Here is a 526,773-nt window from a genome sequence, read left to right on the forward strand (position 1 = left end):
TTGAGCATCGCAAGTTAATTGTCCTCTATGTTCTTATTATGATTATTATATTACTATTTAGCCACTAAATTTGTTCTTTATGTACTTCGGTGGGGTTCCAACTGGCTGCCTGCTCAAAGACCCAGCATCGAGTACAGCATGGGAATGGTATGGTTTCAGCTTGTCATGGTGCACCACTTTTACTTTAGCCCTCGGACCCTTCTGAATCCGGTAAATCAGGTCATCCTATTTGCTTAACACAAAGTACGGTCCCTCATTCGATGGTAGGAATTTCCTTACTTTGTTCCGGACACTGTGTGTTATGTGTGGTGCGACAGATGTTCTTGTCATAATACCTCTTGGCCCTCTCAGTCGATTGTTTGAGAACATCTCTTGCCATCTGATGGACCAAGTCCAGACGCTGCCGGAGGTCCTTTACATACTGTGGTGGACGTTTTGCGAAATGAATATCCTACGTTACTTTTGGATAATTTGCAGTTAGATTAGCGCTGGAAAAAAATGTAAATGTTCACATTAGATTTCTAGTCTGACACAATCAAATAACTATCAAATAACTTTTCTCATGTTAACAGCAATCCACTTAGGCGTGCCACAAGTGCATTGTTTGCCCAATTGCATGTGTAATCAACAATTAAAAGCCAATTCTTGCTTAACAGGAATGCTTTTTATTGAGCAAATACTAAACAAACTAATTCCATCATGAAAACATTTCCAGCTCCGACATGGCTTAAAATCATTTCGACACAACGTGTAATCTACTCAATAAATAGGCTCCCTTTGAAAGTTTCAGACTAAAACATTGTTCTTGTGCCTGCACAAACAAATCAACCCTCTTATTGTTAGGGGTTCAGCTCGGATATAAAACGCAAAACCAGCAAATTTCTGAACCGACAGGCTTCGACAAAAGTACTGTTCCAGATTTATTTATCCATATCTGACCTGTACTTGCAAATCAAATCAACATCATAACAACCATGTCCAATATGTGTAGAGCTTTTAATCACCGCGTACATTCTTTCAATTCAAAGCAACCCATATATTTGCACGCTCTCTTCAGGGAGTGGCTTCCATTGTGGTACTAAATGTACTTTTACATTACTAAGCCTAAGTGAGGCAAAAAACTATTCAGTTTCAACCCAAACAAATCAAAAAGGTGAAGATCATCTAGATCCTTCCCTTCTTCGCCTCTGTGTGTTTATGATTCATCATTATGTAATATTCAGAAAATAGTCTTAGTCTTTTATACTTAAAGACAGGGACTTACGAAACATACCATTTTTAAATTGTCTTGCTTTAAAAAAAATATTTAGCAAAGTAGAGGACGGCATTTTACCATAATAAAAATCACGTTGATATGTGGTCTAAACATAGACGTCATTTCAACGTCTACGAATAGGCGTTGAAAAAACTTTTCCCTTTTAAACCATTTCAAACCACGTCTTTTCAACGTCGGGCATAGTCTATTCAACGTCTTTTCAACCAAAAAATGCTCACTGGGTTGAGTTGAGCAAAGAGGATGATTAAACGATTTACACTCACCGGCCACTTTATTAGGTACCCCATGCTAGTAACGGGTTGGACCCCCTTTTGCCTTCAGAACTGCCTCAATTCTTCGTGGCATAGATTCAACAAGGTGCTGGAAGCATTCCTCAGGGAGTTTGGTCCATATTGACATGATGGCATCACACAGTTGCCGCAGATTTGTCGGCTGCACATCCATGATGCGAATCTCCCGTTCCACCACATCCCAAAGATGCTCTATTGGATTGAGATCTGGTGATTGTGGAGGCCATTTGAGTACAGCGAACTCATTGTCATGTTCAAGAACCCAGTCTGAGATGATTCCAGCTTTATGACATGGCGCATTATCCTGCTGAAAGTAGCCATCAGAAGTTGGGTACATTGTGGTCATAAAGGGATGGACATGGTCAGCAACAATACTCAGGTAGGCTGTGGCGTTGCAACGATGCTCAATTGGTACCAAGGGGCCCAAAGAGTGCCAAGAAAATATTCCCCACACCATGACACCACCACCACCAGCCTGAACCGTTGATACAAGGCAGGATGGATCCATGCTTTCATGTTGTAGACGCCAAATTCTGACCCTACCATCCGAATGTCGCAGCAGAAATCGAGACTCATCAGACCAGGCAACGTTTTTCCAATCTTCTATTGTCCAATTTCGATGAGCTTGTGCAAATTGTAGCCTCAGTTTCCTGTTTTTAGCTGATAGGAGTGGCACCCGGTGTGGTCTTCTGCTGCTGTAGCCCATCTGCCTCAAAGTTCGACGTACTGTGCGTTCAGAGATGCTCTTATGCCCACCTTGGTTGTAACGGGTGGTTATTTGAGTCACTGTTGCCCTTCTATCAGCTCGTCAGTCTGGCCATTCTCCTCTGACCTCTGGCATCAACAAGGCATTTCCGCCCACAGAACTGCCGCTCACTGGATGTTTTTTCTTTTTCGGACCATTCTCTGTAAACCCGAGAGATGGTTGTGCGTGAAAATCCCAGTAGATTAGCAGTTTCTGAAATACTCAGACCAGCCCTTCTGGCACCAACAATCATGCCACGTTCAAAGTCACTCAAACACCTTTCTTCCCCATACTGATGCTCGGTTTGAACTGCAGGAGATTGTCTTGACAATGTCTACATGCCTAAATGCACTGAGTTGCCGCCATGTGATTGGCTGCTTAGAAATTAAGTGTTAACGAGCAGTTGGACAGGTGTACCTAATAAAGTGGCCGGTGAGTGTATATTCCCCTTACATCACAATAAGCTGTCCACAATTTACTATACTTGTTTTTCCAAGAACCGTCAGGAAGTGACTGATAAGCTGATTTCTCCCTGATCCTTTTGAAGACTTATGTTTGTGATTGCGGAACCCACAGCCTTCGTGGCTTTCTGGGTCTGCTGTGTTGAAGGACTGAAGAAGGTTTATGCTCTTATACAGTAGTATATATTCAATTATTCTTAGCTCAGCTGAGTACCCAAAGAACATCTAGTGCGGTTCTAACAGTGAAGGCTGTTCTAGAATAGTCTCGTTTAGTCCGTCTTTTTCTTCACAGTAGCCAGGTGGGAGTGTGTGTGTGTGTGCGTGTGTGTGTGTGAGGGGGGGGGGGATGGTGGAAGCTGCTCACCGATCTCCAATTGCTAATCCATCCCGGTAGAGAAGGACGCCGTAGTAAAATATAAATACCTGCAGTGTGGATTTGTACTGCTGCTTGTATTATGGTCCCCGTGCAGAAGTGACGTGTCCCTGTGGGGAAAGTGAGGCCGCAAGCCTTCTAACGCCCTCCCCCGCTGGCTGCTCTGGTCGGCTCCGGCCTGAATCGTTGCCAGTGTTGCAGCCTTGGCGGGGAGACATTTCTCTGAACAACTGAAGGGGGGGTGGGGGGGGGGTGTATGTCATTAACGGATGATAGCAGACGATCTGAGATTCACTGTGTGGTGCGGCTGCTGAGCGAACGTTTCACTGAGCATTACTTTCAACCTTATTATCAGGATCAAGTTGCTCTGGTTCATGTTCACATAACTCAGCGGGGGGGGGGGCGAATAAAACTTAAAACTAGTTATTTTCCGATTCATTTGGTCTCATTTTGGTTTCAGGGCTGAAGGTTATAATTGTTCAAAGTTTTGTTGTGCCATAATTGAACCTTTTCATTTGACTTTTTTTTCCTCTCATACAAACTATTTAGGTTAGATAAAGTGGTGTTCTGCATGCACTTACTAAAATAAGCAAGATACTGCCACAAATACACCAGTAAATAAGCTGGGGAGGATGTATTAAACATATGCTTGTGAAAATGTGCGGTTTAATAAAGTAGTTCCACTATTAAAGCACTTCGAAGGACATTTGAGTCGCAATGCGCTGCAATCGGGGAACACCTACAACTCCTAAGACAACATCATTCTGACAAAGCGGATATATGTCAAATGTGATAAGAAATCCAACCTTAATATTAAGTTGCATTGTTACACAATGGTAGTACTTGCGAGAATACCTCAATTTATACTGTGCAAAACACAATGTAGTACACTTAGGTAAACACATCTTTAACAAATATGTAGCACAGTGCAGCATGGCGTGAGCATCAAACTTCCATAAATTAATTTACATTATTTCCTACTTTGATGGACACACCAGACCATAACGCAATACAAATTCATTCATGATCTTTTTTATATTTATTGACACGTTGCAACAGATGCCACCTAGTTTCCACACACTGAAGGGTGATTTTCTTCTAAGGGATTCAATGGAAACGTTTTTGCCCTTAAGGCTCTTTACTTTAAATGAAATATTTGGGAATTATTATGGAAGCTGATTGGAATAAAAAATGTCCCTAGTGAGGAGATAAAGTTAAACCCTCTTTGTCCCTCTCTTTCCTTTTAACACACACACACACACACACACACACTCAAAATGGCAAACATCCAGGTGGCACATTGTCACAGCGTGAGGTTTCGGGGTGCTAAAGGCATTGCAGCATAGCAGACTGTAAACCGTCATTTGGCAGGAGAGATGACAGGAGAGGATCAAAACAGGAGGATCTTTCACTGACTCAAACACACACACACACATACGCACACAGGTGTCCCAACACAGTCTCACACCGAGGCGTCAATGACACGCAGCTTGGGCATTGCTCCTAAGATTCAAATTATGATGCTCAACGTACCCCTCCAGCTCCAACGACAGCGTGTCAATATACCAGTGTCTAATTTAAAAATACATTTCCATCTGTGAATCAGTTTAGCCCAGAAAGAGTATTTCCCATTAGTGTGTGTGTGCGCGTGTGTGTGTGAATGCATTTACTGTCTACGACTGAATTAGTTAAGCTGAAGACAAGGAGTGACAGTAGCACAGTCACACACACACACACACACACACAGCAGTTAATTACATATCCTTGTGTGTCGTTGCTAACCACTCTCTCTTTATCGCTACAGAGTCACTTAGGCTTAGGCCAGTGGGGTCGGCTGCTATTTTCGCTAGCACAGCAGCTCGGTGGTCTGTGATAGAGTGTGTGCACACATTCACACAGACATGTGTGAATGTGTGCACTTTATATACACACACACACACACACACACAGTGAGAGGGAGAGAAACCACAGTGCGTGAGGGTTAAAACATTCGTATGGCAGTTTTTAAATTGATCTGGGCCTCAAGTTTGAGGTATTCCTGCTCGGAGCCACTCTACCCAATCACCTCCCCAAACCCGCCACGGCAGCATTTCAGGGATGAGAGCTCCTTCTACTGTAAGTGCTGTACATCTAGGTAGCTATTCTGGTGGAAAGCCTCCATTGCAAAAAAAAAAAAAAAAAAAAAAAGCTACATCCATTTTTGGATTGCAAAGATTCTGTGTTCATTCCTTAGCCAAAAAAAAAGGTAACTTTTCTGCGTTCTTACCCCCTCACCCTCCGGCCCAGGCTCAACCCTCGTTAATTAACCTTTCATTGACCCCTCCGGTGCCAAATGTGGTCAAGAATCTTCAACTGGCTTTTGAAATGTAACTTGAAGCTCAACCATTTATCCACCGGGCTGTATATCCATTACTTTTAGTTTAATTTGAACGGTGGTGTGGCCACATTCTGAGACAAACTAGTACAACATTAATTTCTGAGAAAACAAATGGGATATTCTACAAAATGAAATTGTCCAATTGACATGAAAAATAAAAACGGTGGTTACCGTATGGCACAAAATGAGCGGCTGTGTGGAAGATGTGTTACAATGCGGCGTACTCCATGCATCCATCCTCATTATTTCATCGGGGGGCGGGTCGCAGCCAGGAGCAGCAGGCTAAGCAGCTCGTTACAGACACCAAACTAACAGAAGATAATTCACCATCATCTGTGGTTCATCGCGAGCAGGTACGTCAGGGGGGCCTTCTCTCTGTTGTTTCCTGGCACCGAGAGCTGGGCCCCGGCCCTTTAACCGCCGCGCTGTGTCACTATGGAAACGCAGTGCGTTCGGAGTGACTTCCTCTCCCGGGTGGTCTTTGTTACCAAGAAATGCCCTCACACCTTCACGTAGTCAACGATAGGAGCTGTTTCTACAATATAGGTGTGCATTTCTGTATGTTGATGAAATAACACAGAACATAAACAACATGCGTATATGAATCTTTCATAACCTTTGCTTCCCCCATAATTCATCCGTATCATAATAGCGCTGCTGGAGCCAGTGAGGACATTCAGGTGGCTGCCGTTCCAACGATTTTGCAATCCCATATATGTTACTTTAATCTCAGAGAATATAGAGATATGTGTTTTGCACCCATTTTTCTTGATTTAGTACCCTATTCTCCTGGCTCCTTCTGCTGGCTTCCATTTATGAAGGGGAAAGGTGATGCGGTTTATCCGTATTCAACGAATTAGGCCGACATTACTGTTGGTGTGAAACACCTCTCCGGCTCCTTTGCCCGTCAGTCTTCTCCGTGAAACGCATTTGCAGCCTGAACGAGGCCCATTAGACGGACACAGTTTGCGAGGCATGACACGGCGCACGTCAGCATGTTGTAGTGTGGGTTACACCTTTTTCTCTTTAGCTTCCAGAAGACCCATCGTGTGTCAGTTTACTGCTTTCTGAATTCTTTTTTTTTTAGGAGGAAAAACAAAACAAAAACTACACGCACGCATACATCACAGACAGTACATCAAATCCCCTGAGAATGCAGCCCAGGCCATGACATCAAAAGAGGCAGACAAAGAATCCAGAGGATGAAATTATTCATTGAGACCGAAAAGAGGCGTCGGTGTTGATGTGAAAAGACAGAAGCTCATCTCTGGGACGGCAGGGGGAAACTTGAGGAGTGGATTGTGGAGCAATGCAACTGGAAATGCAACAATTCCTGTGATTCACTCGCCGCGCGGACCATCAAATGACTGTCAATCGAAGCACGCTCACTTTACTCCCTATCCTGAGCATTCCTATTGTTGGTGGCTGTAGGAGCTAACGGTGCTAACAGCGAGAGGGAAACAGAGATCTAACAGTGTTAACTTGACGGGGGGGGGGGGGGTTCGGCATCGGTTCGCCACTGCGCCGCGCTCACTGGGACTCACACGCACCCCACTCGGAGCAGCTCCTTTAGGACTTTCCTCCACCCCATCATCGGATGGCTAATCATCGCTCGCTTCTATGTCAACGCAAAGAAAACAACCCCCTTTTTGTGGGGTTTTCCACGTGGTCACAGCAACAATCACCTCATCCTCTTGGGAGACGAAGAGCATATTTGACCTTGTTCACATTAGAAGGTCTAAGGCACCAGGGGATGCGCGCACCCTTTGTATCGGGCGGAGGGCGGACGGGGAGCGACACGTGCATCGCGACTTGTCAACCTCGGTCACCTCGACGCTGTCGGTGATGACGAGGAGAGGCTCAGTGGATGTGACGGGCGCTCGGTTCCCAGGAAGTTTGCGGCGATGTGACGGGTAAAAAGTCATAGTTAATTTGGGACGTTCGGCCTCCTCGTGTGGTAAATATATTCCTCACAGGTCTCTTGAGCCTCTAGTCATGCTCTAATTGTGTGAAGTGAAGTATAAATATTCACTTCCTGTGTGAATGCTACTTACTGCCAGTGAACGGCTCTCAGGCACTTAAGGTGGCCGAAAGTTCCCAGCTGCTCGGCTCCATAATTATCTGCACGTAGTTCTTGATTCGAGTCGCTCAGGTTTGAACAAAACGTGAAGGAGGAAATTAGAGGACAGATCAGTTCTTTGTTACAGGAGTTCAGATAGAGAGCATTCTTTAAATATCCCTCCAATTTGATCTCTACGAAACATACTGCTCCACATCTCCACAGGAGCGGGGCACCTTTCCAGTGGCTCAGTGTCAGTGCCCCACTATTACTGAGCTACTTTTACAACAGGACCAAGTGACTCAAATAAAACACGTCTCCTAAAGTATCGTGAATCCAGTTATTATTTCCACCACATGGTGACATCATTGTGTAGTCGAGCAGCAGCCAAGAGACTCATCAACAGGGTTTTCTTTTTCCAGCTCCAGTGAGAATTATTTTTTCTCTCCAAATGGCTGGTTCCTGCCATGAATTCCACACGAGTATAAACCAAAAAACCAGCACGGTGACCATGGTAATCTCTCTGCTGAAATCCGCTGCGCCTGCTGCCTTTCTTAGCCGGCGGATTATCAGGGTCCGTGTGAAGGAGTGTGGATTCATCCTCTCAGCTGGAGGAGATCGTGGAACGATTAAAACGGAAAACACATCTCTGCTGTCAGAACCGTCCCGGCCACCAATATAAAAAAAAATATGACACCCAGAGAGAAAGTAATACCTCAATATCACACAACGCCATCAGCCATAAACCCATTTGCCCTCATACAGTACAAGCACACAGCCGCACTTTGAAACTTTCCTATATTCTCGTAGAGAGGAATCCTCTCAATTAAGATCGAGCCTTTGACCTTTAACCCCGAGGACTCCTCCGGGCAAAGCAGTCAGACACTGTCGTCTCCTACCAAGGTGCTTCCCGTGGATGTACCTGACACGGAGGAGAAGAGGTGCAGGATGACTGGAGGGGAAGGAGGTGTTAGGAGGACAGCGTTACAGCATATGTGCACATCGTTTGTTGCAACTTGAAATCGTTAAACAAGCAGCAAGCAGTACTTTTCCATTCAGCGTCTCCCGCCGTTGCCTCGGCACAAACTTGAAATTGAAACCGATTTACATCACAGTCGCCGGTGCCTCCGCAGTGCATCAGAAAAATCCTCTCCAGAGGCAGCCTCAATCTGCGTGTTATCCTTCATTGTGACAAAAACGCCGTCGCCGTGCAGCTCCTCTCTTCAGAAATTGAATCATGAAATTGAATTTGGGCGCAGGGCTTAAACATCCACCAATGTGCACGGAAGTCTGCCTCAACATTTGAGCCTTAGTGATTCCATGAATGATGGAACATTTGCCAGAGTGAGCCCTTGATGGTGGTTTACAGGCCTGTACTTTGTGGGAGCGGGGGGGGGGGGGGCATTGGGAGGTAAGCAGCAGATGATGCTATAACAGTGACGTTCTGTACAAAAAACTTAAAGGTTTTTACTAATATTTGCACTATATATTATTCATTTTGCTTCATAGCGTGTTCCAGCTGGTCCTTTGCTGGCACCTCTTTCATCTTTTTTTTGTGAGGGTGTGTGTGTGTGTGTGTGTATTTGTGCGAGCGGGCCCCTTCCTGCGACCATTGTTGGTTTTAATGTATTTTTAATTTCCCACAAAGTGACTGGAGTCCTCAGTGACCGGCACCTCATAATTGGCTGCCTGTGTAAACATCAGTCAGCCTAACGAGAGTGCTGGAGCTTCTACCGTGGGCTGCTCCACGTGAAAACACACACACACACACAGGTATGTACCCTCATTTGCAAGTGAATGCAGCCTTGCTGTGGTTTTTGTCTTTTGAAAAACACACCTGCACATGGAGACAGAGAGAGAGAGAGAGAGAGAGAGAGAGAGAGAGAGAGAGAGAGAGAGAGAGAGAGAGAGAGAGAGGGAAATAGATATCTCATTAACCGACGCAAGTTCCTCCTGTGGGAACAGGCATGAAGTGTTTACCTGTTACAGTGTGTGTATGGGAATGGAGCGTGAATACAACCGATATAATTAGCTACATGTGGCACATTAGCGATCTTTTAGCCGCGGCCGGGCTAATGTATACACGCAGACACGCACCTGCATTGTTTTTGCATCATTTGGGAAGCATTGAAATATGTCACAACTTGGGTTTGACTGCAAAACCACACACACACATACTCTTAGAAAATATGTAGACACAGCAAGACGCCTTATTCAAAGCAATTTTGTCATATATAGGATTTATTTACATATTCTATTTACAGATTTTTATTTCAAAATCTTCTCTGTACAAATTTTTAAATTCAAGAACCACAACTCCGGTCGCCCACACGCTCTAGTATTATTAGATTTGTTTTCTGAGAACTCACGAGGCAAAAGCACATGGAGGGAGGATCATTTTCATCTCAGTTTGGTTTTCATAAACATATTTTCCATGTCTGGAAAAGTAGAGCGACAAAAAAAATATATATATGGAGAAGTGAAAGCAGCTGAAAATGTTTCTTGAGGATACACTCCTGAAGACGCTCCAAAGAGTGTTTGAAGCTTCTGCACACGTGTGTGTGTGTGTGCGTATGTGTGTGTGTGTGTGTGTGTGTGTGTGGGCTAATGGAAAAACGGGCTCCAGCCAGCCTGGCCTTCATCGCCATGGAGACGTGTGTATGTGTGTGTGTGTGAGGAGACTAGCTAATTTGAGCCTGATAGCATGGTGTGAATGTGGGTTTGCTTCATGAACCAACTCTCTACCACAAAGTAGGCAGCTGCGTCTTGTTAGGTGGGAATTACTGCAATGTGACTTCACAGCAAAAATAGAGAAGCTCTGCTAATGATTCAAAGGCGAGCGGGTGGTGTAGAGGGGGCGGTGTCAATCCGACCCTGTTTACCTGCGACTCGCACACAGGCGTACCCCTTTCTTTCTTTATATAACCTGTAAGCGCACAGACTAATGTAGTGAGCTGATGTTGTGTCAGGAACTGTAAATGATGTCTGTAGGCAGTGTGCTTCAGCTCTTGTTTATGATGAAGGGAAAATTTAAAAAAGCTCCTCGGTTTTGGAGAAATCCTACGTGTTCAGGGAAGGTGGGCCTTTAAGTTCGAGCTATTGAAATTCCCAGAGAATGATTAAACCCCCCCATACCAGAAAAAAAAAGAAAATACAATAGAAATCTATCTTTTCACAGCAAATGCTAAATGTCAAACTATTGCTTCCAATGAAAAAATGAAAATCAATTCAAGTTCATTTGAGATCGAGAAAGAAACTAAGACGTTCGCTCACGTTCCCGGAGTCAGGCACAACTTAATAGGCTTGTCATGTAAACGGCATAACAAAGTAAAAAACAAAAAAGACAAATCTTTTAAAATGCTGATTTAAAGAATAAATCCCATTCAGAGGGAGAGAGAGAGAGAGAGAGAGAGAGATGAGGGGCTGGTGAAACTGGTGCAGGTTGGCTGGAGGGTAAATGTCACCCCGAGTGTGATCAAAGACTGACAGCTCTCATGGAGAAAAGCGACTTGAACCTCGAACTGATGCACGCCCCCCCCCACACACACACACACCTGCACACACCGCCTCGGCGTGCTGCCGTGACGATAATGGGTCCTAGTGAAGACGCGTCAGGAGACGTTAACTCGGCGTCATCAATGTCCGATCCCTCCGCCCCCCCCCCATACCCCTACCCACATTACACCAATATGGTGCTACTGACTTTGGGGGGGGTGGGGGTCATTGACTGTGTGGTTCAACGCACCTGCTGCTTTTGTTCATCTATTTGCAGCTCGCTATATGCAAAGGTATTTTAACATCACAAAGGGTGAGTGTAATAGCAGTTATCGGTTGAGCCATGGACATTTAAAAGCTGTGATTTAGCTCGACTCCATCAGCTCTATTAACAGATAGCAGCCGTCACTTGTGAGACTAAGGGCTCCCAGATCACTTGTTGGGGGCTATCGCAGCCCGAGCGATTAAGACTTTTGTAATTTTATTTTGATTAAATGGCTTTTGGAGGGTGTGCCGTCAAAAGTGTTTTATATGGACCCATTCTGGAAATGATGCACAACCAGCTCTCGCATTTCGTCTGGGCTTGTTGCTGGAATCTAACCCCCAAAAACCCCTCAGATGAAATGGAGCCTCGGCGAAAATAAGACTTGTGCCTACACCGAAAAGCTGACAGACAGTCGGAAGGTTGCGTTTTGCTTCTGCACCCATGAAGATGAGGCCCCGAAAGACAGATGGTGAGAAAGGGATAGTAAACAAAGGCATGTTTCTTAATTAAGGCAAAATTGTTCATTCAGAACAACCCAGTGAAGAAGTACGCCTTTTCTCCTGTGAATCCGAACTTTAGCCTTCCGCAATGTGTGTGGGATTTTTGATCTGAACTTCAAAAAGTTGAAATTTCCCCCCCTTACTGGGGTGTGTGCATGTTTCTCAATGTGGCGACAAGTGGGTTTAGAGGTAGTCCTGGGTTCCGGGAGGAAGAGTATGGTATAAGACGTCTCACCACAGGCCGTCTGTCGCTGTGACACCACGGGACGGATTCAACTTGGTGTTTGTAGAAGGGCGGGAGTCCCGTGGCCCCTCAAACACTGACAACCTCTCCCTCTCTCTCTCTCTCTCTCTCTCTCCCTGTGTAAAGTCCTAATGTCTCTCCTGTCACGCAGCCGGAGGAGATAAAAGAAGAAGCAGAAAACAGGAGAGGTCATGTTCCTCCTGGTGGTGTAGGGACCAGGAGCCCGGGCTCTCATATGTAAACCATACAGTGCGCTGCCCTTTGGCCAAAGAAGGTCACACTTTGGCCTCGGGAAACAAGACAAAAAGGTAACGCCAGGATATTGGATTTCTGGCAGTGTTGAGCTCCCGGCCTCGTACTCGCTGAGGAGTCAGCTTGAGCAGAAAAAACCCGCACCCGCCCCCCCCCCCCAAAAAAGATTATTTGGTGGTTGTCAAGGATGAAGAAAAAAATCATTTAAAAAAAAAAAAGGCTGCACTGCACATCGTCACGTTAAAATGCTACGCCGCACGTCCTCTTGGCCATTGCTTGATTCAAATCTCTTAGTAGCTGAATGGGAGGGAAAAAGGGGGAGGTCCTTCCCTGTAGGAACAGAGGTCACGTAGTTCAGTAGACTGCTGGGGAGGAACAAGAGGAGGGGGAGGAGGAGGAGGGGCTCCACGGAGCCACGCTCATCATCTCTTGTAGTGGTTGGGCGCGTCGGCAAAGGCGAACTTCAACCTGTAGGCTTCGGCCAGCAGGACGCTCACTTCCTCGTTGCCCCAGTGCATCGTGGGTAGGTTCTGCAGGAGGATCATCAGACCCTGTTGGAGGGAGAGGGGGGAGGGAAACAAATGAAAACAATTATAGCTAAATCAACTATTTAGATAATGGATTCATTGTGTGAGGGAAACATTTGATGATTGTGGCTTTTCTAAAGTGAGCATTTCCTTGGGTTTGATCTCAATGTTTATTCAACATCATCAGGCTTTGGATTGTTGGGCAGCCAAAACGACACAGTTCAAGAAGCCCCTTTGAGGCCTGCTGAAGTGCAATGCCCATTTCTCCACTATTTTCTCATTTCTGATGGTCAAACGACCAAAACAGAGAGAGAAAATAATTGAGTTGGGTTCAAACCGCAGTGCGCCGACACACAGCTTCCCCCACAGGACCCCGTAACACCCAGATACAGATCACACGCTCACACCCGCCATGAATGGGGAGCAAAAGGGCATATTTCTGGAAAACGACAGGGCCCAAAAACTACGCTCGACGCCCTAAACGCCTCGACAGCATCATTACGGCAGCATTTGACTGGGCTCATGCTAGTGCTGCACACTTGCCTTCTGCCTCTTCCTGGGTGACACAGATGTTATTAACTCAGTCAAAATGGTTCAATAACATTTGTGAGAGAAAGGGATAGAAGATAAAAGAGGAGGGGGGAGAGGGGGGGGGGGGTAATCAAGGTCAAGTGCAATTCAGGGAGGCTTAAGCCTTTCTCCAGCTTCTTGATTTGTTACTATTTTAGTAAGAGCTCTCCCTCTCCCTCTCTAGTTTGATCTCGCCATCTAATGCCTCTCTCTCTCAAAGGGGAATGAGACTGGTTACCCAGGAGACAGACTGATTTGGTGTCCGCACGCTACGGACCACCGTACCCGGGCGCTTCCATCATCATGGCTGAAATCATTGCCGTGACAACGGGGTTTACAACCAATCGGCGTGTTGATAATCACACCGAGAGGACAGGCCGCGCCGGGTCCGGTGGTGTCGACACTCATCTGCCTCCCGAGCCCGAGAGGACCCTTTTCCCCGGAGGAAAGAATCCTCCTACCTGTGTGTTAAAGTCAAGCTACACAAAATACACACTATATACACTGTGGCAAGGCCCTTTTTTGTATTTTTTATTTGGCTCCGATAAGGACTCTTTTTGCCTTCCTCGCATGTTTTTAATGAGCCGATGAGCCGACCCCCGTGACTTCTCAATGCAAAGTGGAAAAGTACAGGTTTTGTACTAATTAAGCTCAAATCTGCCGTCCTGGCCAGATTTCACTGAGTTTCCTCTCCGCACGCTGAACAGCTCAGTTTCGACACATACTAAATATTGACGTTTTGACCCTTTGTCCAGAGTTGTTGGTGTTTAAAGTCACAGGCTGTGATTGAGCACCGCTTAAACCGATGTGGTCAAACTTAAAAAAAGCAGGATCGGCCTCAATCAATACCATCAAAATCCAGCTGCTTGTTAACTCTGCCCTTAAAAAGGGGGCATCTGTTACATATGGCTTTTCCCAGACGGAGACCTGGACCATGGCCTTTAGAGGCTGGACTTTCAGGTTCAGAGAGAAGCACTTCTCTGAAAGATTTCTATATTTTCTTGTCCGCGGTGCGAGGGAACAGCAGCGTAGGAAAGAGAGGAGGCGGCGGACTGATTGGGATTCAGCTCGCCTGTCTCTCATCTGTATTCAATAGAGTATCACTTTCAGCCCCCCCCCCCCCCCCCCCCTTTTCATCACTCACCCTCTTTCACATTTACACACACACTTTCACCCCATGAAAAAAATGCACCAATGTCGCTGAAGGACTGCGCGTCAGCACGGGGGGGGGGGGGGGTCCGTTCTCATGATCATGTTACGTCTGCTCACGTGGCCACAATCAGATGCTCAAGAAACAGAACATCTGTCGGGCACATTGAGCCCAACGCAAACAACAAGAATTTCATTTAGTACAACAAAGAGGGAGCAGGTTCAAGAGCAGATGAGAAAAACAGCCATCAGAGTGTTTTGTACTATAAATTTAACTGGTGCATCGGTCGGATGAGACGAGTATGACTTGTGTTTTAGCGGGCTGTGTTAATGAGTGAGTATGTTACGGTTCCTGGGGGGGGGGGGGGGGGCCCTGGAAGACCCGGGGAGAGACACTGTGTACCTCCCATACTGTACCGCACTGTCGCAGGCTCTTCAGGGTGAAATGATAATAACAAACAGAATAACAGCAATGTATGCTGGGTAAACATGACTCGTGGGGAACATAATATATGTGGAGGAGCATTTCTGTGCAGAAAAAGAGCTCTCCTTGGTTTTTAAATAAGTAATGTCACTTTTCACTCGCTGAAATAAAAATGAAATACCTCTACAATGAATATAAAGCAACGTGTCTTCTAATTGTACATTGCTTTGTCTCAGGACAGGAATTTATTATGGGCAAGAACTTTCCCACTAAATTCACTTAGCGCTTTGTGCGTGAAGAACGATGTCCTGTATAAACATGAACAGTGATGACAGCACATAAAAGTCACCCGGACCCGTCTCATCAAGACACTGCCTAGAGACAGCCAGCGCCAGCTAGCCCCTTGTCTGATAGAAAATAAGTAAAAAAATCATCCTGAGAAATTCAAATCCACTTGAGGCTCGATCACGCAATACTTTGATAAACTGAAGACTCTCTCATTGAACCCATATTGTTGATGTATGATCCATTAGTGGTTTCTGGTTGTCTGTGCTAACCTCCTCCACCATATTTAATACTTTGTGTATACTTGAGCTACTCATACTGTAATGCGCTTTTTGGCAATCGAGGCAGTGCCATTTGTTCTGTGTGTGGGAGGGAAGGGGGGAGAAAATGTAAAATGCCATGTGCAATATATAACTACACTCTGCTTTTGATAATACACATCATTTACAAAAAATAACAATCATCCTTTTCTGCTGATTCATATAAAGAAGAAGGAGGAACAACCACCGTGGGTGTCTCATCCACAGCCGCGGTGCAAGCCCACGGCAACAAACGTGCACACGTCAGGTACCACGGCCCATAATCCCACCCGTACGTGACTGAGGAGCTTCATTAGAAGTGTATTTCTGCCTGGCAGCCATCTGCTGGCTATCGCGTCGGCTGGGCTAATGACTTTAATACGGTTTAATTGCATACATCTCGCTGTCAGATGTGTGCGTGGGGGGGTGGTTGGTCGGGTGGGACGCTGCACTCGCTCCACTCCACACAGGTGGCAACACTGCACGCTGAGAGGCCTTGAGTGTTTGCGAGTGTGGGTGCATCTGTGCCGGAGAGGGATCTGCAATAAGGCCAACGTATGCTGCACCCGTGATGGTGGGTCGCAAAGGTTTGAGAGTGGGTCTGTTTGTTAGGGTGTGTGTGTGTGTGTGTGTCTCTGGGTGTAAGTCGTTTACGTAGGTAGCCTTATTTGTGTGTGTGTGTGTGTGTGTGTGTAGGGGGGAGGTTATGGTTATCCGGCCATGAATATCCGTTTATCCCACAATACCAACAAACACATTGATCCACCATTACCGCGTACAGTAGGCTACAAAGGGAAGGCAATTAGCTCTGCCGCCTAAGCCTGCCAAGGCTTAAAGTGGTTAATGGCTATTGATAGTGAGGGGAGGGCAGATTGTCGATAGACTTGGTGCTGAGACTCTCTCTTCATAAAAGGGATTGGGATCACGTAATGAACACTCGGCCAGTGCGTACGGTTAACCGGCATCCGAGCTGCGTTAATGCGCTCCCTCCTCACCCCCCCGTGCGCTCAGTGGCGGATCCTCCCACCTCAGTTAATGAGGGTGGACTGGCGGATCGCTCTCTACGGGGAACCCCCCTCGGGGGAGCGGAAGAAGAAAGGACACATGCAGCAAGCCAAAGGTGAAGCCGAGCCGACACGTGCGCGGCGCGTTATAGTTAAAGGAGCCCGAGCCTCAAATGGAGTCGGAAAAATAGGAAAATATTACCCCGAGGACCATTAACGCAATGACCGAGGCCACACAGAAGCGCTAAAAGACAGCGACCACTCCACGTGTTATTCCGCCTCCTTCAACCGTCGCACCTTCATGGGCGCGCGCATCGGAGATGTGGCAGCTCGCACGCGCTCTGTGCATCAGCGCGGCTGCCTGATGGCGGTAATGGTGTTTCGAGGCATCCTGATGTGTAATGGGCCCAGGCGCGACTCAGTCAGGGCCATTAGCTCGCCGTAGTTCGTATAATTACACAAAATGGGCAGCCTGGCAAGCGGTGGGTGCTAATGCGGGAGCAGGAGCCGACGCAGGATGGCAGTGCCAAGTTGTCTTAGAAAAACAAAACAAAAAAGGCCCGGCGGATTAATGCCTGCGTCACACAGTGTGACCGGTATGTCTTCATTGGAAAATGTCCACTGTCTCCCCAGGTTAGGAGGAAGTTGTGTGCTTTCATTAACACAGCGTCATGTCTCTGCGGTCAGATAACAGAATCTGTATTAAATAGTGATTTATTCACCCGCAGCACTGTGCGTTTACTACCAATTGTTTCAAATGTCTGCAGTTTGACGAAACACTCACTCCATCACATCGCTTAATGTTCCTTTTGTGTGGCTTTACCACGGTTTAATCAGCAGTCCCTAAGGATTGCAGCAGTATCTGTGCCATGTTAGGCGTGTTATTTTGGAGTTTGGAGCCGATGGAGAAACAGAGGCACACGTTCACACCCAAGGGTCAATTTGAGCCATTTAAAAGAACACCAAGAGGAGCCCTTTTCCACAGCACTGAGCCACTCCTTGATGTGTACAGTATGATTTTGTAAATACGCGTTAAGGGATTTGGATCATCAATCTCACCTAGGTCTTTTGGCACACGAGCGTTATGTAAAGCCATGGCGTTCCCACTTCAACAGAACGCACTATTAGTAACACACTTTCATGCACATTTCATGCCGTGAGGAGCTGCCTGTAATACAATGAACAACCTTCAGCTGGACGTATTTGACGTGCAGCGGCTCAACACAAGTTCATGTGCGTGTGAAAAAAAGTCATTTGTTAAGATGTGCACTGCTTCTTTGTAAAAGGGAAAAGCTAAGGGGACACGTGGGCGTGGGTGCAACCTTCGGCCCAGTAAATACTGCCGGAGTGTGAATGGGAGCGGATAACGGATCGGTTTGAAAGCTCGCAGTACGCGTGGCGCCCACGGTGTGGGCGTTAGAGTTGAGCTTATCGTTTAGATAATCCAACTCCTACGGACACCTCGCAGCACACTGTATTTCAAATGGCCCTAATTGAAAGTGAAAAAAAAAAAAAAACACACAAGTAAATAGATGTTCTTTTGTGTGGAAAAATATCTCATATCAGCAGGCATTTTCTCTTTGCCTGCACCCATTCTGTACCAATGCCGCCTCATGTTCAGAACCTTAAGAGGGGAATGCGGCCCGGAATGATGCGAGTGCTTAAACAGCCGTCTGTCCTGTTCCTCGTATGTGCGTATCGAAGCAATCTGCGGTGAGATTTCACTCAGCTGCAGTGGTTTTCCTTTTGGGAGCGGTTGAGATTTAACCTTTCTGGCCTCTGTGCACTGTTACCACCAACATTCTGGTACCTCTCACCCTTCACAACAGCCGCAGCAGAGTGTATCTACGCTGAAGGCGCCTCCGCCGGAACGGGAATGGCCACTTGACCACGAAAAAAGCCCCAGGCTGAACTTTAACATGCCGGATCGGACAAAGAGAAAAGTAGTTGATTAACATATTACCCGAGCCGCCAGCCGCTGAACTACAGAAAGTTGAATGCCACCCTAATAAACAGTTCACGATCCCTGAGAGAAAACAACAACAACAACAACAACCAGGAGCAGAAGCGCCTCAGTCCTCGCTCTGACAGCACATAAGAGCATTTAAATCTAAAATTCTATCTTTATGTCTCAGTTCATGACCCAGCCCATTCCTCAGATCTCCTTCCCCCCCCTTATTTTTCTTCAAAATCTATTCCTCCCTCCTCATGCTGTTTCAGTCCGTTTATTCCTCACAAGCGGGTCGATAATGCTGTTTACTTGGCATTTTTGTGTCTTAACGGAGCTGAGCAGGGGAGCGTGCAGTCGGCTTACGGGCTGACGGAACATCTTCGCTTATTTCGTTATCTCAGGGGCCAAGAAAAAAAAAAAAAAGCCCCATAAAGTGTAGACTGCCTATCTCTCTTTTGTGGAGAAACCTCAGCCAACGATGATGCCGGTGATGAGAAAACTTGAAAGCTAATCATCCTGCACACTATTTGTCCCCGGGCCTGATGAATATTCCCGAGAGACTCACGGCGACGGCGAACCCGCGCTGCAATCACGCTTGTTCGGCCAACAAACCGCTGCGCTTGTGCACACAGTGTGGCTGCAAACACACACCCCCAACACACACACACACACACACTTTTGCTCACTGTCAGTGGCTCGGCGTGACAGATCACTACCGACTTTGCAGGCCGCGCTGGTCATCAAGAGCGTACGGAGCGATGAGTCGGCGTGCGTGTCCGCGCGGGTTAGCGTCACGGTGAGCCTCGGTCGGAAGGAGCGCAAACCAAAGAATGGAAAGGCGGGGGGGGGGGGCGTGTTCTCACCTTCCAACAGATTAAAGTCGGGTTTTTTTTCCCCCCCTCTCCCTTTTCATTGTTTTGGGACAAATAGATCCCCATGGCACCTCGGCGCGGGACTCAATCCGCGGGGTGATTATTATACTTTTTTTTTTTTACCGGGGGGGCGGGAGCGGCTGGTCTCGATCTACACGCCGCTGACTCTGGCGCTATCCATCAGAGACGCTGCGAAACCCCTGATTTGGGCTCCGTGCCAGCCAAGTTCGGGTGAGAAAGTTATGGGGGAGAAAATGAGGCGGTCTTGTCATGATAAATGGGAGGAGGTGGAATTAATCAGAGGAGGGATCAAGCTGCAACGTGTGTCCATGATGATCTACACCAACTATTACTACCATTACCTGAACGATGAATATAATCCTCCTTCCAAGCCTCATCAGTAAGTAATTAGTAAGTGACTTGTGACTTACACACATGGATGATGCAGGTACTGACTGAGGCATTGATTTCATTTGATCATATCGCGTCATAAAACAACAGAAATACAAGAAAACAAGATCGTTTGAAACTCACTGCAGCATTTGGGTTGGTAAGCTCAAGTAGAGCGACCAGACGTCACGATTAAACCAAGCAGAGTTCCAGTTCTCAAGCATTTGTCCTGGCGTCATGACAGCGACGCACTTTGTTCTGATAATTAGACCGAGTGAGTTTAGTTTGTCCCTAAAAATACATAAAACTAAAAGATCTTTGTAAAATGTGTTGCCAAGCACAGCAATAGTTTGAGCGCATGGTTTTCATGTTGAAAACAAGTTAATTACATACCACGTCTCCTCAAAATAAAAAAACAGGGCTGAAGACAGCAACCCAATTAACTGATTTGGGTTTCTCTGCATGAATGTATTGGAAGTTTTATTTCACTCTCTAATAAGGCTTTCAGTTTTAAAAACCTGTCATCTGGGCTCTAGTAAATTGTATTTGCAGATGCTGCAGTGACTAAATGAGGCTTCAAATGAAACACATCACTACAGACAAAAAAGTACTGTAGTCAACTAACTAGCAAACAATCATTTCCCAAGTTGAGTTCCAGAGTTAATTAGTAGTTTTACATCTTTTGTAGAATATAAGAATCCATCTCAAAATGTTCCCGCTGAAATAGTGCTGACATTTCCAGAACACTCCAGTTCCTCTGGAGTGCCCTCCTTTCCTCTATCGCCGAGGCAGCCTAACCCGGGGCGTTCTCCACACGTAGCTGATCTGAGGACAGACGCTGACATTTACAAAAGGTCCACAGTCTTTCACACACCATTAATTAAAGGGAAAACAAATCTTGGCATCCCTCCTTCACTCCTCCACCCGCCGCCTTCTTTCCTCACTTTGCCTCCTTCGGCACGTCGGCGGGAAAACTTTTAGGACAGTCGGGTTGCGAGCGCGGCCGACTAATGGGTTTGCTGTCACACAACCGCTTGGCCTCACATTAACGATCGCGACGAGGGAGAGGGAGGGGGGGGGGGGGGGGGGGGGGTAGGCTGGACCTCACGACGGGGACCGCACAGCGACGCTTACTAATGAAGTCTCAGGGAAACTGCAGGATGGCCCAAGATCAAGAAGTTCCTGCTGAAGGCCTTGAAATTGACGCCGACAAATGCAAATGTTGGTTGGGTTTGATGTCGACGCCACACGCTCGCCCGAAAAACACGAAACACAGACCTTTTATTATGTGCAAGGACTATAATATGCTCGCTGCACGCATCCTATTTATTGTTATAATGATAATTATTATTATTATTATAACAGAGCAAGAGTAGGCGGGCTGTATGCCTCAAGAAAATGTCTGTTGAACGACTGATATGTTTTCCTGCAGGTCTACATTGCTTCGTGCAGAAGGGGCCTTGTGGTGCACGTAAAGGTGCACTGATGCATAAAAAAACATGTCGATAGGAGTTGTGCATGTCAATAAGCCCTAGAGATGGAGACAGGGAGCATATGGAGAACCTAGCGTGCGTGCATGCAGGTATTTGCCTCTCTAGGAAACGCAGCTCTTCTGAGGCTCATCAATGCCAACTCCAATGACCTGAATCTTACGTGGGTACGCCGAACTCTTTGAGGGAAAAAAAAAAATGAAGAGGCATGAGTTGACGAGATATAAATATATACAAGCAAATAAGAGGTTGTACAGGCAGTTAAATATTCCTGCTTAAAAGCCAGGAAATATTGCAAATGTGAGGTTGGTAAATTGAACGACTCTCACAGGCAGTCACGTTGGGAAATATATTGCAAAACGGCTAAATGGCAAACAGAGAAATGATTCCCTTCATTCTGGCATGCATAACAAGTTGACATTTGCGCTAAAGCCTGACAAGTCAGAATTTTGGGCTGTCGGGTTGTGTCTTATTACTCCATTTCAAAATGCCGCTGAAAAACAAGGTTATTCGATGCATCCGAGCCTCGAGGCGTTTTCCGAATGCAGACGGCCGTGTCGTCTCATCCGCGCGCTCCAGGCTCACGGAGGCTTCTTCGCAATCGCGGCTTTGCAGCGGCCCCTGTTGGCGTCTGCGGGCGGCACCGACCGATGGTGAACTAAGCCCCCCCCCCCCCGGCCCGGCTAACCGCAAAGAAAAACGCGCAACGTCTCGGTGCACTCTGCGTCCAAACGTGAACATGAGAGTAGAAACGTACGGCGTGAGAGAGAAGCGCGTAGGAGCAGGTGTAGGTAGCCGTGTCACCGAGGGTCTGTGGGAGAAAATGCATTTATAAAAATGTGTGCGCGTGTTGGTGGATGCCAAAAGTCATCCGAGCAGTCCGGGGCCTGCCGTTTGCAGGCGTGTGCCAGCTGAGGTGGACCGCTGGAAGGCAGATTGCTCGGGGAGGGCCAAACTCCTCCTGCTTTTCATTTAGCAGCTTAACCAATCCAATCCCACGACCAGGAGTGCAGACTCACGCTTACTCTCCTGACTACGTTGGATAACAATGCATGTATCTTCGCTTTTGAAATTGCTTTCCGCAATGGGGTTTTAAATTAAAAGTATAAGTGAATTCATTATCGGTGTCCCCCCCCCAGGACCCCGGAGCCAGTTAACTCACCAGCGGTTTGTCGTACATTGCCGCTCCCCGAGTCCTATGTCTTACATCAGGGGTAATTAGCTCGCACTTGTGCACAGTGAGTAACTACACTGCAATAGTTTGAGACTTTTAAACCTGCAACTTTTCAATCTAGTATGCCTGCATCTTTGTCGTTGATGCATTTCAGGGGGACGAGCACAGGTTCCCAACCCATCAACGCGCAAATCAATCAGAACCGTCCTTTCCAGCTATTGCACAAAACAACGAGTTAATAATGTTGCACTGTGCTAACAAGCTGCTGCACATTTATGTGGCCTCTAGAGGAGGGAGATTAAAAAAATACAGATTGATGACGACAGGTTGAAAAGATTCATTAGTTTTGCTTGAAGGGCACGCTGTTTCTGTGAGTGTGTGTTGTGAAAAATGTTACAACTTGTTGAGACCTTTCACTAAAAACACTCATGTAACCCCCTGATGGTGCTTCAGAACAGTCAAGGGATGACCCAGGTCTGTTATTCTCAGAACTATGACAATTTGTTCAACTGTTGTCATTTTTCTTTTACGGCAGTGATTTTAGACATCTTCAAGGTAGCATTTTAGGGATCTTTCAGTATGATTTATCATCTGGGGATCATGGATACCTGAACAAAATGTTGCGGCCAACCATCTATTACATAGGAGATATTTCACAAAATAAGTGGAAACTTGGACTGGCTGATCCAGATAGAAGAAAACTCATCATTCCCTGGTTTTTATAAAATGTAAAGTGTGTCGTAATTGCAGAGTTTTTTTGTTAAAGAAAAAAATAAAAACAGGATTTGCCAACGATGGTATGATTGCTTTTGTTTTTTATGTTTGAAATGATAACATGGTAAGACGGAACAGAATCGGCGGCCCGGCTGACTGACACACATCGCCATCCCTAAAAACCTTCTAATCATGATGTCAATGATATGTGTGGGAGAAAAAGGAATACAGAGCGGAAGGCAAGAGACGAAGGCAAACAGGAAGACTAAGCAAAAAGATGAAACTGAGTAGGAAACCTAGAGAGAGGGGCAAAAACGGAGCCACAACCGAGATACTGAGTGACAGAGATGCTGAGAGAGACAGGAAGGGAAAGGATGGTAAACACGAGAGGGAAGGGACGCCGTGAGGCTTCTTGGATGAAGCGTGTTCAGATAAGAGCTGTTCAACGGGCCCTTAACAACCTGCCACGCCCACGTTTCTACTCTGAGGCTCAGCGGATCCCAGGCAGGAAGCTCTTGAAGTTAAACTACTAAAGCTGTCGAGAGGAGGAATATTTACATTTTTTTTTTTTTAAAAGCAATATAGTTGGAATAATTGATCTCTCCCACACACACACACACACACACACACACACACACACACACACACACACACACACACACACACACACACTCTTTTTGAACCTCACTGCTTAGCGCGCAGCGGTCTGAGCTACTTCTCTTACGTGTCTATAACATATTACAACAATTAATAACTCACAACCAACGTTCTTTAACCGGGTAAAACATCCAGGCACAACAGTTTGTGACACATACACATGTGTATTTGTACAACAGCCCCATATATTTGTGAGGCAATTCACAAAAAGCAAGGATTGGAATCAACACCCTCCATGGCAATCATAGCAGCAGTTGTTTGGTTTCTCTGGTCAGCTGTGATTGACTCCCTTATTTCCATTTTTACTCCTCCTACCATTTTCTCGAAGAACGGACATACTCTGACAACTCAAAGGTTAGCGAGCCTACTTTGTGTGCATTGCTGCAAAAAACTCCACAGAAATCCTGTTAAAGAAAAACCCATAATCATCTTAACTTACATCTGAAATTGGATCCAACAAAAAGCAGCGATGGTATTTGAACTCGGCTAAGAGAGGAAGGGTGAGAGAGGAGGTGCAACGAGCATGAAAGTAAGAACAGAAGAGTCAGAATGCCTGCAGCGTCTCACTCACTGGCTGAATCGCCTTTAATCAACTGGCCTCCATCAAAAAAACACAAGTTCTTCACAGCTGTTACCATCTGACTGCTGCAGTCTTTGAAGACGTCCACTGATGTATCGCACGGTGGGAGTGACCTCAAAGACAGATTGATGCCTTTTGATTTGTTAAGCTATTTGTACAGGCTCTAATTGTAATGGTTTTATCCCTCATTCCTCAAACGCAGGACCTCGGTAGTACCAAGAGCCAAAGCACTGAATAATGTCACTACACTGGGATTCTAGTAGCTAAAAACCAGCATGAAGGCAGTTGTGACCAAGAATGATCCAAGGTTTTTTTTCATAGAAATCTTCTCCCACTGTGGGGGAAACTGTTACTTGTTAAGAAAGAAAAAGGCTTTGCTAACAAGCGTGCAGGTTAAAACTTTACCCGAAAACGTTGTTACTCAGCCTTTCCTTTGTAAAATATTTACTTCACCCAATGTTCTTTTGAATCTATTTGAAGAAAAAAAAAATCCTTACAGAGTTCACTCATCTAATATTACCTGGACAAAGACCGGGTCTGTGTGGAGGCCATGTTAGCTTTGACACATTGATCAAACAGACTCGCCTGACTGCGATCATTCGGTAGTTTGCACTCATAAAAGATTTCTGGTATTTCTTGGGACTTTTTCTGAGACCGGTACGGACGAGACAACTAGGATCAGCTGAGGAAGTTGGAGGTGCCCCACAAACTGAAGCGTAGCAATGATATGCAACAAGAACAGGAAGAAAAGAGGAGAGAGCAGCGAGAGAGCAGAGCTGAGGTTTTCGGTGTGACACCATCAGGCCGTGTTGTTACTGTTAAGAGGCCAGGTCCCCGTCCACCCCCTCCCCCGGCGAGCTGGCAACCCAAAGTCACCTTCTGGCAGCTGTCGACTGTCATCTACTAATGCACTCAGGACGACTTTTGAACCTCCCACTTAATGACCAAGGAGCTAATGGGGAGGGACGCAGGGCTGGATCTCGCCGCCTGCAGCCGAGACAACCCGGGAAAGCGCCTGCATCGATACACGCCGCGCTCGCCGGGTACAGAGCCACATATGGATTGTTATACGCAGCGTTTTTTGCGTGCCTACCTGGAAATCTCCCTCCTCCAGAATCTCCTTCCTCCACCTCACCAGGAAGGCGGCGCACACGTAGAGGTGGAAATGGGAGAAGCCCTCTGGTTCAGCCTGGGGGGGGGGGGGGGGGGGTGGAGGGGAGAAGAGAGATTACAATGTTGATTTATAACAAGTTTAACATTGCACCCGCAGCGGGCTCGGGTTGCCTCAAAACAGCTTTCAGCGCATTTCATTTGGAGATTAGGAAGCATCGCTACATGATGTATCCGGTCCGCCCGCTGCACCTTTTCTCTTTGAAGGATATAAAACATTTTCTGTCACAATCCTGAAAGTCACATTCGCAGGGCGACGGAGACAAAGAACGACACAAATCCCTTCTCTGCACATCTTTTCACTTCAGCCCCCTCGTTATGTTTGGCGGATTTTTGAAAAAAACAAAAATAATGTATGCCTGTGCAATAAGCTGGGGAATTAAAGAGCGAGAGAGACAAAAGATTCGATGTTCCTTGTTCTATTCATTTTTTTTTTTCTATTCGTTTTTCTTTTCTCACTCTGGAGCTCTATCAGAGGGAGGATAATTATGAGAGCCTTTGAATGTAAGTGAATAGGGAATATATGCCCTCTTAAAAGGTGGAATTGAATACCAAGGAGCATTTTAAATATGTGAGCTTTTCTCAATGCATTCTGGCACGCACATCTGAGGGTTTAGTCAGCTACATGCTGGGCGTTATTTGAGCTTAAAAAACTCATGGCATTAAAATATGGGATTGCACTCATGAATCAGTGTGTCAGAGTGTGTGTTTCCCAACTCACAGAAGTACTTGAGTGGAAGGTACACACCAATCACAATCCCACTCTTAGTAGATAACATTAAAATGTGAATTTATTCACGCACGCTCCCTGATGAGTCTCCTTCGATTTGCATTTGGTGGTGAAGGAGCGTTAATATGCGCCCACTTTTCACAGCTTTAGGACACTGACCCTTTGACGTAGGACACTGAAGCTCTGCGGACTCTTTGGCCCATGTGAGCCTACAGCAGAGCCTGAGGCTGCACACATGTTCGAATAACCCAGCCATGTTCATCACATTTCGCATCTAATTTACAGGATCGCAATTAGATGGCACCAACTCGTTTCCACTTTTCCCTGAGTAACCGACCGCTGCTGTTTAACCACCGTGCTCGTTTGCGTATAACAGCCGGCCATAACTCTGCAGGAATTAACAGGAAGTGCCTTTCTGCTGTGATAATGGAATTTCCCTCCAGGAATGAGGAAAGTAAATAATGGAGGATAGAGACGTGGAGCAGGAACACTCGGGGAAATATAAACTTATGAAATTATAGCAGCTGTGTATCAGCTCCCTTTCTACACTGCAGTGTTTCGATCTCTGAAGACACAGACATATTTTATCCTCCTGTTGTTTGGGTTTCCTCTTTCTTTACCCATTTAGTTAAACCAAATTGATGAGTTTACCAACCAAGAGTATTTGTCTTTGCTTCTGGGGGTTTGAGAAAGTGAGAAATAGAAATCCGACAGTGTGGTGAGAGAATAAGTAGGTGTGTTTGTGAACAGCGAAGCGTGATGTGCGTTGTAAACTGACGGGTGATTGGCTTGTTGGTCTAACCTCACATCTACATTCCAAACAACAGAAGCAAACAAACACACGAGTTGGTATACGACAGCACAATGTTCTTCTCACTTCTTATTTCCTTTCCTCTATGCTTGTGGGAGTTTGTGGTCGAGGGCCTCGATGACCTCTCTGGGAGTGTGAAAATCTCTCTCTCCCCCCTATATTTAAAGGGTTTACACAACTTTGGTGTGCATCTGAAATAGGGTTGGCACTTTTTTGAAGGCGGTTCACAAAAATTATGCCTACAAAAAAAAGGAGTTTTATGTTTGATGAGTTTCACTATCACAAACCGGGTTTGGATCACGAGTCACCGTTCAGATCATTTTTCAGATCAGTAAAAAACATGTAGGAGTCAAATATAACTTTGCTTTCCATTTATTAAGTAGTTACTTCTCAACGAGTTTTTACATAAAAACAAAAATATTGAAGGGATCCGATATAAAATGAAGTTAAAACACAACATAAATGGCGTTAAAGAGCTGCATTGATGCTGTAGTAGCTTCAGACCCTTTCATAGATGCTGCAGGGATACCTTGTCGCTTATAGACCAGGATGACGGCGCTTCACATGTGTGGCCATGCTTGATACCGCCCTTGTTTTGTCTACCAGCCTTACTCCGTCATTAGAATTGACAGAGAAGCCAAAATACTCCCCAAACACGCTGGTGGCCTCTGAAAGATGACCTTCACCGTTAAATAGTGCTACCGTTTTAAATCTGTTTACTGATACTTTAAATTGATATCCAGGGGCTTGTTAATACAAAAGGAACATCGTCAGTAAAACTTCATTGAACACTATGATGATTAGACTATGAAAATACTTGTTGATCTGCGTACCAAACTAACTTAAAAATTAAAATAAAATGCACAGCTTGAATCCGTCTCCCTCTCTCTCTCTCCCTCCCTCCCTCTTTGTGACACTCCCTCCTGCCCTATCCATGCTCAGCTGAAGGCTTTCGCATCATTACGATCCATCAAAATAAAGTTTGTCACGAGAGTCAAGGTATCTCTGTCAAACTTGCCTATGCCTCTTCTCCCCCCCCCATTGTTATGCCTGGTCCCGCCCCTCCCCATGTGTCACGGCAGCCATCCTGGCTGAGGCAGGGTGGGACTCTGACTGACAAGTGGTGCCGATCAAAGGAGGGAGATGGGTGAGGGCCGACAGGGAGAGAGGTAAGAGGGAGTGCATGAGAGTACGGAGAGGATGAAGGGGCTAAAGGTGCACGGGAGAGCGCTGCAATGTCACGCTGCTTTCAGACTGCTGCGCTGGCGTTCTGACGTTCTGTCATCGCTCTGAAACAAAGCGGCCCGACGTGGGAATAACTCGATACCCTGACGGGCCGACTACAGACAGGGTGAAAAGGTGCCGTTGCTGGGAGGGTGATGCAAGATGAGAAAAGAGCAGATTGGAACTGAAGCTAGAACTCCGTCGGCTGGGCCCTCAGGGCTGAGATAGGGTGTGTGTGACTACAGCGTACATTTAAAGCACCAATTGAAGGCAAAGAAGGGGCTTAGCGAAATGTAAATTACAGTGAGAGATCTCGGAGCAAATGAATACGGGGAAGACAGGCCTCTGGTGGAATCTATTTAAAATGCAAGAAAATAGGGGGAGCGAATGCCACAGGAATGGCTGTTGCTAATGTTATATTCAAAATGAACCTAAGCATAGTTTCTATATGGGTGCTTCTCTCTCCTAGCTTAAGGCTACATTTTAAATTGCCATGGACTAAGGTTAATCAAAGGGGAGGAAAAAAAACGCACCGTGAAATAATATCAGAATTCCCATCGAGTTGCTCCATTTCAGATCGCAGAATCGAACAATAAAAGACAACGAGGGATAATTATTGATGCTTAGGTCAGCAGCAGTGCAACAGGGGGTACAGAGAGAGGAGAAAGTTAAGTGTGGGCGTGTGTGTGTGTGTGTGTGTGTGTGTGTGTGAGAGAGATCAAGGTCCACTCTGCAGAGGCTTGCCTGATTGTTGGACGTAACTGCGAGGCGGACCCTCACTACAGACAGGAGACACAGAGGTGCTAAAGGTGAGGCGGGCCACTTCCCTCTGGGGTGCTCACACACTCTCCCTCCCATTTCGTTTGCAGGCAGGTGGTTTATTCTTAAGAGTGCATGCAAACCTGGTGTGGTCAGATAAAGATATTAAGATCTGAAGCGCGGCATTTACAAAGCTTATATTTCTTGGCTTGAAAATAGTATTCTTTGATTAAAGAATGCTATGAAAGAAATGCTCTGATGGGAGCATTTGTTTTACTGAAAAATAAGCTCTTTCGTTCCCATCATTCATCTCCACGGCAGTCCGACTGAATGAATCTTTGTGGAGAATACTCCCTGCCATACAACAATTTAATTTGGGTTTTGTAAAGCTGTTTTTAGGAATAGTGAGAAGGGAAAAGGCACACGAGGAAACATGTACACTTCAGGTTATACGAGTAGATCTCAGGCATGTGAAACCTGGTATGGTGGATAGAAATATGTAAACTCAAATAGATAGCTTGATAGGGATCAATAATCAATATCCTGCAGAGAAATCTTTGAGACCAATTCAGTTTCTTTCATCCCTTTCGATTTTAGAAAATGGAGCCTTCAAAATATGATTAAACAAAAGAAAATCGACCTTAACAATATAAGAACTGAATACATTTGACTAAGGCTGAAGGAGAACACATATTGAGGTCAGATGTAGAAATAATTATAGCCTTTACTTAAGTAAAACTATGCATTTACTTTGAATACCACTAGGGGAAGTGCTCACTCTGCAGGTAATGGCCCATGTGAATATTGATCACCTAATTCATTACTAGATTGTTAACAGTGATTGATTTATGTGTGAACAGTCTTTTGGTGGTCATTTGGAACGAGTAGTTTAATCTTTTTTCAAATAATTACATGATATGCTGATTAATTAATTTCAATTAATCAGATATCTCAATATGTGCATGAAAAAAAGGGACCTAAAGGGACAATATTTCAACCTTTTTCATTGTTTTGTTTTTTTATTCAGCACAAAACCACAGAAACTGGAGCTTCTTTTGTCAATCGTCATTCATTTGGTCCTTTGAAATATTGGCATACGTTGAAATGAGATGCAGTAGAGTTTAAAGTAACCTGAAGTGGAATCAAAACAGCACCCAGGGACCGCTGTGTGTGTTATTCACTTGGTTCATGCTGTTTAACCTCACTCGGAGCTAATCTTCTGACTCTTGTTGCAGTAAATGGCTACGTCTTCTTTTTGCGCCACAAATCAACACATTTAATCACATCTTGCCCAATGGTTTCAAACGTGGCCACTTACAACACCGAGCAGCTCCCTGCCCGGTAACGACAAGCGTCCATATGGAAAAGGACCATATTTCACAACCCCCGAAAAGTGTCACGGTCTCCCTTTAACAGCCATGCTAATGCTGCCACACTGAGCTACTTGCTAATTTCATGCTCCACGCCACAGGGATAATTTGGTCCCTGTCTGTCTCTCCGTCTGTGTGTGTGTGTGTGTGTGTGTGTGTGTGTGTGTGTGTGTGTGTGAGGGGGAGAAAAGGTGTGTGTCTTTCCATGTGTGAGCGTGTTTCTCTCCACATCACTCATGTTTTCTCCCTCTCCTCTCCGTCATGAGATCAACAGTGACAAATGGAGAAAAAGTGAGTTTGGCGGGGTGGGGGGTTGAAGTGATTTGGGCTGAGGGCAGAATTGACAAAAAGAAAAGGAAAAAACAAAGGACCAAAATGGATATGGGAGAGCAGACAGAAGAGGCTGGATGCGGATACTGAACAGATGGCCGCGCCGCAGAGGGAGGACTTTACAACGTTCAGGTTAAAATCTCTCCTGGAAAACACACAAACGCACACACAAGGGTTCAGTGGCAAAGGGCAATGTCTCTCGGCCTATTATCTATTTGTGAATCATGTTTTTCGTCCCCGGCGAGGCCGAAATTTTCGGTGTTTCACTGACAAAAAAAAGAAGAAAAAAAAAAGAACAGCGGCATTATTCTGGTAAAAAGAAAAATCCAGGTTGTTCCGACGTTGATGAATAATGCATCCAAAGGTTTTAATGGTTTCAAGAGCAGCAGAGGTCTGCGGAAGAAGCAACTTTGTGCAACAACAGGATGAAAACACGCACCGGGAGCTCTTTTTGCGGCGCGTGTCCAATTAGTCGAGCGCTCCGAATCTCGACTCGGCTGGCGCACCGTTTGGATCGACTGGCGCTCAGGAGCAGCACTCGTGGGCGATTATGACGACGAGGGCCATGCGTGACGAGGAAAGATACAGTTGTGGTCGATCCAGACGGCATTGTAAAAAAAGAATAAATATTCAGAGCATGGGATAAAAGTACAACGTGTACTTGGGCTGCAGTCAAGTCACAACAAACAAACCCAACGCTTTTTGAATCATTCATACCAGACTTTTCTATTTTTTGAGACGGTCACATGGGTGCAGTCCACCCACCCCCCTCCCCATCTAAACGCGTACCCCTCACCACCACTAGGCCATCCAGACTTTCCAGCAGAATACTCCGGCCAGCCCAGTGCATGCTGGGACGGGTCACCGTCTAACGCGGGCGAGCAGGACCTCGTCATCCACAAAGCGCCGCGTGTCCCCCGGTTCCCCAGGCGCCGTCCAATCACAACATTCTGTGTAAATCACCTGCGTGGATCGAGCCGCTCGAGTCTTGATAAATAGAACTTGAAACTGAACCACTGAAAAGTGGCTTTAATTCATCCATAAGTGTTCTGACAACACGATGTAAATCACATTCCAAAAATGACGCCGGAGTTGCAATTAAATGTCTGGTCAAGCTTTTATGTGTGTTACGACGTAAATCTGACTAGATTATTTCTCATTAGGCTTTCTTTCAATCTTTTTTCATTCCATCTTCCAGCAGGACGGCAATTTGATTTGTCTCTGCGCTGTCACCCACTGCCGTATGAACAATGACGGCTTGTGCGAGTGATGGAGACGGCAGAGGTGAACTTTCCAGCTTTACTTGATCAGAATAATCGAGAGGGCTGGGAAGGTCACGCGCTCCTGCTCTGTTCTCCCGATGCATGTACGGAGACAATCTCATCATGTGTTCACCTCTCTCCTTCTGTCTATCAATGAAGCAAAAGCAGCTGGCTTCGGTTCAGTCCAAAATGCCCCAGAAAGAAACACTTGAATGGGAGATGTAATCATTTTGTGCCAGTTCTCCACTGGAGTAATTCACAACGACAATATGTATATATTGGAGGATGGAAAGTGGGTCCATAAAAATATACGGCAGCCGGTGTTCTCTCCTCGGCTTCCTAATGACGACGTGCACAGAACTGGGGGACTAATCGATTATAATTGATCATAAAACAAAAAAAAGAAAGTTGCCCAAATCTCAACTGACGACTACTGGGATCCACACGGAGCCACACAGGCCGGAGAGAAGACATTAAAGTCTGTCACGGTCGGCTTTAAATGCACTTGTAATCGTCATCAAAGCGAACACAAACTCCCAGTCGTGTTATTAATTATCAAAAAGGCAGGGTTATGTTAACATAAATATTTGGAGGCGATGGTAAAGCGGAAAATTCCTGGATTCAAGATTTAAGGTTTAAGTGCTCATATGGCAGTGCTCTAAATTTTAATAATGCAAACTTTCAAGACGTTTCCTGAGATGATTAAAACATTTTCCTTTTGCTCCACCATGAGCTCGCGGTAACGTAAAACGTTTAACACAATTAGTAAAGAATGTTTCCTTACAAGCCAGCAGTGGAGTTCTATCAGCATCCGAAGGTGCTAACACTAACTACATCTGACACAGAAAAGGCCGCGAGATTCTTAACGCGGGTAAAGCACGAAAAGTTACGTGGCTTTCTCCCGTCAGCTGCAATCTATTTCACTCCGCCCCGAAAGTTCAGTCACTTAAAGTTCAGAAAGATTTAGACCAGATCTATTTGGTGTTTATTCATCCGAGGTACGATTTTTCAAAGATTGGACTAAGCACTAAAACCAAGTCTTTCTACTTTCCACCTTGAAGTTTCCTATTTGTTTCTCTCGTTTGCTTCACACCGTCAAACCTTTTGCCTTCTCTTCCCCTTTCATCCTCAATTTACCGCTTTTTACTCCAGCTCCACCAATCACATTGTGAGTAGCTGACAATCTTCTACACTCAGAATCTCTACAACAGGGTACGACCAAACCGATGGCAAATTCAAATACTTTTCACAATAAAAGCTTGAAACATGCAAGCATCTGCAAATCCTTTCCTAACTTTAATTTGAAAAAGTACAGAAGTCACAGATTTACAAGTACTCTGCATTTTCTCGCTATTCATCCATCTCGCCCTGAGGTGTGTGAAAGCCTTTATGGTGGAAAATGTCAGCTTTTTGAGCCCCACGCAAATGTTTCTGGGTGAATGTGAAAAGAACATGTGCATTTCATACTTCGCCATCTAAACAAGGAATGACAACATGCGGTTCAGGAACTGCAGCCTGGGCTCTGAATTGGTCTTCGGGCCGCTTCTCTCCACCCTGCCCGTCTCATCAAACACACATCTCCTACACTCGACCTCTGCATCAAATGGAAAATCCATCAAATGTACTCAGGAGTCCTGGACTACACCCACACAGGTTCCAGGCCTGTGCACGCACCCCGCCGAATGGAAAGCAGACATTGGGTGTTATTGACACGTGTAAATGGAAAAGGCCAATGGAAAAAGCAGGTTCAAGTGTGTTATGGGATTAAGATCCCGCTCGCTCTCTCTCACACACGCACGCACACATTTACACATCTAGGTCAACACAGTAATGGGCTTTACTTTGACACGTTGCACAAAAGAACAGAGTAGCCATAAAATTAAAGCACACTTTAGATTTGTTTCATGCACGAAAAGGCCCTTTTGTTTCATTACTGAATTAACTAATCCTTTGCAATCCCTTAGTAGCAAGGGTCTTATATTGCTTTTTGCTTTTTTTAAACCTCTCTGAACAAATCAACTGCTCCTCAAACTAACAAGTAAAGTGTGCATTTGTCAGAAGCATGGATCATTTTGGTAGGAGTAACAAAAGCATTGCTCCAGAGGAAATCACTGATGTCATTATCAGATGGTTCGCTTGAGTCTGAGATCATAGGCAAAGCCAGAGAGACGGACGTGGACGGGTAACAAAAGCTCAACTGGAGTAGCTCTTCCTGTGTGTGTGTGTGTGTGTGTGTGTGTGTGTCCGCATTACCTGGTAGGTGTCCCACAGTCTGATGGTGCAGCGCAGTGGCAGCTCCCTCATCAGGAGGTTGTTCATCCAGCGGAAGGCAAACTGCAGGTACTCCACCTCGTACTGCTGCATGTGGCGGTGCACGGACTCTGTCGAAAAATAGAGAAAAAATCATTCTGATTACAAAAAAAAAAGTTGATCGGCCATAGATTGAGGTTTCAATGCTCCGCGTAAAGATCAATGAAAAGAAAACGTGCCACCTAAACAGAGTGCACCTACAGTTAGTTCAAAGCACCCGGAGGGGAGGACAGACGACATCTTTATATCACAGCCTTATCAAAAGCCTTTACTTTCAATACAAGCCAATTAAAACTTTATTTTGTCTATCTTTGTCATGCAAGGTCATTCCGTGCATAAACCTGTTCGAACCCCTGCAGCGTTTTAATAAAATCTTCTTTTTTTCTGACAGGGGAAAGTAGAGGGATTTTAATATTGCACAAGCTCAGCACTGACTTTAACCCAATTAAAAACAAATACTCGCTGGACCCTCAGATGTTTCAAACTGACTTTCTTGTTTAGCCTCATTCCCTCGGTTTTACAGTGTTTACATGACATTTCAGCAAGAATTAGAAAACAACAACATTTAAACAGTGATATGGTAAAAATGCGTCAAGTTACTAAGGAGAATGGCAGATATTTGACTATCCAACGTTTTAATATTAATCATGTAAGAATGTGCCTTCACTGTCGCTATTGATTTCATGCAGAAGGGCATAAAAAACAACTCACAAGAGAAGCTGGTTAATTGGACAAAGAATTATTTTTTAATATGTACATTTATATATCTATACAGTGAAAAAACAGAACCAAAAACGGTCTATCATCCAATATGATAAGATGTATATTGTAGGCCCGTGGCTCATAGTCTTAGACATAAAATATCACACAATGTGAAGGTTCTGTGCACATAACTGCAATCTAACTTCCCTCTCGCTACCATTAATAGCCCGTTTACAAATCATCAGTCAAGGTTGAAGTACAGAGACACCGAGAGAGAGAGAGCTGCGTTAAATCTGCCGATCTCAACATAAATTGAAGACCCCGGCGGGCTTTTGAGACGCGGACATGCCGGCTGGAGAGCCGCCGAGTGTGAGGACGTGAGAAGGGACGCCATTGTTCCTCTTCTCTGCTCTTGATGAATGTTTGTTTTATGCTTCTTTACATGACAAAAAGATAAGAAAAAGCGCTCAGCATTCATCGACCTCTTCCATTGTCAACGCGACAGTGAAACTCTCTCTCCCTCACAAACACACACAGGCACACAAACACACACATACACACGCTCACTTCACAAAAGAGCTGTAATTAAAGAGCTGTCAGATAATCTATGAGAAAAAGAGAGTTGGGTCGGGAGTGTGGGGGGCTATAGCATCCTCTTCCCTCACAGTGTTAATCAGGGCTGACTGACACACACCCACAAATATATACAGCTTTAATAAAGCTTTAGTGGGTGAAACCATGTGCAGGGTATTTTTGACCGATAACATATACATTAGTGCTTGTTTTCAAGCGCACACACAAATGGCACCTGTCACCGAAATGCATGTCCCACGTGCATTTTTGACAATCCCGCACACACTCCACCACATGAGCGGTGCGCGAAGTAAACACAAAGCGATTATTTCACGCTCGTCTCTGCAGTTTAATTATCACGCGCTGCTGTAAAAGCATAAACAAGGCCAGCTCATTAACAGCTAATGCATCATGGTGACAGATCTGCGCTAGCTGCCAAACAGAGAGGGAGAGAGTGGAACAACTTTAGACAATGCTAAATTACTCTAATGAACTCGCTCTGCCTAATATTAGCGACTCCACCAAACACAGGGAGGGAGAGGAGCGCGGCGGGGGGAGCGTGGGAGGAAGGGTCGTTTGTCACGAGGAGTTATCACAGTGGGAAAGGACGGGAGACCGAAGGGCAGGGTAAAGTGGAGGAAAGCAAAGGGGAGGAGAGAGGAGAGGAGAAACGGGAGGGCAGGAGAGTAGAGAGGGGAGGAAAGCAAATGGACAGAGGGCAGAGGAGGAGAGGAGGCGAGGAGGTGAGGAAAGCAGGGGAGGAAGAGAAAGATGAGGCGGACAGAAGTGAATAATCATAAAACAAAACAGATCAAAAAGAAAATAAAAGCATGAAGGACATACGAATGAAATGAACCAAGGCGTTAAACTTGTGCCTTTTAAACTCTTTGGCTGCAGCCCAGCTGGCCCCTGACTCGGCATGCTGGGTAGCCTTGTTGTGGGGGGGCTTAGAGCGGTTAAGCCATGATGGCGGCTCGACCCCGCGGCCGGGGGGAGCGCGGGTGGACAGCACGGGGTCAGAGGTCGTGCAGTGACAAGTGAGCGCCGCACAGGATTCTGCTGATGGGGCCAAATCAGCAGATTCCTTCCCTTCTCGATACCAAACATACTTCTGACTGTGATTGTTACTTTTTCTTTCACCATTTCACTCGGTCTGTTCAAACAAATTCCCATCCCTTCCTGTCCCTGTAAATATATAAAAGAGAACATTCTCGTTCACATTCACCTTTCTCCACCCCTCTCTCCCTCCCCAAGCTTGCCAGCTTTAGCATCAATTCAAACAAATCCAACGGACTCAAACCAGGCAGCGAGGTCCTGTTGGGGAGGTGACTGCATCCTTCATCAGCTTCACTCCACAATACCAGTCTTGTTTATTTACATTGGTTTGATTTGTTTCCAGCGAGAGGTTTGTAGAGTCTCTTTGGCGGTCGTAAACATTTCGAGTTGCTGCTGTAGAAAACAACATTTGGTCTAAAAACAGGAAGATCTAATCCAGCTCAGTATTTAAAGACAACCAGGCTGTCATGGGATGTGCTTATCTAACATGCACGCTTCATACATAGACCTATATCTACGTGTCCGCGGTATGAATATCTTCTTTTCTCTGGTCCGTCACACGGGACGCAGATATGACAGGTAAACATCTTTAATAACCAAGTCAAGTACGGGAGATGGAGCTCACTGTCGTGATACATGCTTACTTATTCCTCTCACACAATAAACAAGCAGAAGGTCACACATCTGTCACTGATTGCCCAAGGGACCCTTCAGCAATCGTGGATCAGACGTGTTGTCATGGTGTCGCTCTGCATACGCTACACGTGTGTGCAATGTCAAACATCAACGGTGCTTCGCTCCGCCCTGTATCCGTGCCGGATGAAAATAATAATAATAATAATAATAATGATGTGAAACCAGCTGGATGAAAACACCAGGAGCAGTAGGCCTTTTGTACTTATATCTGGGGATGCAAACTCTGTCAAGTTCAGAAAAGTGCAAATGGCATGAGGGTAATAAGTGTTCGTTAGAATGCTCAAGTAGCATTCAATAAATTAGTGGCCAAGATCAAAAACACAACTGGAATCAAATTCAGGTTTGATGCAACATATTTGAGAGACAGGTGTGGATTTATTGAACAAAACAATTGAAATTATTTTAAGAATGTCAAGGAATGTTCATCTGCTGCGAGGCGGAGTGCACCCAGGTTGTAGCGGTTTGAGGGAGATGGGGAAAGATCCCGATTGTGAAGAACCCCGAGCAGCTTTAAAGAGCGGAAACACACAAATCCCCACGTCTTCTGTCACACACGGCTCCGAATTCATACACAAATCACCCCCCCCCCCTCATTTGTTAATATACAAGGCCTGTCACACATATTAAATAGCCACTTCAAAAGGCAACTGCTGCTAGAAAAGGGCAAAAGATCTGTTTTCTTTTCAAACCCATAGAAACACTGCAGCCCGTTTCTGCCTTCCATTATGCAATACGGTCTCACCATCCGCCTGCCAGCCTTTTTACACAACTCGGGCCGCAAGCGACTCCCCTCATTTGCAGGGAATACATTCACCTTTGGGCAATTTGCATGTTGATGATCTAGTTCTAATGCACTCGCCTGCAGCCGAATTCACGGAGAAAGACGAGGGAGAGAAGAAGAGATCAGAGCGAGAGACGTAACAGGCGCGGCGACAAAGTGGCTTGTCTGACGAAGGGGTGCACGTGCTAACGCAAGGCCATGCTAATGGGAGTTAGCGTTACTTATTACAAGTGGGATGATTACACGGAGAGGGAGTCTGATTGGTGGGGGGGGGGGGGGCAAGCTGTATGAGACAAGTAAAAGCCCTCCAAACGAGTCATCCACTGACTTCAGCTAAATTAATTCAACACTTTTTTTTAAATGATTTGCTTCCTTACTTTGACATCAAACAGAGCTCACACTACAGCACTAGATTCACAGAAGAAAGAACAATAGCATGAATATTCAGAGAACACTGGCAACAACACTACCTCAAAAGTATCTTTTAGCTGTGCCATAAGCTAGAGACGGGCGCCTTCGTCAATGCCTCCACAGCCAGAACACTTTTTCATTTAGCTATTACAGGACTACTATTATTATTGTTATTCCCGTTATGCCGGAAACTTTATCATCTATTGGTGACTCATGAAATCATGGCGTTGTGAAGCCATTACTAGCTTAGCTGACTGACGATTACAATATTTTTCTCCTGGGTACATCATTTTCTCTACTTCCATCAAATGTGCCCTTTAAAGGGGGAAGAGTTAAAAAAAAAAAAAAGTTAGGTTACGAGAACTAAAGAAAAAGGGGGAGGCGAAGGGGGAAGATAATTTATTTGAAAACACGGCTGTGACCCCACGGCACAAATCCAGAGTAGTTTTTGTTCTCCCTCAGTGTGCTAAAAGATTTACCAGGTGACGGAGAGCGGCGATATGGGCATAAAGCAATATCTCTGTGAATGTACAGTGTGTGAGTGTTTTCCTTCCAGCTGACCAGGAGGAGGTAGGTGCAGTGCTTTAAAGAAGCAGTAGGGATCAGCTATGTCCCATCCCTACTGACCCCGTACTGCAAACAATCCTTTTAAGGATTGTTTCTATTTCAAATACTGGGCCAAATTACCGCGTCAACTGCTCGAGCTGGATCAGATTCGTTATCAAGAAGTATGGAAACTCCTGTCAAACGGTACCTAAGAGCCTTCCCTATTGCGCCCAGATGTAAAAAACAATATTAACTTGGAGGCTCACTATTATTTAAACAGGCAAATTATCATTTAAAAAAAATCCTCTCATGTAGTCAACAAACAGGTAGCCAATGGAACACAAACAAAGCTCACATTCAGGTCCTTTTTATTGTTTCGCTGTTGGTCTCAGTGTCCCTTTGAGATGCAGCGATACTGACATCGGATATCTGTTCGACGCTGACAAATAGCTGGGTCAGTTATCTGTGAGGTACCTGCTGATCTGGTCCCACAGCAGCAGCTCAGGCGTTTCCCTTTGGCCTTTTTGGGAAGGTAGCTGCAATTGTTCATTTGGCGAGACATTTGGTGCCACAATTAAGTACTAAGTATTAAGCACAATGAGTGCTGGTAATGCAATGAATGTTCTCAAAAGAAACATACAAAACGCATAGACAAAACAATAGACAGTACAAATGATGAGGAAATACGATTCTCCTACATCTGATAAGCGCTGATAGGTAATTTTGGAAGAGATGAGAGGCCATTGTTCCCGAAACAGATGCTGTGTCGACAGCGGGGCGAAAAACAATCCCGTAACACAAGATAAAAGCTATCTGTGATCTCATTAGAGGTGTAATGTCAAGCTGGCGAGGTAGAAAAGGGCTTGGCCCAGCTATGATGACAGGGCACTTATGGAATAAGATAAAAATGTCAAGTCACTTTCTTCTTTGCGGGGGTGTGGCCCGGTAAGAGGGGGGGGGGGGGGGGGGCCTCTTCATTTTGTCAATTTATCTTTTCTAAACAGAGACAAAACGCACACTGCTGTGCACAAACTTACATTATATCAGTTTCTTTTTCACAGGCAGAAAACAAAAAAAGTGCACTCGCACAACGTGGCCTCTCTATCGGCACGTTGACTCTGTGCCCATCACACCGACAGGCCAGCATAGGCGCGCTAACTTACGCTGACACACACACACGGCTCCCACACACAACCCTACCATCCACTTGGCTCACATTCTTTCCCCCCCCCCGACGGAGCGGCTGACAGAATGGTCGCGCTGCACCAAGAAGAAGGACCTCGTTTTGCACCCCGCACTAGCCGCCCGCTACGTATGGCACACCAGCGGCAGAGGTAAGTCCACACGGAAAGTCAAACGCTGTTAACACATTTGTTGTTTTGATAACGTGAGGAGGGGGGAGGGGGCGCAGTGTTAATTAGCAGAGCTGCTTTTAGCTCTAAGTTGGAGCACGCTCAGTGTGCATATATTAACATATAGCCCTCAGCAGGCTATTATTTGTGTGCTAATAATCACCAACACGCTCACATTTCCCCTGACAGCCGAGCGGAATGACAAACCGTAATCGCAGTGTCACGTAATTATTAATTGCAGAAGAATCAAGGCGTGAAAGCAAACATTACTTCCTACTCACGCATTCAGTTCTAACACATGAATTTGTTTGTGTTAAAAAAATAAAAAAACAAGGAAAAAGGAAAAAAGAAGAAAACTGAGTGGAATAAAATACTTTGTACATTTTCATCCAGCTCTGCGTCATTGCAGTACTCTTCCACCCACACCTATCCCCCCCTTCACCCGGGGGCCGGAAGCACCCTGAGCTCCCTAGTCCCATCCGTTCGAAAATATCCGCCTGGTGACGCAAACTGCACGACCTCTGCAGGGAAAGAGGCAGGGAATTCTGGGAGCTGACAGCGCTGGTTCATCTGCTCTCAGAGCGATGACAAGGCGCTGGTTAAAAGTCAGCGGCGTCTCTTTAACGAGAGTCTCTGAAGTGATCTGACTTCTCTCTTCCTGTTGCCTAGCTGAGGAAACGTAACTTAAAAAAAAAAAAATCATCCTCTGTGTGTATGTGTGTGTGCACGCTTTAGCACGGGCTTCTGTGTCCAGATTAATCACAGATTAAAGTGAGACGTTATTACACGTTTGGGGTCACGTTTACGGCATGAAAACGACTGAAAGGGAAAGGGTGGATGGACTGACTGGCTGGCTGGCTGGCTAATGAGAGTGTGGGTGTATGAATGGTTGTATGATAATATAGATGGATGGGTGTGTGTGTAGGGTCGGATGGACGGACAGAGAGCCGATCACTCACCATCTATCCTGCTGACGAGCTCCTCCAGTGCCTGGACTTTCTTCTGGATGCCCGGCTGGGCAAACGTGTAGTTGTCCTGAAGAGAAGGAGAACCAGACAGGGTCACTATGGACAGCGGTTCCATTTACAGGGGGAAACGGAGGCTCTCAATCTCTTATACTTCATGCTTTTAGCTGAAATACTGCAGACAAACTACCCGCTAACCTGTGAAACTGAAAGGAACAGTTGAATAATTATATTCTGTTTGGCAACATTGGGACTCTGGGCCTGTTTTTGTCAGACAAAGAGAATAAATATTGCTTGGATTTTGGAGCTTTCGCACCACGTGAAGCTGTGTTTGTTCAAAATGTGCAAGATAAGGGATCAGGAACCACTTTTACAACTTTGACCTCTTCTGACGGATCCACTTATTTCTTCACATTTTTCTTTTACGAGACATTGTATAGAATAAAATAAACAAGAGCACTTCAATTATTTATGTATTTTATATTTTTAAGGCTGTCACACAATAGAGCAATGTCCTTTACTGAAGGTCACTTTTCCAGTGTGGCATTGTAGATGTTAAAGGCCTAATTGCCGTGTTAAAACTACATTCAGGTTGACAAAAACCCTGAATAAGCGGTTGAAGATGAGTTGAAAAAAACACAAATCCACAAACTCACACGTACATTACAGCTTAACTCCAAATGCAACAAAAGGGGACTGAGTGGTGCTGTTGTGAACGTCCCTTTTGACAAATAGCAAACAGGATGACTCAATAAAAGTATAATCGCAATATATTGGGTGACAATAACTGAACCGGACTATTAACCCCCCCCCCTCAGACTACTCTTCCCACACATGGATTACGTTTCCTTGAGAGGTCATTTCAGTGTGGCTGGAGAACAGCTGATGTGGCAAGCTATCCAACAGATGGAGAGAGAAAATGAGAAGGGGAGAAAGACGTGCGTACACACACACACACACACACACACACACGCAAAGACAGAGAGAGAAGTCATTTAGCAAATAACAGCTCCAGGTGTCCTTCAGGCTCAGCAGAACCAAGACCTGTGTGTCCTCCTCAGTCCCTCAGTGGCCAGAAGGGCAGCAACCACATTCTCTCCTCCTTTTCCTCATTCCTATTATCACTCCTTTCTGTCATTCCTATTATCACTCCTTTTCGTCGTTCCTATTATCCCTCCTTTCTTTCATTCCTATTATCCCTCCTTTTCGTCGTTCCTATTATCACTCCTTTTTGTTGTTTCTATTATCACTCCTTTTCGTCGTTCCTATTATCCCTCCTTTCTTTCATTCCTATTATCCCTCCTTTTCGTCGTTCCTATTATCACTCCTTTTTGTTGTTCCTATGATCACTCCTTTTCGTCGTTCCTATGATCACTCCTTTTTGTCGTTCCTATGATCACTCCTTTTTGTTGTTCCTATGATCACTCCTTTTCGTCGTTCCTATGATCACTCCTTTTTGTCGTTCCTATGATCACTCCTTTTCGTCGTTCCTATGATCACTCCTTTTCGTCGTTCCTATGATCACTCCTTTTCGTCGTTCCTATGATCACTCCTTTTTGTCGTTCCTATGATCACTCCTTTTCGTCGTTCCTATGATCACTCCTTTTCGTCGTTCCTATGATCACTCCTTTTTGTCGTTCCTATGATCACTCCAGCAAGAGAATTCCTTAATCCACCCTCCCTCGCTTCGACGTGGGCCATTTCACAGTCATCTCGCCATTATGGGCTTCAGGTTTCAACAACTAGGGTTAGATTGAGAAATGAGCTACATCGATAAGTGATAAATCAACTTATTGGAGATGTTTTTGTAATGTCGAGGCAGAAAACGGAGAAAACAACAGCAGAGCTCAATGTAGAGATTGGTCACAGTGACACAAAAGGAAAAAAAAAAATCATCTTTTATTATTAAATATAGATTTCAATATTGGTCTCAAAAAATTCTTAAGGCGATAATTGCCAAGCCCCACTTCTACGCCAAAGCCCATCAGCCTTCCTGGTCCCCCTTTCTTGTTGTTTTCAATTCTATATTCATACATTGTCGCCCTCTCTAGCTCCTTCCTTCCACCAGCCCGTGGTAATGTGGCGAGGTGCTACGCCAGTGTGAGGCCCAGTAGTAGTAATTACATTTGCATCATCGAAGCTTCTGGCAACCATTCTCTCTCACTTTTTCTCCGCCCCCCCCTCCTCTCTTCGTCTTTTTCTTCCCCTCAGCGTCTTTATTGCTTTTGAATCAGTCTCATTCTCTCATGTTTTCTCCTTTATTTTTTCTTTCATTATTATAAACTGCTGCCTCACATTTTCTTTCAGTTTGGCTTTCTCCACAACATTGTTTGTCATCCTCCAGCCTTGAGCGACTTTAGTGTCCATCAAAATCTCTCCCCTCCACTTGAAAAGCTATTGCAAGTTTGGCGCACAAACTGCGCTGTTTTAAAGGAGTCTTCTTTGAGCTTATATAGGATCATCTTTCCAGTGGAATAATTCTGTAGGGAGTGTTTGAACTGATCTCATCTTTCGGTAAAATTCAACGTCACGTTTGGATCGAGAGGAATGAGTCAGGTGATAGAAATGAGAATCCAGAGGCACCGAAGCTGGCAGTCATCCATCCATCCACCTTTACACACATCTTTCCATCCATCCATGTATCTAGCTATACATCCATCTATTCAGCCATCCATCCATTTATATGTATACTATCCATCAATCCATCCCTCTATCTTGATTTTTCAACTCATAAGGGATACTTATTTATTGCACTTTTGTATTGTTAGGAAAGCATAAATGTTTACAGCATAATCACAGAAGAAAAACAAACAGGTAATGCATTGGATAGTTATTCAAGACTTGTGTTTGTAGGTGCTTACTTAAATTTCTCATCTCACTCTTCTTCCATCCACTACCACCCCCTCTCTCTATTACTGATTTCCTTTCCCCTCCTATTCCTTTGAATTAGCATATTTACCCATATATCTCCCTCTCCATTTATTTGTCTTTTCCAACACTTTGGAGGTGCTAATGAGACTAGACTTGACTTTGTGTTTTGAACATGCTATTATGTGTCCTCGGCTTTGTTTTGTTCCCTGGTGTTTCATTTTGTTCCATGCTGCACTGCATGTTATGTTTGTGACTGATTGTTCTTTAGTTAGATCTCTTTTTTACCTTTCTTTTTACCATGGGATACATTTGTGACAAGGATAGGAATTGTGGCTTTATTTTCCTTTTTCCTTCCCTTCTTCTGCGTTCACATTTATTCCTTTTCTTTCATCTTTTTCCATCTTAAATGACTTTCCTCACCTCCTCTCCTCCCTGTGCCTTGCACGATCTCACCTCCTTTATTGCTTTGTCCCATTTTCTATTTTCTCCTTTCTTATGCCCGTTCTCGCTCACTTCCTCTCAAATCCAATATGTAGGATCTTTGATCAGCTGAGGCAACAGGAGGAAATCAACCCGCACTCCTTCATTATTGATACGTGCTCCTTTTCTCCTGCCATCTGTCTGGCCACTACATCTGACCCGTGGGGGGGAGGGGGTTTCGGGCGGCCTCGTTTCACGTAAATTCACCGTCTCTCTCGGCCAGGTGTCAACAGCCTCTCGTTCTCTCCTTCATTGTCCACTCGCTCTGTCTCTCTGCCTCTCTTCTCTCTCTCTCTCAGTCAGCTGAATCAATAGCGCTTCACCTCTCAGTCCATTCTATTAGAGACGACAATGGCTCCATGCCAGACTAAGATTGCCTCCTATTGTGGCGCAGGATGTCTATCAGCACGTTGGACAGAACCAACACGACGACGCAGTGAGGGGACGAGAGAGGGAAGAGACGTAAGGACAGAGAGGGAGAGAGAGAGATGACAGGTCAAGATAAAGAGCGGACAATAAACTGAAGGACATGGCAATGATCTGTCACCCTTGTACGTATGCGTGTGTGCGTGAGAGAAAGAGAAGATGAAAGTGATTGTGTGAGGCAGATGACAGGTTGTGATAAGGTGTAGACAAAGGTGTGTACAATTACAGTTGTTCAGAGCTCGAGGCGAATCAGACTGATTTCCTTCTGTTGCTTTAGTGTGCGTCTGTGTGTAGTTTGAGGGCGGTCAAGTTGGATGTGTGTTGGCAGCATGAGGGGGTGGTTGGTCCATATGATAACATTGCAGGCACGTGCTTAATGTAACTTATCAGAGAGGGTTTGGGAATCGTTTTTCCAGATACTTCCTCAGGAAACCAAAGTCCAAAAAAAAAAAAAGTAGTTTAGGATAGGAGCCTAACAGACATCCACTTTACTGAGTTCCATGGCTATCTACCTGTTGGATGAAACAACATCCTTAAAATAGTCCACGTCACGACGCCACGCCGTATCATTAGATCCTTTGCCTGTATCAAGTGTCTTGGAAATCTATTTCCAAAGTGGTGCAGCAGCTAATAATGGCAGCACGGCTAAGAGCTTGCGTTCCCAAAGTTGGCCCGGATTTCTAGAAAATATAAAGTAAACGAAAAAACTTGAATAGTCCAACGTGAAAGTTTGAAGAAATTCCTCGCAGGCGTCCACCAGAATGAGGCGGACCACAGGCGGAGATGGAGAAAATACATTTTAAAAAGTAGAACTGAGGGAACGAATGTAAAAAGGTTTCTCCAATTCCCTACCCCAATTACAGAAACCATGTATTAAAACAGATGTGACATATAGGAAATTAGGTCACTGCCGAAGGCAGAGCTTAACCTGGCTAATGTGAATATTAGGCCGACCGCCTAAGACCGTGCCTCTTGGACCATTAAACCTGAGAACGCTTTGCCAGACGTAGCCTTCTTCATAGCATTCACTTTGTGACGGGGCCCGTTTACCCGCGAGCGAGCCAACGACGATTCCTTAGAAGTGCAAATGTAAAAGCTTTCTTTCGTTACAAGAAAGTACAGGGAAGTAACCGCAGCGGAGAGATTAACCTGCACTTTAAGAACGCCTTGCCGGAAGAATTGTGGAATGGAAGCAAAGCTGCCTTGCCCTACATGACCCTTAATGTGATCAGCACCACTTGTCCCTCCGCTAACAATGTTCTTCATCCAGCAGGAGGGCGCACACTCTTTCCTTTGTGCCTTTCCTAATGCATAGACGTCCCCCTCAAGCCTCAGCCTATATTCTCTGGAATAAAGGGAGGGGGCAAGAGGGGTTCAAGGTGAGCTGAAATGAAAAATGTGAAACCTTTCAGATCAAATCCCCAGTCAATTTGTGCACTTATTAAACCATAATTTAAAAAAAAAAAAAACTTGATATATTCTTATATAAAATTCAAGGTATCGTTTCGTCCCAAAAAAACAAAACATTAAGTCTGCTCATGCGAGCTAGTAGCGACCAATGAATCCATCCATCAATGGGCAGCTTTCAGCGATTAGGTCTGTGCGGAGCCCCGCCCCTTCTTAGCTTTCACTGGGGAACGAGCGGGGAGGCTACAGACGCTCTGACTTCTGCTTCACCGGGACTCAGAGGCCAACGCGAGGTGTCATGGAGCAGTACATGCACTCCAATACGACCTGGTAAACAGACTATACAAACACATGCACACATGTGCAAACAAGCTGTCGAGCGGCTCGCACGCACACACCAGCTGGAAGATCACTTCTTGTCTGTGTGTGTGTGTGTGTGAGTTTTGGATTGAATGACAGCCCACTGTGACAGTAGGCCCCCCTTGAGGAAACGACAACAGAGGACACAGAGTCTGGTTTGGTCTGACTACCGTCTGCTACACGTCAATCCTTGGACCCCTGTTCCCATTCGAGGGAGACTCCATCTATAGCTGGCACCGCAGAAACAGATGGTTACCTTGACAATGAGCAGGCAGAGACCAGGGGAGGGGCTGCAGGCAGCGGAGAGGGCGCTGTAAACCGTTGAGTCCTTAATTGAATGTTGATTTTTTTTATCTGGCTTACTTTGATGGAGACGGGTCTGCCTGATTCGAGGTTGTGAAGCGGCTTTGTCCAAATGGAAGATCTTTTCGACCTCGGGGGCATTTCGGCCTCAGTGAGTATCCCAAAGTGCAGCGTCGGATTCAATGCAGGAAACAGAATTGAAAACCCGCCAAAAATCATTTATCTCTGAAGCTTCTCGGTGAAGTGAAGAAAAACAAGATGTGAATATAGACGTCCTTCATGTTCTCCGCTCCGTGGTGGCTATAAATAAAAATGACTGAAGTTAATTTTAAGGCTACAGCTGTGTGTCTGATGAATAATATCAACATCTCCACAGTGTTCAGATCCCGAGGTGAAATTACATTCCTCAAAGTTTGGCCCTGGACAGAAAAAAATACATGCTGTAAAAGGCATATCTGCAGAATTAACATAAAAGGCAGGTTTTCATCGGCCCGGGTTTAAAAAAACAGAGAGCCTTTGGGGGTGTTTTGTAGGAATAATGGACTTGTTTTTCTTTTTGACTTCATTTGCCTCTCTTGGCGTGGCAGGTTAGACACTGGCTGCCTCACGGCTCATACCGGAAAACTGCTACGTACTGAGAGTGACAGTCACGAGCACTCAGATACCTTCACCACCTACACAGGACTAATTAGCAGCGTTATTAAACCTTCTGTTTATCCTGACGAGTTTACTGATATAGAATAAGGTTTAGGCTCAACAGGGCATGTTTAAAACACAACATTGGGCAGAGGTCCCGGTTCTTTAAAATTCATAAAAAAGGCAGATGCAAAAACGTTTCAACATGTTTTGGCCTTCTCAGCCGGCGACAATGTTCAATTAAGCGCAAGTAGCCGATACTAATTGGCTGCTGGAGATGCCGAGGTAACGTCGAGGTCAACTCAACAGAAGTGCGTCCCAAATTGGCATAAGTGCTGATTCATAGGACTTCCATGTACTTTTTGGTCTGTTTTATTCAAGTTTTATTCTTTACCTTTAGTGGTCGAGTTGTGAACAGGCCAACGCGTGCAGCCTGTTTCATGTGTGAAATGACTGCGGGGGTCGCGTGCCATTCTCCTGTAGTTGAGGCTTGTCCATTTAGCAGTGCCTTAAAGGTCACTGCCAGGAAAGAAGAATGGCTGTCTTCACTCATGTAGCCCTGCAACTGTCAGTCACTGTCTGCTAACGCAATGTGGGTGAAGTGTGCGATGCGTTGTTCATTGGCCTGGGGGTGTGTAGTCCTGGATGTCAGCCTGACAACACAGCTAATTTCATCAAAAGCACACATAGACATTCTCACACACACACACAGAGAGAAATGTGGCTCTTCAGTCTGTCCCCAGCCGTTAAAAGGGTCATCCAAAGATGTAGCAATTCTCTACATTTTAATGCTTTTTGAAGTGTGAAGATTAACACAAAATGAAACGTCCCCCTCAACAACTCGTTTGTACAGCTGGGACACCTACGTACCTCATAACCGGGCCCGCTCCGGAAGGGGGCGGGAGCTGCAGTGTTGCCAATTAAAGCGGCGGCTCATTAGAGAAGCCGCTTAAGCGAATTGACAGCCAGAATAGCCTGTTGGCTTTTTTCTTCTTAGGTGGCAGTGAGACACTAAAACCAGAGCTAATGGCCAATTTACTGCATTGAAAAATGAGGAAAACTTTCAGAAGTACTTCCACTGTACACTAGGTACTATAATCATAAAAAATTGCAGCGAAACTACAGCAGCAGTTTCATGGAGGAATGGAAGATTCTTTTTCTTTTTTTTAGCTTCCAAATTTATCCTCAAATTTCCCCAACCCTGTTTCACGGTGCATTGTGACACATTTAAAAACCCATTCAATAATTTATACAAAGTGGTCGGAAAACAAGCGCCCACCAGCGTGGCGCTGAGCGGATTGTAACCTGCATAGGCAGTCTCTCCCTAACCCCCTGGCCCCCCACCTTCAGGGCGCCTTGGTTAAGTGTGTAGTGGATGTGAGAGGGCTGGAGACGAGGTCAGGACAGGGATCACCAACTCATCACGGAGCGTAGGCACCCGCCTTCGTCAGATTGTTTACAAGGCATTGGAAAGGGGGGGGGGGGGCTTCCCTGGTGCATTGCATGTAATTAGTTTGGAGCCAAGGTCACAAACAAACACGGCCGCGGGGGGACTGAAAACATCGGCACGCGCGCACAAAGAAGCACACTCCATTTTTCTCTCTTACTTCCTCCCTCTCTCTCTCTGTCGGCCTTTCTCCCCCCCTCCCACCCCCGTCTTGATCTCTCAGGGGCAACAAGGCACAGCCTCTATTAATTTCCTAAATGAATAGCCAACCAATTGATGGTTATTTATGGATGACCACGCTTCATGCACACCACATGCTCCTCACTATTAATTAACTTTAGCGTCGGGCCTGGCAATATGTTGACTTTGACGACACCGGGTCTGTTTTTAATGCACAAGTGTATTGACCAACATAAACTATTAGAAATGATCCATTAGAACCCTCTTCCATCCCCGAGACGTCGCCACAGTTTTTTATTTCACCCCGATAACACTTATTTCCATACAACAATAAGGGCATTGCCTGATCAATACACTTAAACACTAACTTCTGCGGATATCCTCCTAAATGTTACTTTAGATTAGGGTCATTGACCCGGCCGGGGGGCCTGCTGCTCTGCTTTAATCCAGGGCTGGCGTGTTTAGAGTTGAAAGATGGCTCAACTATGGCCACAGTGTGTGATTCGGAGAGCTGGGTGGGGGGAAAAGTTTTGGGAGAGAGATGATGAAACAAGAAGCCTTGGTGCAACTAGCTGGCCTCCAGGAAAATATGCAAGACAATCCCATTTACCAAAAACCTACAAGGCTTTGTGCACAATGCTCACAGTGTGCGTCACTACGATCTGCACTGCCATGCACATTTAAACTCTTCACTCTTCTCAGTGATGTTACGCACTTGCCAAGGATTACTTTGTCATGAGCGCAACGTTTCCTTAGTGAAGAACACCGGGTGCCAGATCCAAACAAAAATGATGACTGGTGTGTTTACTGCATGTCGAATTAAATCAGAGAACAACTGGCCAAATAGCCTCCTAAGTTACCATACGAGCGTGACCAGTTGTCAGCTGTGTGCCGCTGCAGAATTAATGGGTCTCCTCAACCCATATGTTGCTGTTGTAATAAATAAAGACTGCGTAGGAAAGCTGCATGAACAGCAGTGATCTGATTATAGTTTTTTTATGAAGTTTGACGAGGAGATCTTTCTTTTAAATACCTTTTTACCCCTTCTTTGCACATTTAGTGTGGCTTTATGGAGTGATGCATACCCCGCTACACTGTCCCTGAGGAGTGCGTTAAAGCCTTCCAGTCACAAAGAACTTATCGATTAAGCAAAACCAGGGAAGCATCTGATTTGTGAAGCAATTGCAGAAGTCTCAGCGCGTCAACATCTCAGGGCTTAAATCGCAACACGTAGTCCAGCTGCCCACGGGCCGCCTCTTTGGATCGTCGCTACGTGGGGCCGGAAGATCTCACCTCTGGGGTTCGTCCTCAGAGCCACCTCGTATTAAACTGTCGATGCCGCACTGGCTGCGGTGCAAGCCGATTGGACGGCTGCGGACGAGCGTAAACAGACCAGAGACCAGAGAATACGTATAGTATATAAAACCAGACGTGGCCATTGGGAGGCGGTTCTGAGGCAGCCGGCATCTTCTCGGCGTTCGCTCACCTGGATGCCGTCCAACAGTTTGCTCATGCACCAGAAGCTGTCGGCCTCGATGTTCCTCAGGGCCTCTTCCTCCAGACTGGACACGTCGAAGTTCTCCACCTCCTCCTCTGAAGAAGACAAAAGGGGGGGCAGAGAGAGAGAGAGAGAGAGGGTGATAATGAAGCAGTGCAGGGGAAAGAGATGGGGGAACTAAAAATCTGAGGAAGGTGGAAGAGGTGAAGGGAATCTGAGCGGGGGCCTCGAAACTAACGAAGCTCAAAGCTCAGCACTCGCAGCAAGGACATGAGGTCAGGAGGCCGAGTAAGGGTTGCCGCGGCTAAGACGGGGACGCGTGGAAAGGAACGATGACACTGACATTAGAGATTATATATCTAATAATTGGAATCTTTCAACCTTTTTCCCGCATCTAGGTTGAATATTCTGAAAATTGCACACGTTCTCACACAGAGTAATATGTACATTTCAAATGAGTGTGGTTAACTTCATTTATATCATGTTTGCTTCGGCTTTGAACTCGCTTCGAAGTAAAAGGACCGCTGCAAATGACGTCACTAAAGTAAAAAAAGAACAGTATTTTTATTTAATGATAATGATGATGATACGCATACCAGAATCGACTCGGTTACTAAGCGGCTCTGAAAAAAAAGGTTACGGCAGCATTCGTGAGGTGTGAGGTGGAGAAGGGAGCACGTCGTGGGAGGCTGGGAATGAACACTGCAGAAAGACAAAAAGGCACTGCCACACAGAGGAGACCGCACGGAGGAGACGGCCGGCGAGCAGCGAGCGCCCCGAGCTCCACTGCCATAACCGGCGGGTGACTTCAGCGACGGGTGTCATCAGATGTCATTAACGGCAGCAGTGTGTGACGGAGCGCGGGGGGGGCCTTTGACGGGCTTCTGACAAGCCCCCGACAGCCAGTGGAGAAGAGACTGATTAACAATGATCCACTGAGAGACGGTGAGGGGGGGGGGGGGGGGGGCGCGGCGACACACATTTGCGAGCGTGCAAATGCGTGTATGTGCGGTCACATACCAAAAAGGAAATTCACGCACACACCCGCCGGCGCTGCTCGGTATCCTTGGCAACCCCAGCGGAGTGTCGCCAAGGTTGTAATGAGCATGCCCACTCTGACGGACAGACGGACAGGGAGCTGGCGGCGGGCCAGGACTATGGAGCCAGTCACGAGGAGGTGGCGAGACGGCTGCATTTTAAGGGAGACCTTCTTGTCTCATCAGACCTGGATGGTTCAAGCTGGTCCAGGAGCAACCCCCTAACCCCCCCCCAACCCCGGCAACCAGGTCTTTGGGTGGACGGCTGGCGGTCAGACGTCAGCACGGCTCATTCTGACCACAGCCGCAGGCCACAACGCTACCGACATGATTGGTGCACCGAGATGCCATATTCATGAAATCCAATTTAATGAAATGAGAAGAAAAAAAAATGTGATGAAAGCAATATTTCTGCCCCGCTTCAATTGGGGCCACAGCGCGTGAAGTCTACAACGATCAGCTAAAAGAGAAACGCGGCGTCGAGGCGCAGAGACGCCGTCGGTCAGTATTTAGTTTGATGGCTCCTCCACAGCAACACATGAATGGAGTCGGCCCCCCCTCCCCTCTCACTCTCACTCCCGCTCACTCTCTCTCTCTCTGGGACGCCATTGGATTTGTAGTTTGAATACACTTATTGTAAACCAGTTACAACTGGCAATCCGCGCCGGTTAACAAGGCGCCGCTGCTCCGGTGTTCTGGGGGACCAAGTGGCGCCCCAAAGGCCTCAAACCAGTCGCTGTCACGCTCGCTGGACACTGATAAATGTTCACAAAAAACGCCAGCGCCAGGGTCATTAGTCACCTTCACGGACAGGGAGTCCCGACAGCTCATTCTGTTCGCCGGACCAAGCGCTCCGATGTGGGCGCCGAGTGCCGCGGCTTCATTCTCATGGACCGCGGCGTCCTGCAGACTACCAGCATTCTGGTGACACAACGCAACAAAACATCTACACGGGGGCCCGCCTTGAACGCCGCCACGGGCCCTTTGGGTCAGTCGAACTTCCTTCCAAAGGAGAGGCCACTGATTGGTCTCATCGGCTCCGAGCCCGCCGTCTGTGCACCAACTGGGATGCGCAGGCCTCTGAAGCCAAAAGCGCACAAACACAAACGCACGCACGAGAAGCAGCAGCACGCGCGTGCAGAAACTCACACCTTTGAAGTCTCTTTTTTACAAAAACGGGACCGTTTCATTTATGATTCCAAACTTTCTCCGACAACCCGCATTTAAGGTGAACTATTTTTCTCTTCTTGACACAGTCTCACTTTGCATCTCCCCTCCCACGATCTGCCGCTCGTGCCTCTTCTCATACCTTCCTCTGATAGTCTCTTGATCTCTCATTCGGTATGTCAACACTTTCCCTCCCTCCCTTGTTTCCTCCACTTCTCCAACACACTCGTTTGACATGCCTTCTATTGCTATTACCCCTGCCTCTCCAAGCTGTTCCCCTCTCCCTCCTTCCCCTCCTCTCATTGGCTGCAGAGGGTTTCCTGCCAGGCTCCGGGGCTTATTTCCTGTTTGTCCTGCTGCGGGAGGGGGGGCAACCTGTCTAGGGAGACCTGGCAGCACTGGCAGCTGTGAGCACTTGGCACAGCTTGGCATGCAGAGCCGGGGTTACACCTCCAGAGACCGAATGGCGAGCGCCCACGCCCCCACTCAGACACACACACACATAAACACACATGTTTGTGAGTGTACACAACGCGCGCCATCTGCCCTCTACAAATATGGGCCACAAGGTAATGTGATGTAAGATGATAAACGAGCTAGTTTAGCTTGATGCAATCATAAAGTATGTGTATCCCAAGTGTGTGTGTGTGTGTGTGTGTGTGTGCGCGCGCCTTGCACTGCAATAAGAAACGGTCCCGTTTGACAGCCTTCTGTTAGCTGTTGATTAATCACAAGCAAACCTTGTAGGCAGAGAGAGTTTTTACAAAGTCTTCCCAATCCAAAACTCACAAGATCACACGCAGTCAATACTTATAATTTACAGCGCCGGTTCGGGGTAAAATCAAAAGAAGCTAACGACCTAAAACCGGGTTGCCAAAATACACTGCCAGCCCTCAGATTGACACCCAGGTGACAGAGCAGGAAATGCTGGCGCAATATTTGCACCTTGCTGCATCGTCTCCCCCCCCGCCCCCTTCCTCACCTTCCTCTCACTATGGATTCTGTAACAACATAACACGTGTGATCTCTCCACTGTTGCACAATTAGCACAATAACACAGCTGGTAATGAGAGCTGAACATTTGTGTTGTTGGACTGTTTTGTTTTTTCCAAAGAGAGGTGGCAGTGGATAATTAAGAAGAGTCAACCTGGAAAGCCTGGTGTCACTAACACATTAGCAGCAAGCGCACACACACACGCGCACACACACACACGCACACACACACACACACACAGGAAGAAAAGTAAGAATGAATGAGAGAGAGAATACAGAGGGTAGAAGGGATGTATAGATTATTATAATTATTTTTTGGGGTTCACAAAACTAAGAAACTTATCTTGAATCCCCCTTCTAATTTCCAAAAAATCAGATGAATAGGATGATATCCAGTGTCTTGGCCTCATAGTTCTTGAAAGTCCCAAGCTTTTTTCTTCCTCATTGAAAGCCCTGAACCAGCGATAAGCAACATTGTGGGCCTGCCGAAATCTACAGGATCACTGCAGCAATGTTCTCATCTCCCGCTATCTGCACCATGAGCCATGTGTCCATACATCAAACAGCGGGCCCCACAGCTGCTGGCAAGATAATGTCCTTGACATCAAATGGAACAAGCTATTAATGCCATATCTGCCTATCTGCAGACACGTAATGATCCACTTGGCCCCGGGGGTGAGATGGCGCCTTGTGTGCAAACGCCGAGCGCGGCTAATGTATCTCTCCCCCCTCCCCCCTCCCACATTGGCTTGTGGGATGTTAGTACGGCACATGTATGGGTGCGCGCGCGGGGGGCGGAGTGGAGTGGTGTGAGCATTGCTGAATGATCAGAAGCACTGCAGGCGGGCCGGCGAGCAAACAACACTTCCTGCTACGAGGCGCCGGGGTTGATTTGCCGAAACATCACGGCACAAGATGGGGGAAAGTGGGGAGGGAAAAAAAGGAGACACACCGAGAGGCATTTTTAACCAAACGGATGTGGGTGGTTGTATGTCACTCAGTCGATCGCATTAGGTCATTGAGCGGGCAGAGGCGAATCAGGGTCGCTGGATCTAGGGTTTTAGGGGCATGGCGGGCGTCGGATCCTTTTTGGTTTCCCACAGTTTGACGCGAGGAAGAAACACCGGGACGGTTCCAGGAAAGTTATCATGGACATTTAAAAAAAATGGATTCATTTGAAAAAGAATTATTCGTTCAACAGACAAGTGACGAATCGGTCCATTAAGTCCTAAGTGTGTGTGTGTGTGTGTGTGTGTGTGTGTGTGTGTGTGTGTGTGTCTACAGGCTTCTGGCCGAACAGTGATGGGGGGGCCGTTATTATTACATTACATATCATTACTTGTTACTATAGCCGATTTACAACTTGCTATAGATTAGAGCCATTATAGTTATGAACGACAGCTGCCACAATGAAACGGCGGAGTGACGCCTGAAGCAGTCGCAGGCGGATATTAGCGAGAGCGGATCCGTCCGTGTGCACGGCGCCGTTGTCGTTGTTTCAGACGCGCGTACGAGACGTTTTGCGCGAGAGCGGGATGACGCAACCCTGAACACCACACGCCGCCGTAAGACAACTGTCTGAATTGCATCCAATTGCATCAGGTCAAGCAAATTGCGTCTCACTGGTGACAGAATGAAAAAATAGAATTTTTTTTACCGCTTCCCCCCCCCCCCCCCCCAATAAAAGTGCTGACAGGGAAAACGAGATATAAGGACTCTATGAGGAGGGCTTCAATTTATGGCTTTTTATAGTCACATAATTAACTTAATCTAAAAATATTCAATAACCCTTGTGATTATTCACAGAAGATAAATCATTTCTTGACAGAACTATTTCTCCGGATCATTTGGGCGCTCTATTGCTTTTTATCAGGAGGCATGAGGAAAATCTCCGGTTCGACGGGGAAATAAGATCAGGCCGGATGCAGTCGAAGCTATTGGCTGCTATTGGCTTCAAGCTTCATATTATGTAATGATCAACCACGGACGACGGTCTAAGTGGTTACAGCGGTTGTTTCCCACAAGTCGAAGGTTCCCGACACATCCAAACGCAAGTGGCCTTGACATGGCTCCAGCAGATTTCCCATGTCTGTCATCATGTTCACGCTCTTCTAATTAGCATATCCGTGTCCTGTTCTCTGACAAAATACAGAATTGATTTGCTCTAGCTGGCTGGAACGCTTCCTTCCTCCACCTCACCAAACCGTCACACTTATCACAATACGTAATGAAATGAAACCGGCCTGAGATAGAATACAGCTTATTTCCCTTCTTACGTTACAGAATTTATCGTCAGGCTCTGCTTCAAATCTGTAACGATCCGGTGAATCTGGACAGCGTTCCTAAACACTGAATGGATTTTTGAGTACATTACCACGGTGGATCTTATGTACACTCAAACAAGCTGGAAAAAATAGAAACGATTTAGACTTGTGATTGGGTCCTCAAGTGCCTTTCCACCTATTTGTTTACATCATGACACATTTTAAACTGGTGTAAAGTCGCAAACTATAATGAAATTAATACGTGTTGCTGTTTTATCAAATTGGTAACACTATAACTATTTTATTAAGAATGGAATTTGTTGTGGTGTCTTGTTACCTTGCGGATCTACACTCACCGGCCACTTTATTAGGTACCCCATGCTAGTAACGGGTTGGACCCCCTTTTGCCTTCAGAACTGCCTCAATTCTTCGTGGCATAGATTCAACAAGGTGCTGGAAGCATTCCTCAGGGAGTTTGGTCCATATTGACATGATGGCATCACACAGTTGCCGCAGATTTGTCGGCTGCACATCCATGATGCGAATCTCCCGTTCCACCACATCCCAAAGATGCTCTATTGGATTGAGATCTGGTGATTGTGGAGGCCATTTGAGTACAGCGAACTCATTGTCATGTTCAAGAAACCAGTCTGAGATGATTCCAGCTTTATGACATGGCGCTTTATCCTGCTGAAAGTAGCCATCAGAAGTTGGGTACATTGTGGTCATAAAGGGATGGACATGGTCAGCAACAATACTCAGGTAGGCTGTGGCGTTGCAACGATGCTCAATTGGTACCAAGGGGCCCAAAGAGTGCCAAGAAAATATTCCCCACACCATGACATCACCACCACCAGCCTGAACCGTTGATACAAGGCAGGATGGATCCATGCTTTGATGTTGTAGACGCCAAATTCTGACCCTACCATCCGAATGTCGCAGCAGAAATCGAGACTCATCAGACCAGGCAACGTTTTTCCAATCTTCTATTGTCCAATTTCGATGAGCTTGTGCAAATTGTAGCCTCAGTTTCCTGTTCTTAGCTGAAAGGAGTGGCACCCGGTGTGGTCTTCTGCTGCTGTAGCCCATCTGCCTCAAAGTTCGACGTACTGTGCGTTCAGAGATGCTCTTATGCCCACCTTGGTTGTAACGGGTGGTTATTTGAGTCACTGTTGCCCTTCTATCAGCTCGAACCAGTCTGGCCATTCTCCTCTGACCTCTGGCATCAACAAGGCATTTCCGCCCACAGAACTGCCGCTCACTGGATGTTTTTTCTTTTTCGGACCATTCTCTGTAAACCCTAGAGATGGTTGTGCGTGAAAATCCCAGTAGATTAGCAGTTTCTGAAATACTCAGACCAGCCCTTCTGGCACCAACAATCATGCGACGTTCAAAGTCACTCAAATCACCTTTCTTCCCCATACTGATGCTCGGTTTGAACTGCAGGAGATTGTCTTGACAATGTCTACATGCCTAAATGCACTGAGTTGCGCCATGTGATTGGCTGCTTAGAAATTAAGTGTTAACGAGCAGTTGGACTGGTGTACCTAATAAAGTGGCCGGTGAGTGTATACTTCTTATCTATACTATAAATCTATTGCTCAGTAACAAAACAAGCTGAAAAACCATAAATCAGGGTTATGATAGCATCATGGATGGTGATCCTGATTTTTTTGCCGTAGTGCCCACCTCCGTATAAGACTCCTAAATGCAGCCTCCTCAGGAGAAAGAAGTAGACCGAATACAAAGTGTCAACCATCAACTGTGTGAGAGAAAATAACCTATTTCAGGGAAGCGAAAGAGAGACATTTATGGAGAGAGAGAGGTGCAGACAGAGGGTCAGAAACACACATCTGATTCAATTTCTGCCCGTCCAAATGCTATTACTTAACCCCCAGAAACATGGTGATTGCGCTCTAAACCGAATAGATGAGCGGAGCCTACGACAAAGCTCCAGCGGGGGGGGAGAGATAGAGAGACAGAGCGAGGGAGACAGAGGCGGCATCAAAGAAAATTGAAGAACAAATCTCAAACAAACTGCATGGGGAGGGAGGCGGGGGGAGGCAGCGGGGGCAGACTAATGCCGACGATGAGTCAACGGTAATCTCATCTGATGATTAAAGCCGGAGAAATTAAGACAAGGCGAAAGCTGACGAGGAATAAAGTTGAAGAGACAGTTTCCCCAGACAGCGTCGACCGCTAAGCAGCTCGTTAGAGCTGATCTCAGCCGGCAATCAGAGCGAGGTTTAGGACGGAGGGCGCCGCCGGCATGTCGGACTACGCCGGCGATAGTTAACCATCTACCGGCCGAGATCAGAGAGACCCACAGGGGGTCGGGAGGCAAAAGGTGGATGCAGTGCTTTTCAGATTTACTATAATTTAGTATCTTGTGGATGAAGGCATGCGCCTGAATGATGGGGCAGCCTTGCAGTGATCAGCATTATCAAATGCACTTCTAGAATCAATACAACAAAACACTTTAGGATGACATCATGAAATGTGACAAAACACAACAAAAAAAGTGCACTAGAAGCATTAAAAAGCAATAAAAAAAGGACACAGTTGATCAACTGCATCAACAGAGCATCAACAAGGCTCCATCTATTAGGTGACGTTAGAAACAGTAACACCAGAGGGACTGAAAACACCAAATGGCAGCGGCCCGCATCCTAACGACACCGGAGCGTACCGAGTCCTCAAAGGTCGCCACTTCCTCTCCACGACCACGCACGCTGAGCCGATCATCTAGCGGCGCTCCAGCGCGGTGATCCCGCTGGTGAGGAGGGCTCGGATTGAAAATACAAACAAGCGCGTGGCACAGAGCGGCGGGGCTTACTTCGCCTCTACCGGAGCCGCAAGACAGACACATAGATCACAGAGCAGATCACAGAGCAGATCACAGAGCAGATATGAGCGGTAATGCAGAGAGCTGAAGGGGAGATGCAAGCACCAGACAACACGACGCCGGAAGGGCCAAAAGTCAACGCCCGAAGCGAAGCCGACTGCTGGGTCACGCACGAGGCGTCATAACGTCTGATGAGACTCTTCTGTCTCAGCCCTGTCTGTGTGTGTGTGTGTGTGTGTGTGTGTGTTGTCACGCTCCTGTAGGCATTTCATCACAGCTGACTACTGATTACGTTTCCATTTTCCAAGCTTTTTTCCCCCGGATGCCCGACCAAACCAGTGTGTCTGCAATGTCACGCAAACTGCGACTGTTGTGTGTGTGCAGGTGCGTGCACGTGCAGATGCGTGCGCCTGTATAAGATGTACCTGTCACACCTTGACCCGTGTGAGCTCAATGCGTGGTGATGGAGGTGCAAACACGCGTCGGCAAAAAGAACAACAGCATGAGCAGTTTGAGCCGTGCTACAGTGCACGAGTGTTCACGAGCACAGATGACCTACGACCCATCTCGAAAAAACATCCCATCAGAGTATTACCATGGAGCATTACAGAGTCGCAAACTGATCTGCTGGGGACATTTTGAGTCGTACATTAAAGACATTTGTGTTAAGGTGAATTCTTTATTTCTTCCCAATAGGCCACTTGCTTAACTGTTAAAGTAATAGTCATACTGGTTCTGATTTTCAAAATAAACGGCTTTCTTTCAGTGAGTAACTGGAATTTGTATTGTGCCCAAGCTGCAGTCATTAACAGCTTTCACATTTCTAGCTGTGATGCATCAGTCTGTGGGCCTTTCAGAGCTAAATGGAGGAGGCTGGATCTACGAAGGGCCGGTGTGCTCGTGTACCCGATTTAGCAGTTGTACATTTAGTCCAGTCCAATACCAAACTGAGGGTTGAGGTAGTATTTCATGTAAATTTGTACTTCTACTCCACGCAGAGCTGACACGGACCGAGCCGCAGGCCCCCTTCACCCCCGGGACCTCTCCAAAAACGTACATGAGGCAGTCCATGTCCTGCTGCCAGGGTCAGCCAGCTTCACCCGCAATAAAGTGTAAAAAAAACATTCTGGGGTTCAATGTGGACCTGTGGTGGGACAAAATAAGACTATGGCGAGCTGCCAGTTTAGGTAATTAATGAGAAACGCTGAGTGACCTCAAGCTCTTACTTACTAAAAGCTGCATGTATAATTTACAAATGTGCCCTAAGGAGGCAGAAGTTGCCTCGCATAAGCAAGTCATGGAGAGCATAAAAGGAACTAGACTTTTGGCTGGAAAGAGTAGCCTGTGGAGTAAAAAGGGCATGTGTCCAGGGCCAAGCCTCTATGTTATAAACACACACTCACACAGCCCAATCACAACCTACATCACAGACCCATTGCTCTGCTTGCTCCCTCTATCTTCCCTAATAACACCGAGGACAGATTCCCAAATCCTTTCTGATGTACTCAGGACTCTGGTTGGTTGGTCACACACTGTGTGTTGTGTAAATGATTCAGACTTCCCTTCTAAAAAGGAAAACGTCTTCAGTTCTTCCCATTGGGAGATGAGCCTCTCCCTCTGTTGCAATAAAACGCATTTACAATTTCAAACATATTTGACCAAGAATATTTTATGTTTGTCCTCGAGCTTTACTCCTCAAGAGTTCCTGCTTCCTAAGCAGATCATCCCACTTCTACAGGGACGACAACACATGTCGACAAAACGGCAGAAGGATTTCTCTAGGAAACTGCAGGTACGAAGCAACATCAAAAACCTCCCGAAGCATTTCCGGACAAATATTCAATGAGATATTACATAAAAACACAGCAGTTCTGTCAATATTGGACCTTTTTGTTAAATTCAGAGCTTTCACATCTATTTTTTTCCATTCTGAAATAAATTCTTCAAAACTGTGAGATGCCTGCAGCAGAGAGAACCCAAACGGACCCACAGTAAATATGTAAAAGGCCTTTGGTCGGTCATTCAAGAGACAACTCCGCTGCGGAGGCCAACACTGTCCGAGTTAAGTGCTGAATTCTTCCATGAATCCATGTGGCGGAGAAGAGGCCGCTGCCCGCCACTTTCTTCCCGCTACAACTTGTCGTCTCCTGGTTGATGGGCGGGAGGGCGCTTTCTTAGTCGGTCGTTTCTCCCGCCTCCTTTTTGGAACGTCGTCTTTTTCTATGCAGTTGTAGTCCTCCGTACAGTCGCCCCTCCTTTCTCTTCAGCAACAACGTCTCCCTGCGTGCCTGTGTGCATATGTGTGTGGATGGGGGGGGGGGGGGGCAGGGGCTGCCGTTCTACCACTTTGTCTTCAGTCTAGCAGCCATCTCCGCCGTGCCTTCGCCGCTCTGAATTCATTTAGAAAAAAAAGCCACTACCTCATCTCTTCCCCCTGTCTTTTTAACCTGCCGCCTGCCCTGCCCCCCCCCCCCCCCCCCCTCCTCATCTTTCTCTCCCGGAGCGGATCCATACTTAGACACTGGCATGCAGATTGCTTTATGGATCCGCTGGCCGATCAATGGCCGCTCCACATTTAGAGAGGGCCGGCCCTGCTCCTTGGCCCGTCACGGCCCATCCCGGCCTTAATTAGATGACTTTTATTGTCGGCTAATGGGGGAGGCGCTGCTCTGTGGGAGACCGGGGAGGGTGTGGGGAGGGGAGAGACAAAAGCAAAGCGACGCGTCACAGGCGGAGAGCGAGAACGATAGACTCTCCAAAATCAATTTCTCCTTCTGCACAAAAGGAGGCCCGCTAGATTGCTTAACAGTCCTGGTAGATACACAACAACTTTAGTGCTATTTTTTCCTTCCTTGGCATCGGGAGAGTTCATCAATAATCTACCAATTGGAACTTTTCAATGTGGATTAACAGTCAGGTGTTAATGAAAGTTGTTGACGGGGTGTGTGTGTGTGGGGGGGGTCAGAGTAGTTGGGCAAACACTCCACTTTGCATCATCAAAAGGTAAATGGAGTGTAAGGCTGAACAAGGAGCGCACTGCCAGACCAGGGCTGTTTCCTGATTCTGTAATCCAGATATGAAAAGTGGAACAAAAAGATACAGAAGATTGAGCAAATGGGAATAAATCAATAAAGCCTTAATCAGGCTCCCTAATAACAAACTCTCTTCCGCCGGCTGTCGGCTGTCACACTACACAGCGTTGCACGGTTCAGACACTTGCTATAGCTCATCATCCTGTGCGAGTCTTATATGGCTACTTGCTGATCGGAGCCCCGCTCTCAGCGACTGCGCTCCTCGTTTAGCTTTACAGCTTTAATGGGTACTGATCGGGTCACTGTACCATAATATAAACTATCAGGGCCCTCACTTCTCACAACAGCCCATGCTGAGTCCATTAACCAGGCTCCTGCAGAGTAGACTTTGTGCAGGACATTAAAGCAGATGCCCTTGCAGACCCGAATACACGCAGGATAATGTTGTTACTGTGGCGTCTACCGGTCTCATCAGCGTTCTTCTCAGATGCAGCAGGCAGTGAAGTAAGCTTTCAAAAAAAAAAAAAAAAAGCAGCTGAAGCTAACTGCTTAGGAACCAGCAGCTGGCAGACTGAGTGAGCAGCATCGTGCACCATTTAGCTGCTGAAGAGGCATCAAGAGTTGGCCAAGACCACAACGGAGCTAAACTGTCAGAGTTGGCGTGGGATTTGCCAGGTGGACAGAAAATAAGACTAAAAAGGAGTGCTGATGTTGCTTCCTGTCCGTGAGGCCGCAGGAAGCTCACAAGCTCACGTCTCAGCGCGGGGAACTTGTTGGTGTTGTTGTTGTTGTTTAATCAACTGCAATTTTTGGCATTAGGGTAAAATTGAGTATTCTTCTTTACAAATATGAATCATTTGAAAAATTATATAAAAATAAATTAATATATAACTAATAATATAATATTATTCCAATATTATTATTATTATTATTGCGATTCTCTATGTCTAAGGCCTGTGGCGATGTGCAGTAAGAAAAGTAATGGACAGTTCTGGCGGTTCGCTTATGAACCGCTTATGAATGCTTGTATTTGCGTACTTGTTTGTGGGAGAGGTGTTCAGGGGGCGGCATCAGCCGCGGGGTGTGGGATAACGTAATAGTACATATTCGTAATCATTCTTAGAGGTGTAGAGGACGCAAAATGAAGAGATGGCAGCAGCAGAGCCAGAGAGCAAGCGACCACAACAACACCGGAAAAGTGAGTCTCTCACCTCTTCCTCCGCCAACACATGCACACAGGAGAAGAATAAGTCCTACGTCACGAGAGAGACAAAGCTCTCTATGCGTCAGAATTAAAAAACACAACAACCACGCACCAACCCGGCATGTGAGATGCCAGCCAGCCACGTTTGAAGGTTGGCTGGCTGTGCACGTTATCCGCAGCTCATCAGCGCGTGGAGATGCAGGGGAACAAAGAGCCGCAGTGATCGCCTTGAAGATCAGACAAGAGAGCCACACCCCCCCCCCCCCCCCCCCCCCCCACCGAGAAAGGCACAGAGAGTGCAGGCATAAAGCATGTGGAAAAATGACGCCGATAGAAAAGACAAGGGAAGCCGACACAGGAGAGCCGAGCGCCATGACGAAAAGGAAAGAAGGGGAGGAAAAGGTAAAGTTGAGGCCGAGAGGAGCGGAACAAAAAGAGGCGCCGTTTGTTGGGTTCGCAGCTCGGTTAGAAGTGCTCCCCCGAAACGGGTTTGCTCGTGCTGCAGTTTGTGGTATTGCTGCATTGGATTGAAGTAGAGAAAACCCTTGAGTAGGGGCACTCAAAGCAGAGCGCCGGGTGCGTGCTTGTCACCACTTAACTTGTGGATCCTAATTGTCTCTCGGTGACCACGGGCGGAGTGGGCGAGGCGGTCCCAGGAGCGCTCCGCGGAGTGCTCAACGGGCCAAATCACGGCAGCGAGGGGACGCGGCGTATACGTGCAGCGCATTGAAGAGCTCGCAGCACAAGGGGAAGCACACAGAAACGCATGGAGCCACTTAAAAACTTTTAGAAACCCGTGGGGGGGGGGGGGGGGGGCTAACCGCTCAGACACTTTTGCTTCTTAAAAAATAACGCTACGTGCTGGAAAAACAACCCCCGGAATGTGATTGAGATGGCTAATAGGACCGTATTCAAAAACAAAATCTGCAATGGCAAATAACCTCGAAAATGAGTGGGGTTCAACCTGAAAATAGCCCATTAGATGATTAGCTGACTCAAAAGCAAAAAAACATTAACTTGATAAGACGTGCGATGCTTCTTACAAGAATTATTGCTTCAAAGAGTTAAATTCACAGAGCACAGGTTTAAAATCCAGGGCCTTTCGCTACGTCTGATATGTCTCGTCTCTGCTGTCTTTTTAATAAAGACTACTAATTATGAAAAGATAATTAAGATCACTGGCGGTGCTCTTTCAGCTGCTCATACTACTAATACCAGTTGTATTCAAGTAAACAGCAAAATACAGACTTTCCGCGGCTGTGTGTTTTGTTTCAGACACAGTACACTTATGGTGGGAAAGAGATTAAGAGTGGGATCAGAATCAATGCGGCAAACATGAATGCGCAGAGCGGGAGGGCGACCGGCCCACCTGCGCCCACAGCTCGTGCTCGGGGGGAACGCAGCTCGCGTGTGCACACTGGGACACAGACTGAGGCTCAAAGTGTCACAAAGAACAAAAGGAGATCAGGGAGACGACATCAGTAGCATATTGCACAAAAGGGAGGTTTCGAGAGGGAGCCACTTACCGATGTACTCAAAGACGTAGACGACGAAGAAGGGCGTGACCAGGTCGTTGATGCCCTGCACGTAGCCGCTGGCCGGGTGGCGGATGGCCCAGATGAAAAGGATCCGCTCAAAGATCTTTACACACACAAAAGACAAAGAGTCAGAGGGCCGGCTCGGAGACACGTCTCCACGTCGCCACTACAGACACTCATGCACAAAGGGAGTTCATTAGTGTAGGCTTGTGTTCAAACACAATAGCGGCGGAGAAGTCAGGAAATGTTTGGCACAGACCCACGTGCGTGGATTAACGAACGCATGAACCTCGAAACCTGTTCGGTGGCGCCACCGAACAGGTTTCAATGGGTATTCTCTGACGGACAGACACTCGGCCGTTTGACTGACAGGTTCCAATCAGAGAAGAGGACACACTGCAGGGAGTGAGTGAGGTGCGTTTAAAGGCAGCAGTGGCAAGCTGGTGAGGAGGAAAGTCTGACGGAACACTGCAGATGTGGATATTGATTTTAGAGCAGATATTGAGGTGGTTTGAACTGGAGAGCAATCGCCTCTTAGTAGCAGACCGCAGAATTCAAATGGCTGACTTATAATCACCCTTCTGGGTTGGAAAAAACACACCTCAGAGGGAACATGGATTAAAAGGTTTGGGATTTAAATAGCTGCTTTACAAATGTAAATAATTGATCCTGGTCCAAACCTTTGTTTTGTTCCACCTCTACACTCTCTGCCACCTGGACCTCCTCTGGAACTATCCTCTTCTTTATTGTCTTCATGTCGGTCGTCAAAAGAGACAATCGGAATGCTGGCCTTTTTTCGGTTTGTGTCCACATATAAACCTTGCTTTGAAATATATATATTTCTTCATTACGTGTTTGCTGTTAAACGCCGTCGCACCTGAATTTGAATTCGACAAGCCTTGATGTTGTGCTTGTTTTCTCTCAAATGGATTACACCACCCCCCCACCCATCAAGCACTTTCTTATGTTCCTGTCACTTTCCAAATAGCCTCATAGCTCATTGTTAAAAAAAAAAATAACATGGCAATGTGTTGGTGGGGGGGAACTTATCATATTCTATTTGAAGTAATTCAGTAATTCAATCAATGTCAAGATGGCCGCAGAGATCGGTGAGACGCAAGTCTCTCCACCCCCCCCCCGCACTTTTCTCCTCGGATCCCCGAGGCAGCCTCCACACCTCCCCCCTCCCGCCGTAAAGCTCCATCCATCAAACGCAAAGAGGTGCGGCTGCTTTCAGGGCCAACGGGTAATGGGATCCTCTCCTTCGTCGAGTCGGCACACGCACACAGAAACACCGCACCGGGAGTTCGGTACCGGGCAGAGAGTGTTTGGAATGTGGAAGGAGCGAAGCGCTTCAAACACCGGCAGCCGCGCTGCTCCTTCCTCGGGTTTATGTGGAGTTCACAAAGTCCTCGGCGGGGGGGGGGGGGGGGGGACGAGCCGCGCCTTTACGGAAATGATGTGAATCGCAGATGATTTTTTTTAAATAAATGTCCCTGCTGACGCGACGTCTCCTGCTCCGTCCAATTGGTTCCGGACACTCGAGGACCCCGGGTGAGGGTATTCTCGATAATGGGAGGTTAAAAAATCAAAACGGGTGGGAATAATTCTTCACTGACTATAATAGAACAAGGAAGGGCAAGAGTTTTCTTAAATATTGAACGTGTTCCCTGAAAAAAAGCATCAGGGATCAATCAAGCTCCCTCCGAGGACATAATATGTTCTTTTCATTTTGAGAATTTATAATTGCAGATCATCAACTTGTTGTGAAGGTTGCATTGTTCTCTAGAACGAGAGAAAATCAAACCCTTAGAGAGCACTGAAGAAATCAACGCAGAACTGCTTCAATATCTCTTCCCCCCCAAAATGGAAAACACGCTTATCTGACTTCCATCTGCACTAAATCTCTCCAGTCCCCACAAACAAGTGAATAAAATGAAGCAGGGGTGATTTTCGGGTGGCGCAGCAGCAAGTATTATCTTTTTTTTCTTCTTTTTTTTTTTTAAAGGTCTCTTTGGGGTCTGCTGCAAACCGAACTAAATGAGGTGCACACGGTGCTTGAATATAATGGCGGCCTTTCTCTTTGCCTTGGAAGAGGGGAGAGTTGGTGCGAGGTGACAGAGAGGCAGAAAGAGCTCTGAGGGAGGGGAAGAGGACATGCACAGTAGTAATACATACTCGACATCCCACTTGTCTCATCTTGTTTCCCTCCTTAAATCCCTGCTACAGCCCCCAGTGGTCTCCTGTAGGAGGCGGGCCTGCGTGGGACTGTTTGTGATTGTGTGCACTGGTGAATGCTTGCGTGTCTCCTCGTTGTCCCTGTTTCTTCTGTCTACCTGTGTGCACATGCATGCGTGACCTTTGTGTGTGCTTGTGTGTTTTTCGTCCACACAGAGCCAGGCCAGAGCTCTGTCCACATCGATAGGCGGCGCCTCATCGTGGGATTTTTCTATCTAGCTTCTGAGCTCTCTGCTTCTCGAGCAATAACGAGGTAAACCTGACCTTGAATAACTGACGGGAATCGAGTTAATTTACGCATCAACTTGCACCGGGGCAGCTGCTTGGTTAGTCCCCCTCGGCCGGCCCCCGGTTTACAGTTGAAGTATTTAAGTAAATTATGTCCAAAGCAGCTTACAGCAATGTAGTGACTCCAGCAATGTATGCATCGCTGTAAGTTTCCCTAATGTGCGCTAAGTACCCGCGATTGCTATTGTTTTATCAAACATGCTGCTTAACAGGGTCTTATGATAATGAGTTCTCGTACCCCCTAAAACGCCCCGGATGCTTTAGGAAATGCTTTGTTCAGCAGCACTAAGGGAGCGGAGCGAAGAACGCTGACTGTGCAGGCCGAGAGTTTGTGCAGATCTGATCTCATGCGTGATTGAAGGCAGTTTGTAATTCCATTTCTGTGCGTGTGTGCGTGTGTGTGTGAGGCCGTACCGGACCATGCAGTGTGCCATAGCGAGGGTTTACCCATTTCGAATCATTTGTCATTGTGATTGCACAAACAACAGTTTGATGATGTCACCACCCGTATCTAGCTCAAACCAGGGGAAACCCCGCTAGGTGAAGTGGTGTGTGGTGCAGCCGGTCTCACCTCTTGGACAGAAGCTTGTTGAAAGAGAGGAATAAGAGGATTAGTTCTCGGTATGTCAATGTGAATCTGCAGAGAGAGGAAGAGAGAGAAAAAAAAAAAACATTGAAGCAACGGGCAGGTTAGCATAGATCTGGGCATCACAGACAGTGACGGGGGAGAGAGAGAGCGAGCATCAATTAGTGGATTGGTGTCCTTGATTGAATGCAGAAGGGCGGTTCCTGTGATCTGAAATGGATAGCAGTAGTGGTCTGAGATGCCTCTATAATACTCTGTGCATCAGAGTACATTGTGTGTGTGCTGCACCACGTTCACACCATTTCAGAGCCCCACAGGTGGACGATGCGACAGGCGGACAGAATCATCAGAAGGGGACCAGGCGGATGCACGATAAAAAGGCCCGGGTCGGAGCGGCAGGGGCAGGGGTGGGGGAGGGCGGGAGGACCACCTGACAACCTTACCTCAGTCACCTTTGGCTGCAGCACCAAAGAATCAGGACTCATTCTGGGAATATCTATGTGGATCTGACAGCAACATTAGAGAGAAGGGTGTCAGAGAGAGAAACACACACACACACACACACACACACACACACAGGTGGGACGGTAGCCGAATGAGCACATGGGTAACTGTACTGACTTCTCCATGCTCATTGGAAAGGGGGCGAGGGTGGTGCATGGAGTGGCGTGGTGCGCTGCGAGCCGCAAGCCCATGTGTCGTGTCCCTGAGCAAGACACCTTACCCCTAATTGCCCCCCAGTCAAAAATGTAATGCATGGGTTATAATGCAATGTAAGTTGCTTTGGATAAAAGCGTCAGCTAAATGACATGTAATGTAATGCCTGTGCCGCTCAGCCTACAGCCCGTCATGCTTCCAGCTGTCATGGCTGCAGGAAAAATCCACACGCAAGTACAAAGTATGCGTGTAGCCACCCGAGCTACGTGCTCTCCTACGGTGTGTTTAAGGGTCATTTCTGAAGACTTTTTACCCTTTAGTGGGAACAAAAAGTTAGTTTGTTGCAATGTTAGCGGCTCGCTCAGTTGTTTCAAAACTCCCGCATACATACACAACTTTTAAACACTTTCTCCTCGGATGGAACTGAACCGCAGCGGTACTTCAGAAGAATCAAGCTGGGACTTCTTCAATAGCTCCATCCATATGCAAAATGACTTATACACACACACAAGCTGTTACCAACAACATAAACAGATATATAAAAGAGGCAGATGGAAAGAAACAAGAAGAGATACTAACTATGGGGACAGATGGGGAGGTTTGCACCAGCTGACAGACGGTCTAATATGAGCACAGACAAACATAAGACATAAAAGGTGCAACGTGTGCAAATACGTCCACAGCCACTTAGACATGTCTACATGACACAAAACACATACAAACACACCGCTAGGTGCCATTCAAGTGGCAGACCGACATATGTGCAAACAAGCGTAAACACACATACAGGAAAAAATAAAAACACTTAAAATCACTGCTCGGTCCGTGAACACAAACAGTGTTTCAACAGGCAGAATTTGGCAGAAAAAGAATCCAAACAGGCATCAAAACAGAGGAGGTCGGGTTCCTGGCGCGGGGCAGAGCAGATCAATGGGGAATTGGATGCAACACGAGAAATGTGTGGCTTTTTTGCGCTACCGACAGACCACTTTGGTGTTTGTTATGGGCCTGAAGTGAACGGGAAGTAGTCAAGTGCTAAAATGAGGCAGTGTGAGGAGTAGTGTGTGTGTGTGTGTGTGTGTGTGTGAGAAGGAGAGAGGGGGACGGACAGACGGACAGATGGAGAGAGAGTATGTGGAGATATTGATTTCAGAGCCAGAGAAAAGTGTCTCTTTGGTGTTCGAGACGGCCCGCCTGGCGCTCTGTGGACACGCACACTCCCGCTGTGTCAACACACACACACACACACACACACACACACACACACACACGCACACGCACACGCACGCACGCACACACACACACACACACACACACACACACAACAACAGCAGAGAGAACCGGGACCGGTTCCAGTAATCCTGTCTGCAGGGCCGAATCCTGTCACACACACACGGACACACACACACGAGCGGCTACGGGGTCCCGTCCGTCCGTGCTGAGGGAATACATTAGTAAAGAGAAGCTGTTCACGTAATTGGAAAATGGAATTTCCTTTCGGCTCCCGGGTATGAACGTAAAAATAATTGATTAAGCGCACAGTGAGTCATCATTTACACATCTACATATCTGCACACCTGTCTGTACGTGTCCTGATGGTTCTCGTCGTTGCGGGAGTCGTAGTACTGCTGGATGAAGCCAAAGTACTCCTGCCTCTTCCTCTGCAGGACGCTCTCTCTCCTCTCGGCGTTGGCTGGCAAGTAACCCTGGAGGAGGGAGGGACAGGGAAGGAGCCAAGGAGTGAATGGAGTGAACAAAAAAAAAAGGGACTCTGGTGGCTCAACTAGAACCACCACACAGGACCTTGGATGTGTCCTTACACTTTAGAAAGGATTGAAGGAAAAAGGAGATGAGATGTTGATGAGTGAGCCCTGGAGGTGGCATTGTGTCTCCTTGTGTCCTTCACTGGTGTTAGTGTCTCTCTGTGTTCTTGTGTAACTCGCAGTATCAAAGTAAGTAATCAAAGAAAGCATATTTCTCAAAATAGCTATGTTCTTTTTGTCAAATGTCTGATTCATATGGCACTGCGGGAAAGAAAGAAAAAACATCACTCAAGAGTGAATTTAATTAAATTGTCTACAAGAAACTGATTTTAGCCTTTATTGCTTTTTCGTTGAATTGATTGTTTTTAATCTCGTTCACTGCTCCATCCATGTTTAGATTTCAAATTTAGTTTTACTATCTGCTCTTATACTACCTCGCATCTGCTTTGTAAACTTTTGTTTTTTTGTAAATTGTTATGTTTCTTAAAAGCCTCATCATTCACCTGGTTCTCTGACAGTCACTGAAGTCACCGTCTGAGATTTGCAATCAGCACTTCGCAATCCTCAAAATGTAGCACAAGTCCAGCCCCTGATAAACTGATGCACCTGTCTGTCTGAGGGCCGTTCCACATGGGACTCGTTAACGCAGCACCGCGGACTTTCAGATAAACAGTCTAAATCTGAATGTTCATTTTGCATCTCAGCCACTAAAAACGATTTAATGAGCTACTCGGTTGCGGTTCACAATCACACCAAACTCCCCTGAATGAAATACTTCACTCTGCAAAAGAAACACTGTTGCTTGACCAAAGGCCTAAGGGACTTCCATGTGTGTGTGTGTGTGTGTGTGTGTGTGTGTGTGTGTGTGTTCAGGGAATGTGTTTGTCAGACAGTGGATTTTGCAATGTGTGCTTCCTTCTCTTGCAGTCAGGCTTATGCAACGAGGAGAAAGTCAACTCAAAACTGAGCAACAAATATACCGTCTATTTTAGGCGAGAGATGGGACCGGGGACGGGTTTGGGATGGTAGCTCTAAAATATTCACACGGTTCGAGTCTTCAAAACAGAACTCAAACATGACGGGTGGCTCTGAAAACTTGTCCCAAGGACAAGGAGCTGTATTGTGTAGCTGTTAGCCTAACAAAAGGCCCTTTTTCTCTACATGTTTGTTGTGCACCAAGTTCTCAAGACACAAGGAAACAGGTTTCAACTACTAAAAAGGTGGGGGTTTATTTTTACATTATTCACAGTTATAGGGCCCGTATGAAAGCAGTAAACAGAACATAACCATTACAGAATAAGGATAACAAAGAAAGACATTCATTTCATTAATCACACATACCATCAGAGGGAAACCTATATAGTGGCTGCCTAAACCTGCACATTGTGCCCACCACATTGTTCAATATTTAAAATATATACAAATGGTTATATGCAATGTTAAAAACCTGCAGCTCAAACTTTTGCACAACACTTGGTGTGTAACAACGTAAAACTGTTTCACCACGTCTTGTGGCTCTTTTCTATTCAGTCTGCATCATACAAAGTTTGTCTACATCAGCTGCATAAGACTTGAGGCCCCTCAAACGAAGAAGACCCCAAAGCTCTGAATCTCACATTGTAGGCCTCGAGGTGGACGGACAGTAGAGGACCGCAGCTCTCAGGCTTTTCCCTCACCTGTTTCGTCGTGACTTTCTATTTTAAATAAAAGAAACTTTGGCTGCGGTTCAGTCACAACCGAGAGCAACTCGCCATCAAAACTGGACTCCTCGCTAGCACCATCAAAAGGCCGCCTGCACACGTCTGCCGTGTGTGTGAGCTTCTTGTTGATGTGCATCTTCCTCTGCTGTTTTTTAGTTTTTGGAAGGCGACCTTCACTTTTTTGTACCACACACATGAAAGATGAAGAAAAGAAAAAACTTTGGGTATCAATTTCGGGAAACTGTTTAGAGGAAAAACAGCTTTCTTTTTTTTTTTAAGGAAGGAGGACACAAGCTGTGTCGCACACTACCGCTTTGATTTTAGCTTTTGTGTTGCTGACGTTTATCGTTAAAGACTGGGTATCGGTGCGCTGGCTTATTTCAATGTGCTAACGCGTCGCCGCCGGCCCGTGTATCCCGCCTCTAAACTGTGCGAGGTGATTGCAATTCTTCTGAACATAATTGTATGTGTTGAATGAATAACTGGTTGGAGGGAGAGGGATGGAGTCAGAGCGGGCAACGAGACGCTCTTTAAGGACACCGAGGACGAGTGTGTCTCACAGCAAAGTGCGTTAAGTGCTGAAGCTCCGAGTGTAATTACGGTTGAACCAGAGTGACTCAAATCCATTTCATTTGTGGTCCACCGGTTAAAAGAGGCGAGCGGAGAGATGGAAGGCAGAGAGTGAAGCATAAATGCGAGACGTCTTCGCATGACCTGCCAGTGGTATAAAATGTGGCTGCACAAGTACTCGTGCCTCTGTTAATCAGTCTACAAAAACTTCATCTCTTTATTCTTCCTTGCTTCAATCTACCTACATCTTTCCATCCTGGCATCCCTTTAATTGGATCTTCCACAGTAAGCTCCCTGTGAAAACACATCCATGGGCAATCCATTTGGGAAAATTTGCTCAATATAAAGAGATTTCTACTTAGCGGGTGCACATCATTCAGGACGCAGACCCGGAACAAACTATCCCACTAAGTTGGACAGATAAAACTGTCTTTCTAAAATGCTCTTATCGCTTGCGCCACAGAAGCGTTTGGTTCTATTAGAAAATTCAGCCGAAACGAGGGCTCAATTTGTAGATTTGCGCATCTCCAAGCCCCTTGACATACACAAACAAAAAGGTATTCAAACACAAACTCAATATACTGTATATCCCGGGAACCTTTTCACAAAAGGTGCTTTGCTCAGGTATGAGTTGTGGATTTTGAGAGTTGAAGTTGTGATGAAATACGGTAGAAGTGTACGGAAGCAGAAAGGAACAAAATGTTCTACCCAAGGGCCGACGTGCATCACTGTGCATACGTTCTAGTGGAGTGAGCCTCTCCTGACAGCTAAATAAATGAAAGAAGGGATTCTCTCAGCCGATGTAGTCATAAGTGATGCTGTGAGGTTACACTTAAGCAAAAACCATCTAAATCTGCTGGCGCTGCTGCCCGATGGATCTTAAATAAGCCTTTAGCTTTGTCAATAATTCCACAGCCAGTTGGTTTTCTCCCCTCGCCCACTTCACATTTAACAGCCACACTCCATTAACAAATGTACATATTGCCACGGGCTGACATTCTTTCACAAAGCAGACAAAAAAAAAAAAAAAAAAGTCATTTCGTTTCTTCATTCTCCTCCGGGCTCGGACACAAAAGGCTCTTCAAAAATAAGGAAATCAACGGCGTCACTTCTGAAATAATAGCAAGTTCAACCGCGTGTTTCTAAGGCTGGGGGCGACCTGTGGAGCCTCTTGATAATGGTGGATGGATCGTCGCTCCAGTTGTAGGAGGTTTTTTTTTTTTTCCTCACAAGCCAATAACAGTTTACGGCGGTCATGTTTTCTGTGATGCGGCGGGGCGGGGGGGGCATCGACGAGCTCTCACAGAGAAGCGGGGGAAACCTGTTCTGTCGTCTATCGGGGAAAAAGAAGAATGCGGCAGATCTGGCACGCACGCCAGAGGAGAGAGGGGAAAAGAGAAAAAGTTGGTGCACGCCGGTGAGCAGCAGAAGGGCGCAAGGGACACCACCGGAGTGAAGTATTATTAGGTGCCTCCGCTAAATTTATGGAAGACAAGCGTGGGCTGAGAGTCTGTGTGTGTGTGTGTGTGTGTGTGTGTGTGTGTGTGTGTGTGTGTGTGTGTGTGTGTGTGCGTGCGCGTGCGTGCGGGTGGAGAATATATTCTTTGAGCCTGATCCCTCCTATCTATTTCTCCACTGGATCCGGCCGCAGACAGGACAGAGAAGCCAGTCGAGTGTTATGACACTTCAGAAGATATGATTGCTTTTGACACCGTGCCCACTTTTCGCTTTAATCCAAACCTGGGATTCAATGAGGGGGACAATCCTCGCCCCTGGACGCACTAGAAATGTATCGAAGGGCTTGCAAGCACGAGAGAACCGAAGACACTTTCTCCTCGAGCTTTCCTTCAAATATCGCCTGGCTGTGACCTCTCTCCTCTCCTGTCCTCTCCTGTCCATAGCTTACACTGAAATGAAGTGATTGAAAACCTGCACGCTGTAAGGTCTGCAGATGATAAGGTAACAGTGAGCCGGCTGAGGGAGGAGGAAACGTCCCGTGCTCTTGTCACAGATTACGTTTAATTGGATGTGACAGAGACCAGCGCTATGCGCATTGATTTGAGGCGACGTCACGCCGACCCCGTCAACACTACCATTAATGGTCAGGATGGAGAAATCGTTGAGATATGCTTGGGGTGTGTAACCAATAATGAGCAGAGCTTTGATCGCAACACCAACACGTAGGACGCCTTATTTGTCTCAGGAAGCGCGCTCAGCTCATGGTTAATGGGTCATCTTTGTTTTATGGATCTCTTTTAAGTCAACGTTTTTGCTATTTTCTTCATCTGTTTGCTTCTCTCAATCTAAAGCAGGAGAATGAACAACAAAGGGATTCTAGACTGCACTTCAGATATACATAGAGGCTGTATCAAATTGTACTCTGAATTAGTGTTTACCCACTTTACTGCTTAACTCCAATAGAAAGTTTAATATCAGTTTAATCACCAACCAACATTTGGTAAATATTGCTTTTAATTTTGTATTTATACATTGTGTATTATGTTATGCTGCCTTGTGTGTTTTTGATATTGCCTTGTTGCGGTTTGCACTGCTGCACAAGCAGCTGCCGCTCCGTGAAAGGATGGCGTTCTAGTTGATTTGACTTGAATATTTAATACACATCATAAATGTTTTACGACTAAAGATTTGCGTTGAAATATGACTCTATGAATCTACAAAGATCCCCGACCCAAATTATCCTTGCCGACATCTGAGTAGCCAACATGTACTTTGTTACATTCCAAAACTGCTGGAACTAAAGATTGTTTCCTAAAGATCCACCCTGTGATTTAACAACTAAAGTACATCAGACAGCTGTATCTAACTTTAGAAAAGATGAGGGTCCGACTTCCATCAGCCAGCCTCCCAAAACCCCAAGGGAAGCACTGGACACACACACGCACACACACACACACACAGGGTTGTGCATGTGTTAACCACCCAGAGACAAACGCATACACAGATAGTGATCTGAAGTGCCGAGGTGCCCCGCCCCTCCCTGGATGCCAACACTGCGCCTGATGCTTTGCGTCTCCACACGAGCCCTCACTTCAGTAGAGTCTCAAAACAAAGCAGTCGTTAATGGCTGAACCCTCCCACCGCCACACAAACGCAAACAGGCGTGCACGCGCACAAACACACCCCTATAATGACATCTTTTCTGCGGCACATTAGCAATTGTGCAGTAATTAATGGGAGCGCTTCTCTCTGCAGACTAGGAGCTGTACACCACAACAATGCCTTGATGAGTAAACACGCCACGTGCCTCATGAATAAACTATCTGTGCCTCGCAATTAATTTTCCCTATTGAAGTTTGAAAAAAAAAAAAAAAGCGGGCTGTTACCAGTCCTCATCAATCCCAAAATAGAAAGGCTGGAGTCAGGAGACACAACACGACGGCCACTGTGTGTGTGCGTCTACATTTGATGAATATGGGTATTTACTAGCAGGTTTATGATTTTGTAAAAGTGAATGTTTGTTTGCAAGGGTTTTGAATGTTTTACACAAAGCGGTGCGCATGGCATACTCACTGAAAGCAGCTTCCACGTTATCGGGCGGACCTGCCGTGGGATTCCCGACCAGCTGAGTTTCCGTAGCTCCTCTGTGGAAGAAAAACAGAAACAGCAGAGGGATTATTATCAGTTCAGATTCACCGCTGAAGCTTTGCATGCAAAGACGTTCCTTCCCCTCTGCAGCTCGACCGATAATATACAGCCGAAATGAAGTTATCAGAAATTATCCATCAATATTAGATCATCAGAGATGTGTCCATGTGGGAAGATTGTGGTGCTTGAGTTAATGAAGTTAATGAAGTCTTTTTGAAAAATCAATCTTTTTAAGTTAATCTTAGAACGCAATATTGATCTTGAAGGGGGATTGTTGCAAACAAATGTATCTTTGAGCTGACTGACGCTAACGAATGATTTCCCTTGGATCAACTACTTGTTTTCTTTGTAGATTTTCGATTTCTTTCTCCCCGACCTGGTTCTGACCCGCACCGGACTGAATCATGTATCCGTTTAGAGAATCTCAAATATTAATCCCAAATATTGATATGGGTGTCAGCCTCGAAGATCCACCATCAGTCGAGCTCTTGACCCCTCCCTTGTTTTATTTATTCTAAGCGCAGATAGACAGAGTGACGCAATGAACATCAAAAGAAAGATTGAGATGGAAAATTGAAAAAAAACATAGTTTAACTACATCGAATGCTACACACTGAATAATTGCATTTGTTTTGATTATTTCATTGCGTATCTATGCAAGTGTTTGTTTCACCACACTAAGCTGCCTCATTACACGTGAATGCTGCATTACATTGATGAAAGGAATCTGTTTACCATGACAGTGAAACAGACCCTGCAAATTCTAACCATTATTGGTAATACCTTTGATATCATTCAATAAAATCAACCAACAAACAAGCAAACTCCCAACGACCTCACAGTGAAGCAGTCTGATGCTGGAACAGATCCAGCAAGCTTTAACGTGAAAGACACCTGGGGACGGGCAAAATTCAACTTTTAAATTTGCAAAAGATTATTCGCCTTTTGGTCCACGAAGCCCCCAGAAAAAATGCCTTAATGTCAGGCGCTACACAGACATCCAACCCGTATGCGTCCCTCCGTAACACACACACACACACACACACACACACACACACACACACACACACACACACACACACACACACACACACACACACACACACACACACACACACACACACACACACACACACACACACACACACACACACACGGATGGATGGATGGATGGATGGATGGGTTGAGTGTGGGCATTAACAATGATCAGACAGCAGAGGAAGCTTTGTCTCGTGGCATTTAATAACCTGTGTCTCCAGTGAATCAAACACATGAACTAGACTAGAATAAAAAGCGTTGGGATTTCACAAGCAGGTCAGAAGCTTCAGTGACTCGGGGCTCAACCGAAGTCGCTCTCCCATCCGTCATATTCCAATCACACGGATGTTTTCCAACCCGGCGCTGGCTTCTTTCGAGGGCCCGCCCCCGTGACACATCTTCTTCACGCCAGGCGTTGTTCAGCCATAATAACTGTTCCTGGAGGGAAGTGAAATTATAGAGCGACCTTGTCCGCCAGGGACCAACGAGCCGCTTTGTTTTGATTATTTAGCCGCTTGCGATACTCTAGATGGCCAGTATACGTTTGCGGTTCATCGGCTGTATTTCTTAGGAACAAGGAGTTTCTTGGATGAGAACATGACTCATCCATTATTCACACATAAGTCTCCCTATTCCTTGGCCCTGCAGGTCTACCCACCCCCCCCATTAGCATTCAACAGGACAAGTTGCCGCGGCAAACATAAAAAACACAACAGAAATCTCTTCACTTGTAATTGCGCTGCAACTGAATGGGGGCGAATTGATTTCCGTGCAAATGAAATGCCGCTGCCTTAATATACTTTTCTGAGAAGAAAAAAAAAGAAAAAAAAATTAATCAACTGTAGCCCACGAAAAAGCCAAATTCTTCCTCGACTCGTATTCAAGCCACAGGCTGGAAATTGATAAGCCCCTCGTACGGAGTGAACGGTATTGATTAGTGCTGCCAAATGACTCCGCCGCGCCGGTTCTTCAAGGCAAATGCAATGGAGAGGAAGCAGCAGATAGCGGAATCGGAAATAACAATCAGCCGAACAGCAATGGGCTAAGTCCATTGGCTAAATTGAGTGAAATGCATTAGAGCTTGTTGGGCTGATGGGAGAACCTATTTATTCACTATAGTTCCTGTGCATCTTCCACTTAAGATTTCTCCCTTACCTTGTCCCCAGTGACTTTAATTATATAGAAATCCAATACGCTGATGTAGTGCAAAGCACTGCTTTGTTGGTTAAGAGGCAGTTGGGGGACCCCATAGTATGGAGAGCGTTTTGAATCCACCAAGGTTACCAGTGGAAGTCACGTTTAAAAGCACGGATGAACAAAAAATTTCAAAAAATTCCGATAAGCCACGAACATAAAAGTTGCACAAGCCGCAGAGGGTTTTTCTCCAGATCATCAATGTGTCTCCTTCCCTTCCCTCAGGATGAGAGGAGGGGGCAACGTGTGTGTGTGTGTGTGTGTGTTGCTCGCAGGCTATGGTGATTGCAAACATTATTTTGTTCCCAGACATGGTCCAGACACAAGAGAAGCCGTCGCCTATTAAAAGCTTTGCCTCTCCCGGAGTCTGTAGCTTTCAGGCACAGATAGGATCGCGCCTGTAAATTCAATTTGCCCGTTTCCGGAGATTGACGCCACGAGACCCTTAGACGGGGGAAGTCCATCAATTCTACACATCAAAGTATGCTTACAGGCCCGGGGGAGTATCGCTGCATATGCGAAAAGGGTTGTATAAAGCCTTTGTGGCTCCAGAGGGAGTGGTGCGAAAGCTAATAAACTGCCTCAAATGATGTCACTTAAGTGGAGAAGGGATCTTTCAAAGAATCAACGGGGACTTAATTCAGTCGAGGACCGAGTCCTCCTTTCAGGGAATGTGTCAAAGACGCTTGTGGGTTGCCTCATCACTCCTTATTAAGATGCATTGTTGGTATTGTAGGCAACCACTTGTGACAAAAGAGCCACGCTTGAGATTAACAAATCAATTTCCAGTACGACGCAACATTGCCGTGCGCTTGGGCGGCGTGAGACGCCACAGGGCGCCCCTCGCGCTGATCTCTTCTGCCAGTACGCGCTGCTGTGTGCAGACATTCCAGTGCTTTGCTGTGACTCGAGCCTTGTGGAGCCGCAGAGTGCAAGGCTTACAGGGTGAAGCCGCTCCCCGCTGTGCAGCGCTATATTCATTACTTTCCTCTCGCCTTGAACCGCTTGGACCTTCATTTGCCCTGTCGGACAAAGAAATTAGTCCATGAATCTTGTGGGCTGGGGCTTAATTAAACTATATTATATTTCCCCCACACAAGTCATCAATCTCCCCATCGGACGGAAAGGGGGGGGGGGGGTTATGGAAAGTAGGGGTTAGTTGGCTAATAGTCTTTACATCGTGATGATGCAGGGATCCCCTCCGAAAGGCCCGTCCCCTTTGGGCAAACGCTTTGTATTGCAGGAAAAGGTGTTTATGTGTGTGTGAGAAAGGACAGGGGGCAAATATTTGCAGAAGAAGACAATGTGTTCCGTACATCATACACAGGAAAGTGCAAACACGGCTGCCGGCTCCTGAAAAATCGTTGTCTTCCAATCGCTCTCCGGCAGAGACAGAGCGCAGCAGAATCCCAACCAGCCCCGTGCCGGATGCACCAGTGCAGAACTCCTGCACTGTGCTGCTAGAACAAAAAAAAGCTCCATTCTAACAGCACAGGACGTCTTCCGCGTGCCTCCGCTTTCACACATTTTAATCCGTGGCGATGCGTCATTCCAATGCAAATACCGCCTCGCAGGAGACACGAGACAATGTGCCAAATAATCTCCATTACGCAAAGTGGGCGGGGCTAAATGAAGTGTCGTCGGTGCGCGTAGAGCATCCCCCGACCCTCTCGCAAAACGCATTTTGTGACCTTTTCAAAATGAATCTGTTGTTTTTGGGTTCGGCAGGCACTTGTTACGATGTGGATATAAAAAGTAAAGGTTCTGACAACTGTCCCGCGGGCGCCGAGGGACTAGCTGTCCCCGTCAGTGTCCACTGAGCCAAGTTAATAATGCAAACAAGCCGTTTGTAGCTGACGAGTCTGTCACACAATCTGCGCAGCCTTAAAATGAAATACTAATGGAAGCTATAGAGACATTTCTGTGTCGGTCTCTACAGGTACGAGGCAGAGGCAACTCATTAAAGCAATCTACCGATTCACCCCCGCAGGCTGTCATTTCAAGGTGTACGCATGAAAGTGCGAGTGGGGGCAGGCGAAAGCAGAACCCCCCTCACGGGACCAATAACATCTCACATTATTACATATTTTGGAATTAGCGCCATCAGCGTGGTGGGTGTTTATCACGCCGGTGGGCACAAACCTTGGGGGACGGGAGGAGGGGTGGGGGGGACCTGGCTCCCCCCGACTGGAGCAAGCCATGCCGCACACAGGCACAATAAACACCTGTAACGTCGGCAGCGTGCGACTCAAGGGTGACCGCCGCCGCTCCTCTGCACGATGTCGGCTGGGTTCCATTATGCATGAACTTACAGGGGCCGCACTTTGTCTTGGCTGGAGTTAAGCTGGGGGCCGCGGGGGGGTGATTAGGACACGGCGTACCTTCTGTCCGACAGCCCACAACAGCTGCTCCGGTGCGGTACCCTCTGAGGTAATGCACGCTCAATGACTCCAGAAACATGCAGAGGGCGACGTATACCTGCACGCCGTGCTTGCTGTTTTATTTAGGCTCACTTAGTCGAGCCGAGATAACCACAAGTATTCTGAAACAGCAGCTTGGCGAGGGAAGGTCACGGCAGCTCGGGCTACAGCCCGTGGGGTTGGGGAGGAAGGGAGGGGGGTTCGCTAAAGGACAACTCAACGAGGAGGTTTGAACCACTTACATGTGGGCCACAGGGCCTTTTTTTATTACTTTTTACCATTTGGGCTTGCTGAGAAATATTCACAGACACTCTGTTCCAGAAGTAAAATAACTTTGATCAGAATCACATGCGTATTTGATACAATCGGTCAACGCCGCCGGGTCAGAAACGACCTCAACGACGAGGGGACAGAAAGGAGGGAGAGACATGCGGTTCAGGACGGCAGGGACAGCAGCCGAAGCGCATTATAAAAAGCAGCGCTGCTTCGTGATTTAACGCATCACGGAGCTCGCGCTTTTGAAAGCTGATCTCATCAGCGAAAAGACAAAAAAAACCATTAACTCTCCACAAGCTTCGCGCCTGATGCTGATCGACGATGAGCCATCGGCCCACGCGTTTTTTTGTTGACCCAAAATAAATCAGCCATCCGGAAAGCGATGTCATCCACGGACATGATTAATAGTATCGTTTTAATTTGTTATTTTCGGTTTATTTGCATAAACACACAAGGATCAAATAAACTGGAACTACGAAGATGGCTCTTACTTTGAGCAACATGGAGGTGGTTCCTTCGGTTGTTCAAACCGAGTAAGTGTGTGTGTGTGTGTGTGTGTGTGTGTTGCCTCCGTTTCTGTCCGTCTCCTTGCCTGCCAGTCAGTCCACCTGCCAGCCTGCACGGGCCGTGTACGGCGGCCGGATGAGAGGAACAGAAGGCAGCGTGAGGCGCTGTCACTCAGTGCTGGCTGAGTAGCGGGCTGATGGGAGCAGGAGGGAAGACGGCTGGCGGGCCGGAGCCATGCACTATGCAGGCGCCGATCAGACGGAGCGCGACCACTCGGGCAAAACGCTGTCTTGTGAATGGCAGCGTGCGCACGCACGCAGACACACACACACACACCTGCCAAAACTGTGGAGCTTGTACTCCAATACAAATCAGGGCGGACGCCTTCATTGGGTAGTTTATTAAAAAGTTAAGCGCTCCTATGACGCTGGAATGCTGCATGAGAGAGAGAGTCCTGAGCGCTCACCCGGACTCTTGTAAAAAGATACTCCCCTCTGGATTGTACCTGCTCAGAAGCCCTGATGGACGGCCCAGATGGCCGAGAGAGGACGCGGAGCGGTGTGTTCCTAGTCAATTTTCTGAGGCACGCCACGTTGTTGACTGATGACGCAGGTTAAAAAAAAACTCCCGACATGGACACATGTGTTTATTATACAAAGGGCTATTGTGGAGACATTTTGCATTTCAATTTTTATATTGTTATATTTAATCAGCTATTTAAAAGAAAAAGGCTATTTCAACTCTCCGATCTAACGCTTGGTAGAGCACATTTTAAGTCACTAATTCTCATTGAACAGACGATTGACCCTAACTTAACCCGATGGAGCCATCTCTCCTACTTGGTTGAGCTGGGTTATTGGGTTTTGGATTGTTTTTATTGCTGCATGACTACGGCGCCGAACTTCGCCACACTGCTGGCTGTGGACACGGTATCACCTCTCCTGCACATCAAGCGCCACTCTCCACGGGCCCTGCGGGGAACAGGTGTGGTCCGCAAGGACTGACGTGTGTTCAGTCAAGCTGCTCTTGTGAAGAAAAGGGATGAAAAATTCCAGCGTGGAAGACCAGCGTGGAAGACCAGCGTGTAACATCGGCATAGAACTCAGCCAGACAAGCTGCGAGGCCGCTGACACGGGAGACAGCTGGAGGTCGGACCAACCTCATCAAGTCAGGTGTTTTCCCCAGAGACATGCGAGGAAAAGGCGCCCACAGGCCCGGATGCATGCGCGCTCAGTGTGGCACACATTTTAAAGCCGTGAGGAAAGGGGGGGGCGATAACGGGAACACGATGACATCCGGCGCTCTCACTCACGAATCCACTTTGAGGGGGAGGACCTTTACTCAGAAAACACCCCGCAGTGCGTTACCCTTCATCTCGGCAGCGTTTGTCAAATCGGCGCTGTTGATGTCTCCGATGAAAAAAATTCTGAGAATTTTCAAGGAAACCTTTTCTCTGTAAAGTGGCCGCTTTTCCCAGAGAGATTTACCAGACGGATGCGGTCCAGCGCTTTGTTATCTCTACTTCTCCACGCCTGTGATAGGGAGAGGGGGGGAGAGAGAGAGAGAGAGACACACGCACGCACACACACACACACCTGAAATGCTCACGCAAGGGGCATAATTTCAAATGAGGCCTTAGCACCGAGTTAAATTGAATTACATCACCACTTCTCACTTTGATGGCGGCTTTTAACTCGGCGAGAGCGGGGCCAATAGTAAGCCAGTCACGCGCAGGCTCCTGTGTAACAGGATTGCACGGCTGTGGGGCAACAGAGTGTGGCTCGAGCCAACGGTGGCAAAGAGAAGCAGGCCTCAGCGGCATGGCACCCCCACATCAGAGGGCGTAGCCTCAACGACACACAGCGAGGCGTTGGGAGGAAGTGTGTGTGTGTGTTGTGTTTGGAAGTTCTTTTGCTATGTTTTCCCGGGTTCTTGGTGGTCGGCAAGATCTTAGTGTTTGTGTCATTAATGGTGTCAATTTTTGGAGTTTAATGGTGTGGTGTGGGAGTACATTTGTGGGTGGGTGAATTTGACTTGTATGAAGACCCCACAGAGGGCAAAAGAAACAGAAAGACAACTTTGTTTTTTCAGAGAGAATCAGACGAAGAATGAGAGACAAACGAGGAAAGCGACTAGTGAAAAAGGGTAGTAAAAGATTGAGTATGGATAAACAGCCAGGATGCAGAAGAAGGGGAGCCAAACATTGCCATAGCAACAGCAGTATTTATGTCATCTGACAATATCTGCTTGCTGTCACATGACAGCTCTTGGTCATATAATCAATTAAAAGAAAAGATGTGCAGGTCTGTAGAAGCTGGCTTTGTGACGTACAGCCCGTCACAGAGCAAGTAGCTTACAGGGAGTACACAACATTAGTCACTATTTCTGGATAACTAAGCATCACTTTGGATAACTCTCTGAATATAACAAGGCGGTGGCCAGTCTAACCGGTGAAGATGCGTATTTTCAACCCACTTTTTCCCCACAGCTCGCCGGCTAAAATAAGTCCCTACTCACATAGTGTTGGCCGGGTACTGTGATCAGGTTCCCTCAACAGACAGGCTCGCCTCGGGGCATCAGGAATAATTAGCCAAAATCAACCTGACATCAATCACCCTGCTCACACGCACACACGCAGGTCGTCACCTTCTGCGTGACCTTACATGCTAAACAGACCGCTATCACAACCTGTCGCAAGGCTCGGTGGAGAGGGAGAGAGGAACTGACAGGGATGTTAAAGACGCGAGTACAAAGGAGGATCATGGAGGCGACTTAGGCGGATTAGAAAAAAAATTCCCACCATCTATCCCCCTAAATTAAATCCACTTTACTTCTGACAAACAGTTCTGCAGGGGAAAAGTTTCATATGTGCAAGTAGCGTAAGACTCACTTGGTGCAGCATGCAGCACTTTGGATAAGTAAAACATGGCTCAGGCCTCGAAAACATCTGGAGGTAGATGTAATTCAAAAGTCATCCCGGCTGACCGCGTCAACTGGTACTAGTGGGGATTTTAATGTTCATCCGTCATCTTCCTCTTCCATAAAAACTGCAAAAAAGTGTTTATGTGCATGGTGAAATGTGGAGGCAGCTTTATCAGTATTACTAATCACAACCAACAACAAACCAACGTTCTAAACCAAGGGCTAGCAATGACTCATAAATATGTAGTGAAATTTGTTTGTGTCCCAGAAGGATTTTATGGTTGAGTACTTCCTTCAGATGATCTCTTTTTTTTAAATTATTATTCACATCCATATCCCATTCTTTGCTACTGCAATGACCCAATTTCCCCACGGGGATCATTAAAGTTTCATCTAATCTTATCGTATCTTCCCCTAACCCCCTCTACTCATCCCCCAAACCCCAATACTTCACTTAATTATGTCCCATGAATGAAGTTCATCTTTCATGCTGCCAGCAGCATGGCTCACCCGTTCTGGGCTATCTAATCATAGCGCAGAGTCCAAACTAAATTTAGACAGCCGGCTCGTGATGCCTGGCAGGGCCTAATGGGGGCTGACACCTGGAGGCGCTCTGCCGATGTACAGGGTACACTGTACCAATGGTGACTAACGCTGATGCCTTGTGAACCCGGGTTGTTTGTGGAAAACTTTCAAGGGGATCGCATGTAGAGGTGAAGCACTGTGCTGACTAAGGCCATTTCAACTTAACCAAATCCAGCATTTACATTTTAGGATCTTAGCCAACGCTCCTTGCGCTCTGTGTGTGTGTGTGTGTGTGTGTGTGTGTGTGTGTGTGTGTGTGTGTGTGTGTAGCTCAAAGTAATCTGCATGTGACAGCTAAAGCAGAGGCACCTCGTGCTACAAACTGGTTCACTTTTATTCAAAAGGTAAACCGAATCAGCCACGTTTGTGACACAATATCATCTGTGGATCCAAGTTGACATACACGTATATTTGATCTAGCGATAGAGATGCAAATATGATTATCATTAATATTACAATCAACAACATCTCATCATTTGAGGGAATTCTGCAAATAAACAATGAACTCGTCCTGCTACAATCAGGGCCAAAATAAAATCAGACCCAAGACGACATGAAATAGAATAGCCTAAAAGAGAACAGTAGAAAATTAGATCGACCAGCTAACAATAACATCGGGGGACGAGCGACAGAGAGAGACACACAGAGAGAGACGCAGAGAGACAGAGAGAGACTTGAGTACTCCGAAACAAACACAGCGTGGCTTTGGATGTGAGACGGATGAGGAGCAGAAATGGATCCTAACTCAAAAATGCTATAGTTATAGAAACAAGATGTGAACAAAAGGCTGGTTTCTCTGCAGCCATGATTTGAGAACAGAGTTTACGGTATTTAAACTGTTATTTCTGCACTGAAATATCTCTGACACGCTCTATTTAGCATATTTCGGGTATTTAGACAGGCACATAACCCATTCACTTGCTGAGCATTGCGCTTTTTCAATTCTCTCGCCTGGTCTCAGTTTGCACGCTCCCCTTCTGTCAGACACACTCAACACAACACATACACAATGCTGCGTAAACACAACGACACCCATCCTTTACACCCTCCTTCTTCACAGTATTTTAATGAGGCCTTTTGTGTGCTTCTACCATAATGGTTGGAGGTCATCGGATCCGGCTTCTAACTCTCAAACGTAATAGGGTTAGACCAAAGTGATTCATAGTCACTATGGATGTTCTGTTGGAAGTAACACTCCTGAGCACCTGAGCTCGGAAACCTGCAGTCTCTTTCTTTTACATTATTTTACACACATATTATCCCAGAATGAATTATGAATTGAACCCTGAATGGTCCTTCACGTTCAGAACGAACCCCCCAACAAACTCTCATGTGGTGGATCTGCTCGAATGGCGAGAATGACGCAACAGGCCGGTGCGTCGCGGTTTCACGGGACAGGAAGTCCACCGCAGAAAGAGAGACATGTGAGGGTTTCATGGCCAGACAAATTGTCCGGGGATGGATAAACAATAAAGGGTTGTCGTTTGCTCGGAACAAAGGCCTGTCATTTGCCTTTGTTGCTGCTGCTATTTATTTATTTATTTATTTTCCCCTTGTAATCTGAACGTCCAGATGGTGGATGACACCACCATCCCCCCCCCCACCCCCACCCCCACGCCCACCCTTCACAGCATTGTTAAAAGTGCTACACAGCTGGCAGACTGAGAGCGAGCGAGAGAAGAGTGAAGAGCACGAGGGTGCAAGGAAAAGAGCGAAGGAAACAAAAAGACAGCAAGGCGACAACTTCACAAGAGCAACACTTGGGACGTGAAGTGAAGTCACACACATACACACACACACACACAGACAAGAGGAGTGCGGATGGCTCTTACCCAGCTCTGTGTTGGGGCCGGCCAACAGCTGTTTGAACTTATCCAGACGGGACGCTTCCCTCTCGGTCATGGCCGGGGTGCCGGACGTGTTCTGGTCGGCCATGCGAGCCACGAGCGGGATGATGGGCGGCCGGTGGGGCAGGGACCGCTGCCTGTGGAGGCCGGCATGCTCTCCCTCTGCTTCTGGTGGGAGGAGGGAGGGTGGAGACGGGTTACACAGGCAGGCACTTGACAAGTTGATAACTTTTTGACAGTATACTAACCCTTCCACACAATATAACTAGTGTGAAAGGGGTTTTTTTACACAGTTTTAAACCATTCACTGAGCCTTTCCCTTAAGCTTTTTAGAGCCGCACTGGGGAGGCCAGCCTTGCGCTTTGGAAACCATTGCGCTAGATGAAATGTTAAGGGGTCATCAAAAGTTATTAAATTGCATTTTAAAGAGGAGATGAATGTGTGTGTAAACATTTCGTAGCATCATTGAGATATTCCCGCCTGAGTAAACAGACCCCTGCAGCTTGCACAGCTAGACATTTGAATATAGTTAGAATTTTTAAAAAAGAATCACTCCGATGAATTGACACGGAAGGCCTGACATTATTGAGCGTGCCCACTTCTGAAAGCAGCTTTCCCTCGATTCTATTTGGAGGTCAGTTTTTGTATTGTGGTGCAAAACTCTGATTAGCCTCTACGTGTCGAGGGAGAAATGCTCACAGCTGACATCAGGCTTCCATTTCAGCAGCAATGATTAGAAGCTGCGATGTAACAGCTGAGAGCGGTAACTTTCAGCCTCCGTATGCTTGCAGCCTCCAGGACGGCAGCGTTACAAGTTACAGCGAAAAGCTTCATATTCGAGAGTGAGTGCTTTATAACGGGTACATAATAAGATTAATTCAGTCTGCTGAGTGCCACATGTTCCCCCAGATGTGCTAAACCAAGACAGAACGACACAGTTGGTACCGCGTGTGCGAGTTACAAACGAGCTGTCAAGGTCGGCACTTCATTGTTGAGAGGGGACGCTCCTGGCGCTACACTGTGCATGAAGCAAAAGGTTCATAAAGATCCCCGTGAACATCCCTGCCAACATCCTTCAGCGCTCTAGCAGACAGCGACGCACACTGATTGAGTCTCACTGACGCTCAACAGCAAACTGGAGCGCCGACGGTTTCATTGTCCTTTTCAGTTTTTACAGGAACAAATAAAAAGCTACAAATCTGTTTTGTTTGCACTTACAGAAATTAAGAAAGAGTATCAAAGCCTGTGGAAGGCTTGTTTGTGGTGGAAACCTTTTGTGAGGTTTTAACAATAATCCCTTTTAATAGAGCATTTTAATACATTTGTACTTTTAAGAGGGCCGTAAAAGACAAAGCCAAGATGGAGGAAGTTAGTAATGTGCACTTATCAGTCACAGTTTACTGCATTGTAGGGAAGAAAGGGCATAACGTTTCTGTGTGTGTGTGGCTCACTCTCTGCTTTGACAGGCTACTGGGACATTCAGTGCGTCGGTAATGTTGGAGTATATGGAGGGAGTCCGGGCCTCAGTAATGAAAGCTATGCTGCGTGCCACTATCTAATTAGAAGGGAGCAAGTGTGTTCACTCGATTCCTTGCTGTCATCTGTCTCACGCACACACGGACACACACAGACAGACCCAACGAGAGAAAAGGGAAGAAAAAAAAAAACTCAGAAATAGAGCAAAATCCAATCTACAAAAGAAGCGTGAGGCGGCGAACCAGCAGTCGGCCTCACTGGCACTGCGCATATCAAGTTGTTTACCCACCTGCCAAGTACGTCGAGTGTGTGCGTGCAGACGTTTTTATGTAAGCTGCGGTGTTTTTCGCTACGTGCTCGGAGAGCCGCGAGGGGCGCCGTCTTGTGCACCCTTGTATCCACGTGTAGGCGTGGAGTGAATGTGAGCCCGCGTGTAGTCTTCTCTGAGGAGATAAGAGGAATTGCCTGAAGGCAGGGGGCGGCTTCTGTTATCCGCGCCGCTACGCGATGGCAGACGGGCAAACAAGCAGCCAGACGTGCACCGCGTGCAGCGCCTGCCGCCTGTGCCGCCGGCGTTGTGACCTGGGAAGCCACAGTGGAGTCGTTTCTCATTTCCCTTTGCCATTGCAAGGAAGAGGAACAAACGGTTTCACACCACGGTGTGCCGTTGCGATGAAGTGCCGCTGCGCCTCTGCTTTGGGTTAAAATAAATCTTGAACTCTGACATTTCTGACATGACATTTCCCCTCATTTCTCTGCTGTTTGGCTTGCTGAAGGGTTCTGTTGACCATCAGTACTATTAGTACAGTTGTGGATCCTTATTAAATGTTATATGGCATAAAAAGTTTGATATAATGGTATTTCCCCCAAGTCTGCCCTTGTTTACATTGGACACATTGGTCAAACGACTACTAAAATGACTAAACTTACACTAACATGAAGCAATGTTAGAGCTGTATAACCAAACAGGAAATGCAGACCGAGGTTATGGACAAGTACGGGTCAGTTGTGAAGAACTGTCTTCCACTTATAGAGCGGTTTTATGTGCACTAAAAGTAAAAGCAGTCAGCTGTTATCATGCAGGCAGCATATGCCAGAAAACCTTTTGGGACACTGAGCAATGGCGCTCACTAACCTTTAGGTGACCCAATTGGAGCTTCACTTTTGGACTTCACGAGGCGGCCATCAGCATAAGGGCTGCTCAGGGAGGCGAACGAGACCTCTGGGCTGGTCACGTCTCCTTCCGCCACCCTGACCTGCTCGTCGTCTTCGTCCTCCTCCTCATCCTCGTCCTCTGCCACCTCCTCCTGTGTGTCCTCTTCGGTCTGTTCCAACTCTGTCGCGTCATCCTGCCTCTGTCTCTCCTGCTGCTTGCTGTGATTCTCGATGACCTGTTCAGTTGACCGAAAGACAAAGTGTGGCACTGGTGAAGTTCAGGTTATGATGATGATAAGGGGGACAACTCCATGAACATAACATCTACCAAAAGTGTTTATTGATATGTAATTAGTAAATAAATAGCAGTTTTAGATAACGGGTATACTATTAATTATAGGAGGGCTGCAGGATGCATTCCTATAACTGAAGGGAAATTAGTTTGCACTTCAGCATTGTCAGCAATGGTGCTGGATCTATAGAGTCTGCCCTCACTACCTTGTGTGTACGTGTGAGTGTATTCATATTTGCTCATAGAAAATAATGTCTACAATAATCCAAAATAAACATCCAAGTGGCTTTTTGTCGACAGATGGCCGACAAGATTTCATCCCTGGAGCACTTGAACACAAACTTTGTTGACAAAGTGCAATACCCCATGCAATTGAACAATTATGCGGAAAGCGGGTTTGGGACAATTTATTTTTCTATGCACCCATCAAAGCACAGTTAACGTATTCACAAACGTGGCATTTGAATGCTTCAAACATAAAAATTTAATTTTCATAACAACAATTATTTTAGCTAATTTGTTGGCTAAAGTTCAAGATATGCAGTCTTATAATTGAAAGCATTTTTCTTTTCAGGGAAAATCTGTAAAATAGTTTATGAAAAATTGGGAGTAGTCTATCAAGTGGTTCAACAATCATCTGTCCAATGGGAACTGTCTAATGCACTGCCAAAAAGATGAACTTTGTTACTATAGTGGGTGGGTAATCCATCCTTAGAACAAGGCTTTGTGCAAAAAACTAAAATGTGTTTTGTTAAAAACACACTTCACCTTATTGGCTGTCTCCATGACAACCTCAATGTTGAGGTTCTTTGCAGCCATGGCCAGCAACTCGTCATCATCGTCCCCAACGTCCCAGGCATCACTTGTGATGCTCTCGAACTCCTGGAAGGTGGTGGCCTTCTTGGGCTTCCCTGGTGTGGCTGGAGGAAGCCTGTTGCCCGCTTTGATCAGGCTGGAGGAAAGAAAAAAGAGGGGAGAAGTGATGAAAGACCTTAAAAAAAAGAGCCGCTCAATGATCAATTAATTGATCTGTCCGAAAGTCTACAAAATATCAACATTTTACACACTGACGTTACCCTATAAAGGAATTCCCACCAACAACACAGAACACGCAGGATGGAGTGAGACACACGTTTACACAAATACCATACATTGTAAGCACTACAGTGTAATCAGGTCTATAGACCTAAAGGGGCTGAATCTTGGCAATGTTCAAAAGACCAAGAGTCGCTGTCTTTATGCTGCAAGGGCAACATTTCATTCAGCCGGAACAAGGGGTGGAACAGAAAAAGAGGATTCAATTAAGCTCAACCTTTCCTTGTCCTGTTCCTTCCTGGAAAAAGGAAGGTGGGAAGAGGGTAGGTGCTCTTATATCTAACAAAGATAAGAATTACCATACGAAAAGGGAGATACTTAGTTTACTTTCATCACAACGTATGCACAGATTAAAAAAAAGAATATTGAAATCACACCTTTGTGGAAAAGTGTATTATTAAATAGGAAATAAAGGGATTTTTATTAAATAGTGTTTTTCTCTCGTTGTGTGTGTCTTATGTCATTTCAGATACAAATCAAAAAGTCAAAAATATTTCCTATACAGAACTAAATAATGGTCAAATATCAAAAAGGTTTTGGACACACTTTCATGATTTTACAGTTTTTACTTTTGAAAAGTTCAAAAAAACTGACTGAAAGCATTTTATTTTGTCCAAACTGACTGTCAAGTCGGTGGACTTTCTTGGACACTGCAGAACATTACAAGCCATACAGTACAAACAGAAGTTTTTGGATTTGGGATTTCTAGATTCCTACAAGATGCAAGGTATGTAGTTTCAAACATTTAAGCGTGTCGTAATCCTAGCCACGTCCTGGAAGCATGACACAATTACAGCATCAATAGACCATGTATACGTTTTCTGTTTCCTCTTAGTGAATCGGTAGCTACCCTTCAAGATGTCTCTCCTGTTTTCAGTCTCTTGCCAAATACTAGGTAGGATGAAATTAAATTTTAAATACTCAAACAAAAAGATTTAGTCACAGCTAATCCAGATGATAACAGACAAACGGTTCAATAAAGATGTTGTGTAATCTTCAATAAAATAGCTGCTGCTGAACATGCAGGACGTCATTCTCTTAAGTGAAGATAAACAACAACCTTCTGATAATGATCAGCAGCGTTTTGTTTTGTTTCGTTTAGTGAAAACCGGTCTTTCATGATATTCCTTCCCTGTTTCATGCAGAACAATGACACAAATTTAACTTTTGGATGCTATTGTTGCTCAAACGCATGCAAACTTCAGCTGAGGTATCATGTAGTTTAGCAACTTAAGAAAGCGCGGAGCATCAGCGAAGGAAACTTAAATACCGGCCGAAAGTAAAAGTCCACGGACACCAAACAATTTAAATAACATCATAGTGCTTAGAACTTACTTAGCATGGAGGAGCGGGTCGAATGGTGGGTGTTGTGCGCCGTACACATGCTGAATGCTGAGGAAGTGAAGAAGAGAGAATGTAAATGAATGAGCTAATCCATAACCTGTCAAGCTAGCCACGTTAGCTATTTCCCCAAACAGTACCAGTTAAGGTTACAATTCCGGGCTTAGTGGGACGAAAACAACGACTTGCTGTAAAACCATGGCTTCTTTCGTATTATGAAATGCCATTATATACCAAGTTAAAACTCTGTGAAAGCAGTGGGGGGTAAATTGGTTAACAGTTAGCCGCTGTTAGCAACGTAGCTCTAAGTCAGCTAACTAAAAGCAGAGAGGCGTAACCCGTGAATGAGATACTAATTTACCACGAACCATAGCACTTTACAGGAGATCGAAAACGTTGTGCAATATCAGAGGACCTTTGGTGAATATTCAAGTTCCGTTTGAAGCTTAACAGTGCAGCGTCAGTTCAGTAAGGCTAGCTACGCTAAGCTAGCCAACAAGAGGGAACACGTCACTCACCTGCCAGGAACCTTCGCTGCGTTTCTTTTCCAGAACTGTTTCTTATTTCCTTCATTCGACATTTTCCCTATGTGGTCCCACCAGTCCTACACACAAACAGGCAAACGCTGTCGTTAGCTGTAAAACGTGAAATTTGTGTTTATTTACACCATGTACCCTCCTCCAAAACTCAGAGAGCTGCCATGTTGATACTTCCTAATCGCCAAGCAAAAGCTCCTGTGATTGGCTGGACGAACACTTCCTTGATGTGAGCCAATCACAAGTGAGATCTGCTCTTAGGTGGCATGGCAAACTGCAACGTCACACTCAGTCTTTGCTTTGTTGAAGGAAACAACAAGCAATGTGTCAATTTAAAGAGGGACCATCAGCATTAGGACCATAAGCAGGGAGAAAAAATACTCAACATTTAAAATGGGTATTTCTTTATCAGTTCCTTATGTAAGGCATATATATATTTGTACTTCAGTGAGCTTGTGTATTATGCACCAGACTAAATATCTCTAAAGTGTATCGAGTCATTTCACCTCATGCACTGTTCAAAGAGCAGGCCTCTCTTTGTCGGGAAGGGTTGTTACAAGGTCACATTTATTAGGTTAAAACGAGCCTTATGATTTAGGACAGTTTATGTTAATGTTTACACACACTATGATTCATCCAAAACATGAAAATCCACAGTAAAATAGGCATCTAGACCGCACCTCTTTGTATTCCCTTTTTATGTGTCCTTACTCTTAACATATTGTGGTAATCATACCCACATGAACACCGTTAAGTCATCATTTTGGTAAATGCTGGTGTTTACCTAAACACTGTCTGGAGGTTGCAGGAGTTTACGGTAGTCATTAGATTCTCTGTCCATGACGGGTGGAGGTTCCTCTCTGCTCTGAGTCATGAACCACAGGGCTCATGTATTCAGGCACCTCACTGATGGAGTGTTCGGTCCAACGTGTTGAGGAAGACAGGATGAAAGGCGAGTGCTCTCCCTCCTTTATTATTTTGCAGTACTGCAAGGCAAGTTAATCTGCGAAGCATATTTCAACAACAAAGTAATTCAACTGCTTCACATAAAACCATTTAAACCATTAAAACTAGTTGGATAATTAAAAAAAAATAAGAACATTCAATGATACATAAACAAGCTTAAAACAGAATATGCAATGCAATTTTTTTAAATAAACAGTAAAAAGCATCTACTTCATCCTTGAATCTGGTTAAATTAAAAGGCAGCAGCGAACGAAAAGTCTTCAGTCTCATTTGAGCTGCTGAGAGTCTCAGCAGTCCTGCAGCTTACTGGGAGTTTGTTTGAGATATTTGGAGCAGAAAAACTGAACACTACTTCTCCATGTTTGGCATGACTATGTATTCATGCTCGGTGTTAGGGTGTTGGTGTTAATGTAAACGTTATCAAAGTTGGCATAAGATGTATTGATTGTTTGGGATTTTATTTAGTAAAATTGTGTAATATGGTTATGACAGGGCCATCAGGGGCCCCAGTTACACTACAAAGCAAACAAACACACAAAACACACACACACACACACACACACAACCATTAGCCATCTATATAATATACCAACAATGAGCTGGAAAGTGAAATAGGCTATTGAATTGATCGTTGCTGAAGTCCTGAATCAACTCTTAAACAACTGCGTTGTGTTTTATGTTTTTTTAGGTTCAAGTTCGAGTTTATATATATATATATATATATATATATATATATATATATATATATATATATATATATATATATATATATATATGTATATATGCCTCGGGTGACATTCTAATTACCTGAGGCAGGTTATGTAATTTATTCCTGAGGTATTATTGATGCAATACAGCAACGTGGCATCATGTGGGGGGAAAAGGACAGTTTCCTTCTCACGCAAGAGTGACTCATCCTTCTTCCACACGATCTTTGTTATAAGTCCCCTTTCTTCCTGGCAGCCGCGCGAGACCAACGCCGCCGGCTCAACGCACTCCAGACGCCGCGCGCGGGGTCGCATGTGGGCCGTGACACAGTATGGATGACGATTAACCGACCGCAGCGCAACTAACGGCAAGCCCGAGCGACATTATGGATCAACAACACCGAGTAATGTCTTCGCAGCTTGTTCATAAGCACAGACAGGTGGAAGTTGCTCCAACAGGCGGTGTCTTCGCGTGGAAGGAAATTAATTAAAGAGCTCTGGATTCCTCAACAACAGCCATAAAACAGGTAAGTCCAACACGAATAATTGAATGACTTTGCCTTTTGGTTCAGATAAAAAAAAAGAAGGTGCCAAACAGCAAAACTGTTGAAAATGTTGAGTAATAAGTATTTAAACAAAATATGGAAATGACAAACACAAAAGGTCATAAACATCCAAGGAAATTACCAATGTTTTTTAGTTTTCATATAAGCCTTTATTTTCCTACAAGAAATGATTTGACTGCCATGTCAGCCATGCAAAAAAGGTCACTGAGCTCCTCATCAGCATCACGCACATGTTGAGGGGGCAACTGTCGGGTCATGTTTTGACTGTAGATGGGGTCCGTAGCCCTACAAGAGCAGGTCACACACATGGGTTTTCAGATGGAGATAATTGGGGGGGGGGTCTTGTTTATTTCAAGCAAACACTAGAAGCATGGTTATTAACATGTCCTGTTTTGCCTGCTCTTTCATTCAGGAAAGGACCTTTCTGCATCGGCTCGCTTTGGGAAAAGCATCAAAATGTTTTTCAAGCCCATGCCCAAATATTTTGTTTTCAGCTCGGCCACCCACCTTTTTGTGGGAAATGAAAAAGCCAAATAATAACAGTTTCTTCTCTACGTAAGATATTTTTCAAAGTCAAACGCTTTGTCCAGTGAGGGGGCTTTAGTCATTTAGGCCTTCCTCTGAAGCCACTCCCCCAAAACATGTTATTACCTATGATGTAAACAATGAACATGGCCTTTGTTCACAGCTGTGAAGCACTAGGTAGAGGACATTTTGTCCAGACATTTGAGTCATTCATAGCTGTCGAGATAAAAAAAATAATTAACAAATAGAACACAAATGTTTGTAACTAAAACTAAATAAATACATATCAGTTAATGTGAACAACTCTCTGTCAAAAGAACCAGATCACTCAAACTCTATTTTGTGAGCGTAAAGTCTGGTGCTGCTCCACGGACAGCAAATTGAATTTGTAGATGACTTTCTATCTTTTGCATCAGACAACTTTCACTTAATCCTGACGTCCTCATAACCTCCTGAGGCTAATGTTTGTTCATCTAGATGAGTTCCCCTGGTCTGCAATTACTGTTCCACATCGAGTGGAGTTATTACAGCTGGCACTGCGCACTCCAGTGTAAACCTGGTCATTGACCTTCCTCAAAGTGGTATCAAGCGCCCTATAATAACCTGCCATAAAGACTTCCATTTATTGAGTCAATGTTCAACACAACTTCGCCAAAATCTCCCCTAGCGATCACTGTGACAACAGCTTGTTCTGGAGTATGCTGGAATGTTTGTTTTAAAGAATGCAGCCCTTCATCAACGGCCGCGACAGCCAAAATAACTCTAATGAATGTGTTACTGAGGAGAAGGTTAGATCATCTTTGTCACATACACTATACATTTCCAATATAGGTTATTTAAAATAGGAAAAATAAATGCGGAAAAGAACAGACAAAAAGCAACTATATTCGGTAAAAGATTAGTTGGTACAGATTTAACATTTTCTGTCAAATAACATTTAAAAGTCAAGATAAAACTGGGAATCAACCGCAGCACTGAAGAAGACAGAACAAGTTAATCCCATTTGATGGCAGAAATTCTTGCAGCGTGACTCAAATTTGACAGGTTTTCTTCGGCTCATATTTTTTCTTCCCGAAAATGTCAATTTCCCACCAAACATCAAACTGACACACAAGTGCCGTGAATGCCAAGAGAGGCCGATACCAGTGGTAAACACCACTCTGGTCCTAATGCTTTGGTTTAGACAACATTAGCGGATATTACCTCTTAACACTTCAGTGGATTTGGTCGAATCATGAGCGTCCGTCAGTCTGATGTGCTGAGTAGAGCTCCACACGAACAGAATCCGTTCACAGAGATGGCCACCGAACTTGGAGTAAATCCTACGTACACATAATTCCAGAGTCACTATTATTATAAAATGCATGCTCCTCCATTTTGGAGGAAAATCTCCTCCAAATGATGGCAAATGCTGGGGAGAGCATCTCACCTTTGCAACAAATCACTGTGCGAGTAATACTTCCTCAGGCCCTCTAAGCCTGGATATCGCTCATGGCCAGGGGGGGTAGATATTTGCTTTCCAAACTGCAGAGCTGGATACTGAGCCAAGGTGTCAGGGATTCACTTATAGCAATACAGGAAGTTTGGAAATCAGGGCTTAATATGGTATCACCATCACAGAATTCATAACAAATCCTAAATATGTAACCCTATTCCACATAAGTAAAGAAGCAAAACAAAGCGTTCATTTATTTTTTACAGTACCAAAAACAAAGAACAATAAAACTTCCACCTCGCTCTGGCACTGCAGGTGAAGTCATCAGGCTTCATCCTTTAAAGAACACAACTCTCTGTAGTACATTGTATGGCCATCTCTGGAATATTTGCTGATAAATCAAAGTGGTGGACAAAAGGACCAACCCAATGCCATCCCAATGTTGTGGCTAAAGATCTAAACCAAGCAAATTAAAATACATTTTGTCATGTATTGGATATATTGACCTCCCTTTGGCTCATGCAGCGATCTGGCAGCCCCGCTGCGTCCCCATTGACAGTTCTCCTGTTCTATCTTCCACCTTCGCTGGGCTTCCTTCTCCATCTGTTTGCCTAAGCCTTGACTCGACAAACCCATTGTGCCTGGGAGAAATCCACATGTCTTGTCTGACAGCTCACTGCCATGTGTACCCAGGCAGATCTGTGCTTTGTAATCTAAAGCGGGCGCCCAATGCACAGACCTGTCTGTATGCCGGGAGACGGCAGCAGAGGGGGGGGGGGGGGGGGGGGGGGGTGGGCGAGATACTGAGAAATAAACAGAGCCAGAGAACAACAGCTGGAGGTTGGGTAAACTGTATTAAGGTGTGTACTGCGTTACTGGCCCGCCATACAGGCCCCTTCATTACATCGATTTGTGTTTATTTACCTGCTGCTTGCGTCGGTGGGAGCAAACAGGAGGACCTCAAAAGCTAATTACACAAGAGTGAATGACCTGGAAAAGGACGCGAGGGTGTGATTCAGTGACAAAGTGCCCTTGTCTCCCTGGTAGGACATCCAACTTGTTTGATATAAGCTCACCTTCTTCTGTATATATTGCAGTGCACCTGCAGCTAATATCTAGCATGGGGCCAAAATAAAGCTAAAATATCAGGTTTTATCCCCCGACAAAATAAACCTCATCACTAGCCCCCTCCGATAAATCTTCCATCACTTGGAAAAGCAATATGTACAAGCAAAGCAGGAATGGTAGAGAAGCTTCATGAATAGTCTGGGGATACCTGCAAACCCATCCATTTCCTTAAGCTTACACTCGCACATTATCAGTGCCAAAACCTCAGTAACAATAAAGGGATTACATACTGATCCACTGTGTAAAGGGAGGGGTGCAGAGAACAACAGGAGAATATGAATATGATGACAGCTTGTTGTTGTCTGAGGACAAAGAAAAGGTGACGACAGGCTCTGGGCTGTCACAAATATCATATACACAACATCTCTTGTTGCATGTGATGTATCGTGTTGAGAGATCGTGTCTCCTGTAATGGCATCGTCAAATACAGTACTTCCTCATTTTTGGCCAATTGGAGAATGTCTGGAGCCTTTTCAACCCACCTGCAGGGAGCAGACGTTATGTTAATGTCAGGCACTGTGTGCAAACGTTTTCAGTGAGATGCTACGTGGTCTTCGGATTGCAAGATGAACGGGATCATTGTCCTCTAAAGAACCACAGTGGGCACAGGTACTTGATCCACCATAAAAGTACATAGCAGTCTCTGAAATTTGTACCAATTTAATTTAAACTTCAACTGCTGCTAAAGTCAGTTAAGGTCCCTCTTCAGTCGTCACAGGGGGAAAATACCAACCCGCCTGAGGAGTGCTGCTTCTTGCTTGAAACCCATCAAAGGCCCGGTCTCACCGGCGTCCTGAAGGGCAAAATGTATTTCAATGGAATCAAAGAGCTGCATTAAACACCCAAAGCACCATTACCTTAACTTTGAGAGATTCTTTATCCTGTATCTTTACAATATAATTGTTCCCAAGGCCAGATTTTTAGCCGTCCAGGTAGTTTAAGGGCCACTTCCCCCGATTTTCATCCCATCGCCTTCTCTTATGTCCTTTTTTTAAATCGTTATATGTTTACAATTTACCAAGGTTGTCCGTGCTCTCTTATCCAATGAAAGGAAACTATAGGTTGCTTGCTTCGTCAAAAACCTTACTCAAGATAATAAATGGAGAGCAATCAATTTTCTGGTAATTCACTGTAACTTTACTGAAAAAGTGTATATCGAGTAATGAATGCCTGCTTAATCTGATCAAATAAATTCCACCTGTTATGAGCGTCATTTGAAAAAACCAAGTCGAAAGGTTTTGGCGCCACTGCAAACTGGTCCTCGCACTTTAACATACAGTATTACATCAGTGCAGATGTTAATCCATCTCATGTGGTTAGAGTGGAAACCAGTAGCACCCCATGAGATTTAGATTTAACAGTGCAGGAGTTGGGGATTACATTCACGCTCTTGGCAAAGCAACACACGGCCATTACCAGAATTTGGAGTCTATTTCCTGTCTTGCACATCGGTAGGTGCACACGCCAGAGGTCATTCTCTGTGCTGCTCCTGGTTCGCAGTGGATCCCATGTGACTACCTCATGTGGGGAACCTGAAGCCTGAGCTGAAACTTCACAAGGTGCAGTCGTTATTAGGCCTAAACAGTAAGTACTTTGTTTTGCCCATGCTTCATTTAAATATCATAATAGTCAAAATCATAGCCATGAATCTGCACCCTATTTTTACAAAATACTTTTTGCAAGTCAAAAAGATTAAGAAGTTATTCTTTTCAAGACCGACTTAGCTAAAACTCTACAACTTTAAAAACATTGGATATCAATATTGTGTGACAGCCTCAAGTGTTTACTGTGATCTCTGAGTGGGAATTGTAAGGAACACAAAGCGTCGCACTCCAGGCCACATTCATTTAATGACTTCTTCTCTGAATATTGTACAAATTACATGAATAATCTATTTTAATTTTAAGCGAAATATAGTTGCGTAGAGCTGCTTGTGACATGATTTTCTTAAAGTTTGTTTTTCTTCGAGATGTTAGGCCTCGTCCTCTCGCATCCAGGGATCTCATTTGAAATAACTGCTAGCAGTAGGATCGAAGCAGCGGCTTGGCTGCCACCACCTTTTTTTTTTCAGAAGTATCATCTTAGCTTTGCAGCAACAAAACACACATTGGAAAGCTTTCTTCCAAGCACAGAGCACAAGTTCCACGCGTTCGAAAATAAACTCTTAGTCCCTGAAAAGCAGACTTTTTCTTTTTTCTTCTTCTTTTTTTATTTGCAGGAGGCCAAGCCCTTCAGCTGCATTAACACAGTGAGCCCTGTGGTATGAATAGGCAGCACATACCGCCTGACTGCCTGTGCAAAGAATCTTTACAAGAAAAGTGTGTCAAAGCGAAGAGGCTGTTCCTCGTATGGACGAGGGCTTAGCATGTAGCTTAGGGACCACACCGAGCTAGAGAAGTAGGGAATATGTGTGTGGGTGGGTGTGCGTGTGGCTATGTCTTTTGTGTGTGGTGATGGCATTATCGTGTGCGTTTATGTGTCTGTGTGTGTGTGTGTGTGTGTGTGTGTGCGCGGCAGTGCTATTGGAGCAGTGATGGAATGTCATGAGTTGGCTTCCAGTTCCTTCCCTAACATGGTTTTTGGCTTCATGCTCGTTTATTGGTTTAATTTGACTGGTTTCAAAAGACTGGCCTGACGAGAGAGGGAGAGAAATGTCGCCTGCACTGACTCAGTGGTTAATGTCGGCTTTTTGTCTTTGACCGAAGATGATTTGCCCACTAGGCTAACACAGAAAGGATTTCATACATTTTTCATCTTTCGGATTTCACCGTAAGCCAAGGAGCGTATCATAACAAACATGTAAATGTGTAAAACTGGAGATAAGATATTTGCATGTTTTTCAATGAATGTTTTGGCACAAATCGGGTGCTAGGGTGGTCTAAGAATATGAAAAAAACGCAAGATTTTGTGTTCATCCTCTCATCTATGTCTAATACAGTTGTGTTATCTTGGGTTCCTTCCCACCCTGCGTGCAACATATTATTAAAGATTTTGCTTATCTGCGTGTGTTTGCATCATTCCCAAGACACCTGTGTGATTAATCAGTCTAACAAGTTGCTCGACAGAAGTAGCGAAAATAGAACTTTTTTTTAACTTTCTCATGCACATATTCAGATGGGTGGTTTAGATCAGCTGATCAAAAAAAGATCTTCCTTAATGATCTGTGTGTATAAGATACTCCTTAAAGTGTGTGACACTGACCTGAATGCAAAGACTTTATGCTAATTTGCATTGTCAATAACAAGCTTTTTTTTACAGATGTCATGTTAGAGAAAGCACGATTATAAATAATTAAACTCATATGGTTGCTTTCCAGTTAGACTTTAGCTTCAGGGTTCTCCCATATGCTGACTCACTATTACACTCTTATCAGAATCAGAATCCGGTCCTATTTCACAACTTTGCTATTGTGAGATAGAAAGTTCGCTACGCATGCGCGGACGCTTCTGCTAAAATCGATTCACTTTGCACATCACGGTATATGAAAACACAGAAAAATAGCGATACAGGAGGAACAACGAGAGACCACAGATGCACCAACACAACTTGTGCCCAAGAGAGGAGCTGTGTCTGTCCAGGGTTTATATGGTTTTGGAAAATCTGACGGAACACTAGCAGCCACAACAAGCTATCTCGCCGGCCAGTTCCGAGCAAGTTGGCCAGCGGCAATCAGCTCTTCGGGTAGCCGGCCCTTTTCAGTGTTCAGGGGGGGAGTAAAAAGGGTTTGCAGTTGATAATGAAAGATTCCAGATCAGGGGAACAGTGCTGTAGGATCACTGTTACGTCGTCACACCAGCTGCTGTTGGAGTAGAAGCAGAGTCCTCCACCTTTCGCCTTGCTGTGAGCAGCTGGAAGGCCACCAGCTGAAGCTCACAGCCCGGCATCGACCCTCACAGCAGAGTCTCGTCAAGCACAAAGCGAAGGTCAATGAAAAGTCTCCGTCTCTCCCCTCCAGCAGCTGCAGTTTGTTCAGTTTGTTAGACAGTGATCTCACATTGGCACTTAAGATGCCTGGCAGCCGTGTGCGGGTGTTCCCCTCCGGGTTTTCACTGCGTGAGTAAAAGTGAGCGCACCTTCAAGATGTCCAGTAATTCCACTGAAGTCAGAAAAGTGGGAAATAACTCTGCTGAAGTTGTTACACGGCTGTTCTTTAGTTCGTCTCTGGTTAAAGAACTTCAGGAATCCCAGCAGAAAACAGAATTAACAACAAAAACAACAAAAGAGCACCAACACCCCGAAGCAGCCATCCATGGCGCCATCTTGGATAGTCTCGGCTCCACTTATCCTCAGTGGGGGACTTCAATACAACAGCTGCAGTTAATGATTTTTATTGACTTTTCTAAATATGAAAAACCTAGCTTCTTTGCTGATAAAAAAAAACTTTAAGGCATGATTATAAATCTTTTTCCCGACCTACAGCCCCTGCCTTGTTCACAGGTGTGAATAAATGCTACATGCTTAAACATGTTTGAATGTGTAAGCCAGTAACTTTCTGTATTCGATTAAATATGTCAACACCCAACAATGTTATTGGCAAAACATTTTAGGGGCCATATTTCAAATAACTGGAATGAAACTCCTTGTTCTTTTAAAAAAATGTTTTTTTACCAAAATAAAGTTATTATAAACATGGCCATAACTCTTTCTGTCAAAGTGTGAACATCGATTGCTATAAATTTATTCATGCCTGCATGGCGCATCATCTTTATTTGAGAAAGAAATGAAATCCCATTTCCTCAGAGTCCTGGGAGAGAAATAATATGTTGTGCCTCCCTCCGATCCATTTCACCATATCGGCTGAATACATTTGTAGGAGAGACTGCAATGCCTGTATGTGATGCAGTTGAAGAGGTCAGTTAAACTCATTGCAAGTAATAATGCCCTTTCTGAGCACAAAAGTGCATTTCTGAAGTTGTTCCGTTAGTAAGGCAGCAATCTCTTGTACTTGAACGCTCTCAATTTCAAAAAATGAAATCTTAAAATATAGAAATGGTTCACAAGGAAAGTCTAACATATAATTCTTTATATAATATTATTCCTCCTCTGTTATCCAATCAGTTTCATACTCAGACCAGTATGGTACCAGTAACTCCCTTTGTTTTCCTAATCTCTGCCTTTTTTAATACCCCTTAAATCATTTGATGAGCACTTTTGAGGCAACTGAAACCATTCCATCTCTTCACTGCCAAGGCTGTACCAGATCACGCCATACTCCACTAATTATGTAAACCATTCAAACACTGCCAAAGTCTTTCATCCCAGATCCTTTTAAACTAGCAGACTGAATCCAGCTCCCTGTGGGGGAGAAAATGGAACAAGAAGATGCAGTTCTTTCCCAAACACACACCAGCTCTCTTGGGATATGGCTGTTACTCCTTTTGTGAAAATTAAAGCTAAGTCATTCTAAGGTCATAAGTTGCAGATGAAGCTGTCTTTATTTTAAATGGAAAAAACTAAACTTAATTCAACCTAATTTCCTTCCTTCCTTGTTTGTTGGCAAACATTTGCACATTCACACATCCACCAGATATGCAGCAGTATTTGCATTAGTTTGATGAATGTTAGTCAAACAGTTGTCTACTTCTAGCTGTGTTTTGGCCACCAAATCCAGAGGGAAATACACAGCTCTTAAGCTTCTAAATGTTCCTCAAGCAGTCGCTAACTTTGTCTGTACGCCACTTAGTGCCCGCCAGGAAGCATTCAGCATGCTTGTATGTGAGCCTTTTCACTTAAACAGCTGCCTGGTACATCTGGCAAAAAAACTAATCAGTTCAAGAGACAATGAAAAGTTGTGGGCCGTAAAAACAATGATCTGGAATCAATGAGGGGATCGACAGAGTAAGGGGGTACTTCTTTGTGGTGTTGTTTCTATAAGTAACCCATGGCAATGTGATCCATTGCTATGAAAAATGGATTATTGCAGCTTTTATGATCCCCACAAAACGTATGAATGATGTTTGGCAATACGTCTAATAGTCACTTCCGTGATTGCTTTGGTTTGTCAAAATGTGTATAAAAACAGTGCTGGTTATTGTTGTGCAATGCAGTTGAGTAAAATATACATGTACACATGTATCTCCAGCACACTGCCACGCTGTTCAGATGGGACTGTCCTAAAGACCAAAGGCAAAAACGAAGACTACGTTGAGACCGCCGGGAGGAGTCCGAAAAAGGCAAAGCAGCACCCCCCCCCCCCCCCCCCCTGTATCCCCGTGCTTTCACAGGTATAAATATAATATACCGCTGCTGGAAGAAATAGTGTCTTCTTTGTTCTGTCCAGTTTCTTGATCCCTGTCACTTTCATTCTACAATGATAGCTCAATGCCACATCACGGTTACATTTTGAGTAAGTGTGACAGAAGCCTGAGTTCAGCTCCACCAATCACTAGTGATCTGACACTGGAAATAAGCCTGTAGACAGCTGCACAGTCAGAACGTAATGCATTAACAAGAGAGTCCCTCACAGCTCAGCTGACTGGGTCGAAGAGTGCAGCATGCCAGTGACTTATGGGCTGATGCTTGATTTAGAGTCATTCGATTAAATCCAAACAAGATCGGATTTACATTATTCATCACCGCCAAATGTTAAAAATTACCTCGCTAATGTGAGCTTTTACTGGCATTAGAGTGCGTTGAGCGTGACACAACTGCATTCCCACGACCTTTGGAAGCTTGGCTTCAAAGACGCATCCCGTCAGTTTTAACCTGATTATGTAACCTATTAGAGGAGGATCTTTTACACACACTCCTAAACGTCTCGGTGCTTATACTACCACAAGCAAAAGGTACCTGAAGCAATTTGGTCTGAAGAACTTGCCTGAAAAGTTAACTTTCCTATCTGATGAAAAGAACGCTTAGTGTGATCATTTCACTGTGCAGTGCTTAGTGAGTGAATTCTGCTGTCAAAGTGCTTACTGAGGGATTTTTTTTTTCTTCTTTTTCCCTGTAATGTAAATATTTCAGGAATGTTCAGAGTAGGATAATTTGACTCTTGAGTTTTACGTAACTCTCATATGTATTTATTTGTTCCTCAAACACAGGTCCTGTCTGCAACACGAGGGTGTTTGTGAGGTGTGAAGACCTTATTTAGCACAGATTCAATAGATTTAATGATTTCTTCTGCAGCTGTTGGTTTATTAAGGGTTGGATTCCTGTAAAATCCTGTGTGACCTGACCTAAAATGTTGACCATTACTACTAAAATAGCTTTGCTAAATATGCTCAATCATAGTACAGCGAGCACTCTGTTCCTTCTGTTTTGTTCCTCTACAGTTTAGAAGAACGAGTGGGGGTGCAGTGATGTCACATTCCACTCTGCTAACGAGGCACTGTGCGACCAGTGGATCCAAGTTATCAATGAGCAGCTATCATTACTCAGTACGTACTATTTAATGATGTTCCCTAACCCATGTGGTGATGTACTTTGAACTTACTCAGAGGTTCCCCACATTATCAGAATTAGTTTAATGACGGTGTGGCATACACATTTCACACATTAGGAATCTGGCTTGGAGGGGAGGATAAATACAGAGTGGAGATCTGAAATCATTGAGTCGCTCCACACAGAGCTGAAGGGTGAATGTGGCAGCAGCACACTACTTTATGTGAAAGTAGCAGTTTTTGGACATTTAGATTCAATAGATTTTAAGGAAAAGTATGAAGAATTTAAAGGGATTCTTTAGCAGAATAATATTCATAATTTCTTCATTAAAATAGTCACCTAAAACTAAGAAATGTTGTTTCTGTAAGCTTCAAATAAACACTTTATATCACAAAGGGGTTGGGTCATTGCATATACAGTATATTATAGTTATATAGTTTTCATGTCCACTTAACAAAACCTAACCAGACAGTGAATGTCTGTTTTGCTACGTACAGGATACATTAACTCTTCGGACCCCAAATGTAATTTTACTGCCAGCTGTAATTGATAGGACGTTACACTAGTTTGGCAGCTTGGAGCTGGAGATGTGACATAACTTGGAAAATATATTTATAGCTATTTCCACCCCCCATACACAGATGACCCGAAAGGACACGCAAACATTTAAAAGACTCAATGAATTCAGTTTTTACAAATTTCTGTGCATGTTTATGAAAATCTGTCCTTTGTCTGAAACAACATTAAGATTGGACCATAAGACGAAATGCATTACAGTTTATTCTGCAGGGTGGGAGCGAGTGTTCCGTGAAGATCAGGCTTTTTATCTCTCAAGCAATTTCAATAGCTGTCAGCAACGGGCACAAGGGGATATCCAATTCAGTCTTTTTTTCTGAGTGTTTTATGGACTACTTCATTGGGACACCACTTTACAGTATGTATGATAAGTCACTGTAACGCCTGAGGAAAAGCACCGAGATGCTTCAAAGGATGCTTTTATTGCGAGGAATATTTATAGTGTTTGAGGCAAACCAAAGGGAAGGAACAATGCCTTTACAGATTAATATCAAAGGCCCAGAAACTCTTACAATAAATATTAGGTTATCATTCCACAGTGCATGTTCAGTTCATATTTCTATTTAGGAGGAAGCAGTAGATCATTAAAGCCAGACATTTTTCCAAATGAGCTTTTGAGACTGTAAGTAAAGTGTGCATTATTGTCTAAAAAAACCCTTCTCTTATAGATAGTGCCTCACAGGTACAGACTTAACGGATGGAGCCAGCCATGACCAACACTTTGATGAAACATACAAATGTTTTGACAAACATTAAGGAGCATACTAAAAATGTTTTTAGGGTGGCTTGCACAAGGCGCACAGTGTGTGTCTGTATTGTTGTTTGCATTCATCCATGGAATCTGCATTTCTGTCTCCTTCATGTTAACAGGCTTTTTATTTATTTAAATAGGAAACTCATGACGGAAAATGTACATAACGGCGCATCATCCATCGAAATCTTGACATCATAGGGAATAGGTTTTCCAATGATGAATTAACACATTACATGACCGTATAAAGGTTATTATTCCACCATCAGTCACTACACACTGAGCTTTATTACTTGTTTGACCTAGTTAAGCGCTTTACACTCATAATGTGATCGCAAAGTAATTCCACGTTTGAGATCTACCGGATTTAGTGTGTAACTAGCATGTGAAAATCAAAGTGTAAGATGGGTTTAGCACATTTGAAATGGCCTACTAGGCTCCACTTGGCAGGATGAATCAATTCTAGAAGATTAACTACATTCATTGTGAAGATGGAGCTCTTGTGTGTTCAAGAGGGTTAGTCTCCTCCACAGTACACCTTTATATTCCCCATTGGCAATTCATTTATGTGATCTAATGGAACCTTTGTCTTATTGCCAAACAAATATTCCCTCCTATTTTTCTTTGGGATCGGGAGTTAAATGAGCACAATCCACTCATTTCCAACTGGAGCAGCTGCTGTATCTCGGTTTGTTGTCCTAAACGCAGACTTACACAACAACCATGAACAAGCCATTTAGTATTCTCCACCGCAGCACTCTGTGGGTTCATCACCGAATGATGCAGCACCTTTGAATTGCTTCACACTCCTCCCATAGTCAGTAGAAACACCATTTATTTCTTCAGAGGCGCGTTTTGGCAAACAGTCACTTTGACTGAGCGTTTTGAGAAAAGTCTCTGGTTAATGAAAACGTCATCAGGCTGCTTGTCAGCGACACGGTTGTAGACAAAAACAAAAAAAAGCTATATCCTGAACCTTTTAAATGACTATCTAACACTTCTCCCTCGCTTTGCAGCCGACCGACCGAAGAGCCTTCTGGTGCACATCAACCCCTTCGCGTGAAGGCAGCGCGGGAGGCGCATTTACGAGCAGAAGGTGGCTCCACTGTTTGGCCGCGCCTGCGTCTCAGCTGACGTGATCGGTGTATTCCCTGTCAGTGACTTTCCTCAACATTTAAATAAAAAATGAGTCTCGGTGGCCGCCGTATAGATCTCCACTGCCAATGTGGCCTCTCCAAGGGGCCGAAGAGCCTTGCAACGATATGATTTGGCCCGATGGCACCATTAATCTCGGCCACTACCTTAATGGAAGCTGTTATAGTTGATAAGCTTGGGTATCCAAAACACATATATTATTCAATAAGTGTTTGCAACCGCTACACACAGCCTGCGGTATTGATGGTCCATCTGTGTGAATGCTATTCACTCTGGGCATCCTCCAGCTTTAGTCAATGGCAGGATTCTTGTGATGCTAGTGGCTTTTGCTTATTATGCAGACCAATATACAATAGCTGAATTAGTTGTCCTTGTCTTTTTCTTCAAATCGCTAATCAGCCCACAAAGAGTCAATTGTTTAACTGACGTTGCACCAGCACTTGCCGTTTGATTGGTTCCTATAGTTACAGAGCGGGTCAATCATGCCCAGGACCACTTGAACACGGAGGCCAATCTTGATGAATATGACGGGTGAGTGCTCAAGCCAGGTAGCTGAAGCTCTCAGGCGTTTTAAACGCTTCCTCTTCACTATGACACGGGTTTATTCTGTTGACATTGTAGCATGGACTTTGAGAGACTCCCCCAAAAGCTGTGTATCAATAATTGCACATTAGGAGTTGGTTATGAGGCCACATCGTGCCATGAATCTGTGTTACGTCGAATTGTATTTACGGGCGAGGCGAAGGCTCGGGTGTTTCTCTCACTTTCACTTCTCACATGCACTAATACACACACGCACAAATGAAGAGTGACTTCATTATCTGCTTTTGTAACCATTGCTCCAGTGTATTTTCACATAGCAAATAGCTGTTTGATGCAATAGAAATGCTCTGAGCAAACAGTGTCTTTCTGATGATCTCAAATGGCATTTTCTTGAGTTGGATATCTGTAACATGGCCTGACTTTTGACCAGTTCTATATCCTTTAGATACAGATTAACTTGATGAATTTCAGATGAACAGAATGCTGGTAATTTAAAAAAAAGACACTGTGTTCATCCTTCCAGTCATGACTTCATCCTTCAACCTCGAAGCGTGTGATACGTAAACATTCTCACTTGATAAGGGTGTTAAAGAAAAAGCTAATGGATCCCCAAAATTCACGGTATTCCGTTAGATAATTGCAATACTACAAATGTTAACCCAATTCAAGGACTAGAGAAAGATCAATTTAAAATGTAGCGGGTTTATGGGACAGATTATAAATGTAAATGAGAGTCATTTGCATTAAAGTGTATTAAACGTGTATTAAACATTTTGGAAATGCGGCCAATTATGTAGTCCAAAACCACTTCCAATAACTAATACAATCAATGTACGAATCAGTCAGATAACGCTCATAAGTTTGTTTTAAACATTTGTACATAATGCAACTCGCTACCGGACAATGGCTTATTGTAAATACAGTTTAAAACTCAACATACAGGTTATGGTTCTCCAGCTTCTATTCATCAGATATTTCATCCAGAAAATCATGGTTGTAGTCCAGAATGCTTTTTCCCTGCAGTTTATATAATTCGTAAGTCCATTTCTGCAATTTTTTTTGAATGGGCTTTACAAAAGTGTCATCCTGGGAAATTAATATTGTTACAGATACAGCAGGTAAAATAAGTATTGAACATCCCTGTGTCATTTCACATTATTACACATGATAATGAATAAAGTTTCTTTACATGTATGTATTATTTGGGTTGGTACCAACATCTGGTGAAAATTTCATAACAACAGCTCTTTTGGAAATATTTTTACTGAGAAAAATGGTGACGTGTTCAATACTCATTTCACCTCACTTGCTGCCACTGCTGTTATCGTCAAGGTCTTGTGGCTAATAGTTTTCATAAATCTGCACATGTAACGGAACTCCTTCACATCCGCCAAAGCCGCTTGTTATTTTTTTGAACAACCTGAGGTTCAACAGATGTCATGTGAAACTTGTGTACTGTACATTATTTATATTCCTTGTCCAGGGTCGTGTGTGTGGGGGGAGATGGGATGTTCAGTGAGGTCCTGCACGGCTTGGTCACAAGGATCCAAACAGACTACGGCAGAACCAACCCGATGCCAACTGCTGCCGTGTTCTCTACGCATTGGGGTCATCCCTGCTGCTGAGCTGTGGACTTTATATCCCATGAGAACATATCCAGGGTTTGCAAACAACCGCATGTACTGAAACATTTTGGTGATACTAATCTCCGAATGTCGTACGAAAGAAATTTTACTTTGGTGTATATATAGTTAATAACATAACATATTTCTGGGGCAAGGAGATTGAAATCACACCATGGTTTACAACTAAACCAAGACTCAAAACTAGAAGAAGAGGCGTATTCTGAGCGTCTGTACGCTCTCGTTTTACTTCCGCTTAGTTCATGTCCGATACAGTCTGTTAATCTACAAATGTCAGCTGTCTATTACGGAATCTTACAGACACAAACCACACTGATGGCATGAAGAAGAGTTAAAGCCCCGTTATTATTGGACATGGCTACAATCCGAAGCCCAAGTTGTATTGGGTGCTCGCTTCATTTTCTTTGTCAAACTTCATGACCAAGCTGCTAGTGTAAGAAAACGGTTTCAATGGACCCCTGTATAAAAATATCACTAAACAAAACGGTTTTTGATTTCAATATTAAAGAGCTTCAGCCTTGCTGATTCAGGGTTGTTGAGTATCTATAGCAACAGGGCAGGGGTGTCCCAGCTGGGGCCTTTGGAGGGCCAATCATTCCAAGTGCCATGAATAAAAACGTGCTGAGAGACATTTTGAGACCACTGTAATTTTCATGAGGAAATAAATACAGTGAATGGAGACCATTTGGATGTGTTCTTTTACCTATTCACAATTACAGATGAAAGAAAATATTAGGTGAGTAACGTCTAATATTTTCAAAATGCTAGATTCTTCTTTTGACTACACTACAGCTCAATAACGTGAAGCTGTTAGTAAAAACGAAGGGCTTCATGGACCAAAGCTCTTCAGTAGATGTACTGTAGTGGTTCAGAAGCGGTTTTGAAATCGGTTTGCTATGCAAGGATAGCAGGACTTTAGTGGCTAATTGCGATCTGGTTTGCTTTTACATCAAGAGTTGAACAAAGGCAATTCCCTCAATTTCTTAATTAAAAGCAGTTTTTTTCCCAAAGTATTGGTTAAAGCAAGGGCAAGCTGATGAGCTCTACAGCTTGAATGAAAAGAAAAAACCCTGTGTCTGCCCTACTCGGTCACTGACATAAATGACTGCGGACAATTAGTCTGGAAAAGTCCGATTTTTTAAAGAAAAGCAGTAGCAGAAACATCGACTTGCTCAGATTCTGGGTAAAATGTGTGCTATGATAACTATGTAGACAACATGCAAAGCTACATAACTATATAGTTTGGGAACTATAATACCATTCACTGGTTGGGAAAATGCACTAAACATATAAACAACTGGATGTGGTAGAACTTTCTTTAATTAAGCAAAGATACAACTGAATCGTTTTTGGGGCCAAGAACAAACAATTGAAAGTCAGCGATTGTAAAGGACATCTGATAGGGTGGAGTATTATAATATATTGTTACTGTTTATAATGTATTTTATTTTAGGCATTTTGTTATGGCCATCTGGTCATTTCCGGCTGTGATTTTATTTTGAAGGTAGGAAAACCGGAAGTGCACAGTAAATTGGGAGTAAATATTTAAAGATGTCGAAAGACGTTAGAAGACGTTTAAAGGACAGAAAAACTATATTAAAACACGGAAAAGGGTACGGTTTTATTTGTTTAGCACCCGGTTGACATGGGCACAAAATATCTGTTCAAGTTTGTAAAATATTGTTTTAGGTTATTACGTTTTTTCTGTTCTGTATAAGATGCTAATCAGTGTTCATATTTATTTTTCCTCTTAGTTCTTACGATGTGTTCAATAAAAAACCTATGGACCATCAGTTTAAAACTCCAGACCGTAATTAAGCCAGGGATGCTACAGCAATCAGTTTCAATCGTTGAAACCACAAACCAAGAAAACCAAGAAATCTAGGTTTAACTATAAATTCAGACCTCAAACTGAACAGCCATATCGAGGCAATTACAAAATCAGCCTATTATCATCTGGAGAATATATCAAGGATTAGAGGATTTATGTCAGGATTTGGAAAAGCTTGTGCATGCGTTCATTTTCATTTGACCGGACTACTGTGTGTGCACAGGTCTCTGTAAAAAGGCATCGGAATGCGAGTCTGAATGAGTCTGGACGTTATAAAAAGTCTCTGTAGATCGGAGAGTGTAGTGTTGTACAGGCACCGTACAAACTCAGAAGAAAGTGCGATTTCATCAAATAAGCAAATTTCAGCTTGCTATAGATAAGAGCCATTCTAAGTACTATTTAAGTGCTACAATTTGTTAGTGTCAGGTATAGTCTGAAGAGGTGTGTCGGCCGGGCCCTTCCTATAGACCAGGGATTCTTAACCTTTTTGACCTCTGGGCCCAACTTTTGAAGCACAAAGTGGCCTGGGGGCAGTTCAAATAATAACACTGCCTTGGATTAACTAATTGATATCATTCTAGGTTGTATTTATATTCAATGACTAAATAGAATTATAAAATAAAGGTTTAACAAGCAAAAATCTGATCAGTGATCATCACAAAGACATGTATTTATTATCTGTATTTTAAACCTGCACAAACAACACTACCTAACAATTCATGAAAGTTAATATAATAATAGTTTGAAAGGCCTGAGCCAGGCGTAACAAAACATTTTAATTGTTAATTAATTATCCTATGAAACCAGAAAAGACTCTGGAAAGGGTGTCGTTAGCACAGAAAACGCAGAAGCATAAACTAGACTTCAAACGTTTATTTTCAGAGAAACGAAAGGACACGCAGGCGCAAGAGCCCCTTGAGCATTTCCGGTTTCATAGCATAATTCCCCCATTATTAAAAAAACGTTTTTTTACGAGAGAATGAATCAGTTTGAAGAGTTTTTGTTGGAAGAAATCCGTAAATATGACGACTGACAATCCGTCATTGGCAGACTATAAGGACGGCGTCCAAATAAGTCTGCGAAACAAAGACGATGAAAAGCAGCTGTGGCGATGCACGGGACAAAATAGTCTCTAATAAATAAATAAACAAACCAACGACTTCCACACACAAAGACGTCACTCTCTAGGTTGTCTTCAACAAAGAAACGTTTTTCCACCTCATCTTCGTTGTCAAAGGGAAAGAGCAGCCTTGGTGCCTAAATGAATTAAAATGATTAAGCTGTACCCAGACTTTTGTTCATAGACAACGTTAACGTCACTTGTCCAAATGACAAGTGCCTCAAATCGTCAATGTCGAGCCATTTTCATCAGATTAGCTTTTCACACATCATTTTAAATTTTTCACCCGATAGTAACTGGTTTTATTGTTTTTAATTGCATTTATTATGCCTGGTTTATTTGTTGGTTTTATTCCTTATCTGTTTGTGCTATATCTGGGCAAAAAAATTCGAGAGCGCCAATCAGGTTCATGCGGGCGCGTAAATCAAACATCCACGAGCAAAAATCTCTCGCACAACCATACATTATCGCTAAATAATGCACCCCCCCCGTGACTCGCTCTCAACCAATCAGAACGTTGGATTTCATCTACCCGGGTAATAATATGACTCACAAGACCACTGATAAATCTCAACATATGAACAAGAGAAAAAAAAACAATTGGCAAACTCATTGTGTTGCCTATTGTATTAATAGATATATATCACGACAAGTTCTGATATCGGATTCATCCTGCTGACTGGCCAACCCTATCTGACATAGTGGGAACTGAATTAGTCAGTAGAGGACCATATCATACCAATCCAGATTTCACCTTTCCCAAACGACAGCATAGACAAAGTTGCCATCACAACTATTTTTACATATTTTAACTATTTATTTTTAGTTTGATAGCTAATTCACTTGTTGTTGGAGTTCCAAAGTTACTAAAAATTAAAAAGTTCTGAGACCATTATATTGCTTGTAGTACATTTATCAAATATACATGTACAGTACAATATATACAAAATAGTGGACTTATAGTGTAATATCAGAATGATAACATGGAATGGATGTGGTTCAAAGTGGCTGAAGGTGGGGGAGGGCGCAAATCTTAGTATCGCCTAGGGCAGCCAAAGGGCTAGAGCCGCCCCTGAGCCTTTACATCTTCCGTCGCAGACTAAAGACTTTAGTTAGCCCCCTGGGCCAGGTACCCTGTTCTTTATCAATCTTTTTGAACCATTATTCGTCTGGCCCCTCGCCTGAGGTCACTTTGCCATGGGTAACACTAGCAGGAGCACCAGGCTCCAGGCAACACAGCCCTCAGGTTCATTGGGACACGCAAACCTCTCCACCCCGATAAGGTGATGGTCCCAGGAGAGGACATAAACACATATACACATTGTCACGTTCGCAGCTGAAGCAGGATGCAGGGAGGACTCAAGCGCAGAGTTTTTCCAGTCAAAGTGCTCTTTATTCTTTAAACAAACCAAAACGTGCTCCAACAACGAGGGACATTTAGACAATGACGCGACAGGGGACAACAGGCACACAGGGCTTAAATACACAAGGGAGGTGCAGGTGATTGGACACAGGTGGAGACAATCACGCAATCACAAGACAAGGCAGGAAGTGAAGTTAACCCAGGACCACAAGAGACATGAAACTTCAAACTAAAACAGGAAGCGAAGCCAAACCGTGACAGAACCCCCCCCTTAAGGACCGGATTCCAGACGGTCCTAAAGGAGGGTGGAACCTAGAAAAACAGACAAGGGAGGGAGGGCGGGGAACCCAACAACCCCCGGCCGCCCAGGGGACCCCAAGGGTCGGCGGCACGGGGTCGGGTCCCTCCGGCCGGGATGCCACGGCGCCCAGACTTCAGGGTCTCGGGGGGCCGGCCGCTACGGCGACCGGGCTTCAGGGTCTCGGGGGGCCGGCCGCTACGGCGACCGGGCTTCAGGGTCTCGGGGGGCCGGCCGCTACGGCGACCGGGCTTCAGGGTCTCGGGGGGCGCCGGGCGGTGCGGCTCCGGCGTCGTCGTGGCGGGGGGCGCCGGGCGGTGCGGCTCCGGCGTCGTCGTGGCGTGGGGCGCCGAGCTGTGCGGCTCCGGCGTCGTCGTGGCGGGGGGCGCCGAGCTGTGCGGCTCCGGCGTCGTCGTGGCGCGGGGCGCCGAGCTGTGCGCCGTCGTCGTGGCGAGGATCACCGGGCTGAGCCCTGACCCCAATCCCCCTCCAAGGACCGGATTCCAGACGGTCCCCAGAGGGTGGGAAGGGGGGGTCATGGTCAGGCGCCGCGGGGCCGGGACCGGGGGCGTGGTTCTCGGGGCAGGAACGGGCGCTGACGGGGTTCTCGGGGCAGGAACGGGCGCTGACGGGGTTCTCGGGGCAGGAACGGGCGCTGACGGGGTTCTCGGGGCAGGAACGGGCGCTGACGGGCGTCTCGGCGCAGGAACGGGCGCTGACGGGCGTCTCGGCGCAGGAACGGGCGCTGACGGGCGTCTCGGCGCAGGAACGGGCGCTGACGGGCGTCTCGGCGCAGGAACGGGCGCTGACGGGCGTCTCGGCGCAGGAACGGGCGCTGACTGGCGTCTCGGGGCCGGCACGGGCGCTGACGGGCGTCTCGGGGCCGGGACGGGCGGAGACGAGACTCTGGGGGCCGGGACAGGCGGAGGCGAGGCTCTGGGTTCCGGAACGGGTGGAGGCGAGACTCTGGGGGCCGGGACAGGAGCCGGGACTGGGGGGTTCGAGGTCTCCTCCCCCCCCGGGCTCCCTTTCCTCGGGTTGAGGAGGTCTCGAATCTCGAGGCACATCTCTCGGTAGCCTCTGGGCCCGAGAGTCATGGTCAGGCGCCGCGGGGCCGGGACCGGGGGCGTGGTTCTCGGGGCAGGAACGGGCGCTGACGGGGTTCTCGGGGCAGGAACGGGCGCTGACGGGGTTCTCGGGGCAGGAACGGGCGCTGACGGGGTTCTCGGGGCAGGAACGGGCGCTGACGGGGTTCTCGGGGCAGGAACGGGCGCTGACGGGCGTCTCGGCGCAGGAACGGGCGCTGACGGGCGTCTCGGCGCAGGAACGGGCGCTGACGGGCGTCTCGGCGCAGGAACGGGCGCTGACGGGCGTCTCGGGGCCGGCACGGGCGCTGACGGGCGTCTCGGGGCCGGCACGGGCGCTGACGGGCGTCTGGGGGCCGGGACGGGCGGAGACGAGACTCTGGGGGCCGGGACAGGCGGAGGCGAGGCTCTGGGTTCCGGAACGGGTGGAGGCGAGACTCTGGGGGCCGGGACAGGAGCCGGGACTGGGGCGTTCGAGGTCTCCTCCCCCCCCGGGCTCCCTTTCCTCGGGTTGAGGAGGTCTCGAATCTCGAGGCACATCTCTCGGTAGCCTCTGGGCCCGAGAACGAGGTCCGTCTCGCGCTGCCAAAAAGGACTTCCCACCTCCAGATAGTCGGGGGCCCGAACACTCCAAAACTCCGCTGAGTCCTCCTGGGGTCGCGTCATTCTGTCACGTTCGCAGCTGAAGCAGGATGCAGGGAGGACTCAAGCGCAGAGTTTTTCCAGTCAAAGTGCTCTTTATTCTTTAAACAAACCAAAACGTGCTCCAACAACGAGGGACATTTAGACAATGACGCGACAGGGGACAACAGGCACACAGGGCTTAAATACACAAGGGAGGTGCAGGTGATTGGACACAGGTGGAGACAATCACGCAATCACAAGACAAGGCAGGAAGTGAAGTTAACCCAGGACCACAAGAGACATGAAACTTCAAACTAAAACAGGAAGCGAAGCCAAACCGTGACACACATATGTATGTGTATATGTGTTTATATATGTGTTTGTATTTTTGTGTGTGTTTATGTATTGTGTTCCTTCTTTACAATGAGCAGTATAGTCTTTGAACTCATTCCTTCTATACACTGTTCTGTTGAAATAAGTTCTAAACCACCAATGTGTGTTATCTGCAGCAGAAAGTAGGTGTTGATGCTCATTGAGAGGCAGCCACATTTGTTATTTAAAATTGCTGTTAAATTGATGTAAGGAGTAAGATATTAAAACCCTCAATGCCAGTTCAAACTAAGAGTTGGGATCTCATTCATGGCCTTGTCATCGTGCTGTCATATCCATAAATTGTTCGTTTTGTTGGAAGTTTTCTCAAATACTGGCGCACCGCTGGCACTGCTTGTAACATTGCAAGTGACTTTTTTTATTACAGAAATAGACCTTATGTTATTCATAGGTCCTCTTGACTGGTTCGAAAGGGTTTACTCTTGTCGTTAAGAGACACAGCCGCACATGCAGCTATAAACACATGAGCGTAGCAGGGATGGGAACAGTAAACATATACTTTGTGGGGTAGCACTAACAACCATGACTCCAATGTTGTTGCTGAGATGAAGGGGATTTCACTGCCACGATGATGTTACATGGCAAGACAATTTTGAGAGAAATACAGATAAAAGGTGGAACTTCTCCACCTAGGGTAGGCTTTGTGTGTTTATGATCTCACTTCTGCATTTGCCAACAGGCTCAGGTTGATTGACTGGGCGATAAAACATTGTGCAACTTAGGGCTAAACAAGTCAAGTAGCCTATGTCACCAATGTTTTTGCGCTGTTGGGATGTAATCATCGGGAGGGAGGGCTGGAGATTCAAAAGCCAGATAAGTGATATTCACAGATCGCGCAGGTGAAAGGCAGAGGGAACTCATCTGTGTTTCCACCACTGAATGACGGAGCTCTCTGTCATGTTTCCTTGAGCCAGCTCAAAACGCCACTAGATCAGCCGTAAGATTTTGCTCGCTACTCTCCTCTCTGCCTTCCTCCCAAGCTGTCTCTGCGTATTTTATCAGTGGCGGTAGGTCCATTTCAAGTTGGGCAGATACGTCTGAAGTTACGCCATGTGGCACAGGCAAAAGAGATGGAGCCTTATTACCTCTCAAGTTGAAAGATTTAATATTGAGCTCAACATTTTTCTCCAGCAGGGGATGCATGTTATCCGTCATTTGTTGGCTGAAGAGCGTTGGTGATTGCCCATGGCCTGCAGCTTTCCCATTAGTTCACTTGACTGAGACGTCTCCTTACTTCCGCTTAATAGAATCTTCCCACTGGCTTCTTCGTACTAGGTTGCAGCTTTGAAAGACAGTCGCTCTACCACAGAACCATCGGATTTAGACCTGTACAGATGTGAAATGAATTAGTTCCAGGTTTACCAACCGGTAGTTTCCCAACATTACCGTAGATTATATAGACCCTGCAGAGTCCATTAATAAAAAAGTACCTTTCCAAAAAGAAAATCGTATTAGTATCAATTTGATATTGGGATAGGTCTGCACAAACTGCATTGGTCGATCTAACCAAACTACACACTGATGAAATTAGTAATTTCTCAAACACTATAGATTAATTTAAGAGTCTGATCTGTTTTAGCAACTAATGACCAAATATTTATTGCCAGGCTAATGACTTTTTAACTTTGTATTTAGTTCTTCTAGCAAATGTCAGCCTCCTAACAGGCAAAACTTGGTGGTGGATGGTAGACTCGGTAAACACTTTACCTGCTGAGCATCAGCTGAAGTGTTGTTATTGGTTGATACAGAAGGTCGATGGTGATGGTGTGTCTCTTATCCAACAGGCTCCACTGATTACATCTGCTTTGCCCCAGTGGGAACCAATGATCCAGTTACTTCTGCTTTACACATCATAGTGGGCGAGTAAAATTATGAATAGACTCGCAGCACCTAACATGGCAGGTTGGCATAACGTTTAAATGTCATGCTATCAATGATGTGTTTGTTAAGACAACCTTTGAGTCTTTTAGTACAGCAGCTGGTTGTAGTTTCCTGTTCATGTGCATGTTGGGAGAGTCGGCTTTCTATCCCTTGGTGCATCTTAACAGGAGATTCCCAACCGATGGACGTGTGTTCAGTTCATCACGAAGACATCTTCCTTAGATACTCTGTCTCGTTGCTTAGCTACAGTTTCAGCCAGAAAAAGTGATGGCTGGGACCTGCGAGATATGACCTGTCAGGTATGAGGGCCATTATTTTCTAAACTTGCGTGACTCTTCAGGCTAAGCCTACCCACACATGTTAACCTTTTTCCCAAAACTCTTAGCTCACTGACCTCGTAGCTCACTGACCTTACACAGGGTATTTTTAATGTGAGGTAACCTTGAGCTTACCCCCGAGCTGTCTGGTCCTGCTCCGGGTCCAGACTTTGGAGGATTAAGATATAAATCTAACACACAGCCGAAAGCTTGTGGGTTTCGGTACAAGCATTTGTGTGGCTCAGTAGTAGGACTCGACAACACAGAAAAGCTCGCCAAGATGTTTCTTGCCAGTGAAGCTAAACGCTCGCACAGTGTAAGGAGCCTTCAATAAACGCGTAAACCTTAAAATCGGAGTTATACAACTGAGCTAAATTACTGATGCCAACTGCACTGATAACTATTAACCAAAAAAACCCTGAAAAGTACAGGATAATATGTGAATGAAAATGTCCCCAGTGTGACATATGTAAGACTTTTCCATTGTGAAGTCATAATATACTAGACTACTAGCTAGCTGTATGTATGAAGCTGTATGTAGGCACAGCAGTGGTCTGCTCACATCACAAGGACAGGGCTAAAAACCTAATGTTAAGTAGTTAGCATTTATTTCATTTTTTATTAATCAGGCCCCTGGGCTAACCAACACAAAAAATATTTTAAGTAAAATTGTTTGTTATTTTTACTACAGCTTATTTCTGAATGTATTGTTTTTTTATTTTTTTAAACATCCTTGAGAAAATAGAGAAATTAGCAGAGAAAGATAATGCGGATATGTCACTTTAAGAACTATAATTAGGTGTAAATTAAACACAACAAATAATAATAAATATTGACATGCATTTTGTGGCCCGCAATCTGTTTGTGTTCAAGGCGTAAAAACCTTTCTGAGTCACAACTACTATGAAGGCACAATCTCTTTCCTCCCTGCTGAGAACAACATCGGGGACCCCAGGGACAAGCTTCAGTGTGGATCCGGGTAAATAAAGCATCGCAGGTATCCATTTCTGCAGCTTTTCAGCACTGGTTTAATGTGCAAACTTATCTGATGCATTTCAATGGCTGCATTGCACCCGCCAGAGCTTAAATGGGATAGTTTATGTTGTCAGGAAGCCAATCTGATTTATTGTAGACTGAGCTCAGACGGAGTCCATTCAAAAAGCGCTTAAGTAGGAGAAGTGCTTTGTTTGTGTTTTTAGATGCTTTGTGCCGCCATTGTTTGCATTTGTAATGAGAATCGAAAGGAGCTTAAAATGTAAAATGCCATGTTTTCTGAAAACTTATTTTATCATAAAAAAAGATATGACTGTGCGTCATAAGGCCTCTGTGGTTGTATACTACTCAGCGAAATGGAAGTTGTTTTAAAGTGGACTGAATTTACTAATGAGTCATCTAAGCTGGTTAAGACCTTGAATGTCACTGCAGCCCTGTTGGCTTCATGAATGTAAAACAAGGTTACTCTGATATTTTTCAGGTGCCACGTTTGTCAGCACAAGCCCTCGTCAAAAGACGTGCAGAGGGAGATGTCACAGGAGAAGGAAAAGTCTGACAAAGGTACGACTGTGGGGTTATTACTCGAAATGTGTCAAATTAATCTGCCCGGGAAACCCATTTCTCATTGCGTTGCCTCGGTGTCTGCTTGTTTGTCTTTTTTTTTTTTTGAAGCCCTTTCTAGACTGCTGAGATGTGGTGAAATAAGTGCATCTCAAGGGTGCTGTGTGAGAGGAAAGACAAAAAAAATAGATGAGACCATCTCACGCTGTCGTTCTTTTCCCTTGAAGTCACTTGCTCACAAATCAGGGGGAGATTTACATTCTGCGGTACCTGAGCTGGACTGAATGTAAAAAAACACAATCATCTCCTCATTTTTAACTATGTCTATTTTCAGTTGCATCTTTTTTTCTCGAGCGGCACGGCAAAATGAGATTCTTGATGAGTTATCGACGAGAAAATATAAACTGATTTTAGCGCCCCTCCAGTGCCTTTTTTACTTTTACATTTTTTTTTGCCTATTAATTTCCAAATCTCCACCCCACCCGCATCGTCTTGATGACATTGAAAGTGAGGGGCTTTGCCCCACTGGGGCCGGCGTGTCTGCGCAGGATTTCTTTTGGGGAGCCTGTTTTGAGAATATCCATTGTTTCAGACATCCTGAAATATTCTAGTTTAGGCTACGCCTTGTGGTAGCCTAAGCCTAACAACAAATGCCTTTTCTATAACATGTTTTGAAACTGCTTATTTGATGAAGATGGTACTTTCTTGTTACTTGTTCTTCTGAGTTTGTATCTCTATGTGGAAATGCACTTATTGTAAGTCGCTTTGGATAAAAGCGTCAGCTTAATGACATGTAATGTAATGTAATATTTCCTTCCAGACTTGTAGACCACTGACCTCCATCACACCGGCTGCTCCAGCCCTGTCAGTCAAATATAGGCTGAGTAGCGGCTGACGAGATCTCTTATTGTTTTGAAAAAAAATAGAGACATATCTGTGCAAAGAATGGAGAGATGTCAAAGGTTATTTCTTGCATTTCAAACAAACTTGCTTACTGGACTTAAAATAGCTAACGTTAGCTAGCTAGCTACACGTAGCCCACTACAATATTCCCTTTTATTTGCCTCAAGTAAACCTAAATGTAAGCAGGTAAAAACAGATGCTGTAACTACCTGCACTTCAAATTTGACTCCGTGCATCATTTACTTTGAGGTAAATTCCTTGTTTGCTAACGTTTCACGAATCATTATTATTATTATTTACAATTCTCTCAACCCTCCGACAGCAGCAGCTCAAGCTTGTGGGGGCCGACCCAATACTGACTCCTGGGCCCCTGTGTGTGAAATCAGAGCAGCGCAGAAGCTGTGTCTGTGGGTTTATTTTATTTATTTCCCCACACTAATTAGTGTCATGATGTGGAATTCAACATTTTTCTCTCCTGGCCTGGCTGTCTTGGATTTCTTATGGTGTGTGCCTGGGTTTCCTTTGTAAATATGGATATGTCACGTGTGATGTGTGACAGAATCCACAGTAATCACAGTGTGTTTGGCTTCCCCCGCTGTGACAGGTGGTTTGTCTCACGCTAGTCCCGCCGGTTGTTTTGCGATTTTCTGTTTTTCGTTTTTCTGTCGTTTTTCTCCTTTTCCTGGTGAGGGAAATCTCGCCAAGACAACTGCTAAATCAATGGGGCAGGACACCCTCCCTTCTCCCGCTTTGTGCAAATGAGCCAGCGTATCCCCCGAAAGCAAACACTCATTTGGAAACAAGTAATGCGGAGCCTACAGTCCACGGTTGGATTTGTTGTTGTTGTTTGTTGTTTTTTATTCTATTGAGCTTTAGTCACTGCTTTCCAAGTAGGATATTGTTGTTTTGTGTACATGCACGCATTTTTGTGAGCACTGGCAGCCCTGCTGGGCTGACACGGTGTCTTTTGACACGGCACCGACGCCGCTAATCTCAGAGGAGCAGAGTGCGAGCGTTGCGTCTGTCCGTTGCGTCTGTTATCTGGTATTCAGAGGCCACCTTTAATATTTTAATCATAACAAGCAAACTTGAGGTTAATACCATCTGTCTTCTAGGTATATGAACTTCTCTTTAGAAGCTGTTGACCCCTTTCATGGCCAAACTTGATTGCATTTTAGTACTATACGACGCTCAGCTGTACATTCCAGAAACCCTTACTTAGGGACTCGTAAAAAAAAAGAAAACTGTTGGAAAACAGTGTAATTTCAAAATCAGCACCTCTGAAAAAATGGAAAATACCCAACTGGATGGACGTTCACCACTCGGCACACCAAGGCAAGAGACTAAAATATATAAACAGGGAAAACAAATGAGTTAGGATTATTTCTTTGTATTTTATATTTTTGACAGTTTTTGATCTGAAACAACTGTCTATATGAGTGCAACCCCACGACTGCACTCATATTTGTGAATAAATGCTTTGGCATTTGAATAATCAAAGTGAGCTTTAGTGACAATAAGAAGTGACAAACTATTTTATCTCCATTTTGGCTCTTTTTATTTTAAAGTTTTCACTGCACCCCAAAGGTTCGAATGGCTTTTCTGTTTTCTCAGACTCCATCCATATTTTGTACACATCCGACGTGTTCAAGTAAGTTTATAGCTGAGCAGAATATGCCAAACTAAATCATATGTGGCAGGTTTGCTGCAGCACTGCTTTGCATTGTAAATTGATTACATAACAGTATTCACTGCAGCTCAAAGTCTGTTCAACGGGATTTGACACTGCAGTGAAAAGAAAAAAGTGAAGTAAATCAGAAACAGCAACAACTGAACATTTCTTATATGAATCACAGACGATTGCGTGCTAGGGGTTGTCATTCTGCAGCACTTATATGAGCAGCCAATTATATGAGCAGAATTAACAAGTTAATTAAATGGGCTGCATAAATTCCTTTTTAGTAGACTGAAAAGTGTGTTGAGTGGCCAGTTACGAATGTCTCATTGACATCTTCAGGTGCATCACTTATGGTCAGCATTTTAGACATTCGGACACCTGGTAAGACACACAGACAAAGAAGACCAGGTAGGAAGTGAAGACGTTGAATGATTTATCGACGGAGGACTTCTTAAGGTATTCCCCACTAAAGTAACAGTGTATGAGTCAAGCATTAGATAATATTTCCAAATGACTTGATCTGTATTCTGCCCAGATAACAAAAACAAAAACAGAGAGGGAGGGAATCCCCCCAAAAAAGCAAAAACCATTTAATAAAATATCATCCTTCACTTTGCTGCAGAATCCGGTTCTCATTATCAGGAGTTGCTCGAATGTGTGCAAAGATGAATTGAGTGCTTTAAGACTGTAAACGAGCGGGGAGAAGGCAGGCGTTTGCCCACTTGCTGTGCTAGCACCTCCATTTGCTGACTCCGCTCAATTTCCAAACTCTGGTTCACTTAAGTTTAAATGTCTTAGCCCTCGTGCCTTCCCACGTATCTTAAATAACTTCCACCCTGGTCCTGAGATGCACCGGTTATCGCTGCATCAGGGATGTGCTGTAGGGGAGACCAGACTAATGCTTTCAGGATAGCACAAGTAGAGTCAGGGGAGGCCTGGTGATTAGTACTTATTACCTCAACAAGGACCTCACGAAGTTTATCCCATCTACAAGGAACCTGCATGTAATTTCATCACCTTGGTAAATTGTGCTTTGAGCTAAGACTGACATCATCAGGTCAAAATTTTGCCTTCCCTTTTTTTATTATTACAAGCACATCAATGAGATATGATTATATATTTATTCACATCTTTAAGATGTACAAAATACCGCAGTAGAAAGCAGTTAGACCAACTAAATGGTACACACAAAACTGCTGCTTTTACAGTGAAAATATAGTCAATTAAAGAAATGACTACATTGAAGTGTGTCCTTGGAATACCACGGTTGCAATGAAAAGGTCATTACATCGAGACGACTGAAGGAAATAACCAATGTTCAGGTAAAATCAAAAAGAGGAAGTCATTAAATATTTCCATACAGCACTTTTCAGAAATATGAGTCACAAAGCGCTTTACAAGGACCCAAAAAGAAACAAAACGATGTAAAAGATGAAATGAGCACAACAGCCACATAATAACTAGAAAGAAAAAACGTAATGATGTTAATGAAGAGAATGACTCCAACACTCACTAAGAATAAGCACTACTACAGTAACAGTATCCATCAACTATAAGACGCAATTTGCATTTTACGGATGACAATGTTGTAAAAAAAACTGCTGATGTAATTAAAAAATGTACTTTTCAGCCAGCAGCATTATCAGGTCAAATGGGCCCAAAAAATACTTTTACTCCAAAGACACGATAAGAAAGAGGCACCTGTTAGAGTTAACTCAGCAGACTTTTAGGTAAGTCACCTTCTTAATACAACTGCTTGAACAGCCTTATTTATCTCATAATGTTAGAAAGTAGTAAAATGCTCAAATAGAAAAATCCAAATCCAGTCATATTCCTTATGTAAGCCCAAGACCGGGAGGGTTAGAAGATCTGTTTGTGTGCCTCCTCTCAGTTCTCATGGATGTGGGAGATTGCAGGACCACACTGAAAATGAATGCCTAATGCATCACCAAACCTTTATAGAAATGATAAACCTGGACTTTCTCCAAAATATGTACGGGATTTTTTTCCAACAAATCACTGTGTAGTTCCCGGAGAAACTTTGTTCTCAATTCCAATAAAGAAGATATATTTAACTCTATGCAGCATACTGTATGTTGTATGTGCCCCTTGTTGGTCTGGTCCCACTTCACACAACGCCTTCCCAAAAGATTGGCTTAGTTCCCGTGCAAAATGAATTAAGATGAACTTGCGTGCCTTTCATCATGGAGATATCTGATCACTGTAATTGAGAAAACCAAATGATATTATCATTAACCGCCTAATGAGATCACAGGGTGTTATTTAAAAGACACGATGCGTCTGTAGCTCAAGGCTGCCTTTGCTGCTTCACTTGTAACACAGAAAGAGACAAGTAGTCATATAAGTACGGTGAGTGGGACTGTGCATCAGAGTTCACTTAATATCAGCATCACTGTCCAGCCAAGCGGGGAGATACAAGGAGTGAGAAGCCACTAAGCGTATTCATGGCCTTGTCAGAAAGGCTTTCAGGCAGACAGTCCAGCATGAATGCAAAGCGGCTCCAGTCATAAAGTGGGTCTGATGTGAAGTAAATGGCTGTCACTCCGCTTTTGGGGATGAGAGAAGGCGAGAAAAGGGGGAGGGAGGGAGGAAGAAGAGATGAAGAAGAGGGTCGGCAATAGAGAGAAAGTGGCGCCCCGTGAAGTAGAAGAAACTGCGCTGGACAGAGCTGAATCTTTCTACGACACTGAGTGAGATGAAAGGGGACAAAATTACTTCTTATACACCTCCATTTTATCTGACTTCTTCTTTCCCTCCCTCCTTTTTCATTTTAACGCCTGTTGAGGTTTTGTTTTATTGTTAATGGGGAGCATAGATAGTACGTGTAGTTCTTTTCCTTATAAAATCTGCCACAAAAGAAAATTGTTACCCCAACAACTGGGAGCCTGTAAACTAAAGAAGAAGACTTTTTCAACTGATCTACATATGTCCCCCAAAAAGCTGTAAATAGCACTAATAAATGGGCCAATGCATCTCTTCCCATTTTCAGTTGTGTTGCTTGATTACAATTAGAATAGTTTATGGTCAATGTGATGAATTTAAATATCTAAATTAAACAAAAGATGAGTCTGAGTTTTGAATGAGCCCCAGTCAATTTATCTTGCAGACAAATCATTTTTTATCATAGATTTGCTTTTTTAGATTGATCTTAATTCATTAAATTGTAGCTCAGGCACTAAAATAATCTTTTCTTAAAAGGCTTCCATCTTCACCATCACTTGAATGCAATTGTGTTCAGCGTGGTTTTTCTTTATTTCCCTTTGATTGAAGCACCCTAAAGGAAACAACAGCAATGGAGTAATCATGAAAAAAAAATACTCAGATTCAAAATGCATTTGAGTCAAAGCTTAAAAAACAAAGACGTGTACCGTCTAAGCCTCCAGAAGTTTGACATAAAACTCTTCCAAGTTCTTCTGGAGAGTGGCGTTCTTAACCTTTCCACCAGCTGTGGACACATCTGTTCCTTCGTCCATCCATCGAGTCAACTCTCCTCCTCTCTTTCATCTATTTCGTATTCCCCAGTTTGACCACTCAAGGTCCACCGGGTGAGGACGTTTTTTTTCCCGCCGCGGCACAATGACGTGGTTTCAATAGAGGACCCGATGGAGAGTCCGAAGAAAGACGATGAGATCCTGCCTGACGCTGCCATCCAAGTCAGGTATTCACACAATCACCTTTTGAACGCACAATAGTCGTCATTTAAAGCACCCTCTTTTTCCACTTTGTTTTTATCTAGCTAAAAACTAAAGGAAAGTAAAGCTGAGGAGCAAGCAAACAATCGTTTCCACTCAGCACCGGGAGAAACGATGCCGTAAAAAGTCATCCACCAGTCAGTCGTGACTGCTGAAGACGGCCATGGTTCAATCACTTTTTCACTGTGCCAGCTTATTTTGCCTTTCATGAAGCCTGTGACCAAGAAATTAACTTTCTGAGGCTATAAAGACAGGCACGGTCTCTCTCTCGGCAGAAATGACGACCGTCAAATTTTGAATCGGTTTACATAATATTGTAGAAGAGGTATAATGAAAAAAAGCAATGAAATACTTGCCGGGCTCATGCCAGTAGCATCAGACAAAGACTCTTCTTTTTCTCAGTATTTCCGATGTAATCTCCGGTTTAAATTTGTATCTAAGTATCATGACTTAAAGCCTGAGTAGAAATAGTCGGTGTTCTCTATGCTTGAAAGCAACCTAATTCACATTGTGCTGGCATAGCACCATTTGGAAGTATATATATATATATGTCATTGATTACTCTGTTTCTTTAATCATCCGCAGCAGCCTGACCAGGCAACTAGTACAGAACCAGGCACATTTTTATTTTTTTACCTTCACGTTGGGATCAAAGGAACAAAACGTTGATTAGTTAGCGTTAAAAGGTTCTACTTTTCCAGACAGTCCAACAGTCTGTGGTAGAGAGACTCCATCATTGTTCCATGCGGGCCCATCTTGGCACCCTGGCGGAATAATCCCCCCTTATTATTCTGGTCCTGTCAACACTCCAGCTTCTTCCCATATCAGATCTCTATAGCGCCAGTGTGGCGCTCCTGGACGCATCATTTATTTCATGCTCCATTGTACTTTGCCAATGATGCATGGAGCTGTAATGTTGCTAATTTAACGGCCCTGCCCGTGTTAAAAGGCTACTCCCCTTTAATTAAAGTAGAAGTCGGTCCTTTTACTGCCTCTTCCGCCGCGCTAATCGCTCTTGGAGTGAGCCAGCCAGAGTGCAGCTCGGATAATTAATGGTAATATCCCAGGCGAAACGGAGAAAAAGGAAGAATTTTACATTGGAAGAGAGAAATACTTCTTTGGAAAAGGGACACAACCTGCCGTAGTGATTGATCCCAACAAACAACAAATACAGGGTTTTCTATTTAACTTTTGGTACTTTTATCAATTTTGTGAATGGCATTCCGGAGACAAATCCTTCACATTGAACATTGGTGCAACATGCTACAAGTTCTACTGCCATTGAAGAAGCCCGCAAGTAAACAACAGGTGTTGCTGTAGAAATGCAGGCGTCATTTAGCAGGGACGAGCAGTAATTGGGACAACACTGTATCATAATAGCCACCTATTCTGTTCACAGCTCATTTCAAGCTTGTACGCTTTTACTTGTATTGTAAATTACGATGTGCCATAATGCGTCCGGCCAATCTGTACTCTAACATCTGTTAAGTATTCTCTCTTTACAGATCTTCATACTTAACACACCACAAAGATTGTGTGCAGATTTTGACAAGTTTCCTCGTCAAGTTCCATTGCTTTTACATCTGCCACATTGACAGTAAAGCTTCATTGAAATGTGCACAGTCATTAAGTTGATGGTTTGTTATTCAGGCTAATTGAGGCCTTGTGTGCTTCTCTTTTATGTCTATGTGTCTGTGTGTACTCTCTGCCCCCCCCTACAGTGTCCAGTGCCAGTTGATCAGGCTGTTTGCCCAGTAGCAGCAGCAGCAGCAGCAGCAAAAGAGAGAGCGATTTGCTCTTGGAACGACTTTCCTGGAAATCACATCACTGGAAATCCCAAACGCCGAGGTCACATCCCTCCTCATTGTGTTCTGGTCAAACAAAACTTACTGGATGTCCTCTCAGTGCAGAGTAAGGGGTGTTAGAACAAGCTGGGAGGGCTCCCATCAGCAGCCATAAGGAAGCAAAAAGGCCAAGGAGAAGATAGAGCTATATTGCATGGTTTATTGTTAGTGAAGAGATAGTTATCTCTCTCGGTGCAACATTGCCTGATGCAGCTTTTACAAATCCATAACATCATATGCCAATGCTGCCGTGTAGAAACCTCAGTTTTAAGGATGAAAGATTTTGAAGCCCAAAGGATCTCAAGCCGCCAGATGAAACGAATGAACCGGACTGAGCCGGACTTAGCCGAAACAATCGGTACTGCCATGAATGAGAACACAAATAGGATTTCTCCCTGTGTAGACAGCTGAGGAGATACTGCTGGGTGAGAGGGACCAAGAAGAAAGGCCTCTGAAGCACACCTATGAACTGACAAAATGCCAAAAGAAGAAAAGGAAAAGAGAATCATGAAAACAGATCTTCCCTCTCTTTGGGTAACGGCCCCCACACCCGTTTCATCGTTGACCCAGGTAGAAGAAGATATGTGCCAGGAGCACTAATGCAACCAGCGGAATACCCTGCTAATACACTAACAGGACCCCGGTGGATTCTGGGTAATAAGACAAAGTGGTTGCTAAGTGATTTGGTGCGTCTCCGCGCTGCTGTGGTGCACCTGTGGCTCTGAGCTCTGCTCCTCCCTGGCCACTACGTCAGGTGACTCATCACTTGGGATTAACCAGATCTACACACAGTTAACTGTATTAAAGACAATCTATTGTGGGGCTCCTGAATTAGACCCATTAGACCCATTAGACCCATTTGTTTGTAAAGTCAGACCATCGGGGGATGCTCCCACTGCATTAATGGAAAAAAAGGGTTTTAACACAGTAACAATACGTCAGGGTGTGTGTGTGTGTGTGTGTGTGAGATAAAGTGTGTTATCCACAATCTTGTCACATGCGTGTGTAATCTTTGGAGTGTGTGCGCGTTGATGTGGTCGTGAAGGTGCCAGCGTGATGAGCAATCAACCTCATGATAGCCGATTCGCAGATGCATTCTCTGCAAAGACACACACTCCTTAACTTTTACCAGCATAAAGCCTGTTCCTCTCTATAAATCCTTTCCAACTAAGTTAATTCTGACTCTGGATTTTTATTATGTTTCACCGCCAGTGTCCATTTTTGTTGGTTTAATGTTATTTCTGTAAGTCGGATGCTTTTATATTCTCGACAAACACAGACACACACTGAGTAACTATGAAAGCTTTTAGGTCTGACCGCAAGAATTTAGCAATCCATGACAATGCAAACAAAAATCAAACTGAAAGCTCCCACTGACACACACACACCGGTGTGCATAAACAAACTAGAATGATGCTGCAGTTGTTGGAAGCCAGCCGGCTGTGAAAAGCTTTCACCCACAGCTTCCAGTTGTAAAGCTCATGCTAGTTAGTGGGAGAAACAAAAAGGGTTTTTGTTTGTTATTTCAGTAGATGCAGGATGCCTATAGACGTACAGATTTGTTTGGAAACTATTTTTAATTTCCTTTTACTTTGAGTTGCTTATGCAGTCTTATGTGCAATTTGGCTCCTCTCCATTATTAATATAAACAAGCCGTCATATTACTTTTATGAAATGTGCTCTAGTTTAGTGCTGTGTGCTCGACGCATGTGATGTTTGCCCTCTCTCACACACACACTTGCCTGCATGCACACACAGGTCAGCGCTCTTTTGCTCTGGCTTTCTCAATCTCGCTCTTTCGGTCTCCCCCTATGTGCGGCATGAGATGTTTCATTAAAGAACATCACACATCAAAGGGTCTCTTTTGAGATGGAGTGGTATTCCATGCTGTGCTCCTTCTGCACACAGTATGATTCTCGTCTTTTTCATTAAGGCAAGGCGCTTTCAAAAGTACTCGTAAGCAATCTTTATTCTGAAGCTGTAATCACATATTCTAACCTCTAATAATCCCACAGATCACAGAGTTACAACCAAAAAGCTGTGTACATTTCGTGTCCTTTGCCGAGTGATAATAACCACCTACGTGAGAACATTCTTTCTAAAACAAGTTTCGAAAATATCTTTCCTTTAATTTAGTATATTTCTCAAGCTAAAATGTTAACATTAGATAAGTGTTGCACAAATTAAGAGTCATGAGCTCAGGCTCTATGATGTATGAACAAAACCCTCAGGAGAACCGTTCAGTATAAAAGTAGGAATGAAACTGGAATGTTTGGTTACGTTAGTAAAGTGATCTCTGGCTCGGTGTAATGTTCCACATTTTAAAGACACTGCAAGCAGATATCACCATGATCTTAATCTCCAGATTATTACTTGTTAATGCAAATCATTCTCTGATGCAAATGTATTATTTTTTTGTGTTGTGCAATAAATACCTACTTGTGTATTTTGGATGTTCCACTAGTCAAGAAGACAGACTAAATTCTCTAAATAGACCAGTGTATGGAAAAGTCATTTTTGCCCAAGGTTAGAAGTCTATCATCTGACCCCGAACTCACCATATGCTGATGTTAACAATAATTAGTAGTGATCAAGACATAGAAACCGTAATTCTAAATTATGATCAACATTACACAAATGGACTGCTCCGAACATCTAGAACCCAGCTGTGGAGTGACCGTGCATTACCCTGCGATGGCGCATGATACTGCAAAAACCAGAAGCAATGCAGTGTCTCTCTTGTCCACAGTGGCAACCAAATTGTCCTGTTTTGCTACTTCCCTATTGATTGATTTTTCGCCATCTGCCGCTCTGCAGCGCCCCTGAGAGCCGCAATCTCATTCCCACGTCCCACCTGAGATGCAAGGTGAGACAAAGCAGGTGTAAACAGCCTCCACTGCGCACACCGCTGTCCCCAATACTGATCTCTTTACTCAAATAAAGAGGAGACGAGTGCGCCGTTGTGTCCCCACGACGCTCTCATTGACTCTCTGTCCGTCTCCCACCACTCACACACAGACACACACACATCCACAGACAAACACACTTTCATGAAGATACAGCAGCATTTGCTCCACCGTATCAAGAATGAAATATACATTGTCATCCTTTTTTATTTTTCTTCCTTATAAAGCACAAATATGCACATTATCATTGGCCTTTTCAACCACTTTCCCCAATCATTTGTTGAATATGAAAAATTTACCGTGTTTTCGTTCCTTACCTGCTTTGTTATGTAACATAAAGAAAATAACTAGTGGTCTTTAGTCAGGTAAAGTTGCTGCGGAGGTGAGTGGTGGTAACATCGGGTAGCGTAATGGAACGGACAATTACAGCCGCCCAATGTGGAAAATAACTGTTATCCCGCAGCAGGCCAGCTAATAGAAGCCAGAAATATCTGCTTGTTTTTAGAGACTAAGGGGAACTGAGTGGGCGGTGTGAACACAGTGAGAGACAGAGAGAGCATTGCATGGGCGGTGGTCCAAAGAGCAGCAGTGCTGTTGCCTACTTCTCCCTGCATCGATCGGAATGGGCTCCCTGCGAGAGATTCAGATCAATGAGGCCATAACAGTCCATCTTCTTAGTAAGGAGTCACTGCCGGCCTCTTATCGCTCACTCTCCGTCTCTCGCTGATGCACACCTTCACTCACACATTTCAACTTACTAATGCACTCACACACGCTGGAGGTCAGACCACAAAGTAGGAACCACGCAACCATGGTTTTTTTTTATCTCCACTTCCACTGAACTATTGGGGTCATTGGGTCATATGTGTTGCTTTTACAATCTCACGCAAAGAGGGCCTGCAATCGAGGTATCTTAATTCACGATGCCTTTAGGTACCATTTTCTCACAAACTCACAAAAGGAAAAAGAGCTAATTGATTAGTTAACTAATCAAATAATAATTACACAAGCAATTAATAATAATTTAACAAGCAATGGGCCAGTTTCACAAATGTGAGAAAATGGATATATGATAGAAAACAATCTCTTTTTTCAGCTGTCTGAAGTAAACATGAATAAGTTTGAATATATATAAACATGTAATAAACATTTACAAATAGTCTACAGGTTATAAACAGAAAAATATAATACCTATAATAACTATTCCTCTGCTGTTTGGCGTTATACTCATATTTCCTACTTTAGGGAAATTATATATTGAAGCAGGTTTTGAAAAAGGCTGATTATTTTAAAAGGCGTCTCTCAAGAAAATAACTAAAACTTAATGCTAATTCAACAGTTCTGATCCCAATCTCACTGCGTTCAGGCTGACTTTAGAAATGGGTTAATCACTACATCATGAATACTATACTCTTAGCAGTTTCAGCACGAGACCATTTGTCCTCAATGTGGTAATTCTGCAAAAGGAGAGGCTCTTGAAACAGCATTAATACAGCAATTAGCAAAGCTATAAACTCAGCTTCTTCTTAATCTTGCAACTCGTAGAAATGGTCTAGAAGCGTTGCTGGGATTTTGTGATCCACCGCAGTCTTCTCAGGGGAAGCTTATTCCAATGTGCACTCGGATAGAAATGTCCTTCTGAATGAGTTGGACTTTTACGCTGCCATTCTGTTATTTATGTATATTGTAAGATACATGTTGGCACAATGTATTTTGCGATACTATGCTTTGAAATAGATTATTGTCCCCCTGACATCTTGGCACGACGTCTTCCCAGTCACTGAAGGTCTGTCAGGTTCTTGATCTTGAGGGAGGACAAGTGACGACATGATTACACACCAGTGTTTTTCTCTCCTGTTTTTTGACTGAAAGACTGTGGGAGGATTCTGTTTAAAACTATAAAGTTCTAAGCATGGATGCTTGTTGCCATGTACAACCAATGATGACATACTGTATGTTATGTTGGACTGAAAGTAACTCCATTTGACACAAATTGTAAAAATGTTGGTTCATAATGATTAGCGTTAAAGTGATTCATCAAAACACAATGAAAACCAAGCAATTACAAATTATGACTAATGGCTTTTGCAATCATTAGGAGACTCCCGACTCTGGCAATTCATTATTTATGTATGGTGTTACAGCGCTTCATTGGAATCACATGCACATGATAAAGCGTGTCCATACTCCAAAAAGATGTCAAAATAAAGCCAAGCTACAAGCGAGTAGTAGGGGCTCTAATAACATAATCAATATACATAGTAGAACATGTCAATTGCAAAGAGGGTTGGTCCCTGTAGCAGATGAATAGTCAATAAGGAAGTCCTTCAAATCTGATGAGACGGGAATATTCAAATATGTCTCCAGGAGATACACCTTCATCAATACTGGAGTACATACATACAGGCTTCCAATTTGTGCTTTTGTCCCAAACTGCAATTACTTGAGTTTTCTGTCAGGCATTTTCTGTATTGTTATTTCTTTTTAGTTATAGTTTGTTTTTTTCCATTTTTGAAGGTAGGTACCTTTCTAGACATATACATTTCTTTATTGTCTTTGTCTTCTACGCGCAAATTAAATAAAATGCACGAGGGAAATCTGAGTGTTGAAACATCCATCTAAATGTTATCCTTAGCTGCTTGTTCAAAGTCCGGAGTCGATCCCAGGTGTCGTTAAAAGAAGGTAGCGTACGGCATTCAGACTATCGCATGGCTGACCCAGAGACAGACAACCGTTCATGCTCCCATTCTCACCTACAGGCAAATTTGGAGAATTCAATTAACCTAAGCCGCATGTGTTTGAACTGCGGCAGGAAACCAGAGAACCTGGAGTGAATCCCCAGTGTTTAAACCACTTCAAAAAAATGTAATGAAGTATCTTATCTCAAAGAAACATTAACTTTATTCTGATGAAATGGTACGTTGATGTAGACACTAACAATGGCAAATAAAACTAAAAGTATCTTAATACCGCAATAAAAAGGAAAACATGTTTTTTGTTTTTATTAATGGATAACTTGAACTTTAAAACACCAAAAGGAGCATATGTGCCAACAATATCTTACGACTGGAATGCCCGAAAAATGGAACTTATCCCTTTAAGTAAAGAAAGAACTTGGAGTTGGATTAGGGACCAAAGTTGCTAAGTCACATCAGCACCTTGGTCTCTGCTTGCAGAGTATTTTGTATCGTGACAAGTCATTACCTCAGCTGGCACTTTTCTAGCAAACAGGTCCTCCTATTCAAGTGATTAACAAGTAATGAGTAGATTGCTTCAGGAACAGAGTCCCCGTTTGTGCTTGTGCGCCTCGTTTTATGCGTGTCTGCACAAACACATTCAGCGAGCATGCTGGACTTCGTTTTGTGCTAAGCACAGATGTTATTGTGTTCCTAATGGTGCTTGAAGTAATTACACCCTGTAATGTTACTCGCCGTCTAGTCCTCTCCGGCAAGCCTCAGCATGGTGGCTCTGAAGTACCATCCACAAACTCCATTCTCCCCTAAATGACTCCATTAGCAAGAATGCATCCGCAGTCGCTTTGTCTTGCGCGAGAATATGAGGCATGCTCCAGCGACAGCCTAACTGACTGCACCCGAGTTGGTCAGTGGGAGCAAACACACAGACAATTTATTAGCAATACGCGTTGTTGGATGCCGATGTGTGTGAGAGAGAGACTTCGACAAAAGCTTTACTGAACCAAGATGTGCACCCAGAACAAAGCGTTGTTGTTGTGAGCATGTTGGGGCCGACTCGGGCATCCACATGCACCACCTCACAGGGACCCTAGCCTCGCTCTCTACCCTCCTCACATGATAAAGTCTGAAGTTATAAACATACCTGTCAGGGTCGGTGCTGGAGCAGGCGGAAGCAGGACTCAAAAGCAGAGGTTCTCGATCAAAAAGAGTGCTCTTTATTCCAGACAAAACTGATAACGTGCTCCAACAGCGTGGGACATATAGACAATGACGCGACAGGGGACAACAGGCACACAGGGCTTAAATACACAAGGGAGGTGCAGGTGATTGGACACAGGTGGAGACAATCACGCAATCACAAGACAAGGCAGGAAGTGAAGTTAACCCAGGACCACAAGAGACATGAAACTTCAAACTAAAACAGGAAGCGAAGCCAAACCGTGACAATACCTCGGTATTGTGTATGTGCCTGAATAATCCCCAATGAAAAATACAATTTAAACTTTGTCTGGCAGTCCTTTGGGCAGCAAGGAAAAGCAAATCGTCAAAATAGTGGGGTGAAGAAGAGCAGCTAAAAAGAAAGAGAAACGTCAGGACGATTTCAGAGAAGCATTTGTTGTAAAATAAGCTGAGTAGTTAACAAAAAGAGCACCATGGACAAAAGGTTTCAGTTTTTCTACACTCATAAAAGTGTACTGATGATAATGTGTGTAAGGTGTCTTATATCAGCTTCTCGTTAAAAATGAACAGGGTCTTTGTCAAAGATATTTAGTTTCTAAACATGAGATGTAGTCTTTTTTTATTTTATACTTATTTCACTTCATTTGCTCTTCTCACTACATTTGAAGCAAGTGAGGCTCAAAAAGGTAATGTTAACTGTGCCAACAGAGTCAAACTAATCCAATCAAACTATGCCGAAGCAGATTGGCTGTTAAACTCTAAAAAGTCGCCACTGACTTCCAACAGAAAGCTAAATCAACCCCAGTATCTTCTTTTCATTCACTTCCGTTTGACCTTCAACCTTGCCTTTAAGGTATAACAAGTCCCATATTGCCTTCTTGCAGCACTGGATAGAAATGCTCCTTTTCCTCTGTGTCTTGGGCTCTGTCAAGGCAAGGTGCAGCACAATCCAATATTAATGCACCTCAGCCAGTGTGACTGAAATGACAGATACAGATACCTCCTCACTCCAGTCTCCAATCACCCGCACGACCCAAGTCTCCAAACCCCCTGAGGGGTATTTTGTTTAAGTCATTTTCCCCTGCGTCGATGCCTCCCCTCCCTCCTCCCCGCCTCTCCCCCTTCCATTTGATGTCACAGACTGTTCTTTTCTTTTATGACTGCGGAAGATTGAGGCACGTTGCTCCAGTGTCAGTCCGGCTCCAGGGGCGAACGCAGCGGGACACGGACAAACAAAAACTGTCTCCTCTCTCTCTCTCTCTCTAAGAGGGGGTTCGACTGACATTTGAAGCTGGAGGCGGTGGAGGGGGGGGGGATGAGTGTCTGCGTGTGTGTGTGGGCAGCCGTCTCCCCGGGGGTAAACATATCTCAGAGGCGTCAGGAGGAAAACAGGCCAATATGTCGGTGCAGAGATGCGCCGTGGGTGAGAACGGATACGAGACCTTCTGATCTACCCACAGCGACAGGACCATAGGGCGTCCCCACTTTAATGTGCAACCAGCCGACGCTGTCCAACTCCGAGAGACGTGGAGAAAGAGCCAAAAGGGAGGGATGGATGGAGGAAGGAGAGACGAGCGCGACGTGTTTATCCGAGGCAGTGTGTGAAACTTTGCTCTCATGGTTGGAAAAAAAAAAAAAAGTGCTTTCATGCCTTTCCAAAAGATGTGGGCAAGTCGCGTCTGCCACGCATCCGCTAAAAGTTGCATGTATGTAGTCAGCCAGTCAGAGTGGGAATCGCCTCTATAAGACTACAGTTTTACAGCTTTAACGGTTTGCCATTTCATTTATTTAAAGGGACGCAAGTAGATCACTTCTCAAGGCAGTGCGGAATGTGGGGTTTTCCTGTGAATATGGAAGGGTCAAAGGTGAAAAGAGCCAAACCCGATTTTTAATGAGAGAAATTTTGGCTTAAAATTTTATGCAGTGGCAGGATCATTTTTTTATATCTTTTTTGAAAGATGACAGCGTGGCACAGAGTTGCATACATTTCTCAAAAATGAACTGGGGAAAATCCATAAATATATTTCACAAAGACAGAGTGGTCTGATTTCACAGTTCAGAGGCGCGCTAAACAAGCAACAACTAGTATGTTTGTCTCCGAATAATACCTTCCATCAGAATCAAAACCTGCCAATTGATGTTAAAATGGCCATGAGTTCAGTTATGTGTACAATTGACCAAGTTGACGATGGTTTTTGAATTTTGATCGGTAGTTGGATGTTGTCATCCAAGTTGTCTGAAACACAGCATGACTTGTCAAAGCAGAGACAAATTGTTTGTAGTTGGTCAGAATGGCTACCTTCAAAGACGAGGGGAAAACTCTCCCAAAGCTGTCAAAGAAAGGTGCAATGAGGATAATGGGCCACGCTTTCAGACAGTTGCTTCTTCAAATTGTACACACAAAAAGTGCTGTGTGAAGAAGGAACAAAGAGAGCTCGAGAGGAAGAGACGTTCAAATCCTGCTTTCTTTTGACGGTTCGACGAGCGCTTTGTTTGAGGCGCACTGACAACTTAAGTCCTCGGTCCCACGGGAGGAGTGACAGGGTGATGTGTTCCACGTCTCCAGCTGTGTACCAAGAACTCCGCTTGCAATTTTGCAGAGGCTTCATCCCCCAACGGCAGGATATTGGTTTAGAGGGTGACCTGCCAAAACAACGTCACTCCATCCATCCATCCATCCATCAATCCATCCATCAATCCGACCAAGTCTAGCCATAGCCAGGAAATGAACAGGGCATAACCCAAGGCCCCTTTTTTTTTTTTTTTTTACAAACTCCGTCTGGAGTTTTATTATCTTGTTTTGTCCACGACCAAACTCGCCAGCTTTTGAAATCACTTCTAATCAAAGATACAGACATGAAAGAACGAATGCCGATCAACATATATACAAATTTACAGTTCTAGTTAGGCTTTCTAAAGTCGTACCGTGAAACTCTGTTTTGCAGTGCTTGTGTACGTACATGTCGAGTGTCTATAACCCACAAACTGGTATAATGAGACAGCAAAGTCCGGTTTTTGCGGGCAGCTCGGATCAGACAACGTGCAATTCAACAGGAAATTCCCGTGTCACGTTGTCGTGTGGCTCATCAGAACCACCTTGGCAAAGGTGCACGCCATTTTCTCCCGAAAAATGAGAGCAGATTGGATGTTATTTTGGTGAAAGGCATTCTTAAAGAGACGAATGCTAAAACAGATTACTTCAGACAGAGGAAGAATAAAGGTTTATTCAGGCAGCGTGTGAAAAATTAAGCGTTTTTTGAACGTGAAAGTAAACATGTCCTAGTCGGATCCCAAAATACAGGCGACCACATAAAAATAAGCACGATTTGTCCCCTTTAAGATAACACAAGAGGTCTGAGATAGGACAGAGCCATAAATTGAGGAACAACTTCTGTAAGAGGAAGATAAAACTATCATCCTCTTCCAGAAGCAATTCATGAAACTTAAGTTAAAATGGGACAAGCAGTCAGGATATTTAGCCTCAAAAAAGCCTCGAAAGATGATAATTCTGTACAGAACCTCTGCTTCTACTCAAGAAAAAAAAAGCAAATCCTGTTTGTGCAATGACTTACCCATTTGTCCCTCTGCACTGCCTGTATGTATCGGCCTACATACACACAGTTTGGTTGGTAAACATATCTTTTGCTCATCATGTTAAGTAGCGTACTGAATTGTGAATGAAAGATCATAGAACAGATCCCACTTGAGGATTCAGCCTCTGATCTGCTTAGCTGCTTCAGAGGTTTACTCCATCCGTTTCACACAAGTGGTCATTGCTTCTGACAGCAAAATTGTGCATCTCAGGGGGGCAATCAACAACGAGCATCCCTCGAGTATCGCTGAGCTGGATGCGAGCCTCGCGTTCTCCCCAATAGGTGTTTATGAGGCCGACGCCATCGAGCTGCCGCCACGCCGGATGTGAGGGGACTAGTTGCAGACTTAATTTGTGGTTTGCGTGAACTCCGTCAAAAAGGTCCTTACAGATGGATATTCTTCAGCATGTGTGATGGTGCAATGTCCCAGAGCCCTGTGCTTGCGATAGCTGAGCTCTAGCAAAATATAGCAGGTCCTACAGTGCCCCCATCAGGATCTTGCCTGTACCTCCAGGCCCCCCCCCCCCCCCCCGTTAAGGAACAGCAAACAGTCGTACCGGGTTTGCAAACACTGGTGTGCGTACAGGTGCGGCAGAGCTAACAGACAGGAATCATTACATTGTCCCACTCAGAACGCTGCTGTTCCACCGGGACCGAGTCTCCGCACACACACACACACACACACACTCACGGACGGAGGTGCAATCACACATGGTGCATGAGAGGGACATAAACATGTCAGTGCATGCATACAGGTACAGGCAGGAAGTGATTGAGTGTCACAGAGGATTATCACAACTTTTTCTCGGCTGCAGAGGAGAGGGAGAGGACAAGCCGCAAGGCATATAAAGCAAAGACCGGTCAGCTGAGAGAAAGGCAGGACAAACCGAAATCTCAACTTGTTATTGCACCTGAGGCCAGAGAGTCGGCTCGCTCCGCAGCCTGGCTAATGGCGCGACATTCACCAGCATATTTCACTAGGCACATTTACATTTGCAGCCACTGCGACCTAGTCATAGCACATCTCTCCCTCATTTGTCCCCTACGTCTGTGCGTGTGTGTGTGTGTGTGTGTGTGTGTGTGAGAGCATGTCTGCAGCAAGGATAATGACTGCATTGATCAGAGACGTCCCCAAAGGGTGGTCTTGTTCCGTCAAGGCTGAGAGAAAACGAGAGAGAGAGAGAAAGAGAGCAGGGCCAGAACGGGGTGCCCTCTGTTGCTACCCGCCTCGTCGCATTAGCCAATCAAATATCCATCTTTGGCTGTCGCCTTCCTGCACCATGCAGACCATCAAAATCTAATCTGCTGCCCCGTTTTTATCACCTGTCATGTCTGTTCCTCCCTTCCTTCATCATCCCTCGCTCGGGCCCAAGAGTGCATCGTCTTTGGCTCACCGGCTGATTTACAAACGTTGGGTGGGGGGGAAATGCTGCATCCACCTTGTTGGTTATTGGAGTGAATTGAGCGGGAAATTAAGATCCTGCAGCTCCTGTTTCCATACTGATTTGAACTTGAATTAAAGAGTGGAGGAATAACAAATGCATGCGTGTCCACAGAGGGCATGAGAGCGCATGGTTCCCTGAAACTGATCTTCATTTTGGAAAAAATAAGTCAGTTATGGTCACAAAGACCATTTCAAATTGTTTTAATTTAGAGTAAAGAGTAAAGTTTTAGATTTCTTGGTTCTCAATAAGGGCTCATTCCTATATGTGCTGTGTTTGATGTGAACCTCCTCACATGCTTGGTTTTATTTTTTTACTAGTTTCTAAAGACTCTGTAGTTTGTTTGATATTGAACGCAACATGAGGCACGTCGAGGAAATACTTGACATCCTAATTGCAAACATTCTGTCACAATTGTCACTTTCTATCAAAGCAAATAAACAATGAGAAAGCTATGAAAAGCTAAACAGATGAAATATTACAGAGAAAAGTCTACTGCAGAGAAGCATTTTACTTCCGGAAACTTACAATGGCACTTTGGTATAGCTAGAATACGATTGGCCAGGTTTAGGTAAGAGAAATACTAAAGTAAAATGTCATGGTTTGTGTTTAAAATTAAACACAAGCTAATTTCTAATAAAAAAAAATTTAAATACCCAACTGCCTGGTAGAAGGTTGTTTGGTCGTTGTAGGACAGAAGAACAGGGAAAGAAGACAATGGACGGCAATGGACATGTGTGCTGCAGTTAACAGAATAGAGCAAGAGACACAGTATACACTGCTCTAAGGGTGTGGTGTGAAAAAGATCACATAGTACCTAGTGTTTTATTGATTCGGTCATAATGCTGTCATCATGGTGAAGTTATTGCTTCTTTACGAGACATTTATTGGTAGAGGGCATTGGTATGTCATGTAACACACGTGCCATCCTTCTCATAAGGCAGAGAATTAAGTTGTATGTGGCGGATTTAGGCATCTCTCTTATCATTTGGAAGAAAAAATAATAAACTAAAAGCCTAACGCGTCTGGGGTCTGACAGCTCTGGAGTTCCATTAAGAATTCCTCTAAATTTACAGAGAGAGCAAACCTCCACAGCTTAACGCCCACAGAAACAAGGCAATCACTCACCTCGGCCCCTCGCAGCCAGACAGCATTTACACTCTCACACACACTGAGATTCTAAGACAAATGTTCGCACACACATGCAGGCCAATTCAGAAGTACAAACACACACACACACACACAAAGCCATGGGAGAGTGCAGATAATGGTACTGATGATTTCTTGTTGCCGAGAGTTTGCTTCTATAAGTCTCGTGTGTGTGTGTGTGTGTGTGTGTGTGTGTGTGTGTGTGTGTGTGTGTGTGTGTGTGCATATGCGTGGGTGGATAAGGATCCGTCATGGAAAAGGTTGCCTGATGCCAGTGCAAACAAGAGGCGCGGGATCCGGCCACAAACCACCAGCCAATCTAGAAAACTTCTCACCCTGGAGAATTACACACATTAAGGAAAAATACACACATACGGCCTTGCCGCACGCACACACAATGGGCCAACTGATGAATCCAAACGCAGAGGTAGAGAAGCACACACAAACGGAGGGATGGAATATCTCCCGCCTTTAGCACGGCACCCACGTTCAGCCCCATCATGCATGCCCGGGGCGGCAGCAGGAGCTCGGGTTGACACACATTCCTTTTGGGACGCTCAAAGGACTTTGCTAGTTAGTGCTGATGACATTCAGAAATATTGGATGTTCTTGGGTTTTCCAATCTCTTCCTCCGAACTCCCCCAAAGGAGCGAGGCGGGTCATTAAAATGTCAGGGCTTGTGTGCGCAACGCTTGCAGGAGACGCGCGAGGACCAAGTCTCGGGCATCAGCGGTGCATTTCTGTATTTGCGGCTCAGAAATGGAATTGTAATTGTAAACCGGCAGTGCCGTGTGGTGCTGTATTAAAATCCCCAAAGATGAGTGCAAACAGAGAGAGCCAATGAGAAAGTGGGGTACTTAAGACGTGGAAGACAGACCCAGATAGACACAAACCAGAGATTCACCCACAGCCAAGAGATCTCCGGATGTCTCCGGAGAGTTTGGCTAATGTCTCCCTGGCACGCATGACTATAAAACGGCCTATTGTGACTCAAATAGTGGTGTGTTAGTCGGTAGGGAACAGAATTAGATGGGTCTGGGAAGATTATAAATTGACTCTATTTTCACAGTCGGTATGCCAAAAAGCTTCCACCAATGTGAAAAGATAGGGGGAGAGTACTTCATGGGAAAAGTGTTGGAGAGACCTAATGGCTTCGATTTTGCTCTTTTCTCTCTCCCTTCCGCCCACCCCACTCCCCACTCTTTCCAACACAACACACACGCAAATACACACTTCCAATAAAGGGGCATTAACGATAATAAAGAGGGTTTTAGTGTTGGTTGGATCTCATTTACTTATTCTTCTGTCCAAGTGGGGGGCGACACCTCTGGCTGCAAAAGAAGTCCAATTGTATAGAAGGCTATGAGAAAATGACTAATTCCTATTTCATGTATTACGTCAGTAAACATTGTAAAAGTATTGTCTTAATTGCTGGCTTCAATAGTTCAATACAGCATGATCTAATTTTATAAATGATGGTCCGAATAGCATATGAATAGACATTTAAGGCTTTAGTGTTATTACTTTGTGATTGTAAGGTCGCTGCCACAACGTTTTAGCGGCGTCTTTGAACTTGTGTCCGGTTAATAAAATAGTTCTTGGAACATTTTCGTTGCCTTAAAATTACGTTTTTGATGCTCGAACCCTCTTGCTGGTTGCAAAAAAACAAGATGGCGACGACCAAAAAAACAATAGACCACTGGCTGACATGGTGGTCACAAGACCATACCTGCCACAGTCTATAGTGGCTACACGCTGGCAAGGGTGCCCTGGACATTGAGTGCACATGAATATCCATGTGTCTGTGTTTGTGTGTCAATGCTTTAACATTCAGTGCAGAGAGGCAGCAAAGGTACAGACAGGAGAGGAAAAGATGGACATATGGCGTTTGTGTGATTTGCTATGATTGTGTGTGCTTCACTTTTCTTCCCTCAGACGGCGTCTTGTGTTTGTAATGCAACTCGAGAGACAGAGGAGAGAGCAACAGACACGAGGGGAGGGCGAGAGAGAGGTGATGCAGGTGAGAGAGAAAATCAACCACCTCTCACAGAGAGACAATCAATAAGCTCTCTTCTGAGTCTATTTCCTATGGGCTGGCCTGGATAATAGCATTGTGCCAAAGCTGCCAGTGTGTAGCCTGGGAATAGGCTCGGGGTGACGGGATAGCAAAGTATGAAGCCAGCGCTGCTGTGGAGCTCACACTAATTGTTACTTTTTGTCATAAAGAGGGCAGAGGTATCACTGGGGGGGGGGGGGGGGGGGGGGGTAACACTGAGAGGTGTTGTGGATTCACAGGTACAATGTCAAGGGAGTTTGGGCACAGGCAGATGAGGAAAAAAAGGTGCTATTATTCACATAGTTATTTTTCCGTTCAAAAACCCCAGTAAACCAAACTGCTCCCAAGCATCCTTTTCCAATGAAAGGGCTCTGATGTCAGCAAGCCAAGTTAGCAGCTAACCGGTGGAACAGCTAGCAGCTAATGAGGAAGATAACAAACATGGAGCCGAAAAACAGAGTGAACATTTCACTTTTTTCGTCAGAAGGACAGGCACATGACTCCAAACAAGTAATAAAAGTAATATAGGTAAAAGGTAATATTGTGCGTCGCGACTCGCACTATGAAACAATAGGAACATTTTTAAACTTCCAATTCCGTTGTCTCAAAATCAAAGGATATTTGAAAGGGTTTCAAAGGGTTGCTGTGACAGCACCCATCTTCTAACTTATGCCAAATGCATTTAGCCTACACTTTAAAAATCAAAAATGTAGTTTTCACAGATTCAGCAACCAAAAATCCAAATGGCCCATTGGCTTTCTGGAATCAGGAAACGTTTATTGCCATAAATATGTTGGACATACATGGAAATTGTCTTGGCGGTTGGTGCATGACAGAATACAGTACAATAATGACGACATAGTGCAGCAATAAGATAAAAATAAAATAAAAGTATAATAAAATATATGCTATGGGTTAGTAGGGAATGCTAACTTTCTGGGTTGTTAATCCGATTGTGCCCAATGTGTAAATATGTGAACGATTGGGTTGACCCCCCCCCCCCCCCAAGAGCGACAGAAGATAAATGTCACTAGTTTTACAGTCTGAAGCCAGTCGTTGGGTGTGTGGGGTGGATAATATAACGGAACAGATGTTTTCATGACGTACAAGAGCATTCTGCCCCACAAAAAGTTGCATTGGAGCCGTAAATGCTAAACAATAAACAATATAACTGCTTCTTATGGATGATAAACTAAAGGAACATGTTTTTTTCCAGAAAGATTAACAAATTAATCCTCATTAAATTGAATGAGCTAATGTAGCATTAGCTAGCAAGGTACGGGTGCTAGGACTCTATATGCAAACTCTTTCAGGATATTTGACGTTTTTCAAAAAAAAACTTTAAACTCTTCACCTACCCTCTTTATATTTGTTAATGCAACAACCCCTTTTCAGCAAGGGAATGATTCAAATCTCATCTCGTCTTATACTTTCCATGCATCATGCGCCTTCCTGTCCCTCCGAATCTCCACCAGGAGCTCAAAAATAAAACCCAGTGTGACACATGGGGGATGACGAAGGTGGAATTTCCACTTCGGTGCAGGTGAACCCAATGATTCATTAAAAAGAAGGTGCAAGTCAGCAGGAGTGCTGTGGCGAGGAGGGATACTTGGGTAGGTAGATGGAGGTAGTGGGGGAGGAAAGGAAGGGTGTGGGTGAGGGGGATGAGAGGGAGTGCAGAAACTGTAGTTCCCATCCATATGGTCAGGCAGTTGGTTGGCGGGCCAGGAGTCAGGTCTCAGTGATCATGAGCTTCACCACGCATGACTGCCAGATCATCACACACACACACACAGACACACACACTCTCTGAGAAGGGACATGCAAATGCTTTAGTGTGTGTATGAGTGTGTGCGGTGTTGGACAGGTGCACCAGATGTCCACTTTCCACTCCTGTGGTCATTGTTACTAACATACTCGGGATCAGGTGGCCAAATAGCAGAACCAGAAAACAGCCTCTGGGTCCAGCAGTGAATACAGAAAGGAGGCCGCCCGCATCTGCCTCGCGAGTGAACCGGTAAAGCCCATATATCAAGGCAAACTGGTGAAATATGTGAAAAAGCCAACCGGGAGTTCAACTCAATTGCTTGCTTAATGTCAAGGGCAATCGGTAGAGATGATCTGATAGCTGAAAGAATCACACTTATTGGATAATGCAGTGCCAGTACCAAAAGTATACACAGAACATCCACCCACTGCTGCTGGAACTGTCAAACCCCCGATTGTCCTGTGTGAGTTATCTACCCGTGTTGTTGTCGTTAACCACCATTGTCATTTAGTTGAGCTCAATATTTTGTTTTTTTGATTAGGTGTAGCGGCCTGTAAATGTGCAGATAGCCCTTTAGGTCATTTGTTGTTGTTTTTCTACATCTGATTAAACACATTTTTCGTTAAATTATTCCAATAATAGAATTAATGTGCAACTGTAGATCATTTCTAAGAATCACTTACTGTTCTCCCTTAGACCCATAAGAAAGTTATCACCTCCCACACAAGATAATGATAATAAAATAACATTGCCCTGTAACAAATACCACTCAATTAAAATGGCTTCTGGGTCATCTTGAATTCATAAAAATATCTTCTATAAAACTGGATGTCTAACAAAGGCCAAACAGAATAAGAGTAAAACAAAAGAGAAGAGTTCATAGTAAGCGTTATTCTCTGCTATGAAATGCACATGCTCTCGCTTCCTTGATTGTGACTTATGGTATTTTGACAGAGCACCCGGCTGGTGTTCAGGCAGTATGGGGTAGCACATCTGCTATGCCTCTCAACTTCAGCCTGACCTCTCTGAGGGAAGCTGACACCCAAACACACTCACACATACAAACACTCATGGCAGGAGGCCGGCGTCCCATGTGGGGCAGCTGAGTGAGCGAGCTAACCGCCTATGACCGCGCCGTAATTAGGAGCCGCTTCTTTCATTTTCAACCTCTTTGGTGGTTCTGCATCGACCCCGGGAACTTTTATTTTATTTTATCTGACTGCCCCCACGACGGGTGACGCAAACGAAGATGAAGGAGAGTGAACGAAGCACGTGTGTGTGTGAATGAAGTCAATGAAAAAAAGTTAAAGAAAAGAGAAAAGTGAAGACAGTGAGACAGAGAGAACAAGCCGTACCTCCGCTGCAGTCTTCTCAGCAGGGTTTTCCGTGGAGAAAAGTGCCAGCAGGCTGCCTGTAAAACAGAACCATTACACCGTTAACACCCAATCCATCTTCATTTGACCACGCCCTAATAAACTATATCAGTAAAGAAGCCATGGAGCTTCTCGAAGCTGACTGTGGAAATGGGGTGGAGCGAGGGCTAGGACCAGTAACCCCCCCGCACCCCCAAACCCACAAGCCAGAGCCTGGACGTGGCCCACCAGTGAAGGCTACCTCTCTCTTCTCCCCTCCTCTGTGGATCTGTGGTTGGACGCAGCAATGAGAGGTGACTTGTGGCCGATTGTGATTTATGTGGCGCCGGGTTCTGGTGTGCGGGATGTGGCCCGGTGGAGGGCAGAAGATGGATCCGAGGCGTGACCGAAGGAGACAATCTGATTATGGCCTTCTACCTCCTTTCATCTTCATCTTCAACACTTGCTGGTTGACTCGCTCCTTCACCCAGGTCATGTCGCTATGGTAACCTGAATGCTGGTGAGAAGCCGAGCCCCTGGAATGGCGACGGGATGGTCCAGGCAGAGATGGGTGTTGATGATGATGTATCTTTGTGGAGCCCTGACCACAGAAGGAAACCACCGTTTGGAGAGAGAGAGAGAGGGAGAGAGAGAGAGAAGACACATGGACAGAGAGAGAGGATATTCAGAAAGGAAAGTCGTCATTGGAGTTAGAATCAGCTCAATGAGACTTTGTATATCTGGTTTAAATTATAGCTAAATTAGTTAAATTGGGAGCATAGGTGCTTTGGAGATAAAAAAAACTAGCCTCCGTAGCTTGGTCCGAGGTTGGCTGTAATCTGCCAGGAAACACAGAAGAAGAAATAAAGAAGAAGAAGAAACATATGACCCAGAAACACAACGAGTCGCCTGAGCCGATCTTCTTGAGGTCATTTAAGAGGGGTCGTTTAGAGACACTGACATAGCATTGAGTGTGGAATAGCCCACTTACAGTGTGCAAACACACAGCTTTCACACAGAAGAGAATTGTTTGTGTCGTGTGTGAGACAGAAAACCATGTTTGGCATATTTTGGGTTGTCCGTCATGAGACCCGTTGGTCAATCATTAGTCTCGTGACCAATGTGACTCCCATGATTCATCAGTCAAGTTAATGTGAACCACGACCCTCTCCTAACCCTGATCATGAGTGATGTTCCTGCCTAAAGCCAAATTATTTTGAAGACTGAGGTTATTTTGGATGTTTCACATTGTCCAGAGACAAAGATGAGCATTCACACATTATGCTGCCACCTGAGAAGATGCCCACAGCAGAAACAGGCGATCAGTCATCAAGTTTAATGTTTGCTTTGTCAGAATTTGATGTCATTTCCACAATCAAATTAAAACATCAACGCTTTTTGACAAAGGCAAAAACTACTGATCTTGAGAGATTTCTGAAATGAGCTAACTGGGAGCTAATTGGGAGCTGCAGCATGCCCAAATATGCTTATTTGCTCGCTTCACAGTGCAAAATTGCATATTTATCCCATTTTTTTCAGATAATTATAGAATTCCACGAGCCCCTAGATCACTGTCAATTGTATGGAGTATGCACGCAAACATGAATCCATGCAGGTATACATGGAGGTCTTATACTCAACAAGCCATGCTGTGTTCTAAGACTGCCACCAAGAGGTGGTACGAGGTAATGCAAATCTTACTTTCCCCATTCCTGTGCTGATTTTTGAATTTCAGAAAGAGAATATTAAATAAAGATAATGAAAATTATACTGAAATTCAAATTATTGGCACATTTCACAGTCCTTCCTTAACTGCAGCTCCCTCATCATCTGAGGCTTTTGCGATAGGAACAGGAGGAGACGGGATGAAGATAAGATGGGGATGGATTTAGCTGGAGAAAGAAGCAAAAAGCAAAGCAGACGCTATACACTCTAAACTCAAACGCTAGCAGTGACTTCCTAATACACATATTTGCATTGGTGCAGCCAAATGCTGACTACTAAACACAACAATAATAATATTAAAGGTAAGCAGCTCTCTGCTCTCCACTAAGTCATGATACAGACATAAATGTGATGAGATGATTGTCGCATCTGCAGCCCGTGGGAGAGGTGAAATGTTAGTCTTCTCTGGATTAGATCATTCATCACCGTCATCAGTATAGCGCGTACTAAAGGGCTGCAGAGAGATGTAAAAAATAGCTGACCACAGTGTGCAATCTACCCCGATTAAGCCTTTGCAGGAGACACAAAAGATCAAAACCCCTGATTAAAAGGCGCAGAGTACAGGAGTTTTTATGTCAATAAATCATTATCACTGTTATTTCAGACATAACAGGCACTTTTGAAATGAAAGTTTCAAAAGTGCTTCACAATGAATGGTCAAACACTGTAGACACTGCCAAATTCGGAATTGAAACCGAAGAAATCAGACAGAATGAGCAATTCATTTTTCCTAGTGATGAAAAAAAGCACATTGCTTGCACAAGCGAGCACATCCAAATGACATGGCCTTGTGCCGCGTAATCCTGCGACTCAGATGAAGCATGGAAGCTCACCTGTCTTGGTCTACGTGTTGCATTTTGGCTTCAGAGCCAAACTGATGCAAACTTCCTGAGGCAGCTTGAAGAAAAAACATCATACAGTCTTTCTCCAGAGTAGGATGCTAAATACTGTATTTCTCTTTTGTTGAAAGGCCTGAACACAGGTGGTGTTGCAAAAAAGAAGAGTAAAGTTGGGGGATGTGAGCGGTATCAACTGCAGCAGATGAAAGTATGCTTCAGAAATTAGAGCAAAAAAAGTTGAAAGAGAATAATTCACATTTGACAGCAGAGACACTACAGGGAGCAAGATTCAAGTTGGTCAGTGGTTCTAAATGGTTATAGTTAATATATAACATTATCCAGGATTCGTTGGGCCAGTTGACAGGATTTCAGCATTGTTCCTTTCTGCAAACTACGGAGACGTTGAATGTGGACGTATTTGCACTTGATCACACAGTAACTGACGTATTGGAGCAGGTAGAGAACGTTACCTGGCATCAAAACCCATGTAACTGGTGACAGAGGGTCCACACTGGATCGGTGGGTGACAGTCCAGACCTTCATCCAGGAAACTGCTGCTTGTGTCCCCTGTGAAAGAAAAAAGTATGGCAAATTTTACTTTTTTATGTAAAGCTGCAAATCCTGTTGTCTGCAAAAGGCGGTTGTTGCTTATTTACTGTAGTTTTCTTGCCCTCGTTAATATTATTATGGTACTTTTATAATGTTAGCATATGGACACCATCCAGGATTGTCCAACTAGTCTCCAATAAGCAATTTACAAAATAAGTGCTTAGCAAAAACTGTAAGGCTTGTCTGGAGGAGAGTTAAAAAATAATTTAGACTTTATATTTCAGAACAAATTCATCTACTCCAAAACTGACAGCATTAATTTATCAAACTTGAGTTTCAGATTTAATAAATACCATACACCCTTTAGTCAGAATCTCTAAAGTTAGCAGCTCTGGTCGCTTTTTAGAAGTAAAGCGCTGCTAACAGTAGCTAGTGTGTATGGTCCAGTAAAGAATCCACACATAGAAGCAATAACATACATCTTTTGAGACTTATTGCAGATTGATCTGAAGGCCGAGGATCAGGACAGCCACCAGTGGACGGGGTTCTTATTCATGTTGAGGAATTATGAGTTAGGCCTGTTACTGATTCAATTAGCAAATTACATTAAAGACCAATTATGTCTTCTACAGCCCAGAACACGTTTTAAAACTACAGAACATGTTCTATAGAATCAGGTCTCATTCAAGCTATCAAAAAATGAATTTGACAAATATTTACAGAGCTTGAAAGACACACAAACACAGCGCAACACTGCTCATTACCCTCTAGCCTCGGCAAAGGAGCCACGGAGCCACGGATCGGCCACGGACTCAATTACTTCAACCGCCCTTCCCTTCCCTTTCAGATGTGACATGAATGAATAAGCACATTATGATTACCACCAGCTCCATGGTGCATCACAACCCTCCAACTCAAAAAGGACTCGGTGTAATTAAAACGGAGATAGCGAAAAAGCCTGGGAAATAACTTTTGAGTGTCAGGACGGAAGAGGCAAAATGAGAGAGAAGGGAGAGAATGGGAGGGGGGGGGGGCTGAGGACTGGGAGAGGAGAAAGACAAAACTCAGACAGACACGCAAAGATGGAGGCCAAAAAGATGCACTCTGTGCCAGATGAGAGCGGGAAGCAGGGACAACAGCTTTAATTTGTCTCTGGAACATCATGTTCATCATCTTCCATAAAGACTATTATTAACAAACCTCTATTGCCATCTCAGACCAGGAGGCTTGGTGAGAGCACTGCACGTTTCTGTTGAAGCTTGACACATTTGCATTGGGGAGCTCTGCTACGAATCCTACTTCTTCTTGGTTGTGAGCCACAACTCGGGCGGCTCCACTAACAGTTAGTTTGATGAATAAAAGTCTCCCTTTTCTCTCAAGTTTCAATTCAAAATATGAATGTATTCATTGACACTTGAGGTTGCCGTTTTGGTCATTATCGCCTGATTGAAAGAGAAATATTGCACGTCAAGATTTGAGTCATCTGCGGTAATTTGTTTTTCACTCTAAATCTGTTTCCTCACCTGCCGTGCACAGTAGTTTTCCTGCCTGTGGCCAAAACCAATATTTGAAGTGAATTAAAGCAAGCAGTCAAAGGACTCAATTAGTGAGAGTGAGATGTTCTTCTTTGTTGTGACTGTGTGATTTGGGTGTGCAAACTGACTGCAATTTAACAAAGAAATGTCTGATGTAATGTGAATGGGACACATACTTAATTGTCAATCATTGTTTAATGAGAGACCTAAAAAAACAACCATAAACATTACATTGTCTGGTGTTTTTTCATTTAAAAGGAAAGAGAAAAAGATTTAAATGCTAAACTTTATGAACCCAAAGGGCAGTTTCACAAAGATTAAACATAATAGCACAATTTCCCCGTGTTGTTTGGGAGCCAACAAAGGAACAGCTTCTCACACAGGTGTTATTTCATAACTATCATCTGGCTTTAGTCGGTCAAACTGGCCAATAGCAACAAAGATGCCGAATTAGCTTTTGAGAGGAAACAGGTGTTGCCGGCCCTGGAATAAGATTCACTGTGGTTTATTTTCCCTTAGAGATAAAGGTGGGATTGTCATGATGAAAAAAAGTTAATCCTACAGTTTAATTTGGGTAATAGATTGACTGATTAATCTGTAATTCTCAGTTCGGTCTGACCGACCTGTTAACTAACGAGCAATCCGCAACAAAACGGATTCACCTGTGAGAAACAATAACTCCATTATCTAAATGAAACATTGAATAATATGAAACCTAATACCAACAAATCGGCCACACGCATCGGTGTCTGACTTCTTTCTAAGAAAAAAGGAATACATGGCATGGCTAGGGGTGCCCAAAGCAATTCAAAAATTCATTTGAAAACCAAATCCTCTGCTGAAATCATGACCTAGTAAGTAGAGATTCTTTTTTTTTTTTTCTCATATTTTCTATGTTCATGTTCTACCAGACTACACGTACCGCCTCATCGCGCAGAGGAAAGTGTGCATCTCCACTCAGAACTGTCAGATCACCCGGCACCACTCGAACATTATCGACGTTACGGATTAGCAGCGGGTCACCATCAACGGTCACATCTCCTGCTATCACAAGCCTCGCGTCCAAGAGTAAATGAAAGCTTCCTTCTGCACGTTGATACTGTTGCCAGGATTAGTTTACGAAAGGCAGTAGTTCCTACATGAAGCTGGAAGCTCAGTGCCATTGTCCCGTTATATTGGAGAGAAGGCGATATCTCCAAAACCAGGCGACTAGATCGATGAGTAGCACTGCAGGTAAGAGGATATGTAGTTTTCATTTTGATAACACACCTGGACAAGATATTAACATGTCCAAGTTTATATTGGACTGGTCCTTGTACCCTCAGGTTTGTTTAAACCAGAATTCGAAATGAATGCTCTCGTCAGCTCCCCCCCCCCCCCCACCCATACAGGGGCACATTTTATTAGAAACGTCAGATATCCATGACCTTAGGACGCGATGAGCAGACAGATGCCGTTCTCTCCAAAGCTTGGGCCGTTCCTTCAGAGACTCGGAGCGAACACGTTGGACTGTGAAGTTATCCGATCATCAGGCGAAGGGGGTGTCGCCGAGGAGCGAGGGGTGGGCTCCTCATTAACCAGACGCCAGCCAATGTGGTGCTTAATGAAGCGCTTTGTCCCACTATCAATCAACGACACACGTCCACTGTTTATTGGCAAGTATCTGAGGTGCTTTTGACTCCTGCTGAAAAGCTTTTCTCCTCAAAGTGAACTGATGAGGCCTTTGCAAGGGACATTGAGCTTCTCCAAACGCCGGGGCGACCTCTTGCATTGACAACACAACGGCCTACAGATTCATTCACGTCTGAAATAATATTTGTACGTCTAATTATCTTCAAGTTAGTTGTTTCTTTCACGCCCTCAGCTCTCCAGAACATAAATGCCATTTGAAGCCCGCCCTTTGACGGCCTAACAGATCTGTCTATTCTAAAAGAGGCGAGACAAGACGACAACAATTAGAACATTCCATTTCAAGTCTCAAACAGCAGAGGCACAAGGCGCCGGTCGCGTTCCTTCATTCGTCGAACGTCGGGTCGCGACACCACTCCGTTATCTGCGGGAGGTTTCTTGATGCGTTCCCTCCCTCATCTTAAACATCTGCCACTCAGTCACACACACACACACACACACCCGTTAGCTCCTCAGACGTCTGCCAAATAAACATCATTAAAAGCAGGCGGCGGTTGCCCCCATGCGACACCCGCCATGCGTGTCGGGTAAACACCACAACAGCTCATTAGCATCAAAAGTCATCAAATCACAGTGGGCGGGTGGGTGTGTCGCGGATGTGTACATAAGGGAGTGCGTGATGATTTCTTTGTGTGTATCCTTGTATGGTGCAGTAGAAGGCATACATGTATACACGTGTGTGTGTGTGTGTGTGTGTGTACTCACCAGCCTCACATATGAGCGCCAGCATTTATGTGGCTTCCAGCAATGGGGAGAACAGTTCGTTGTGCAATGAGCGAACTCCTGCTAAAATATTCATGAGTGGCCTCCTCGGCGGGCGCAGCAGGGGGAGTCAGGTCGAGCTCGTTTAAACGGCCGAGCGAGCTAAAACGACAGTGGACGCTCCGGAGAGCGGCGGAGTGTCGAGGTCAGTGGTTTGAAGACCTCTGCAGCGGTGACGCAAACGTTGAAATGACACCTAAAAGGTTTGCAGCATGATTGAAAATGTTCCAAGAAGCTAAAATAAGGCGGGTGTTATGCACAAAACAATGTGTGAGGGCTTTGGATTCTCACCAACACAGACGTTACAAATTGTTTTCTCACATGTCAAACACTTGTCAAGCACATAGGTGGAAGTTTTGTCAGGCTTCAGTTGGTTTTTAGGGGAGAATATTGCCAGAATGACACTTTGTCTTTAAGCTCACATGAGATTCCCCATCAGATGTATGAAATTACTTGTTAGGTTATTTTTCTCAAAGTTATTTTAACCAACAATGTGGCTAAAGGCACAACTGCAGATTTAAAAAAAACTGTAAATATTTACACTGAGTGTCAGTAGACCGCAGCCTGATGAGACCAGATTCACCAGACAAAACAGAAAGAGCCTCATTAAAGCAAATTCATTTCTTTGTAAAAAATATGAGCTTGACTTATACGTGAAACATAAAAAATAAAATGCAGCATAAAAATGCACTAAGAACCAATCAGTATCCGTGGGGCTCCACCCTGCAGCACACAGTCTTTTCCTCCTCCACTTCCACCGTCTTCATTATACAGAAAACATCTGGAGGCCTCGGGGAAGGTTGTGAATGTTTATGCCCAAGAGTGTGTGTGTGTGTGTGTGTGTGTGTGTGTGTGTGTGTGTGTGTGTGCGTGTCTACGTGAGTCCTGAGGGAAGCTTTTGGACCTAATTGGCACCGGCGTGTCAAATGTTTCCGTGAACCAAGCTGGCACTCCTGTACGTCAAAACTTCCCCCTTCCCAACAATCGGCGCGGCGCATGAATGCGAATAAGTCAGACGACCTACGAGTGACTTTTAGCATCCCGGCGCTGCAGGCAGTGAGAACGGACAATGGTCGGCGGCAGGGATGTAAAATCTGTTTGTTAGTCTGGACATACACAAAAAAAATGGAATAAAATGAGGCCGGTGCATGACCTTAAATGACTGCTGGGAGGATGTGAAGATCTAAATACCGAGGGAGATGTTCATAGGCTGCCTTGTCACGATGTGCCTTTGTATTTGTACAGTACAAAATCTACCGGAACAATACCGTGAAGCATCAGCCCTTCATTACGCGCTCCACAGAGTCGATGATCTGATTACACTTTGAAACACCTCGCTGGATAAATTTAGATATTAATGAGGGGAAAAACGATTTTCTCAAAACTGCTATAACTCCTTAATGAGTTAAGATGCCAAGCTCCCATTAATACTGGCCATTATGTGGAGAAGAATATGCTGACATGGAATTATTTGCTAATGAATGCGAATTACCTTAATTAATGACCTCATTAGCATAACTACTTGTGTTCAATATATCACAGAGATATGGTTTATGGACATGAAGCAGCTCAAGTGGGTCTCATTTTTTATGGGCCCTCCTAAATTATGTTGCATATTTTAATATCGTATGTCCCACTGTCACATATAAGATATTTATTTCATATTCTTAGGATCTCTTATCACACATATTCTGCACTGGTTAATCTTCACAGACTAATGTTAGTGTTTCTATTATTAGCGACTGTATGGGATTTATTAGGGAGAGAGAAGGTCAGAAAAGGGGGAGGATCATGTATTTTCTTTTCTTTTCAGTGAAATCAGGGTTGTCTTACAGGGGGGGGAGCTCTATTAATTTTTTTCACAGCTTTATTTCAATTTTCCCCAGTAGATGAATTACTTCTTCATGCATAGCTTCTTTTAGTTAATAACGGTTAAATGAGTTTTACCACTTAGTTTTATATATTATGGTGAGGGTATTTGCAGTTTTTTTCCAAGTCAAGCGGAAAGTAGAAATAAGTATTACATTGAGGGTCAGTCTTTTTGTATCTTTTCCCAAATTACCTTCATTTCGTGGATTACTCTGCTTACGTATTTATCACTACACATTTTTTTACTTTTCAAATCTTTTTTCCATCAACAAGCATAATCAATACTTTCTCGTTTGGAGATATTCAACTTTTTTTCTTGTATGATGCCTTGAACTGGTGGAATAGGTAACCACACACACACACACACAAAAAGTAAAGACATATTGGCAATTCGACCGTTCATTCATTGAACGGGAGGCTTAGTAGCCTGTGGACGAACCGTACACAGCCACAACAACCTTGCACCTCCTCCTCGTGCTGGTCACACCCTGCTGTGGGATGGCAAAGCATTCATCCAGAGTGTGTTGGTGGTCACTCTGGCACAACCAAGGCCAATCAATTGTCTCCACTCCCAAATTCTGGAGGTAGTCTCTTAGGATGTCTTTCGGTCCCAGACTGTTGAGATATGAGATGGCCACTAGTTGAGAAGCTTATCTTGATATCTTTGCCTTATCATGGCAACTGCAAATTTAATTTATTGTTTATTGTTTTAATGCCAAAATAAATTTGCCTGATGTTTTAATGGTTTGAGTTCAAATTGCTTTGTTTTTAAAATGTGCTATACAAATAAATTGGCCTTTCCTTACCTATTGGACGCGCCCAATCCAGATCAGTCGCATGGCCTTCCCTGGAGCAGATCAGGCACCTGATTGTTGGCACTGAGGGGAACCACAAGCTCAAAACAAGAGTCAGCAAAATAAGCAGTTTGGCATTGGCGGAGGAGATATGGAAAATGTGTTATGGGTGTGACTCTACTCTAAAGTAGGAATTAAAAGTTTTGAATCCTCCAACTGTTGAATAGGCAGAAGAACTTCAATGGAGTTACTTTTCAAAACAAAAAACAGACAATGGAGTAGCAAAAGTGTAAAGAGTGGATTTACTTAGCTGGCCCTAAACTTTCCCATATGGACGCAAAAGCGGCAGAACTGAGTCAGCAGTACAGAAACCATTATTTAGGGTATATTTCATGAAAAAATACAAGAAGCAACAATCCATATGAAAATACTTCAAACACAACTTTATCTAATATTACTAAAAATAAATATACTACACAAATGAGTCAAGAAATTGTGCATATGCTGGTGTACAACTCGGTCAGTCTGTCAAAAACAAATGCTATCTTGGCAGAAAACACATCGAACAGCATCAGCAGATCGCCCTGGATCTCGTGATATACTGCAGGTTATATTTCTTCAGACAAAGCCTGTCGAAGTTATCGCAAAATACACACCAAGCCATCGCAGCGCGTCTCATCATCAACACAGCTATGCATGCTTCCCTTTGTTCAAATCATCAGAGTCCTGGCTACAAAGACACATAATCCACATAAAAAAACTAAAAAAAAAACTTTAGCTAGTGGGGTAAGAGTAAAAAAAATGATTCCATGCACATTTGTCCAGAACGTTTGGACTGGGTCGGACAAAAGTGTCAAATTTTTTCGATACTTCAAGCAAAGACCTTTCTGGGGCCTATTAAAATGTGTTCATGCTCTAAAGTAAGCAGGAAAGGCTAGCATACCGGGCTAACTAGCGTGCTAGCTACTGAGTGGAACGCATAAGCTATGTCATTAGCTTAGTCTTGTGGTTGGTAAAGGTATCTTGTCAACAAATTCGTAAAGTTAGTGCTTTAGCTCACGCAAGCCTGCGAGAGCTAAAAGTCCAGTTTTCTTTTCTTTTTTATTTACCTCTGAACAAAATAATTTGCTTTAAAGAATTTCACCTGCAGTAACTGAGAGGAAGATCGGTTAACCCGGGCCACTATACGTCATAAGCTCTGTATTTTTGTGAAGAAACGGCTGGCTAACTTCGAATCACATAAAGTTATGGGCACTACTTCCATCAACCATTATCACCAGCAGGAGGCTTTTATACTTTTACTATGGCTGGTGTGTATTTCTCTCCGGGAGCATCTAGACAGCTCGAAAATCCCCACTTGGCTGCAGTAAAGACAGTGAGCGGTGTGTTTTTGTGAATTAGCAGACAGACAGAAATAGCTGCTTCCTCTCCTTGTTGGCGAGCCTCTCAACGCAGCTTTGTAGACTTCACGGCGGAAAGGTTCACTGCGAGGGTAAAGCTGACACCGGATCTACATAAAAGACGCATCCTCCACGAAGGAGCTGCTACCGTTGCTCTTTGGAGCGGTTTTGTGAAAGTATCCATTTACAGGAGCGCCATTGAACTGCGTGCTCATGAAATGGTGATCTGTGTCCTGATCCAGATCAAATAGACTCGCTCATATGCATCATGAGAGAGGGAACGATGGAAAAAAAACAACTAAAAAAACAGACAAGGTCAAGCGTGTTGACCATAACAAATTATTATATAGTACACATCATTTTTATTACACATATGCACTGTATGACCGTGGTGCACATATCATAATAATTGTCGTTAACATCCGTGGTGAGTGCTTGGTTTGACAAGCGCATGCATCATGCGAAGAGAGACTGTGCTGGGGGCTGACAGCTGCTAGAGGGGCGAGCTGTAGCCACAATGAAGCCACTTTTCAACAATTGACTAATGACTGATGGCTGGGCGTCCCAGTGTCTGTCCTCTACACTCGAGCAGACGCACGCACACACACACACACGCAGAGGTCACCTCAAACCACCACAGCTCATAACAGGCACGATCACACATCTCAGCACCTGAATGTGTGAATCTCCTGCTTTGAAAATGTTTTTTATTCCAAATTCTTTGGAGGAAGTCCATTTTTACAACTTCACTATAACTCCATTCCCTCCCCATGTTTCAGACGCGTGCTTCTAACTCTAATCTCGCAGGTGAACGCTTTGGCTCAGGTTGGCACATACTCATATACAGGGTAATGATTCAGCAGAGTTGGGGCTTGAGCAATGATCTGGCTGGGGAGATAAATAAAATCCTGCGTCGATTATGCTACATGTGGCACCAACAAGGTGTAACAGTGTGTAACATTTAGGGGACACTACCAGCAGAAACTGTATATATTATAAAGCATTTCTTGCATGTAGAATTAACAGAAAATAATAATAGTTGCATTTTCTTTCCCTTAAAATGAGCCATTTTTGCTGCCTAAAGAAAGACAAAAAATGCACGGCCATGAAACACAATGCAGTGCATTGTGGGGGGAGGAACTTTTATTCATTTTACTTTGGCAACCAAGTCAGGTGGAGTTCAAGTTAAAGAAAAACGCTGCTTTACGCCACAATAAAAAAAAAAAGATCCAGGAACTTATTTCCCTCGGTTTAGATAATTGTGTGCACAGAATGTCACGGACCACGACATTGAGCTGCTCTGTCAAACCGTGCAGCCATTTAGTTGTGGTGGGAGAAAAGTTAAATGGTGCCACTGTTCTGCGCCTCCTTTGGGTTGACTAAAAATACACAGAATCCATCACGCCACGCAGTGAGTGACTGAGGTGTCACTTGCACAGCGCCGCTCTTCAAGCTCCCTATAACATGGTTCAAAGTTTGTCACACTGCTTCCCTCGCTCGGTCTCAAAATAGAGCGTTTATGAACAAAGAGAAGAGCTCTTGTGTGTTACAGCGGGAATACAAAGTCAACACAGATCAGTGACATGGTGTCAAAGAAAAAAAGAAAGTCTCAGGATCAGTATGCGTTTACGCTGTGACAGGTCGTAGGCAGGAAATCTGTTAAGGATGAAATGTTGCTTTTTTCTTTTTGAATTTATTTAATGTTTTTCATTTTTGCTGTTGATCTCCAAGTGAGTTCTCAGGTCTGAAAAGAAATCCTTCATAAAATAAATTATGAGAATGTAGCCTTTAGTATGCTCCATTTATACATGTTAGCCATTAGTATGTTCTATTTATATATTTTATCGGCTTTAATAAATATAAAATACTTGCAAATGGACAAAAAAGCTACATGCTCATGCAAGCGTAGTTGGAATAATTAAATCTCAATCAAAATGCTACTCTGAAGTAAACAGGTGAGTCATTTGTATGCAAATTGCCATGGAAAAAGCAATGCCAAAAATCACATTTTATTGTATGGTCCGGTCATTCTTTTTTGCACTAAAGAAATTTGGCCTAAGTGGCTTTTAAAATGGGCCTTAATATCTACTCCTAATTTAATCTATTTCAAAGTAATGCATTCGCAATCAGTACAAATGTACATTCTCACAGCTTGAAGCCACTTGGTCATCAGCATAAATGGAACCTGTCAGCAGTTGTAATTGCAACTGAAATTGTACCATTTGGGTGAAAGATTTCACTGAATGTAGAAGTTTAAAAAAAAATAATAATAATTAGATCTAATTCAAGACCTCAATTGCCTTTTTTCCATTTCAATATTTGAGAAACAAAATATTCCGTTGGTGACATGTATTTCCATATGCCATCATGGCCAAAACTTAAAAGAACAAAAAGTAGAACAAATTCTGCCTGAACACAAAACGGCAAAATAGAACATGTCTTCATCCACCTCCTTCTTTGGCCGTACTATCAGCATAGAAATTAATTTAGACAGATTAGATGCCAAACCGCCCACTTTCACTTCCTTCTCTGGGAACAAAGTACAGAAATAATCTCGAGCAATCCAGATCTGACCCGTCGGAGACTGAAAATGAAAAAATATTCTCCCAACAATCTAGAAAAAAAGGTCTCCTAGTGACCTCATGTGGCCGTCCAGACACACTGCAGCTCGGAGTCCACTGGAAACAAAAGACACACACGAGAAAAGATACCTTAAATTTGTTTACTTAAATTAAAAAAATGTACATCACATTATCCTTTTATGATAGACATGTCTTTGAAAAAAAAAAAGTGGTTTTTGTTTTCTTCACTGTACATTTCAATAATTCATATACAAATTCCTCTGACAAAATAGGAGAAAATAAATGAGAAAATAGATTGTCACAGATGACAAATTAATGAGTCGTTGGAATGACAGCAGTGTCCTCCCCCTCCCTGAAACACTTAAATAAGCAACTCAATGATTGTACCAAGTGTAACGACACTGACTCGGCCCATAAAACAGGACTGAATCCTTGAGATTCCTCACATTTATTTAGACAGCTCTACATAAATGTGACAGCTCACTCGTCTCAGGTACAGTGCTGTGCGCTTTTAGGAAACCCCTTTATTGACAGGAACAGTTAGAGGGAATACATATTTAATACAGCAGCAAACTCAAGAGGACAACACCACTGCTTTTGACAAGCGTTTGACACGGAAAGTGTGGCCCGTTGCAGCTCACCGCTCACAACGTTCATAAGACATTGTGAGAAATACTTTTGTTGGCTTCCTGTGTTAAGTTCACATAGACAGAATCTTCTAAGTTAACCGGTTATACTGAAGGGTACTTGGAACGGACTGAATCAGTGGCTTACTGCAGACTGAAAAAACTCAAAACAATCAGCATGTGAAAATGTGTGTGTACTTAACCGATTGAAACAGGTTGCTATAGTAACCAGACTGAACTGGAGACAATTTAAAACGGGGATGGCCGTAATAATGGCTGGAAAAATCTAGCTAAGGATGGTAACCAATAATCTAAAAATGTGTTTGTGCTGGTTTTTAATGGCTTTACACAAATAGACCACAGTATGTTAAACAATCTGTTGAAACGTGTTTCTTATGATTAAAAAACGAAAAGCTAGGAATAGTATAAAGATATTTAAAAATATTAGTTTCAATTTACAATCATAAGGGGTTTGAACGTCTCACAGCAAATGCTGTGGCAACACCATGTGATGTGTTACGGTATATTTAGAAGACGATGCAATCCCTTAATTTGAGTGGATTAAAAAAAAGTGTGCAATTAACCGATGGAGGGCACATTGATAACTTATTAAAACTGAACAGACTCCAAATCAGTGAATAACTCCAACTGTGGTAAATATCCAACGTTAGCTAAAGCCAGCAGCAAGAAAACTGGAAATGGCTAGTGTGAATAAGTCCAGAGGTTAAGCTAAGCTAACAGGCTGCTAGCATTCCATTCATCTGTAGCATACAGAAACGAGATTGGAATCAACCTTTTCATGTTTCGCCAAATGTCATGCTATTCTCTCAACACTCGCCACACGCTTTTCGCCAAAGTGCAAATTTTTTATTTTCATTAAAAAAAAAAAGAAGATCAAAACGGTCTTTTCCTGCCTCTCTCACACAATGGACAAACTACATGCCAAAAACACTGATGTTGCCATTTCAGTCCTGTGACTCTGCTCTTACACATTTTTATTTTATAGCCACTACACAACAGTGTAAATAAGCACTGCGATGTTGGATAGGAAAATCAACATGCGGTTCAAAATACTGCTTTTTGTTGCCATGATTTGATTTCCTATTGGTCAAAGGTGAGCAGAGAGTCTTTGGAGTGGTGCAGCGCCAATGAGAGCCGAGTCAACAACAACAGTCCAGTCTTCATAACTCCGGAGTGAAAGGGAATTCAAACTGGGTGAAGAGAGCGAAAAAACAAAAAACAAACAAAATGCATTTTTACAACCTTCTGTAAACATGAGCGTAGGCAGAATATGGCAGACAGAAGATGAAAGATTTGGCAAAAAAGAAAAAACATGTACATACATTTCAGACATTTAGAAGTGATACATTCTGTGCTCTGAGTGCAGCCTTTTTGGGGTCTCCAAGATCCCAGAGAACTGGTTTTCAGACTGAACAGACTACAAAAAGGCCTTAAGTAAAAGCTTTAAGGACGACAATGAGCCATCAAATCACACAGTGACACAGCGTTAATTACTTTACTGATTTCACCAGCTTCAATATCCCACAGGTGAGGCCCGTTCGCAGATTCAATTTATATTTCTAAACAAAAATAGAGAAATTCATGTCTGGGAAGGTAGCCCATTAATGAGATGCCCAAAATCAAGCTAAGAGTCTTTGAACTGGTCCGTTGCCTCTCTGACAACTTCATATCCAGCGCAGTTGATTCTTACGTTTAACAAGAGGACTCGTATAGACTTTAAAGGGAGACCTTGACATTTGAAGTGCAGATAAAAGAAAATATATATTTAAGTGTGAAAATGAACTGACTAAAAGGTCAAGGTCTCCCCTCTAACAGTGTTTTGTAAGATTTACACCTTGGAAACTAAAGCTTGCGCGGCTGGGCGTGAACAGAAGCTGGGAAGGAGGAGTAGCTACTGTCTCTCCTACTAGAACTCAGAAGAGAAATGACCCCCGGGTCACATATATCCGTCTACATTCCTAACCCAAAACACGCCGACGTGTCCGATGTAGTTTGGCATCATATTTCTAACACATCCAACCATTCGGCAAGAATAAAGACCGGCTTCAAACTCGTGAACGGCGTCTTTAAAATAAAGTGACGTTGAAATATTCTGTTTGATCTAGACTTGTACCCATATACATTTTATACTCTAATGTTTACAAACCCTTCCATAACAAGCATGTCAATCTCTACTCACTGTGGCTTTACAGACAAGTGAAAGAACTAGGAAAGAAAAAAAACTCAAGTAAGCAAGTATTGTCCTGGTCTTCCAGTTAGCCGAAGGAAAAAAAAAAGGGACTTAAACAAATACTTATGCGTATGTGACGTCAGCCTGAGCTGTGCATGTATAAGAATCAGAAAGAGGCATTTTTGACATCACTGGTTCAGATTTATGATTCCAAGACGGGAAGACGACGTAAGGAGGATGTGGGAGGGGGCCTCTGTGGTAAGTCACCCGCCCGCGTGAAGTCAAAGTACCTTCTTTTATAGTCAACTTGAATAAAGACATCGACCTGTAGTTAATACGAGGCGTCACATGAGTGGTAGCTTTTAGACCATTTGCCAACCCTGACTATGGATTCCTGCTAAAGTGGTGAATAGTTCTACTCACTGCTATTATTAAATGGTGGGAATTGCTCTTAACGTTACACTAAAGTGCAGGCAGAAATACCTTGATGGAGGAGTAAGAAGCAGATGCCTCTGTGTGTGTACAGATTGTGCCTTGGAAAGGAAGCGTGACCACGAGGAGTCGCAGCTCCAGGCGCCACTCAAGAGTTTGACGCGGCTAACTGTGGTTGTGCTCTCGTCAGCAGCTCGGGGACCACCAGTTACTCGTCCCGAAGGCTGTTTGTTAAAAAGAGAAGGGTTTTCTAACACCCCCAAAAATTAAAAAGGCATTTTTGAACAATATAAAAAAAAAAAAAATCACTTCCCGTTTCCTTTACGTACAATTACAAACAGTGAAGCGGATGCTGTATTTTTCTGTTGGGTCGACAAAGGGGACTAAACCAAACTGTTGTTGCTGAAAGGTGTCGAGCAAGAAGAAGGGAAAACAATCCCACAGCAGCAATGTAAACCAAGAAAGGCTTTGTGTCCGTCAAATGGAGATCTGACGTTTTCACAGCTAATACACAGGTATTTATAAAAAAACACACACAATGTTGTCGAGCTAAGCCGCCAGCTGTCAATTAACTAGTTGAATGTCTAAATGTTTTTGTTGATTTATATATTGAGAAATCACATTTGTTCCTAGAGATGTCTGGCAGTTAAAAGAACCTCTTGTTTATCTTCTACTTGATTTATAATATTGATTCACGGCCAAGTTGAGCACTGCTTGACCTCATCTTACCACAGTAGAAGCCCCTTCATCAACTAATCGACAGGAATAAACAGAGCCACTCGAAGCATCATTAAGACCACCCCCCCCCCCACACACACACACAAACACAGAAACAAGTGAGCTGGTCAGTTAGGTGGGAGAGGAGAACCTGCCCCCCTGCCCCCCCCCCCCGCCGCCGCCAGCCCTCTCCTCCTCGTGAACAGTTACCGGATTTCGGGAATAATCCAACACCCACAAAAAAAGTGTGTGATGTGACTAAATCCTACATGTAGCCAACACGCCAGGATGTCCCCTTGACGAGGGTTGGACCCCCCCCCCCTTGACGAAGTCGTTGCCCATCACAGGATGAGGCTCTCGCAGATCATAGGAGTGTGGTGGGTATCTTCCAGTTTTAAGAGGTTCTTTGCCCCACGGAAGGGATGTGGGAGAGGGCCGGGGGGGGGGGGGGGGGGGGGGTCTGTTGCCGGGATAAAGGCCGCCTAGAGCTCCGCGTTGGCTGGCGGTTTGGTGGTGGTCATGATCTTCATATACTGGGTGAAGATGGCCTCAAAAGCTTCATCTCTATGGATCATGGCACCAAACACCAGCGGCTGGAGGGACCAGAAATGCTCAGTAATTAATATCTGCAGCTTACATTTTGCAACAAAGTTCAATTACAAGGCAAAACGGCTTCAAAAGTGAAGAATACAGATGAAGCAGTTATGACAAAAAGGGAGTCCTACGGTTTACAACAGTTTTTGTTCAACCAGATACAAAAAGGAGGAAAAACAGATTTAAATAATATTATATGGACAAAGGATGGTAGTCCTGAAAAACAAATCAAGTGTTCTATTTGTTCCTGCTGATACGCAACATGAGCATGGCCAACTTGAGTTTACAGTACCTTCTGAGTGGATGGAGTAGCTATAGAGATGCCCATTCCACTTCCGGGTAGAACCGACAGCACCTTGTACTAGAGAGGGAAAGCAAAGATTTATTATAATTTTTAATAGCACCTGCCCATTTAGAGGAAAAACAATAAGTACAATTCCTACATCATGGATGATGGGGTTCCCTGTGCACTCTTTGCAGTGTTTACCTTTTGTATATCAGTGATGTCCACCAGCTTGATTACTTTATTCTTCTTTGAGGAGCTTGATCTGGAGCTGGAGCTCTCAAAGCACAAGTAACTGATGGAGAGAGAAAGCAACCGCTTAAAGAGGACAACAAAAACTGCACGAACTACAATTATTACCAGTAACAATTTTACATCAGTCAACTTTGCTTTACCAAATACAAAAGTTAAAATAGAAAAACAGGATATTAGTTAATCACAAAAGTCTACACCACTAAAAGGAAGTCAAATAATCAAAAGAAATACACAGAAATAAACAATAAAAGGCTAGTCTGTTTCATAAGGGTTGTGTAAAAATGTGGGATTTACTTAAAATCATTATTTTCAAACACTTATTTGATGTCATGATGATGTCACAGTCTTAACTGTGTAATATTGTAAGCTACATCACCACACACTAAGCCTCACATTTACTATTCAGAACTGGTTAGTCGGTGTCATTTTCTCTGCCTGATTTTGAACTAGCTGTGTCCCTCATGCACATTTGCAGTTAAGATAAGAGTTCTTGGGAGATTTGCACACTTACTTCTCTGTGACGTAGAGGACACCGTTCCTGATATAGTCTGTGGGCATCTTCCTGTCTCTGTTTATGAGGCAACACCTCCAGCCGTTCTCGCACACTGAAAACACACAGAGGGCAGAGAACCGTGAGAAAGCTGTTTGCAATCACCATCGTGCTGAGAACTAACCATGTGCCCAGCCTGGTTTTAAACCACTGTCAGAAAACACTCATTAAATTGCTATATATTGACAATGAGACTCAATCACGCAAAGTGCAGAATTGTGAATCTTTGCTACACAGGTGCATGATGGGTTTATTTTATGCTGCAGTAAATTCCCTCACCCGCCAGAGGGCGCTCTGACTCCAGCAGGTTGAAGATCTCATGAAAAGCGCCCTTCTTGGTACTGTGGGAGCGTCCCGTCTCCTCCTCCCTGCTCACCCCGCAGGGGATGGTGGCGAGGTTGCTCCTAGAAACCACCGGCTGAACCTGGAGAGAGGCGGAGGAAGAGGAGGAGCAAAAGGAAAAAATAAAAACAGACAGGATGGCAGGACAACAGAAGCAACAAGAGAAACAGCACGAAGGAGACAAAAAAAAGGGCAGGTGGGAGGAAGACGAATGGGAAGGGGGATAATGAGGGACAGGGATAAATATTTAAAATCGACTCTCTCCACACAACACATGTTCCAAGAGCTATGGGAGCTGCATTCACAGCTTAACTTTCAAAATAGCATTATGTGCTTCTATGCATGTGCACTTCTTTGCAGCAGGCTCAGGTGTGGCGTGCAAAGCAGAGAGTGAGGCCACCATTCACTCAGCGTACATAGAAACAGTTTATATGCCAAGAAATTGTTAGTTTGTGAAAATAAATGGGATTAGACTAAGTATGTAAATGTTTAGACCAGGGGGAGCATTTTAACCACTCAGTGCCCTCTCTGAGAGGGTTTCAGTTACAGTAAAAGTGTTCATCAACTGACCAAAACAAGAAAACAATGCATTTCAGGGTTTTCATCACCATGTGTAATGGAGAAAGGATTTACTGAGCTAATATGACATTACAGTGGTCAAGGGGCTACTCTATGTGCATTTGAACTACTCAGTGAACACACTGCTACTCTTCACAGAGCATCTATGTCAATGGATCAAAAATGTTAATTTGACATTATTGTTAGTTAATAACTTGATAATGGATAACATAATTCAATTTAATATTACATACTAGATGATTAAAAAAGAAAAAAACAGACTAAGTTATTGTGACTTTTTGATCCATTCCGTCCACAAACACTGTATGTGTCACACGTCGTGGCCACACACACACACACACACACACCACACACACACAAACAGACAGACACGCTTTTAGGTGAGCTTGCGTCACACCCGTGCGCAGCGAAGGAACCAAAAAGGGAGACACACCAGTATCCCTACCTTCTCAGTGCCAGACAGCTGAGAGAGAAACGACAGAGCACACCTGTGACTGATGCCACAGCAGAAGGCACCAACACACTCTCACACACTCAGTCCTACGTGTTAGAGAGACGCATACAGGGCCAGCGGCTGGGTGGAGACGTATTATTGACAGGACGGCGCGTTGACCACCACAGGGTCAAAGGTGGTGGTGGGCAGATTGACACTTCAGTATGTTGATTCTTGCTCTCGTGAAAATTAAAGCTTACCTACAGTTCAAGGACTCTAACCAATTTAGCTCATGTTTAGGCATGAAGTCATTGTAGAATTGACATGCTAATTGCAGAACACCCAAATTTGTGTTGACTCAGAATGGACTAATTCTTTGGCAACTTTAAAATGCAGCAATTAGATTCCTTGATACATTAGCTTGTTGGCTACTTACATAGCAATAAACACGGTTGTTACATTCTGATCGGATTTAGTCTTGAAACAGCATTCACACAGAGCTTAGTTGGATGGTCTGAATCTCAGAAACTAACTTTTGGAAACAAGAGCACTCCATAAAAGACCATAAAGGGAGAGGGGTGAGGGGGGGGGGGGGGGGGGGGTCACAGCGCTAATACAGATGTGGGTTTGCATTTACCCGCCGAGACACAGTGGCGTTGGTCCTCTCCTTGAGCTGAGGATCGGTAGGAAGGCTGTTCCACACGATGAAGGGTGTGTCGTACTTGTCCCGCAGCTTCGGACAGCTCTTGAACAGGAAATCTATGATGAAGAACTTGATGCCGGCATACAGGCCTGGAAAGAAGAGAGCACATTGAGGAAAAAGTGGTTGGGAAAACAAAAGAAACAAAGAAAACGTTGTGAGAAATGTTGACACCTTCCTGGTTCCCAAATAACCTTTTATAAAGCCTTTATATTAGCACTAGGAGGTACAGAGTTGAGAACTATTTGAGAAGATTTTATCCTCATCAGACATTTGATTAAATGTCAGTCTAACTAAATAGTTTGCAATTTATTTAGTTGCTGTGTTAATAAATGACTTGTCCGGCCATTGTTTTAACAATTATTTCTACTCTAAGCCTCTTCTAATGACATATGAGCCCAAAGAACTTCGGAAACACTTTGTTTACGGGAAATAACTAACTAATATCGTCAGACATAACGACAAATAGCCTGCAGCTGCTCCTCACAGCGAGAGCGGAAACTGTTACATAAGAGCTGCAATAATGCATTCGTTTCTGTGCACTCGATTGTACTCCAAGTATTTTTTATTGCTTCAAGAGTAGGTGCAGTAGGTGAGAGGGATTGAGAAGCTTTGTCGGTCTCTCACCCATCATGAAGCCCATTAGCTTGTATGGCAGGACGCAGGAGGTGATAAAAGCCATCCACAGGCAGATGTAAAGTTTCCGGGTGCTCTCCGGCTGCACCCACATGAACAAGCTGACAGGTAAATGGACACAAGGAGGTGGAGGCATCGAGAAAGGTTTTTAGTACAAGAATAACGCGCACTATCCAACTGCACCTGTGCGCTTAGGAAAATACACAATCTTTTCCAACTTACTTCTTTATCTTCTCCAAAACATCTGCCATTTTTCCAAAAAGGTTCTGTAAGGAGAGTTTCAGCACTGAATTAGCCGGACTGTTCACTGATGGTGTATGTTGATTTGAGAAGAGACAAGAGTTGTGTTGTACCTGTGCTTTCTGTGCAACGTCAAGTACAAGCTGGAACTTCTCAGATACAGTCAGGTCTTCCTTTGGGGGCTCCTGCATAGAACAAAGACAACATTTAGTATGATGTAACATTTATCTTCTCCCCCTGAGACAGAAAGCAGCTGAACAGGTGAGAAGTGGGTTTACCGTGGGTTCAGAGACCTCAGGCACAATGCTCCACTGGATCCTCCAACCTCTGCATGACAATGGAATAAGACGGGAATAATGGGAAACTCGCCATGACAGCAGTAACATAGTGAACATGTAGTAAAATACCGGCTGCTTCTCTAGCGTCTGCCTTTCCCGCTAGAGAGAAAATGGTTTTACCTGGCGATGAGGTAATTTAAGGACAAGCGCAGGATAGCCAGGAAGAGTAACATGGGAATGGCCCAGCCATGCCAAGCAGCATTCATGTAGATCTGCAGGAGAGAAGGTCAGAATATGACCTCCAACAATTATCGCTTGTGGCTTAATGCACAAGAGAAAGACAAATTGATGACAAGAAAAACAAAGACTCTCTTTACAGGTGATCTAAGTCACAGCCTTGGAGCATTTCTTTCGGGCATTATAATGCTGGAGGAAGCACTGTTAAAAGCCACCCGTCAACACTACAGCGGGATCACCTAGGTACCGAGATAGCCGCGGCACGGATTACATTACATGTCATTGGTCTTCATCACCGACTGTGGACACTACTGAAGATCTGATTAGACCTGGCCGTTCCTTGGCAGGACCACGATGGAGCAATTACTTAACCATTCATTTCAATTCACTATCACCCAAATGGGTTCAATTTATATATCTAAATCTTTTAGTGTTTTAAAGCTTGGAGCCCTCAACACAGTACATTAGTCCACATAGTAGAGTAAGGGGTCAGCAGTAATGAAAAGCAAAGGTGCACAGCACACTCACAATGAAGGCAATAGCTGAGGTGTAGACGGAGTGCCAATTGGATAAGGCGGAGAGGTTCCTTAAGAAGTTGGTGACAGGTCTGGCGCCTCGCTCTATAAAAAAATAAATGTTGGCAGTGTGACTCAGGACAAATACAACGCGCCTATTGATACTAATCGCAAGTAAAAAGCATGACAAATATATTCAGTAGCTTGAACTCAACAATTTAAAAGACTAACAACTGCTGCAAAAATAAAATGTTTTACAGACACAAATGTCATATTGTTACTGCGCTTCAATCCTAGTTTTGTATTTGATTGAGTGTTTCTTGAGTACTTACTGAGTCGCCTCATATTTTCTGTTAACCTGGAAAGAAAACAGAAACACTGGAGGTCAGAACACAGAAGCCCTGAACACATGCGTGCAGACGAAAGAAAAAGAAAAAAAAAAACTTTAATTTGCTTAAGGACACAAGAGAATGATGCTTTGGCCTTCATCGGGCTGGCATGACTCACTTGCCTTTTTCAAGGAGGAGAGGCAGAGAGTGGAGGAAAATCAATTTGAAAAGTGCTTCCATCTTGCTTCCTCCTCTAAAGCCTGATTTAAAAATATCTCATGTAGAAACCAACATACTGAAAGTGAACAGTTCAAAGAGCAGTGAGTCAGCTGCAGTGTATTCTTAGCAAATATAAAAAAGTACCAGTATGTCATTTTGATTATTATCTAAAGTGCATATCCGAGATTAAAAAAAACAAAACAGCAATACAAAATGCTGAAATGTGACGCAATGCAAGTCAACCACTGTTGGGCTGCACATATTCTCCCGAGCTGCCACGCCAACACGTGCAGAATAAATACCTGGGGACAGACTGCCTATATAAATATATAAAAGCAGCTGTTATCTACCTTTTAGCACTGAGTGGTTCCTCGGCCTCCACGGTGCTTTCCTCTGGCTGGAAGCGGAAGTCCTCGATGTAAACCCCAAAGCGCTCGTACACCCATTTCTGCAGGCGTGAGCTCCAGACCTCCTTCTGCTGTTTGTCTGCTGGAAAGGGCACAGCAAAGTTCACCAAATTGCAACAAAATCCTGGAACCTGTGTCGCAGCATCACGGGTACACATATCCCTTCTCTGGTGAGACTGTACAATAATTGACCACTGCTGTGATAAGCAGCTGCTGTAGGGGAGAATAAATTTGCACCTTTTGAAAAAGGATGGGAAAAGGAAACCTTTTTTCTCACACCTCACTAGTCTGCCCTAGATGAAGTGATCTACAATCATAACCCATTTTCCCAAATTAGCCACTCCTCCTCAGTTTCTGTTGCAGTGTCTTTGTTGCAGGGCGCGCACACACACATACACACACGCACGCACGCACGCACGCACGCACGCACATCCTGCATCGCCCACCTCCCCTGTACGCGGCTGCACAAGCAGTGCTCTGGATTTCCTCCTACGCGCATGAAAGACGTCAACATCTTCTTTCCCAAACATTTCCTGGTGTCTCCCCATCTCTATTTCTCCCTCTCCCCCTCCAGGAGCTTACCTGTCCCATTGTTTGACGGGGACTGCTGTTTCCGGGGAGGCAGAGGCGGAGAGTCCTCCAGCCTGGGTGGGGGGGATAGAGAGAGAACAGGAAATAGTTCATTCTTGGTCTTTTTTTCATAACTGCAGTCCCTCTGCAGGCCTGTTTCAGGTTGCTCATGGTTTAGCATGTGGCGTGTTGATGCATTTAACGAATCCGCCGTGGGAGGAGTTAGGGGGGTAGAGACTGAAGACGGCTTTATTCCTTTAAATTAATACAGTGTTGAATAGAAAACAAGGCAATTTTTTGTCCTTAGGAATTGGGACATCGAGAAATAATTAGTTATAGTTTCATAATAGATGTACTTTTTCATTTCTTAATCATTTTCTGACAAATGTCAGGGATATAACATTATCTTCACATAAAGTCTATACAAATAATGCTGGTCTTTAGACACAAATAAATATTTTGCGTGAACAGTTCACTTGCTTGCCTGATATCACAATCAATTTCAACTCACTGAACATGTCCTTCACGATGAACTATTTCTAGAATCTAACCCTTGGACCACAAAAACAGAGCACCTCCTTCACTCTGCTGTAAGAAACCGATAGAGGATCAACTGGGGAAAAACTTCCAAGTAATGCTGCATTGGTTTACCTCATTCTTTGCTGATAATCACAGAGAGCCGCAGTGGAATTTCCTATTGGCAGGCACAGAAGCATCATCAGATGCAACACTCGAGACACACACACCACCACCCCCCTTTGGGTGTGGGGTTTACTCATGTGCCAATAGGCGCTGGCGTTTCCCTGACACCACTTGGCGACGCAGAGAGGCGCGTGACGCCCGTCTGGTTCCGTCTCTCTCTCACACACACACACACACACACACACACACACACACACACACACACACACACACACACACACACACACACACACACACACACACACACACACACACACACACACACCTTATGGAATTCCCCACCTAAAGCTGCTGAGGCCTCTATTTATAATCAACGCCCTTGGGCTGCACTGGGACCGATATACACAGCTTACAACTTGACCTACGGAAAACTCTGCTGTGCGGTGTCACCATTTCCTGTCGTTCTCTCGTTCACACACCTCATCTCCTGACGACCTCGCCACGCACTGGACTTTTTCGGGCGTACCTGGTTTTGAGCACGTCGTTCATTTTCTGCTCCAAGTCCATCCTCTTGCTTCGCTCTCTGTCCAGCTCCTGCCGCAGAGAGTCCACATTGGTCTCTTCCCGCAGCTTCCTCAGCTCCTCCTCTAGAAAAACACAGCACAAAAGCACAGGAGATAAGTACAACCCATGTTTCAAAACATGTTTCATACAGAATTAATTCTACCTGAAGTCCCACGCGCATATTCAGCGTCACTACAAAAAGCCATGTGACAAGTATGAAAGTGGGTAATCATTCAAACATTATGTGAAACATGTCAGGGAGCATGTCAGACCCACTATCCACTGATAATCTAATCTATTAAAACAATAGAATACAACTACAAACTGGATAATAAATGGAGAGATATCCAAAATGCCTCCATCATCTCCTTCACCCCACTCTTCCTCCGTGTCTATCAGCTCCCAGCATTGAGTGGTTTCAGGTTTCAGGGCGTTCTGACCCTGCGGTGCAACATCAGCGGTGTTTCCTCTCAGTCTATTGTACCCGACTAAAGGGACACATGAATATTGGAGGAGAATGAAGCGGTATTTTTTATTTATTAAGTGTGCACATGCACAGGTAGAAATGAATGAATACTTGTGTGCATCCATGTAGCCAAAGTTAAATCCTTAACAAAACACACAAAATGAGAGGACACGTACAGTTTAATGAAAAACACAACCAATTTTAAGATTTCATTACAAACAGAACGTTTTGATTCAACAGAGCCGTCATTCTAACTCCTCAGGGCAGGTGTAAATAACAACAACAACAACTGTTGCTCCATACAGCCAGCTATATCAGAGTCCTAGAACTGGCTCAACAAATTGGAAAGAAGCCATCATTCATTATATTTTTTAAAGCCGGGCTCTTGAGTCTAATGGAAACACCATCATGGTCAGGATTTATAGGAAGTGACCCCAAGTGACATCATATGGCATTGCTTAAAAGAAGAATGCTGCAGAAGGCTTCGATCAATAGCTGAAACACAAGAAACCAGGTGAACCAGCAGTAGCTTCGTTCTTCGAGGGGATAGAAGCAGGGTTAAGTCCCTCTGCAAAGTGTTACTGCAGAGATCATTTCATCACACAGACGGTAGTGGGTTCATATTTCAAGAAGGCAACTTCACTTTCTCATCACCTGATGTTATAACTCACTCATCCTGTTATCACTGACGAAACTCCCATTGCCAGAACCTTCTGCAAGTAATGCGGGAGGTGGCATGGCAACACCATGTGCACTCACTAAGAAAGCTTACACTGGGCTTTCCGTACGTCTCGCTGTGTGGGACCATAAGAGTGTGTTTATGGTAGAGTATTTGTGAGTAAACAAGACACAGAGCTGGTGAGTAAGAGTACGCAGGAGGCCGGGCCAAAGGTTGCTAAGCAGCTTAGCCATAGCTATGTTGCCCCATGCCAGGTTCTTTCCGGTTGACCCTAAACCTCTTAGACAAATGACTCAGTCGCAGCGGTGCACCCTGGGTAATGTAGGCAGGACTATGTCAGTGGTCTGCAATGAACAAAAAGATTTTGGAAAAAAAAAAAGAAAAAAAAAACACATTTCCTCCTGTTTCGAAATATTTCGAATATTCGCAGAAATATTCTTGGAGATACAAATTATTGCAGCAGTATACACTGCAAAAATTACTTATCGCCTTACTAACTATTTGTAACCAACTGGCCTCTTAGACATCCGTCAGGCCAAGGGCAACATACATTTCTGGTCATCTGAGGTATGCATTTCACATCTTTTAGTTGTGTCACCCCCCGCCCCATGAGGGAACTCTTTAGCAGGTTAAACGTGCCACCATACTCAGCAGCTGGCTGCTTACTTTCTAAGTAGATTATGTGTAGAGTGGGTATAGGACAGCTGAAAAAAAACAAAAAAACAAGGCTGATGAAAGTGGCAAGGCCGAGCAGAAGCCGTGAAGAGTGGGCCATTAAACCCAAACAAAAGCCTTAAAGACGCAATAAATCTTGTGAGGCTGAAGCTAACTGCAGAGCCAGGGCGTAATTTCCTCAGGGTCCATCATTACAAGCAACATAGAAGGTCATCATTTCATCCATTGTTAACCAAACAAATATTGCTTGGTGGGTTCGGTTACTTCAGTCTCCGGTTGACAGACACACATATTGAAGCATCAGACTATTTTAATAATTGCTTGTTATTTAACAACAAAATGCAGTCAGTAAACCATTTCACAACCTAATGTATATGTGTAAATGTGGTTTCCACAGATATTTTTCAATTGCCGTACCATTCCGTGGTTTACAATGACTGCATTTTTACCTACAACATGGATACACAGTGCTGCTCCCCCAGCCCTTCACTCCTTCCATTCACCTTGTGCAATGTGTATGCATAGAAATAATAAATAACTACACAACTCCTTCATCCGCTCCCCACCCTTGATCCTCCATAGTTTCCTTCCCCCCCCCCAGAACTGACCAATTCCTTCCTAACACCTGACACACGCCTCATTCCAAGAGTCCATACAAGTGTTGGATGTGCGACTCCGTTCAGCGCGACACAATGCGCTTTTCGTGTCAGACACTGACAGTACAATTCTTTCCCTTTTGCAGTGTTTCTATAAGATGACATTAATAATACTGTCAACATGCCTGCTCTGCTTCTAAAATCAGATTTCCAACATCTATATATAAATATTCAGCTGGGGTTACCGTATCACAGGCCATTATGGTGGCTAGTAACTAGGCCATTTAGCAGCCGCACTGAATGCCCTGCCAGAAGATGACACCATTAACAATCTTCTCTCCCATGCAGGCTTTCCAGGAGACTGCAATATCAGATCTGAAAATGCCTCAAAGAAAAGCCTATAAAAGCCACACATTATCCAGTGATTGGAGTATGTATTCAAGGCAAAATAGCTGAGCTTTCAGTTGTAATAACATTGTAGTCAAGTTTGTCAAATCTAGACCTACTGGAATCACTTTACGTAGTCATCTTACTAAAAACGAGATTACACTGTGGATGGTTTTAGTGAGATGTTCGGGAAACATTTCGTGCAAAATGTATGACTCCTCGATTAGATTCTGTCCTTTAATGGAAGCAGAGGTTAAATGAAAGATTGCGGAAATGTGGTGGCGCCTTTGTGCACTGTCACGAGCGCGCAGCAACAAACACGGCCAGGTGTCATGACAGTCCCCACTTTAATGTGAAAGTTGTTGAGCATTACATGTTTACAACCATGTTCTATATCACTAAGTATTTAGTCACTCATTTTTCACTGGTAGGAGTTTCTTACCAAGTTTCTTGAGCAGAGTTGGACTTTGTTGGAAGTTGATCATATTTCCGTTGACAAATATTAATCTCGAAGGATAGAGGAGACGTAGCAAATTGAGACAAAGTACATTGTGAAGTTTACATTGACTCAAATATCCGCTCTTTCTGTGGGAAAGTCTCCCATACCACCTCTTTATACTCTAATATGCAGTACAGCATGGGTACCAAACAAGGCTGGCTAATGTACAGAGGTTTTTAAACATCCAAGTTTTCCAGTGCAATATAGTTGAAATCCCAGATTTGGAAGCTGACAGACTTACTGAGGTTGAGGTTACTTTTGTTGCGTTTCATCTTATCGACAGCTCCGCTGTAAAGGAGCTCAAAGCTGTCAAAGGTGAAGTCCTCCATCCTCAGTCTCTGCAGCCGGTCGGTCCCCGGTACGCTCGCGGAGGACCGCGACGGCAGAGTGGCCGCCTTGGCTACTTCTTGAAATCCAGCCATGGCAGAAAAGGGTCTCCTTGTTGTTAAGTAGAGTCTACCATTTGATGATCTCAAACCTCGTTAAGACCCACCAAACCAGACAACTTTGGGTGTATGCTCCATGTTCACACAGCAGAGGTCAAGGACACAGTCCTCATCGGTCAGCAGCCACACAGGAGACTATTCGGAGAGTGCTGGTCAGTGATCGGAGCTGGTCTGAGTGTATAAGGCAACAGGTAAAGGGAGAAGTGGGGCAGCTGAGGTGGAGAGAGGTGGGGCTTTGCTGGGTGGCCAGCAGACTAAGAGGGCCTGGAATCCGAGATTCCTGGACCCACCAGGGCTGCCTTACACACACACACACAAGAGATGGTCAAGTGTCCACCCAGATAGATGGGAGTGGTTGTGTACGTATGCACAAACGTGATGGTGGCATTTTGATTTGTTGGTGTTTATATTTGTCTGCAAGAGCGTTGGTGTGTGTGCGTGCGCACGAGTACTGTAAGTACGCAAGTGGAGCGAATCGCTTTATATCCAAGCAGGCAAAAGTTTTTAAGACCTCAAAAGGAAAAGTACTGTGTGAGTTGCTCAATCCAGGCCAGAGACAATGGCTCCTTTCATTAAAGCGAAGGTGGGGGCACGGGGCGAGTAGAAGGGGGGGGGGTTTAATGAAAGAATCAGCTGCATTGGCCTCTCATTGTTCCCATTCTCTACAGTGTGCCACAACATTAGTCGATTTGTGCAGAAAGGACGGTTCGGAGCCGTGAGCCAATCGGCAGATGTTAACACAATATTCAAATACACCAAGGGAGGAGAGATGAGTTAAAGGACACAGGCTAGTTCGGCCAACATATAATTGGCATATAATTGGCTACATGTAGGGTTGTCATTATACCAAAAAGTATGACTTTGATACAATATGTGCCATGAATATCCCAATTCCAGAATTTGATAAAATTCCCCAAATACTAGTGTATTTATCTATAATGGTAATAAATAAAACATCTCGATGGCTCCTTTTTTACCTGCCCGGCTTTTGAATACTTGAACAAATGGCATATTGGTATTAGCCTACAGCAAGACATTGATGTAAAGTAGCGTTGAGTATACATGGCTATGTGATGTAGCCAAAGTACTTCCATATTTCACTTCTGGCTTCATTATTAGCAAACAAGCAGAGGACGGTCAGAAAGAGCACCTGAGGCCATGGCCCAATACCCCCCCCTAAACCCTGTTTAGTTTGAGCGTGAGGGCTTTGAATGATGTAACTATGAATGGACAGCACAAACTTGAGGGTGTTTAATACTTCGCTCTTTTAGGCCCTTTCATGTAATGAGGTACTTTGAAATATTGTCTGATGGAATTTTTTTTTCCTCCTTCAACACACGTTTCTTTACCTCTTTTTAAGTCTCCATGCGTTCACTGGTTATTCCGTTTTTGATGCTCAGGGTAATTCCTGTGGGCTAATTTAGCATCTAAGGCAGATTCCTCGGTTGATAAAGGGCTCAAAATGTCTGAGAGCCACGGAGGGTTTGACAATGGGACAGAAATAAACCCTCAGAGTTAATGGGAGCGCGTAGGGTGCAGATGGGAATTGGGCGCATGTCTCCCATGCGATCACGCACTGGGCAGCCCCTCCTCCTTGCAGTCAATGCATGCAGGCACCATGACAAAGCGCAGAGCAGGGAGAGCGCTCTGATCGCACACTACTTTAAGGAAATATCTGTAGTAAAAATATACAATACGGTATCAATCTTAACAGGTATCGCAGTAACCTATTAGTATTGATACACCGTGGAACCCTAGATACATGATTTTACTGCATTGAGTTCTTTCTGTTTAGGGACCAAAAGTCGGGGTCATTTTTTATCTTTTTTTTACCTCTACAACAATTTGTCATCATAAGGGCTGTATCTAAAAGTTTATGATACAAAAATTAGTTTTTGTGACATACTGTCTTAACGGGAAACAGTTATCTGCGTGAAAAAAGTTTTTTAGCGCTTGCTCACATATTTACTAAATAATCCAGATAAACAATGTTGGGTAATCCAATGAGGAAGGATAGCATGTGCTTGTTTGGAGAACAGTAATGCGATAATGGATTATGTTACATCATAGATATCTGGTCAAGACTGCAGGCGCCTGGAAGCACTGGGAACAAAGTCCTTAAGGGAAACTGCAAGAAAACAAATGACTTTTTCTTAAAAAGATATTACATTAAATTCTTTAACTCAAGATACTGAGCATAAAATCTCTACACATGACCACCTGTTGTACAGACGCACCTAAGCGCATGAGGGTATGACTAAATTAAAATGCATCAACCAGGACACAGAGTACAGCGAGAAGAAGTGAGGAATCTGCGCAGATTCAAGTAGACACCGGGTTTACACAAATTACGAGCCCATTTAACGTCATGCCGTTTCCTCAGCTCGAACATCTCATTTACAGAAACCTCAGCTTTGGTGCCTCAAGAGGCTTCATTTCCGGTTGGACAGAGCTCCATATGAGGAAAAACTGCTTCCTTAGCAGGCACTGAGCAAGTTTTTCATTATCGTGCAGCATGTTGTGCAGCATGTTGTGCAGCATGTCGTGCAGCGGTCTCAGAAAGAGAATGAATCACCATCAGTGTACAAGCAATCAGTAACGAGGCCAGCAGAACACTAATCACTTGAAAAACCATCTCCAGGAATATAAAACCCAAGACCAATGACTTCAAATTTTGGTCGTATACTACCTGGTACTAAAGTCACAATGCTCCCATCAATTAAATTTCAGGAATGAACCTCAACATTACAGCGTGCGTTACTTTCCCCAGACGTCTCTCAAAGAACTACAGGGAAAAATGACATGCTACGAGTTTCTCTAGCCACTTTCCGTCACCCCAGTTCCTGGCCTTTGCAATGCATCATGGTTACGCCATGTGTCCGTGTCACCTTTATGTGGTGTCTTTGGGCCCAGGGAGAAGTAGGACAGCAGCTAGGGCACTGTATTGATCAGTTATTATAGTGCACACAGCATGGCCTATTCACCCGCAGTGACCTTCAAAATGCAACTTCAAACAGGGGACACACACACACACACGTCACACAGAGAGAGAGAGAGAAACCTCTAGCTCTCTCAAAGCAGTAGCATATCAAAAATGGCAAAAGGAATGAAGAGAAAAGTACCAAGAGGACAGAAGTAGCGATAAAAAGCTTACTGTCCATATAATTACACAGGGTGATTTCCTGTGGCACTGGCCTCTGCCATTTTATCACCGGGAGGAGGGTGGGCTCAGCTTTGTCTGCAGTTGATGCAACCCTCGGTTTTTATATCTATTACTATAATAAACATAGATCACAATGTGGTCATTCAAGGCAACAGTGTTCAGAGGACACAAAAATATGCACCTTGCTATATTCCCACATTGGTCATTTCAGACACACAGACACACTCACACCGAGTGCAGTTTTATGCTAAAACCGGAAGGAACATAAGCCGAAAACAGCGGAAGGCCATCATGACCTCTACAGCGTGCGTGCATGGGCTTGCAATCGGAAACATTGGTTACAAATTAACCAATTAAGTGTCCCAAGAATAGCACTGGTAAATCACAATAAATGGCAAGGGGAAAAGACACACACACACACACACACCTTCCCCATCTGGAACGGAAACAAAGGAGGAAAGGAGACAATATACTTAATCAGTGTGTTTGTTTTAGCAAACAGCGTGGGCCCCAGTTTTATTTTAAGCAGGAGGGAGGGAAACACGTCGGCGCAAGAGAGGGAGGGAATACGCCTTCGCTCAGTTCACTCTGACTATGAAAGAGATCCAAGAAGCCCAAATTATTTCTTGGTTTAAATGCTGACTGACCGTTGAAGAAAGAAAAGCAAACAAACACATACTTGAATGGAACGGAAACACATTTGTTTCCGTTTCGCATCACGCCATTATAATCCTCTTTCCCTTTTGCAAAATATGCTCCCCCTCCGACAATCAGACCACAATTTGATTTTATTGTTGCCAAGTTGTTGTCCTATAATCGGGAAGCTGCCAATTACATCCAAGACTGTTTGTGTGTGGCCGAAGGACGCATGTGAAATGCTGAGAGGGCGTTTTGATCACCAACGTATTCCTCGGTGATCACAAGGATCTGGACAGTATCTCTGACCAATTCCCCAGTTATATGAATTACTGTGTCCAGATTCCCTGTAAACAAATGCAAACTTTCCCTAATAAAAAACCTCAGGTGACAAAGGAGATTAATGAAGCAATTAAAAAAAAAAACTGCCTTTTTTAGTGGCAATAAAGATGGGATTAAAACAACCCAAAAAGGAATTGTGTGATAATCAAACAGGTAAGCGTACATGTAGGACAGGCTTGAAATTCAACCAACAGAATGAAATCTATTCCTGGTTATGGCTCCGGTAATTCCAACTTGTCTGGTGATGGGATCGATACAAATGAAGCAAATCAGTTCTTTGCCGTTTGACAATTGGATTTCTCTGCATCTCACGAGAGCATCTTCTCTCTTGCACTGAGTGGTCCTGAGGACTGTAGCCCAGCCATTCTAATAAATGTTGAGGAGATTCGACAGCAGTTAAAGAACCTTAAGGTTAACAAGGTTTAAGATTAGGATTAAGGGGCATGGATTCGTCAAACGACTGAAAAACACCTTTTTTAGCCTTGCCGGCGAGAGTGCCCTCCAATAATTAGTCAAAAAAGAAACTTAAATATCAAAATCCTTTCAATTTGTTAGCTAGTCTTTGGATAACATGTTACGTTTTCATATATCATGCCTCAGAAAAGCCATTACACAACACGTAAACCCGTATTGTTTTACTACAAGGAATCTTTTGTTTCACCCCCACTAATCTCTTTAGCTTCAGCGAACAACAAACTGTATACAAGCATGCACGTCCACAAGCATTGGATCACACCACTGAGAACATGACCAAAGTCTTTCTATAGCAGGCTATACTGTGCGGCAGGCCAATGGGGCATCACCCCATCTTTAAGGACATACAATTTAGCCACTACTTAAGCCTCCCCAAAAAGAAAAGCAATTAAATTAAAAGTTTTGAAATATGAAATGTAAGCAGCTCACACACGTGTGTAGACAGGACATGCCGGTCATAGTCAAACTCAAGGCTGCAGGCAGACTGCGGGTCCAAGAGCGCTTTAGCCCATTGCTGATTAAATTAGAAAAATGTGTGACATACAATTGAGCCGATCAGCGTCCTTAAATAGACTCAGCCTGGGGCCACATTATTTTTGTCCCACGTTTGCCGTTCTCTTGTCAGGGACTCTACAGATTTCAATTAGAAGGTCATTGAGAGGTTTGCCACTCGGGACAGAAAAGTAAGGGTGACAAATAAGATTGTTAAATCATTATTTACAACTACTTTATCTGTTGCATTAAATTGAATATTGAACTACGAGTTAGTATTGCCTTTGTGATACTTTTACGGTTTCGCATAAAATCATTCTGGAATGATTGCTGAAATTGATTGGATGGACCTACCATGAAAATTTTCCACCAGCCACCACGGCTGGGGGGGGGGCATTTTCAAATCACACACAGTCAACGTTACATTGATTAGCGACCTATGAATACACAAAGCAAGGGGAAGCAGAGTAGAGGGCAGAGGAAAATAGTAGAGATGGAATACACAATGATAGAGAGCGGAAGAGTCCAGTTTATGCTAATGTACCGTCCAGAAAGCAACAGGATAAGGCATAAGTAGCAGAATGCTACGGAGGCAAAAAAACACGACACCACCACAAGACTATGAAGAGGTCTCCACTTTGAATTCGCAGTGGCTGCCATCTTAGCTAGAGCTATGATTACAAGATCTGTGGTGAAACCTTTAAGCTTTTGACAGTGTAACAGTTGTTTTACCTGCTTGAATGTCTGTGTACAAGCTTGTGGGTTTGTCGGGGCCTGGAAGAATCTCATAACATCGGGCTGCTGTGTGTCTGACAGACACAAACGTGGGGAATGGCAAATCCAACGTGCCATAAAAGACCGGTAGGGAAATGGTAAGCAGAATCCGAAAGAGCAGCTCAGCGGGTTGGACGGAAGGCAAAAGAAGAGCTCTCTGGTTGCCTTTGCTTTTTTTTTCTTTTTTTTTTAAACTAATGCCGAGATGAAATAAAAGAGGAAAGGAAAAACAGCAAGGTGGAAAGGTCAGTGAAGAGTGAACGGATTTGGCTAGCATCCTGACTGTGTGACAATGAATCGAGCCCTTTTAGCTCAGGCATTATGACAGAGGACATAGCCCGAGGTATTCTCTTTCTCACACACTCTCACTCTCACTCTAATAGACACACATAGTCGAAAGGCAACAAGGGGGAGGGGGCTTCACAGTGCATTGCATACAACAGGACTTTCAACGTGCTGCGCGGTACAGGACAACCCGTACCTCTCATCGGATACCAAGTTTGACAAGCTTGTAAATGCGTGCGAGTTGAGTGGGTGGACTCAGCAGCGTCATACATTACTTTGGGCAGCCTCTTCCTCTTCCTGCCTGCAAACAACCCTTCCCCCTAGGGCCGTCTAACCTACACAACAGAAAACTGCGATGCATACAGAAAAGCATTACTATTTTGACCTCACCCCAAAACGGCCCAGGAACAGCAGGAGATCATTAGAGGTCAATCATTGTTTGACCTCAAATGAGGGATCCTGCATTGTGAAAGCAAAATCCGGTGCAACCATATTTACAACAAACCGTACAACAAGCAAAGCTGGGAACAGGTTAAAAGAAAATAATTAAGTACCTGGTAATGGGCACTTAATAAAGTTCAATCATCACTCTTCTCTCATCTATGTTTTGGTCTCCACCAAAGACTGTAAACAAGAAGTGGTCTCGGTAGCAGCACTATTAGGTTGTGGTTTTGAGACCTTGTGTTTAGAAGTCCACATCAAGATACACAAAAGGGCGGGGCTAAGGAAAAAAAAAATGTGAAAGGGAATATGAAAGGAATTGCGCTGTAAGATAGATATCAGGGCCAATGGTCAACAGGACAATGCTGTGGTACCAACTTGCCAATCCCAAGCCCTAAAGCATAACCTTCTTTATCAACCAACCATTCTTATCTAAATGGGACCATGATTTACAATATCAACATCATGCAGTGAGAGGCGATGCAGAGAGTGGTGCTGCAAATCGTAAAAAACAAAAACCGCAGGGAAACTGGAGAGCAGATCGTTTGTATTTTATCATGTGGCCTTCAACTTGATAACTACACTTCAATCCCTATGGACACTGTAGGTGTCATGGTTATGGCTGGTGTAAACAACAAATGGGTGAATAGAAGAATTCAAAGGCTAACAGAATACCCAGATCAGCCTCTCTGGTGCAGTATGATAAACATTAGCTCAGCAGCTGCTCCTATGACGATGCCAGTGGAATCGAATGGCTGTATAAAGACAGTTAAAAAACATGATGCAACTGTCCATTGTAAATACCAGATGAAATCATAACTATTTAACTATGTGAGTAGATATGTTTCCCACCATCAAGATGACCCATTAGATTAATTGCTTTTGTTAAACAACAGAAGTTTGCGGTTACAGCGAGCAGGCTGCTCAGCTCATTGAAATGTAGAATAACAAACATACTATGAAGCAGTGGAACAAAATTCTGCTGGGAACTATTACTTTAGCTTTCCCAATAGAGTAGATGAGTAGATTCATTCATGTTTTTTTTGTAACATATACAGCCAGTTAGGTCCAAATGGACTCAAAGCAGTCATCTTTAGTTCCGGATTGCAAACATTTTGGCTTCACGCCGAATGAGAGGTGTAGAGAAGAGCCCAAATAGAGAGATTTTTTTCAGATTCTAATGAAGAATACAACATTCTTTGTTCTTTCAAAGAGCCTACTTGCATTATTATGCAATTATATTGTCATAATGTAATCAGCGGCATGAAACGTTCCGATAATCTCGTTAATCGTAATTCATTTGGTGCAAAATATCGCTCAACAAAAAGTAGTTATTCTGACAGCCCTCCCTACGAGAGATGCATGCGAGCTTCGTAGGCACAAGAGAGCGTGTTCATTATCACAGTAGACTGATGAGACAGCAGTAATGGCCAACAGTGTTGAGGAGAGACCTTTACTACTGCTCAGCAAAAACCATAGCACCTCATCAAATGGAGGATGCTTCTTGCTAAAGTCCCCATTTGGTAAACAATCACAAACTATAGGGAAGGCAATATAGATAAGAGTATGTAAACAGAGGCAGTCCCTCAACGCAAAACCACTGCTGCAACATGGTGAGCTCACAGTTTCCTCAATCTGTTCCTCTGCATTTGATGCTGCAGACAAACCAACCGCCCACACATGCACTATAACTTTGAGCTGGACGCCACAAATACAGGACTTTTTTCTGGGAACTGACAGGAGGGATTCTGGGCAATGATATATAGGACCATATATTTAAGTACATATGCATCTTTTCCCCCATATACTTGTATAAATAGTCACGTCTTCTGAACGCCACAGATTTATTAGATCTTTTAAGTTGGTTAATATGGACCTCTGAACTGCATTTGTCTATATACACCATACAGAAGGCTAATTCCTATATTAGAATATTTTCTGCAAGTTAAAGTAAACCACTCTGTAAAAAATGCAAAATGTGTCTGAAACTGTAGTCTGTTTCAGGAGTTGCAATGTGTGTGTGTGTGTGTGTGTATACTCACGTAGGAAATGTTTCTCCAATAAGGCAATTTCCAGGTGACCTTTGACTTCATTGAGTCGGTCTGACTCTGACCTCTGGAAGTCCTGGATGGCCACTGCCATGGTGGGAGACCCTGAACCTGCCTGTACACATTGATGCATACAGCACAGTTAGATATGTGCATACAAAGGACCATGCACGCACACACACACGCAAACATTCCAACAATCCCATTCACAAACAAAAAGCAGACAGGAAGAATTTGGTTAGAATGACTAAACAAAATACATACAAACAGGGGCTTCCCACATGATCTTACACACATGCACAAAGACAAGCATGGCGTCATGACTCACGCTAAGGCTTCCTCTCCCGGTTAAAGTCCAGCTGGAGCAGTATAGGATGAGGAAGAATCCCCCTCTCCTGACTACGGCAACAAGGATGACTCACACACCCTCTTGACTAAGTGTTTCAACCTAAATGCACACACACAGCATATGTGTCTAGGCGGACCGAGCAACGACTGAGGAAGTGTGAGGAGAGGAGAGGGGGGGGCGGAAAGGAAGTGAGTGGTTGACAGAGGGAGAGGAAAGGAAAAAGCCAGAAGAGGAGAGAGATGGCGGAGCTTGCGCATGACGAGCACTGCAGGCGGCGAATCGGTGCACGACTACAGCAGGGATCCTTTAAAAGACTGCTGGCACGCACGCACACACACGCTTCAGCAACCCGACAGCAACCAGCATCGTTTGTGTGTGCCCGCCAGCCACACCGCAATGTCTTTAGCTGGTGTGCTCTCCGCAGTGACGGAGCGCGAGAGTAGGAGCGAGAGCCCGCGAGAGAACACAACTGACATTGACCTGAAAAAAAATGTGCTTTGGAAAAGAGCCAAAGCCTAACAAGATAAGCTGGCAGGGAGACATCGAGACAGAGAGTTTGTCCCGGAATAAAGAAGCACCTCAAAAGGAAACAAATTATGCTGTGCTGGAAGTGTGTCATGGAGAAGAAAAAGGCTGTTGACTGCGGGAGGGTGTGTGATTTGAAAAACGGAGACAGGAGGTTGGAGGAGAGGAAGCAGCTGAGAGGAGCAGGGAGACAAAAGAAGGGGGGGGGGGGGGTGTTGAGGGGAGACGCGGTGGAGATGAAAGGGAGCGGACGGGGAGGAGTGCGTTGCATGCGCTCAGCTGCATTGCTCCTTGGTTTGGGATTTTGAATGCGACTCGCTCGCGGTCTGGTCAGAGGACGGCGCACCGTCGTGTCCACAGTCACTCACAACCTCCCGGGTATCGGAAGTAGGTCGAGCTCTGACGTCACCCTGGACGATTATGGGCCAGTTCATTATTGTGTTCCCCATCTCTCTACCTCACATGTCTGTGGTTGGTGTGAGGTTAGGAATCTCACGGCGTGCCGCTGTAAAACTCTAAATGAGAGGGGTTTAATATATTACATTTCGATCATGTAGCAGTTAGTTGTGTTCAGGGTGGACATGAGCAGAGCTTGAATGTAATACTGCGTTGCTCAGTCTGCCTGTTGGTAAACAGACGTTTCACATTTTTAGCATTGTATAATGAATCTGAATTTAAACACATTGAAAATTCAAAAGGAATTTGTATAAAAACGTACTGAAATTAGAGTCGGACACGTTTCACCAATCATTTGCTTTTTTGCATCCGTCAACTCATTTAAAAAGTTTGAGCAAATCCCAACTAGCCTGGCATGGTAATCATGTCCAGACACTGATTGAAGATATAATATGACAAGATTATCGTCCAGCACAATATTGGTTGGACGGGATAATGGTGCTCGCATAGCCAAAATATTCTATAACAAGTCTGTTATGAATGATGCACAACAATTGGTTGCTCCTTTCCTTCTTCCTCAGTCAGTAGGGAAATTCAATTCAATATTAGTTATATCATACAGCTTTTATTGTCTTATTTCTGCCTTCTTGTGTGGGAGTTTCTGCCTCTCAGTCCATCAGCACCGGTTCCCTCCAAGGCTGCGTTCTTTCCCCTCTGCTCTTCTCCCTGTACACCAACAACTGCACCTCCAGTCGGCAGTCCGTCAAGCTCCTGAAGTTTGCGGATGACACCACCCTCAATGGACTGATTCTGGTGGGATGAGTCCGGCTACAGGTGGGAGTCGGACCACCTTGTGACGTGGTGCAGCCAGAACAACCTGGAGCTCCACGCCCTGAAGACAGTGGAGATGGTGGTGGACTTCAGGAAGTACGAAGCCCCACCTTACCCAATCACCCTGTGTGACTCCCCAGTCACCACTGTGGATTCCTTCCGTTTCCTGGGCTCCATCATCACCCAGGACCTCAAGTGGGAGCTGAACATCAGCTTCATCAACAAAAAGGCTCAGCAGAGGATGGTCTTCATGAGGCAGCTGAAGAAATTCAACATGCCAAAGACGATGATGGTGCACTTCAACACGACCATCATCGAGTCCATCCTCTGCTGCTCCATCACCGTGTGGTACGCTGCAGCCACAGCCAAGGGCAGGTTGCAGCGTGTCAACCCCTCTGCAGATTGTTGCCGACCCCTCTCAACCCGGACATAAACGGTTTGTGCCCCTACCATCCAGCAGGAGGCTGAGGTCCATCAGGACTAAGACCTTCCGCCACACTAAAAGTTTCTTCCCGTCGGCAGTCGGGCTCATCAATAGACTGACTCTTCACACGTAGGTACAATTTGTCACTTTCTGTTGGCTGGTGCACTTTATTTTTAATTTATATTTTTAACTTAACTAACTCATAGCTTTAGATTGCAATCCGAGCATTATATTCTATTATATTTTCTTATCTGTGCACTATGTTGTCCATTGTCGTACGGTCCGCTTTCATACACCAACCGCCAAGTCAAATTCCTTGTATGTCTGACATATTATGGCAATAATCATCATTTTAAATACCTAACTTTAGGATTTTACTTGCGCTTTCTAAAAGGATATCCGTTTAAGGTGATATCAACACTGTTGGCTATTTTTGAAATCAAAATGGTACCTAAAATTTCAGTTAAAAGCGACTTTTCACATTTTACAAAAAAAAAAAAAAATCTTTCCAAATCCATACCTTTACTTTAATTTAGCAGGACAGTGTATTGTCGATGTAATTCCTTAAAGGTGGAGAGTTTGGTACCCGATTATTCCTCCATCTTGTTTAAAAATGTACTTGATTTTATGAATAAGTTGACAAAATAAGAAAAAAAGTTGTACGTTTGTGGGTGACATTCTGTTGATTTAGTATGGACAACACAGACTAGTTTGTCACAAAGTCTCGCAGCATGCAGCCCAAGGGCACACTCTTTCTTACTATTAACTGATGATGTAACGAAGGGGAGCTTTTCAGGGCCGGTCATTGCGTGTGTCTCCTCCATGAGCTCCAACGTGCCAGCAGGGACCTACGCAGCTCAGCAGGGAAGGTGAGATTTCCACCAAGCTGCAGCAGCTTTTAGATACTGAATGCAACAGCATGCTTTTCTTGTTTCTGGAAGAGCGAGAGAGAGAGAAAGAGAGGGCGCGCAAGCCTTAGGTGTCTGTGCGTGCGTGGTGTGTCTCCCAGCAGGGAAGGGAGCTATTTTTGGGGCTACGGAGTGTGACTCATCAGTGCCATAATGTGGGCAATGCCGTCCCAGTGGGGCCGGTGCTCACGTAGGCAGGCACCGGTGCACATGCAGACATGCGAACCGCACCTTACAGACACATTCGCGCACATGTGCAAATATTAGAGCGTGTTGGCAGCAGAGTAGACCAAAAAGCCCATATGCAAATGACAAGGAAAGTCATAATCTATTGATGGATTCTGTCTAGAAGTATCATATGTAGGTAAGCGTTGTGCAGCTATCAGTAGGCTGCAGGAAAACCCTACAGAAATGGGATAAAGAATCCCATCTCACAATTTCACATCATATGTGAGGAGGAAAAAAAATCCATTCCCAAAGAGGTCATTTGGGAATGGATTTAACCAGTTGACTAATCCGGTGTTTTCAATCCATGGGGATAATGGCACCAAAACTGCCATTTCATTGACTAACGACAACAAAAGAGCAGCAGATTTCATGAAATATGAACGGTATCCGGAGTGGGAGGAATAAATATCTGAAAACATGGTTGGTTTTTTTATTTTCTTGTGTGTCGAGGCCAGCGAGAATGTCCTTTCTCACAGTTTTATCTTCATCGTGTCCGTCTCCTCCCCATTAGACATCCTGGAGTCCAATCTTATTTCCTTTAGCCTCCTTTATCACTGTCTCCGCTTTAATCTTGTATCTCCTTTCATTTTTCACTTCCTGTTCCTATCTGTTCAACATCTCCCTACTTCATTCTCACTGTACCTTCAGAGTGACCAAACTCGGCAATGCAAGTTCGGCCGAGCCAGTCAAGGCTAAATGTGTACAAGACAAAAGCAAGATAACCATTTACTCGGTATGACGAGGGCAGACACCAAGAGGTATAAAAAATAGTGAGGGAATTCAAGAGAAACAGAAAAAAAAGAGAAACAGAAATGATGTGAACTAAGCGAGAAGTAATCGAAAAGGGTTGACCAAGCAGAAGAAAGAAGAACTGAAAGTGCCCCCTTTCTGCTTCCCCTGTGATTATCTCCAAATGGGGCCACGGTGAGTCAAACGGGCAGCCTGAACACTCACAGGGTCTCGCGGGCTCTCCTCTGGGTCTCGCGGCGCTGCTCTGGGCTTCGGCTGCACGTCTTCGCTACATTCGTTGTCGGAGGCGGGCGGCGACTCGTTCAGGTCCGGGAAGTCGTCTCTCGTCCTCGGGCCTCGGAAGCGGATCTTGTCCAGTCGCTTGAGCATGGTCACCACCACGGACCTGGGCTTTACCTTAACATGGCGGACGGCAACCCTGTGGAGACACAAAGCACAGGGGCTGTTGCTAAATCTTTTTCTTCATCTTGACCATATTGAGACCGTTTTAGGCAACAATTTAAACAAAACAAATGGACTTTTAATGTGATTCCAGTAATCCTTTAAGTGAGGTTGGTGCCACCTGTTTTTTGGCATTAACTTTTGAATGCATTTAAAAAGCTTGCAATTTGGCTCCGGTAAAAATCAATTCACGCCTTTTCCCATGTTGCTGAACATCATTTTTACATCCTTTTTTTGCCTGCTGCAAACTCCCCAAGGTAACATATGAAGCAACAGGCCAACCCCCTATGCGATTATGCGCTAACCTTGTCCGTTTTTAATTCCTCTCCCCTCTGGCCCACACAGGAAAGTGGAGAAACGCTGTTGTTGAATCCCCATAATACGGAGGGGATACACGACCTCATTAGTGCTCATCAACAGTAGCTACGGATCTCCACAAATGTTGAAATGTGTGCCGTTCATTAAACTCTGACTGCACCCAAAATGTGGACTTCCAAAACTCATCAAGTCCTTCCTTTGAATAAAAACACTGAATAAATTAAACAGTCGAAAGTCCTACATACACTCAATCACTTTAAGGTCATTCATCCTCCTGGACTCAATGAACAAACTCGGTGGGCCAACAAACTGTCACGTCAATCTGTCATCCTTTTGCGAAGGCTGCACACAAAGCCACAGACTCCCAAGATGCAGCTGTTGATTTCTGACTGCTGGGATGTGTCGTCTGGGAATGGATCATGTGTGGCTCTTGATGTAATCCTTGGAGATTACTTAATCTGCCTGACTGGACGACTGCAGTGTAGCTGTCACACAACAAAAATGGTTATTTGACTGATCGGCTGTCGTGCTGAGTGATTTTTTGAGTCCAGATTGGCAACCTGATGCTGAATGGCTTGTTGTCAGATTTACCGCGTCGTCACAGTTTCTAAAACCTTGGCAGACCATTGAGTGCAAATCTAGACCAACTAGCAGGGGTTTATCAATTACTATGGTTTCTTTTTTTGGTTGTTTCTAAGTAAGAAAGCCATAACCCCAGGGCCGGGCACTGTGCTTCCTTGCGGTATGAATACTTCACACATTGTCATACCAGTGCCCTCGGAGTACTTCTTACGTGTGTTCAGATTAAGTCATGGTTAGAACAACAATTAATAACCCATAACGGCCCCTTAGGGTAAACCTCGACTCAGTTTGCAACCCATTTCTAACATTAATAATTGTGAATTAATAAAATGACGGCATTGAACTGCATGCTGGGTACAGCTCGCCAGCTATCACAACAAGAAGAAACGGTCGCTATATAAAAACATGGACAAGAGCGGTGCAAGAGGAACAACCAGAGACCAGCGATGCACCAACACAACTTGTGCCCAAGAGAGGAGCAGTGTGGTGGATTTTTTAGTTTAGAAAAATACTGATAAGTTCGATCAGAAAACAATTCACTGCAATGTTTGTCCTGCCACTGGTATTGCCTCTGGTTGCAACACTAGCAGCGAGTAGGCCAGGGAGCGGTGAAAAGTTGTTCAGGTGGTCCTTTTCGGTGACAATGAATGAATGGGTTTACTCAAAAAAACAAAAAAAATACCGTGATACGGCCAAAAAAACGTGATATGAATGTTTAGCCATTCCGCCCAGCACTACATACACTCAATCACTTTAATGTCATGTGAATAAGGTCAAAAGAGATTACATCCCAAATCCCTCATCAATCCTCTCACTGCAGCCCGACCTCGTTCTGGTTCTCTATTGTCAAAGACTCTTTGACGGTCGTAGCGCTACAGTTTCCAATGTTTCTGTGCCTGTAGGAACTGTTTGACTGCACACATTAGGAGGGGAAAGTCCTCAAAGCTCAGTACCGATCTCAGAAAGTAGCATCTCACTGATGACTGACAAGTAGAATTTTAACGAATGCCAACAAGAATAATGTTACAAGGACAGACTTATATTTTGCATTCATTTTGACAATTGTCTATCAATTGTCAAATAAATGACTACTTTTCTATAACTACTATTTGTTGTGCAATTATTGCACCAAAATTGATTGCGATAAATTATATTGTAATTTTCGGACCATTTTATGCCACTGATTACATGACAATATAAACACTTAATAATGTGCAATAATTCGCATTCCCTTCCCCTGTCTGTGTTTGGAGACGCTGCCGGAGTTGATGAGGCAGCGCAATAGACTAAAATGTTGCTGACATTTATTTATATGTAAAATAAATATAATATATTGCAGCAACAAAAATGATCTTTCACATTTTCATATATTGTGCGACATGTCATAATATTAGTTATCACACCAGGCCTATTTACATCATTATCTGTTCATGAGATATAAATGCAAATATATTATTTCCACATGTAGACAGCCCGCCCACATGGGCACATCCATTGGAAAATGCGGAGGAGATTAGTGGGTTGACCTTTCCTCCCCGAGGGGTGAGTGGAAACATGGTGAGCGGGGCCTTAAATAAACACTTCCATGCACTTGACACAATAAAATCTGTTCCCACAGTAGTCACCCGAAGCGGCCGGCTATGCGCTAAAGGCTCGGCGAGCCACGGGTCAGCTCTCACTAACAGATAGTTAGCAAACATACAATCAAGCCAGAGCAATAGCAACCAGTGAAACCAACAGATGCACATTTAGCGCACAAGAAATTCACTTTTTTTACCCATAGTTCAAAACATCTACAAATCACACTAAATTCAGTGTCTAAGCAAGTTGAACACAGCTATGACTAAACTAAGCTCTTATTCAACAGCACATTACTTGTTTCCACGACCGTAACACTTATCATTCTGTGTTCTTCGGGCTGCCTTTGTCTTCATTAGTTTCATTTCATAGTGATTTCTCTCTCTGATCTAGAGGCAGTTTAACTTCAGATATTAACACAAACACACATAAAAAAAAAAAAGATAAATTTAACAACACACACGCTGACGGGTGGTGTTTGTTTATTACTGCATACATAAAGGGGGAGAGGCTTGACATGCTCTGAGTGTTTGCTGTGCAAGCCTAAATACAGTTTGTCAGTGTGCATGTGTGTGTGAGAGAGTCTGTCTGAGTAATCTTCTCCTAATGACCCATAGTAGCTTGAGGTTACCCTTGGTCATTGCTGACAGTGATTACAATGGCCAATCACAGAGAGCTGTGGATATGACGCTGTAAGAGGCAGTGCATAGGAATACCCTTTGGTACTACATTTCTCAATTTTAGAGCAGGCAGGAATCTGATCAAGCAGAGTTCCATCAGCAACTTTTTTGAATGATTTTAAATGGATTGAGAACAATACTGAATGTAGGATCACAGAAGGGCTGCAAATGTTTTTGTTCAGTAATTAGTTGATCCTTTGGTCAAAATCAGCAAAGTATTGTATTTAGCAACCAACAGCATAAAACAAAGAAATTCAGTTTGCTATCATAAAAAAAGAGGTAAATCAAATTTTAAAAAGTTGTTGATTAACCAATTGTCATTGTAGCTGAACAGCCCTCATGCATTCACCATGCTACATTAACCACAACAAGATTGCAAGTGTAGCCTGCAGTGTGTTCAGATATAAATCAACAATAATGTACCTTTTAAGAGCGCCGTATTAAGAGTCTAGAGTTTCATCTGAGGATCAATTTGTTCGGCTCATAATGTACACTGAAAGGTAGGATATTAAACCTTCATGTGCTCAGCTGTGTCCTCATCTGACTTTAATATCTACCCAGGTGCAATGGCCTTACATCGCCCCTGGCTATCAGCATGGTATAGACACAGGAGACCAGAGTGGCACATTCTACAGGGGGGGGCGAGAGACACTCTAACCACACACCGCCAAGTAGGCAGTTGGGTTCTCTTTTTGAAAAACAACAGAAAGTTGGACAACAAATGCCTGTTAGCTGGAACTGCCACAATGTAGCGGCTGCAGTTTGGTGACTGACACAAACCTCATTACCTGCAAGAACTCTGATGCGCTGCAGGAAACCATCGAATGTCGTCCTGTTGATGAGTTTTTTTTTCTTTTTTTGTCGCGGTAGAAACAAGGCCCAGTATACCAAAGAGGCTCACCCGTAGAGCTAATGTCAACTTACACGAGTTTCATAAGACGCTGTGAGACAGACACTAAAATGCCTTTAGATATACTTTGAATTTGCAAGCACTAACCAGAATGTTCAACTTCCGTTTCGCTCGCTTTCCTACAGTTATAGAGAAGCAACAACCAAGCTGATTACTAACGATGGAATGAAACAAACTATCATGCCTGGAGCCAATCCTAAGAGAAAATATTAATATTAATTAATTAATATTTTCTCATCGCCTCACAGGCAACAAACTATTGCATCTCCAAGATAGCTCCAAGATTCTCTCCAGGTAAACTGTCTGATATAATAGTTTTTTAAAGTAACCCCAAGCTTCATTTGATTAGATGTCAAACGTGGGAGAGGAGAGTGCACATATGATTAACTCTAATCCGACCTTTTACACACCTTCTGCCCCGTTTGAGGTATGAGGTTAAAAAGGCTTCTTGTGCTCTCAAATTTGCAGATTGAAACGAAAGGAATGCAAAAGCTTTTATCTAGCCTGCTAAAGCAACCGTGTGGGCAACATGTAGTTGGCTGAAACAAAACAAGTCACTTATGACATGCATTGTTCAAGCCAAACGTCTTGTCCCAGCTTTGTATCTCATTGGATAATGTTTAATCTGTGTTGCTACCCAGGTCAGGAACATTATGAGCAGCTTTTTCAAGCACCCATCACCAAATACACGATTAGTGTTCAAGAGTCAGATAAGAAAATAAGGTACAATCTACAAAAGACAGCAGGCCAATACTTCGTAGTTTCCCTCCACCCTGCCCTTGAACTCATCGCCCTGAGAGCAGCATCCCTACAACTCAACGGTCATTATCATTTCCCAATACTGTTATATAAACAAGAATATAAATAAACACATCAATACTTCCTTAGCAACATGTCAATCTGACCCTTCTCTCAAATTAGTGGGAACAAAGTGTCACAGTATTTGAACCGTGTGTGAAGCCAACGAGGGCGGGATCCATTCTGCCAGGAATCGAACGCCCCCCCCCAGACTAACCACTGATACAAAACAGTCAAATAATTTGGGTTTTACAGCCACACTTGTGGAATTCATTTGTGTTCGACAGCACCTTTTCTTTTTAAATAATTTGGCTCCGACGGCCCTTTTATAACAGCACCCCCAAACAACAGGTCAGATGTCAGAAGCTTCTTCCTGTCAGTGAACACACCACAAATGAGCACTTCGAATAACTGTGCACCTTCAGTTGCATTACGTAACAGAATAAAGAAACGTGCTACAAAGAAACAACGTTACATATCTCTGACAGATACTCAAGTCGGTTCAATTAATTTAGAAGAAATACTTTTGTCAGTGATAGCGGCAGTGGACCTTGGACCTTGGTGTTGACAAACGTTAACGTGAGCTCTGCCAAAACGTGCTGTTGAATTCAAAGCCCTCCGCCACATTTTAATGATCGAGTCAGCGACGGAATTAGACTTCCAAGTTAGCTAACGTTAGGCCTCGGGTCAACTCTTTCAAATAAACCCTCGCCACGGTCGGACATTTTCCCATATGTGCAGAACATTCACAACACGGGAACCAAATAATCCGCATTTCGGGTGAACCCGAAGAAACCGCGAGACCTGATGCGTTATCCTGCTCATAACAGCCATTAGAATAACGCTATGAAGAGAGAGAGAGAGGGAAATCTTCCTACCCAGCACGTGAATCGTAGCAAAGTTTCATGAACACGGAGATAGCCGCTGGTCTGCTTTATCCTTCGGTACACCTGCTGCTCAGGACGACCAAATTAGCGCGAGCCTTTACGGCGAAATCCGCTCACTTGGTCCCTCCATCCCGACGGAGATCCGCTCCGTCCGCCGACTACACGACTCCCGCTGCGCGTCGAGCGAAAAAGAAAAAAGAAGAAATAGCAGATGTACTGTCTGCAGGGAGCTGCTCGGACCAGCACCGCGTTGGCCGGTCCCCGGGAGCTCGCGGATACTAGCTAGTCTTCGTCTCTTGTTGATTTCGGAGAAAACGGGCAGTGGAGCAGGGCCGAGGGAGTCGTGTCAGTGAGCGGCGCTGCTCTCTTAAAGGGGCCGCGAGGCGGCGGGAGACGCGCCGCCTCGCGGCCCGCGCCTCGCGCCCCGCGTCGCCCCAACCTCACGTAGCGATGTATTAAAAGACACGTGGTTAAACAATGGCCTCGTTGTGATGCCATTAGCCAGTGGTATAGAGAAACGCATAGGTTGTCTTGGGTTTTATCGGGTTGAAGAGTTGTAGGGTTTTACGTGGCCTGTTGAAATGCCCTTGGGAAAATCCCCCAATAGCGTCACTTCATATTAAAAAAAACAAGGCAACTAAATTATTAGGAATATTTATAGAAAAAGGTTTCAATTTCTGGATGGAGCACTGTAAAAACTATTTAAAAAACTTGATTCATTTAGTACATATTTCCAGGAAGTCTCCAGGGCAAAAGTACAGACCAGCAAAATCAAGCTAGAATTATTTTCACTGACAACTTTGTCTTTAAGTTCTTTCTGCACTCTTCCAAGAATCATATTTTAAAGTTTTTTCAATGGCATGATTTTGTTTTAAAAAAACACACACACACAACATATTAGACTGAGGGAATGGCTTCTTCGCTGATCATGAAGGTCGGGTTCAGCCATAGTTCTAACAGGCCTGCTTGAAGAGTCATTTTTCATGTGTGTACCGGATTATTTCTGTTGTATAAAGTAGGTATCATCAATCCTTATTTACTATCTTCTCCTGACCCATGACTTATCCCAAACCACAAATAACACAAGTATAACAAGTTTGAATGGAACTTTATCTGTGTTTGACTTTAAGGTCTCAATTAAGTTTAAGTAGGCTGAATAGAGGAGGGGACATTTGATCGTCAGCAACATTATTAATGAAAATATAGCATTTGACACATCCAAAGAATATAATTCTGAAACAAAACAACACAACTGCCTTTGAAACGCTAACCTTTGCATGTTTGTTTTATCTGTCTGTGAGCCGCTTCTTCGTCTTCTGCAGGTAAACGGCATCCAGGAGTTTTCACTGAAGTCCCAGTTATCCCTCTCAATCGGAAATTGTATTTCCAAGAGATGATGCGATCTTGGATTAACCTCTGACAATCCTGTGGTCATTGCACTTAATGAATTTGGATCAAATAGACAAAGAAAAACAAGCGTTTGAGTGCAGAATAGTGAAATGGGTAGAAAGAGAGAGAAGAAAGCGGAGACAACTGACTCCTAACCCCATAGATGAGACCATAGATTACCAGGAAGTAATCCCAAGTACTTTCTATGTCTGCAGTCAGACTACCAATGAGGCCAGTGAGGATCAGTGTTGTCTTGTCCCCACATGCTTTGGCCTGGTTTTTCTTCGGCTGCCGGGTTGCCGCCTCGTCCTTGTCGCAAGCGTACGGCCTGTGAGCAGTATAATCATTTAACAGGTGGGCTAAACAAGCACGTCCCAGTGTCGTCGTCGTGTTTTTTATCATTATGTTATGTTGCAGTCATTTAAATCTGTCATGAAACGTCAAAGCTTTTCTTACCGGCCCAGGCTTCTGTAGATGAGGCGTCCGTTGATGTGGCTTTAGCTGCAAGTGAAGACCAGATCCAGAGAGAGTGCACGTTTATCGTGCATTCACATTTGTTTAGCCAAATGAGGGACTGACAGAGGGGGAATTTTCTGCAGAAGGCCTTTAAAAAAAAGAGAGGTCACGTTTAAAGACCTTTAGAAAAAGTACAGGACTTTGTATTACTGACCAGCCAATATGAAAAGCAACAAGGAAACCATGAAGAATGTGACTCCAGCGCTAATGTAAACACTCTTTGGTTGCCATACATTACTTGCAAAATGCTATCCAAAGAAATGGGAAGCACCACAGGTAGAGCTTGATGTCTGACCTTTTTAAAGGGCCTTTCAACTTGGCATAGTAGGGAAAGCACAGCTTGCTGTTTCCGTTCACTCTCATCCACATGGTTTTCCACCCTAGGCTATCTGGCCAGCTCGAGACAAAATTAGCTTGTAGCTTCTGAACATGGCGAGGCACGGAGCACCCGAAGGGCCAGATATTTTTCTCAAGAGTTGGAGAACACCAAAACCAGGGCTAAAGGGATGTAAAATAAGTAAATAAGACACTTTTTGCGGACAGGTTTTGAATCAGCAGATGCTGTATCATTGGATCTGTAAATACTGCTTGGGTGGGATACTCCTCAGGGTTTGCGTAGTGATCAGAGATTATGCAGATAACCAGTGAATGAACGCTCATAGATGGGGTTTCTTGCATGCCTGGCAGGAAAACGTCAACACAAACACAAAAATACACACATGCACACGCACACACACACACAAAATACATTTGTTGTTCGTGATCCTCTTCAGATGTCTTCTAGCAAAACTACTGCTCCTCAGAATTTCCAACTCCGCCCTCTGCGATCAAAGAAAACCCTGTATTAAACCTCTTAATCCCAAACCAGTATTTTCTAGAGGGTTGCACAACCACGCGCGTCTTATGCAACTGAGAGCATCCAGAGTCAATTATAGAACAGTTGGGATCAAGGGGAGGCTGGATGATGAGGCTGCTGATGCAAAGCGCACATTGGATGAAATGGTTGATTATATTCAACATGTTCTTATTTTGCTGCTACCAGAACAGAAATATTCTTCCTTACATATTCTTTTTACAATTACCTATCGTATGCAATGCATTGCATGACTTTCTATTGAATATATTCTGTACTCTATTTGAAACATTTAGATTTTTACCTTTTACCTTTCACATTGTTAATGACGCAATTTTTGACGGATTTTTTGCATTTCTTTCTAAAGAACTTCCATTTTGACAGCAAAAACGACTCCTTACACAAATACCTGCTTGAAAATAACATTTAGAATTTTCCAACAAGCTTCTACATATGAGCCCTGCGTTTCCAACTTGTGCACAACTGTCAAAACCTTGATCCTTTACTGTGGGAGACTTCTGTCTGCTTTTTTGGAGAGAGGTGATGTCAGAAATTGCTGTGCAGTGTATCAAAATGTGCGCCAATCAATCTGATCAAACCATACCCTCACGCTCCTGATTAAACTGAAAGAGCCTCACCTTAAGAGATTCTGCTCATTCTCTAATCTTTTCCATAACTGTGCTCACACACATACCAGAATCCCCCCCTCCCCCTCCTGTGACATAGCCTTCTTCACCAGTAGATGGCACAACTGGATCAGTCATTCTCTTCCTGCCCACCTGTTGTTCAGCACAGGGGTTTTCTTTGGGACGTCAACTGCGGCTGTCATGAGTCTGAATTATTTAGTCTGGCTGGCTGTGATGGAGCAGAGATAAAGAGGAGGGCAGAGCGTCAGTCTGATAGACCCCAGAGACCATTTCCTTTCTGCCTCCTCAACTCCAAGCTGTTATTCCAAAATGAGAAACGACATCTGATGAAAAATGATATCTGTTTTGAAAGACTTATTACCGCAGGTTAATATCAAGTAATAGCAACAATACGGAAGGCAGAGTTACTACAAACCCTTTTAACCAACAGTCATATTTTGACATGTCACCGCTTTTTGGAAGACCTATTTCATATTTACCTCATGTCACCCGAGGAGAGGACTGGCTTGAGTTGCCGTGACAACTCGCAACCCAATAGGGTTGTGAAACCTGATCATCCCATCTAACCTTTCGCTACGCTGGCTCACAATTGTTTACTTGGCAATACCCACTGGCAGCAAGATGTACAGTATGTGTTCATGTTTTGTGTGATGGTCTTGTTACGGTCGTCCTTCCCAGGCCAAGCTGAAACCTCTACGTCAAGTACACATGAGTCTATCTCATCCATACTAAGACATGATGATAAGAGAATGGTTTTACGGCCTGTGTTGACATAATTCCCTTACATTTCTACGGTGGAAGGGGCATTCATGGTCCTGTTTGACCTCAGCAGCTCTCTACCTCTCCTCAGTTCTTTGATCAACGGATGCTAAGTGCATCTCCGCTAATGGGGTCCATGTGGCCCAAGAGAAATTCCTCCAGACATTAAAGTGAAGGGCTGCGCATGGGAGGCTTACCTTGGAATGCCAGAGCTAAGTGGCTGTTCTTAAAGTGGGTTGAGCTATCTTGAGTTGCAAGTTCATCAGAACATTAGGGCAAATCTATATTCCTCAAATGATACACTTTAAAATGTAATATTAAAGGGGTATTTCTGAAAATTCGAGCAAAGTGTTTATTTGCATTCTGGAGCCACAGAGCCGGCAGGTAGTCAGATATAGGAGGGACAGCTACGTTAGATCTGTCCAAATATAACATCTGCCTTCCTGAACCTCTACAGTTCACTAGCAAAACATTTCTCATTTTTTCACTTCATAACATAATTACAATGTCAAATAACTCATTAATTTATAAGGGGGTCGTCTAGTCTCCCCTAGTTGGAAGCAAATAAGCACACCTCTCAGAAAGGTTAGATACCTCTTGTGTCAAGAGGATGTGTGCGAACGTGTGTGCCCCACAAAGGTTGGCATCAAAGAGAGGTGATTGGTTAAGAACGGCTGCACCCTTTGTTCTGTGAGGATTAACACAGTCCCTCAGACTTCTAACGACTTTGAAACACACAGACACGCGCGCTTCTTATGTTGAATGTTAACCTTCACGGTAGAGCAGTCAGCCTTTAACCTTACTTCCTCCCGCACAGCGATCACTGAGAGTGGGCACAGGACAGATGGAGACAGTAAGACGGCTCTCCTCATACATTACCTTGTAAGGACAACATCTCCATAAAGCGTGCCCAGCACATCACGCTATACACCTCTGTTGGACATCGGCATAAAAAAGTGATATCGGCATGTAATGCCGATATCACTTTTTGTCGTCGTCCTCACTGTCGGAGATTTTACTTTTTCTGCCGCTGGCTGTTGTAGATGAATTCTCCTTATGTTCATATTGTTTAAACACAGAAAGACATTGTCCAATATCTTTATCTGGTTGGATCATATCAGGTCTTTGGCCAGTTGAGATCCAATGTCGTGAATTATTAATGAAGATATTTAGTACAAAGGCAGACGCCGTTACGATGTCCAGCATTCAAAAATATAAACAATACAAATATTGTGATACGACATTATTATAACATGTTGCCAGTTCCAGTAAGGACACAGGTCCCACGTGTGGTCACCTGGTCCGTAATAAAACTGTAAAAGTAAGTTCCAATCTCTAATACTCACCTCCTCTTGGCTCTGAAAGAGTTCATATCAGCTACTTTTCCTCTAGTAGTGTATGTGTGTTTCGACGAGCCAGCGTTTCTTCCGGGCCACGGACACGTAACAGGCTCCACATAAAAATTCATAATTTCTTTAATTTTACAGTCACATGTTTTCTTTCCAGTGTCTCCAAACCATAAAAAATAAATATACATTATGTTACAAAACATTTCCAGTGTCTTAAGTGAGTGTTAAACATTTTAAGTTAGCTGCAAAATGCATGGAGTTGGCTTCATTCCCACTTTTAAACTCAGATCCAGAAATTCAGTAACAAAGACAGACATTTATTAACCTAAAGCTTTGACTGTGCAGACATCAGTGGAAGATCTCAACCAAACTTCTAAACATGTGTCGTAATTTTAGGCCACTAAAAACAAAGGGTCGCTCTTTCAACCATTTTTGGAATAAAAGAGTTAATAGTGAAATGGATTCCAAGCCCATCTTACTGTAGATCATGACTTTGGTAACCAGGAGTGTCTTGTATTGGAAAATAAGGCGGGATGGACACTGGAAAAGAAGGCTTCAGGTTCATAGTGCTCAAACTGAAAAACAGGAGGGCGAAATCCCTCTCTATTCCACGTAATTAGTGTTCATTCATGCTCACGGCTCTGTGACATTCTAGGTCACTCTCACGCACAAATACAACAGTCTTGCAGCCATCATACATGTATGTGTGTGTCCGTCTGTATAGCAGAATATACTGTACATCTCTAAAGCCCACTACAGGCAAATACAGTACAGGGTTTGTTTGTGTAAGGCCTCAAATCAGGATTGTTCTCCTTCGAACAAACCAGCTTATCATGTGATTTTTACGATTGGAGAGCTCTCTCTTAACAAAGGCAGTTGATTTTTTCTTGCTTTAGAAACTTGTCCAAGCTACAGCTGAAATACAAAATAGTTCATTTCTTCCTCAAACAATATCTACATGTTAATTACACTTTAAATGCATTGCATTGAGAGGCAGGGAAAGCCTTTCTTTGAGTAAAAAAAGAAAAAAAGAAAGAAGAGCACTTGGTGTGTGATTGAGACGTCTAGTATTAGACTCTTATATGTCCAGTAGAAAATGTGTCATGAGTGACACTTAAAGGGATTTGGAGACCTTGAAATCCTTCTGCACTACAAACATACCAGACTGTCTTTGAGTCTGGGTTCATACACAGTGCTTGTTCATCCGACCTTTTCAAAATGTCCTAACTTTACCCATTGAGAGGGCGACTTCACCACACGGAGGAACACCATCTCAGGGCATCTTCATCTTCCGACTCAGTCCCTGTTTCCTACAGTGGTTTTGGCACACACGGCTCCATTGCGTCCTCCCTTGATACAGTCCCAAATTCCCTTTTTTGTTTCCCACATATTCTTATTATCTCTGCAGTCTGTGCAGTCTGCAATTAATACTGCTCTCCAGAAAGCAGGTCCATGAGCGGAGGGACGGAGGGACGGATGGACGGATGGACGGATGGACGGATCAGGCACGGAGAACACCGTATCCCTCCTTTCACCCAATCTGCAGCACTTTGTCTATCTGTTCTTTTGTTGCAGTCCTCTCTCAGCTCTCCTTTCCTCTTCTTCTCCCCCAGAAGGTTCATCGCCCCTCCTCTCACAAGGGCAGGCTGGTCTGAGTTTTCCTAACAGGTCAGATCGAAGTCTCGTTACTGCCACTGTCGACAGAGGGGACGGAGGGAGGGAAAGAAGAGGGGTGAGGGATGCAGGGAGGGGGGTGGTGCAAGGAGTAAGAAAGGAAGAACGTGCAATGTGCAACAAAAATGAATGCAGGAATGCGGGAGGTAGTCATGCAGCACAGCTGAAGGATATGCAGTTGTTGCCAAGAGTTCCATGAGAAGATCAATACGTCTGGGAGTGTTACCAATTTTCTCTTTCAACTCTCGGCAAGAAAAGTGTATTTCCCAAAAGTCTTACTATTCCAATTACTATTATGACGCATGCGTTAAGCCAACAGATATTGTTTAACTATTTGGATGTCATAACATAATGTTTTTTTTAATCTTGAATCCATTTGAAAGTGAGACAAGGACATGATTGAATTACAAAGCCTCCATTTTGAGGTAGCATTCATTCATTTGTTTTGTAGGAGCACAAAGAATTAATGCAACAAAATAAAAAGTCACATGCCAACACAGTGAGAAGTACTTACTCTGAGTCAGACCCGTTGCCTCCGTTAACCGTCCCTGACTTCAAGTGCAATGCCACTCCCCCGTTGGTCTCCTGGTAGGCCCCCGCGGGCGGGGCCCCCGAGGGAATCTGCGGCCGCGGGGCGACGGGGGGCTTGACGAGGGGCTTGACGAGGGAGCTGTTTTCGTGGTTGCCGGGGCGACCGCAGTCGTTGGAGGCCAGCGAGGGCGGCCGCGACGCGGGGCTCATGATGTTGACCGAGGAGAGAGGCGGGGCAGAGGTGTGGTTGTTGTTTGGGGGAGGGGAGGTGATGGTGGGGGTGGGGCTGTTGTAGTCGCTCAGCTTCTCCCTCAGGCGGTTCTTCATGTTCTTGTCAGTCAGCGGCGGCGGGTAGCTGATCTTGTTCTTTAAGATACCTGGGACGCACACACACAGATCATTCCAATGTAAATCCCATCCATCCATTTAAATCAGTTTCCTCCAGGAGAACTCTCTTCTCTCACCTCTCCTCTGCTCTGGTTGGTGGTTGCTGTTGCCGTGGGGCTGGCTAGCCGGCGCTGCGTCTCGAGCATTACCGGGCGCTTGTTGCTCCCTCTCTGGGAGAGTCTCCCTCTCTCTTTCGCCTATGTGGTTGAGCTTATTTTCCGGATGGAGCTCCACGTTCACCTTGGTCTCCACCCTCAGCCGCTCTGCCCCGCCGGGATCCTCGCTGTCACTGGCAGTGGTGGCCTCTGTTGGCCAGTAAGGCTTCACATGATTGGATACTGACTCCACTAGTTGAGGAAAAAGAGACATATTTGAATTGGAATTGGAACTGTCTTATATACTCTTTGGCAGTTTAAAGTTTGTTGCATATGTTTTATATACACATCATCTGAAAAGTTATGACAGATGTCAAATGTGGTGGCGTACAAATAACAGCACACTCCTGTGTGAAGCAGGAGGATGAAGGATGTCTGTGAGTAAATGTACCTTTAGGGGTGCTGTGAACGGGCTGCCTCTCGTTGTTCCACTTGGGCTTGACATCCATGTCGTCGTCCTCACTGTCGGAGGAGTGGGAGGAGGCGTAGGAGGAGCTGTGCTCGTCCACTGACAGCTCACTGTCCGAGTCCGAGTCTGCTTGGTTTAAGGAGGGAAGGAGGAAGGTAAAAAAAAAAGCACGAGGCATTAACTTTCCTACGCAGGCAAATGAATGAGACCCACCGTCTCCTTTGGTGCCGTTCCTGTGGAACAGAGGTCCATCCAGGTCTGTGTATCCTTTCGCTGTTCCCGAGGAGACACTGGGCTTCTGACCAGACTCCTCCCTACGTAAAAAAAAGTCAGATACAGAGGGAAGGGATGGGAGGAGTAGGAAGTATGAGAGGAAAAAAAGCGATGGAGGTAAAGAGGAGGGGGGGTTGAGTAGAGCGTCGCAGGATGTTAACTCAAGCCCAAACTTGCGGTTTGACACTAATGTTCAACAGCTGAAACCCCAGACATCTCTCATTACAAAGGGTTTACCTCTGTTGATGGCTAAAGACTAAAACAAATATTAAATTGTGGTTTAGGTGTGCAGTCCCGCTGGCGAGCACAGAAGATTAATTTACAGCTAACTCGTCGCTAGTCCTGCCATTATTTCTGCTGGTCTCCACAAGTAGCCGTCTATCCCAAGCTTGGGTCGAGATGTCGGCTGGAGACACTGACCTGTCTGATGGCTGATCACAGAGACAGCTGAAGACGTGCCAACAGCCGCAGGGAAGGAGCATGTGTCTGTATCACATTCCCATTCAAACAGGTACAGTCCCATCCCTCTTATATCCCAAGTTTATTTCCCCATGTTCTGTGTCCGTCCTCATACCCCCTCCCCTTCTTTTTCTCCCCGTATATCCCCCCCTCTCGTATGTGCCTCTCGCACAGGCGGCACGCCATCCCCCCTTCCGGCACATTTGCTCGTCGACCCCTATAGTGTCGGCTCGCGTTACCCATGTGACAGCTTTACGAGCCGAGGCGTACAGTCACACCTCACATTGATCCCGTTAAACTCTTTTACACCACGCGGTCTATGTAACACCTCTGCACTGCGATGAAACACGTCTGTGATACGTATAAACACACAGCGGTACAAGATTAGTCTGGGACAATATACCCGGGAAAAGCTACTTCTCAAAATGTCATTTTTCATAGAAAGGAATCAGGGATACACTGGTCAAAACTGCACAAACTCAAAACGAATTTCTTCAAAATGCAGAACTGAAATAGCAGAAAAGGTATTTTAAAAATATCCACTCAATAGATCATATTTCAATGAAAAGCCAATACAAATTGTGTTACCGTATATAAAATTGTTATAAAAAACTATATGAATTATAACAAGTTTCCTATGTAGCACTACTTGAACTACATAATGTGTACAAAGTGTACAAAGTACAAAACTGTTCATATTTATACCATGAAAGTAAGTGGCATTATTACTCAAAAATAATGCTAGTTGTGAAGAGCTAACACAGAGCAGTGAAAACAATGTACACACATACATTATTATGGTGCATGGCAAGGTCTTCTCCTTTTCGTGAACTAATAAGTAAAATAACAAATTTATTTAACGCTGCAAGACTAAATATGCTGAGTTGCAAGTTAATGCGGTTCTCGTTTTTATCTCATTACTCCCCATATGAAACTGATGTGTTTGTCCCACCTTTCTGCATATGTCAAAGCTAAAGGACCCGTCTTCTTGTGTATGTGTGTGTCCAGTTTCGCACCAGAGCCGTGCGCCATGCGCCATGCGCCATGCACTGGCGATCCTCAGCGTGATCTTTATGCAAGCACAGTTGTTGCACAATGCAGGTGCAATTCTGTGGCAGCATGCATGTGCGAAAGAAAGGAAAGCAATACTGTCAGAATGTAGAAAACTCATTCTCCAATAAGGGCAGGATGTGTGTGTGTGTACCTGCAAAGTGTCTACGTGAGTTTATAAATGAATCCATTCGGGGCTGGGGATTAGTTAGTACGTGTCAGCAGACATGCTGGGAGGCGAGCAAAAGAAAGACAACACAAAGAACGTAGACAAACAGCGTGCAACACACTCGCTCAGCAGTGTGTCAGAAGCAGCCGTGCAGTCAGTGAGCGTGTTGTACCTGAGTGTGTATGCCAGGAAGCTGCTGCGGCTCTTGGCTGACCTGAGCGTGCTGTCAAGGGAGACGGTGGACTCGCCGATGCCCGAGCGGTACAGCTGGCCGTCTTCCGTGTTCGTGTTGTTGCAGTTGAGAGAGCGCTGACGGATGGGCGGAGGGGAGGAAAGTGGGGACGGCCGGAATGAATCAGACTTTCATTTCGGTGGATAAATGAGGTAATAACAACCACATTTTCTAGTACATGTAACTCACTGTCAGCAACGAGGCCCTTGTGGTGCTGGATTCGTCTGGCACACTCTTCTTTCCTGTGAAGATGTTCTTGAGGTTTTTCCTCACCTCGTTGTTGAAGATCACATGGAAGAAGAAGATGAAGACTCCCTGTGAAGAAAAAAGCAAAAGAGACGAATTCAAAAGGGCGGAGAAAGAAAGTGTTGATGATGTTTGTGCAATAAGAGTCGATGGCCGTAGAGGTTCTACATAAACTGTGTCACCTGCAGACAGCTGAAGCCAGCAAACAGGTAGTGGAAGGTCATCACGTCGCTGTTGACCGCCAGTAGGCCAAGCATCCAGGTAGTGCTGATGAGTAGCAGCAGGAGGAAAGCCATCCGAAGTGCAGGACTGAGAAGGACAAAAGCAGATGGATCAGCTTCAAACAGGGCCAAAAAGCAATGCTACTTTTGAGCTTTTAATATATAGAATTATTAGTGGGACTTACATAGCTCCTGACTTCTCCATAGCCTTCTGCCTACGACCACAGGAAGCCTTCGCGGCCAGCATAAAGATTACTATGTTCACCTTTAAGGAGCAGGAGGTAAGGGAGAGGCTTTGTGAACAAAACAATGCATTTGCTTTCGTATAATTGGCATTTTTGAGGACTTTTTGAGGGATTGCATTTTGATATTATACATCATTGAGAGGATTTATAACAAAATGAAAGAACTTTCCAACGCTTTGGTTTAATCACATACCAGGACGACTACAAGGATGGGTCCTGCAAAGCTCCAGATGAGTGTGTCATGGACAGAGAGCCAGCAGAAATCTGGGTTCCCATAACCCTGCGGGTCAAGACCTACTGCCAAACCTGGCAACACACAAAACACCAGCGTTAGAACTGTTCCTTTGGAGGGCGTGCCCCAGTGCAAGCAGACACCCTTTTTGTGTTTCAGTTTCTCCTTCATTTTACTCACTCATTTTTATTCCTTATCTGTATGAGCGTTTATACGTCTTGTTTATACTTGTGTCTCAATCCAAATTCAAATCAAGTACGCTCTGCTAGCTTCCAATACTATCCAAACATGTCAGCACGTTGCCAAGCATTTGATATATTACTGTAATCCTATCAGACATCAAACGGTCGTGAAGTCAAATATGCAAAAGATTTCAGGGTGGAAAAAAAGGGAGAAAGCGGATGATGGAAATGTAATGTTACATTTATGTCAAGAGACAGTGAAAAGGGGCCATTAACACAAATACGTCAACAAATGTGTGTGTGTGTGTGTGTGTGAGTGTGTCTCACCAGTGATAATGGCTGGAATGCCCCAGCCCATGGCGTAGTAGAACCTCATGTGGCCATGGTTGATGTTGCGCAGCTCGGTCAGCATGCGGTAGATGTGCAGCCCCTCCACGAACATCCAGGCAAAGGTGCACATGTAGAAGTAGTGGAGGAGGATTGCTATCACCATACACACAAACTGGAAGGAGATGAAAGAGTATTTTAAGTATGAGTCTACATCTGAAGAGAATCCACACAACCAACAAAAAAAAGCTTTGATACTGCCGAAACGTTAGTGTGTCTGTCATCCCTGCTGTGCATTCTCTTTTCTATCAATAGATTAAAAATCAATTAGTCAATATTTGATTAATCACAAAATGATCCCTACCAAATGTTTTTGCCGTCTTTCTATGTTTTGAATCATTGTGAATAAAATAACATTGGATTTTGGTCCGTGAAAATGTCCCGTCCAACTCCCGGACAGTGTAATGACCAATTCTGTTACTTTTTAAAATTGTATTTATAGCCCTGAAGTTAGTATACCTCTAAAGTTGTCTTTTCCAATGCATGTAAGGCAGTAATGATTCAACCTATCCTCTTTTGTCTCCTTCTGCCCCCATTCCCATGTCTATTTCTGCATCAGAGGTATGCAGTGTGTCAGGGATTGTCCCAGCGGTTGAGATGCTTTATTTTAGTGAGAGATCACAGAGCCAGAGAGAGATACCACTTTGACGGGATGGTAAATCATCCCGCTGAGGGCCCCGGGCGCACACCGACAGCATTCCACAACGGAACACACACACACACACACCTAAAAACCATCTAAAGGACATGCATGCACAGAAGACTTGCAAATTTAGAGTGATGGGAAAAGGAAGGAACACATTCAACTTCTACTTTCCCTTTTTTTAATTGCTGTGTCTACTTTGCTTTACTTTACTTTGTTGTGTTATGAGTCAGATACAATTTCACTTGTCCCAGTCATAACAATATGATTCAGAACATCTGTACAATAAAAGAAATACCCCTACAATATATCTGGAACCTTTCCTCTTCCTTTTTAATCCTAGTTTATTGGACCCTTGCTTCCATTTTTCACATGATAAATTGAATATTTGGTTTAAATGGTCTAATCTTTTATTCTGCGTTTTTTTTTTCCCTTCGGCTTTTCTCGTGAAGATGTGTCACCTTTTCATAAAATATTGTGTAAGCTATGCATCCGGAATGGACTAGACTTTAACCTCTGATGTACATCTGGTTGATGGCATGTGGTTGGCGGTGACTGAAAGCCATGGTGATTTGGGACTGACAGCTTGGCCTGATGATCTTGTGACGTCTTTTGTAAGACTGTCGACATCTGGTTTGGGCAGATGAGTCAGAGATGGGGTTTCGATATTATGGGAAAATTCAAGGTTGGAAATTTTCCATGGGAAACCCCCCCCCCCCCCCCCCCCAAAAAAAAAGTCCACTTCTAAATGTAAATCAAACTAAGAATTAAGCTTCTCAAGCCTCTAGTTTTAGGTCAGGTTGAAAGAAAAGAAATCTGGTTTACAATAGCTAGCTACATCCTTTGGAAAGAAACACAACATGTGCTGCATTCCATACATCGTTAAAACAATATAATATATATTTTTTGAACAAAATTTGTATTGCTCTGTCTTTCATTTGCATTGATATCTTTTATCTATGATAAGTCGCCAAATGCTATTGAATGGTAATTCAATAATAAGGGGAAAGACTGGAGGTGAGGGTGTACTGTTGTGTGGACGTACACACATCGTATACAAATAAACTTCAAATGAAAATTAACATAGCTTCAGTTTAAGTAAGCAGACATGTTCCCTTTCATAAATAATATTACTAAGCTAGTTCACATGACTTTTCTAAAGTTTTCAATGTTTTTACACTATAAGCATACCTTATATGACACTGGTAGTTGCATAGTATTGCTTTAAACATGTTAGTTTAAAGCATCAAACTAAGTGCTTTAAAATAAGAAAATCTTGTAAATTAAACAATGTTCAATTAATATCAATTATTAATGGCATTTGTAACACTATTTGTATACTATTTAGACAGCTGCTTATATAACAATACGTTTGCTTATGTGTATTTAGTTGTGCAGTTTAGACCTAAAAAAGATGAAGAATTATGCAAAAATATCAACTTCATCTGTCTTTGTGTCTCCCTAAAGCCTTCCAAGTGTAAGCTCTCCAAACCTCAGGTCTTCTTTAAAAAACAAAACAGGATTAACCGCCAATTAACGTTTTCATGATGTTTTCAGTACCACAGACTCCGAGACATTTATCAAGTGAAACTAAGAAGTTGTTTTGGGATGCCTACCGCCCTGAGGCTGGCTTCTGGAGACAGGTACCAGTCACAGCATGTCTCCGCTCCTTGCGCATAGAGGCGTGTGTTTGTATGTTCGTGTGTGCGTGCGCGCGCGCGTGTGTGTGTGTGTCTGAATCTGAATGTCTGTGTCATCAGTCTTCAAAGAATTCCCACACCTTTTTAATCCCTTAAATAATGTTATGTTTGTGTGTGTAATGCATGGCCGTTACTGCTACCTTTAACATGATTAGCTGATTGGATTTCTGCCTACAGACTTTATAGTCACTCAGGATATATAAATTACACCTGTTTAAATAGAGAGCTTTACAATAACGAAGTGAAATCCAGCCGGGGCGGTCGGCCAGAGTTATATCTGCTCACGAGAGGCTATATTGGGAAAGGGCTTTGGAAACCAGCACATTCCTCACCATTGCGCTCCTTAGCCTAGCATCCAATCACATAATCTGCTGAATAGAGGCCATCTCAACTGGGCCTTGGCCCAGTAAGCCTGTTAAAGTCCCTATCAACGCCATGTTTACCCGCAGGCCAAACAAATATCGCCTGGCAGTTTTTAACACAATGAACGTGAGATGAGAGTAAGACGGCATTATCCCACGTCAAGTTGCACCATGCCACAGGCACAGGAAAAGGGGTAACTAGTGTGATCCTGTGTTGTCATAGTCATGTGTGTTGTTTGGATCCCAGATGCCCAGCTTGTTACCCGGTGATTCATGCATCTGAAGAACTACCTGCTGACTTCTAGTCCAAATGTAACAAGCAGAACAAGCTAAGACAAAGGCTGTTTGAGGTCACCAAACCACTCCTCTGGCAGTTATAGAATAACTTCAAGCAGCCATACTGAAGCAGGGGTACCCCAGGCTTCACTGCCATAGTTTCGCAAAGTAATAGATTAACAGTTGAATAGTTTTAGAAAAGGGATGGATAGACAGCTAAGATAATCTATAGGCCGTTGAAATAAAACAGCAATAGCTTTAAAAAAAATGCTAATGATGAAACGGCTAAAAGCAGTTAATAAACATTCTATGGTCATGCAGGAATAGATGAGGAATGAACACTCACAGGGTTGTCAGTCTGATTGATGCCGAGCAGGAAGACGAGCTCAGAGAAGAAGAGCGCCGCCACCAGGTTCCTGTGGATGGCGTGGAGGTTGGAGCGCAGCCGGCGCAAGAGGCACAACATGATGAAGGTGAGGAGAAGGAGGAAGAGGGACACCGACACCGTGGTGTAGGTGACGATCTTCAGTGGGAGAACGTCACCGTGCTGTGGGGAGCGGCCACAAGACAGTCAGTAACAGCTCAAAAGGCAGAAATGAGCAGCTTGGCCGTGTGGTTTGTATCTTTCTTTGGCCAATACCTCTCTCTTGGAGATGTCCATGAGCACGGCGAAGCTGGTCATGTGGTTGCACTGACAGCTGATGTGGCTGTTGTTCCTGTTGAGCACCTCACAGCCTTTTGCAGACCAGCCTCCTGTACCTCCGATCCTAAATCGCACAAAACAACACGTGTATCACGTTCAAAATTCTTCTAAATGCGGTTTAGTCTGAGAGATTGAATCTCCTCATTTCATCACCCTCGTGATGCAGGTGCAACTCACGCGAGGGTGTGGTTCCAGAAGACACACACGGGCTTGGTCCTCTCCTCTGTCTCCAGCATGGTGTACTCCAATGTGATGGGGGGTTCCAGGATGGGAGGAAGAGGCGGACCCTCACTGTGCACCGTGGCCGTCACTATGGCCGTGTTGATCACCGGGCGGTTTGGCAGCCTGGAAAGATACGGACAAAAGGAAACACATTCAAGTTTGACCTGAAGATATTCACTCAACGTTGCATGTGCTTTCTTAGGGTTTTATTACAGAGACGCTGACAGAAGTACACTAGTCGGTCACCATAAAAGTGAAAACTAACTTACATTTGGCCATAATTACTGTTATCCTTTTGTGAACTCCACTGTGTCATCTTCTCTATTCTCAGCATTGTTTTCTCTTCCCACACATACACACACACACACACACACACACACACACACACACACACACACACACGCTCGGAGAACCCATAACCCTCACAGACTCTGTGCTTAGTTTTTCTGAAGGACTAAACAGAGAGTTTTATAGACACTGATGAGGGGGATTCTTCAAACACACCTAGAGTAAAAATTATGGCATGTACTTTGATACTTATCCGATTTAAAATGATGTATACAGTATATACACTGTAAAGTACAGAAGAGAGTTTGAAGAGTTCTGATTATGTGAGGACGATTCGTTCAGGCCTTGTTCTAAACAATTTGACTGTATTTAAAGTTTATACTTTAATCCTAGCTGAGTGCTTGAGAAAGTTCGTCTGCACTGCCTTCTGCTCAGTGTCTGACAAAAACACACATAAGTTGTTCTTCTGAAGATAACAGCGATGAAGTCATCAGCAGGCCTAAACTTTATCAGTCAGCAGCTTACCTCAGACTCCTGCGGTCAGGGTCATATCTCTCCGGGAGGAGCTTCCCCAGCGATTTGTACACAATCACCACGGCAACCGGCAGAGGAGCAGCTGGCTCAAGATGGCGCCTTCTCCTTTCAGACACTGTGTGCTCCTCCTCCTGCGGGGGATCGGTCTGACTTGGAGGGCCTGGGGTGGGCTCTGCTGGGAGGGGGTAGCGAGAGATAAAAAGTCTACCACAGAAGTGTTGTGTTTGTGACCTATTCTGACGCATCAGAAGGTGTGATGCAGCAAGCGCTCCTAACCTCTGTTGCCCTGAGGGCGGGGGTTGAACTGGGGGAACTGGACGGACGACGCGAGCTCTTTGGAGTAGTCCTCCTGGATGTCCTGGAACCGAGGCAGAGTGGCCCTCTGCGGGTCCGACACGTCCAAGTAGTCCACGGTTAGAACTAGGTCAGTGGCAGGAAGGAGCAGAGACAAAGGCCAAGGGTGAGGTCCAGGTATCAGGTGTGTTCCTGTTCCACAACGTGTGATCACTGCTCCTCCACTTACTCATGTTGTCGGTGACGATGGTGAAGGGTTTCAGGTAGGTCTTCCTGACGTTCCGTGCCAGGGTGTTGGCGTAGTCCTCAAAGTTGCGCAGCAGATGGGCCGTGCCGCCTTCAGTCTTCTGGATCTGCTCCCAGTGCTCCTTGGTGTCGGGATCCAGGATGGCGCTCCCAGCTCGCACCAAGTTCTGGAACAATCCAAAATGAAGCAAATGGTATGAATGAAGCGTCGCATTGCAGAAAATTGCATATTATTGTGATGATTTAATTGTCTTAATTAAGCAATGGTGGAAGTATTAAATAACTAGTGAGGAATCAAGTTGCTCTCCCAGTGAGAATCAACCAGTGGAGGGCAGTGTGCCACCAGAGCTCCAAGGGCTACATACTGGGTTTCACTGAATAAAAGCATCCAGATATCTTTCTATATGTTATTGGAGTTGGAATCCATTCATTTTGCAGAAGCTGATCTGTGAATCCGGTAAGTTGTCTTGTCTACCTCGTTGAACTCGGCGTCCCTCATGGCGGTGAGGTCGAACCCCTCCTGCAGGCTCTCGTACTGCAGCACGTGATTCAGCAGCTGGGCGGCGGTCTTCACGTCGTTGCCGTAGTAACGCTGGTTGTTGTTGGTGGCGCTGTGGAGCAACCGCACGATGGTCTTGGAGTGCTCGCTGTTCATCCTGGAGCTGTTGCGACGCAGATCCTCGTTCTGGAAGAGAGGACGATCAAGGGATGGAGGGAGAACAAGCAGTTGAAAGCAAAGGGGAGCTGAGTGGGTGCGATGAAACAAATAATGGAAATCGGTCAATCCCAGGATTAGTGGCGCTTTGAGAGGTTCAGGTGGCAGGTTCCAGTTAGTTTTGGGTTCAAACACAATAGGTTTGATGCTTTAAACAGGAAGCACGAATAAAAAATAAATTTAAAAAAGTTATAAACAGGAAGGAAATAATAAAAATCCTTGTGGCTAAATCATTTAGTCTCCAATACCAACTGATAGAATTTTTGATAACTCGTCTGTAGTTGAGTACACAGAGTAAGTTATCTCTTTTTGAATCCCATTGACTAAAAAAAATGTTTTGCTTTATTCAGAGGACTTCAGTTACCTTGAAAACCATTCTTATTGCATAAAAGATTTTCAGTGTAAAGTGACAGCGTAAAGTTTTATTTAGTGAAGCCCTCACCAGTTTCTTCAGATGGGAGAAGCTGACAGTGGTGCAGTTGAAGAGCTCAGGCGACAACCAGCCCTTCTCATCGTTGCAGTGGCGAATAGCAGTGCCTTAAAAACAAAAAGTGACTTTAAAAATGTGCCTGGAAAATGTTTTGCAGACATACTCAAGGACAGCAAAATAAAACATCCAACAATATGTTCTCTCAACTGTATTAAGGAAAAATAACACCACACGTTAACTATATTGAACAGTTAAATGCATTACATTACATACTTGTAACTTGTAATACTTACAGAATTACATTGCATTATAACCCATGCATTACATTTTTGCCTGGGGAGCAATTAGGGGTTGGGTGTCTTGCTCAGGGACACTTCAACGTGGCACATGGGGCAGCCGGGATTTGAGCTGACAACCCTTGCGGTTCCCAGCGCAACCACGGTACTCCATGCGCCACCATCACCCCCAAAATTCTGAATGTCTCAGTGGTTTAAATAATCAACACTCGGTCCAGTTTGATTCAGAAAAGACTTCACCCAAATGCAAAGTCTGTTCTGATGCTATTGTTGCAAAGGGCGAGATGGCCTAAGGACTTGCCAGTGAGTAGTAACGACAAGCAGCTTTAGCATATAAATTCACCCAACGGGTCTCGGGAGAAGACAAAAGGGTTGCCGTGGTGACGGCAGTATCTAAGGGTGCAAGCAGGAAAGCGACGGGGCTTTGCTGAAGAATAGGTCAGTGAACACAAGTTTGGAGTTGACGGTCTTCCTTTCTGCCTCACACGACTCTACGGGTAGCAGGTGTTGTTCGAGGAGTCTCCACAGACAAACATGCACGTGATTGGCCGGTGAGAAAACTCCAGTGGTTTACTTTATGGTGTCTTTCCTCTTGTGTTGGTGGTACGGGCGAGAATAAAACTCTTGTTAGCCAGCTAAACGGAGCTAAAATTATTCCGTACGATTTTTGCAGAGAATAGATGATGAAACTTAATGTTGACGTCGACCTTCATACAAATGAGGAGCCTGAAACTCTGTATATGTCAATTTATTTCAAGCCTACTGCACACTATTTTGCATTCATCTAGTGCAAAATAATTACTTTTGTCCGCAGAGGCCTTAAAAAGCACTTACCGATGGATCCTTTGGGACAATTTATTGCGGCAGGGCGTCCAAATTTGGTCTTGGGCCACCAGATGCCTGCATCAAAAGCCTTGGGGCAGCCCTCATACACCACTGTGGAGGGAAGGGGCAAACAAACACACGTGGGTTATGATGGTTATATTGTGATTAGGGTTTGAGAAGGTACACAGACCTACGGCTTACGTCACACTGATGTATCAGGCAAATCAATCAGCATTACAAAGATTAAAGAAGAGCATCGGAGCTGGACTGAATGTGTACAACATAAATTACAGTTGTAAAGGTAAACAACTGCGTTAGTGCACAATGGCATTCCCAAATTAAGCCTGCTGAGCCCTTAAGCATGTGATACATCTCAACATATCTCCTTTAATTCATCTTGAAAACAAACCAAGCTGGGACCTGCGAGCTCGTTGGTTTATTTGTAGCTCCTCTCTTTGTAGCTGCACACAGCCTTTAATCCCTTTAGAAATACACCTTAAGTGCGACCATCGCATAACATCTTGAGTAAATCTTTTTGTCATTTAGACAAAATGACTGCTATCTGAATGGTTGAATTGGAACATGCTGGTCCTTTCTTTCAAGATCATTCTTCAATAACACAAGACATTGTGTCATTACTAAAGGCTGTGGTGACATTCGCCGCTGTGTTCGTGTTCAGAGCTGACAGATGGGTATGAGGCCTGCCATGGGTGGTCACATCTCAGTGAGCCGCAGGACATGACCAAAGCAACATCTCGCTTGTTTCACTCTGCCATCTCCACTCCCTCTATCACTCCCTCCGCGCCGGTCTTAAATCCGCTTGATCAAAAATGAACAAAGCCATGATTCTTGAGCAAAAGATTTACATTCATCTATAGTCCAGACACGTTGTGTGACCGGAGAGCTTTATATTGGGTCAAAGAGTCAACACATTGACATTCAGTTTCTCTTCATGGGACTCTGTGGTTTTGTCTTCCATTGATCTTTCTACTGTATTGTGTGTGGGGTCCCACTGCCAAGTCAGCTCTGTAGCCAGACTCGCCTCTTCTGCTTGATTGGGTAGCGACAAAGACGTGCAGTTAGCTCAACTGAGGCACCAGCAGACGTGAGCGACAAGATTTGTCTCCGTTTGACACTTCATCGGTTCATCCGGCCCCCATTTAAGGGAATAATAACCCCAATTTCTGAAGATGTTGGTTTAAATTGTTATTCTGTCCTTGTTAAGACCAGAACGAACCATTTTTTTGTTCAGACAAATTTGACGGACTTTCACTCTTTGTTAGTATTTTGTAATGGATTTGGACATCTTAAGATCAAAGATAAGTGAAAAGATCATATCTTTAATACACGTACCCTCGCATCCAGTGGGAGTGACCTCGGCGAAGGGGTTATCACAGCGGTTACACTGACGACCGATGACTCCTCCTTTACAGGGGCACTGGCCAGTGATGGCGTCGCATGCTCGAGACTCTGAGCCGATAGCGAAACACTCACAGGGGTAGCAAGTGTCCTCTCCTTCTGGGCGATAGTGGTTTTCCTGCAGAAAGGAAGAAGACGTGACATGACAATACTATATTTAAACGTTTCATTCAGAAGAGGACGATTGGGGTTTTTCTCCTTTGCAATGTTACATCTGCTGTCCGGAGCAACCTCTGCTTGTGAATCAGAAAAAAGAAAATTAACTGGTTAAATCCAGTAAAGGTGAAGTCATGTATGGTTTTACCTTGCAGCGACATTCTCCAGTGGTCTTGTTGCAGTCTTTATGGAATCCCCTGTTAATATCACAGTTACAGGGTCCGCACATGGGACTGCCCCACCAGCCTTGAGGACACGGCTTTTCAATTCTGTCATCAAAGACAATTTCAGATTATCAATTAGTGGCCTCGACAAATATATTTGATATAGCAATTTGACAAATTACACTGTGACTATGAGAAAGGAGATGAACATATCAATAATTTCAGGCTTCAACACAAAATATGAAATAAAATGTATTTTTCCAACGCACATATGGAAAACTATCTGATCTGCAGTTTTAAAATAAGGATCAAACCTCCGTACTGTTTTTTTCTAGCAGTACTGCGTTAACTTTCTTACGTCTGTTCCCTAATGAAACAACATTATGATTGATTATGATACGATTAACATTTCTACCATTGGATTGTGATGTGAGAGAATGGACAACACTGGACAAAAAAAAGATGAAGATGTCTTAACGCTCAGTAGGACTTGTCCACACTTTGTTGTTACAGTTCTTTTGGAATAAACAAAATGTGACCAAATGTGTCATACAAGGTGATGGTTGATGGGGTTTACCATTTACTGACAAGGTAGCTTGAGAAAAAAAGTCTGATAGCTGACTATCTGGTAAGTTTATCACCAACTCAATGCTCTAGAATAAACTTCCTTTGGCGCTTTCAAGTCGGTGATGCAGGTGTGACTCTTTCATAAGACACACACAAACTCTCCTTCTCTCTCTCAATGGGAGAGGGAGAGAGATGCGAACTCCGACCGAGCGATGTGATCTGATAGGGGACGAGCAGCAGTGTGAGGGCAGCGGGGACTGAACGCCTATGAAGGATCAGTCAGGCGTGAAAGGGGAACCCCACATCCTTCTTAAGACGGGACGCCATGCGTGTCATAAGGGTCAGGAGGAAACGAGTGCTTCTCAGTGATGGCTGGCTAATTCACACGCCCTCGGAGGCAGTGCTGACAGTGCAGAACCGACTCGCCACTTTCTGCACTTGTAAACAAATGTCACCTAATAGTTTGATTCTTTCTTTGTGATGTCTGATCTCTGCTCTCTTTCTCCCTCACACATGCAGGCACGCATACACTATCAAGCTCAGATTACTGACTCATTAAGCTGCTCTGAAAGACTCAGGACATTACAAAAAGAGCAAGAGTCTGGCATAAATAAAAGGGATTACTGTGCTTTGTCCCACTGGGAGGCAAAGTCCATATTTTTGGCCTATTTGATTTTATAACAAACAAATTATGACTTCCCGCATCCAAGGCTAACAACTTTAAAATGCAGTTGAAGATGCAATCCGCAAACTCATTAGCATCTTAAAGGTAAAGCTTTAAGAGCATAAACCAGCCTCTGAAGTGAATGTTACACTGTGCTACAGGCTCAACAAAGTTCAATGAAGGGTTTCTTAAAATGACAGAAGCCGTGTGAACACAAGAAACACACACACACACACACACACACACATACACAGAGGTGACGGGAGCTTACTTGTTTTCACAGTACTGGCCGTAGTGGTTCTGTCCACACTCACAGGTGTAGCCGTGGGAGGAGCTCGGTTTGCGAACGCAAGTGGAAACGTGCTCGCAAGGGTTCAGCTGGCAAGCATCCACACACTCCTTCCCGAAATAACCTGCCGGACAAAGAGAACAGAGTGAGGAATGACACGCAGATTGAAGTGTGAGTGTGTGTTGTTTTTGCAAAGTGTTTATCACCTGGGTCACAGACACAGGTGTGCGTGCTCCAGTCATCGCTGCAGTGGCTGTTCTCAGGGCAGATGTTGGAGTCGCAGGGATCAGCCAGGTCGCAGCCGTCTTCCACGCGGATCTTCAGGCCCTGAGCCATGTTCACGTTGGCCACGTTGGTGGACGTCTCACCCATACGCACTCCCTGGTGGAGGAGGAGGTTGATGAGGATGATGAAGAAGAAGAAGAAGAAGTAGCAGGACAAGAGGAAAGGGGAAAGAAATAGAAAGAAAAAGTAGCGGTGGTCCTGGAAGATAGAAACATGGCATTTCTTTTCTACACTTACCTGGATGCATCCAACAAATCCTTTTCTGACATGGTTTCCCTCTCCAGGCAAACCTCCCACATGAAGAGTCTGCAACTTCAACCCTGGGAGGTCGTTACCGAGCTCCACAGACTTCTGCTTGAAAAGAATAATAACAACTCTATTTTTCTTGTGACAACCTGAGTGCATCGCGGTACAGTAGTGATGTAATTGGCCTGTACCTGGTACATGCCGTAGTCCAGGGACACGTAGGCCACGTATTTGATGTCCTTGCCGTCTTTGGCGCTCCTCAGCTCCACCAGCAAGTGGTGCCACTCCCCGTCATTGACGCGAACCTGTGGGAAGCTCAGCGACGCCACCAGCTGCTGCCTTAGAAACACCTCCATACGAATCTGCTGCTCACTCACCTAAATGAAGGGAGGGGGGGGGCAGTTATTTCTACACCATTCAGAAAGACATCTTGGCAGCAGAGAAATGAAGTTAGAGAAAGGGCTGCACTGCGTGTTGAAGTCGATTGTATTTTCGTGGCGTGTGATTTGTGGACATTGCATCTCACCATGAGGTTGATGGTGGAGTGAGCTCCGGCATTGGCTTGCATCAGGGTGCCAGCAGGCTGCCTGGTGCGGAACATGAGGCCCATGTACCAGGGAACAGCCACGGTGACGTCGGTCTCGCTCCAGGAGACCAAGGCCTGGCCGTCAAAGAACTGAGGAGATGGCATCACTGGACGAGCCGGGAGGAAGAGGGAGGGGAAGGAAACACCATCATTTGTGTTTTTAAGGATAGACCTTTACCACATTTATATTGAAGCATTAGTGAAGTGTAAGTGGAATCTCTGCCTTGTAACATGAGGCGAGAAGAAAATAAGGTCACTCGTTTGCAGTTACTAGATCCCTCTTGTGATATTAAGGCGCATTTGAGTTCTACTGTAATCTTACTTACAAATGTGTTAGAATTGAAGAATAATATGGCTTCAGAAGTAACAGTTGGCTTTCTGTCCTGAAAGAGACAGTGGACTTGGTTTGTCTACTTTACCGAAGATAATGTCATAAGTAGAGAGAAAAATAAAGACACTCTTAAAACACTTTAAGATAAATATGAGCAGGCTAACAAGCCCCGTCAGTATGCTACCCTGCCCACAGAGAACAACACAATTAGACATTCTGCTGTTTAGAAGATTACGCTTATCATCGGGTTCAGCATGTCCGCACGCTATATTTAAATAATATTTATTCTGCTAAATCTCATCTTTTCAAAACAGTAGTATCAAGAGATTGATCAAAAAATCTGGTGTGCAGTGCTAATCCCAGCCCTTTAATTGTGTCGGATTAGAGGGAGGTTCACACGGTTCTCTCAGAGCTATGATTTGCGGTTGGGGGAGGAGTCACAGTAGCGCGTTGACCAGGTCTGAAGACTTTGGCCCATCTAGACATCCAAAAGTCTGCAGGCAACTCCCGACTGAGACTCACTGAGTCTCACCCGAACAACTTTAACACTTTCCTCAAAAATATTAATGGTATTAACCAGGTTTGTTGACGATAAACAAACCCTCAATTTGTGCAACATCTTGTTTGACACAAATTCTCTCAAGTACTTGCCATAACAAGCTAATGCCACCAGCAAATATTTTACAATATACAACATGTATATACTGTATATGTACATATATGTATATCTTTCCTGGCTGTAATCTGCTTAATGTTAGCGTGACAGCTCTCATTCCTTGTCTTTCAAACAGCTCTGTCCCTTTGAAATCTAATCTGATCTGAAATTCAGTCTTTTCATGTCCGTCCATTCCGGGTGATTTTAGCAGCGTAACATCCACAATAACAAATCTCGTATTACTCGTGTGGTAGCAAGGTGTGGGAAGCCTCCAACGAAATGTGTCAACGAGCAGCAGAGCAGCCAAAACCTTTATTCCAGCTCGCTGTGATCCCGGCCCAGTTCAGATAGTGGATACTGGGGCCTGGCGCTGGCTCGGTGGCTACCTCATAGAAGAGGAGAGGAATTCACACCGTCACACATTGTTTGGAAGGAAGCAAATCAAAGTTCTCTCCTTACAGTAGAAGAACATAAGATGGTGTCATGGAGTGTAAATAAAAACACTGAAGGAAAGATGCGGTGTTTTTACGTTTCCTCGGGTAACAAGGCAAACACTGACAAATGTTTCATCTCTCACTGTGTACGTAGCTGTAAGTGCTGCATATACTCCAGTACCTCAGTAACATGAGGTGGTAACAGAGACACACAGGGGACAGCCCTCGGATCACTCCGTGTCTTTGTTTTGTTTCAACCCTTTGTCCGGGGTTTTCATGAGTGAATCAGAGTTTGTTCTTGTCCTTAAACACCGAACCCGAGGCCATGTTTAGTGTCAGTAGAGGAGCGAGCAGCGGCTCCGCTGTGAATCTCCCTTGTGTCCGCTGCGTGAGTCACACTGAGTCAGGGGAGGCGCTCCTTATCCCATTTGAGCTCCCAAGCACAAACCCTTTTCTGGAAGTCCTCGAGACACACACACACACACACACACACACACACACACACACACACACACACACACACACACACACACACATACACACAGACACTGTGCCCTTGCAGCAGGTAAACAGGAGGAGCATGTAGATGCAGGCACATTTGGCCAAAGACACACCTGTGTATGAGCGCATGTCTTAATGCAAAGACGGGATTCCAGATTGATTGACTCTATCATGGTTCATTTTCTTACCTTGTTCACAATTCTTGCCTCCGTAGCCGGTTGGGCATTCGCAGCTGTAGGTGTCCCACTTGCTGACACACACTCCTCCATTCTGACACAGGTCGCTTATGCAAAAGTTTTTCTTCGCCGGACAACCTTGACATCAAATTACATAATGATCAATATATGTGTGCGCAATGTACGCGTCTGTTTATGGGCTGCATCAGAGAAAGAGATTCAAAACACGCTAACTCAAGTAACGGTAAGTAAAAGGAGGAAGAGCCAAGCATTAGGATTTCCCTCTTGTGTATGCGATGACAAGCAGCATGCCCAACCTGCTTCGGTGCCGTTGTTGGCGATGTAGCTGGCCATGTCGATGGGTCTGCTGTCGATGCTGAGGTTTCTCATGCAGCCCACAAAATCCCTGTTCCAGACCGGGAAGTCCTCGGGGAGGGTGGGAACGCCGCCAAGCAGCAGCGGCCCCGTCAGGTCCAGAGACCTGAAGACGACACAAACAGAAAATGTGCCAGTTAATTCAGATGTAAAGAAATATATATTTTAATGGACTTTTCTACTTCTTCTACATCTTCTGAATGTGGATCAATGTGAAAACAATTTAGTTGCAAAAAAGCCGGTTGTGGACACAACAATTCAGATCTGTAAAGCTAAAATCCGTATTTTGACAGTTTGTGAATGTAGAATACACAGAATAATAATTACGTTCAGTATCCTTCATTTTATAAAACTGTCACCAGGACCGGGTTGCACATAGCCGGTCATGTAGAAGCCGCTTACACCTCTCGCCTCTGAAACCCTCAACATCAAACACCAGAGTGTTGTAAGAGACTTTATCTGATGCAATGCTAAACCGTTGCATGTCGTGTGCATACAGCAGAAACACTGACGCGTAGTCATGAGCATGCAAAGCTCAAACAAAGACTCTTTAAGGAAATTAATTAATTAATGGGATTCTGATGCCGTTTTAAAGCTATAAACTGCAATAGTTCTTTGGAGATTTCTTAAACTCTGTATTGCCTCAAAATAACCAACAACGACATGAAAATCTTCTTGAAGAACTACCATGATAAATTGCGGGTTTAAGAAGCGGATGCAAACTTCACTCGCTTTCCAAGTATGACTTGGGGTCATTGTTGCAGAGACAGTGTACAGTTCAAGACAGAGCTAATACGTGCATTAGGGTTTCTCTATGGACCAAAGGTTTTTGCACAGAAGATAATCCGGTCTTAAAAGCTGAGTGATTCTTTCTGTTTCAGCGGCATTTCTCAGGTTTACCCTCACACTCTGGACCATGTCCATTGTCCACAAAAAATCTCCAGGTTCCAGCTTTTTTGCATTACATTACACCCCAGCATAACGCATATCTGTTTATTCCAGCAACTACACTGTCCCAACTCCTCTCAGCTTCTGTGACCTGTGCAACAAGTTCCTGTAGGAATGTAACCTCATTAACTCCTCTTTGAAGCTCTCTCTGTCCCCACCCTCTGCAAACTAAATGCGTCTCAGCATGCTAGCTCTCCATTGGAGTCATTAAAAAAAGGTCTCACGCTATAATCGTACAAATTCATCCCCCTGCAGGAATCGCACATTAAGTCGGATTAGGCCTGTGTTGACGTGAGTTTTGGACTATCTAAGGCTATGTCTGAAAGCACAGCGGCCATGAGGATGAACACTCAGATTAAAAGACAAAAGGTGGAGAGATTTGTAGAATTAGAGTTGAATAAACTTGTAATGAAGGCACTTTGGCGGAGCCCCTAAGGTACAATTCATATACCTATTAGTCTAACTAGTTTGACTGTGACTGCATGCAGATAATGAGTGACAGGACCCAAGGAGAGAAAGGTGAGGGAAAGAGAAAGAAAGACTCCCGCTTACTTCTTCTGTCCGGTTTGGGTGCCTTGCGCGGCACAGGAGTAGTTTCCGATCTGCTTTCCGAAGCGAATTGCCATGGAGATGTCACAGTCGTCTACGGCAACCACAGCTACCTTTTCTCCAGAGGGTCCATGGGGAATGCCTAGACGCCCGATGTTTGGCTGAAAAACAAAACAAAATATAGATTGCATTCAGTTAGTCAACAACCTTTGCATTTTAGGGTATATAGGGATTTGCTACATCAATAATTCAGCTTTTACTACAAGGGGCAACTTCAGTAATTGGAATGAAAAAAACGTCAATTTCAATGGACAAAACAATTTGGGAGCAAGTGCATAAAAAAAGACAGACAAGCTTGTAAGCAGAGCAACAAAGAGAAATACTAAAGTACTGGATGAATTGTAAAAAAAATAGGTCCCAGTTTAACGATAAGACAAAATAATAGTCAGCTAAAAGTAAATTACCTCTAGCTGATTATTTTATTTGTTCATTTGTTTGAACAACAATAGTTTTCTAAAAGCTATAAGGAAGGGATAAATAGTTGAAATTGGTAATAGCTAATTGGTTTAACAACTAAACATAATGAATACAGGGATTTCACTGTCAGTAAAGTAAATGCAAACCTAAAAAAAACCCTGACTTAAATACTGACATTTGAACTGTATGAAAGTAGTAGTATGAGGATATTCAATAGTATCCTGTTGAAAAACAATAAGAATGAACACATTTGTAACATGACAGGCCGTGTCGTAAAGGAGAAAGACACAAAGGTTTATCTGGTGTATGTGATAGTATAAGTATGTCTGATGAGATGCTGGTAGCTCTGCTCTACATTTGATGGAAATCTCACCTTTTGTCTCATTTTACCCACCAAGTGTTATTGTCACAGTAAATCTCAGCTGACTGAATTTAATTTAAACTGTACATGTTTGATTTTATATTCTTTTCAAAAACTTGGCTTTGGTGCTCGATCAGTGAAGGTCAGAGCAACACAAACCATGTCTGTCTGACGTTAGCCGACTTAGAGCAGAAGTGCACAGCCTCTCATGGCTTAAGATGACAAAAAGACCATTGTGTGCATTAGCTCGCACCAAATGATTACAAAGCAGCCTAATTCCTCCATCAAGGCCTGTGGCCGACAAATGTGGATGTGAGAAAATGTGGATCAGCTCGGAAAATCTGGCCACCAAATCGCTTTGATTTTTGTAATATCTAACCGGAGACCGAAGTTCAAGGGGAGCGTTTCACTTCACAGTAGTGACCTTGGAACAGGAAGTAGACGGAATTTGAGAAATTCAACAAAAAATGTTTCCATCAAACCTCTTTCTTCGAATGCGCCTTTAAAACTAATAACGTAGAAGTGGATTTCTTATTTTATTTAGAGAAAAATATTATTTACACAAACATGTAGCTGTAAGTGCAATGGGTTACCGCTCCTAGCTTTCTCTCAAAGGAGAACGGTAACTCTCGTGACTATAACACACAACAAAAGGGCTGCACATCTTAGATGTCTTAGACAAAAGGCACCCGGCTGTTAAAGGGTACGACAGTTTAAGTGATATCAGGAGAGACTTTCTATCCACTGCAGTGGTGCATAAACAACATCATACAGCTGGAAAATACGGGGAAGACTTCTTGAATAAATTATTTTGAACTTTGAATTTCAGAGTAATGAAAAGAAATGAATGAAAAGAAACAGCCTCTATGACGAAAGAGAAAGCGATCACGCATGGCTGGACACATGTGTTTGCGGTTCATAAATAGAATTACAGTAATGAGATGCTGGTGGGGGAGACTTTGCAAACGAAGGAAGAGGGGAAAAAGAGAAAGAATGGCAGACAAAATAGGGAAGTACAAAAATGAGCAACACAGGGGGCAGTGTTTTGTGTTTTAGCTCAGGTGGACTACGTCCTGGGCATATTTTCCAGCCTGCAGGAAGTTTATCGCTGCCACTCCTTTCAACGTGCTCCGTTTCCACTGATTCCATCAAAAACCCCTTCAAACGTTCCATGGACACAAACAGGAAGGAACTCCTGATCGGTACTACACCTCGGACGCCATCCCTGTTTTCTTTGTTCATTTGTCTGTTAGATTTCACTCACAGCCAGTCTCACAAGCAAAATCATGTCACACCTATTGATGCACATATATTTCATTTTTGTATTTTTTCATGTATTTTTTCAGGGGACAATTTAAATAGAGCAAAGAGCAGGGTTTTAGCTCTGTGTGGTCTTGGAAAACAAGTCACGGATGGAAAGAACTGATTCTTTTTAAATGTAACAACCAAAATGCTAGATTACTATATCCTGCTTGCCTCTGTTTAAATTATATTCAACTAAAAACTAGAATTCGGGAAATCTGGAATGCCAAAACAAGACATTTAAAGTTATCAACTTGGACTTTTACGAGATACAATGGATGTTTTTTGGATTTTGGTATTTGGTATTCACAAAACACAAAGTAAACTAGTAGATTATTGAAGGTTACTTAGGACTGCAACAAATGATCATTAAAAATATATTATTTATATACTTATTATATAATAAAACAGCCTAATGAGCCAGGTCCCTCCTGGTTGGTCCCTCTCTAAGCTTTCAGACAGGTTTGCATGTGTCGGTGTGCATCCGGTGCCTACCATCATCTTGTATCTGTAGCATGTACTGGAATCACGATAGGAGGAAATCACACCCCTATCACTGGCACATGGCCAACCGGCCCTCAGCACTGTATCTGCAGGTGTCAACCTGTGTTACCCCCTGATATACACCTTCAGCGCCCAACACCTCCATCAAAACTAAATCCGCAGTTGCATCCCACCAGGGTGAGGAAGGAAACGCTTTCTTGTGTCTAACAGTTGGTTGAAGTAGCATCAATGAAATCAAAAAGGAAGGACGGGCCAATTTGAAAATGATTGTCATGATTGATTGCGTCTTCATGTTGTGTTGGATTTCAACTGTAACGACAGCGGCCTGTGGCAAAACGCTGCACTTCAGGGAACCTGCTTCAAAGCTGCATAACGGGTGCACTTGATGTGTGAAAAAAATGTGACGAGAGAAAAATCTGGTTTTGTTCAGAAAGCTTGCAGCCTGAAGCTGTAAGAAATTTTGGCGGCATGCAGCCATCAGCAGGAAAACGCAGATGACCCTGACACAAGTAACCAGTGGTCAAATGAAGGAAATAAGATTAAAAGAAAAGAACTGACAACTTTTGACTTTTCATTTCAAGCCAACGAGAAAAATAAAACAAGAGAGAAAAACTACCTTTTCAAGAGCAACAAAAGGTAATTTGTCTGACAGAGGAAATCCCTCACTCAGTGACTCTTCTAACAGAGGAATCTGTAGCCATGCAGATTACAATCTTATCATCTCCTTTGAGTTCTGTTGAGCGAGGAGGGGATGAGATAAAGACAGGAAGCACCGCACCGGTGAGAGAGAGAGAGAGAGAGAGAGAGAGAGAGATACCCAGATATCACACATAATGGACCCACAACCTGAACGTCTCAGGGGTAGCAGCTGTCCCAATGTCCTGCTAACTCATAGGCCGGCCTGTATGTGCACACTGTTTAAGCGCTGTGTGTATTTAGGGTCTCTGTGTAAAGTGTAGGGGATAAAGGAGGGCAGCTGTTATATGTATGTTATGAACCTGGATCAACATAATTGATCCAGGCTCATAACATACACTTCCCACACTGCACAACTATTACACACCTCCTACCAAAACGGTTAAACCACATGCATGTTGTCAGTCACTCTTTTGGATACCGTTTCCTTTAAATTATATCAGAACCAAAAACGCATACAAAACTATAAGAACGTGCAATAATAAATCTCTGGAGTAGCCCTTTAATAGAGCTTCAACAAATACAAAAAAAGGTATTAAAACCAAGTTCTTATTCAAAACACCCCTTTATGTGTCAAATCAAAATCTTTTCTTTAAACATTTTTATCTTCTTTTGAAAAAAAACGTTTACATGCACTGGATGACATGTTCTAAATTTGTGTTCAGTCTGCAGAGTGTCTGTTATAAACCCCAGTGTCTGTGAGCCCAGTGTCCCCTGGCTTTAAAGTGCAGTCGGTCCTCACTTTAAGGGGCCCCATGAGAGACTCTCATTTACCCCCCCCCCATTGGGTCTCCGCGGCTAGCCACAAAGGCGAGGAGGGCTGAGGACGCGAGCCGACGGACCACCAGAAACATGGCAAAAAACTCAACAGGACTACACCCCTCATAGATGGGTCCAACAAAGAACACACCCTCGCTCTACCGTTCGCCAACACACACACACACACACACACAAACTAACACCTCTTTAACCATCGGGCTGCCTGTCAAAGCCGTCATGATAACTCAACCAGCCCCACGGCCGTGATATGAAGCCTTGCTGCACAGATTGAGTTACATGCAGAACACAGTTCAGCTTAGTCACAAAACCCCTTCAGGTCTGTCAAAACGAGCAACTGATGTCCAGTAGGTGTGTGTGTGTGTGTGTGTGTGTGTGTGTGTGTGTGTGTATTTGTGTCTGCGTGACAGAGTGTGCATAGAGGGGGGGAATAGAGGGAATCCTCTGTGGTGATTGTGTGTTTGTGTGCGTTTGGGCACCACGTGAAGGATGTCTGCATAATGTGAGTATTGAGTGAGCAACAGGCACGCTTGTTTGAGTGTGCGTGTTAGTGTGGGTGTGTGTAGCATGTGTATGTGCATCCGCCCGCATGCGAGAGGCAGGAAGTAACTTGCCGAGCTGCAGCCGGCCTTCTAGTCAATTCTGCTAATAAAGGAAGGAGGACGCACAGGGTTTTTATTTTATTTGGGCTCGCCTGAGGAAATGCCATTGTTTCTCCGACTTGTGGATGAATACACTTGGATGGATATTTGAAAATACGTCTCCCGATGCTTATAGGCGTGTGTTAGTGGGTGTGTGGGTGTGCATGCTGTGTGTATCTTGAAGCAACTACAAATAAAGACATTCTATTAGTATCCATAAACGGGAGTAAAAATGATCAGTGTCTTTCTCTGAACTTTTTGTGTGTGTGTGTGTGTGTCATACACAGGCTAGTGTGTCCCACCTTCCCTCATGACTCTGTCATGTCCACATTAGCTCACCTGCCCTCTGGCTATGTAAACCTAGAAGTGTGAATTATTCAAACACACACACACACACACACTAGTTCCCAGAGGCTTTCCACCAGACTACAACGTCCCCGCATTCAAGCCTATATGTTACTGATGTCTTCATCTTCTCATCACACTTCTATGTATCAGTGTAACAGATGGGCAGCGCCCATTGTTGGCTCGTAGCTTTCAAGCAGCAAAACAAATGTGCAGACGACACACACACTGAGGTAATGGTAACTGTATCCTGTTTGGAGCGGCTGGAAAAACATTCCTGTTACAGCGCAACAAACATGGCCGGCTGCCTGTGCCCTGACATCAATGGGATTATCTTCAGATAGAGCGCTTTTCAGCGGCCTGTTACAGCCTATTTTACAGGCAGGCTTTGTCTCTTTGACTTAATGTGCATGATTAATCATTAAGAAAAAATACATGGAAAAGTTCTTTATGATTTGAGGAGCAGTCTGTTTTGTTGCACCTTTGTATTTGAAATAACAATATTCCAGATAATTAAACAGGAATGTACTGACAATAATGCATTTGCCATTGGCAACAGATAACTATGATGGTAGGAAGTGAACGTTTAATCTAGATACGTTTATCAAGTCACTCACGTGTGAGTTTTATCAAACTTTGGATCCTAGAGCCAGAGAAAAGTGCTTGTGTAGCAAAAATATTTAAAATATTGAAGTAAAAAAGAAATACTTTAAATCCAGATTCAAATTATACATGCAAAACATGCACCTAAATCTGACCTCTGAGGCAACTTATACCATTTCAACATTATCTAAACAGCATTGTCGAGAGCACAACATAAAGCAATTTAGTTCACTAAGAGTAATGCTGATGCTTAGCAGTAAAACCAGTGGCAGATAAAACTGAACTTGATAGGGATCATAAAAGAGATAAGGGATCCGCATTAGTGGAAAGAGATAAGGAGACGAGATGAGGCATCACTAGTATACAAGTATAGAGAAGTTCTCCCTCTCTCACCTTCATTTCTATATCTCTACCCCCACCTCCAAATTCCACTGTCTGTCCATCTCGCTCCACTTTAATAAGAGGTTTAGTTTATGCTAGGTGAGGTGTGGAAATCTCCTCTATTTCAGTGACACACTCTCCCTTACATTACAGGAGAGCGAGGGAGCAGTGTCAAAATGAGAGATGAAAGTTGGAGACTTAAGGAATGGTGGTGGTTTAGAAGTCATGTATGACGGCGGTCTGTGGCGACAGATTTATCTTCATTCCTTAATGACACAATACTTTAAACATCTGCTCCTCCTATCTACTGGAAACTCATTCATCCTGCACGCAAAGCTTCGTCCGATGTGGGCGTTTTATGAATGAGTCCTAACATCTGCGCAGACGCCCCTCGTCTTTATAGACTACATGCGTTCTATCAGCTCCTACTCCTGCTCCAGAATCTAAGCCCGGCTCTACATGTAGCTCGAGGCTGAACGGCTTACCTTCCCTCGACCATTGGAGAGGTCACTGAATGACACAGGGTCAGCATGGCGGGAGCTACTCATAGGAGCTAGCTATTGATAAAAGGCAAAGACAACGCCCCCCCATGCACATTTAATGCCTATATTAAAGGGCTTCATTGATTGATGCAACTATCAAAACTATTAATGATATAATGATAATAATAATAAAGAATATTTTTAATGATTCTGATGGGAAAATTCAATTATGGGAGTGGACGGAAGGTCTGTGACCTCTTGAACAGTATACTTTTCCAAAAAATATGAACACACCCACAGACACACCCAAATGAATTATAAAAGAAGGTGGCTCCAACGGCAACAGGTGCAGAAGCCTAAAAATAGGTGTAACTAATTAGATACTTAATCTCTCACTGTAATTCATCCAATTACCAACAACAAAGGTCGATTAGGGATCTTAGCGTAACACAAGAGAAGATTAAGAATAAGAGATAAACATTAATCCCTTAAACTTCGGCCGTGTGGCCCCTGAGATACTCGCTGTATTACCAGAGCCATCTCCGACGATTTCTGAGGGTTGTTAATCCTCCCTGACAGAACGGATGCTTCAGCCCGCCGGGCTGCTGCCAAGGAAAACACAACGCTCACTGGGTTCTACCAACCTGTCGGGCCTTCCTGCCAAGGCTCTGACATGTTTAGCTCACCTGAACAAACGCCAATGGAGGAAGACAAGACAGGTTGTTGCTGTGTTATTTATGCTTATAAAACACTGGTCTGTTTCAGATAGGAGGAGCTTCTCCAGTAGAGAGGAAAAGGAAGGGAAACCACAAAGCTCAAATATAAAGAACTTACTATACAAAATGCGTCATTTAAACACGCAACACCAGGCCTAAGCAGAGAAAGGAATGTTTTTTGATAGGTCCCTATTTTGATTTGTTGTAGCACAAACCGGTAAAATACAAGGAGGACAGAAATAAGCCAAATAACATTGGAACGGCCTACTGCACACACCTTCTCGGGCCAAAGGTAAATAGAAAACCAAACCAAAATCCTCTACCGCCTCTTCTTTAGTCCAGACCACAGACAGACTAAATCTAAATGAACACCTGATTGTGAGGAGCCTGTTCCTCTGTATATCTGAGGTTAGCGTGTAAAGTACAGTTAGTCCAGTAGACCGGACTAGAAGAAGAGCAGGGGCTACGTGGGACCCGGGGGAAGAGCGGGGGGAGGGAGCACCAGTGGGGACTAGTCTAGAGGTCAGAGGTTACCTCCTTCTGATCGAGCTCCAGCCAGGCGCTATAGAGCGGGAACCGCAGAGCCCCACTGGAGTCCACCAGACTCCCCCCTTCCTGGGAGAGAGACACCGTGAGAGAGAGACACCTCGTTAGACCCGCAGCCTGCAGCCAAGTCCCGTCACGTCATGTGTGTGTTGTGTTGCCATGTTTATGCGTGTTTTTTTAATTGAAGTCTGTTTCTCCGTGGTTGAAACTGGGGTAGGCAGAATGTGATGGTATCAATTGCCATTAATTGCATAATAACCCTTCCAGGAACCTTCCTTGCCTGAAGAAGGACTTAAATGATAATATACGGAAAGGTTATTATGCAATTTTTGCTCAAGAATGCAAAACATAAGCCGCTGTCCCCCCAGCTGTAACACCATCCATATACAGAAGAAATATATCTCTGTGTGCATGTACACTAAGTGTGTGGACAGACTTCTGCCTGCTGAGGGAGATTCGCAAAACAGCAATTCACCAACACAACCCCCACAAAGGTTTAAACCTCAAACAATAGGCCACAACTCATCGATGCAGATGTCTCTGGCAGATTTAGATCATGCAGAGATTTGCAATGCCATGAATTTACAGCGGGAAGAACACAAGGAACAAGCTAGTGAAAGCCTAAAACTAGCTCCCACGTGATAAAGGTTGCTTCACCACGGACACACAGCAGGATTTTAGCAGCATGCTTACCTGCGTCAATACTAGATGAATATAACAATGGCAGCGATAAGTGATAGGGGTGCTTGACAATATGTATTCTTTACATTGTGATGCCATCCAGTTAGTAAAATAATCTTTCCTGGCACTTTGATGTGTGATGATAACCTCAACTGGAGGTCTGGGGAAACCTGCCTCAAGCAGCGCAAAGAACAGCACGTCTCCTTCCTCTAAAAACACACCCTGCCGGGGAATGTGGGGTCTGGGGCATCACCTCAAAAAAATACTACTTAACCTTAAAAAAACAAAAACATGCCCCCGTGTCCGTTCAAAAGCAAACACCGCCTGCACATCCCTACGCACAGCGTAGTGAGAGAGTGTGCGTGTGTCGCCATGACACACACCTAATAAGTCATGCGTCTTCACGGCCACCCAAGAAAGCCACATGGGGCCTCGACTATTGGCAATAAAACTGCAACACAAGGACAAGGATGGCAACTCCCTCCAAAGAGCACTTATCCACATTGCGCAGGTGTGACGTGATGTGTGTGCTTCACTGCATATCCTCTTGTCCTGGAGACCTAATAAACTCCGGAACATCAACAATGAGACAGAGAGGGATTATAGAGGAGAGGCTGTCACAAATTGAGAAAACTGTACAAAGCAATTCTCCCTGACGACGAGCGTTGAGAAAAACCTGAAATGTGTCGATTTGGCATTCGTAACAGATGACATGTCTTGGATAATTGTGGCTTTGTCTCCGTCCAACTGATACAGTTGGGCTTAGTCGTCACGTGTTAAATATCCCCACCTTTAAACCGCCCGCCGCTCCACCCATGTGAGACTGATCGCTCTGTAAGATGGTGGTAGGTAGGTCACAAGAAAAATGTCAAAATAGCTAAATTAGAGTGAATTTAGAGTAGTGTTTATGTCCATATGATTGCCGCAAGTCCAGTTTTTTTTTTGTCTTTATCGGAGTTAACTGCTTACTAAATACAGCCGAGAGGTGAAGTAACTTCCCACCAGCTGTGGAATGCAAAATAACACAAAGCGTTTTCTAAAAAGCACTTCAAGCTATGCTGTGAAGTAATCTGCACGTATGTCCTGATGCTTAAAGTCCTGCCCTGTAAACACCAGTGAGAGTGAGAGCCAGGGAGGAGCGGCAGAAGCAGAGAGAGTGAACCTTCGCTACTCGCTTGTGATAAGAGCCAGCTAAGCCTGTCTGGGAATGCTGTCTACACACCCTAAACATCATAGCCTATATTAGCCAGTGTAACATTATTAACCTGTCGAACATCGGGCCTGTGTGCAGCGAGAGGCAACATTATGAAAATGCCGGGAACACTCGGGCCTGTCATGTCTACAGTAATGCTGTTCTTGCCTGACTTTGGCAGCCTTTGGATGGATCACATGGAACTTAATTATAGTTTATTCATAGCTGTGGTTTACACTTCATGGTTGTTTCACTCACATTTTTCATACTTCATTCTTGTTTAAAGAAAGCCAGGGCAACGTGAACCCAAGTATGATTAATATTTCTGCGAGTTTCTTCTTGTTTACACGCTTCCCATATGAAACCAATGACATGCACCAAACTCTGCCTGCAACAGGCACGCTTATGGGAAGGGATCATTTGGGTCGCAGACACAAAGTCACATTTCTAGTCACCCCTCTGGATCAAATGAAACCATGTGTTCGAGTCTGGTTCACAGGGTATCTACATGTGGAAGCTTTTTTCAAAAGTTAAACGTTTGTGACTCAAGGACCATTTACTTAGCTTAGTTTGGAGCTTTAAACTTCACTTTACACAATTTGGGCATGGATCTTGCGTCAATATTATTCCCCTGCTCATAAATCAATACAAATATTAAATTGGAACTATTTTGCTAAGAGTATGGCTGTGGTTATGGTAAAGCTCCATGTAAATATAATAAATCTAACATTACTTGGGTTAGGCTGTTTTCATGCAGGTGGCTTGGCAGATATAACCATCATAGAAGTGACATCCTGCCCAGTGTCTAACTAAATTAGGCCCTTTCCTGCAATAGACATCATTTCCTGTAGTTAACAGACATCAAAACCCAAGACTAAATCCCCTGCTGCTCCAAGAATACCCATCCATTCATCTGCGTGTTTGTGTATTTGTGTGTTTCTCATTTAGATGAGTCTCAACTGTCCTTGTGACTCTGCACCAAGGAATTTTACCCTTCCACTTCTATTGTGTACATCCCTAATGCATGTATAACCCGCCACATGCACACTTTCAAAAACGCACATGCACAAACTCAGACTAGCTCTCCATGTGTCTGCCCCCCCACAGAGACACACGCACGCACAGACAGCTTTTCCAACCGACCCAAATCCGTGCAACAAAGGCAAGTCCATGTCTGTTGTCATGCCAACCCTCCCCCGACCTCTGAACTCTGTTTTTTAGCAGAGGCACCCTGGTTCTTCGGAAGAAAGCTGCAGCAGATTGAAAAGGGGGGGGGGGGGCACCCCTAAAACCCTACACAACATCAGCCGCGTCATCAACTGACCCAGTAAAGCACCGTGTGTTGGTGCATGCGTGACTGTGCCGTTACGACCGTTACAAAACAACTGGGGGCAAACAACTCTGGAGTGGGCTCTACCAGATATTTGTCAAAGTACAGTATTACTTGGTCTCTTACGTTGGTTCTTCATAACTATGAGCTAGTATTTAACTAGTGATCCGGCTTTCACCGTTGAAAAATAGTCCTAGCTAATAAAAATGAGTTACCTTGTTATCGTCTGTAGCTCCGTTTGATCAGAAGCAAACAATGAAAAACAAAGTCACAAGCATCACAGGTTGAACATACACAATTGCCAGATGACAAACAGTTAAAATGACAATATTACTTTATTGTATTTAGCTATACATACATGAAAATATAAAGGGTAGAGGGTACATTTCAGAATGTGCTACACTTGTTGTAATTTAGGTGTTTGTATGAAATGTGGGGTTTTTTTTGTGTGCGCACAAAATGCACGGATGTCCGTTCAACGGTACACTGCCAGGCAAACTGGGTAAAATTCTTAACAGTTGTATAAAATTATTCAGAATTAATGGTGACGATGAGGAACAGCAAAGATGAAAAGTGCTCAAATGGGCAATGTGCTGTAGAAAACCTTCAAGACTGAAAAAAAAATCGTATCGTACCGTACAATAAAAGAAGTCGCAAACAGTCTGATGTGTCTCCGAATCAATCGTTAATTTAGTAGGCAGTATGTTACAGTATGCGATTCTACGAGTTTCTACGTCTCTACGTAGCAAACACATTTCAGAACTAGGCTGCCTACGAGAGAAACTGGCTACTAATCTCGAAACTAGAAAGCCTATTAATCTCCTGTAGCTGCCATGACCGACTCTCTCCATTCAGCTAAAGAGCTGAGAGATAACAAATGGACGGAGACATTATTTATGTGCCTTTTTGCATTACATCACAGGTTGAGAATTGAGCTCTGATCTTCTTTCTGGTCTCAATCTGTGCTTTTCGAACAATGCTACCTACACACAAATGTGTGTGTGTTTGCTGTAGCTTGTGCGTGTGTATGTGCGACTTCGTTCACTTTATCAGTGCATAGGCTTGTCATCACATCTGATCTATTGTGAGAACAGTACTGCTATCTGCCATATTCATTTCCACTGAGCCCCCCAGCAACTGATGTGGGATCAAATTACCTTCTGTCACTCTGACTTCTGATCATTCAATGCATGAAGAAGAGCTGACCTTGTGTCAGCGCACCACTCGGCCTCGGGATAATTTAACGGAATGTGTCACCAGCTTTGAAAATGACTGGTCCTAATCAAGACTGCCATTGGTTCTTTGCACGCTACGGTACAACCCGAGGACACACACTAATAGTACTGGTGCAATACATGTGAGTGTGTGTGTGTGTGTGTGTGTGTGTGTGTGTGTGTGTGTGTGTGTCTGAGTGCTTGTAAATGCCGGTTACAAAAGTGAAGCGGAAGCCTGTGGGATCAGTACCGCCAAATAAATCAGAAAAGTAAACTTGCTCGGAACAAAGCAGGAAATCTGTTCGAACGTGGACAGTAATCTCTCGTTGCCATGGAGACATCTTTACAAATACAACTGAAAGGACAAAAAGAACAAAGACGTCTCCAGTGCCAAAATCTGCACATAATACCTGTGGTCGTTAGGGGGCTTGCAGCAACGTTAACAGAGCCCCGGGAGGTTTAAGCTATGCTCTTCATCATCATAACGGCTGTGCTGTTACACAGACACACTTACAGCCTAAATACACCTCAAACAATAGTTACACATGTGACCCTGCGGCAAAACATGATAGAGTGCGGTAGCCTAATTCATCACTCTGGATGAAAACGTTCCTGTCAGGGCTAACAAGTACACTGTGAGCTCTATAGCTGGTCGCCAGAGAGAGGTGAAGAACCTCTGAAACGTGAGAAGGTGTGCATTGTGGGCCAGCGTCAGGCCAAGAAGCACGCAGCTAAACACAGGTGCTGGTGAAATACGATGCTGGACGTCTTGGGTCGGACCGGGGACGCTCTGACTTTCAGGGTCAGATACATGAAGGAAGAGCCAGAGGGCAATGAGGGGGACTGAATGTCTTTTGTCAGAGAAAAGCAGTGAACAGCATTGATCAGCCTCACTGGGGGAAGAATCACCGTTACAACTTGGAACGGGTCAAATTGATCTCTCTCAGCTTCCGTTCATACCATCACACACGCAGGTAGAAATGATTCAATCGACATGTATCTTATTTCCTGTGTAGTTAAATGTCATAAAAAGCAATACCCTCAGGCTCTGGAAGTTTGTTGGTAAAATAATAGCAGCACTTGACTGCAATGCCAGCCTTTCTAATACAATCTCATAACAGAAGTGGATACATGAGACCGGTTGCGGAATAATCGCTGTCTCTCGTCTGGGATGGGACTTGTCATAGAAGCAACACGAATATCGTGGGAATGCGGTTTTAAAAAAAAAAAGAAGAAAGAAAACCTTTTGTTAGCGATTAAGATACAAGTCGAGATAAAGATAGATCGAGATATCATGAAAAAATCCCTTCCTACGAAGACCATCTACCCTCGACTGAGAATATACTTGAGCTGGAAAATACCTGAGATTAACTTTTGACCCTGTGAGGCGCAGCCAGGCTCCCGCTCGTCTTTCAGAAGAGCGGTACCATAATTCATGGTGGAAGGCTGAGGCTGAGCGCTGGGCCCGCGTCAGAGTTAAGGTCATCAGTCGAACCTGCACTGTCGGCCTCAAAGAAAGCCATATTTCATGCTTTTTTCCCCAAAATGAAACCCAATTGTGGATAATTATGATCTCCATTGGGCTGCAACATCAAACTCGACATTTCTACATTACAAGCTCGCCAACGCAAACTCCAGCATCTCATGCTTTAGCCCTTATCTCATGTTTGTCAAGTGCAATTTTCACTGGAAGACGAGGAGGAGGAGCACCGGTCGATCGGTGATTAAGTTCCCTACCTTGTTGTAGTAATGGAGCTGGACCGAGTGCCACTGGCCGTCACTGACCCCGCCTGGGATGTAGGGGGACACTGTGGTCTTTGTCTCACCTGGATTGGAAAGAAGGGAAGAGGGGAGTTCAAACCAGTGCCAGTGGGATGTATGGAGAGGAGTTAAGGGAGGAAGTAGGGAGGAAGGGTAGGAAAATGAAAAAGTCGAAAGAGTAAAAGGAAAAGGGAGAAGAAAGACAGGTACAGAAAAAAACGATTTATGAATATAATAGGATTACAGCTGTCACTAAATACTCATATAACTTTCAACTTCGCTCAACCAAATCCACAGGTTATTAATAAATTACCCTCAACACACACGCACCAAGATCGTAAATCAACTGGGAATTCTGTCTTATCAATGGCCCTCAGTGGGAAGATTTCACAGCACAATGGCACCAGATTTACTGAGGATTTACTCTGTTTGTTAAGGGCAGCAGCAGTCTGGGCAGGTATCCACAGCTCTGGAAATCAGTAAAACAGCACGGCCACACTCGAAGCTAATGTGTGTGTGTGTGTTTGTTTGAGGGAGAAGGTTAATAAGTGATGGCTCAGTCTTCTGGGTGTGCTTGTGAGAAGCTAAATAAAGGAGGCCAATTATGTGGAAGTGAGCGTGTGTCCTACTTCACCAATGTGTTTGTTTACCCTACGACATAAAGATAGAGAGGCATTGAAAGAGAGTCAAAGCTTTTCCTCCCGCTCATCACAAGCATTACTTAGCATTTTTCAGGCTTCACCCAAGAGGCTTACATCCCAACCCATTTATCTTTAGTAACTTGCAGATTCAGATTAATAATACAAATTATAATCAACAAATAAAATATGATGTATTATAATGCTTAACAAGTGGGATGATTACTAAACTAGCGGTGCATAGAGTACTGCTAATTAAACAATATACAATATTTCAATATATATACTGCATTATTCTGCATTTCTGCACACTTTTTTTACTCTGACAACATCCATGTGGTGTTGTACTTAAGTAAAAGACCTGGGCTCTGCCACAACTGGTTTGATTTCAAATGAACTGCATGAGCTGTCTGTGTATGTGTAAGCGTTCCGGTATGTTTGACTACAAGAATGCACTTACACAAACAACCACACGCACAAAAGAAATGCATGCAGATAAGAGTTTTTCAGCCGGCTCTTTGTGAAAGTCACTTTAGATAAAGTGCATTTGTTTTAATCGTCTTAGAATCTCGCTGATATTAACCACAATTACTTTAAGTGGTCGGCACACTTTGACTGGCGCGCACACACACACACACACACACACACGCAAACATTATGGGGGCTAACCTCCAGAGAAGGTGAGCTGAATCTGCTCGTCAATGATCTCCAGAGCGATGAAGTCATGTTTTTCATTGAATCTACCGTTGTAGAGGAGCAGAGCGTTTCTCTCTCTGGTAGCAAACCTGCAAAGACAGATAGGGAATTATTTGTCTAATATAAAAGTCCAAAAGGAGAAATATTAAACAATAGATATTAAGATTAGTCACACACACAAAAGGGTTGAGGGGATTCCAACTGTCTTCTCTGCCCTAGCTCACGTTTCCTGTCACATTTCCAAGCATCTATCCAACTTAAACATAGCGGGACAAAAGCCTTATGATTTAAGGGTCCTCTTCAGGAAAAGTCCCTTAAAAAAAGGAAAGGCAGGATGTGTAGTAGCCCGCCGCAGAGAGGAAACGGTCCCCCTGCCTCGCATGACGAGTGCGTCCACGTGTGAGGACCCCGGAGAAAGACCTGGTAAATACCTACTGGTATGAACAAAGTTCACGTGGCTCTTTGTGCCCGTCTGTGTTTGGAGCGTAAGGTGAGGGCAGCGGAGTCAGCCGGCAGATGCCAGTCAGGAAGTCAGGATGGCTGTAGCCAAACACTGATAAGGGAAACACATCACACAGCCTTTTCCTGTTTTCACCGCAGTGCGAACCGTTCTCACCTATTACTGGTCATGAAACATTGAAGGTTTTTCCTCATCATAATATTTACCGTGTTCCAGACTTGCTTAGCAAAGGTTATCTTCCTCGCCATTTTACAGGCGCACCTCACAACACTGCACCTTCAGTTGGAGGGAGTTTTGTCTTTGCATTTGTACGTGAGAGGAGGGAACCGGCACACAATGGAAAAGTGTGTACTTGTCTCCGCACGCCTCAGTTGACACAATTTAGCTTACCAAACAGTTAATTTGTGGGTTAGGTCTATCACTGAGGTGCCCTGCTGCTGCTGCTGCAATGTGAAAATATATATGTGGTGTGGCAAACAAAGATATTCGGAGTATCAAAACTTTTTTTTTTTAAAGGAACAAAGCGTAGAAGTAGGGAAAGTACTCACGTGAAGGAGACGGTGAAGTGGAACCTCTGCCTCAGGCCTCTGAAGGTGATGAAGGACTGTCCCGGGAAGCTGCGGGTGGTCATCTCACAGTAGGGCTTCTCAAACTCCCCCGGTGTACACTGGCACATGAAACCCCCTGCGAGCCGGTTGACACACCTGCCGCCGTTCTTGCACACACCGGGCTCACAGCGGCCCGACGATGCATTCACCTCACAGTGTTCGCCTACGACAAGGAAGGGGAGGTAGTTGTATTTACTGTGTTCTCGGAACTGGGTTGACATATTGCTCTGCTCCCTTTGGTTTGGAACACGTGATATTTTCAGACCATGACAGCTCACTGTAAGACACTGCTGTGTGTGTGTGTGTGTGTGTGTGTGTGTGTGTGTGTGTGTGTGTGCTGCACTGGCATGCGTCTGAATGATAAATAGCTTGTCATCACATCGTCTCATCGATTTGTTCTCATCATTTCAGCTTTTCTGTGAAGCGTGTTTTTCACCGTTGATTGAATCTTGTTGGTATTCGCTTGCATCAACACGACGTCTTGGATCATAAATCAAGCTCTGTTATACAGCTAACCCGTGTCTTCTACTGATGAGTGTTGTGTTGTTTAGGCTTCTTTTTAAAATCGGACTCCATCCGAAAATCGGCAGCAACGACAAAGCCCTGTTTACAGGTTTAATGCTGGATTTCTGTGCAAGTGCAAGACTTCACACTTGATCATATTTGGAAGGAAGACGGACAATTGAACATAAAATGCAAAATAAATTAAAAGACGGCGGATAAAACAAGGAAAATATTGACAGGAATAGATATTCTGCCATTTAGTCCCAGGCACATACTTTTAAGCTACGTAAAGAGCTATACAATTGTAGTAATACATATAATACAATTCCATTTTAGCATGAATCTAGCATGTCTTTTATGAAGTGAACGAACATTGCTGCAATCTTTTCGGTCTTTTCAGTGGAACGTCCTGTTTTCCATTTAGATTCTATATATGCATCTTCTTTATAGATCTGTGTGATCAATCATCAGTGCGAACACACCGAATTTCCTATTGTCAGTGGAGAAGTATTTTTACAAATATGACAGTTGAAAGAAAAATGTTATTGCTTGCGGAGTGTTGCCTTGTGACCATGGGTTGGAGCCATATACAGTCTCCCCAGGGAGGGAGAATATATCTGTATCAGACAAACGGCGCCACCGTGGCCTCGGTGGCATTTTGCCGATGAACCGTCACAACCGACGGCTGCCTCGCGAGGCAAGGCGCAGCGTGGTAGAGACAGACTGCTTGGTGACAGTTGTCTGCTCTGGACCGCAGGGGCCTGCCAATGTTCGAGAGTTAGCTCAACCATTTCCCGCCATACTTGCATGGAAAGCAGGTGTTTGTCCAGTTGGACAACACCTCTGCTGTGCCTTCTTGCTTGGGCAGCCCTTTGCCCAACCAGTCTTCGGGTAATGTACCCAGCCAGGAGTGGCTACTGCATCCAGAGGTGATGCCACTGGCCCCACTGGTTGTCCCTGATGGAGAGGACCAGCTCTCTGGGGCAAGATGCCCTGGCTCACACTAATTATTTTCCACGAGTCTATTCTTCCATAAACAAGTTGAAGGCTGGTATGAAATGTACAATATCATATCATCTATTTTGGTTAATTGCTGCAGTGGGTCTGGCCACGGGAAATTTGACAGCGTGGCTCTAGCTCAGTTTTCTGGCTGGGATCGAATAAATTCCTCTACTAATACACCAGCAGACCTCTTTCTGACTGCAATGATATTTGTGATGGGTGCCCCTGTGTCCCATGCCTGGTTGTGTGTCAACCTGCTGCCCAGATAAGATCTCTCCACCTAGGACAGACACACACAGATCCCCAACACCACAGCCTGGAACCAGCTAATGGCCCCTCTCTCCTCAGCATAATCCTTCTTTTTCCGAGGGGGGAATTATAAGGATCTGTTTCCCTGTAATGTAGGAAACCCAAGCAGGGGAGATCGGCCCACCCTTGTCATCAACCCCATAATGGCCCCTGATGAGCCCTGACCATCTGGGGTTGAACTGTGACCTTCAAAGAGGGGACACCGGGGTGCAGGTAAGGGAAATAGGATTGATGAGTGGAGAAGACGGACGTGGGGACCAGGAGGAGAAGGCGAGAGAGGGCTGGTGAGGGACAAAGGCAGGTATAATCAGGTAATTACATCAGATAGGACGGTAGGAAGAGAAGGAGAGGAGAGGTAGAGTGTTGGGAGAGACAGAAGAGAGCAGGAATAACGGCAGTCAGGGGCCCTCTCTGCTCTATTAGGGAAAGACAGAGACGCCGAGACAGTCAGGTATCACATGTACAAGGGGGAGGTTTGGGAGGAAGATCACTGACATTGGGAAATATTTCGAAAAGTGATTTCAATGGGAATGATGAAAGCGTTCGAGGCTCATCTACCATGTGAATGCTGTGCAGTGTAACTATAACTGTGCTGAATTCCAGGAGGGGTTTAGAGGACCTTTTCTTCAAATCAGGTTTGGATCAATTAGAATATTCTCAAACATGAAATGTTCTTGACTGCTTAGAACTTCCCTTCCTTCTTTTATCTGCGGAGTCTTGACAAAGAGTCCTCATTTCTAGACTTTTATTAGATTTTTTAGGATTTACTGAGAACTTTGCTCCCAAAAAAAAACCCAATGTATATTTTTCGAAAACAAAGACACACTTTGAAACTTTTTGACAGGTAGAATTACTATCAAGTAGCAAAGAGACAATGGAGTGGCCAGCCAGGAGTGGCTACTGCATCCAGAGGTGATGCCGACCCACAGCCCCCGTGCGGGTGGATATACTGTACATGCAGTTTGACAAAGCATTTTTCTCTCCCCTACACTGGGATCGACCTCAAGCTACAACAATAGCTTTTACAACCTGTGGTCTAGCGAATTTTGTACCAGTCATTAGAGCCTTTGTGGGAAAGAATATGAGCCTTTGGCTTCATAACACACACAGGTTAATAGCCATAAATGTGTTATTTGAGTAAAGGGTAACTTTGTATTATATATTGAAATATTCAAGAAGACTCACCGGTGAAGTCCTCCGGGCACTCGCACGTGTAACCTCCCTCTCTGCTGCGGCACCTCCCGTTGTTCTTGCAGGGCCCGGAGTAGCACAGGTCGATCTCCGTCTCGCAGTAGTCGCCAGTGAAACCGAGCGGACAGCGGCAACGCAGCCCGTTGATGGGGTGGATGGGCCGAAACAGAACCGTGTCGGAGGCGATGAACGGGGGGGAGCTGTCGAACTTCAGCACCGACACACACTTCATGTAGTTCTCACAGGGCTCCCGCAAGCAGATGTTGTCGTCAAACGGCAACACCTGGAGAAAAGGGGAAATCGCCGTCTTAGAATACAAGTTCAGGCGTTTCGTACTTTCTGCTTGAACGTGCTTTCGAGTGTGTCACCTCCTGAGAGGATATCAGCCTGAGCAGAGTTCTGTTGAGGTAGATCTGCTCCTGCAGCTCCTCGGAAGGGAAGAACGTCCCTTTGCCCGGGGCGCCTCCGGGCTGCATCGCTGAGAAGGTCACGTTGAGGATGGAGCCCTGCACGTCGGTGTCGTTTTGGATGTTGAACACGAACACCGCCTCCCGCTTGGTGGAGAGCACCGCCGCCACGCCCTCCAGGAAGAGGCTGAGCAGGGGGGACAGGAAGCGCTCCTGGGACATGTTCTCCAGACGCACCGTGATGCTGTTGGTCAACATGTCGTCGGTGATGATGGTGACGCGCAGCGTGCAGAGGGCCACGGCGCGATGGACGCCATCTGCAAGGAAGAGAGAAGCGGGACATTGGCGTTAACGCTCTTTTACTCAACGGCACCTCAGGTTAAACGCCAGGTTTCAGCAAGCGGAGCGCCTTCTGCGACGCGGTTCATACCAACAAAGCAGATTGAGCCGACAAGGACAAAAGCATCAAGAGCCAAAGGGATTGCAAATTCAAGAATGACCACAAAGGTTGACTGGAGTGAATTGATTCACTTCCTGTAGTAGTGTGTATATAATACTGTCACATATTTCTTAACTATAATCACGTTACACGGAGACTCGATTTAGTGCAAAGCCTCTCCTGCTTTATGTCTCTGGACAACTGCCTCTTTCTACTTGGTTGGACCCGATCTTATCTCTTCTGGCCTAACGGCCCTCTCTACTCTGCAGTTGAACAGATTGACTTGTCTACTTGTGTAACACTTTTGCCGCTAGATCGAATTAAGTAGTAGCCAGTCGGGGTGGATTCGGTCTGATTCAAGCCCCGGCTAGAAGTAATGTGATCAGTGTTGGATTTCTGCCCCTGGGGAGGGCTGGGTCCGGTCTCATACCTACTTCTGGCACAACTGTAAGCCCTGGTGCCTATGGGGGGGGGGGGGGGGGGACAGAAGGATATAGGCTGCAGAGGGCATGGGCAGGGTGAATTACAGCTGACAACAGGTGGTGAGGCCAGATGAAATCTCCAGGGGGGGGGGGGGGGGGGGGTAATGCTGTTGAAACGGGGCAGGGAGATAGGTCAGATTGCACAGCTTTGCAGTACCGAAAGGAACACATGTGATGTGTGTCTGGTAGATGGTGTTCAGGGTGAAAGAGTCATGGTGAGGTTCGGCCACAGGTGGCCCATCACTCTCAAAAGTACATGAGGTCATTTCTCATGACCCTGGCTCTCCTCACTGTCGATCAGAGCAAGGTGCGGACAGGCTGGCTAGTCTCAAGCTAGCCGCTAACCAGACCCACGGTCGACTCCAACCTCACGAGAAGCCATAACTCACAGCACGACGCGACTTGAGGGTCGGCTAGCCCGGTGCGGTCAGGATGGGATGCACAAAAATGCAGACACACATATTGGCAGCAGCTGTGGTGTACGGAGCCACCGTAACGCGCCGCTAATTCAACACAGTGCTGACTATCCGTCGGCCTCTTTGCATTTGGTCCTCTGCAGCGCTGCACACCTGTCTCCTCCCCTGTAGGTCGGAGAGAACACTGTCTCCCCACTTTGCCGCCAGAGATCCTTCAACTGAAAGGTCCCACACAGGCACGCACACTGTAATGCACGCATCCTGAGCGGACTCACATAATGTGGCAGAGAAATGCACGCACGGGCATAGTTCTGTTAATGCAAATTGTCCTTGCTGCTCTTTTTTTTTTAGGCCTTGTGTTATTACAATAATAATCTGTTACCACAAAGGCTCACCTCTTCATTCTCATTCATTCATTCCCGTTTTCCAAACACACAAACTGCATACACTGACAGCTGCGCTCAATGTTAGGCTTTTACATGACAACTGACACTAGACTCAATCAGTTATTTTGCACGCAAGCAAAGCTATTTGGTGACTAAGTAAACTTCAACGGATTATCGCTCCGATACTGTCGCCGCTCCGAGAGGTTTTCCGCTTCCCCGGAGAGGGGAGGACTTTGCACCGTGGCGACAGCGTGACGGTGGGGAGAGCCAAAGATGATGGCCCACCACAGGGGCTGGGGAAATTTGTGGAGCAGATCAGCGTGGCACAAAACAGATGACAGGCGTTGCTGAGAAAAATCCTGATTGAGATTGCATTGACTATTCATTCATGTTATAACTGAAGCAGTGTTAATTATTAAAAACCAACGGAAAACTAATGGCGACGTCTCGCAACTTCCATGCTCTATGTTACTTAGAGAATGATTATTTCTACACTTTGTCTGTCACACATTGACAAAAAAAGTAGTTGATTTCTTTCTCTTTGGGGGCATCTCAACCCGTGCTATTTATAGAAGCCCACCAGCTGCTAGCACAGGCTCCCCCACACACACACATACAAACACACACCCAGGGGAAGGGAACTGTGGAAAGGGTGTGTCACAGACAAGCAGCATGGAAAAAAACATTCTATGTGTAAAAGCATGCCAGCACACACTTATAGCCGACCACCAGCAGAGACACAGTTTTAACCGGCCTTACTAATTCTGAGAGTGTTTCAATAAGTGAACCTCCGAGCAAAAACAAGGATCGCAGCTGCTGCGTAATCTACACACTTCTGAAGTATCATAAGTGAAGTGGTTTGTACGTCCCCTTAACTCTATTAGATGGTATGTTTCAAAGCATCAAAACACTTACTGCAGCACAATATGATTTGGTTATTGCCCTCCTAAAGCAGTTGCACATTTTTGCAATGTCTAGGACACTCCAGCTCAAATCTGTTAATGTGGGAGGCTGTATTTAGTGAGTTGGATTCATTATTGTCAAAAACACAGGTTGGAGTCTCGCTGCAGGGGCGATAAGAGCTGTTAACGACTTGTAAAGCAAGCCGCAAAGATAAAACACGAAAGACCAAACACGCAAAGAAAGATAATAAATATGTCGATCAGCTTTCAGAGTTCCATTTACTGTCGTCTAACACACTCCCTCACAGGTCTGTGTGTGGTTTGAGCCTAAATTGCTGGCCAGCTGACCTTAAAGCCATCAACAAAATTCATTTTTTAAAGAAATGTTCTACTTATCCTTTCTCAAAGATAGAAGATACCATTAGAAATATTGTGTACGCATTAAAAACAACTTGATCAAGGACGCAGTTCGTCCGTATCCCTTAAAATGACACACGTGCACCATTTGTATTCAAGGACATTCTTTGAGGAATGAATTCATTATTTGCTTGACAACCGTGGTGGCCACCCACCTGCCCAACTGCAATGTGTAAGATCAACAACAGTGTTTAGTCAGTTTGTGAGTGGGAGTGCCAATTAAACAGCAGAAAACAAACAAGACGTTTGTAGCTCTGACAAGCCCACCACAGAGACACACTTTAAACCTTCCCACACACAACTTCTGCCACCCTTAAAACATATCGAAAAAGACAAAATCCAGATTACTTTTTTTGTTTTGTTGCTGTTGTAGTTGATCCCCAGAAAACAGGCAACCCGATACTATTCAATGCTTCAGTAGCTTATTCTCAGCTGATGAATCTATCTCCTCCTTGTTGACATTTATCATGACTAAAGAGAAGGGTTATTGAGAGCGTAAAACATTACGAGCTCAGGGAAGGCCTCCCATTACAAAGGAAGGAAGCTTATGTGACAGAGCATCGTAAAAATGTGCTCTGCTATTTTTTCACCTTGCAAAACATTTTTTTACTGCACAGTTAAAGTTTTACAGCAGACAAACCAATGGAACCCCTCGGCCCTGTCAGGTAGTTTTAAATCCCAACGGACGACACGCCCCTTGAAGATTTTCAAATATTTCAATGGGTAAAAAAACTGTGACCTGAACGGCTTCCAGCCAATGGCTGAGCAGAAACTCAACTGTCATCTCCACCTTATTGGACACCTCTGAACACCCTCATCCAATCGGGAAGGGCAGAACAAACAGCAGGACTGCTGTTAGTGATCAAACATACTTCTTTGTCTCTTTTCCTCTCGTTTGCAATGACGCTTCCCAGGAAACACTGTCCACTTTCTTCCCCTCTAATCTATTTAATCTCTCTTTGTGTTCAAACGTTTTAGTTTTCCTCAAAGGAAGCATTGCATTCAACGCATTCGACTAATTCAAACTGTTTGGTTCAAAGGGCCAACAAGATGTCAAGGCTCATCTCCCTTTCTCTCTTCGTCTTCTTCTCTCTCGTGGCAACAAGCGAAAACTTCAGATCACATATCAGCAGCTTGCAGACACGATGACAGACATCCTGTACGCTGGAGGCGGAGGGAAATCGCCAAAATCACACTGGAAAGAACTTAATCAAAGATCAAAGGAGGTGAAGTAAAAGGTGTTGGTGAGAGCGGCGAATGTCTCTGGAGTATCAAACTTTCTTTTTTAACAAACCATGCTACAGAATTGGCTTAATTGCCACATTCTCTTTGCAAATATTTTACAATATTGCCCAAAAAAGAATGTTAGTTGTCAGGGATGAATCATATATACTACAGTTTAAAAGTGTTACTGACTAGTGATCAATCAATAAATAAATAGCATTACTGAAATATGTTTATTCTCTGACGGAGTAGACCTAGTTTTGATAACTTTTGGACAATGCCAGGATATCTGTTTCAACCAGCTTCCAGGCTCTATGCCAAGATAAACTAAGTAATTACCTCTAGATTAAATCCAGCAGACAAATTATTACAGTACATTACAACATTTGCTCAGTTGTGCCTAAACTCAGCTAGAGTAAAAAATGGATTCAAAAAGCACCTGGAGGAAGCTGCACGGTGAAACTAATGTGTGGGATATTAGCATTCATTATAATACAGTTTCATAAACTCCTGTCATCAAATATATATTTTTTTATTATTTAACTTGTTTGGCTTTGGCCATGGCATGATCCCCATGGGGCTTTTGACTGCGAACAAAGCCTAACTAAGGATCGATGATTAACCACAGGAATGCCAGCGACAGGAGGTTAGCAAATAAAGAGATTAATGGGTTTTCGAAAATAAAAAGGAAATATCTATCGCACCTGCTGTGTTTCAATTTCCGACTCTTCTAAACAACATTGTTCCCATCAAAAGGGGCTATAATTCATTTCATAAAATGTGGCAAGATGAGTTCCCAAAGGGACGACAAAGCCACAACTTTAAGCTGCAGCACAAGTCCATTGACGGCCAAACCCCCCCCCCCCTTGCTGTCACCTTAATCTCAGCTGTACATGACATGAGTCGTGATCCTGTTCTACGCCCTTTCATCGGATCGCACTCAACGCTCTAAGCGTCTGTCTCCCCTGGCGCTCCACTGCCGACCTCGAACTCGCGCATGTGGCGAGGCACTCAGCGAGAGATCCCTCTCATCTGCTGGTGGTACTCGTTCCTCGGGTATGCCCGTCCGTCCATCTGATGACGGCTCTGAGGACAGACGGGGGCCAACCTCCGAACACTCAGAAGGACACGTGGAGGTGGACATGACAGGGACACTCAAACCTCTGCACGGGCAGAGACGTCGAGAGGAGGGGAAGGGCATGGTGGACGTTATTGAATAATGGGAGTGTGGAAGAAAAGAGCGATAAAGTGAGACAGGTGAAGGGTTGCAGATTCGCCAATTGTGTGTGTGTCCATATATCATCAAGCCTGAACACACAGCTGTTGCAGTCTTTTCTCCCCTCAACACCTACTGCTCTTCAGGGGGTCCAAACAAGCCAAAGCCCTCTGCTCCCCGTTTCTCCTCTTCTTCTCCTCCTCTACTAACTGTAGGGATCACACTAGTGGGATTAGCGCTCTGTCAGTCTCGCTCGTCATGGAGCGATAGAACAGAAAAACAGTGGCAGCAGGAACACAAAAGACTCCTTTCACCCCGGCATGTGAGTAGCAGAGGGGACTGTGGGTGAGGCCTGGGTGGGTGCGCCGGGGTTGTCAGAAGGATAACATCCTGGAGAACAGGTGGGATTACACACTGAAAAAAAACTGACGGAACCGGGACTGATGAAACCAATAAAACAGCCATGAGAACAGATGGGCAGGCATCTGCTCGATCAAGTTGAAACTAGAGGCTCAATCAACGCATGTCGTGAAGGTTTTTTTCATACAAATGAAGATACTTTCTTTGTCTTTGAGAACATCCCTCAATCCTTAAATTGGAAGTGTTTCATCCTATTTGATGGGAAATCAAAGTAGTTCTTTTGGAATTCTGTGAGGTTCTTTAGCGCTGCTATGAAGCATGTCAAATCTCACTCTTGCTTTGAACACATCATATGTCACACATATTATCCAGAAGTCAAGTTTTGATGGAATTTGAGATGTGAAATAAACCTTTTTAGATTTAATTACTCCGTTTTTCCTAAAGTTTGGCTGCAGGGCTCAATCAGTTCTCGCTCAGTATCCTGCAGTTAAACATCATATATCACAATCCTTTGGGACATGTTCATAAAGGCAAGAGCCGAACCCATTCAAATGAAGGAGTTAGCTTTTCCCTAACTCCTTCATTTGAATGGGGGACAGCTGCGTCGGCTTAGCTGTGGAGCCAACGCAGAGGGCTCCGGCAAAACAATATGGGATCATCTGCAAAAAATGCTGAATCCGGCTCACTTTTTCCCACAACTAAATGCTGCATTATCCTGCAAGGTATCGCATGGGCCAACAAACTACATGAGCTACATACTGAAGGCAGAATGTGAGCGCAGGCTAGAGCAATGTTAGTGTGTCCACATTTGCTCCATCAAGCCACAACTAATGCTGGATATTATGGAGTTTGATACAATATCGTAATTTGGATTAGTTTGGTTAGTTCAGAAACTTACATCACTTCACTACATTGCAGCCTTTATAACCAGGAACATGATTACAATATCCATTATTAGAGGATATTTAGTTTTATATCAGGATATTAATATAATATTGATATGTTTGTAAGCTTGAGACAAAACTACTGCTGTCAAGTGAGTCGACACCAATTGGTTTGTATAGAAAGCCTGTATAGAAAGATATATATTGTGTGCAATTAAGGCATATCTGTTCCATCACACAATCCATGGTTAAACACATCTCGTGTAGGCAAACTATCAGCCCACTGTGATAATGTGAAACCTTTGGCCTGGCACACGAGGCAGTTCAGAAGCCTGCGCCGCCGTATCCACTTCTCCTCCACCTTCACCATGAGGCCGAATGGACTTTCACAAGCCATCCACAAGCGCCCTTAGCGGGCTTAAGCGGAGCACTCGGGGGCATCGAGTGCCAGGCCAAGAACCGACCCAGCTTGAATATCTGTGTCCCATTTAGGATCTCTGTGAGAAAGCAGTGAAAAGAATGGAAGTACTGTTCCTGCCCTGACAATGCTAAACGAACCCAAATGGACGGCTGGCTTGCGTCCGTGCCCAACGGGTCGACTGATATCAAGGCCCTCGTTAGCTCATCTCTTGCTAGACTACCGCCAAAGAAAAGGTAATTAATCACAGCGATACTACCGACACCCTGGATCAAGAGCAGGTGTTGACGTGTGACCGAAAACCGGGAATGAGGCTTTTTGTTGTGACAAGGTTTCTGAGGATAGAACCAGCAGCTTGTCGTGAACATCCCATTATGCTGTTAACAAGCTGAAAGAAAAGGGAGAAAATAGGAGGTGAGAGGGGGGGGGGGGGGTTTAGGGTGGCATAGTGGGGAAAGTGCATTAAACCTGTGTAAATAATTTAGAAATTCCTTTGTCGACTAAATGAGGAGGTTGGCACGCAATGCTTCCTCGGCTCACAACAACTCAATTATAGCACTTCAGAACATTTGTGCGTTCTCTCAATGTGCAGGCACTACGAAATTCCTCTAGTTGCATGGTGTTTTCTCATTGATTTCAAAACACAGTTAAATCTAGCTGTCCTCACTGTCAGCCTGGGCTCTCCCTCCTGAGCCGACTAATCTAGTTAAAGCCCTCCACTTCTTATTTTTAGGTAACTGCTCCCGGGTGGTATCAGGCTCTGTTCTCACAAGATGGTGAGGAAACAGAACATCTCGCCTTTAGGCTAAGACGTGGGCATGTTTGTGCCCTTCCCAGTCTAAAGGTAAATTACGTGGACAGAAAAAGGATCATGGACCCTCTTCTCTTTCTTTGTCTGACAACCGAGGACTTCTAATGCGATATGTGATTTCAACTTTTAATGAATCATTTCTCTCCCGGATCTAGTTGTTAGTGTCATCTTCTTTTCATCAAGCCCTCCAACAGATATCAATTCATTTTAAGTGCTATATGTAATTTAAGAACCGCAGGTAACTGTTTGTCTAAAAGGCGGATGTCAAATTGTGTAATGTGTCTTTAGTGGGAAAGAAAAAAGTGTTAAATGGCAGAAGGGACAATCTCTGGGACAAGTCAGAACGCGTACTGCCATCCCCTGCAGTAGAAAGCCATTAGCCCCTGACATCACGCAAAGACAACAACGAGCATCCTCAGGACCTGCCGGAAATTATCTTATCTAAGTACCCAGCTCATGATTCAAAGTAAGAGGCATTGCTGTAAAGTTGCTTTGACAGGCCAAGAGCACAATAACAAGATGAAAACAGAGTCTTGCAAGCAAGATTTAAAAATGACAACAACAAAAAAGCAGGATAGCTGATGTTTACAAATCATCACCATGGTGAGTTCTTTCAGCAAGTGTGTGTGCGTGTGTGTGTGTGAGTAGTTGGCTAAATGGCACTATTAGATCTTTTTAAAGGCCGTATTCAAGAGATCACAAGAGGGTAAAGAGTCAAATGGGCCATTCTCTGTTTTGTAGGAGGGAGTCATTCAGCTATAACCAGGAATGCACATAAACACACACACACACACACACACACACAGCCTAGTCAACGGTTGGTCAAGCTCTGCTGCTCCACACACACAGATTCCTCAGACACAAACCCATTTATTCGCATTTCCAACTGCCTGTACGAACAAACACAAGAGTGTACACACAAACAAATATACAAATGGTAAACACACTTTCACATGAGGACAGACCGCTACTCCTCTCACTCTCCTGCATTCATCCTATTTGATAAGCCAAATGATCCAAAGCCTCGTCTAGGGTCGGCCCGCGATGCTCTCTTTAGAGCTACTCAGCCATGAATGTGCTAATAGGACCAGAGTATCCGCTACCCTGTGTCTCTCTCTCTCTCTCTCTCTGTTTGCAGCTCACATCCTTCGCTCATCCTGCTTCTTGTTCACAGTATTTAGTATTTATTTCATATGAGAAAAACTATATGAGTGGAGTGCAAATTGAAACATGTGTAAATATAGAAAACAAAAAATAAGCATTTCAAACATAAATCTAAACTTGTTTTTTGTAATTTCTGCCTTTCGTTCTTTTTTTCTCTCCGCCTCATTCTCACTCTTTGCGTTCCTCAGAGTCTTTCTCTCTGAGGGGGTGTCGGGTAGCACTTATTGTCGGTGCTAGTTACTGATAAAAAGGGTGCCTAGTTACCAGCCTGCGCACGATTGGCTCTTTTCAACAAAGCAGGGTGAAAAGAAAAGGGGGGGGGGGGGGGTAGGAGGGGCAGTTTGGTATGGGGAGGTTGCCCTGGGAAACCATGAGGCTTGTGTCAATTTAAATAGAGACTCGGGCAAATCTCCAAGACGTTTGTGTGTGTGTGTTCAAGTGTGTGGATGTCTGTGTGCACGGGGTGGTTTTCAGAGCACAAAGCTCCGGAGACACTGACCCCTCCGACACCCCTGAATACCTCACCGACACCTGCTGAATGCCCGGTGGATACCCCCATCTTGCCTCCACCCCTGCTGGCATTAAAGTAGCCCTCTGCCAAACTCCACCTCCTTACAAAGTCACTGTCCACCCGGGTAAAGGGACAGTTACGGCTCAATACTGACACGGTACAAACAATCTTCAAAATGTATGTTTAAAAATGTAATAACATCCTCATATTCAGATCCAAATTAAATCATCCAATATACAAAACATAATGTAATCAAGCCATTGAATGGGGCATATTTTAAACCAAAATTGCTAAAAATGTCCCATTAAAGATTAATGATGTATAATGATAGTTCATATATAATTATAGGCTACTATAGGCTCTCAACCATGGTTCACTAAATAGCTTAAAGGTCTTAGTTGCATTGCAATTATGACTGCACCTCAAGGAAAGGCAATGAAAATAACATCAAGTTCAACGTTCACTCTGTGCTTATGGATCCCCGTGGGTTCTCCACTTTTTCATTGTTCATATTGTAATGTCGTTACTATTCTGAGGGAAACGACACACATCCGCCCACTTTTTTAATTCATCTACCCCCCCCCCCCCCCCCAGCAAGTGTCAGGTCTGTGTGTTACAAGGTTAGCCACTGGATGAAAAGAATACCTGCCCTTTCTCACTTTATGTCTGCACCAAAGAATAGAGTGACTTTTACAAAAGCAGGCTGCTATAATTGTTACTTTCCATTCCTAATTAGCCACGGTAAAACTCCCCAACTCCCTCGGCCTGTGTTCTCCCGTTGAGTATTCAAGGCCCGGAGGCTTGCTCTTAAGACCTGCTGTCAGCTCCAGGAAGTCTAGAGAAACCCTATAAATTCTTAATATATTAGCCGGGAACTTTCAGGCTGTCATATGAAGAGAAGGCTAACAACTATTCAACAACAGCACAGCAATTACACAGCGGCCAGTTTCACATCGCGGCTTGTAAACTGTCTTAAAGGATGTCTTCTGTGATTGGATTTTTTTGAAATAATCATTCAATGTATTTACATTCTTTTTATTTGCTTGATCCGCTCCTCCCGCACAGCAGATTGTCACTACGTGCAGTAAAACAGGCTCACACACATTATCAAAATACATGTGTCATTCATTAATGTTACCTATTCTGAGATTTAGATTGCGCTCCAAATGTTTGGCTAATTGCCCTGACAGACGCACAGTGTCAGCGGCACATGCGGAACATCAGCTGTTAGGACGCCGGGGGGCCAGATGGTCACCCAGCCAAACGTCATCTCAATCAATGAGTTCATTCATGACTCTGTTCAGTCACCAAATCAGGAAGCCAGCCAAGCAGTCGGATTCACTGACTCATTCATGCATTCGGTCCATCGGTCGGTCAGCCTCCGAACCAGCCAGCATATTGAAGCGGCATTAAAGAAGACCCAGATGGCCGGGCTCACAGCCCACCTGGAGCTGCTGGCCGCCAGCTGACCTCTTGATGTTTCTATCCCACCCTGGCCCCGCGCCGCCATCGGTTCAGGCCACAACTGTAATACCTTTTTGGCTGTTTGGGTTACCAAAAGGAAAGCAGGGAGAAGATTACGCAGCTCAGGTGCCTGGCAATCCTTCAATGCATCAGATTTAACAGCAACACTATTCACTGTGGACGTCCCGTTTCACCAGACAAGGCTATTTGGAGGTAGTAAGTAGACGGGGCTCCCAATGGGGGGGGGGGGGGGGGGGGGCTGCAAAGGTAGTGGGCAGAAAACAGTGGTGTAACAAAGCGGTACGCTTGAGCGGAGGGGAATAATTCCATCTCACCAGGAGATTCTTTGAAGTCCGAAGAAAATAGAGAATCCAAGGGTGAAAAAAAGGGAGATTCCCCCCACCTCCTTCCTATATCCTCTCCCCTTTCCTTCCTACTCCCTAAGTCACCTCATTCTACTCCCTTCCTATAGCGATTCATCTCTCTCTCTTACTTCAAGCTCTTATCTCAGGCAGAACTTCCATCCCCTCAGCCTGTATCTTCGTCCTCCTCCTCTGTTTACATCTTCCCTTCTTTCCCTCTGCCCTCGTCCTCTCCTCCAGAGGGTCAGTTAAATGTCAATGCATTGTGCTCGGTGACAAGGCTGACAAGAATGGTGTCTGATAATGAGTCAGCTTCAGGAAAGAAAGGGGAGGGAGGCAGCGAGACGGATCAGTTTCTTTTTAACTTGTTGGGAGTTTCGTCTCTGCCTTTCAGTTTCTAAATTAGGCAATAAAGCTTTTTTTAAGTTATTCATCTTCAATAAATAACAAGGTTTCCCCTTGCCAATCCGGTCTCGATCCTAAACCCCTCAGAAAGTTATTATAGCTACTGGCGTGAATGACTTAATCGCGAATTAAAGTAATATGTTTGTTATGATGCATAAAGGTATTGTATGGGAATGTATGACTGTCATTTTTTTGTCACTGTGCAGAAACACTTCCTTTTTAGGAACATTTACTGTCCATCACAATGTGACGGGAATTTGTCACTACACACATTTCACACACATGGGTGGTCCCACTAGCTCTCACAGACGCTGACAAATTGGCAGCATGCCTTACTGGAAAAAAAGCTAGCAATTACTGCCAAAGCGCACTAACGCTAATCATATTTATATTTAGTTTTTTATTATAAGGGGGGCAGAGGAATATAATGACATTTTCAGATTCTACATTAAAAAGCTAAATGATTTAGTTTCCTTCCACTTGGGAAGAAATATTTTTCTTGTCACCATAATTAACTTTCTCGCCATCCTTCCTCATACAGGGGCATTTATCGGGGTGGGGGAAGCAGTAAATCAGAACTTCAGCCCAACCTGCGGGTACACGCCCCAACATCCCACAGCTATTTAGTCGAACCCCATAGAGACTAATTTTAAAGGCTCAAGAATTACGGTCTCAGCACTTCACATCAATCACAAATACTGAATATTTCTGCTAGTTTAGGGTGTGTGTTATGACATGTTTAGATACTTTTAATGAGAACGGGAAAGAGAGAATATATATATTTATTGGCTGGAATGTGGATGCTTTTAAATAAGAAGAAAGGCAGGTGTGTATGTGCATCAATTCCACCTCACGAGATATGGTCATATCCAGGTGGGAAGTCTATTGTTTACCAGAGAAAAAGATGGAATGATCTTAGAACAGTAGGAAAAGTAAGAGTGTGTAGTTGTGTGTGTGTGTGTGTATAATTTCCCATCTTCAAATAGTCAGTTATAAATGTTAATATTTATATGCTAATAACCGCTAAAAACTCAGGTAACGTTCATGGAGACGGAAATGGTTTTACAGATATTTAGTATTTAAAAATATCTTAAGTCAGCAATCTTCTGGGGACCCTGAATGTATGACCAAAATGTTGAGGCGTTCAATCCAATTCCACAAAGCAGAACAGTGGACCAACCAAGCAAACAACAGTCAACTCTGTAGAAGCAAACCACTAACATGCTTTTATTACTGCATGTGGTTTTCATATAGGAATCAAATTGTGGCTTGATGAGTTCAAACTGATTCCTGAAGGTAGCAAGAGTTTAAGAGAAAAGGAATAGATTTATCAGATTATTGACCGTTTCTGTAGGTAAAATGAGCCTGTGAAGCACCAAAACAAACAAGACTATGAATAAGAATCTTGAACCTTTGTAAACACATGTATTATTACATTCACACTTGTGAAAGAGGTTGAAATTTTGATGGGGAATGATAAGTGTAAAAGTATTTGCGTGTGATGCAGGCTCCACTTACAGAATGCCAGAGGTATGCCAGCCACTGTCATCGCTTTCGTAATAATAGGCCATTTCCACTTTATCAGGCCCCCCCTGCCTGAGTGACTACAGAGAGCAGGTATGGATTAGGAATACAAGGCGGACTTTGTGCACGTGAACACATGAATATGTGTGTGGTAAAGGGTGATCCTCCCAGCTGCGAACCATGTTGCCCTGGAGCCAAACCACAAGTAACCTTACATCTCCGTCATTTTACGGATGCTGTCTTACACGACTGACAGGCCTGGACTCATGTGGTAGGTTTGTCCTCGCCTTGCATAAATGATGTGCAACTCCTCACATATCAAACGTACTGTGTCTTTGGATAAAGTAGAGTACAACATTGAACCGATCCTACCTACAGTATCTATTGGGAGCAGTCGGCAGCTATTCATCGTCACCAGAGGAATGTAAGCCTTCATAGGTGTGTGTCGACTTTGTGATGAATGTGTTGGAGGGCAGCAGTATGCCAAGCATGGGGAACCAGCTGTCCCCCCCCCCCCCCCCCCGGAGACCCCCAGTAAGTTAAACTATGAGCGGCAGACTCTGGAGCGAAACTCATTCCTCACATCACACGCATGGCCGAGGCCTGAGGCCCCCACCCCCCCCGTATCACAGCTTCAGCCCCCCCACCCAGTCCACAACCCACATGTGGTATCAGATGTTTGGCGGGGGACTCCAAACACCAGCGACAGAATACCTGAGAAGCCAGTCTAATGCATACATGGAGTTCTCGAGATGCACGCCGAGGGGCCTCCAGAACTTGTGATCTTCTGAAAGCCATCAGCACCAGGAGCTCACAACACTCCAGAAGGCTCGTAAAAAACACACACACACAAAATCAGGGACGTAATCATCTTCTTTAAAGGAAACAAATAAAAGTTGACTGCAGGCTAAAATTCAGGCTGGATTGTCGGGGTCACAAATCACTTCTGTCCCCAAGAAATGTGCCAAAGGTACTCACCGTCCCTCTGATCTCTGTAATAAAAAGGTTTCTATTGAACCTCCAAATTGAAATGCCTCGTCCTGTGAGCCCATTGTAACTCGTGTGACTCTTGACACCTCGAGACAATCACTTCACACGGACAAGACAAAGCTGCTGGCTGGGGTGAGAGCTGGCTGCAGAAAGGCCATCCGCATTTGAAGACACTCACAGACACACACTTTTGACATGTTAAAGCTGAGCCTTTTCCTCACCTGTGCCTTTCACTTTAAAGCAGCTTAGCCGTAAGAGTACTTACTGTATTCTAATATAGAGGGGGACAGAGAAAGAACAGGATGGGGAACTGGAAGAAAACATGCAAATGAAGACCTGGGTCTTGTGAGCTGCTGATGGTCCGTGGGCGCGGTCTCCACAGACCGAAAAGAGACTCCTCAACCAACTTTGGTTTCGCCTCCTGTATCTCTTAAGAATGTATCAACGGGACGCAAGCTGTGAATCATTATTTCAGTCAAACTATTAACTGATCCTTTATGGTTAGGATTTAAATATGTACTCCGTGAGTACAGCAACTACATCACACACAGGAACAAATGAGTATGTAACGGACTAGTGTGCCCTTTATATTAAAAAGTAAGTAAACAATTAAGAAGGGAATATATTGTAAGGTAAATATTAGCTTTGTGAGCGGAAGATAGCGAACGCTGACTCAACACACAGCTCTAGATCAAACAGGTCTGCTAGAAACCACATCAGTGTAACTGGTCACCCTTTATTTATCAGGTCAAAATAATGTACTCCCCTCCCCCCCTCTCTATTTTTTATTATTTTCACTCTGCCAGGACGACATTGTGAATATCAAAAAGTTAAACAAACGAAATGTTTTATCATAGTGGATTCTGAAACCAACCCTGCTATCTGATAAAGGGCATCTGTCTGTGTCCCATGTCCCCCCCCCCCAAAAAAAGATGAACATTGTCTGTGACAAACAGAAGGTAAGACGGGCCGACAGTCCAGATGACCCTGCAACAAGTGGAGGTTTACTCAGATAAGACAACTGAGCCCTCAGCTGCTGAAGCCTAAGCCCTCCCCTTTGTCTGTGTTACTTGGGGGGCCGATGGTGAAGTGACCGTAATCAGAGGTCACGACCCCTGAACCTGCACCGCCTCGTCAGACCTTTTTTTTCTTTCCTTCGGCCTGACAGAAAGCACATGTTTAGCGGCGGCTCCATTTGTCCTGTTGGGTTTGAAGGCAGAGAGCCGTTTAATCTGATCGGCTGTCAATCACAGAATATGGAGCACTATTCCTTCATCTCCCAGCATTGAAACAGTGTAAACTGACAGCTACAATATCCATCGAGCTGAATCAGCAACCAATCTGCAGTGAGGAGCATTCGTGGTCTGACAGTAACGCACTAGTAACTCAGAAGTAGCGCTGGTGGAAGTCCCACTAGTATTGCAGCGCATTAGTATAGTGAGTCCATTGAAGTCTTTGACGTCACACAAGTGGTGTGTTCTCTAACGTGGCACAAGGGCACCATTTTTTAACTTTCCTCCTTGCAGCTCTTAGCTCATATTCATTCCCGATGTCTCCTCAGTGCTGATTCCTCACATTCACCTGATCCAATACACACACTAACTCATACAAACAAACAGTTCCTCACTGCAACCCAAGATGTGATTTAATAAGGTTCTGCTGAAGTGGATGGCAGCGTGTTTGTGATTTTGCAAACATCACATGAGAATCGGAGACAGAGAGAGACACTGTGGGTCCTTGTCCTGCTGCATAACAGAGGTGCTGGAACTAATTCAACAGTGTTGAAGATAAGGAAGAAGTCAAGTTTAAATTTGAACATACAGGCTTATAAATGTGATTATTTCTATTTAAAGTGGCAGGACTGTTTGGATTAATGTTGTGGACCATCTTTGGGGAAACGGGAAGAGAATCATGCTGCAATGCTTTAGGTTCTTGGATTTCTCTAAATCTACTTACACCTTCATCACAATATGGAGAATAAATTTGTCATATGTTTGAAACGATTAAATCTCCATTTAAGAGTAGCATCAGGTGAATATGCTGCAAAAGAAAAATATAAATCTATCTCATAATGTATTGTGCAGAAAAAAAGGAGGTGCATAGAAATCTTGCAGAATGGGATGTTAACGTGACGACAAGCCCACAAAAACATTCCCCAAGAACCTTTGAGCACACTGGTGAGTTGCACTTTGTCAAAGCTGTTCATGGAAGATGAAGCAGATGTTACTTTGATACACAAGTAACCCAAGACGAGGAGGGGGGGGTGAGGCAGTTTGTGTGCCGTATAATAGGTGCAAGAAAACTTTGTGTGAAACTTGGCATTAACACTGCGGGGGGGGGGGGGGGGGGGGAGAAGTCGGCCATTGCATGAAAGGTCCGCGGTTTGTGCGTGTGATCAATGTCCTGTTTGAATGATAGAAGGGGGACTGCATGTGCTAGTGCCAGTGAAAATGCATGCTTCTTCACAGGTTATGGATGTGTTGTTGTGTGTATATGGATGTGTCACCTGTCCAAAATGTAACAGGAGTATGTCTCTGTTGAAAGAAGCATCTTAACACCGTATCAAAAGGCAGAGCAAACCCAATACACCTCCGAGCTCCTCTGTCTACATCTAGGTATCCGTCTTTTCCTGTTAAAAGACGAGGCCTGGAGGTGTTGGGAGACATCACACAAAGCTTCAATCCGCACGCCTTAGTCTGTGCCTTTGAAATATTTACAGAGGCCTCAGCCGCTCCGCCCACATGAGCCAAGTGTGAGGTGTGTTATTCGCTTCGTCTGGGATAATCAATGTGCGCTTATATATAAGATAACGCTAAATAAGTGCATTCCACAAACATATTTACCCCTAAAACCTGGTGAGAGAAAAGTACTGTCCGAGCAACAGAAGCTGTCATGAGGTTGTAAGGTGACACCTGTGATAAGTGCAGTTGTGACTGACACATTGGGGGAAAGGGGCGGGAGGAGTAAAATTATTCCAAAGGTTTTCCTCTGTCCGAGTGCCAGCAAATATTCAGGTGACTGAGTGCCCACGAGCAAGACATTAAATATGCTTTGCGCCTAACAAAAAGATATGCTTCATGCCAACAGTAGACAACCTCTATTCTGCAAAGTGAAAGCTAAAGACCAAAAAAGACTGGAGGGACTACAGCTATGCTTACAGGTGTTGGGGGAGGGATGTTTAGCTGGTTTGCTTTCCAAGTTTATTTGTTCATAAACCAAAGTATGGGATGAATCAAAAGTTTTAAACACAGATGTGTGTACCAAATGGTGGGAAAACAACCTTTGGATATTAAAAGGTTTTGTAATTAGACTTGTAGTATTGCTCTATGTCATGCTGCCACTTTCTGTAAATCTAGCTATGCAGGACCTATAGATGCATTGACACCACCTGTAATACATGCACAATTACAACTTAATCAGAAAGATAACATTTGGAGAAAGTGAAGTGCTGTTCAACCGATACGACTCAAAGGGGCAAATATTTGAGTGACATCGGCAAGTTCCCACACACACAAGCTATTAATTAAACTACTGTCTCGATTACGCCTGCCACCAGCTCCTTCTCTAGCTGTTGCTAACACCTTTGTGAACACAATTTGGCATGAAGTTGCTCTGTGAATGGCAAAGCCAGCCTTCAGTGTCTCAGGGTCAGTGTCAAGAACAAAATCAAGTTCGTGAGGAAGGGCGATTATGAAATGGTGTCAGTTTTCAGGAAATGTCTTGACAAAAATATTTTAACATTCTCTAGTCCAATCAAGAGATTTCAACATTTCGTAAATGAACGTGTACCTTTTTTTCCGCTCCTCTCACAACCTTTTATTGGATTTCTCGCTGAGAGTTAGATGGGAAGAAGGACACCACTCTTACATTGAAACGCTAAATATGAAGGTAGAGCCGACAGTTAGCTTAGTTCGGCCCTGTAACAAAATACAGGAACAATCAACTCTGAAGTTTACTTTATCATGCAAACAAGTTGTTGAACCTCTTTAACTTTTCAGATCATCAGTGATACATACATACCTTTTGCTTTTAAAGTAATGTCCCCATAAGTATTTCAGTGCACATTACGATACAACAACAATAACATACAATTCTCAGCTGCTGATTGTTTTCTGCAACAGATTAAATAATGATCTTAAGTCTTTGATGTTCCTAACTTGTGTTTTTTAAGTTTTTTAAGTGTACCGAATTCACAGGCCTAACCTCCTCAGCCCGGGTGTCAATCACTGTTTGGGTCCCTGATGAAGAACCCTTTGCTTCCTCTGGCAGCAAAGCCTGGCACCTCAGGCCTAAGTCTGGTTTCTAAAAGTCAAATATGCAGCTGAAGGGAAAACTGTCATCGAGAAAGGACTCTGAAATGCTCCATGTGTTGAAACAGTCTACTTGACCTCAGCTCTCATGTTCACAACATAAGTAGATCCAGTATATCAGTAAACCATCTGACCTTCTGGCATGCAACCTACACAGGACTGCTATTTGAACGCTCACATCTAAATGTATCTACGTTGCTGTGACCTCAAGTAAATGTCATGTGATTTCCATGTGATTGTTGCCACAACTAAAGAAGTCATCTTTAGGCTTCACTGTCAGTGCATCCTACAACATTGCAAACAGGCAAACAGTGAATTGAGGCCTCATCCGTCTCCCGCAAATCTCCTCTAATTGTTCCTTCTTCTCCTTCACTGTCTCACCTGTCATTCATTCTTGATAGATAGGACTGTACGCACCCTCGCTCTGCACCTCACCGCCACTTAACATTCCTGCAACTGGTCACCAGGCATGGCGACGCATGTCCCACTTGGGACCCACAACACTGTCTCTGTCTGCTCGGTGAGCGGGACAAAGGGGAGTACTGTGTCGTTTGAGTGAGACGGAATGAAAAGGAAAGGGACTGAGAGAGGTGTGTCGAGTTACAATCAAGTACGACCCCTCCACCCCCCGAAACCTGTTGGAGTTTGAGTGGGGAAATCACTGTCTGCAGCATGTAAACGAGAGATAACCCTGCCTGTGTGGGTGAGAGAGAGGCAGAGGGGGGAAAGGACGGTGTGTGGCGTATGTGCGGCAAACCAGAAGAAAACATATACATTAAAGCAGCATTTATGCACTCAGATTGTACGGAAACATAATCCTACGTATAATTCCACATCACAAATACAGCCTTCCTCTGAATGCCGCCGCTTCTACTATTTTTCATCCCGGACACTAAACATGGGTGTTTGCAAACAAACAACCCCCCGCAGCATGCACACTTGCATGAAGACCCGTCGCTTCCCAGCCCGAGTGACGAGGAACAAGCACCCTGATCAGGGAGATTTCCTGCTAGAAGCAAAACACGGATCTTAATAAAAGCAGCACATGAATTAAAAGCATGGGAGGAAAGATGGCTTCAGTAGCTTAAGATGGACAGATTGAGCAAATGCCAAACAGACACTGACAGGAATGTTAAAACTACCTTCTATCTCCAGCAATAAAATCCCACTATCACCTCTTCCTTCTCACCTGTAGTGGCGGCAACGTCAGACAACCATGGATCCTTAATACACCACTCCTCTCTCTAGCCTGTAATTGAGTGTTCAGATATCAGTGGAGTGACCGCTCCTGATCCCCCCCCCCGGTATTTACACTTCAAACTCCAGTCTCTATCCTGGAGGCACACACGCACACCCAAACATTAGAGCCCGCGGAGGATGTTGCGGCATTAAGCATGAATGTGACACGAGAGACCGGTTATTACACCTGCACAAGTTCTCTGCGCCGTCTCAGGCTGTGCATGCGTGCAAAAGAGATATATAGGGACACCGAGGCAGACAAGCACGTGGATAGACAGGCATAGCCAAAAGGACGGTAATCTAATAAATGTCTGTGAACACAGATAAATTTAGCGCCGACAACCACGCGGCCTCACAGCAACGCTCTCCAGGCACATGCTAAAGCAACGGGCGCATTCTTTGGAAATTATGCAGAGACAAAGCAAGACTAAGAAGACACGGGGAAGACAATGAGGCAGAGCCTGAGAGGAAAGAGCCGGGAGATAGGAGAAGACACAGAAGGGAATGTGGACAGGGGCCCAGCTTAAAAGCAGGAGTGTGCGATATCTTAGGAATGAATGCAATATCAGTTACTGAGAGTGCCAAGCCTGGGAATGGCAGCATATCTCACGCACATACTGCAGAAAAAAACATATGAGCTGCTGAAGACAAGACTGAAGCACACAGGCTCCATCGATGCAGACTGCAGCTGTTGGCGACTTATTGTCATTGTTTTTTTATTTTTACTACTTTAAGCAGCTTTTGGGTACTTGCATCTCAGAGCCACATAGGGAAGACTTCTCTTCCTCAATCCTCCTCATTACTACACGCCCCAAAACGCCTCTTCTTTGCACGTCCATCAAGTTGGGAGGTCACAAGTCATGCGTAGCACAGTTAAGGGTCATTTCTCACCACTGAGCTTGTGTGTGTGTGTGTGTGTGTGTGTGTGTGTGTGTGTGTGTGTAAAACCCCATGTCCTACTTTGATCCCACAGGTGAGAGGTCACATGTGTCATCACCGACACGCCTGCGCTCAAGTGAGGAGACGCTTTTCGCTTGTCTGAACACCAAACACTTGACAATTACACGGGGAAAAGACAGAAGAAAACAGGACAGAGGTCTGACAGGAGGATGTTTACACCTTGACTCACAGCAGGAGTCATTTGCCCGTCCCAAAGTGAATTCTTGTCAAATAATTACCAAAAATATGCGAAAGACAAGGGATGGATGCGGAGCAGAGTACGATTACATGCCGGATCAGGTGATGATAGTGTGGCAAGAGAAAATGAATGAAAAGCCACAATGCATGCAGAGGGCAACGCATTACGCCCAATACTCCACCGTGTATTCCACAACAGAAGCTAGGCCTCACAAGGAAGGAATCTTCACTTGACTTATAAATAAAGTGGTTTTCACAGGAATGTTTTAAAGTGGAAGGTCAGTGAGTACACGCATAAAATAGGCACAAAAAGTAAAGCTCTTGTGTCACAGTAGGAATCTAATTATGTGTATTAAGGGAGGAAGGGGGAGGCAGAGCAACTGTATGTTGAAGGGGGTGAGTGGGCGAGAACAGAAATGTTAAAAAGCTGAGCTATGCAACTACTCGAACGGGATTAAGAGCCAACCCAAAGGCATTGAAGCTCAGTGAAAAAAATCCCCATGGGGGAAACAAAGGGGAAGGGGGGGCGGGAACCCGATTAGTGTGTGTGCGTGTAGCAGCATGCCATCCCGATAACAGAGTGTAAGGAAAAAGATCAGAGCAGAGGTGGAAAAAGACGCTCTAGCATCAGTCATGTGGAAATCTGCTATGCTGCATTACCGAATGATACAACAGAACTCCACCTATACCCATGTGGTGCAAGCTTTAACTTTGGCTGGTGTGAGAGTCTAGCTGTGTAGCAACTACAATAACAAATAGGTGAAATGGTTATCTTGTGTACCACTGCAGGCTCATTGGGATTTGTAATAAACCCGGACCTGTCACTGACTTAATGCGACTCAGTGACAGCATGAAAGTTTTAGGTAGAAATGAGAACTATGCTGAAATACTGTACAAACTTTTTTATAGATACGCTACTAGAAAAGAGAGAGAGGTGTTAAGTCAAACCTGACTAGATTATAGCTCTTAGAATTGATAACACACAGCCCTTTGCCATTGCGCCACTGAGCTGTCGTCTCTCTCTCTCTCTCTCTCTCACACACACACACACACACACACACACACAGGAAGAGCGAACAAGGACAGATAATGTTGTGGCTAGGAGAGTGTGTAAAGCGAGTTCATCTCAGGAGAGTTATCAGGGCATTCTTAAGTTTCAGTAACATCCTCTGGCCTTCTGTTCGCCACAATAAAAGAACCTGCGCACATGGACAGATTTGGAGAGGAGCCTTGATTTGGAGGATGTAAGTGGAATAATCTCCTCCGCAGCTAAGATGTTCACTATGAATTGATGAGCAATATAGTCACTGTTCAGTAGGTAGGCAAGACGGAGCTAATGCAATCTGATCAATCTTGTCACTTATGGGCAGAGGATGTTGATGCTGATGTCTGGCGATGAGTTGACTACTGTAAAGTCCATATGTATACACAATAGGCATGCATAGATATTTTAGTATTAGGAACAGGTTTAACTAGGTTCCTACATGGGCCAGTGAAAGATAAAGGATAACAACAGCCATGCAATAAAACTAAATATGTCATAAGAGAACATGGGAAACCATTTGAGCCGGAGGCACAATCAGAGGCTTGTCCCTCGTGTTAGAGTGCTGTTAGCTCACCAATCCCCTCAGGCCTTCCTCTCCGAAGACCCCAGGGTCGAAAGGTCAGGACTCCATCGGTAATGGTAACCAAACACTTGACATCACCAAAAAAAGGAGGGAGCTTGGACTATGTGCATGTGTTTAGTTATACAAGAACACATGCTTGCATATATTTGTGTGCGTGTGCACATGGGTACAAGTAAAGAAGGAGCCCAATTCCCTTTGGGACCATTTAGATGTTACCGTTGTCTGGGATACGGCAAGAGCTGTCAGCTGTTTTCGACAAACGGGAATGCAGGGGTAGTGAATGAGGACTGCAAGGCCCGTGACTATTGTGGTCAGTTGCTGCCTCCTCGGATGCTCCACAGGTCGTCTATAACCGCCATAAAGCACTTAGAAAAGGACAGTCTGTCTTTTGTCCGAAAGAAGGGCACAAGTCCTTTAAGAAAATCCCTGTTGAGAAGAAAGGGGGTGACATCTGGGGGAAGCCTTCCACTGCCTGATGAACCATGTATAACAATGCCGGTTTAAGTCAGGCTCAAGAGCTACCAGAAATAAAAAAAGAAATTCAAAAATAATCAAAGAAAAATATGAAAGTTCTGATAATTATTTCTTGCAGTCAAAATAAACGAGATTGTACAGTTAAAATAACCAAAAACATTTAGATCATATACTGTAAATGTAGGATTGCCCCAGTATATCATGGTACTTAGGACCTCATTTACATTCCTACTGTATGTGTGATAGAATTGCCTGCCTCAGAGAGAGGGGTGAGCTGAGGGGATCTGGCTGCAGGCCATTTGCATACGTCAGGACTTAATGTGCTTTAGGAGATCAACTGAGAGAGAGAGAGACAGAGCGAGAGAACAAGATAGAAAGAAAAAAAGATAGAAAGAAGGTTGAGCCACCAGTTGTCATAAGGTGACAGAGTTGTTATTCTTTCAGGGTATTAAAGTCAGCCTGATTAATGTCCCTGCAGTTTCTTGCCACATGTCTGTGTGTGTGTGTGTGTGTGTGTGTGTGTGTGTGTGTGTGTGTGCGCTTGACCGTAACAGTTACCCTACCTGTTTAGGTGTAAATGTCCAGTGTTTGCATGCGTCTAATATTTAACTTGAAAGAACAAAGTCTATCTCTATAGTACGGGGAGGGGGAAAAGCTTTGGGCATTTTTTCTTCTTTTTCCTGCATGACCTAGTTATACTAACACACAACAATCATTCAAATGTAAGCCCATATGACAGACAGTCTCAGCCCAAAACCAAACTCTGCATCAAAGGCTCAGAAATTGCAGTTTGTGTGAGAAACATTGTGGTAAGGTAAAATCTTTTCACAAGATGCTCATAACTTTCCCTGCAGTGCACCTACACCGGGCTTTCAGCCACGTCAAAGAGTTCAGCTTGTATGCTCTACAGGAGGGAAATAATGTGTGCGCTTTGGCCTGCCATGTATGCACGTGTGTGCTCAAACTTGGGTAAGAAACATAGATCTGCAACAACAAAGGGCCCGAGTTATCGAGGTGCCCTGCCAACAGCACCTTTTTATTACCTAAACCAACCACTTGAAAACTATATTCATCACCCAAATGGCACAAAAGCAGAACAACCGGTATCCACTTAGAGCCTGCAGCAAACACTCAACAAACGCCACAGCTGAAACCTGCTCTCGGTCGCTATTCAGCAGCATACGCTGTACTCTGTAGTGATGATACTGCCTCGTGTCACATGTAACTGACATTGAAAGAGACCATCTCCTCAAAAAATAAAAAGGTAAGGTGAGAGGACGAAGAAAAGTTCAGGGTGTTTTTCTTACCTGAGACGGAAATGGTCATGGGTGCCTCCAGGGTCCTGTCGTTATCCAGGTCCCTGCTCAACCTCAAGTCCCCGGTGTTCTCGTTCAACAGCAACAGATTGAGCTCATTTCCCGACTCAAACTTGTACCGCAGTTTATCAGACACATCCGGGTCATGAGCTGGAACCTTTCCTATTATTCCTGATGGGAAACTGTTGGACTTGTTAGTGATGTAGTTGTTGAAGATAATCTCAAAGTCCTGCAGCACCGGCATATTGTCATTCATATCGACGAGGCGGATGTGCACAGTGGCCCGGCTCACTAGTGGAGCTGAGGTGGCCTGGACCACCAAGACGTATTCTGTTTGAACCTCATAATCCAAGTCGGTGAGTGCAGTGAGGTCGCCATTAAAAATGTCTAGCTGGAACACTTCCGGAAAATTCCCTTCTACAATCTGGTACATGATCTGAGCATTGGTGCCCTCGTCGGGGTCAGTGGCACTGATCCGAGCCACGACAGACCCCACCTGGCTGTTCTCCTCCACGTCGATGAACAGCTCGTCCTTCTCAAACACTGGGGCATTGTCATTTATGTCTTGAACCACCACGTGGATCGGAACAGCAGCTTTCAGAGGGGGGACTCCCCGATCCACAGCATAGGCCTTCAGATTGTAAACCGGGACATTCTCTCGGTCCAGTTTGCGAGCTGTTCTGATGATACCGGAGTATGGCTCGATAAAGAAATCCCCCTCTCCGTCATCGCCACCCGTAAATGTATAGCTCACCCTGCCATTTGAGCCAGAGTCTCTATCCGAAGCAGATATCTGGAGAACGCTGGTGTAGACAGGTGCGTCTTCAAATACGGTCCCCTGGTACCTGTCCCGTAGGAACTGGGGAGTGTTATCGTTGGCATCGACGATGATAATCTCCACGTAGGTGGTATCAGATTTCTGAGGGATGCCATTGTCTCTGGCAATGATGGCTAACGTGTAGGATGCCTGGTCTTCATAATCAATCTCCATTTGTGTTGTGATGGTCCCTGTATCTGGGTCAATTTTGAACTGGGGGACGTTGTCCTCCATCAAGTATGTGATGCGAGCATTTTCCCCCGTGTCCTCATCCGTTGCTATGATCATCACAACAGTGGCGCCCACTGACTTTTCTTCGCTGAGCATCACCTGATAGTTGGCACTTTGGAAGACGGGCCGGTGTGTGTTGGCGTCTGTCACGTTGATGAACACCTGAGCGGTGTCGTAGCGCGTCCCATCGCTGGCGGTGACTGTCAGGACATACTGGCGTTCCTGCTTGTAGTCCAAGGGGAGGGCCAAGGTGATGAGACCGCCGCCGCTCTGGCTGGTGATGGCGAAGCGGTTCCTGGTGTTGCCGCTGGAGATCTGATAGGTTACCACGCTGTTGATGTCCCTATCCACGGCCGTCATTGTCAGCACGCTGGTACCCACGACAGCATCCTCATTGATCTTCAGCGAGTAGACCTTCTCTGTAAAGGTGGGCACGTTGTCATTCACATCAAGCACCGTGATGCTAACGCTGGCTGAGGAGGACATCACAGGTATCCCGTGATCCCTCGCCTCTACGCCAAAGGTGTAGAAGTCTGTAGTCTCTCTGTCGAGCTCTTCACTCACAGTGACCCAGCCTGTGCTGTTGTTGATTGTGAACGGAAAACCAGGCGCGGTGTCAGTTAGCCGGTACTCCAAAAGGGCGTTGTCCCCAGAGTCACCATCAATTGCTTGAATGTGGATAACAGAGTAACCGATGGCCACATTTTCTAACACAGTAGCCTGAAAAGGTGTGCTGACAAACATGGGGGCATTGTCGTTCACGTCCACCACTTGCACCACCACCATGCCCGTGCCGTTTATTAGAGGAGGCCTGCCCCCGTCGTGAGCCTTAATCCGCAAATTGTACTCTCGAATCTTCTCGTAGTCCAGAGGATTGATGATATCGATCACACCAGTGGGCGAGTGGATGTAGAACTTTCCGTAGATATTGCCACTGATGATGCTGTAATGAACTTTGGCGTTGTTCCCCTCATCTTTGTCTGTAGCTTCCACCTGGATGACTTTGGTGTTGACTGACACGTTCTCTGGGATCTTTACAACGTACCTCTTTTTGGTAAACTGTGGATAGTTGTCATTCTCGTCCTCCACAGAGATCTTGACAGTGGCGGTGGCACTGCGGGGGCCGGGGTCTTTGCCCTGGTCGTTGGCCTCAACAATCAGCTGGTACTTGGCCTGGGTCTCCCTGTCAGGCCGCTCTCTGATCCTCACCAGGCCGTTCCGGGGGTCAATTTCAAACACAGAGTTAACCCCGTCACCGTTGACGAGTTTGTAAATCATGTTAGCGTTGGACGGAGCGTCTCCATCAGTGGCTCGGATCGTCATCACTTCAAAACCTGTTTCTACATTCTCCCGAATGCTGACGCGGTATTCAGTTTGCTCAAAAACTGGGCTGTGATCGTTGGTGTCACTCACAGTGATGGTGAGGAAAGAAGTGGCAGATCTTTTGGGGGAGCCGTTGTCCATTACAATAACTTTGAAAACATGAGTGTCTTTGACCTCCCTGTCTAGTGACTGCACGGTTGTTATGCTCCCTGTCTGAGAGTCTATGTTGAAAAAGTCATTGGACCTTACGTCAAACAAGGCTTCCATGCTGTACTCCAGCCTGCCGCCCTCTCCATCATCCGGGTCCGTGGCTTTCAGGGTGATGACCCGCGTACCGGGCGGCTCATTCTCTGGCACGGACACCTGGTAGTTGGGGAGCTGGAACTGGGGAGCCGCGTTTACCTGTCGCTTCCCCCTGCGGATCAGTTGGTCAGAGTTCCTCCGGATGCTTTCTGAGACGGATCCATGTTGTTTGGGCACTTCTACGATCGTCAGACTCAGCAGCACAGAGAACCGGCTGCCCGCAGAGCCAAGCAGCGCGCAGTGCAAACTCACCTCGGGCTGCGCTCGGTGCCCCATACACAAGTTGCTGGTCATGATCAGATGCCCATGCCTGAACACGGCACTCAAGTCTTTTCCGACACACGCGCTTTCCAAAAACGCAATGTCGCGGGTGAAGGAGGGCAAAAGTTCTGTTACATTTAAAAGCAGTTTACCTGCCGTTAAGCAGGAAGTTGCCTCCAGTTCTGTGAGGTGTTTGATGTGAATGTCTGGCTTACCTGGCCGTCTCTTTCTCTTGTATTTAATAAAACAGTCCTGTCCGTGGACAAACACATTGAACCGTGTCAGAATAACGTCCCCAGACGCCAAGGAACCAGTTCTGAAGTAAACAGGCGCTGGGTTCCTCGCTGTGTGCGCGCACTGAACTCTGTGGGACAGACGGACGACTCCGCCGTGTCTCTCGACTTGGAAAAAGCTCTGGATGAATTTTGGGGATAAAGTCCTGTCAAGTTTAAATGTCCACCCAGGTCCAAGCGACAGGTTTGCCAAAAGGGCTCCGGGCTGTAAGGTATCCGAAAGGTGTATCTCCAAACATCCCACCAGCGGCACGTTGAACAGGACACAGACCCAAATCCAGCACATCGGTAGCTCCATGCTTGTAGACCTGGCAAAATCCCATTCAACTTCACCGAAACTTCTACGCAAAAAACATTAACTCGCCTTCTGCCAACACCGCGTTTTGCTTTTACCCCTCATCGTGAAGTTTTAACGCGGAAAAAGTCGCTTGGTGTCCATAGCATCGGCGCGCAGCAGCTGCGTTAACCCACACGGAGTTTAAAATGAGTACAAAATGGCTCCGTGGCTCTCCTCCGCCTCCTCCTCCTCTTCTCCTCGGAGGTTTATTACCATAAACCTGCTGCGTTCCCCCTCTGGGACGCTTTCGTGGAGGGGGGAGGCTTTTTTTTCTTATGGAGATTTACAAAGTGGATCTGACCGGGTGACCAGTGCGCGCAAGTGCATTCTTATCACAATAGGGTGAGAGGTGGCTAAAATTCCTGATGCGTGTTGTGTGTGAGATTGAAGCAGCTGTAAGAAGTGATGGTGCACGAAAAGAAACGTGAACAGCTGGTGAACTAAGACTTCACTGTCCAACATTTTGAAAATGATGTTGACATGTCCCACGACTCCAATGAACTGCTACTCATGTGTTGATGTACAAAAAAACAGGCGTACACAGTTCAACTGTTTACATACCAGAACAATAAAAAATGCTTCTCAGTCAAATAAATACAAGCGTTATAGCTTGATCAATTAAAACATATTTAATTATTGCCTTTGTTAAATACTTCATTTTGAAAATGTTGGGAGGTCATCACACAGAAAGTTAGTTTTAGTTTTCTCAAAAAAATCTATAAAAATTAATGTTGTGTTATCACAATATGAGAATGACTCCCTTTTGACAGTTTGTATTTTTTCTCGACTTACATTATTTTGTTTTTGGAACTTGGAGATGCTAAGTTCTTTGTATTATAAACATGTTTGTGCCCCCCAACAAAAAAAACTGTTTTAAGATAACAGATGACATGACATGTTCCCAAAAACAATTAGGGAAAACAGAAAAATGATGAGGTCGAATAAGTAGACTTAAGTGTCATTATGATTCAGAGGAACATGCAGTATGTTGACCTAAACAAAACGAGAACAACAGGTCCACTCCGCCGGTGATCTGATACAACAGCGCCCCCTTGGGGGTCAGTAATGGTCAGAACGCCAATGCACAACTGCCAAGTGTCTTTTTCAAGTATGAATCAATTATCGGGGGAATATTTAGTTATACTGGCCAGTGACTAACTTAGAAGGTTAGTTCACTACCTGGTAAATTTGTAGTTTAGGAATAACGTTTGAAGAGAAAAGGCACCCAAAATACATGACAGTGTAATAAAAGTTAGTAGAAAGCTGAAGTGAACGCTATGATTGTCGTAAAACAATCAACAGTTCCCAAAAATGGGGTCAAATAATAAATAGCATTGTTTGTATCGAATCCTATTTGGTTTTCACTTCTTTTGTAGTAAAGTATTAACACATTTTTATCAATAAACAAACGAAACGAAAAGAAAGCATCTTGCTTCCTGATTCTTGACATAAACTCTTTATATTAAAGTTTAAGTATGTGAATTGTTTCACATCTTCTGAAATGTTAATGCGTTAATAACCGTTTTTGAAAAGTAAGCTTGACACTGGTTTCCATCACAATAACTCTTTTCCCAAAGGGAACCGCAATTGTAGCGATTGAAATAACAGAACATATTCAACACCCAATAAAGTATTAAGTACATGAACCTCCATCAGTTTCATTTTGCCTTTAATAATATTATGCCAAGTTGCAGGTCTCTGCAATGCACGGCAAACACATCTAATGACATCATGAATGTAATACGGAGAATTAGCAGCAGATAAATAGAGGCAACGCATCATGTTTGATACGCGAGTGATCAAACGTGAAAAAACGTTTTTAAAATGTTACATTTAAATTATCGCATCTCATCTCTACACCAAAAGCAGACATGGTTTATCTGAGCAGCTGGCAGAATACGGTTTTGTCCTCATTTTTTTAATACCTTAAAGTTTCTGAAGACAGTCACCAGTTTAGAGTCTCTTAGAAGGCCGCTGCGTCACAGTTGAACCTCATGAACAACTTGCTCTCCGTAGAAAACCACGCGGGCCTCGGGCCCACCACGGACGGGCTGCCAGGTCGTCTCAGCTGGCTGGTTCAGGGGTCGGTTGCTCCTCGTGGGGTGCGGCTGTCACCAAGCGCTCTCTGCCTCGCTGCAGTGTGAATTCACTGGGCCCTAGCTGCACGATCTTCCCACTACCCAGACACTCGTCTCCTTTGTACAGCACAGCAAACTGGGGGAAGCAATGTTAAAAGAGGCAAAAAAAAGGAGTGCATTATAACTGGCAGGCCTAAGCAGTTACGCTCTAGTCTTTAACATAGGTGCGTTACCTGTCCAGGTGTTAGAGCTCTGATTGGCTGGGAGAGTGTGATCCACACTGATCCGTTCATGTTCAGCGTAACTGTGCAGGGAGCTAGAAAGCAGTGAAAAAAAAAAATCCAAGTATTTTTTGTTTTGTTGAGTAAACACTCTTCCATCACTGTGCATACGCTAACGATGCAAAAAACTCACTGAGAGGCATCTGGTGGATGAAGCGGAAATGACACTCCATCATCTGGGTCTTGATTAGTTCAGGAGGCGGGTCGATTGTTAGCCAGTGGAAGCGGTCCGTTCCAACAGTGTCACGGAAAAGAGCTGGGTGATTGGTAGTTGGAGCCTAATTTTTAAATAAAGTAACAGGAAAACAATGGTCAAGTTTGAAACAGTTTTGCATGCCTGATTAACCATGAAAAAAACTGAACTTGATGTAAATCCTAAATGTTGGTGAGCCTTTTATTTTTCTTGGTTTAACCCTTTAACAACGTAGACAAACCTTCTCACCACAAACACATCTCCAGTATCGGTGTCTTTGTCCACCACAAACCAGGGGTCTTTCTGCCCTCCAATTCTCGCCCTCTGGCCAAGGGTCAAAGTGAACCAGCCTGTATAAACAGACATACGAGAGCAAATGACCAGATAATTAGCAGGAAGTACACCGAGAGCTTTTAAGTTTGGAACACAATTTTTAAAAAGGACATCCACAAGGATAGATGAACCAATAATAAGTAATGTTTTTCAGCCTAACATATGACAAACGTGAGAGCCATTAGATTAGTACTGTTTGAAAATTATATATGGGTGATGGTGGCGCCATGGAGTAGCGTGGTGCGCTGGGAACCGCAAGGTTGGTGGTTCAAATTCCGGCTGCCCCATGTGCCACGTCGAAGCGTCTCTGAGCAAGACACCTAAACCTGCTCCCCAGGCTAAATGTAACACATGGGTTATAATGCAATGTAAGTCTCTTTGAATAAAAGCGTCAGTTAAATGACATGTAATGTAATATTAGTGACACTGCGGTTTTTCATTTTGTCAGCGGCTCACAGCTGGAGAACCTCAAACAGTGAACATGCCTTTGTGTGTTCCCATGACAGCCCCGTCCTCAATGGAGACAAGGTTCCCCGGTTTGGGTTCCAGATACTGGAAAGAGAACAAAGAAAAGAACAATAAAGCCATATTTGCACATCTGTTAGGTTGAAAAACTACTGGAGTTTTGAACTCATACCTCCAAAATGAAGTTTTCAAAGTTTCTTTCTCCAATGAAGCAGATGCCCATACTCTGAAAGATCAAGTTTACTGTTGGTAAACAACTTGATTTATTAATTTATTCATATGTGCGTGCGTCGCTACCTCTTTCTTCTTCAGCACGTGGTGAAACCCAGCCTCAGCAGCAATTTTTTTGACAAAGTCTTTGGTGAGTCCTGCCAGCGGGAACGTGGTGTGTCGCAAGGCCTCCTGGGAGATCTGACAGAGGAAGAAGGTTTGGTCTTTGAGGATATCTGCTCCTTTGTACAACCTCACCGCTGGGAAAATAAATAAACATTTTTCTTTAGATGGATTGACCGTAAAAGCTATTGCTGTGGTGAACTTTTACTTTCTGTCAAGCACTTACGATTTCTGATCTCAAATCGATCTCTGAAGAGAGTGGTTGGCGGCGCCAAATGAGTCTGCTGGAACACTTCTTCGTCTTCCTGTGACGTCCTGGCGTAGTGGCCTGTTGCCATGGCATCAGCCCCTAAGTCAGCAAAAGCAAAAACGCAAATGCTTGACATTGAAATCAGTTCAATCCCCTCATTTCTAACCACCCTCCACCATTTACCAGAAACAGTTGTCAAGTCGCTCGGAATGAGTTCATATCCGTGTGCGAACACATTATGATCACATACCCAGAGTGTCGATGGCGTACTTGTGGAAATGGTTGAATTTGATATGCCTGTTGCATAGTATATCTGGATTGGGCGTCCTGCCCCTTTCATACTCCTTCAAAAGTTTACTGAAAATGACAGAAGCATGAAACGTTTACATTAACGAGTTACACATTTTAAAAACGTGTATATTATTCATGCATGGCGGCCACAAATACCTAAAGACTTCATGCCAGTATTCTTTGACATAAGACACCTGATGGAAGGGGATGTCCAGGGCCTGGCACACTCTGTAGGCGTCCTCACAGTCCTTCTCTGTACTGCACACCCCACTCTCATCCAATGAGTCCCAGTTCTTCATAAAAACTCCCGTGACACTGTAACCTTTACGTGAAAGAAAGAAAAAACAAATAGCTGAAAGTCTGACTTTTTATTCCTCTAGAGAAAGCGGTTCCAACTGGTTAGCTGACCAGTTAACAATTAGCAGAGTCCGTGAAAGTGTCTGTGTGTGGCTGTGGGTGTCAGACATGACAGGTTCTTCCTACCTCTTTTCTTTAGTAACAAAGCGGCGACAGAGCTGTCGACGCCGCCGGACATGGCACACACCACGTGTCTAATGACACCCATGTTTTCAAAGGGCAGTCTTTTATTTTAAGAGGATTTTTCTTGCGTAACTAAGAAAAGTCTCCGTGGTCACTTTCTTGGGTAGCCATGTTTGTGGTCCATTTGATAATGACGTCCGACGAGAAACAAGTCTCAAACGGAAACAATATGTTGCCGGCCGGAGGAACCAAAAAAAGGTAACACTGTAAACGTCACGGATAAATCCAAACAAGTCAGACGGTAAGTGTGAATAAGCCTTGTGTACGAAACACAACGTTGTGGCTTTTATTTTGTAAAAATAAATTGCGTGCATTCGGTTATAAATCTGTGCGGGTGCTTGGATATCTAATAAAATAACTATTTGTGTTGTGGTTGAAGTGTTGCAGCAATAGTGCTAAACAGGGCCATGAACGGGAAATAAAAGTTAATAATCAGAAGAATATGTTTTGATGGGATTTATGTCCACAAGTTGCAATTAAGACTGCGTTTTTTCTGTAGGGAAAGATGAACAAACAGTAGCATGAAGCCAGCTTCATCTTCATCTCCAGACCGAACAGAATTTTTTAAGAGGAGACTTCATTTTTCAAAATTCAGGTCATATTAACGATGCGAAAAGCCAGCACGACATCAGCCAAAGCCCTGGAGGCCTCTTGTTCAGTGTCTTTGCTCATAGCCAAAACCAAGCAACTATTCCTTAAAGCCCAAGACCTGCTGGTTGAGACCAACCTGGACACTTAAAATGTACCTTTGTCAAAGAGATATATATCAATACTGGCGATTATTGATATTTCCCAACAAAGATGGGTGAAGTGTCAGCAGACTCCGTCACCCTGGACCTGCTGAGAGAAGCCTGGGAGACGGTGAGAAGCAGCCCCCTGGGTGTCATCAACACACCCATGATCCCCTGGTGCCAGACCACCCTGCCTCTTCACCTCCGCTGCAACATCCACATCAAACTGGAGAACATGCAGAGAACTGGTAGGACGAAACCACCTTGATTCTTCTTGCACATCCATGCCTCGGTCCACTGCTAAAGAACTGTCCTACATTTGATGGACAGGGTCATTTAAGATCAGAGGAGTGGCCAACCAGTTTTCCAGGAGACCTAAGGGGGGTCATTTTGTCACCATGTCGGCCGGGAACTATGGGAAATCTTTTGCGTACGCCTCTAAACACTACGGATCAAAGGGCAAGGTGGTGATGCCCGAAACGGCCCCTGTATCCAGATCCATCCTGATACAGGTCAGAGGTCATTGGCTGACTATCAGTCTGATTAATTGTAAACTGTTTTTCCGTACCAACCTGAAAAAGCCTAATTCCTTTGGTATCATTCCTGTCCTCAGAGTTTTGGGGTGGAGGTAGAACAGGTTCCCACATCCTGTCTGATGAGCGTGGTGAACCGCTGCGTTCGGGAAGAAGCCATGACCTTCCTGCACTCTTACGATGACCTGGATCTGATAGCAGGACACGCAAGGTACGCTCAAGGGCTGACGGTGGAATAAGGACAATTCAAACTTCTATTAGACCAAAGCCCAAACCCGTGTGTTTGTGTCCAGTCTGGGTTTAGAGGTGCTGGAGGTGATTCCCAAGCCAGATGTGGTGGTGGTGTGCTGTGGTGGTGGGGGTCTGCTGGCCGGTGTAGCCGCTGCAATCAAATTGTCAGGCTGTGGTGAGACCAGAATCTATGGTGTGGAACCAGATGGAGGTAAAACTAGCACACTAAACGGCATCATTTGCAGTTTTAGCTTAAGACCTCGAGCCATGTGGTCGTTTGCAGCAGCTTTGGTGAACTTTGGGCCTGTTGTGTTTCTGTTTAAACACAGCCTGCACCATGTACAGGAGTTTCATTGAGAAGAAGCCAGTTGGCATGGAGACCAAGAGCATCGCCACAGGACTCGCACCACCTTTTGCAGGTATCATGCAAGTTTTATCTCATTCTTTCTCTCTGTGGCTTTAAGTTAAAGATGCTTCAAATTTAGTCTCACCATTTCGAGGTAAAGACCCTTATAATTGATGCCAATAATGTGGCTCTGTCCCTTTCTTTGCATCCCAGGAACACTGCCCTTCGAGTTGTGTCAGCGTTACGTGGAGGGGATTGTCCTCATAAATGATGAAGAGATCAAGGCGGCTGTGTCCACCTTGTACAGGTCCGGCCTTGTGGTGGAGCCGTCGGGCTGCGCTGCGTTTGCTGCCATCGTAAACGACAAGATACCCGAGCTGGAGGGGAAGACCGTGGTGTGCATCCTTAGCGGAGGGAACATCGGAAAGGACGAACTTGTTAACTTCCCAGGATGACCAATGTACAGTAACGTAATGTGACTTTTGTTAACACATTGTGGGAAAAAAAGAAAACGCTTCAGAATAATTTCTGTGCCATTTTGTCTGTTAATTGAATAAGGGAACATATAAAGTTGATTAAATCAGCCTATAATTGACCATAATGGGACTTTTTTATATTTTCCAAACTCTTACTGTGCCTTTCAGGTACCACAATCTCAAGTAGATCAATAAACATTTCATCTCAGTGTCATTTTGTTGGTTCCAATGTTTGCAGCTGCAGTCTTATTAAATAATCATCTCAATCTCATGTAATGTACTCTGAATACAGAATATGTGAATGTTTCATTTCCTTCTGAGTGAGTGAAAGTAAAGAGAAAGGGGAAGAGCATTTTACATTTGGCTCCACAATTTAAGTGTCACTACACATGAGATTAAATGACAAGTCTTTCATAGGTTTAAAAAGAACAAAGCTGCATCCAAATGTTTTAGACAGGCAGCACATTTCATACGCCTGACTTCTTGGGTTGAGAGGGTTTGACTGAATGTCTCCAGAACTGGATGATATTTGGCCCAGAACATTTTAGATCAGACTTGCTGACATGAGACTAGTTTAACACTACCCCCCTCTCCCTCCCAACCCCTTTCTCCGCCCTGAAGATGTAAACCTTAGGGAAACAGAGAAATAATGAGTACAAAAAAAGTTTAGACGATGTGAGCACAAAGAAAGACAAGTAAAGTCAATCAAAAAAATATTTGAAAAATGAAGATTTCTTTGAGTTTGTGTTGAGACAAGGTTTTCATCTTCTGGGACAGAAGGAAATACATGAATTGAATACATATGAATGCAAATGTCATTAAAAAAAAAAAGTTTTTTAAAGTCCTTTTTCTTGTTGAAGCTACATGACGTCCTTTGTGGCCATCCTGCATACAACCGCATCCAGCAGAGTCCCACACTTCTCTTCCTGAGGGGGTATTTTATAGAGCTAAACAAAGACAAAACATGTGCTAGATTAAAAGATACGTTACTGAAATACATTTTAGATAAAACTTTCAACATGAACAGAAATCACATTTATCATATTTATCAAATTGGCATTCAGATTATTTATATATATATATATATATATATATATATATATATATATATATATATATATATATATATATATATATATTGAATATACAGTACACTGCTCGTGTGACTAAAAGACTGACTGACTAAAAAACAACCAAGAAAAAAAGCAGCGTTAGGTAGCATTATTCACATTGAATGAATGTAGGAAGAGAATAACCTTTCTGATTTTTGCATGGTCTGTCAGCGAGGAAACATCTTCTGCTGGAACCTGCCGTCCGCTCACCCTGGCTGTGATGTCTGACAACACCTGTGGCTCATCTTTGTCGTGAACCAGGACCACCAGGACGGAGTCATCTCCATCAGAGCTCCCAAACCTTTTGAACGCCTCTGAGATCTGTGTTATGGAAAAGCATACATAGATACAGGTATGATGCGTTCAACTACTTCAGGGGCCATCCACATCGAGTGGAATGAAAGATCCAGATGCCGTTTAAAGCAATAACAAGCATTTTCAAAATGGAATTCCATAACAATGTAAAGATAATAAGTTCGTTTTTGAGTACTAACATTATTAGTAGGGGACAGGTTGAAGATTATTTCTGAGAACAAACTCCTGGTCTTCATTTTGCCCAGTTTCTGTAAGGAAACAGCCTTGTTGGCGGCTACCAGCACCTGGAAAGGATTCACCAGCTGTGAATGGAAGAAACAGTTGGATAATGAATGAGGAGCACAACGTTTAACCGAACACTGCAATTCCCATTCGGTGTAAAGCATGGCGCCGTTTGGGAAATATTGCTGAAGCTGAATAAAAAACGTCTCACCATCGTCGGGTTAATCAGGGCACCCTTTATTTTACCCTCCACCGCACACTGTCTCAGCTCGGCAGCATTTTGGACGTCCTTGAAAAGCATCTGAGTCACACTGTACTCGGGAAAGAGCTCTAGTTCGCGTGTTGAATGCATGTCGGACAACAACTGCACCAACTACGAAGGAAAGTGTGGTTCACGTGAACGTCTGCACACGGGGGGAACCATAACACGGTGACACCGCATCGGAGCAAAGTTCCTGTTAGAAAAATGGTCCCACAAACTCAAAATAATTACACCCTAAAGCTGTTCCATTTAAATGTATTGTATACGTGTTTGGTAGCTACTATAACATTTGCTACCTATCCAAAAATGGGATAATTAACTATTTTGCACAACCCGGAACTAAAATCTATAAAAGCGTTTCCGTGTCGACCGATCTTTAGAAGCGGACCGCTAGCTGTCAAGCAAATAACGCTTCCGTTTTATCAATCCTGGACAGAGTTGAACAGCTTTACCTCGACGCCGAGAGAAAGTCTTTTTTTTACGCGTTCACATCGACATGCAGAATACTTGACGTTATTACAGCTAGCTTTGAACTACATTCACGTCCACGTCGCGTTCCGTCATCAAACATGGAGAAATTTGAAGGCTACATGTTCACTGCGCTCTGCAGCACCAACTTTTTGATATCCTGCCTGCTGTTCTCCAGAGTCACGCGGGAGCAAAGGGAGCCGTACATGGACGAGATTTTCCATGTCCCGCAAGCTCAGAAATACTGCCATGGAAAATTCAACGAGGTAGAGTAGAGCATCAAGACAGCATCGCTGTCAGCCATCAAAGGGCAACGCTTTTGTTGTTGTGGATTAAGTTTAGCTAACCGCGGAGCGTCCGTCATTTACAACGACGTGGATGCTTTGAGAGCTTTAATCCCCACGCATACATAGAGAATGGCATTAGAGGGGTTTATCTGCTTAGTGATACTGTAGATATCATGCGAGGTATCTCTAGCTTTCACAGGGCGGGAAGTAGAGATTAAAGGATCAGTATCGACCTTTTGACCACCAATCATTCTAAATAACACCGTCCTTCTTGTTTTCCTCAAGCAACTCATCTAAAATTGGAAACTTCTATTGTCTTATTATTTACCTAAGTTTGGTCAACAATGGATAAACAAACATCACATGACTCCAAACATCTACGCACACAGAATAACGATTGTTATTACCAATATTTACAACACAATTCCTCTAGTAAAATGGGTGAAATTTCCCTTCAACACTGTTGTGATCCTTCTTCAGTGGGACCCGATGATCACCACTCTCCCGGGCCTCTACCTCGTCTCCGTGGGAGTCATCAAGCCCATTGTGTGGCTCGCTGACCTGACGGGTCAGGTGGTTTGTTCCACGGCCATGCTGCGCTTCATCAACCTGCTTTTCAACTGTGGAAACCTTTACGTGCTCTATCTGCTGGTCTGCAAACTGCACCTCCGCGACAAGGTATTCCCGGTACAACGATAATAAGAATCCTCCTGTTTTTCATTCAGTTCTTCTAATGTTCTTTTTCATCTCTTTCAGACGAAAACCACCTCTCGCCGAGTCCTCTCGGCGCTGTCCCTGTCCACCTTCCCCGTGCTCTACTTCTTCAACTTCCTTTACTACACCGACGCCGGATCTACTTTCTTCACCCTCTTCACGTATCTCATGACGCTCTACGGCTGCCACAAGGCCTCTGCGTTCCTCGGCGTTTGCTCCGTGCTCTTCCGTCAGACCAACATCATCTGGGTGATGTTCTGCGCCGGCACTGTGGTGGCCACCAAAATGGACGAGGTCTGGAGGGTGGAGCACGCCAAAAAGCGGGACGAAAAGTCCCCCGCGTCCCAGGTCCCTCTGTCGTACAGTGGCGCTAAGAAAGTATCACTTTTTGTGCTGGAGTTCCTCACCTCCCCCAGCCACGTGAAGGCGGTGTTGCTGGTGGCGTGGCCCTACGCCGTGGTCGGCGCCAGCTTCCTGGCGTTTGTGGTGCTGAACGATGGGATAGTTGTGGGTGACAGGACGAGTCATGAAGCCTGCCTCAACTTCCCACAACTCTTCTACTTCTTCTCCTTCGCCCTCTTCTTCTCCCTCCCCGTCTCGCTGTGTTACCATCGCGCTCTTCGCTTCCTCCAGGCTCTGAGGAAGCAGCCGTTCTTATTCCTCTTTGTCACATGTGTGTGCCTGCTCCTGGTGTGGAAGTTCACCTTTGTCCACAAGTACCTCCTAGCAGATAACCGCCATTTCCCCTTCTACGTGTGGAACAGGCTCTTCCAGAGGCACGAGCTGGTACGCTTCCTCCTCGTGCCCGCGTACGTGTTCGCGGGATGGAATTTCCTGGACACCTTCAAGACGCACTCGCTCTTCTGGAGCCTGGCGTTCCTGGTGTGCCTCCTGGTCGCGACTGTGCCGCAGAAGCTGCTGGAGTTCAGGTACTTCATTGTTCCATACCTGATGTACCGCCTCCACATGCCCCTGCCCTCCTTTCCCAGACTCGTTGTGGAGTTTCTCCTGTACACGGCGGTGAACGCTGCCACACTTTACCTCTTTGTCAGTAAGACCTTCCGATGGCCAGACAGCACAGCCCAACAGAGGTTCATGTGGTGAGCCAACGGGACAAGCTCACGCCAGGAGTTACCACGACTCAAACAGGATGTAGGTACCAAACGAGAACCACAGAAATAAAGCTTCGGGTTACATTTCAATAAGAAACACAAATGGCTTATACTGTCAACATTTTTGTACAGTCGCATGTCAGTCGGATCGTGTTTTGGGGTTGCCATACGTTACAATGAGAATGAATGAATATTGCTAGTTTTACTGTGACAGAAAAAATCAAAAATCATTAAATTGCATGCTTTTCAGGTTTTAGTTTCACGGCCACAAACCCTGAAGTGAGGCTGTAAATTTACCATTAATGAGTTCACATGAAGTTAACATGAAAATAAGAAAATCAAACGGGAATTATAAAAAAAAGGAACGTTTTGGACTTTAATGCCAGAGTGGAGCTGTTGGTGTTGCAAATCTGGTCTGAATTATCATGTCACGTCTTTTTTTGTTGATAGTTGTTTTGTTTGTTTGTTTTGACTCCATCTGCAATTTTTTGATTGAATGTTAATCCCTTTCCATGGCAGGAAAGTTAATCATGTAATTTAAAAATGATCAACAGGTTTCAGGGAATTGTCAAGGCCAGCTTTTGCTGCCCATCAATGACGAACTATTTTGTATTATTAATGTAAATACCGTATGTAGTTCTATAAATGTATCTTTAAAGAAAAACACTGTAGAAGCAAGTTGAATATATAATATGAACAGACCAAAAATTCCAGCCATATTGTTCAGAATTGTGTGGGATGTTTTTTTCCTAACCCTAACCTACATATTTGTTAATCATGACAAAATACATACAGATTTTTTACTTTGACCAAGCCATAAAGAGCCACTGGAAGTTACTCAGAATTGTGATGTTTTTTGCTTGTTGTGTGTGTACCTTTTGAATAAAATGACTGCAAACTAGACACAAGCATGTTGAATCAACAGATCATCCGCCAGGGGGAGCTGTAAGACCAAGCTGGATAATCCTATGAACCAAAAGTAGGAAATCCCTCTGGGATGGTTCCCACTTAAATGTAAAGTCCTTTGGCTAGAGCCTTTTTAGACTGATTTTAAACACACATTTGAATCCGGATCCTGCAGTCTAAAAGTATGAACTTTCTTACACACTGATCAACCACAACGTTGTGCTGTCTCGGGGGTTTAAGAATATTAAACTTTTCGGTGTGTTTTCACTAGATGAAATTGAATTGTAACATTCTGCTCATCGAAAATAATTATCTAACGTTGATGAACACAAGATGACAACAATCAAAAATCGTATTTGAAGCTTCAACACTGTTAAAAAAAAGTCAGTGGGAGACTTCATGCTGACTAAATCCACTTCTGGTTTGTCCCTTGCAGATTACAGTTTAGGTTGTTTAACGTATATTCAATAGATTTCTCCTCATTTAACTCCCATTGCATGTCAAAAAAATAGTACATTCGTCACCGATTTACTCAGAAGAGAACAGCATTATTTCCTAAGGATGTCATGTTGTCCGTTTCTTTGTCTAGTGCGTCACCCACAAGAAAACTTTTCTCCCCAACTGTAACGTGTGAAAGAACCAGTGGCTCTGAGCAGTTCATTAAAAGGGAAGCTTCATTGAGGAGGACATTTGTTTACTGGAACTCAACAAGGAGGGCCGGAAAACATATTAACACACTGAGGTAAATGAGTTTTAGTGAATGCTACCAGAGTTTATTACTTAATCATTGCCTGAAGGGGAACATAAAAGACTCATGGGCAGAAAATAATTGGGATGAGAAAAGACGGAGGGGGGTGAAGAAGAAAAGGAGGACTGAGAGAAAAACATGGATCCCCAGGAACACAGCACAGTAAGAATCTCATTACAAAAGAGGTGAATATAATCACTGCAGTTTAGGATTATATTATATAATCGAATCTTCCTGATTCTTCCTCCATGTGTCTACTGGAAGCTAAATCTTTGTAAATGGCACCTTTTTTTGACATATTAGGTGTCTATCGCAGTTTTTGGTCACATCGCAAAGTGTTAGTGAGTCTGTGGTACCAGACTGTCAAAATACAAAACATTTAGCCTTATTCCATTAGTAACTTTATTAAAAACCTGCCATAGTGCAATCTAACCTGAACCCTTAGCCTGCCACAGCTAACATTCTCGCAGTGTCTGACAGGTGCACGTTAAGGTATTCCAAGATTTAAAAAAAAAAAGATTACGTCAGTGTCACGTGTCACGCTCACATACAGTATATTCCCATCTAAACGTCTAATGCGTGGCTGCAGAGACAGAGCCAAGATGAAAGACAACAACCGCGGGCTGTTCCCGTCTCTCTTTCTCTCTCAAACACGTTTAAAAAAAAAAAGCGCACGCGACGAGAGGCTCCGCGTGCTGTCTCGCTGCATAATGCACGTTACACCGTTACGCGCGCACACTGTGATGCATTATTTATCACCCCGGGTTAGGAAGAACAAGTGGCCCAGTATGTAGTGCTAATTGAGACAAATGCACACTCAGTGTGTGTGTGTGTGTGTGTGTGTGTGTGTGTAGTATTAAACACAGTAAGCGCAATTAAAAAACATCCGTCAAATGAGCCGCCAAGTGGCCATTTTGTCGCCTTGTTGGAGTTGGTGGACTATAATGAAGAAGCACGATCTGTTCTGTAGCTCTTCATCTGGTTTCTAAATGAGGCGATATAAAAAAAAAGAAGCTAAAAAGACAGAACTGTCTCTTGGAGAGACCCTATTAACTTGGGATCATCCCATTATGACAGTAAGTAGTTTCCTTGGGATTTAATCAAGCTGCCGCCTGAGCCTGGATTGCACTTTCAAAAACGTAAACACGGAGGCAGAAAAGCAGATGGAGAAGCAGAGGACACCATATGTTACCGTGACATGTCAAAGCGACTTCAAGTCAATTTATGTTTTGATGTTTTTTTGCAGCAAAAAAAGAATCCACAAACAAGTAATACAAGGTCCCAAATCAAAGATAGGGTACGGTTAGTTTGTTATTATTATTTTACACAGGTTATGTCTTATCACAAATTACACCACACTGAGATTGAGATTGGACTCCAGTCATTGTTGTTTGGACTCAATGTTTTGGTGACTTGACATTACATTAATGATTTAAGACTCAAATGGAAGATAAATAATTGTGACTTTACTTCCATGTTCATTATAATTATTGAATAGCTAAAATGTTCAGTATCAGTATCCTGATTGGATGACAAGTTGCTCGACTTTGTGAAGGGATCAACAGTGAGGGGCGGATGTTAGCCAACTTTAATGTCATATTCAACCTTATCGTGAAAATAAACATTAAAAACAAGTATAAAACAATTGAAAGCTGTTTGACCTCAAATAAGTAGAAGATAATTGAGTCATATACTGACAATAGGTTGATTTAAAAGATTTAATATTTCAGTTTATAAAGGTAAAAAAAAGATTTAGAAAATCAGATGGGAAAAGTTGTATTGTACTAAGAAGTGTCATAATGTGCTTGTAATGCTGACAAGTAATGTTCTTTGACTCAAGATAATCAACATGCACTAATGAGGTGCTGTTGATGTCAAGTACAACTCTATAAAACAATGAAGAGCTAAATAAATTAAGTAAGTAAAGACATCTGTGGCACATGTGCTTTCTCCACAAATATAAATCTTGTTTTGACAGGAGATGTGCTGCAAGAATAATGTTTCAATGACTTTAGAAGTTACACAATGAACTCTGTGTGCCTTCCACCTCTTAGCATCTTTACAAAAACGGCAACAGCACACAACCAACATGTTCTATTTAAATATGAACAGTGGGAGTTGAGTGGGCAGAGCGTGCCAAAACATGTGTTTTGCTTTATTAACAGCACACAGTAATTATGCAGCCTGCCCACCTTCATATCACTATTTCCAGCAGGCTGCCTGTAAAACTTTTATGCTGTAATGGAGACATTTTTTTGTTTTTAGGGGTGCTCCGATGACAACCTTCAGGATTAGAAAATGAAATTCTACACTGCCTGAGCTTCCCCTCCGTGTTCATAATTTCTGGGGAATATTAAAATGAGATCCAACTTTAGCTCCATCTCAGTGGCAGGTTGCTAAGCTACAGACTTTGTCAGGAAGTGACAAGCGAACATAATTACAACCTTGTTTGACAGACAAGGACCACAGTTACTTAGACTAACGCCAGCGTTAAGACATTGAGTCTTTTGAAAGGACACAAAACCTCACACAGCCCTTTGCATCAGCTAATTGCCAAATATTAATTTGGTGAATAAGTATTTAAACAATTAAGGAGAAAAATAGAAAAAGATTTCCGTTTTCTTAAAATACAGCTGTTTCCATCCAAATGCTGAGTATTCTTTGTTCGAATGCCAGGTTATTACTTGTTGGTGCATTGTCAGCGTCATATCCCCCAGACGCAGCTTGCTGTTGGTGGCTTTGATATGCTGTCCCATAGTTGTTTAGGGAGCAGTGTGTGTGTTTTTTGTGCTCATCGCTACGATGCTCTTAATCCCTCCATCTGTTCCTGCCGCTGCATTAAATGTTGATTGACAGTGATATTAGCACCTTTCCCTCGTTCTGCCTCTCTTCAGCACCTCAATCAATCCACCCATTGTATCCCCTAGCCTCAAGGGATGCCTGGATAAAATAAAGCTATTTAAAGAAACCAGAGGCATGCACAAGACTCACCTGTGTGCGCGTTAGAAAATAAGACACAAATCACCTTCACCCATGCACACTTTGTGATATGGTCTTCATCGGAGTCCCTTTTGTTAGATCTTTCTAACTTAATCATTTTGGAGCAGAAATCGAAATAGCTCCAGGTGTTTTTCATAGTTTTAAATAATATTACTGGCGTGTAAACTGGAGGACAAAACAGTGATCCACATGTTACAATACTGGCCCTTGGTTATTTCTCATGCACGATTCCGTTTTTTATGTGTGCATTTAAGTCGTTTTGTTCCCGAATGGTTGTGTATTTCGGCCTCTGAGTGCAGAAAAAAAACGTGGCTGAACAAATTGACAACGCTTGCAGTTTCTGCCAAAAGTGTGGAAGATTCTTAGGGACATTGTGGAGTATTTAAACATGTAAACGAGCAGTGTCTTCATCCTGTAAAAGGAAGACCCTGAGGTGCCATGTATCTGCCTCTAGGACCGACAAAGGAGTTGCACCTGGAAATAAACAACACCAAAATGAGAACAATGTGACACGTGGAATATGTGCAATGCTGTCATGGCACAGCAAAGGAAACTCAAAATGAGGACTGACTTAACTGAGCAGCGTGCATTCAGATAAGGTGAGTCCAATATTGTAACCAGAAGAGGCGAGTGGATGACCTGACTCCCTCCTCCACAGGGCCGCAATCAAAGTACATCATTAGTGTTTATTTTAGATTCCAATACATGAGGATGGTCCCTTACATTTGAACACTTTATGTGATAACAAAAAAAACGATTAAGGTAATTCATATTTGGATGGTTTAATCGGGTAGTTTGTTTATTCCAGTATTCTCATGGCACAAAGATGGTTTTAATAAATAGTGTGTGGTGGAACATTTTTTCATTACTTCTGAAACAAATCTTTATTATTATCCCCATCTGACATCGAACCCTTCTGTCATTGCTCTCCGGTTTTATTTAGATGAACAAGCTTTAATTAAACTCTCATTTTGCTTTACTTCAGGCCACCGATTTTACGGTTTGGGCTGGATTTCTAGCGGGGCCAATGGGAAGCCAACTTAGCTTATTTGCTCCGCAAATACATGCAAATGGGTTCTGTAATAATTCTGCTCCCTAAATTGATGAGTTTATTGATGAAGTGGAAAAATGGACGAGCTGACACCTGAAATCCTCTAACATACACAACAGGGTTGATGGTGATTGATTGGGGTTCATGAGGACGGAAGGACAGGGTGTGCATACTAGATTACACCTGTCACCCAGAGCCATTTTTTTTATCAACATGACATATGTACTCAAAAAGTCTTATTTTGGAAAAGCTATCCAATCTGAAATGCCACGCTAACCATGTAGAAAACTCCATGTCTTTTTTTGTACTAACGTGCAGTTGATTTGACAAGTAATTTAAAGGCTAAAACCAGGTAATAATTTATATTCTAATATCCACTTTGACATCTCTTTAACACCTTCCCATTACTCCTCTGAGAGATGATTGCCATATATCTTGTTGACTCTCAGTCCTTCTCTGTAGAACATGCTGTTTACTTAAATAACAGGCCGTCATCCTGCATTATGCGAGGGCTCATCGTGTGTTTATTTCATCAAGAAGGAATAGGATGCCGGGAGGGAGGGAGTTTACAGGAATGGTAATTGCAACTTTTGCACATATGGTGAAGACTAAGGAAGTTGCCATGTAAACGGCTCATATCTCACAAATATTTTTCAATTTATTTTCCTCTTAAATAGCTGCCACTTCAGCAGGCAGATGAAAGAAGTACACTATGGAGTGTGGTTAAATCAGAAGGGTTCAAAAGAACAGAAAGAATGTCACGTGGTTCTGTTTTGCACCAGCTTTGGTAAAGGCTATAGGTCTTGTGTCTGTGTCTTTGTAAGTTGTATAATTACCCTAATAAGCTATGAGAGAAGACAGAAGACAAACGGAGAAGAGGAAAGAGTGCAGTCAAGGAAATCTGAAACCTTCTCCAAAAACAAGAAAAACCCTAAAGCATGTTTTCTGTTTAATATGAATATTTATTTAAAAATCCATAGTTCGATACAGAAATAGTCATCTATTATATGTATAATCAGACAATCAGTACTTCAGCCATGCTTTCTCTGATTAAATCACTGTTTCAAAAAAGTACAAGATAATCGTTTAATCCATAATTTAATTTGTGCAAAGAAAAATATCTACTAGAAGGCAATAGAAACACTAACACAAAATAGATAACCATCAATGAAACAATTCATTTTTCTGAAGAAGGCATTGTACAATTCCAAGAAAATCAGAGAAAGATTTAAGGCCATTTTGTACATTTCATTTTCATAGACGTTTATATTTCAAAACACTCAGTTTTTAACAAAAGGAACTGGTGCATCCTTTGTAAAACTGTACATGCAAACATAGTGCACGTTGTTAAGATATGACGAGCATACAATATATTATTTGGATAGCTTTAGTAAACAAATATCATTATATGTTTACACCTCAAATAGTCTATTAAAACACTTTTGTAAAGGCGCTACACACTTACGCACTTGAACACACACGCAAAGTATGTGCCACACACACACACGCGCGCACGCACGCACGCACGCACGCACGCACGCACGCACGCACGCACGCACGCACACACACACACACACACACACACACACACACACACACACACACACACACACACACACACACACACACACACACACACACACACACACACACACACACACACACACACACACACACAAAATAACTGGCACCAATGATTGCGGCGGTACGGTGTATTGTGTATGTTTGCGTGTGGGCATAGAAGCAAAGTGAGCAAAATAATAATACAATTAGCAAATGAATACACAAAAACAATGAAATTGTAATTTTGTATAACTACAATATTTTCATTACAACCCATCAATCAATCTGAATTAAGATGGTTTGACTTCCCCTTTTTACACTTTCTAAAGGGAGCTTTTAAAAGTTTTTAAAAAATATACTGATTTCACGTTACATTTTGAATTGATAATTTAATAGTTCCATTGATTGATTCAGCCTCAGAGGGCTGGTTTCATAGTAAAATATATGAATTCTGTAAGTTGAATGAACTATTCTGAAAGGATTTCCTGGCTTAAAACATGAGGTAATTTGGCCATTGAATTGGCATCCCGGCGGTTTCTTGTACGCAATAGAGCTTTGTATCGTGCGAATCTGGTCAAAAAATATAAATAGCTCAGTATAACGTGGAAGTTTACGTTTATGCAACCTTGCGAACGTTATCCAACTTAAGATATTGTTGTGTAACTGTGTTTCTTTGACTCTTGACTACCATTACATTTCAGCAGCAATTTAGCAATTACTTTGAGGTGTACAGTTTTCACAGTAGAGCAATAAAACCATAGTTTAAGTATCCCGTCGACAGGCTTGTGAGCACATGCTGCTGCTGCAAAAAAGCCTTTTTTATCTCTTGCATACCGACATCAAACACTCCCACCTCCCAACACAGGATTCCTTTTCTGACCCCCGCACTGCTGAACCTCCAAGAGTTGGCGGGATGTAACTTTTACAGTAATGAGCTCCTCATTTTGTGTCCTAACGATGTGTCAAGCTTCACATACGGGCTAAGCAAAAACACACACACACACACAAAAACAGCTGGTCCACTCTGCGACAGGGAATGTAGAGGAGTGGAGATGTGCGGAAACAATGATAAGTAAGCAATGTATGACATTCAAAACAAATTGTTTCAAAATTAACCATCTTCAATCAAACGTGTAGTAATGTGTAGATATATTTGGGTTGCATTTTGTCAGAGGCAAGATAACAAAAAAGAAAATGGACTGCGCAAGATAACAAAAATAAATCACTTCCACAACTGTTAACTAATCAATGTAATCACATAACTATTTTATACATTGTAACACCGGAAAACAAATAACACAATCATGTGTGTATGGTGCTGGTTTGAAAATACGCGGTGTTGAAAAGTCTTCTTTTCAGCGGATGTTTTTATGACGGCTTCAGGGTGATGCAATAAAAAAATAAAATGAACACATATACTTTCATCACCGCAACATTGACAAATCCTTCCACATTCACAACGAAAAACACTCACTCTTCCTTTAGTAGTTATTTAAAAAGATTGTTCATTTGGAAACACGTCGAACATCCTTGATGCAAATTATCCTTCGACACGTGATTGGCACATAAGAATACACGTCATAAAAACCAAGATATCAAAAGCTTTAGCAAAGCTAAAGGTACAATAAAAAGGTACATACTGAAAAAATGCAATGGAACAAAAAATAAACATAGGGAAAGTGTGTTTATCTCTGCATTTTTGACCACTGGGCTCTTTATGCTCCAACAGAATTTTGTTTGAGAGCAGCTTTTAAACGTTTTATACAAGGAGCGGGAACGTGGTGTTAGACAACACCATGAGACAAAACCCCTGGGCACGTGGGCATCATATTGCCAAGGCAGTTTGGAGGAGACCATAGAGCGAGAGAGCGAGAGAGAAATAAGCTATGCTTCCGTTCTGTTGAGTCAAATTAATGATACACGTAAAGGAAAGCAAACATATAACACCATGTATTTCACATTTCTAATGCCAGGCAAATACATGGTGTTCTATGTTTGCTAATATGGGCCATACATATTGTCCCTCTGATGCCTTAAACCCTGAATCCAAATAATAAACCAGATGTGAAATGCCGTACCTTTTTGCTTATCTTTTTAACATATCCGGTGTGTAACATCACAACGCTATGAGGTGTGGGTAATTCCCACCAGTAAAGTGTGTGCACAACAGAATCATAAAGGCACCAGATGTCTCAACAGTGGGACCCCCCCTAAACCCTCAGCCTTAACGGACTTTGAGGGAATACGCCTCAAAGACCTTGAGTCTCTGAATTTGCACATTGGTATTGCGACAAAAAGTGCACAACCATACCAGTGGCGATCTGAGGTTGGACTCTAACCCTGAGCTACATGAAAGGTGTTGCTATTCATCCTACATGAAGGTGAATATGAATGTTTATACCAAATCCAATGACAATCTGTCAAATAATTGTTGAAATATTTCAGTCTGGACCGAAGTGGTGGGTCAAATGAATTGGGCAATTTCTTTTCATCTCGTCTATTGGAACAAAAGATGATGGACACACAGCTTGTAAAAGTGACAGAGGCATAAGAGAAAGAAAAGAGAAAGAGAAAGGAAGAAAGGCTGCAACAGGGAGACAGACCTCAGAGCAGAGCAGACAGACGTGAAGAGACGTATGGAGATACAGGCAGGTGGGTGGACAGACACTCACCCCCCACAGACAGAGACAAACCGTTGGATTGAAGAGGTAGTGCAGGGTCACTATATGCATGCACTTGACTGAGGCTACACTCATGCAAAAGGTTTATACAAACACCAGAATACGGTACAGCACGGTACGGTACAGTACAGAACGGCTACCAGGACCTGCACTGTTGCTACCTGACACACGCCAGGAGAGAGAGAGAGAGAGAGAGAGAGAGAGAGAGAGAGAGAGATCATATAGTGTATATAAAAGTATCAATAGTAAAAATCCTTGTTAGTGTTAGTTGTAAACAATGAGTGAGTCTGAGAGAACTAGAGAGAGAGCAAGAATATGTGACGCATGTCCAGGTATTTATAGAGAAAGTTCGAGATCAAGTGAAATCTTGTTTTTTTTCTGGAAACATTTCCTTTTCCATTCCTTCTTCACCTCCAAGCTTGAATTCAGACTCTCTGACCCCCCCCCCCCCCCCCCCGGCGAGAAAAAATAAATCCCGGACAGTGACAGGAATGCTCGACAGTGGAAGTAAACAGACTCTTGTTGGCTTTTCCTGGCCTCAAAAAGTGACACTCTCCTGGCACAACATGCGGCTTCCTGAACACGAGAAAGACCACCGCGATCCACGACGACAAGGCATGGAGAGCGGCTTTAGGGAAATGGAAGTACTTTGCACCGAAACGTTCAGCTGACCCCTGACTTGGAAAACCTTCACCGCCCCCCCCCCCCCCCCCCACCCCACCCATGCGCCAACCCCACCTACCACTCCTCATATATCGGTCTGTATCGGCCCCGGTGGCGTGTAGGGAGGCGGCGTGTAGGGAGGTGGCGCCGGCGAAGGCTTGATCCCGCGGGTCCTCATGTAGGAGAGGAACTGGTCGGGGATCTCGGCCAGGACGTCTTTGGCGAGCCGGGCCATGCTGAGGATGTGGTTACCAGTTCGGTCGACGTAGTCCCTGAATGGGACAAACTGAGAGCGAGGAGAGGGGATAATGGGAGTTAAGTGAACAGTTAAAGGGCAATTTGTCTCTGGAAATGGGAAGCTTTTTTTTTGTCTACATCTGTTTGAAATTAAAGACCCGTTGTTTCACTGCGCGAAAATGGCAGACTTAAGCGGCGTAGTAACAGCAGCTAAGAGGGACGCGGCTTAGAGGACGCTTAATCGAGAGAGTTAACCAGACCAGATGGAGTGAAGACAAGGGCAAAGAGGAAAGAGTATGAAATGTTTGAGAGCAAGAAGAGAGGAGGAAAATAGGAAGAAATATGAATTTAAATCATATAACGTAAATTATCCTGTTTGTTTCAACTCACTTCGTACACTGTTTGAAGTGGAAGGCAAGATTGCTGCTTTAGAGAAGACAGTTCCTCCTAATTAGGACGCTGCATATTTGTCCTATTTTCTGGTGGTGAATGTAACAACGTTGTGCAGCACTCTGAGAATAATCTGATCCCTAAGGTCACTGAGATGAGCAGCAACCGTGGATACAACAAAATGTGCAAATTAGTGATATGGTGTTTTTACTGAAAATATTAGGTATTGAAGCCGGCAAGAGCCATTTGGGAGCTGCTAATGTAAGAGACTGAACAGCTTCAATATTTAAGACGGAGAGAGGAGACAGGCAAGCGGTCAAGAACATGTGAGCAACAGGTCGGGAATCTGACTAATGTTAGTGGTAATCCTACGGACTATGAGCTTCATTAAAACATGGGTCTTATTTTCAATATGCTGTATGTAAACTGTATCTAAAACATCAGCTGTTGCTGCTTGTTTGTGTGTAAATGACTGTTGCATATTTTATGAGTGTTGGGACAGGTATTTTGATCTTTTGCCTCTTGTTATTTCGTCTATTTTTTTTTCACAGGTCTCTGAAATTGAGTGGGATTTCATCATAATACGATGTTAAAACTACGAAGATGACTGCATTCGATAAATAACGTGTGACATTCCTGGCCTCCATTGTAAACACCCCAAAACAGCATCAGGAAAAAACCTTCGATAGGTTTTGCTCAGGGAACCCTGGGACACATGTTGTTGACTTCTTTAATCGCCGTGTCGCCCTGCTGTGACTCATTGTTTACATCATGAAGCGGCCGCCTCCTCCGCAATGCAAATCCATCTGCTGTAATGAAATAAATGCCGGTGGACATGGACGCTGAACCAAGCGACGATAGATAGGGGAGGCTTTCTCACCTACAATCATAGTTCATATGAGGAGCCAATTTGTGGTGGGAACCTTGTAACGTTGTAACCCTCGCCATGCTGCTGTAATTAGCCGGCCGATGAGATCCCGTGGGCAGAACTGCTGTAATGTTCTGGCACTGAAACATTGTTTTTAGACTAACGTCGGGTCTTTTTCTGCATATGTGCATGTGTACTTCAGCTTGTTAAAAAGTCAGCTAACGAGTTGCCTCCCTCGCCTACGCAGGCCGAGGGAGGGCGTGGGGGAGCGAGACACGACTGTGGCAGCGTAAAGGTCAGAGAGAAGAAAAATGGGACTCCGCCGTGTCACAACAAACAAACGGCTCACTCGGAGTGTTTGTATTTCATCTCCTCGCTGCTGTGCCCGGGAACGACACGAGTATGAAAGGTAATACTTGTCATTGTCTCACAGCAGAAAAAAACAAGGACACAGATAATAACAACACAAAGGAATGAATACAAGTCATTGACAAGCCGAAGGAGGGAACGATGGATTAATCATAGTTAAGATCCCCGCAAAGATCCCATCAAATTTTCAATACATAGTCTTGTTTGCTGTATTCCTCTCTGTTGGAGCCCACTTCACATCCCAACGGCAGTGCAGAGGTGGCCTTTGATATGGCCGGGTTGTCGCAGCTAGGCGTAAAAGTCTATTCTGTGTCTCTGAGTGGGGGATATGCTATTATGCGGACTCTTTTTTATTAGCTGCCCACCTTAAAAACAGGGACAGGGCTTGCAAATAAGTTATTCTGCACTTATATAATACTCTTGAGATGTAATACTTTCAAGAGATTAATGTAACAAATGCCCCACCAAATGTACTAAAAAATATTGTATTGAAATAGTTTGAAATAATGTATTATCTGAATGTCTATTTAATGTGTTCAGTTGAATTGATTGAATGTGAAAGTCTTCCAGCACAGATAAACTATGGAGGAACACATTGAGGCCCAGCATCTAATAGTGACAGTGGAGGAGTGTTGTTTTACTCAGTCAGCATCACATCCACAAGAAATCAGTAAGAGTATGAAGATGAACAATCTAGGAGGCACAGCTCATTTGTAATGTGGGATGTGACGATTTACAGAAGAGAACAATACCAGCAGTGAGCAATGAGAGAAAAAGAGTATTATATACCTGGACAATGTCCCTCTCAGCATATCTTCCTCTGGATGAGATTCGGATTTCATCACCGTCCAACTCCTCCATGGCTGGGGGGAGGGGGGGGGGGGGGGGGGAAATAAAAGTTCACGCATGATTTCCCGCTGTTGTCAAATTCTACAAAAAAACAACTACAAAGTTTCATCCCAAATAACGCTTCTCAGCTTAGAAAGTTAATATCCCACCATAGAGTAGAAAAAGAAGTTTAATTACACATTGATGTTAATAGTTCTTGTTGACTTACCATCAAATTCTGCTGGACCCACACCCACGATGATGATTGACATAGGCAGACAGGAGGCCTGGAACAATGGATATATGAGACAATTAAAAAAAATAGAAAATATTCCCCTGCTCGTTTACCCGGAACGATCCCATCCCAAAGGCATCAAACCCCAACTTCTCATGGCCGCTGAAACGGCTTACATTCAGGGAAAACGTACCATATCGTGATATACACACTAGGCCATCCAAACTCACCAAATATGAAATATTATTACAAAAAGTAACTTTTTTTTTTTACTACTGCAGTACTACTGTTAGGGAGCTGGGGCCACGAGGACCTGGACTCAAAAACGTAAAAAAAAAAAGTCTGAGGCAAAAAATGTCTTTACTTCAGGCAGGGGTTCGGTACAGGGGTTCAGGGGTAGTCAGACAGAGCAGGCGGATCAATACAAATCGGCGGGCAAAGATTAACGGGTGGACAGAAAGGGGTCAAAACACGGGAAGGCTGGTAAGCTCATTGGACAAAAGAGACAAACAGAACAAGCAGTCAGCACAGAATAAATACACAGGGGAACGAGACACAGGGGGAAACAATAAGGGTGGGGCTTGCAATCACAGGGGCGGCGGCGGCACACAGGGGGAGGTGAAACGAGAGGGAAGGGTGAGTGACAGAAAACACAACAGAAAACAACCTGTCACCTAACGCCCCAGTCTGGAGGTTACAACCATCCTGTTTTGCCCCCCCAAACACTCTATTATGGAGACCATAACAACACTGTGATCCCAGGTTTGAGGATACCTAAGCTAAAAAAAAAAAGAAGCTCTATTCATTCAAATGAACCATTCCTTATATCTGTTCAATAAACTGTGTAAAGGTATTTGAGAGTTTTTGCATTTCTTACAGGCGGTTAAACAGATTAATTTCCACCACATTATATAGATGTTCAAGTAACCTTTAACATACATATGTAATGTGCCAGGCTTCCCAAAATCTCCAATGTAGATCTACCTACTGTAATGTGAGACATCTGAGAAGAACGCTGCGTATGGCCCGTGTGAAACAAGAAATTCTCTAACCCAAGTATGTCACATAAAGTCTAAGTATATTATGAGGAATATATAAAAACATACGTATTAACCCAAACCAACCAAACCACAATCATTGCCAAAGTAGTTCTGTTCCCTAAACCCAATTGGCCTATTCTGATGCCAAGTGGAATGTCAGAATGAATAAAACGGCCTGGACCTGCAGACAGCCAATAGATGTTTGTGTGTGGGGGCAAGTATGAAAGAGACGGGGTGAAGAAGAAAAGGGGAGTGGTGCACATGTGTGGTCAATTTTCAGTAATGCATTGACTTTAAGCAGCAGAGCATTAGATGATCTTATCAAAACATTGATTTTTATTTTTGCTCCCCTTGGTAAAGGTTTGCCATCATTTTTCTCCTGCTCCCCTCATTTTTTTCTCATCTATCGGCCTCCTTTTCTCCTTCAAATTCTTCGTCCTCTCAAACTCTAGATTCCTCTGTTGAGGCTTGAGACGGTCGCTGTGCTCACAGAAACAGCCTCCATTGCTGTTCATATGTTTGCATTCTACATTGCTCCATGGCTTCCCTATTGGATAATGCTACGACTTGACAGTGATGGAGAGGATGGACGTGGGGGGAATAACATGCTTTTAAACGTGAGGCCGGGACAGCAGTCACTGAAAAACGGAGATAAAAAGAAGCAAAAGCAGTCCAATCACATGATATTTCTATTGGAACTGCAGGGAGGGATGTAGATGAGTAAAGATATGTGTCAGGACAGAACCTTTCAGTGACCTTTAGCTTTTATATTCTGCTGAGACTATTGTACTAAATGGAGCTGCTAGATTTACATTATCTAGTTCGAAGTTTAACAATAAGTGCCCTTTTCTCCATGTAGTGATTCCAGAGTCGGTAAATCTTTAAACTGCCACGATGTGCCTAAATAGGAAAAATACTGATCAAATGCTGATTTTTTTAACCCAGGAGAAAAACAAGTAATGATGAGGATCATTTTAGGGAGACATTTTCTCCCAAATCTAATACGTTGTCACCATGACGGTTCTACTAATTTGCATATGAATTTTCATGGTTTTATAGCTAATCATCTGTGGATGAAATAGAATGATGCTGCAACATGAAGTCAATAAATGTGAACGCTTTTGGTGATAACAATGGAACATAGCAAAAGAGAGCAAAACAAAAACAAAAACAAAAGACCTTTCCGCACATCAAATTGGTATAAAAGGTGTGACTGTTGTCTACTGTCTGATACTGTTTACATACAGAATTCAGGAGGTTTAAAGGCAGCTGTCTTTATGGCAACATTTGTCTCTTCATTCATCCGTCTGCTTTGTTTTCAATGCTTAAACTTCGGTCATCTGTATTTCCATGGGTTACTTTTCCCATTCAGTGGGTTCCATTGTATTGTACCTTTTTGTATAAAATTGGCTACATAAATGTTGATTTAATCGTTGAGGATTGAATTGATTGATTATTTTTTGCCTGAGACGCTTTGAAAGAGCAGTACTTAACAGAAGAGACGATTAACTGCACGCGAATGAGGTGCAGGGTGATTAAGACTCAACAGCCCTTGTGATGCAGGACTGGATCAGATCCTGGCATTGAGCCCGGAGCATGCAGACAAACTCCCATCAAACCCCTTGTTGTGACGGTATTTAGCCATGCTGCCGGCTTCCTGATCACTCGGGGTCAGCTGGTTCGCAGGTTTAGTTTTTAGTTATTGTTACTTTCAAAGCAATTCATAAATGGAACTGACATTTCTCCAAATGATTCAGTGCGGGGTTCCTTGTTAACAGCTACAGTGGATGCACTTACGTTGACAATGGACTCCTTGGTCTGGGCCATGTCTGAGATGACGCCATCCGTGATGATGAGGAGCACAAAGTACTGGGAGCCGTCCTTCACTGAAGAGGCATACCTGCGGGCAAAATAACACATAAAATCAATCTTTGGGATGCTTTCTGCACAACCATCCTGGTGTCTTTTGTTTACCGTGATGATTCATTAGTTGAGCATATACAGTAAAGCACTGTTCTGTGTGGTGTTAACTGAAGAAGTCTAAATAAATATTTGAGTGAGAATGAGTCAGAGCATATCTGCTAAAAAGGATTTTTTTCATTGAATAAATGTCACTTACCTCCCACTGAAAAGTGCTTATCTCTGTAAATGTCTCTTTAAATCCATTCTATGGATCCAGAGGCTCAATACGGCTATCAATTTCTGCTAGAATTTTTACAATTTCCTTTTGTTTACATTTGATGTTAAAATGCTGTAATTGTTTCAGTTGCCCTGGCTTTCTGCTTCAGCGTTGTGCTCCAGGAGGTTAGATCTATTTCTGTCCCTTCCCCACAGCTGAAAACCAAGGTTTGAGTCTCACAGTGAAGATGATCACAACAGATGCATAAGGTATCGATTGATCAGTGGTAGAGAGAGGTGCAGAACTATTTTGTTTTTTGTGTTGTCTTATTTACATGGACAGTGCATTAGTAACAGGGAATACAAATAAAACAAAACTGCCAGGAAGAATTAGAAAATGCAGTACAAACGAGCGAAGAAAACAAAATAGAAAGAGATAACAAAGAGCAAGAAAAAAAACAAGGAAATGGATGATTAGGTAATAAAAAGCCCCCTGCCAAGAAAGCGAGTGCAGTCACAGGAAAGGTGGGATTTCTTTGTGCAACAAAAAAACAACATGTTAGAGGTGTGATCAAAAACCGAGGAAGCTTCAATAAAGGAGTTTAATTGAAAGATGACAGTTAGGAAAAAGAGTATTTCAGGGGAAATCAGAAGTGAAATAAAAGTCTTCCCCTGTATTACAGCGTGTATGGCCATTTCCCCTCACAGTGCGTCTTCACTTGCAACTATGCTTTTAAGATTTCAGTAAAATAGCATCTAAATATGTGAAGTAACTTGATGAGATGCTTCCCCTGAGCACATCTCTTTAATTACACACTGACATGAATAGTTCCTTAATGTCTGGTCTCTTCTATTTCAGAAGCTTTTTTCAATGTCCATTTGGCTTTGCTGCTTCATGAATTATATTTTGGTCTACGCAGAGACTCCAACAAAGATGCAATCAGATATCAGCTTCTATCTACGTTTGAGCCTGTAGTGCTTCTCTTCCCCTCCAACTCATGCCAGCTACCTGCAAAACACTCACTGCTGTGAGCCGACAACAAATGCTGAGCGTGGAGCCCAAAGTGAGACGTACTCAGTGTTCTTTCACGCATGTAATGAACTGATTTCCCTTCAATACATTTCCCTTCATTACAGCGTATAATTAACTTAGAAAACTCTAACTTAAGCGTATGCAAATGTGATCATTTGGCAAAATTGGTAAATTGTGTGTAATAATGATTATACTGACACCTGTATAAAAAAATAGTGTAAATTTGTGTTACCTGGCCACGTGGTTGATGATGGGGGAGAAGTTGGTGGGTCCGTAGAGCTGGACCGACTTCAGACTCTGGTAGTAGGCTTCCATCACACCGTCGATGCCTGTACAGTACGGGTTCTGAGGGTTCCCGTTCTACATTGAGGAGAGGAGAGGAAACCACCATTAGACTGCATGATTCATTTCGGTATCACTCAGTCCTGACTGACTACAGTAGAGCGAGCTGAGGAGAAAGAGAGGGATCTTAACTATGATCCTCTTTAGCGCAGTTTTCTTCCTGTACTACTACTACTGATATTGTCACTCATATTTTACATGTGTGTTTGATTTGATTTGATTTACTTTACAGTTGTCTTTTTTACAATATTTAGTTTTTTTGTGACAACATGCCCATGGTGGGGAATTAAAAAAAAAACATTTATTTAGGTTCATCTATTTATTTTGTGCCACAGATAGTGCCATGTTCTGTGTTTTATAAGCAACTTTGTGTGCAGACCACTCAATTAACAATCAATTGAAACAAAGAAAAGCTTGATTTACATTGTTATGTGTATTACATCTTATGTGAGGGATATCATTGTGATCATGCATACAATGTGCCTCACTTGCCAGATATTTGTCCTTCCAAGATTCAGACTTTCAGCTGGCTCAGAAACCTTAACTCGATATAGTAGGGAATTAAGTGACACTTTACTCTTGTGGGTAGAGGCTCAGATGTTGTGATTGATGTTACTGGCATAATGAGAGTAGTGGTATGAATTAGGGCGGCAGGACTGACATTAAAACCTAATGTTAACAGTTAATACTTTGGATGAAAATCTAAAATTTGTAAGACCTGTCTTGGGGTGTAATGTGACATTTTCATTCTGCCACATGGGTGGTTTCAAAACCCAATGCAGGGAACATCTCAACATTATACTCCCTCCATGCCTTCAATCCTGGTCCCGCAACCTCTAGTTCGTACCAGGGCAAACTCGTGGGATATCCGTCCATCTGGTGGCAGCTTGGCTCCGAAACCCAGCGCTGGAAACATCTTGTCGCTGTCGTAATCTTGGATGATTTCTCCTACGGCCTTCAGAGCCATTGCGTAGGCATTCAGCTGGTATGGACTCATGTAGTGGAGGGACGTGGGCTGGGCTGGGTTACCTGTTTGTGACAAAGGGTACATACATATACACAGCGTGGATGAGCTTGAGTGTTAAAGAAAATTTGGAAAAAACAATTAGCTGCAACAAACTCTATGGCCCCACAGAAAAATCTTCATTTATTTTTGTACTTTTTATGCATTTTACGCAAAAACAACCAACGAGGTAATCAATTACTCTCCATTGATGAAACAACATCAATTGCCCGCAGCTGTGTAGGTGTCATGGTGCTTTTGTAGGAACCACTATCAGTATCTGAAAAGCCACTTGAACTTTTAAATTATGTTTCCACCGCTTGATCAGTGGTTCAATATAGCAGCCGTGTATTCCAACAGCCAACCAAACAAATAGTTATCGGGGAGTTCTGTCTGTGTGGCAACAAAACCATGCATCACATGACTGATGAAGTTGTGTGTTAGAAGTTGGCTTCTAATTACTTTGATGTAATATTAAAATGAAATATTTGTTGACTCCCTACTCCAGCTGCGTTTGAATGAAACTCAGAACCAGCCATTATTTAAAAGAGAATAAATCAGCATTAAACATTGACTGCTATCGCCCGCCTATCGTGCTATCGTTCAAGAGAGATGAATAACACGGCCCTCAATCACAGCCTCCGTAGCATGTTAGTACGCTCTGCTTTCGCTGCCAGGTGTGATGGAGAGGGCCATTAGGAAACACCCAATTCCCATCTTCCTATATTTAAATAAACACTCTTCCAAGGCAGTGTTTGTGTACTTTTAAAGAGTGTGTTTGCTGGGAGGCTCACCATTCGAAGCTGTAAAATCGATGGCCACAGTGAAGTTAATCTGGGTCCTGAGAAGAAAAAAGCAGATATGTGACTCAATTAATTGAAAATGAGTTAACAATCATTTACCCCCTCACTGTTTCTCTCTCTCTTTCTCAATCTATCTTGATAGTCCTTGTAGACATTTAAAAATATATTTATTAATTTATTTCCATAACCTAATGAAACCATCAGAGCACTTTCCAGTAAATGAGCTGTTCTAGAGGACAGCGGCAAGGACAACGAAGTAGAGAGAGAGAGAGAAGTGAGTGAATTCTGGTCCAGTTCTGCGTTGGCACGAACGAGCTTCAGCCAAGCAGCCTGAATTATGTATGCCCCCTTTCTCTCCCACTCAATCTCTCTATGTCACACACACACACACACACACACAAAGAGAGAGAGTTTAGTTTGAGAGAGGAACTCCAACTATGTGAGTGTGAAGGGACAGCCAGAGAAACAAGGTGGTTTCAGGGACAGACAGTAAAAGGTCATACAATCCTGCCTTAGCCACATTGCTTTTCTCTTTGTGTGCCTGAACTGCCGTAGCATTGTGGAATTCTACACCAAGTTACCGTTTGACAATGTTCAATGACAACATATTTGATTTTGCATTTTTATTTAAATTTGTTCTGTGCCTTAACATTGAAGTTTTGGATTGTGGGTCCCTCAGGTGACACCAACATCATCAGCGTAACCGTCATTTTCATTTTAACAAATGCACACTCACACATACAGGCTGTCCCTATTTTCATACGTTAGAATGTGGTTTGGATCGGGCTGGGAATTGAATGTCAATTTCTCAAAATGCTAGCGAATGCACCCCTCTGGAGACAATGTGGAGGATATTTACGTTATCTAGTTCCAATCGGTACTGATCAACATCCTCAAACCACTGCAGCTTCTTAGAGGGACAAGTGGCGTTCGGGCATACCAGATGATAGAGATGCTTTTCACTAGTGATGTTTGTTCATGAATTTTCTCCTAACACAGTTTTGTCGAATTTTTGGACAGCAATATCCTCTTGTGTTTTATAACACTTTATATTCTGTATATATCTGTACAGTAAAATTGCTTCTATTGGTTAATGCCTGTAGTACAACTTCAAACCTGGCATATTACCAAAATGCCCCCTCCGAATATAATTTTTTTTATAACATTATAATAAATTGTAATACCCTTAAGTGTGAAATGATATCACTTAGCAGAAAGTTGGGTATTCTGACTTAGTTAAATTTGCTTTCATAGGATGAAATAGGATAAGGAAAATTATTACACTATGCATAGTGTGATTCACTTTGTAACTGTAGCGGCTTCTGTTAGTTATTGAATTCTTTTTGGTTTTTAAATCTGAGCCAGCTGATTTTTTGACGTTGGGTTAGCGGCTGGAGGCGTAATAACCAGCTGGTAGCGGCGTTCATCTTCAGAGTATGTCCTCACACCTGCCTTAAAAGCCCAACGACATGGTCCGAGAGGTACAGGGAACCTTATCCTTTCCTTTCTTGAGGCCACCTTTATCAAGGCTGGCAAACTGCCTTCAACTGCAAACAGAAGATGCTTTCTCATTGACTTTAAATAGTCCATGAGAAGAAGCCTCTGTAAGTACAGTATTGAATAATACGTTTGGGGTGAAAGGGGAACGCCAGTCACTTCCCCCGCTGTTAAGAGCACGCAGTGACTCTGCGAGGAACCAATATGACAAAATACCGCACGGAAGGGGGCAGACTGATGAGGAGGTAGCACACTACATTCAAATTAGTATTCCCGCAGACGGAGCATGCTGAATGCTAATGTATTTCCTAAGTATTCCAAGCACCATGTGTCTACAGTGTAAAACGATTCCCTCCTGCTACATCTCCAGTGAAATTCGCCTTCACTGAGGCAGCAACCTGATAATCTGAAAAGTGTGCCTTAAACCCACATTTCTTGTCAGCATGAAGAGACTAATCTGGTTTAAAGTCAGATTGCATAGAAGTCTATGAGAAGATTACCAAATTTCCCACTTGATTGATTACCTCATTGTCAAAGATGATAAAGACCATGATACCCCAAAAAACAGAGGCAGATGTTAAGTTCAACCTTAACAGACAATTTAAATTGACAAAAAACACACCACACCTAACCAAGTGAACAAACAAATTATTTCCATCTTCACAATTATCAATATCAACACTGAGGGAACAGAGAACCTAAACCGACAGCTGGTCTCATATGGGAAATGTTTATTTTCAGAGTGTTCTATTTAGGAAAAGAAATTAAGAAATGTTCACGAAAAGTCTTCTTTCCTCTTAGATTGAAGTGCCACAGGGAAACGTATGCATGACTGCACTGAGTGGCCTAAAAATGGCAGAGGTTTTGCAATGTGACCTCTCCTGATAATATGCAAACAGATGTTGCTGGCTGGACAGTGTCCAAATGGCTAGAAGGCAGGAGAGGAGAGGAGGGGAGAGGTAAGATAAGGTGAGGAAGAGAAGAGGAGAGATAAATGTCAGAATTGCCCAATTGTTGATATTGGCAGTGCATTTACATTTATTTTTTGCTAAACAAAACCCACACACAAATAAGGCTTTTTCCACGGATTGGATTTTTTCCAAAATCTTTGTCTTGGCTCTGACTCCTCAATCTAATGATAACCCCTCAGAATAATTTCTATACCATCAGCGCTCCCTCATGCTTCTATTCTGGTTTCAATACTCAATTCACAAACCAAAACAAGGGGAAACAATATCTGTCACTGTGAGTGACAGGGCTGTCAACTCAAAATGAACGATATAGCTTCCAATTCCTCCACCTCATCCTTGTGCTCATGAATAGAGGCCTTTTTGTTGAGACCAATGGGGGGGGGGGTTCTAATGCTTTATCAAAGGGGGCTGAAAGAATAGGAGCAACGATGCTCTGCAGATTGAGACGGAGCCATCTCAAATCTACCATTTATGCTAATGCTGCCAGCAGATCATGTTCCTAATTAGCTCCAAATGAACAACTGGTTGATGATAAAACACGCCAAAAAGAGCTGTCAATCTGAAGATAACAGAGAGAGAGAGAGGCTGGGAGTGTGCGCAAAGGCACACACTGTGCCCATTATGCAATTGGAGCAAGTGCACCCAGACCATTACAGTCCATTTAGGTTTCAAACAGTGAGACATTGCTCTGCACTTCGTTTGGCCACACTGGCGAGAAAGAGCGCCCAGCTCGCGCTCCCAAAGCTCTGCGCAGAGAAAGGAAAAAGATTGAGCGGCCTGTGCTCCAAAGCGCTCTGTGACCGGCCACGCTGCGGGGAAGAAGCGGCCCCCACACAGGGAGGCTCGAGGACGGGATATCTCCATTAGCGGCGAGGCAACAGAGTGGGAAAAATATATACAAGTGGTTTCCAAACTTTTTCTGTTAAGGTCCCCTTGAGGAATTTATGGACACTTTTATTATTTATAAAATAATTACACATTACTTTTTGTAATGTTTTTTAAGTAGATTATGTTGGAAACAGTGCAAATGTTTTTCCCTCCCACTGACTTATGTGATGTCACACACGCAGACACACAAGACAGCTCTCAAGCCATGACATGCATTAGCACATTTTCTTTCAGTTACAGATTTTATTTTTACCCTTTTTGATTATATATTTTTTACTTTTAGACTGTTGTTGCTGTTAGGGGGCATGTAATCGTGAGTGACAGCGTAAAATAAGAAGGTCCATAAGTGAAAATATATCATGAAGTTTAAATTTGAAACTTAAAAAAATCAAGATTTTCATCAGAAAATAAGTACATTCAACTGAAACAATATATAATGAAGAATGAAAATAAATTGGATAAAAAGGTTCAGGAACTGAATGATATTTATATTAATTAATATCTAAAAATACTACCTCTGAAAACAACAACCAACGAATCAATGTATGTATTTTTTTATGTTAAAGCAATGTTTGTTGCAAGGAGAGACAGAGTGGCAATTGTGTTGGCGCCTTGGATAATCATCTCGTTTGCTCCATCACTTTTTGCCCTTCTCCTGTGATCCGTGTCAAAATCCTGCTGACATTAGCAACAGCCACAGGGGGAGTCTAGCTGCCTATGATTTCTTACGAGTCTGTTGCCGAGGGGACAAGCTGATACTTTCAGTGAGTTTATGGAGATAATCTCTCTTTTCTGCGAGTGTAATGAAGGCAGAGTGTGGAGCCGTCTGGTAACACGTGGTTACCTCTCCTTAACACAATACATATGGCAAAAAAACACACATACAAGGCCACCTCAGAATCTGACCCTTGGGTACTCAACTGCAGGTCGGACAATCTTTTTCTCTCTCTCTCTCTCTCTCTACCCATCGCCATCCTTCACTCCCATGCAAATGTACAATTTCCACCCGATTCACTCCCACTGTGTGATCATTATGTTTGGCAAATTGCAGACACTGAGTAGTAATGGGGTTATTATGGAGACAGGGGACAGCACACTCAGCATGTCACTTCTCATTAACGCCACTGCAACCTGCATACATCAGAGTGAATGTGTGGTCATCGACCTACCCTCCTTTGATGTAGTCCAGGAAGGTAACTTCAATGTCCAACAGGAATGACAGCAGTGTTACCTGGAGGCAATGGGGCCACAATTAGCTTAGAGTCAATGTTAAACATTTTCAGGTGTTGCCTCTGATGCGACATACAGTTTCTGATTCTTAGTTTAGTTTCTGAGTTTAGTTGCAAAATGAAACCCTCAGCAGTGTGCAAGGGCTACCCGTCTGGATCTACTGTGGTGTAATATTGCATTTCAAATCGAGCCCATTGAGCTTTAAATCAAGGAACAGAATGATGAATGGTCAATGGATATTTCCTCACCGTTCCAGAGTTGAGGTACTTTTTCTTCCGCTCTTTCTTCTTTGAATTTATCACCTAAAAGAATACAAAATCATATTTGAGATTTTGACATATTCATTTAGTCTTTTATTTGGTTTTTCATTGGCCGTTTTCTTTTTTATTGGTCTACGTTCAATTTGGCAGCACCTAGGGGTCGAGTTTGCAAAGGCAACATAAATGCCAAAGTTTGAAGCTGGAAACCAGTTTGTCCAAACAAGATTCATTGTTAATATAAAAAATATATTAATGATTGGTCCACTTCATGCTTGTTTGATGCCCCTTATCAATTCCTGGTTACACGTGTTGACACAAACGTCACTGGAGCTGTCCAACATGACGCATTCACTGCTGGGTACAACCAGACGCCACTTTTAATGTCAAAATGCTAGAATCCACTCTGGCTATTGCAGCAATTCTCTCAGCAATATTAGCTCGGCGACATCAGGAATGTTATTATTATTCTGTAGTTCACGTTGTACCTCATCATTTAAAAATCTCAGTGAGTTCAAATCTGCAGCAGGGTAATCTGTCACCAACTTACATTAATCGGGTTGTATCTGAAATCTTGTGTGGTAACTGTTTGTGTCTCTTTGGGCAATGCATGTACACCCCAAAATATAGAGAAGAGCAGCTCAAAACCTGATGGTGTGACTTCATGAATATGCAACGGGATACTGAGTGAGATAAAGGAAACATTTATTGGATAAAACAAGATCTATTTTCTAAGAAAATAATCTGTTCTCTGATACTGCAGCCCAAGCTCATTTAAAACTGTTAAGTAGGAGTAGCCACATTTAGACGGAACCTAAATATCTTTTGAGCTTTATGGTCTAATTAAACGAAGATGTGGACAACAGAGACGAGATAGAAATGTGTGGATTTATGCATTTCTCCTTGGTTGACACAAGGACAAGTTTGCCTTTGAAGGTGAAGTACAATGATTAGAACGTGGTTGTAACACAAAAGTACACACACACACATACACCTCGGGACGTTACCAATGCAAAGCTAACATCATACTAACTGACAGCTTTAAGTTGAAAGCCGGGGTTAAGAGACATGTCTGAAATAAAATAACTTACTTACTTATCACTGTGACTCTTTGTGCACCTTTGTGCGCTTTTGTGGCTGAGCACATCTGAACGTTATTAGGCAAACAGCAGCTGTTTAAAATGACAGTCCCCTGTGTGCTCTTCTCTCTGTGTGGTACGTTGTTAATCAAGAAGTGTTGACTCTTCCTGGGAGAAGATAAGCCAGCGATCCGTCATAACTGTCAGTGTGTGTGTGTGTGTGTGTATGTGCATGATAAAGTGAGGATTAAGATTTTGATTGCCCTTAACTAAGTCTTATGAGAGCCTCATCTTCTTAACCAGTGATTATGCTCCACAGAAAAAAAAATACTGTCTAACACGTTGTTTTATAGGAAGTGGGAATAGTTATATCATACTATATATACAACATATATTCTTTTATTTCAAAAATTTTCTGTTTTTTTCATGAATACAGATTTGGAATGGAATGTTGTTTGTATAAAGCATTTTTAACAACTTGCCTTTGAGAGTCAGATAATGCTAGAGGCGTGCAATGCTAATCGTTCCCTTTTACAATTTTTAAAAGTCAGTAACAGGAAAAATGTCCATCCTTAATCCAGCCTGATCTTTAATCAACTAAATGAGATCAGCTGATGTGAAGTCTCAGTTTCTTTTGAATGTGACATATTTAAAGGAACATGAACATGATCCACTAACCTTGTATCTAATCTAAGCAGTCTAATTCTACATTAAGGGACAGTGTATAGGAGTGGGTGACGTCTTGGGGTGGGGTTGCCAACCTCACCGTATCATCTGAAGTTCCTCGGCTTTGCATGTTAAAGCGGTTTCACAAGCTTCTTGTAGGGCTAGTGTGTTTGGGGAGTCCGTCCTGGGCTACAGTGGGAAACCTAGGGGTTCACGTTGAACAGGAGAGGCTCCCTATGTAGATACGATGGGCTTCTGAACCTCATGTTCCAGCTGATATCCCAATCGTCCAATTACAGTGTGTGTGAGTGATCTGTTGCCCTGTGTACTGGTCTGAAGAGGACAATCATTGTTGACTTGAACGCAGTAACACACAAGTACATGCAAGCTCGAGAGCACACACACACACACACACACACACACCTCATAGACGTTGAACTGACTCTGCCCTCTGGATAGTTCTCTGTAGCTGGTGCTGAACTCTCCAATAAAGTCGTGACTATGGAGATAAGCGAGGAACAAAAAGAACATATTAACACAATAGTACTGTTTGACAATATAGTCCATTTCATTATTTACAGATGGCCCATCCAGCCCAAAAAAGAGTCAAGATTTCAACTCATGGAACTTGAAGAAGAAAGCCACTGGGATGGATTTTGTGGATGGATTAGAGAATATAAAAGCAACTCAACCATTGTTGACAAACATTAAGACTTGCTTCAACCAAAATACTTGGTTAACATTCATGTGTCCCATTGAGAAAGAAAATACACCGAAATGCCACCGTGTTCCCGCTTTCAGAGCGAGAGTGACCCTAAACATATTCTTGAAAGAATAGAGAAATATCTTCCTGTTCAACTACAGCTTGACAGATGTCACCCCTCTGTCTTTCTGCCTGACTGTCAGCAGCCAGAATCCAGACTCATCAATAAGAAGTCAAATCTGTGCGGATCCTGCACCCAGCCTTCTTACCTCCTCCTAAAAACCAGTGTTTATTATATGTGACTTGGTTTGGATGCGCTGTACACATGGAGCTAAGATATGTTGAATGTTAATGCATTTAGAATAAGAACTAATACAGGAATTTTTTGATTGATTTTGTATGTGCCTAACTTGGAAAACAATTTATTGAAATTCGTGGTTGAAAAGCTATATTCCAGAGAAAAAAGTGTGTCACATTAACAAACAGCAAAGGGGGAAACAAATCCTGCTTAATTCCCATAATGTCAGATAATTATAATAACACTATGAGCCAGTCAGTGGTAAAAGAACCACTTTAAGTGGACGTGAGTGAAAACATTGTAGCTCGCAGAGCGGCTGTAATCTGCAGCCTTTTTTAAAAACAATTTTAAACTTGTTCCACCAATTAGCCACATATTGAGAAATACCAGACTGGATGTCAAAGACACTACGCCTGTTTGAGTATCACGCTTGTCACTATAAAATGAATTCATTGGACACATGAACTCTGCACAATATCTATATTTTGGTTTTATTATTAAAAGCGTGTGGCTGGTGGCTTTACATGCATGTGATTAGATCATTTACACTGAATAGTCAAAAAGAATCATTTTAGAATCCCTACAAAATATGTCTGTGGGCCAAAGGCAGAGTGACAAACAGCAGAGGTGTCGAACCACACAGAGTCGTCACCTGTCCAGAGAAGTATTCCGATATGTGTTTACAGACAGTAAATTAGAGGGTTTTAATGGTAGTTTAACCAGAGAAAAAACAACTAACGATAGTAATTACCTGCCATCCCTGTCCCAGTCGTACACCTCGACCTTGATTGTTCTGTTGGTTGAAACACAAGGTGTGGGATCACATTAAAAATACTTTTCTAAATCATGACTATTAATATTTCTACTGATATGCATTTGTATTTGTATGTTTCTTGAAGCATGGCAATGCTTTATTGCAACATCATATACTCATTCAAGGTGCTAAAAAGCACCTAGATTTCAAAAAGCAAATACGAACGCTAGTTGCCTTCGTCATCGTTGTCATGGAGGCAATAGGAGCAGCCGATTCATTCTGTGGCTTATCTTTATTACAAAACACTGTCTGCCCGTCACTGTATTTGCCTCTCGTAATGGGCTCGCCTCGTCTCCAAACGCATCCATCTCTGCATCCCAGAATAGCGTACAGGGAAATGTCAAAGAAAAACAACGAAGAATAGCCTGCAAGTGGCAGATATGTTGCGTTATCCCTTCATCTAAAAGTATCTTTACCACGAGGGTCATTTCTGTCTGACTGAAGCAGGACACCAATAGGTAGAGCGCGAAAGAGCTGAAGCGAAAGGATAAAAAAGACTGAATTAAAACAGAGAGAGAGCAAAAGGCACATGAAAGAGAAGGAGACAGAAAGGTGAAGGGACTCTGAAATGATAATAATTCAAAAGCTCAGAGAAAAAAAATGAAAAAGACACCCAAGAGATACAAAAGCATTCAGTGCTCACAATCTCCGTTGATTAGGTTTGTCATTTTCAACTTCAGGGACGGGTCAAATTATGCATAAAAGTTTTTGAGCGGACTGCAGTGTCTCATGAATCTTGTATGACTTCCTTCTGCATTTACTGTGATTGATTTAGAACAGAACAAATGGCACCTAATTCAAAACCTGAGGCAAAAGTGCACCTTTGCAGCCTCTACATCTTTTTACATAAGAGAAAATGCACCATTAATGGACAATAGAGCTGCTGGAAGAGCCAGATGCACATTGTAGGAAAGGAGGCAAGAATTGGCTGTCTAAAAGGGATGTGCACTCCAGGGATGAATGTATCTCCTGGTTGACGATTAAGGATCAGTGGGTATATGCAGGCGTTTTAGGGCCGGGGGTCTCATTAAGTCAGTGTTATTTCACATCCAAGGTAACCCCTCACTCTGAGCTTTAATGAGGGGACAGGAAATTGACAATGGTTCTCCTTGTTGAACTTATAGTCTGGACTGTGTGTGTGTGTGTGTGTGCGTGCATGTGTTTATATGTGTGTGATAGAGAGAGAGAACCAATACAGATCCATCAGAACAGCTGGGAGCAGAAAGACCTACATCTCTATTGTTCGCCAGCTTGAGCTCCACCTTATCTTTTCTCCCAGACAGACAGATTCAATGTGTGTGTGTGTGTGTGCTGGATGTGCGGTCCACTGACTTTCCTGAGTCCCACGTTGATAAGACTCCTCTAATAAGCTTATTGGACCACACTTCAGATCAATGCGGCTGTCTGCTAGCCGGGCTAGGCTAAACCCTGTTGTAATGTTTAGCTACACAGTTGCTGTCGACACCGACATCGAGTGACACGAGCGCAAGGCACCTTTTTAAAGCAAAACCATTTAAAACCCTGGAAACGCGCTTTAGAGTTAGAGAGAAGCCACAGTTTTTATTAGAAGGAGTATACGTGACATTGCTAGATTTTTTATCTGTTAAATATGTTTTGCAGAATGCTATTATTTCCAAGACGTTTCCTGAAGTGGAAAGGTTATAATAAAAGGGAACCGAGTCAGAGGTTAGTTGGTGCATTTTTAATGAGTTAATTCCAATTAATTGTGAGTGTAACCTATAGACTTTATACAAATTACTATTCATAGTATTCAACAGAATACTATGAATATAAAGTTTTAGCTTAGCTAAATTCGAATAAGAATCACCACTTCCCAGTATATTCCCAGTAAATATAGGACATTTTGAGAAATGACTGCCATAACTCTTGAATTAAGTTATATTTTGAATGAAAATTCATCAGATAGCATCTTAGCAGTGAAACCCCAGTCCATCACCACATCAATAACAGCAAGTTCCACTGAGCTGTCGTGTCAGAGGCCGCACAATGGATAATGCCCTTGACCCTCTCATGCAGATGATCCACTTTGAGCTAATGTTAAGCGGATCTTCTTCAGATCTTATATTCTTGTTATAGTAAGTCAGCTGGATACATTTTCTTTGTCGCTCCCATCTTTACAAGATGTTTCATAGAGGGTAATTCTAAACTCTGAAATACATATTACTGCAATTTTTTACTTTTTTTATTTGTTATTGGATTGATCTCTCTCTGTTTTTAGTGCTTTTTATAACACACAGAACAGCCACACAGTCACGCACCTCAGGCACATTCGGAATACTAATTTCGATCTAAAACACATATAGATAGTGTGTGTATTTGTACGAGTGGGTTTGTGGGCGGGATATAATTTATTGTTGTGCTATATCGAAATAATTGCAGAATGCATTGCTTTTGGCACATTGTTCATGTTAGTGTTGTATGATATATGACATGCAAGACAAGACTGTCGAACAAATCTCTGGAGGAAAACCAGAAGGCAAAAAAATGCATCCACGCTTTGACAAACAGGAAATATAACAAAATAACATGCAGTTTCTGTCTGCCAAATCATGTTGGTTCTCCTGCTGAAACTGCCAAGAACAATAATATTTCTACTTAGCAGCTGAAAACAGCTTCATATATTTGATGTAATATACACACCACTGAAACAGGACTGTCAAAATAACTACTTCTCTTTCCGGGAAAAGATTCCCCTGACTGTTAACTTTTTCTTTGACTGCTAGGATCCTCGGCGTGACACTCAACAGCCAACTGTCCCTGACTCCCAACATTACAGCGACAACGCGATCCTGTAGATACACGCTCTAAAACATCAGGAGAATACGACCCCTTCTCACTCAGAAGGCGGCGCAGGTACTGATTCAGGCTCTTGTCAGAGAGATGGTCTTGGTCATTACCAAAAAACAACAATACTTCTTTCTTAGCAGGGTTTTAGTTTCATAATTCCCTTAACTGTTGTCTTATAATGCACCACAGTATAATACACCTCCTCGTAACATGCTTCAGTGTAATGCCTCTGTATGATATGCCTCCTTATAATAAGCCGTCTGTATAATGCACCACAATATAAAACGATTCTGTGTAACACACAGCATGTAATAAGCCCGTGATTCATATGCCGTCGCAGTGTCACTCTTAGTGTACGCAGACGATCTAAAAAACTACAACAAAAAAAGACTCACCTGTCATAATCACCATTGCAAAGAGCACGCACAGGAATCTTAAAGGCCTGCCATACTGGGTTCAATGTATTCTTCACCACCTCTGTCTTGTGGCAGATGGTAAACCTGCAGAGAGACCAGTAGAGCACAGAGAGGACAAAATGGAAAAAATACCAAAAAGCAGAAACATAAGGTTCGTGGAGAGAGAAGGGTTAAAAGGCAATTGAATTAAATGAATAATTTCCCACAAACTGAAAGCACAAGTGGAAGCTGGACCACTTCCAGGATACACACGCGCACAGAAACACACACACTGCAAAGATGCAATTTCATTAGTCCCTTGGCTAACAGGTAGACCAGATATCTTGTGCCCTCAGAGCACAAGGTCTTATCTGTTGCACACTGCAGGATCAAAGAGAGCCCACACAGCTGGATTGAACAGCCACATACACACAAAAAAACGCAAACCCACACACAATCTATGTGAACATAGCAGAGCACTGCAATTCAATGCCTCCTGTTTCACTACATGCGCGCACATACACATTTCCCATGTAATTCCGCCATGAGTTTAAACAGGACACCCGTATTTTAATCTCAAGTAAATCAATGAAACCCGTTTCATTTCTGGAATCAGGAAACAATTAAACCCAACATCAAAGGGGGAGAGGGGGAGGCTACGGGAGTTTGTGCAGGGGGGGGGGGGGGGGGGGGACTCACGTGCTGTCCTCATTGCTGCGGTAGAAAACCAGGAAGGGGTCGGACCTGCCGAAGAAATCCTTTTTGTCCAACTTGTTTCCACAGAACTGCATCATCACTGATTCCTAACAAGTAGAGGCAGAAAAAGACTAAATCTAAAAACATTGTAGACACACATTTTAAACCAGTGGTCCTCTTATTGTTTTGTAAACATCAACTGGCAAATACAATCACATCTGCACCCCTTGCAACTAAATAAATATTTTAGCTATGCAGGTCCCCCAGTAATGATTCAACAACCGCTGAGAGTGGAAAATATGGTGCTGAAATAAAAAATGTGTAAAACACAAATGGAGGAAAAAAATCCATTACATTTTAACTCATTTAAGTCATTAATGTAAATGTATTACTCTTTGTGACACTTTTTTGATCTATTGTGTGTGATCTGTGAAAAGTCATCCCTATAACGTCAAAATACACCACAAATAAAACATGTCACCAGATATGAAACATTGAATGCCTGCTTTTATGTGCTTTTTATTTACGTTTTTAAGTATTTAAAGTGCCTCTCGTGCCGCTACAGCTATGGGGCAGAACAACCACAAAGAGAGGACAGAAATAGAAACAGGCTGGGCACTGGAACTTTTCAGGGAGTGCACGTTGGTCCTCACCCTGCAGTTGCTCAGCTCCTCGGCTTTCACAATGATGGTCCCGCATTTCTTCCCTTGAATGCCTCTGTACACAACACACAACAGGGGAAAGGGTTAGGACCTCACAATCACCCGCTTCGCTGATGACGGCAAACGACCCCCATGCTTCCTCGTGGTCCAACCTCCTGCCCACGTCTCTGTTGTGGAGTCCAGCTCAAAGTCAGTCGAGTCGGTGGAATAACATGAGATCGCAGGCCGGATGGTGACCCGCACTGTGTGCCAAGGTGGAAGGTGGGGGGGGGATGGAGGTGGGAGAGGTGGTTGTACCGGTTTCCAGGAAACATTTACGTTTTGTTGTTTGCACCATCACTACGACTTGAGTAAAATAAACGACACAGTGTATCAAATGTAGAAAGTCAATGTAGAAGTCAGCCTCTATGTGAGAGCACGTCATTGGGTGCGACTTACCGGAAAGGTTTGGGGCCACAAACCTGTTTACACTCGTGTGCGAACCTCAGAGAAAGTTTTAACTTAACTTCATACCGCCTTGGGGATACAAAAGGAACAGTGTTTGCATGATGGTGTGTGTGTGTGTCCCGGTTTGACCGTTTAGGAGTGTGGTTCACTATGAGTGGAGCCTTGTGGTTAAGCACTGGGACAGGTGATGCATGTGTTTACGTGTGTTCCTCTGAATAAACATCCTGGTGTTGAATGTGAAGTCAGTGACATCATTTTCAACACCTCCTCCTCCCTTAACAGCCCACATGGAGCTGACTGGTTTCATTGTCTAAGACTGTAAATGTTAGTCCGTTAAGAAAGGAGTGAAAGGCAAACTGTTTTGCTTTCTAACGTCCATCCTCTCCATGCCATATAAGAAAGCTAAAAAGCTTCTAAAGTGATGCCTTAACATACCTATGCATTGTTCGACCACGTTAACACTCATCCTCATTGTTGATTGAATATCTCAGTGAGATACGTGAGAAAATAAGATTGTTTGTTGTTATTTAAGTATTTGTTTGTTGTTATTTAAGTACTTTTTTTTAAGTTAATGCGCAGTTGATATTTTTCTCTACCAGCCGTGTCAAATGTAAAAATGTTCTATATACACATTTCCTGTTATTCATTAATAAGTGATTAAGTTGACGTGATGAAATTTGCACTGAAATAAATGACAACAACTACTTGAAATGGTTTGGACGCTTGTGTCCCTGTGCAACGGTTTCAATTCTTCAACACGGGCTACAGTGATGCCGATGTCTCTACTCCGAATACAATCCTTCCTTGTAGGAGGAAGAGCAGGCCAACATAATTTGACTTGACTTGAGAGGTCTTACAATCTGGCGAGAGAGGCCTGATCGTCTGATGAGAACTGCTCTAAGGGACCCACCTGGCATAAATTGACTCAGGCAGTCATTCAGACAGCTTAGAATTGGGGTTGAGGACCTCTGCATGAATGTAATTTAGGCCTCCTTTTACTCCAGCACAAAGAACTGGGGGGGAGCAAAGTGCTTGTGAGATAGCAGACTTCTTTTTCCCTTTTTACCTGCAAAAGTAATCCCTTTCCTCAGAAATCTAAAGATGAGGAGAAGATCTAAAATAGTACTTCTGAGCAGCGATACCCTTTTATCTTCTGGTTTTGTTTAATTTCCAGACAGCACAGTGTGGTCTGGAGTTGTTTGCACAGTGTGTTTAAAATGACGAAGCTATCCAGAGGAAGACGGCTTGAGCCTAATACTGGGGAGGTGAGAAAGAGCAGCTCTGTCAGTGGCCCTGCGTGTCAGACAATGGCGCTCCACGGACCCCTCCAACATCAGCTTTGCACAGTCGGGGCAGCCTCTCGGTGCCGCAGTAATTATAATGGGAGGTTTTTTTTGTCAGCCCCTGAGGACAATCGCACTTTGTGACGTAGAGATCCGCAGCTGCCAGGTTCCCATTATTTTACTACAACAGGGTTTGACAGTCTTCCTCATTTAGTGCCGTGTTGAAATTGACTTCGGATAAACTTAACGTTGACTTTTTTTTTTGTCTCCCATGGCCTACACTGGAAGCACAGTAGAGGGGCTATTGATGTTCAGTATGAAACGTGAAAGCGGTTTCCAATAGCCGGTTTGGTGTACACAGATTAAACGGCAGGCATCTCATTGTTTTAAAAGTCAGGCAGAACCCGACTAAAACTCTTTTCTATTAGTTTTCCGCTCAGCCTCAATCATGCCCTCTCAGAGCAACGATATGCACGGAGAAAAAGAGTTAAAGACGCACAGGCGCACACACACACCCCTGACAAGCACCCAGAATCCAGGTTGCCATGACAACTCTGCTGAGCAGGGGCCCCCGCTGTGGGATATCGAATGGGATTCCTCTGCTCGTTATTTCCTCGATTGCTTGCTCTCCCTCCTCTGTAAAACAGAGTGTCGGTCATTATTCTGTCGGAGAGATCTCTCTTAAAAGACGCAACATGTGGAAAAAAGAAGATGGGACCAGCTCGAAGCTAAAATCCAAACGAAAGAAATTAATGCAACACAGCATGGTCTTTTAAATTGGGCATGGCAATGTATGTGTATTGGTCTGTGTGCAAACAGCCTCTGGGAATATGTATGTGTGAAACGTTTTCTCGGTTTAATTGCTGAAGTCGAGCGCTGGTGTATTCTATTGTTATCTATCCCTTCAGAATGTGAAAACAAGCCAGACAACTAGGCCTTAAACTGCAATATCCCTCTGTTTGGCATTTAAAGTGAAGTGAAATACTTTAATGTGCATTTTGAATAAAAACCAAGCTTTTGGAAAATCGCTTAAGATCAAAACATTTTCATACTCGGTTTAGAGACACAGAAAAGTATTCCAGAGTTGAGTAGTGCAATAAGGAATATCCTTCTCCCCACGTGTGTGTGTGTGTGTGTGTGTGTGTGTGTGTGTGTGTGTGTGTGTGTGTTTGTGTGAGAAAACACTGTGAATCCTCTAATCAAGACTCATGGATTTGCAATCAGTGTCTGGCGAGAGACGGGTAATTAAGTCTGGGCCACTTCTTCGCCATAGCCTAACACACATGAAAGCATAAAGAGGGGCTCCCTCATACATGTGCGCGCGCACACACACACACACACACACACACAAACACACACATACCTATGTTACGGGTGTGTACCGTGTTCGCGCTCTCTCTTTCTCCATATATCAATTATAATTAGAAGAGCATGAGCATCCAACTATTCTCGGCCATGCACAATCACACTTTCTGCCCTAAAAGGAAACTCATAACTGTAATTCTCTCACACAAAGGGAAGATTGACATCAAATCCATGTCACGTGGTACACCAGAGGCAGATAGAGAGTTTCTTTGTCCTTCCTTTACAAATACATACAATCAGGCTTGTATTCACAGCTATCAGCCTTTGTGTATGTGTGTGTGTGAGAGAGAGTTGGAGTTCTTGGCTCACTTGTATTTAAAATTGTAGCCCACTTGGCTCTCTCATAGTTCACCAGGGCTTCTCTTCGAACCATGTGAGATCCTGTTTGTAGGAACCAGAGTCAGGGAAGAAAGAAAAAAAAAACGCATGTAAGGGGTAGTAACAAGATGGAAGGCTGCGAAGAAATGAGAATAGAGAAAGATAAAGAGCGTAACTCACAACTCAGTATTTCAAGGGAGCAATAAAATGCTAATTAAAACGTCTCAGGTGGTAGTCTTTAATTCCAGAACTCTCATGTGCGTGTGTCAAGGTAACACGTCATGCGTTGCTGAAGTTAAAAAGTGAACATTGAAGAAGATTTAAGATCATTTCAAGTCTTCTTTAATACAGCATGATTGCTAAATGAGGGTCCCATTTAGAGCATGGTATGCTTTTGGGTAATACAGGTCTCAGGTCACTAGCATGGCATGGTCCGCTCTGAGAGTTGTCTGTGTTTTTAAAGCTTATTATCAGATAGTGAAAGGTAATTGTGACAGTTTTGGTGGATAACAGATTCAGATTTAAAACATTTAGTAGAGGGACCCTTTTGAGTCAAAAACAGAAAAATGCAGCATTTGAAGGCGCAAGACGGCAGATCACAAACCATCGGGTTACTTTGCACACTTAGTTATTAAGTAGCCAAAGAACATGGAGTCCCACCTGTGTGTGTGGGTATGTGTGTGTGTGTGTACACATAGAGGATACACACACAAACACACAAGTGCATTGCAAGAAACTACCCGCAATGGTTTTGCATTCTGTGGATGGCTGCTTTCAGTCTCACACACACAAACACACTCACAAACATACACTTCTGAATGCCCACGGGAGTTTGATTGAACAATGTAATTAGCTGTAATCACCACTCATTAAAACTGTTAAAGATCCCTCCTGTCGTGTCAGGCTGCAGGTGTGTGTCTGACAAGGTCCAACACACACACACACGCACGCACGCACGCACGCACGCACGCACGCACGCACGCACGCACGCACACACACACACACACACACACACACACACACACACACACACACACACACACACACACACACACACACACACACACCATCCTCAGCAAGACAACAATTGCAACAGCTGTGGTCTCTGTACCTTTGTTTTTAATAAATGTTGACAGGATTTCTATTTCTGCACCAAATAACTCATGACATCTTCCAAAACAGTCCATGGATCCATTGTCTGTAACTGTCGAGGCTTCACAGGGTTGCGGGACAATGGGTGGGAGGCGGGGTTCAATCTGCATAGGTTGTCCGTCAATCACGGAGCTATATATTATTCTACTAAATGCTTTTCAGTCAGTTTGACTTCTTTTAGCTGAATACATGTTGCAATGACATGGTATAATAAACAAAGACTGTATGTCTTTTGACTTTCCTTTGCCCAGTTTTCCAGAACTACTCACACAACCTCTCAATAATAATTATGCACATACAGTACCAGTCAAATGTTTGGACGCACGTTCTCATTGAATTGAAAGAGAAAACGTGTCCAAAATTTTGACTGGTGATGTACAGTATATACACACACAAAAATATACATATATATGCTTTGACAAAAATAGCTTATATTTTTGTCATTTTGTGTCACCATCACTAGATGACTGCAAGTATGTGTGCACCCTCTGTGTGGGTGTGTGTGATAATGATGAAGTGGGAGTGGAGGGCAGGCGGACAACATTGTTTTGCACTTTGGAGGCGTCCATGGTGCATGTAAAAGCATGTGTACACAAAAAGGGACAGACAGGTCTCTCAGCAAGAAACCTACCTCAGCAATTGCCATGACGATTGCTTCCTTAAGCGTATGACAGTGTTGATCCGCAACAAAAAGGAATAGCGGAGCACACACAAACACACAGGTTGCCAGGATGTTCAGTGAAGGGATACCAACTTGCGTATTTTGTGCCCCCCAACCCGCCCTATAGATTTCAAGACTCAAGAAGGCTTCAAATGAACAGGCAAATTGGATTACAAAGGCACGATTGAAAGGACGCCAAGAGAGCCTCACCATGAGAGGGAAAAAATATGTGAAACAGAGGCCAAAAGTGCAGCATCATGGATCAAAGTAGAGAGTGATTTATCTTAATGAAGCTTTATTGTTGCCGATTATAATATATAGTATACTATTATAATATCCGTAAATAATGTTATATTATAATTAGGGCTGTCAAATGATTAAAAATTTTAATCAAATTAATCAGAATTTTCAGTGGATTAATCATGATTAATCACCTGAATCCTAACCATTTTTTCTTTCTGAAATGCATAATAAAGATAAATAACAGGACACAGATACATAATTATCATTATTATTATCATAATTATTATTTTTTACATAAATACATGTTATTGATATTTGATTTTTTAATTCATTCCAGAAAATAATCAAATCAATGTTATTTGATAAGTTACAAACTGATTTCCCTGCATGGCTCTAGAAGGGTCTCGAGCCTCTGCAGTTTATCCCACTCTGCTGTGAGTTTGTGCTCCTGATGGTTCAGGGCTGCGATGACCAGACATGACCAGACATGTCAACCCTCCCGATGTTTCAAAGCCCCTCCCGAAAATCTCCCGGACCGACCTTTCTCCCGATTTCCACCCGAACAACAATATTGCTGCACCACCCGTCACTGGGCACGCCGTTTCAGACCGAACAATAATAAAGGTTACACCTTAAAGTCAAGCGCGGCGATTAGAACGACTGGCGCTGCAAAGAAATTCGCTACCACCCCCATTTCAGTGTGAAATATCCCCATACCCGGGAGGATTTACATCGCATTGGCTTCTCTTCCTCCGCATGTTTCAGAACAGTATTACGGGTCTCTCCGATGGTCTTTCCTCTATCTCAGCGCTGCTCTTTATTTATTTTTCTTAGCAAAGCTCTGCTGGGCGGAGCTTTTCTTCTTCTCTGTTCCGCTGCGCGAGAACCGGGGGGAGGGGGGGGGGGGGGGGGTGCGGGTCTCTGGCGCAAACGACTTGCTGAACCTGACGGCCTGACGTATGCCTGCAGGTGGCAGTAATGTGTTGTATAGGATGAAGTGCATTCCCTAGAAGAAGAGGTTCTTTCCGGACCTGAATAATTTGTCACACTGCGCATGCGTGAAATGCGTCAAAAAAATTGACGTAATTAACAACAAACAGCCAATTAACGCCGTTAACGCGCTATTTTTGACAGCCCTAATTATAATTAGGGCCGGGACTTTAGCGCGTTAATTACGATTAATTAATTACAATGTGAATTAAGATGAATTAATTACACAAAAAATAACACATTAAACATTTTTTACGCATTTTTACACTTATTTTTTGCACGGCGGAACGTTTCTCACTGGATGAGTTTCGGAGGACCGATTATACTGGAGCACCAACTAGCGTTCATGACTTCAGACAACAACAAACCACAGTGAACATGAACGAAGAAGCTGACGAGACCGTGTCGGGTGGCCCCGTGAATGGGAAATCTTATTATAATAAACACACGAATGGAAGCGTCGATAAGAGCGTGGTTGTGTGCAAGCTACGCAACAAGGAATTCACATCGAGCCTCAAGTATCACCTCAACGCAAAACAATTAGCAGCTAGCGTGGACGTTAGCCCGACTGGTTTAAGGACCAGGGTAACTAAGACCACGTCTGAAAAAATAACTAATGTTCTGAATGTACTTGAAAGTATTGGTCTACTTAAAAAAACATAGTTTACAGAAGGTCTACTTACCTATAGGCTACCTGAATTTCTGAAAGTACTATATTTCTAAATATGCTATTGCTACACTTGTCTGCTGGAATTGGTTGAACAAAAATAAAAATCTATGTGAAAAAAATGACTCCTCACTGTTCTCAGGTCAAATATTTATGCAATCAAAATGAGATTAATTTCGATTAATTAATTACAAAGCCTCTAATTAATTAGATTAATATTTTTAATCGAGTCCCGGCCCTAATTATAATACAACTGCAAAGTGCAGGCTAATTATTGTTGAGTACATATTTTATATGTTTTAAATGCTGGTTGGCGTACATTTACTTCTGATTTGAATCATTTAGAATCTTGAAAGTCACATTATTGTTACTATATATGTCATTGAGAGCAAAATAATTATTTTTTGTAAAGATTTGAAGAAAAAAAAAACATATATGCAACTATGCATTGTATATTAAATTATATGTATTTTAGCTGACGCTTTTATCCAAAGCGACTTACAATAAGTGCATTTCAACCATATATGCTGTAGCCCCCCCCACACACACACACAGACACACACACAAATACAGATAGTGTAATCTATATATGTTGCTGTAGAGGATGGCTGCATATGTAAGAATATCCTCGGGTGCGTGGGGGTGTTTTTGTGTACGTGTGTTCGAACATTTCTGTAAAAAAGAAAAAGTGTAATTGTGCACTACTTCTCAGTTTACTATCCCCAGAAATAGATGTTGATGTAACTACATTGATCGTGGCTCTTAAATTACAAAGCAACAGATACCAACATCTTGGAAAATAAATATTCAAGTAGTTCATAATTACTCAACTATGATCTGTTTATGTTTTTGATTTCAATATACTGTGCTAGTTTTTTTTACATATTTAGCTGGCCAAAAATACTTTTAATCTTTCAGTAGGTTTACAACATTGTGATGCATGTTTCTTGTTTAAATGGGCACAACTTCAACTCACCCAAGAGCCTTTTCCGAGCGACTGCCCAATGATCCAACCACCTCTCCGAGAGTGCAGTAGGCCTGGCCCAGGAAATCCTGCAAGGTTAGAGGAAGAAAGAGGGAGAATTCTAAAAGACACATAAAATGTCATTAATTAAACAGAAATTGAAATAATTCATATATCTTGGAACCCTCCATGTTCCCCATTTACAGATAATACTGCAGAGTAAATTAAGCCAAACTCCCACCAGCCCCACTGTTCTCCCTTTCTCCGTTCCTGATGGATTACTTTGCTATCCCATGAGGAAACCTGACAGCTGGTACAGACAGACAGGCAGTAAGATGGAGAGAAGAGTAATAGCAGCACACAAAATGTCCTGCAGACAGCTACTGACTAAATTTGTACACAGGCAGGTCTCATTCTCTAATTGTATAAAAGCTATCACTGAATGCTGCCAACTCAATCCCAGTTTCACCAAGAGGTACACTGGTGAGGCCGTTTGTCTTATTGCATGCCTTCTCTAATATCTGACTGGAGCCACTCGTAGCAGCACTAACATGATGGACTCATTTTTGCTCCATTGATTAGCTCCTTCTGTTATTCTGGATCTACATCCATCCATTTTTCCCACCCATGTCTACCCGTCAAGCTCATTTGTCCGAACAGCGTAGCATAAATACGGTCATATTAGCCATAAACAAATTTGTGTTGGCCACCAGTACTGAAATAAAAAAAGGAAAATATTTTCTTATTATATTTTCCACTGTCCCTGGCATAGATGTTGCGCAGTAAAGTTAAAAATTCCAAAGTAACCGGGGGTGTAGCCAGCATGAGGTCCATCAAAACATTGGCTGTGTGCAACTAATGGCTAAATATACAATGCCATGGGCTAAAAAAAGATTTAATAAGAAAGAAAGATAGTTGTGTGGGTGCAGCTCCATTTAGCAAGGAAAAATCAACCGTTTGATAAGACTGAAATCAAACTCTGTGGTGGAGGAGGAGTGGGAAAAAAACAATAGATATGGATAACAGGTTCAATAAGAATATGCTGGGAGCTCAGTGACTCTCATCTATGAGCTTACACTGTAGCAGAGCTGCAGAAGTTTTACGCTGAAATCGTCAGATCAATACAACAATATTGGAAAAGATTCTGTGAGAAATGTGACACTACGTGTGAGTAGTGCACTGCACTATTAATAATATATTGTGTTCTTTCATAAAGGCACTATGTTGAACCGTCATTGACAGGCTAAACTAAATCCTCTGACTACTAACGGGAGCATCATACAGACCTTGAAATGGTACAGCCTCCTTACATAATTCTTAACATGTTTCCTGCATATAGAGATACAAATGAGTGATGTCTCATGAAAAGGGCCCTATGTGTGTGTGTGTGTGTGTTTTTCTCGACCCGCCCTTCCAGATTCCACTCTCGTTCTCACCCGGTTCCCAGGTGTTCCTGCAGCCTACAGCTACCATGTTAAAAACACCATCTAATGGATTGGCTCTCTAGCCTTGCCCCCTCCTGAGACCTGCATCAACGCTGGTACGCTGCCTCCGAGCCAACATGCCTGTATCGTCTTGTATGAGATTATTGATCGCAAGAAAGTGAGGCAAAGGTGATGGGGGGGGGGGGATGAGAAATGGAGAGATCAAGTTAGAGAGAAAGAGAACATGAGAAAACACGCCCATGGCAATGAAATAAAAAGAAAAGGTGACAGACTGCCAAGAAGGAGAAAGGACAAGATGGGTGGATTTCTCCAGAGAGACAATAAGGCCACAAATGTGGAGAAACAAAATTCTGTGGGGAAACGGAAAGGGATGGAAAGAGTATTCAGTGTTGGGGAGTAACTGAATACATGTACCAGCATTATGTATTTAGAATACAAAGTAACTGTATTCTGTTACAGTTCAGAATTCAGAATACTGGTACATTGTTAAAATCAATGGATTACATGACGGTACTTCTGTTTCACAAGTTTATGGTAAGGCGCTCGACGATCCGACCGGCCAGCGGTACAGCCGATGATACGGATCGCAGTCACCCGCGGCGGGCCACACAGGAGTTTGACATGTGCTCTAAATAAATGAAGGCAACTTGATGCATTTCCCAGAAGCCCCAACATGAAAAGGAATGAAAGTGGTCATTGCGTGCTCAGTAGCTGCTAATGGAGGAGCAGGTGCCAGAGCCGGCACAACAGCGCCAGGGGATAGATGCTTTTCTATCGTGTAAATTCAATATGCATTTCATGTTAAGGAAAGAGAAGGGAGAACGGAATATAACTGCAGTGCGACCTCTGCTTGCCAGCAACCAACCCAACCTGAAGAAGCAGCTTAAAGTAAGTGTATTATTTAATTAGCCAAGGGTAGTCATCTGCTGTAGTTCTACTGGTCACCTTGCTATTTAATAGATGTATTGTGCAACTTTACTTCCTCCTACGTGCTGATTTACATACCCCGGAGCCCTTGAAAGAGTGATTAGCCAACGTTAGCTAAAATAAGCTTGTGTTCGCGTAAACAGCAGTTTGATTTTTGTAGTATGCCGTTTGGGACTACAAACAGAAAAATGTATTAGACTTCACACATTCAGCCAGTTGGAACAGAAGAACACAGCAGAATGACTAAAAACCTGTTTAGTAAGCAGGATTTGATGCCCGCATCTTCCTGGAGTTCCTCCTTAATGCTACACAGTGTTTAAGGTAGTCCTAATTAGGGCAGACAAACATTAACAATGTAGCAATAGTATTGTCCCCCGGTCCCTCAGAGGGACACTGGGATACACAAGTCAAAAGTGTGTGACGCATTTAAAGATTTTTCCAGAGGCACATAAATGTTGTTTAGACACACAGATTGTCTTCCATGTGGTGGCCATAAGCTGCTGAATAGACGGAGGACGCAAAGCCTGATAACACAATAGCTACTATGGACACCGAAGCTATGAATGTAAATACCCGGCCACAATTCATGTGCAGAAAGGACAGCTGTTGTACTGTCTTATATTTCCTCCCATTATTTGTATTGCTGCTATGATTTCCTTTTATTAGAGCCTGAAAGTCCAGGTCAGTATTGACTTTTGCTACGGCAATCACCTGCCCAAACATGTGACGGAGATCAATGAAAAGCCGTCTTCACGACGTACCGTCAGGATACACAAGCAGACAATAGTTATCGCTTGCGCTGTTAAAAGGAAAAGTTAGACCTTTCGGAAAATCTGGTCTGTTGCCAGGAGTTAAATGAGAGCACTGAGTATGATGGATGATGCTCGCTCCAGGAGGGAGACTGGAAACAGCACGTTTTATCTCACTGGGTCCGGTGATCCGGAGAAAAGCGAACAACATGTCCGGTGAACGAACTACCGAGGACATCCTTCAACTGTACGACCTCCGATTGTCGCAACTACAGTTCCCATGAGGCAGTAGGCAGGAAACAGCCATTACTGATAAAGTTTTCAAATTGTTGTTCCTAATTACAGCTATACTAATGTCTGCTATCAATGTGAAAGGCAGGGTGGACTGGGTGAATCGGTCTGTTTATTTCATTTTGAGCGCCGGGCTGTTCAGGGAATGTGCTATTACAGTAGATGCTAAACACACTCATTGTGTGTAAATGGCCCGATAGCTGTTACGTGGCTGAAATGAGCCTAATGGGAGGCAAAGGACAGCAATCAGGCTCACACGGACACTCACTCACAACAAATTAAAATCAGCAAGAGTAGAGAGACAGAAAATTTAAAAACAAAAAAATGTCTCATAAAATTCAAATTTGATCACTCACGTGTTTTGACAGGTTGGCGCTATTCGAGTCGACATCGTACCTGTGGAAAAGGTGTGACGAGAGATCAGGAGTCAGTGCATTGGAAGAGACGGATGGTAACAGGAGCTCAGCTGCGAATACGACGGGGATAACAGAGTCAGTAAATCTGTGATGGGGCCGAGCAGCTCGTCACCAACGTTCTTGCCGGAGGCTCAGAGTATTTCACTACCCAGCATCCCAGGCTCCAAGGCATCCTCCATTAAAGTGACACTAAATGCACTAATAGGCAGTGATACATACGCGAGAGAGACACAGCGAGAAATGTTGTGCGAGTGAGTAATCAAGTGTCCGTTAGAGTTTTCATCTCTGCTCGTGAGGCAGACTCTGAGTGGGTTTTTCCGTTGCGTGTTTGAATATTATTCTCCGCATTTTATCCTCTTTTCCGCCCGCAGGTGTGTCAAAAATACAATCCATGATGATGTGTCCAGACAAGGCCCCTCCAATGCACAGGCTATACTCCAAAGAAGGTGAAAGCAATCAGATAAGGCACTCACTCAGCCGTTTGAGGTAATTTCACAGTTCAGGTCCTCTCAGCCCGCCACTAAAAAGAAGATTGCACTTTGCTCGGTCATATTGTTTTTTGGGTGAAAAATAAGGAGCAATTTAGTTACTAAAAGAATTCTCCAGGGCAGGGTCAAATATTTAGTTGTAAATGTTAATGGTAAAGAGAGTGAAAGCAGTCAAGGTGTTTCCTTAAAGTTGGAAGAATAAGGATCCATGTGTGTGCATGGAAGATTATTATCGTTATATAGTAAAAGTTTACTCAATGAAAGAAATGGAGCGTCGCTCACATTAACTAAGTTAAGTTAGACAAGTTACCTTTGGGATTAATAACAGATGGTGTCCTGTTAGCTCCGCTGCTGATTGACTCACTTGTCGTGTCGCTAAGTAGTAGTGTATCAAACACGCGACAGTCCTGCAAATAAATCGCATGTTAGGTGGCCAAATGTTTCTGCATATTGGAGGTAGTCCCTCCCCTTGACGAAATTGAACTTTTACAACTGTTGCAAGAGATGGTATTGAAGTCTTTTCGCGTTAAATGTAGCCAAACTTTGGAGCGCTTCGGTCTCGGTGGTATGTTTGCTTCGTTCTGAATCAAAACAAACGCAGTGGGTGTGTGACGTCATGACGCATTTACAATGAGCGGCATCGATAAGCGGCATCGTTAGGAAGACATGCGAACGATTCCAAGGAATCGATTCACTGGGCACCGGTTCTGAAGAAGAGCCGGTGCCCGATTCTCATCTCTACTGGCTAATCATTCAGGCATTACATTTTTCCAGAACGACAATGTTTGTCGTCTTATTCCAGCATGTTGGCATTCTAATATTTTAGAACCAAACACACAGATGATCATGTCATGGAAATGCCATTAGTATTTAACAGCATGAACCTATGAACTGAAGATGACGCTATTGTTAAAAGAGATTGAATAACGTTTTACAGCTCCTCCTCTAGAGGACATGATTTTCAAAATCCAAGCATGCATCTAATAATTGTTGAGATATTGCAAAAAAAATCCCGAAACGTAACGTTATGGGGGCATTTGAGGGGGAGGCAGAGGTTAACCAGAGTAGTCGGACAACAGGATGTTACAGTGTGCTGAAATCAAGATATAGACTTGTGATATACACAGTGCTGTCTCACAATTAATATTCAGAGGACGACGCTGTAGTAATTCGTAACAGATCCAATCTTCATGGCCCGGAGGGAGAAAGTGTTCTGCCTCATATGCCCTCATCTCGCTGTGTTTCCTTTTGCAGACCAGCAGCGCCTGCCATCTACATCTATAATGCATGTTAGCAAGCAAGGTCCACAAGCACACGTGTGCAGGACACCAACACACCGGTGGACAAAAAGCTAGTGCGCCCTTTGTTGCTCAAATGCTTCCTTCCATTCAGGAAACCACTCAAGAGACAATTGAGCACAGCGACCTGCATTCATACATTTATTCAGCTACCTAAACAAACAGGAAGGCATAGAAAGTCACACAACACAGATGCCAGGACATCTCTGGATTATAGGAATGTCAGAGCAATCAATTACAGGACACGTACAAAAGTATCATGTATATGCAAAAAACATGGTAAACTATAAAAGTTGGTATAAAAACACATTCAAGTGTTCACAGCACAGCTTTTGCAATTCCAAGCAGAAATCAACACAATACTACTCAAAATGTATTTTTTTTAACCAAAGTTGGAAACATGAAGTTAAATAGCAAAGCAAGGGGTAGCAAGGTGTGCTAATGTATACAGACCCGCAACACGGCGCACTGCACAAGCGCTGTAGGTAGAGTAGAGACAACAGGTCAAAAGCTCCTCTCTCCCTGAAGGAAATTTGTCCGCTCCTACATCATACTTTTCCGCCACCCACTGGTACCCTGGTCTCTATGGTTACCATCGCTTAACCACACACATGGCCACGAGCACATGCCAAGCACACAACTTTGTCTCCATGGCCACGCGCAGTATGTGAGAATGCGCTCGCTGGACGCCACTTTGGTTTTGCCCTGGAGTGGCTCTGCCCGCGCGGCTTGTGACACTTCTTACAGGACAACACTACGATGTGTTGTGAGGGGGCAACCGGCTGAAACCGTGAGGCACGGAAAAAACGCCATGGGTGCCGCGTGGCATAAGCTACACCATTTGATGATCCACTGACATGGGAAATCCGTCCACGTCAGAGTTGACCACGCTCTCCTCATACACATTCGATTTCCACAGAAATGGGTGCGAGGCATACACAAATTAATCAATCAACAGAAAACATATCTGCTATTAGACCAGGATACATAAAGCTATGCCCACGTACACAGACACACCAAGTCCTCTTAACAGAGTCAAATTTCCAGATCCCAATTGGGATTCCAACGCGGCTCACTGGATCATAGATCATAACATAATTAGTCTCCATCTAATAAAATAAAGCCACTGAATTCCCCTCGGTAATTTAATGGCAAATGCGAACTGAGAGCAGACTGAGGAAGCGAATCCCCTCACCTATGAGAACTCTGTTGGCATAATACTGCTAAAGACCAACAGTCTCGTATGCCTTTGAGCATAGGAACGCTATTGAGGCTTCCAAGTGTGCAATATAATATACCTTTATGTTCTAGAGGGCTCTCTTGGGCCTTGACAAGAACAGATGCACAGCAGGTTCAGGCTCTAAAACTCGGCACAATGTGCAATGTAGGTAATGAAGTGCTGTATTACTTTGCTAATTTGAAGAAGGCACTTGGCTGTAGGCATGTCAATTTTCACAATGTGCAAAATATCAGCAAGAGGGATGTTGTGCAGATACCAATACTGCTTTTTTTTGTTATCAAATAATGTAAGGAGTGCAGTTATGCATCTTATCAGATAAAGTGATGTACTATAATTAAGGTTTGTGTATCTGCCAAATTAGATGAGGAAGATTATAGTATAACTTTTCCTGTAACATTAAGAAAACCACCCCCCCCCCCCCCCCACACACACACACACACACACACACACACACACACAAGCAAAACAGTTCTCGGCATACTTACAAGTCAAATCGCAGGTTCTGTCGCTCCTCGAAGAAGTAGTCCAAAATGAATTTTCGAACAAAGTCTGGGTTTAGCGTGTTGTCAATCACCTCTGTTCTCCCAAACTATACAGAGAGAGGGAGGTAAAGACAGATAAGAATACCTTTTCCATTGTAAGAGAAACCTTAGCTCGATTGTGTAGTGTAGCTCTTTAATAGACAAACTATCTTAGTTACTTCTACCGATAACATTGATATATTGCCAATCCTAAAAGTGGTCTTCATTTGTAAAGAGGACTATCTAACTATTCTGGGGAAGGACTACAAAAAATATATCATTACAGCTGCATCGCTGTCTGCTATTTTGTTTTGGCCTAGTTCAAATATTCAGTGTATGTTTTGTCATGTGCTGATGCACCCAGCTCCCACATCCTGCCTTTTCACGTGTCACACTTTATTGGGACGTACCTACGACCTAAAATGTGCAGGAATGACAGTGTTGGTATCTTGACAGTGGCTGAATGGCTGTGTAACCATTCACACTACATAAAAAAAAAATAACATTAATAAAATGTTGCAGGTAGAAACTGAAGATGGCTGCTAGCATAGCTATAGCCGCTTGTTGTACCAAAACTACATCGCTAGCCAAAGAGAAGTTACAGAGTCTATATTTGTAGTGAAGTGATGCATTCTGAATGAAGATTTGGGATGCAGCATACTGTGTAAGACACTCGCTCTCTATAGCTCTCACCTCTCTCCACTCCTTGTTGCCCATGCCTTGAGTGTAGAGGACACAAACTGTGGAGAACAGGGAGACAGAATATTAAAGAGCATTAGCTTTGCATGCTAAAAAAGCAGCGTGAAATGTTTCTCAATTATTAATTTCCTCGCTACAATTTTTGCAAAAGGATAGTTCTGACTGGGGTATTTATTTAATCCATTAGAGCAGAGGTATCAAAATAATTTTACGTTTGGGCCAGATACTGGCCCACTGATACTGGCCAGATACAGTGGAAGGGATCTACCGGCACTGCGTTGGTTAACAACCGGGTCCCCGTGGTCTGGTTTTTAGGAATAGCAGCTTATTTTATAGAAATGCAATTTAACGTTATGTCTTTCTGTAATTCTCACTCGCACTGGACCCCCCCGTGAGTTTGATACCTGTGCATTAGAGTATGACTAACAAGCCATAAATGCATGAATTAGAAATAACGGTACATAAGTACATCAAAAGCCCCTCATAGTTTTTTTTTCATGAAGCCCATATTTTCCATCTTCAGTTAGTGAAAGAAATCATTACAGTGCATTTTGCCATTTACCCCAAATTAGACAATTCCCTAAAAAGCACATTACTGAGCTCCCTCATCATACACTTCTTATCTGGAACACCTTTGATGTCCCTTTCCAATAAGTGACAGAAGGACATATTTATGAACATGAACACACGGACATGCAAGAGCTTTCTCCCAACTAGATTTTGAGGAACATACTGTATATATTTAAACCAATGATAGAAAGTAAACTTCTTCATGGATTTGCGGCCTTACATTTTTATGGGCTTCATTTCTCTGTCCCGCTTATAACAGATGTCTTGGTTCTTTGTGGACTTTACATTTGAAAGGTTTTTCTTCATTTTAAACCAGCTAGTGACAGATCCTATGTAACTCTATATTTCCTGTGACTCAAGAAATTCACTTTTGTCCCCTCATTCCCTCCCCTGCTTAAACTTTACCCCTGTCAGGCCAGTTCATGTGCACAGCAAAACAAGTGCTACTCAGCAAAAGAGCTCGCCTCGATGTATGCGTGAAGCTTGAGTTAGATCCTCATCCACATCACTCTCATCATGTTAATCACTGTCATCATCATTATCGTGCTCATCACTGTCATCATCATCATCACCGTAGCTGCTTTTTATCCCATGCTTCTGTAAATGTGCTGATGTACTCACTTCTGCAAAAGCACTATGTGTGTGTGTGTGGGGAGGTAACAGGAGCACCTAAAGTCATCCTCACCTCATATTCTAAAAATTAAAACACTCAATAAAACTAATTTTACACTCTTAACCTTGATTTCAAACATTTATAAACCACTTAACGCACCATATAGTAATACAGTGCCTGACCCCCCCCCCTCCCAAACACACCTGCACACACATACCTCTCCAGTAACCCTATGCTAAGCGTTTCACAAGTAATGAGAACACTTGCATCATCACACCCAAGCAGGTCCCAAACCCATAGAATGAAGCTGACCTTTGCATTAGTCCTACTAATCTTTATCTTTTGGAGACCATTGTGTCAATAAGGACCCTTCCACCTGCCTCCTCTCATCTTTATTATTGATTGGAACGCATATGCAGATTGGAGGTATTTCGGTTTAATGGTGAATATCAGCTGAATGCGTGGTTCCACAAGTTGAACTTTCGCCTCTGGCTGATGTGGACAAAAAAAACAAAACAATTTTGTGTTTGAAATCTGGATTTAAGTAAGAATGAAGGCTTTTACGAGCGCAGTAAAGTGCTCCTTGCATTGAATAGCACTCCACTTCCTTGTTTTGGTACAGTTGAGTTTTACAGTTGAGAACTTTTCAGCTGAACCCGTGGTTGGAAGGTCGAACCGGGCCCGGCTACAGTACACAGTGTTTACACTTTAGGGGGTCTAGTGTACTCTGATGTGAAAGCCTCAGTCTCAAGCCAACATTTATGGCATACAGAGAGTGCTATTGATCGGCTCGTCTGACTCATAGAAAGCAAGCGAATAAGCTTATTTCCCAAAAGGTCGAAGTACTGCTTTAACTTACTGCCCTTCCACTAATAGCATTATTCTAATGATTGTAACTGCTGGAAGAGGAGAACTACCAACAACTGTGTAAATCTATAGAGAAGCTTCTCCGCTGGCCTCGCACATTAGTCAGACTCGCCTCCAGCCAATCTCACGCATTTAGAGAAAAAAAACAACACCTAACACGTAAGGAGTGACTCACCACTTCATGTGGCAAAACAAAAGACTTTCTATTGGCTGTTGTCTTAATTTATCAATCCCCCAGGCGCTCCTTTAATACCGATATCCTTACCTTCTACTTTTTTGGGGGCAAGAATAAAGAGCCAAGATCTGCTTCTATTCCCGCTAACATTCACGTTCTGAAATATACACTTGCTCGGCATTGGTGAGAAAACAAAAGCATAGGTGGTAAGTCTTACTTGGGTCTGATTTGGAGAAGGTGTCCCTGTCCAGCAGGTTTCTGTAGAGACAAAGAGGTAAAGTAGTCAGAAATAGATTCCTTGTGTGAGATGGAAAAAGAAAACATGTCGTCCGGACGTGAATGCATTTTTAAACACACACTATTTACTATTTATGTGCCCTGTTGGTCATAAGTCTGCACGATACCATTACACGCTGTTTACAGTAATTCTGTGAAACTCTTATATTTCAAAAACTGGATGTGCCCCGATGAACTTCTCTTCACACCGTCACCGGTGAGAAAGGAGTTGTTTCTTTCGATTAAACCCGACATCAGCAGACAAACCGAGCTACACGTCCAGGCTTCACGTCCACAGCGCTCACACCCCCCAAAAGCTGTCGGTGCATTCAAACAACAGTAGGAACCCTCAGAGGGACGTTACACCATTCAGCCTCTTTATTCATGGGTATTTGGATTTTTCATGGCTCCTCATTTCATGCTTGAAAAACACTACGTCAAAGTTCCTGCACTCTATAGTGATATATAACACGCAGCCCTCTGTCTGAGCAAACCTTTGATTGTTGGCAGAGATAGACTCCAATGAAACTGTGAAGAAGAGGAAAGAGGAGGGCTGTGAAAATGGCATAAAACCGTATCATTAATTCTGATTTGTGAACAATGAGATGAATGATGGTGATGATGAATTCCCCTAATGGTGTAGAGAGGGGAGGAAAGATTGGGTTCACCAACTTGTCAATCAGGCTAAATCACTCGAGCGCGTTAAGGGCCTCGATAAGAATTAACATCTACTCTCCAATCTGGACTTTCATATATATTTAAAGGTGCCTCGTCATTTTGTGGTTGCGGACCGGACATGAAAACGTGGGTAATGCCTTGACTCATCCTTTTGGATCGGGAGAAGCGGTCAGACCAAAGCTCTCTCCCTTTTCTTTGTTAGAACATATAGCTATGGTATTCCTCACTAAAGCCTGACTATTGCTTGAACTTAGTGCTTTAGTACAGTGCTAAAACTTTAGAGATTTTTTGCAAGTACATTCTCGATTAAAATGATACTAATTGTTTTATCTGCTCGGCTGTTTGAGGAAGTGAAGCACTGAACAAATGAAACCAAACATTTGTGGAACACTTTTCTAAATACACGTCTTGATGTGGTATTCAAATAGTGGCTTTGTGGTTGGACTTTAAAGATATTTTACCTTGCCTTCTACAAATGTTTAACCAACCAAGCCAAGCCACGACAAGGCCTCTGTTGTGGCAGATGTTATGAAATTGACAAACCAGTATGAATGCCCACTTCTGTATACGCCAGAAAACACACCTGTAATAAAGCAGCAACATGTGGCTGGCGAGTTATCCCCCCCCCCCCCCGAGTCGGAGGAGGTCCAGTTCGGCACACAAGCTGAAACGCAAAATAAATTTGAGCACACCACACATGGTGGCGATCCAAATGGGCTCCTGGGCTCCCCCTGCACACAAGCTGTGTGTGTGTGTGTGTGAGTAAGATACATTTTCAGGATTTCCACTTCAGAAGATGATGTGAATGACTCATCTGTGTGTCTCTCTCTCTCCCTCTCCGTCTCAACTAGAGGCAAGCAGCAAAAACCTAAAAGCTGCCATCCGAGTCACAGAGAGGCCTGCGGAAGAAAGAAAATAGGCACCACACTTAAATAGAGTGTTATAGCAAAGTTTCCCCAAAATGTGTATTTTCTCACCAGTAATGTGTCATTTTGACTACATGCCTTTTTTCAAATATGACAGAACATACATATCTTTTTGACAAAAATAAGGAATATATAAAGCAGCTAATCGGCTACAATGACAAGCAACAAGATTCTACTGCAAATGGCAAAGTGAAGTATTAGTTTTTGTCAAACGATATTGATTTCCTCCATAGATTTTCCAGAGGCTTTCTGCTTTGGAATGATTAGATGGAGCCACTTTCTCTCTCCTACATCCTTCCCCACAAAAACTACCTTTGGCATTTCTGCTGGCTCTTGCTATTCCGGTTACAAACATGACACAAAAAAATGCTTTGCGTGTATGAGTGAACCACTTGTACCGTTTTCTGTTTCTGTCTTTATCTCTCTTGTAATCTCTAATCATGTGTGAGTGACACACACATATACACAAATACATATACTGAGAGGTCGTTTAGACGTGAAATGATTCTCTTTTCTTCACCTATAAATCTAGACTCTATATGAATACCAATGACATGCATTATGATTCATTGTTTTCCGTTTTGGGTGATGTTGATAGGTTGCGCATCCAGAAATTGTTGCACAAGATATGTTGCATTCACACGTGAATAAGAGTGATCCGTATGAGAAAAGGCAGTGGCTAACAGCTAACAAAAAGCCCAAAACATGCCCCTGCTGAATGAGTCTTTAACAAAATGAATCATTCAAGGCATTCCAGGTTCTCCAATGTGATTCGTTAGGGTTTTCCAATGGAATACATTTCTGGCAGACTAGATCTTGTTTACGCCGTAGAAACTGTATCACATATTTATTCATGTATGCGCTCTGAATCACTGACATACAGTTCATGTGACAGGGCCGTCAAACCACATACCCTTCAAGGTTAATGCATTGCATCGCTCTACAGTGACAACCATATATAAACCTGGCTAATTTCCGTGTGGGTTAAGAGCATTCTCCTCCTTCTTAACACAAAAAAACAATAGTTTAACTCCAAATGTCATACTGCAAATGTTTTAAAGGCAGACCTTATCTTATAAGGAAGTTGCTGTTTTGTCCATTCACTACTCTACGTGTCTACGTCACTGTCAGAAGATTTTTCTCCTCCCTGTGGGCAACCTGTACTGCTACGCTTCTCTGGCATTTCTCCTTACAGCTGTCAATCACAGCGAAAGGAAGTGAAACTTGACACCAGATGGGCTGAAAACACCCACCCACCCACACACACAAACACTCTGTTACGCCGCTTTCTCCCTTAATCTTCCTCTGAGAGAATTAGTATGAAAAAAGATAGCGAGAGGGTGAGGCAGCATCTTCAACTGATGACAACTCTGTAATTATGTCAAATGTCTGGGAGACATTAGAAACACCTCTGTGCGTTCTCTCACTGGGAGAGAGACAAGCGGAAACTGCAGAGTGGGGTCGGTTACTATGACGACTACTGACAGCCAATTGGGGCCACTTGACTGACTTGACTGACAGTTGCGTGTGTGTTTTTCCACCCTACACGCAGGGATTCCATCCGCGCTGTAGTATTTGTGGCGCTCACCTTTGCGCCCCTTCCTCCTCTTTTCCTTTCCCCACTTTCCTCCCCCGATTTATTTCACTTTTTCCTCTCCTTCATCAACAGTTTACCCCTTTGTAATTTTCCGTTTTTCTTCTTGTGCGCTCCTATATTTTGTATTATTAAAAACATACCACACAACAGCATAACCCGCCCCAAGTAACCTCACGAATCTCTTCTGCACGACCAAAGTAATTAGAGGGGAGAGGGAGGCAGAGCAGAGAAAAAGTGAGGGGGTTAAGGTTAAAAGTTAAATTGCAAGAGAGTGTAGGAGAATAGCGCAGGTGTTGATATAAATGGTTGTACACTGAGAAAGGAGAGGCAGACACTCTGGTTAGCTTCAACTGTTTATCAAAAGAAGAAGTTGTGTGTGTGTGTGTGTGTGTGTGTGTGTGTGTGTGTGTGTGCGCGTGTTTGAGACTGTGCATTATGCTGCTCCATTATTCTATTTGGAGTGCAGAGTTAACGAAAGAAAGTTAGAAAAGTGGAGTAGGAAAAGTAGAGGCGGTTTAACTCGTATAGGTTGTATAGTTTATAGATTTATTGATGAATAAATCATTACTTTGAAAGGAAAATCTGTTAGGAGCTCATTAAATGAGTGATGGGTTTCCCTTATGTGCAGAAATCTCACTTTGGATGAAAGCGTCAGCTAAATGATGAATGTAAAATACAAACGTAAATGATGGAGAAAAGCAAAAGTACTACTGGACTTGTAAAGATAGAAATATGATTTAAACAGCTCTGTCTCAGCTTGAGCTCCCGGTATTACCCAGTGCTTTTCTACCAATGGTCCTCTTTATTATTGCAGCATTTCCAACTTGTCTACCCTGTTTTCTCAATGACACCGGCAGCGTTAACTCTTCTGTTTGACTTCTTCTCCCTCTCTCTTGTTATTCCTCTCTCAGTTTGACCGTGACCCGAATAGGCTCTTTGGAGAATACACACCGCCTTACTGAACTAGATACATTTACACACATGTAGATAGACGCAGAAAATGTAACAACCTGATGGGCCCAGTATTAGATCCACTAAACCATGGCCCCATATAGTCAGTGAATGATATAAACAACAGCAAATGTTGTATATAACGCCAGTTCAGTGATTCACACGAGGGGGGGTGGGGGTGTCATAGAATGAGAAAGTGCCTTGAGATGGTCGCGACTCAAGCCACTTTCTCAAGTGATGAAACTTCCCCACCGCCCTTAAAGATGTGCACAAACATGCTGTGGTTGTCTATGAATGAAAGAGATGCAGAGCCACGAGGAAAATCCATTAATATCCTAAAGGATTCAAATCCATCGGAATAGAAACTAATCTGCTTGAAATGTCGATCATAGGTCTGTGGAAATTAGAATATACAATATATGTACACAGAGATTGAATTCCCTATATACGCTAGTTCAATACTTGTTAAACAGGTAATAGACTAAATGCCTGCTGGCATACAGCCACCTTGATGCCTGGTCTGTTTTTGGAAGAGCCCAGCTATGTCAAAGTCACAGGTACAAAAGTAGTAAAGATGAAGTCACAGTACTACATAGATAATTGAATGTTTTAGAATACTTAAATAAGGTTACATTTCTTCCAATAAAACATACTAATCCAACAAGTCGAGTTGACAACCCAATTGTTTTCTATGCTCTTCTTACAGCCCATCATGCCGGCTACCCCAATTCATAAAACATCAACATTGCATTATAGATTTAAGTCCAGTGTCAGATGAGCAGCACAGGTGAAACCCTGAGCTTCCTCTTTAAACCACCAACAACCTCCTCGCTACCCAGGTGACAGTGATGTTTGTGCCCTTCATTCCTCCTAAGGGGTTCCTCTGCACGTTTGCTGAACAGAGTGATGTCAAAATAAAAAGAATATGGCGAATTACTCAGGAGATAAAGGGGAGTGGACTCTGAGAAAACTGTTTTTGTCCTGTGAGGTACAGACCTGCTGATCCACAAAAAAAACACAGCGAGGTGAAAGGGGCTAAAAGCTGCAAAAAGCTTTGGACCTGTTGACCTGCTTTAGAGTGTTGATGCTGAAGAGGCCGGACAGCACAGGGAACCCCTTCCACGTCACCAGTCTTCTCTTTAAATGTTAAAACCAACAAAGTTTGTTAAAGGGAGCTTTAAGGGCTTCTTGGACATGTTCTCCTCTAATACAGAATCCCTCTGATGATATCATAATGAAATTGTTGAGCATATGGATTAAAACAAAGGTCCCATTCTCTTGGCCTTCCATACATTTCTCTGCACTATTCTCTGAGTGCATTTGTGTCGGCGTGTGTGTCGGCGTGTGTGTCGATGTGTGTGTTGACGTGCTTAGCAACCGGCACGGGATATTCTTGGAAACATGTGGAGCGAGAGGAGACAACTGGGCATGCTCAGTTGTTCTCAACAGGTCGCTGAGCACAATGCTACAGGTACCTGCATCTCTTCTTCTTCATCTACTCTTCTTGTGTCCTTTCTCTCATCTGTCTCCATCACTTCTATAGACTCATATTTTTTCTGATCTTTCTAATTTGCTTCTGACGACCAATTGTTACAGAGCACGAACAAAAGAACGTGCATGCACAGACACTCCACCCTCTAAAAAAATCTCTCTCACACACACACACACACACACACACACACACACACACGTACAGACACTGAAGGGGAGCATCAGCAGCTTGTATTCTCTTTCTGCTTCTCAAAGAGGGCTGCCCTAATTCTTCTTGACAAGGACTAGGAGAGCCAAGAGAACAGTCCAGCACACACACACACACACACACACACACACACACACACACACACACACACACACACACACACACACACACACACACATGCATACCCTGAAATATGAAACCCTATCTATACATTTTACACACAGACATGTGCAACAAGATAAAACGTAACTCATGGCCGACACGCAACCACCAAATCTAACAAAAAACTTTTGTCAGCGTTTTCACTGCATGTGACTGCTCAGCGCAGACAAATGTCAATTGTCTCAGCCGCTTCAAATGCAAAATGAGACGGACTACGGCTAAAATAATCAGCAAAATATGTATTTTGTCTAATGTGCTTTCAGAATCCATATACAGTCATACAGTATATGCTTACACAACAATGTCAACGATGAGATAAACGGGTGGTATTCGTCAGGCAACCTAAATGTTGCCCTCAGTAGGCGTGCATGTGTGTGACAACCTATATGTGAAGTGTGTGTGGTTTGTGATTTGTTTATGTCTGTCTGCATGAATAATCTTGCGACAGGATGACGGCCAGTGCAAGTGCGTAAGCACAGGAGCGTGCACAGCGATGATCGGGTTACCATTGGCGACAGCAAGGGAAGAGGAAAAAAAGGGGGGAGGATAAAGGAGGCGTTGCTCTCCCAACTGCCCTCGCACAGCATTAACCCCCATAACCTCCACTCTCCACTGGCGCGCGTGCCACCCGTTTGTACAGGGTTTTTGAAAGGAGGGTATGCTCGTGCAAGTGAGGGATGTGCATGAATGTGCAGGCCAAGGCAGCAGGTTTCTACATGAGAGGGGAGGGGGCAGGGGGAGGGGAAGGGGGGCATCATCCCTGGAGGAATTTGAACAGCCTCTGTGCTATGTGACCGGGATGGAGATGACTTCACCAGGTCATTTCCTTAGCCGGGCTGAGAACGTGGCTGTGAGGGTGAGTAATCTCACTGAGACAAATAGTCTAAATCCCACGGACCCACGGACAGCCGGAGGGCTCGCCAAGCGGCGCAGGGAAGAATCCCTGATCAGATCAATTCTCGATCAAGATAGCTACCAAAATGTCAGAAAATGAAATTGGGCGGGTAGAGATGTTCCGATTTGTTTTATTTTGGCTTCATCAGAGTGGAAATAAAATGTCACAGCATCAAACGTGACCATATTTTTCTATGTGTGTGTGTGGCTTGTGCTTAAAATGTCACCAGCTGACTGACTGGAGGCACAGCAGCCCAAATATTTGTGCTTGAACTCTTTTTGTTGGATTTTTGCATGTAATGTGTGAGCTATGCATGTGTCCGTCTGCAGTGCTGAAGTGCTCCCTCTGGCTTTTGTGATGTACACCGTGAAAGTTATTGATGAATACCACTCGACCCAGAGGCCCACAGGTACTTAATGATACCCCAGGAAAGTATCATAATAAATGCACTGAAAAGAACATCTGCTCCCCACAGACACACACTATCTGTTCTGCTTCAAATTCAACAGGATATTGATTTTAAAAAAAATGTTTTGCTTCATCAGTGCAAGGGACGGGTAATGTTAAGTCTCTTAGATCCAAGCATACCTTTTTAACGAAGGTTAGCTTGCCTTTGAGAGAGTTTTGATGCATGTGTCCTTGAGTCCTTGTTTTATCACCTGCATTTTAAAAATAACAACACACAGCTGTGTCACTTTGAGAGTAAGGTCAGCATGTACACCTATTACCTCTCCCTTTATTGTTTCTGCATGTAGTACTAGAGCTGCACACACCTGGTGTGCGTGTTTGGACCATGACCTTTGCCTGCTCTCCACCAGATCTTTATCAATCAATTTTCACACTGTGGCTATGATGCATGGATTGGAGATAGCGCGCCACTTTGAGCGTTATTAAAATGCATGCAGTTACAGTGCATTTAACACTCATACACACACACACAAAGATGACAAAGTGCACATACGGTCTGGTTACCTATAGAGAAATAACACCCACAGTAGGAGAACACAAGGAAGGAGGTCGATAGTAATTCCATCCCGAGGGCGTAAATCAGAACTGACTTGACCACAAAGAAAACCTGATTACAGAATACACACAAAAACTCTCGCAGATGCTCGTCGACGCGCTCTCAAAGCGGCTGGAAGCACACCAGGCCTCACTCAGAGGCCGAGGTTTAGTAAGTCAGTCAGGAATGATATTGTGGCACTTCAGAAAGGGTGTCCTCATTATTACTTTGTCTCCCCGATCGCCAGCGCTCATCCAAAAGTTCTTTTTGCGCTCCCTGCTGCTTGAAAGCAAATGTAAGCACATAGAGAAGAAAAAAAATAAAGAATAGTTATTGGCTGTCGTGTCAGCACTAACACACATACGCACAGCAGGCGACCCTGTCTTCCCTTCAAATGGGATGGTTGTCTACCATGACAACCATTATAAGAGTTCTATGGGGCCAGAAAGGTCAACGCAATCACTTCCCATGGACGGAGTGGGAGTGAGCAATCTGGATTATAGATTGCCGGGTCGCACATGACTCGTGCCGCTATGGGGTTTGTTCGCAGGGGTAAGTGGTTCACCCTCAGCAACATAAAAAGCTGCGTGGGGATTTTCTATAGTTGCTTTGCAAGATGAATGTCACTGGCAAGTTTTAAATGTGAATCAATAGAATCAATGGTGGAGAGTCCACCGGGGGTACAGGATTTCATTCGGCCCATCTTAGCTAAACATTATCGCTTCCAAAAAAAGACTTTTCTGGTAGCACTGATCAATGAAACACTGTGCAGCAGGGAAAGACATTACTTAAAATATAAACATCTATAATCCTTTCCAGAAGGATCATTTTTAAGACGACTGAGAATGCATTCATAAGTACACTGCAATGGCTTGGAGTCATAATAAATTGTGAAATGCCAAGCTTTAACTTGAATCTGAGCTCACAAGTCCAAAGTCTGCTTCTGTTTTTGTGAGATCAAGCCTCACACAAGTAGCATTTATACAACCTTACTTTGAACTTTTCGTTGGCTGTGGGGATGGGTATGATTTGGGTTTTTTCCTATACCGGTGCTAAAAAGTGCCTGAACCATTGAAAATAAAGCACAAAAGAACAAATAAACAACAACACCATTAAAGGAGAGGGGTTTTTTTTGCCATGGCAATTTTTTTTCTTCAAATTGAAGGATATATTAACTGTTAAATATGTAAATATACATACATACAAGCACTTGGCTTTCAAATGGTTTTTAACTTCAAACTATGAACAATATACAGGTGAAACTCGAAAAATTAGAATATCGTGCAAAAGCTCATTACTTTCAGTGATTCAACTTAAAAGGTGAAACTATAATAATTATATCAAATAAAGGCTTGAAAGATTTCACTTTGCATGTAATGATTCTGTATAATATATTAGTTTCACCTTTTAAGTTGAATTACTGAAAGTAATGAGCTTTTGCACGATATTCTAATTTTTTCAGTTTCACCTGTATAACTGTTAACAACAGTTTACATGCAGTATTTTCCCTCTAAGCGCCAGAAGTGTATCTTTTGGAATATTGATCATTTCATTTTAGATTTGTGCTCATTGTTATGTTGGATCGAAGCTCATAGTTCATCTCAATTTTTATTGCAGGTGCAACACAGAAAGAGCTGCATTGGGCATGAGAGTATATAGTTATAGTATTATATAGTAATAGTATAATGTGACAGAATTGATGGTATATTTACCTTTGCTGCGTAAAATAAAGACAAACGAAAACAATCAAACAATCTCCTGTCATTTCCCATTTGCATAAGGAAATAAAGTCACTGTGTATGCAGCTTAATACAGCCTAATGAAAAACAACACAGAAGGAGCGCCGCTACATTGTCGGTTTACAATTTTGGGGGGAAATGGCCCGGCCGTCGGGGGGGAAGGGGGGTTCGACGATGCGGACACGCGCTCTGTGTCCACTGGTGGGAGTGTGGTAACCTGTGTGGCGCATGAGTCTGTGTGTGAGCGCAAGGCTCTGCATGTGTCCAACAGCAAAAACGCATGGGGAAACACTGACTTAACTAAATATAAATAGAAGGTTGTTTGTATACAAGCGGTAGATGCTGCCAGGACGGAGTCATCGGAGCTGCGTGAAAAAAGTATTTCAATCGGCTCAGGCACTGAAAGGAAGCACCAAAATCTGCATTGTGTTTTGGTCCGGTAGGTAACGGTCTTATAGGAACCAATACTAATAATACTAAAAGTGAGACCAAGAATGCAAGAGTAAAATGTAAACAAACTAAATTAATAAATAAGAGCACCGTTTTCAATGCAAAATTTGGACTACCTCAGCAGCAAGAGGCCTTGGCGTAGACCCACAACTCGCTGTAAAAATGACATAACTCGTCTGGCCTGGGAACGCTGTGGGATTCAAGAGCTCGCAAGGGTTGCTGGGAGAGGGGTGTCAGGAACACCCTCCTAAGCCAAATGCCCCGCGACCCTGTAGGGGCAAAGCTGTAGTGCAACCAGATCTGAGCACGACCTTAGCAAAGTCCGGTAACATGCCCTTCCCATCTCAGGCCAGCCTTTTGAACAATGACAATTAGGTTGTTGTTCTGGGAGGTCCATGGTAACCTGGGCGTCCACAGAGCCGGTATGGGTGTTGCAGTGATTCATATCTTTCCATTTGTCCACGGGCAAAAGCAGAAACTTGGCTACCGTAGTTTGCCATTCGGAATGCCGTTCAGTTCTTTATTAATCACCCTTAATCACTGTTGTTTACCAGTTATGTTCATCAACTTCCACAAACCACCAAGCCTGGTTACCTCAGACAAAAATACTCACAACCGACAGAAGACCACACACCCACACACACGCACGCACACGCACCTCCCTCTTGTACAAAGACGTCGCAACATTACTGCACTTTTCACTTTTCTAATAGTATGTCACAATTTCCCCTTAATATTGCCAGTCTGGAGTCAGAGTACTGTCGCTCTTTTGTCCTAATACATTATTAATTGCATTCACCTGGCTGGCATCGCAGGTATACAACATCCCCTGATTAGAACAGCCTAATTATTCACCTGGCAAGTTAACGTGTATTTGTGAGCTGCACTACAGTCTTTTCTCAAAGGTTGAGGGGAGACTTTCTCCAGATCCAAACCACCATGTATGTGCCCAACACACACAGACTACCACGCATGTATAAATTCAAAGGCCAGGTTTTTCAGTATGAGGAAAAATACAACCTCTTGAACACCATGACGAGCATGTGTATATTAGACTACCTTGTGCTCTGAGTGGGAAGCCTGCATTCTCTTGTTCTCTACAGTAATCCTTTGTGTGGAGTTTAGTTCCCCTGTTCTCACCTGTTCTTATCGGAAGCAATGATTCAGATAGATACATGGTTCAAAATGGCTGGAGACCAGGCATGACATGACAATACCTGAAGCAGCAGAACCCCTAGTGTTCTTTAAGCTGACTAGATGACACATTTTTGAGTGAATCCATTAGGATCGTGAGTCCCAGCCTTCAGGCCCGCAACAGCTATTACCTTGCTTTTAACTTTGGCCTGCATTTACGAACCAGGTTTAACCGGAATCCATGAGTAAAAGTCACAACTCAACTATGATGTTGTGGCAATATTGGGAACAGGAAAAAAAAGTACTCTTAATTCTTCCCATTGCTGTACAGCAGAGAGAAGGTAAACAGAAGTTGTTACTGTCAACAGTTGTTTGCTGACAGTGCTGGGATGCCTCGTAAGACAGAGAGAGAGAGAGAGAGAGAGAGAGAGAGAGAGATGTGTCAACCATTCTGAAAAGACATTGTGGGGAAAAACTGATCTGGCTCAATAACATTAGATTTTTTTTTTATCTCTCTTAAGGTCATTTGTCAGGCTTGTTATTGTTATTGTTCTAGATCACTCCATCATGCTGGTAGGAAACAGATGAGTTAAAGATTGCGATCAAGTTGGTCAACGAGCGGTGAACAGCTGTTCAATTGAGTGGCAGGCCCTTTCATTGCCAATGAATGAATGTATTTACACCATAACCAAAAAATACCATAATATACCGTCAAACCGCCAGAATCTTACAAAATATCGTGCTATGAATTTTTGGCCATACCACCCAGCCCTACTGGTGGCAATGCTTGAGTTTCAGAACAGAAAGTGACAAATGAAAATTTTCAGAAAATGACAAAGGAGAAAGGAAAGTCCTTTGATGGGGGTCACCTTCAGCTAACCCGCCCCATCTAAGCTGACTTGGTGGTGGTGGTGGTGTCATGTCATCCCCACCCCCTTTTTTCTATCGCTCAACAAATTGGACTATAACAAAGGCAATAAAAAGTTTTAAAATGTTTTTTTGTTCCTCCAATTTTAGAATGTTTGCAAACCATCAGCTGCTAAAAAAATAACTGAAAAAAATAATATTTTCTCATTCAAATACGATTTGAATATACCTCACCAGGAATTTGATCCTAGTTCAAATTATGTTCATTTTCGCCAGTACCAAAAGAGCACTGTAGTTTGATACCCGGCCTTCCCTTCTCTCACAGAACATAAAAACACACACAGAAACACACACACAGTTGATATACCCACAAACAATAAGAGGACGGCATCAGCCCCATAGTGCTGAATCAATCAATACACACGTAGATGCATTATTTTCAGAGAGTCATTTCTAATGTCTCTATGCTGAGACTCAGCAAACAAACTTTACAGGAAACATACATAGTATGAAATATGAGAAGGAACAGCCAGGTGTGCTGGACCGATCGATGAGAGAATGGAATATTTGGACTTCTCTACTTGAGGCCCCTCGCAGCACCCCCCACCCTCGTCCTCCCAGTTAAGTGTATCAGGGAATCATTTATTCTTCTGAGCTTGTTTGACTGCTGATGAGAAATAGTGTGTTTGTAAAGCCATCCGCACGTGGACCTACTACTGCTTGTGTGAACATGCTTTTATGCATGTGCGCATCTGTGCAGCGCAGCAGCGAGGAGTCAGTAGCGCATCGATCCCATGCAGATACCCCAGGCTCTACCATCAATCAGCACAATGTCTCCGGCTATTGGTCGGAGACCAGCTCAAACTTCATACCCCGTAGCACCTGAGCATTGTCTGGATTAGCTGGAGATGCAGGCTAAGAGCCGAGGATCTGTCAATATCTCTGTGCGGGTTTTGTCCCCACCGGCTATACAACAATTACAGGAGGAGAGCCACTTGGAATAAAAGCATCTGCTCCAAGTCTCTCTTCATATTGCTTTTTTCTTTCTCACTTTTCCTCATTGGAAAGAAAGCGAAGTCTCAAAGAGGCTTACTGAGCACGTCAAAAAGATAAATATGTCACTGGCTGTCAAGTTGCCAGTTTTAGTTTCCCTCAAAACAGGTGACATCATCTTAAAAGCAGAATGCATACTCAAGAGATTTACAAGAATGATGATTTGCATAGCAAACATGCTCAACTGGATTCTTCTCATTGCAATCTTCCACAACATGCCCTCACACTCGTTGAGGGAACATTTTTCTCGCTCTCTGCAGCCACGTCACACAAATTATAATTTCAATCTCATCGTCCATCCATATTGCTTTCACTTCAACCATTGTCTCCCTGGGGAGATTTCTCACTCCAACACACAAATACAAACACACACAGAGACATTTAAAAAAAAGTAGTAACCATGGTGATGTATCCTCTTGAAACATGCACAAACACATAGGTATATGTTCCACGCCCACACAAACACACACCTGGCCGTTACCATGGCATTCCCGCTGTACCTTAGGTTGGAGGTGGGAGGATAGCCACCAATGCACACTACCCCCCTTGGGGCTGGGGAGCTTGGTGACTCAGACATTAGCCAACTCTGCCCAACATGTTCAGTTATTCTCCTGGATATGACAGTGTCTGTGTTACTAAGGAGATGCTAAAAACTAATGTGCATAGTGTAACTTTAGGTGAAGTTTGCGCTTTGAATACTGCCAGCATCACGCAATCAATGTAATTTAGAGGAATAAAATATACTGCATCATGTACCTAACTAAAACTCAAAATATAACACTGACATTTGATTTATGGCTTTAATTATAAAGTATTAATAAACCAGTTAAAGAAAATCAAACGTACAAATGGATTCCTGCAGCATGTTCAATTCCAACCAAGGATATTCCAGAACATTTGTAGTGCACCCAGGTAGGGCAGATATCTTCATTTCTAAAGCTGAGCCCTTAGCAACCACTGTTAAAATCTTCTCCGTGGCTCTTTGTTTCATGTCATCCCTTTTCTTTCAACGGTTTATCAGTCCACCCTGTCTAATAAAGCTAAAATGGCCAAAAGCTTCAACAAATATTGTGTTAATGGAAACACAATGAAAGAATGTTTCCACTCTTCATTACAAGCCAACCAGGAGTGCCTGAGACATCAGGTTTAAAGTAACAACAAACAAAAAACACGACAATAAAGTAAAGGCGGGGGTGCGCAGGCACAAAGTCAACATCTAAATGCGTCTCAATGGAATTAATTACATTAGAGCGTCCCTCGAGCCTCTGGAAATGAGCACATCTTTTACCAGATTCAGGAAAGGATTTAGCAGAATATTTCTCTTCAAAATTGTCATTACTGCAGGGGAGACATATTTCCACATCTTCTGATTAATAGGCACAACACACCGTGTCCGCTGTCTGTGTATTTATCACTACAGAGGAAATCCCATACACAGCATCCTCTTTACCCAGACAGCTTCAGGGGAAGATGCAATGCATACTTCAACAGCTTTTTCTTCTCCCCCCCCCCCCCCCCTCCAAGCCCTCCAAAATGCAAATTAAACAACCTGCCTATGCTAAGACAATAACAAAGCAGACCAGCTGATGTGACCTCTTTCATTTGATGGAGGGGACTGGTTTAATTGGATTCCCTTACTGGGGGCTCTTCACAAAATGGGGCTGCCTTGTAAAGTAACACAGCCTGTAGCCTGCTGTGTAGGTCAATAGTCAGGCAGAAATAACCACCATTCTCTGCATTTCTCACCCTGCTTGCAATCATGCCTGAATGGCAGAGTAAGAGCTCTCGTTTTATGAGATGGGAAGCACACACCGGCTTTGCCCTCTGCTTCCCCGGTCGCTCGCATTGTCCGCAAAAAAAAACACTGCATGTGATGATTTTAAGCTCCTATTGTGCGCTTTATTTTCAAAAAGATGCCTACGTCTCCTCACGGGTCACCAACCAGCCACAACAACACCGTCAGCTGTCACACGATGTCAAACAAAAAGAAAAAAACAGATACGGCGTGGAATGCTTGAGTTATTAGTGATAACTCACCAGCCCACCTTGCGCACTTTAATGTGATTTGACACGATCCGATACTGTTCTTATTGTACCGATACGTTGTCTCGAAGCGTGGCAGTGTGTATCATACGAAAGCGTGCGGTACAGTAACGTTGAGCTGGTAGCCTACCTAAAGTTTTTACGGACCTCGCCGGGTTTAAAATGTTACGTAATTACGTTTTTAAATACGCCATATGACAGTTAATCGCACGTGTCGTGGTGGTGAACTAGTTCGCGTTACAGCGGACGAAGCGGCCGCCACACTTTTTTTTCTCTAACTAAGCGCTACCACAAGTACTGATACACTGCGACAATGTTAAACAGCGATAAAAAAAAAAGCGGTCTCTCTTTCGGACTGCTTATGGCGTCGCGGAGTCGAGATAAGATACGTCGAGAGGCGGAACGGGAACTAAGAGGAAACTTGGGACGGAGTTGGAGGCACAGGTGACTTCCAGCTGCGGTGTTTTTCCGTTGAACCGCGTCGGAGAAGAAAGCAGGTTAAGCGGACGCGTTCCCCTACCTGCAGGACACTGTGATTTCAACTTTGGTCGCAGGGATGGACTGGTTGAGCGGGTCGAAGTCGCCTATCGACGCCATGTTCATGTAAGTGTTGTTCATCCTGTCAAATATTTAAAAAAAAAAAGGGTTCACTTTTGCAATTCTTCCCCCCTTGTGGTCCAGCCCCCTTTTTTTTTTTACGAGCCGCGAAGGAAGATAACGAAGAAATGTGTGTACGTGCGCCTCCTCGGCGAGAAGTGGAGCAAAGGTGCCACAGAGAGGGAGAAAGAGGCTGGAAGATGTGATGTCACAATTCTCCTTCTTTCTTTCTCATCCTCTTCTCTCCCTCTCCCCCCCCCCCCCTCTCTCTCTCTCTCTGTGAAAAAGTGGGAGAGTGCGTCTCGCTCATCTCCTTCTCCCTCCCCTCCGCCATCTCCTTCCCATTTTTCTGTCCTTCTTTCGCCCTTTCAATTCAGTTCAGTTCAGTTGACTTCAGCTCAGCTCATTTGAAATTCAGTGCTTCAGAATAACTGGCATGGAAGTAATGATACGATCATCCAGAAAATGAATGAAATTTGTCATGAAAAGACTTTACTGTGTATGTTCCTCTTAATACTGTAATTCAAGTTAGTTTTATTCAGTGCAGTTTAATGTGGGCACAAAACACCCCTCACCCCTTTTTTCACAGCCGGATCTGGCCCTTGTGAATCGCATTGGGGCCCGTCATGATGTCATCGAGGGTCGTTTCCGAATAGCATTGGAGACAAGTAGTTCATCACAGAAAGCCTGTGGTACACACAGCAGGTGAGAAGTTTGAAAGATGTTCTTGTTCCCTGGCAGGAGGTGGTCATGTGGATTTATGGGAACTGTAGGATGCTTTGTTTTACATGATTAAACCATTGTGACTAATTCTAAGGATATATTTATGCCTACTCAGTTACGAGTTTTACATTTTCCCTTAACCTCATGAAAGTGCAACACCAAAGATCTGAAATTGTCAGGTTGGTTCGCTGGTGCAGGCGGAGCAGGAAGTAGGACCCAGGTGCAGGAATCTCAACAGAAGTGTTCTTTATTAAACACACAGAAACAGGGACAGAGGCGTGCTCCAACGGACGGTTGACTAGACAATGACGCGACAAGGGACAACAGGCACACGGGGCTTAAATACACAAGGGAGGTGCAGGTGATTGGACACAGGTGGAAACACTCAGGCAATCACAGGACAGGACAGGAAGTGAAGCTCACCCAGAGACACAAGAGACAAGAACCTACGAAATAAAACCCGAAGAGGACCCAAACCGTGACAGAAATGCACCTTTCATTTCTTACGACGGGAGTACGAAGATGTGGATGCAGGCTCCCTCTACAAACACAAATAAAACCGAATTAGCCCACTGTTGGTAATCTCTTCTTGTTGTGCACCACATTCAGTCACTCCACCACACAATATTCTAAGAGGAGATTGTAATTAAGAACATTATCATTATTAGTGCTCGTAAAAACACTAATAAGGCTCTCTTTGTTCTCTCACTCTATGCTGTGAGGATAAACATTCAACTTAATTAATTGCAAAGGAGACCCTCCACTGGCAAAGAAAAGAATGACAGCATGATGGATGAGAAGGGAGAAGGAGGAGAGTGGCATTATGAGGACATTGACATCTATGGTATGTTGAAGTGTGTCGTTCGAACAATGTGTGTTTGAGCAGGTGTTCACATACAGAACTCCTCCTAATTTCACTAAATGTGTTCTGTCTTAATTAGTAAAGCTTTTGATTTATGTTAAAAGAAGGAGGAGGAAACACGTTCGCTGTAGGCAATGAGTTTGTGTGTGAGTGTGTGTGTAGCATTTGGTTTTGATCGTAGAGTCATAGGATCTCAAAATGACGCATCTCAGTATTACTCAGTGTGTTTATCGGCTAACCAACCACGTCTCTATATATAGCCATCTTACACACACACAGTCTCCACATGGGTGGATGGGGTCAAAAATGAATGATTACACACTCAGACACAGACATAGACATTCAGAGTGCAACAGACGGAATTTGTCTAAGGAAAAATCCCATAATTTGCCACTGACTGAAGCATCACACAGAGAAACACTGGCTCAGCCTCTGTGCACAGCCTCAGCCACAGACCTCTCCAATTTGTGTACATGTCACATAAGTTGTCAAAAAACCAAAACATGGAGTGTTTCATATATCCAAAAATATTTTATTTTGACTAAAAAAAAATTATTTGTGCTTTAATAGGTTTTTTTAAAAAAAGTGTATTTACCATTTGCAAATTTTCATGAGAAATATCAAATTTAGTGTTTTGCTGCAGTCAATTTCAGATGTGCCTCGATTAATGGTTCTGTGATGTTTGCATCAGTAGTTATGGAGCATTAGAAAATGAGAGGTATGTCAATTCAGGCAAAATTGACACCCCAAGAATCGCAATTCAGCTACCTGAATGAGTGTCTGAACATCCATAAAACATAAAGCCATTTGTGACTATTACACACAACCACAGCTGTCATCCTCACCTTCACACATTGATATTAAAAGACCCAAACAGTGGGTCTAATGTTTTCTTGTTCACAGTGTTTATGTTTCTTGAGCAATGTAATATTCTTTCTCTTTGAAGAAGACATTTTATTTTATTAGTACTGTTACAAATACTGTAATGCAAAAAGCCAATCAGGTACATTTCATGTTCTGGGGCTTTTTTTTAGAACAATGTCTGACAAAACAAACAACATAAAACTAAAGGGTATGATGTATTTGAGAGGTATCTTCATTTGAAACTCAAAAGTAAATGTCTTTTAAAACAAATTGTCAAATTGCAACTCATCCGACATTGAAGATATCACAGCATGGACCACAGTGATCAGATCAGCACTGTAGGCCCTACTGCTGCGATGCGAGTGTGGCCAAAAAATCTCATAGTATTAACAACATGTTCCTTCGTCCACAGCTGCGTCTATGGAGAAAAACTGAACCAGATCTGACTTGGTACAGTAGACTGTGCGGAAACAAATTCAACGTCTTTCTGTGTTTTTCTTTCAGCTGATCCATGTCGAACAACAAAACTAAAGTAGTCTGCATTTACTCTCCACTACACAGGTTTTAACTGGAGAGCTCTCCTGCTTCAATAATCCATGCCACTTGCAACACAATGGATTCTGACCTGCACTTACATGGAGAGAACTAAAGCAGATCATTTAATAGAGTGAGTTTCCTTTTGTGGGCCACACAAGAGCTCAGAAGACTTGACCCCTCACTATGGCTGTCACAATACCAGCTATATCTCTCACTCTCATCTCCTGGTGGCAGGTAATCTCTCAAAGTTTTTTTTTCGCCATGACACCCACCTGTTCACACCGTTCTCTTTCTTGGGAGCACAGGTTGAGAAGTAAAAAATTCAAAAGTGCCTCAGTGAATGAAATTCCTTCAAAGGCGCTGCCCCCTAATTTCAAGCTGAAGTGCTTTTGCCAGCATATTAAAAACTGAGTTCCTCCCAATCTGTTATGCTTGATAACCGAGACATGCTGAGAGGGGACAAGGTTGATTTCTGTAGCCGCATTAAGAGAGCAAGCAGCAGTATCACGGCTCATCAGTTCTGGTCATAAAGCACTGGTATTTTTAGCTGCAGGATTCATTTTGTGGACGCACAGAGATAGGGGCCGGTGAATATTGACCCTGTCCTCCTGAGCCTCATTGCCGCTCAGAAAAACATCTTTAAGCGCCACTTGGCTACTTCTGGCCCCCCAATACCTTTTCCTCTTTCCTTGTTTGTTTTTCTGTGTTTTTTACTGTCGTAGGTTGTTAGGAAATTATTCTTGCTCCCAATGATGTTGATATTCATTTCATGAGCTCATCCAAAGGAAGAGACGAGGAAGTGCTAATGCACCAACTAATGGCCAAACAGTAACAGGATTATAATACCGGAAAGATAAATCCAAAAGCATGGTACATCATCCTTTGTACAAATAAAGAAGGGATTTGAATCTCAGGCCAGGCCGTTTCATATAGAAATGAACCTGTATTGATTTGAATCCCTCAGCAAATAAAAAGCACCTGCAGCTGTTCAAATTGAATTATTCATAGCAATTTAACTGTGAAACAGGAGCATCCGGTGTGAGCCCCCACACATCCCCAATCAATGTGCTCACTGACCAGATTAGAGGAGCCTATATCATCCAAACTCATCATCATGCTACAATTAAAGTGAAAGTGGAACTCTAAGCCCACGCTCTCTGTGGAGGAAGAAGTCACTATTGATTTCTGGTAGAACTTGATCATCTGGTTTGTACAGTAATGTGCCAGGAGGCCTACAGTAAATATCCTGTAGAGCTGAGGCAACCAAGACTTTTGTAAACTTGAGTTTTTAAGCTATTCTTAAGAAGACATGCAGGTATGTAATTTGCCGGCAATAGTGCCAATGTCTTTGTTGAGGTTTTCAAATAGAATAAGGAAGGAATGAGTCCTACATCCAGTTAGTAAGTCAGCATTTTGGCAATTTGCCATTGTCTGGAAGATTTAAAAAAAAAAAACAGCATCTGCGTAAACTAGTCGTGCCTTCACATGGTTGTTAAATACACTTGTGTTCGTGTGATGGCGTAGTCCGTTTGTTATGTTTAATCTTATCTTTAAAATGTTATTTTTTTACTTGTGCAAATTTAATTAACACTTAATAAAAGTGTTGTTCATTTTATAAGATTATTACAACGGTCATCTACAGCAATGATCCCCCCCAAAATAGGCCTGTTAAAGGTCACATAATATGCATTCTAGTGTTGAGTGTACTTCCTGTCAGGTGAGCGTCTATCACATATAGTGAGGCATATTTTACCAGTCCGGCCTGGTCTCATTCCAATTCTCAGAGGGGGTACATAGGTGTCCGTAGTTTAAAGCTTTGGAGCATTGGTATTTGACTGTTGTTTGGAGGTACAGCCGGACAGGTTAGGCATTTCCCAAATGTCAAACTACACATTTAAACACATGTATTGTGACCCTATGGTCAGCCAAAGATCACGGTTATGATCCACCCAGCTTTTAATCGTCACTAATAGTTTGAGTTTCAATACTTAAAAATGTTATCATACAATAAACAAACAATGGTAGTTAGTTGACTAACTAGCTTGTGTGAATGTAGGTACAGTACAGTAAGGTTTGGTGCTATGACAATGAAAAATCAATCCCACCTAGAAAAACCCCCATATACGTTCCCCGTCATTAACAGAAGAGAAAGCCAACAATAGAGAGATAAGGAGGGTCTGTGTGTTATGTCATCCTTAAGCACTTAGAAGTACAATAGAAGTTCAACCAAACACCAATAAGGCAGCGAGTCAGCTGTGAGTCAACGCTCCGCCGCTGCTGGCTAAGCCAAGTAACACTGCTGCTTTATGTACAGAAGAACATAAAATATTGATCTTCCATCACATTTCCCATTAATTTGTGTCTTCAGGGGGAGTTTCAACCTTTTTCCCCTCTGTCTGTGTCTAATGTGCTGGGAGAAAATTAAAGGAGAAAGGAAAGGTGAAACCGGCAGTAGATGAATTAGGATTTGTCAATGGCATTATGTAAATGTATGCGAGTTAACAGACTGTATAACGTAATATATATATATATTATAGTGAGGAAAATAAGTATTTGAACACCCTGCTATTTTGCAAGTTTTCCCACTTGGAAATCATGGAGGGGCCTGAAATTGTCGTCGTAGTTGCATGTCCACCGTGAGAGACATAATCATAAATTACATTAAACAGTCTGTTAACTTATTTTCCTCACTGTATATAGAGGCTGTGTTTTAATTTTTCTTAGAGACTGTACTCCCTTATTTCACTCTGTATAAAACCAGTATTTAGGTGGACACTTGGGAGATCACTGAGCCACATAAAGAATATAATTACGAATACAAATTAAAGTATGTATAAAGTAAAAAGGTTCCTGCAATTTTTCTATTGACCATTTTAAATGATCAGACGTCTTTTCAATACTTTCAAGGGAATTCAAAAACATCTCCTTATCATACAGTGCTACCACCAAGTGGTTGTAGCGTTTGAGTACCGCACACTGATACATGTGTATCAGTACGTATATATGCACACACATATATACACACGCACAGACACATGCACACTAGAATAAAACATGATTAAAGAAATGGTAAAAGAATAAAAATAAAAACATCCCTTGCAAAAACATCCGTTTCAAAATTTATTTTTCCACTGCACCAAATAAATCATTTAAAATTGTGCACAAGAGAATCAGCAGGAAGAAAACAGTCCTAATCAATTATTCTAATCTAACCCTGTTGTATACCGTTCATGGTATTTTTACTTTTAAATTTAGCTACAATTAGAAGGATCATTAATTACAATCGTTAATTTCAAGCAGCCAATCTGATTCATTCTGAATTAGGAAAACTTCTGCTCATAGTTTGTTTTCTATATTCTAATTAAGCAATTAGTCAAAAGGAACAAAAAAAAACAGTTTCTAACCAATTTATTTGACCATCTATTTTGGGGAAATACTGATTCAAATAAATCTAAATCATCATCAAATCATCAAAAAAAATATTCAGTGCAATTATTTTAGTCCCATTGACTTTTCATCGCCAACATAAAAGAAGGTGTAGGTGTTTTTTCGATAGGTTGAAAAGAGATTTTGACCTTTTAATGAGGGATAGTTCACATTTATTCTGTAGCAATTCTGTATGTGGTTTAGAATTTACTGCAGGCACTGGCAATATATCTCTGACAACGCAGAAATCCATCTATTCCCAGCAGTGCTGAAATATGAGAGGCATTCAATGGCAATTGGATAAAAATCTGATGAGGAAGACAACAGCAACATCCAAAATAAAATTTAACTATAAATAAATAGCAGTACTTTAGACTCATCTAAAGGATTTATTCACGGTTTTATGTATGTGTGTCATGTGTGATTGGAACATATAGATGCCACAATTAGCATAAAACTCACTCAGCAGTATCAGTATGATAAAAACCTCCACAGGAATACCTTCAGAGGGAAAAGAAAACCTCTTTGGATGAGATGTTCAATTTAGAGGACTTTGAACAGAAATTGTGTTGTGCATCTAAACTTCCAGCCTCTCTGACCTCCTATTCCGGTGTAGTGTACCACTGACTCCTGAGCCCAGAGCTAAATCAACAGATTCAGTGGAAGACCCGTGACACCCAACAGCCTGAGAGAGAAAGCTCTCACTGTCTGTTTGTCAGCCTACAGTGTCTTCACTCGAACCGTATTTAACAGAGCAGAGCAAAATCAGTCAGAAAAACGTCATAACCATACATGCATGGCGTGTAGCCGATGTAGTTGAACAGGTTGGTTTGGTTTGGGAGGAGCGCAACATGGAAGCTCTTTATCTGTACACAACAGTCACCAGAGGGTGTGTGTTACATGAATCAGTTAAACGTTGCTAAGACTTTCATAATTGGCTTGAACTGTAACAATATATTTTGATTTAGAAACCTTGCAGTACAAATATGACATGCGCAGCACAATGCCTGTTTTCATGAACGTATCCACTTTTAAGAAGTGACATGTAACCGTACACATAACATTGTGCGGGGACACAGATTTTGAATTGACTCATAAATATTTCATAAAATGAGCATTTGTCTGGCATTGATACTCTTTTAGCTATTGGAAAAGGTATCGGGAGAAACTCAGATTGTCATAGACTTACACACATAGGAATACAATTCTAAGATTTTAAGGAGAAATGTAAAAGGAGCCATTTAGTGTATGTCTATCTAGAGGGCTATAAAGTTCTGCTAGAGCAGGAGTGATTTAAGTCTGAGACTGTGGGCCCTCCGTTGGACAAAGCTTAACAAAGGCTCTCCCCCGGATAACTCTCAATTTTGCTCAATTGCTGGATGCCTTAAGTAAAAATAACGTGTTATTTGATCCTATAGAAACCCTTAATTACAGCTAAGCATATTGTACCAGTCAGACGTTTAGACACATCTTCTCAGAATTTGTGTCCTAACTTTTGACTAGTACTAAAATGCATAAATAGAAAAGGTCTATAGTGAGGCGTTTATTAGTTATAGTTACTGAGAAAAAAGTTACATATTTTTTCCAACTAATATTGCGTCCCTCTGAACTATCCCTTCAACCAAATCACAGATTTTAAGTTGTTCTACAAGACGTCCTTTTGATAAAGGATACAATTGTAATATGTTGTCATCGAGGCTCCGGTTTGGTACCACCGCGAGGCAGCCCACCTCCCATTCTAAAAAAAGCTCTGCACGGTAGGGTTTGGCAGTAACAGCTGATGATAAGACCATATGCATGTTCAGCAGTTATTGGGTCTTTGCTTCCATTGAACGACCTGGAGAGCAATGACATAACACATCACGCATATTTGGAACAAACAGGATGGTCTCACAGTAATTGCAGGGAGCAGGATATAAACATCTATGTCTTGTTTTGGGATGACGACTCTGTAATCAACAATTGGGGCAAGAAAACAAAGCCCAGGATTTTTGAGGGTAAAATTCCCTATAGGCTATGCATAGAAGGTAGCCATGTTGTTGCATGCTGAACTAAAGAGAGGAATGTTGAAAGCACATGGCAGGCCTCTGGATCGATTGAGACAGAAATTTGCATTTCGACTTTAATTCTGTTGTCTTCTGTCGCCGCCACGCAAGAAGCTGTCCATTGCGGCTGTTGTGCAATCAGCAGAGCTCTACGGGCGACTTGAGAGGCTCCACTTTGATTTGTCTTGATCTTAAATATCAGCACACCTTGAAAGACTGAGAGCAGTCGCATCCAATAAGAATCATCAGCCAAGGATCAAAGAGATTGGCCTTCAGCAGTACCCACACTTTGGCTTCCCATCCAACATTGGAAATAGCCGCTTCACAAATGAGACATTTTAATTGGATAAAAGGCCAACAGACGATCCCGTATTTCAGACCCGGAATCAGGTGTCAGTGGACTCCATCCTCCAGAGAACCTTTGGCCTCCCAAATCTTCACTGTGCGGTCACTACCAAAAAAACAAAAAGCACACATGCAGAATTCACAATCCCATTTCAGTGTGTTTGATAGAATCGTTTCACTGCACACTTGACAGTAATGGGGAAAAGCATAACGAGTCAGACGAGCATGTTTTGTGACTCACTCTGAGGCGGTGAACAGTTGGTTCCCGTTAGTGGCCAGGCCGTTGATGGGACTATCGTGTCCCCGGACCTCGCCGAGGGGCGCTAGCGAGTCGGCGTGCCAGAGGCGCAGCAGCCCTCCTCTGCATCCGCTGAGGAGCACCGGGGAGCCCGGCATCATGCCCAGAGCGCTGACCCAGTCTGCTTGGGCGCTGACGGACTGCGAGAGGAAACGACAGTTAGCGCGGACTCCTTTCTGCATCCCACTGTATTTCTGAAACTTTTCCTACGAATCAAAATCTGGAGGGGGAAAAAACAGCCCGTGGCTCCCTTCTGCTGCCATGGCCTCAGCGTACCTGGAGCAGCCGTTTACTGCCGAGGTCCCACTTCTTGATGTGAAAGTCTCTGGAGCCACTGTAGAAAACGTCCCCGTGCACGGCCAGAGACTCCAAGCCGTCCTGATGGGCGGGTTCAAACGTCTGGCTGGAGCTGATGCTTCCCTGAGACCCTTCTGACACCTCAAATACCTAGAAAAAGAACTCATTATAGTATCTTGCTGGCATGCACTTAGAAATGGGGAATGCGGATGGAGTTTCTTGTCTCTTACTCTAACATGATGGTCTTTGGAGCCAGTGAGGACCACATCCTGCCCGTGACCTAGTTTGTCGACAGTCAGACACATTACAGGTCCCAAATGTCCGGTGAGTTTCCCCGTGGATACAAATCTAGCAAAAGAAAGGAAAGGAAATGAGTTCTGTCCATTCTGCTTTGTAAAAGGAAAGCTCTAATCTGTGCTTGGACGTACTTGCGCAGGTCCCACATGCGCACAGCATTGCCAGCAGCAGCGTAAAGGAAGGAGCCAGAGGGGTTGAGGGCGATCTGGTTGATCTGACTCTCTCCGGGTGGGATGGATAAGCTCCTGGCGGACGAGCAGATGTCCCCTGAGCCCACCTGTCCTGACGACCTAAATGCAAAATAATACTGCTTTTCAGGGCTATTACACCAAAACAACGTAGGCTGGGAATATGTCAGGAGTAAATAAACTCACGTGAGTGTGCGGATACACTTGGCAGAGTCTCGTATGTCCCACACTTTGATGTAAGCAGTTGAAACCGTGAAGACGAGACTTGAAGTGTACCTGAAATAAATAAGGAAAAATGAATCATTTCTGCTACTATGTACTACTACTAAATACTACCGTTACTGAAATAGTATCATTGCTGTATTCTACTACCTGACTGAGACGACACTGCTGGGATGATCTGCCAGAGACATGATCTCCTGACCTGTCACCAAGTTCCAGACTTTACATGTGCGGTCTGGAAACACAAAACCCATGTTAAAAAAGAACATACTTATTTATTTATTGTTGGAAAACATTTTTTTTTCACCTTTGGATCCAGTGAATAGCAGATCATCTGTTGCCTCTACACAGAGAACAGGTTTGGTGTGCCCCTCTGCTACATAGACACACTGAAGTTTGGCCTCGTGGTTGTTCTTCAACGGGTTGATCACACCTCTACAACACAGATGACACGATGAAAGATAGTTACTAGTGGTACTACAGTGGATGGGTTACAGAGAAAGGTTTGATATAGAGGTACTTTAGATAAGAACAGGCTCCACAGAGTCCTGCTTAAACAGACTTCTGGGACACATTACGGAGGAACATTACCTGTGGCCATCTGTTACAGGCAACTCCTCCAAACTAAAAAACAAAGAAACTAAGTAAAATGCCACATTTTTTAAATGCATCATCAAACAAAAGGTGGTGTTGACCACTTTGATCATTACAGTACAGTACCTTCCAAGTTGAAAGAAAAACATGTAATATGAAGCCTATAGAGAGGGCACTTCTCCTTACTGTGCTTTGTGGTCGCTGCCTTTAGCTCTGGGCTCCCCGGTGCCATGCGGGGCGCTGTGCGTGGGTGCTGGGATGTGCGTTGCCGTGGCTCCTTTCTCCTGCACCCGCCTGCGGCTGAGGGGCGAGCGGTCGAGTGGCCTTCTCTCAGTACCCGTGGGTGACCGTGATCCACAACTGCGGACGGTAAGGAATGAAAGAATAACACTAATCAACAATCTCCAATAGGGAATAATTAATTTGTGACAATACCCCCCACCCCCCCAACCATATAAACATCAGACAAAGACAATTATCTTGAGGTATCCATCCACCACTGAGAAATGTTGCCCTGAAACACTTACAAGCCAGCTGGCCTGGCAGACAGTGCAGATGGGAAAGCAGTTTGTTCACAGTCAGGGGTTTGAGCGAGCGTTTGACCCAGCATGTCTCCCGACCCTTCAGGGCGCTCTGAGAGGGGCAGCAGAGGGCCTGGGAAGTCTCCGGTGGATGATTCAAAGGACTGATCCCCACTGCCGGCATACAGAAGCTCCATCTGGGTGGTGGTCCGTCTGCGAGCCTGAGGGAAGGGAATTGTTTGGCTCAATATTTAGTTGACTCACTAGTCAATGGACCATTTTTGAGTTATTTCAAATGTTAGAAGTTGTAGGAATTAAAATAGGACATCAAAATTGTAATTGACTTTAACAGTATATTAGACATGGATCTACTAATAGAAACTTCTACTAAAAGATTTCCATGCATAGTACAGTACCTTGCTTCTTGGTCTGGTTTCACCACATAACTTCATTAGATCTGTTGCCAGTGAGCTGAAACAAAGTGAAGTATTTTAGACGGTTACACCCACTAAATAATGTTCAAGGTAGGCAGGTATTATGTTAAACACTGTTGTTTAGTATTTTCATGCTAACATTTGGTTATTAGCCAAAACACTAAGGCCACGGCTGTTGCAACTCTTCTGCCATTTGGATTGAAATGCTCCTGTCTGAAATAACGCCTTCTAAAAGATGAAAATGCACATTGATAACATGTGAAACAGGTAAAAAAGTGCTTAGTATGTGAATAAAAGGCATACTGTGCATCTATATTTACCTGCCCTCTGCAGCTGGACTGGTGGTGGACTCGTCACTGCTGCTGCAATCTCCATTCTCTGTGGAAAAAAATAAATAATCCGATTTTCTCACTCGCCTTGAAAAGCCTCTTTTTCTCAGTGATACACTATTTCTCCCATTAAATGGGGGCTTTGTGCAAAAGACAACGTTCATTGAGAAAGCTAGATCTTACAGCACAACATAATTAAGGCGTCAACAGCTCAATATATGGTCAGGGGTTTACTTCTACTTAGCTAAAGGGGGACATATGGGTGTCAGAAGCTAGAGCATTGGGAGGATTTTGGAAGGCACAGACATAAAAACACTCAAACTGCCGTGTACACTTTGGCTTTCAGTCTGGCTGCAGCGTGGCTCTTTACTGCCGTTTAGTTTTTAGGAACTTCAGTGGGACTTGCTATCAGGTATGTAACAGGGAAAGGTAACACAACACATCATGCAGTTCATGGAAGCGTTATTTCAACTGGGTTAGTATTTTAGACCAACGCATTCTGCAAGATTTCTCATGTAGTTTAAAAATATAATGCCGATTAAAGCAATCAAACATGAAAAACTATTCGGTCAGAGTCACCTTGAGTCCTTGGTAAAGACAAAAAAAATGATACATTAGGGACCAAAGTCTAAAAAAAATTTACTCCCACATTTGCTTTTTTACTTCGATAAATGTGAAAAATAAATGTGATAGAAATCTTGCAGATTGCATGGGTCACACTCTCAAACACAGTCACATCGCTATCCAGCTCATACTCACCTGGTGAGAGGTAACCTAGCTCTGAGTACACACCGACACAACAGAGAAAGCAAACAACCAAATCAAAATCAAAAACAAAGATGAGAAAAGGGCTACTTTTTATTTTACAGGCCTCGATTTTTATAGAAAGGAAAGTGCGGCCTACTAAATAAAATGTAGCCATATGAAAGGGGGAAAAAAGGTGATGGTGATTGACATGCTCAGAACTACTAGTATGAATTGGTTGCAGTTTCCTACCTTGCAGAGCGCTGCCCAGCAGAGCGTCCAGCTCTGGGTTGATCTCTGCTTTCTCCTTCAGCATGTGGAACAGCAGCTGGTTCTGGGTGGCGCTGTTGATCTCCGTCTGCTTCAAAGTGCCCTCCATCACCTTCATCTGGGAATCCTTCTGAGCCGCCAGCAGCCCCTTTCACATGATGACACACGGGAGGCGGGTTCTCAACAGAGGAGCACATCCTTTGCAACTCTTTGATTGTACCATCTGTCTTCTGCAACAAAGGCATTACCTCACCGAACCAATTAGCTTGCCTCAAATCTAATCTAATTGAAACTTAATTGAATTAAGAAATGTGTTGTTGAATTTAATTGTATAAAAAGAGCCATGGCAACAAAAACAGAGGAACTGACACATTGTGTCAAGTTGTCACAACATCTAACAGTGTATATCAACAATCACAATGCATTCAAATGCATGCAGTATATTTATTTTGACAGACATGGCCATCATGCACATAGCATACCATAAGCAACGCTTTGTGTTGCATCATAAATTCTTGAGTAAATAAAAGTGGAAGGATTTATACCATGTTAAATAAGTTGCTTCACTATTAATGCAGGAACCGGACTCCCGTTGTCTGTATGTTAATGTAAACAAAGACAGACGGATTGCATTTAGAGTAAAATCTTATTAAGTCAGCAAGCGGGTGTAACTACCTTCGTGATGGCCATGTTCATGAAATGGTCCAGGAGGAAGCGGGCCTCTGATAAATTACAGGAACTGATCACCGCAGTAACGTCTCCCGTGTCTCCTTCCTCCTGTAACCAAACAACAACGCGGTCAATGAAATGGCATCGTAAAAAACGTTCTTGTTAAGAGATAGATGGGAAGATAATTTGCATAATATAATAATAGTCTACTATAGTAGATTGAGTAAATACAGTATTTGTATACATATATATATCTATATACATGTATATAGATGATATAGATAGATATATGGATGTGCAGTAGTTTGAAACTAGCTAATAAGCTTGTCACACATTCCTAAGCCTGTACAAATTCGACAGTTTTGTCATTAAGAATAGGCATTGAACATATCCAATTACACATCATTAGAGCAGTGCTCTCAGTAATAACCCTGTAGCCCTCATGCCGATACATAATTGCACAGCAGCTACAGGATTTTGAAAGACACGTTTCAACTCGTAACCTCTGGTTGCTCATTCTTTAAGCGCAATAATCAAAGAATGGTTTGGCGCACAGTGGACGTGCAATTTGTTTCTGAAACATGTAAAGGAAACAGATCTTTAATTAACATTAAAGTTTAATTTATGAATGTCTGTTCGTTATGCACCACTATGCTATTGGTTGCATTAATAGGCTGCATTGCCAGCTGCTGTTGACCGAAACATAGGCGCATGATGCTTATTTGTCTAAAACGCTTTGGGAGCCGCCAGTAGTGCTGAACTACGCGATTATCCCAATTTTTTTTGCCAGAGGGCTCCAATCCAGTACAAGTCTATACCAGCTATTGAGGTGGCCATACACATCATTGTGCAAGGCAATTCTATGTATCCTTACTTGACCCTCCTTTCTCTGAAACTATGAATCATCTAACCTACAGGCATCACGACCACCAAGGAATAAGACACATCCCCACCACCTCACACCTTGGCCTCCTCCATCTGCATGATATTGGCCTGGCACTCTGCAATGCTGTCGTTTATATAGTCGATGTTAGCGCTCAGAGACTCCAGCTCCTCGCTCAGGGAGGCCAGCGAGCGGTCGGCGTCGACGCCCTCCACCGCCATCTTTTCTCTCTTTCTGGACACTCGCTCCCTCCGCCGGGTCAACTCCTCCCGTTGCTGATGTGGTGGTGTTTAGGGATGGCAAGTTGAGAGGAAACAAAGAAGATAAAGGATTTTAAAAGTTGTATGTTGAGCTTTTACATTTATTTTACAGAACTGAAAAACAACATCTTTGTTTATCTGCAACCATCTTGAATCTGATTATCCCACGTGTACCTTCAGCAGTCTGTTCATATCTGTCTCCATGTTGGAGATGGTCATCCTCTGCATGATGATATCGGTGACGCGTCTCTCCAGTGACTGCCATTTGGCCCTGGCTGTCCTGTTGAGGTAGATACTTCCCATCCGCAGCGGGGAACTCCTGTTGGAAAAGCCAGCGATTTTTCGAAACTGTTTAATCACACACCCGCTGTGCAATACACACACAGACACACACAAACACGCTCAAGTGCCGCACCTCGGTCCATTGGCTGGGGATGCTCCAGGGGTTTGCATCCTTCCAGGGAGAAGTCTTTGAGCCGGCTCCTGGGGAGGCTCGGGTAAGCTCACCTTCCTGCTCACCTTCCCTGACACGGGCCTCACCTGCCGCCTGAGGGCGGTCACCTGATTCAGTTCAAAATGGAATAATTTTGCATATAAGAGTGAAACACAACAATAGCGAAAGCAATACCAGTGATATTACACCCCCCAGCAATGTGACTGTGTCTCACCTCTTCATTCTTTCTGCGAAGAATCAACTCCTGTTGTCTTTTCTGGGCCTCCATCTGCTTCAGTTGATGCTGTAAAAAGAGTGCTTATCAGGAAAGAACCAGTGGGAAAGTGCAAACTGGTTGTACCAGCCTAAGTAGAATGTATGTGTGTATATATATATACAGTGTGTTGCCCTTTAGGCATATAAGTTGAATTTTTATGCATTTAACTCGGCATAGTTTCAGTCCATGCAGACTCTTATTTTGACATTGGTTTACTGAGCTAAAACAGGAAGTAGTTCATGGAGACTCTTATTTTGACATTTGTTTACTGCGCTAAAACCGGAAGTAGGACGCTACGTAGAATTCACCACGTTAGATAACGCATTGGAAATTCAAACAGTCATCGCGCCAGAGAAAATACATCATGTTCGTTGACTCCCCAGCAGAAGCATCGCTTGTATGTATATAATCCTCGTTCTGACTGAGTTAACTGTGAAGCATATTGATTTTTGCTGTAAAAGTAATGGTCATGTAAGCTAGGTGGCTTAGCTAATTATAGTGTTTTGCTGTTTGTTTCCTAGTTTCACTCTCTCGTCTCTCATCACTCATCTCGTGTGTGTGGATTCAGCACAATGTGAAGACAATAAATCTGCATAAGAGGAACTCAGGATGTCTTCATGTTCATGAATAAGAGAGAGTTTAGCTCACTGTTTAGTTGGAGTTGCTACACCTCAGCGAGAACAGTACATACAGTATATATATAGTATATATATATATATATATATATATATGCAATGTTTATATAGGTATACTCATGACAAGAGGCTTGCTGGTGTGTAAAATAAAGAAAAAGAAGTACGATGATACACGTTTCCATCCCTCTCACCTCAGCTCTGCGCTGGTCTTTCTTCAGAGAGGCGATCTCCCGGTTCCTCCTGCACTCCGAGGCTCTGTTTCTCTCCTGCTGCTCCTTCATCTGACGCATCAGCACCACCTGGTGGAAATTAAACATGACACGTCAGGAGAAAATGAGCCCTGCAAGAAGACTAGAGCGAAGACAAACCCACAAATGCAGCCTGTTCTTTTACCTTGGTCTTCTTCATCTCGGTCACATCCAGCTGGAGCTTCTTGAGCTGCCTCTCGTACTGTGACTGGTTCTTCAGCAGGCGGGCGTGCTCCTTCTGAGCGGATTGGAGCTTCTGTAGCTCTTTGTTCATGGAGCTGAGCTTCCTCTCGTACTCTGTTTTTATCTTCTTAGCCTTCTCCTCCGTACCCGACTCCACTGAACCTAAAGGTGAACAAGAAAATGACAAATGCCCTTCATTTCTTTTGTTCCACAAGAGAGAGTTTCTGTCGTCATGCGTTTCTTACCCATGTTATGCAGCACCTTGTCCCTCTCCAGCTGCGTGTCTCGGATCTTGTTCTGCAGCATGGTCAGCTTCTGCTCGTACTGCTGTTTGAGCGTGTGCAGACGCCTCTGGCTGTTCTCAAGCTCGTCTATCAGCTTCTGCTTGATGGCAATCTCGCAAGTGATGTTGGCCAGGTCGGCCTGGACGTTTTCTGCATACAAAGACGTCATTAGATCCCTGTGCATCAATGTCGTAGTCTTATTACTTGAGAAAATAAGCCGTACATTTCAGCTTGACTAAAGCAAATTTAACCTTTCTCCTCCAGTTCTTCTGAGTCAGAGTCGCCCGAGGTCTCGTCTCCCAAAGTGTCAAAGTCCTCCTCCTCTCCATCCGCTTCCTCGCCGTCTTCGTGGTCGCTTCCCTCCTGTCAACATGAAGAAACATAGATGAAATATACAAGAAAAAAAGGAAAAAACACTCTTAGAAATATGTTTTCTTTATCATAATCTTAAAGTTTGACTCTCCACCTCTGCCTCGTCGTTGCCTCGCTCATGGTCGTTGTCTGGCACTTCCTCCTTGAGAACACTGAAGGAGGAAAAGACTGTTAGCAAATGACCTACTGAGAGCCTATCCTGTCGGTCAGAACTGAAATGAACTGCAACTCAAATTACAAACAAGGATGAGTGAATTGCACGTGCGAATGAATGAATCAGATCAGGAGCACATGTGAAATGAGTGTATTAGTGAATGATCTCACTGTGATTGCATGAGTGTAGAGATGAATGAGACAAGGGAAAAGATCATTTGATTAACACTATTAGGACAAACACAAGTTGACTTCATTTCAAGAAGGGTTGCCACACACGATGAGATTTGTTGACCAAATTCTTACAAACCCTCTCTTCTTTATCATTCCAGATTTGTTTATTTTGTCTTTCAAAAAGAAAAAAAAATCAAACTCCATTTTCCATTCTTTTTATTTAAGCGTTAGACACTACTGGATATAGCTTGATCAACATTTTTCCATGAGGGTTAAGAGGAAGAACTGGTTAAAATATTAGTTTCTCTCCATGAGTGTAAACCACCTGTAGGTGCAGAATAAATTAGAGATTAGTTTCTTTGGGAAAGGAAGGAAGATCTGGGTTTGGACGCAGGTTAATCAGCATGTGGAACAACTAAAACTAAAATCAACTCTCTCAATTATTTTATAATTATGATAATTATTTTAATTTGAGCACAAAAGTACGCGATTTGGACTGCTGGTAATTTAACTCATATTTGACCCCATCCTGGGTGGGTTGTAGCAAACCTGGTGTGTTCAACCTCTTGGTGGGGATTGTCCTCATGTTGCCTCAGTCTTCAGAGAGAGAGAGAGAGAGAGAAGGAGGATGGGGGTGAGGAGGAGGAGGAGGAGGAGGAGGTAGAGGGGGGGCAGATGGGTCACAGAAGTTGGGGCAAGTGAGGGCGTATTACAAGATGGAAAAAAGAGAGTGAGCGAGCGACCAGGAACGGCGAGTGCAGAGACTGTCACAAACGCAGTGGGTACGCTGCGTATGGATTTTACATTTAAAAAAACAACAACTACAAAACTGCTTTTGCAGGGAGCATTGTTGCAGCGTTTATCGTTTTCATATTAATCAAAAACGAGAGTATGATGCAAAATATACCTCTTCTTCTTCTTCCTCTCCTTCTTCTTGAGTTTCTCCAGGCTCTTTTTGGCCATCTCGATGACGTCGCTGGCCTCCTTCTCGGGGACGAGGTGGGTTTGGGAGAAGGAGCCGGCGTATAGCGAAGAGCGCGTAGAGGCCCGAGACAGACTCTTCCTCAGATTCTCATTCACAGCCTCGCTTTCAAGGAGTTTGGCTCTAAGGGTGGAGGAAGTTAAGAGTTATATCCGTCAGGCGGCATGTTGTAACTGTTAAATGAGAATACCAATATACTTGGCACGCAATGGCCTCGTACCGGAGCTCCTCGATTTCCTTGATGTAGTTCTGAATCATGTTCCCGATCTCCTCACTGCCTTCACCTACAAGCAGAGGTATCACTTCAGGAGGAAGGCCTCGCACAATACCTCCCGTAAAAAACGTGTTTATTTATACACTTAGAACACTTTACATGTATGTTAATCTTTTGAAATAAAATTTTCAAAAACATTTTTGCAGAAGTGATAACATTGCTATCATGCATTAATGTGTTTACTGCTAATTAGCAAGTGTAGTGAACACATCCATGGTATCACTATCATTGTGAGCATATTAGCATAATAGAGCATCTAGCAAGGCTACATATTCTTGTTAAACCAGTAAAATAATTGAGTCTACTTTTGTTGTAGATTAAAACCATTATGATGTATATTGACGATTAGAAGACAGACAACGGGTACCGTGAATGTGCGTTTTGAGCAGCTAACGTTAAATACCATCTAACGTAATAAGTTAAGCATTCGATTTTTAGCGCTCTAATTTAGCTCCACCGTATGAGTGTTTCTGCCCACCTGCTCTCGCCAGGACCTGGTTGGCCTGGTCACTAAGGATCTGTGTGAGTCTGGCCCTCTGGGCGTCGACGGTCTCCTGCATGGCCTTCACTCTCACCCTCAGGTTGTTGTTCTCCGTTTGCAGCATTGAGTTCTCATGGACCAAGTCGTTGATTCCCTCCATGCCATCTTCGCCCACCATACGTTTCCCCTGAGCATCAGATAAAGCGGTTGACGATCATGAAATATTCTTCTGCATCAATTTTAGCGTCTCTATTTATGTTATAATTCCATACACTAGGCTCACTCTTTTCCCTGTCTTCTCACCGTCTTGTACTCCATCAGCTCCATCTGCAGCCGCGCTATCTCCGTCCTCAGGGCGCTGATCTGCTGGCTGGCTTTGTCCTGGTTCACCATCACCTTGTTCTTAATGTTTCGGGCCCTATTGGCGTACTTTAGCGTGTTCAGGGTCTCCATAAAGTCCCGGTCCGACGGGCTGATGCATGCAATCATCACCGTTTGACTGGAGAACGCACAAATGTAGAACAGTGAAAATCCGACTGGTAATGATTTCTTCATATTTAAAAAGTCACTGGTCTCCACTAGTGAATTTTAATCACTGACTTCAAAGCAGGTAAATAAACTCATGCACCATTGAAATGCTGTATAAATTGTCATCGATATACTTTAAATATCTGGACGCAGACCGTGTTTACAGACCTGTTGCCACCCAGTGAATCCTGTAACAGCCGGGTGAGTTTGGAGTCCCTGTAAGGCACGTGAGTGGAGCGCTTACTCCTGTCTCCCAGAGCACTGATGACATTACCCAAAGCAAGCTGAGGTGAGATGGGGAAAACATAAGGTTACGCTTAGATGTTTTCAGCGCTTAAACAATTTCACCACTTAACAAATAAACAAATAAGTAATAAATATATAATAAATAATAGATAAATGACAGTAGTAAAAAGCAAAGCTATATATAAATCATGATAAACTATAAAGAAACTGAAGGTGGAATTATGCAGTACACATTCTAAGCCACTTGGGGGCAGTCTTGCTTCACAAAACCACAGATGAATGATCTACAGCACTACAATAACAGATCAATTAAGACAAAAAATATTTATAACTGTTTTAGGGCTTCAGAAATGCAATGCAATGCATGACTATGAGCTACAGCAGCAGCCATGCTCTTCGCATCCTCACCAGCCCACAGTTGATAGAGATGCCCTCTTTGGCCCTGTCTCCCGTAGCTCCAGTTCTCTTTAGCCTCTCAGAACCAGCCAGGTCCACGAAGTGGAACTTGGCGGTCAGCGTTTCAAACTCATTGATCTCGGTGTCGTCAGCTAGACGGTTGTCCGAGGCGTGCTCCTGGAATTGAGAGAGAGCGCAGCATGAAAAGAAAACATTGCAGCTGACGGTCATCAAGAAAAGCGTCGTTCTCATTTGGTGGCCGCGTGGACCGAGCACAGAGTGTGCAGGTACGCACGTCGTTGTCGGGAGAGCAGACTCTGACTTGGCACAGGTGGATGGTGAAGATGGCGTGGGATCTTGAACTCTGTGCGTTCATCTGGGTGCTGGCGGTGGTTCGGCACAGAGCTCCCACCTTCAGACACTGAATCATCTGCAGGAGGGATAGAGGGAACAGATTGCCGCATGGAGAGAGGAAAGACAAAGCATACAGATGTCTTTGGGTGAGGGTCATTAGAAGATAAAGTTGCTGTATAGCAAGATCATTTTAATTTATTGATGTATTGATTATTGATGAAAACATGTAAAAATAGAGCTGGGACATGGATTGAAACCATCAGAAGTTTTTTCTAATTATTTTACATTATAGTAGTGGTTTTCAGTATCTCAGAATAAGTTCAGGACAGCGTTATACGGTTTGTTTTTTAACCCACTTTTAAGCTGTGGAGTATGATCCATTTAGTTGGCCATTGATCATCTTGCAATTCAAATTTATATTCAATACAGATTTCAATGAAAATCCAGTTCAATGGTTTGTATATGTTCAAGTTGTGCTCCCACATACACTATACAAAATGTGCCAGGGTGCCCAAGACATGTTGTTAAAATGCTGTGGGCAGGGATGGGGTCAGTGCATAAAGTTAAAGTTATACTGTTAAAGCAAACCTCAGCTGCAGAGGCAACAGTGCGAGTCGTGACGCCCACGGTGTAGATGCCTCCGGTGGCGTCCTCGTGGATCTTGATGTTGGATCTCTGCCTCTTGCCCTCAATGTCTCGCGTTGAGTCAAACAGGTCTAGAACCTCCTCGTTGTACAGCTGCAGAACATAGAGAGAACACAGATAATACAAATAGGATTGTATATTACCCTGGGCAGGCCATCTCGTTAAGAGGATTACTAATTATGAATATACTTAAAAAATGAAACTATGTGGGCCACACATGAAAACACTGTGAATCAGCAATACAGCAAGTCATTTTGCCCATTTATATTTATTCATCACTAACCATGTTTCAATTAGTTAAGCTATATATCTTGTGCATTACTACGGTGTTAAAATCAAATTTAACATGTGTAGCATGTCTGCTACGCAAAATTGATTCCAGGTTTAAAAGGTCTGCTTCCCAGACTGATCTTCCCCCCCTGAGCTGCTTCATCACCAGCTGCTACCATCCACTCGTTGACAGTTAAAAATTAAGACAGGAGGTGATCACAGGGGCAGGCTAATGACAGTTTAATGGCTGTATGGTCATCTGGATGCTTTCATAACCCTAAAACCCCTACACTCTTTTGACATTTGACCTCTTGCTGTCTGCATGCTCTCATTACATCAAACTAATGGACTTTAAGCTCATTGGAAACTTTCAATTCAAAGTTTAGAGACATGATAAATTTGCCTCAGTTTGAGACATAAACTCTAATTTCTGTGTTGATTAAGTGGAGTTTTTTGAGTCAGTCTTTGCGTGCGTGTGTGTGTGTCCCTGCACCTCCAGGAACTGTGCGTTGATCTTGAACTCGGGAACAGGCCTGCCCTGCTCAGTGGCAGCCTGTCTGCGCTCCTCGATCCCTCTAAACAGGTGGTTGACGGCACGCGGAATGATGCCCAGCTCGTCTTCCTCGATGCTGACGTCGAAGCCGGTTCCCATGGTGTACGTCTTTCCCGAACCAGTCTGAGCGCGGGGGAAGAGACAGATACATCAGTTACATTACCTAATGGGGAATGTGTGTTTCTCTGTTTATTTTGCAGCAATAACCATTACATTTTTGACTCGAACCAGTCCCCCGGGGCCTCAGAGGATGGGTGCAGCTTTGAGGTAGTGTATTTAACATAGAGGGGGGGAGGGCAAGGTCGTCGTGGCGACAAAAGCAGGAATTCAACATCGAGCTCAAATTCACCTATTAGCCCTTTCGTTCATGAACTAATGCGGGACTGTGTGTGCGTGTGTGAGAAAGAGACAAAAAAAAGGTTTTGTGTGCCTGTTGGTTTGATTCTACGAGACCACACCTGTGTTTTATTATGTCTGTGCACATGCACCTGTGTGTGTGTATGCAGGCTCCACTGTGACCTGTGAAAGACTACTTGACAGGAACACAACGACTGCCGGAACAATGTGAGGAGAGAAGAAAGACCGGAGAGAAGAAGAGCGGAGAGGGAGATTAAGAGGAGGGGAAGTTTCACCCAGAAATGCCGTACGAGACACAAATGAAAAGCAGGTCTCTTTCAATGGATTTTTCAGTCTGGACGAGCTTAATACATGGTATTTTTATCAAACAGGCTTTATTGTTCCTGCAGCTGCTTTTGCTTCTATTAAAGGCGTCCACAGGTCCCTTAGGATTTAGAAAAAAGAAAATCAAATTATATCTAGTGACCAGTAATCAAGTCCACCACCTAATCAAGTAAGTGGTGGGCTTGCTTGTTCAAAATTTTGTTTTGTTGTACAGTACAAATATCCGGTCTGGGAAGAGGAAAATAACAAAAATATCTCCTAACAAGCCGCTTTTTTGACCTATAAAGACAAAGTACAGTTTAGCAGTGCCTTTACATTTAACCCTCTGCCTTGGGACGGTGGGAAAATGTATATGGGTTCATAATTAATCATATTATTAAAGACATGAAACAATTATTATTTAGGAAGAATAATGCCACTCTATTTGTCGGTTTGTTATGAAGCTAGAGACTGCAGCTAAGCACAGAAACTAGTCTTGTTCGGAGGTAAGAAAATCTGCCAATTATGCTTTGACTGCAGTCTAGTTCCCTGCCCTTGAGGGAGATGAAGTAGTCTATTCACACTGTGCTCTGATTGGGCAATCACCTTTTCCATCCGCACCTCTCAGGCCAATCTATCAGAGCCAATATAAAAGTTGTGGTGCGGCCTGCAGGGCAGAATATGTCAGCTGATTGTGTATTGACAAAACAGGAGCAGCTGCGAGCCCTGTTCACCCCCTGTACTTAAATTAAATCTAGCTGGAAGTAGCTCCATACCCCGTTGAGGGAAGCGGACAAATTGAGGGTGTGAGTGTTTGTGTTGATCTCCTAACATGCAGGGGATCCCCGTCGACCCACCTGTCCGTATGCAAAGATGGTGGCATTGTATCCCTCGAAGCAGCCCTCGATGAGACTCTCGGTGCAGTGCGTGTAGATGCTGTCCTGCTGGGTGGTGATGTCAAAGACATGGTCGTAGGTGAAAGCTTTGTCCTTGCCCAGGAACACCTGGGGCTCGCCAGGCATCACATACGTGCAGATGTGGCAGCCCTCGATTTTCTCTCTGGCCAGCTGAGGACGGATCCTAGTGGACAGAAGGTGACCAAGAAAGTGAGATTTCTACCTTCCATCCATAACTAGATTTCTATAACGAACTAAAAGGAATGAAAATGTTTTTTTCCATATACCTATAAATATTAAATTCGAACATTTTCAAGGGCCTTAGGCTACTGTGGTCTATGGGTTTGTGTGGGAAGGAGGCAGAGCAGAGCTGTCTATGCATGCATCAAGAATTATTCATTATGACAGATTTACTTGTATGTAGCTGAGCACAAGAAAGATCATATTTTCAATACGCTGAAAGCAGATGAGGGCTGCTACTGTGCATTGTGTGTGTGTGTGTGTGTGTGTGTGTGTGGAGGAGCATGCAGTGCCAACACCCTCCAGCGGCCACCACATACACATACAGGACAGTGCCCTCACTGTTCAGGAGAAAGAGCGAGCGGTAGAGCTCTGGGTAAACAGTCTCACCCTGGATTTCATTAAGGAATCACTCCGTTTACCTTTGCGCAAATAAACACACTGGTATTACACCATTTCCTCCCATGATGCACCTCTGCCTCCCATCGGCAAACTCAATGTCAAAGAGGAAGTGGGTATATTGGAGGGAATTATGTGGCCATAATGGATGCATTAAATAGGAAATAATGTTGAGATTGTATACAGAAAAATACCATAAAAACTATAAAATATTGAAACGCTTTTGGAGATGTTCTGCTGGAATATAATCTGTAAGCACTTCATTGATGTACCCCAGGCTGCAATTGTAGTGTACTCAGATAAATCAGAATTACAGTGGGAAAAAATAAATATCCAAGACAGTATTAACCTAAATGTTTGTGACTCTCGCCTTGCAGGCATTGAAACGGAGTGTGTGTTTGTGTGTGTGTGTGTATTTCCTTGTTGCAAACTTTACTCATCAAGGGCAGTATGGTTAAAAAAAAGAATAAAAAAAGTTGACAATAAACACCTCCCTGCAAATCTTTATTGTATTTTGTGTGTGATTTTTTAGAGTCCCACCCTCTGCTAAGTTACAGGTAGGTTACTGTATGGAAACAAATAAAAAGCCAAAAGGTCACAAAAAATAACACAAACATATATATTGAGTCCTCTACACATTTACTATGTTTTGTGTGTGCTTGCTTTGAAGGAAAAAGTTTCAGATCCCCGGTATTCAGCAGACTATTTGGGATTTGGGAGCCCTGATAAAAAGAGGGCAGAGCCTTGCAGGGACCACTGGGTCCAGGGTTGGGACGCTGCAGTACACCTGCACAGCATTACAGTCAGCTTTGTGTTATGAGCAGCAGCAACCACCCATTTATACAACGCACAATGGATTTTACGTCAGTCTTCATTATTGATACTCAAAGTAGAAGAAACAAGTCAAAACATTTTGCTGTGATTACTTGTGTTTATTTTTTATTTATTGTGCATCTAGCTTAGACAATGACAAACTCAACTGAAAAGTAACAAGACTGGGAAGTCACAATAAACGTCTAGAATAAATATTATTTATTATTATTACAATGAGCTGATGGTTAAAAGAGCTGAGAGGAACTGCACAGTCGTCTTCTTTCAGATTTACAAATAGTAAGTTGACCCATTGTTGGTATTTGTGCTGCTTTAAGTTTTAAGGCTTTTCTTAGAAGGTGAAGCTGACGTAACAGCAACAGGCAAGGTCATCGGGCTGTGATTTAAAAGGTAGGATGGTTAAGGTATTACAGGAGACAATCTTCATTAATCCCTTTGGCCGCCTTCCCAAAACTTGTCATAGAGCCATTACCAGTGAGTAATCCAGTAATACAATGGAGGCACTCATTGCTGCTTGCATTAAAAGAAATTAAGTCACTGTTTCATTGTTCACGTCGGCAAATTTAAAGAAGGGTAACCCAAGGTAATTTATGTTACATAGTTCATAAGTCAATGGTTTCTTTTTCCACAGCAAAAAAAGAAAAGTCTGTAAGTGTAGCCCCATTCAGAAGTAATGCCTAGTCTACTGATGGTGTTCTACCACAGTCTGATGCAAAGTTTATTTTGCATGACATCCCCAGGGTCCTCCATACATAGAAGGTAAGTCTCTTGAAACAAACAAATGTGTACTTATGAAATAAAAGTCTCTTGAAATAAATAAATTTAGATTTATGAAATAAAAGTACCATGAAATAATTACATTTATTTAATATTTATGTATTTATTGCCTTATTTATTTCACAATGTATTTCAAATGCATATTTCATGTATTTATGTATTTATTCATTTATTTAATTGTGAATAAAACTGCATTCCATATTAAGGATGGACGGGTGGGGAAAAGAGGAAAATTAACGCCTGGGAAAATGTTAAATGTTATGAGATCAAGAGAAAGAAAAAAACTAGTGGTTACAGCACAGACAAAACACTAAACTAAATCTTCACATTAGGAGGCAAACAGAACTTTTGTTTGTCTGTCACACAACAAGGCCGTCAGACACAACTGGTAAAGCCCTCAGACGAAGCTATTTTTTCAAACAGGGGCACCAATGTTAAGACTGATGAAGTAAGAAACTTTGTTTTTACCAAAACAAAAAAAGAAAAGCCTCCCCTTATTCCAAACAAATAAGACAGTACAAGATAACACAGGAATATTTTGGGGGATTTTGTTATTGAGAAGAAAGGAATCCAGACCTCTTTTTTTGTTTTCCTTATTTTTTGTGTTCTTCTTATTTCATTTACTTTTTCTTGTATATATGTATGTGTTCTGTCTGTGTTGAAAAGGCAAAAATAAAGTGAAAATAGAACGTCGGGGCTAACTGTAAACAGGTGAAGGATAAGCGAGGTGCGAGGCCCGCCCCGCTGGTGTGTCATTCGTGTGACCGACTTTAGCTGTGATTATGATCTGGCAGGCGTCCCTCAGAGGTTCAACCCAAAACACTCCTTTCTCCTGGCAGAATAAGGGCTCTGGACTTCAGCACTGTGGAGACTTACTTACAGCCATAATCCACCTTCTAGAGTGACACACGCAGGCTCCTCCAGGACACTTAACTCCCCCACTTCCTGGATGTGCACAATCGCACACTCATAAGCGTGTGCACGATGGGAGGAAGGGCACACACACACATACAGGGGGGCTTGCCTCAATACTGTAATGCCCATATGCAACGTCAAGGTTTCGTGAAGTTGTTCACTAAACGCATTTAGGGTTTATTTGTTTAATTGCGTTGCCACACAATTGGTTTGGGAAACTTGCCCTGATTCATGTTGTGCTTATCGACTGTGTAGAAGTACTGTGTCAATATTCTTATTAACATGCATCAAATGTCAAAATCCCCCTTCACAGGTACATACACACACACACAGATGAGGGGCCCCAAGCCCAGGTAAAAAAGACGTTTTGAGAGAAACAAGTACTCGGTGCCCAGCGTTTTGCAGAAAATTTGAAGCACGTTTATGTTTTTTAATTATTATATTTAATTAACATGTGGCCAGAGGCACATATTATGTTCTAAAACAAAATGCTAAGAAGTTACATGGTAGTTTAATTTTTTTATCCAGAACCCCAAACAATGAGCATGTCGGGTGTTATTCCGATATATCCACAGATATAAAAGGTAAAATGAGCCACTCTGCACAGTTCAGTTCAGTACGAGATTGTGACTTTTGACAGACGTAAGGAGCTTAGAGTGATGTGACACAGTTCACTGGAGAGATGAAAAGGAAAAGCACACCCAGACAAGCAGCAATGTCCACATACACATATAGCTATTCACACACAAAATGACTGTACAGACAGGGACACACACATGGGGGCTTTGTCAGCCTCTCCCCATGTGACGGGCCCTGTTAGGCTCCTGCTCTTGGCCTCATTACAGCGATTACAGTCAGCCTGAGAAACTGTGGCCTCCTCGTACACGGGCACATGCACACACACACACGCACCGAACTCACTGGCGTTGATTTTGCAGGTGTCATGCAGTGAAACTTGGGAGGGGAGTCACACTGATGAAAACTGTTTCAGAATTTCATCTTCAACAAATGATCAGACACACAATGACGTACACAATGACGTACACAAGGCCGGATCATCTTGGATCCTGATTCTGGTAAAAAGGATAGATACACAACACAGGAAAAGAGCTAATAACACCCGTCTGCTGACGCACAGTAATGAACAACAAACAAGACATGACGAGATGCAGATTTTAAAAAAAGGAGGAGTCGGTCTATTGGCACTGTGCTGCTGATCTCATGCCTCCTGAAAACACAGGCGATCAAAATTGAATGCTGACATCACTGCTCCTGACAATCAGCCAATCAAATCACTCCCTGGGGGTTGCATCCGATCCCTCATCTGCATCATGACTCGCAAAAACCAAGACTGACGTTTCTGTTGTTTCCACCAACCAAATCTAATCCTGTGTAATCGAGTTTTTGGTTTAGTGTTGAAGGGCAAACGCCGTGTGCGCAGGCGGCACAGAGTGATTCAGCAGAAACCGGGAGTCCACAAGGCAACAAGAGCCTTCTCTGCAGATCTCTTCCTGCTGGCGGCATGCCGACTCCATCCCATGACCTCATATTATTGAATCATATATATTGGGACGTTTCCTTTTTAAATGAAATTCCAGATTTGCTTTAATGTCACGTAAAGTCATCGGTTTCCGTCATCCGCTAATGTGCCAAATGCCACTGGCCTAATTTGGCACTTAAGGACAAGTTCGTTCACCCTAATATTCATATAAAATGTCTAATCATTGACTTAACATATTTATATAATATTTTTATAATAATAATTACATATTTCAATTACTTATAATATTTATATTTTTCTTTTACACTTTACACAGATTCTGTCCATGTTATTGAGAATATGTGTCTTTGACATTTCTGGAATTTAGTTTAAACTGTTCAAAGTATTTATTTATAGTTTTAAATAGGGCTGCACGATATACCGGTATAAGATTTCCTTACTAACAACTGACATTGCTCTTTGGCAGGCGGCAGATTTTATTTTCACACGTCATCGTGGAGCACCCGGCGACCGGAGCTAGTTGTCTTACGCGTGTTGAGATTCAGTCATTTACAAACACTATTTAACAGGGTAAAACACCACGTCAGCTTGTGACACAATTTGTAACACTTATATTTGTACATTTATAAAAATTACCCCGCCAATCTGCATGCTTGGTACAGCTCACAACAACAAATAACTCTGTTGCTACATGAAAAAACGGAAAGAGCGATACAGGAACAACGAGAGACCAGAGATGCACAAACACAACTTGTGCCCAAGAGAAGAGCTGTATCTGTTTGTAGGGTTTTGGAAAATCCAAGAAAATAATTTATTGCAAAGTCTGTCGAGTCTCTGGTGACAACACTATCAGCCACAACAAGTTAACGCGCTAACACGCTAACACGCTAACGAGCTAACGAGCTAACGGCCAGTTGTGAGCAAGTCGGCCAGCGAGCGGTAGCCACTGCAGTTTGCAATGAATTTTCATGTGCTTACTTGAAGAAGCAATACTGCAATATACTGGGACACCGTCAGAATGTTTCTTAATACCGTGATATGGATTTTGGCCACACCATGGAGCCCTAGTTTTAGAAAAAAGCATTAGAACTCAAATTGCTCAGAGTTGTGCGAACTGAGGCAAAGATGTGTCTGCACAAGTTGCCCGCGTGCACACACACACACACACACACACACCTTTGCCTATAATAATAAAAGAAACAATTAACCCACTGAAATATGAAAGTTCAACAAGTGTTGAACAAGGCCGTAGTGTTTCAATGAATCAAAAAAGTGTTTAATGAGGCTAAGCAGCTGAAGAATGTATGCGACTGCTTTGATTAAGATAAGAGTGGACTGGACTAACACACACACACACGCACGCACGCACACCTTTTAGTTGTAAAAGGACTCAAAAAAGCTTCATCCTAGTTGCACTGCAAGAACGCTTTCGGGTAGACAGTCATGACATCATTATATAACTGGATGCCTATGTTCAAACACAGAGCTCTTTTATAGTAAAGGGTTCTTTTATAGCACATTGTGCAGCAGGTGCACTTTTGTATTTGTCAGTTGACTTTCGTCTAATGGCCTCTCAGCGTAAAAAGGACGAGTGAGGAGACACAGAACTCAAAAGGAAGCTATAGATAAAAGCCAGAGCACTCAGGGAATGAATACTGCTAAACTGAGAGACTACCGCTGTACCTCGCTACAACTCAGCAGGACAGTCTTCCCATTGTCTGGCAGCTGCTCTTGACTTCACTCCATCCATTGCATCGCTCTCTTCAGTGTGCCTCTGTAAGTACCAAGCTCCAACAAGCTCTCCACCTGTCAGCGGCTGAACCAAACTGCCCAGAAATGTGCAGGATTTAGAACAACGACGGAGGACGCATCCTGTTTGTGGAGATGAGAGGCCGTCAAGAAGATTAAAAAAAGGAATTTGCAACATCATATGTTACGGCGCTTGGACTGAATGCTCAGCCAGTCTACGGTCATCCATAATAGTTCATATAGTTTTAGCATGAACTAGTAACCTTTTACACAAAACCACTGAGTTCACTACAACATTGCTATTAATTCAGAATTAATGCATGTGTAAATTATTTATCGAAAGTGCAGAAGGGACTCCTGCATCACTACAGTGCTTGTTTTTTAATGTGCCAAACAATATGGCGGTTTCCATTAATTTCTGACAAGGGTTAGGAGGTTCCTTGATGTCATCCGGTTGGTGAGAAAACTCACACGAGTTAACAGGACGTGATGAACGATGACGTATGCCAAAGACCTTGAATCTATCTCTAGTCTGAATAATGGCTAGGCAGTGATGCCCCGCAGGGCGTTCAGGAACGACGCCAGGAAAAATGGAGAAGCGTCAAAAGAGTGTTGTACTGACTCAGGGTTTCCTTCCCCTCCCCCTTCTCTTGTCCAGATAGCAGACTGACCAGTGGCCATTCACAGGGCCATCGCCGCACATCCCAAACCTTGAAAAGGACCAGCGGGTACCATGGTGACAGCTGAAACAAGCTGCCATAGGGGAATTGTGACTGGGTCACTAATCACAGCTCATACTGCGTCCTGGGTCAAAGGTCGCTGAGCAGGAAAGAGGGAGAGGTTGACAGTGGCAGAGGAGGATGAGTGTCAGGAGAGGGCGTGTGAGGATAGCAGACACACAAACATGTCCTGCCATCCACACCTCCAGCTTACTAAAAACGAGGACATTTCAGCTCATACTCATCACTCACTTGGGACTTTAGATGAAACACCTGGTAAAAGCAGTGGAAAGGTAGCGGCGGACGCCAAAAACGCGTTTTGCATAATAGTACGAAGTGGAAAAAATATGGTTTTAAAATACAGTTAACTAAAGACAATACAAATATTGTATTTGTAAAATAAAAAATTATATTGAATTAAGCTTTCCCTGGTGAGACAGAAGTTATTGAATAACTCAGTAAGCAATATCACATGACCGCAGCTGGCAGATGGCTTGCAGCATGCTTTGCTTTTGTGTCACAGTTCACTTGAGTTGGTTCATGAATATTTATTACGGATATGTATGTGCACACACACACACACACACACACACACACACACACACACACACACACACACACACACACACACACACACACACACACACACACACACACACACACACACACACACACACACACACACACACACACACACACACACACACACACACACGTCTGGAAGGTGGGCCAATAGAAGTCTGGATGTTTTACATTCACTAGCCACCAGCTGGATATATGATGCGGAGATGTACGTATCCAATTAAAGATGAAAGGGCTATCCATTTCTGAAAGTAGCAGTAACCAGAATCCTCATTGTTTAATTTGAGTGAATAATTAAAGCTGAGCTTTAAGGACATTGACACGAAGCCGACTTACATCCTGGTAAAATTGTTAACTTCCTGTATGTAGAATGGGACGAGGTGAACACATGCAAACGCATGCACACAAATGCAACGTTACATAAGGAAACAAATCTGGAACACGTTCACACAAGGGGATAACCCTGAAAACACCAACTGTGTGTGTGTGTGTGTTTGCTGAATCATCCAACTATGTGCCACTGACGTGACCCATCTGTAAGCTGTCAAGTGTGTTAATCGTCAAAACCACAGACGCCAGCGCAGCGCACACGTGTAATAACCCTACAGATGACCCATCAAGAGATAAGTACACTTCTAAAGAGCAAATAGACTTTTAAGTCACATCATTTTTCCACATATAAATCAAAATGCCCTAGAAAATACCTGTCTTCTGTTCAAGGCCCAGACCCCATTTTTGTAAAAGGATGTAAAAGCATTTGATAGCAGTGGACGTGTTGGGAGGAGGGATTAGGAACTTGCTAACAGACTACAGAAGCCTCACAGGCTGAGGCAGGTACTGGTTGGCAACATGTTAGATGATTATTGCGAACACACACACACACACTATTACAGAGCCTTTCAGATACTCTTAAGTTTAGGTTCCCTGCCGACTCCAAATAATTACAATGTTGCCACGGCGATTAATCAAGCGAAACAACACCAACTCCAAGCGGCCATCTGATGCTCAAAGGGATTGAATCTGTGATTTGACAGCAGATGATAAGGTGCCGTATTTTTTGGTTTGATATCATTTTGCCGCAGTGCTTTAAATAAAGCCTTATCAAGCCGTGTGGAAGAATGTGTGATTGTGTGCACAAATATCTCTTATCATGCAAGTTGTATCGAGTCCGGGTGCCATTTCAGATCAGGATGTAAACGCGACATTGACATTGTCGTCCTATAGGGTAGCGTTGGTTGATGTTTTAGCAAACATCATGAGCTTGTAGTCATGTTTCTGGCATGAAGGTCTCCACCGACTCCTGAGCGAATCCGGCTCTGCAGCGGTGACTTTGCTGGAAAGTGAGCGGCTGGTGAAAGACGTTTCTTTGACAACGGGAGAGTCGGGTCATGCACTTGTCTTGGTATTTACTGCACGTGCTGGTCTCCCAGGTGCAGCACTTTCAGGTGCCACAGCTGACCTCGGCGCTGATCGGACCCTGACTCCAATCCTGATCCAAGTATTGATTATATAACTGTAGTATCACATGAGGGTATGCTCGCTCAAAATGACACTCAATAACAAATTCCCTTCAAATAAATCAGTAAAGAGAATAATAGAGGAAGGAAGTGGAAATATATGAAAGAACAAGCCAGTACATACTTGATTTATTGCCAATGGAACTAAAAAGGTGAAACCCAACTAGTAGTACAAATAATGAATGAAGCATTCTAAGATGATACAAGAGTAGGTAGTTTACATTCAAAACACACACACACACACACACACACACACACACTTCTTTCTGTAGGTGTGTGTGTGTGTGTGTGTGTAAAAAAACCTTTTTGGGAACTTTTTTACAGCAAACCAGAAAAGCAACTTGACTTATGAAGAAAGCGTGACAAATTAACAGCTATTCACAAGACTCCACGGTACCGAAAAACCAGAGTGCATGATGGGATGTACCGATTGCCGTCGTATATCATGTATGGCTGAGAGACACCCGAGTCCGGGGTCAAAGTCTGAATGCACAACAACAAGCCGGGGCAGAGAGAGGGAAGAGAAACGGGATATGCGAACAAGCTTTTGTCCTCTCTCTTCCACTGATCCAGTTCACATGACGTTGCGGGTTGTCTTACCAACATACACACACAGACACGCTCTACCTCACACATACATACTCACAAAAAAGCACCCGAGTTTAGCTGCCGTCCTATCATGTTGCTCTATTGACATCTGAAGTCTTACTGTTCCGAACACTAGAAACTCTTCGTAGAAACCCTGATGAGGGCGGCCGGCAGACGGCGTCTATCTCAGCTTTATCTATCAGCATGGATAGGCCAAGGGGGTCAAGGGTCAACCTATCTGAAAGTCAACACATAAAACACCTGAAAACCAATGCGATCAAATGCAGTCATCACTTCAATGTTCAGTCAGCACATATGCCTTTAACACAAAAGGTGGCTGCTAAAGATTGTTCTCCATATAACAAAACTAAGTTGCCTACAGGTGACACATGGTCAAGAGGAAGAGTGGCGTGCTTTCCCTTAGTGTAATCCCTCAGACTGGAGCTCCTCATTCATAAATCCACTACACGTGCACGTGCAGTGCAGGTATTAGCAAAAGAGGCTCATGTAATCATGGGCCACTGGTCCTTGTGTGCAGGGCTAACCACGCCACCCTAGAGCATTTAAATGCATGGGTGTGGAGCACAGAAGGTGCGGCTTCAAAATAAAAGCCCATTTGGGAGGTTGGGAGGTTGTGCGGTTTTGTTGTGGGGGCGTAAAGGAAGAGGATGGATGCACTAGTCTGAGCTGAATGAACGATGGACCGTGAGGCCAGAATAAAAGCAGGGGCGACACGTGCGTGATTGTGGGGCAGGTGTGAGCATCTGTGTAACGAGGAAGGTCCGCGGCTGCATCCTTACCTCAGGGCGACCCGCACCGAGCTCTCATCCGGCCCGCCGCTCATGCTGTCGCGGGTGAATGTTCCCAGAGGTCCACGTATAAATAGCTCGATTCCCCCTTTTTTTTCCTCCGTTGTCTTCTTACGAGACAAGGAGAGCGTCGGTCCTTCCTCCCCGGGAAAGCGCTTCCCTGCGCCGCTCTCACCGGCGGCTCCTCCTCGCCATGTTTTAGGAGATGCAGCAGCTAATGCTCGTGTTGTTCGGGCTTTTCCATCATTGCTTCAGAATCTACCGGTCGTCACGTCTCCTGAGGCATCGTCTCTGCCGCTTACCCGGAGCAGAGATTGGCGTGTGTGTGTGTTTGTGTGTGTGTGTGTGAGAGAGAGGGTTCCACTTGGCGTCAGAATCTCGAGACGGAGGACGTAACCAAACTCCTCCTCCTCCTGAGCTGCACCAATCCAATGAGGGGGGTGGGGGGACAACGTGAACTACAACTGTAGAAAAAAGATTACAATAATTATAGTCGTTTTGATAATATCCTTTTTCTGTAAATTAGGGTATTCAAATGTTTTCTAATTCAGACGTTTCTTATCTTATCCCCCCATTAATTTGTGAGTTATTGGTTTTATGTATGTCTTTTTTGTTTTATTCGTTAATCGATTGACTCTGTTTTTCTTTCATATCAGATATTTAATGGCCAAAATGCAGCCTGTACCTTTAGGAATCACGCCCGGTCATGAATACAGCTTTTAATTTGGGGCCATAAAAATCAGAAACTAGCATATACTATTATCCATTACTGCTGTTTGTGTGCAAAAGAATGCCCTTCTGATATTTCCAAATCAAACGTAGAAACGACGCACTAAGCTGGTCGCAGATAAACGAACGTTGCTGCCATCTTGTGGTCAATTTCTGTTATTGCACGGGAAGCGCTCTTCGCTGTCATGCACCTTGTTCACCAGCAGGTGGCAATGACCGAACGTGGCTGCCATCTTGTGGTCAATTTCTGTTATTGCACGGGAAGCGCTCTTCGCTGTCATGCACCTTGTTCACCAGCAGGTGGCAATGACCGAACGTGGCTGCCATCTTGTGGTCAATTTCTGTTATTGCATTGGTAGCGCTCACAGCGGTCATGTATTGCAGATGGCAATAAACGAACGTTGCTGCCATCTTGTGGTCAATTTCTGTTATTGCACTGGTAGCGCTCACAGCGGTCATGTACCTCGTTCACCAGCAGGTGTCAATAAACGAACGTGGCTGCCCCCTTGTGGTCAATGTGTGTTATTGCACTGGTAGCGCTCACAGCGCTCATGTATTGCAGATAGCAATAAACGAACGTTGCTGCTATCTTGTGGTCAATTTCTGTTATTGCACTGGTAGCGCTCATAGCGGTCATGTACCTTATTCACCAGCAGGCGGCAATAAACGAACGTGGCTGCCACCTTGTGGTCAATGTCTGTCATTGCATTGGTAGCGCTCACAGCGCTCATGTACCTTGTTGACCAGCAGGCGGCAATAAACGAACGTGGCTGCCACCTTGTGGTCAATGTCTGTTATTGCATTGGTAGCGCTCACAGAGATCATGTACCTTGTTGACCAGCAGGTGGCTTCACTTACTTGCTGTGTCAGGTTCATCTTTAATACTATATGTAACAAGTTTATTCTGAAGTTTGCATCAGTTCTCCAATGCTTCTATTTGTAATGTTAAACCACATATTTAGGCAAAAAATGACTTCAATGTTAAACATTAGGATGAAATCTATGTTATGTGATGGTATAGCTATATTAAGCACGTTATCATTTATTTGAGTCATTATGTTGTAAATTCTGTACCAGAAAGCGATGGTGAAAAAATGCAAAAGGCCCATTTTTTTAAATTGAGGTTGCACTGTATTGTTTTTATTAACAAGAAAATACATCTTCATCTTTCAACATAAAGTGATCGTAGCATATGAATATTTTATACAGATTACCTTTTTGCCAATGTACCTTTTCCGGTTCAAAGGTTAAAGAATACAGATTCCTACACATGCATAATGAGATCCATATAAAGGAAATTTAAGAAGTTAAAAATAGTTATGTCTGGGAGTCTTGATTGCAAACTGTAATTCTGGCTAATCCCTGGCTTTGAGAACTACTGTACTTGTGGTCATGTTGTTCTGTCCTACACCAACATTCTTTGTTTCACACTCCACATGTACAGTGAATCACAATTCAAGCCCCTACCAGGTTGCGCTGAAAATAATGTCACATCCACAACTCAACACAGTAATAAAATGATTGATTATCAAACCAAAAAGGGAACCTGTATGACCTGATCACATGAATTCATTGTCTGTATAACCTTCATAAGAGATGCTTTATCATACATAATGGATACATTCAGTTGATTACTTATGAAGGGAATCTATTAGGGGAACCTTTCAATATCAAAGTTGTGTCCGTTAGTATTAACAGTATTTAGTAGGGTCATGCAGTGCAGTAGGCCCTAGAGGCCAAACCTCACAGTTTTCTGAAGGGGGCTAAGAAATAATGAGGTGCCATACTAAAAGATAAAATCAAAAGACATGTTTATCTTGAAGTTAGTAGTTATTAAAATATTGTACTTGCAACAACTACTGTGGCCGCGCAACAGCAGCAGAAACAAGATAGCACCAAAAGGGTCCTCATTAAGCAAATCATACCAAGACAAAACATAAAAAATGGCACCTCATTGTTTCTTATCCAGTCCTTTAAAAGACGACCTAAAAGTAGTTCTTACTTATAAAGCCTATGAATGCCACACAGGGTGACCTCATGTTCCAGTGACAGACTCGTGTGTCATTCAGCGGCTTGTCCGGCCTCCTGTCAACCCGAGTCGGAGACACAACAAGAACTTTTTCCAAAAAGGCCTGCAGGTGTGATGCTTTCTTGCCTGGCAAGCAAAAGCAACAATACTTTATTTGCAATCCAGATTATAACAACATTAATCATTTCTAGTCTGCTCAAATTTTGCTGAGGGACGAGAGATTTTACATTTGTCCTTTTGTAACCTAGCAGCCAACTTCCTAAGCAGAGAAGGGCTGCAAAATGGAGGCGTACTCTAAAAGCCGAAAGGCTTGTTGTGGTTCGTAAAAGCCTCTAGGGGGAAAAGATGTTGCACTTTGGATGCATCTCCAGCTATGACTAACGAAAGGCCGGAGGGAGACAAAGTTGTCTATTTACATTATGAGTTCCACAACAAAGCAGTTGACGCAGGTGTATTTACCTAAAACCGGTACTCATTTACTTATTTCTGTGCAGACAATAACAAGCCGAAAGGTGTGGTTGGAGGCAGGGCTTTGCACGAGTTCGTACTGTGCTGCTTTATGTGACTGATTGTCTGTTCTCTGTTTACAGTTACGGTGGCATATTAACCACACAGAGTCATGATAACAAAATAGATGACTTGATATAAGAGAGTGACATGGATTGTGTCCTGCAAATACATGGAGATATTAGCAGATTCATGTCCCAAAAGCGCTCTGGCAAATTTAAATTGCTGTAATTTAATAAGAGTGTCATGAAGGACGGATTATTTTAGGTGCTTTTTGCTATTACAATACAATGATCACCCCAATCTCCTCTTCTAGTTCCACCACTAAAGAAAACCTCCTAATTTACGTTTCCTCAAGACTCTTTCTGCAGTAGAGTGAGCACCCGCACATTTACAGACTGGGAGAGCAGTCACAACCACAGCTTGGAACCACCACATGAGAACACACAGCATTTAGGACTCTTTGTTGTTGATGATGACAACAAAAATAATGCTCATGTAACAAATCACAGATTTCACAGTATAAAAGCTTCAGAAGAGTTGCTGGTAACAAACACGTGGGCTAGGAAACTAGGAAAACCAACCAAACCCAAAGATGTCAATGTGCTGAAAATTAAAACTGTACTGCTACTAAATATTAGCCCCATGTTTTAATATAGTAATGATGTAAAAACCTATACCCAAACTCATATGGGTATAACATAATGACATGAGGAGTAATAGCACAGCATATCAATTCACTTCATTATTTTAAAAGCTAATCCACTTGAGAAATGCAGAGTATTTCTTCTAACTTTTAGGAAGTGTCCAGAAATGTTGGAGTAGATTAGCATAATGTCTTAGCCCATTTTCCTATAGCATCCTGCAAGAATGTGCAACCAAACCGGCCCCACTGACAAAGCAGAGTCCCAGCAGGCATCTGGCATGCACTGTGGTGGGGAGGGGGGCTTTGAAAAGGTGGTTGATGGGTATATGCGTATCATCTAAATGGCTACCTGTTCACCCATGTACAGTATATGTAGGACTATTTGTTACAGAAGCCAGAACACAATAGTTCTGGAGTTGGAACTGTATCACTAATTGCTCTAATAATGGACCCTCGGAGGGCTCGCTTTTCTTTGTTGGTGGCGAATGAGCGCCACATCTGTGATACAGGGTCCTAACAAGGGTGAAGATGAGGTATAAAAAGAGGAATTGTACTGCGACGAAACACACAAAATCAAACAAAGGCAGATTGTGACATCATGAAAAATAGTCTCTTTTGACCTCTCAATAACTAGGAGGCAACATCGAGTAAAGTAAAATCTACTGCTAAATTATAACAAAATGTGGATTGTGCACAACCCAGTATACCGGGTGTGGAATACTGCTGCGGACATTGATATTTTCTACATTAAAAGCTTTCCAGCAGAATACAGCTATCACCTTCTTTTACTGTGAGCTACCACAACAAACGGAAACAGCCCTTTAAAATCAGATTAAAGTGCAATAAAATAAGCAAACAAATAAATTATCTCGGTTACTTTTGTTTTGTATCCGCTTTTGCCACGTTGATATTGAAAATGACATGCGCTAAAACCACATTAAAAAAAAAAAATCTACAACCGAGTATGCGCATGATGTGCGTAAGAATAAGGGATAATACTTGTGATTCCACTTCACTGGGCTCCCTCCACCAAGGGATTAAAACAAGACGGAGAGGAGGGAGGGAGAGCTGAGAGACTGGCTTTGAGAGCTCCGCTGCTTTAACCAGAGATGTTTGGAGCAAAAGAAAAACATCTAGAAAAGAAAACAACAAACCCCGACAGATTTCTGATTCTTTCATGGCCTCTTTGTCTCTCGGCCGTTCTTCTCTTCCCCCTTTGGGCCTCTTTTACTCCTCTGGGCCTCCCCTTCCATTCACTCCTCGTCCGTCTTGAGGACGGAGTCGTCCCCCAGGATCTTGCAGAGCTCGTTGAGGCGATGCTGCATCTCGGGAATGCCGGCCAGCTGGGTTTCCAGCCGCTGCTTCTCCTCGGTGAGGGAGAGGCGCGTCGCCGTGTCCAGCTGCTCGAAGCGCCAGCCTCCCTCCCCGTCGAACTGAAGCAGGTGGGTGTGGTACTTCCTGGAGGGCGAGGAGGAGAGTTTATGAGCGAGGGACCAACGCGTTGCGCTGAAGCAGCGTTTTACAATCCGGCGTGTACATCGTACTTACAACTTTACGGTGGCTGGTCCCGTTAGAAAACTATTTTTCACAATGAGCAGAGGTTCTCTGCACCATATTTCTGTACTGCCATCATGTGTGAGGCGTCTTACCACAGCGAAGGTCTGTGTGTGATGGAGAGCAGAGAGATGCCGGCGTCCTTAGCAGCCTGGAAAATCTTCCCCTCCACGTCAATGCTCACAGCGCTGGTACACTCATCCAACAGCGCATATTTAGGCCTGGTAAGCACAGGTGGGGGACTTCAGTGACTGACTGTTATTTAGCTAATGTACAAAGTTAGAAAATGAACCACTGTTGATTGAAGGCTAGCATAGCAGCTTTGATGAATACGACGCGGACAAGCATGAAAAAACAGACTGCAGGAGCAGCACTGACTGTCACCACTCAAACAACAATTTTGAAGTGTTAAAACAGCAGTCACTAGCCACAAGCTGTACGCCATATCACACGTGGGCCTTGAGCTAAATGCTACCGCTAGCAGGGCTACGTGCTCTCAATAACAATGTCGGCATGCTGGTAGTCAGGAAGATTGATGTTTACCAACATCACCTTCTTAGTTTAGCGTGTCAGCATGCTAATATTCGTTGGCACTAGAAAATAAACACTGTGTGCAGCTGGGGTTCGAATGTCAAATCCCGACCCGATGGTGGTGCCAGATGACACACTAGAGGCAAAACTATCCGCAGTGACAGCAAAAGAGAGCCTTACTTGTGGTAGAACATGCGAGCCATGCCCATCCTCTGCTTCTCGCCTCCTGACAGCACGTCCTTCCAGTCCAGCTCGGCATCCCAGCCTGCATGTAAAGAAAGACATTGCACAACTTTGGAAACTCTGAAATGCATTACATAGTTTGCACATTGAGCTTATAAAAAGTGCATCGTATGCATTGATATGAACAATTGAAATGTAAACAGACAGGTTTAACAAAAGTTTCTATAAAGCCTTCAAACCAACACTCATTACGAAAGCAACAGCGAGAGAGGCATGGTGTTTTATTCAAAAGGTTTAACCAGTCGTAAACAACTTTTCTATCTGTACGTTTCTAAATTCTTTGCAGTTTCATGATTAAATGCGCGATCAAGATTTTTCTCAGCAAGTGCAGCCATTCATACATTAAGCCCTGTTCACAGCTCAGGGCTTCATTGAGTGTTCACAACAATAGGCGTGTTTGTTTAGTTATGAGAGAAGACTGGCAGTGTAAGTAATACCCTAGGCATTACACTGGTAATGTCTCATCTCACAAACACCAGCTAAGCTGCTGTGCTTGGGAAATTTTACAAGCCTTTCAAAAATGTAAATGTCAAAATAACACTGGAAAGAGGAAACAAAAGTATTTTTTTTTATTTTTGGCTGCCTTAAAACAATTCTCTAGTCTCTCTGGTTAACTCTGGCTTATTTACAGTACAACTTTTGATTAGTGTGCATTGTCCCTGTAAAATAAATGAATAAATAAATAAATAAAAGTAAGATGTCTAATCTGTCCGGTTACTGGTTTATTGGGTTGGGCTGACTGTTATCTTTGTTTGGTGGTTATATAGTTAATTTTTCACTACTTTTCAGGAGATTAATGTCGCCAAGTGTTGTTTTTGTTGTAGTGAATTCTCCAATCTTCTATTTTCACTGAAAAAAATGTGTAACTTGTCTTCAGTAGGGTCCTACCTCCTTCTCTGGTGACAATTTGGTAGAGGTTGACTATGTCCAAGATGATGTCCAGGTCCTTGTCACTGAGGCCTCTGGCAGCCATATCCTCCACCGAGTCTGGATAGATCACCTGGTCCCGAAGTGAACCCATCGACATGTATGGCCTGGACCAACACACAAACACACCTCATCAGACCCTCATTTTAATAAGTGCTCCACGCAGCCGACAAAGTGTGTGCGTACAAAAGGTGCACATGTTTAGAAACAAGAACTGAGAAGGGAAGACACCTATTGCTGGTCTAATCCTAAATAGTCATAGCTCTGTTGGAGGCAGTCAGCGGAGTCCGCAACTCAAAGCAACCATGGGTAAGATTACATTTGATAGTTTGTCTTGGAGTTTCAGTTCAGTCCTCCTGCTACCTTAAGTATTTATAGCATAGTATAGAGTATTTATAGCTCATCCTTACCCATTTAGAGTATTTAAAACACATCCTAATGTGTTGTCAATACATGTCAGGTTTCAAGTCTTTGCGTTTGTTTTGGCTTCATTCAAACGTCCCCACGGTGAAATTTAGCTTATCTTCTCAAATAAAAAGTACAAGAACCAAAAGATACTGTGCATTTGATGGTATATAAAAAGAAAAATAGAAAAGCCTGAAGCTTTAAAAGCAGAGAATGTTTTCTCACAATACTTGCTAAGAAATTACTCAAAAAATGAATTGATTCATAAATGAGTGCTAATTAATTTTCTGCTGCCAGAAATATCAACTACTTCTTTATTCCTAAAAAGGTCAGTTGTCACTTATGTCTAGCTACCTTTCAGATCAAATAACTCAAGCATGAGGGACACATGGCAGATTCTGGTACAGTGATGATGCTCAACTTAATGGCAAATGACCACAATACGGAGAAAAATACATCAGCGAAAGGATTGTAACTGCAGGTTGTTCAAGCCCGGTACCGTGTAGTAAATATTTAAAAGTGGCCAGAGCTCTGGTTTCTCTTTGTCCGCCATGCATACAAGTACGCACATGCATGCACGCTCGCATGCATGCCTGGTTTCAATGGATTACATTACCAGCAGAGCTCATTTGTACAATAATCAAGCTCTACAGTTGTCTTATTACACCTCCCTGCTGTAGAATTTTCATAAAAATAGTATTAGTAGTAGTACAGTTTGTGTGTCTGTGTATACCTCTGAGGAATGTAGAACAAATGTTGCGGAGAGGGTTTGTATAGGCGACCGCCGTAGACCGGCCACAAGCCGCTAAGGATCCTGAACAGGGAGCTTTTTCCACAGCCGTTAGGCCCTGTGATCAATAGATGCATGCCTTCTTCCACCTGAAATGAAGAATAAACCACAGTTTCATTCAAACAACATACAGATAAAACACCCTGAAAAGATAGGAAGCAACAGTGAGCGTGCAGCCCTTTATTGACAGCATATGCCTACTTAAGTTTACACAGAGGACATCCGAGATGTCAACACAGGAAGAGTGGAGAAATGTCTCCTCAGATGGAACACACTTTATTTTAGTTAAGTGTTCTGTCTCTGAAGTTAGAGCAAGGTGTTGGGAGGTATCCTAAATGCCTGTAGTTTACCTAAAGCTAACTGGATAACAGAGCAGCAGTTCGCCATGTGTTTCAACGGGTCATTGAAACAAAACAAAAAAGAAGGAAGTAGATGAACCTCTGGTGTATGACCTTTAAACACAGTCTAAAACTTGTGGGCATTAGCACAGACTCAACAGATTCCCTTGCTATCTACCAGCTCAATGTCAGCAGGTGTACAAACTACAAACATTAACAACCTTCACTGAGGTCTGATGACCTATTACCGCTAGTTCATAAGCAATCCTCTTTCTAGGATTTCTGACAACGCAATTTTTCCAAAAAGGAAAGTTCCCTCTTTTGTCAGCGCTGATCTTTGATTTTAGGCGCAATGTCCTCCTAGCCAAAAAGGGAAGGGAGCAAGACATCTTTAAAACCCTGTTTCCTGATGAGACCATAGAGGACTCTTCAGAAATGGTAATAAACTCCCCATAGACCAAAACAACCCTCGGGGAGTTGGAGTATGGTTCGGAGAACAGCTGAAAATCCGCAACTGTAAACACACATGAGTAAACATAAATGGGTGCTTTTAGAGATAAGAGTGGAGCTGCTTTACCTTAAGGTTCAGGGAGGACACTACTACGTCTCCATTCGGCGTGATAATTGGGACATTCTCGCACACTATGCCCTTGTCCACGTCTATCACTTCACCTAAAGAGAGAAAGACAAAGATAGAAAAAAGAATGAAGTTAGATGAGAGCAGAAGATGAGGATTAGACTCTGTTGATCTATAAGCATTGGAGAAGGAAGGGATAATACTACAAGAAATTATGAGGTTAAAAATGGATTTTTACACAAGGGAATGTGCAATGATTCCAACCTTTGACCATGATACTGTGAATTGCGTGTAATATCATCGATTTTTTTCTGTTCATGCACGTTGCCCCAGATAAGGCTTTGGCTCATGCCTGAACTTTGAATAAAAAACAAAAACACTAGCCTGCCTCCTGCCGCAGACAATGGATGTGGTAAAGAGTTGCCCAACATAGCAACACTCTAACACGGAAGGAGGCTTGGGTGTGCATACAGCAGATCAGACCTACCCTTTATCTCCAGCGGTCCATCTATGTGCATCTCAGGCTTGCTCTTCTTTTCTGTTCCGGTCGTGGTTGACACACAGGAGCGTTTGTAAACTCCCTTCTGGACGTCCTCAAACACCACAAACATGTTGTGGACACGTGCCGTGTAACCAGCCAGCTCTGTGACCTGTCGCAACAAACACCAAAGGGTCAAAGGCTATCTCGAGGAAAAGTCAGTGCAACATGAACGCAACCCAGTAGAGGACCACGTTTTCAAACAGGTCACGGTCATGGGCTGATAAACTCACTGCATGTTAAAGTATTTATTCATAACTAGGGGTACATTTGCATTTAGCAGGGTTTATGTAGATAGTAGAATATGTCCACTCATTTGAATAGTCATTGCAATCAGAAAAAAAAAATATATATATATACAGTACCAGGTAACAGTTTGGACACACCATCTCAATTAATAGCAAATAATGATAAAACCTAATTCATCCAAATATAATTACATTGACAAGACAATGATAAAGTCAGCACAACATGGCATAAGCACACTACTACTACTTTGACTTTGAATAAACACAAATGCTTTTGAGCATAGAAGGAAAATAAGACCAAAAGAGAGCGAGAGAGAATATATATATATATATATATATATATATATATAAATAAAAGCAACCAATGAAGCTCAGATGACAGAAAAATAAAACAAAGAGGAAAAAATCCTCCTCTTGCTTTCTTGCTTTAGATCCAGCGCTGCACCCTGCGGCGAGGCAATGCAGGTGGTGACACAGCTTGATTACATGAAACAACAAACACCAAATCTGTGAGTTCCTGGAAACCAGGTGTGGCGTTAGAGATGGAAGAAGGAACACCACAAACCACAAATAAAATAAAACATGTCCAAGAAAAGGGAGGGACGCACGCATAAAATACTGGTGTTTTGTCCTTATAGAAATTGGTGACGGAGATATTAATTAGTAAGTAGATTAATCAGAATTATATAGCCTCATTTAAAACTCCAACAAACCTTTAGCTTCACTACTTCGTCGACAGCAAAACTTTACTTAACTTTTATCCAAAAGGTGTGCCCTACTCTGGAATTATTGGGATTCGTTGTTAAAAACATCTGACCAAACCTGACCTAAAAAGTAATTGAGCGCATGCTTCAAAGGAAAGTGAGAAATAGATGCAGAAGTGCAAGCTGAAAGAGTAACAGATGGTAGATTATTCACAGCTAGGCTAAGCCTGAAAGGGAGGGAAGAGGCTCTGGACATTACACACATTCACACACACTCTCTCTCTCTCTCGCTCTCTGTTGACCTAAACAATTGATGCCTAGGATATGGTTTACATGTTTATTTTTATGATCAGATCTCAGGCGATCTAACACATATCAGAGGAGCATCTGAAACAGTCTATGTGGTAGTATTGGCAAGCAAAATGTTTTGTAGAACAATGATGAGTAAACTGTACAAAATATCTAGATAAATATTGGATTTTAAGACTTTAGACCCTTTTCAACGGTTATCGCTGGAGAAGGAAAAGAAAAGATAACAACAAATAATCACAGAAATGTTATTAATTATTAATAAAATAAGGCTTGAGATGAAATCTGAAACTCAAATCAGAGTTCAAGTGAGTCACAAACTGGGCGGTCATAGAACCATCCGACCACTCACACAAATAACACTCGACAAACAAACACACCACACACCGTCCTTTGAAACAGACAAAGGCAGGTGCGGGGCGTGCAGCTGCAGGGATGTGCTTGCTACCTAATGCCTGGTAAATTGCATACTCACACTTCTCTAGGCCTTGCGTGCAGAGGCTTGCTCGCTGCTGCACGTGTGACAACAACACGGTTCTAAAAACACACTCGGACCGGAGCCGAAAAGCAGGTTAAAACTTGTATCCTCAAGCGACGTGCTTCAAGTCAGAAACTTACAGTGAGACGAGAGTTGTTAAAAATCTGCACTACAACACGTTACTGATGAGATCGCCTTGGAACGCACGTTTTAGCCTCTTGTGGGATGTGTAAAATCGGCCTTGTGTGTGTGCGTGTGTGTCTGAGGGAGGTAGTGGTAAAAGACACAGGCTGCACTGCAACACAGCTTTAGTGTGCTGAAGCCAAATCCTCTTTTGAACCACAAAATGCAGCCAGAGAAAGAATGCATGAAAGAGTCTTGCTACTTTTTTGTATTATTTATTTATTTGTTTTTTTGGGGGTGGGAGGATTAAAATATGTTCAGAGTGTTCAGGGATTTGGACCTCGATGAACAAGGCCTTTCATTCAATGATTCTAAGCTTTTTGGGTGAGGACTCCAAGAAATTACAGTGCATGCACGGTGAGCGTCACACAAGGAAAAGTAGAGAGAGATGACTGCACAGTATGCATCTGTCAATCATTCAGCCAAGCTGTCCATTCATCCGCCCACCCATCTGTTGGACCACTTCTCAATTCAACCCTGAGCCAACTCAGTGACTGACCCGACCATGCTCATACATCTGTTCCGTGATGTAAAACTCTAGCCTGACAAATCGTCATCTAACAATGTTCTGAGAAACGGCCAGCTTTTTTGATCATGGATAGAGCGAACACATATTTGTAGTAATAAAGTGTAACACATTTATGGATTCATCAGTGAATCGTCTGGTCAATTAAATAATACCCCCCCAAAAATGAAATGCACTATTTTGTCTGATTGAACTCTATAACTTAAGAGATTTAAAAACATTAAAGAAGACAACCAGTGGATGTTTGACATCTCTGCCTAAATAATTTATCGACGATTAAGAGATGAAGTTAGTTATCAAGACTTTGATAACTATCTCAAGGGAGGACATGGTCCTTTATATTTTACATAATATAACATAAAGATAACTTTTGCATTGAAAAGGAGTCAAATGGCCAAAAGCTGGGTTAATGAATCTCTCACAGATAACCCAGCATTACGTTTCTCAACAATGATGGCCAGTCTGCATTATGTGTGACTCCCTTATGTGTCTATTGAAAAAATTACATAAAGCATGCAGAGTCCTCACCTCTTTGTAGGATGACATGATTCTCTCGATGGCGTCAGCGCCTGAGGCCAAGAGGTTGCGGGCTGTGGTAAAGGCCTCCGTCCTCTCACTGACCATCACATGCGTGCGCCCGTCTGCTGTTTCTAGAGTGAGACAGGGGAGGGATTGAGATGATAGAGTGTAATTCTGTATCCTGTCCTGTGAACCCATCCACAACACACTCTGACATGTGCAGCTACTGGCTTGGGAAGGGTTAGGGTTAGAGGACGCAGACACTGCTTGGCTTGGAGATGCTTATGACCTTTAGGTACACTGTGAAACGTGCTACCACCAAATAGCGACAGAATGAAACAAACTATTCTAGGCGCACCCCAAAAAAAGGCAGTGCTTTCCAGAAGATTTCATTAGGTTTCCTCAGGCCTCCTTACTGTTGTCAGCGAAGCCGGTAGCCGTGATGATCGGCACTGCCACCATGACGAGCCCACAGGCGCTCCACACGTACTTCATGAGGAACTGCTCGACCATGATGTACCAGAGACGCTTGGACAGGATCAGGTGCATCTGCTCGGCCAAAACCCGGTAGCACTTCTGTAGCTGACGCATCTCCACCTGCCAAAGGACATCACATCCCAATACACAAACACGGTCACCTCCTGCATTTCTCTTTGACATGTGAACTTTGAGTTAAAACACAAAGCAATATAGGCTGAGGTCCCAATCAACTGGCCTGCATGTGTGTGATTATAAATAGGATTTAATTACATGTACAGCATTTATGAGACTGTGTGATTGGATGTGCGGCATCAAGATAACCTCATATCTCACGTTTATAGCTAGATTTGACATGTGGAAGTGCGAAGGTTGGAATAGATAGAGAAATGTAATTGTCTGATTGGTCTATTACAGAATAAGATAAATGTCTATGTAAAATAGCATGAATGTAATGGCACTCATTCAGACCATCAAGCTCCATTAATGTAGCATAAGGATCTACTTTTGTGGGTGTATTCCGCACTGATCACAACGCAATACCGCCCCGTGGTTGCCTGTAACATTGCTGCATGCCGGCCACAGCTCAGCCAACCTCACTGTTCCTCACACCCAGCCATGCATACCTTGTGTCCCCTGTAGAATGCGATCTCCTCGGCATTAGCAATGATCCTGGAGTGAACATAGCGCAGGTAGCCTTTCCGATGAGCCTCCTCAGCCACCAGCTTGCCAAATCTGGGCGAGCAGGCACGCAGGACCTTGGCCGTGATGAAGACCACCAGCCCGGCCAGCAGGGTCGGCCCGCTGGCGTTGGCCCCCCTGGACCGGGCGGTCTGTATCAGCGTGTAGGAGGTCAGCACCACGTCCAGGATTGGCTTGGTGAGGTTCGAGTAGAGGTGGGCCACCGACTGGGAAAACATCATCACGTCCTCGGTGAGAGACTGGTCCGGGTTGGCGAGCCTCCCGTCCATGTTGCTCACTCTGTAGTAGGTCTGATTGGTGAAGTAGGTCCGGTAGGCATGGTTCACCAGCCTGGTGCGGAAGGCCAGAGCCAGTTTGCACTCCAGGTACCGGATGGCGCTGTTGACGAAAGTGGCCGGGATGGCAATGAGTAGCCATTTCATCAGCTGGAAGATGAATCTCTTGGGTTCCTTCTCCACTATTGTTTTGACGATCTTCCCGTCCAAGCTGGCCACGTAGATGGACAGAAACGTCCTCGATATCAGCGCTACCGAGTGCAAGGAGAGCAACCCGAGCTCTTTGGACACAAGCTTGGGAAAGAGGATCTTGCCAAGTTCGAGGATCTGCTTGAAAAATTCCGCATTTACGCCAGGCGACGGCGTCGTATCATTTGCAGCAGATATCTGTGTTTTTACCGACAAAGTGGAGCCGTTCTCCGCCTTTGAAGGCCGGCGATTACTCCTGGCGTCCTTGTTTTTGCCGATCTGCCTGCAGATGATGGGGTACAGTGTTTTCACACCGTAAGCAGCCGCTGCGAGAAACACGGCTCTCTTCGCAGCAGCCGTGCGGTCCCATTTTACTTTGGACGCCGCATCGAGGATGTTGGACATTTTTCAAACGTTAGTCGTCTCCGTGGACAATCCTCACACTACCCATACCACAAACCCCACTCGCCGCGTCGACATAAATAGAGAGACGGACTTCTGGTGGTTGGATTGATACGAAGCAAGCCCGATACATGTACCGCTACATCCTGCTCTTTGCTGTACAAGTGTCAAGTACGACATACAACACAAAGTAAACTTCCGGTTACAGTTGTCAGAGTAAAACTCAAGGTCAACTTCCCCAACGAAAGGAGAATATTCAAGCCGTACCTGTCCAATGTGTGGGTTTATTTTTGTGAGTTAACTTGCCTCCCTTCCGGATAAATTGTAGTTTATTGTAGGTAAATTGATGGCTTAATGGTTCTTACTTCCGCCTTTGATTGCATACTCTTTTTTCATTGGTCGCGCCCCCGGCACAAGACGACGATTGGTTGCGCGATGGACATGACGAAGAGTCTGTATCTACTGTAATTTATGATATAATAACGTTACATGTCAAACATCGATTTTATATCCGCTTATATTATTATATATTGTTGTATGTAACATTGTCCACTTTTACAAAAAGGGGTTACAAAAAAATAAAAAACTTAAAAAGTCGCGTGTGAAAGAATAGTGGTGGTTCCTCGCGCATCTTTTTGTTTTGAGTAACGTAAAAGCTCAGTGACTAACGTGAACTTACCTCACCACCTCTTTTTCATTGTTAATGTGCCCTGAGGGTGTTGTCGCCACACTGAGGTTTCCGTTGCGTTATTGACAGTTAACTTTACACCCGTGGGGGATGAACTGGGTTGGAGGTTCAAGGTAGGAGAGGACAGGGGCTTAGGTTAACGTTATTGTCGTTAAATTGACGTGCTAATATTAACATTAGGCTAGTAGCTAACTTAACGTAACATGCTAGCTTAACTAACGTTAACAGTGTAACATATTTCCTTTCAGAAACCGGTTTGTGGTGAAGAATAATGAAAAAAAGCAGAGGGTGAGAGAGCTAATACAATTGCAAGACTTTACATAAATACATAATATTGAACCTCGAATACTTAGAGCTAACGTCAACTGGCGCTGCTCCCCCCCCCCCCCCCCCCCATAGGACTTCTTTGAAAAGAAAAAAATGCAACTAAAGTTGAAAAACTTGGGACTTGCTCCACCAATATCCCCTCGAGACACAAGCTCTGGTAGTGTGGACATGGTGACCTTGTTTATAGTCAACCGGATTGCTGCTAAGAAAGAAATTAAAGGTGATATGTACAAACTACACATTTATATTACAAGTCAACGGTTATGGTATGGTTAACAACAAAAAATTAAACCAGCTGAAAGGGAAAACAATTATGGGTATATAAAGATGTAACGTATGTTTCAAATAGTAGAACATCAAATTAAAAATAACATAATACACAATAATTTGCAAATATGAATTCCCTGTGTCTTATCTATGTGTGATTACAAATTCCCCAATGCATGTGCTCTTCATACTCATCATAAATATATCAAATGATATCAGTCAATAATGTTTGTGATTTTCAGATCCTCCAAAAGTCGCGTTTTTTGGCGACCGTGAAGGAAGACCCAAGCATAAAAGAAATGGACCCCTTGCACTCCCAATGAGCCCCTGCTCGCCGTCACAACTGAGTCTTGTTGAGGGCGATCCTCAGTATAGGTAAAGCTAGAGAATGGTTTATATTGGCGTTTATATCAACGTTCTCTTTAATCAAATACACTTTCCAAACTGCATATATTCTTTGTGGTGGTTTTGTGGTTGCTCAACTTTAAAACATGGTATTCAAGTGCTGCCTCCTACAGCCTATGAATTAGGTCTCAATAGGCAATTTCTAGCTATATAAAGCCAGTATATTGCACCCCAAACATTTTCCATCACCTTATGAATTAATACTGAATGAATTACTAACAATCATTGTGTGGTCTGGTGTATTCTGTTTCAATGTCTAGTGCTCAAGGACAGAGAAAAAGAAAGTGTGCTCTTCCTCAAGGCTTTAAGTGTGGGCAGGTTAGTCACATTCCATTAATCCATATAGCACTTTTAATTCTTTAGAAAATATGCGCAGTGGTGGTTAGCACTGATACCCCACAAGCAACAAGAAAACATTCTTGGTTAAACACACCGGCCGACTTGGGCCTTCTGTGTAGAGTTTGCCTGTTTGTCCTTTTTTTTCAGATCTGCCAGTTTCTCACCACAGTCAATGACATGGAGGTTAAGTTAATTTTTGACAAGAACATTGCCGATAGATAAGAATGTTATTTTTATGATTGATCTAGCGATAACTTGCTGTAAGGACCCTCTAGTTAAAAAGCCACATGTGTATCTGCTCCCCAGCAGTCTCCTGTTCAGCAGTTGCATTTCTCAGACAACAGCGTGTACGACTACCTGCCACCCATGACCGACCCCCTCCCCCACTTCTCCTGCAGCTTAGTTTATGTTACATTAGTATAATCACATTACGCACACAGACATGGCAAAATTCCATTTCACATGTAGCTTTATAAACTTGACATATTATGTACAATGTGCAAACCACAAAATTATTATTATTTTTTGTCTCCTAATTCAAGAGCCTCACTATGTGCAAATCTATTTATTAAGCATACAGAACACTTAATAATTGCTTATTTCAAGAAAACAATCAATATGTATTTGTAACATTTGATGATGGCTGGATCGACTGCAGACATAACAAGCGTAGTACTATCTACACGTTTTTGGGTCCTGGCCAATATAAACTAAAGCTTGGAGCTAACAATACGCTCCCATGAGAGATGGATAATACAATGGGAGCGTTTCTATGCTAATGTAATATCCAAACAGATTTTATTTTGATTGTTCCGGCCTTTCTCGCAGCCCAGAGGTATGAAGGACTGTATCCCCTGGTCTTGTGGCTCAAACCCACCCCTCAACCAGCTGGAGCCCCCCACAGCAGCCAGAGTCGTTTATAGAAGTCCAGAGCCAGAGTGAGAATGACACTACAAATCAATAAACCATCTCCTCTCTTTCATTTTGTACACACACACACAACTTATTTTAAATCATTGATATAGCGTAGCCTTTTCTTTTATGTTGTCTTTTGTTTCTCTTCCCTTTCAGATCTGTCCCTGGCTCACAGTTTATAGAAGTGGCAGGAAGCAATCGCATGCGTGTGAGTGTGTTGAATTAACCGTTTGGTGGTAGTTTCTAACTGCGTTTCTAACGCTGAATTAAAATAAAGCAACAGTAAAGATCTGATGGACGATTAAATAAAATTTCAACCATGTACTCTCCTTACTGTGAGTTGTTCTATGGAGCTTCTCGCCATAACCGTTCATCCACCTCGATGGAGGAATGTATGAGAGTACTTGGGTAGTTGGGTAGTTGCGGTTTTACATGTTAATTCCGTTTCATTCACAGCTCTCCAACTGCACTGACAAGAACTTTTGTAAGTTTTGTCCCCCTGCTCCAGCATGTTTTGAGCACAACAGTGGGCACATGAATGGCCGTGAATGCTCGCCAAGCTACTCTTGTAGCCGAGGTTACTTCAGTTCAGACTCTCATGATGTAAGTTAAGTTCTTCTAAGAAGTTTTGTCCATGTTGCGATTTGTTGCACATGGAGTGCCGAGCCGCAGTACAGTCTAGTTTAAATATTGCATCACAAAATAAATTATGTGAGTGTGAATTATCACTTGGCCAGTGACTGCCGTCATTACTTTTGAAAACGTCATCTTTAATAACAGACAAACAATCCTCTAATCAACACATGTCAGGAATATTTATATAATACATTTTATGAACACTCCAATGTTTCCCTTTCTTACTCCATTTTAGGGTGAACAAGGTTGTCAGCCACATCTTCAGGCTACCTCCTCAAAGTTGGACCATGCCTTTTGTGCAGATACCCTGAAAACATTCATGGGCTCGCAGGGGAATCCGAAACAAAGGCCCACCAAAACCGGGCCCCTGCTGAACTTTAGAGATAATCAGGAAGCCAAGGAGGCCGCAGTGTTCCAAGGTAAATCCTCAGGAAGTAGCAGCCAACAGACAGGAACAGACACACTTGAGCATGCCAGGCCTCCCGATCTGGCTCAGACTCAGAGATCAGAGCTTTGTGCATGCAATAAAACAACCAACAAAACCCGAGACGCAGGCACTCAAACTGTCGACTGCCTTGCAGCCGAGACGCGTAATGCTTCAACCCAGTGCAGCGTTGTTGTTGACGAAGCCGCTGTGCTCAACTCCTGCTGGCCACCTGTTGTTGTGTCAGTGCAGCATCCAGCCACAGGGAGGCAAACTCACACCGCTGTGAAGCCGAGCGCTCACACGCCATCGTCACACAAGTGGAGGAGTGGAGAGAAGCATACGCCCTGGACCAAGAAGCAATCTGGGGCTGGTTCCCTGTCGGGAAGCAGCTGTACAAACAAAAGCTCTGATGACAGCGTGACCGCGCAGACTCCCACAAACCCCCTCCTTCATCCTCTGAGCATGAGCGACGGCAGAGGTATAACAGCATAGTGAAAGGCGGTGCCACTTTGCGTGTAAATTAAGAAGCCAAAAGTGCTTGATTTGTTGAATTCTAAATATTCCTATGACAAATAACAGGAAGTATCACAGGAAGTTTGTTGACATGTTCTACGCTGTTGTTTCTGATTCAGAAAAGCTGACAAGAGAGGTCAGAAATGACAGGGGACAACACGAAAATGACCGTCTGATGAAAGGCCCCTTGAATGAAGCGACAGAGGAGGTGACATCCTTCACCGGGGCTGACAGACCCTCAGAGGATGCTGACACACTTCAGGAAATAGCTGACATTTTGCTCCTACTAAAGCAGAGGAAGGAAGTTACAAAGTAAAGGGAGATGAATGGAACCTTTTCATGACTGTTCAGTGCATGTTTTCTTTTCTTTTGAAATTTCTATTCTAAGCATTATTTCCTAGTTTGTTTTAAGCATACAAACCACATAAAGTGTTCTAAGCATTACGAAAGAGTGAAATAAAGCTCCCAAAGCATTTCTCTTGATTCATAAGTTTATTTCTGTCTCCATATACATATTAGACATCCACTTTTTATATAGAATATAAACTCTAGCAAAACATATACAGCTCAAACAAGAATTAAATATACTATACAGCACTTTTTTATTGGAATTTTTGTAGTTCCTCGTAACCCGTAGGAACACAAATACTCGGTTCACATAGAAAATAAATTGCAACCATTTCACGGGAAGTGCACATTGAATGTCCCTAACCGCAGTAGAGGATAGCGTTAACACAACTGGATGTCAACAGCTGAAACAATCAGATTAAATATTTTGGTCAACACAAGAATAATTACACAATCATTGTTATGGAGCATTTTCTGTGTCTTTTTCACCTGTAATGATACTTTCTAGTATAAAACAAGTTGGCCTGGTCGAAAGACTTGCTGAAGTGAAAATCCAACATAAAACAAAACCTTCACATTCAAAATCCGCTACTTCATTCCAACTACTTTGACGGGTCACTGAAAATTTCATTGCATTGTGCCACGGCATTTGATGAACAGCTTCATATTTGAACAGTTCATTCTTAAAAAGAGGTATTTTATCTTATCAAAGGGTAAGGACCCTTGTGTTAAAAATGCTGGAACTGTACCAGGTAACTGGATACAGTAACAGTGCAGCCTGATTATGCATTATTTACCTGTTTTGATTAAATACACAAAGTTACTCCGTAGTCTACTCCCAAACACAGAAATGTATGTGTATCTCACTAACGAGGTGAAACCTCATACAGTTTTGACAAAACAACATCAGTAAATCACGCTAAAGCCAACTCAACGTTTGACAGGAGAACCACGTAAATTACATGCTCTGCTATTTGTACATATGGCTATGGAGGAAGACAAAAACACACTAAATTATAGTAAAAAAAATAACATCTACCAAAGGTGTAATACAAATACTTTTAAAAAGCTATGTAGACCTACTTAATAACATGATGTAATACATCCACCTTAGAAAAAGGGCCATTAGGGACCTTCACAATATACAGGCACTAATATTATGTCACGGATAGAAATAAATACTCAGAATACAAGTCAAGACTTAATATGAATCCAGTCTTAGCTGCACATTACGTATTGATAACATGGGGTCATATTGAAGGGTTTTGTCGAAGTGACAAGACACTTATGTGACAAAACAAAGAATTCTTGAGCGATACTTTGGCACAACATAATATTTAAATAAATAAACAAATAAAGATAACGTGTATTCCTTTCAGTGCTACTATATTGAAGGGTGGGGTATTTAGGCACCAACTGAACTAACACCAGTTTTCTAAACAAAACACTATACATCTCTGGTGTTTGCTTTTCATAAAAATACACAGCCATTGGACAAAGAAGTGACATTAGTGCGCTGTGCTACACGCTTCAACAACATGTAACTGAGATGTGTTTCATATAGAAAGGCATTATGGTACTACGAATCGACAATGTATGACAAATGATGTCATACAAACAAAAGTTTTGTGGCTTCAAGACCACATTTACTGTAGCTTTTTAAATGAAGTTCTCTATGGAAACGTATGCTGACCCAATGGCTGGGTTTTACTTTTTATATTGTACGTACAAGATTGTATATGAATCATAAATTACATATTTAGGCAACAACTGTTCAAAGTATTAGGAACATCTTACTGATACCAATCTGCAGCCTTTTTTGAGTGGGTGGGTGGACTTCCTGAGGGAAGAATGTCCCTTGTATTTTGTACATAAACTGTGTGTTCGACAGCCTTGCCTTAGCCTTCCTAAAAAGAAACTCTGCCTGTGATGAGTGGAAAAGGCAATGTTTAAGTCTGTTTTAATTTATTTAGATATTTGAAGAGCACTGTGGGAAATGTAGCTCTTGACAAAACCACGTGGGACTCCAGCTGTGGCGTTAGTTCAGGCCAATGCATCATTGACTTGTCACCAATTTGACTGAATAGGACGTGAACACACTCACCTCCTGCCCAGGGCAAAAGGCCTTTACAACTGTGGAAATTAACCACCCAGTGGCTCATCAGTTCATACATAGAGAAAAAAGATGAACATATTACATTACACTCCGCATTGTTTTAAGTAATCACACTGGCTAACCAAACTCCCGCTCTACCGTTAGTCCACGTCAGATGCGTCGTTGTCCGATAGATGGTAGTTTGATCCTTTGACTCGGATGTATTCCACCTGCCTCGCCTCGTCCGAATCAGTAGCGCCGCAGGAGCAAAGCCTGTTTTCAAACAGCGCTTCAATCTCTTCAAGGCGGCGGCCTTTGGTCTCCGGCAGGCAGCCGTAGATAAAGAAGAAACCAAGCAAAGCCAGGCTGGAGTAGAGAAAGAAAGCTCCTGGGAAGGCAAAAATGAAAGAACACATTGTTACTAAGGAAAGCCACCCTCAAACACCAGGAACACGCCAACGCTGTAAAATACGTTTAGTGTTATTTTACACATACAGGAAATTGCTCTCTGCATTTTACCCATCCCACACAGTGGGAGCAGTGGGCTGCCTTAGAGGCGCCCGGGGAGCAGTTGGGGGTTAGGTGTCTTGCTCAAGGACGCTTCGACATCTGATTTGGAGCATGGAAGTGTTTTATCAAGTTCATCAAGGCTGCTAGTCACCATACAATAACTTTAGAGAGAAAGTAACAATCTCCCGTCAAAACGGCACCAGTACAAAGAGATATGTATAAACATGCTCATACAGAGACACGGTTTAATGAGGTTTCCTGATCTCTATTCTCTCCTTGTCAAAGTCAAATGAAATCTCAAAGTCCATTACCCTTGATACTGTTGCCCTTTTCATTGCAATGTTTTTTTTCAACTTTCAAACAGTTTTTCTTTCTCAGCTAACAGTTCTGATCAACCTCAGGCCAATCATTAACCCACTGCCTTTCAGGATGCCTCTGCTGCCGACCCTGATGGATCGATCGCATGCGTCACAAAAGGTCAGTTCCTTCCTGTCTGAGGAGAAACCTGCTGTTGAGCCACCCTGATTAGGAGGTATGGATGAAGAAAATTAATCAGCCCTTACAGCCTTTCTGGTTTTGACATATGGTAAGGCTGTATGACATGCATGAGGTTTGGATACGACAGGATCGGACGAGGACTGACAGCATTGATGGATGGTAGTGTTGATCCTGACAGGACGTGTTAAGTCTCAATGAAATTGAGTGTAGAGTGGATTTATAAATAAGAAAAATCACTAATTTAAATACTTTTTTTTTCTCTCCCCACAAAAAGAAAGAAATTGCTTCAGAATGTCTGCAGCCCAGACACTAACCAAAGTAGGTGAAGTACTGAGCCAGGTGTAGGAAGGTGAGAGACACTAGGATGTTGAAGGTCCAGTTGACTCCTGCTGCACAGGCGTTGCCTGTGCTCCTCGCCCACAGAGGGTAGATCTCTGAGTTGATGGTCCACGGCATTGGGCCCATCCCTGAGACAAAGGATGAGGGAATGGAGAAACGTTCAATGTGGAGGCTCAGTGGAAAGGTTGACATGACATCTGCAATTATATGACGTCTGGGCAACCTGTACCTGGAGCAAAGGCAGCTATGTAGAGGACCAGACCCAGTAAGACCAGCCAGGAGTAGGAGGTGGGACAGTAGTTGTAGGCCCAGTAGGTCTGATCTTTAATTAGGCTGGAGTTGGAGCACCTGGAAGAGGCAGACACACGTATTGGTGTATGCTAACAACTCACCACATCAAGTCAAGGTATCATTTCAAATTTAACCAAAACTCTTTGGACCCATTTATTGTCAATTCTTTAACAAACCTTCTTCCCCCGTCCACTACATCCTGAACAAGCACTCACGCAGCTGCCAGTGACTCACCCGCCCCATGCTGCTCGCTCGGTGGAGGCCTTATTGACTGGAACACAGGAGGAAGCGAGGAGCACTGAGGCATTCTCACGGTAGCAGAAACCACACCCGGGATCCAGCATGCACGGCTCGCACAGCCTGCAAGCCAAACAGCAGACACATTAGCAGTAATGTCCCTGACACAATCAATCGCACTTCGGCGGTGGCTCATCAAGTGACACATTCCTTCACTTCTAATAAACGACTATTCGGAAGCGTAGCACTGAGTTGCACTCCAACTCTAAGGATGCACTTATCCGCCTAGGCTGCTCCACAAGACAGGGCTGTCACAGAAAGCCGCCTCCCACCCCCTCTAATTGACACTTGTCTCATTACCCAAATTCAATTATTGTACAGGCTGTTCCCATCATGCAGGAAACAATTAATCAAAATTAAGAGCACAATACAAATGGTGAGGGATTAACCAATATTAAATCTCTATCCTTCTATGATATGTATGTACAGCTAATTTTCTGATGAGCATGATCCTTTTTATTCACAAGGGCATGTTGCAGCTCTGTAAGGTTTGTTGTTGTTGTTGTGATCCTGCTGGAAGCCCATGGTGTGTGTGTTTTGTTTCAGAGGTCTATTTTTTGCAGGCTGCGGCCTCCCTTTGTGTAGGGCACCTTGCTCAGATTTTGCACTAAAGTCAACTAGATGGAAATAAAATCATGTATTAGCGCCGGACGGAAGCAGAGGTAGTGAGGGAAGGTGTGGAGATATATATATATATATATATATGTATATATATATATATATATGACATTTGCAGCTTTTCTTTATATGGTTTTGAAAGATATAAAACACCATCACTTTAATTAGCATTTACAACACAATACAAACCCAACGCCGCTTATCAACTTGAGTGCCTTCTAGCATGGCATATGTACACTCACCGGCCACTTTATTAGGTACACCTGTCCAACTGCTCGTTAACACTTAATTTCTAAGCAGCCAATCACATGGCGGCAACTCCGTGCATTTAGGCATGTAGACATTGTCAAGACAATCTCCTGCAGTTCAAACCCGAGCATCAGTATGGGGAAGAAAGGTGATTTGAGTGACTTTGAACGTGGCATGAATGTTGGTGCCAGAAGGGCTGGTCTGAGTATTTCAGAAACTGCTAATCTACTGGGATTTTCACGCACAACCATCTCTAGGGTTTACAGAGAATGGTCCGAAAAATAAAAAACATCCAGTGAGCGGCAGTTCTGTGGGCGGAAATGCCTTGTTGATGCCAGAGGTCAGAGGAGAATGGCCAGACTGGTTCGAGCTGATAGAAGGGCAACAGTGACTCAAATAACCACCCGTTACAACCAAGGTGGGCATAAGAGCATCTCTGAACGCACAGTACGTCGAACTTTGCGGCAGATGGGCTACAGCAGCAGAAGACCACACCGGGTGCCACTCCTTTCAGCTAAGAACAGGAAACTGAGGCTACAATTTGCACAAGCTCATCGAAATTGGACAATAGAAGATTGGAAAAACGTTGCCTGGTCTGATGAGTCTCGATTTCTGCTGCGACATTCGGATGGTAGGGTCAGAATTTGGCGTCTACAACATGAAAGCATGGATCCATCCTGCCTTGTATCAACGGTTCAGGCTGGTGGTGGTGGTGTCATGGTGTGGGGAATATTTTCTTGGCACTCTTTGGGCCCCTTGGTACCAATTGAGCATCGTTGCAACGCCACAGCCTACCTGAGTATTGTTGCTGACCATGCCCATCCCTTTATGACCACAATGTACCCAACTTCTGATGGCTACTTTCAGCAGGATAATGCGCCATGTCATAAAGCTGGAATCATCTCAGACTGGTTTCTTGAACATGACAATGAGTTCTCTGTACTCAAATGGCCTCCACAATCACCAGATCTCAATCCAATAGAGCATCTTTGGGATGTGGTGGAACGGGAGATTCGCATCATGGATGTGCAGCCGACAAATCTGCGGAAACTGTGTGATGCCATCATGTCAATATGGACCAAACTCCCTGAGGAATGCTTCCAGCACCTTGTTGAATCTATGCCACGAAGAATTGAGGCAGTTCTGAAGGCAAAAGGGGGTCCAACCCGTTACTAGCATGGGGTACCTAATAAAGTGGCCGGTGAGTGTAAATATGTGTCAGCCGCTTCCACAATTATTAAATCATGAGGTAACAAGTCCAAGAGATTGCGTCACTTACCAGGCAAGTGACCTGTACTCACACAACCCAGCTGAGGACTTCTTAAGAATTCACTCTTCAATAAGACGTCCCACCCATAAAGTTTGGTGGGGGCCTGTGGTGACTTTGATACTATGGTCATTGAGGGGATATGTGGGCTTGTATCAGAGTAGACTAAAGTGACCTCAATGAAGCCACTACAGTGTGGTAAAAGCACTCATCTCGTCAAATTCCCCATGCGTTTGTGTGCGCTATAGTGTGTGGGTGCCAGACAGCGAGTCCATTAGGCCTTGTTTGTTGTTATGATGAAACGCAAAGTTACACATAAGCCTCATCTAGTGTAAGAGAGAGTAAATTGGGACACGAAGGCATCTGTTCTGTACCATGCACAAAAAAACACACGCAGTCTGAGTGTGTGTTTGCCCTTTGCGGCAACAGTGAAGTGAATTTTAGATGATTGGATTATTATTAAGGCATAAAGATATGAAGAATATAAAAGCAGAAGTATTCTTTCTTAAATAATTTAAGATCTTCTTGGTGAGTAAAGGGCATGAATCTGATCGGCATTATCGTACATGCTGACATTAATTTTCACCTTGGTATTTGATGTATGTATGTATGAAAACTTGAAATAACCTCACTGCAAATATCCCTTTGGACGTATTTATCGTCCAGTGCTCCGTACTCCGTACTCCGTACCGTGTGCTTTCCTGGATTTAATATTCTGACAGTGAAAAGTGTTGAGTACTTTTACAAAAAGCAGACACGCTCTTAGGCGAATAAGGATCTTGCCGCAGCTATCTGCTTTCTTCTACTCATGCATAATGGGACATAATGGCAAACCCCTGTGAAGAGCAGGTGGAGAGGGGAATTTAATGGGAGTCATTTTAAGTCCTCAGGAGATTTAACAGTTTTAAGATTCAAGATATTCATTATGATTGATGTACACAGTTTAACTAGTTACTCTGTACAATACAATTCTTATTTTGCCATGGCCCCCTTCCACAGAATTACAATGACACACTAAAAGAACAAAAATAAATATGTAGACACTAAAGAGAAAAATTTATGAATATATACATATGCATAAGGCAGATTGTATCAATAGTTCATAATTGTTTTTGCTCATGGGTTGTGTTCAAGGGGGATGGGGAGGGTTTATTGTTTCACAGCGGAGGAGCCAGCAGGCCATTGCAGCTAAATGAATGCTAAACTGAACACAAGTATGAACTTACTGGTATTTTGAGCAGGTAGAGTTAGCCATCAATGGGTCTAATGGGTGTAAGGTGACAGGAGGGCTGTGCTGGGCAGTCACTAGAAAACCAATGGCCAGCAGACTCAAACTCAAACACGTCCCTGTCCAAAGAATGATAACACACAATGTGTAAATGAGTAAATGAGCATTGGGATCTGCATATGTCACTTCCTGATGTGGACAAGTTGAATGAGTTACCAATGATACTGCCCAAGGTGAGCTTCCTGCGGCCCACTCTCTCCACCAGCCACACTCCCAGCAGGGTGAACAGGAAGTTGGTGAGGGTGGTGAGTCCGGCCAGCCAGATTGCCAGCCTGTCGTCCCGCACTCCTGACATCTGCAAAATGGTGGCGCTGTAGTACCTTTGGGACACAAAAACAGAAGGAAATGAATGAGTGAGTTAAAACAATGATTTATCCAGTCTAATATAGCAAACACTCAGGCAGTCTCTCACAAAATAAAAAGGATCATTGTGGTTTATTACAACTTGGCTTACAATGTTTACTCTGGCTATGAATCAGTATGACTTTTTTCTTATTCAATGGTATTTCAGAAATGTTTGCCATGTTTGACAAATCATACTTCTCAAAACAATAATCTGAAAAATGAACATGCAACATCATAAGAGAGGGCAACCAACCACAATGTCTCATCTGGAGAGCCAAGCAGGCATCCACCAACCACAGCCTCTCCACTTGAGTAGCAGCAACTCATGTAGAAGAAATCAGCGATCAGCTATAAATAGTCTGTCACCAGCCACTTTAAATGTACCCCCCTGGTCTCATAGATTATAATTATAGTGCAGCTCTAGCACTATGTTGCTTCACGTAGGCAAATTACCTCCAATCACAATCATCAAGAATCACAAACATAACTGTGGTCAATAGCTGCATGGGTTCCATTTCCTGCATCACTTGTGATGTTGTGTTACTAAGCTGGAGGGCGAAAAACATGATGGCTGCAAAAACACATACACCGTCAACGACTATGTTCAATGTGACAAAAATGTTAATGACGGCTTTATTATCTATGTGCAAACTTTTAAGTATGTGCCTTAGGCATGTGCCTAAGGTGCACACATATATAGGCCCAATGTCCCTGTGACACAACCATGGGGATTTATTTCTTATGTTAACTCTCTATTTTGAACGTCTTCCGGGCTCTTTCCTTATAAGATGAGTTAATTTTAAATAATGTTTTACTGTTTTTTGTAAAAATTGCTTGAATGACAAAATTACATTTTTGTTGAATAAATGACCAAATGCTGACTTTAATCCTTATTGTTTTGAACATATTTTAATAAAATACCTTTTTTACATCTCCGTGCTTTCACTGGATATCCTGTTTATAACGTCACATTGCAATGGCGCTTGGGTAATTCCCTTTGTCAATGCTGACTTAAGCAAAGGGTTCAAAAAGGCCTCAAAATGTCTGCCAGAGACCCCTCAAACAATTTGACATTGGGACAGCCATAAACCCTAACAAAGTTAGCGGAAGGTGTGGAGATTTCCGATTGAGCCATTGAGACAAATCCACTGTTCAGCATGACCGGTCAGTGATGGCTTTGGAAGGCATATCTATGGAGGGACGCACAGACCTCTTGAGGCTAGAAAATGGCAGTCTGACTGCCATTAGGTATCGGCATGAAGTCCTTCAACTCAGGGTCAGAGCCTGTGCTGGTGCAGTAGGTCCAATGTTCCTCCCGATACACGACAATGTCCGGCCTATGCAGGCATATCTCTAGAGGATGTAGGATTTGATACAAGTGAATGTTCCTCACGATCACCTGACCTAAACCCTATAGAAAACCATTGGGACATTATGTTTCGGTCCATCAGATGGGGCCGCCCAGTGTCTCCTCAGACTTTGCAGGAGCCCACTGATGCCCTTAGACAGATCTGTGAGGACGTCCCACAAGAGCGTCCGTCATCTCATTAGGAGCATCCCGTGACGTTGTCTAGCATGCAAACAAGCACATGGGGGCCACACAATATATTGAGAAGCATTTTGAGTTGCAGAAATTGACATTTGGCCAAACGGACTAGCCTGTCACATTCTTTTTTCACTTTGATTTTCCGGGTGTAGAAATGAAGTACTCTGTAGGCTGAAACTTTTATTTCCATCAGAAGCTGTGGCATCCTTTCATTCCTTTTTCACATTAAGATCTCATGTGTTTTCAAACTGTTTCTTTAACTTTTCAGAGCAGTGTATGTATACAAATGGACACCCTCAAAAACATAAAAAGATTTTATTGATTTTGGTGCGTTCTCAGCAGTGCAGCCTGAAGTGTTCCATCTCCAGCTTTACATCACGCACACGGTTCTTAAAATGCTTTGAGTAAAAGCATACAGAAAAAAAACATTTTTCTGACCACCTCACAAAGAAGTGTGTTTTCTAGTGTTAAAAGCATCTGAAACACTCAAGACAAAACACGGCTTGGTCTTAAGGGGCTCACAGCCCAAATAAGACAGGTTTAAACCATCACCCTTGATAGGAAGCGACACCTCTCAATCTGAAACCCCCACAACATGCAACGTGACAAGAAACCACTTGAGGCAGTCAAACAGGACTTAAATTAATATTACCTCCAAGGTTGTTTGATATATATACAGTATATACTGTATGTGGTCTTCGTTTTTGATCTTCTTAGACAGAGAGTAGGCATTCAAAATATTATCATTTCAAAAAATGACTTATTGAATTATTAAAGAGTAACTATTGAGTTCACAATGGAAACTGGCTTTAAAAAGAATGTCTAATGGTGGTCAGAGGTTTATTCTGAACTAGATTTGGATGAATTACCTGGACCCCTGAGAAGCTGCAGTGATATAATGAACTGCACCGAGTGAAAAAGAAGACGATATCTAGAATTATGTAGCAACTCTGTACCTTTATTACCTTAATTATGAGGTCGAACTGAAGAGAACAACTCATTTAATTTATGAAATGGTCCAACACTGTTCATTTGAACATAAAAGATGATTTAACTGAATAATTACCTTGCTGTTGATGTATGTTAAATGATGTTAGTAAGTTCAGTTAATTAGAATTAATATCTGAGCGTCAATTGCACTATAGGGCGTGGTCAGTGGATTTGAAATGGTGAACATTTTGATGAATAAATCCATTCCAATTGAATCTCAGTTTTGACCAACAGTATAAAGCCTTGACAGTGCTGACCAGCTGGAGAACGAAGTGTACAAAATAGCAGCAGCTGGTGTTGCTAATCAGCTACAGAGTCAAATCTATGGTTTGCGGTCAGGAATGAGACTGGGAAAGATGTAACCAATACTTCTTTTCAATAAACTACTATAACGTGTTGTCTCGTTAGCCACCCAACTTCGCTAGCAGACTCGATCGCTTGGAAAGCTTTATTATGCCTTTTTGCGAACTTGTTATGGTACGTAATTGTATGAAATCAGAACAAGGGGACATATGCTACTAGCAGCCTAGTAGCATATGTCCCCGTCAGTTACAACTGCACATGAGTTATTAATGTTCCCCATTTTGTCATTTGTATGGCAAATAGACCTTAATAAGAACACCTATTATCAAGAGCCAGTCACAGCATCAGCAATACGCTTTCAAGCCTTGTTCAATATCATTAAACCGAGGACAACATGCTTTAAGACCAAACCACAGTGTGCTGGTAATGATCCCTGATTATCACGTCGTATTGAAGTAATTTTAGTTGTTTTCTTCCTCTGTATTGAATAGAAGGAGATCATAGAGGTTGAGTGGTTTCACACTTACACACACTGAGAACTGGAGATGTCCCCTTTCTATGTCTCACATACATACAGAGAAACACCCAGGCACACAAACACCCACCCTCCTACTTTTGCATAAGACAACATAACCTCCAGAGTGTTGATGGGAAGCAAACGCAGGAAGCTGTGATCTGGCCCTGACCCCGGTCTCAGCACATTAATGTGGAGTGACAAGGAGTATGTGAGCCGGGGAGAAAGACAAACACAGAGAGAGAGTGCGGAAGAGAAAATACACATTTCACGGGTATGTTCATGTATTTAGTTGTTGTATCACATGTCAGCAACTTGTCAAGTATTCATTTACACCTCTCAGCTAAAAACAAACTAAATCCAATCCCTGAGGGCAAATATTATCCAATCAAATAAATCCAATCCCTGAGGGCAAATATTTTGTTTCTTTTTAGAAAAGTCAGTCAATTCATTTATGCCAGTATCTACTGTCAACTTCCACTGAAAACTGGCCCAATTGCTGTTTGCCAATGAGCTAATTTAAGTAAATAAAATACATTTTTTCTGCCTGACTCTATTTTCCTCTTTCATTTGATTGTTCCCTGCTGTTCTGTCCAATTGATGAGAGGACGCCGCTGACTCATGGTTGACATTTACTGATCCATTATTGCATCCACTGAGTCTTGGGAGTGCACAACATCCTAAAAGACCCACATTGGTTTCTCAACAAATCCTTACACTTTTTGATTGTGCTTTTCTACCTTTCTCTTTAATAATTCAATAAGTCATTTTTTGAATGGTTTTACTTCAAACCATAGCAGTATGAGTTTGGCATTTTGATTGCTATGAAGGACCTTTAGGAAGCCCTTTTCTTTTGGCATTAATGCTAAGTCATCAGTTAATAAAACCTGAAAGGTAAACAGTAAGTCCATTTTAGCAGGCCATGCTGTATTATTTGCGACTCATGCACCAAAACATGCAAAAGGATTTATATGGTGCGGGAAGACCAGAGACAAAAATTGAGATACCTGATTGACAGAGAAGGTCATGATGCTGCCGAAGAGTTTGATGATGAGTGATGACAAACCTATACGGAGAGTGTGAAGAAGAACTAATAGGAAGGTTTCCCTCATCTTAAGGACAGAGCGCTTTTACAGAGTGCGACCTATTGACGCAGCATCGATCCCATTGTGAAACTTAATAGTATAGATTTAAAGGGAAGGATACACAGCAAGGCAACAACTGAGAGAGGGAGATAGAGTGAGAAAACAAGTGTAAGTGAGTACGATTTTGGGCAAGCCGCATGTTGAGTGGGTGCCAATGAACAGGCGAGTGCTTGTGTGAGCGAGTGACGAACTCACGGAGACAAAGTGATGAGGTGGAGGAAGGTTGAAAGGAAGTGAGTGAGAAAAGGATTGAAAGGTGAGAGGAAGAAGGTATGATGGTGTGAAAACAAGAGCAAATAGACAAACGTGAAAATATGTGGAGAGACAGAGAGAGAGTGACAGAGTGAGTAGGAGATTCTCGTGGGAACTGGCCTATTTTTCTAATGAATGCATACGAACATGGAGCTGCACAACATTTATGCCCTGGAATAAAAAACGATGAGCACACATACGCACAATGCAGATGGGATGTTCTGATTCAGAACTACACACCTCATTTTGCAAATATTTATCATCATTCCAGACTAAAAACACACCTTGCTTTGCCTGGCTGACCTCCATAAAGTGTCTCCAATTAACACACATCGATCCCCAACAAACACAAGGCAACACTTCTTCTTCAGTTAAAGATATCATATTCTGTGTGTACACAATGTTTGTATTGACATCTCCTTCACTTCGTCGCACTTGTCGTTGGAATTACAACATAAACACCAGCAAATATGTAAAACAGCAAAACTTTGCATGCAAGGAAGAATAATTTACATTTAGAATAAGCTGAAGCTCATGAATCAAGAAACTACAGTTTCAAGTGCGCAAGCAAGTACTAATATAGTGTGTAGAGGTGTGCTTCTGCTGTCCTGATGTCATTGGAAGCCCATTCCACACCTCATTCCTCGAACAGTCGGCTTCTTGTTGTAAATAAAAATGTGCACTATACATATTGTAAATTGATATATTGATGCTGATCCATCGAGAGAATAATGATGCTTCACAAATTACATCTTGCTATTAAGAAAATTATAGGTTTTTGCTGATGTGAGGGGTACGGTGTTTTTGTTTGCATTTGATTAGAATTAGAATATTTCTCATTATAGAGGATCTCGCTGCGACTCGATTGGAGAGAATGGAGAAGGTTGGCATAATTAAGCTGCTTATGAACACTTGAAAGCAGAAAAACACTCAAAAAACAACCCTGTGGTTTTGATTTTTGAGAGGCATTTTTCTCAAAGTACACACACTCACACACACACAAACCAAGTGGGCTGAGCAAGCTACTTACAGTCTTGCCAGCAGTGACCATGTGAAAAAAATGGCGTTGTGTGACATTTCAAACATGACATTTATCTGCGGGACCATCTGTAGGGGCCAACTGGCCTGTGTGAATCACAAAACACCCCACTGCCCGCTGAACAACTCACACTCATTATATAATATTCTATCATACTATCATTTTATTTATCATTTTAGGAGGAATTATCTCTCTCTTTATATATATATATATATTTATATATTCCAACAGAAGTTGAATCTTGACCACAGATCTATGACCAAAACATATGTACACTGACTCTGTGAGAAACACTTTGTACTACTTTTCATCAACTACTTTACTGACATGATCTTTTCTCTCAAATGATGCATGACCTCATCATGCTTATTTCTGCTTGTACCAAAGGTACAGCAACAAGAACAACTGAAAGAACACATCGTCTGTTGCATTTACATTTTTCTGTCTTCCTACATGAATCCATTTCAGCCTCGCTCTGCCCGTCATCTGCCCTGATCCCTCTCAACACCTTTCTCCATTTCATCCCCACCAATGTCATCTCACCCTCCCCCCTTCCTCTTTCCTACCTTATTTGTCTTTTTTTTCTCCCATCTCCTGCTCAATTTGTCTCTCTCCGTCCCCTTCCTCCCTTTCCCCCACTGCTTTGTCAATACAGTCCGCTGACCCGTCGTGACGAGATCCAATCAAACATGCAGCAGTGCCCATCAGCCCACAGTGACCTTTGCATGCTAGATTATTTGTCTAATTCAATCATTATGATGCTGTGGATAATAGGGAGGGGTGAAATCTAATTGACCCACTGCTGTATCACATTTCTCCACGTTTATGTTGGAACAGAACGGAGTGGGAAAGGTGGAGAAATTGGAAGAAGAACAGTTGAGAAAAGAAACAACATCACAGGATGCATTTACCTATTCATCCATACAATACAGTATATAAACCCATCCATCTTTTAATCCATCAGGCAGAGAGGCATTCAAGGACACCAACCCATGCAGGGAGAAAGACTAGCAGACCAGACACACCACCTGACACACACGCTGGTTCCTGAGAGATGTATTATTGACAAATACATCTCTCATCATGTTGGCTTCTGCTGATCGGAGTGTGTGTGTGTGTGTGTGAGGGCGGGGAGGCACATAATAGTGTAAGGTGTGTGACCATTATTATATTCTCTAGTGCAGCTCAGATCATGTCCGTGGTGAAAGAAAAACATCTTTGCCGGCCCGACTGTTTTTGCAAGATCATTTCATCGTTAAACACATAAATAAAACATCTGTTTTATGTATGAATATTTTAATGGAACTGTTGTGTTTAGTGCAGACAGGGCTACAATTATGTTATCTTACTCCCCTGTGAAATACAGCTAAAATAGTGTTTTATTCCAAGTCTTTTCTTTAAAAATGATAACAAAAGTCTATCAAAAGTGGTGATTCCCAAATGTAATTAATATGAAGAGAGTGATTTCACCAACATGTTTACTAATTACTTTTGAATTTAATTCAGTGGTTGATTGTTTGACTGGAATATCGCTGCTGAACCGAGGGTTTGGATAAATTATTATTATTATTTGCACGCAAGTATGTGATGTAGACCTGCACCAGTATGCGGCTGAACTATCCATATACATCCCACTCGCCATCTTTGAGGGAGTTTTTTGATAATTACTGGTGGAAACAAGTGACTTGATCAACTCCAACTGTGTTTAATTTGGGTCATTTTGAAAAGAGGAAAGAAGGAAAGAAGGGATCTTAGTAGGGACACCATGTGATAAGCGACCACAGTGGATTCATGCCTGTTGCGTAAAAAAGTGACCCCTCTGTCACAATTTCCTCTTTCTGACAGTCCGCCAGCTTCTCTGTCACCTCTCTGTCTTTCTTTGCACCTCAGGCACCCAATTAAGAGCCCATCTGAGCTACGAAAGGGATCACCAATAGAAAATGATTGTTTGCCAGTGGACCACAAGGGGAACTAATTTTCTAACTTTGTGATTTAAGATTGAACATTTATTAGGAAGTCTACGGACCCAAACGTTTTATTTGAATTTGTCTCTCTGAAGCTACCATAATCTGCGTATTTCGTACCAGGATGTACTCAAACGAGCAACAGGTCTTCCTGGCTGAGAAAGCAAGCCACCATGTTACAAACAGTATGTTGTTCATTCAATTCTTGTTTTGTCCTTTAAAAAAAAAGAAAAAAGTATTGGTTTAGGCACCGCTATCGTTTTAAAAGCACCGGTATCGAAAAAAAAAAACGATACCCATCCCTAATCACGGGCCAAAAGAGCTAGTCTGGAGGCCGGAGGTAACAAAAAGTCAGGTGGTAAACAGACAGTGTAATAGTAAAATATAATAATGCCTTTGTTTTATTAGATTAATGTCTAAAGCTAATCATAAGTTTAATTGTGAGGAAGTTTCACTGTGAGGAAGTTTCACAACACTAGATGTAGTGCGTGGTGGAAGAAGAAGGTGTGATTGTCTCTGGACCTATAGAGTTGTCCATGAAGGCTCCAATATCTAATCAGACATGTATTGTAACTGCATCTTGAGGTTCCCCTCAGGTCTGGGACCTTGCTGCCTGTCTCCATTTTTTAAAGCATATTAAAAGCAAGGTGTTATCCCTGTGAATGTATAAATACTATATCTACGTTAAGAAGAAGCTTTCCACGGTCTGTCTATGTTTAGCTTTTCTTCCTTGCAAGAAATAAACAGAAAATACTTTGATTCACAAGAGACTTAACTGATAACTGATTACCGAACGTGTGAAAATAACAGGCAATAACAGGCAAGTATGCAGAAGTCTAAAGAACATTAGATGATCCCCATTATGATCCTGATTCTGGCTATCTGCAATGCTACCGTGATGTGATGATAAATTTATCATTTTCTTGTGAATCCCAGTTGTGAGGGGCAAAACATGGATACCATACCGTTTATAAAGCTGGAAATTAACAACGCAAATGTAAAAACAACCGTAACATCTGAAATGGAAACATTCTGAATGATAGAGAAAGAAGAAAGGCAAATGCAGCCTGGATGGAGTTTAGAACTGCATAAACCTCCTCTGCTGTCCTTGGAAAAGCCCACACCCATGCTCAGTCTGTACAGCTCTCTGCTGTATATAAAGTAAAAGAGACAGAATCATATCTATAAATATTTGTGGCTGATCCAACTTGTCACCTGAGCTAATGGTGAATCTCATACAAACGCAAAGGTCCACACAACACACACATACGCACAAAAACTTGAGCACAATTCCAAAACACAAGACGCACATGCGCAGACCCTAAAGTCCACAGTCCCACGTTTCATGCACGCTGACTTGCACACAAACATGGCAGCACAAGCAAGCACTCATTCTATTGCTCTCGCCCCCGACGGTTGCTAAGCAACAAAACATATCCACAGATTGTTTACAGAGCAAGTAATATAGTTCATCTCAAAGGGGAGAGGAGACTGTGACAGATCACACAATCTCCTCAGATGGAAAAATGATAGAGGAAAGGTGGTGTGTCACTTTGGGGGCTGGTGAGCAGCGTTGCATCGAGGCTACTAGTGTGTTCTGATTGATGAAAGAAATGCTTATGATTCAATACTGTGCTGCTAATCCAAATACATTTGTCAAGATAGCTTGTCTGTTGAAATGGATGGTTGGACACACATATTCCTTGTCCTCTATCATCCTTGTTTGGTTAAATCATTTTCTTTAAAAAGAAATAATGATCTAGTAAAAGGAAAGAGTCTCCAGTAATAAGAAAAAAAGGAATTGTGGGTTTAAGTACATATGCATAAATGACTATTGCCAAACAGCCCGGCATTAAAAACTCCAAGATGCAAAGTTGTTGCTTAAAGCTACCAAATAAAAGCTTCTCACAGCAACTTTCAGGCAAAAATGAAACCATGGGCCACACTGAGCAACAGATCAATAAGAATGCAAATAGAACGCAACATCACAGCTTAAAAAATGTAACAACCCTTGAAGGTTATGATAGAAACCATTTGATCTACCATACCAATTATTAAGTTAAAAGTGTCTAAACATGGGCTAAAATTTAAAAATGGTGTCATTAGAAAATGGGTGAATATCTACAGAGATATTTTCTGTTTGGCCACAGAATGGCTTTAAGCTCCACTGAATTTACATTGGTTTTAATTTTTGCAAAAAAAAAAATCATTCTACTACTATCCATTTGTATTTGTAGTCAAGCTACGTACACGCCATTTATAGGCTACCCAGGTTTACTAAGCTAATCGATTCACCAGTAGCTCACCAGGGTTATGTCCTTCCAGGTAAGTAATTTCAGCCACAATTTAAATTTCATTGGTTTTCCAAAATGAGATGAAAAAACAACAGGTGATCTTCAGTACTCCACAGTAGGCCACAGGGGAGCCCTTCAGTGGACTTATGGTAATCAGGTCTCTGCCCTTAAGTTATTTAACCTCCTTAGCTAAATTCTTACTCCTCATGGATATTTTCAGTTAGTCGTTGTGAAGATTCTCCGGTGCAACCCAATGCTCGAGTTTTTATGTAGATAAGTGAACTAAACTACATGAGTAAATGCAAGATACTTCTTGGACCAATACGCAACAATCCCCTCCAACTGCACTGTCTTGTCTATCTGTATCTATCTGTCAGAGTACATACAGTTAATTGCTCAATTTGCATTGCACGTGTGCAGTTATCTAGCTGGTTGACTTCTAAAGCTTTACTTCAAAAGGGACGATGTGTCGTGAGCTTGGACTTCACTTTCTAGTCTAGGATACTAAAATGAGCATGGTTTAGTATTAATCAGAGGTGTGGACTCGAGTCATGTGACTTGGACTCGAGTCAGACTCGAGTCATGAATTTGATGAATTGAGACTCGACTCGACAAAACGTACAAAGACTTGCAACTCGACTTGGACTTGAATACGATGACTCGTGACTTGACTTGGACTCGAGCCTTTTGACTCGAGAAGACTTGCTACTTCCCATGAAAACTGGGGGATAACACTTTCACACCACCGCGCCGCTCTGATTATCTGCATCTGTCAAAAAAATGTGCGCCACCTGTATGCAGAGAGCGCGCGCTGCCTGAACAACATCCAATCACCGCAGTCCATTTGACCGTATCAACGAGACAGCTCGTTCATGGTTACAAAAATCTGGATTTTTGAACCCAGATTCAGACTCCGATGGAAATCCTCGCCAACATTATGTCAACGTCCGTTTTCAAGTAGTGTAATGAGCTGAGTTAAAGTTATTAGTTAATCAGTTATGCAGATGTTGCATGTGTTCACGTTATGCTCCGTTCCCAGCTGTAGTTACGCGAGACAACCCGAGTTTTGGGGGGCCGTGTATGCGGAAGTGTTCGTTCGGCGTGGTGACGGCCAACAGTGACCGAAGTTGAGTTGTTTTATATAAATAAATGCAGCGGAGTTGCAAGCCAGTCATCGCCTCCTTATTTACGCTGCAGCATTGGGGTGAGCGTTACAGTACTAACACAGTCACAGTCGATCCACCGTTACCCTTCCCTTCGTAGTCTAGGTCTGTGAGGCAGTGCACCATCACCCAGGGTTCCCCGTCCCCACTTTAATAAAATGACTCGAAACTAAAATGGTACGACTTGTGACTCGACTTGAGACTTGTTGGCTGTGACTTGTGACTCGACTTGGGACTTGCTTCGTCTTTGACTCGACTTGACTCGGGACTCGAGGGCAATGACTTGAGACTTGCTTGTGACTTGCCTAACAGTGACTTGATCCCACCTCTGGTATTAATAGAGAATTCATAACTGAAACATTACGCTATTCATCATACGATGGCTAATGCAGACTCTACCGTTTTGAACGTCGGTTATTGGGTCATGACCCAACCTCGAGAATATGTCCGACCTTTGCTGGACAACTGACAAACATTTTGAAAAAGGTCTTCACTCACATGACTGTGTTGATTCCTGACAGCTGCTGGAACATCTGGAGACCGCAGCCTACCAGGAGGGCTCGCCGAGTAGGGGGGTAAGTCAGCATCCTCCAAATCACAGAGCCTTCTGCAGACGAGCAAAGGCAGAGCAGAAAATAATTATTATGCGAAAACTACATAACAATGCTAATAGAAGCTGATTCAAAACCAGCTAGCAACGATAACGACAACCAAACTGCTTGATTCTGTTGATATTTCTGATTTCAAGAATAAAAAAAAAGATTATGACTTTGAAAGTTATTTTATCATTTATCATTTTTATAAAAATGTTATTCCAGTCTTTGTGCTGAGCTAGACGGGGTCTGGCAGAACCTTGATATTTAGCGTACCAATTTCTCATCAAAATCCTCGACAAAAAGAAAATGCTGCACTCTTTATTCACAACACAACAACACAAGCAAAAAATGTTTACTTTGATGGGATTATCAAGAACATAGTACGCACAGAAAAAACATCATACTGGATGACCTACAATAGGGTAGAAGATCTGCAACAGCTCAAATCTGTACCTTCAAGTTTTTTTCAAAAAGCTATTGAATGTTTCTGTTTCTAAAGTCGAGGTTAAATGTGAAGCATAGCTCTAACCGCAGACAGCAAAAAGGAAGTGATGCGTTTATAGGCTGAGCCATTTCTAATGCGCTAACGTGGTGGAGTTTGATTGGTTAATCCCTCGAGACCAGAGCGGAGGAACGTTATCTAATTAGATGAAAAGTGAAATCAGGATACATGGGCTAAAATTACTACTCAGTTTGAGGACCCTGATGCCTGCCTGAAAGAGAGATAAATTTACAGGTCCAAACTCAGGGAACCAAACACACACAGAAGCACTCAATCATACGGACACAATAGTTTTCTCCCTTTTGCTGCCATGGGGGTTCTTTCTACAAACATGGTTAATGCAAATAGACACATTTATACTCACTTGTACGCCTGTTTAAAATACACACACACACACACACACACACACACACACACACACGCACACGCACACGCATCTTCATTTCCTCAGCTGATCACCACCCAGCTGTAATTCAATCAGATGAGATATTGAAGAAGACGGCATGGAAACCAAGCCAGCCAGCAACCAGCAAGACACAAGCACATTGATTAAGTCTCGCAGCATTGCAGTGATTGCATGTAATTGAACCTCTTGAACCATATGTACCTCATTTTATAGTGCAAAACTACTATTACCTTAAAATTTCAAATATGATGCATTCAGAGGTAGATGACTGATGCACAGATACAAGTCAGAAGATTTATTTATTTCATGAGAGATCAGCACTTAATTTGATATTAGAACCAATATAAGCCACACACACACACACACACACACACACAAACACACACACACACACACACACAGGCATAACTCTTTTCTTAGATCAATCTTCTGATACAAGCTCTAGACCATGTCTCTGCCATTGCAACCTGTAACGATGCCCCTTTCTTTGCACATCTTATCAGTATTCAATCCAACAAATTATGATAGCCTTCCTTTGAGAGAATAAGATCATGATTTGTTTGTTAAGTAAGCAAGGAAAGCATGAACGGGTTCGTCTTCTTCTTTTTCTTCGCTTTTGAAAGTCAAAGACCTGCCTATTTCTTCCTCGGCTACCTGCTTTCAGGAGACACCCTGTCTACTGCCACAAAACAAACCCCACGCTCAATTAGAGTGCCCGTTTGGCACCGTTGGTCCTGTCGGATGTTTATTCTTTAATCGCTCTTCAAACTCATGCCACACACAGTCACCCTAATGAAATATATACAGGAGCTTGCATTCCAGGAATGTCGTCAAGCATGCATCCAAAAGACTTTCAGTCCCTAATTTGCTAAATCTGTGATATAGATATGAGTCAATGCAGGAATGAAAAGTTGATGTTACCACAGCGCGCAATCAAGGAAACAAAGAGGCTTAATGACCCGGAGGATGGAGTCACAGAAATGATGAAGATAGAAGCCAGTCTAGAGAATATCTTTCTATCCATCCTGTCACTGTGTCTTCAAGGAGGAAGGGGCTTGGAGCGGGCTTGACTTCAATAACCTGGGGGGCTGCAGATCCTTGATCGCAGCCCTTCTTGTTAGGTAAGTGAATCAAAACCGCCATGTGCCCAATCATTATTTGTCCTGCATACATCCGCTCATCTCTCCTTTATCATCTCGTCAGCCTCCTCATCCGTAGGATCATGGCACCTCACTTTATACTTACACAGTAAGGCATTTTAAGTGGAGCTGATGAAATCTTGTCAGTGTCTGTAGACGCAAGGGAGCAGCTGTGTTTATATAAGGGCACCGAGGGGCCAGTGGTTGCCAGGAGCCGAGTACCAGACAGACACATGATTGGAGAGATGGATGAATCAGCGGACACACGCAAGCAAACATGCACACAGTAATGGTACTGTAGCTCACATTCATTTTACATTAATTAGTATTAACAACATGATGGAAACATGCAGTAGTAGAATTGCCGAATGGGCAGAATTTGCAGGTTTGTAAATGATGCCTTAATATCCTTGGAAAATACATTTTCTCTTGATTAATGTACATATGTATGTTAAAAAAACTTGCAATATGAGATCTGCAATGGCATTAATATTTCAGAATAAATAAGAAATCAAGTTACCAAAACCCTTTGTAATCTTTTACCATTTTGGTCCAAGTATTCTAATTCCCCTTTTCTTGTGTCGAACATTTATCAGAGGGACTATCACGTAGCACATAAGTTACCCAAAATGGCCGCTGGCAGTTTATACAGAGTTCTTGGTGTATTTTTCTCATGCAGTGGGTTAGCTGGCGCTCTACATTATTCTTCCTACTTGCTGTCTTCAGCACAAACGGACACTAACCCAAAATGACAAACGCAAACTTTTTCTTTATTGCTGAAAAGAAATGGCACCTAATGTTGTAGAATACAAAGAAAGCAATTGGATTTGTCACAGTTAAGCTCCACATCCCCCCCACTCCACCTAATCAGTTTATTCTGTACACCTGCTTGGCACATTCACCCGGTCAACCCAATCACACTCACCTGTCTACCCTATTCACTCGCTCAGTAGTTAAACCCCAGTCACTCACTCACTTTCTGCCAGATTTTTCTTCGGCTTACATACCAGACTTCCAGCGCTTCTGAGACGGAGCGCCTGTTGCCGACCCTGCATGTCCCTGTTTAACCCGCCCTTTCGCTTACTGTTACTCTGCCTGCTGTTTGTAGAGCTTTAAGTTTAAAAATGGTCAAAAGATACCTGGAGTCGTGTGAGTCCATTTCTGTAACCTGCGGGTAAGCATCGTTAAAAAGGCAAAGAGGTACAGGAAAAGACACAGGAGCAGTACAAAAGCCGGAGACATTTTGTTTGAAAATTACTGAGAATTCTCTACCTGGTTAACCCCAAATCTGATTGACCCTGCAGAGATACCTGACGTTGAGAGGTGTACATGACATAGAGGCACGTGCATTTTTAATCCTCATCTGATTTTTCCAACCCAAGACTTCTATTATTTAGTCTATCTTAGTTTGTTTTTCACCCAGCATGCATGTTTACCAACACTCCTGTCATTTCAGATCCTCCCCCATCAGCTCATTACCCTCACCTGGTTCTCCCTGCCCCTCCCACCAGGGCATCCCCTCATCAGCCACTCACTATTTAAGCCTGTCAGATTATCTTGTGTATTTGCCGAGTTCTCCAGCGTTTTCAATTTAGCCCGATTTCCCTCTGTCAGACCGTGCCTGCCTTTCAACCTCTGATTCCCTGCCTGCCCTTTGTCAGATTTGTTTGCCTATGCGATTGCCATCCCGGTTGTGACTCCTGTGTGTTCAACGGATTCCCTACCTGCCCCTCTGGAATTGTATGCCGACTGACTAACCTCCCGGTTTTCGACCTTGCCTGAGTAAATCCACCTGTCTCGCCCATTGTTGTCTGAGTCGTGCTTTTGGGTTCCTTTCCGCACCGGGACCAGTACCCGTGACAACCTGACTGTTGACTTTGGCAACTCTGTGGTAACGCTCATTCTGACTGCTAGGAACATTAGTGTGACACTTGACTCCCAACTGTCCCTGACTCCCAACATCAGAGACAATACAATCCTGTAGGTCCACGCTCTACAACATCAGGAGAATACGACCCCTTCTCACTCAGAAGGCAGCACAGGTACTGTTTCAGGCTCTTGTCATCCCCCGCCTTGACTATTGTAGCTCTCTCCTGGCAGATCAAGAATGCAGCAGCCTGACTGGTCTTTAACCTTCCTATAATCTCAAACACTACTCCACTCCTCCTTCACTGGCTACCATTGGCTGGCCGCATCCAGTTCAAAACATTGGTTCTCACATAAGTGAATGGATCGGATCCACTCTACATCCGAGACAGGTCAAACCCTACATCCCAACCTGCACATCGCTGTGCATCTGCCAAGCTGCTTGTTCCTCCCTCTCTGAGAGAAAAGCACTCGGCGAGATGGCGACTCTTTGCTGTCCTGGCTCCCAGGTGGTGGAATAAGCTCTCTGATGACATCAGGACTGCAGAGAGCCTCTACATCTTCCGTCGAAAACTCAAGACACACCTCTATAGACTATACCTTAGAGTAAAACACTAACAAACTGTAGCACTAACAAATTGTACCACTTAAATTGTACTTATAATGGCACTTATCTATAACATGTTTTAGAACTGTTCATTTTACGAAAAGTGTACTTTCTTGTTACTTGTTCTGAGTTTATCTCTACCGTTGAAATGCACTCATTGTAAGTCGCTTGGGATGAAAGCGTCAAGCTAAATGACATGTAATGTAATGTAGTTTGTGCTAAGGGACATGAGTAGAGAAGAGGAAAGAAATGCGTGTGTTCTGGTGACGGAGAAACGACAGCGCTTGATTGGTAAACTGACAGAAATACAACCAAACACAGAAACTATGCCCACACATTTTCTATATCATATCTCATCATTCTGCAGTAGAGACAATGTTTTTGGACACATACACACATTGATTTAGAGTTCATAAAAACCCCATCACACATGGAAGATCACTGAAACACAAGAACTGAAACTAAAAATACACACAAATTACACATTCAAATACCGTATTCTTTCACACATGCTGTCTCTGGCACCTAGGGATTTTCTCTTGGCTCTTCTGAGCCAACTCACGCACTGCCTGAAATTTATTATCACATTTAAGTTGAGAAATAATGCAACTAGCCTGCCTGTGCCCTCCCCAAAAATACTGTGTGAAAGAAGCTGATTCATTATCTATCTAGCCATGCAGGCCTTGTGACAGGCACAGAGGGGGAAATCATGATATATCTGCCACCGCACAACTCTCCTCGGTCAATTATTAATAAGCTGCTTAAAATCTACATGGTAGCAGAGGAGTGGAGAGCTGGAGAGTTGTCACTGTTGCTGTTCCTCGCTGATTTCACAACACAGTGACACAAAGTCTTTAAAATTAGTTTTGCTAAGACTGCTGACGAGTGTTCTTCATTATCTTTTAAACTGCACTGTTTATTTCTGCATGAAACAGGACCCTGCGTGGCAGACTTTCAGTCTCAGAAAAAAAAAGGTTTTCCATGGTAGCGTCAATTACACAAACTTGTTTTTTAAAGTCTGTGTGCAGCTTGAAACCACTAACATGAATCTAATAAGTGAATCTAATCAGTGCAAAAAGTTAACTCTTGAATGGAGAGGATCAAGGTTTTACAATATTTCACGGACCGCAAGAAGGTCCGGCGGATAATAAACACATCAAAATAACGGGCCTTCTTCTTAACTGCTTAAATCAGTTTAAATCAAATGTGAGCAGGTATCTTGTAAGTCATTTCCACACCTTTTTGCAAACTGTTAAGGCAAACTGTTGGCCTGTAAAACGTTTTTATATTTTATCATGACATGTTGCCAGGATCTTTTCCAGTCTTGTTTGTTCTGTATGAACATTAAATTGTAAAGATATTTAGAATGAGACACAGCCTATAGAGTTTTGTGCCTATGGTTGTAAAACATATTCTTCCATTATAAATAAGTGTTTGAAATTAGGCTTAGACTTTCCGGAGGATCATGAATTCCCTGTGATCACTTTCAAGGCAAAGTATAGGCTAAATAATAATACATTTTAATCATATTGTGCTTTACATGGTAGGCTACTCAAAGACACTCTTCAGAGTAAAACCTAAACACAGATACAGCAATAAAACCAACACATAAAACAATCATAGTAAAAGCAATTAAAACAGTCTACAACGATTGTCTGCCAGGCTTTTTCTCTCTGTTTAATCACAGTTGCTTTAGCAAATCTGTGATCGATACTGTGGTCTATGTAAGAGCCTTGGACGCGCACTTATCCAAGCTATATGTACACCTGGATTGACGTAGCTCCCCCTTCTCAACCTGCCACCTGCACCCGATAAAGCAGCGACAAGCCAATCACGCTAAGTCAAGCTGCGCGTTTTCAGTTATCCTGGATTTCTGGACTCTGTTGGAATTGGTTTACCATCTTATCACTAGCAATGAAAGTGAAGAAGATCAAGGGATAGTATGCATCTTTTCATTTACAATTATCTTCTGCTAAGCATAATAAATAGGATGAAATAGGATTTTAGGGCTCTGCTTGAACCAGAATCCTTGAATCCTTGATGGTCAATATGGTGTGCTTTTAGTATTGCTTTTAGCATTGTGTTCTGATTTTTTAATCTAAATCCATTATTCTCCTGCAGAGCACTTCATTGTATGTACCGCTCACTGCACTTTGATGAAAATAATCCTGAATACTACTGGATAAAATCAAAGTGAAAATTGTTGGAGGATAAAATAGACAATGCTGTTTGGCAGCTCTTAGCTCAAGTCCAGAGTCAATCACCAGATGGGACATATTTTGAATGGGGCCAGTAGGTCCAATGTGTGTCAATAACGAGCAATATCGAACCAGACTCACAAAGGGGATTGATTGGAGACGTCAGGGCTCCTTATTGTTAAAAGAGGCCTTTTAGCATGGGGGGAAGAAAACTGATCTGCTTTTAAAAAAAGGTGCAGAGATGACCTTCATGTCTGTTGGGTTGCATAACTGCCATATATATATTATATTTAATTGGTCAAATATATTCCTTTATGTGGGTAGAAAAGTAGAGAAAAGGCAAGAAACGGAAAGGAAAGAAATGGCCAAGGAAATGAATAAAACAAGGAAAAGGAGAGAACATATTTGAAAAAAGAAACAAGAAGAAAAAATAAAATTGAGTGAAAACATAAGTAAATCAGAGGAAAGAAAAATAAAAAATAAATGAAAGATGAAAGGTGTAGGGATATGGGATGGGAAAGAAGGTCGAGAGGAAAGAGACATAGTTGGCTTCCTTCACAAGGTTGGGCTTAACTAGAAGAGCCGAGTGGACAACCACAGGGGGAGAGGGAACCTGTTGTCATTGGAAACAGCAGTTGTCTGGCTGTCATCTATATTTAACCTGCTGCTGTTCCCACTGCACGGTATCTTAATATGCTCTTTTAGTTTAGATGAATCAGACAGCATCTATGGATGATATAAAAAGCACAGAGGAACCTCTAAATTGGCATCCACAGGCACCAAAGAATATCTCTGTCATTCTCTTTGTTTTTTTCAATTGTTTTCTTCAATGCAAGTAAAACCTGGGAACAATACATTACATGTTACTACATAAATTAATGTGCTAATCTATGCAATTAATGTGGCCGAGATTAATGCTATAAAATATTTGAACGCAGTTAACGCAACTTTCACTTCCGGTCGTCCGGATGTGCCAGAAGTTAACTTAGTTGCCCCATGGAAATGTAACCGCCGCTAGCTGCAGTAGGTAAGACAGGGAAGAGCCGGAAATATGCTGGAAATAGGGAGAACTTTTTCCATCGGAAGTAAAACAAACAGACGTGCGGCATACACAGAGAAATACCTCCACTTGTCAAAAAGAAGGGGATGAGCTGTTAGGCTACTTCCATCTCAACATCAACACTGTGTCCCTAAAAGACAGTGGTCTGGAAAACGTCCTGGCTAAATGTTTTCATCTCAGAACTTCTTTGCTTATCATCCTCTGCTAAAAATAAAACCAAAACAATCACTGCCCCAAACGTCCATTGAGTCTCCAGTGAGTATCGATTTTCAAACAGAAAACATTGAAAAACGTGGACACATACAAATACCCGCTAATGCAAATTAGATCAATTCAATTATGCAGCTGATGAATAGTCACTTGACGATTAGTAACTGCAATACAATATTGAATAAGGTGTTGCATATATTTATATTTTTTGTTTGTGGACTCACAAGTAGGCCTTGATAGATACCAATTACTGAAGTGAAGAGAAAGTCAGTCCCCTAATCTCTCCTCTCTGCTTTCATCAGGAGCAGCTTGCCTTGATTTGCATCCTTTGCTAATGCATCCTCCATAATCATTTCCCAGTTGAGACTTTTGTCTCATTTCCCGGTACCACCCAGCAAACCAGTGTTTAACCCCATGGAAACACAGGCAGAATTGTGTTGTTTTTAATAATCTGATTTCAAAATAAATTTTGTATTACTCTTGTTAGCATGTTTGTTTGTTAGCATGTTTGTCATGCGGTGGAACAAATTAAATTAAAATCACTAGAGCACAAAGGATATTTATTAAGTAATGCATCAAACATGTTTGGTTTAAATTAAGTCTGATTTGAGTGTGGATCAGTGAATCCATCCTATTCTGGTAAATAGTAATGCTCAGATTTACTTTGACACCAGTGGAATTTAACATTGAGTCTTTTATTCCATTCCATCTTGACGAATGATATAAACGTCTAAAAGTCTTAAACGTAACATTAAAGAGGCTGTCTGTTGACTCCAAAGACATTCTCCCAAAAGCCCTGGTCTCTTTAGGATTTCTTAGTAAAGTGAAACAGACCTAAACAGTAGTGGGGTTTCATCAAATGTTCAAATATCTTGAATGATCAGTGGAAGAATCAGGACCGCGGTGGTGGTAGATGTTAAACCTATGTGATGTCACAGATTTATGCCTGTGTGTTCGAAGACTGAGCAGCAATTATTATGGCATGAAATTAACAATTTAGAAATGTTCTGCTGGAAAATAAATGCATCAATTGCTAATTGCTAACAAAGTGTACTATTAAATCACCTGGCAACAGATGGCTAAAAAAAAGCATAAGAAACAGGTTAAAAAAGAGAATGCTATCGAACACAATTTTTTTCGTAAACAACATTGTGATTGCACAGACCCTAAATCCGTTGAAACTCTCTTTCTTTTATGGTTTGCATATAGTCTTGTTCTACACAATATTCAAGTTCCCTGTTATATGCTTTTGCAAAAAAAGAATTTCCCAAATCTCAGAGCTAAACTTCTCATGGAAGATTTCCGTAAATTTAGCATATTTTCCATCACTTTGCAACCCTAATCCACACTGGATAGGCAGACTGAATGTACACTTCTCTCCTTCTTTAAAGCTGCACTTGTAATATTTTTTATATAAACAGTGGAGCAGTTAAAGAGCAGCTGAAGATACAGATATTTCTCCAAGGCGCTGGCGGAGACCCAAACGGAGCTACTCCGTATGTTTGGCTTTTCCTTTAACCTTGTCATGTAGCTGTATTGTATTGTTGCTTTCTGCCACAACCCAGCACATCAAAGACCTTTCTTTATGGAAGGTTATGGACATCTGAGCCTGCTCAGTAATGACTTGTTGTGAACAAACCCTCCAAAAGATAAATGTGTTCAAAACGATACACTCTGAAGTCTCTCATGAACAATGGCCATATAAGCACTGACAGAATTGACCTGCGATATTGCTTCTCCATCCTAATTGCTGCCCAAACATCTCCATTTATACACAACAAAATATACTGGCACGGGAGACCACATTTCCATAAAAACCACAAAATGATAATTCCTCTATATTCACCTGCCTATTTAAAATATTGACATATAAATACATATGTCTACTGTATGCGTATAAGGGTTTCATAATAATTGTTTCTATAAAATAAGCAAAAAGGCCTTGACGATTATGTATCCGGGAATTTTCTTACGTTTCCAGTGAGCAACCTCAGTAACAAGATTGAATAAAAATTAGACATGACTTTGAAAAACAGGTATTGATCGGTCTCTGAATCAAGATCTCTAATACTACACACACACAAATCTTTTTTCTTTAATCTTTAATCTCAATGGGACTTTTCTGGTTAAATAAAGGTTTAAATAAATAATAATAATAATACAAAACTTCAGGTATATTATGTCCTGTAAACCTGACCTTCATGCTGCTATCTATAAGAACATCCTGCTCCTGCATCACCTGACCATCACAGGAGAGTCAGCAGCAAGATAAATAGTTTTGAACCTTCTTTCTCTATCTTTCTGTCTCCCGATCGCTCTGTCCTCTCTGTTTGTCTGTCTGGTTGCTAAGCAACAGCACGTCTCCAGGTAACGCTCCAGCCCTAAAAAGAGCATGCAAATTGCAAACATACTGGCGTTGCAGTCATGAAAAGAATGCAAAGTTGTTCGCCACACAACCAAAGATTCTTCACTTTGGGTGTATCCGTTACTCATTCCCACTAGGGATGAGTGCAATGAGGGTGGTGTCATCAACTTTAAGAGCTTGACGGACAAGTGACTGGAGGTTCAGTTATTGGTGTACAGGGAGAAAAGCAGAGGGGAAAGAGCACAGAACCTGTTCTGATGGTCTGAGGGGCTGAGGCATGCTTTCCCGGCCTCGCGTGCTGTTTCCTGTCAGACAGGACGTCTGTCATCCTCTTGCAGGTGGATTCAGGCATGTGCAGCTTAGAGAGCATGTCACGCAGCAGAGACGGGATGATGGTGTTGAATGTAGAGCGGAAGTCAGGCAAGGGCAACAGGTTGTAGTGACTAAGTCCTGTCCAAGGCGACGGTCATCGAAGGAGTGGGGACTTTGGGCTTGTAGTTGGTGGTTTGCCTGAGACAGTTCCAGACGGTACTAGACTCACTTGCTAATAGCTGATGCTGGAGCTTCTCAGAGAACAGTCATTTAGGATCTCTTACCGCCTTTCCAAACCAGTATTTTGCCAATGTTGTTGGATATCAGTGCCTCTTTTGACATTTGTAGTCCACCCCCAGCTGTGTGTGAGCCTTTAAGGTACTCTAAAGGCCATCTAATGGTTTGCCTCTGACCTAGAAAGAACAACCTATTCCTATTTCCTTTAGTGGATTATTGTTGTCTGACAAAGCCAATCTTTAATTTTTTATATTTCCTCCAAACCAGATTATGAAATAACACAGTGTTCTATCACTGTTACACTTATAATACATATGGTGGCTCTGATGCCCTGTTTCACTGCCTAAACGAAATCAAGCATTGGATGGCGAGTAGCTTATTAAAACTCAACAGGACTAAGAAGGAATAACTTTTTTGGGATCTGGAGCTGGTGACTTGTCACACTTTTGTTCTGTTATATTACTTTTATACTATTGTGATTTCAATGCTCTTGAGTTCGGCATTGGTTGGTTCCCTGAATGGAAATCTAACATATGAAAATAATTACTCTAGTTTTAATAGAACACTTCCTGCAATATGGAAAGTAACTGTTTTGGGGATAAGATTCAAATTCATATCACAGCAGAAAATAATGACACCATATAGTCTTTGTCATTCAATGTAGATCATGTTCCTGTCTATTTAATTGTCATCACTGTTCACAAAGAGATGGGAGATAAGGGGTGTGATGAAATATGGTTTTAAAAAGTATTTTTGTAAGCAGGGATTGATAAACCAGATTGTACCACACACGCAGTCTCTGAAAAGAAAAAAGAACATTTCCCAATTGTGTCGAGCTAGGATATGAAACCGCATTATTAGCTACACAAGCTCAGTTACAACCTTGTTCAATCCTGTCTGCACCTGCTGGCAAATCCTCGCAGCCAACAGCATCGTCTCCATCGCCAAGCAAAGGTCGGATCCCAAAATAATTGACAATGTAGTAAGTATGTTCTGTCTGCCCCTTTACATTTACCTCTTCTACTCCCTGTTTGTTTACCCTTTAAAAGAGCAGATTCACCTCGTTGAAAGCCGCGCAATCACCAAAGGATCAACCATCATGATAGCTTCAACAAATTCACTTCTCTTTACATCTGTCGCTGTGCGAGAAAGCATTCACTGATGTATGACTTTAACGTTAAACAAAAAACACCGCAGGTGAGCAGACAAAAGAGTGAAAGTCAAACTGCGGCAAAAATAATTCATGAGAAAAGATGCCATAAACACTTTGATTGGTAGGTCACCATCATTGCCCAAGCAGTCAACGGAGCAACACATTGTTGCGTCAATAGGAAGGATTTTTTCAAGCAGCAGGAGAGCGGCATGAACTCTCAAATCAGCCTCACTGAGGAGGACATTAGAGTGAGTGAAAAAGTGGCTACTGCCTTCAAGGCTGAGGGTTGTGACTCAGCTGTTAATAAGACAAGACAGAGAATTTGCTGTTCCTTTTCATCTTTGGTTATCTATTGCTGTGGTTTATAAGAAGGTCTAGGAAAGGAAGATGAGTGAGAACAATACAGTACAACTGCAACAGCTCCTATACATTGTAACACCGTAAATAGCGCAAAAACTGCTTTGCTAAATAGCCTCATATTTGACTGACAAACCAAAATGAACAATATGTACTTAATGTTTATCTTTTGTGACTTTCGATCTGTGCACAGGCAAGAGCAGCATTAACTAATGTGTGCAGTGTGCTTTCCAGGAGTGTTGCAAAACTCCGGGAATATTAAAAAGTGAAGACTATCCATGGGAATGAACGGAAATATACTGGAATTTTTGTAATTTGGGGGTAATTTAATTAACATTTAATAGTGTTTTTCCCTGAATCCTTTATCGTCTACATCAACGTCGGTTGAGAGAAAAAAATTCTGTACACTGTAGGAGATGTTGTACTTTTGTGTGGACATACATACATCCTTCTGTCAATGCTGTAAAAAGTTATACTACAGTATACAAATTAACTTGGTATTAAAATGAACATGGATTTAATTTACCAAGTAATCAATATGCTAGTTTAAACACTTTTGCAAAAAAGATGGTAAAAAATCCCTGAATTCCCAGGCTTAACGTCCCATGGAAACTTTACGCCCCTTTTAACTCTCTATGTGTACTCATTCGAAACTAATCAATGAGGGTTTTACAGCATAAAGCAGCAACAAAGGGCAAAAAGAAAAACTCTGCTGCTCTCTTGCCCCAATTCTCTCTCCAGTTAAACCCTGGTACCTCCTCCGCTGTCCTCCTCCTCATCGATACTGTTCTTGATGCTGTCGTACTCCTCATCGATGTTCTGGTTGCCTCGGATCTGACTGAGCACGCGCCGGGCCTTCTGGGTCAGCCCACGCTGGATCAACCAACGAGGACTCTCAGGCAGAAAGAGGAATCCCATGAACTGGAGCACGGCCGGGAGCACCGACAGACCCAACATGTACCTAGACAAGGAGGGGGATACTTAGAGTGAGGAAACCAATCACGATCACAGAAACTACAGAGGCAAGTGTTTGTCCTTGGACATTAGTGGACAAATCGGTTGAACTGGTCACTCAAATTGAAGTTTACAATCATGTATGTCCAAAATATCATCACTAAGTGGACGTTTGTGCGCTGTAAAAGAATGACTGGCAGCCATGGCTGCCAAACAAAAACCGTAAAATTAAGGTAAAATAATTTAATTCAAATGAAGTGCGAAAACCTTAAATCCACAAGAATTTTTCTTAACAATTTTACAGCGAAACACATTTATTTCATAGATTTTTTCTGTCTTATTACACCTTCAATAAAGTGATATCACCAAAGGTTTTGCAGTAAAACACAATTATCTTAAGCCTGGAACACACCAAGCCGACGCCGACGAACTAGTGGCGACGAGAGCAGACTGCAGAATGGGCTCACGTCGGCAGCGTCTGGTTCCAAAGTTGCCAAGCCGATTCTCAACACCCGACGGCCAAGTAGCACGTCTGTTCTGCGCCTGCCGGTTTTTGTCTTCTAGTGCACTGGTTCGCTGGCTGAGCAGCCAATCAGAATGATCAGAAGGCCCGACTGACCGACAAGCCCTGACGATGTCGAATCGGCCGTAACAGATATGTCCTCTAACACATAGTCAATTTTGATAAAATACAAGCTTTCCATTAATCTACAAGATTAAACTATACATTAAACTGAACTGAACTAAACTGTTCTCCATAGTTGAAGCAAATCCTCGCAGAAAAGGACGATTCTTATCTAAAGTATCTCACAGCTCGAGATTGAAACATACTGGAGGGAAGCGGAAGACAGAGAAGGATACAGAGGCATCTGTCAGGATCCGGGTCTCCCTCTCTTCCCCTCTGCCATATACATTCACCGACACACTCATTTTCCCATTAGTCTTACCTTAGCGCACACACCCACTTCTCGCATAGCCTTTCCATCCACCTGCCGCTCATTTCAATCAGTGCCCGCGCCGTTTGCTGTTACACCTGTTTCTCGTCATGTCTAATCACCCTGTCTATATCTTGCATGTGTTCCCTTTGTGTCCTGTCGGACTATTATTGTATGTCTAGCCCTTGTCCTGTCCAGCAGCCTGAAAAACCACTTTTGTTTGCGCACAGCCAAGCCCTGCTCGTTCGGTCTCCAGCATTGTGCCGCGGTGAGCTGCATCCTACGGGCTCCTATCAAGCTTCCCTCTTCAAGGAGGAGATTGTCCAGCGGATTATTTTCTGTTCTGCCTTTTGCCTAGCTGGTCTCCTAGAGAATGCATTTTTGTTCTATTTTTGTGCCATTGAGCTCGGCTCGGTGTTTCTGTTGAACATTAAAACCCTTACTTTTGACTTCCCTCTGCGCGTGGATCTTTTGCCGCCCGATATCGTGACAGCATCATTTATCTGTTGAACATACAGCTGCTGTCAGCAAATGTTAGGGGTTGACCTGTGCATGTGTTGACATTTGGAATTACTGTTCCAAATGTCACCTTTCTGCTATTCAATATGAAAAAATGCTGATAATATATCTGACTATATCACCATTGATCATAAAAGGAGATTGTGATCCTTTGAAAAGTACCTCAAGTGTATTTACGCAGACCTAAGTGACACCATTTGATGGACACACCGTACCTCCAGGCAAGCATTAGTTTGTAAGTATGTAAGCATCAGCGCCAAGATACTGCGGCATTTGGCTCTTCCGGTCCCCTACCCCAAAGGGCATGTAACGCTCTTTCATTTAGTTGTGTCGATGCATAACTAGTGGTTGATCTTATCTGTTGTATGTGAGTGTTTTGGGTGCATTTCTTTGTTGAAAATGATATGTTCTGGTGGAAAGCAACTCAAAATCCCTCTTAACCTCATCTGTTGGTTGGATTTTTTTGCTCAGCTCCCTCTTAATCCATGGTCTACATATGCATCTCCTGTCTTCCAAAACCTTCTCTGGAAACTCATCTTTCTAAATGGTTGCCTGTGGCTGGAATTCTTCTGAATCCAGTCTTACCTGGCTCTTAAAACTTTTCAGTGGTTCTGCTGGTTGTGTGATGATGGCTTGCTAGGCTTTGCAACGTATACATGCACTAATGTCCTTTTGCTTTTTCTCAGTTATCACATGGATATTCTCTTAATCCCAATACAACCTTGGTCTCCCACTATTCTACACCTTGGCTGTAGCTCCACTCTATAAGCCTTTCGGTCATACTACTTAGCTCTATTTTTCTCCCTTTGGACTATCTGTGAGGCTAGCTTGTATGCCTCCTGCATCCACCTTCTCCTTACCTGCGTATTTCCTGTGAGAAGCGCTCTGATCAGCTGGTTTCAGGTCAAACATCAAGTCAGAAGGAAGAAGGGTTCCTACCATAGACAAGGTGGTACGGAGCATACTGTTCCTTCACCACACACATGCTGGCTTCTCTTCTTCCGTTTGGTTTCTTAGCATGGAAGAGTTCGATTATACCTCTCCACCGGACCATTTCTAGTCTCCTGGAAAAGTGTTGTGTGTGAACCTGGGATGCCACAGTTTTCTTTAAAATTGGAAAATGTATTCTTAATTACATACAAGATACCATCTTTGCTCATGTACAGATGGTTTCTCCCTCACTGAAGCACACATGTCATTAAGCCTATAATACATTACATTTAAGCGACTTACAATAATTGCACTCACCCCACAGCATTCAGACCCAGAACAAAAAGAATCAAGTACAATTTATTCAAGAAAGCCAAACTACTAAGTGGTGTAAGTAAGTGCTTCGTACGTGCTTCCTAGTCAAAGTATAGTCGGTAGAGCTAGATTTTTAGTTTGAGTCAGAACATGGATAGACTTACATATCTGGCGGTATCCCGGTATATCCTGATATTATTTCAAGTAAACACCTTTACAACCAAAAACCCTCGGCACAAGTTGCGTTGGTGCATATCTGGTCTCCGGTTGTTCCTCTTGCATCGCTCTTTTCAATTTTTTTATGTTGCGACGGAGTTACCTCTTGTTGTGATAGCAGGCAAGCTGTATCTAGCATGCAGTTTGGCGGGGGAATTTTATAAATGTACAATTATCAGTGTTACAAATAGTTTATGTGTCACAAACTGTTGTGTCACAGTATGTCCAAACTTTATTGTGGGCCCCACACAATCTATCTATTCATTTTATTGTCTAAATTATAACTTAAACCATGTGTGTGAAATCCGCGTCTCTGTGTCTGACCTCCAGCCATCGTGTTGCAGGTAGCTGAAGGCACCGTCGATGAGGCTGGCAGTGAATTGTCCACCGGTGATGAAGAGGGTGTTAACCGTCACAAGCTGACCTCTTAGGTGGGGCGGAGATGCCTCAGCAATGTACACAGGCACAGTCATAGATGCAATACCTACACAGAAAGAGAGAGACAGAGAGAAGGGTAATGTTTAGCAGGAGATCCTTCTGACCAAGTGACTCAGATTGTGCCTTTTTACAGCAAATGTTTCTTGTTCTAGAGAACTCTTCCTGGAGACTCTTCCTGCTCTCCTGGTCCTGGAGACTCTGTACTTTGCAAAAATCCCTTTCCATCTTCAACTACCATCTTGGTCTCGCCAATCTAACTGACTGCAGCATGCGGTAGTTTTGTTTCCTGGGTCAACACACACCGAAAAAAAAAGATAACTGCGGTAAAATCGCTGTGAGCGATCAAACAATGACAACAAACCCTGACAACAATAACAACAGCAATGGAGTCCATGTATACATGAGGTTAACCTAAGCATCTCAGAATGGCCGCTGCACTACTACACACACACACACACGCACACACACACATTATTCAAATATAACAAAACAAACAGTATGTTTTCCTCCAATATATCTGACAAGGTGCCATGAGACCGGAGCTTTCTGCAGCTGGCTCCTGATAAGCTCTATTAATAGTCTGCCGCTGCTTGGCACCCCCCTCGTCACCTCCAGCTCCATCCCCTCCCTTCCCTACTGCCACTACCGTGCCCTAGAAGGCCGCCATGACTACCTGTTGCTATGGCAACCACATGTTGGGTAACCAGCCTCCGAGCGAGCACCACACTGTGGCAGCTCGCAGAAGGGAAATCTATAATTGAGAAAAAAATGTCTTTCTAATTTTATCTGCTAGACCTCGACTGAAGAGTTTGATTTGAGATAGTAAAACACCCTTATCAACATTTCAAAGCACAGTTAAATGACATATAATACATACAACATACATTCAATTTTCCTGTATTCATAAAGTTCACAGTAATGGATCAAAGCCACATGGTCAATTCTGCCTTTTTATTGTTTGGCATTGAGTAATCAGAGGAAAAGACAAAGACTCTCCCAAGGCTGCACACCTCTCCAGCCTGCTTTTACAAACAGAGATATCAGTTGTCATGTTACATCTACAAATTGATTTTCTTCACAGTGTAGACATATCCCCAGTATTTTGAGTCTCTACCTGTTATGGCTTGAAAAAAGGATTGTCATCAAGGGGTGGAAATCTGAGATGGAGATCATCACTGAAATCGAATGAACTGCTCTTTGGCATGAAGCCTGTCTGCTCAGGCTAATTTGATGAAAATCCATTTAGAAGCTTTTGAGAGGGTTAGGCTTAAGACAGACAAGATAAATATAACTAACATCTGTGTTTTAGGTGACAATAGAGCCAGGACATTCATGAATCCTAATTTCAATTACACAATCACCCCTTCTCCAGATACAACCTGTTAACGCATGACTGAAATTCCCAAGTGTAGTTTAAGTAAACATCATAGTATGATTCAATGCAAAAAAAAGGTATAAGGTATCATCACTTCACACAATGAATTATTTTCGATAAAATGTCCCTATTTTCATCCACGTCCTTTTTGTGTTTCCTCACCGCAGTCATGTGTCCGTCGCAGCTGGGTAGCAATGTTAACTTTAACACGGCAACGTGACAGAGATATCACTGTGGTCAAGCCAGCCTCCATTCCGAAACAAAGTCAAGCACGGTAAAAACACACAACCAGGACGTGGATGTAAACAGGCACATTTCATCCAAAATAATTCATTGTGTGAAGTTTTGTGGGGCTTTTGAGTTGGTCTTTCCTCAACACACTTATCGGGTGTTTCCCCAATAAATTAGGTTCATATAGGTGCATCTCAATATATACATTTTCTAATAGATTTAATATAAATATATGTATATTGTAATATATTTATCTTTTAATATTTCTATTGGGTATTGAAAATAGTTACAATATGGTAGTTATATCATATTCTGAATATTGTTTTATATATATATATATATATATATATAGTGATATATATTCATTGATGTACTGAAATCTTAAACTGTTGTAATAAATGTTAAACAATTTAATTGCAAAGTAATAATGCGTGTTTGATACCTTTTTTTGCATTGAATCATACTGGCATGTTTACTGAAACTGGTTGGCTGGCCCTAAAAAAAACAAAATCCACCAGCTGCAACTGCTCATTTATCTTAATCAGCGATTGCTAAACTGCTTCTAAGAGACCTCCCGAGCTCAGCTGAGACATGCAGACAGGTAAAGAGGACGTGCTGGAAAAGCATTAAGATATCTTAGACTTATTACAAGGTATATCCAGCCATGTTTCAAATACACAAATATTGACGAATTGTAACTTTTAATATAATTTAAAAAATATAGAATCTTTTTTTTAAGTTATTGCCACGCCCATATGGCCCTCTATGGACAAGCCGCCATTCTTGGCTATATGAAACACCAGTTTAAGTCAGCTCAAGCCAAGGTTTCTGCCACACACACATGTCCACAAAGAGTTATGTCTTTTGTCTTTTGTTGTATGTTGCATCATACATATATATATAAATATATTTATTGCTACTTTATTTGCTCCCACAAGCCCTGCAAAGGTCCAGCCTTACATGAATTGTAAAGAAACATAGATTGAATAATCTGTAAACCATTTTATTTGGCTGGCAGAGCACATACTCAAAAGTATTTTTAAGACCTCCTGTCTATAAAGCAGATAATAACTAATTGGCTTGTTCAATCGCTTCTTTCAATAATCCCTAATAGGTTGAAAGTGATTTTATCAGTGCACTATTTGTGTCAATCTACCACACATGGAAATTTGGAAATGGAAATGGAGTTACATGGCCAAGCCCTATCCACCTGCTCATCACATGATTACAGAATTTCATGGAGCGCCTCGGGCCTGCTTCACTACTTCAAGTCTGAGCTTTGCTTTTGCCAGGTCGCACCAATTTCCAGTGTTATCTCTACAGTATATGCCGGGGGTGGCGAGTACAAGCGATTGGCTGCTGAAGGTCTTAATCTTTGCCCGGACTCAAAGAGAAATGTTTGAATGGATTTAAATAAACACATTTTCATCAAGTATATTTGGAAAGCTTCTCAAGTATTCATATTCCTCTGTAGTTATCCAGTGAAGCTAAAGCTCGACAGAAAACAAGCAAGATGACTTGAACCGAAGGTCAGGTTACTTTACTTGGTAGAATGTGAATCCTTTACAAAAGCATTTGGAGTGTTTCATTCTTTGTTAATGAGCTCTCTTTCAGCACCAGCAGACAGGTCTCAGCATTCCCTTTTCCACACACACACACACACACACACACACACGCACACACACCTCATGAATTCATTGTCAGGCCACGCGACACAGGCTGGAAAAGTTTAAAAACTTGTAGATAAAGTAACCCTATTTCCCCTCAGATAACGGCTTTGTAGACTTTCAAATGGATAAGAGGTGTGAGTGGCAATTGAATTAAGCAGTAAAAGGCTTATGCGGTTGTTTACTTTGTTAATTCAATTCAAAAAGCGTGCCTAATTCGACATTGGACTTGAACTGAGTTTTTTATGATAGAACTGCACTTTGAATATTAGTTACATGTATATGGAAGTAAATCTGTGTCATCGGGTTTTGAAAGAAAAAGGTGATTGAATTTCTAACACTGAATATTTATGCATTGAAATTATGTATCTGAATGTTTTTCAACGTTAAAATACTGCAAATAATTCAATGTTAAAATATTCACCCACAAAAAATTAAACCGCAAATAATTCAATGTTAAAATATTCAACCACAACATCCGGGACCTCAAGGAAGAGCAATCAATTCTAGATCCAAGATCAGGAGCGTGCGTCAAGCAAAAGGAGAGAGCACCCAATACAACTTCGGCTTGTCGGCAGCATGGTGACCGGATTGTAGCCATGTCTAATAATAACGGGGCTTTAACTCTTCTTAAATACCATTAAACTCCCAACAGAAAAGCTACTAATGCAGAAAACTTTATGAACCAACCTGCCAGAATATGCTGGATTTTACAAATATCCCATGCAGCAACAAAACTTCTTAATTTGATGGAATAGACAATGATTTAATACATAACTTGGCATTGTCAAACACTCTGGGTCAATACTTGTATCACAAAACAGTCCCTGTGCTCACACAAAGGTCAGATCAACAACAACCATCAGGGACAGATGAACGAGACAGACGCTTATGGGACGTAGAGAGAGGAAGGGTTGGCAGTGTCCTGGACGACACTGCCAACCAAGGAGTTGTTCGTCCAAGTAATGGACGAACAACTCCATTACCTCTATGAAAAGTTCAGTAATGTTAAACAACAGGCTTTCGGGAAAAGCAGAGACATCGTTAGTGGAGGAGTGGAAGAAACGGGCTCTGAGAAAATAGTTTCATGTAAGGAAAAATGACGCCTTATGAGCAGATCCAGCAGCTAATGCCAGGATGTGTTTAATTATCTATCAAGTCCGGCTTGTGGCAAGATTGTTATGGTAAACGAGGAGGAGTTACTTCTAATATCACGTCCGAAATGAGATTAGTTTGTCCATATTGACAGCTAGAGATTGTGAACGTAAATTAAGTGTATAGCTGCTGCATTTTCAAACCTCATTTCACTATATTTAGGTCTCGAATGAATTCTCTTCCACACATGTAATTACGTTGTGTGTGTTTGCAAACCTGAGGAGAGGAGAGGCAGAAAGAAGTCACAGAAACCAAAAAATGCCATTGGATATGTGTAAGCTGAAAAGTTATGTGTAGGACTAAACATTGTCTTTTTCGTTAAAGGTTAAAATACCTCTCAAACAAGCCTCTGGTTTGAAGACGGACTGAACCGACGAAGAACGTGTTGAACACATGTCTTACCAAGCCCCACACCAACGATGAGCCTCCCCGTCAGGAGCACCTCCTTGCCAGGGGCGGTGCTCAGCACGATCCCCCCGACTGCGAAGAAGAAGCTGGCCAGCAGTATGCACACTCTGCGCCCAAAGAGCCCGTTGAGGAAGCCGCCCAGTAGGGCGGACAGGGCGGCCGCGGCCACAGTACTTGAAATGAGCACCTCCTGCCACAGGGCGCTCAGGTCCAGCTCCCTCTTCAGCAGGAGCATCGCTCCGGAAATCACCCCCGTGTCGTAGCCGAACAAGAACCCCCCGAGAGCGGAGAACGCGGCCAGGACGTAGACGAAGCCCGGAGTGACATCCTGCTGGAACTGCTTGCGCGCAGCCCTCTCCAGTTCCCCGGTGGAGGATGGGGGTGCTGCCGGCGCACCGGCGGTGGAAGCCCCGGCGGAGGCACCCTGGCTGGTGATGCTGGCGCTGGACGGAGCCCTGATGAGACTCCGCTCCCCTCCGTCGCTCACTTTCTTCCTGCGCTCGCCCATCAGGTTGCTCATACTACGGAGATTGTAGTCATGGTCGACCTGCTTGCGCGACATATGGAAAACACAACACAGGACGGTGCTGCTTAGTTGTATTTGATGCTTGATATATAAATATATATAAGCAATCAAAAGACTTTAGAGTATAATAACTAACCCACCCCCTTTGGGTTTGAGTCTCTCGCGTTAGCTCTTCCCAATCACTCCCAGAATACAAAGAGTGAATCCGTGCATCACATCCCCGTGGTCCTGATGGGAGAGTTGCAGAAGAGTGGGGAGGAAAGGTAAGAAAGGAGGAGTGTAGTGGAGCAGTTCGTCACTAATAGCGTCGGCATGACGCAGAGAAATGCTGTTGTGGAAGCGTGATGCTTAAGTGAAGCGTTCGTGGTGAGGATTTCTTCTGCTGTAGATCCATTTAATCACGCACATTATATAAATTACTCCGAATAGGACACAACACAGCCAGTTGATACACATTGTTCAGGAGTTTTAACAAAGTACAAATAAAATAAAAAGGCTGAGGCTAATTATAAAAAAATTGATGTATCCATACAACATACTAATTAAATTACAGATACTGAAATATGATGTGTATATTGTCAACAATGAAACACGTTACACATTGGCTTGGCTAGTTAGGTTTGGGTAGTTTGTAACGTAACTTTAAAAGTACTAAAGCGTTACTACGTTGTAAGCACGCTTTAATATAGCCGTATTGGAGCCGTTTTGGTTGGTTTGTATTAGCTAACCATTGTAATGTAATGGTACTATTTTATGGACATGCGGATTGATTGTATGTGACATGAGCAGGGGGGCGTGTACCGTCGGCAGTCGGAATCGGCACTTGTTGTATGAACTGCACAGTCATAGTCATAGTGTGATGCTAATGTTGAACTAGGATAATAAAGTTAGTCAAAGATACCACAGCTTGAAGCTTATTGTAGGCCTACATATACCACTACAACCTTAAGGCTTGGGTTACCTTATATCAGTTAACACAAACAAACCAATACTTAGGGTAGCTAACACGTTAGCTAGGTTAACCAACTGTTGTGGCAGAGTGCTTAGCCTTCCATTAGTGTTGGTGGCGTTGAGCCAAATGTTCTCCCTTCTCAAATAGAAGATTTGAATCAATTGTACATAACATTTGCATGAAACCTGTCACCTATCTTAGATCTGTGCACAAATCTTCAAAATTAAGTTTCATAAGTGGACCTGATCAATAATTTGCCTACCATATAACAGTGGGGCACCCGCCCCCTGAAAATATTTGCAATTAAAAACAAAATTAGTTTCTATACTAACATTAATATCTCACGAATATGTCTTATGCTCATTGCATCTTATTAAGCTGTACAGATCACACAGTGGAACACTTGGGAAGGACATGAGGATCCTAGACAACTGCAATGAACAGGTAATCAACACGTACTTTGGGAATGTGGAAGAGCAGGGGTAATAAATTAGAACTATTAAATCTCAAACAAGTAACAATTATATATAAATATGATGTGGTTTCATCTTTCCACTTTTTTACAAATTGGTGTTGTACCCCAGGGGCGGATGGTGTATAGGGGTGATTTGGGCAACGCCCCACCAACTGGGAGAAAGAGGGGGGGGGGTTCAACAAATTCTATCACATTAAAGTATTTTTCAGTGTTCTAGACATATTATCTGTCATTGTCCAATCAGATTCGTCAGATTCAGGTCACGTTTGAAATGGTCGCGCGCGCCGCAAGTCCCGCCTCTCTCAGGGGGAATTCATTGACGTGGAAAATTGCCCAAGCATTCTCCTGTTGACTCTCATGTTAAAACTTTTTTTCGAAAATCGAGCCTTCAATGCATTTTCAATGAGGATTTGGGGCTCACACTTACGTGCTTGCGTCATAAGTAACTGAGCAAAGAGAGCGAGGGGGGTGGGGATATTATCAACACCAGTGTTGTGCCTGAACTCTTTCATATTTTGGGCGAACGTGAACTGAACGTACTGTATTAATGCCCGATGAACGTTACTGTGAACTCGTTCATTCTGGTGTCTATGAACAGCACGTTCTTTCAGGTTAACATCGTTCAATAGGGTGCCAGATTTCTATAGAAAACACACCGTAAATGTGCCTAAATAAGTAGCGGAAAAAACACCCAATCTGGCAACACCAGCCAGTGTCGCACCGCGCATGCGTCATAAAAAAAAAAAGAAATGCATGGAGGCGACAGCTGCGTGTAGCAAAGAAGCGGCATATAATAATTTAAATGAGTTTTATGAACTGACAAGGTCGTGAGGATGGGAGGAATCTGACCTTTCTTTGCAAACATTTGCACCTTAATGATAAGTGTTGTGTTTTTATTCCTTATTTAAAAAAGACCATTCAAGCAGCATGTGTTTGAGAATGTACTGTAGGGGTGAACGCTGCAGCTGCTGCTAGTGTGGAGTGAATGGACAGCAACATAGCATGCAACAATGGGGAAATGCTGTCCCCTCAATGCTAATGTAAACCCTGGTTGGATAAGGATTCAAAATTGGATATGAAGATTAAATCTGATGCATAGCTTCAGTGTTAAAACTGATAGAATAATTGCTGTCTGTGGTTCTATATGGGCTGTGGCAATAATTTTGAAAAATAATAGCTTGCAGCAACTGTCAATACGGCTGGTGCGAGGGCAAGGGAGGACTCAGATGCAGAGTGATGAGAAAATAAAAAGACTTTAATTGTCAAACTCACAAAATCAAAATCGCTCCAACCAAAAAAGGGGAGGAAGGAGGAGAAAACAAACCGACAAAAACAGGGACCTGGAAACATGAAACAGACTTGACTTGACTTACTTTGAACACTGACATGTAGACAATGACGCGACAAAGGACAACTGGCACGCAGGGCTTAAATACACAAGGGAGGTGCAGGTGATTGGACACAGGTGGAAACACTCAGGCAATCACGGGACAAGGCAGGAAGTGAAGTTACCCAGGAACACAAGAGACATGAAAACTACAAAATAAGACAGAGCAGAACCAAACCGTGACAGCAACAAACTGAACTAGTCGGAACTGTGAACTTAGTTCAAATATTTTGAAGTTTGAACTATGAACTGAACTAGTTCATTTTAAAATATGTGAACTGAACTTTGAACTAGTTCATGTAGAAAGTGAACTTTCCCAACACTGACCAACACAAAGAATCACATTCTGTTAACTTGTTAGAATGTTAACTTGTCTATAATTCCCAATTTCTATTGATGTATTTGCACTTAATCTTACTAAATTCTACAAGGCAAATAAATTAAGTTTAAACTTTTTCCTTGACCCCATTTGCCTTTGTAAGAAAATGTTCTATTTTGTCTTTATTATTTTGTCAGAATGCACCAGAATGCTTTGTTTGTATGTGAAAAAAAAGTTGTTAGCTTTGTTTAGCCCCCCCTACAATAAAATTCAACAGTCGCCACTGTTGTACCCCTTGTCTACTGTTGTCAGCACACATTTTATTTTCAGTCCAATTGTTATTTTTCAAACAACTGATGTGCTTTTCCACAGAGCTCTACTTTTCTTTGTGAGGAGCCGTACGGCTTGCTGAAGAACTGTCTGGTAAGACTAATGTGGCAATGTTGTAGTTTTTTTAATTTGCAATAAAAATGTATTGTTAACAGAATGGGAAGGGAAAAAGTAAAACATTTTAAAAGGGGTGATTATACTTTCTGTATGCTTGTTTTTCTGTACAGACCCACAGGAGTCTTGTGTCCATGTCACAGCCTTATTTGTCAATTATTTGTCTCCGCCCCCTCCCAGGTGTTTCCTGTTCCCTGGTGCTGCGAGGGCAAACTAGGCCGCTCTCATCTATTTCCGGCCGAGCGGCAGAGGCGTATGAGGGCCCGCTGTTGCCTGCATTGCGGGGAACCAGGCCACTTGAAAAGAGCGGGCCCAGCCGTAGGACGGAGCCTGCGGTTGGGCCGGGCCGGTGCTCCGGGATTCACTCCTCGTCGTTTTCAGTTTCACGTCACCTTTTTTCCGGGTGAGAAGCCCCTGACGGTACCGGCACTCATTGACTCTGGGGCGGATGACTGTTTTTTGGACACTGGCTTGGCGACCCAGATGGGACTCCGCTCCTCCCCGCTCGATCCTCCGGTGCACACTCAAGCTCTGGATGGTCACTCCTTGGGAAGGGTGACACGTGGACGCCCCAGGCCGACACGCGTTTTGGCGCCTCCAGGACCTGTTCACCACGGCGCCCATCCTCATCCAGCCAGATCCCACGCACCAATTCATCGTCAAGACTGACGCCTCGGACACCAGGCTCCGGGTGGTTATCTCCCAGCAGGATGCGAGGGACCGGAAGACTCACCCCTGCGCCTTTTTTTCTCGTCAGTTAAGTCCCGCTGAAAGGAATTACGACGTAGGGGACAGGGAGCTCCTCGCCATCAAGGCGGCCCTGGAGGAGTGGCGGTATTGGCTGGAGGGGGCCGATCAGCCGTTCATCATATGGACGGATCATAAGAATCTGGCCTACCTCCGCTCCGCCAGACGCCTCAATGCCCGCCAGGCCCGGTGGGAGCTCCTGTTTGCCAGGTTCCGATTCACCCTCTCCAGGATGTTCGGCCTGGATGACACCGTTTCGGCCCCGGCTCCGGTACTTCCTGCCTCCTGTTTCGCCCCCACAGTTTGCTGGGGGGTGGAGGCGGTGGTCCGCGACGCCCAGCAGTCTCAGCCTGATCCGGGTGGAGGCCCCTCGGGCTGGATTTTTGTCCCGGACGCAGCCAGGACTCAGGTGATGGAGTGGACGCCATCCTGCTCCACGGCTTTCCGGTCGACGTGGTGCCTGACCGCGGCCCTCAATTCATCTTCCAGTTCTGGAGGGCGTTCTTCACCCTCATCGGAGCCACTGCCAGCCTCTCCTCCAGGTACCACCCGCAGACCAACGGTCAAGACGAGAGGGCCTACCAGGACCTGGAGACTTCTCTCCGGTGCATGGTGGCTACCTCCCCGACCACCTGGAGTCAGCAACTCATCTGGGCGGATATGGCCAGGAACACCCTGCCCTGCACATTCACCGGCCTTTCCCCATTCGAGTGTTCCTTGGGGTACCAGCACCCCCTGTTCCAGGACCAAGAGGTTGACGTGGGAGTTCCTTCGGCCCAACCGTTTGTCCACCGCTGTAGGAGGGTCTGGAGGTGTGCCCAAGCTGCCTGGCTCCGGACCAACCGCCAGTACCAAGCCCAAGCCAACCGTCGGCGCACCCCCGCCCCTCACTACCGCACCAGCCAAAGGGTCTGGCTGACCACCAAGGACCTGCCTCTCAAGATCGACAGCCGCAAGTTGGCTCACCGCTACATCGGGGCCTACGTAATAGCGCGGGTCATCAATCCGGCGGCGGTCTGGCTCAGGCTGCCCCCATCCCTTCGTGTCCACCCTACGTTTCATGTTTCTCGTGTCAAAACTGTCTTTCACAGTCCTTCTGCCCCCTGTTCCCCCCCGGGTCATAGACGGTGGACCCGCCTTCACGGTGCGGCATCTCCTGGGGGTTCGACCGCGGGGCCAGGGTTTCCCGTACCTGGTAGACTGGGAGGGTTTTGGCCCCGAGGAGCGCACCTGTCTCTCCCGGCCTGCTCGTAGTGAATGATCCCCGCCTGTCTGACCACGCCTGCTTCCAGCCCGACCTTTGCCTGTCTGACCACGCCTGCCTCCAGCCCGACCTTCGCCTGCCTGACCACGCCTGTCTCCTACCCGACCCTCGCCTGCCTGACCACGCCTGTCTCTTGCCCGACCCTCGCAACATTTCAACAGCATTGCCCTTTTGTTGAGCTCATCTATGCTCTGTGTGTTTTCACTAAATGCCACTAATGTGTTGACCAAATTTGGTCAATACATTAACACACTGGTTTGCAGTTGTCTTACAGACAAAACAATACAGTTGTTTTTGTTCCTGTCCATTCATAATAAATGCAAAAAAGCCACACACTGTTTATTTTTTTTCTTGGTCAGTTCATCTAGGATTTAGACTACGATTGAAGACAAATGCGGAATTTTATAGATAATTAGTTATGAGAAAAACAATTATTACAGAAATTTTCAGATTGTTCCCAATTTGGTCTTTGAATTCTGAAATTCAATTATGTTGCAAGATATTTATTTATGCTGTTCTTTGAGTTTTCCAGCCAAAGCGGTGTATACTGTAAAAAGGGAGGCAGCGTAGCAAAGGCTTTTGAGTATACTTACACTTAGTTAAGTTTGACACACTTGGGATTTCCCTTTGAGCAATCTTCTTATACTGAAAATAAGCTGGTTATTTTAAGTATTTTCAACTCTTTTTTTTAAGAGTGCGTAGTGCTTGTGAATTAGAGTTCTTCAGAGTGATGATGGTTCTTAACTGAGCCCAGTAGAGTGTGCAAGAGTGGGACATGCTTGTATGCATAATCGTGTCCATGGTGTCATGGTGAAAACAACTTCTCAGAAAATGAACCTTGATAATCCATCTGAAAACTTTAATTCATCTGAAATGAATAAATTCAAGGTACAGTACACTCTGCTAAATAACAAGTTGAGGATTTTTGAGAAAGTAGAAACAGGCGAGATTGTTTTTAAGTAAATAATCAAATATTTTGTAAATGTTGAACAGAACTGTACTTAACGATGAGTTATAGCAAGTTGTAAATCTGGTTAAAAGTTAGCTGAGCACAATGTTTTTTTTTCCATTCCATCATATCACAGGTTTTGGTGTATATGGTTGTGAATAGATTAAAAAATTAAGTAATTAATCTCACATTTTTAATCATATGGATTAACGAGTAGTCACATTAGAAAGCTTGTATTTTAGACAAGGTTGATATAATAAATAATAAGCAATCTGCTTTGCGAGGGTTAGGCTCTGGCTAGCTTGCCATTTAGGGCTTTAAGGACAAGGGGACCAAGGAAGAAGCTAATATTCAAGGTGGAGGAAATGGGTGTGGTCTGAAATAACCTTCTGATCCTTTCTGATGAGGATTTCATCAGACACCCTGCAGTGGGGGATGCTGTCTGACACCCATGATTTTAATGGCTCTTTGTATTAGTCGGGTGATCTTGGTTTTCAGCTTGACACCTTGAGGTTGTCAGTGCGGGCGGGTTGTGGGCAAGAAGGGAGGACTCAGATGCGGAGTGTTCAAAATAAAAGGACTTTAATAGTCAAAGAATCCAAAACTAAACTCAAAAACCACTCCACCGGAAAAAGGGGAAGCTTTGACCTTACAAAATAAACGACATGAACATGATTTCCAGACGTGGCATGGCGATGACGAGACGAGTAGACGGCCGTAGACAACAATGACGTGACAAGAGACAAGAGACTCACAAGGCTTAAATACACAAGGGAGGTGCGGGTGATTGGACACAGCTGGAAACAATCAGGCACGGCAGACAATCACAGGGGAAGACAGGACAAGGCAGGAAGTGAAGTTACCCAGGAACACGAGACATGAAACTACAAAATTAAGACAAGACAGAGGTTAGCAAACCAGAATGAGATGCCAAAACACAGCATGCTCTAAATCACATGTGTCAAACTCAACGCGAGTGCTTAATTCCCATATGTAAAACTCGTGGCCCGCGGGCCAAGTCCGGTTCGGCTGCCCGTCGGCCACATCAGCAGCGCGCACCCCCCCGAAACTAGACAATATCTGTCCTGGACCTAAAATGAGTTGGACACCCCTGCTCTAAATGATGGCGTGGTAGAAGACTTTCTGACCAAAGACCCTCAGCATACAAAATAAAGTGTAGCCGCTGTTTTTATGCCCAGGTATCTGCAAGAGTCAACACGTGTTATGTTCTGCTCATGGATAACCACTCGTGAGTGGTCTCCAACAGATTTGGGGTAGAATACCATCTTCTCTGTCTTTTTTGACATTGGGGATGAGGAAGTGTTTTTTGCACCACTAGACAAATTCCAGAATCTCACAATTGTATACAACTGTATCTGACGTATCAGACATGACACCCAGTATGGCTTTATCGTCAGAAAAGGGGCACCAGAGATGATGGTCAAGGACTGAGACGATGTCCTGATCACCCTGACCTACTGGGTGCAGTTGGTGAGGAATCAATGATACCATTATAGGCATAATTCCACTGGCTGTAACCTGCAGTCTTTGTGCAATTTGGTGTGTTCTCAATCCCTTGTCATTTGACGGCTTTATAGAGCCCAAGAATCTCCTGCCATTTAGCCAGGTTGTTTTCCAAACCACTGTCCTGTCTTGCAGACTGTGTGACGTGCAGGGTTGATATTGAGATGGCCTAGCAGCTAGCAACATAATCCAGGTACTATAAATCCTAAAGTGGTCCGTTTGCCACTGATCCCTCAATTCTCAATGTTCAATGTTTTCATTGATTTGACAACAAGGAACTTCCCCTCTTTTCACAAAATATACTTTATAATTTACCCATTATGTATGGTGTGTGACTCAAATATTTACAGGTTGTTCTTATTTCTGGCAGATCACATTGGGTTTTAAATGAATATGTCAAGTTCAATGTTTAATTTGTTTTCATCTTTCTATTTCTAGTTTCTTAGTATATTGTGTGACGGAGTACCGGCGGGGCAGTGCCATTTTGTTTTAGGATTAACACTGCACATATAAGCCATGTGGGTTGTTTGTTTCAACTGCTCTCCTGCAGCATCAGGCAGCATGACAACCCAGGGATGGATTCTGGCATTCTGCTTTTCACTGGCCTCAGGTATTTTCACTGCAAAATGATGAAGATGCAATATTTAAAGTAATACCATTCTGAAAAGGATTTTTTCTTTTTGTGATGTTTTAACTGCATGAGCAGGTAAAAAGAAAGATAAGATATCATTTTTGCAGATAAATATTTCAATCGCATGCTATCTTATATCTATACTATACTATCAAAGATACTTTTGTTAGTTTCCATGAGTTGTTACCATATCAACCTAAGAAATGCACACTAAACATATCATATAAATCAAATATGATAGCCGGTTGTAGAATAAATACTTGACACAGACAAAAAAGATTCCAATTCTGAACAACTTTTCAAAGAGAGGTAACTGCGATTTGTAATGCTTACACGCATAAATACTTATTTGGTAAAACAATATCAACCATGTTAGTATTCAGGTTGTTTATTAATTTCACTCACTATTAATGTTTACTTGCACCATTACACTGTATTTTGCTTCTAGTTTTTGGCACAGTGGAATTGTTCGAGACCAAAGAAACACAGACTTGTGAGTACAAACCCATCAATGCGGGATATTAATCAGTTCACTACACAGATATTATTGTATATATCGTAAGTACTGGCTACATTGTTTTCAGGTTCTCTGAAACACATTCTCTTTTATTGTTTGGCTGTTGCATTTTACTAGTTTATTGTCTAACTGTACCTTTATTACCATATTTGTAATTCAATGACAGTAATCCTTAGACAGGGTAAGGAAAATCAAGTACACGTTGAACCCAAATATTTAATCCATGATTATGAAGTAATTTCATTTACTTCTTTCTTAATTTCTGACCTAACATTTTTTTATTTGTATGCAGACACTTGCAGAACATTTGGCAGCGGGGTCGTCCAGCCTTTTAAGGGGGAGACTTACTATGTTCGGTCCGACTGCCCGTTCACACTCACAAGCTTCACCGTCAACCGGGAGGAATATTCTGTCAGCATACGACGAGGACACAACGGGCTGTTGGTCCAAGTCGAGATCATCATCAACAAAGTCATGACACTTTTGCAGAATGGCCAAATCCTGGTGCAGAACAAAAGGTTTGAGCCCAAGCAGAAAACTGCAGCCACACTAAACACCAAGTAATAACTAATTAAAAAATGTAAATTTTGTTGAATGAAAACATACTGAGTTAACACAAAGTCAAGCTGTTACCAAGTGATCCCTTAGGGACTTATTTCCGGGAGGTGAAACTGTAATAGTTCACTCATTCCTTCTTCAATGTGTGAGAAGACTTTGTCCAAAGCCAAAAGTGGATGGTGGAGCATGGAGGGTGTGCTGGGAACCGCAAGGTTGGTGTTTCAAATCTTGCGTGACACATGCGCCATATTGAAGTGTTCTTCAACATGACACCATAACTGCTCCCTGGGTAAAATGTAAAAACAGGTTGCTATGGATAAAAGCATCAGCTAAAAGACAACCACCCGTTTTGTGTCAAGTGGCGGTCATAATTAGTTAAAAGACTTTTTAATATATTTAATTTTAGAACCCATTTTCTCTGTATCTGTATTTTTATCCAATGGTCTATTTTTATTAGTTACATTTATTCAATTACCCCACTCCCCCCCCCCCCCTCCACCCTCCTCTATGTGGTCTTGCCAACTTGAGATCAAAGTGAGCAGTATCTGGCCCAAACTTAAAATGAGTTTGACACCCTGTCACGCCCGTAGCAAGAGGGAAGGACAAGGACGCAGAGAAGGCTGACTTATTAGGATTTATTCCAATAAACAATACTCACAACTGGTAGGGTTTCAAACGAAAAGTCACCGTGGTAGCTGTGATGGTGGTGCGAATACATGCAACATGCAAGACACACTGGCACAGGACAAAGGGAGACGCAGACTATAAGTATCCATGAGGGAGGTGGGGGAACAGGTGGACACAATTAGGAATCAGGGAAGACAATCAACAGGGGACACATGAGGAAGGGCAAGGCACCTGAAACGAGAGGAGAATTAACCACCAAAATAAAACAGGATGTTCAACAATAGACGTGACAACCGGACACAAACCCTAGCTTGACCTCCCGGTATGACAGTGCCCCCCCCTTAAGGTCGAATTCCAGGCGGCCGTGGAATGTCCGGGTGGTCTCTATGAAAATCTCGAATGAGATCGGAGTCCATAATGAGGCTCGGTGCGACCCACTGTCGTTCCTCCGGGCCATATCCCTCCCAGTCAACGAGGTACTGTCTGCCTCGGCCCCGCTTCCGTACTGCCAAGAGTCTCTTTACCGTATAGACCGTCCCCCGTCGATCATTCGAGGGGGCGGGGGTGGCTTGAGGTTCGGTACCATTTTGCTTTCCTTGACTGGCTTGATTTTGCTCACGTGGAAAGTGGGATGCACCCGAAGGGACCGGGGAAGGCGGAGGCGGACAGCTGCTGGATTAATAACTCTTGACACCGGGAATGGCCCGACGAAACGCGGAGCCAGCTTGCGTGACTCCACCTGCAGGGGAAGTTCCTTGGCCGCAAGCCACACCCTCTGGCCGGGCTGATAAACCGGGGCCGGTCTCCGTCTGCGGTCGGCTGCCCTCTTGACCCTGTCCCCCTGCCTGATCAGCGTCTGGCGAGCTGCTGCCCAGATGCGGCGGCAGCGGCGGACTAGGGCATAAGCAGAGGGCACAGACACCTCTGGCTCGGACTCTGGGAAAACGGGGGGTTGGTAACCGAACACACATTGGAAGGGGGACATACCCGTGGCGGAGGAGGGAAGGGTGTTATGGGCGAACTCGACCCATGTCAGGTGTTTACTCCAGGAGGCCGGGCACTGCGCCACCAGGCACCGGAGGCCGGTTTCCAGCTGTTGGTTGAGGCGCTCCGTCTGGCCATTAGCCTCAGGGTGGTACCCTGATGTAAGGCTCGCCGTGGCTCCGATGAGCTTGCAAAACTCCTTCCAGAACCTGGAAACAAATTGGGGCCCCCGATCCGACACAATGTCCCTGGGGAATCCGTGAATCTTAAAAACATTGTTCATCATTACTTCTGCCGCCTCTTTTGCTGACGGCAACTTAGGTAAGGCTATGTAATGCACCATTTTGGAGAATCTATCCACAACTGTCAGGATTGTGGTGTTACCATTGGATGTCGGGAGCCCCGTGACAAAGTCCACTGAGATCTCGGCCCATGGCCGGGACGGAATGGGCAGCGGCTGAAGCAAGCCGGCCTGGGCTCTGGAGGAGTTCTTGCTCCTGGCGCAGACGGAGCATGCCTCCACGTACTCCCGGACCTCCGGCTCCATAGCGGGCCACCAGAACCTCTGTGCGATGGCGAACATGGTTCGACGTACGCCCGGATGGCAGGTGAGCAAGGACGAGTGAGCCCAGTGAATCACCTGGGGGCGTAAATCCACAGGGACAAACAGGCGACTCTCTGGGCACCCCTGAGGTGGAGGGGTCTCACCGTTGGCCTGCTTCACCTTGGATTCTATAGGCCAGGTCACCGCTCCAACCACACAGCTTAGCGGAAGGATGGGTTCAGGTGCCCTGGCCACCGACTCAGGGCTGAACAGACGAGACAGGGCATCAGCCTTGGTGTTCCTTGACCCTGGTCTGTAGGATAAGGAGAAATCAAAACGGTTAAAAAACAACGACCAGCGAGCTTGCCGAGAATTTAGCCGTTTGCACTTCTTAATGTACTGTAGGTTCTTATGATCCGTCCAAACCAAGAACGGGTGCTGCGCCCCCTCGAGCCAGTGCCGCCATTCTTCCAGTGCCGCTTTTACTGCCAGTAGTTCCCGATCCCCCACGTCGTAATTTCGCTCTGCCGACGTCAATCGACGGGACAAAAAGGCACAGGGGTGAAGCTTCTTGTCCCCTTCAGCTCGCTGGGAGAGGATGGCTCCGATCCCCTCCCCGGAGGCATCCACCTCCACCACAAACTGACGGGCCGGGTCGGGGAGTGTGAGGATGGGGGCTGTGGTAAAACGCCGTTTGAGCTCTCGGAAGGCTGCGTCTGCATCGGTAGACCAGCGGAACGGCACCTTCTCACCTCAATTGGTCCTTCTCTGCCAAGTCCATGCTGGCCAGTGTGTACTGTCACGCCCGTAGCAAGAGGGAAGGACAAGGACGCAGAGAAGGCTGACTTATTAGGATTTATTCCAATAAACAATACTCACAACTGGTAGGGTTTCAAAAGAAAAGTCACCGTGGTAGCTGTGATGCTGGTGCGAATACATGCAACATGCAAGACACACTGGCACAGGACAAAGGGAGACGCAGACTATAAGTATCCATGAGGGAGGTGGGGGAACAGGTGGACACAATTAGGAATCAGGGAAGACAATCAACAGGGGACACATGAGGAAGGGCAAGGCACCTGAAACGAGAGGAGAATTAACCACCAAAATAAAACAGGATGTTCAACAATAGACGTGACAACCGGACACAAACCCTAGCTTGACCTCCCGGTATGACACACCCCTGCTTTAGATTTTTCTTAAGTTGTGATACATTACATTGATTGAATTCTTCAGCATTGTTTTCTCTTAAAACGTGAATTGAATATATCCCCATTGTACTCACAAGCTTTTACTTAACTGCCATTTTCACTGCAAGATTTATAGAAATGTCTTTTACCAATGTAGTACTTTTACTTCACTAGTACCCCACTTATTTATTAACAGACAATGTTATGTCTTGATAGTGCTTCCCATCAATGCAACCGAAAATACCAGAATATCTTTAAATACGGCATCTACACTAGACTGAGAAGCACGGTGCTTCCTTTTACTGTCACCTGGCACAATGTACATGGGGGAATAAACTCTATGTGGGTAAGTTGACTTTATACAGTTGGCTCAACACACTTAAGAGCACAATAACAGTAAGACAAATGCATGCACGCATAATCAATGTCTCAAGTTAATTTGAACGTCCAACACGTATTACACTCACTAAAGCCCATTTGTTTAAACTTGTTGTTAAGGTGACACTGGAGTCTGAGCTGAGCGCCGACATGTCTGGACTGTGTGGACAACAAAAAGTTGCAGGTATGGAATTGAGACGTCAATTGTTGTTATTTAGCAGTAGTATCATTGACAACACTACTTTCAGTAGCAGCTGCAATCATTTCTTTTGGTGGTGGTAAAAGTATAGTTATTTAAAATATAAAAAATATTTTTTAATAGCCAATACATTTGTTTAAAAATGTTTTCTTGACATCAGCCCACAGGCACGAGTTGATCAGAGACAGCAAGCTTGATCACCACAAATGTAAAACCAGAGATCCTGTGATGCAAGAAAATCATGTGAGTTAACAGTTGTAATGATTAAATAATTTCCAACACGGCCAAGTTCATGCTGTGATACTAGACTCCAGGATGCTATTGGTTTGGTAAGGCTCTGCTCTACCTACTTTTCACTCATGGATCTCACTGAAAATAGTTTGATAGAATTCACAGAACTGACTTTTATTAATTAATTAGTGAGAAAAAATGAGAAAAATAGAACACAATAGAATGCATAGACATAGCAGGTGGAGAATTAAACCCATGAAACCACAACAAATAATATTAAGATCAGTAATCATCTTTCTGTTCTTTTCTACATCATTGGTGGAGGGTAGATTTGTTAAGACAAAGATTCACAAAATAAGTGAACAATCCATATTACATGTGCTAGTTCCAGATAATCAAGTGGTTTCCCGGATTATATTTGCAGATGTGCCGTCAATTCTTTCTGGAAACCAAGGACTGTCTGCAAGACAACAATCGTCACTATCACCGACTCTGTAAAGAGAACATTTTTGGCTTTGAAAATAGCCAGAGCATCTACTGTCCTTTGTTCCAAGAAGTTGCAAGCCAGTGTAGCCAATCAAGTATCAACCCATTTTGGAGACGCTTAACCAGATGCGGTAGGCACCCCAAAATTAAAAAGATCTTTGGTATGATAGGACACTCATTAGAGAACAGCACCTGATGTTATTGCCAATTTACTTTGGTTTAATACAGCGAAACCAAGTTGCCCAGGACACCTGATTTATGAGAAAAAGGGTCCAGCATTTATTCACAGCTGCTCCAACCCGAAACCTTCACCCTTCTACCAGGAACTCACTGAAACCTGTGCCTGTCCAAAGGGTGAAAGAAAATGATTGCTCTTCATAATGTAGCTCTTTAAAGGTTTCATCACTTGCTCAGCCTCAATGAGCCTAACAACATGATTTGTATTTTAGGTAAAGTTTTGAATAATGGTGCTAAGGGCCATCACTGTATTCCTAAGTCTAGCTGCTCTTGTGAGTTTGCTGGCAAAAGCTACGGAAACGGAGAAATACGAAGTTCCAAGTGTCAGTCATGGTAATATACTTCAACCTATATTTCTGACTTATTTAGGCTTTCAGATGGTCCCTAACAAAAGAATGGCTGTAAAAACTCTTTACCTCTCTTCACTAAAAAAAGTAGTAAAAAGTTCACTAAAATGATGGTAATATACTTCAAACTTTATTTCAACCTTACAAGATGGTTCCTAGCAAAATAATGGTCTAGAAACTGTTTCTTTACCTCTCTTTTAAGTTTAATAAAATGAACCATGCCTTATCTTCACACAGTAAGTGTCATGGAGTGAAATGGCGATGCTCAGAGAACTTTTGCAAGAAAAGATGTGTCATTGAAGGCCAGTTTGTAACAACATTTGATGGCAAACAATATGTCCTTCCTCAAAAATGTTCATATGTTGCTTCACAGGTGATTTTTTCCAATTCCCCAACATGTAATAGACAAAGAATACAGATATATCCTTTTCATGAAACTAACTAGTCTAACTTTGAAGGGTCCCAACTGGAAAATAGAAATACATTTTTCGCGAAAAAGACTCTTTCTAAGAAAGGCTACAGTTCAGCTCTCAGAGGTACCAGCAGTCTTTTAAGAATTCATTTAAAATAACACAATCAACATTTGTAATATGCTGTCATGGAACGTAAACACCTCTTTTTTTGCAGGAACTGTTTGTATTCAAAAAGAACAAGGTCATGTGGAATGGGCGTGAGATGACTCAATTCCATCAGTTTGGTAAAGAAAATTGTAAGGAAATTTAGTTACTTACATTATTTGGCTGGACTTTATTTTAAATGTGTAGTACGTCTGCCTAGCAATCCATTCATTATGGCTAATTTACCCGGCCACCCATTAATTTACCGAATTCTCTCCTGTAGGTCATGCTCAGATTTACTGGGTGTCCTCCATGTTCGTCCAAGTCCACACAACCTCTGGTTTAAACTTCCAAATTCAGCTGTCTCCTGAAATCCAGCTGTTCATCGACGCACCCGACAAGTCCAAAGACAAGATCAAAGGTGAGGACCACTGTCTACAGACAGGCCAAAAAATATTCCCTATGGGATATACATTTCACTTTGGGCTTCACTTTAGGTTCATTACAACCTTGTTTAAATTACGCTTAAATAAATAAAAGAAAATAAATCAAGGAAATACAGTATATTTTCTGTGGCATGGTTCAATATGATTTGTAATCTTAGCCATTATGTCTTTTAGGTCTTTGTGGCAATAGCAACAGTGATACCACAGATGACTTCACCACCAACAGGGGGATCATTGGGAACTCAGCTAAACCCTTTGCTCTGTCCTGGAGTTTGGGTAATTGTCATGAGAACATACCCACCACCTGCACCAACCGTGAAAATGGTACGAATTAACAAGTGTTTTTAAAATATGTTTGAGATTTTCTTTTTTAGATTTACTCATACGATTGGCAGAATAGGTGCATGATGCTGAGGACCGCAGGGAATCCAGTGCGAAATGTGATATATTCGTTGTTAGTGCATAATAACACAGTGGGTTGTTTTAACTGTGGCATTGCTTCTTATTGCAAAAATGTATGTCATAGCAGTTGTATTGTTACCCAGGACAAAGTGTTGAGTAAGTAATTTAAAATAAAATGCATCAACTTATACAATTTTGGTTTTAAAACATTGAAATTTGTTCACTAGCTTGCTTGTAATATGATACCAATATGCAATCCAGAGATAAAATGAATTCAATAATGGTTTAAATATGTATTTTTATAGAGAATTATGCTCATGAAAAGTGTGCAAGTGTGTTAAACCACCCAACTGGGATATTTGCTGTGTGCCACCCTCATATCCTAACTGATTACTACTACACGGTAACAATACTTTTGCCACATACCAAATTCTTTTTAAGTTTGGGGGTTTCCTCAATTAACATATTAATTACTTATTTCCAGGCTTGCATTCAAAGAATATGTAACTCTGGCAGAAGTCGGAGAGAGGCCTTGTGTATTAGTCTGGCCAGCTATGCCAAAGTCTGCGCCGGGGTGGGTGTTGTTATTGGTGACTGGAGGAGAAACACAGGCTGCAGTAAGTTCTTTTTGAAAAGTAAACAATGTATTCTGTGTGCATGAAAACAACCATTTAAGGTACGGTATGTTTGACAAACTAAATTAACTGAATCAAATTTTTACTTTCATAGAAATATGAGATGTTATTTTCTTTTGTGAAGCCTTTCAGATTGCAGAATTCTATTAAAGTAAATGTAAGGGACACATACAGAATATAGTTTGAAACAATGTTTTCGAATTTTAGTAGAATAAATAAATAATTGGGATATTTCATTTCTCTTTTTCTCTTGTGTTTCTTCCCTTCCCTTCCACTCATCCTCCTCACCTTGATGCCTCGGCGCCGTGCTAAAGCATAAAGGTAGGCAGGAAACTGAGGGTGGAGGAGAACAATTGCTGTCAGGAGAAGACCTCGGAGACGAAAACACCTTCTGCAATATGCTACCACCCTGTGACCAAAAGAAGAGAGGAAAAAACATTCACCTACTAGCACATCACCTCTTGTGAGTGCAGGCTCTGTAAGACAAAACACTGAAGAAATACTGTTAGCGCAGACTACAATAAGCCTTTTTATCCTGTTTCCTTTTTTAATCAAAATATAAAGTACTCAAATTGTTTTTAGTGTATCCACTATTTATCAAAATTCCTCATTTTATTCATTCTGAAAAGCAATTTTCTTTTAGTCAAATAAAAGTAATAATTGTCACTCACCAAGAATTGTTCTATGTGTTTTTCGGTGCGTTATTAAACCCAACTTGACTAGCAAGGATTACACCATCAAAAAGTTTTTGACACTCCCTCTGCTGGTCACAGTTGTTACTTTAGCCATTTATTTTCTTTCTCCTCTAATAGAAATAGGTGTTCTAAAATAGGTACAAGATTTCTCTTGTACCCATTTCTCTTATCATGAAATTCTGCATGTTGAAATCCCCACCCTGTACAGATATGCTGTATTGGAACCACTACCTTTGAATTGTATGTATTATACTGATACCTAGTGGCGAATTATAATTGTTGCACTGACTAGCCGGCGACTGTTCAAAATAATAATAAGTGACGTACAGGAAGGGAGATTCTGCAAGTTTATCGTGTACATGAACTCTTAGTTGAAAATCGTCAGAATTCTGTGCTTTAAAGTCCACAAAATTGGCTTCATCCGTAAGTTATATTAACATTTTTACGTAGATATTTCTTAAGTTCCACTAAAATTCAGTCATGATGTTGGTTCTCTCTACTCATATCTGGTTTAGCCTTTAGTTTTTGACAGCTATCATTTGTACTTTCAATGCACGTACTTGTTGTATTGTGCTTGTTACATTCCCACCTAGGTTGGAACTCGTTTTACAGGTGGGGAACGTAAAAACCTGTGCTGGCGCCCCCTGTATAATTAGCGATGGACAGTGAAGTAGTGTGGGGGGGGTGCAGCTGAAATAAATAAAGAGGCATGACACGCAAAACTTGTGTTTAGTCCCCGTGGGACATTTAGTAAGTGACACAAACAAAAACAAAACAAAACAAAACAAAAAGGTACACACACAACCAAATAAGGGAGGAGAAGGGGATTGTGGGGACTGGGGTCAAAGTAATGAAATAAACAAAAGGTCCCTTTTGTTCTACACCCCTTTCCCTGCCTAACACAATCTATCCCTAACCAGCTCACCTCTCTATTGCAAAAACTACAGGGGTGACCCCACCCAGCTAACTTAGTGTGTAACAAAGTTTTACCTACGTGATGGAAAGGTACACCCATGGGCAGAACTACCTACCCCTTCTCCAGTACTGAGGTAGAGTACAATTGGGTCTCACTCGACCAGATCCCAAACAAAACAATATCAGCCAGGCCATACAACAAAAACACAGCCTTTCCTTTCTCTTTCTCTCTCTCTTCTGTTCCTCAACCAGGCTGGTTATATAGGCCACCAGCTCGTTAGCTGATTGCTCCCCAGGTTTTATACGGCCACGCCTCCTCGCCAACAGCCAACCAGCACTGCACACCTGTAATCCATGAAAAAAACAAAACACTACCCCCACTCACAGTTAAAGGCAGAGACACAAAACATGGGGACATGTAACAGTGCTCTTTTCAGTTTTGCAAAACGACATTTTCCTGCATTAAATGCTGCCAAACACAACAACCTGTCTGTTCCTTGGACAATACAGTGCTGGAAAATATGTCAAGCTGGCTGTGTATATGTTTATACCACGTTTATACCATAAGTTCCACTACTAACACAATGTTATGGGTGAGCGAGCTCACTGTAGCAAGATGGCCATCATGTACGGACCTTCTATACTCTGCCATACTCTGACATTTAGCCTTTATAGATATCTATGGGTGCGTCCCTTAATCACGTTCAGAGGAGGCAACCGAATGGGAAAGCAGAGTAGTAGTCGAAGCGGTTGACGAATGCGTTCGAAAGGATGGAACCCAATGAATTGAGACATACCCAGAGATTTAATGGCTGTAGTAACAACTGTCACCAGCAGATGGAGAAAGAGAGTTGATGACTGTAGTAACAGCTATCACCAGCACAGCCTAGAGAAACAATAAGGAGAGATTAAGGGCATAACCATAGTTTAGACATTGAGGAGGTCCAAATGAATACCCTTCCCATCATTTTTTTAAAGCGGTTATTGGGCTGGTGTGGGCAGGTGTGGTGTAACATTGATCCGGTGTGTTCACCTCTCTGGTTGGGTATTTAATAAACTGTTTGTGTAACACCCTCAAAGATTCAGAGTTGGATTTGTCTTGATACCCATATATTTATTCATTCAAGCTTATCACTTGTAAAACATGCAAAACACTCCCGTCAGGACAACAGCCTGACACGTATTTTTTTCTCCTACAGAGAACTGAATGAATTCCTTATACATTTACCAGGATATCGAACTGTAAACCCCCTCTGTGTTCACGTGACCAAACACTGAGGAAAATAGAATTTAGGCTAATCTCACTTAAATGCATTTTAGTTAGCTAACATACAGATCACCCATATCCATCAACTGTAAAAATGCACATTCCACATCAAACCGGTTCCTTTAGCTCCATACACACTTCCAATCACCACAGACACCAGCTCACCTGTAAAACAAGCAAAACACTCCCGACAACAAGTATGCAACAAGTATGTTTTTCTCCACTTCTGACATGAGCTGGTTTGGATGTAGCCATCACAGTTTTTGCGCGTGGTTGCCACCTGTTGGTAAAACCGGTGTACTTATTCATCATTTTCCCTCTTCATGCAATAATGTTGCGCTGAGGCCATCTTTCCATTTTTACCTACATGGAGTCATCTAAAACAGAAAGAACTATTTTGACTTTTGACATGAAAACTGCCTTTTCAGCACAGTTCTTTGATTTATATTGTCAAAAACGAATATCGCATTATTAAGTACAGCCTCTTGTACTTTATTGCTTAATCATAATACAGGTAGATGAAATCCAGCGATCTGATTGGTTGAGAGTGAGTCACGGGGGTGCATTATTCAGCAATAATAAACAGTTGCTGTTCACATTGACCCGAGTGTTCCATATCGTTGCGTACTCAAAGTAACAGGTTAGAATTTGCATGACCGTTGACAGTTGAGTTAAAACACATTTCACATTGGCTTCAGTCACCACTTTTTGACCAAAAAGCTGCAAAGTCATGCATAACAAAAACAGCTTCCCCCCTTAGGTCTAACTCTGTTAGTACAGGTCCATGATTCTGTAGGTAGACTTCACTCAACGCAACAGTCAAGGGGCCATGACACACACTCACAGACCCAAGTCCAAAATCATTATTTAAAGAATTGCTGAAAAAACTGGTGGAATGGTTGATTGATATCAAAACCCTAAGCACAACCTTAGGTCACTTGTCACTTTTGCTTTACAAATGTCTTAAAAGATGAATCATTTATCAATAATCTGTGTTGTTTAAATCTCCCTCTTCCAAATACTCAGCCATTATTATTGATTGCCATTATTTCTTTATTGATCAGGCTTCAAATATCAAAAAGGTCATTTTAGAAATCATTCAGCATGGCGGCGTGGAGTAATGACATGTTGTAAATACATTTGTGTATGTAAAGAGGATTTTGTGTCACACAAAATAGAGAATCAGCACAGAGTGATAATGGTCCGTGACTGAGCCCAGTAGAGAAAGTGTGCAAAAGTGGGACATGCTTGTATGCATAATCGTGTCCATGGTATAATGGTAAAAACATGGTGGCATCTTCTCAGAAAATGAACCTTGATAATCCAGCTAAAAACTTTAATTCAACTGAAATTAATCAGTTCAAAGCACAGTACACTCTGTGCTAAATAACAAGTTTGTGTTTTTTTGAGAAAGTATAAACAGGCAGGACTGTTTTTAAGTAAATGATCAAATATTTTGTAAATGTTGTGCAGAACTTTCTGTACTTCACGATGAGTTATAACACATTGTAATTCTGGTTAAAAGTCAGCTAAACACAATGGTTAAAATGGAAATATGAACAATAACAAACACAATGCATACAGTACATCCACAAACTGGCGCATGCCAACAGAACATTTCACACTGCCCATCGTAGAACACACATGTAGTCTCTTGCTTGTTGGTAAAATAAACATATGCATAGCAATCATAGATAATAAAATGGACTCCGGTTAGGCTCTGGCTAGCTTGCCATTTAGGGTTTTTAATGGACAAGGGGACCAAGGAGTTCTTAATGCGGTTGAGCCTGCATCGGGGGACTCTGAAGCGTCTGCCTAAGGGAAGAAGGTGGTATTCAAGGTGGAGGAAATGGGTGTGGTCTGAAATAACCTTCTGGGCCTGTCTGATTAGGGTTTCATCAAAGACAGCCTGCAGTAGGGGATGCTGTCTGACACCCATGATTTTAATGGCTCTTTGTGTTTGTCAGGTGGTCTGGGCTTTCAGCTTCACACTGAGGTTACCAAACCAGAATGAGATGCCAAACCACAGGATGCTCTAGACCATGGCGTGGTAGAAGAGGAGCAACTATTTCTTTTTGACACCCTCACCATGGAAACCGGCCGCACTCCAATCGCGGGGTTGATCGCGGGCAGCTTTTGCCAATTAACAAAACCACACTTAAACAGCAGACTCAGACCAAAAAAAAGGCAGAATTCCACTGGCTGGAACCTGCAGTCCTTGTGCAGTTTGCTGTGTTCTCAACTTTCCATTATTTGACAGCTGTGTTTGAAGAGCCCAACAATCTCTTACCATTTACCCTGGTAAATGTCTAAACCACTGTCCTTAACACAGTGTTCTCTGTTGTCCTCTGCAGACTGTGTGCACGCAGGGTAGATGTTTAGATGGAAGTGGCCTAGTAGCTACCAACATGTTCCAGACACTATAAGCCTAAGTTCTGTTTGACACGCCAAGGAATTGCTCTCTAACTATATAAATGTAACTGGAGTAACTTGGTGTTGATTTAAGAATTAGGTAAAAACTAAATTAAACAAAAAAAAACATATTACAAACAAAAACATATTAAAATGTTAAATTAAGTATTTTACATTGCTTCAAACTACTACTGAATAACTTGATTGCATGTATCTATACTTAAATGTGTGTATATATATATATATATATATGTATATATATATATATATATATATTTATATATATATATTTATATATTAGTTAACACGTATCTATGCAATTAATGTGAAAGAGATTTCAATAAAATATTTTTTAAGCAGCAAAACCCAACTTTGTTTCCTTTTCTGGTGTGCCTTGACCCCGGATACAAAACCAATGTGTGCCTGCAGTCAGTTAGGGCCTGAGCCGACTGAAAGTCGGGCGAAGCCCTATTATTATTGTAGAAATTAGTATTATTATTATTATTTCACCACTTCAATCGCACTTTTGGGGACTTTATCGTATTCAAAAACCCTGGAATTTTTCCATGCCTTCAGAAGTGAGAAAAAATTAGATATTCTTCGAGTCCCGCAATTAGGGCATTTAAAAAAGTGCTCCCTCTGGGGAAACTTTTTCCCACTTTTACCGATTTACTTGAACCTTTGCACACAGGTCCTCTTGGATGTGCTCTACAAAAAAGTCAATCATGGTATGCAAATGCACCTACCGTTTTATGTCCGCCATTTTGAATTTTGTGAAAAACACGTTTTTGCGAACTCCTCCCAGACGCTATGTCCGGTTCAAATGAAATCTTCAGCAAAATGATCCTTGGCTCAATGCCATCAAAAGTTATTGAAAGAATGTTGATATCTCATTTTTCATTACAGTTTGGTTTTATACAGTAGTCTAGTCCAACATCTACACAAGCTAAATTGGAACTCAAAATGTAAATTTACAGGTGTTGGGTTTGCCTTATAGATCCTGCGGCCTACTGGTGCGTTGATCAGCCATTAGTCTTTTACTCATCAGTGATTTAAGCCAAGAACCATTTAAACTAATTTTGCTGCACCAAGTAAAATCGTTGCCTGGAGAATCAACCGAGTATCTCCAGACTACTAATTTAAACATGACGTGGAACGGTCCGTCAATTTTCAATGTTCAATGTTGTCATTGATATGTCTTAAAAGGAAAAGCATTGTCTGGTTCATCAAACCAGAAAAGAGCTTCTCCTCTTTTTACAAAATATACTTTATATTTTACCCATTATGTGTGGTGGGTGACTTAAATATTTACAGGTTGTTCTTTTTTCTAGCAGATCACTTTGGGTTTTAAATGAATATGTCAAGTTCAATGTTTAATTTGTTTTCATCTTTCTATTTCTAGTTCCTTAGTTTATAGTTTCTGAGTACCGGCGGGGCGGTGCATTTTTTTTTTAGGATTAACACTGCACATTTAAGCCATGTGGGTTGTTTGTTTCAACTGCTCTCCTGCAGCATCAGGCAGCATGACAACCCAGGGATGGATTCTGGCATTCTGCTTTTCACTGGCCTCAGGTATTTTCACTGCAAAATGATGAGGATGCAATATTTAAAGTCTTGCCATTCTGAAAAAGGATTTTTTTGCGATGTTTTCACTACATGAGCAAATGTGAATCAAATATGATGTAAAAAAAATAATAGAATAAATAATTAGTTGGCGCTGACAAAATATTTCTTCCAATTATGAACAACTTTTCAAATAGAGGCAACTGTGATATGTAATGCTTACGCGCATAAATACGCATTTGGTAAAATGATATCATGTAAGTATTAATGTTATTAATTAAACTCATTATTAATGTTAACTTGAACCATGACACTGTATTTTTCTTCTAGTTTTTGACACAGTGGAATTGTTCGAGACCAAAGAAACACATATTTGTGAGTACAAACCAATCAATGTGTGATATTTATAAGTTCACTACACATATTAATTTTTGACATTATTGTATCTATCTATCTATCTAGTACTGGCTAGATTGTTTTCAGGTTTTGTGAAACACATGCTGTTTCATTGTTTGGCTGTTGCATTTCACTAGTTTGTTGTCTTACAAAAAATTGGGATTTGTTGTTTGGACTTGAAGTAAAAGTTGAGCTTTTGGCTTTTTTAAAAGACTCATATTTGTTATTCAATGAATAATGAATGAATAATCCTTAGACAAGGTAAGGAATATTGAGTACACATTGAACCCAGAAATTTAAATCTCATTCCAAGATTATAATGTAATTTCATTTACTTTTCATTTACTTTTCTTAATTTCTGACCTAACATTTGTCCTTATTATCTAGTATTAATCCCTTTTCTGTATGCAGACACTTGCAGGACATTTGGCAGCGGGGTCGTCCAGCCTTTTAAGGGGGAGACTTACTATGTCCGGTCCGACTGCCCGTTCACACTCACAAGCTTCACCGTCAACCGGGGGGAATATTCTGTCAGCATACGACGAGGACACAACGGGCTGTTGGTCCAAGTCGAGATCATCATCAACAAAGTCACGACACTTTTGCAGAATGGCCAAATCCTGGTGCAGAACAAAAGGTTTGAGCCCAAGCAGAAAACTGCAGCCACACTGAAAACAAAGTAATACGTAATGCAGAAAAGTATATTTAATCATACTCTTACCCATACTCTTTCAATTAAATGGACATTTCACAATCCTTTTTTTTATTTTACCTGTCACCAATCCTCCCTAATAGCCCTAGTCCTAAATCATTATTAGCTTTGAGTCTGGGACATTGTATTGTCAGTGTTTTGTAAAAAAAAAACATACTGAGTTAAGCTGTTACAGAGTTATCACTTAGGGACTTATTTTGGGGAAGTGGAAACTGTAATAGTTCACCCATTCCATCTTTAATTTCAAATAAAAGTTGAACGAGTGAGAAGACTTAGTCCAAAGTGAAAACAGCTATTTCAGGTCAAGTGGTGGTCATGTAGTTGTTCCAATAGTTCATTGTTACTAGCTACATCGATTTAATAATTGGACCACATCCTCCACTACTCGCAAAAATGTGCATTTTACACAACTACAATTATTATAAAACTTCTGTTCCTAGTTTGTTGAGATTTTTGGACACACATCATTTGAAAATAAGAGTAGCATGTTGATTAGCTGAGGGACATTCCACATCGATTATAGCTAAAACAAGAAATTTCTTTTCTTCCTATAGTTTAAAAAAAAGTTGGGATACATTACATTGAAACTTGAATTCAATATTTCCTCATTGTATTCACATACTTTTACTTAAATGCCATTTTCACTGCAGGATTAATAGAATAGTATTTTAACAATGTAGCACATGAACTTTACTAGTACCCCAAATATTTAATAATGTATTCATGTATTTATTATGTCTTCATAGTGTTTCCCTTCCATACGACCACACCTACCAGCATATCTTTAAATACGGCATCTACACTAGACTGAGAAGCACGGTGCTTCCTTTCACTGTCACCTGGCACAATGTACATGGGGGAATAAACTCTATGTGGGTAAGTTGACTTTATACAGTCGGCTCAACACACTCAACAAGAGCATAGTTATAGTAAGACAAATGCATGCACGCATAATTAATTTATTAAGTTAATTGGATCATCCAACACTAAACCTGCCCACTAAAGCCCATTTGTTTAAACTTGTTGTTAAGGTGACACTGGAGTCAAAGCTGAGCGCCGACATGTCTGGACTGTGTGGACAACAAAAAGTCGCGGGTATTATTAAATGATTGGAATTGAGGCATCGATTGTTGTTATATAGCAGTAGTAACATTATAACAAGTGGTACAAATTTTAATAACGAATACATTTGTTTGCATCCAGTTTGGTTTAACAACAAGCATTTTTCATGACATCAGCCCCCAGGCACGAGTTGATCAGAGACAGCAAGCTTGATGACCACAGATGTAAAACCAGAGATCCTGTGATGCAAAAAAATCATGTGAGTTAACAGTTGTAATGATTAAATAATTTCCAACACAGCCAAGTTCATGCTGTGATACTAGACTCCAGGATGCTATTGGTAAGGTTCTGCTACAGCTACTTTCTATATTTTTTTCACTCATTGATCTCTCTGAAAAGAATTCCCACTTTTATTGATTAATTAGTGACTCATAGGAAAAAGAAGACGCTTAAATTCAAATAAGAAACATAGAACAAAATAGAATACATAGACATAGCAGGTCAAAAATAAAACCCATGAAAATACAACAAATAATATTAAGATCAGTAATCATCTTGTCAGTATTCTCTTCAAAGATAAACATAGCAGCCGCAGCATCTCCATTGTTTTCTGTTCTTTTCTACATCATTGGTGGAGGGTAGATTTGTTAAGACAACAGATAAAAAAACAAAATAAGTAAACAATCCATATTACATGTCCTAATTCCAGATAATCAAGTGGTTTCCCTGATTATATTTGCAGATGTGCGGTCAATTCTTTCGGAAAACCAAGAACTGTCTGCAAGACAACAATCGTCACTATCACCGACTCTGTAAAGAGAACATTTTTGGCTTTGAAAATAGCCAGAGCATCTACTGTCCTTTGTTCCAAGAAGTTGCAAGCCAGTGTAACCAATCAAGAATCAAGGGATTTTGGAGACGCTTAACCAGATGCGGTAGGCACCCCAAAATTAAAAAGATCTTTGGTACGATAGGACACTGATTAGTGAACAGCACCTGATGTTATTGCCAATTTTCTGTGGTTTAATACAGCGAAACCAAGTTGCCCAGGAGACCTGATTTATGAGAAAAAGGGTCCAGCATTTATTCCCAGCTGCTCCAACCTGAACCCTTCACCCTTCTACCAGGAACTCACTGAAACCTGTGCCTGTCCAAAGGGTGAAAGAGCACAATCAGTCTTTATAATGTAGCTGTAGTTTATAGCTTCAATGAGACTAATAACATGGTATTATTTTTATTTTAGGTAGTGTTCTTGATAATGGTGCAATTGGCCATCACTGTATTCCTGAGTCCGGCTGCTCTTGTGAATTTGCTGGCAAAACCTACGGAAACGGAGAAATGCGAAGTTCCAAGTGTCAGTCATGGTAATATACTTCAAACTTTATTTCAACCTTACAAGATGGTTCCTAGCAAAATAATGGTCTAGAAACTGTTTCTTTACCTCTCTTTTAAGTTTAATAAAATGAACCATGTTTTATCTTTACACAGTACGTGTCATGGTGGGAAATGGCGATGCTCAGAGAACCTTTGCCACAAAAGATGTGTCATTGAAGGCCAGTTTGTGACAACATTCGATGGCAAACAATATGTCCTCCCTCAAAAATGTTCATATGTTGCTTCACAGGTAATTTTTCAAATCCAAATGTAACATTACAGAACACAACATTTTTATGATACTAACTAGTCTTTTACATTAAAGGGTCCCAGCTGGATAATAATAATACATTTTTCACGAAAAGGACTCTTTCTTAGAAAGATTACGGTTCAGCTCTCAGAGGTACAAACAGTCTTTTAGGAATTCATTTTAAAATAACTATCTTTCAAAAAAAAAATGTAATGCAACAGTAATATGCTTTCATGGAATATAAACACCTCTTTCTTTTGCAGGAACTGTTTGTATTCAAAAAGAACAAGGTTTTGTTGAATGTGCATGAGATCACTGAATTCCATCAATCTGGTAAAGAAGATTGAAATTAAATGTAGTTAATTACATTATTTGGCTGGACTTTATTTTAAATGTGTAGTACATCTACCTGCCTAGCAATCCATTGATTATGGTTAATTTACCCGGCCATCCATTAATTTACCGAATTCTCTCCCATAGGTCATGCTCAGATTTACTGGGTGTCCTCCATGTTCGTCCAAGTCCACACAACCTCTGGTTTAAACTTCCAAATTCAGCTGTCTCCTGAAATCCAGCTGTTCATCGACGCACTCGACAACCCCTATGACAAGATCAAAGGTGAGGACCACTGTCTAGAGACAGGCCAAAAAATATTCCTGTTGGAATTTACTTTTCACTTTGGGATTCAGTTTCATACGTACGAGCTTTATGCAATTAGCGCTGTGAGATTAAACAGATAAAAGAAAATAAATCAAGGAAATACAGAACATTTTCTGTGGCATGGTCCAATATGATTTGTAATCATAGCCATTATGTCTTTTAGGTCTTTGTGGAAATAGCAACAGTGACACCACAGATGATTTCACCACCAACAGCGGGATCATTGAGAACTCAGCTGAACCCTTTGCTCTGTCCTGGAGTTTGGGTAATTGTCATGAGAACATATCCACCACCTGCACCAACCGTGAAAATGGTACGAATTAATAATACAAATGTGTTTGAAATATGTTTGAGATTCTGTCTGTATGTCTCTCCTTTGTTTCAATTTGAGAACTACTCATCCGATTGACACAATAGTTGCATGATGCTGAGGACCGCAGGGGATCCAGTATCAAGATAATGGCATATTTTCGTTGGTAGTGCATATTTACACAGTGGGTTGTGTTTACTGTGGCATTGCTACTAATTGCAATAATGTATGTCATAGCAGTTGTATTGTTACCCAGGACAAGGAAGCGCAGTGTCGAGAATGAAGCAGTATCAGAGGCCCAGCAATGGGCCCTTGTTCTTAAATGGCACGTTTTAGAAGGGTCTCTGTGTATATGAATTCATACTCAATATTTGATTTGTCTACCAATCAAGGATGAGAAGTCATTTAAAATAATATAGATCTTATTACTCAATTCTGTTTTTAAAACATCGAAATTTGTTCACTAGCTTGCTTGTAATATGATACCAATATGCAATCCAGAGATTAAATGAATTCAATAATGGTTTAAACTTGTATTTTTGTAGAGAATTATGCTCATGAAAAGTGTGCAGTGTTGAAGCAACCAACTGGGATATTTTCTGAATGTCATCCTTATATCCCAACGGATTCCTACTACACGGTAACAATACTTTTGGCCCATACCAAATTCTTTTTAAGTTTAGGGGTTTCAGAAATTAACTTAATGACTTTTTTCTAGGCTTGCATCCAAAGAATATGTAACTCTGGCAGAAGTCAGACACAGGCCTTGTGTATTAGTCTGGCCAGCTATGCCAAAGCCTGCGCCGCTGTGGGTGTTGTTATTGGTGACTGGAGGAGAAACACGAGCTGCGGTAAGTTTAGTTTTCAAAAGTAAACAACGTATTCTGTGTGCATCCTCCCACTTCATTTTCTAGAGTTTACTAAAAGACACAATGGAGGTACAGTTTGTTCGACAAACTAAATGAACTCAATCAAATTTGTTGCTTTTATGAAATTATGAGATGTAATTTTCTTTTGTGATAATAATACAATGATGATTATTTCGGATTGCAAAATTTTATGAAAGTAAATGTTAGGGATTCAAACAAAATATAGTTTGAGACAATGCTGTTGATGAAAAACAACAGGAGTCTAGATAAAGAAAATGTCCCATTTAGTAGATTGAATAAATCATTGGTACATTTAATGTTCTGTCTCAGAATTAAAATGCCAGAAGAACCAAGAATTCTCCTACAGCATGCATACCTGCAACCGCACATGCACTTCTTTGTCCGGCCATGACTTCCGCTGTGATAAGGGCGACGATCCTGTGGAGGGCTGTGGCTGTCCGGAGGGAACTCACCTGAACCAAGGACAAATCTGTTCCCCAAAGGAAGAGTGTGCTTGTACTTACTACGGTGGTATTGCAGACCCGGGGCCTGTTGTTATCTCTGGTCAACAATGGTGAGTTGATCATCTGAGTATTTACAGCTATAGTCTATAATAAAAATACCGCTAATGGTTGAGGTGATTACCCGCTGTCTTCCTTAACCACGTCTACCCAATGCTGTTATAGTGCGCTCGATTGTAGTGTGTCCACACATACTGAAGCAAAATGTTGTGTTTGTTTTAGCAACTGCAAGAATGGAGTATTGAGCTGTTTGCCTGATTGTGGTGAATATATATTCTTCTGTCATAATAATATCAACATCATACTTGTCTTTGTTATCTTAGTTCCATTATTTCAACTTCAAAAAATGTTACCTGTCTGAAATATATATCACACAGATTGCAGAAATGGGAAGGTGTGTGTTAGTTGCTCTGAGGACAGACATAAGAGGGTTCAGAAGTCCTGTGACTATATCAGCAAACCAAAGGTAAATGGATATATTAAATGATTGTATTGGATTGTTTGTCTATTTATTTGTATTTATTCTTCAATGAAAATAAGGCTATTTAATATCATGAAGTAGAGATGTTTTTACGGTAATGTGATTCTCTTTGTGAACATTTAATGAGTGCCGTTGCTGCTGAAATCTTACCTTTAAGTTAATGTTTTTTATTATCATGTTAAAACTAATCCACGTTTTTTAATATTGTGGTGGATAAAACATTTCCCAAAAATACATTAATTTCCTTTTCTGTGATTGGCAGGGTACCAGTGAGACCTGTAAGAGTGGCTGTTACTGTCCAGAATACCAGTATGAGGATCACCATGGGAACTGTGTTTCACTTGATGAATGCACCTGTGTGTTCAGTGGCAAAACATTCAAAGCAGGACAGCAAGTCAACAGCAACTGTAAAACATGGTAACACCCCAACTCCTACTTATTTGTTCAAAGGGTCCTATCTCGCCATACGCTGATGAATCTGTGAATATAAGGTTGACATCACTCTATGTTACAGTACCTGTTATCAGGGTCAGTGGCACTGCATTGAGAGGCCTTGCCCGGGACAGTGTCAAGTTTACGGAAATGGACACTACCAGACCTTTGACTCCAAATGGTTCCGCTTTTCTGGACAATGTCTGTACACACTTGTGCAGGTAAGACCAAACAAGAAAATAGGAAGGAAATAAACTCATAGTAAAATAGGAAGGAAATTAACTCATAGTAAACTCACGCTCACACGTGTCTCCAATGCATCGTCGTCAAAGGACATCATCCAAATAATAAAGGGCTATTTTATTTAGACGATAGTTTGCCTGATTTTATAAACTTTTAAACTCTTCTTTCTCTAGGATTCCTGTGAGAATGGAAAAGGCACCTTCTCTATCGGAGTAGAGAGTGTCCCCTGCTGTGAGGAGGCGCTCACCTGCTCTCGCAACATCATCCTCGACCTGAAGGTGAATTTTCTGCTTTTACAGACATATCAATCAATAAAAGTCTTGTCACTTGTTCATCAACAGGTGCATTTAATCTCATAACCCAAGTTTTACCATTTTTTGTACCTAAAAAGGGCCAAGTCACCCTGATGTTGAGCGACATGCAGGTGACCAAACACCTCTATGAAGGCTGGACTGGGCAGGAAGATTCACTTTACTTGATACGCACTTTGGGACTCTACATTGTAATCTCAGTGCCAAGCAAAGGGATAACTCTCATCTGGGACAAACACACCCGGATCACCATAGAGCTGGCAAGTTCATGGAAGGTGAGTGAAGAGGATTTTAAAACCTAGGCATTTATATACATCATTTACCATTTTGATACTTTGATTGACAAAATAAAAAAATGGGGGGATGATTCTAAAGTCTTAATTGAATTTGAAACCAACATTTTATTAGTTTCGACTTTGCACAGATTTATTTGTTTAGGAAACACAAATCAGATCAAATTAAAATCAAAACAACTATGAATTGAAATTACTGAATTAATAAGACTGACATTTTATTGTAACATTTATTAGCTACATTCTCCAGCAGTTACATTCTGTTGTTACTTTTCCAGAACTTTCACATTGAATTTCTAACCATCTCTCCTACAGAACCGAGTGTGTGGCCTCTGTGGGAATTTCGACTCCAATGAGATGAATGACCTAATTATAAGTGGCTCATCAGGTAAATAGGTGTTTTCTTTATTTTATGAAGGACTTTTGTAATGGTGGTCGACATAACAGCCATTAAATATATTTTTTCTAGTGTCTGGTCCCATGGCATTTGGTAACAGCTGGAAAGTCCATACACCTCCTTGCTCTGATGTGACCACTGAGATATTTCCATGTGAACGCAACTCCTACTGCGCAGCCTGGGCCCAGCAGCGCTGTATGATCCTTACAGGAGAAACATTCAGTGAATGCCACCTAAAAGTATGCATGTTACATATTTAGCACAGCACAAACAACAAGGTCAGGTGTTAGACTGCTAAAAATCTGATGAATTTCCATATCCAAATCTGTCACAATATGAAACCATCCAACTATTTAAAGTAAAAGACTCTTACTGATAGCCCTTAAATGTGTAAATACAAACTCTATCATGTTTGTTTACAATCCCCAGGTGGATCCAGGTCCCTACTACGATGCCTGTGTGCAGGAGTCTTGCTCCTGTGAGTCAGACGGGAAGTTCCTCGGCTTCTGCACAGCTGTGGCTGCCTACGCAGAGGCCTGCAGCGACCAGGATGTGTGTGTGAATTGGAGGACACCTGATATGTGTCGTAAGTTAGGACTTGTTTTCCCTCACTAACAAAACATGAACTTTATTCTAAAAGACACTAAACATGGTAACTATACCGTAACATGATTTAATGATTTCTGATTCAAAGCTATAAAGACTTCATACATATTAGATAATATTTTATTAATTTAGTGTTTCTGTCAGAGACCTGACACAGTGTAAGGCAACTACTATAATCAACAACTAATGTGTTGAAAAGTGTCATAATTATTACTTTACTTGTTTATAAAATATAAACTATAACGGTATATTTCTGTAAAGGTTTAACCTGTGATCATTCAAACCATAGCGGTATACTGTGACTACTACAACAAGAAAGGACAGTCTATCTGGCACTATGAAGCCTGTGGTGAGATGCTTTCCTGTGGCAAAGAAAACTACATCTCTCACAAGCTGGAAGGTAACCAAACATTCTTATTTCTGTACAAACAGCAACATTTAATGTTAAACCATGGTAAGGTAAAAACTGAAAACAATGTCTTTCTGAAAACCATCATATCAATCATAATATAGGGTTAAAATCAGTTTTTTTCTATTTGAAACCAAAGGAAACCTTAGCACTCTTATTAATACACATTTTGTTAATTTTTGGAAAAGGCTGCTACCCCAGATGTAAAAAGAATAAGCCATACTATGATGAAAACACTGGTGGATGCACCAGTTTGAGAAAATGCACCTGTTACTTTAATGGCACTGTCATTCAACCTGAGGCAGTGGTAGTAATAAACGATGTTTTATGGTAAGTTGGGCTGATGTTTTTTTCATTTCTGTGCATTTTAAAAGATTACCATAATCACACATATTTGGGCCATTTTAATATATATATATAGATTTCAAAATATGTAAATGTACAGTATTTCCATATAATAACATGATTACTCATTATCTTGACAACTGGATGTTTCTCACTTTCTTACTTAATTATTTTCAGCCACTGTGAAAATGGAGCCATGAACTGCGGTAATTATCAATTATATTGATGAACCACTGCCTTTACTATTTCATGTGTGTAATAACGAATACACAGACCTATGGATTAGTTTGTGTGTGACCTTGTGTGCTTTTATATAAATTATTTGTATCAAAGCAGAACCTGTTTTTAAAACACCAAAGCTCAATTCCACCTCTTCTTCGACAGACCCTTCAATGTCCACAACTCCAACATCCAGCACTCCCACCCCTGATTCCACACATATGACTCGAACACGCCCCACGCACACCCCTACTGATTCCACACATATGACTCGAACACGCCCCACGCACACCCCTACTGATTCCACACATATGACTCGAACACGGCCCACGCACACCCCTACTGATTCCACACATATGACTCGAACACGGCCCACGCACACCCCTACTGATTCCACACATATGACTCGAACACGCCCCACGCACACCCCTACTGATTCCACACATATGACTCGAACACGGCCCACGCACACCCCTACTGATTCCACACATATGACTCGAACACGGCCCACGCACACCCCTACTGATTCCACACATATGACTCGAACACGGCCCACGCACACCCCTACTGATTCCACACATATGACTCGAACACGCCCCACGCACACCCCTACTGATTCCACACATATGACTCGAACACGGCCCACGCACACCCCTACTGATTCCACACATATGACTCGAACACACCACACGCACACCCCTACTGATTCCACACATAGTCATGAGACTCGAACACACCACACGCACACCCCTACTGATTCCACACATAGTCATGAGACTCGAACACACCACACACACACCCCTACTGGTTCCACACATAGTCATAAGACTCGAACACCCCACACCCACACCCCTGATTTCACACATAGTCATGAGACTCGAACACCCCACACGCACACCCCTACTGGTTCCACAACCAGGCATGAGACTCGAACATCCCACACTCACTCCTCTAATGATTCCACAACCAACGGTGGGTGCCATCTACTTCTGCTGCACATTAAAGCATTTTTCAGTTATCCTTGCCACCAGTTACTTACCAAAGTTATGATTCTACAATTTCTCGTTTTGTGCTCATCACCAGCTTGTGAGTGTTTGGACATAAAGAATTACAAATTCTGGCGCTGTGGTGAGACATGGACAGAGGATTGCTTCAAAAAGACCTGTACAGGTGGGATGATAGAGTTGAATCCAGTGATTTGCCCACTGATGGAATTCCCCGACTGCCCCAGAGACAAGTTCACAAAAGTCTTGGATGGATGCTGTGAAACACTGAAGTGTGACTGTAAGTGCTTCCTTGTCTGCCTCATGTATCCCTTTTACTTATTTAGTGTTTGACATTGCCTCTACACATATATTTGTGATTGTTTATTGTGTGTGGTTAGGTAAGATATTCAACTTATTTACGTATTATATTTTAAAGCCAGCATGCCATTATGCTCACAATGACAAAGTTAACATGCTGACATTTTGCAAGTGATGTTTAATGTGGTCAGCGTATTTGTTTGGAGTGCTAACTGTTCATTACCAGCACCAAAGATGAATACAGTCAAGGCTGAATGGGAATGTGTCTGGCAAAGATTTGCAGTATTGGACAAATTGAAACACTGAGCAGATGATGGCACTAAAGGAATCGTTAACATATGAATCAAGTTTCATCCTGTGTCCCAAAAAACATTTGTGTTTTGTTCCCATATATACTAAAATCCTCTTATTCTTTCTAGGTCGTTGTGAGATATATGGGGACTCACACTACACCACTTTCCATGGTGTTAAGTTTGATTTCCTGACGGAATGCACCAACATCCTGGTGAAGGAGATATCATCACATCCTAGTTTGTACATTTCTGTGGAAAACGACAAGTGTGTAGAAGTCAGGCATCGCTCCTGTGCTAAAAGCATCACCTTGGAATATAAGGGAACTAAAGCTGTACTCAGTATCGATTCAGACTTCTCTGAAGTAAAGGTGGGATAAAATACAATTCTTTACATTCATAACATGGCATGCCCCCTATATTATATATATGCTGTTTTGGTAAGAGAATGTAAAAAATCATATTCTTCGATAAAGGATGTTTTTACTTCAAGGCTTTACTATATAAGGAATTAGATATCTGGTTTGATACTGATTTTATCTACCCTAGGTCACTATGAACGGCGCAGTCATAGAGCCACCATTGCAGGCGGCTGGGTTAAGGTTTGAGAGAATGAATGACACGGTGATTATTTACATCCCAGAGGTCCGCTCTCATGTCTCCCTCAGTCAGTCCCATTCCGTGGTGGTCAGCTTGGCCATGGAGTACTTCCAAGGAAAAACCCAGGGACAATGTGGTGAGTAGTGGATTGTAAAAGTGTTTTAGTGTTGTTTAGTGCATGTTGATATTTGTTTATTCAGGTAATACAATGCATATAGACACATACATTTATGTGAATAATGCTAAAAGTGGTTACACATAGAGGCTTTATTTGAATAAAATGTACTTCAGTCATCAGATTGGACCTTTTTTCTCCAGGTGTATGTGGTGTTGGATCATGTATCCGTAAAGGAGGGATAATGGAGGACAACAGCTGCTGTGATAAGACGGCTTACAGCTGGGTAAAACATAACGAGTCTAAACCGGCGTGTGCTTATTTACCAAGAGATGTAGAATGTCACCAGACGACTGCAGCACCCCCTACAACAACCACTTTCCTCCCCTGCCCTTCAAGCGCTCTATGTGAGGTTCTGGACCACCCGTAAGCTACACACACACTAATACACACACTTCCTTGGGGAATGGACGGGAGATTTGAGGATTACTGTGTTTGTTACAATTCATGTCACATGTTCAAGGCCCAATGCTTAGTCGTAAGAGCTCTCTTTGTGACTAATGCAAACATGTAGTGGCAACCACCCAGTGTCACCTATAATACCTTAGTTACTAATGCCCAAGCAGTCACCTGTTACACCTGAGCAACGTCCAAAAAACTGCCTACAAGTGACGCTGCAACCAGCTAGTACCGTCCTAGCAAACACATACTCATCTTGATGGTGTTTAACCATGGCTCTGTGTCTTTGTTTCCTCAGAGTCTTTTCAAATTGCATCAAGAACTTGAAGCGTAAAAAGAAGATCTGCATGTATGGTTCCTGCGATATCGATCGTTGCTCTATACTAAAGCGAGCTGCAAATGAGTGCAGGAAGGCTGGTGTCTGTATGGACTGGAGAGCACTGACTAATAAAAAATGCAGTATGTATTTCTTATCAATTTATTTACTGTCTTTAAAGCAAAACCAGACAAGCCGGGGCTTAATGTATATATTTCTCCTTCCAATAATAATGTTTTGAGTAAAGTATTTTTTCAACTAAAACCTAACCTGTTATAATTGTCCTTGTTCATGTTTCAGCTATGACGTGTCCAAAAGGATTGGTTTACAGATATAGACGTGACAAGCTGGATGACTTCTGCCATAAAGGGTTTGACAACGCGCTTACTTACTTTCTCTCGTGACATTTGTTTCTCACTTTCATGAATTGAAAATGTTTCTGCTGTCAATACAATACATGCTGTCAAGATTTCCAAATTCACTTCTTTCCATCTGGTTTGGCTGTACAGAATTGTAAAAGAAGGAGCCCCCTTCATGGAGAGCAGAGAAGGCTGTTTTTGTCCACATGGTCAAATCAAGTCAGAAATGGACTCAGACATCTGTGTGACGGGCTGTCCGTGTGAGTAAAATAACCGAAAAGACTCTTAGACCGAGACGTTTGGTGCCAGTGCAAGTGTTAATGTGGAGTTTGTGTACTGTCCTACAGATTGTAAAGGACCCCTTGGTGAGCCCAAACAGGTGAGTATCTTTGTCTCATCAGTGCAAAACTACTATCATCCCAAATGGGATTTTAGAGTTAAGAAGTTTCTTTGTGTTTCAGCCTGGTGACGTCTGGCAGTCCGGCTGTCACATTTGTAAATGTAACAACAACACCGGCAAAGAGGAGTGTCATCTTAAACCTCTTGAGACAGAAAGGAGTTGTGGTCCAGAGTCTGTACTGGTGAACAAACCTTGCTGTGGTGAAAAGATCTGTGGTAAGCACTTGCAAATATTTTTAGCCATTTTTTTTCCAACGTTAGTACTTGAAATAAATGCACATCGTTATTCTCTTTCAGTTAAGAAGACTTGCAAATTTGGTGGAAGAACATACCAGGTACGTTGTATTTAATCTTTTATTAGTCTGTTTGGGGGTTTTGTCTCCCTCTCCCAATTGAAATGAACATCTGTACTGGTTAGTGTCTTGTTGTGATGTCATTTTTGTTTTTAGGTTGGAGAATCTTGGTCAGAAGAACCCAGTCCCTGTCAATCATATCATTGCACCTTGGGGGGAATTCAGACCACAATCCGAAAATGTCCCAGAGTCCTTTGTCATCCGGTACTGCACAACCCCTTCTCTTATTCTATAGAAATAGCTCAAGCATTACTGCAATTACTGTTCTCCTCAGCATTGTTTTACACTTAAGGAAAAAAAGAGTGAAATATATTCATTTTGTCAAATTTGTTTGGATTTATCCTATGTGGGTACGTAATGGAGTTTAAAAGGGTTAGTGGCCGATACCCAAACAACAAGATATATATATATACAGGAGTCCACAGGAGTCCATGTATTATACGTGTTTAAGTGTATATCTCTCTCTCTCTCCCCCCCTCTCTCTCCCTCTCTCTCTCTCTCTCTCTCGATATATATATAAATATATATATCGAGAGAGAGAGATATATATGTATATATATATATATATATATATATATATATATATATATATAGAGAGAGAGAGAGAGAGAGAGAGAGGGGGAGAGAGAGAGAGATATACACTTAAACACGTATAATATATGGACTCCTGTGTCCAAAAATGAAATATATGCACTTTAAAAGCTGAAACACTAGAGCTAATAGTTAGGTCTAAACAATATTTAATTATAATCCCCAGGCCAGATTGATATGGGACGACCACAAATGCTGCAAAATATGTAAGTACAAAAAGATATTTAAGTAATATACAATTTCAAACGTCATTTTAGTTCAAGCCATTTAAGCATTGGAAATTTAAATACAGTTCTTCACATTTCATAGATGCTTTGCTTCCAATCATCAAACTGCCTCTCTTTATTAACATTCTCTGACTCCAGGTAACAACACCTGTGCTCCCGTTTTTGGTGACGTTGAGTTTAGCACTACCGACTGTCGCACCATATTGCACGTACCTGTCTGTATGGGCGAATGTGGTTCTGGCTTGCGGTAAGAAGAAATACTCACAGATCTACACCAATAGTTTTGATACACAGTCTGAGGTTTTTGGTGTTCATACTCGGAACTTGTACCTCAGTCCTGTGTGAATTTTAGAAGCCATTTGTCTGTGCTAATACCTCTTTTTCTCTTGTCTTCCTTCCCTTCCTTCCCAATCGTCCCTCCTCACCTTGATACCTCGGCTCAATGCAGCAGCATAAAGGTAGGCGGGAAACTGAGGGTGGAGACGGAGAACAATTGCTGTCAGGAGAAGACCTCGGAGACAAAAACCCTTTCTGCGATATGCTACCACCCTGTGACCAACAGAAGAGAGGAAAAAACGTTCACTTACGAGCACATCACCTCTTGTGAGTGCAGGCTCTGTAACAAACATGACTGAAAAGATGTTGTTAGCACAGGCGTTTTCATCCTGTTCCCTTGTTCCCTTTAGATTTTCAAATCAAAATATAAAGTACTCAGATTATTTTTAGTGGATTTATTAATAATCAAATTCCTCATTATATTTCTTCTCTATAGCAATTTCTCGATCTGCTTTAGGTCAAATAAAAATAATCCATCTTCTCACCAAGAGTTTTTCAATGTGTCTTCTTTCGTTGCATTATTAAACCCACTTTTACTACCAAGGAACATGAGGGTTTTATGGAAAGTTGGAAATGGCAAAGGCCCAAAAGCCCCATGCCACTTGAGATATACCTGGGTACATATCTTTATTATGTAGACTAATTGAGTGGTACCAGCAATTTGTCCAAGTTCTTCCAAGAAAAGGGACAGCACTTTTCAGTGATTGTTTGAAGCTACGGTATATGGCAGAATGTTACAGTTTATTTACTAAGGGTATGACAGTTATGACAGACTGTCTATCTTTCTCCAGGTGACAGTTGTTACTACAGCCATCCACTCTCTTTTGCCCTCTGCTGTTGACAGTTGTTACTACAGCCATTGACTCTCTGTCACCCTCTTCTGGTGACATTTTTGCTACAGCCATTGCGTGTGTCCCATATGTAACAACACTGTCATAGATCAGGTAGTTTTAAGCAAACATTCGCCAAAAAAAGGGGATTATGTGGTCTTGTCATTTAATGGTATTAACCTGAAGGCCGACGGCGGCGGCTCCATAGAAAAGTGGCAGGCCGTAGCATGTAGCGTGTCAGGAGTAGCTGCCTCCTCATCCATATGCAAATCCCAAGGTGATGAGTAGTTTTTTCAACTGTTAATCTTATAAAATCATAAGGGAAAGAAAAACTTAAAATGCAAAAAAAAACAACCTAATTTCTTCTGTTCATTTGACATTTTATCGATGTAATTTCCACAGATCAACAGTAATATGTGTATGGTCAAACTACTCATTAAATCTGATTAACTGCAGTGTTATACAGACCGTTCATAGGATGTCTTCAAGGATTCAAATTTTGCGCCTAAACATTTAGCCAAAAAAAGATTGTTCACACACTGTGAGCAGTGTTGTCCCTGAACGCGTTCATTGAACGATAGTTCATGAACTCGTTCATATTTTGGGCGAACGTGAACTGAACATACTGTATTAATGCCCGATGAACGTTACTGTGAACTCGTTCATTCTGGTGTCTGTGAACAGCACGTTCTTTCAGGTTAACATTGTTCAATGGGATGCCAGGTTTCTATAGAAAACACACCGTAAACGCGCCTTAATAAGTAGCGGAAAAAACAACCAATTGTCACGGTTGGGGTCTGCTTGTCTTATTTTGTAGCTTTCTTGTGTCTCGTGTCTCTGGGTGAGCTTCACTTCCTGTCCTGTGATTGCCTGATTGCTTCCACCTGTGTCCAATCACCTGCACCTCCCTTGTGTATTTAAGCCCTGTGTGCCTGTTGTCCCTTGTCGCGTCATTGTCTATTGTTAGTTCCCGTTGGTGCTTGTTCCGTTCCTAATAAAGAGCAGTTCTGGAAGAATCCTGCACCTGAGTCCTCCCTTCCGCCTGCACCAGCATCCCATTCTGACACCAATCTGGCAACACCAGCCTACAGTGTCCCACCGTGCATGCGTCATCAAGAAATGCATGGAGGCGACAGATGCGTGTAGCAAAGAGGCGGCGTATAATAATTTAAATGAGTTTTATGAAGTTACTGACAAGGTCGGTGAGGATGGGAGGAATCTGACCTTTCTTTGCAAACATTTGCACCTTAATGATAACTGTTGTGTTTTTATTCCTTATTTAAAAACTTTTTATTAAAAAAGCGCACTCAGTGTTCCGCTCCCTATCCGGCTGCTTGCACGCATTGACTGGGTGGGCGGGGCTACCAACTCTCACAATCAACAGGCAGCCGTCACTCGCAGAATCATCTCAGGGAGACATGTACTCATGTGCAGTAACTGCTGCTGACCGTCCTCGGCTTGTTGATGAAAATTATGCCAGAAGTGACTAAATACTTCGGGTACGAAGTATTTATTATTTTATGCATTTTTTTGGTCTCAAATGCTGTCCCCTCAATGCTAATGTAAACCCTGGTTGGATAAGGATTCAAAATTGGATATGAAGATTAAATCTCATGCATAGCTTCAGTGTTAAAACTGATAAAATAATTGCTGTCTGTGGTTCTATATGGGCTTCAGCAATAATTTATAAAAACAATACCTTGCAGCAATATATGTAAAAAAAGAACGGAACTAGTTGGAACTGTGAACTTATATATAATATACTTAAATATTTGAACTAAGTTTGAACTATGAACTGAACTAGTTCATTTTAAAATGTGTGAACTGAACTTTGAACTAGTCTACCCTACTCACTCCCTTTAGTAGTAAAACCCCAGCCACTCACTCGCTACCAGAAGAAAAGGTTGTGCTAAAAAGAACATCTCAGCTGAGGAGTCCCGGTAATTCGCCCAGTCTTCTGTCCCCGACCATGTCTTTTCCCAATGACTTTGTAAACTGTTTGTTGCTGTGGCGGGAATAGGGTGAAAAAGGCAAACTAAACCAAATTAAGAGAAAAACCAACAACCCGGAGGAATTTCACCCCGAGAAATAATCTTGAAGCACAAGGCACGCAAGTAAGTTTACTCGTTTGAGGCAAGAGACGTAGTTCAAGGTTTAGTAAAATACAACTTTTCAAATAGTTCTAAAATGAGTGCAATTTCATTCATCCCAAAAGAAAATCAATTAAAGGGCTGGAGGTGAGTGGATGGACAAGGCTAAGTGTAAGGGGGTGGGGAAACCCACCAAATCATGAAAACAAATTCAAAATCATCCGACGTAGTGAGGGACCCGCTTCCCAGGACACAGCAAACAAAAGGGTAGGACACCTCCACCCGGCCACCAGCACCGCCACCACCAGTCTCCAGCAACTAAAGACAAAAAAAAAATTAGCGACAAGTTACAATAAAAGGAAAACAAATATACAAAATTACAATACGATAAACATCCATTCAATGGTGCACAGGGACACAGCCCTGGTTAAAAGTTATTGCAATCTGTCGGGTTGTGTAGGTGTCAGATAAAGACAAATTGGGATTTGTTGTTTAGACTTGAAGTAAAAGTTGAGCTTTTGGCTTTTTGATTGGAAAGACTTATATTTGTCATTCAATGACAGTAATCCTTAGACAGGGTAAGGAAAATCGAGTACACGTTGAACCCAAATATTTAAATCTTAATCCAAGATTATGAAGTAATTTCATTGATTTATTTCTTAATTTCTGACCTCACGTTTGGCCTTATTATCTAGTATTAATCCTTTTTTGTACTCAGACACTTGCAGGACATTTGGCAGCGGGGTCGTCCAGCCTTTTAAGGGGGAGACTTACTATGTTCGGTCCGACTGCCCGTTCACACTCACAAGCTTCACCGTCAACCGGGGGGAATATTCTGTCAGCATACGACGAGGACACAACGGGCTGTTGGTCCAAGTCGAGATCATCATCAACAAAGTCACGACACTTTTGCTAAATGGCCACATACTGGTGCAGAACAAAAGGTTTGAGCCCAAGCAGAAAACTGCAGCCACACTAAACACCAAGTAATAACTAATTAAAAAATGTAAATTTTGTTGAATGAAAACATACTGAGTTAACACAAAGTCAAGCTTTTACCAAGTGATCCCTTAGGGACTTATTTCCGGGAGGTGAAACTGTAATAGTTCACTCATTCCTTCTTCAATGTGTGAGAAGACTTTGTCCAAAGCCAAAAGTGGATGGTGGAGCATGGAGTAGGGAGGGTGTGCTGGGAACCGCAAGGTTGGTGTTTCAAATCTTGGGTGACACATGCGCCATATTGAAGTGTTCCTTCCTGAGTTTGGGTAATTGTCATGAGAACATATCCACCAACTGCCAGAGGTGGGACAAAGTCGTTGTTATGCAAGTCACAAGTAAGTCTCAAGTCGTTGCCCTCGAGTCCTGAGTCAAGTCGAGTCAAAGATGAGGCAAGTCCCAAGTCGAGTCAAAAGTCAAAGCCAACAAGTCTCAAGTCGAGTCCAAAGTCTTACCATTTTAGTTTCTAGTCATTTCAAGTCCTCTTATTACAGAAAATCCCTTATAACCACATGTTTTATTTGAAACTACTCTACTCATATCAATATTGTGTTAATATTCATAGTCTATTGTACACTAAGGTATACGATAATACATTTCCGTTTATGCAATATTTTCACTGCTTCAAAAGCCCTTCCCTCAAGAAACCGAAGTCATATGCTTTAAAGCAAAGTGGGGACGGGGAACCCTGGGTGATGGTGCGCTGCCTCACAGACCTAGACTACGTAGGGAAGGAAAGGGTAATGGTGGATCGACTGTGACTGTGTTATAGTACTTTATAACGGACGTTGACATAATGTTGGCGAGGATTTCCATCGGAGTCTGAATCCGGGTTCAAAAATCCCGATTTTTGTAAGCATGAACGAGCTGTCTCGTTGATACGGTAAAATGCTCGTGAGTTACGGTACATTCGATAAGGTGCTCAGCATTCGTTCAAAACGTACCTTTCTTTGTGCAACTTCAGGTGTCGAACAAAGTTGGACGTTGTGGCAGCTCCGTCTGTAATCTTCGACCCGCATGTTTTGCAAATAGCAAATCGTTTTTTGTCGACTACCTCGTAAGTTTTATTGCCAAACGAAACTATCTTCGGTATCATTTTTCCAACTGGCGCGTTGTTGCGCTTCATTGGTTGTCTTGCAATGTGCCTGTTTAGATGCTTTCGAATCAGAACCAGGTGGCACTGCAGTGATTGGATGTCGTGCAGGCAGCGCTCTCTGCATACAGGTGGCGCACATTTTTTTGACAGATGCAGATAAACAGAGCGGCGCGGCCGTGTGAAAATGTTTTCCCCCAGTTTTCATGGGAAGTAGCAAGTCTTCTCGAGTCAAAAGGCTGGAGTCCAAGTGAAGTCACGAGTCATCGATGTTAAAGTCCAAGTCGAGTTGCAAGTCTTTGTACGTTTTGTCGAGTCGAGTCTGAAGTCATCAAATTCATGACTCGAGTCTGACTCGAGTCCAAGTCACATGACTCAAGTCCACACCTCTGCCACCTGCACCAACCGTGAAAATGGTACGAATTAACAAGTGTTTTTAAAATATGTTTAAGATTTTCTTTTTTAGATTTACTCATCTGATTGGCAGAAAAGTTGCATGATGCTGAGGACCGCAGGGAATCCAGTGGGAAGATAATGTGATATATTCGTTGTTAGTGCATATTTACACAGTAGGTTGTTTTTACTGTGGCATTACTACTTGGCTGTGGCATTAACGAACTTATTGCAATAATGTATGTCATAGCAGTTGTTTTGTTACCCAGGACAAAGTGTTGAGTGTTTCTTACATGGCACCTTTTAGAAGGGGCACTAGTGTGTATTAATTTTACAGTCAATATTTGATTTGTCTACCGATTAGGGATAAGAAGTAATTTAAAATAAAATGCATCAACTTATACAATTTTGGTTTTAAAACATTGAAATTTGTTCACTAGCTTGCTTGTCATATGATACCAATATGCAAGCCAGAGATAAAATAAATTTAATAATGGTTTAAATATGTATTTTTATAGAGAATTATGCTCATGAAAAGTGTGCAAGTGTGTTGAACCACCCAACTGGGATATTTGCTGTGTGCCACCGTCATATCCCAACTGATTACTACTACACGGTAACAATACATTTGCCACATACCAAATTCTTTTTAAGTTTGGGGGTTTCCTCAATTAACATATTAATTACTTATTTCCAGGCTTGCATTCAAAGAATATGTAACTCTGGCAGAAGTCGGAGAGAGGCCTTGTGTATTAGTCTGGCCAGCTATGCCAAAGCCTGCGCCGGGGTGGGTGTTGTTATTGGTGACTGGAGGAGAAACACAGGCTGCAGTAAGTTCTTTCTGAAAAGTAAACAATGTATTCTGTGTGCATGAAAACAACCAATTAAGGTACGGTATGTTTGACAAACTAAATTAACTGAATCAAATTTTTACTTTCATAGAAATATGAGATGTTATTTTCTTTTGTGAAGCCTTTCAGATTGCAGAATTCTATAAAAGTAAATGTAAGGGACACATACAGAATATAGTTTGAAACAATGTTTTCACATTTTAGTAGAATAAATAAATAATTGGGATATTTCATTTCTCTTTTTCTCTTGTGTTTCTTCCCTTCCCTTCCACTCATCCTCCTCACCTTGATGCCTCGGCGCCGTGCTAAAGCATAAAGGTAGGCAGGAAACTGAGGGTGGAGGAGAACAATTGCTGTCAGGAGAAGACCTCGGAGACGAAAACAACTTCTGCAATATGCTACCACCCTGTGACCAAAAGAAGAGAGGAAAAAACATTCACCTACTAGCACATCACCTCTTGTGAGTGCAGGCTCTGTAAGACAAAACACTGAAGAAATATTGTTAGCGCAGACTACAATAAGCCTTTTTATCCTGTTTCCTTTACATTTTCAAATCAAAATATAAAGTACTCAAATTGTTGTTAGTGTATCCACTAATTATCAAAATTCCTCATTTTATTCATTCTGCAAAGGAATTTTCTTTTAGTCAAATAAAAGTAATAATTGTCACTCACCAAGAATTGTTCTATGTGTTTTTCGGTGCGTTATTAAACCCAACTTGACTAGCAAGGATTACACCATCAAACACTCCCTCTGCTGGTCACAGTTGTTACTTCAGCCATTTATTTTCTTTCTCCCTCTAATAGAAATAGAATATGTTCTAAAATAGGTACAAGATTTCTCTTTAAAAATATTTATCATGAAATTCTGCATTTTGAATACCCCACCCTGTACAGATATGTTGTATTGGAACCACTACCTTTGAATTGTATGTATTATACTGATACCTAGTGGCGAATTTTAATTGTTGCACTGACTAGCCGGCGACTGTTCAAAATAATAAAAAGTGACGTACAGGAAGGGATATTCTGCAAGTTTATCGTGTACATGAACTCTTAGTTGAAAATCTTCAGAATTCTGTGCTTTAAAGTCCACAAAATTGGCTTCATCCGTAAGTTATATTAACATTTTGACGTAGATATTTGTTAAGTTCCACTAAAATACAGTCATAATGTTGGTGCTCTCTACTCATATCTGGTTTAGCCTTTAATTTTTGACAGCTATCATTTGTACTTTCAATGCACTTACTTTTTGTATTGTGCTCTTTTCAGTTTTACAAAACGACATTTTCCTGCATTAAATGCTGCCAAACACAACAACCTGTCTGTTCCTTGGACAATACAGTGCTGGAAAATATGTCAAGCTGGCTGTGTATATGTTTATACCACGTTTATACCATAAGTTCCACTACTAACACAATGTTATGGGTGAGCGAGCTCACTGTAGCAAGATGGCCATCATGTACGGACCTTCTATACTCTGCCATACTCTGACATTTAGCCTTTATAGATATCTATGGGTGCGTCCCTTAATCACGTTCAGAGGAGGCAACCGAATGGGAAAGCAGAGTAGTAGTCGAAGCGGTTGACGAATGCGTTCGAAAGGATGGAACCCAATGAATTGAGACATACCCAGAGATTTAATGGCTGTAGTAACAACTGTCACCAGCAGATGGAGAAAGAGAGTTGATGACTGTAGTAACAGCTATCACCAGCACAGCCTAGAGAAACAATAAGGAGAGATTAAGGGCATAACCATAGTTTAGACATTGAGGGGGTCCAAATGAATACCCTTCCCATCATTTTTTAAAGCCGGTATTGGGCTGGTGTGGGCAGGTGTGGTGTAACATTGATCCAGTGTGTTCACCTCTCTGGTTGGGTATTTAATAAACTGTTGTGTAACACCCTCAAAGATTCAGAGTTGGATTTGTCTTGATACCCATATATTTATTCATTCAAGCTTATCACCTGTAAAACATGCAAAACACTCCCGTCAGGACAACAGCCCGACACGTATTTTTTTCTCCTACAGAGAACTGAATGAATTCCTTATACATTTCCCAGGATATCGAACTGTAAACCCCCTCTGTGTTCACGTGACCAAACACTGAGGAAAATAGAATTTAGGCTAATCTCACTTGAATGCATTTTAGTTAGCTAACATACAGATCACTCATATCCATCAACTGTAAAAATGCACATTCCACATCAAACGTGTTCCTTTAGCTCCATACACACTTCCAATCACCACCGACACCAGCTCACCTGTAAAACAAGCAAAACACTCCCGACAACAGCGCAACAAGTATGTTTTTCTCCACTTCTGACATGAGCTGGTTTGGATGTAGCCACCACAGTTTTTGCGCGTGGTTGCCACCTGTTGGTAAAACCGGTGTACTTATTCATAATTTTCCCTCTTCATGCAATAATGTTGCGCTGAGGCCATCTTTCCATTTTTACCTGCATGGAGTCATCTAAAACAGAAAGAACTATTTTGACATGAAACCTGCCTTCTCAGCACAGTTCTTTGATTTATATTGTCAAAAACGAATATTGCATTATTAAGTACAGCCTCTTGTACTTTATTGCTTAATTATAATACAGGTAGATGAAATCCAGCCATCTGATTGGATGAGAGTGAGTTACGGGGGTGCATTATTCAGCGATAATAAACAGTTGCTGTTCACATTGACCCAAGTGTTCCATATCGTTGCGTACTCAAAGTAACAGGTTAGAATTTGCATGACCGTTAGTTGACGGTTGAATTAAAACACATTTCACATTGGCTTCAGTCACCACTTTTTGACCAAAAAGCTGCAAAGTCATGCATAACAAAAACAGCTTCCCCCCTTAGGTCTAACTCTGTTAGTACAGGTCCATGATTCTGTAGGTAGACTTCACTCAACGCAAGAGTCAAGGGACCATGACACACACTCACAGACCCAAGTCCAAAATCATTGTTTAAAGAATTGCTTATAAAACTGGTGGAATGGTTGATTGATATCAAAACTGTTCCCTAAGCACAACCTTAGGTCACTTGTCACTTTTGCTTTACAAATGTCTTGAAAGATGAATCATTTATCAATAATCTGTGTTGTTTAAATCTCCCTCTTCCAAATACTCAGCCATTATTATTGATTGCCATTATTTCTTTATTGATCAGGCTTCAAATACCAAAAAGGTCATTTTAGAATTCATTCAGCATGGCGGCGTGGAGTAATGACATGTTGTAAATACATTTGTGTATGTAAAGAGGATTTTGTGTCACACAAAATAGAGAATCAGCACAGAGTGATAATGGTCCGTGACTGAGCCCAGTAGAGAAAGTGTGCAAAAGTGGGACATGCTTGTATGCATAATCGTGTCCATGGTATAATGGTAAAAACATGGTGGCATCTTCTCAGAAAATGAACCTTGATAATCCAGCTAAAAACTTTAATTCAACTGAAATTAATCAGTTCAAAGCACAGTACACTCTGTGCTAAATAACAAGTTTGTTTTTTTGAGAAAGTATAAACAGGCAGGACTGTTTTTAAGTAAATGATCAAATATTTTGTAAATGTTGTGCAGAACTTTCTGTACTTCACGATGAGTTATAACACATTGTAATTCTGTTTAAAAGTCAGCTAAACACAATGGTTAAAATGGAAATATGAACAATAACAAACACAATGCATACAGTACATCCACAAACTGGCGCATGCCAACAGAACATTTCACACTGCCCATCGTAGAACACACATGTAGTCTCTTGCTTGTTGGTAAAATAAACATATGCATAGCAATCATAGATAATAAAATGGACTCCGGTTAGGCTCTGGTTAGCTTGCCATTTAGGGTTTTTAATGGACAAGGGGACCAAGGAGTTCTTAATGCGGTTGAGCCTGCATCGGGGGACTCTGAAGCGTCTGCCTAAGGGAAGAAGGTGGTATTCAAGGTGGAGGAAATGGGTGTGGTCTGAAATAACCTTCTGGGCCTGTCTGATTAGGGTTTCATCAAAGACAGCCTGCAGTAGGGGATGCTGTCTGACACCCATGATTTTAATGGCTCTTTGTGTTAGTCAGGTGGTCTGGGCTTTCAGCTTCACACTGAGGTTACCAAACCAGAATGAGATGCCAAACCACAGGATGCTCTAGACCATGGCGTGGTAGAAGAGGAGCAACTATTTCTTGTTGACACCAAAGACCCTCATAATGGAAACCGGCCGCACTCCAATCGCGGGTTGATCGCTGGCAGCTTTTGGCAATTAACAAAACCACACTTAAACAGCAGAATCAGACCAAAAAAAAGGCAGAATTCCACTGGCTGGAACCTGCAGTCCTTGTGCAGTTTGCTGTGTTCTCAACTTTCCATTATTTGACAGCTGTGTTTGAAGAGCCCAACAATCTCTTACCATTTACCCTGGTAAATGTCTAAACCACTGTCCTTAACACAGTGTTCTCTGTTGTCCTCTGCAGACTGTGTGCACGCAGGGTAGATGTTTAGATGGAAGTAGCCTAGTAGCTACCAACATGGCAAGTTCTGTTTGACACTCCAAGGAATTCCTCTGCAGAGTTCTCCACATGTCCCACCTCTTTTTGTGTTACTTCTAATGCAAAAAGCTGACACCATCTTTGACTACCATCTCTAACTGACTGCAGGCACACATTGGTTTTGTATCCGGGGTCAAGGAATAAATAAATAAATAAATATATATTTAAGTATAGACATATGCATTCAAGTTATTCAGTAGTAGTTTGAAGCTATATGAAGCAATGTAAAATACTTAATTCAACATTTTAACATGTTGTTTTTTTTTGTTTAATTTAGTTTTTACCTCATTCTTTAATCAGCACCAAGTTAATCCAGTTACATTTATATAGTTAGGGCCTGAGCCGACTGAAAGTCGGGCGAAGCCCTATTATTATTGTAGAAATTAGTATTATTATTATTATTTCACCACTTCAAACGCACTTTTGGGGACTTTATCGCATTCAAAAACTCTGGAATTTTTCCATGCCTTCAGAAGTGCGAAAAAATTAGATATTCTTCGAGTCCTGCAATTAGGGCATTTAAAAAAGTGCTCCCTCTGGGGAAACTTTTTCCCACTTTTACCGATTGACTTCAACCTTTGCACACAGGTGCTCTTGGATGTGCTCTACAAAAAAGTCAATCATGGTATGGAAATGCGCCTACCGTTTTATGTCCGCCATTTTGAATTTTGTGAAAAACACGTTTTTGCGAACTCCTCCCAGACGCTATGTCCGATTCAAACGAAATCTTCAGCAAAATGATCCTTGGCTCAATGCCATCAAAAGTTATTGAAAGAATGTTGATATCTCTTTTTTCATTACAGTTTGGTTTTATACAGTAGTCTAGTCCAACATCTACACAAGCTAAATTGGAAATCAAAATTTAAATATACAGGTGTTGGGTTTGCCTTATAGATCTCGCAGCCTACTGGTGCGTTGATCAGCCATTAGTCTTTTACTCATCAGTGATTTAAGCCAAGAACCATTTAAACTAATTTTGCTGCACCAAGTAAAATCGTTGCCTGGAGAATCAACCGAGTATCTCCAGACTACTAATTTAAACATGACGTGGAACGGTCCGTCAATTTTCAATGTTGAATGTTGTCATTGATATGTCTTAAAAGGAAAAGCATTGTCTGGTTCATCAAACCAGAAAAGAGCTTCCCCTCTTTTTACAAAATATACTTTATATTTTACCCATTATGTGTGGTGGGTGACTTAAATATTTACAGGTTGTTCTTTTTATCTAGCAGATCACTTTGGGTTTTAAATGAATATGTCAAGTTCAATGTTTAATTTGTTTTCTTCTTTCTATTTCTAGTTCCTTAGTTTATAGTTTCTGAGTACCGGCGGGGCGGTGCTTTTTTTTTTTAGGATTAACACTGCACATATAAGCCATGTGGGTTGTTTGTTTCAACTGCTCTCCTGCAGCATCAGGCAGCATGACAACCCAGGGATGGATTCTGGCATTCTGCTTTTCACTGGCCTCAGGTATGACCACTGCAAAATGATGAGGATGCAATATTTAAAGTCTTGCCATTCTGAAAAAGGATTTTTTTGTGATGTTTTCACTACATGAGCAGATGTGAATAAAATATGATGTAAAAAAAATAATAGGATAAATAATTAGTTGGCACTGACAAAATATTTCTTCCAATTATGAACAACTTTTCAAATAGAGGCAACTGTGATATGTAATGCTTACGCGCATAAATACGCATTTGGTAAAATGATATCATGTAAGTATTCATGTTATTAATTAAACTCATTATTAATGTTTACTTGAACCATGACACATTTTTCTTCTAGTTTTTGGCACAGTGGAATTGTTCAAGACCAAAGAAACACATATTTGTGAGTACAAACCAATCAATGTGTGATATTTATCAGTTCACTACACATATTCATTTTTGACATTATTGTATCTATCGTAAGTACTGGCTACATTGTTTTCAGGTTTTCTGAAACACATGCTGTTTCATTGTTTGGCTGTTGCATTTCACTAGTTTGTTGTCTTACAAAAAATTGGGATTTGTTGTTTGGACTTGAAGTAAAAGTTGAGCTTTTGGATTTTTTAAAAGACTCAAATTTGTTATTCAATGTATAATGAATGAATAATCCATAGACAGGGTAAGGAATATTGAGTACACATTGAACCCAGAAATTTAAATCTCATTCCAAGATTATAATGTAATTTCATTTACTTTTCATTTACTTTTCTTAATTTCTGACCTAACATTTGTCCTTATTATCTAGTATTAATCCCTTTTCTGTATGCAGACACTTGCAGGACATTTGGCAGCGGGGTCGTCCAGCCTTTTAAGGGGGAGACTTACTATGTTCGGTCCGACTGCCCGTTCACACTCACAAGCTTCACCGTCAAACGGGGGGAATATTCTGTCAGCATACGACGAGGACACAACGGGCTGTTGGTCCAAGTCGAGATCATCATCAACAAAGTCACAACACTTTTGAAGAATGGCCACATCCTGGTGCAGAACAAAAGGTTTGAGCCCAAGCAGAAAACTGCAGCCACACTGAAAACAAAGTAATACGTAATGCAGAAAAGTATATTTAATCATACTCTTACCCATACTCTTTCAATTAAATGGACATTTCACAATCCTTTTTTTTATTTTACCTGTCACCAATCCTCCCTAATAGCCCTAATCCTAAATCATTATTAGCTTTGAGTCTGGGACATTGTATTGTCAGTGTTTTGTAAAAAAAAAACATACTGAGTCAAGCTGTTACAGAGTTATCACTTAGGGACTTATTTTGGGGAAGTGGAAACTGTAATAGTTCACCCATTCCATCTTTAATTTCAAATAAAAGTTGAACGAGTGAGAAGACTTAGTCCAAAGTGAAAACAGCTATTTCAGGTCAAGTGGTGGTCATGTAGTTGTTCCAATAGTTCATTGTTACTAGCTACATCGATTTTAATAATTGGACCACATCCTCCACTACTCGCAAAAATGTGCATTTTACACAACTACAATTATTATAAAACTTCTGTTCCTAGTTTGTTGAGATTTTTGGACACACATCATTTGAAAATAAGAGTAGCATGTTGATTAGCTGAGGGACATTCCACATCGATTATAGCTAAAACAAGAAATTTCTTTTCTTCCTATAGTTTAAAAAAAAGTTGGGATACATTACATTGAAACTTGAATTCAATATTTCCTCATTGTATTCACATACTTTTACTTAAATGCCATTTTCACTGCAGGATTAATAGAATAGTATTTTAACAATGTAGCACATGAACTTCACTAGTACCCCAAATATTTAATAATGTATTCATGTATTTATTATGTCTTCATAGTGTTTCCCTTCCATATGACCACACCTACCAGCATATCTTTAAATACGGCATCTACACTAGACTGAGAAGCACGGTGCTTCCTTTCACTGTCACCTGGCACAATGTACATGGGGGAATAAACTCTATGTGGGTAAGTTGACTTTATACAGTCGGCTCAACACACTCAACAAGAGCATAGTTACAGTAAGACAAATGCATGCACGCATAATTAATTTATTAAGTTAATTGGATCATCCAACACTAAACCTGCCCACTAAAGCCCATTTGTTTAAACTTGTTGTTAAGGTGACACTGGAGTCAAAGCTGAGCGCCGACATGTCTGGACTGTGTGGACAACAAAAAGTCGCGGGTATTATTAAATGATTGGAATTGAGGCATCGATTGTTGTTATATAGCAGTAGTAACATTATAACAAGTGGTACAAATTTTAATAACGAATACATTTGTTTGCATCCAGTTTGGTTTAACAACAAGCATTTTTCATGACATCAGCCCCCAGGCACGAGTTGATCAGAGACAGCAAGCTTGATGACCACAGATGTAAAACCAGAGATCCTGTGATGGAAAAAAATCATGTGAGTTAACAGTTGTAATGATTAAATAATTTCCAACACAGCCAAGTTCATGCTGTGATACTAGACTCCAGTATGCTATTGGTAAGGTTCTGCTACAGCTACTTTCTATATTTTTTTCACTCATTGATCTCTCTGAAAAGAATTCCCACTTTTATTGATTAATTAGTGACTCATAGGAAAAAGAAGACGCTTAAATTCAAATAAGAAACATAAAACAAAATAGAATACATAGACATAGCAGGTCAAAAATAAAACCCATGAAAATACAACAAATAATATTAAGATCAGTAATCATCTTGTCAGTATTCTCTTCAAAGATAAACACAGCAGCCGCAGCATCTCCATTGTTTTCTGTTCTTTTCTACATCATTGGTGGAGGGTAGATTTGTTAAGACAACAAATAAAAAAACAAAATAAGTGAACAATCCATATTACATGTCCTAATTCCAGATAATCAAGTGGTTTCCCTGATTATATTTGCAGATGTGCGGTCAATTCTTTCGGAAAACCAAGAACTGTCTGCAAGACAACAATCGTCACTATCACCGACTCTGTAAAGAGAACATTTTTGGCTTTGAAAATAGCCAGAGCATCTACTGTCCTTTGTTCCAAGAAGTTGCAAGCCAGTGTAACCAATCAAGAATCAAGCGATTTTGGAGACGCTTAACCAGATGCGGTAGGCACCCCAAAATTAAAAAGATCTTTGGTATGATAGGACACTCATTAGTGAACAGCACCTGATGTTATTGCCAATTTTCTCTGGTTTAATACAGCGAAACCAAGTTGCCCAGGAGACCTGATTTATGAGAAAAAGGGTCCAGCATTTATTCCCAGCTGCTCAAACCCGAACCCTTCACCCTTCTACCAGGAATTCACTGAAACCTGTGCCTGTCCAAAGGGTGAAAGAGCACAATCAGTCTTTATAATGTAGCTGTAGTTTATAGCTTCAATGAGACTAATAACATGGTATTATTTTTATTTTAGGTAGTGTTCTTGATAATGGTGCAATTGGCCATCACTGTATTCCTGAGTCCGGCTGCTCTTGTGAATTTGCTGGAAAAACCTACGGAAACGGAGAAATGCGAAGTTCCAAGTGTCAGTCATGGTAATATACTTCAAACTTTATTTCAACCTTACAAGATGGTTCGGAGCAAAATAATGGTCTAGAAACTGTTTCTTTACCTCTCTTTTAAGTTTAATAAAATGAACCATGTTTTCTTTACACAGTACGTGTCATGGTGGGAAATGGCGATGCTCAGAGAACCTTTGCCACAAAAGATGTGTCATTGAAGGCCAGTTTGTGACAACATTCGATGGCAAACAATATGTCCTCCCTCAAAAATGTTCATATGTTGCTTCACAGGTAATTTTTCAAATCCAAATGTAACATTACAGAACACAACATTTTTATGATACTAACTAGTCTTTTACATTAAAGGGTCCCAGCTGGATAATAATAATACATTTTTCACGAAAAGGACTCTTTCTTAGAAAGATTACGGTTCAGCTCTCAGAGGTACAAACAGTCTTTTAGGAATTCATTTTAAAATAACTATCTTTCAAAAAAAAAATGTAATGCAACAGTAATATGCTTTCAGGGAATATAAACACCTCTTTCTTTTGCAGGAACTGTTTGTATTCAAAAAGAACAAGGTTTTGTTGAATGGGCATGAGATCACTGAAATCCATCAATCTGGTAATGAAAATTAAACGGAAATGTAGTTAATTACATTATTTGGCTGGACTTTATTTTAAATGTGTATTACATCTACCTGCCTCGCAATCCATTCATTATGGTTAATTTACTCGGCCATCAATTAATTTACTGAATTCTCTCCCATAGGTCATGCTCAGATTTACTGGGTGTCCTCCATGTTCGTCCAAGTCCACACAACCTCTGGTTTAAACTTCCAAATTCAGCTGTCTCCTGAAATCCAGCTGTTCATCGACGCACCCGACAACTCCAATGACAAGATCAAAGGTGAGGACCACTGTCTAGAGACAGGCCAAAAAATATTCCTGTTGAAATTTACTTTTCACTTTGGGATTCAGTTTCATACGTACGACCTTTATGCAATTAGCGCTGTGAGATTAAACAGATAAAAGAAAATAATGGGTATAATCTAGGAAATACAGAATATTTTCTTTGGCATGGACCAATATGATTTGTAATCATAGCCAGTATGTCTTTTAGGTCTTTGTGGCAATAGCAACTGTGACACCACAGATGACTTCACCACCAACAGCGGGATCATTGAGAACTCAGCTGAACCCTTTGCTCTGTCCTGGAGTTTGGGTAATTGTCATGAGAACATACCCACCACCTGCACCAACCGTGAAAATGGTACGAATTAATAATACAAATGTGTTTGAAATATGTTTGAGATTCTGTCTGTATGTCTCTCCTTTGTTTCAATTTGAGAACTACTCATCCGATTGACACAATAGTTGCATGATGCTGAGGACCGCAGGGGATCCAGTGTCAAGATATTGGCATTTTTTTGTTGGTAGTGCATATTTACACAGTGGGTTGTGTTTACTGTGGCATTGCTACTAATTGCAATAATGTATGTCATAGCAGTTGTATTGTTACCCAGGACAAGGAAGCGCAGTGTCGAGAATAAAGCAGTATCAGAGGCCCAGCAATGGGCCCTTGTTCTTAAATGGCACGTTTTAGAAGGGTCTCTGTGTATATGAATTCATACTCATACATATTACTCATTACTATTACTCATACTCATACATTCATACATATTTGATTTGTCTACCAATCAAGAATGAGAAGTTATATAAAATAATATAGATCTTATTACTCAACTCTGTTTGTAAAACATCGAAATTTGTTCACTAGCTTGCTTGTAATATGATACCAATATGCAATCCAGAGATTAAATGAATTCAATAATGGTTTAAACTTTTGTAGAGAATTATGCTCATGAAAAGTGTGCAGTGTTGAACCAACCAACTGGGATATTTTCTGAGTGTCATCCTTATATCCCAACGGATTCCTACTACACGGTAACAATACTTTTGGCCCATACCAAATCCGTTTTAAGTTTAGGGGTTTCAGAAATTAACTTAATGACTTTTTTCCAGGCTTGCATCCAAAGAATATGTAACTCTGGCAGAAGTCAGACACAGGCCTTGTGTATTAGTCTGGCCAGCTATGCCAAAGCCTGCGCCGCTGTGGGTGTTGTTATTGGTGACTGGAGGAGAAACACGAGCTGCGGTAAGTTTAGTTTTCAAAAGTAAACAACGTATTCTGTGTGCATCCTCCCACTTCATTTTCTAGAGTTTACTGAAAGACACAATGGAGGTACAGTTTGTTCGACAAACTAAATGAACTCAATCAAATTTGTTGCTTTTATGAAATTATGAGATGTAATTTTCTTTTGTGATAATAATACAATGATGATTATTTCGGATTGCAGAATTTTATGAAAGTAAATGTTAGGGATTCATACAAAATATAGTTTGAGACAATGCTGTTGATGAAAAACAACAGGAGTCTAGATAAAGAAAATGTCCCGTTTAGTAGATTGAATAAATCATTGGTACATTTAATGTTCTGTCTCAGAATTAAAATGCCAGAAGAACCAAGAATTTTCCTACAGCATGCATACCTGCAACCGCACATGCACTTCTTTGTCCGGCTATGACATCCGCTGTGATATGGACGACGATCCTGTGGAGGGCTGTGGCTGTCCGGAGGGAACTCACCTGAACCAAGGACAAATTTGTTCCCCAAAGGAAGAGTGTGCTTGTACTTACTACGGTGGTATTGCAGACCCGGGGCCTGTTGTTATCTCTGGTCAACAATGGTGAGTTGATCATCTGAGTATTTACAGCCATAGTCTTTAATAATAAGAACGGTAATGGTTGGGGTGATTACCCGCTGTCTTCCTTAACCACGTCTACCCAATGCTCTTTTAGTGCCCTCGATTGTAGCGTGTCCACCTTTGCTGGACACATACTGAAGCAAAATTGTGTTATATCTCAAAGCAAATATTGTGTCTGTTTTAGCAACTGCAAGAATGGAGTATTGAGCTGTTCGCCCGATTGTGGTGAATATATATTCTTTAATCATAATCATATCAACATCATAGTTGTCCTTTGTTATCTTAGTTCCAATTTTTCAACTCCAAAATATCTACCTGTTTGAAACATATATCAAACAGATTGCAGAAATGGGAAGGTGTGTGTTAGTTGCTCTGAGGACAGACATAAGAGGATTCAGAAGTCCTGTGACTATATCAGCAAACCAAAGGTAAATGGATATATTAAATGATTGTATTGGATTGTTTGTCTATTTATTTGTATTTATTCTTCAATGAAAATATGACTATTTAATAGCATAAAGTAGAGATGTTTTACGGTAATGTGATTCTCTTTGTGAACATTTAATGAGTGCCGTTGCTGCTGAAATCTTACCTTTAAGTTAATGTTTTTTATTATCATGTTAAAACTAATCCACGTTTTTTAATATTGTGGTGGATAAAACATTTCCCAAAAATACATTAATTTCCTTTTCTGTGATTGGCAGGGTACCAGTGAGACCTGTAAGAGTGGCTGTTACTGTCCAGAATACCAGTATGAGGATCACCATGGGAACTGTGTTTCACTTGATGAATGCACCTGTGTGTTCAGTGGCAAAACATTCAAAGCAGGACAGCAAGTCAACAGCAACTGTAAAACATGGTAACACCCCAACTCCTACTTATTTGTTCAAAGGGTCCTATCTCGCCATACGCTGATGAATCTGTGAATATAAGGTTGACATCACTCTATGTTACAGTACCTGTTATCAGGGTCAGTGGCACTGCATTGAGAGGCCTTGCCCGGGACAGTGTCAAGTTTACGGAAATGGACACTACCAGACCTTTGACTCCAAATGGTTCCGCTTTTCTGGACAATGTCTGTACACACTTGTGCAGGTAAGACCAAACAAGAAAATAGGAAGGAAATAAACTCATAGTAAAATAGGAAGGAAATTAACTCATAGTAAACTCACGCTCACACGTGTCTCCAATGCATTGTCGTCAAAGGACATCATCCAAATAGTAAAGAGCTATTTTATTTAGACGATAGTTTGCCTGATTTTATAAACTTTTAAACTCTTCTTTCTCGAGGATTCCTGTGGGAATGGAAACGGCACCTTCTCTATCGGAGTAGAGAGTGTCCCCTGCTGTGAGGAGGCGCTCACCTGCTCTCGCAACATCATCCTCGACCTGAAGGTGATTTTTTTTTTTTACACACATATCAGTCAATAAATGTCTAGTCACTTGTTCAACACTTACATTTTATCTCATAACCCGAGATCTACTCTTTTATGTACCTAAAAAGGGCCAAGTCTCCCTGACGCTGAGCGACATGCAGGTGACCAGACACCTCTATAAAGGCTGGACTGGGCAGGAAGATTCACTTTACTTGGTACGCACTTTGGGACTCTACATTGTAATCTCAGTGCCGAGCAAAGGGATAACTCTCATCTGGGACAAACACACCCGGATCACCATAGAGCTGGCGGGTTCATGGAAGGTGAGTGAAAAGGATTTTAAAACCTAGCCATTTATATACATAATTTACCATTTTGATACTTTAATTGACAAAATAAAAAATGGGGGGATGATTCTAAAGTCTTAATTGAATTTGAAACCAACATTTTATATGTTTCAACTTATGAATTTTCACAGATTTATTCATTTAGGAAACACAAATCATCTCAAATTAAAATCAAAACAACTATGAATTGGAATTACTGACTTTGGAATTATTAAGACTGACATTTTATCGTAAAATGTATTATTTAATTGAACTAAAAGCTACATTCTCCAGCAGTTACATTCCTTTGTTACTTTTCCAGAACTTTCACATTGAATTTCTAACCATCTCTCCTACAGAACCGAGTGTGTGGCCTCTGTGGGAATTTCGACTCGAATGAGATGAATGACCTAATTATAAGTGGCTCATCAGGTATCTATGTGTTTTCTTTATTTTATGAAGGACTTTTGTAATGGTGGTCGACATAACAGCCATTAAATATATTTTTTCTAGTGTCTGGTCCCTTGGCATTTGGTAACAGCTGGAAAGTCCATACACCTCCTTGCTCTGATGTGACCACTGAGATATTTCCATGTGAACGCAACTCCTACTGCGCAGCCTGGGCCCAGCAGCGCTGTATGATCCTTACAGGAGAAACATTCAGTGAATGCCACCTAAAAGTATGCATGTTACATATTTAGCACAGCACAAACAACAAGGTCAGGTTTTAGACTGCTAAAAATCTGATGAATTTCCATATCCAAATCTGTCACAATATGAAACCATCCAACTATTTAAAGTAAAAGACTCTTACCGATAGCCCTTAAATGTGTAAATATAAACTCTATCCTGTTTGTTTACAATCCCCAGGTGGATCCAGATCCCTACTACGATGCCTGTGTGCAGGAGTCTTGCTCCTGTGAGTCAGACGGGAAGTTCCTCGGCTTCTGCACAGCTGTGGCTGCCTACGCAGAGGCCTGCAGCGACCAGGATGTGTGTGTGAATTGGAGGACACCTGATATGTGTCGTAAGTTAGGACTTGTTTTCCCTCACTAACAAAACATGAACTTTATTCTAAAAGACACTAAACATGGTAACTATACCGTAACATGATTTAATGATTTCTGATTCAAAGCAATAAAGACTTCATACATATTAGATAATATTTTATTAATTTAGTGTTTCTGTCAGAGACCTGACACAGTGTAAGGCAACTACTATAATCAACAAGTAATGTGTTGAAAAGTGTCATAATTATTACTTTACTTGTTTATAAAATATAAACTATAACGGTATATTTCTGTAAAGGTTTAACCTGTGATCATTCAAACCATAGCGGTATACTGTGACTACTACAACAAGAAAGGACAGTCTATCTGGCACTATGAAGCCTGTGGTGAGATGCTTTCCTGTGGCAAAGAAAACTACATCTCTCACAAGCTGGAAGGTAACCAAACATTCTTATTTCTGTACAAACAGCAACATTTAATGTTAAACCATGGTAAGGTAAAAACTGAAAACAATGTCTTTCTGAAAACCATCATATCAATCATAATATAGGGTTCAAATCAGTTTTTTTTCTATTTGAAACCAAAGGAAACCTTAGCACTCTTATTAATACACATTTTGTTAATTTTTGGAAAAGGCTGCTACCCCAGATGTAAAAAGAATAAGCCATACTATGATGAAAACACTGGTGGATGCACCAGTTTGAGAAAATGCACCTGTTACTTTAATGGCACTGTCATTCAACCTGAGGAAGTGGTAGTAATAAACGATGTTTTATGGTAAGTTGGGCTGATGTTTTTTGCATTTCTGTGCATTTTAAAAGATTACCATAATCACACATATTTGGGTCATTTTAATATATATAGATTTCAAAATATGTAAATGTACAGTATTTCCATATAATAACATGATTACTCATTATCTTGACAACTGGATGTTTCTCACTTTCTTACTTAATTATTTTCAGCCACTGTGAGAATGGAGCCATGAACTGCGGTAATTATCAATTTTATTGATGAACCACTGCCTTTACTATTTCATTTGTTTTAGTAACGGAATCACAGACCTATGGAGTAGTTTGTGTGTGACGTTGTGTGCTTTTAAAAGAGTATTTGTATCAAAGCAGAACCTGTTTTTAAAACACCAAAGCTCAATTCCACCTCTTCTTCGACAGACCCTTCAATGTCCACAACTCCAACATCCAGCACTCCCACCCCTGATTCCACACATATGACTCGAACACGCCACACGCACACCCCTACTGAATCCACACATATGACTCGAACACACCACACGCACACCCCTACTGATTCCACACATAGTCATGAGACTCAAACACGCCGCACACACCCCCCTACTGATTCCACACATAGTCATGAGACTCGAACACACCACACGCACACCCCTACTGATTCCACACATAGTGATGTGACTCGAACACGCCACACGCACACGCCTACTGATTCCACACATAGTGATGTGACTCGAACACACATCACGCAAACGCCTACTGATTCCACACATAGTGATGTGACTCGAACACGCCACACGCAAACGCCTACTGATTCAACACATAGTGATGTGACTCGAACACGCCCCACGCACACCCCTACTGATTCCACACATAGTGATGTGACTCGAACACGCCACACGCAAACGCCTACTGATTCAACACATAGTGATGTGACTCGAACACGCCACACACCTACTGATTCCACACATAGTGATGTGACTCGAACACGCCACACACCTACTGATTCCACACATAGTGATGTGACTCGAACACGCCACACAAACCCCCCTACTGATTCCACACTTAGTGATGTGACTCGAACACGCCACACACCTACTGATTCCACACATAGTGATGTGACTCGAACACGCCACACACCTACTGATTCCACACATAGTGATGTGACTCGAACACGCCACACAAACCCCCCTACTGATTCCACACATAGTGATGTGACTCGAACACGCCACACGCACACGCCTACTGATTCCACACATAGTGATGTGACTCGAACACACATCACGCAAACGCCTACTGATTCAACACATAGTGATGTGACTCGAACACGCCACACGCAAACGCCTACTGATTCAACACATAGTGATGTGACTCGAACACGCCCCACGCACACCCCTACTGATTCCACACATAGTGATGTGACTCGAACACGCCACACGCAAACGCCTACTGATTCAACACATAGTGATGTGACTCGAACACGCCACACACCTACCGATTCCACACATAGTGATGTGACTCGAACACGCCACACACCTACTGATTCCACACATAGTGATGTGACTCGAACACGCCACACAAACACCCCTACTGATTCCACACATAGTGATGTGACTCGAACACGCCACACACCTACTGATTCCACACATAGTGATGTGACTCGAACACGCCACACACCTACTGATTCCACCCATAGTGATGTGACTCGAACACGCCACACACCTACTGATTCCACACATAGTGATGTGACTCGAACACGCCACACAAACCCCCCTACTGATTCCACACATAGTGATGTGACTCGAACACGCCACACACCTACTGATTCCACACATAGTGATGTGACTCGAACACGCCACACACCTACTGATTCCACCCATAGTGATGTGACTCGAACACGCCACACAAACCCCCCTACTGATTCCACACATAGTGATGTGACTCGAACACGCCACACACCTACTGATTCCACACATAGTGATGTGACTCGAACACGCCACACACCTACTGATTCCACACATAGTGATGTGACTCGAACACGCCACACGCACACGCCTACTGATTCCACACATAGTGATGTGACTCGAACACGCCACACAAACCCCCCTACTGATTCCACACATAGTGATGTGACTCGAACACGCCCCACGCACACCCCTACTGATTCCACACATAGTGATGTGACTCGAACACGCCACACACCTACTGATTCCACACATAGTGATGTGACTCGAACACGCCACACACCTACTGATTCCACCCATAGTGATGTGACTCGAACACGCCACACACCTACTGATTCCACACATAGTGATGTAACTCGAACACGCCACACGCCTACTGATTCCACACATAGTGATGTGACTCGAACACACATCACGCACACGCCTACTGATTCCACACATAGTGATGTGACTCGAACACGCCACACAAACCCCCCTACTGATTCCACACATAGTGATGTGACTCGAACACGCCCCACGCACACCCCTACTGATTCCACACATAGTGATGTGACTCGAACACGCCACACACCTACTGATTCCACACATAGTGATGTGACTCGAACACGCCACACACCTACTGATTCCACACATAGTGATGTAACTCGAACACGCCCCACGCACACCCCTACTGATTCCACACATAGTGATGTGACTCGAACACACATCACGCACACGCCTACAGATTCCACACATAGTGATGTGACTCGAACACGCCACACAAACCCCCCTACTGATTCCACACATAGTGATGTGACTCGAACACGCCACACAAACCCCCCTACTGATTCCACACATAGTGATGTGACTCGAACACGCCACACACCTACTGATTCCACACATAGTGATGTGACTCGAACACGCCACACACCTACTGATTCCACACATAGTGATGTGACTCGAACACGCCACACACCTACTGATTCCACACATAGTGATGTGACTCGAACACGCCACACACACACGCCTACTGATTCCACACATAGTGATGTGACTCGAACACACATCACGCAAACGCCTACTGATTCAACACATAGTGATGTGACTCGAACACGCCACACGCAAACGCCTACTGATTCAACACATAGTGATGTGACTCGAACACGCCCCACGCACCCCCCAACTGATTCCACACATAGTGATGTGACTCGAACACGCCACACGCAAACGCCTACTGATTCAACACATAGTGATGTGACTCGAACACGCCACACACCTACTGATTCCACACATAGTGATGTGACTCGAACACGCCACACACCTACTGATTCCACACATAGTGATGTGACTCGAACACGCCACACGCAAACGCCTACTGATTCCACACATAGTGATGTGACTCGAACACGCCACACAAACCCCCCTACTGATTCCACACATAGTGATGTGACTCGAACACGCCACACGCAAACGCCTACTGATTCAACACATAGTGATGTGACTCGAACACGCCCCACGCACACCCCTACTGATTCCACACATAGTGATGTGACTCGAACACGCCACACGCAAACGCCTACTGATTCAACACATAGTGATGTGACTCGAACACGCCACACACCTACCGATTCCACACATAGTGATGTGACTCGAACACGCCACACACCTACTGATTCCACACATAGTGATGTGACTCGAACACGCCACACAAACCCCCCTACTGATTCCACACATAGTGATGTGACTCGAACACGCCACACACCTACTGATTCCACACATAGTGATGTGACTCAAACACGCCACACACCTACTGATTCCACCCATAGTGATGTGACTCGAACACGCCACACACCTACTGATTCCACACATAGTGATGTGACTCGAACACGCCACACACCTACTGATTCCACACATAGTGATGTGACTCGAACACGCCACACAAACCCCCCTACTGATTCCACACATAGTGATGTGACTCGAACACGCCACACACCTACTGATTCCACACATAGTGATGTGACTCGAACACGCCACACACCTACTGATTCCACCCATAGTGATGTGACTCGAACACGCCACACAAACCCCCCTACTGATTCCACACATAGTGATGTGACTCGAACACGCCACACACCTACTGATTCCACACATAGTGATGTGACTCGAACACGCCACACACCTACTGATTCCACCCATAGTGATGTGACTCGAACACGCCACACACCTACTGATTCCACACATAGTGATGTGACTCGAACACGCCACACGCACACGCCTACTGATTCCACACATAGTGATGTGACTCGAACACACATCACGCACACGCCTACTGATTCCACACATAGTGATGTGACTCGAACACGCCACACAAACCCCCCTACTGATTCCACACATAGTGATGTGACTCGAACACGCCCCACGCACACCCCTACTGATTCCACACATAGTGATGTGACTCGAACACGCCACACACCTACTGATTCCACACATAGTGATGTGACTCGAACACGCCACACACCTACTGATTCCACCCATAGTGATGTGACTCGAACACGCCACACACACCCCCCTACTGATTCCACACATAGTGATGTGACTCGAACACGCCACACAAACCCCCCTACTGATTCCACACATAGTGATGTGACTCGAACACGCCAAACACCTACTGATTCCACACATAGTGATGTGACTCGAACACGCCACACAAACCCCCCTACTGATTCCACACATAGTGATGTGACTCGAACACGCCCCACGCACACCCCTACTGATTCCACCCATAGTGATGTGACTCGAACACACATCACGCACACGCCTACTGATTCCACACATAGTGATGTGACTCGAACACGCCACACAAACCCCCCTACTGATTCCACACATAGTGATGTGACTCGAACACGCCCCACGCACACCCCTACTGATTCCACACATAGTGATGTGACTCGAACACACATCACGCACACGCCTACTGATTCCACACATAGTGATGTGACTCGAACACGCCACACAAACCCCCCTACTGATTCCACACATAGTGATGTGACTCGAACACGCCACACAAACCCCCCTACTGATTCGACACATAGTGATGTGACTCGAACACGCCACACACCTACTGATTCCACACATAGTGATGTGACTCGAACACGCCACACACCTACTGATTCCACACATAGTGATGTGACTCGAACACGCCACACACCTACTGATTCCACACATAGTGATGTGACTCGAACACGCCACACGCAAACGCCTACTGATTCAACACATAGTGATGTGACTCGAACACGCCACACACACCCCCCTACTGATTCCACACATAGTGATGTGACTCGAACACGCCACACAAACCCCCCTACTGATTCCACACATAGTGATGTGACTCGAACACGCCAAACACCTACTGATTCCACACATAGTGATGTGACTCGAACACGCCACACAAACCCCCCTACTGATTCCACACATAGTGATGTGACTCGAACACGCCCCACGCACACCCCTACTGATTCCACACATAGTGATGTGACTCGAACACACATCACGCACACGCCTACTGATTCCACACATAGTGATGTGACTCGAACACCCCACACAAACCCCCCTACTGATTCCACACATAGTGATGTGACTCGAACACGCCACACAAACCCCCCTACTGATTCCACACATAGTGATGTGACTCGAACACGCCACACACCTACTGATTCCACACATAGTGATGTGACTCGAACACGCCACACACCTACTGATTCCACCCATAGTGATGTGACTCGAACACGCCACACACCTACTGATTCCACACATAGTGATGTGACTCGAACACGCCACACAAACCCCCCTACTGATTCCACACATAGTGATGTGACTCGAACACGCCTCACGCACACCCCTACTGATTCCACACATAGTGATGTGACTCGAACACACATCACGCACACGCCTACAGATTCCACACATAGTGATGTGACTCGAACACGCCACACAAACCCCCCTACTGATTCCACACATAGTGATGTGACTCGAACACGCCACACACCTACTGATTCCACACATAGTGATGTGACTCGAACACGCCACACACCTACTGATTCCACACATAGTGATGTGACTCGAACACGCCACACACCTACTGATTCCACACATAGTGATGTGACTCGAACACGCCACACAAACCCCCCTACTGATTCCACACATAGTGATGTGACTCGAACACGCCCCACGCACACCCCTACTGATTCCACACATAGTGATGTGACTCGAACACACATCACGCACACGCCTACAGATTCCACACATAGTGATGTGACTCGAACACGCCACACAAACTCCCCTACTGATTCCACACATAGTGATGTGACTCGAACACGCCACACACCTACTGATTCCACACATAGTGATGTGACTCGAACACGCCACACACCTACTGATTCCACACATAGTGATGTGACTCGAACACGCCACACACCTACTGATTCCACCCATAGTGATGTGACTCGAACACGCCACACACCTACTGATTCCACACATAGTGATGTGACTCGAACACGCCACACAAACCCCCCTACTGATTCCACACATAGTGATGTGACTCGAACACGCCCCACGCACACCCCTACTGATTCCACACATAGTGATGTGACTCGAACACACATCACGCACACGCCTACAGATTCCACACATAGTGATGTGACTCAAACACGCCACACAAACCCCCCTACTGATTCCACACATAGTGATGTGACTCGAACACGCCACACACCTACTGATTCCACACATAGTGATGTGACTCGAACACGCCACACACCTACTGATTCCACACATAGTGATGTGACTCGAACACGCCACACACCTACTGATTCCACACATAGTGATGTGACTCGAACACGCCACACAAACCCCCCTACTGATTCCACACATAGTGATGTGACTCGAACACGCCCCACGCACACCCCTACTGATTCCACACATAGTGATGTGACTCGAACACACATCACGCACACGCCTACAGATTCCACACATAGTGATGTGACTCGAACACGCCACACAAACCCCCCTACTGATTCCACACATAGTGATGTGACTCGAACACGCCACACAAACCCCCCTACTGATTCCACACATAGTGATGTGACTCGAACACGCCACACACCTACTGATTCCACACATAGTGATGTGACTCGAACACGCCACACACCTACTGATTCCACACATAGTGATGTGACTCGAACACGCCACACAAACCCCCCTACTGATTCCACACATAGTGATGTGACTCGAACACGCCACACGCACACGCCTACTGATTCCACACATAGTGATGTGACTCGAACACACATCACGCAAACGCCTACTGATTCAACACATAGTGATGTGACTCGAACACGCCACACAAACTCCCCTACTGATTCCACACATAGTGATGTGACTCGAACACGCCACACACCTACTGATTCCACACATAGTGATGTGACTCGAACACGCCACACACCTACTGATTCCACACATAGTGATGTGACTCGAACACGCCACACACCTACTGATTCCACCCATAGTGATGTGACTCGAACACGCCACACACCTACTGATTCCACACATAGTGATGTGACTCGAACACGCCACACAAACCCCCCTACTGATTCCACACATAGTGATGTGACTCGAACACGCCCCACGCACACCCCTACTGATTCCACACATAGTGATGTGACTCGAACACACATCACGCACACGCCTACAGATTCCACACATAGTGATGTGACTCAAACACGCCACACAAACCCCCCTACTGATTCCACACATAGTGATGTGACTCGAACACGCCACACACCTACTGATTCCACACATAGTGATGTGACTCGAACACGCCACACACCTACTGATTCCACACATAGTGATGTGACTCGAACACGCCACACACCTACTGATTCCACACATAGTGATGTGACTCGAACACGCCACACAAACCCCCCTACTGATTCCACACATAGTGATGTGACTCGAACACGCCCCACGCACACCCCTACTGATTCCACACATAGTGATGTGACTCGAACACACATCACGCACACGCCTACAGATTCCACACATAGTGATGTGACTCGAACACGCCACACAAACCCCCCTACTGATTCCACACATAGTGATGTGACTCGAACACGCCACACAAACCCCCCTACTGATTCCACACATAGTGATGTGACTCGAACACGCCACACACCTACTGATTCCACACATAGTGATGTGACTCGAACACGCCACACACCTACTGATTCCACACATAGTGATGTGACTCGAACACGCCACACACCTACTGATTCCACACATAGTGATGTGACTCGAACACGCCACACGCACACGCCTACTGATTCCACACATAGTGATGTGACTCGAACACACATCACGCAAACGCCTACTGATTCAACACATAGTGATGTGACTCGAACACGCCACACAAACCCCCCTACTGATTCCACACATAGTGATGTGACTCGAACACGCCACACACCTACTGATTCCACACATAGTGATGTGACCCGAACACGCCACACACCTACTGATTCCACCCATAGTGATGTGACTCGAACACGCCACACACCTACTGATTCCACACATAGTGATGTGACTCGAACACGCCACACACCTACTGATTCAACACATAGTGATGTGACTCGAACACGCCACACACACCCCCCTACTGATTCCACACATAGTGATGTGACTCGAACACGCCACACACCTACTGATTCCACACATAGTGATGTGACTCGAACACGCCACACGCACACCCCTACTGATTCCACACATAGTCATGAGACTCGAACACCCCACACGCACACCACTACTGGTTCCATAACCGGGCATGAGACGCGAACATCCCACCCTCACTCCTCTACTGATTCCACAACCAGGCTTGCGACGCGAACATCCCAAACTCACTCCTCTACTGATTCTACAACCGACGGTGCGTGCCATCTACTTCTGCTGCACATGACATCATTTTTTCAGTTTTACTTCCAACATGTTCTTAAAATTGCAGACATTTTTATTTTGTAATTCTTCGTTGACTTTCTTTACCCGTTTTTTGCTCATAAAATCACCAGATTGTAAGTGTTTGGACACAAAGAATTACAAAATCTGGCACTGTGGTGAGACATGGACAGAGGATTGCTTTAAAAAGGCCTGTAGAGGTGGAAGGATAGAGTTTGCTCCAGTGATTTGTCCACTGATGGAATTCCCGGACTGCCCCAGAGAAAAGTTCACAAAAGTCTTGGATGGATGCTGTGAAACATTGAAGTGTGACTGTAAGTGTTTCCATGACTCCCTCATGTATTTCTTTTCCTTCTTTTGTGTTTAACATTTCCTCTACATATCTATTTGTAATTGTGTTTATTGTGGGTGGTTAAACTAAATATTTTAAATCAAAGTATTAAGTGCTGCTCCTTAGAACAGCATCAATTATCTTCATTCTCTGTGAGGCTGTACTTCAGGCTCTGTGATTTGACTTAAAAACCAAAGCCATACCAATATGTTCAAAATGACAAAGTTAGAATGCTGACATTTTGCATGTGTGGTTAATGTGGTCAGCATATTTGTTTAGAGTGCCTGGCAAATATGTTTAGAATTGAAACACAAATTGAAACACTGAGCAGATGATGGCACTAAAGGAATACCTAACAGATCAACAAGTTTAATCCCGTCTCCGAAAAAACATTTGTGTTTTGTTCCCATATCTACTAAAATCCTGTTATTCTTCCTAGGTCGTTGTGAGATATATGGGGACTCACACTACACCACTTTCCATGGTGTTAAGTTTGATTTCCTGACGGAATGCACCAACATCCTGGTGAAGGAGATATCATCACATCCTAGTTTGTACATTTCTGTAGAAAACGAAAAGTGTGTAGAAGGCAGGCATCGCTCCTGTGCTAAAAGCATCACCTTGAAATATAGGGGAACTAAAGCTGTACTCAGTATCGATCCAGACTTCTCTGAAGTAAAGGTGGGATAAAATACAACTCTTTACATTTATTATATGGCATGCCCCCTATATTTTTTTTTATATATATATATACTAATTAGAATGTAAAAAATAATCTTCTGTGATAAAAGATGTTTTTACTTCAAGGCTTTACTATATAAGGAATTAGATATCTGGTTTGATACTGATTTTATCTACCCTAGGTCACTATGAACGGCGCAGTCATAGAGCCACCATTGCAGGCGGCTTGGTTAAGGTTTGAGAGAATGAATGACACGGTGATTATTTACATCCCAGAGGTCCGCTCTTATGTCTCCCTCAGTCAGTCCCATTCCGTAGTGGTCAGTTTGGCCATGGAGTACTTCCAAGGAAAAACCCAGGGACAATGTGGTGAGTAGTGGATTGAAAAAGAGTGTTTTAGTGTGGTTAGTGCATGCTGATATTTCTTTATTCAGGTAATACAATACATAGACACATACATTTATGTGTAAAATGCTAACAGTGGCTACACATATGAATAAAAATGTACTTCAGTCATCAGATAGGACCTCTTTTCTACAGGTGTATGTGGTGTTGGATCATGTATCCGTAAAGGAGGGAAAATGGAGGACAACAGCTGCTGTGATAAGACGGCTTACAGCTGGGTGAAACATCACGAGTCTAAACCGGCCTGTGCTCATTTACCAAGAGATGTAGAATGTCACCAGACGACTGCAGCACCCCCTACAGCAACCACTTTCCTCCCCTGCCCTTCGAGCGCTCTATGTGAGGTGCTGGACCACCCGTAAGCTACACACACGAACACACACACTAATACACACACTTCCTTGGGGAATGGGCGGGAGATTTGAGGATTACTGTGTTTGTTACAATTCATGTCACATGTTCAAGGCCCAATGCTTAGTCGTAAGAGCTCTCTTTGTGACTAATCCAAACATGTAGTGGCAACCACCCAGTGTCACCTATAATACCTTAGTTACTAATGCCCAAGCAGTCACCTGTTACACCTGAGCAACCTCCAAGGAACTGCGTACAAGTGATGCTGCAACCAGCTAGTACCGTCCTAGCAAACACATACTCATCTTGATGGTGTTTAACCATGGCTCTGTGTCTTTGTTTCCTCAGAGCCTTTTCAAATTGCATCAAGAACTTGAAGCGTAAAAAGAGGATCTGCATGTATGGTTCCTGCGATATTGATCGTTGCTCTATACTAATGCGAGCTGCAAATGAGTGCATGAAGGCTGGTGTCTGTATTGACTGGAGAGCACTGACTAATGGAAAATGCAGTATGTATTTCTTATCAATTTATTTACTGTCTTCAAAGCAAAACCAGACAATCCGGGGCTTAACATTCTTTTTTGTTTCCTTCCAATAATATTGATTTGAGTAAAAACTCTAAAGAAGTCTTCTTTAAACTAAACCGACTATATGCTTTAATTGTCCTTGTTCATGTTTCAGCTATGACGTGTCCCAAAGGATTGGTTTACAGACAATGTCGTAACAAGCTGGATGACTTCTGCAATAAAGGGTTTGACAACGCGCTTACTTGCTTTCTCTCGTGACATTTGTTTCTCACTTTCATGAATTGAAAATGTTTCTGCTGTCAATACAATACATGCTGTCAAGATTTCCAAATTCACTTCTTTCCATCTGGTTTGGCTGTACAGAATTGTAAAAGAAGGAGCCCCCTTCATGGAGAGCAGAGAAGGCTGTTTTTGTCCACATGGTCAAATCAAGTCAGAAATGGACTCAGACATCTGTGTGACGGGCTGTCCGTGTGAGTAAAATAACCGAAAAGACACTTACACCGAGACGTTTGGTGCCAGTGCAAGTGTTAATGTGGAGTTTGTGTACTGTCCTACAGATTGTAAAGGACCCCTTGGTGAGCCCAAACAGGTGAGTATCTTTGTCTCATCAGTGCAAAACTACTATCATCCCAAATGGGATTTTAAAATTAAAAAGTTACTTTGTGTTTCAGCCTGGTGACGTCTGGCAGTCCGGCTGTCACATTTGTAAATGTAACAACAACACCGGCAAAGAGGAGTGTCATCTTAAACCTCTTGAGACGGAAACGAGTTGTGGCCCAGTGTCTGTACTGGTGAACAAACCTTGCTGTGGTGAACAGATCTGTGGTAAGCAAATATTTTTAGACAATTTTTTTCCAACGTTAATACTTGAAATAAATGCACATCGTTATTCTCTTTCAGTTAAGAAGACTTGCAAATTTGGTGAAAGAACATACCAGGTACGTTGTATTTAATCTTTTATTAGTCTGTTTTGGTGTTTTGTCTCCCTCTCTCAATTGAAATGAACCCCTGTACTGTATAGTGTTTTGTTGTGATGTGATGAAATTTCTTTGTGTGGTTTAGGTTGGAGAATATTGGTCGGAGGACTCCAGTCCCTGTCAATCACATCATTGCACCTTGGAGGGAATTAAGACTACGATCCAAGAATGTCCCCCAGTCCATTGTCATCCGGTACTGCACAACCCCTTCTCTTGTTCTATGAAGATAGCTTAAGCCTTGTTTTATAATGGAAATTAATTAGTTTTGTTAAGATCTTTTGGATGAATCATATGTGGGTACGTATTGGAATTAAACAGAGTTAGCGGACTAAACTAAACATCCTAAGAACAACAAGTATTTAACCGTCAGCTCTTATATTGTAATCCCCAGGCCAGATTTATATGGGACGACCACAAATGCTGCAAAACATGTAAGTAAAGTACAAAAAATAAAGTATTGAAGTAATTTATAATTTAAATTTGAAAAAGACTGACATTTTAGTTCAAGCCATTTAAGCATTGGATTTTTAAACAATGCAGTTCACATTTTATAGATGCCTTGCTTCTAATCATCAAACTGCCTCTACTTATTAACATTCTCTGACTCCAGGTAACAACACCTGTGCTCCCGTTTTTGGTGACGTTGAGTTTAGCACTACCGACTGTCGCACCATATTGCACGTACCTGTCTGTATGGGCAAATGTGGTTCTGGCTTGCGGTAAGAAGAAATACTCACAGATCTACACCAATAGTTTTGATACACAGTCTGAGGTTTTTGGTGTTTATTCTCGGAACTTGTACCTCAGTCCTGTGTGAATTTTAGAAGCCATTTGTCTGTGCTAATACCTCTTTTTCTCTTGTCTTCCTTCCCTTCCCTCCCAATCTCCCCTCCTCACCTTGATACCTCGGCTCAATGCAGCAGCATAAAGGTAGGCGGGAAACTGAGGGTGGAGGCGGAGAACAATTGCTGTCAGGAGAAGACCTCAGAGACAAAAACCCTTTCTGCGATATGCTACCACCCTGTGACCAACAGAAGAGAGGAAAAAACGTTCACTTACGAGCACATCACCTCTTGTGAGTGCAGGCTCTGTAACAAACATGACTGAAAAGATGTTGTTAGCACAGCCATTTTCCTCCTTTTTTCTTTAGATTTTAACAACAAAACATAAAGCACTCAAATAGTTTGTCATGTGTTGATTAATAATACAATTTCCTGGTTTTATTTCTTCTGAAAATCAATTTCTTGATCTGTTCAAATAAAAGTAATCATTCTACTAACCACGATTTGTTCTCTATGTCTTCTTTCGGTGCATTGTTAAACCCAACTTCACTACCCAGGATTACACCAAAAACAAAGGGTTTTACAAATTCAATTTTGAGGAGCTTCATTTGGTTTCTCGCAGTAGCACCTGGGAAATGTAAACTACCAAATTCGCCCCTTGCTTCTTGACACAAGGTGAACCTTTATAAATAGCTCTGAGTTATCAGAATAATGCTAGAGCATTTTTAATTTTCCAAAGCTGATCCAAAGTAGATGAATATCTAAAATTGTACTCTATTGTTTTATTTTGTATTATTTTAATGAACACTTTTAGGTTTAGCATCCTTCTCATATTGGTTTTATAAGGCATCTTCAATTAAATTCAATTAATGTAATTAAATTTTCTACAGCCCAAAATCACAAACTACATATTTGTCTGAGAGAGCTTTACTGTCTGTTCACATGTGACATCCTCTGTGAAACCCTCACATTGGTACAGGAAAAACTCCCCAAAAAGGAAACCCCTTCCAGGTTGATAAAAAGGGCAGAAATCTCAGGGAGAACGTCAGAGGAACGATCCCTCTCCCGGCATGGACAGACTACAATGGATGTGTACAGAAGGAACAACGTAAAAGGACGTACAATACATTCAAATCCTATGACAGAAATGATCCAAAAAATTGCGTAACCCAGGTGTATGGCAAGACCACTGCAAGGACAACCACCATCAGATAGAAGCACCATCCACAGAAACATGTCGGGTGGGAAAGCACAAAGACATTAGGAAAAGGGTAATGTAGAAGGGGTAGTCAGGGGGGGCTAGGCAAGAGTCAGGACCAGAGTCCAGACAGAACCACAATCTATCAATTGCGAGGCAAGAAAGCACAAAAACTCTAAAGAAGCGGAATTTGTGATGTGCATTAATCATAAGTGCATTATTATTGAAGGAGAGAGTGAGATTGATAGATAGATAGAGAGAAGCTGGTTTTGTTTGTTCCTTATAATGTGTTTCTGGTCTGTTGTGCTCTGTGAACTGTGTCTATTGTTGTCTGTACACATTTTTTGGTGGCAAATGAGTTTCCCCAGTGGGGATTATTCAAGTTTTCTAATCTAATCTAACCGAATCGTAAAAGCATTCCTAATAGCTTCTAACTGTTTTCTCTTCACAAGCGAGTAAGTACGACGGGCAGGAAATAGATAAGGGGGTATGGTTTGTGGAGGCATGGAGATTCCGGGCGCGATCTCAACCAATCCCTATACCAATCAAGTGTTTTTGATGACGCATGAAGGAAGAATTACTCCAAAATATTACACTTGTAACGGCTGCCGACGGCATTCTCATGTGGAGAAATAGAAAGGCTGGCAATCAAGCTGTAACATCCCAAGCTGCAGAGGGATGGACGATGGAGGACCTGCCTAGAAGACTCCCAGCCAATCGGAGGAAGTCATTGGAGGGCGTGCCAGCTTAAATGGCTAACGACTAATTGCAACTAAGGGCGATGAATGAACTGCGAGTTCTTCAAAGGGATCCAAAGGCATGCGGTAATACCACCGAACACCAATCAGCTGCTGATCTGACTGATCGGGTTTCAGGAAGTGGCTCAGGCTGTCGAAGATCGGAGCACCTTGTGACGTCAGACGCTGATAGTTGGAGAGAGAGAGACCGGTAAATTGGATTGGAGCTGAGAAACTAGCTGTTAGGAGAGTTTTGAATACATTCGATAAACGAACAGCCTTAAGAAACGGAAACGAGTCTTGGGGACGAGTCGGGAGATAGAATTGCAAATCGGCAAAATATGCAGCATTTAAATCGAGAAGGAGCAACTTCTTTGGAGGCGGTTGAGCACGACTGCTCCGTGAATGGATCAGACATAGGCAGTTGGGCAGAAATGGAGTGTTGTCACTAACAAACGAACAAGACCTAACAATAATGAGAGCTCAGAAAGTGAGAGAGAAGGAGACGAACGAGAGAAAGACCTGGTGAATGTATGGTCATAGTAAGGTTCCATGAAAAAGCTTAAGAGAACATAAAGAAAATCAGTCCATTTGTGCTGGAGGGTGTGAAGTGATGAGATGAGAAAATGAAATCCAAAAAGTAAGGGTGGAAAGAAAGATCACTTATGCAGAAGCGGGAAGAGAAGCAAAAGTAAGGAATGAAGTTATTAAGAGTCGATGAATAAAGGGTAAGGAAGAGAAACCAAAAGTAAATGACAGGATATATGTGGACAAAAAGGATTTAGTAACATTCATTGCAGGAGTGATTAACAGCACAGCAGAGGTAAAATCAAAACATGATAAAATCCAGCTGATTGTAAAAGCAGCAGTGAACCACTTAGGATTAGTGGGGCTGACATGGGAAGAAGTGAGGGAGAACCTCACTAATAAGTCAAGCCAGGAAGCACCATGGGTTGTTTAGCATTAATAATGGTTATACTATTACAATGGAATGCCAGATGTCTTCTTGCCAATGGCCAAGAATTTAAGCATTACATTAAATAAATAAACGTAAAGCCGGATGTAGTGTGTGTACAGGAGACGTGGTTGAAAACTGATTTAGATTTTGTTATACATGGATATTCAGTGATAAGGAAAGACAGAGAACAAGGGATAGGAGGAGGGTGTGCTACATTTATCAAACAGGATTTTCCATATACAGTACTGGAAAAGGGAGATAGTCAAGAGTGTATAGTGGTGGAAGTGTGGGAAAAAGCAGAGAAGGTGGTTATCATTAATTACTACAACCCATGCAAATGGTTGGAGCTGGATACACTACAAAAAAGACAAGGACAAAGGGGAAATAAAGTAGTATGGTGTGCAGATTTCAATGCTCACAGTACAATGTGGGGGGGCGTGCAAACAGATTCAAATGGCAGGGTAATTGAAGATTTGATTGATGATAGGAATTTGATCTGTATGAATGATGGCAGAGGAACAAGGATAAACGTAAATACAGAGAAAGAGTCAGCATTAGATATCACACTAGTATCTAATGCATTGGCTGGAGTAAGAAAATGGGACATTTTGACAACAACAACAGTAGCCAGTGATCATTATCCAATGTCATGTTTGATAGGAGAACCAGTGGAAGTCAGAACAGGAGGTGGAACCCCAAGATGGATCTTTCAAAAAGCAGACTGGGGTGAGTTTCAACAGATAAGTGAGAGAACAATATCTAAGATCAGCATTGCTGGAGATATAGATGACATAAATAAGCAGGTAACTTCAGCAATAATCATGGCAGCCAATGGGTCCATACCCAGGATAAAAAATAGGTTAAATAGGAAGCTTGTTCCTTGGTGGACAAAGGAGTGTTGCCAGGCGGTTAAAAACAGAAACAAAGCATTCAAACAAGTCAGACGCTCCCATATCATGCAGCATTTGATACAATATAAAAAAGCACAAGCCATGGTGAGAAGAACAGTAAGACAAGATAAGAGAGACAGTTGGAGGAGTTTTTGCAATAAAATGGGAAGAACTACTCCTGTGGGAGATGTACGGGGAATGATAAAGAGGATGGCTGGAGATAGAAGGGAGTGGGACTACCCGGTTTTGTTTTCTGGTAAGGAAACCACAGTCTCTAATAGGGAAAAAGCAGAGATAATGGTGAAGCCATTTGTGAAGATTCATGGCTGGAATAAACTGTCGGAAGAAGAAAGCAGGAGGATATGCGCTAGAGAGGAGGGAGTATCCTCATGAGGATATTGATGATTCTTTTACTTTGGCAGAAATGGTGAGAGCGAAAAATGGATCAAGACCCTCGTCTCCAGGGGACGATAAGGTATGCTACGTCATGCTAAGGCATATGGGAAAAGGGGCACTCTTGAAGCTGCTGTGACTTTATAACAGGGTGTGGGAGGAAGGAAAGTTACTGAGTATTTGGAAGGAGGCAGTAGTGATTCCTATAAGAAAACCTGGCAAAGATCCGTCTAAACCCACCAGCTACAGACCAATAGCTCTAACATCTATTATGTGTAAGATAATGGAAAGGACGATAAAAGAAAAACTATCATATACACTTGAAAAGAAAGGAGTGCTGGCTGGTTTACAGAGTGGTTTTAGTAAGGGAAGGAACACCATGGACCCAGTGATAAGGCTGGAGACGGAAATAAGAAGGCAAATAAAGAGGCAGTCATTGCAGGATGTGGAAGGAAGGTTTGCTAATTAAGATGCACCAAATGGGAATTGGTGGGAGAATATATAACCAGATAAAAGCTTTTTTGTTTAAAAGGAAAATTCAAGTACGGATTGGGTCAAACTTGTCAAATCAATACATAGTGGATAATGATGCACCTCAAGGTAGTGTGATTAGCCCACTACTCTTCATCATTATGATAAATGACGTGTTCACAAACGTACCAGTAGATATCGGTAGGTCTCTGTTTGCTGATGATGGGGCATTATGGAAAAGGGGAAGGAACATGGAGCATGCAGAGTGGGAGTGGGGGTTTAGGTTCTGAGTGGAGAAAACACAGTCTTTTTCACAAGGAAAATAATCAAGGATAGCATGAAGCTAACAATGTATGGAAAAGATTTAGTAAGGGTTGGCACATTTAAATTTCTGGGTGTTCTTTTTGATGCACGGTCGACATGGGCAGACCATATCAGGAGAGTCAAGGAAAAATGTAAAAAAAGTACAGTTTCTCCCCATGGTTTACTACTTCATGGAGGGGGGGGGGGGGATCACTTTTATAATGATGGGGAGTGGTCGGTTATCAAAATATTGAACAAATACAGAATCCCTTAGTGTTCATACGTCACTTTATTGAAGACGCTGCGCTACTTGCAGGTCGCTGTGTTGTCCGAGATCATCAATAAAGTTAGAAAAAACATGTACGGCCAAACAATGGTCATGAAGATACTCATTTAACATTACATGGACTTTGCATGAGGAGGAGGAGGCGGGTTAATGTC

At 43.1% G+C, this 526,773-nt stretch overlaps 15 protein-coding genes and 3 long non-coding RNA genes across 33 annotated transcripts; 9 read left to right on the forward strand and 9 right to left on the reverse strand.

Annotated features, from left to right (window-relative positions):
* Window positions 1–9,810: 9,810 nt before the first annotated feature.
* tbc1d22a (TBC1 domain family, member 22a) lies at window positions 9,811–93,457 on the reverse strand. 3 transcript variants are annotated; one of them, XM_037460119.2, is made up of 15 exons: window positions 93,234–93,457; window positions 92,710–92,766; window positions 91,048–91,231; window positions 89,968–90,223; window positions 87,342–87,524; window positions 76,493–76,563; window positions 70,506–70,634; window positions 68,715–68,777; window positions 68,257–68,322; window positions 65,148–65,262; window positions 51,068–51,174; window positions 41,466–41,541; window positions 34,333–34,460; window positions 25,517–25,612; window positions 9,811–12,888 (listed from the first exon to the last, which is right to left on the reverse strand). In XM_037460119.2, the coding sequence occupies exons 1-15, from the start codon at window positions 93,293–93,295 to the stop codon at window positions 12,760–12,762; spliced, it is 1,722 nt and encodes a 573-aa protein (XP_037316016.2). In that variant the 5' UTR covers window positions 93,296–93,457; the 3' UTR covers window positions 9,811–12,759. The 3 variants fall into 3 exon arrangements, with proteins under 3 accessions (XP_037316016.2, XP_037316017.2, XP_037316018.2); XM_037460120.2 differs by lacking the exon at window positions 68,715–68,777; XM_037460121.2 differs by lacking the exon at window positions 68,257–68,322.
* A 1,725-nt stretch (window positions 93,458–95,182) lies between these two features.
* LOC119210292 (uncharacterized) lies at window positions 95,183–111,530 on the forward strand. Its single transcript, XR_009943145.1, has 4 exons — window positions 95,183–95,451; window positions 105,850–105,954; window positions 108,302–108,971; window positions 110,467–111,530. It is a non-coding gene; the product is annotated as an uncharacterized LOC119210292 (long non-coding RNA).
* Window positions 111,531–118,938: 7,408 nt separating this feature from the next.
* LOC119210293 (uncharacterized) lies at window positions 118,939–130,490 on the forward strand. Its single transcript, XR_005119646.2, has 4 exons — window positions 118,939–120,514; window positions 121,010–121,089; window positions 127,214–127,349; window positions 129,105–130,490. It is a non-coding gene; the product is annotated as an uncharacterized LOC119210293 (long non-coding RNA).
* Window positions 130,491–165,241: 34,751 nt separating this feature from the next.
* Window positions 165,242–196,838, reverse strand: gramd4a (GRAM domain containing 4a). 5 transcript variants are annotated; one of them, XM_037460405.2, is made up of 20 exons: window positions 196,451–196,838; window positions 190,470–190,683; window positions 185,849–185,969; window positions 173,414–173,534; window positions 172,258–172,319; window positions 171,619–171,754; window positions 171,053–171,078; window positions 170,734–170,825; window positions 170,149–170,240; window positions 169,969–170,017; window positions 169,804–169,875; window positions 169,673–169,716; window positions 169,442–169,551; window positions 168,752–168,906; window positions 168,127–168,144; window positions 167,040–167,184; window positions 166,722–166,815; window positions 166,160–166,250; window positions 165,965–166,033; window positions 165,242–165,671 (listed from the first exon to the last, which is right to left on the reverse strand). In XM_037460405.2, the coding sequence occupies exons 1-20, from the start codon at window positions 196,477–196,479 to the stop codon at window positions 165,561–165,563; spliced, it is 1,851 nt and encodes a 616-aa protein (XP_037316302.1). In that variant the 5' UTR covers window positions 196,480–196,838; the 3' UTR covers window positions 165,242–165,560. The 5 variants fall into 5 exon arrangements, with proteins under 5 accessions (XP_037316302.1, XP_037316300.1, XP_062416303.1 ...); XM_037460403.2 differs by having other exon boundaries at window positions 171,619–171,757; XM_062560319.1 differs by lacking the exon at window positions 196,451–196,838 and adding an exon at window positions 189,140–189,313 and having other exon boundaries at window positions 171,619–171,757; window positions 190,470–190,598.
* A 5,242-nt stretch (window positions 196,839–202,080) lies between these two features.
* On the reverse strand, window positions 202,081–272,733 carry celsr1a (cadherin EGF LAG seven-pass G-type receptor 1a). 6 transcript variants are annotated; one of them, XM_062560324.1, is made up of 36 exons: window positions 268,998–272,733; window positions 244,489–244,844; window positions 244,115–244,403; window positions 241,055–241,277; window positions 240,020–240,135; window positions 238,689–238,777; window positions 224,707–224,864; window positions 223,149–223,312; window positions 222,844–222,969; window positions 220,675–220,841; window positions 220,340–220,525; window positions 220,140–220,256; window positions 219,824–219,998; window positions 219,600–219,741; window positions 218,082–218,202; window positions 217,712–217,895; window positions 216,368–216,469; window positions 215,250–215,344; window positions 214,568–214,777; window positions 214,076–214,259; window positions 213,829–213,972; window positions 213,544–213,727; window positions 212,686–212,853; window positions 212,446–212,572; window positions 212,152–212,352; window positions 208,765–208,939; window positions 208,217–208,329; window positions 207,964–208,043; window positions 207,740–207,866; window positions 207,501–207,626; window positions 207,294–207,388; window positions 205,342–205,442; window positions 205,111–205,254; window positions 204,642–204,911; window positions 204,161–204,554; window positions 202,081–203,633 (listed from the first exon to the last, which is right to left on the reverse strand). In XM_062560324.1, the coding sequence occupies exons 1-36, from the start codon at window positions 272,530–272,532 to the stop codon at window positions 203,606–203,608; spliced, it is 9,216 nt and encodes a 3,071-aa protein (XP_062416308.1). In that variant the 5' UTR covers window positions 272,533–272,733; the 3' UTR covers window positions 202,081–203,605. The 6 variants fall into 6 exon arrangements, with proteins under 6 accessions (XP_062416308.1, XP_037317466.2, XP_062416309.1 ...); XM_037461569.2 differs by having other exon boundaries at window positions 207,252–207,388; window positions 220,140–220,253; window positions 268,998–272,732; XM_062560325.1 differs by having other exon boundaries at window positions 202,081–203,666; window positions 207,252–207,388; window positions 220,140–220,253; window positions 268,998–272,732.
* A 452-nt stretch (window positions 272,734–273,185) lies between these two features.
* On the reverse strand, window positions 273,186–277,492 carry trmu (tRNA 5-methylaminomethyl-2-thiouridylate methyltransferase). Its single transcript, XM_037461210.2, has 11 exons — window positions 277,279–277,492; window positions 276,952–277,117; window positions 276,755–276,861; window positions 276,481–276,603; window positions 276,219–276,391; window positions 276,094–276,147; window positions 275,942–276,008; window positions 275,373–275,473; window positions 275,064–275,208; window positions 274,883–274,965; window positions 273,186–274,785 (listed from the first exon to the last, which is right to left on the reverse strand). Exons 1-11 carry the CDS (start codon window positions 277,358–277,360, stop codon window positions 274,636–274,638), a joined length of 1,251 nt encoding a protein of 416 aa, XP_037317107.1. The 5' UTR covers window positions 277,361–277,492; the 3' UTR covers window positions 273,186–274,635.
* A 22-nt stretch (window positions 277,493–277,514) lies between these two features.
* srr (serine racemase) lies at window positions 277,515–279,679 on the forward strand. Its single transcript, XM_037461212.2, has 7 exons — window positions 277,515–277,576; window positions 278,137–278,314; window positions 278,397–278,578; window positions 278,680–278,810; window positions 278,893–279,041; window positions 279,160–279,249; window positions 279,390–279,679. Exons 2-7 carry the CDS (start codon window positions 278,137–278,139, stop codon window positions 279,629–279,631), a joined length of 972 nt encoding a protein of 323 aa, XP_037317109.2. The 5' UTR covers window positions 277,515–277,576; the 3' UTR covers window positions 279,632–279,679.
* Window positions 279,680–279,747: 68 nt separating this feature from the next.
* tprkb (Tp53rk binding protein) lies at window positions 279,748–281,739 on the reverse strand. Its single transcript, XM_037461213.2, has 4 exons — window positions 281,513–281,739; window positions 281,259–281,381; window positions 280,909–281,085; window positions 279,748–280,599 (listed from the first exon to the last, which is right to left on the reverse strand). The coding sequence occupies exons 1-4, from the start codon at window positions 281,651–281,653 to the stop codon at window positions 280,513–280,515; spliced, it is 528 nt and encodes a 175-aa protein (XP_037317110.1). The 5' UTR covers window positions 281,654–281,739; the 3' UTR covers window positions 279,748–280,512.
* A 98-nt stretch (window positions 281,740–281,837) lies between these two features.
* Window positions 281,838–285,031, forward strand: alg10 (ALG10 alpha-1,2-mannosyltransferase). Its single transcript, XM_037461211.2, has 3 exons — window positions 281,838–282,297; window positions 282,799–282,996; window positions 283,075–285,031. The coding sequence occupies exons 1-3, from the start codon at window positions 282,133–282,135 to the stop codon at window positions 284,134–284,136; spliced, it is 1,425 nt and encodes a 474-aa protein (XP_037317108.2). The 5' UTR covers window positions 281,838–282,132; the 3' UTR covers window positions 284,137–285,031.
* Window positions 285,032–294,824: 9,793 nt separating this feature from the next.
* On the reverse strand, window positions 294,825–351,525 carry LOC119210022 (copine-8). The gene is made up of 20 exons (XM_037459608.2): window positions 351,369–351,525; window positions 335,593–335,633; window positions 333,145–333,191; window positions 332,416–332,519; window positions 328,845–328,884; window positions 325,089–325,165; window positions 316,978–317,041; window positions 316,328–316,431; window positions 315,629–315,733; window positions 312,363–312,404; window positions 311,034–311,109; window positions 308,857–308,910; window positions 308,548–308,609; window positions 304,014–304,060; window positions 303,064–303,245; window positions 302,107–302,234; window positions 300,521–300,623; window positions 297,678–297,735; window positions 297,410–297,483; window positions 294,825–295,042 (listed from the first exon to the last, which is right to left on the reverse strand). Exons 1-20 carry the CDS (start codon window positions 351,464–351,466, stop codon window positions 294,842–294,844), a joined length of 1,707 nt encoding a protein of 568 aa, XP_037315505.1. The 5' UTR covers window positions 351,467–351,525; the 3' UTR covers window positions 294,825–294,841.
* Window positions 351,526–356,363: 4,838 nt separating this feature from the next.
* Window positions 356,364–386,298, reverse strand: LOC119210021 (kinesin-like protein KIF21A). Of its 2 annotated transcripts, XM_037459606.2 has the most exons (37): window positions 385,916–386,298; window positions 375,259–375,481; window positions 373,682–373,864; window positions 372,862–373,011; window positions 372,215–372,349; window positions 371,932–372,096; window positions 371,446–371,561; window positions 371,053–371,248; window positions 370,747–370,936; window positions 370,215–370,278; window positions 369,920–370,117; window positions 369,562–369,609; window positions 368,780–368,837; window positions 368,565–368,676; window positions 368,275–368,463; window positions 367,992–368,191; window positions 367,790–367,897; window positions 366,922–366,990; window positions 366,669–366,814; window positions 366,428–366,572; window positions 366,074–366,268; window positions 365,117–365,218; window positions 364,424–364,589; window positions 364,187–364,207; window positions 363,419–363,476; window positions 363,081–363,135; window positions 362,671–362,885; window positions 362,330–362,503; window positions 362,141–362,173; window positions 361,857–361,984; window positions 361,700–361,784; window positions 361,514–361,603; window positions 361,271–361,429; window positions 361,073–361,190; window positions 360,822–360,992; window positions 360,489–360,685; window positions 356,364–360,353 (listed from the first exon to the last, which is right to left on the reverse strand). In XM_037459606.2, exons 1-37 carry the CDS (start codon window positions 385,957–385,959, stop codon window positions 360,296–360,298), a joined length of 4,764 nt encoding a protein of 1,587 aa, XP_037315503.2. In that variant the 5' UTR covers window positions 385,960–386,298; the 3' UTR covers window positions 356,364–360,295. The 2 variants fall into 2 exon arrangements, with proteins under 2 accessions (XP_037315503.2, XP_037315504.2); XM_037459607.2 differs by lacking the exons at window positions 364,187–364,207; window positions 369,562–369,609.
* A 1,473-nt stretch (window positions 386,299–387,771) lies between these two features.
* LOC119210573 (ATP-binding cassette sub-family D member 2-like) lies at window positions 387,772–400,905 on the reverse strand. Its single transcript, XM_037460731.2, has 10 exons — window positions 399,809–400,905; window positions 399,122–399,302; window positions 398,715–398,836; window positions 395,688–395,850; window positions 395,201–395,295; window positions 394,229–394,374; window positions 393,052–393,197; window positions 392,101–392,185; window positions 391,485–391,610; window positions 387,772–391,293 (listed from the first exon to the last, which is right to left on the reverse strand). Exons 1-10 carry the CDS (start codon window positions 400,751–400,753, stop codon window positions 391,089–391,091), a joined length of 2,214 nt encoding a protein of 737 aa, XP_037316628.1. The 5' UTR covers window positions 400,754–400,905; the 3' UTR covers window positions 387,772–391,088.
* A 219-nt stretch (window positions 400,906–401,124) lies between these two features.
* LOC119210577 (uncharacterized) lies at window positions 401,125–405,588 on the forward strand. 3 transcript variants are annotated; one of them, XM_037460738.2, is made up of 11 exons: window positions 401,125–401,551; window positions 401,687–401,726; window positions 401,838–401,985; window positions 402,275–402,407; window positions 402,698–402,755; window positions 403,605–403,714; window positions 403,848–403,899; window positions 404,148–404,294; window positions 404,563–404,746; window positions 404,999–405,232; window positions 405,387–405,588. In XM_037460738.2, exons 1-11 carry the CDS (start codon window positions 401,529–401,531, stop codon window positions 405,581–405,583), a joined length of 1,326 nt encoding a protein of 441 aa, XP_037316635.2. In that variant the 5' UTR covers window positions 401,125–401,528; the 3' UTR covers window positions 405,584–405,588. The 3 variants fall into 3 exon arrangements, with proteins under 3 accessions (XP_037316635.2, XP_037316633.2, XP_037316636.2); XM_037460736.2 differs by having other exon boundaries at window positions 404,563–405,232; XM_037460739.2 differs by lacking the exon at window positions 401,838–401,985 and having other exon boundaries at window positions 404,563–405,232.
* Window positions 405,589–405,983: 395 nt separating this feature from the next.
* LOC119210574 (proton myo-inositol cotransporter-like) lies at window positions 405,984–448,633 on the reverse strand. Of its 2 annotated transcripts, XM_037460733.2 has the most exons (11): window positions 447,440–448,633; window positions 446,768–447,320; window positions 441,824–441,983; window positions 438,386–438,591; window positions 425,121–425,229; window positions 413,224–413,387; window positions 413,006–413,126; window positions 409,583–409,708; window positions 409,287–409,405; window positions 409,033–409,185; window positions 405,984–408,098 (listed from the first exon to the last, which is right to left on the reverse strand). In XM_037460733.2, the coding sequence occupies exons 2-11, from the start codon at window positions 447,291–447,293 to the stop codon at window positions 407,872–407,874; spliced, it is 1,911 nt and encodes a 636-aa protein (XP_037316630.2). In that variant the 5' UTR covers window positions 447,294–447,320; window positions 447,440–448,633; the 3' UTR covers window positions 405,984–407,871. The 2 variants fall into 2 exon arrangements, with proteins under 2 accessions (XP_037316630.2, XP_037316629.2); XM_037460732.2 differs by having other exon boundaries at window positions 446,768–448,633.
* Window positions 448,634–455,533: 6,900 nt separating this feature from the next.
* Window positions 455,534–464,999, forward strand: LOC119210578 (mucin-6). The gene is made up of 17 exons (XM_062560327.1): window positions 455,534–455,970; window positions 456,440–456,484; window positions 456,801–457,026; window positions 460,628–460,757; window positions 460,910–460,973; window positions 461,149–461,231; window positions 461,644–461,836; window positions 461,934–462,059; window positions 462,155–462,275; window positions 462,527–462,662; window positions 462,748–462,825; window positions 462,917–462,998; window positions 463,130–463,267; window positions 463,467–463,616; window positions 464,000–464,097; window positions 464,179–464,311; window positions 464,644–464,999. The coding sequence occupies exons 1-17, from the start codon at window positions 455,877–455,879 to the stop codon at window positions 464,646–464,648; spliced, it is 1,902 nt and encodes a 633-aa protein (XP_062416311.1). The 5' UTR covers window positions 455,534–455,876; the 3' UTR covers window positions 464,649–464,999.
* A 6,499-nt stretch (window positions 465,000–471,498) lies between these two features.
* Window positions 471,499–486,908, forward strand: LOC134110009 (mucin-19-like; the record flags this gene model as incomplete). Its single annotated transcript, XM_062560326.1, has 43 exons — window positions 471,499–471,556; window positions 471,989–472,214; window positions 473,036–473,165; window positions 473,321–473,384; window positions 473,528–473,610; window positions 474,094–474,286; window positions 474,384–474,509; window positions 474,595–474,715; window positions 474,840–474,975; window positions 475,051–475,128; window positions 475,239–475,308; window positions 475,456–475,593; window positions 475,799–475,948; window positions 476,491–476,585; window positions 476,664–476,796; window positions 477,145–477,388; window positions 477,558–477,598; window positions 477,713–477,801; window positions 478,079–478,233; window positions 478,331–478,469; window positions 478,665–478,769; window positions 478,883–479,077; window positions 479,411–479,483; window positions 479,565–479,731; window positions 479,922–480,078; window positions 480,388–480,498; window positions 480,696–480,837; window positions 481,030–481,058; window positions 481,237–482,043; window positions 482,155–482,355; window positions 482,795–483,036; window positions 483,215–483,401; window positions 483,584–483,806; window positions 484,138–484,298; window positions 484,456–484,525; window positions 484,665–484,774; window positions 484,862–484,893; window positions 484,976–485,129; window positions 485,211–485,248; window positions 485,363–485,470; window positions 486,024–486,063; window positions 486,223–486,331; window positions 486,533–486,908. Coding segments are annotated over 43 exons (6,117 nt in total), but the record flags the coding sequence as incomplete, so codon positions are not given.
* A 4,913-nt stretch (window positions 486,909–491,821) lies between these two features.
* Window positions 491,822–492,560, forward strand: LOC134110039 (uncharacterized). The gene is made up of 3 exons (XR_009943438.1): window positions 491,822–491,845; window positions 492,341–492,438; window positions 492,520–492,560. It is a non-coding gene; the product is annotated as an uncharacterized LOC134110039 (long non-coding RNA).
* Window positions 492,561–498,562: 6,002 nt separating this feature from the next.
* Window positions 498,563–521,880, forward strand: LOC119210235 (mucin-19-like). Its single transcript, XM_062560329.1, has 46 exons — window positions 498,563–498,674; window positions 498,993–499,037; window positions 499,464–499,689; window positions 500,512–500,641; window positions 500,797–500,860; window positions 501,004–501,086; window positions 501,570–501,762; window positions 501,860–501,985; window positions 502,071–502,191; window positions 502,314–502,449; window positions 502,525–502,602; window positions 502,713–502,782; window positions 502,930–503,067; window positions 503,281–503,430; window positions 504,010–504,104; window positions 504,183–504,315; window positions 504,664–504,907; window positions 505,110–505,150; window positions 505,265–505,353; window positions 505,630–505,784; window positions 505,882–506,020; window positions 506,216–506,320; window positions 506,430–506,624; window positions 506,987–507,059; window positions 507,141–507,307; window positions 507,498–507,654; window positions 507,964–508,074; window positions 508,273–508,414; window positions 508,603–508,631; window positions 508,810–508,854; window positions 512,554–512,697; window positions 517,219–517,299; window positions 517,439–517,639; window positions 518,096–518,337; window positions 518,520–518,706; window positions 518,878–519,100; window positions 519,442–519,602; window positions 519,775–519,844; window positions 519,984–520,093; window positions 520,181–520,212; window positions 520,295–520,448; window positions 520,524–520,561; window positions 520,686–520,793; window positions 520,992–521,031; window positions 521,211–521,319; window positions 521,524–521,880. Exons 1-46 carry the CDS (start codon window positions 498,581–498,583, stop codon window positions 521,705–521,707), a joined length of 5,658 nt encoding a protein of 1,885 aa, XP_062416313.1. The 5' UTR covers window positions 498,563–498,580; the 3' UTR covers window positions 521,708–521,880.
* Window positions 521,881–526,773: the final 4,893 nt, after the last annotated feature.

Source organism: Pungitius pungitius, chromosome 2 (genome assembly GCF_949316345.1).
Source record: "Pungitius pungitius chromosome 2, fPunPun2.1, whole genome shotgun sequence".
Classification (NCBI taxonomy): Eukaryota; Metazoa; Chordata; class Actinopteri; order Perciformes; family Gasterosteidae; genus Pungitius; species Pungitius pungitius.

Bases quoted from the DNA above. Each gene is read 5' to 3' on its own strand.
- tbc1d22a (XM_037460119.2), bottom strand. From the start codon at position 93,295: ATGTCGAATGAAGGAAATAAGAAACAGTTCTGGAAAAGAAACGCAGCG. The intron at 68,323-68,714 runs GTAAGGTTGTCA...CTCTCTCTGCAG, and splicing joins TGCAGCCAAAGGTGACTGAG to ATTCACATTGACATACCGAG. The intron at 51,175-65,147 runs GTAAGTGGCTCC...TGTCTTCTTCAG, and splicing joins CTACGTCTTTGAGTACATCG to AGGAGGAGGTGGAGAACTTC.
- gramd4a (XM_037460403.2), bottom strand. From the start codon at position 196,479: ATGAAACTTTGCTACGATTCACGTGCTGG. The intron at 185,970-190,469 runs GTGAGTGTTCAG...CAATGTGTACAG, and splicing joins AGGAGAGCCCGCGAGACCCT to GCAGGTTCAGGGTCTCCCAC. The intron at 173,535-185,848 runs GTGAGTATACAC...GTGTTTTTCTAG, and splicing joins ATTGGAGAAACATTTCCTAC to AGGAGGAGCTGAGGAAGCTG.
- celsr1a (XM_062560320.1), bottom strand. From the start codon at position 272,532: ATGGAGCTACCGATGTGCTGGATTTGGGTCTGTGTCCTGTTCAACGTG. The intron at 214,778-215,249 runs GTGAGGGCTTCA...CCTCTCTTCCAG, and splicing joins TCTCCCATCTGAAGAAACTG to AACGAGGATCTGCGTCGCAA. The intron at 208,044-208,216 runs GTATGTGATTAA...TGCTCCTTAAAG, and splicing joins CCATCCTTGTAGTCGTCCTG to GTGAACATAGTAATCTTTAT.
- trmu (XM_037461210.2), bottom strand. From the start codon at position 277,360: ATGGGTGTCATTAGACACGTGGTGTGTGCCATGTCCGGCGGCGTCGAC. The intron at 276,009-276,093 runs GTATGAGTTCAA...TTCTCTTTCCAG, and splicing joins TTGAAAACTTCATTTTGGAG to TATCTGGAACCCAAACCGGG. The intron at 274,786-274,882 runs GTAACGCACCTA...TGCTTCCCCCAG, and splicing joins GAGCTCTAACACCTGGACAG to TTTGCTGTGCTGTACAAAGG.
- srr (XM_037461212.2), top strand. From the start codon at position 278,137: ATGGGTGAAGTGTCAGCAGACTCCGTCACCCTGGACCTGCTGAGAGAA. The intron at 278,811-278,892 runs GTACGCTCAAGG...GTTTGTGTCCAG, and splicing joins CTGATAGCAGGACACGCAAG to TCTGGGTTTAGAGGTGCTGG. The intron at 279,250-279,389 runs GTATCATGCAAG...TTTGCATCCCAG, and splicing joins ACTCGCACCACCTTTTGCAG to GAACACTGCCCTTCGAGTTG.
- tprkb (XM_037461213.2), bottom strand. From the start codon at position 281,653: ATGCATTCAACACGCGAACTAGAGCTCTTTCCCGAGTACAGTGTGACT. The intron at 281,382-281,512 runs GTGAGACGTTTT...TTCCATTCACAG, and splicing joins CCCTGATTAACCCGACGATG to CTGGTGAATCCTTTCCAGGT. The intron at 281,086-281,258 runs GTTAGTACTCAA...TCCATAACACAG, and splicing joins ACCTGTCCCCTACTAATAAT to ATCTCAGAGGCGTTCAAAAG.
- alg10 (XM_037461211.2), top strand. From the start codon at position 282,133: ATGGAGAAATTTGAAGGCTACATGTTCACTGCGCTCTGCAGCACCAAC. The intron at 282,298-282,798 runs GTAGAGTAGAGC...ATCCTTCTTCAG, and splicing joins GCCATGGAAAATTCAACGAG to TGGGACCCGATGATCACCAC. The intron at 282,997-283,074 runs GTATTCCCGGTA...CATCTCTTTCAG, and splicing joins AACTGCACCTCCGCGACAAG to ACGAAAACCACCTCTCGCCG.
- LOC119210022 (XM_037459608.2), bottom strand. From the start codon at position 351,466: ATGAACAACACTTACATGAACATGGCGTCGATAGGCGACTTCGACCCG. The intron at 333,192-335,592 runs GTAAGACTTACC...TGTTCTCCACAG, and splicing joins CTTCTCCAAATCAGACCCAA to TTTGTGTCCTCTACACTCAA. The intron at 311,110-312,362 runs GTAATTACTATC...TTATCTCCATAG, and splicing joins GACTGGGACAGGGATGGCAG to TCACGACTTTATTGGAGAGT.
- LOC119210021 (XM_037459606.2), bottom strand. From the start codon at position 385,959: ATGAGCGGCGGGCCGGATGAGAGCTCGGTGCGGGTCGCCCTGAG. The intron at 373,865-375,258 runs GTGGGTCGACGG...CCCCGCGCTCAG, and splicing joins CCATCTTTGCATACGGACAG to ACTGGTTCGGGAAAGACGTA. The intron at 362,886-363,080 runs GTACTGTACTAT...CCCTTCCCTCAG, and splicing joins AAACCAGACCAAGAAGCAAG to GCTCGCAGACGGACCACCAC.
- LOC119210573 (XM_037460731.2), bottom strand. From the start codon at position 400,753: ATGTCCAACATCCTCGATGCGGCGTCCAAAGTAAAATGGGACCGCACG. The intron at 394,375-395,200 runs GTAAAGCAGCTC...TCTTCATTTCAG, and splicing joins TGTCCTCCCTGAACCTTAAG to GTGGAAGAAGGCATGCATCT. The intron at 391,294-391,484 runs GTAAGACGCCTC...CTCGCCCTCCAG, and splicing joins ACACACAGACCTTCGCTGTG to GAAGTACCACACCCACCTGC.
- LOC119210577 (XM_037460736.2), top strand. From the start codon at position 401,529: ATGAACTGGGTTGGAGGTTCAAG. The intron at 402,408-402,697 runs GTAAAGCTAGAG...TTCAATGTCTAG, and splicing joins GAGGGCGATCCTCAGTATAG to TGCTCAAGGACAGAGAAAAA. The intron at 405,233-405,386 runs GTATAACAGCAT...TTTCTGATTCAG, and splicing joins GAGCATGAGCGACGGCAGAG to AAAAGCTGACAAGAGAGGTC.
- LOC119210574 (XM_037460732.2), bottom strand. From the start codon at position 447,335: ATGTCGCGCAAGCAGGTCGACCATGACTACAATCTCCGTAGTATGAGC. The intron at 413,127-413,223 runs GTAACTCATTCA...TTCTTTGGACAG, and splicing joins CACCTTGGGCAGTATCATTG to GGACGTGTTTGAGTTTGAGT. The intron at 409,406-409,582 runs GTGAGTCACTGG...TGCCTCTTCCAG, and splicing joins GAGCGAGCAGCATGGGGCGG to GTGCTCCAACTCCAGCCTAA.
- LOC119210578 (XM_062560327.1), top strand. From the start codon at position 455,877: ATGTGGGTTGTTTGTTTCAACTGCTCTCCTGCAGCATCAGGCAGCATG. The intron at 460,974-461,148 runs GTATGGAATTGA...TCTTGACATCAG, and splicing joins TGGACAACAAAAAGTTGCAG to CCCACAGGCACGAGTTGATC. The intron at 462,060-462,154 runs GTGAAAGAAAAT...TTTGTATTTTAG, and splicing joins AACCTGTGCCTGTCCAAAGG to GTAAAGTTTTGAATAATGGT.
- LOC119210235 (XM_062560329.1), top strand. From the start codon at position 498,581: ATGTGGGTTGTTTGTTTCAACTGCTCTCCTGCAGCATCAGGCAGCATG. The intron at 505,151-505,264 runs GTGAATATATAT...TATATCAAACAG, and splicing joins GAGCTGTTCGCCCGATTGTG to ATTGCAGAAATGGGAAGGTG. The intron at 506,625-506,986 runs GTGAGTGAAAAG...TCTCTCCTACAG, and splicing joins AGCTGGCGGGTTCATGGAAG to AACCGAGTGTGTGGCCTCTG.